Source organism: Mustela lutreola, chromosome 2, assembly GCF_030435805.1.
Source record: "Mustela lutreola isolate mMusLut2 chromosome 2, mMusLut2.pri, whole genome shotgun sequence".
NCBI lineage: Eukaryota > Metazoa > Chordata > Mammalia > Carnivora > Mustelidae > Mustela > Mustela lutreola.
Window position 1 is genome coordinate 96,767,847 of NC_081291.1, and position 475,755 is coordinate 97,243,601.

General features: G+C 39.8%; 2 protein-coding genes and 2 long non-coding RNA genes across 13 annotated transcripts; 1 reads left to right on the top strand and 3 right to left on the bottom strand.

Moving 5' to 3' along the window:
• Positions 1-110,652: 110,652 nt before the first annotated feature.
• On the bottom strand, positions 110,653-158,735 carry LOC131824567 (uncharacterized). The gene is made up of 3 exons (XR_009350900.1): positions 158,533-158,735; positions 112,200-112,319; positions 110,653-110,795 (listed from the first exon to the last, which is right to left on the bottom strand). It is a non-coding gene; the product is annotated as an uncharacterized LOC131824567 (long non-coding RNA).
• Positions 158,736-192,802: 34,067 nt separating this feature from the next.
• On the bottom strand, positions 192,803-208,051 carry LOC131825836 (uncharacterized). The gene is made up of 4 exons (XR_009351327.1): positions 207,637-208,051; positions 207,411-207,510; positions 205,735-205,879; positions 192,803-193,569 (listed from the first exon to the last, which is right to left on the bottom strand). It is a non-coding gene; the product is annotated as an uncharacterized LOC131825836 (long non-coding RNA).
• Positions 208,052-225,968: 17,917 nt separating this feature from the next.
• On the top strand, positions 225,969-421,896 carry PPP2R3A (protein phosphatase 2 regulatory subunit B''alpha). Of its 7 annotated transcripts, XR_009350901.1 has the most exons (16): positions 225,969-226,131; positions 226,613-226,708; positions 276,056-278,474; positions 309,646-309,912; positions 316,995-317,098; positions 324,131-324,233; positions 348,827-348,901; positions 356,115-356,201; positions 360,534-360,690; positions 363,039-363,087; positions 363,892-363,981; positions 393,858-394,033; positions 394,757-394,875; positions 396,652-396,758; positions 410,804-410,942; positions 420,625-420,761. XR_009350901.1 is itself a non-coding variant. In XM_059162676.1 (15 exons), the coding sequence occupies exons 3-15, from the start codon at positions 276,495-276,497 to the stop codon at positions 420,755-420,757; spliced, it is 3,447 nt and encodes a 1,148-aa protein (XP_059018659.1). In that variant the 5' UTR covers positions 225,969-226,131; positions 226,613-226,708; positions 276,056-276,494; the 3' UTR covers positions 420,758-421,896. The 7 variants fall into 7 exon arrangements, 6 of the variants coding, with proteins under 6 accessions (XP_059018659.1, XP_059018661.1, XP_059018660.1 ...); XM_059162676.1 differs by lacking the exon at positions 410,804-410,942 and having other exon boundaries at positions 420,625-421,896; XM_059162678.1 differs by lacking the exons at positions 410,804-410,942; positions 420,625-420,761 and adding an exon at positions 413,648-415,291.
• Positions 421,897-424,118: 2,222 nt separating this feature from the next.
• On the bottom strand, positions 424,119-464,871 carry MSL2 (MSL complex subunit 2). 4 transcript variants are annotated; one of them, XM_059162684.1, is made up of 3 exons: positions 464,708-464,869; positions 463,509-463,863; positions 424,119-428,031 (listed from the first exon to the last, which is right to left on the bottom strand). In XM_059162684.1, the coding sequence occupies exons 2-3, from the start codon at positions 463,648-463,650 to the stop codon at positions 426,440-426,442; spliced, it is 1,734 nt and encodes a 577-aa protein (XP_059018667.1). In that variant the 5' UTR covers positions 463,651-463,863; positions 464,708-464,869; the 3' UTR covers positions 424,119-426,439. The 4 variants fall into 4 exon arrangements, with proteins under 4 accessions (XP_059018667.1, XP_059018668.1, XP_059018669.1 ...); XM_059162685.1 differs by lacking the exon at positions 464,708-464,869 and adding an exon at positions 461,926-462,108 and having other exon boundaries at positions 463,509-463,643; XM_059162686.1 differs by lacking the exon at positions 463,509-463,863 and having other exon boundaries at positions 464,708-464,871.
• Positions 464,872-475,755: the final 10,884 nt, after the last annotated feature.

Genomic DNA, 475,755 nt, shown 5'->3' on the forward strand with positions numbered 1-475,755 from the left:
ATATTCTAAAGAAATGTTAGAAAGGAGATTTCAATAAGGAGAAGTGTAGCATCCATGTGCTAGGAAGTCTAAAACTAAGGGGCTCACCTTGAGAGGGACAGACATGTGGTATGAAGCAGTCAGAGCGTAGGACTGAGTCCTAAGAGAAGATGCAGAGAAAGAGGAGTGGAAAGTTAAGTCAAGTTTAGTCATCTCGTTGTTGAAGGGTTTGGGCATTTCCTTATTGAAGATAAAAGGATGTACACAGAGAAACAACCCCTGGAAATCTAGGACCCAGCAAGGCTAGAGATGTAAACTAAACTGTGGAAGTCGTGGTTTAAACCTCAAGAACGATGCACACACAGAGTACATATAAGAAAGAGCAGAGGACCTTAGTCACTCCCAGAGATAGAGGGCGAGGGAAGAAAAGATGTAAACTGTGATCTGAGAGGAGAGGAAATTGGACCTCGTGGTGTCACTTGAACTGGGAAGGAGACACAAGGAGAGCATGGGAGTTGGCATCACAGGCACAATGCTATGCGTTATGATTTATTGGTCATTCACAAGTGCATTTGCATCTTAAAGAGTGTGGAAATTTCTGCAGTAAAGAAACTTGTTTCATTTGGTTTAGCACTGCTTTTCCCCAGCTCACTGGACACAGTACACTCCCTTACGGGATTCTCAGAGCACATTCACAATGCCTAGCAGAACCAGAATGATGTCCCAGATCCCCCAACAATTAATGCAGCGTTTTCCAATGTATCACACTGAATGTCTTGAACTCAGCAGGTGAACAGCATTATATAAATCTAAATGTCGGGAATGTTAAACATCCCAGACAGCTGGAGCTAGAAACAACCATGAGGTCAGCCCACATCTGGTCTGTCTCCAGAAGCAGGCTACCCATGGCTCCCACCCCCACCCTAGCCCTCTCAGGAAGAAGAGCAAAGAGATAAATAACTCCTTGCAAACATTCTTCCCTTCTCCACTTCTGCTTTCTGCTTCTTCTCTCTCAGGGCTTTACTTGATGAATACACCAAGTGCCTCAAATTATTTATTTCTCTTTCCAGCATTTCAACAATAGAGAGTTAGAGTACCACATTTTTAAACAGCAGACTCTTGAACACTAGAGGTCACAACCATTATGAGTTGGGACAAAAGACAGGGCCAGGGACCAAAGGGGAAGCCTTGCACTAGAAAGTTCAGGTGAGTTCTGGGCATGGGCTGTAGCCCTTCACTTTGCTGGCTGCCTGGGTCTGGCTGGCCTGCGTGCATTCACCACCCACCTCACCCCACCACCTACCCAAGACGAAACAGTCCTTCCTGGCTCCTTTTTCTTTCTAGTAGAAGTGGTGCCAACTTTTGTTGTCTGGAGGAAAGGACCTCAGGGCATGGACTTCACAGCCGCCATCTATCCATGATAACCTACCCACGATCCTTGTAGGACTACAGAGTGATTTAGAGATACCTAAGAGAAACACACCTTGAAGACTCAGAAGAGACATCACAGTTTATTAACTACTTAGAGCAGGGGTCACAAACTATGACCACTGGGCCAAGCCTGGCTTGCCATTTGTCTTTTTAATAAAGTTTTATTGAAATACTTTATATATTACATATTGACTGCTTTTACATATTATCTGTGGCTGCTTTTGCCCTACAAAAATAGCAGTGCTGAGTAGGTGTGGCAGAAACCATATGGTCCACAAAGCCTAAAATATCTACCCTCTGGTCCTTTACAGAAAAAGTTTATTGACCCATGGCTCAGATAACATGGCTTAGAATATCCCCCTTGCCCTCATTCATTCATTCTCTCTCTATCTCTCTCTCTCTCTCACACACACACACACACACACACCCTTCCCTCCTCCCATTGTTGTGCCCTGACTTAACTTTGCTTAAGTATCTCCCAGTCCCTGAGTGTCCCTGTCAGTCCTTACTTTTCCATCTCTGGCCCTCCCTGGGATGGTTTCCCTCTATTCCCTCCTGCCTTATCTGTTTCCATTAATAACTGATTATGTATAAACAAAGGCATGTTGTTTTCTCATTTGTTGAACTTACTGAGGGACCTGCTCTAATTATGAAAGTGAATGAGTAGGAGCTTTGTATTTCTCTGGGAAAAAAAAAGAGAAAATCTAATTGCTCTTTAGCTCTGTGGTCCTCAGTGTTTTCCTGTTGTGGTTCAACAGCCCACGGTAGAAAGTTTCCTCCTACACACTTACTTTAAATCATCCTTACTTTACTTACTTTACTTACTTTAAAATCATCCTTAAAGAACGTCATTGTGCATAGTCTTTAGTCCCAGTTACCTGAGAAACAGTCAGTAGTGACCCTGAGATATTCTAGCCCACATCTGTAATCCAAGTTAGGAGACATTAATTGGAAGTATGATTCTGTAATACTTTGTCTGGGAGGGTTTCAGTCACTTGAGAGGTTTTTCACAAGTGAGCAATTATGGAGTCAAAGCAGAAATTCAGCAACAGTGGTTCCATTTATTGTAGAGATCATCACAGTCTCACTTGTATAATTGTGAAATTGTGAGCAAATTGGGAACCAAGAGTCTATCTTACTTATTTGCATAACCACCCCACCCCAACCTATCCAAGGACCTTGCTTGGTAGCCAGCCCATAGTGAAAATGAGGTACTGTCAATTAGAGCTGCTGCTTTGTGCCATGGATGTGTTGAGTGATTTGCATTCATTTTCCATTGTGACAACTACTTTGCTCAGAAGTTATTAGTCCCATCTCACATATGAGGAAATTAAAGTTCAGAGAAATTAAGTAGCTTGCCCAAGGCCTTATCCTTCCATGGCAACTGTGTCAGGGCTTTCTGATGGAGTCTGGCTCAAGTCCCTGCCTTTGGGTCCCCATGTCGTGTCTGCCCTTGATGGCCTGACATTGACCCTTGCTTCCTCCCTCACACACACCCCAGTCTGTGGCCCCGCATCAGCTTTACTTCTCTGCACTTCTCCTCTATTCCACACCACACTCTTGTCACTCCTGGTCTGGATCCTCAGAGAGATGGGTGCCTCTGGGTCAGCGAGGCAGAGCTGCTCAGCAAAGCACCACACCACTGTCCTGAGAGAGGCTGTCATTGCATGCTCTTTGTCTACATTTCTGGAAGAAGGAAAAAGAGGGGCTGGAGTATCACCTTAGGAATCCCATCTGGGGACACAGCCTTGTGAGGTTTTCCCAGACCAGCTGAAAACAACATGGCTCCATTCTAACTTGGCCCATTCTTCTTTGACTTTTGGGCAAGATGGACATCCCAGGGACATAACAAATTCTGCCACTAAGGAAGTACCTCTGGGACATATTCTGCTTCCCAGGGGTTAACCTCACAGCTGCCACCCACATTCAGCCACCAAGCCATCCATGCCCTATATGAACGTGACCCTGATGATGATGTATCTTCCTACTCCCACCCCATCAGTTTTGCATAACCAAGGTCACATGGAGTCCCATGGTGGAACATCCCATTCAGGAACCTCACAGGCCCCCAGATGCTGGCAGCAGATATTTTTGAATGGAGGTAGGCAGTCTCCCCATCCACCACTGGCTTAGCTGCAACTAACACTGGTTCATGCCCAGTCTCCAAGGTGTTCTTCCTTCAAAACTGGCAGAGAATGCCACCTGCTCTCACACCTGCCATCTCCATGCCCAGAGAATCTGAAAATGGTTTACTGCTCTCATCAATCTGCATTCTTACATTCCAGAAGCTCATTTCAAGGTGGTGTTGCTGCCAGAGCCAAGCACTTGGGGTTCTGGCTGCAAAACCTGGCTTCCATCAGCAAGTGGATCTACCCCAACCAGTCAGTAGTTACCAGCCCTCCCTTCCCCTGTCCTTCCCACACCTTGTCTACAGAAGAAGCAGAGAAGGTAAATTTGGAAAGAATTTCCAAATCACCTAATGGTGGGGTTTTAAACATAAGATCCACAGATAGACTTCCAAGAGTTCACGAGTCTCCTGAAGCTATATGGAAAAAACTACCTACACACACATATACACAGTTGTATACTGTTCTGGGGCAACCGTCCATAGTTTTCAATGGATTTTCAGAGGAGTTTATAGCAAAATAAGAGATAAGAATGAGCAATTTAATAAGGTCTCCTCATTTTATGGATACAAAAACTCAGATCCCAAAGCAAGCTATAAGACTTCTGATTCACCAAAGATCCCCAGCTGTCTTTCCTTTCCCTTTTTATTCCTACTTTGATGTCAAAAAGGGATGCAACAAGATCTGAGCAGAAGCTCTTCCTTCCAGTAAGGAAGCTCCTGAACCCTGATATATGTCCCAAATACCACTGCTTGGAGGTCACTGTAATAGTTGGTCCTTCATCCACTCGCTCATTGGACCCTTTGCCAATGACAGAAACCCAGTTCTCCTCTCTTGCATCTTTTAAGGGTGACCTCAAAGTGGGTATGGGATAATTTACACTGATGCCTACACATCTCCCTGCCCTCTGCTCCTTCTGCTACTCCATCTCTCCTTCTTGGCTACTGTTGGGGTCACTCCCTCCTTTTTTTAAATTTCTGCCTACATTTGCCCACTGTACTGTTAAAGCTTCTCTTAACCAACAAAGCCCCGGGCCATCCCTCCATTTCACTGTGGTCTCCCGAAGGCCCCTCTCGACTCTCCTGGGACCCCACTACCCTAACACCTCCAGTACCAGTCTAATGTCACTGCTCTATTCAGGTGGTCCAAGTGGCTGGAACCCAGCTATGACTGCTTCAAGCTCTTCATGCCCATACACCATACTCAGTGAGGTTGCCAAATAGAATAACCAACTTCCCCCATTTTCCTAAGCCCAAAAGGATTCCCAAGTCATGAGAGTACCAGTGCTCAAACTGAGACAGTCCCAGGCAAATGGGAATGGTTGGTTACCCTGTGAGGTCAGACAGTTCGTGGCAGAGGTGAAACCCAAATGCAAGCCAATTCTGCTTCCAAATCTTTGTTCTTTCAAAGCACCAGCCCATGAAATACTGAATATATTCAACACACAGAGCAAAAACATGTGAGAAAGTGATACCAAAATGAGACCTGTTTTCCTCTAAAGAACATGATATGTGCAATGAGCCTATTCACAGGCGTCTAAAAATTAATTGATAAAGTTAATATATTACCTTAGGGTAACCATATGTCCCGGTTTGCCTGGGACAGACTCGATTTACACCTGTTCTCTCGACATAATTATTAATAGCATTCTCATTTTGGTCTCAAAAATGTCCTAGATTAGACAATAAATTACGTGGCCGCCCTGACCATCATATCACAGAACCAGCTGATTAGGCTCTTGATGAATAGGGCCCTTCCCCACGCCTCTAACTAAAACCCAGCATGGCTTCCCCTGCTACTGACAGTGCGCGTTCACTCTGCAGACCAATTGCCCTGAACACGCAGCATTCTTCCAGCCCCATCCCTCAGCTGACAGGAGCTCGCCTAACCAAGGGAGCAGGCCCTCCCCAGCTTTCAAGCAGAACCCAGCCTGAGGAATCAGTCTTCACATCACTTCAAAGAAGCAGACCAGGCATTAATTGGCACTCTGCAAAGATTTATGCACCATATATCATTATCTCCTGCTGAGAAACAAGACAGATATAGGGCATATGGCGGGTCCTTTAGAAAAAGGTGTCTTGACAGATCTTTGAACCTAAAATACCTTAAGTAATTGGGACACCCACTCAGGGACAGGCAAGATAAATGACCTGGTTTGTAGAGTACCCATGCCCCTGGCTGCCTTCCCCTCCCCCTCCTCCATTTTCTCCTCTTCCTCTTCCTTTCTAGAGGCCTTAAGAGCCTCCTATAGCCTCTCCCTGCTCATTAGTAGCTCCACAGTGAGACAAATTGGGGCAGGGAGAAGAAGGGCATATTAGTCACTAGGAGTAGGCTGAATGGGAGAGGAGGTGGAAATGAATGCCTTGAATGAAGTTTGAGTTGGCTGGAGGATTTCATTTATTAAGCTCTACCTGCTATCCCAGTCCCTCTAATTAGCAGGGGCTAGAGCTTTGGAGTTAACATACATACATGTAAACCACTTAGTGTGTGGCCCAGAACACAGCTGGTACTCAGTAAAGTGGGAGCAATGGTAGTGGTGAGGCCTGCAGTCAAGGGAGTAGCAAGATCAGAAGAGTTCACTGTACCCAGTACTGAGGGCCACTTGGGGCCCAGTTCAACTCAGCTGCTAATCTGAGCATTCAGAGCTGGGTGACACACACATCTCCGTTCTCCTCCGACCAACTAGCCTACCACAAACACTTCTGCCCCAGGGACTGTAAACTCAGTAGACAGCTTGGGGCAGGGATGGGAAGAGCAGTGCGGAACTGTCCCAGGGAGTCCCAGTGCTCTCCCAATGCAGTTCAATAAATATTTTGGCCACAGGGTGTTGTGCACAGGATACAAAGAGGAAAGATCAGGACACTGCCACAATTTGCTGGGGTCTCACAGTGGGATGGGAAACGTACTCAAGTAAAAAGCCCATCTCAATCTGATCCCGTAAGCTAAACAATAGAGGTGAGTGCAGAGTGCATTGGGAATGCAGTAGGCCTTCTGAGTCGAGGTCCGGGATGACTTCCTGGAAGAATGGAACCCTGGTTAAGCCTGAAGCCCTGTAACAATGAACCAGAGGAAGGGTAGGAAACCAAACACCCAGGCCCAGAGGAGGAGACTATCAAGGCCTTAGAGAAAATCAGCATTCTGAGTATGTTTGAAAATTAACCTAACAGACATTCTTATTTTTTAACTTGTAAAATGTTTTCAAAGAGAAAAGCCCTTGGGCTCATTCCTGATTCTAAGAAAACCTTTTATACTGGTTGGGTTCATTATAATTCAATCAATAAGGTCATGGTTACAAGTTAATTATCACAAGTGTGGTGAATAAAATCCACTTCCTATAGCAATCATAAATTACAACTCTAAAGAAATAAATTCAGTGTTTTACAGTAAATGCTCTGACATTCTAAATGAATATTTTCTTTTTAAGGTTACCAGTTACAAGTCAGCAGGCCTTAAGGGTATTGAACAAACCTTTTAGTACGTTAGGAAAGCTAGTTTTTGCCTCTTTCAGTAAATACTTATTAGAAACTCAACTTTACGACAAGATTCAGAGTAAGTACAGATTAGCTTAAAACTTCGGTAAGTGGTATATAAATATTCACTAATCATCTTATCTTTCTTTCTGAATGAAGAGTTGTAGTTTATCCACTGATTCACATTTTCAAAAACACTTCTATCAAGACCTTCTCAGCCTCTCAAAGTTCCTATTAAACAGTTCTGTCCACTAGCAGAAACTTAATTTTAATCAAAGCTTAATCAAGGATTTGGGGGACATGCATTAACTTATTTTCACAGTAGTGTTAACAGAGCACACCTGCTCACTTGCCTGGCCCTCTGCTTCCTCTCCTGTGAGCTGGATAATTGCCTACACCCTCTCCTTTCTAGAGGCTTGTGATGGTCCAAGATGCCTTGACATATGAACTTAAGCCATGGCTATCCCCTTCACCCTGGTTATCTCCTTGCCTCATGTTAGGAGTATGGAGAATGTCCAGTGCAATATGCAGGCCCTCAGTGAGAAAGAAGGCACAGTTCTATGAGCAGCAGCAATTCCAGAGAGCTATCCTTTCGACTCCCAGTGAAAAGCCACTAAGCAGCCCTCAGCAAATTCTTGTTCCAGACCCAGACTCCTCTCCCCTTCCATGGACTGATCCTTTCTCTCTGCCTCCTCATCCTTGGTTCACTCCAAGGAGGATGGCTGACATCCTCCTCACCACCAGAGCCCTGCTGCCTTTTCCTGCCAGTCCTGTTGCTCTCAGAGGTCTTCAAAGAGAACTAAACAAATCTCCAGCCCTACTTCTTGAGTCCCTAGGTGTGTGAGCTCACTCAGTCTCCACCCAGTGCCCATATACTGGGGCCTTTAGCTCTTGGAATTTGGGACACAGCAAGGTGGTGTGTTCCCAAAGCCACTGTCACCACTCACATCTGTGTGGAACTGGGAGCCTGTACCAAGATGTGATTTGTTTCCATAGCTCAGAGCCTGAGAGAGTCTGTAAGACTGGAGAAACCTCCAGGTAAGAGGAGATTCATTTCTCTGTACCTCTGCACCCCTTGACAGCGAAAGCCATTCAAGGCCACTGAGGTCATTATCTGAACTAAAGACATAAGGACCCAGAAAAGGTTTTGGAAATGAAAAATTAAAAAGTAAATGGTCAAAGTGGAGGAGAAATAAGTAGATACGGCATGGATCACAGTCACAGTGGAAGTGAGAATTGGAGAAACCTGCTATTAAAAAAAAAAAAAAAAGACGGAGAAAGAAACCCCAACCAGAGGAGCACAGTGGGTTGGGGGTTTCAGTAAGGGAAGCTAAGCTGGCACACCCTCACAGTCTGCAGGGCAGCTCAGGGCCGCACTGAAGGCTGGACACCAACTGCCACACTGTTGGGTTTAAAGGCTGACTATGGGGACTGAAAATGTTTCTACCGAGATCAGAACAAAAACATTGCAAAAGCTTTGGGGAAACCTAAGCTGCTTAGTGGCTAACTTCATTAGCCATCCTGAGTGGTCCATGCTAGCAGTCACTGGTGGACTCAAAGGTGCCTCATGCTCCCATATGCATGCTTCCATGAGAAAACTCTCCTCATTAGAGGAGATCAGCAGCAGATTGGAGACAACTCTGTCCAGTATGGAAAAGAGATTCAGCCTGATCATCTTCTCCATCATGTCTTCTTCTCAGCACAAGGAGGGATCAAAGGTGAAAGAACAATTTGGAAACCATCTAAGGAATGGAAGCTACATGCAGGGAGCAGGTAATCTAGAGAGCAGGAAGCTACATGCAGGGAGCAGGTAATCTAGAGAGCAGGAGCAGGAGGCCAAAGTGTTCTGTGTGCTGGGCCAACCTCCTGGAGACTGGGCCCTTGCCGAGCTGGAACCAGCAGGGGAGGGCAAAAGCGTGAGCATGAACACAAAGCCAAGAGGGCACGTGGCAAGGACTCGGTGCTCTACCTGCTCGGACAACACAGCTCTTCCCACCAGGCCCACAGGATTTAATCACTCTCCCCACACTCCACTGTCCCACAAAATTTTTTTTGTCTCTTTTTTGAGGAAATCTGTGTTTTCTGTGTTATCATATGTCATTAGGTACTGTCAGTTATTGGAGAGTAGAAAGTAGTGTGCTACTCCTATTAAAGTACCAAATGTATGTGTTTTCTTAAACTATAGTGGTTATTTCCACAGTAACATCATTTTACTCCTTTGCTATATTAATCAGGCCTTGCTGATTGGAAAAGATAAAAATCTAACTCAAACTAGCTTAGGTCAAAAGGGAGACATATGGTAAAGTTATTGAATATTGAATATACTATTATTATGTAACATATTATCCCCAAAATTAGTGACTTAAAACAACCATTTCATCATGCTCATGAATTAGGTGAGTCAGGAATTGGGACAGAAAATGTGGAAATGGCTCTATTCCATGATGTCTGCAGCATCAGCTCGGGGGACTCAATGGGTGGGGATGACTGGAGGGTTTGGGACTAGAATTAACTAGAGATTTATTCACTCACATGCCTGGATGGCTAAGGTTAGCTGTCATCTAAGACCTCAGCTGGGTCTGTCAACCAGAGCATCTACACATGGCCTTTCCGTATGACCTGAGCTTCCTCACAGGTAGCTGTATCATGGTAATAGAACTTCTTACATGGTGGCTCAAAGCTCTAGTGCAATTGTTCCAGCTAATGAGGTTGAAGTTGTATCACCTTTCATGACCTACTGCTGCAAGCACAATGCCTCATCTGTTGTTCTCTGTTAGTTACAGCAAGTCACAAGCCCACTCAAATTCAAGGAATGGGGAAATACACCCTACTTCTCGGTGGAAAGAGTGTCAAAATAATTTGCAGACATATTTTTAAAACACTATACTAAGCTGTTTAACTATGAGAAGTAAACACTGTTGGGACTCTCTGCTTCCATTTGCACGTTGAATTCTTTGGCTTTCTTCTCTCTTTTTTCAGACTGGCTTCATCCAGAGAGCAGAGAAGGGGACACCTAGAGCCACATTGTATAGATGTGGCCTCTGGATGCCCTTCTTTATTTTTTCAGGCCATTCATTCCCAGAAAGGAGATAATGATTTTGAGATAACCAGCATCCTCAAATGGTTTTGGTACCATTTGTGGTCCAGTATATTCTCCTAAGTCCAAAAGCAATAGTGGACTGATAGCCATACCATGGAATTATGCATATGCTACACAGTTTACTTTATATATGTCCAGGTAATGTGCCAATGGTGGGAAAAAGGAAAGGAGGTAAGTTGAAAGGCCTGCTTTTTGGCACTAACTGAATTTTACCCTGGAATGTGACTGTGTATATGTCATTTCCTTCTCTAAACTTTAAGTGTCTTGAGGACTGTATGGTACTAAAGGTCAATGTATACTTGACTAAATAATGAATACATGAATATTCTGAATGAATATAAATCAATTACTATTTAGCATTATAGAGAACTTCAAATTATCTAGACAGTGAATGTGTTTAGGATTAGATAAGAAGACATCAATGCATACCTAAATATTTGCCTTATCTCTCTAATATTACTTACAGTGGCATTTTAATTAATAATTTAAGTGAGAAAATTGTGGTTAATTTACTCATTTATCACCTTTATTTATATTTAAATTCAATTAGTTAACATCTAGTACATCCTCAGTTTTAGATGTTGCATGCAATAATTCATCAGTTGTCTATAACAACCAGTGCACTTTTTAAAAAAAGTTTTATTTATTACCCAGTGCACTTTTAATAAAAAAAATACTTGCAAATCAGTCATAACAAAGGGCAATATTTTCTTAACGTGACCTGCCACCACTTTATTTCCTCTCAGAAGGGAAATCCTCTCTAAAGAAAGAGAACATCAACATACAATCATGAGAATATTGCATTCTATTATAAAGAATTAAATATAAGTGAATTCTAAAATCAGAAAACAGAATATCTTGAAATAAAGAACATACTATATATATTTACCAGAGATTAAACACAACAGAAGAGAGTATTACTGACCTAGAAAACAAAATAGTAGACAATAAGACTAAACCTTGATGAGAAAAATAGAACACAGGCTTAGGAAGCTGAAATACAGGTCAATAGAAAATCTGTAAGTACATAAAGGAAAAAAAATAGGAAATATATAAAAGACCATCAGAGAATGTGAGAAATGATGAGAATGGGACAGAGCAATATGAGAAGAATAATGACCAACAATTTTCCAAACTGATCAAAGACAAATCACACAGATTCTAAACACTCCATTAGCCCTTAAAAGGGAAAAACCCAAAGAAAAACACATCGAGGCCCATCTTAGTAACACACTTAGTAAAACAGAGAGAGAAAAAAAGTATATTAAGAATGGCCTGCATTTGCAACGACATGGATGGAACTAGAGGGTATTATGCTAAGCAAAATAAGTCAATCAGAGAAAGACAATTATCATATGATCTCCTTATCATAGAGAGGCAACATGGGGGATTTGGGGGATAGGAAAAGAATAAATGAAACAAGATGGGATTGGGAGGGAGACAAACCATAAGAGACTCTTAATCTCACAAAACAAACTGAGGGCTGCTGGGGGAAGGCAGGGAGGGAGAGGGTGGTGGGGTTATGGACATTGGTGAGGGTATGTGCTATGGTGAGTGCTGTGAAGTGTGTAAACCTGGCGATTCACAGACTTGTACCCCTGGGGCTAATAATACATTATATCTTAATTTTTAAAAAATTTTTAATAAAAAATAAAGATAAAAAATAAAAGAATGGCCTGAAAAGAAAAACACATTATCCTCAAAGGAGAAACAAAGAGAGGGACATCTGATTTTGTAACAGAAATGATAAAAGCTAGAACAATGGACTGATTTTCAATTATGCCAGAAGAAAAGCAAATGAACAAAGGCCAACCTAGAATTCTAAACCCTGAGAAAACACCCTTTGAAAATTAATAGGGAATAGAATTCTATGAAGTCAAAAGTGAAATTCATGGTTATGAAAACTGGATTCAAAAGAGACAGTAAAAGAATTTCTTCTACAGGAGTCAAACGAGTGGGTTAAATTACCATAAAGTGAAGCAAGAAGCAAATAAACCTCTCTGAAAGGACACAGTGTTGACCCAGGGAGCAGCGCTGGAGTCCCACATGTCAGTCCTGCCCAACAGGAGCTCACACAAGGAAATAAGCCACCTTTGCAAGAAATAAAAGAAAAAAAACAGTAGAATTAGACAAGCTAGTAATATAGAGAACTGTGGCTACAGAATGAGAGAATAAGCATGTCTAAAAGAAAGCAATAAAAGATGGAACTTTTCAGAAAAGATAAAAACAAGATACTAAATTTTTAAAAGAATTAAAAGGAACTTCTGGAAATGGAAAATATCATTTAATCTATAATTTTTAAATGTGTTAAACAACAAATGAGACACAGAAAAAATTAGTTAACTGGAAGACAAGCCTAAAGAAATCACCCAGAACAGCACAGAGGGACTGACAAGTGGAACTATCAGAAGTTAAAAGAAATGGAGATAAATTGAGAAGACCTAACACAGCTCTAAGAAGAGAAGTATACCTGAAAGGAGAGTATGGCAAAAGGCAATACTCAAGGAGATCATGGTTTTAAAAGGTCTAGAACTGATTAAACACATTAAGCCTCAGATTCAGGAAGCATAATTCATCTCAAGCAAAATTTTTAAAAAATGAATCTATAGGCAGACACATCAAATAGAAAGCAAGTAGAACAAAATAAATAAAGATCTTAAGACAACCAAAAAGAGAAGACAGGTCATCTCACAAAAGCAAGTAAAAATACTCTGACATTTCCCAAAAGCAACAATAGAAGAGACAATAGATAGCATCTTCAAAGTTCTAGAGGAAAAATAACTATCAATCTAACATTTTGGACCATGTTAAATTTTGTCAACGCCCTTTAACCGAAGACCTCAGGGAACACATAAGCAGTTAAACACACTGGGTTTATTACTTACTGAAGGAAGGGGGAAAGATAAGTGTGTTTCAATAAGAGAGCACTAGAAATAATCTATCACAGGATTTAGGCTTTGGTTGGGTAATTTTGGAGAGGTTCTAAGGAACCAGAGGACTCGTTCTGAATGGGGTGTTATCAGAAAGTGGAATCAATTCTATGATTGTATATCTCAATAATTACCTCAGCAAAAGAGTGGGATGTTTGGTGCATGGGGGTTATACAGCGACCTAGTCTGAATGGAGGTTCTGGGAGACTGTTTATGTACAACAAGAGAAAATAAAGCTTAGCTATAAGCATCAGATCAGTTTGTAATAATACGGTGGCCAGACTGTGAAGTCAGATCAGTCCCAGAAGTCAGAAGCTGCTTTTTCTTTTTTTTCTCAACTTCCATTCACAAATGAGGGTGAAATAAATAAGGATGAATTAGAGAGTCTGCCACTCACAATCCCTCAATGAAGGTAATTCTAAAGGGTATAACTGTGGGAGGTAGAAAATTGAACCCAGAAGGAATGGGATTTAAGAAAACAGTGAGCAAAGGAATTGATAAGCATGGCTATAAATCAAAACTCACATAAACAGTATGAAGCAATAATAATAAGTGATAGGAGGGGTTAAAAAATAAATAAAGTTCAACCACAATACTGAAAAATATGTAAAATCAGGGGGACTAGCACGCCAAAAGCATTCTATGAGCCTTGTATTAAGGAAGAAGGTAGCAATTCTGATTAACTATAAGGTTTTGCTAAAGCAAGAATGCATGTTAAAATTTAAAAGTAACCACTAAAAGTACTGAAATAGACAATTTGAATTTGGTGGGAGAAGGAATGAAAAAATTCAACACTAAATAAGAAAAACAAGGGAAACTGATGCCAAAAAATGGGATAAATAGTATGTAAAAATATATCCCAATATATCAGTCATGATACAGATGTAATCAGATTTCATTTATCAGTTAAAGGGCAAAAATTACCAAAGTGGATTTTTTAATGAGCTCTGTGTTTTCAAGTGGCACACAAAACCTAAGGACAAGAAGTTTGGAAGTTTTTAAAAGGATAGAAGTGAGCAAATATCATACTAACAAAAGGAAGCTGATGTCTCTGTATAACCATCATTCTCAGGAGTATCTATGCCCTCTCTCCTCATCCCTGTCACTGCCTACTGCTCCATTTTATTGTTTCTGAGTTCAGAGCAGTTCTTTCTACCCATTATAACATGCCCTCAAATGGCCTCTCCAGACCCTTTTATACGATGACCTTTTAATTCCAGAAACAACCACCAATAAATTCCTGAACCCTTAAAAAAGGATATTTTACTGGTTGGAATGAAGGTTTAAGACATCAGAAATATGGGAAGCCTCTGATGAACTAAAGAAGTTTGTGACTGTGCTTCATGTTCATGATAATGACATTAAGTCATCAAGAAAAGTTTAAATGATGAAAATCTCCCCATCAGAGGAATCCCATGTTGGACACAAATGGACTGGCATAATTCCGTAATTCCTGTTCCACAATTCCACATTTGATAGGAATGAGCCTGCCATGCTCATTCACTGGCTAGGACCAATACAGGAGAGGCATGGACTCAGTATTTATGGGGCAGCAGCTGGAGGTGGTCAATCAACTATATTCCCTGAAGTAAGTTCACATGAAAAAAATCTGAATGGCATGTCCCATGGCCACCATGGTTCCTGACTTATACCACTCCATGGTCCTCCTAATTCTCTATAAGACAAAACTTAGAAGAGGCAGGTTAATGGAATAAACCATAGCCCCCAACATTGCATCCTGAAGGAGGGCACCCCCTCTAGTCTACTAACTCTGGATTTATAGGAACTGAGCTCATCTATTCACACATACAGAGTTCATCACTCATCTATACTCCCCACAACAGGTTCGCTTGAAGGAGATCCAAGTGGTACACCTCCATGACCACCACCCACAAAGAAAGACCAATAGGGATTTAAAGAAGTCTTTAGGTAAACACCTAAAAACTATTTTTTAGTTTTTCCAACTATCTCTTGCTGCATAACAAATTACCCAAAACCTTAGTGGATTGACACAAGAAATATTTTATTATATTTAATTATTCTGAAGGTTAGGGATCTGGGCAGGGTTTCCTGGGTTGATCCTTCCTTCCACAAGGCATTGACAGGTCTCTGGGTGGTGTCAGCTGGAGAAGGTCCTGGAGGGTCCAAGACGGTTTACTCACATTCCCTGCCACTTTGGTGTAGATGGATGGAAATGGGCTTAGCCAGGACTACTAACCTGAGGGTCCACACAGGGCCAATCCCACAGGATGCTCCAGAGTAGTATGACTTATATGGTAGCTCGGGACTTCAGTGAACAGGGAAGAAAATACATGGCCCTTTCTGAGCTAGCCTCAGAAGTCACAGCATATCTACCACTGTACTCCATAAGTTGAAGCAACTCGGCTAAAAAGGAAGGGAACCTGGAACCCATCTTTTAAGAGGAAGAGAGCCAAACAATTTGTGACCTATCACAAGGCTAAACTTACAGTTAGCTAGAGTTATTTCTTACTCAGAACACCTCAATTGCCAACACTGCCAGGAATAAAGTGTGTCACAATAATTTACAATACCTATAATTGCACAAGGCAAGAACAAAAGTATCTATTAAGTGAAAGCATGAATAAATATTTACTATAATCTGGAAGATAAGAAAGGAACTAGCCGGAGACACTGATGCCTGCCCCTTTCATGACAAGAAACCCCTCCACCCCTTCCCCTGGTCCCGAGGGAAGGAGAGACTTGTCATACCTGGCATCATCCCAATATAGCCTGCCCTATCACACATCTCCCTTAGAAAACAGAGCTGCAGTACACTCAGGGTCCAAGCCCCTTCTGCGATTGTGTGCACAGTACAAACACAAATACAGCATGAGCCTCGGACTCCCAGTCCTCTCTCAGGAGAGGGTGCAGTCTTCAGTGACTCCAGTATTGCTTTTGAAGTACTATTCAAATTAGCATTCTCTTCATAATTTGAATAATTATTTAAATTATTATTTATTATTCCTGGGAAATAGGTCCTATCCCCCAAAAGGCAATTGGAAAATGGGGGTGGGGAATGTTCTGGTTGTCACAATGACTAGAGGCACAACCAGCATTTCAGGTAGGTCTGGGTTGCCAAATGTCCTGCAATGCCTGGGGCAGTCCTGCACAAGAAGAGCTGCTTTGCCCGAAAGGCAGATGATTCTCCCTCAGAGAAGCACCTTCTGATCTCCCACAAAGTTCTCATGGTGGGGCAGTGGGGTTGCTGTGGGGGAGATGAGAACCTCAAAATCAGCCAGTTTCCAGGTTGTTCCACTGTCTGTTCTGCTTATGGTTGACTGTGTTCAGGGAGTACATGTTCCACATTAGTATTTCTTCCCCTTTCCATCTTCAAAATGATACCAGTATGGAGATGTTAGGGATGACTCAACCTGTTGGTATACGGGAGAAGAGACATCTAAGTGAATATGTATGAAAAACCTTGCAGGCCTTCACATGTGAACATGTCTTCATGTTGCCCTTATTGTGAATGTAGCTAAGTTGCCTGTGTGTGGCTCCTCCAGGAATTGGGCGGAGGTAGTCTACTTGCCAGGTGATCTCCGGGAGGAGGATCCATTTCCTGATCTCAGGAAAATGAGGAAAGTCAATATAAGGGTGTGTTATTGAGGAAGGTCCTGAAGCCAGAGGCTCCATTCTGCCAGGACCATTTGAGAACTGCATAGAATCACCTTCTAGAATTGTCCCCCTGAAGAACACTGGGCTAGGTGGTTTTCCACCAGCTCCCATCACCAACTGATGCCCCCAAAGGCATTAACTCACCTCACTCTTGAGGCAGAGCATCAGGATGGCCACCAGAGAGGATCCTGAGGCAAAAAAAAAGAAAAACTCAAAACTTGAGCTTGAAGAGGGAGGCTGTTAGCAGGAGGTCAGTGAGGTCACAGAGAAATGTCCACTGTGGCCTTGGGAAAAATTAGAGGTGGGCTGACCACAGCCACCATTTGCATAGCATAGAGCTGTAATTTCAAAATGATTTCCCCTTAGAAACTAGAAGATGATACCACTGACTTTGAGCTTCCAAGATTAGCAAAGAGGTGTAATGCCCACCTGAAACTTGTTCCTTTATATGTAAACTATTCTTTTTCTCTCCAGAAGCTTCCAGCATTTTCTTTTATTCTTGAGATCCTACAATTTTGCCAGTATCAAGTTGTGAGTTTTTGGTCATTCATTTTGCATGGAGCCCTTTCTATCTGAATACTCATGAGTTTTTTCATTTCTCATGTTGTCTTTTTATTCCTTCTCTTCCACACTCTCCAGTCTCTCTTTTTCTTGTTCCTTTTTTCTTTTCTTTTTTTTTTTTAACTCTCTAACTCATGAACTCATTCTTTATCAGTGTCCATTCCACTCTTCAGCACATCTATTCAATGTTCAAAAATACGTGGCAATCACGGAATCCTAATTAATTCTTCTTGATATCACTTGTTCTTAATTGATTGAGTACCAGCCCCTTGTATCTGATTAACTACACTTCTCTCGTTTTGTTTTGTTTTTTAAGATTTTATTTATTTATGACAGAGAGAAATAGCGAGAAAGGGAATCCAAGCACAGAGGAGCTGGAGAGGGAGAAGCAGGCTCTCTGCTGAGCAGGAAGCCTAATACAGGGCTCGATCCCAGGACACTGGGATTATAACCTGAGCCAAAGGCAGACTCTTTTAAGACAGAGCCACCCAGGTACCCCTTAACTACACTTTTCTTAAAGTTATTTCTCCCTTCCCAAAGACATTAGTTCTTTTATTTGTTGATTTTGGTTCTTCTTTTTAATGATGATTGTTTTCTTAAATGTTTGGACATTCTTAACTACTGTTTGCACTTGAATTTAAAACTCCTATTTGCCTGAATATGTAAGTACCCATTCCAGCTGCCTTGAGTGAGACGGGAGGGGTGTGGGTGAGGGAGAGAGAAGGCAGGAATTGCAAGCTAATAGCTCTCTCACCTTCCCTCCTCCCACGAATGTAAGTCATCTGAAGTCACTGCTGCTCTGTCTCAACGATCCATCGGAGTTTCCTGGGTCAGGACTCCTTCTGCATCAAGACAGCTGTGTTCAGAGTTTATTCTGGCAGCAAATGCATGAATCAGGCACCCTCTTTTTTTCTGTCTTTTCTCCTTAGATGTCTGGGGTAACTTCCAGTTCTGTTCTGCCTCTCTGGGTTGTTGTTCCTCTTTTGGAGGTTTTATCCTACATCTAAACATCACCCATGCTCTCTGTTCAGTAGATATGGGGAAGGAAAGGGACCTGGTAGGTTCTGCTGTTCCAAATACTAAGTTTTATTAATTAAGCTGGCAGTTGCCCCAAAGCCCCTCCTGATCACTATTTGTTGTTGTTTGAGCTTTAAATATTTCTGGAATTTGTATTACTTCCACAGTAGTTTTCTATTGTCCATGTCGGGGGCTGTGGTTTTTTCTTTCCCTTATGTTTCTGTAGTCTGATCCCATCTGCTTTCCATCTCCCAGGAATTTCTCAGAATCCGTCTAGGGATAGATCCCTTTCTTGTTTCACAGGGCTATCATGAATTCCTTTACCTCCTCCTCCTTTCATCCATGTATCTTATTAACCTTCACAATGATTCAAAGATGGAGGGAGTAACTATTATCTTATTTTTCAGAAAACTGAGTTTGGACAGGCTGACTTCTCTAAAGGGTCACAGCTTAGCATTGGGACCCTGGTTCATGAAACTCCCCACAGTGTACAAGTATTCTCTCCATTTGTCAAAGACCTTCTCTGTGTTTGCCTCCTGGTTCCCTCCAGCTTGTGACCGGAGAGGTCCTTGAGGGCCCTTGTTGTGTCCCCTGCAGCACCTGCACAGTGCAGACAGCACCAAATACCAGGAGCACAGGCCAACAGCAACTTGCCCAAGTTCACATTAACTATGAAGTAGCAGGTCAGGATTTGAACCCAGAAAGTCAAGCGTGGAGGCTGGCCCCTAAAACCACCTTCTACTCAGATCTGAGGTGTCACTCACCAGCTTCTTCCCAGCACCCCCCTTCTGAGAGGAAGGCATATCACTAGGCTAATGGCCAATTTATGCCTCAGAAAGACTCCCCTTAGGGGGCTTCCACTGCTGTATTTCATTACAAGCATCATGACACTATCTGACTCTTAAAACCAAGACCAAGTATTACTTTGATGAAACAAAAGGAGAGAAGCAAAAAGAAAAGAATACCAAACATGAGCTGTTGGAGCTATCAACAGACTACGCAAGTACAACAGAGAACGGGAACATGCAAAGCGGTAGGGGCCATGTCTAAGTGCAGAAGGGAGTAGGAAAAATGGACAAAGCAAGACTAATCCATGAGGAAGCAAGCAGCTGTGGTTCGTGATCTGCCACTAATGACAGCGTCACCTTCACAAGTGGACCTCTGGGACCTTCTGTTTTTCTATTTGTCAGATAAAGGCACTGCTCAGGTCCCTCTAATGTTGACATTCAAAGATTCTAAATAAACAGTAAATTCACCTCTAACAGAACTAAAAAATGAATTTATGAGTATTTCTGGCCCCTCTTTCTTATCTTTGTCTTGCTTGTCTTTCAGAGCTCTGAGTGCTCCTCCAGTCCCACCCTTGTTATTCTTTGCCTCACACTTTTGCCCTGAGCCTGCAAACCCAGGCATAGCTTTCTTGTGTAAACAGCATTAAAGTTCCTACATCCAGATCCTTCCCTTTCTCAGGCTGCACCATCCCCTTTCTGACCACTTGCCTACCCTCCCCCTACACACACCCATTTGGAGCCAGGCCAATTGTATTTGTTACTCTTAAGACTCTGTGTAAGTATCATTTCCTCCAGAAAGACCTCTCTGATATCCTTCTGCAGGCTGAGTGAGACATCCCCACTTTGTACTCCTCTCTGCTGCGCAGTAGCAACCCATGATACACCACATTAATCTAATTAAGACCTAACATCCAGACAACTGAATGTTTTTACAACTCTGTTTTTACAGATGTGGAAACTAAGTCTCAGCAGGACAGAGGAATCCACTTGAAACTGCTAGGAGTCCAACCTGGTGCCATGCCATCTTTTTCAACATCCACCTCATAAGGCTGGGTCATAATTGGGGTGATGCCCCAATACCCCATGTTGGGGTGGCAGTCTTACAAAGGCCAGTGCATAGGTCATGGCAGCTAGAACAAAACCAGGCTGGGGGACTGATGCAGGGAGCACTCAGGCCCTTGTCCCATTCTGAATGGGGAGGGGAGAACAGGGGCTGCCTGCATGTAAGTCCCACTTCCTAGGCACTGAGCTCATGTGTGACTGGCTTCCAACAATACAGGCAAAACTGGTACACAGACATCTAAGGTGTTCGTTGTTTCTTCTTCTGGGTCTTGAGGTACCAAATCACTTGGCCTAAGGATCTCACACATGGTCTTGGGGGATTAACTAATGACTGGGCTGTCACCGTGTTGATCTGTAGGTTGAAGAGTTCCACTAGAGTCTCTCCCACTCAGGACCACCAAATATAAATTAATGTAATCAGACCAGAAATATATGGCTTTCAGCCAAATGCAACTACAAAACACCCAGAGCAAAAAGTAATGTAACAAGCTTTTCCCAGTAAATTATGGAGATAGAAATAGAGCAAAATAAGTGCAAGTTTCTAAGTAAAGGACTAGGCAAAAGTTTTAGAGCAATTTTAAAAAAATAGAAGCATTAGGACTATACATCTCTGTCATTTTAACTAATGTTTAGTTTAGAATTTAAGAAGTAAAGCAAATGGGTTTTCTAGTAAGTACCTTACCCTATCTGAAGATGCAATAAGAATTAAAGGTATAAATATATTATTTAAATTTGGAGAGGCTAAGACCATGGGCTCTGGAGTCAGGTTGCTTGGGTATAAATCCTGACCTTAATTCATGTGTCTATACCTCAGTTTTTCTCAACTATAAAATGGAAATAAGGGTATCTACCTACAAGATTGTGTAAAGAATAAATGAATTATGCCCACTGGAAGAAATCTTGGCATATGGTAAATACTCAATATATGCTAGTTATTAGTTACTAGGCATTCTTATTGGCAATTGAATATAATTATTAGAATAAATTAAATATTTATATTTATACTTAATTTTTAACTCTCCAAAATCCTTTGTTTAATAAAATTGACAACTTACTTTTTAAACTGTGATGGCAACTTGATTATAAAAACTCAAGTCCACAAGCAGAATTTCTAATTCTCAAGGAAACCTGTTTTGCTCTTAAGATCTTTCAACTGCTGGGAAGAGGACCATCAAGATCATCAAAAATTACCTCCTTTGCTTAAAGTCAACTTTAGTCAAATCTCCTTTACTTAAAGGATTGTAAATGTTAACCATATCTACAAAATACCTTCATAGCGAAACCTAGATTAGTTCAGTCAAAAATTAGGTACTATCACCTAGTCAAACTGACACATAAAACTAACCATTAAGTTTGAGGAAGAGAAGCTGAGTTGAAGGAATGAAAGTATATCCTAAGCAAAGGTATAGTGTGTGTAAAGGCACAGAGAAGCAATAGAACTAACCGTAGGTGTTGGTGTGTGTGTGTGTGTGTGTGTGTGTATGTCCTGGTAGAAGAGAAGAGGGATACAGAAGATGAGTCTACAGAGGTAGACAAGTAGAACCAGCTTACAGAGGGGTCTTTGCCTGCCATGCTGAGGAGATTTACCTTACACTATGGCCCAAATCAGGTTGATCATCAGAATCGTCTAGAATCTGCTAGGCAACATTTTAGAAAGGCAGATTCTTTGGCCCCCTCCCAGACCCAATTAATCAGATTAAGCCTGAAGTTTATTTTATTAAAAAGCCGTGTTTTTGTCCTCCAATCTGATGAACAAATTTGAGAGTCCCTTCTTCAGGCATTGGAAGTCACTTTACTGTTAAATGACAAGCTCCAAATTTTGTCATATAACTACCTTCCTGGCTTAAGTGTTGTGATTTTCACATGAATAGGATAACTTTTCCATGGCAGCTCCAAACATTTATAAAGGTAGAATGTGCCTGGGAAAAACTTGGCTGAGATCCTGTCTGGTATGCTTATCTTAGCAGACACAGCCTAATTGGGATCAGAAGGGCCAGGAAGCTGGGAGGCAGAGGAATGGAGTTCTCTGTCACTGTCAGCTCCATTTCCATGGAAATCTATTCATTCATGGAGCCCTCATTTAAGGCTTACAGAGTACCCCATACATGCCAGACTCAGTGGGGGACAGCAAGACAGCTGAAGCCAGCTTCCAATTTTGCAGACACCTGTATCTGAAACATACAGTTTTGAAAAGAGCAGAACACAGAGCTCTTTTAAGGCAATATTTAAGACAAGCGTGAAGCAAGATGGTACAGACACAAGGCTTACAAGTCAAAGACCTAGGCTTGTTTAACACGGCAATGCACACGAAGTGCCTAATACACACCTGGCTCATAGGCAGCATTCAATGAAAGTCAGTGCCTCATCTTCCTGAATTGTTATTAATGCCAACACTCCCTTTTCGGTAGTCATAGTCCTTGGGGTCCTGGAATAAATTTTAGAAAGGAAAAGCATGTCTGGCCTCTAGAATCATAGGAAATCTTATTAATATCATGGTGTTCTTCTGGCTGACAGAGAAGACAGGGCACTACCTGTACGTAGTTGAGCTCCAAAATAGATATTACAAAATAAGGTTCACATAGGAAACAGAAACACCCTTTCCTGGCGATCAGGCTTGTCAGTCCTCTCTCAATTGAGACCCCTTCAAGCACAACCAGGGAAACTCATGGCTCATCACTGCCACTTCTACTCCAGCAAAAAGTGTTTTTCTGGGGGAGAGCCTCCTTGTTTCAATACCTTGTGATGCTCAGTACTAGAGCTCTAACATCCAGACTCACATTTGTCCTGCATGTCAACTAGGAGAAGGGTTACACTTCTCAGAGAATAGGCTAAAGTTTTTCCACGGGTGGTTTTTAAGATGGTAATAAAGTGCAGGAGCCAAGGATGGAAGTTGGTGTAAGCCTGCCTCAGCTCTGATCCCAGACACATCATCCAGGCCCAGGGTTACTCTTCCAACTCTAAAGGGAACTGAGGCCCTAAGCTGCAAAGTGACCCAATGGTATATCTCTGAATTTCTACCCCTTCATCTCCCGTGCTTAGTCCTACCACCACGTAACTAGGAAGGTCTTCACTCCTCTGTTACTGGGCAGACCAAGCATCACCTTCTCAGCCAACTGGTTTGCAGGCCCAAGACCTATACTAACTAACCCCAATCATGTTCATGTTTACCCACCCCTCTACATAGTTGCAGTTCTCTGAGGATCCAACACAGTGAGTTGGAATCGAAAAAAAAGATCTTAGAGTCCAAGGACTGAATTAAATGATTACAAATTAAGAAATGATGTCTGCTAATATCTGACATGTAAGGAAAGAAGAGAATAAAATCTTGATGAATTTAAAATCTTGATAAATTCTAGATTGTTACTCCTGGAGAGACACACCTTGAAACATAGGAGAAGTCCCTCAGGGTGATGTGTAGACATTTTGCTAAGAGGTACCCAAGCTTTGGGACGCCTGGGTGGCTCAGTTGGTTGGACGACTGCCTTTGGCTCAGGTCATGATCCCGGAGTCCCGGGATCGAGTCCCGGGATCAAGTTCCGCATCGGGCTCCCAGCTCCATGGGGAGTCTGCTTCTCCCTCTGACCTTCTTCTCTCTCACTGTCTCTCTCTCAAATAAATAAAAATAATTTTTAAAAAAATCTTAAAAAAAAAAAAAGAGGTACCCAAGCTTTGCCTGAAGGCTGACCAAAAAGAGGAATCAGATGCTAGGCCTCTAGCACGAAGCTCAAGTACAAGCTCATGTGAAACACATTCTCTTCTCAGTGAAGCAGCTCCCTCAGTGGTGTGAGTCAAGTCCTGCTCCCTGAGAAAAGCTGAGAAACATTTACTTTGAAGGGAACACAACTGGCCAACAACAAAGCTGTGGCCACCACAGAATACAGCTGGGTCCTGTATTATGAGGAGTGTGTCCCTTAGCTGGGCCTCACCAGAATTCCAGGCTTTATCTTAAATCCACGTTAGATTGATACTTAAAGAGACATCTGCTTTTGTCTTAGCACCGCAACACTCCTGTCAAGAACAACTGAAAAAAAAGGGGGGGAGTAGTTGGGGGAGGAGAAAAATCTGTTTTAAGGCACCAGAGACCCATCATACCCTAGGACTTAAAGGCCCAAGATCCTAGAATAAAGGGAAAATCACCAAGGTGAGTCCTAATATTCTACCCTGCTTTTCCCCTCAAGGCACTTGCCACTTCTTAAGTGATGCTGCAGGTCAAGCAGAAAGCAGCTGCTAAGTACTAGACAACCTGAACAGAGCCTTATGTGGTGTCATGGACATGGGGGAATAAAACTGGGGTTCAGGAATACCAAGACAGCCAGGACATCTGATTCCAGAAACCCAGAGAGAAAAGAAATGCAGAGTGAAGCCAACATCAGGCACAACTTTTCCACTCACGGCTTTGCTGCTTCCTGCAGAAGAGAAACTGGGCACTGAAAGAGGCTATGAAGCTGTGTAGAGCTCTGGGCAAGCTCATCAAGCAGAGAGAGGGAGGGAGATCAAGTACTAGGATCTCTGCACAGAGGAAGCTCCATTCAGTTGAGATATATGAAGGGCTAAGTCCAAGGATTCAATCCCGTCAGGATTAAGGTGTGCGGTGGCTTGGTTTCAGTCTTCCACCTTGGCAAAAGAAGAATTAGTAATCTAAAAGATGAATCCATTGAAAATATTCAGACAGAAACACAGAGAAATATAAATAGAAAATACAGAAAAAAATGAAGTAAATATTCATTATCAGCACACTAACAGAATAAAAGAAAGCAATATTGGGATGCCTGGGGACTTCAGTTGGTTGGGCATCTGCCTTCATCTTAGATCATGATCCCAGGGTCCTGGGATCGAGTCCCACATCAGGTGCCTCGCTCAGCAGGGGGCCTGCTTCTCCCTCTCCCTCTGCCTGCCATTTCCCCAGCTTTGTGTGCTCTCTCTCACTCTGACAAATAAATGAATAAAATCTTTTAAAAGATCACTATAATCATCTGAACAGATACAAAAAAGCATTTGAAAAAATTGAACACTAATTCATGAGTAAATAAAAAGAAACAGACCCTTAAAGTATATCCTAAAGATCTATTGATAGAACTACCTCATTCTTCTTAACCTCTGTATAATTTTCATTGTACAGCTTTAATCTCAGTTTATGCATAAACTCCTCTATTGTACATTTAGGTTCTCTGCAGTATTATAACAAACAATACTACAATTACCATAATTGTATATGCCCTTTCTGTGCACATGAATGTCCATCTGGGGTATAAACCAAGAAATGAAAAAGCTAGATCAGAATGTGGCCATTTTTTTTCTTTACTAGATATTGCCAGATTGTTTTACAAAATTCCCTAGAAGAGCAGGTCAAGTTCATCTCAGTACTCTTCAGTGAAAATATTCCAAATCATTTCTCTTCTCCACCACGTAGAGACTTGGAATATTTAACTTTCCATGAACGCCTTGTCTAGGCTTCAGCTCCTAAACCATAAATGCTACGTCTGTTATTTTTCTGTATCACACACAGCAACTAGCACTCATATAGTTATTTAATAAATACAGGTGTTTGTTGAATCAATGAGCAGATACGTTTTGTGTTAATAGTAAAAATAAGTTGGGGAAATAATCACTGTGATTATAGCAACACACAGTAAACATCAAATAAGGATGACAGTGCACAGACCAATTACTATGGGAAGAGCTCTAGGCAGTGGACATGTTTCTCTAGCCCAAATGACACAGTAATGGTGGTCATTAACTGGGAGCACAAAACGATTGGCTAAGTGCCAGTCCTCTTCAGCAGCAATATGTTACCAGTGAGAGATGGTGAAAATTGCACTAGGGAGGGGAAGATGGTTCCATTCCACATTAATGGCACTTTCAATGTTCTGATGATACACAAATATGACACATAAAGCATTGCAAAGCGAGGACAGTGGTAAGAGAAAGACTTGAGCTTGCTTCTGCTTGAGTCATCTTAAGAAGCAGTGTATTAGAACTTGATGACCAGTCTGGCTTGCTTTATGCCTAGACAGGTAGGGCTTGGACCCATTACAGTTCTCCAAAGTGGCCTCCAAAAGCCCACCATCAAATCCACCTCATCCTAATAACACTGATTCTCAGAAGCCTTAGTCTCAAAGGTGAAATAAACACTAACCATTAAAGCAAAAGAAATGTTACTGTCTCAGTTCCACAAGTGTCCATTCCTTCCAAGTTTTTCTAATCATTTTCTCATTAGCCTCACTCTCAATCTCACCATCATTAGTATTCTGCTTATGTAACATCACTCACTGAGCACCTTCCAGACTCCTTCTCACCAGCATGCACAATATATTCCAATTATGTAATTATGCCATTGTAATCAAATCATTAAGATTCATATTAAACATGTATTAAAGTTCACAAGGAAAAAATGAGCATCAGACATAGGCACCAAGAGGAAAGAAAACACACAAACATGCTTGTAATTGCAACTTGCTTTCAATGAGTCTATGACTACAGATTTAGGGTCTTCGAAGGATTTTATAACTGAGAGGAGATGGTTGATTTTTTTTCTTTTTTAAGATTTATTTATTTATTTGTGCAGGGGGAGAGAGAAAAGAGCGAGCATGGGGCTCCCCAGGGTTGCTAATTTCTAAAAATGAAAAGCAGAAATTCTCCCCCCCCCCTTATGACTCAAGTAAATTAATCCCTTGTTTATATAATGGATTGTAAGAAAAAGCTCAAGACGAGTTGACTACATTTGGGGCACACATGCACATGTGCATGTACATATACACACACACACACACACACTCTCACACACACACACACACACACACACACACACACAGAGTGAATAAAACAAAAGGATTGTCCAAGAGACTTGCAATCACTCACTGGCCTGGAAGAAATAATACCGTATCAATGAAAAGCCTCAAATGACTAACTGATTTGAATGGTGTATGACACCTACGTCAACTTAGACATACAAGATAAGACTTAGTGATGTTGGTTACTTACTATTGAAGATGGTTCATACAGCACTCCCAGCTGATAACACACAGATGACCACAGTGTCTTGAGTCAAACATGTAAGCCCAGTGGTAGGGCCCATGATTGTCACCTCCTATTAGAGAGCCTCAGTGAAGAGGGGCTTTAAAATAATAGTACTACTGCCTAGGTCCTACCCAGACCTACTAAATCAGAAACCTGGTATACAGCTACAAACCTGTTCTAACAAGCCAAGTCCTGCTAGAGATTCTTGAGTATACTAAAGTTTGAGGATTATACCTACAAGCCTAGACAACAGAGAGAAGGCACATTTAAGGAGCATTAACCATGCCGTGGCCACTAGGCTAGACCATGCAAATGATTCAGAACACTCCTGTTAGAAAACCCTTATTTTGTCTGCCTAGGATCTCTCTGAGGAACCATCCCTGTACCCTAAATAATCCTTGTGTTTCAAGTGGTACTGATACCACCTGCCCATAGCCCCCACCAGGTCAATCAGGGAATCTCAGATCCTGGCCAGAGTCATAGGCACATGGCCAAGCTTCCTGATAGAAGCCAGGACTTTGGGTGAAATTGCTAGAAAGAGGCACCTGGGTGACTCAGTAGGTTAACTGTCTGCCTTCAGCTCAGGTCATGATCCCAGGATGCTGGAATCAAGCCCCACATCAGGCTCCTTGCTCAGTCTGCTTCCTCCTCTCCCTCTGCACCCTTGTTCATGCTCTATCTTTCTAATAAATAGAAAAACTCACTCCCTCTAATAAATAAATAAATTCTTTTAAAAAAGAAGAGGCATTCTGTTGCTGTAATAACCAGCTATGAAAATAACATAAGCCAAGAACAATAGGTGACCATCTTTCCACCACATGGAGAGTCTGTTTAAGAATGAGGCCAACTCTGACGACAAAATGAGCCAAGAGATAGAGAAAAACAGAGTCCTGATGATGCTATTTGAATCTTTGCATCCAGGCTTACCAAAGTCCACCTCTATTCCTCATAGTTACTAAACATGAGCCAATACATTCCATGGGCCTTTTTTAAAAGCTCTTTTGAATTGTTTTTCTTTTCTTTTCTTTTCTTTTCTTTTTTTTTTAAGATTTTATTTATTTAGAGAGAGAGAGAAAGAGAGAGAGCACAAGCAGTAGGGAAGGGCAGAGGCAGTGGGAGAAGCCAGCTTCCCCAAGAGCAGGGAGCCTGATGTGGGACTTGATCCCAAGACCCTGGGATCATGACCCAAACTAAAGGCAGACGCTTCACCAACTAAGCCTCCCAGATGCCCTCGAATTGTTTTTCTTTCTTTTACAACCAAAAGGGTCCTAACAAATATGGGTAAGTCAGTACTAGGAGTGGGATATAATGAGTAACAGATCTACATGCAAGTTTGGGTGGACTGAGAGGCAATAAGGATTCCCTCTCCCCATATTCAAGTTGGTAATCCTTTTTATGGGATTGCAAAAGAGCTGGTTAAACTGTCACGTTATATTTTTGGATTCAGCTTAGAAGAAAAAAAATCATGATGTTAGAGTGAGTTGTTATTTTAGTAGAGCAGAAAGGGAAGGCGATAGAACCTTGCTCAGAGACAGTGGCCAGCAATTTAAAAGGTCTAAGATCAGATACCATCTTCCCAATGCTAAAGCTAGTGTAAGAAAAGGTAGTTAAGTGGGAAGCAGAGAAATGATTAAGATCGAGATCCAGAAGAAACCACGAAAGAAGATCCAGAAGAAACCACGAAACATGCATGAAAGTGGAGTGAGCCTAAAGGCTCAGGCCCCTTCCTACACCTCTTATAGGTCACCTGCTGCTCAAAAAATACAAATTACCCCCATTGTAAAGAGCTTCAGAGTGAAAGCACATTAGCCTTGCCTCAACCCATTGTTTGAAAGGACAAGATGGAAGCAGTTAACCCAGGGCTAGGAGCTTGCACAGAGCTCTTGAGCCTGTTGCTAAGAGACAGATACTATAAAAACAGGGTCAAAATTCATGGACCATGACTCCATAAGATCTCTGGCTTTGGTTAATATCCCTTGAAGGTTCTGGAAAGCTAACCGACTGGCTAATTGGTCCAACTTCCAATTCCTGAAAAAAAGGCCTGTGATTACTCAGTTCCTAAGGTCAACCCCAGTTCTCCAGACACCCTACAACAGGAAGTAAGCTATGACAATAAATACAAGTCCTGGGGGGAAAAAAAAAAAAAACCACAACAACATCCCACGTCCATCTCATATGTGGTAATAGAGAACAGAAGATACAGGGAATGCTTCTGAAACAGAACAAGGATAGAGCCATTTCTTCCCAACAGAGAACTCCTTCCACTATCACATAGGGCATCCTGATGGCGCACCCAGGAGGGTATGGGACATGACATTCACTAGTGCCAATAGCATTTTTTCCCCTATTCCCTGTTTCCCTTTTCCAAAAAGAAGTATCTTATTGTGGCTATATTCATTTGCCTCCACATTTCCTTCCTGGTATGCTGGGAGTGATTAAATGTATGATTTGGCCTTTGTTTGCATCTGATGAGACAGCACATCACACAGACACAGCAAAGGGAGGATACAGGATAGGACTGATATATAAATGGGGCTACAAGAGATCTATAATACATTATTTCTTTTTTAAAAAATCATAGGAAAAAAATGGGGGGATTTCTTTTTTCATAGTAAAACATTAAATGTATGGTTCACAGAGAGTCCATATGGAATACTTTTAGTATTTTACTGGTTTCAGAGTCAGACCTAAATTTAAATCAAGTTGTTTGCCTTCCCTCCCACATAAAAGGAAACCACTTTTCTTAGATTGACATGTTTTTTTCTGTTTTTATTCTTTTACTACCTTTGCGCATGATCATAAATCATATATAATATTTATTTATATTTTTAAAATTTACATAAGTGGTATGCTATACTTAGCCTTGAGAAACTTGGCTTTCTCACTTAACATCATGTTTTTAAGATTTATACATTTGGATATGTTCATTCATTTTAATGAATTGATAGTATTCTAATATATGAATAAATCATCCTTTACTTATTCATTACCATTCTGATTCACTATTTGGGTTTTTTTTTAGTCATCATTATAATTTGCTTTTATAAGCACTAAGGCAGTTAAGATCTTTGGGCACATCTCATATACATGTGACAATTTTCTAGAGCATATACCTATACATGAGCTTTCTGGGTATAGTGTTGGCTCATCTTCAGTTGTAGTAGATCTTGCTAAATTGCTCCCTGGTGTAGTTTTACCATTTGACATTCTTGCCAGTAGTGAACAAGGATTCCTGTTTGTGGTATCTCCTGACCCTGATGTGTGATGGTTTGATTCATGAGGCTTGTCTGTTTTTTATTGTGAGCCTCTCTTCATCAGGGGTAATAGGTCTATGGAATTCTGTATGCCCTGGATTGTGAAAGGATTCCTGCTGAGAAGTTTTATATTTGCTTTTACTGGAGCCTATAGGGTTTCAATGGTCCTTGACCGGGTTTATGATAAATTCTTGGGTGTCCCACACCAGACAGGTAGTGTAAATTTGGATCACATACCTCTACATAGTTCAGGCCTAGAGATTAGGTTTCTCAAATAATTTTTTTTTTCCTTCTGCCTAAATCTCTGAGCAATTGACAAGCTTCCATTTGCTTCCCCTGGCCAATGGATGCGATTTTCTGGTCCACATTTTGTGAGTGGGCAGCTCTATGACTTTCCAGGACATATATAGGATTCCTCCTGCTTCTATTTCCTATGATCTGGAGGCCACATAACTGTTCCTCATGGGGACACTACAAGCCCAGCTCAAGTCTCATGTTGATGCTAAACGCCCATGAGTCCCCTGCATCAGCTCTCCCTCACCCACCCACTACAAAAGCATCCATTTTCCTCTCCCTCCCTTACACCTGAGATGATCTTTTCTTTCTTTCAAGCTTGGCAATGCTATTTTACCAAAAGTCCAAAAGTACATTTTCCTTTTATCTGGCATTTCTATATATTTGAAGTTAAAGGGGAATGATCACACCAATTACCTTAGTCTGTCACATTACTTAGAGTCCTTCGAGGTAATTAAGATCACTTTCTACTTTAAAACTCTACAATTTTAATTAAGTACTCTATAAGAGACAAGAAAAAGAAGAGACATGTTATGTAGGAAGATCTAAAGAACCATATATATATGGTCATAAATAATGCCTAGTTTTCCTTAATATTCCACTCTTGTCATCTGTCACTTACTCTGACTCTGAGAGTCAGCCATTGATTATAAGCTCAATCTTAGCTCAGAAATTTTCCCAGGGTGCAACTATATGATTGTTCAATCTCTGGAACTCCAGAGTGAAAGCTATCAACTTGTGCTCAAGTTACCTGCCCCACCTAAATACACATGTGCACCTAGTCAGGAATGGTCAGTGAGTAGGGAAATGCTTTATTCCAATTCCTCCATACAAGATCTTATCTTCCCCTGCAAACAGTATTCATCTTAGTTCAGTGAAGCTGCCACAGGCAACTTCCCACTCTGTCCTCCCCTGCCTCACTGATCATACCAAAACAAAGCTTGAAAACACGGGCCCAATCTGCAGAGATTCTTTAGTGAGGATTTTGACTGCTAACTTATCCTGATTCCTCCTTGTCCCTCTTTCTGTTTCTGTAACAGTTACTCACAGGCCTGTCATTTCCCCAACAAGCTGTAAGTCCCTTCATGGTAGCAGTTATATCTATATACCCAATACCTGTCACAGTGGCTAATACACTTAAAAACATAGCTCCTCCTTGACTTATCATGGGTTACATCTCAGTAAACTCATAATTGAAACAATTTAAGTCAAAAGTGCATTTAGTATACCTTACCTACCGAACATCATAGCTTACCCTAGCCTATCTTAAATGTGCTCAGAATGCTTTCATTAGCCTACAGTTGGGCAAAATCATCTAACACAAAGCCTATTTTACAATAAAGCACTGAATATCTCACGTAGTCTACTGAGCACTGTATTGGAAGTGAGAGCAGAATGGTTATATGGGTGCAAACGGTTCTAAGTATATAATGGTTGTTCACCTCACAACTGCATGGAAGCAACAGTTCACTAGTGTTGCCCATCATCACAAAAGACTGTCCTACCACATATCATTAGTCCACAAAAAGATCAAAATTCAAAATTGGAAGTATAATTTCTACTGAATGAATGAACCATTTTCATACTATGGTAAAGTAAAAAAAAAAAAAACCTAGATCAAATCATCATAAGCTGGGGACTGTGTACTCGATAAATTATTATTGGATATATTATAGTCATTCAGACACCATCACTTATGGGGATCCACTTTCTCAATCCCCCTCCTTGGACCCAGGTTGGCCCACAACGCTTCTTCTCATCATTACCTAGCTGTCCTCAACAGCTCCCAAACTTCAGCAAGGGTGAAGGGCTGATGACCAGCTCTTTTTAAGGTATCTGCTACATCATGGGGACAGTTCACAAGATAAATGAAGCTTCTTTGGTTTCAAACTGGAGGCAAATGATAAGAAATGTGTAATGGGAGGATATTCCCCATTATAAGGGATATGAGAAGCCCACCTTTGTGGGAGGAGCAAAAACAAGTGAGAGAATCCAGTGAGGGTATATGGTGTGCCCTCTAAGATGACTAGTGAAGATTCAGTGGGCACATGTGCTTTTAGAACCCAACTTCAGGGGTGTCTGGGTGGCTCAGCCAGTTAGATGTCTGACTCTTGGTTTCACCTCAGGTCATGATCTCATGGGTCATGAGACTGAGCCCCATTTTGGGCACCATGCTCAGTGGGAGTCTGCCTCACTCCACTTCCACACTCTCTCTCAAATAAATAAATAAATCTTAAAAAATAAATAAATAAAAGAGCCCAACCTCAAATGATGAATTAGAACCCCTAAAATGCCCATGGGTTTTGTCTGGTTATCTAACTTCTGGAAATAAAATCTAATAAAATAATGCAAAAGTAAGGGTGGGTGGGAACATAACCTTGAACAGTATCATTTTAATGACATAGTGAAAATTTTTCAATTGCAAACAATCTAAATATCAAAACAATCAAGGAATGGTTATGTAACTGTTTTCTCCACTGAAGGAAACCACACAGTCATTAAAAACTATGGTTATAAAAACCACACAGCACACTGAAAAATGCTCATGGCTAAATGTTAAGTGAAAAAAGAAGAGAAAAATCTTGCATATTCAGTAGGCTTACAACTAGTTTTTAAAAGTGGATACTTTAGCAAAGAGACTAGTAGGAAATACACCAACTTGTTAACAGAAATTTTGTTACATTACTAGTATTGTGGAGTTTTTTTTTTCTTTTCCTTCATTCCAACATTTTTGTAATGTGGTTCTATTATCTTTGTAGTAATCTACATTACACATAAATGTTCAATTTTTTTTTTAAATTAGGAACTGATTCAATGCTTGTGAAGTGTTCGTCTGTCCTCACTCACTCCTTTATTTATGTCCTTCCTTTCTTCCTCTTTCTTTCCTTTTCTCTTTCTTTAATGGGGCAAAGAGTTAACAAACTCATTGTTAACAAATTGAGTTTAAGATATTGGATATCTTAAAGATAAACATAAAGATAAACAAATTGAGTTTAAGATATTGGAAGAATATTCTATTTTATTAAACGAGTAAACTTTTGAAGTAATTCTTTTCCTTTTTCTATTAGCAAAGGTAGAGAAGGAAGTTAGAGAGAAACAGGCACTGAAAAAACCAATGGCAAAACTGTTCAGGGAGGTGGCCAATGCACACAGGTACAATCAGTGAGTTTAGGGAAAAGCAGCAATCAGCAGCCTGGGGGAACCAAGTTTCATGGGCATGCAAGAAGATGGCAAAAGTTAATTTGGGAAAGTGAAGGGCAAACATGGGCTAATCAGTGCTGAACAACTGGGCAAAATGCTATTTACAAAACACTACAGATGCCTTCCTGCTTTATTTAACAAGAGTACCAAAAAAGCCCACTGAATTTTGCTAGATTGTTGTTGGCAGTGAATATGGATTAAAGGATGAAGCAGGGATTGATTGTTGTCTCCTGTGAGCCTCAGGCTTGTACACATGAACTGTTCCCAGACATTTAGTTCAATCTTTGGTCATCAGTCGGGCCAGGCACACACCTGGAAACTGATGTCTGATTAACCGCTCCCTTGTGGTGCTCCCACAAGCTCAGCCTGGATGCTTGGCAGGCCCACAACTAAACCCCGGTTTAGTAAAAGATTAACTCTTTCCTACTCATCTGCCTATCAACCACCTGTATCCCATATTCAGCTCCATACCCTTGTAGCCTTCCTGAAAGCTCTGCAAGAGAAAAGACCCTAAAATGGCATTTAGGGCCATGTTTGAGACAGTCAGCCAGAGGTCATCATCTGGCCATAAAAAGGCAGAACTCTAATGAACTGCCAGAGCAGCTTAGATCATGACCATGAAGTCTGGTAGACTTGTATTACCTGGGAAGTGCAGAGCTGAAGACTGTCCTGGAAGGAGTCACTATAATGGATACGTCGGAGCCAGGGATTACAAGTACCTAGAAAAGCTTGGAACAGAAGTTATTCTGACAGTATCAGGGGCCTCTGCTACGTCTAAGTCAATGCTTTCCAGCCCTAACCTCTTATACTGTTTTTTGTTTTTGTATTTAAAACAACATATATCAACACATATAAAGGCACTTTATAGTGGAGCCATATTTCTTGGATAAACAAGGTAATCTTAACAGAACATTTAATCCTCCAACACTTGGCACCTGCCATCCTTGTCTTCACGATGCTGGTTGATCAGTGCTCCTGACCATAGTCCAGACACTAAAGGGCTGAGCACAGACCTGTGCATGGTGTTGATTGGAAAATCCCCCATGAAGGTCGGTTCTCTCTGAGGGAGTCCATGATGTGAGCCGGCATAGAAAGGGCAAGAGGCAAAGAAGCATCATCTCAGAGTCACGGTGCCTGAAAATGTATTATTGTCAGGGAGAGAGCAATAACCCAGAAAGGTGATAGTCAAGGTGGCTCTGGCTCCATCTTACTCATCCAAGTCTGACCAGGATAAGATGGTGCCTTAGACAGGACTTCACTTCCTTCTGTCACCCTTCTGGATCCTTCTTATATATATAGCTTTTCCTCTCTACCTTTTCCAGGCAGGAGATCGCCCACCAAAGGCAGCCACCAACAAATGACCTGTGTAGTATAGACTTTAGCGAGAACTATTCTAATGGTGTTTTTCAAAGAGGATGTTTCTTAAAGATCCATGGGTATCACTCAAATTTATTTTACATGGTGCACAGTAAACAATACTACTGGTTTACATGTTAATCTTAATATCAGTTAGATATAATAAAATAAAAGCTGCAGAGCAAACTTGTGATTTCCTCACTCTTACTGGTTAAGAAAAACTAAGATTATCAGTTAAAATTAAAATAATTTAAAAGAAAGTGTTAAGTAATATTACTGGTGATATTCCAACACAACAAATACCATTAAAAAGTGGGACTTGAAAACCAAAAGTTGGGAAACACTCTGTGGTTTAGCTCTTTTAGGAAACTGTACATTTAGCCTAAGTCAGGTATAGGATAGAAGGATTTGTCCCCTGTTATTTCACATCAAGCAATCTAGGAAGGTGGACTTACGAGAGGGCAGTGCCCACAGACCAGAGCCCACACTGCTGAGAGGGAAGGTTATCCTTGTTTCTGCAGCACAATGATTGGGAGTTCTGCCAAGAATGAAACAGACTATCCTGCAGCTGTTACTTCATTTGTATGAGTAATATGAAAAACGCAGCACAATTTAATATGCCATCTAATACTTTTATTCTTATCTCACCAGTAGGGCAGGTGGTAGCATACATGTTTGAAAGCCAATGCAGATTATTACAGGGGGAAGGCCCCAAGAAATGATGTTAGCTGCTATCTGAGCTGAGTAAAATGATCTGAGCACAGATATTATTTTATAAAGGCAATCTCACTTGTATCTTCGCCAGTGAGATCTTAATCACAGCACGCAATGGGAGTGGATACCTCCTTTCCTGGTTATCTGGGTGCAGGATGACAGCATCCCCATCACTGGGAGAATGGTTATCTGTTATTTCACTTGTGAGAGACCAACGAGAACATTATCGGGGCATTTGTAACCAAACGTGTACAGCTCAGAGTGATAAAAGAGGAAGGAGGCGGCTCATCTCCAAGGATATGGAGATAATGCCACTTGCAGGGGGAGGAGATGGATGGCATTGTTGAAAGTGGTTTCAAATATTGGGAACTCACTAGGAATCTCTCACAGCAGCTCAAATTTTGGCTCAGAAAAAGAAAGAAAGAAATAAGAGGACCTGGGTGAAGAAAGGAAGCCTGGATGAGAGAGTGATCGTCTCAACTCCTTCGACCTTAAGAGAAATGTGGTTAAATAAATCTTCCATGACTCTCGGTATCTGAAGATGAACTACAGCAACCTTCAAACTACTGAGGGACACAAATAATATTTCCCCCCTATTCTCGGGCTTATTTATCTTTTCTTATTTTCTTTTCTTTTTAAACAACCAGGATCTCAAAAAAAAAAAAAAAAAAAAAGGCTTCAACAAATAAAGCTGCTAAGATGTTAACAACAACAAAAAAATCAGGGAACAAATTCTTCATTGTAAAAGACAGGCTGAAAGAACCTCACTACTGTAATACTGAGCATTAACCCAAAAACAGCCCGTATCTCTAATTTATAAGAATAACCACCTCAGGTTAAAGAGTCAAACTCTACAGCAGCATTTCTGTTCACTCTTACTGCTTTTGACTTATGACCGCTTTTGCTTGTGGCTGGGGAAATCACTGCTTTCTCCCTCATGAGAATAAAGTCTATAATGTTAATGCTCTAACCTGTTCCTTCTCTCTCCCCCACTCCCACCACTGCCAGCCCCCCTTTCTCCCTTCCACCCTCCTTCTCTCCGTTGTTTTTTTTTTTTAACTTCACTTCTACTTCAATGGAAGCATTAACTGTGTAACAATTCAAACAGAAGAGAAACATACAAAAATGCTAGCTTCCTCTTGCCCTCAGATTCAACCACTGAAGTAATCAATGTCCAAGTTTGAGGTATTTGTTTCCATAACCCCTTCTAGGCTTTCTGTGGATCCTTTTCAGGAAATAGATATAAATCTAAGTCATGCTTTTTAATGGCTTTATAATATTCCATATTGTAAGTTACTCAGTCATTCCTGAACTGATAAACATCCACATTCCCCAAGTCCTCATCCCTATTTTATAAAAGCACTGCTATCATAGGTACTTTTGTATATTTCTTACTATGTACCAGCACTTTTACTTTTCTGAAATTGTGGAATTATTGGATCAAAAGACATGTACTTTTTTATTTTTTAATTATGTTGAAATTACTTCTCAAAAATATTGTAACTACTCACATTCCTACAAACAGTGAATGAAAGACCCCATTTCCCCACACCACCCCAAGCTTTCACAATTCTTAATTATTTTATGTTTTGCTGATCAATTGAGAGAAGATGGTATCCCACTCTTTTAATTTGCACTTTCCAGATTTCCAGTGGGGCTGTACATCTTTCACATGTTTACTTACCGTGTTTGTTTCCCTGGGTATGACTTGCCTTTGCCCTTCCTTCCAATGGCTGTATGCCTTTTTCTTAACATTCAATAGAGTCCTTGAGATACTGACCCTTTCTCTATCACATAGGTTGTGGGTTTTTACCCCCCCCCCAATGTTTTGTTGTCTTTAGATCTTGTTTATGGTACCATATGACATACAAAAGTTTTAAATATTTATCTCATCAAATATGTCAATGTTTTCTTCTTTGGATTATGGGTTTCCCATCTTATTTTAGAAGATCTTCTCCACCTCAAAAAGTATGTGTTTTTCTAACACTTTGTTTTTCCTTTTTTAATTCTTAATGTTACTTTGATAAATCCATATAATAAATAAGATATACCTTGTCAGGTATCAGTTACTTTACTTTTGAAGACACAATCTTCTTATCACTCTAGCATTATCTGGTCCTTTTAGGCCCAAACAAGTGATCTTTCCTTCTCTCAAACGAATAAATAAATAAATAAATAAATAAGAAGAAGAAGAAAGAAAGAAAAGGAAAAGAAATTACAAGTAAAACAACTGAACTAAATAAAGTATACAATCTTTAATGAAGATGTAAGAGGTAGCATCAAAACTAGAGAAAGCAAATAATCAAGAATCCAGGAAGGTGATACTCAGCCTCCAAACAGTTTTATACCTGATTCATGTCTGCATCCCCATAGGACCTCTCCCAGGTAGTTGGACAAATTAAACACAAGTGTATTTTTACTGGTTGGATGGCTGGCTGGCTAGAAGGATGAATGGGTTTCAAACACACATTAACAAATATATAGCCAACTTGAAAACTAACCAGGACTCAATATGAGGGAATTAATGATCAGAATTAAACTCCTACAGATAGAGTCTATATGCAAATGGTAGTTTACATTTCATTCAACTGTATAATGAAATATATCTCTCAGTTTACTCACAGAGTGATTAAATTGATTTCAAAGACATTTTTCCAGCTTCAAGTGCCAATCAAAGAACTCTTAAGTAGTAATTATCTGAGGCAGAAACCACTGAAACCAAAGGCGATCTACTTATCCCTATCTGATCACTGGATGGCAAAACTTAACTGCTCCTGATGTGATTTTCATGACAATAATTAACAACCATGAACTTACAGATGACAAAGAGCTCTCTACATGTTACCACATCTGATTCTCACACCTATACTACAGATAAAGAAACTGAGTTCCAAAGAACTTAAGTGAACAGCCTGAAAAATTAAACCAAGGGTCAAATGAAGGGTTCTCCCCCTCTAAATCCCATTCTGTTGTCAATAGAGCAAATGTATTCACCACCACCACTACTCTCATTTCCTAGCAAAGGCAGAAAGTAAGATTACGTGATTATTGTCCCCCAAAGGGGCAGTTTTTACCTTCCAAGTATCTGCACTTGAGAACTCTTTTCTTTTTCATGTTTCATAAAACCCATAGACTATCTTTATTCTGCACCAGATTCTTCATCTTCTCAGAGACAAGCATAGTTGGATTTTAAGCAGCAGAGATTTGTGCTAAGGCAACGGATCATAAGCTATGGTTACCCCTCCACAGCAGGGGAGGAGGGGAGAGGCTGAACCCAATCAAGTGAGGGATTCTTTTGAACAGAACTGTAGCAAATAAGAATGTCCATCCGCAAACTTCATGTGTGGAAAATTACGATTCTTTTCCATCAGTGAGCTTTAAGCAGGATGGGGTGGGGTGCCTATGCTGGCATCTACAGAGACATCTGGCTCCTTCAGGTTCGGAGGTTCAGGCCATGTAGGTCATCACTGGGCCATTCTTCACTTCCCACACAAGGCTCCTCTGAGGTCCCAGCACTCCTGCCACATCCACTTCATAGTGATGTTCAGGACACTCTGTGTGGCCCTGTCCCACCCTACCTCTGTCTTTTGCAGCTCTGAGGACCCTCATGGAAGGATGCTTTCTGCCAGCTGCCCTAGGCCCTTTTCAACCCACCCCACAGCTGTTTTTGGTCTGGGGTTTTGCTTTTCCCTGGTTCCTGTCCAGGAAAGAAAATCCCTAGACCAGTAGCTCTCAACCAGGATAAGTCCCATTCCCCATGGGGTATTTTGGAAATGTGTGGGTGTATTAATTGGTTGTCACAATCATGGGAGTTATATTACCCGTGAATTTCATTTTACTTCAAGATAGTAAAGAGGACTTCACAAGATATTTACTACACAAAGGAGTTGTTAAGTTTTAATAGGGCTGAGGATAACTGCCTTCAACTGTCTTTCCTTCTCTTCCCAGAATAATCTGAGGAACGGTGACCACAGAGCCCTATGTTCCTAGTACCCCTACCATCCCATCCCTTCTCCTCCCCTTCTGACATCCCCTTCCCCTAGGAAAACACCATCTAATCCAAGGGCTCAGAAAACCTGTCTGTAACTCCCTCTGACTTCTCTATTCCCCGGGCCCTTCATAGTCTCAAGGTTTTTAGTCAAAGCCCGGCAAAGGCTTCTGCTGTTACCTCCCTTCTCTGAGGCAAGGATGCTACCCAGACAGAAGAAGGGTCACCAGATAAGGAATGTACTAGGGAAAACACATCTGCTAGTATTTCCGAACTTTCTCCCACCACATAATCAAGAAAGATTTGCTTACTTAGTAGTCATTTGAACCAGCCTCCAGAATGGTTTTGTGACCTCATCACAGCCACAGCATAAAACAGAGGGGGGGGTGGGAGAGAGGCTTTTAGGAAGCTGTTAGATGGACCTCACTATAGCTAAGCTGCAGCACCATCAAAACACAGCAGACCCCTAAGGAGAAGGGTTCTAGTCAACCATCTGGCTTCCATCTTCCCACTTCTCCACCAAGAGAGTTCTTACTCACCTTCGGGACCTTGTCCCTGGATTCCCCTGATCTACTTGGGCAGAACCAACTTCTCCTGTTTCTGCACTCCCATGGCACATTTTACAGATTTCAGTCCTAATATGCTACATGGCATAAGAGGTCACCTCTGCATATCTCTCACTAGACAAGGAAGAGTCCTTATCATATTCACCAGAATTTTACCAGAATTTGACACTGTGCCTCCAGTTCACCCAAGGGGAAAAAAACAAAAAATCAACAAAGTGCCATAAGACAGCTCTGCACCCATCCAAAAACCATGTTTCTTAGTATTTCTACCATGTAAATCCGATTGAGCCCCATCCACAGGGATTGGTGGGAACTTACAAAGGACCTCCCTCCAGCTTCTCAGCGTTGCCCTGGAAGTCCTGTGAGAGGTTATGCAGCCCAGAGCAATTGGATCCCCTGTCTTCCATTCACAGGAGACAGAGCCAGCTAATTATAGAGCCCAGTCAGAATAAAAGAAAAATGCAGATCTGTGGTTCAACAGTGACAAAGAATTTCAAGACAGTATCAGCAGAGCATTAAAGCAAGTGCAACTGCACAGGACACAGGCCCATGGAGTCAGTCCAGCCAGTGGACATCTCTCCCATGCTCCCAGCCCCATGGCACACATCGTCTTTTTGGTAGCCTGTGACTTCCCTGACTCCTTGACGAACTTTCCTACCCCTACTCCTACCCCTACCCCTACATGGGATACCATGTAAACAGGGGCCGGGTGTCTGCCACACAAACAAGCCTTATCTCCCCCCTTGCAGAACGAACCCTTCCCTTTCCAGGCTCCCAGAGATCTTTCACCCTCATAGATCAGCTCGAAGCCAACCTCACCTTCTCCCCTTCAGGTACTTGTTCTGATGAGCCTATTCTTCTGAACAAAGGTCCAGGATGGGAAGTTTTCCTCACAGGACCCTGGCACAGAAAGAAGCAATGCAAGAAGATCCTAGACTTAGGATCCCAAGCCAGGGGACAAGGGAGGCAATCCGGTCTCATTGTCCGTTAACAACCGGGAGCTGTGGGTTTGAAGAATGCACACACTCCCATCTAAAGAGATAGCCACAGCAGCACCACGCTGGTAAGCATTTAACAATAGGCTCTCTGAGAGAAACAGGAAAAAACAAAACTGACTTGTAGCATTTGCTAGTGTTCGTGGTATAAATATTCCCACTACAGCTGATCTCAGTGATCTCAAGCTACCACTGCAGAGTTGGGAAGCTGTGCACATGCTCGCTCTCTCACAGGCTGGCAGGAACCAGTGCCAGCATGCACCAAAGAAAGGGCACCCGCCCAGTACTGCCACGTGGGCACAGTTGGCAGATCCTCTGAACTTTCAGAAAGACTGGAAACTAGATTTTCATGTCTAATGCCTCCATTGCTAAATATTGGCTACTAATTCAAACCTTTTCAATATACTCTGGAAGTCAAAGCTATGCAGGCCAAGTGAGCGTCCTGAGTTTGGAATCCTGACCCGGCCAGAGAGCTCATATTGGTAATGAGATGCAGAGGGAAATCTCACCTCTTAGTCCTTCGTATCTCCTACATCGTGCAAATAACACATTAACATTTCAGATTACCCTACCCCACTAGCCTCTCTCATGCATTCACCCATCAGCCTCACAGAACATTCTGAGGCTTGTGACTGCTCAGCCAGAACCATTTCCAGTTACTACACTGAAAGATGCAGAGCTGCTCGCTACAGCAGCACATTCCCTGACATTGGAATGAAGGAGCTCAGATAGAGACACCGGCTCTTTGGTATCTTCCCAGTGATATCTATAATATCGGCGAAGTATAAAAGTAATTGATAATAATGACTGATGGTGATGATCAAGGATAATGACGTACTTTTAAAAGCACAAGGCTGCAGGTTTGCTGGGTGCAGTTTTTCCCTTTTCCTCCTCTCCTGTTCTTCTTGGTGATACTTCATGTATATTCCATGTCACTCAGCAGCTACAGGAGACGGATGACTATGGGAGCAAAAGATAACAGGCGGAAGTAGTGAGAATTTTCTCTTGCCTGCAGCAGACAGCTGAATACATTTTTCAAGCCCGAAACATCGTAAGAACAGAATGATTTTTTTAAATGCCCTTTCTTTAATTTTCATTCATTTGCTTTTTGTGGTTTTTTTTAATTGCTCATTTTGCTTAAGGAGCCTCAAGGCAGGAGCACAGGAAAGTACCATTAATTAAAATATTTAAAATTATAGCAGTGGTAACAATGCTCGCGAATAAGCTCAGGCAGCATAGACAGCAAACACAATTATTATCCATAATAGTAGCCAAGTCATCGCTACTGTGCTCTACTCAGAGACAATGCCTCCTTCCCAGAGTGCTAAGTGACTATGACAACGAGTAAATCATGACTACCTAAAATGAGACTAGATGGGATCTCTGGGGCACTCTTGCTCTGTGCACAAACCTTGCCATTCCTCCTCCCTTAACGTCATTCCACATGAGGGTTTTCTTGGTGGAAAACTGCTGCATGGCAGCCACTTCCCCCGCTTTTCTCCAGGAATCTAGAGGGGATGCTCAGCAGTGAATCAGCCAGGGCCCAGTGTGCCAGCTGGTACCCCATAAACAAGTCAGTGCTTCTCCTGCACCTGAAGACCCCTCCGTAGGAAATTATTCCCATTAAATATAAGCCCACTAGAGTAGAAATGGTAATAATTTACATTAAAGCTTTTAAACGCAGGAATACATAGAGAATAACCAATACTATTTCAAATGAGAATTCCTCATCCATTCATTCACTCAGGACTTATTGAGCACCCACCATGTGGCAGATTCTGGGCCATGTCTTCTTGTAGGCACCACAGAGACAATGAGATGGGAGAGCTGGTCCATATCTCTAGTGACCTCAGAGTTTATCAGGACAGATCCAGACAGTGACAATGCAGTGAGGGATGGGTGACAAGGGAGCAAAGCAGAGAGGCACCCAACCCACTGGGGGAGAGAAAAGGAGGGGCCATGGAGTGCTTCTCAAAGGAGGCAATATCTAACTTGAATTCTAAAGGTACTCACAAAAAATGCTACTAGTCCCCCTCCCATATCTCCTTGGCACTTTACTTTTCTCTGCAGGACCAGCTTCCAACTGCCAACTGCCAGCTCCTACAACTCTGGGGCCAAGGGCTTCTTCTCTCTACCATATAAGCTCTGCGTGCTCAAGTGCCAGGCCAGCATGCCAGAGAATTAACTCCTCCTGAGAGCAGCCCTCAACCAGTGACGGAAGGAAATTGGTGGAATCTCATCTCTCAGATAAGGTAACTCAGAGCCCAGTTCTTCACTGCTCTATACTACTTCTCAGAGTTCTCCAGAGGGATTAACCAGTCGCCTGTTCAGGTAACTTGGCTTGACTGCCTTTACTTCCCTACGTCTTACCAATGCACTTCCCTCATGTCCAGTATCTCATAGGACCGTCATCTAAATCATCTATTTGGACCAAAATTCCTTGTCTCAAGGAGTGTGTTAGCCTATCTCAAACTAAGATAATGCTCCCCATGCAGGGAACAACGTGAGAAAAGAACAGACAGAGGCAGGGTGTAGTTATGAACTGCAAATAAGTTACTGGGGTCGGGCAGAAGCAAGAAGTGAGTGAAAAAGAAGCAAGTTCCTGCAGTGGTGATGGCCACGATTACACAAACCTCTCTTAAGGTCTTTCTCAGTCTGAGCCTTTTCACAAGGAACTCTCATACACACATGTTTAGGTTAAGTACACAAAGTTACTCACTTGGTACCTTATGCCATACTGGCTCTCATCTTGGCTCCCCCTTCTCATTTTATCTTATCTCAATTAAGTGATCTGGCCTCAAACACTCTGTCCAGACACAACTGCCTAGAAGCCCTGTAGGAGCCCCAGTTGTCTCAGTCCCCAAACCACTGGCCTAACAACAGTGTCTGTGACCACCAATCTCCAAGATGGCTCCAAACAACCCCTAGCCCACCCCAACATTCACAGCTTTACATAATCCCCTCCTACTTTGTTCCAGGGTTGGTCTGTATGACCAATAAAATGTGGGCAAAGTGACAGCATGTGCCTTTCAAGGCTAGATCATCAAAGACATTGTGGTTTCTGCCTTGCTCCGTGGATCACTTCCTCCAGCAGAAGCTAGCTACCACATTGGGGAGACTCTTATGCAGCTCTTTGGTGAAGTCCCTGTGGTAAGGAATGGAGGCTTCCTTCCTACAGGAAGCAAAAACCTGAAGCCTCCAGCCAACAACCAGGGGAGGAAGATATCTTGGAAGCAGGTCCTTCAGCCCCAAGCAAGTTTCTGAAATACTGCAGTCCCAGGCAACTTCTTGATTGCTACTGGAAGAGAGACTCTGAGCTAGAAACACATATAATCCACTCCCAGACTCCTGAGTCTCAGGACCTGGGCAAGATAACACTTATTGTTTTAAGCCACTAAGTTTTGGGGTAAATTGTTATGATGAAGGAGCAGAAGGCAAGCTGAGGGCAAAGCACAAGCAGACACCCAGCAAGCTCCCACCGTGCTCCCTGGTGGGGTACGTGTGACATTCCTCAGGTTCTCCTGGCTGCCCAAAAGCTAAGGGAAGGGAAAAACAAATGGTTAACTGAGAGAGATCGCATTCCTACGAGACAGGAGTCTCAATCCGTTTATAGATGTCTTTATGATTTCCAAGAAAAAAAGCATTCTTGTCAATAGCCTAACTTCCAGAGACCCACAGATTCAATTTCCTGGAGCCCTAACATCACCCTCCCCTCTGTGAGTGATGTGGGAAACAGAGGCAGAAGGGAATGTAAACAAAATTAGATTTCTTTATGATCTGCAGCACACTGAAAAGGACTTGGGATGGGAAGAAAGTTAAGGAAACAAGGTAAGCTTGACAAGAGCTAGGCCTCCAGCATCCGGAGTCTTCTTTAGCATATGAATGTCCTCTTGGACAGCTCCCTTCTCCTTACCTCCCCCAACTCCCAAACAATCAGCCCTTTCTCATAACCGCCCCCTCCCAGTGCAGTAGCTCTTTCTGCCCAAGGGTCCTGTCCCCATGCTTTAACAAAATCACTTTCTGCACCGAAGAGTCTCAAGAATTCTTTGGCTCGGGACACCCGGGTGGCTCAGTGGGTTAAGCCGCTGCCTTCGGCTCAGGTCATGATTTCAGGGTCCTGGGATCGAGTCCCGCATCGGGCTCTCTGCTCGGCAGGGAGCCTGCTTCCCTCTCTTTCTCTCTCTCCTGCCTCTCCATCTACTTGTGATTTCTCTCTGTCAAAATAAATAAATAAAATCTTAAAAAAAAAAAAAATAATTCTTTGGCTCTGGACCTCACCAACATTCTAAAACTGTATCAATTACACAGCAATAGATAACTAATACAGTGTGATATCCCTACTCCACATCCAACCTAGCCCCACCTCTCAGTCAAGACAAAAAGAGAGGAAAAGATTACAGCAGGAGATGAGGAACATCCAAGAGATGATAGGAAGTGAACAGTTGGAAATAAGAGCCTGGTATCTGTGCAGGTTAAACACTAGGTTGGAGCCCCAATATGTAGTAATGAGTACTCAGGATATGGGCAGTCAGCGAAGACCCTGTTATGAAGGAAAAGGCCCAAGAAGTGCATATGTGGTATATTTGTTCAAATTCTTCCTCCATAAATACTGGTAGAGTCAGTCAGTGTTAACAGCTGGGTTACAAGGAAGCAAACATGTGGCAGGTTTTCCTACTTCAAAGATGAAAAACCTGAAAGTCCCAATGGGGCCTGTATTAGTTACTACCAGTTGCTGCATAAAGACTTATACCATTACTTAATGGATTAAAATAATAAACATTTAATATTCTCTCACACAGTTTTCATGAGTCTGGAATATAGAAGCCACTCAGATGGGTGGTTCTGGTAATATTTACAAGAACAATTATCATAATACTGTTTAAAATAGCAAAATAGTTATATTAAATTTTAAATATTATATTAATAAAAATGATCAAAATGTGCAACAACAGGAAACAGGAAAAAAAAACTATGCCATCTACTAAAACTGAGGTTAAAAAAACCTCTTAGTAACATGGTAACTATTCGTAATGTCATCAAAAAAGCATGATGTAAAATTACAGAGTAGGATTCCAATTTTATTAAAATGTTCAAATTATATTAAAAGAATTCCATGTGCCAAAATGGTAATTGTAGTTATATTAAGTTAAGTAACAAACTACCCCAAAAATTAGTGACTTCAAACAAGAACCAGGTATTTGTTCATGACTCTGGCCAGTTTTTCTGCTGGTCTCTCCTGAGGTCTTTCCTGACCAGCAGCAATCACCTGGTGGCACGACTGAGGCTGGACATCAAAGGGGGCTTCTGACACCTGTCTGGTGCCCCAGATAGGATGGCTAGAACAGCCAGGGGTTGCCCGAACCTCCATCTCTCTCTGTCTGTCTCTCTCTCCAACAGAGCAGCCGGATCTTTTCACGTAGTTCAGCATTCCCAAGAAGAAGTGTTCCAAAAGAATAACCCTGAACATGCAAGCATTTGTTAAATCTGTGCTAGTGTTACATTTGCTAATATCCCATTAGCCACAGATAGTCACATGGTGTATTAGGGCTATCCGGAAAAACAGAACCAACAGGATTTGTGTGTGTACACACCTTCTCATGTGCATGCACCTGCACACACACATGCCTGAAGCCTTAGGCTAGGCTGAAAGCTAAGGTAAGAGTGGCTGCTACAGTCTTGAGTCTGAATTCCACAAAGCAGCAGGCTGGAAACTCAGGCATGTTTCCATGTTATAATCTTGAAGGGAATTTCTTCTTCAGAAAACCTTAGTCTTTGTTCTTAAGGCCTGTAACCGATTAGATGAGGCCCACCTGCAATATAAAGAGTAATCTGCTATACTCAAAGTCTGATCTGATTTAAATATTAATCATATCTTTGAAAAAAATACCTTCACAGCATCACCAAGATTTATTTTTTTTTAAGATTTTATTTATTTATTTGACAGAGAGAGAGAGAGATTACAAGTAGGCAGAGCAGCAGGCAGAGAAAAAGGGGGAAGCAGGCTACCTGCTGAGCAGAGAGCCTGATGTGGGGCTCGATCCTAGGACCCTAAGATCATGACCTGAGCCGAAGGCAGAGGCTTAACCCACTGAGCCACCCAGGCAACCCCAAGACTTATATCTGACCAAACAACTAGGCACCACAGCCTAGCCAAGGTGACAAATAAAATTAACGATCACACATGACCAAGCCTAGTGTCAGTGTGTGAAAGGTCTACACAAAGGCATTAATACCCAGAAACAATGCTCATTGGCAACCACCAAGAGAACAGGCCACCACATCTAAATGTATCTGGATTGGGGTGGCTGGGTGGCTCAGTGGGTTAAGCCTCTGCCTTCGGCTCAGGTCATGATCCCAGCGTCCTGGGATGGAGTCCCATATTGGGCTCTCTGCTCAGCAGGAAGCCTGCTTCTCCCTCCCCCACTCTCCCTGCTTATATTCCCTCTCTCGCTGTGTCTCTCTCTGTCAAATAAATAAATAAAATCTTTTAAAAATAAATAAATAAATAAATAGATGTATCTGGATGGCAGGTTTTTTCCTTTTCTTATCTGTATGTTTCAAATTTTCTGCAAAGAGCATATATAACATTTGGAAAAATAATAAATGTTATATAATAATTCATATTCATTATTTTAAAATGCGAGACATACAGAAAAGTATAAAAAATAAATCCACAAATCATTAGGACTCTCATCAATCAAAAATAATCAGTGTTGAGGCAGCTGGGTGGCTCAGTGGGTTAAGCCTCTGCCTTTGGCTCAGGTCATGGTCTCAGGGTCCTGGGATCGAGCCCCACATAGGGCTCTCTGCTCAGCAGGGAGCCTGCTCCTCCCTCTCTCTGCCTGTCTTTCTGCCTGCTTGTGATCTCTCTGTCAAATAAATAAATAAAATCTTAAAAAAAGAAATAATCAGTGTTAATATTTTGTGATCACCCTTGCACCTTTATTTATATTTATACAGATGTTAGGAAAGAGAAAAAAGGAAAGATGGGGAGAGAGACAGCCAGAGATTTCCAAAAATGAGATAATTGTATATAAATTAAAATTTGTGATTTAATTTGTAAATTTAGTAATTTTCTTAAACTTAACAAAAGAGGAAGAAACTGGAGAAAATTTGAAAGAGCTATAGTACCTCAAATGTTTTTTCACCCCTGAGAGATATTAACTTCTTGAAAATTATCCTAAGGTTAGGGACATCTGGGCGGCTCAGTCAGGTAAGCATCTGACTCTTGCTTTCAGCTCAGGTCATGATCTCAGGGGGGTGGGATGGAGCCCCAGCGATCTGGCTTCATGCTCAATAGGAAGTCTGCTTGGGATTGTCTTTTCTCTTCTCCCTCTGCCCCTCCCCTTACATACATACACTCTCATTCTCTCTCTCTCTCTCTCTCTCTCTTTCTCTCTCAAAAATAAATAAATAAATCTTTTTTAAAAATTAAGGTTAAAGAAAATTTTTAAATCATATGAAAACCATTAATAAATTACAGCCTTATTTTTAAACTAGAATTTAAAATGATGTAGACTAAATCACTGCTCCTAACAGCGTGGGGATGATAATACTCTCACACTTCCTCCAGCTTTCCCTCCCCTGCTCCACCTTGCAACTTCTGCTGTTCAGTCTGGCTTTACCAGGCCTAAGTCTGTAATAGCAGCATTCTATTCCATTCTATGCCACTGCTCACCTGACCAAACCTGATCCCATTACCAAAGAGCTCTGGCTTCATGCAAGCAGATAAAGTGAGTGCTCATACCCAGCTGCAACTTCATATTTAAGGCTACATTGTATATGGGCATCTCCTTGGCTGCACAGACTTTCCTTAGGTCTCACTTTCTAAACCTCAGAACTTTATACACATTGCTCCATCATCTTTGAAAGTTACTATGGCGTCTCGAAGAACAACCTAATCTTTCCCACTGGCAGGGACTACTCTGTGCCTAGACAACCGAGGAATTCTTTCTTTACAAGTGCAATAATTTAACCTAGAAAAATTCCTAATGAGGGCCATTCTCTGTTTGTCCTGGCATGTGGTACACCACATGCACCAGATCTGCAGATTTGCATGTTCTCTGAATCCTTCCTCTTTGTTGCATTGTCTATGACAGGGACGCCCATTACCTTATTCTGAATCATCTTTGCCTCACTTCCTCTTTTAATTATTTAATCTCTTTTTCCTCTTCCCTCTGTATTCAATATGATCATCTCCGGCTTTCCCTTCACTCCATTAATGCAATTTTTAGCTATGTCTATTCTATTCCTTGCTATTTTATGTTACTTTATTTGAATTCATCTCCCAGGTCTGCGGTCTCCTTTTATAACTCATTCTGTAGTTTTATCCTCTCATCTTTCAGTTCTTGTTTTATCACATTTACATACCTACTAATTTATTCTCTAAAGGAAAACATTCATGTGGAAGCTACTTCTATCCCCTGATTTATGTTTCTTCCAGATCTCACCTGACTTTTCCATATCCACACCTGACTTTCTGCCTAACTGACTTTTCAGTTTGCCTTGTTGTTCTGTCATTTCTTTTCATCTTCTTAGGCTTAATGTGAGCAGGTATCCATAATGCTCTTCCCTCCTTATTGGGGCCAGTTTGCCTTCACCCACTCTGAGTTTTGTTTTGAGGCCTGGGTCTTGTTGATCGAGCCACTTTTCTGCAGCCTGAGAGAGGACAGATCTCAGCCAGGAATGAACCCAGCCTTTGGTAAAAGATCTGTGTTCTGAGGTTTCCTCTGAGAGCACTAAATGCCTATGACCAGGGCCCACTCCCCATAGCTGAGAGCAGGGCTAAGTCCTATGGACTGTGATTCATCCTCCAGCCTAACCCAATGTCTTAGGAAATAACAAGCCCTCTACCAACACCACCTCTGGAATTTGCAAACTGATAACCACCTTTCCAGAAAACAACTGGCAATGAGAATCAAGACCTTATATATCAAGACCTATACTTAAAACATTGATCCAGGATCTCTTTTGAGATTCTAGCTGGGAAAAGAAAAAGAAGGAAAACAAAGATCATTTGCAAAGAAATTCTTTGGAGCATTATGTATAATAACAATAAACTGGAAACAATTTAAATGGTCAACATCAAGGCATTTTGTAGTAAAAGCTGCAGCAAATAAAAATAAGGTTTATGAAGAGCTTTAAAGATAAGATTAGATGTTTCCAGTATAATATTAAGTAAAAAAAAAAAAATACAAAGTTAAAAATCCAACCTGTGTTTTCAAAATGCTTATGAACCATACCTAGGAGAAACCAATAGACTCAAAACTCCAGGAAGGTAAGAACCATGACTGTTTTGTTCACGTCTATATAACCAGAACCTAACATAGTGCTTGGCATATAACCGAGGCACAATGAATATGTATGAATAAATGAATAAATTAATTCAGGAAAAGAAATTTATCTCAGGATTCAATAGCAAGAATAGTTGTTTCTCAATGGCTTTGATTTTACAGATCTCTGATCATGCTCTGACTAGTAAAACTATAACACATTTGGTTAACTGAGATAGAGGCTTTCACAAAACACATTTTATATATCACTATCTCATTTCCTCTACCCTTATTTTTTCTTTGACAGGAATTCTTTAAACAGATTCAGAGGTATAATTTGCATACCATACAACTGACCCACTATAAGCATATAATTCAATAATATTTAATAACTTCATAGAATTATGCAACCATCACTACCATCTGGCTTAAGAACATTTTCATTACCCAGAGAACTTCCTTCAAACTCATTTGTAATCAATCCCCATTCCACCTTCAATTCCAGATAACCACTGATCAGCCTTCTGCCTATATAAATTTGCCTAACTGGACATTTCATATGAATGAAATCATACAACATGAAGTCCTTGGTAACTGGCTTCTTTCACTTTCACTTAACATCTACGTGATAGCGTACAACATAACATCCACATTGTAGGTCATTTCTTTTCATTGCTGAATAGTATGCCACTGTATGAATATACCACTTCTGTTTAACCATTCCTTGATAACCAGTTGATAGACATTTGGATTGTTTCCAGTTTGAGGCTATTTTATGAATAATATTGCTATAAACATTCTCATATGAGTCTTTGTGTACACACCTGTTTTCATTTCCTAGAAATAGAAATGAGGGTCACAGAGTAAAAAAAATTTTTTTAATCTTTTAAAAGCTGAAGCATTTTCCGCAGTTGCTATACCATTTGAAATCTCCACCAGCAATGTATGAGGGTTCTAGTTTCTCCACATCCTGGCCAACACTTCAAATCATCTGCTTTCTTAATTTTAACTGTTCTAGTAATGCTGTACAAGTATCACATTGTGTTTCTAATTTGTGCTTCCCTAATTAATAATGTTGATAACCTTTTCTTGCATTTCAGAGCTACATGTATGTACTATTTAGTGAAGTACCTATTAAAGTGTTTTGGCCATTTTTTAATTGGCTTGTCTGCTCATTACTAAGTTTTAAGAGTTCTTTACATATTCTGGATATAAGTCCTTTATCAAATATATATTATGCAAATACTTTCTCCAAGTCTGTAGTTTGTCCTTGAATTTTCTTAATGGTATCTTTTGAAATGGAAAAAGTTTTAGTTTTAATGAAATCCAATTTTTCATTTTTGTTCTTTTTTGCCTTGAGCTTTTGATATCATATCTAAGGACTCTTTGCCTAACTTAATATCACAAAAACGTTCTATGTTCTTCTAGAAGTTTTCCAGCTTATCTCTTACATTCAGGTCTTGGATCATTTCAGTTACTTTTTGTGTATGATGTAAAGTAAATGTCTAAGCTCATTTTTATTTTTCCAGATGGTTATTCAGTTGTCCCAGCACCATTTGGTAAAAAGATTATTCTTCTTCCCATTAAATTATCTTAACACCTTTTTTGAAAAATCGATTGACTAGAAACATACAGAGACTCAGTTCTATCCCACTGATCTATATACCTATAGTTATATCAATGCCACAGTATTCTGATTACTATAACTATATATTAAGTTTATAAATCAACTCCTACAATCTGGTTCTTCTTTTTTTTTTTTTTTTCAAAATTGTATTTCCATATACATTTTAGGATTAGCTGGTCAATTTCCCCATAATTCTGCTGGCTTATTGAGACTGCATTAAATCCATAGGTTAATTAGGGGAGAATTAAGATACTAACAATCTTGAGTCCTCCAATTCCTAAACATGGAATTTTTCTCCATTTATTTAGATATAATTCAATTTCTCTAAGAAGTGTTTTGTAGTTTTCATTGAACAAATATTACACTCCTTTGCTAAATGTATTCCTAAGTATTTTATCCTCTTTGGTTCTTTCATGAAAGATATTAAGATTTTTATTTTTTGGGTTGTTAGTTGCTAAGATATATAGAAACATAGTTAACTTTTATATATTGATCTTATATCCCGCAACCTTGCTAAACCTTTATCAGTTTTAGTAGTTTCTGTGTGGATTCCTTAGGATTTTCTATATATGAGATCATACCATCTATGACTAAAGACAATTTTACTTCTAACTTTCCAATCTAGATGCCTTCATTCACTTACTCACTCATTCATTTGTTCACTCATTTTTGCCTTATTATACTAGTTAAGACCTCCAGTACAACACTGAACACACATAGCAAGAGTGGACATCCTTTCCTTATTCTCAATTTTATGGGGAAGGAATTCAGCCTTTCAGAATTTAATATGGAGTTAGCTATAAGTTTTTTATAGATTCCCATTAGAAGGTGGAGGAAGTTCCCTTACTTTGTGTAGTATTTTGATCATGAAAGGGTGAATTTTTGTCAAATGATATTTCCACCTCTGTTGAGATAATCATCTAGTTTTTGCCTTGTATTCTATTACTATCATGTATTCCATTAATGGATTTTTAGCTGTTAAACAAACTTTGCATACCTTAGAAAAACGCTATCTGATCATGATGTATAATACTTTTTATATACTGCTGAAATCAGTTTGCTAACATTTTGCTTCAAAGTTTTTATTTATGTTCACAAGGGATAGAAGCCTTTTCTTTTTATGTCTCTCTGGCTTCAGTATAAAGGTAAGATCTGGTCTCCAGAAAGGTATTCACCCTGCCAACAACTTGAGACTCATATTAGACTTCTGATCTCCAGAACTATAAGTTAAATGAAATTATGTTTTTTAGGCCACTAGACTTGTAGAAACTTGTTATAGAAGCAATAGAAAACCAATACAGATTTTCTCAACTTCTTTAATCTTCTCAAAGAACCAACTTTTTGTTTCATCTACTTTTTATGTTCTCTTTTTTAAAAGATTTTATTTATTTGAGAGAGAGACTGAGAGAATGAGTGGGAGGAGGGGCAAAGGGAGAAACAGAATCTCTGCAGAGTAGGAAGCTGGACACAGGACTGGATCCCAGGCCCTTGGGATCATGTCCTGAGCCAATGGCAAATGCTTAACTGATTGCATCACCCAGGCGTCCCATTTACTTTTTATTTTCTATTCCATTGGTTTTCACTTTGCCCTTTATTACTTATTCCCTTCTGTTTGCTTTGGGTTTAGTTTTACTCTACCTTTTTTCTAATTTCTTAACTGAGAAGCTAGTTATTGACTTAAGACCTTTCTTCCCCTTCCATATAGGCATTTAGAGCTAGATATTTCTCTGTAAGTGCTGCTTTATTTTCATACTATAAACCTTGATACATTGTCTTTCTATTTTCATTCATTCCAAGATTCTTTCTAAAGTCCTTTTCAGATTGCTTTTTTGACCAATGGGTTGTGTAGGAGTATGTCATTTAATTTTCAAACATTTACCATTTGCCAGAGCTCTTCCTTTCTTTCTGTGAATTCAAGTTGCTCTCTGCTGTCACTTCCTTTCAGCCCAAAGGATTTCTTTTGGTATTTCTTGTAAGGCAGGTTGGCTAACAACAAATTCTCTCAGTATTTGTTTATCTGGGAATGTTTTTATTCCACCTTCATTTTTGAAGAATACTTTTGTTTGCTTTAGAAACTTTTTCTTTCTTTCAATATTTTGAAAATGTCATTCCACTATCTTCAGACTCCATTGTTTCTGATGAAGTTAGTGTTCGTATTGCTTCTCTGTACATGAGAAATTGCTTTTCTGTTTTTGTTTTCAATATTTTCTCTTTTCTTTGGCTTTCAACAGTAATACAATGATGTGTCTATTTGTGTATTTCTTTGCTTTTCTTATGCTTGGGTTTTACCAAGCTTTTTGAAACCGTAAATTAATGTTTTTTATCAAATTCAGGAAGTTTTTGATCATTATTTCCTCTCTTTCTGAGATAACCATTACATGTAGGTTGATACACTTGATGTTGGCTCACAGGTCATAGAGTTTGTATTCATTCATCTTTGACCTTTTTTCTCCCTGCTAATTAGTTTGGGTAATTTCTTTCTATTTACCTCCAATGTGCAGATTCATTCTTCCGCTATTTAGTCACTCTAGTGAACTTTCATTTAAGTTATTATACTTTCAAATAAAAATTTTTTAATTGCCATTTTTTTCTTAAGATTCAGTTTTCACTAAATCCTGTTATTCTACTTTTGTCTACTTCTTTAAGTGTGATTTCTTTTAGTTATTTTAAAGTACTTAAAATACCTAATCTGAAGTTTTCATCTATCAAATCCAGCATCTAGAGAAACTCAGTTTCTATTGGCGGCTTTATTTTTCCATACCATAAGTCAGATTTTCTTGATTATTGGCATGTATCATAATTTTTTTATTGAATCTTGGACATTTTAAATCATATATTCTCACAACCCTAGATTCTGATCTCCCCTCAGCCCTAAAGATTACTGCTGCTACCGCTGATTTGTCTGATTCTCTGTTGAGTAACTTGCCTAGACGAGGTCTGTGAAGTCTGTCTTCTCCATAGTGTCTGGCTTCTGATGTCTCTGCCCAGTTTTGTTCTGACTTTTTTATTTTCATTTTTAAGCCTAGCTTTCTAAAGTTCATTCTGATGTCTGTTCAACCACGGATTAATTACAGGTTGTGCTCATATACCTTGAGCCAGGAAAGCTTCCATTCTCTGCTGATGGATCGGTGTGTGAGTCCTGAATTCAAAATTCAGGACATTTTCAAGTCTCTCCTGGAGTTTACTTCCTGCCAGGCCCTCTCAGGTTGTCTCACGTACTCCTCAGTACATGAGCCCAGGCGCTATTGGTCAGGAATGTGCAGATGGCTTAGGCTCACTCCCGTTTCTTCTGTTCATATGCACAGCCTCAGTCAACCCAGGGTATGCAGAGAACATATCAAGCCATATCTGTCTCACTCCCAGAAACTCCCGTTAAATTTCTAATGAGTATGTTAGTTCACTGCATGTCCCAAAGAGACCCACAAACTTAGACTATCAAAGCCACTAGCCTTCCCTGTTTTCTTACTGCCAAGATCACCACTTTAATTGACAATGGTCCAAATCAAGCAAGCCTCTTCTGGAAGTGGCAACAAACAGCTAGTTTTTATGGCCTTCCCTACGTACATTTAGTAAACTATTTGTAGATGTAGAGGAGTGATGGGAGCAGCCCCACGCAAGGTTACCACAAACTACAATTCTTAACCCAAACTTCAATCATTTTCATGAATAAATGCTTTTCTCTATTACCAGTAAGCTAAATGGTTGTTTTTTTGATAGTGCTACCCAGTTTTATAGTTGCTTGGTGGGGAGGAAGGAACTTTTTTTTCACACAGGCATGTCAAAGGTGAATCAGGAAAACTTCTAAAAATCAGTTTTGTGTTCTTTTTCTTCACCAAATCCCTTCTCTAACAAGGCAAAAAAGAAAGAAACAAACAAGAGGGAACAAGAAAGTAAAGTGAGAACGAATTCCCAAAGTAAGAATATAAGCAAAAATATTTTAAAGGAGACTTCACTGGCTTTTCCTGCCCTTTTTTATATTTTCATTTTCCATTTTGTAATTTTAGCTGTATATTTTTTATAATTTGATTTTCAAAGAGCTAGCTAATAAATGTTACATGGTTCAAAAATTAACCTGAAAATTGATGTATATAGTCTCTCAGTCCTTTAACCCATTCATCTACTTCTCAACCCTATTCTTCCATGGGCCATTTATTTCATTTTTATTTTTATTTTGTATTTATTTATTGTGTGCACTACCTGAGTATCTTTATGCAAATCAAGCATATATAAAGATATATTTTTGTTTATCTCCTTTTTTTAAATAGGAGTCAAAACCTAATATACACACTGCTCTGCTCTGGCTTTTTTTCACTTCATAATCAACCCTGGAAAGCTTTCCATATCCTGCCAGTTTCCTCATGGTTTTGTATAGTTGTGCTGGATTCCATTATAGAAGTAACATGATTTATTTGACCAGTCCATTACTGATGAATCATACACAGGAAGTCTCTGCCCACAGTCTAGGTGAAGCTAGGAAAAAGCCCTTCTCCTTTCAATGCTCCTCTAAGCCATTTTTCAACTAGCTGGAGAAGAGGGGCTGTCACTCCCTCCAGCCCTTTTCCCAGTCAGGTTACCCTAGCTCCAAGTGCGACGGACCATCAATTAGAATATGATCAGTGGAGAATTTCCACCTGGGGAGCCAAGCCAAATTTGATCTCACTCAGCTCCTGCATACACCTATGGATATGTTTCCTGACTCCCAGTTGTAAAATAAGGTTCTTACTACACGGGAAGAACGCATGCTAAGACTTGAAACTTTACAATAATAATTTTTAAAAGTATACACTCAATCTCTGAAGTTGTAAGCTGAAGGTTAAGCTAGGAGTCTTATAACAAAGGTGTTTTAGGGAACCTGATACTACTTCCTTCTCTAAGAACTTATGCCATAGTTACTATTGAGGGGAAGGCTTGGATCAGTGGGCTACTATTTTAGCAACACATGCCTTTGGTCATACCCTCCTCTGTCTGATCCAAGAATGGATGACCAACACCAAGGAGCACAAAGTTTTGACTAACCAGGGATAAATAGATTTTTCTCAATCAATAATTTATTCCAGAAGACACAGAGCACATAAGGATATAGGGGGCACTTGAACTGAAAAGTGATGGACAACATGGCTGGAGAAGTCACCTGCCCAGAAGCAACATTTATGAGCCTAAATTGAAGAAAAATCCCTCTCCTTGACTGCAACCTAAGGCCAACTCTCCCATCTGGATCAACTTCAAAGCCCTTCTGCATTAGCTGAGGCCACAAATGACCCCACTGCTCAAAGCAAAGGGCATTTGTATGGCCAGCAATGTCACAAGCTATCATCAAACAGTATTTGTTCTGAGTAGCAATCCCAGCATGGAAAGGTCCCCTTAGGTGCAGCCAATATCCGCCAGCCCACCCCCCAAAACACCCCCTGACCAAACCTGTCCTCCTCTGCCCTTCAACGGTCTCTCCTTTTTGCACTCCTTTAATTGGACTTGTTTTTGAAGCCCATAGAATTTATTATTCAGAAAACAGCCTTCTCTGCAATATCAACCTTAATTAACTGTGTTCCTTTTCTATCGCCTCCCACCCTCCACTTCATGCATTTGAATTAAGGCACTCCAGAGCCCCTGGCCAGCACCCCTCCCCCATCACAGACCCATCAGTGTCTACCAGCCAACCATGACCAGATAAGGGAAAATGGAATTCCTTATCTCTGCCTGCCAATGTGAAAGGGTCAAGGTTACCAAGGAGAGACCTTCCAAAATGAAGGAGAGGAAGAAAGAAGCCAAGCCTCTGGTTTCCATGGAAACAGGAGGTTGAATCATGGTGCATCCCCGAGAGCCTGGCCTGCTTAGCTCTGCTGACATCTTTCCACTTCATTAGCCTCTTTATCAAGTGATTCTGCATAGGACCAAGTGTATTTTGGTGTCAGGGTGCACTGTAGATGATTCAAAAACAGAATGACCTTTGCCGCAGATCCCCAGTGCCTTGGAGAGCCACAGACATCTGCTCCCCTCCTCCTCTCAGTTCTCTTTAGGGCTCCGCTCACTCCTCACTCTAGTCAAAGCGCCAGCCAGCACCATGAGGCCTCGGCTGGGAGGTGCCCCTATCCAGCAGCCCAGGAAGCCAGGACCCCAGCTGTCAGGGACGCCCAGCACCCGAGCCAGGAGGAAGATTAATGACTTTGCCCACAGAAAACGGATAAAACGGCCCCAAAAAGACAATAAACAAGGGGCCGACTGCGAGGAAAGCTCTGACAGTAACAAATACTGACTGACATGGCATTGTGTTCTCTTTCTAGATGGCTCTGAGCCGCCAGTGGAAACACAGATTCATTTAATAAGCGCTTCAGTGAGACAAAGGGGCCTTTAGGGGTTAGGATTGATCTCCACCGTGTGTGTGTGCACACCAACATTTTGTGTGTGAAAAGGAATGTCCGCATTTGGTATCTGTCCCTTTGGAAATCCAAGGAGCGTGCTGTAATTTCCCAATCTTGTCTCCACGCTTCAGCAAATTTGTCACTAGTAGGTTCTCTCAGCCATGAAAATTCTCCTGCAACCAAGAGCCCAGGGCTGAAAGGAAATCAGTTAGGGGACTTAAAACACCTTTGATAAGTTTGACCTCTCTTTCAAGAACCTTACATTTTGGGACGCTGTTCCTCTTATACACAGGCTGCAGTGACCTTTACAGGAAGCCTGTTTGGCCAAGGAGCAGGCAAAGAAAGCCAGGAGCCGCAGGAAGGAGGCTGACAAGGGGATGCCGGGAGGCCTAGGAGTTGCCTTCCTTGTATTTTGCTTTCTTTTTTCCAAAGCAACTCACAAAGGCTGTGTCATGGAGGCCAGGGAATCTGGGTCCCATATACTGTGTCAACACCAACTCCATGTGCTCTTAAAGAAGAGGTCGTTTGATCTCTCTGGGCATCAGAATGCCATCAGAAAAATGGGATGACTAGACCTGAAAACTCCTCAGATCTCTTCTAGCTCTGTCGTGGGAGTCAGCCCTAATGTGATCCTGCCGCCTCTCACACCCACACCCCAGCCTGGCTTCCTAAGCCTTTTCCCAAATCAATCCCATTCCTTCCACACTATCTCTACCCTCACCTCCCTAGCTTTGAACCTGGCCAAAGCCTTCACATCTCCTGCTGGACTAGCACCATTACTCCCAACTGGGCCCACAGCCTTGCTCTCCTCCCATTCATTCTCCAGAGCAGCAATTCTCGGGGTACAGTCCTAGACCAGCACCATCAGCAGTACCTGGGAACTTGTTAGAAATCCAAATTCTCAGGCCCTATCCCAAATCAGAAATTCCAGGCTGGGGCCCAAAGATCTGACTCCTCCAGATCAGAATAGTAAAACCTTCTTTGATCTGACCCCTCTGGAACTTTCCAGGTCCTTGTCTGACTACTACTTTCCTTGGAAAATATTTACTGTCTAGCAACACATACTTGTTATTGTCAGATACACTGTGCTGTGTCACACTCCTGATCCAGAAGCCACTCCTTCTAGCTGGGATGTTCCTTATGGCCGGTCCTCACTTCACAGGGCTAAGTCCTTATCAAACTTGAATTCAGTGCAGATGACACCCCTCCAAAAAGACTTTCCAACTTCCCCTACCCCCAAAGCTAGGAGCAACACGCCTCCTTGTATTCCCAGCATTCCTTATGTATACCTCCACTTTGTATATCTCACCTTGTGTGGCAGGCAGGATTCTAAGATGTCCTATAAGACCTCCCATCCTACTCCTACCTGCCCCCCTCCAACACCCATGTACACACCCTCCATAACCTCTGGTATGGCGAATATGATGGGTTTCACTCCCATAATGCTATATTGTATATGCTATATGGTTGATTTTAAAATAAAGGGATTAAGCAGGTAGTCCTAACCTGAACACAAGAGCCCCTTAAAAATAGTTTCCTTGAAAAAGAGAAAGCCAGAGATTCAAAGTGCAAGAGGAATTGAACCCAAAGAAGAGGTTCTACATCTGAGATGGGGGGAGGAAGGTGTATGGCAAAGGCCTAGAAGCAGCCTCCAGGAACTGAGACTAGTCTCCAAATGACAGCCAACATGGGAATGGGAACTCTAGTCCTACAACCTCAAGGAACTATATTCTGCCAACAACAAAGATAAGCTTAGAAGTGGATTTTTTCCCACGGTCTCTCTGAACAGAAACCTAGTCCAGCCAACACCTGGCTTTCAACCTGAGCAGATATATTGTGGACCTCTGACCTACAAAACTGTGAACTAACTTTAAACCACTAAATTTGGGGTACTTCGTTACCTTGCAACAACAACAACAAAATCTAACATAACTTATCATGTAATTGTTGGCTTCACAGCAGCTCCCCCACTGACTGAGCTACTTAAAGTGGAAACTGCCTTATTCATTCATGTCTGTATCACCAGCACCTGTCTTGGGCAAGCCCAGAGCTTAGTAAATGGATGGATGAATGGATCTTAAAGCACTGGATGCCACTGCCCCAGAACTTTCTTTGGGATGAAGACAAAGGAAAAGAATGTTAAAAAATATATATGTAATAAACAATAAAATTAGGATAGAAAAAAATGGGGTTTTGCCACTTTGATGATTTTTGCAGTATGAAGATGTCTTCATCTGTTAAGAGTCTGTACTCCATTTATGTTTTGCAGTACAATACCTCATAGCACCAGGAGCTAAGGATAGTGCCCTGCTATGACATCTACTATGGTTCTATCTAATGGCCCTTCTCTTCTTTTTGTATACAATACTGGTGGAGTATAGTGACCAGCCTCCCACATCAAGCCCAAAGAGGGGCGATTCTGGCCTGTCTCTACTCCCTGGAAGTGCAGAGTGTGGGACCCTCAACCCAGAAGCTAGGGTGAGTGGTATAAAGATGCTGGGACAATCAGGTTTATTCCTAGTAGCTTCAGGGGCATCTAAGTCCTGGTGTCTAATGGAAGGTCAAGTGGCATCGTGGTGCAGCAAATGTTGTACCCTGGCCCAGATGCCCTGTTATAACAGGGTTCTGACTCAAGCTCTTGGTTTCTTCCCATATTTCAAGGGTCTCTGGCTACCCATTGAATCTCTAAACCTCTGATAGATTCCTTTCCTGCTTAAAACACCTAGAGTTGGTTTTGTTTTTTGCAACCAAGAACCTAATTGATACAGATTCTGATCATGTTGAAGTGACCCCTGAGCACTTTAAATAGTCCTAAAAGTCTTGGAGACTCTATAAGCTCTCTCTCGACTGTTGGTACCAGTCGAGATTCTTAATTGCAAATAAAAGAATCCTCTGTAGATGATTTAAGTGGAAAAAAATTCATGAAAGGATATTCAGCATCTCTGAGAGGCCCTGAAGTCAGGAACAACAAATAAATTTTGCCACCCTCCAGATTGCTCCCATCGGGTCCTTGCCAGCATCCTCACTGGCACAGAAACCACAGGTTGCAACAAAAGTACACCCTGTGTTTCTGCCAGAAAGCCTGTCACAGCTACCCTTGGATGCTCAATGTCTTTGCCTAGTCCCTAGACTGAGGGGACCCCTCCTGACACCTGCTTCCTAATATCAGTGGCCTCCTAATTGAAGCCTGGCACAGGTGTCATCTGATTGAGAGGACCTTAATTCAAGGGAAACTGGGAAAGCCCATTTCTGGCTTCTCCCTTGAGAAGGCACAAACTCAGAAGGCAAGAAATTCTCCAAACACAGGAAAAGCATCCAAGAATTCTGGCTGCCCAAGTGCTTGACAGATATCCTCTTGACTCCCAGTATCTTGACTACATCTGTTACAGTGTTAAAAACACCTTGCATCCAAGAAATCCTTCCTAGAGGCTAACCAAACCCACCTGCTACAAAGCACTAATGTAACCAGAGTCCTCTGTATGCTGCCTTCATTGGAACTGTACAAGAGCTCATCACTGTCTTCCAAATATTTGACACTGACCTTATGTCCCCTCTCTGTTTCCTATTATGCTGTTTAAGGAGTTAAAAATTATTTTCTCCTTCCCTCTTCCCTAAGATTCCTTGTTGCTTTCATCACCTCTGAAGCCATTCTCTCAGCTACTAGGACTTGTCTTCAATTGCTCTAAAAGCTCCATCCCTTGTACTGCTCTCTACCAGATAACATAGCTACTTTCCTTTTCCTCTCTTCATGCTTTCTCTCCAGTTCAGACCCTTAGCTCCCTGCTCCACTGAACAGCATCCCTCCCCTGGTTTATACAACTCTGCTAGGTCATGGTGCCCCTGTGGCCAAACTACGTAGAAATTTTGCAGTGACTTGTTCTTATGGGGTGCTTAGAGCTAAAATCACAGCAGCCCTTCCACCCCTTTGTCACTGCATAGCTATAGTGCATACTCAGCTCAGAGGTCCCTGGAATTACAGGGGTTCGAAGAAGATGCAGGTGGGCACACCACTGCTCTAGAATGAAACTCTCCCCCAAAGACTTCTAGCAACTGTGTGACCTCAGGCAAAACACCTTAGCTCTCTGAGCTTCAGATTCCTCATTTGAAAAGTTTAGATACTAATAATATTTGCCTCACCGAACTGTTGGAGGGTTGAAAAGGGTGATACATCTAATGTACATGCACTAAATGCTCAATCTATGCCACCTTATAGGGGTAACTTGGAGACCCAGAGTGATCATGGGTATAAAACACTTGTACACTGGAAAAATCCCATACTAGCATCATAGTTACCAATATCATTTCACAAGCTAAGTTGTCATATAAGGTTGTGGGTACAACCCCGATAAAATGCACTTCCTAGGAGGACTCTAATGGGTTTCTATAAATTGCCCTGAGAAGAAGAATGAATGTGATGGTTAATGGCTTAAGGAATGCTCAGATACCTAGTAAAACATTACTTCTGGGTGTGTCTGTGAGGTGTTTCTGGAAAAGATTAGCATTTGATTCAGGAGACTGTGTAAAGAATGTGGGCAGTCCTCACCGACATGGGTGGGCATCATCCAATCTGCTGAACTGAACAAAAAGGCAAAAGAACCATGAGATCTCTTTCTTCTTGAGCTACAATGTCTATTTTTTCCTGCCCTCAAACATTAGAGTTTCTCCTTCTCAGGCTTTTGGACACAGAATGAACTATACCATGGGCTTCCCTGATTCTTCATCCTGCAGACAGCAGAATGTGGACTTCTCAACCTCCATAACCATATTAGCCAATTTCTTTTTTTTTTTTTTTTTTTTAGATTTTATTTATTTATTTGACAGATAGAGGTCATGAGTAGGCAGAGAGAGAGAGAGAAAGAGAGGGAAGCAGGCTCCCTGCCAAGCAGAGAGCCCGATGTGGGACTCAATCCCAGGACCCTGAGATCATGACCTGAGCAGAAGGCAGCAGCTTAACCCACTGAGCCACCCAGGTGCCTTTTTTTTTTTTTTTTTCATATTAGCCAATTTCTGTGAGATAGGTATAGATACAGATACAGATACATAGCTATCCCACTAGTTCTCTTTCTGTGGAGAACACTAATACAGTGACTATATACCCATTACAGACATTTCCAGAATGGTGGAACTACTCTTGGGATTTATAGAGGCAGGAAGTGGGGGGACAAGACCTTGTCCAAGATAGGCAATGGCAGAGATGGTCCTTGAATCTAGTGTTCTTGACTCAGTCAATATCACCTTGGCAAAACAAGGCTTCCACATTGATCTTTGTGGGCCAGACAGTGCTTCCCACCTCCCCTCACACACCCAGCCAGGTTTCCAAGAGGCACCCAACATCCAGACCACCCAGACCAAAGCTAACCTCCCAGTAACCAGACTTGGTTTTCTGAAACATAATCTGAAGAGTCAAGGAGATGTAGTCAGCAACACTGCCTCCCTTATTCACATGCCTTTGGTCTGAAATCCCCTGCCCTTGTATTAACCACGTTAGGAAATGTTAAAATGGAAAGAGCAATTCAAGAGTAAACTCTGGAACTGTTATTTTGCTGAGAACTAGTTCAGTAGCCCCCGAGTAAGAGCAAAGATGGCAGTTTATATGAGGAGTGGGTACAGAGTAGAGTTAAATATAAATTGACAAGAAAGGTAGAAAAATCATACAAAGAATACTTCTGATACAATAAATAAGATTTCCCCATATTAAAGGCTAAGGTGGGGGCCACTGGGGCATGTATTAGGCTCCCTAGGGGAAAAGGTTAAAGAGTATCATCCCACAACTATCCCTCCTTCCAGGCTCAGCCCTGATAGCCCTCACCAGGAAGTCTTCCTGGTCCCTCCATCTGCCTTCAAGGATTTCATAGCATTTTGAGCCTCCCCATCATGACTCTTCTATCTCACTAGAGGTGAGCTCTCTGATGGCAAAACTAGGTCCCCGCTACATCCCCAATAGAGGGTGTGCCTGGATTTATGCCTGGTGCCTCAAGCTGAGTCAACCTGCCTTAAGGTTCACTGCAAGCCACACTTGGAGGAAAGCCCCGTAAGGCAAGACTACTTCTTCTGAGATCTGGGGTCCTACCAATGTTCATAATTCCTTTAAATTCAGAGACCAGTCATGTGTGCATCAACTGGGAGATAAGAAGAGAAGCCCTCCTCTCTGGCTAGCCCAGGAGCCAGCACTCAGGAACAGTAGCTTCTTAAACTCTACAGAGGAAGGACAGATAATTATGGCAAGCTATGTGAGGGGGTAGGCCACTTATCGTGGAGCTGATTCTGCATAGCTGGCTCTCAGTTTTTAATGGGATTAAATGTTTCAGGTCAATTTTTAATTTTTTTAAAATTTCAAGCTTTTATTTTAATTCTAGTTAACACATAGTGTAATACTGATTTCAGGAACAGAATTTACGGATTCATCAGTTATATATGAAACCCAGTGGTCAACACAAGTGCCCTCCTTAATGCCCATCCCCCATCTAGCCCATGCCTTGCCCACATCCAACCCCCCCCAAAATTTGTTCTCTATCATTAAGTCTTTTATGGTTTGCCTCCCTCTTTTTCCTTTTCTTCCTTCCCCTGTATTCACCTGTTTTGTTTGTTAAATTCCACATATGAATGAGATAATATGGTATTTGTCTTTCTCTGACTTATTTCACTTAGTATAATATATAGTAACTCCATCCACATCTCTGCAAATGGCAAGATTTCATTCCTTTTGGATGGCTGAGTAATATTCCATAGCGCGCACACACAGCCCACATCTTCTTTATCCATTTATCAGTCAATGGACATTTGGACTCCTTCCACAATTTGGCTATTGTTGATAATGCTGCTATAAATATCCAGGTCAATTTTTAAAACAAAATTTAAAAACTGCTTTTGTTTATATTTAATATAAGAATGAGGTAATATTGGTGGTCCCCCTCAAAGAATATATATATATATATATATATATATATATATATATATATCCATCTTGGGGATTAAGGTAGTCTGGGAAGCCCCTGGGGATGAAGGGAGGGCTGTGTCCCTGTGTCCCCACTACAGAACTGCCACTTTCAAGGACACCTAACCTAACCTGCTGCTCTCTGACTCGCTGCCTTCTACTTGAGTCAGAAAATGAATTTCCCAGCTCCACTGTGGAAACCCACATCTTTCACCAAGACCTCACAGCAGGACCCAAACAAAGAAAAACCAAAGCAGAAAGAAAACATATCACATCCAAACATGGGCCCTCCTGTGGGCCCTACCATCCACAAGGCCAATTCAGGAAGCTGCTATTGATTTTCCATGGGAAAGAGAACTACGCAAAGAGAAAGCTTGCGGGGGAGTCAGGCCAGACAGAGACTAATATCTCATCTCTCTGTGTTATCTTTTTCCACAGTTCAAAAATCAATTAATGATGAATTTCTCTGGAAACTTCTTAAACAATGTTATTTCATTAAAGATCTGTGCAAGCACCATCAGATTTGCTTTCCAGGTGTGAATTAGAAAATTAGCCTCGTCCTTTTAATAATTTCCTCCTTGGTAACGTTACATCAGTCTACACAACGTCTAGTACCAGCTGAGCTGAAGCCAGTGGGAAGCACATAATTCCTTTTCCCCTCCAGTAAAAGAAATAAAAGCAGGCCGGATGGAAAACATGGGTACTTCCTAAAACGGGAGCAAGAGACAAAATAGAGGAGAGCCCTGGAGAGGCCGAGAAGAGCCTGGGAAGATCTTCATAGCTACTGGGAATAACCCACCAACAAATAGCAAAGGAAAGGGGTGGAGAGTGTTAAGGAGGGTGGCAGTACCTGACAAAGGGGCCAAGAGGCAGGCAGAGGGCACAGAGTTGGCGGAGAGGAGCCTGTTGTCCCTGCAATGTGTGCCTAGGGGAAGCCAGCAAAGGTGCTTCTCAGTGTTGTGCAGCTCCCAGCCCAGACCTATCCACCTCTAACCATGGGCAGCAGTGCCACAGGTAACAGGCTGGAGAGGCAAGGGCTGCTCTGTGGACAAGGAGGACCATCACTGTGGCCAGGCATGAGGCTAGCCTAATACTGCAGCATGCAACTGCCTTATTCCCTGCTTCCCTCAACAGAGGAAGATGAACCCTCATTAATTCAGCCTAATTTGCTAGAAGGCCAACCTAATAGACAGTAGTAAGATGCTCTTAAAGGATTCCATTTTATCACTTTCATTTACACATAGTAAAAAGAACTAAGTCTGCCTTTGATGAATAGATAAAAATGATTAGTAGTTAGCTCATTAAAGCACAATTTAAAAATAACTAACATTTTACCGATTGAACAAAATGACATTAAAACTGTGCCATGCAGAGAAAACAACCAAGTCACCATCCCTGTCTTCAAGGAACGTGCAGTCTGGATAGAAGGTCAGTATCCAGGTCAGTAAATGATTGAAATAGAGTAAAATGTGTTATTAGAGGTCAGCTAAGGGGGTGAGGTGGCAAGGGCACAGAGAAGCAGGACTTTACCCAGATAGAGCAAGCTGGGCACTAGGAAAGCCTTTTTGGAAGTGCTTCTGGAACTGATTCTTGAAGAACAGCTAGAAGATAGCCAGGTTGTAGGTAGGGGAAGAATCGGGGAGGAAAAAAGGGGGAACCACATGGTCATCCTAGGCATTTGTATAGTAGTCTATGGTTTGCAAAGCTCATAGTTTACTTAGGTTTTCTCATTTTTTTACTTAGAACAGCCCTCTGAGAGAAGTGCTCTTATTTCACCCTTTTGTAGATGAAGACAGAGTCCAAATGACTCCCCCAACCCAGCTGGTAAAAGAGGAAGGAACCAAGGAATGTAATCAAGTCCCCTCCACTCCAGACTCTGCACCCTGTCAGAAATCTGATGAAAACCACAGACCCTCTTCTCAGAAAAAAATGCACATATGCTCACACTCACACACAAAAAATTCATATACGATTGGATGGCACTCAGAAACCCTCTAAAGCTGGGATCAGCCCAAGGATCCCAGCAAAGAGCTCCCTTCTCTGAGCAGAGCTGGTCTGTGCTTATGCTGTAGTCACCCCACACTGTTCAGAGAGAAATGCAGACTTCTGGGCCACTGTAATGATTCTACTTTCAAGCAAGTAAATAGTCACTCTTCATCTGAATCTATTTAACCTACTGCTGATGAGCCTTGTGTGCTCAGATCAAGCAGAGTAAACCTTCAGCTCCACCACAATGGAACCATCTCAGATTCTAAAGACTTGGAGTCACATCTTAGGCTGACTGTGTCCACCCAAAATGAATTCTGTCTGCTGGGGCCTTGGGGACCCAGAGCCAGGCTCACATTTTGTGGGGAGGCTCTGGGTATGAGGGCGAGTGAGTGGTCAGGCTGACAGGGCTGGAACTCAATGAGATAGGCAGAGAGACATCTGAGGAAGGAAGCCCTCTGGTTCCTTCTCCGACCTCTAGGTCTTACAATATCATAAGCAGTTTCAGGGCTGAACTCCCAAGCTCTAAAACCTTGCTGGAAACAATTCTCTCAGCAGCAGAAGAGAATTTTGAGTGTAACCACCCCCCAACCATCTCCGACTGTGAACAGCAACCTCCTCACCTTGACTGCAGGATCAGGTCAGGGGGCACCTCTTCTTGCTCACCCCATATGCGCACTGTGGCATGGTGCCTGGCCCACAGCAGGGGGCTACTAAATATATACTGAAGTGATACATGAATGATGTTCCATATCGCCCCATCATTGATTCAAGAAAATCTCTGGAAATGACAAAAAGGAAAAGGATTTTAAAAAATCTCCTCCCCCTGCAGGTTTCATGTCTCTACAGCACATTTTCAGAGGCCCCTCTCCCTTACCTGGGTATCCACAGACACGATGCGCTAGTGGACTTGTGCATGCACCAGCTGCCTTGCCGCAGGACAGCCCTCTGCCCACAGCTAGCAATGTCCCCGTGGGCCATGTCCAGGCTCCCAGGAGGCCAAATGCGCACCCTTGTGGCTTCTGGGGAACCAGCAGCCAGCAGGCCCCACCTACAGCCCTCCTTCCCTAGGGTGAGGACACTAACTGAGAAACTGCAGAATTTAAATGATCCCACAGGAAGGAAATCAACATCTCTTAGAGAACAAATTCTAGGACTGGAGTAGAAACTGAACATTCTGGAAGCGATAATTGGTCTCATTTATCTAAATTTAGAAGGTCTGGAAAGGGAAAGAGTAACTATTAAGACAAGTTATTTAGAAGATAAGCCTTTAATCAAAGAGATGAGTCAAACCCAAATTCAAACCAAAATCCTGCTCAAATCAGGGGTTTGAAATATAAGTTCCTTTGGGGATAAAAGTCAGATCTTATTTAACCTGAAAATGAATAAGAACTTTCACAAAAAGAATAAACTCTAGCAACAAAAATAGGCCATCTGATAACTGTGATAACCACCCAAAATCATTAATTGTAAATCAGAAATATTTTGAACAAAATAGATACACTGAGAGACTGGCTGAGCACTGAAAGTTCACAGTGCTTTGAAATCACCTGTGAAATTGATCCAGATCAAGTGGGTTAGGTATTCACTGCCTTGTGCTCACTATTGGTGCCATCCAGCTTGCCCTGGATGACCTTGGTCATGCCTCACCCTCCCTGGTAGGCTCTTCTTTTACCCTCCCCCAGTCTCTTCAACAGCAAAATAGAATTGATAAGCACTCATTTCTCTCCCATCTTCAGTTCAATTCAACAAACATTTCTCAAATGCCAATTCTGTGCCTGTAGGTCCTGTAGGTGAAAAATTAATAAGACACTGTCCCTCTTGTGCTAGAAACCCATAGGTGATTTTTAAGAATGAAGGTAGAGAGATGTCCAGGGTGCTGACGTAAGGAATCCAGCGTAAGGGCTAAACAGGAGTTGGCAGGTAAAGAGAGGAGAACATTCTACTCAGAGGAAACATCAGGAGCAGGACAGAGAGATGGGACATACTCTAGAGCCTGCAAGGAGCATAGGAAACTCGGTCCTCTCAGACCCCAAAGGCAGAACTGCAGGGAGGCTGTGAGATCTGGGCTAAGCATGTGAACTCTATCCTATAGGAGGAGGAGAACCATTTTAAAGTTTCCACTGTGAAAGTGACTTAGTCATTTGGGCATTTTGAAACAACCATTTTTCCATGAAAAGATGTTATAAAGAAAAAAATGGGGAAAAAATGGGATAAACACATTAACTTTAAAAAACAATGAAGGTCATTATGAAATCTGCTATACACATGACCTCACTTAGGGACAATGATCCCTATTAATAATGGCTCAGAGCACACCCAGTAGAGGTAGTTTGGAGAACTCATGAAGAAGCTGAGGTCCTCCCAACATTTTCATCCTCACCCCAACTTGTAGCCAATGCAGACACACTGCAGACTTGCAGACTCCCACCTAGATTTTCTTTGTTGGATCTGGATGCTCGCTGTGGCTCCCTGCATGTACCTTCATACTAAGTTAACCATCTGGCAATCTGTGCCTCATGTAGTTCATAGGGAAAACTCAGCATTCTCCACCAGGTCTTAGCTCAGCCTCATTGAGTTCAGAAGGATAATACTCTTCAGGTCTTTTCAAAGACACCTGAACTGGGTGGGTCTGGAAACTATGAGAGTCAAGGTCCTGGTCTGGCATGGACACATCTGGCTGGACAGATCTCCAGAAGGACCTGGCTATATACCTGTTTCAATGAAATTTTAAGTTCTATATTAGTCATTGTTTCTACCGGTGGAAATTCTGGAATTGTACTTTTTTCCAAATATAAAATTTAGCTTCTGAATGTTGCAAAATCTCTCTATATATCTTACTTTATCCCTCCTTATTTTTCTTCATAACACTTACCACAATCTAATGATATTACATATCTGTATGTTTGCTATCTATCAAACTGTATAAGAAGAAAAGATTCTTTCTGTTCATTGCAATATCCTCAGAGCATAGAACAGTGTCTAGTCAAGGTAAAACCTCAGTAAATATATGTGAGATAAATAAATGAAGGACCATAGTACTAATGACAATAATGTTATCTTCCACTAGCAGTTTTGATCTTTTCTTAACTGCTCACTCTTCCACAGAATGAAGTAATAGTACAGATTAGGGAGAAGCATGAATGACTGACAGATTTAGTCATTATATTCATTTCATTAACTCAAAAAACATTTCTAGAGAATTGATATATATGCCAGGCATTTAAAATATCTTCAAAATTTGTGTACAGCTTTAAAAAAAAAAAAAAAAAAAGGATACTCAGATGGTTTCAAACAAAGGGAAAGAATATTTGGGAAATCTGTAGCCTTCAAAATAGGAGGTCCAGATCTCATGCATCCCAGAATGTGAAGGGATTTCACCAAAATTACTTACTCAACCACAATAGCAGATGTGGGAAAGAAAGATGAAAGCTATCGATTGCCATAAATAGCTCTCAAAATCCTTTCTTTCGTAACATCAATCATTTCAAAATAACCGAAAAATTAGGAGAAAGTCCCTAGTCAGTAGAGAGGATACAGTGACTTTTAAAGAACTAAAATTCCAAGCAGAATTGGGAGTTTTCAACCTGAATACCAAATAGAAAGGTGGTGGGAATACTATTGATAGAATGCATGCAACTATAAGAAAAGCATTTGATATAGTGGTATAAAGTGTTACACTCAAAATTAATTCAAATTGGCTTAGTAAGGAGCGCTGCCACATAAATTTAAAACTGGCTCAAAGTCTGCAAACAAAGGGTGATGACAAATGGAAATGTATGGAGTTGGGGGGGAAGTAGGGTGCACAGGGGTCATCTTTATTAATGATCTGAAAGAGGGAGAATAAACAGCATGTTAATGAAACTTGCAAATGATGCTAATTTGGGAGGTGTTGCTCTGATCATTGTGGACCGAGAGAGAATGTAAATGAACCTTAAGTGGTAATAAATATGAGAGGAAACAACACAATGAAATTCAAGTGGGAAAACACAAACCATGCCCTGTGCAATAACTCGCCCACTCCCACCCCAGGGCCCTTTGCCCCTCACATTTGTGGGATGGGGCTGGGGAGGAAAAGAGTGTAACCCTGAATCAGAAACGTTTAATCTAAGTGTTCTTCACTTGTGTAATTTTCCTTCACCTGTCCTTTAAATTTCCACAAAAGGCTGTTCCCGGATTCAGAGCAAGAATGGTACTCGCCCTTGGATGATGGGGCTCCATAAATTACAGTGCAAGAGAAGCTGTTAAAAGAAAACAAGCAAATAATGAAGGGAATGGGAAAACTGATTTATGAGAAATGACCCAAAGGGGTAGACTTTTGTTAATTGATGGCTAAAGAGTAACATGATAATCACCTGCTGAGCTCTCTTCATGACAAATAACCCCTTGGTTGGAAATATTTAGTAGCAGACAAGGAACTTCATTCTGCCTGGCAGACAGTGCCTCCCTCTCCCTTGGGGTTGCCACTTTCCTAATGAGGTTTACTAGTGAAGTTCTGATGAGCTTCCTCTTAAGCAGCCTGCCTTCTGGGTCCTCCACACCCACCCCTGCCCCCACCATTCCTACAGGTCATGCCATCCTCACTTCTGCTCCTGACTTGACAGCATGAACACAGAGGCCAGTGGGAGCTCAAGGAGGGCACAGACACAGTAAGAGTGCACACACATCTCTACAAAAAGGCAGGTGGGGGAGGCAAGGTATCAGGATGCTCTCTTCTCAAACAAGCCCCCTCACACACCAAGAAAACGAATATATCTCTATGCAAACAGATGATTGTACGCAAATGTGAGTTCTGACACTATGCTTACTTCCTCAGCAGGTCCAGCCACGCAGATTTCTGAGTTCAGCCAGAGAACTGCTAGGCTGCCCTAGTGACCTAGTGGCTCTTTGCTCATGGAAACTGTTAACACAATGTCTCAAGTTCCAGTTCAACTCCCAATCCTAGGAAGTTCAAGTGGACGGATGCTTAGAACCTGTTGTCTCACTTCCTTATTTTACACATGAGGACTTAGAACTTAATAAAAGTTTGTTGAACATGTTTGCCCAAAGAGAGGCTGCCTGAGGTCACCATATTGTTTTAGCAAGAACAGTAGTAGCTTAATACATCTCTCATCCCCTGTTAACCTTCAAAATAAAAATAACTTTGCCAGCAAAAAATGGATTTATTTGGGAATAGCAGAGGGCTATAATTTAGGATGTGCAAGCTGTGACAAAAACCAGAGGCAAGACCAACAAACAAAGGAAGGAGGGGAAGATTATTTTACAGAGGAGGAGGAGGAAGGTGGGAGAATTGTTTTAAATGAAAGTCCACTGGAAAAAAGCAAGAGTTCAGGGGGATGAAGCTTTCTTCCTGGCTGAGGGACAAGAGTAGCTGATTTCTTATAGAAGATTAAATAGGTATCTTTTCCTGTTTGGGCCTTGATCATTGATCATTCTTTCCTGTTGCCTCTTCTGTTGGGGTCTATAATTGACAATTATTTCTGTAATTGACAATTCTTTCTGTAATTGACATTAAAGGGTACCCACTTCCCATTCTAGCCTCAGGACTCCACTCCAGTGTTTCACTTTATTAATTTCTCACACCACATTTTGAAGAAGAGAAACTGAAGCCAGACAAGTGAAATCTTTGCTCAGGGCCACAAAGCCAAGGTCCTCTGAGACCCAAGCAATGACCCTTCCTCTAATCTTCCTACCTCTAGAAACTTGGAAACACTGGGAACTTCTGTTACAGTAGGGAGGGAACTTTCCCAGGAACTGAAGCAGAGATCTCAAACCTGAGATTTTTAGACAACTGCTAGATGGAATATCAGCAGCTTTGGTCATTTTTTTCATACACCAACACTAGCACCCATAAAGGCAAGCACCATGCCCCTCTCTTCTCTACCTTGGCTGCACCTTCTGTCATCTTGCCTCTCCTTGATCTGGTCTTCTGAGTCATGATGCATGTTCATAGAACACAAGACCAAGAGATATAGCTCCCCACGCTTAAGCCAGCACCACTGAACATTCAAACAGGTACCCCTTTAGCAGATTCTCCCAGCCACCCTATGAAGCAAACAGGATAGTTGTTAATAACCATCTCCATTTATTTAGTCAACAAGTATTTACTGGGCACCTACCTACAATGTGCCACTATTGGGGACAGGCAATAAATGAAATAAGGTCCCCAAAATCATTCCATGTGGAGGGAGGTGAGACAAGCAGAAAATAAGTGCACAATAAGAGAAGAATGAAGAGGGTTTCAGATGATAGTTAAGTACAAAGAAGAAAACAAACTAGAAGAATGAGGTGGAAAATGACCAAGCAGAGGAAAGGGCAGCTTCTTCAGGAAGGTCAGAGAAGCCCCTCTGAGGAAGTAGCATCTAGCAATGCCTGCATGAGGAGAAAACACAGGCCGTGCACACATCAGGAGATGATATGTTCTGAGAAAGGAAACAGGAATAACAAAGGCCCCAGGACTAAAATAACAAAGGAGATGTCCCAGTGACAGACATCACTGAGAATTGGGCAGAGGCCAAACCATGAAAGAAAGTGTAGGACCTGGCAAGGAGTCTGAACTTCATTCTAAGGACTGAAAGGAGGAATGAATGACAGCCTAGCACTCAGAGGGGCTTTTTAGTGTCCCAAAACATCACTCATCTAGGCAATGGCCCAGCCAGAACCCAAGCCCAGCACTTCTCTTATATAATTTCTAAGGGACTGATGAAAGCAAGGAACCTTGGCCCTGTCTCAATATCCTTGCACTCCCTCTCCTAAACCCTTTTGCTGGGCTAGGCAGCAAGAGGGGTGCTTCCTGACCTATGCCATAAAACCTCAAAAGAGGCTGTCTCCAAACCAGGCAGGACTGTATCCTTCATAGCTCCCCCTAAAACAAAATGAAAGGCGAGGTAACTGAATGTGTATCACTCGCTAAGCAATAGACCAGACGGACTCTCAGTAAGTTCTAAAAGAAGTCAATGTTTGCATTTCAGGGACCACCCACCACCACGCCTACATAATCCTTTCATACCATTGACATCACAACAGGTCAAATGTGACAGTTAAATGTAGCTCTCAAACTGATGGGGAGATACAGGGAACATGGAAGGGGATCTACTGGTTCAGAGATGCCTGCCTCACTAAGACTCTGCCCCTAACTGGCTGGGTCCTACAAACCCAACCAGAGGCAGCACCTGCCATGATTCATCTTTGCCTGCTCCCACCCTCCATTCTTCCTCCTGTAATAAGGTCAGAGCCCCACAGGTTGCACTGCAATCAGCACAGAAAAACCAGTGGGGGCCATGACCCCTATTCTCAGATTGTTGCCCAGGACAAGACTCCTACTGTCCCACTCTCAGCTTCCTGCCCATTCCTGCCTGCCTCTCAGATTCTAAGACTCTCTACTAGATGCAAACTTCTTCCTTGTTTGTGTCATTCAGAATCCCTCCTCTAGCTTCTAGGCCTTAGCCCAGCAACTCCACTCTCTCAATTCTGGACAAAGGAGCTTCTTCCCAGGGCCCTGTGCTCAAGCCCACAGGCTCCCTTAGCCACCCTGCCAGGGGACACACCTCCCTAGCACCATCTGCCGTGGGTATGGCCCCCACCTCATCAGAGGGTCACTGACAATTGTCTCACAGAATCATTATGAAGATTAAAGGAGATATGTATGCAAGGCATTTCAAACACACGTTGTAAATAACCTTTTTATTTCCTTTCCATCTTGATTTCATGAAACGCTTTCTCCACTTCCCTCTTCTGCTCTTTCCAGCACTCTTGGTCCTCTTTTCCCGTGTGCTGTACTATCACTGTGACAGCACCTATCTCCTTGCACCCTCAGACTTGATGTTAAGGACAGCCCATGGTTCCTCTGTGTCCTGGGTCCAGCAAAGGTCCTGGCACTGGATGGTATTCAACAAGAAAAGAATAGCTCTTTCTTATGTTTGTTCTGCTTCCCATTTGCTTCCCCATTCATCATGCCAAAGGAAGATGCAGGTCACCAGGAAGAAAGGAAACCCGATATTTTGGTGACGTATCTTCAGTACAGGTGAGACACTGTACTTTCTAGATACTTTCACACATTTTCTCTTGCTCCATGTTGGGGCCTGGGACTGGTGACCAATGACTTCATTACAGTTTCAGACCTAGAGAAGGTCAAAACCTACAACGTGACCACACTAGATGCATTGACAACAAAGGCCCTTCTGGCAGGCACAGATCTCAATCTATAGATTCACAGATATAGAAAATCATACTCTATTTACTTCAATTTAATTTAATTTCTAGATTTTCCACCCAGTCAGTCAGATTAGTTTGAATTTTGCTGCAAGGGACACATTAACCCTGTAATCTCAGTGACTTAACCCCACATTGGCTCACCTCTCATTTATGCTACATGCCTAGCACAGGTGAGCAGGGAGAGTGTGCTCCCCGTAGTCACTCAGGGACTCAGGCTGTGGAAGGTATGTCATGGGACACTTGTCATCTCAACATGTGGCAGAAGAAGAAGCTGGAGGGTCACAGATGGGTTTTCCTCCACTTCAGTATAGAAGTGACTCATGTCACTTCTACTCGCAGCTCATTGGGCTAGTTATTTGTCCAACCTTAAACACAAGAGGCTTGAAAATGTGGTCTTCCTATGTGCTCAGAAGAAAAAAATAAGATGTGGCTTCTCAAACACAAAGTAAACCTCAGTCCCCAAAACTATTTTCCAGTCCCCTAGGTTGTGACACGTTATTTCTAAATTCTTATCCCATGGCCAAGACACTGAAGTGGGAGAGTCCTACCTGACCACTGGCCATCTGTATATAATCTGTTACTAGTGACATGGCTGCTGTCCCTGTCCATGTGGCTCCTTCAACATCTACAGCTATTTCTGTTTTATGCATGGTAGGTGAGCCTTTTTCTGAAATGTGGCCAGTGGCCCAATCTATACCACAGAGTTGCTTTTGCTGAGTCTCACAGTCTGCCCAAAGCATGGCCAGGAAGCTGATTTCTTTGTTGTCTGGGCTCCAAAATCTCTTTCTCTCCTATTCTTACTAGCCTGAGGAACTAAGTTCTAGATCAAGATTGGGGTGGGAATTTCTCCCTGAATGTTTTTCTGGAAACTTTTAAGCTATCCTCTCCCTTTAAGAATTAAGCCTCTAGAACAAAGTTCTAGAAGAAACTGTTCTGCCTTTTACTCTGCCCAATGCATTCCTTGAGGCAATGAACACAGAGCAAGTATGAATAGGGAGAAGGAACAGGGGATAATACAAGAAGGAAAACAAAGGCATGGATTATAGTGTCAAAACCTTATCCAGACACACACAAATAGCACTCTCTTGGGCTAGGAAAAGAGAAACACTGCCCAGAAAGACAGACTCAGTTTTAGGAAAGCCTGCCCCTAGGCCTCCTCAGTCTACCAGTGGCCAAAGGCACATTTCAGCATGCAGATCCCAGGGCATCTTGAACCCACAAATACTGTGAGGTTCAAAGCTCTCCATCATCAAGGAATAGAACACAGAACACACAACACAACCCCATAAGCTTAAAACCAGGAGCACAAAGTCTGATTCTTCAAGGAGCATCACCAGCAGCAGAAATCTCCACACACGAATCTCAGGAGTATGAACTCTGGTCCTCTGCTCAGAAAGGGGAGGTTTTAGCTGAAACACACAGCTTTGGAAACCCAAAGGGGTCTGACAAGGAACTACTAGGACACATGAGACAAGGCACAGAGTAGGAGAAGGAATGGCAGCCAGAAAATCTGTGCCCTCTTAGTCGCAAACAGTAGCACTCCTTCTAGAGGAAAATGATGCCTCCTGTTCACTGTGTTCAGTGGCTGCCCATCAGAGGGCCTTTCTGATACTGAATTCTTCCTGCATGCCTAGAAAAGGGATAACTAAATGCATTGCCACTGAGGTATTTCGGCTAAATCTAGTCCGTTATCCTCAAAGGGATTCAATTTCTTTAAAATTCACCTTGGATGGCTTAAATTCCCATCTCTGTTTTATAGTTGACATTGGGCTCTGGGTGTGGCGATGGCTTTTAATGTCGCTTTGTTTATTTTAAACTCACCACTGGCTTTCATGAGGATTTAAATCGAATCACTCTGCCCAGCAGTGCTCCTCTTTATTGTTTAAAAGCTGATCACATCTCTTTCTGAAAAGCGCAGCGTACTTGTTACCTTGCAACGAAGCAGCCACAATTTACTGGGCTAAAAATCAATATATGATTGAATCCAACTCGTGCTCCTCTCTGGAATTCTTATAGCCTCTCAACTGATGGCTCCACATCACTGTCCCACCCAAGCATTTACCTTCAAAATCTGGAGGGAAAAAGAATCCATTTTCCAATGAATAAAAAGAACACTAAAGGAATGATTTTAAACACCAAAGAGAGATTCAGCATTACTTGGGAGCTGAGCAGACAATCCTTGGGCCAGAAAATAAATGACAAGTTTCAAACCAAACCAGAGGTCTATTCTGTAATGCTCAGCTGGCTGGAAGGAGTCGCTGACTGGAACCAACGATGAATTTGCCTTAATGGTGTTTTATCACTTCTGTTTTTAAATATATGATCTGGAAGAGCTAGCAACCATTCTATGGAGACATTCTTCTAGAACCCACCTGGTATAGAAGGTGAAGCTGTGAGAACTGCCACTGTCTTCCCCAGCCATGGATTTCAGAACATGACCCAAGTGAAAAACATGACGCACCTGGGGTCCTTTCTGTTGGCCGTTACTGTCAAACCGCCTACCTCACGGAACATAACCACAGTGCGGCCAGAACACCGACCCACACAGGAGTTGACTTAAAACAGAGGGCCGTGGCCCCAAAAGCACCAGTGAGTTGTCTGAGATGCCCGCCAGTATCAACCAATCAGGATGAGGCCCTTCTGACCAATCAGGGGGAGGCCTTTCTGACCAGTTGTGATGAGCCCCTTCTAACCAATCAAACTGAAGCACTTTCCCACCTTTTTTTTTTTTTTTTTTTTAAGTCTCCTGTTGGTCCAGAGCGGGAACCCGAGTGGGAAGTTTACATAGGCAGGGCTTCCTCTCTGTTCCCAGGGGTCAATCCAACTATTCTCTGCTGGTTCTGCGTTCCCCTTCAGCTGCAGCCCCAGTAAAGCTTTGCCTATGCCGCTGACTTTTGAGTCTGGCGTCCTAGAACCCGACTCCGGTAACAAAAGGATTAGGCTGTCATAATCTGAGTAACCCCACATCGGGAGACAGCCCTGAAATCTGTCAGATTCACTTGTCTTCAGTCCCACTTTCACCGAATGGGTGGGGAAGGGGGGGTTGTAATAGAAGAGCAGAACTACAGAGCTGCCAGATAGGATTTTTTTTTTTTTTTTTTTTTTAAGGTGGGTTGCCAAGCAGAGGAAAATGTTTTGCGCTATCTCCCCCTGTGTAGGACGGGAGTTGTGAGGTCAGCTAGGAAGAGTAGGGAGTGTTTTTAAAGAACATTGAACCAGCTGTGCTTTATTTCTCATTAATAAAAGAGCCAAAAAGGAAGACAGAAAAAGCATGAGGAAAGTTCTTGAAGAGTCCTGACTTTTTTTTTTAAAGATTTTTTTTGTTTATTTATTTGACAGACAGAGATGACAAGTAGGCAGAGAGGCAGGCAGAGAGAGAAAGAGGGTAAGCAGGCTCCCCACCGAGCAGAGAGCCTGATGCAGGACTCCATCCCAGGACCCTGGGATCATGACCCGAGCCGAAGGCAGAGGCTCTACCCACTGAGCCACCCAGGTGCCCCTGGCCTCAAGTCCTGACTTTTGAATGGGTGTGTTATGGTTGGGGGCAGGCAGAAGGAGAAGATTTAACTCAGGTTTACAAACAAGATTAAAGTCCAAATAGCCAGAGTGTTCAGTAAATGACATGATCAAAGTGTGGATACTGATGCTGTCTAACTCTTGTGTGGTATTTATGTCAATTATGCCCGATATAACTGTTGTTTATAATTTTTCACTTTTTTCTTTCTTTTTTTTAACATATATAAATAGGTGCTCTACCTAGAATAAGCATATCTGAAATGCAGTATTCAATGCTCAAAGAGGACATTAAGACTTGCACTGCCTAGGGATAGATAACCATATGGAGATGATTACTTCAAATTGCCTATTGGTCACCCAAGTGAGATAGATAGAGCAGGGACAGAAAATGGTGGGCACTGTAAGCTACACAGAGGAGTCAAAGAAACAGGGAGACATTGGGAGCTTTTAGGGTAATGAAATTTATGTAAGAGAAAAAATGATCTGACAGTTAAAAAGTCAACTACAAATATTCAGATTTCAAACACTACAGTTGACTCCATGAAAGGAATGATCATCCTTTCTGACACCAACACTAAAGAGGGTTTATATTTATGGTTGCAATTGAGCAAGCACTGAACACCTCTCTTCATTATCTGAATGTGCATTAATGATAGAAATTAAATATTTATAGTTGATAAATTATATGTATATTATATATATGACTGGAATATCAACTATATATATATATATATATATATAGTTGATAAACATGATGCTGTGATAGAAACCTAGGAACAATGCCAACTGTTAAGAGGATCCCTAAACCATAGAAGATAGTAGCCATAGCATATAAGGGGGCCAAAGCCACCTCACTATGACAATACAAGTTTAGAGCCAATACAATAGACCATTATAGGCATGACTCCTGTATGGAGTCAGAAACTAGAGTCACTGAGACTCATATGACAAAGGGGTGGAGCCATGCCTTGCAAAGTCACCCCTATGAAAGACGATTAGAACAGAATTATCCACACAAGTATCCACCACAGTGACCCTTGAAAGCTCTGAACAAGATAAATCCTCCCAAAATTGTCAGGATTAAGAAAACAACACAGGCTTCCCACCCAGAGACTGTAACAACCCCAAATATATGAAAGAGAAATCACCCACAGAGACTAACATAAACCTAAATTTACTACATATATGAGGAATATCAACAGTATGAAGTATAAGGGAAAAAATCAAAGAATTTAAGCTCTTTGGCCTAAGAAAATAAATATAATAAAGCATCTCTTATATTTAAAATCCTTAAAGTGATTTTTAAAAATAGCATTTAGAAGAAGAACCAGGATGTTCTGAAATAAGAGCAGATACAAATGAAACAAGAATCAGTGGTTATAAAAAGAAAGCTATTGAAATAAAAACATAATGAAGAAGTTACACTTCCAGCCAAAATGGAGTAGTATGAACCAGATTAACCCTTCTCCAGCTTGAAACAACTAGAAACTAGACAAAATATGTAAAATCTCAGTTTTCTACACATTGGACATCAAGGCAGTGAAAGTCAGTGGTCCCTGTGAGACCATAAAGAAAACAAGAGAAGGGCCATGAGTACCCAAACTTGTGCTTTGAGAGCTTCCAGGCTACAGAGCACAAGTGATGCCCACCAGGCTCCTTGAGTTGAGGACACAGAGTTGTAAGTCCTGAAGACTAAGGCAGAGTTTACAATACCAGAGAAGAGAGTAGCAAAAAGAGAATGCTGGAGATAGGCAGAAGGTTTACCATGAGTGTTGGCATCAGAGGACTAATCAGCAAATGCATGTGAGGAAACTACTTCAGGCCGGGGAAAGAGTCTTTCAAAAAGGTTAGAGGGGCAGTATTTGGTGGTCACACGGGACCCAGAAGAGTACCTGAGCAGACCAGCCAGACTGGAAAACCTCACATTTATGAAACGTTGGGTAGAGAACTCAGAAATCTTGCCTTAGCAGTGGGAAAAAATTACCCATAAGTTATATGTTGCTCTGGTTTTGTCTGACAAATCTTAAAAGCAAGAACAAGCAAACTGTTTCCAAGTAATTTAACTAAATCTCAGATAAAGCTAAGAATATTTACATAAGTATAAAAATATCAACATCTAACAAGGTAAAATTTACAATGTATAAAATCAGATAAAAAATAACCAACCATGCAAAGCAGCAAGAAAATATAACTTATAATAATGAGAAAAGCAATCAATTGAAATGATCCAGAACTAAAGTAGAATTAACTTAGATGGACATTAAAAGAGTTGTTATAACTGTATTTCATATAACTATATTTCAGAATTGTTAAAATTGTATTTCATATTCAAAAAAGCTAAGGAAAAATTTAAAGGGGGAAGATATTTTAAAAAATCCAAATAAAACTTCTGGAGATGAAAACATCAATGTCTGAGATTTTTTTAAAATAATAATGCTGGATAGGATTAATAGCAGATTAGATGTGGCAGAAGTAAATATTAATGAACTTGAACATATAGAAATAGAAACTATCCAAAATGAAACCCAGAGAGAAAACTTTATCACTAATCATATTAAATATGGATGGGCTGAAAAACCCAAACAAAGAAAAAGATAGTCAGATCAAATAAAAATATCAAGACCCAACTATAACAGCCTACAAAAAACCTACTCTGAAAATAAAGACAATTAGGAGCATCTGGGTGGTTCACTCAGTTAATGTCTGACTCTTGGTTTCAAGTCTGATCATGACTTTGGAGTCCTGGGATTGAATTGTGCATCAGGTTCTGCGCTCAACGAGCAGTGTGCTGGAGATTCTCTCGCCCTTTCTGTCTCCCTCTACCCTTCCTTCACTCACACTTGCTCTTTCTCTAAAATAAATAAATAAATCTTTAAAAATAAAAATAAAGACAATTAAGTTTTAAAAATTTTAAAAAGGAAAAGGATATACCATACTAACTATAATAAAAAGCAAGCTGGTGTATGATATTCATAGAGCATATTTTAGAGTAAATAATATAACCAGAGATGAGCACAATCATTTTATAATGATAAAGAAGCCAATTCATCAAGAATAAATAACAAGCTGAAACATTTATATGCTTGATAACATAGCTTCAAAGTAGACAAAGCAAAAAATATTGGAAATACAAAAACAAATCGACAAATCCACAAATCAAGTCAGAGATTTTCATAGCTTTCTCTCAACAAGAGACAGAAGCAGACAAAACATCAGTAAGGACACAGAGATTTGAACAGTATTATCAACAAACTTGACCTAACTAACGTTTATAGAACCCTCAAACAACAGCAGAGTACATACTTTCCGAGTTGCATACAAAAAAGTTACCAAGACAGATCATATTATAGGCCATAGACAAGCCTTAAAACATTTGAAACTATTAAAATCATACAATGTGTACTGTCTGAATGTAATGGAATTAAAATAGAAATCTTGGTATCATTAGATTAGGCAAATATTTCTAGGAAAATAGTATATAGTGTAAGATGGAGGGCCAGAGTGAGAGTGCTGAAAGGAAGTACTCCCCAGAGATCCTGGTAGAGTGATTGGTGACTGGAAAACTAGGAGCATGACATCATCCTGAGGGGTGTGAAAATTATGAAAGGAGTTTGAGAAAAAAGACAACTTCTGTTTGGGTCAGATTGAGTCTGAGTAAGCATGAAACCTCCTAAAGGCAATAAATACAACCATCAGCCAAAAACTCAGAGGTGAGATCCAGAATTCTAAATTTTAAAGTTATCAGGGTGGTATAAGCTATAGGAACAAGGGATGCTCCACAGGAAAAACAATAGGGAGAAAAGAGAAGTGGGCCAGGGGTGAAGAGTCCAACTACAGTTCTGGTCAAAGAAGCAGCTACAAGGATGTAGGCCACATAAGCAGATGGTGTTATTGTGAAAGCCAAGGAGAAAGACAGGAGTTTCAAGAAGGAAAATTTGATCAATGGATGGGTCAGTTTCAAATAATACAGGTCAAGAAAAGTTGTTGGTTTGGGACCAGAGTTCATTAATGTGCTTTTAGGAGATCAGTCTCAACAGGGTGGATAGAAATCTAGAATGCAGAGGAGGGCAAGTGCAAGAGAAAATGAGCCAATGGTATATATAGGTCATCTATCCTGGAAGTTTGGTAATGCCTGGAAGAACCTAGCTGGTCAAGCATCTTGACATCCTTTAAACCCATCAGGCACTTCCACTTTGCACTCTCTTCTCATTGCCTGGGATGTTGTATGGAAACCATGTCTTTCCCTGCTCAGTGAACCTTTCCCATTCTGAGAACAAAACTTCTTTTGATATTATCATGCATCATCTTCCTGGACAGAGCAGGAGTTCAGGAACTGGCATGTGACTGCATGAAGAGTCCACTGGCAGATAGATTTAAAAGCTAGAAGAGGACACAGTGACTCTTCTTATGAGATGAAGCAGAACTGAGACAAACAGAAGATGGAGGTGAAGAGACAAAGAGAGATGAGAGAGATGGAGATAGAGCCAGAAGTACTTTTAAGGGAAAGGCAGAGGTTCTCCTAACATTATTTAACCCCTTGTCTCAGCCAGGCCTGAAGTCACCCCTTCTGCCTTATAACATGAGCTAATACAATCCTTTATTTTTCCCCCTTGAGTTATTTTGAATTGTTTCTATCATTTGCAATTGAAAAAGTCCAAGCAAACAAATGTCCTCTACCCTTTCTTCTCCCCAACATCCTTCACTTAGAAATATGCTGCCCATCTTTCCCTAGGAAAACGTTACTTTCTCTATGGTGGCCCACAGGTGTGCTAATAAACCAGCTCTCAAAAAAGGAAAAAAAAAAAAAACCCATTTTGCAATGTTTGCTAATTTCCATGATGTGACTACTCCCACTATAGTCAATTTCAGGCCACTGGACACAGAGTTGAGAAAAGATAAACAGAATCAGAGTTAATTCCATCACACCTCCCAATTCTGATGGCAGAATTAGATATAGGGTGGCAGCTATAAGAAATTGCCTGACCTTGGGGCACTGGGATGGCTCAATCAGTTAAGTATCTGACTCTTGATTTCAGCTCAGGTCGCAGTCCCAGGACGGTGAGATCAAGGCCTACACTGGGCTCTATGCTCAGTGGGGAGTCTGCTTGAGGTTTTCTCTCTCTCCCTCTGCCCTTCCCATCCCCTCTCTCTCTCTCTCTCTCTCTCAAATAAATAAATTTTTTTTTAAGTTGCCTGACTTTAACAGTACACCCTAAGTGCCAAAGTCTCTGAGGATGTCATTTCCTGAATCAGCCCAACCATGCCCGCTTGTCCTCGTTGTGTGTTCTCAGTTGAACTTTCTTTCTACCAACCTCACTAGCGCTTCCACAGGTCTGTGCATACTGATATCCTAGTACAGACCCTGAGCCTTGGTTACATTTTTGTCCCCAGTGCTCTACTGTGAGCTTTCTCCATGACAAGAACTGTGTCTCCTCGGGGCTGGACTTAGACAAACTGTCAGTAAACACTTACAGGCTGAGGAAGGTAGCTCTAGTGACACTGGAGCCAAAGGAAGGTGGGGGAGGCCTGTGCATCTGCAAAGGCAGAGCTTTTGCTAATGGAAAGGGAAACATTGAGATATATTTTAAAATTCTGGAAAAAGAAGGAGGTTAAGAGAGGTGAGTAGAAGGCAGAATGGGCAATTTGGAAGGGAATGATAACACTCTGCATGTGGCCAAGAAATGTGCCAAGGTGAGGAGAGGATAAATGCAGAATATTGTTGCCCCTTCTTCCAGGGAGCTCAGACAGGGAGGGGGAGACAGAGGCGAAGCTGAGATTGAAACACGAGGCCTGGAAGAACCATACGGATTCAAGATAGGCCAGAGCAAAGCTTCAGCCCAGAGAAGGCTGAGCAGCTTCACATTCAGCCATTCCCACATGTGCCATTCCGCACCGTGTTCAACTTCATGATTTCTAGCAATGACCCATGAACCATACTTAAAGCTGTAATTACTCTCTGAGAATAAAGGGCTGGGCCGTTATCCTTCTCTTCCTCCAAACATGTCTCGTTCTCCTGATTTACTTTTCCAGGGCGATGCCTGACAATGCTTCCGGAGTAGATACTCAGTGCGGCCGTGGCCAGCCAACAGGGGCAGCAGGGGAGAACGAAACCCAGCCAGCTGCAGCAGTGCCGGAGTTATACCACGTTGCCCTGACAACTAATGGGCAGAGCTCGAGAGAGATAGACAGAGATGGCTGAGGTCAATGGGTAATAAAATCCTAGTTAAAGGCTGGTTTTTCTCTCCTTCATTTCTGCTGATATAAATATGAAGGAAAAAAAAGAAAAAGATAATTGGGAAGCAGATTCCCTTAGAGATGTGTCAGGCAGGAACGGCAGATTCTAAACATAAGGCCCTGGGCTGAACGAAGGGTCAAACGAGGACATATCTAGAGCTTCAAAGATCCTGTTCAGAAATGAGGGCCTCAAAACATAAACCAAAAGCCTTGGGAAGGAGAGACCCAAGCTTTTACTGAGCACCTACTGTGTACAGAATATTGCCCTAGGAAGAGGATATAAAACAAGAATCTTCAAGAGACAACAGCCTCAGATCTCATCTCTGACATTTACTGCCCGAGAAGCCCAGCCAGGCCAGATACTAGATACCAGGTCTATCTGAGTCTGAGTCTGCGGGACGGAGATAACAGTCCTTGTCTCGCAGGGTTGTTAGGTGGTTGAGGAGATAACGAGCATGAAGGAGATGGCACAGTCCTGGCTTATGGTCAGCACTGAACGGAAGGCAGCCCATAATAGCAGCTGACGTCACTGAGCCCCTACTCTGTGCGAGCAGCATTCTCAACACTTTACTCCCATCTTCTCATGGCACTCCTTTGGAACAGCTCTGCTACCTTGCCTGTTTTACAGATGAAGATACAAGGCACAGAGACTTTAAGTAGCCTGCCCAGGATCACATAGGCAGGCTGTGGTAGAGCCAGGGCTTGCTTGCAGCAGGCCATCTGGCTCCAGAACCTGGACTATACAGTCCCATCAGTAACACAGAGCTGTCATTGGAAATGAAGAAGCAAAAGGAATGACAAGCTCTTTACATATATTTGTGCACACACATAGACACAGACACATAGTAGCTCTGGAAGGATACACAATTTTAAAATTATAATACTGTTTGCCACTGGGGAAGAGAAAGGCAAGGAAGGGAGGATTTTTACTGTATATTTACGGTGGATTTTGAACCATGGGAAGAAATTGCCTGTTTTAAAAATGAATAAATTAAATCAAAATTTAAAAATAGAAGAGTAGGGCAGGAAGGCCATTTTCAATATATTTATTTCTGCAAGCATTTATCCCTGACGTGACGGTGGAGGAAACAGGCCCATGGACTGGTGACTGTGGATCATGTTGATAAACATCCACGAACGTGAGTATAATGTGCTCTGCAAGCCCTGAGGAGAACCTGGAAAATAGTCCACATCTAGAAGTCTGGGAACCCTCAGAAGCAGGGAATTCTAAGATGAGATCTTTCCAGAACCCATGGCCTTGAGTCAAGTCATCCATGAACTAACAGCCCATGTTGACAAAAGCCTTACTGCCAGGCAGGGTACTAGGCCCCTCACACAGATGATCCAACTGAATTCATGCAACATCTTTGGAGGTAGGTACCATTACCATCATCTCTATTTTCCAGGTGCAGACTTGAGACTTAAAGAGGTTGAGTGCTTGCCCAGGAAAGGGCACACAGATGAGTGATGGAGCTGAGATCTGAAGGCAGCCTTCACCAGAAACTACAGCCCCCCCTCACCCTATTCTTCTGCTGGTAGCCCCTAAAGAGACTGAAGAATGATGGGGTGTGCTGGGAGGGCCCCAAAGACAGATGCATGCTGAGAGTCAGGCAGTGGAAGGGTTGTGACCAGACATGCTGTCAGGGAGGGAACACCAGGCAGAGGGGCAATCCAGTCCTGGAGTCCCCACTGTGTGATACCAAGGCTCACTTCTCTGGGCTCTAATTTCTGCCCCCACAGAGCAAGGAAATAGATGCTTTCTAAACATTGTCACTGTTAATCCTATGAAAAAAAAAATTTTCTGGTTGCTGTTTAGGTTTTAAAATTACAGGCCTGTTGGGCTGTGGCCTTCCAAAGTCCATCTGATCTGGGCCTGCATCCTCAACTCTGCCGCTGCCCCTCAGATCTCCTTGTGGGTGCATAAAGCTAGCTAGCTGCAAAAGAAATAGAAACCTAGACCCTGCTCTGGTGGGAAGGAGGGGTAGCCAGGGACTTATTGTTTAACTGAGAAAAGGACATCCACAGAAAATAGCGCAAAAATCACATGGCTGCTCATGAACCCATTCCAGGCGGCATGCACAAGACTCAGGCCAGAGCCCCATGAGTCCTTCCTAGAATACCTGGGTGCTACTATACAGAGGAGCTGTGTTGGCTTTTGCAGATGCAAACCTTTCTTTGATGAGAATAGGTGTAAGGACATCACAGGTGGAAACAGGAGTGAGAGAGATAGAATAAAACCCAGGCCCTCTTCTAGGCTGTACCTGAGGCTTATGCTGGGAGAGGATGCAGAAGTATTCTGATAACATAGGCCTAGGAGGGGGCAGGTGGGGCAACTCAATGCAGGGCTGAGGAGCTTCAGGCTCCATAGGAAAGGGAATGGAGAGCCATGGCAGGTTCTTAAGAGAGTGAATAGCTTGATTAAGATTCACCTGCAAAGGGGCGCCTGGGTGGCTCAGTCAATTAAGCATCTGCCTCCGGCTCAGGTCATGATCCCCAGGTCCTGGGATCAAAACCTGCATTGGGCTCCCTGCTTAGAGGGGAGCCTGCTTCTCCCTCTGTCTCTGCTGCTGCTCCCCTGATTGTGCCTTCTCTCTTTCTCTCTCTGCCAAATAAATAGATAAAATTTTTTTAAAAAAGAATCACCTGCAAGAAGATTATTTAAGAGTTATTCCTGTTCTAAATGGATGACAAAGTGTCTGAGCTGAAACCCAAATTACACAATCTAATCACAAGAAGAAATATGTAAAACCAGGGAAGAATACAGTGAACACATCCTATACTTCCTGCTCTGTTCGGGATTCTTCCACACCAGCATTTCAAGAGTACCATAATACTCATAATACTCATTCCAGAGAATGAAAACAGGTATTATATATATATATATGTGTGTGTACATATATATTTATGTATGTACATTTATTACATATATATGAGATAGATATATATATAATTTTTAAAAATTAATAGTAGCTAACTAGAAGCCAGACATTATTTTAAGGTGATCCACAAACATCCTTTTATTTAATCCTCTTTATTTAATCCTCAGTGCCCAGGCACTGACACACAGAAAAAGTAATCACACACAGCTCAGTTTCCTCTCTGAGGCAAGGCTCACCTCACACAAATTGAAAGTGCTCAAGGGCCCCTCTGGCCCCTGCTTCGGGAACTGGTCCATTCCCAGCGGTGCTTCACCTCACCCCGGCTCAGAGATGAGCATGTGACCTGGGCAGCCAATGAAAGTCTTCTACCCAAGGATTCAGTGATTGATCCCGAGATGGACACATGACCCAAATCCAGCCAATGAGATTCATTTGGGGTTTTATGTTGAAACTAGAGATAAATAGTTCTCTTCCTGCTGGACTTGAAATTGGTAGAGTATAAATCTGGGTGTGCTGCCCAGGACCCACCACATACCACCACATGGACAGAACCTACTGTGATCCAACACCAAGGGAGGCCCAGCTGAGACCAAAAACGCACACCCCAACAGCGCTGAGTGCTTAAATGCAGCCATGCCTTAGGGCTATGTGTGCTAAAATGTCCATTTTTACTTAACTCAGTTAAATAAATTTCATGATCTTACATAGCTAGAACTAAAGGGAATACAAGATTAATACTGAGCAATGTTTACGTGTTGTAGGGGGAAGGTGAGTAGACAGTGCTTATCCACAGGTAAGAAAAGACAGAATATTGGAAACCTACAACCGGCAGTTTTCCTTTGTACCTAGTACCCCACGTGAACACGTTACATACTCCCCTACACACGAACACCACACATACCCACATCCCACATATACATACGCAGGCACACAAAACAGCTTCACACATAACAATGCCCACATACGCATGTGCACATGCACAACGGCTCTGGCCTCTGAGATCAATCAATCAGGACAAGGCTTTCCCAGCTCTCTTCTGCTCCCTGTCTCACTGCTTCTATCCACAGCCCACCACTGTATGAGGGCCACGTGTTGTGCCATCCCCCTCCAGGCCCACAATCCTCCCACTAGAATTCTCTCCCCCTTGCTCCCTCCCTGCCATGCCTCCCCCTCTCTCAGCGCCCCAGAACCGCTCTCCTACCTCAAAAAGCTGTCCCTGACTCATCCCACTCCGTCATTGCCAAGTTCCCGTCACCACTTGGCTATTTTGCACTTCCACAGAAGGAATAATTTGCACTTCACCCTGTATGGTTTATACATATTTTAACATTATTTTAGAGGCAGCATATTGAAGGGGGTGAAGAGGCTGGAGCCGGACCAGGCTGGGTTCAAATCCAACTGCACCTTCACATACTGTGGGACTTTGGGCAAGTCCTAGCCATGCTTTGAGTCTCCGGTCCCTAATCTGTGGACTGGGCATTTGACCACTACCCATGCTACTTCCCTTTGAGTTTCTCAGCCAGACAAAGAGAAGGCATGAAAGCTTTCATTAAACAGAAAAGACGTGTTTGCGTCAGTGGTGAAGATGGACAGGTTTTTGGCAGTGTGGCAGCACTCTAGCCTCCTAATGTTTCTCTCCTGACCCCTAGGCCCTGACCTTCTCCAGGTGATCTCCTCTGTTGGATGTATTGAAGAGCCCATCAGTAGGTACCCCAGTTAGTAGCTGGTCAAGCACCGCATGCTGTGAGCCTTGGTGGGGCGGGGGCAGGGAGTTAATGACTCTCAGCCACCTGGTAGCGTTAAAAAGCTGAGGTCTCCTCTTAAAGTCTGCTTGGGTGGGACCCTTGGGGCCAGGAATACACACTGGAGCTGAAAGGGACACTTCTACCCCCTGCCATTCACCTTGCTAGCTCTCCGTTGCTGAAATAGGAATTGCCAAACGAAAGAGAGCACGTGTTTGTGTGACTTTGGTCTGGAGAGAGTGGACCAGCAACCTATTGCCGGTGCTGGGAAGGTCACCAGCTGGTGCTTTCCCCTGGGACTGTGACTAGGGGGGAGTTTCTGTCTCCTCCTGAGGAAGGAGCAGACAACCTAAGGCAGGGCACAGCTGATAGATACTGTGGGCTGGAGGAAGGAGCGTTTGGTTCTGAAATATGTCTGCATTTATATCCATTCACTCACTGGTTCCTGAATTTTTTCATTCAACCAGCAAGAATCGGGTGCCTGCTCTGTGCCAGACATTGTACTCAGAGCTGGAGGTGCAAAAATCACATGAAACCTAGTTCTCTGTTCAAAGGAAGCCCACATAGAGTGAGGGAGGCAGATAATTAAATCGACTACTCTGAAGTGAGGTGATGAGTATTATGACAGAAAGTGGAACAAGGGAGGGGCTTACCCTCGCGGGGGGGGGGGGGGGGGGGGATATTCAGGGCAGGCTTGAGGGAGGGAGCTGACGCTTGAACTGAGTCAGAAGTTGGAGGTGGCAAAGGGTGGAGTGGAAAGAGATATCAAATAAATAGACACTCCTTCCCAGAGGGGATTCTAATCTAGTCTTTCTAATCTAGTCTTGCTGTGTAGGAGCTGGGAGATGAGGAAGAGAAGGAGGATTCAAGACACAAGCAGATTTGGGGAAGTGCGGAAGAGCAAAATTAACTGAGGATTGGCAAATCGGTTGTGATGCCTGGAGCTAGGGGCCCTGGGAGAGTGGAGGGAAGGAGCTCAGTGGGCCTCGTGTGCTGAGCTAAGGAGTGTGGGCTTTCCCCTAAAAGCAAGGGACAGCCCCTGAAAGGAAGACATGACATGAATGCATATAAAATTTCCAAGTAGTGCTTTTTGGGAATCAGGAGCACTGTTAGACTCCACCGAATAGGAAGGCAGAAACAAGATAAGGGAAATCCTCAAGGCATAAAGCGTCTGGTGGAAAAGATACAACAGAGAACCCATTTTCCTGGCATGCTTCCCGCATCTGAAACTGCTCCTTCTCTTTTCTTTCTTGAAGAAAACTGACCTCTGAAATGTTGGTGTTCCTTGGGATTCTATCCTGGGCCCTCTTCTGGCTTTGCTTCACCCTTTGAGTGAGTCTCTAAGTGTGGGCCCGGGACCAGCAACATCAGAACCAACTGGAGATTTGTTAGAAATGCATAACCTTAGGCCCCACCCCAGACCTACAGAATCAGAAACTCTGAAAGGCCAAACCTACAGTCTGGTTTTAATGGGTTCCACAGGTAACTCTACTGTATTCTCAAGTGTTAGGACAACAGATTTACCCTGCCTGTGGCTATAATTATAATCACCTGCGAAGCTGTTAAAAAAAATATTTAAAAGCCTGGGTCACACCACAGCAAACTAAGTCAGAGCCTAGGGACTGGGGATTCTAATGAGCTTTTGGAGTTGAGGGAAAGAACCACTGGCCCAGAGCAGTGCTTCTTGGGCTTTAATGTGCAAATGAATCCCCGAGGGGAGCCTTGTTAAAATGCAGACTGATTCTACAGGCCTGGGGTGGGAACCAAGATTCTGCTTTTCTAATAAGGAGAGGTCAATGCTGCTGGTCCACAGACCTCACTTTGAGGTTCATAAGGCCCTTCCCAACCTCCTTAAACCATCAGCTTCATTACCACCTGTATATTAATTAATAACACTCACTACATCTAGCCCCCTAGGTCTAGAACTCCTAACCTGTAAGAAAAGTTTTCAGATGAAGAACCCATCCAAGCCTCAACTCAACACTTCCCTAACTAACCTCATCCTGTCCACCCTCCCCCGAAGTTCTACCTACACCACATGTTCACCATTCCATTTGAGCCAATCCCATCACCTAAACCAGGCAAGGTGGTACCCTGAAATCAAAGTAAGACAAAGTTTTGAGAACATATTACCCAAAAAGTGCAACCCCAAAGCCCCAGACACTTGCCCCACCCTCTTTCCTGGGAATGCCAGCCCCCTGCAAAGGATCCTCTCTCTTGTATTTGTGATGTTCCTAAGAGAACCCTTGAGTGTGCTCTACCAAGTCTTTGGGGGCTCTGCCACTACTCAGGATCATGACAAAACAGAAGGTCCTTGGATGGGAGAGTGGAAGAGTCCCAGGATACTTTGGAGGAGGGTGACAATGACAACTTTCTTTACCTTAATTGTATTTCCTGGTGTAGTACAGCCAGGCAGCCCTGAGCTCAGACTGCCAGGCTCTGTGGGACTTCTGAGGGTGGCCCAAGGTGGCCCCACCCATCTATCCCTGGCAACTGTGAGAGCACAGCCCTGTCAGTTACATGGCCACTTGGCCCTAATTTCACTCAGGGCCTCTAACTGCTTTTCATGCACCTCTGTGCTGAGGCCCTGTCCTCAGGGTACCCTTTTCTAGGGGTTCTTGAGTTAGCATCTATATTAAGCCACAGTTGCGTGCCCTACAACAAGAGAAATTTCTTCTCTCAGTGTGGTAGAAGCCAGAAGTCCAAAATCAAGGAGTCTGCCAGGCCACACTCCCTCCTAAGGCTCTAGGAAGAATCTTTCCTTGCTTCTTCCAGCTTTTGGTGGTTCCTGGTATTCCCTGGATGTGTCAGCATAGCTCAATTTCTGCCTCTTCTTCATATGACCTTCTTCCCTTGTCTCTCCACCTCTCAAATCTTCCTTAACTTTCTCTCTTTTTCTTTTTTAAGATTTTATTTATTTAGAGAGGGGGAGAGAGAGAGAGAGCACAAACAGGGGGGTTGGGACAGATGGAAAAGTAGAAGCAGACACCTCACTGAGCAAGGAACTGCTCTGGGGCTCAATCCCAGAGTCCTGGGATCATGACCTGAGCCAAAGGCAGACATCCAATGCACAGAGCCTCCCAAGTATCCCTTCCTTACCTTTCCTTTAAAAGGACATCAATCACTGGATTTAGAGCTCATCCTAAATCCAGGATGATCTCATCCCAAGGTTCTTCACTTACTTAGATCTACAAAGATTCTATTTCCAACTGGGGTCATTGGTACCAGAGGTTAGGACTTGGGCATATCTTTTTTGAGGAGACACGATTCAAGCCACTACAATGTCTATCCCTGTTAAAACATGGTGACCAGAAGAAAGCTCCATACTCTACTTCCCAGATATGAGTGAAGGGATACACACCCTCATTTCCTGTGATCTGAATGCCATGTTATTAATGCAGCCTAAAATTGTGCCCCTTCATTCTCACCTCCTGTCACCTCTGATTGATCTCATTACTGATAAACTGTGTGCAGACAAAGTCTTCCCCACTTGGCATTTGTGCAACTGATGCTTTTGAACCTAAATATAAAAGCTTACATATATCTCTATTAACTTTCATCTTATTGGTTTCAACCTGCTTCTGGACTGTCAAAATCACTTAGAACCGCTATTGTGTTTTCAATTGCAGAATTTTCCTTTCCAACTTTCTATTATCTGCAAATTCAATAAGCATGCCTGAAGTATGTGGCAGGGGAAAAAAAACCTTGAACTCAGGAGTCAGAGAGCTAGACACTAGTCTTAACCTTCTACATAACTGTAGGAAAGTTCTATAATTTTTCTGGATCTCAATAAGATGACCTCTATAGTCTCTGCGAGCTCAAAATTCTATAACTAGTGAAGTTTTTAAAACTTCTAGCCCTGGAAGCAAGCAAATATCTTTGTTTAAAGCCTAACTCTGTGACTTATAGGATGACCTTGAACTAGCCACATAACCACCCTGTGCATCAGTTTCCTCACCTGTAAAGTGGATGATGTTACAATATCAGTATTTATAAGCATATAATTATACTATATATATGTGTGTATATATATGTTATATATTATATATAGGACTATGGTTATAATAAATATATAAATATAAAGTACATAGTAATAATAGTATCTAACTCATGAGGTTATTAGGAGAATTAAATTAATGAATTCATGTAAGGCACTCAGCTCATGCCTGGCATATAAATAAGCACTCAGTGAACGTTAGTCATTTTATTCTAGACAAGCAATTAGAAAAAAATTAACAGGACAGGACCATGATAGACTAAGATAGAATCAAAGAGTGAATCTTCTAAATGTTCTTTGGAAATATAGTGGCCAGATGTCCTGATGTTCCAGACATGATCCTGGTTTACTCCTGTTGTCGCAGTACCCTGTACCAGGCCCATCTCAGATTCCCATTAAAGGAAGCACTTGCTGGTCCCCTGCGAAGAGCAGTTATCTGGCAGTCTGGAGTGGTCACAGCTTTCAAGACCACTTCTGCTTCTGAACGGAAGGCACTCTGACCAATGACTGATTGCGGAGGTGGAACAAGGGCCCACCTTAACACAGGACTCTTTCAGTGGTCAGTATTTTCCCCAGAGCTCCCCACTAGAATGACAGAGACTTGGACAGCTCTGCATTATAATTTCACAGCTCCCTCGTCCAATCCTACTTCTTCCTCCTCTTCTTTTCATAGGTCTTACTCCTATGAAATATCGGTCCTCCTAACTCCTTCTCAGAGCCTGCTTCCTGGAGGACCCAGCTGATTCAAGTCCCCTTTGCCTCTCAGAAGTGATCCCATTTAGATGATAAATTATATGCTCACACTGAACTTTGCCCCTCTCCCACTTCCACCATTAGGGCTCCCTCAGTGATGGAATGACATGCAGCTGGGGCACCTGGGTGACTCAGTCAGTTGAGCATTTTGACTCTTGATATGGGCTCAAGTCATGTTATCAACCCCTGCATCAGACTCCTTGCTCAAGGGGGAGTCTGCTTGAGACTCTCTATCTCCCTCTGCCCCTCCCCCACTTGGGCATGCACTCTCTCTCTAAAATAAATAAACCTTAAAAAAAAAAAACAAAAAAAAAAGACTGACATACAGAGCACATTTTACCATATTAATCACAGACATAACATGAAACCACAAAGTCTCTGACTTGCTCAAGACAGGGTCCCATAGGGATGTCACTTCTGCTGACCTGTCTATCCAGAGATTGCATTACTAGCTCTGACCAAAATATGAGGGTAATTTGACAAAACCCAGTGAATGCGTGGTTAAATTCAAATGATCACATCTTCCTTGTGTTTTGTCAAACCAAACGAACAACTCCAGTGTAGGGACTTTTCTGGCTTCCCAGCCTGTGACCTTGGTTTGCATCTCCCAGTTCTCAGCAGGGCACATGGTTTGGTCTGGCCAGAGGTTCTCACCGGCTCCATACCCCTCTCACTCCTCAGCGCTGTCTCCATGCCTTCATCTTCAGATTGTGCCTTTCCAGCCTACAGGGAGAACAGCTTAGTTCCAGGCTCCTGCATGGTCCATCTCCACAGCCCTTCCTGAGATACACACAGGCTTTCTCTTGATGGATCTTCTCTGTGCCTCCACTTCCCGAGCTCCTGTATCCCCCTCCTCCATTCTGTCCTCAGTCTGCGCTCCTTTTTCACCTGCCCCTCTGATCATCCAAGCTAATCTCAGGGCCCAGGTCAAGCCCCTTCCCTGCTTGGGAGGCCTCTCCTGCCGCCACAGGATCAATGGTGACTGAAGAGCATAGATCTAGTCCAGCAAACTCAACTAAGCCTTTCCCTGCAGGCCTTTCATCTTACTGGGGAGTTTCTCTGCCATCCTGGCTGTGTTGTCTGGACTCCCTGCAGTCTCCTGTCAGTCTGAGGCCCTGCTCACCGAAGCCAGGCAGCCCATGGGTCCAGCTGGTCCCTGTGGAATAATGCTCCAGGGCATGAGGCATTTTCAGCTCCCTCACTCCCTGTAAGCTCCTTCCCTTGAGGGAGGGTAGCTTGGCTGATGGCTCCTGCAAGACTCAGGGCTTCCTTTATACTTTGGCACCAACTGTAATATCCTCAAGTCCCACCATACCTAGAGCCCAGAGAGATGTTCTGGCACCCTAACTCCCTGCTGACCCCCAAGGGGCTCTTGGTCCAGAGCATAGGAGGGGAAGGAGAATTGAGAAGGTTAATGATCTACTTCCTGCTGAGGTGAAATTACCTCACGAACATGAAGTAGCATTCACACATTCCTGCTTCCTTTTTGGGAGGCATTGGTGTTCTCTTTCCCATAGACTGTCTTACTTTGCTATCCACAAGGACATTCCTTCTAGCCTTCCTAATCATTCTCATTCATTCATTCACTGCGCAATGTGTTCAGTGCCTTCTGTGTGCAAGGCACAGAGTTGGGCATCCGAGCCTCAGACTTCAGGGCGCAGGATCTAACTACTCTCTTGGCCCCTGAAAGCACCTTGGTGTTCCTCCTCCTCCCTTGCCTAAAACACCTGTGGGCAAGCACATCATGAGACACTGTATCCGTAGAACCTGAGAAAATCATTCTTGAGAATGGAGTGACCATGCTCAGTAATGATATTCATTTGTTTATTCATTCAGTGAATACTATCAGGTCCTTATTGTGTATCAGGCACTGTGCTAACACCTGGGATACTGTTGAGCAAAAGAGACATCGTCCCTACAAAGACCGGTGTCTGAGAGAGACATTAAACAAATAGGCCTGTGAATAAGTTTATCATCACAGGTGGAGAAAAGTGTTTGGAAAGAAAATAACAGATTGTAAAACACAGGGAATACAGGAGTGGCTGGTCAGGGAAGGCCACTTAAAGTGACCTCTGAGGGATGGTCAGCTCTGACTGGGACAGGATAGGATGACCTCTCACTCCTTGCCCACCTTCTTCCCCAGCCTTCCACCCCTACCTTCCACCATGTTCAGGACCGAGGGTGGAGAGCCTCCCAACCACTGCATGGAGCACTGCATCCTCGCTTCAAAGTCCTGATCTCAAACAAGGGGAAAGTTTACTCCCAAACCAGGTTTTATGGCTTTCATTATCTTCCAAAGAGTCAGCTCATGGCAACTGCGTCCAGGAGAGGGGGCTAGCCGGCAGCAGCCCAGCTCCCAGCAGCCAGGGAATGCCGCACCGTGGCAGGAGCGGAGCCTCCTTCCAGACAGGGGCTTTGGAATGGCTGCATTAAGAATGATTGTGGCAATAAAGTTCTATTAGCCATCTGGAACAATGGTGCACTCTCCAGGGCCAGGCGCTCGGTCGCTGATGGCTGCAGACAGATGTGCACAGAGAAGGGCTCCAAGGGACAGGCTCTGGTGACTGTCTGGGATGGAGGTCAGTTAGAGGGGGACACCAGCCCTGGCCAGTCTGAGGCAGGGCACTGAACACTACAGCCAAAACACCTGGATGAATTCTGTTTCCATCTCAGATAAGATGCTCAAGAAAACAGTTAGGGTATCATCATTTAGAAAACAGCTTGCCTTTACTTGGATAAATGTGAAAGATATGAATGATGTATCAGAGATAATTAACAGGAAATCTCCCTTCTCCTCCCAAGGCTGTTCTCTGACCCTCCCACAAGGGCTACCTCACTTGGGAGTCGGACAAAGCTAAGTTCAAACTTGGGCAAGGTCATTTAACAGGCTGTGTGACCCTGAGGCTCCCATAGAATCTCTGAGTTTCAGTTTCTCACCTGTATAATGAATGCAATAGCCTGTCTCTTCGCTGGCTTCTGGATGGAGGAAGTGGAGTGCTTAGCCTCCTCCTTTAATGGGTATTATTAACAGTCCTCAGGAGCAGCCCTTTCAGGAATACAGGTTTGGGAATGCAGTTGAGGCTGACAGTGAGGGAGAAACACCGAGAACCCTGATGTCCCTATCCCATTTCGGGCACCTCTGTGTCCCACAGTTATGGGGACAATTATTCTTTGGCCGTGTGCTTCCAACCCTCACCTCACGAGAATGAATTAACAGGAGCATAAACACAGGTGTCACTGTGATTTATGGAGTAATTAATAAACAATTAAGGTGTCTTGGAGCACAATTACACATTTTATTTCAGCCGCCTTGTGTGGCAATGACTTGGCTTACCTACAGTCAGGGTTGAAGACAGCACCCGGCCTTGTGGGGTAGAGAGTGATCGGGAAGGCTCTGTGGGTTTTATGGGGTAAATACTTCCTGAGAGGCATGACGTCAAATGAGCTGCCCTCAAAGGCAACCAGGCCTAAACATACCTTTCAATGACTCTGCAAGGATTCTGCTCCATCCAGGGGCAGAGAAGCTTCTAGGTGTGATCTGCTCACAGGCTCCTGGAGCTGACCTGGAGATCCCAAGGCACATAGACCTATGCCAGCCCTGCCTGGCACTACTGTGAGCATTCTTTCCAGGCTTGTGTGGAGCTCTGTTTCTAACCTGGGCTCCTGCCTGTGCCTGCAGAAAGGAAGAAAGCATCAGTCACCTCCCCTCAGTGGGGGGCAATGGTTTCCTCAACGCTGAAAGGCAACAAAGCTTCCTCCCTCTGTTACCATTCTGGTCCACTTACTGGTTCCCTCCAGTCAGGGGCATTGCCAGGTGGCCCTTCTTGGCATGCTCCCTTCACACTCTCCCCGCACCTATTTCCACCACTAACTCCTATCTAGTTGCTTCCCAAATGTTGCCGGAGCCTACCCATCCAACCCCACCACCACCATGCCTCATCTTAAAACCCTTTACTGCTTCCCTTTGACCTTAACCTTACAGCAGCCTACATGTTACCCACCCCACCTCAATACCACCATGGCAATTCACCCCGCTCCTCACCCATGACACACCCTCACTCCTCTTCGTCCTTACGGAGAACCTCTGCCATGGTCACTCTGAGTGCCAAACCAGACACAAATATTCTCCTCATGGACCAACTCAACTCCTGTGGTCTTCTCTGACTTGTTGGGATGCCACCTCACAATCCACCCCACTCCTACCCTCACCCCCCACCAAGCACCCTCTTTCTACTAGTCCAGCTTGATGTTCTCACCACTCAGTTCACCATCCCAAACCCAAACCCATCTGTGGGAACCCAGTTTCTGAGTTTCTTTTTCCAGAGAGCCTTTCCTGGCTAATCCGGCCCACACTGACCTCCCCTACCATGACGCTGTCTGATGCCTCAAAGTCTCAGACAGCGTCAGCACTGTGCCTCTTTGGCTTTTGTTTTGTTTTGTTTTGTTTTTGCTTGCTGCACCTGGCTGTGAGGTAGTATAGCATAGAGGGCACGAGCTCAGCTCCCAGGCAGAGGCAAATCTGGGTTCAAGTCCTGACTCCACCCTTTATCTCTATGACCTTAAACAAGGTACTTAAACTCAGCATTTTTTTCTACATCTATAAAGTGAGGATCATTGCTTTAAAGAATAAAGGAGCTAGGGGCACCTGGGTTAAGCCTCTCTGCCTTTGGCTCAGGTCATGATCTCAGCATCCTGGGATCTAGTCCTGCATTGGGCTCTCTGCTCAGTGGGGAGCCTGCTTCCCCCCTCTCTCTGCCTGCCTCTCTGCCTACTTGTGATCTCTCCCTGTCAAATAAATAAAATCTTTAAAAAAAAAAAAAAAGAATAAAGGTGCTAAAGTGCTTAGCATAGGACCTGGTGTGATAAATGTTCAGTGAAAATTAGCCTTTATTATCACATGATCTCACAGGTGCACACACACACAATCTTTATGAGGTTTTTAAATGTCACAAAGTCAAGGACCCAGTCAAATGTTTCAGACCTAGAAAGAGATAAGCTACCATTCAGAAACCAGGCCACATTGACACTAATCCCATCTTTTGCTTGAAGGTCTCTTGTTTCTTCCCACTGAAACTCCAGTTTTAAACATCCATCTATAGCTGACATCCCAAAGCCCCTGCAAAATATACCTGTCTGTGGTTCCAAGTTGAGAGTTCAGGTGGGAATCGAGTCGCCAGGTAAAATAAAGGACGCTCTTGCAATGTTTGGGACATACTCATACTGAAAAAAATCATTGTTAACATGAAATTCGGATTTAACAAGGCATCCTGTGTTTTTATTTGCCAACTCTGGCGACCATAGATGGGAACTTTTGAGGGACCTCCAGCCATGAAGCACTGTCTCATTTCTCCCATTGGGAATTTCCATTGCAACCAAATTGGTTTCCCTGGAGCCCTCTCATATAGACCTCGAATTATGTTTATTATGGTCAAGTCAATTCTTCAGTAAACACATCTAAATGCAAATAAGCATTAAAACCCACATAATGGTTTTAACAGCTTTCCTGACATTCTCTCCACTTCCTGCCCTTATGAGTCTCTGCCCTTATCACATCAGGAACACACACAAACTCACAAAGGAAAAATAAATACAATGGATGGGAGCTAGCCACAATACAATTTAAGGTCTCTACCAATTTTGACCTTGCATGTAGAATGTGGTAGAATGTTCACTGGTACCTTATATGTCCAGAATGCCCTAAAAGATGATCATTACCCTGACTGGTAATAGAATTCTTAGATCATAATCCTTTTCTTTTGATGTTGGTAAATATTGTTCCACAGACTTCTGGCTTCCCGTATTGCAAATGAGTCTAAAGTTCTTTCCTTTGGAAACAACCCACTTTTTCCACCAACAGCCTGCAAAATTTTCTCATTTTCTTTGGAGCTCAGTGATGCCATCTGATTGATTTCTGTTTGCAACTATCCTAGAATCCACAGTGAGCCCATCCATACTCCAGACCATGTCTTTTTTCAGTCAGGAAATGTTTCTTCTGTGATTTCTTTAATTATTATTTCTCCATCCACCCTTCTAGAACTATTGGTTTGTTTGGGTTTGTCCAGATTACATTTCTTGGTTCTATTTCTTAGCTTTTTAAAAAGCTCATGATCAAAAAATAAAATAAAATAAATTTAAAGCCCATGATTTCTATATCTTTTTTTTTACTTTGTGAGCTCTTTATCCCATATGATCACCCAGAATGTAATCCAGAATGCTAATTTGGTTCCCAGCAGTGACCAGCCCTCTACAGTTTGCCTACCATTTTTATTTTTAATTAAGAAATTGCTTTTTGTTGTTTTAGAAAATAAGTGTTTTCCCTAGTTTTCCTTGAGAGGTCTTCCTTCTATTCTACTAAAGCTCTCTTCTGCCTCATCATTTTGTGCTTCCTAAGTAAAAGCCACCTGTTCTTGTCGTTTACTAAATTCCCTTAAGTGGGTGATGAGTTTTCCTTTTCTACTCATGATTGTATGTTCCCTGGGCACTCAGTTTGGGCGTGGAGGATCTCTTGAACAAGAAGGCACCAAAAAGATGGTGGATTTTTGCCTTCTAGTAGGCTGGCAGTTAATGAGCTGTCAAATGATTACCACTATCATCTGCTCAGTGGGGAAGGAAGGAGCTCTGCCCCAACAGTCCCCTCCTATAGGGCAGAGGGGCAGTCTTCTCCTACCTTGCCCCACTGGTCGGCAAGGTCAGGCAGCACTTCTAGGGACCACCTGGATCTGGCATTCATTCAGCAGCGCTCTGAGGAGACTTTGAGCTCTCTTAACAGCTGAGCCTCTCAGGGGATTGTGGAATTCCATCTCCCCTCAACCCCTTCTTGCCCAGTCCCTGAGAAAGCAGAGCCTTCTCTGCCCTGGTCACTCTGCCCTCACCTGAACCAAACTCCCAGCATTACATGCGCTTTGAGCTCCCCAGCAGATCCATCTGCCAATCTGTTAGTCTGTGGAGGGAATTTTGCTATGGGAAGGATCTGGAGGCCACAGGGCTGGAGACTATCTACCCTCAGAAAACTAGCTGCCCCCAGTCTCCATTGTAAATATTATTACTGTCCTGCCTCTTCATCACTGCCTGGGAAGAAAACAGTTCCTCTGGGATAACTGAGTGAATAGTTCCTTTCAAGGCAATTTTGGGAGAGCAGGAAATAACCCAAGTTTAGAATCAAAAGACTTGGGTTTGAGATCCAACTCTAAGCATTTTGTAAATATTGAAGTACATACATATGTCACCATGAATTATCTCTTTAATCATATTACTGAACAAGACTCATTCCAGACCTAGGTCCTGAGCGAGGTCCTCCCAGTGCTCTCTCTAACAATAGTTATTTTTTCTGCAGAGCACTCCACTCAACTCTTTAGGGAAAGGGAACCATGATAAATCAAAGACTAAATAACAATAGCAGAGACTACACCATATTTTCATAGCATGTTTATGAGGACATCATCTAGAAGAGAGCTAAAGGGCTTACTGAAGTCAGGATATTTTACGTCTATTGCTTTTGCCTTATCTTCCAGACCTGTCATTCTGACATTGGAGGAAATTAAATTGGTCTGATGTGATTGGTTCCCTGCACAGTCACATTGGTTTTCATCCAGTACCCTCTAGTTTTCTGGTATTTGTAAATTAATTATTGAATGATTTGTTGCAATATCTCTCTCAGGATAATAGTGCCTGTCACAGCACATGACATTTATAATATGTTTTTTAGTTTCTTGGCAATGTGTGCTAAGTAAATGTAAATTCTTATTGTTGGCCTCTATCGAAGGTGTCAGATAATCAGGCATGAGAATGAGTGGACAGGTTGGGCTTTCCCTCTGAGCAGGATATCCCTCCCATCAAGAACTCCCTCTGGGAAAGGAACTGTAAAAAAAATAATAATAATAATTCTATCCTCATCTAATTTGTAAGATACAGCCATTTTCCCCTTCCTTCTTTTCCTCTTCTCACTCATTTATTCACCAGGTAATAATGCACCTTTCCAGGAAATATTTATTCAAGTGAAGACACCTTCAAGCACACCTGATTGTTTGACCCAAGCAAGATGTGAGATGTCTCTACCTTGCCCCAACATCTGCCAATTCAGAGATATTAGAAACCAAAACCAAGGCCTCAAGTTTCAGTCACTAACTAAAGACAGTGGTCTGTGGCACCTTTTGAGTCTGTTATTAAAGAGGGACAGAAGTGAAGGCAAAGGGATCTTAGGCTCAATGCCCCCTCAATGCCTGGAGCAGATCACACAGTCCCTCAGGACATCACATGTCCAATTGGAGTTACTTCACCAACCATCCTCAGAGGATCCTTCTAGAGAGTTACTTGGCTTGATATTAGGTTCATAGGACACAGACACAGTAAATGTATTCTTCAACCAAAGGAGAACCAGATTCTCTTACCACTGACCTAGAAGCCTAGTGGTTACGTTGCCTGGTGCGAAACCCCATGGCAGCAGGGATGAATCCCAACAAATTTTGAGCTAGGCAATGGAAGACTTTGGTACAGATACTGCCTGCCATTTCCATCCTTTAGTGGTCTTCTCTCTCTCTTTACCTTCACTTTATATTATCTCTGATGGCTCATGAAACTCCCAGATAAGTGTATCTTCTCCAGACAGTGTTCATTGCTCACATCTTTCACAATCTATCTGCAGCCATCAAACTTACCTGTCCTCGGTCCCTATCAGAAGATCTGTGTGGTCATTCAAACTCTTCAAGAAAACAAAATTGGAAATATGGGTGACCAATAATAGCTTATTGCTTTATATTCTAACTAAAAACACTGTGACCTTACAGAGGTAATTTCAGCTATGTGGCAAAAAAAAAAAAAAAAAAAAAAAAAAAAAAAATGGTTTATGTACTTCTCCATGCACTTAAAACTCACCAGGCCAATTGTAAGACCTCCTATTTGAACTTACATTTCAGCCTCCCACCAATGGAGGAGAGATGGGATGGCCCTAAAAAGAAGCTCAAAACTGAAAACTTACCACATTAGAAGTGAGAAAATGCCAGACTCTGCTTTGAGTTCTAGGTTCCATGCACTGGAGAAGACATGACTGAATTAAGAGTAACCCTCTCTCCCAGTCTCAGGTATTTGGAGCTCTGGATTACTGCAAGGTTCACGAAGGAACAAGCCCAAATTGGGCAGGAGGAGCCCTAAGATCCAGTTCTATTGTTGCCACTTATTCACTAGGTGCATAAGGCTCTTCTCTCAGAGCCTGACTTCCATGCTATAAACCACAGAACCTGATCTGGAGTCTCTAATGTCTCTTAACTGTTATGCAATGCAGTTCTCACCTTCACTTGTCTCTTCCCAAGTGAAGAAGTTATAGTTGCAGGATTGGGGGATAATAATGTAGCATCTACCATTCCTGCTACCATGAAGCCTTTTATTCCAGATAGCCCTTGTACTTTTTTCGAACAATGTACCCTGGTCTTTAAGAGCTGGCTCTTGCCCAGATTCACTTCCAAGCAGAAGGCCAGGCTCCCTCTCCTAGCTGCACTTTGAAATGTAAAGTTTTGTTTTGTTGGGGTTTTTTTCACCACTAACCTACATTCAGGGGAGTGGAGCCTAGCTGTTGCTTTTAGAGATGTGCCCTGCATCCTTAATGGCCTTGGCATTCCCACTAGAAATGGTGTCACATTCACAACCCAGATTCAGCCTAAACTTGCAGGCTAATCAGATAGGAAGTATCCCTGTATACACAGCAAGTGGCTCAGTCGAAGCTCCAGAGCCTTCCTTTTCCAGACCTTATGGCCCATAAAGTTACCAATCAAACATCTGCCAATCACCCCACCAGTAACCCCAGGAATGCCACAGTTAAGGAAGTGGCCATGAGATCTTCATAGAAAAGACCTTGCTGAATTATATCTAGAACAGTCAGAAATTCTGGGGTTAAATGTAGCTCTGAGATTATCACTTAACCTCTCTGTGCTTCAGTTGCCTTTTCTGTGAAACAGGGGTACTAACACCTGTCTTGACTTTGGCCAAGAATCAACAGAGACGACAGATGCAAAAGAAAACACCTTGTAAACCAGGGTTTTTTGGGGAGGGTGGAATCTTTTTTTTTTTTTTTTTTAAGATTTTATTTATTTATTTGACAGAGAGATCGCAAGTAGGCAGAAAGGTAGGCAGAGAGAGAGGTGGAGGCAGGCTCCCTGCTGGGCAGAGAGCCCAATGCAAGGCTCAATCCCAGGACCCTGAGATCATGACCTGAGCTGAAGGAAGAGGCTTAACCCACTGAGCCACCCAGGCGCCCCAGGAGGGTGGAATCTTAATTGTCAGAGAATTGTTTCAAAATAAACATGTCAAATCTCCTTTCCCCACTCTCTAGATGTCGAACTCCCCAAATCCAGGGTGGCACCTGGCCATATGTATTCTGAAAAGACCCCTAGAAGATCCTGGTCCACACTGACCCATTGCATGCTGTGTGGGTATGAAAGGTGATTGATAGGATGTGAACTTCATTCCTAACCGATGTCTGGGTGACTCTGGAGGAACTATTCAGGAAATTATGGACTCAAAGTATCTGAAACAGTCATCCATCTTAGCGAAAAGATCCTTGTCCCATGAGCCCAAGGAGGAAGATGGGCCCTCTGTCCAATTGGCAACAAAGCTATATTAGGGCACGTAAAGACAAAGACAATAGAGTCAAGGGTGGTCCCTATTGTGAGATGATGGCAGGGATGCCCCAAACTATACTTAGTTCCCAAAAAACATGTAACTCCCAGGGTTCTCTGAGATTTGTTCTTTTCTTACTACCTTGCCAAAAGTCAATTGAATCAGGCCTTGACATACAAACTCCTAAAACAAAAGCCCATTCACTAAAATTCAGAGGTAAGAACAGGAAGCCAGATGCACCACCTTTTGTTCTTCCATCCTAGTCCCGAGGATGAGAGTCCACCATGCAGACATGTGAATGCAATGGATTAACCACTTCTCAGCTGGTCACAGATGCCAGGATCCCTGCTGGGTTCCCAGGTTGCTCCCCAGCAGAAGCATCAAAAATTGAGTCTTTCTCCTGACTGGGCTCCCTGAACCCTCTTCCTGATGTCAGAGATGCCTGGAATTGAGCAGCCAGCCAATTTCAGCTCAATGATAGAGTTTTATCCCAGACTCTGGAGTCTTGACTGTTGTTCACATTGACTAAAGCATAGCCTACTTATCTTTGTCCATATTTACATATACATTAATCTAACACAAGGCCCTTAACAGCTATCATTCATACCCAGCATGGCATTTAGGCACATTCTTGGACACAGGTCCTTTGAAAACCTGAGTACCATTAATAGTAAACACGCCAATGATACCACACAAGCATGCTTACATGCAAGATATCTTGTATGGTAGTATTTAAAAAATGACCTCAAGTCTTTGATGTTTCTCCCATTAAAAGGTGGAAACTCTATCCCCTCCACTTGAATCTGCACAAACTTATGACTACTTCAACTAGCAGAGAATGGTAGAAGTGATGCTATATGATTACCAAGCAAGGCTGTGCAGCTTCCACTTGGATCTCTCGGAACACTCACTCTGGGAGAAGCCAGATGCCACGTAAGAAGTCTAACGTGATGAGATCATCATGCTAGAGAAAACACATGTAGGCACTCCAGCTGGCAACCCCAGGCGAGCTCCTAGGCAGCCCGCAAGCACCAAATGCAACCGTGTGAGTGAGCCATCTTGGACCTCCAGACTTATCAAGCCTTCAGATGATTCCAGCTCCAGCCAACTTCTGACAGTAACCACGTCAGAAACCCCATGGGAGAGGCACCCAGCTAAACTCTTTCTAGATGCCTGTCCCCACAAAATTGTGAATGAAATTAAGTGATTGTTTTAAGTTTAGGGTAGATTGTTTCACAGCTAAAGTAAGTGACACACCTTCTAATTCCAATGTTTAAAAAATACGGTAATGAATATGAGAGGTAGGCATTTGCTCAGATCACTTGATCTGTCAGCCAGGCACTCTCATACCCTATAGATGGGGATAAAAGTTGGTCAATCTTACCGGAAACAATTTTGGCAACACCCAGAGCTTTAAAACACCCATCCTTTGACCTCTCAATTGCGATTCTAGGAGTCTGCTCTAGTGATTTGATTATAGATATATACAAAGAATTATCTGAATCAGCTGTAAGGATGCTCATTAGTGTTATCTATAATAGCAAAACATTGGGAATAACCTAAATGTTCCCCTGAGAGGGTGGTTAAATAAACTATATTTACACAAGAAAATGCTTTACACTTGTTTTAAAACAAGTTTTTGAAGTATATTTCATGACAAAATATTCACCATCTAACAATTAATAAAAATTTATATTACAAATGGTATTTTCCTTATATAAAAACTACACATATCTGGAAGAGAAAATCTCAAATTTTATATATATATATATACATACACACACACATATATATATATTTAAAGATATTATTTATTTGTTTATTTGTCAGGGAGAGAGCATAAGTGCAGGAGGTGGGGTCAGGGAATGGCAGGCAGGAAGAGAAGCAGGCTCCCTGCTGAGCAAGGAGTCTGATGCAAAACTTGATCTCAGGACCCTGGGATCATGACCTGAGCCAAAAGCAGACACTTAACTAACTGAGCCACCCAGGTGTCCCCCAAAAAACCTCAAATTATAAAACTGATAATGTCTAAATACTAGTCTGGCTTTCTAGGGTTTTTTTTTTCTATATTTTCTACATTTTCTATTTTTTTAAGATTTTAATTATTTATTTGAGAGAGAGAGAAGAAGCAGAGGGAGAGGAAGAAGTAGACCCCCAAAGTCAGATATCTAATTGACTGAGCCACCCAGGCACCTGTATTTTCTACATTTTCTATAATCAACATGCACTACTCTTATAATGAGGGGAGAAAAGATACTTTGAAGAGAAAGTAAAAGAGTGATGCCCAAATTGCCAAGAATGGGATAAGAACCTCTGCACCAAGCACCATCTACTTATAGAGGGCTAACAGGATGGCCAATCCCAGCTATACACAGAACCGAATAGGAAACTGGAGAGCCTGAAACTGAAGCTCAGAAACCAAACGTCCAAGGGAAGCTGGAAAAAGAAATTCCAAGATGGAGAACCATCCAGTCCTTCGTCCAACCAAAGCCCCAAGGGCCCTGGCCATATCACAACAAGTAGACGGTGACATCTCCTACAGTCTGCTACAGGACTATGTGGGAAGACAGCCCCTCATATGTGTCCGTGTGTGGGGGAGGGGAGGAGGAACTTGAGTGGGGTATCCATTCTTGAGCTCCTGGGGCATCTATCCTTCTATCCTTGAGCACTTGCGCCAGCAAAATGCGAACTCTAGCACTGCACTGTCCAATCCGGTAGCTGTTACCTGTGCGAACTATTTAAATTTAGACAGATTTAAATAAATAAAACTCAAAACTCAGTTCTGTCACACTAGCCACATTTCAAGTGGCTAATGGTTATCATATTGGACAGAGCAGGCTAGGACTTTTCCGTCATCATGGAAAGTGCTGCTTCAGGGAATTGCTTAGCTTGGATTCTGAGATTTCTACAGGGAGAGTGACATGTGGTGGAAAGATAGAATGGGAAGTGAACTAGGCCACCTGAAACCCAGCTGTCAGACTTACCAAATGTGAAATCTCAGACTCACTATTAACCTCTCTGAGTCTCAGTTTCCTTATCTATCCAATGGGGAAAATATCTGCCACGTAGCGCCGTGACAAAGAGTAAATGATGCCAAGACCACAAACTGCGAGATGCGAGCCTATACTCAGTCGATGTTCAAACAACTGTGGTTGTTAGAGAGGTGAGGATCCCTGAACCTTTCCAAGAGCATCTCAGAATAACCAAACCAACCAGACCTGCTCGTAAACCAGGAATCTCTGCACTCAGAATCAGGCTAGAAATAAGAGGCCCTTCAGCTTTTTAAAAAAAATTTAAGGCCACCTGTCTCACACCAAATGTAAGCCCAAGACGATGAGCACCAAAGGAAGCAGGGCAGAAGATGCCTGGGAGCTCTGTGGCCATCCTTTCTCCCCACAACAAAGCCTTTTGTCCCCATCCTGCAGATGGGGTTCAGCAAGGTTATCAGTGGTGCAGCCGGGACTCAAACCCAGGTCTCAAAAGGCCCCCACCTCCCCTGTTACCTGTTAACGGCTCTTTCCACAACGGCATTCAGGAGGCCTGCTGAGTCACAGTCTAAACCCTTCCTTGAGCAGGACAAGGCTGTCAGGGGAGATAAGGGGACACTGGATGCCTGGGCTCAGGGTGGCAGGCAGCAGGACTCCTGCTAATCCCATGGAAAGGTGAAGAACTGGGTGCACACCGTCAGGGGGTTAGCCAGAGGACACAAAACACACTCCCAAGCATTACTTAGTGGGGGAAGAAAAAGAGAAATAGAACACACAGCTTGTGCAAATGGAATCGAGTGTCTACTCCAATCAGAATTGAGCACCGACCTCAGGAAGGAGGAATGAGGAATAATTGGCCTTCCAGGGGCAGGCAGCAAGTATAAACACAAGAAACGTTATTCCCGTTCAGCTCGTACATAAAGCACAGTTACGGAGTGAGGGAGCCAATTTCAGCATGACAGGAAGAGGCATAAAAAGGATATGTGGAACCGTAAGCCTCTTCCCCAGGATGGCATAACCACGTTATAACTAGACAAAATGCTCGAATGGGCGCCGCGGCTAATTAACAGTGGCCCCTTTAAAAAGAGAGCTCTGCTTATTTTTATGGACGTGCTGAACATAACTAGCAGGATTTAAAATCCGGCTCCCCTTACTAGTTTATTTTTCCCTATAACTTGAACCAAGTTGTCCCTGGGTTCCAGACTAATGAAATGCTTATTTAGAAGCTGTGGCCATCTGTGGCTGGTGCTGCCGTGTTGGTTCCTGCTCCCTGCCCAAGGGTTGATGAGGTTCGGGGGCATGGGGAATTTCCCTCGATGCCCAGGCCAAGGAAGCTCACTTAGATGGGAAGGGACTCACTGGGAAGAAAGATCAGGCCCCGGCGCTCCTCGAGTTCCTCTTGCTCCATGGGGGCTGGTTCCCAGCTGCAGGGGAAATCCTGACAGCTGGCATGCTGGTGGTCTCACCTGCCGCTGATGTGTGTTGAGCCGCACAGGGAAATAGAAACCTCATGCTGGTGCCCGCCATAGGCAAGGATTCTGCACACTGGTGACCCCAGGGGCCCAGGGTACCCCTCCCTTCTGCCCTCCACCTCACTTTCTCCTTTCCTACAAGGGAGAACACAAGTCTGTGATGCTTATCTTTGCTCCTTCCCTCCATTTACACATGGGATTTTTAAAAATCAGGTGTATTACACTGTTCTCAATATTATCAACACTGGAGCCCACCTGCTACTGCTGCTCCCTTGCATACTTTCCCGAAAACACGCCCCTCCCCCAGCATCTCCTGACCTGGGTCCATCCGTAGTGATGGCAGATATAAACATCTGGCAGAACACTTGCTGCCCCACTTCAGGATGAGCCCCACGGATGGCAGTCTGCTCATTAACACTGTCCTTGCGGCACCAAACCTGCTGCCCCTTCTGCCTCAGCCCCTGCAGCCCACAGGATTTCTTTGTGTCTGCTCACTTTTCTCCCCTCCCAGTTCTAGACTCTCTGAGTGATAACAAACAGAAAACAGCTTCCTTAGTGTGTCTCCATCTCCTGTCTCTGGCCCCCTGCCCTGCTTAGCGTCTCTGGATATCATACCTCCAACTCCATTCCATGAACTTTTGATGTGAACCTACTCCATGCCTGGCATTGTCTGGGCCAACTGTCCTCCCACTTGGCTCCACGAGGGCCTCCACTGTCCATCTTGTCCCCACACCTGAAAAAAATGCTTGACAAGTAATCTTGGGGTAGATGAATGCCTGCATCAGAGGAGACAGCCATGCAAACAACCAATAAAGCACAATGTAATCAGTGCTATAAAACAACAACAAAAACACCTGAGTCCAAAGTCCTTAGGGAATTCAGAAAAGAGGTCAGTTAATTCTGCCTGGGGAGAGATGCATTCTAGGCAGAGGGCACCGGACATTCAAAGGCATGGCAGTGCATGAGTATAAGGAGGCCAGTGAAGTGGTCAGCTCAGTTGACCATGTTCTTGCTCCACAGCAAAGCTATGAAGCCACACAAGGACTGACCATGATATCTCCATGTGGGGGTCAGTGTACACTCTGGTTGAGATTGGCTTGCCTTCATAATAAGCAGAAATGCCAGTCCCTGAGCTCCACACAGTCCATCTTATGGGATAGGCTCTGGGGACACAAGGATGAAGCAGACCAGTCACAGCACTCCAGTAGACTGAGGGAGAAAGATCAACTGGGAAATTACGGTCAAGTAGGATGAGGATGCCTGAGGGCTCTGCCAATTTCGGGCAGCTGAGCCATGCTGGTGCCAACCGCCATGAGCTCTGAGGGGGAAGGAATGGACCTCAATGGAGATGGAGACACATTTAGGGAGTTGACATCTTGAAGGAATATATTTAAGACACTGGTTTGTTTTCAGAAGGGCCAAGAAGGCCAGAGAACAGATGGAAGACATCTAGTTCAGGTCCCACGAACCCCAGAGAATAGCCTCAGATGTTGAGAAGGATCTGGGCCCCCCTAACCCCAATCCAAAACCAGGCACAGAGGGAGACCATGTCTTCTGTGGGAAGGCAGACACTTCTGCTAGGCACCAGGTGACCTCATCTAACTCCTTTTTCCTTTTCCACCCACAATGGTTCTCTCTTTCATTCCTTCTTTCTGATCTTCTCCCTCCTTGGGGGGTAGAGAGGCTGGGGAGAGGGAAAGTAGAGAAAGGGGATAGAAAGCATGTCTGGAGAAAAAATAAAGAGGGACGAATAAACAAGAGGAGGAGAGAGGTGGTGGCATCATGAAGGCCTCTTGCCACTAAGTCAGTGCCACAGCAGGACTTCTCCAAGGGTACAGGAGGGGCCTGGAGACCTCTACTCCAGGGCCTGGCCAGGAGGATCTTCCCAAGGGCCTGCAGAAAGGTCCTGGGGAGGGCTGAGTTCACTGCCCTGGGTTCTAGACCGCAGCCCCACAGGCCTCCCTTCCCATGCCAGGGGTACCAAGGGGTACCCTCCCCACAGGGTACTCTCTACCTCCTCTCTAGCACAGAGAGCCAGCCAGCCCAGAGGGCCTGGTTCACAAAGGCTGCTCTGGATTTCTTCCTTCATCGGGGGGCCCATTCTGCCTGGGATTTCTAGCGAGGCTGCTGCTCTCACCTGACTCTGACGAAGGGCAGGGGAGGATTCCGAGACCCGACAGTTTACAGGCCGTCTTCTGCTTCCTGCAATTCTGCTCTTCAAATTGCTTTGGTTCAAATTCTTTGTGGTTTTTCTGGGCTGCTGGGAGGAGAGCGCATTGATTTTGTTTTGATAAGGTCAGCAGTGATCAGCTCTGACAGTCAAGCAGATAACCTGTCCCCCTCCCCCTCCACTAGATGTGGCTCCACATGCAGAACTAGAGGGAGAGAAACAAAGACAGGGAGGAGCAGGCGGCCTCCTTTGTCTCTGCGCTTCTGAAAACCTCTCTAAACCCCATCAGCAAAAGCAGCCTCCTCTCAGGTTGCAGTCTCAGAGAAGCAGTAAGGGCACACTTGATCTTTTCCATGTGCAGTTTCATTTTCCTTTCCCTCTGTGTGTTCCTGCCCCGCAGCCTACTCTCCTAGACGGTGACTCACTTTCCTCCAAAGAACCAATTAAGTAGCACAGAACTGCAGCAGACTCCTGATGACACTGATTAACGTTCAGAACCCGTAGGATGGTTCAGACTGAGGTGCCTAGGAGGACTTGGAGAGGGTCCCTCTGAGGTTTCACACAGCTGATTGGATCTTGATGAGAAGAGCGCTTGGACCGTTCCCACTTTGCTAAGGTCACTAGAGGGGCGGTCGCTTGGAGCTCCCTCACCAGGAAGAGTTCACAGTTCCCCCAAAGTGGCGGGCATGTTCCCAACCAAGCTTGGCAGCCAAGCGCTGCCTCTCCTTGGAGGCCTCCCAAATATCACATAAAACAGTATCTATGTGCACGTGGGTATATGTCTAGAGAGAAGATCCAGGACTGTCAAATTCTCCAGGAGACCCATGATCCGAGAAAGTTAAGGAATATTGTTCTACAAAATCCTTTCAAGGATCCTTTAGAATATGCCAGGCAGGCTCCCCAAAACACCTCGAAACTGTCAGTGCCATGGCAGCTTCCCTGAGACATCAAAATCCAAAACAATGAGTGATGTCTTTTTTTAAATAATAATAAAATAGAGTCCTATGTTCTCCTACAAATGGACCCTGAGAGTTTGTTCGGAGGGTCTAGCAAGGGAGCACAGCTACTCCTATGCCCTTGAACAAAGAATAGTCCTCCTCCACCAGGGAAGTCCTTCCTCTTTGAACGAGCACACAGCTTCAAGAGGGAGGCATGTGAGGTGGTGAGGGAGGAAGAGGCCACTTGCCTAGCCTAACACATCAACCCAATCAACCCCGGTGGTCACTGGGATGACAGATGTCATAGTCAGATCACCTTGACATTGGAGAGTGATGTCTTTTTTTTTTTTTTTTTAAGATTTTATTTATTTATTTGTCAGAGAGAGAGCGAGCGAGAGTGAGCACAGGCAGACAGAGTGGAAGGCAGAGTCAGAGGGTGAAGCAAGCTCCCTGCAGAGCAAGGATCCCGATGTGGGACTCCATCCCAGGACGCTGGGATCATGACCTGAGCCGAAGGCAGCTGCTTAACCAACTGAGCCACCCAGGCGTCCCGGAGAGTGATGTCTTAAGTGGATCTCGGTGTGTTAATACAATGTCACTGTCCTGATGGTCTGAAGGTGAGCTGAGGACCATCTCCATGACCAATGACTCAACGGACCTGCTGACCTGTGGGAAGGAGTACAAATATGGTACCCACATGACAGGAAACAATGGGCCCCTCTACTGCTGTCAGTCCAATACCAGATTCAGTATTCAGATTCAAGAATATTCAGAATATTCAGATTCAAGTTCCATGGGATTAGAACCAGCTTCAACATGTTCAGAGCCACTAATCAGGATAATGAAAGGTCTGAAATCACAATATCAAACACAATAGAATCACAGCTGGGCACAATGTTGGGTGCTTCGGATACAAGATCTCATTCAGGACTCACAACATCCCTAGAAGTGCCTAAATATCCAGTTTACTGCTGATGAGACTGGGATTCAGGGAGAATGTGTGCATGATCCCAAGACTGGTATATGGAGATTGTTGGATTTGAGCTGATGTCTGTGTAATTCCAAAGCCCATGCTTTAAGAACCATGCCATTAAAGGAGCAAAGTCAGAAGAGAATCCATGGAAACGACGACAGATGATGGGGTAAACTATTGTTGAGAACAAGAGGGAAGGTTACTAGATGGTAGATTTTGGTTTCCTAGTGTTCTGTCATTTCTTTTCCTAGGAGCATTAGGCAGCAAGTCAAGATAGCTGCCATGCTCACAGTCCCATTCCAAGAAAAACCTCCCTGTGGAAGCCTCTGTTGAGAGAAGTCTTAGGCCATTTCCTACATAGAGATAACCATGGGTTGTTCTATGTGATCTTTTTACCACACCTGACTGGACTAGAAGTAGACTCCCAGTTCTGGATAGTCAAATCTAACTGGGGAAAACCCAGTGCTAACTGCTTGCCACTGCAACAAACAAGCCCAAACATGGATGATGGCTCAGACCGGATAGACCTAATTCTTACTTAGGTAAAGTCCTAAATGGATGATGCCAGCTGACAAGCAGTTCTCCTTTGAGTGGTGATATGGGGACCCTGGCTATTTCCATCTCGTGCCTCCTCTGCCTTCAACACATGTCTTCTAAGGTCACCACACTCATCTATATCTAGCCAGCAGAAAGGGAAAGATCATGGAGACTATACTCAATGTTTTTTTTGCCAGGCCTGGAAATGGCACACATCACTTCGGCTCACATTCCTTTTGCAGGAACTCAGTCCCATAGTTACACTTAACTGCCAGGGAGGCTGGGAAATGCAATCGAGGTGTGTGCCCAGGAAGAAAAGAAATAGTGCAGCTGAGTCTTTGTCAGTCTCTGCTAGAAGCAGAGAGAGAGCAATAGCTCAGTGGAGGTAGAGTTCACATGTTATTTCTGGTTCTCTCATATTTTTGCCTCTCATATTTGGCCTATCTCCCTGAGGCCCTCCATAAGGAAACAAGTGTCCTTTTCTAAAACAATAATCCTCCTGAGAACTATATTCCACATGGCAATCCCATATGGCCCAGGGCCCCACTCATACTGAATCATACAGATGGCCATTTTACAAGTTGGTCCCCAAGACTGTAGACGAATAGCCCCCACCTGCAAAATGGTAGCATGTCAGACCTCTCTTCAAAGGCTTTTCTCGAAGCCTCCCAAAGGGAGTGGTCATATCTCCCTGAGTCTTGCTCATTCTCCCTGTTGGCTCCTGTCCATCATCGCTCTGTTGTCACAGCCCCAGAAGCACCATCCACGATCTAATCAAGGTAAGTGATACCCCCTGGAGCTGTGTGCCCTGAATCAGACACCAGGAGAGGTATCCCTGACCCCACAGGACAACAGCTCCAAGCTTTGGCTCTTCCTACGTTAGGACCTCTGACACACAGGATAATCTAACTGTTCTGACTGACTTTAATACAAAGAAACCAAGGCACAGAGAAGTTAAGGGTAATCTCAATAGCACAGAATGAAAGAGATTACATTACATTCCAATCACCCCGTCTCTTTTCAGCTGGCAAAGTGAAACTGACCTTAGTTTCAAAGCCAATTAGGAGGTGTATGTGTATTTGTTTGTGTGTGTGTGTCTGACTGTCTGTCTGACTCTGTCTTAACCTCCTTTGACACAGAGATCAAAGTGTCTGATAAAAATAGAAAAGTTAGAACTGTTACAGTAGAGTCACTTACTGAAAACACTGGTCTTTAGCTAAAAAAAAAAAATTTTTTTTTAAAAAAAAGTCTTATCCGTCACCATGTATTCATTCTGCCATCCATAACTGGTCCGTAACTATTTCCAAGAAGGCTGTATCCTCAGGCCCCAGCATAGTGCCAGACACATGACAGGCATTCCCCAAATACTTGTCTAACAATGAATGAAGCCTAGCTTTTACACAATGTGTTCAAAACTGCCCTTGCTGGAGGGAGAGGAAGTATTATCAGTGCTCTTTTTACCCAAAGGAGAAAATAGACACAAAAGAGTCATGTTACTCAGAGGCTGAGCTAGAATCCAAGCAGCTCTCTCTCACTGACAGCCTCCTAAACCGATGGCATGCTTAGACCCCCCCAGTGAGCCAAAGCCTCCCGGCACTGTCCTAGTGCCCAGCTGCCCCCCAGCACCACCTGCAATCGCCCACATCTTGCTTCTCCTCTCCCAAGTCAGTCCAGGCAATCAGAGCTCTGTGGTCCTCTCACTGCCCACAGTAGCTCCCAGGAACTGGTATGGAGTCCCCAAAGTCTGAGGGCAGGGCGGTTTGGGAGCAGGGATGGGCACAGCTATCTTGGGAATGGCTCCCACCCCCTGCCCAAGATAAACAAACACCCTCAGTGACGTTAGCCTCCAGAAGTGTATCACATCCTCATTTAGAAAATATGTGCTGGGCCTAAAACTCGGGCAATTGACCAGAAATGGCCAACAGGCCCAGGGATCCACACTTCCAGGCTCCAGCCTCATTAGTTTAAAATATCAACTCTGAGACGTCGCCCCTTCCTTTCCAGACTAGTGTGTAACCTGCTCTACCAGAGACAGCAGATTAGGAAAGCCAGAGAGGATTGGCATGTCCATTGCAAGCAGACTCTCTGGGGTCGCCGATCTAGAAGCTGAAAACATTTCTCTTTCATTTATTGTTCAATCTTTATTTAAAGGGAAAGTCCCCAAATGGAATTGAGAATGTTTGGGTTGTTTTAAGGCCATCTTTCCTTTCTGTGACACGGTGAGCCTGCTCTCCATTTTTCCAAGCTCCAGAGAGAAACTCCGCTTGCCAACACTTGAGTGATTTCACCTCTAGTGTTTCCATGGTGATGCACATCCCCACACAGCCTAGAGAAAAGGTGCAGCTCCAAGTGATGATGAACATGAAGGAAGCTCGGCAGGCTCCCCTGGCCCGGGGGGTTCTCCGGGAGGAGCTGGGCTACACAGAGTGCTGGATGCATGGCCTCCGCCTCAGGTAGCCCAAGATGGACTTCTCCTACCTAAGACAGTGTGGATGCACTCCTGGAAACCTCAGCTGGAGGGGATTCCAGGGGCTGAGGTGGGGAGAAACTAGTGGTCCAGGAAATCAGCAGAGAGCATCTCCAACAGAGGAAGCTCTAAGTGGCATACTGCTGGGAATCATCTGGGGTCTCCATAGCCCCTGAAGTATATGGAGTCTTGGTCTTTCTCCTGGCCGGACCCAGGCTGGGCCACCAGCAGGCTGCCATTACATTGTCTAAACATACTTACAGAACAAAAACAAAATATTTCCTCAAGAAGCTAAGGCTGACATCTACCACTGCCAGGCTGGGGGACGGGTCAGGGTGAGGGTGCCTCTCGTGCTCTCCCTGAGACTATAATGGTAATAAAACACCATTTACTGAGTACTTGTTATGTGCCACACACCACACTAAATCCAATTGATACATTCTCTCACTTGATCTTCACAATAAAAGCAACTCTATGCAGTAGGTAGTACTGTTTCCACTTCACAGATGAGGAAACAGGGACTCAGAGAGGTTAACTGACTTACACAAGACCACACAGCTAGTAAGTGGTAAAGCTGGGATTTGAATTCAAGTAGTCTCAACTTAGAGCCTGGTATCAAGCATTTCTCCCTGCCTCTGTGCCTAGCACGAGGCTGGTCCTAACCCCAAAATGTACAATGACACAATGATTTCCAGAGCTCACATTTGTTCAGACTTCCAGTTTACAATGACTACACTTTCCCTTTCTCCAGTCTCTTCTATGTGCTAAACATTTTATAAACCTGACTTAATCTGATCAGCACAAGAATCTTATGAGATGGATGTTGATAGTCCCACATTTCACTTGGAAAAACTGAGGCCCGGAAAGACTGTTTGCTGAAAGTCCTATGAGTGTCAGAGGCTGGTTTTGAACCCAGTTCTGACTCCATGAACAACATCTGACTGTGCTTCACCTTCCGCATATCTTATGTCACCCACACTTGCCAGGTCCGAGGTTGAATATCCAACCTTCCAAATTTGGGGGCAATCCAGGAGACTACACAGGATGGGAACACCAAAGGCAAATCCACTCCCCCCTTATGCCACCTGTCTGGTCACATTTAGCCAACGCCTTCAGATGTGATGTATCTCGATCTTAGGCTAGTCATTCCTTGTCCTCTTTAACCAATGTTAATGGAACATCTACTACACGCAGACCCTGTGCCACCCACCAGAAATACAGAGAACAAAAGCCTCAGTCCCTGCATTCTCCCTCAGTGTCCATCTCTGTATATGGCCCTGACACACAGGCTCTTACTGAATTCTCACAGCTGCCCTGTGGGCCAGAGCCTGTGATCATGCTTACTTCACCAACAAGAAAGCTGGGCTTGGCATGTCTCCTTCATCAGTCCACCAGGTTACAAAACAAGTAAGTGGGAAAGCCAAGACAAGAACCCCAGGGTAGCACCTGGATCAGACATACTCTGGAGACTTTGGTCATATAACCTACTGTGCTTGGCTGTACAGCAAGGGAGGTGGGCCATGTGAGCACTGCGAAGAGAGTAATTCTGCCTGGGACTTCAGGAGCAAGACTTGCAGAGAATGGGATTTTGGGTACAAAAAGATCAGAAGCAAGGAAGAGCAGGAGTTCCTTATGGGTGGTCCATAGTCTCCTACAGGTTAATGGATAAGCCTCGGGGATTTCACAAACCACCTGAAACGAGACCAACAAATACATACCTATGGGGAACTCTTCCTGAGAGAGAAGATGATGGAAGAATAACCATCATTTCCTTAGATTCTCAAAAGGCTCCCTGATCCCCCAGTTTCCTGAACAGTTGTTCTTTTGAGCTCCCAGATTGCCTCAGGAGACCAGGGGTCCCCCCTGGCCTCCTACTCTGACTGATGTGTGTCAAGCTGCATGCTTAATGCTCTATGCTTTCAAATTGGACCCACCAGTGAAGTCACTCCTTCAGAAAGCCTTGTGCATGGCCATTTGGTGACCAAGTGACTGATGTGAGTAATGCCCACTGCAAGGATGGAGACATTAAGTCTTTGCAGGGTTAAACAGTCTGCAGCAGCCGTGGCTTCCATGGCAGACCTAACCCCCAGGGCAGACCCTCACCAACAGCATGGCAGAGTTATGCCCAGCTTCTGGGAGTACAGGGTCAGACTGCTTAGCTGGGAAAATCAAAGCATTTCCAGGATGATTCTGTTTGAACTCTGCTCTGCTCACTGCCTATGCACACATTTACAAGGCCGGTCAGACCCAGTGCCACCATCCAATTAGCACACACCAGCATCCAGATCCCCAGGGCCAAAATGAAACAAGTAGGATGAGATCAAAATCCAGTCCCACTATTTTAGGACAGATGCCCACGGGCACATGAGGACACAGAATACACCTGCTGCCGGCAGCTGACAGTGGCACTCCAGCCCAGCAGCCCCAGCAAAGACTGGAGCTTGATATTCCTCCATCAGGACATCATTACTGTGCCCCTTTTCTGGGCCTGGCAGTGAGTCAAGTCCTGGAGAGTCAGAGATGAAAGACCATCCTTTTCCGAACAAGCTCACCGTCTAGTGGGAGATGCAGCCTGGTAAAAAGGCAATTTTAACACAATAAGATAAGGGCTACGATAGAGTAAAGCATAGGGGACTGTGAGAGTTCTGAGGGGAGGTGCCTAACTCGCTAGAGAAGTGGGAAGGCTCCCTGGAGGAAGTGACACAGGCACTACTTCTTAAAGATGAATCAGGACTTAGCAGAGGGAGTCCCATATTAAGCAGACAGGTTACTCAGTGTGATCAAAGCAGAGGCGGAAGGGATATGCAGAGAAATGAGGAAACTAGAAATGGGGATGACTTCCTAAGCCACTGATACTCACACTGTAGTGTGCTTTACCTGAAGATCTTATTAAATAGATCATTGGGCCCCATGGCCACAATTTCAGATTCAATAGGTCTGAGCTGGGGTCTGAGAATTTGCATTTCTACCAAGTCCCCAGGTAAGGCTGACGCTGATGTTCCAAGGTCTGCTCTTTGAAATCCTCTTCCCAAAATCATTTTGAGATGTTTGGATTTATCTGGAGGGGCAGGAGGAAAGCTGTTACAAGGGGCTGAACAAGGGAAGGATACCAGAATTGTAACTTAAGATTACTCTGACAACAGGTTCAAGGATGGATTGAATGCAGTAGGATTCGGGACAGAGAGACTCATCAGCAGGCAGTTGCAATGATGCCAGGCAGCACAAAGGCAGCTCCAGCAGGAATGGAAACAGCAGTCGTACAGCAGGCTCTGGGAGTCTAGTGATGGGCTGTGGGCAGCAAAGCAACAGAGCAATTGAGAACAGCAGCAAGGCTTCTGCCATGATTGAATCCACACTTAGGAGCTGCTTCCTAAGACAGAAAATATGGGAGGACTTTTTTTTTTTTTATTTTGGCCAGGGCATAGGGTTTGGAGTTGATGAGCACATGTAAGTTTGAGATGCCAGTGGTACCTGCGAGACTCAGTCATTAAGCATTTGCCTTCAGCTTAGGTCATGATCCTGGGGTCCTGAGATGGAGCCCCCACATTGGGCTCCCTGATCAGTAGGGAGTCTGCTTCTGCCTCTGCCCCTCCCCTCCACTTGTGCTCTCTCTCTGACTCTCCCTCTCTCTCAAATAAATTAAAAAATGTTGTTGGTTGTTTTTTGTTTTTTTGTTTTGTTTTGTTTTGTTTTTTAAGTTTGAGATGCCTGCAAGATAGCCGCAGAACAGATAAATGCAGACTTAAAGATTGAGGAGAGATACGACCTGAGAGATTCAGATTTTTCTACTAGTGTTGGGAGGAGAGTGAAAGACATGGAGGAGAATAAAATGATGACCCCAAAACAATGGGTAAGTTGAGAGGAAAAAAGGGCCTAGACTAATGCCTTTGAACCACCATCATTCAAGAAGTTGGTAAAAAGTAATGGCAGGTGCCTGAGTGGCTCCTTTGGTTGGGCATCTGTCTACAGCTCTAGTCATGATCCCAGGGTCCTGGGATCGAATTCCACACCAGGCTCCCTGCTTGGTGGGGAGTCTGCTTCTCCCTCTACCCCTCCCCCCTACTCATGCTCTCTCTCTTTCAAATAAATAAAATATTTTTTTTAAAAAAGGTAATGGTGACAAAGGAGTATAAGGACTATGTCACTTGAGCTCTCCAGGAAACAAACACAGAAACAGGATAGAGCAGATGTTTTGCTGGGAGCAAGAGCTATGAAAGGAAAAGGAAAGAAGCGGGATTGGATGGGTAGGGAGGGGGTCCAATCGATGCAGACCGTACTAAGCCTCCACCACTCTGTGGGGAGCTCCAGAGCAAAGATTCTCGCCACAGAGTCCCACGCTGGAGGGCAATGTCTGGCCCTTTTACCACAGTTGTGGTAAGTCATCGGCCAGGGGCTACCAGAGAAGAGTAAAACCTTGGCCCAAAGATGTAGGGAATCCTGAGATGTAGGCAGTGAGCCCTTCCTCAAAGGCGACCTGAGCGCTGCGTCTTCATGACTGCCACAAGGAATAAATAGGAAAATACCATCAAGAGTTGTCACAAAAGCCAAAGGTGAAGCTATTAGGAGAGAGTCGTAGACAGTTTCCAAAGCCTCCCAGTAGGAAGATACATCACTTACACCACCCCATCCCCCACAGTAGTGAGATGAGCTCTGTCACCAAGGGGCAGCTACAAGGAGTCAGAAAAGCCCTAAAAGGGAAGTACTGGGAATAGGAGGAGGCTAAGGGAGGTCCAGACAGTGGGGGGAACTTAATTCCTTCAGGGAACTCAGCTGAGGAGAGAAGGAAGGTGGAACCTGAAGGAGATCATGGGAGGCAGCGAACAGAAAGAGGGGGAAAGTTTGGGACACTGAGGCAGCTGATGATCCCACCTCAGTGGCTTTCCCTCCAGCCTGCGTTCACCTGCACACCTTTGGCAAGGGGTGGTTGGCTGGCTCGTGGCTAGTGAGCGGGGACACGGGACAGCACAGTGCCCTTGGGAGGGAAGCAGCAAAATCCCACCAGCAGAATAGCTCAGACCACTTTTTCTGCCATTGATCCAAGCTCAGCCCCCACCTTCACGCCCTGGAGGTCTCACTGAACTGCACAATCGTAAGTCATTGTCCTAATAGCTTTATTAGAAAGAGAAAAAAAGGTATTAAAACCCAGCTTAATGAAGCCAGGACGCAGAAGGTAGCAGGCAGCACACTCGTCATATCCTTTCCTTTGGCCTCCTGGGAGTCCACCAGAAAAGGCTTCAGCCTTCAGGGTTGGGGCGATTAACCTTAGACAGAAGTAACACGAGCCATAAACATGTTGTGGGCTTGTTTTCTTCCTTAAAGGCTTTATAATAGGAACAAGCGTCTCACAGTAACATGTCATCATGGGGCAAATAAAGTCTGGTTGGAGCGAGTGCCTGAAGCTTGCCTGCTCTCACATCTCTGCCTTGATCAATAAAAGATCACAACGAGGCAGCTTAGAGCTTAATTATTTACTATTTCTGTGCTTTCGTAAAAGAGAAATTTTTTCTAAGGAAATCAAACTGCCTGTTCAGTGCCATATGGAGTCAATATCCTGGGCTCTACGAGGTGTTAATGAATTAATTAATCAACTAATGGCAGTGAAGGTCTTCAGAGACCATGGATGCCTAGCTCCCAAAGGGAACACTTTTCACTCATATTGGCAATAATTTTAAAACATTCTTTATTTCCTAGAAAACAGGGTAATTTCTTCACCAAGAACTCATTGGATTGTGTATATTTTCAGTGCCGGATATTTTGATAATGCTTTTCTATTTTGTTGTTCATGTCATTTCCACTTCACAAAGCCAACTCCCCTTTATTCGTGAAGATGGGAGAATGAAAGTCCTTGGAGAATGAGTGTCCATGAAGCATAGCCAGTCATTGGCAACAGCATTCCCTTGGTCGAGGCATGTGGAAGTTCCTTCCCTGACTTCACTTTTCCCTTGGGTAGGACCGTTGAAGAACAGTAAAATTAGGGGAAATCCAGGAAGTGAAAGGCAAAAGAGCAGAGGTCTAAAATATTTCACAAACTAAATTATGAATCCTCAATGTAATATTAATAGTAACCACGGGCAAGAAAGGTGGTTTAAGGTCTTCCCAGTAGCAGTAAAGGATGCATGAGAAGATAATTACAGGATAGCAGAATAAATTAGGACTTGCTCTTAAAGAAAAGGGGTGGGCTGGAACTTGCTTGCTATCAAAGAAAACGATGAAACTTGTCTAGAAGATTTTTTAAAATAAGAAATAAATAAGGTGCTAGTGTTTTGGGTTAGATGCAAGCCAACAGGAGGCACTGAGACAGCTTGGCTGATTTTACAAGATTCCCAACACTTTCAGAAACATTCAAGGAAGAAGAGATTAACCTGGTGGGAGGAGGAATGGCAGGTCTAGGCACAGGAGATGAGGTGTAAGGAAGGTTATGACGGTCCTTTCCAAATGATACAACAGCTGCGGGAGAGGGTTGGGCAGAAATCTCACTATTTTTTTTTTAATTTTAATAAATTTTTTTATTTTTTATAAACATATATTTTTATCCCCAGGGGTACAGGTCTGTGAATCACCAGGTTTACACACTTCACAGCACTCACCAAAACACATACCCTCCCCAATGTCCATAATACCACCCCCTTCTCCCAAACCCCCTCCCCCCAACAACCCTCAGTTTGTTTTGTGAGATTAAGAGTCACTTATGGTTTGTCTCCCTCCCAATCCCATCTTCTTTCATTTATTCTTCTCGTACCCACTTAAGCCCCCATGTTGCATCACCACTTCCTCATATCAGGGAGATCATATGATAGTTGTCTTTCTCCGCCTGACTTATTTCGCTAAGCATGATACGCTCTAGTTCCATCCATGTTGTCGCAAATGGCAAGATTTCATTTCTTTTGATGGCTGCATAGTATTCCATTGTGTATATATACCACATCTTCTTGATCCATTCATCTGTTGATGGACATCTAGGTTCTTTCCATAGTTTGGCTATTGAGGACATTGCTGCTATAAACATTCGAGTACACGTGCCCCTTTGGATCACTACGTTTGTATCTTTAGGGTAAATGCCCAATAGTGCAATTGCTGGGTCATAGGGCAGTTCTATTTTCAACATTTTGAGGAACCTCCATGCTGTTTTCCAGAGAGGTTGCACCAGCTTGCATTCCCACCAACAGTGTAGGAGGGTTCCCCTTTCTCCGCATCCTCGCCAGCATCTGTCATTGTTGATTTTAGCCATTCTGACTGGTGTGAGGTGATATCGCATTGTGGTTTTGACTTGTATTTCCCTGATGCCGAGTGATATGGAGCACTTTTTCATGTGTCTGTTGGCCATCCGGATGTCTTCTTTGCAGAAATGTCTGCTCATGTCCTCTGCCCATTTCTTGATTGGATTATTTGTTCTTTGGGTGTTGAGTTTGCTAAGTTCTTTATAGATTCTGGACACTAGTCCTTTATCTGATATGTCGTTTGCAAATATCTTCTCCCATTCTGTCAGTTGTCTTTTGATTTTGTGAACTGTTTCCTTTGCTGTGCAAAAGCTTTTGATCTTGATGAAATCCCAATAGTTCATTTTTGCCCTTGCTTCCCTTGCCTTTGGCGTTGTTCCTAGGAAAATGTTGCTGCGGCTGAGGTCAAAGAGGTTGCTGCCTGTGTTCTCCTCAAGGATTTTGATGGATTTCTTTCTCACATTGAGGTCCTTCATCCATTTTGAGTCTATTTTTGTGTGTGGTGTAAGGAAATGGTCCAATTTCATTTTTCTGCATGTGGCTGTCCAATTTTCCCAGCACCATTTATTGAAGAGGCTGTCTTTTTTCCACTGGACATTCTTTCCTGCTTTGTCGAAGATTAGTTGACCATAGAGTTGAGAGTCTATTTCTGGGCTCTCTATTCTGTTCCATTGATCTATGGGTCTGTTTTTGTGCCAGTACCATGCTGTTTTGATGATGACAGCTTTGTAATAGAGCTTGAGGTCCGGGATTGTGATACCACCAACGTTGGCTTTCTTTTTCAATATCCCTTTAGCTATTCGAGGTCTTTTCTGGTTCCATATAAATTTTAGCATTATTTGTTCCATTTCTTTGAAAAAGATGGATGGTACTTTGATAGGAATTGCATTAAATGTGTAGATTGCTTTAGGTAGCATAGACATTTTCACAATATTTATTCTTCCAATCCAGGAGCATGGAACATTTTTCCATTTCTTTGTGTCTTCCTCAATTTCTTTCATGAGTACTTTATAGTTTTCTGAGTATAGATTCTGTGTCTCTTTGGTTAGGTTTATTCCTAGGTATCTTATGGTTTTGGGTGCAATTGTAAATGGGATTGACTCCTTAATTTCCCTTTCTTCTGTCTTGCTGTTGGTGTAGAGAAATGCAACTGATTTCTGTGCATTGATTTTATATCCTGACACTTTACTGAATTCCTGTATAAGTTCTAGCAGTTTTGGAGTGGAGTCTTTTGGGTTTTCCACATATAGTATCATATCATCTGCGAAGAGTGATAATTTGACTTCTTCTTTGCCGATTTGGATGCCTTTAATTTCCTTTTGTTGTCTGATTGCTGAGGCTAGGACCTCTAGTACTATGTTGAATAGCAGTGGTGATAATGGACATCCCTGCCGTGTTCCTGACCTTAGTGGAAAAGCTTTCAGTTTTTCTCCATTGAGAATGATATTTGCGGTGGGTTTTTCATAGATGGCTTTGATGATATTGAGGTATGTGCCCTCTATCCCTACACTTTGAAGAGTTTTGATCAGGAAGGGATGCTGTACTTTGTCAAATGCTTTTTCAGCATCTATTGAGAGTATCATATGGTTCTTGTTCTTACTTTTATTGATGTGTTGTATCACATTGACTGATTTGCGGATGTTGAACCAACCTTGCAGCCCTGGAATAAATCCCACTTGGTCGTGGTGAATAATCTTTTTAATGTACTGTTGAATCCTATTGGCTAGTATTTTGTTGAGTATTTTCGCATCTGTGTTCATCAAGGATATTGGTCTATAGCTCTCTTTTTTGGTGGGATCCTTGTCTGGTTTGGGGATCAAGGTGATGCTGGCCTCATAAAATGAGTTTGGAAGTTTTCCTTCCATTTCTATTTTTTGGAACAGTTTTAGGAGAATAGGAATTAGTTCTTCTTTAAATGTTTGGTAGAATTCCCCCGGGAAGCCGTCTGGCCCTGGGCTTTTGTTTGTTTGGAGATTTTTAATGACTGTTTCAATCTCCTTACTGGTTATGGGTCTGTTCAGGCTTTCTATTTCTTCCTGGTTCAGTTGTGGTAGTTTATATGTTTCTAGGAATGCATCCATTTCTTCCAGATTGTCAAATTTATTGCCGTAGAGTTGCTCATAGTATGTTCTTATAATAGTTTGTATTTCTTTGGTGTTAGTTGTGATCTCTCCTCTTTCATTCATGATTTTATTTATTTGGGTCCTTTCTCTTTTCTTTTTGATAAGTCTGGCCAGGGGTTTATCAATTTTATTAATTCTTTCAAAGAACCAGCTCCTACTTTCGTTGATTTGTTCTATTGTTTTTTTGGTTTCTATTTCATTGATTTCTGCTCTGATCTTTATGATTTCTCTTCTCCTGCTAGGCTTAGGGTTTCTTTCTTGTTCTTTCTCCAGCTCCTTTAGGTGTAGGGTTAGGTTGTGTACCTGAGACCTTTCTTGTTTCTTGAGAAAGGCTTGTACCGCTATATATTTTCCTCTCAGGACTGCCTTTGTTGTGTCCCACAGGTTTTGAACCGTTGTATTTTCATTATCATTTGTTTCCATGATTTTTTTCAATTCTTCTTTAATTTCCCGGTTGACCCATTCATTCTTTAGAAGGATACTGTTTAGTCTCCATGTATTTTGGTTCTTTTCAAACTTCCTTTTGTGGTTGAGTTCTAGCTTTAGAGCATTGTGGTCTGAAAATATGCAGGGAATGATCCCAATCTTTTGATACCGGTTGAGTCCTGATTTAGGACCCAGGATGTGATCTATTCTGGAGAATGTTCCATGTGCACTAGAAAAGAATGTGTATTCTGTTGCTTTGGGATGAAATGTTCTGAATATATCTGTAATGTCCATCTGGTCCAGTGTGTCGTTTAAGGCCTTTATTTCCTTGCTGATCTTTTGCTTGGATGATCTGTCCATTTCAGTGAGGGGAGTGTTAAAGTCCCCTACTATTATTGTATTATTGTTGATGTGTTTCTTTGATTTTATTATTAATTGGTTTATATAGTTGGCTGCTCTCACGTTGGGGGCATAGATATTTAAAATTGTTAAATCTTCTTGTTGGACAGAACCTTTGAGTATGATATAGTGTCCTTCCTCATCTCTTATTATAGTCTTTGGCTTAAAATCTAATTGATCTGATATAAGGATTGCCACTCCTGCTTTCTTCTGATGTCCATTAGCATGGTAAATTCTTTTCCACCCCCTCACTTTAAATCTGGAGGTGTCTTCGGGTTTAAAATGAGTTTCTTGGAGGCAACATATGGATGAGTTTTGTTTTTTTTATCCATTCTGATACCCTGTGTCTTTTGACAGGGGCATTTAGCCCATTAACATTCAGGGTAACTATTGAGAGATATGAATTTAGTGCCATTGTTTTGCCTGTAAGGTGACTGTTACTGTATATAGTCTCTGTTCCTTTCTGATCTACCACTTGTAGGCTCTCTCTTTGCTTAGAGGACCCCTTTCAATATTTCCTGTAGAGCTGGTTTGGTGTTTGCAAATTCTTTCAGTTGTTGTTTGTCCTGAAAGCTTTTAATCTCTCCTTCTATTTTCAATGATAGCCTAGCTGGATATAGTATTCTGGGCTGCATGTTTTTCTCATTTAGTGCTCTGAAAATATCATGCCAGCTCTTTCTGGCCTGCCAGGTCTCTGTGGATAAGTCAGCTGCCAATCTAATATTTTTACCATTGTATGTTACAGACTTCTTTTCCCGGGCTGCTTTCAGGATTTTCTCTTTGTCACTGAGACTTGTAAATTTTACTATTAGGTGACGGGGTGTGGGCCTATTCTTATTGATATTGAGGGGTGTTCTCTGAACCTCCTGAATTTTGATGCTCGTTCCCTTTGCCATATTGGGGAAATTCTCCCCAATAATTCTCTCTAGTATACCTTCTGCTCCCCTCTCTCTTTCTTCTTCTTCTGGAATCCCAATTATTCTAATGTTGTTTCGTCTTATGGTGTCACTTATCTCTCGAATTCTCCCCTCATGGTCCAGTATCTGTTTGTCCCTCTTTTGCTCAGCTTCTTTATTCTCTGTCATTTGGTCTTCTATATCACTAATTCTTTCTTCTGCCTCATTTATCCTAGCAGTGAGAGCCTCCATTTTTGATTGCACCTCATTAATAGCTTTTTTGATTTCAACTTGGTTAGATTTTAGTTCTTTTATTTCTCCAGAAAGGGCTTTTATATCTCTCGAGAGGGTTTCTCTAATATCTTCCATGCCTTTTTCGAGCCCGGCTAGAACCTTGAGAATTGTCATTCTGAAGTCTAGATCTGACATATTACCAATGTCTGTATTGATTAGGTCCCTAGCCTTCGGTACTGCCTCTTGTTCTTTTTTTTGTGTTGAATTTTTCCGTCTTGTCATTTTGTCCAGAGAAGAGTATATGAGGGGGCAAGTAAAATACTAAAAGGGTGGCAACAACCCCAGGAAAATATGCTTTAACCAAATTAGAAGAGATCCCAAATCGTGAGGGGGGAGAAAGGGGATAAAAAGAGGTTCAAAAAGGAAGAAAGAAAAAAAGAAAAAAAAAAAAAGAAAAAAGAAAGAAAAAAAAAGAAAAGAATTAAAAAAAAAAAAGAAAACACCTAAGAAAAATATAAAAAAGAAAAAATATATGTATTAGATAAACTAGTAAAAAATCGTTAAAAAAGAAAAAGGTAACAGTTAAAAAAAAAAAAATTTTTACCCGAAGGCGAGAAAAAAAAAACAAAAAATGAAAAAGAAAAAAATTAAATTAACCGCAAGACTAAAAAAAATCACAGGGCAAAAGCCATGAGTTCCGTGCTTTGCTTTCTCCTCCTCTGGAATTCTGCTGCTCTCCTTGGTATTGAAACCGCACTCCTTGGTAGGTGAACTTGGTCTCGGCTGGATTTCTTGTTGATCTTCTGGGGGAGGGGCCTGTTGTAGTGATTCTCAAGTGTCTTTGCCCCAGGCGGAATTGCACCGCCCTTACCCGGGGCCGGGGTGAGTAATCCGCTTGGGTTTGCTTTCAGGAGCTTTTGTTCCCTGAGCGCTTTCTGTAGAGTTCCGGAGGACGGGAATACAAATGGCGGCCTCCTGGTCTCCGGCCCGGAGGAGCCGAGAGCCCAGGGCCGCACTCCTCAGTGCGCGCTCTGAGAACCGCGCCCAGTTACTCCCGTCTGCCTGACCTCCGGCCGCGCTCTGAGCTCACCGAGCCTGCGACCGGTTCAAGGTCACCCCGAGGTGCGAGCTTACTGTCGGCTCTGTCTCTGTAGCCGGCTTTCCCGTTCCAATACCCGCAAGCTCTGCGACACTCAGACACCCCCGATCCTTCTGTGACCCTGCGGGACCTGAGGCCACGCTGACCCCGTGTGGGCTTCGCCCCGGGTAGCCTCTGGAGCGATGTCCCTCAGCGGAACAGACTTTTAAAAGTCCTGATTTTGTGCGCGGTTGCTCCGCCGCTTGCCGGGAGCCGGCCCCTCCCCCCGGGGTCTATCTTCCCGTCGCTTTGGATTCACTTCTCCGCTGGTCCTACCTTTCAGAAAGTGGTTGTTTTCTGTTTCCAGAATTGCTGTTCTTCTTCTCTTCGATCTGCCGATGGATTTTCAGGTGTTTGCAATCTTTAGATAAGCTATCTAGCTGATCTCTGGCTAGCTGAAGTAGTCTGGGCCTGCTACTTCTCCGCCATCTTGACTCCTCCCCCGAAATCTCACTATTTTAAAGGCACCTTTTACTGGATGCTTACAAAGTTAAGTCCTGGTCCAACCTGGGATATAGTCACCAAACCATTTTACCAAACCCATGTCAGCAGTTGGGCTATGAACAGGTGGTAAAAGCGGCAGAAAGGTAATGAGGAGTGCTTTTGCCTTATCTCCAGCAGCTACCTGATGGGGGTGGGGGAGACAGTGGAAGGGCGCAGCCAGAGACCAAGACAGGTTGACTGGCAAATGACAGTGAGAGGCCAACCTCTCACACTGATTCTTTCTCTCTGTCTCTCTCCATCTCTCTCTGTCTCTGTCTCTCTCTCTGTCTCTCTCTCTCCCTCCCTCTACTTTTGAGGAGAAAAGCAGGGAAACTGGAAGGGCAAAGGGAAATTTTAGCTGCCAGAGCTGAAGGATGTGCTCTTGGCATTGCAATTGGAATTTGGAACACATTTTTCCATAGAAACGTTGATGCAGATGGTGATTGAGAACCATCAGGAGGGCAGGGAGAGTGTGAGAACAACCAGCCCTGGGGCCAGAGAGACCGCAGGGGCCTGGTTTTACAGTGTATATGCTATGTGCCCTTGGGCAAGTTGCTTAAGCTGTCTGAGCCTTGGTTTCCTTTGACACAGAGTTGTGAGAATTAAATCACCAAGAGATAACATATAAAGAAGGAGTAAAGAGTCAGACACAGAAGAGAAGCTCCGTAAGCGTTAACTATGTCGGTATGGTTAATAAATGACAAGGCAGCAGCACACTGTGGAATATGTGGGCTTTTGTGTCCAGATTTGGAATTTAACCATCATTGTTTCTACAAGAAAAAGCATTCTGAATTCAAGCAACCCACTTAGAAAAAAAAAAAAAAAGTTATACTCCCAAATTAATTTACAAATTGAGCACTGTCTGTTCTTGTTTTTTAGCATCCTGTGCAGATCTAAAATCACTTGATACATTTAAGAACATAAAATGTATTATGTATAACTTGGTTGCTCATAAAATTATCATGTTTGATATATTTAGAGATGTGAAGACTAGGGAAGAAAAGAAATTCATAAATATGTGGGGGATTTATTTCCTTGTCTTTCCAGTTTGGGGAAGAAAAAGCAAAGAGCTCTAGGGGATAAAAATTCTTGAGGTCTTCCCCTCCTTACGGGGATCTAACTCCTCTTCTAGGCAAGCAGAATCCTGCAGCGTGAGATGAGATGCCACCCGTCAGAGGACCAGATGGGTAGACAAGAGAAAAGGGACCACCTTTCTCTGCTCTACCGAAGAGCATCCTGCAGTTCCATGAGTGTCTTGTTCTTCTCTAATAGAAGAGTGGCTCTGACATTTATCAGGGTGCCCCTTAGAAGTATTCCTCAGTGAGTCATCGAGGGGGTCTGGAGAACCCATCACATACATGTCCCCAAAGGGGCAACAGTTGTGGGATCTATGTGGATGCCTGAGCTTGCAAGTGTCAATGATTTATTAAGAGCCTGGTGGTGGGTGTGAAGAAGGGCACATATTGCATGGACCACCGGGTGTGGTACATAAACAATGAATGTTGGAACACTGAAAAAATTAAATTAAATTTTTAAAAAAAGAAGTCTTAATAAAAGAAGACGAGGTGAGGAAATAGGGAAAGCGGTGACAAAGATGGGGGCGACTATATGCCAGCTTGGAATCCTTTCAGCTCAATGACTTGGAAGACATTTTTGAATAAATGAGAGCAAATCACATAAGAGCATTTATCTCACATATTATGAAGTTTGGAACAGGGGCATATTCAGCTTCATTCAGTGGCCCAATCATGTTATCAGCAGCCCAGTTTCTTTCTATCTTTTGGCTCCGCCATCCTCAGCATGTTGCCCTTTGTCTTCAGGTTTGAATTCTCATGGTGGCAAGATGACTGCAGTGGCTCCAAGCATCACATCCTCACACAACAATGTCCAAAGGCCTAGGAAGAACATCCTTTTCTTGTGCCTCTTTTAAAGAGTAAGGGAACATTCCCAGAAGTACCCCCTCCCTTCACACATACACATTTCAAATCTATCTCATTGGCCAGACTTCTATCACATGCTTATTCCTAAAACAATGACTAGAAAGCAAAATATAATTCATAGGTACTAATGGAGATTGACCTCCTTGGGCTAAGGAGAGGCCCGGTGCCTGACAGCTGGAAACCCAAACAAAACCAGCTCTGTTAGTAGGCAAGAGATGTATGCAGCAAGCGATCCAACATGTCAAGAAAGCTAGGGAAAGATGGTGCCCCCCCTTGGAGGTTGGCTCCTTCTGCAGAGTCACTGTAAAGAAACAACACTTTCTGAAATGTTTACCCAGGGCAGGAGATAAGAGTGGGAACTGAATCCCCAAAAGCCTATCCTTCGGATGCTGCCCCAGGTACTGTACAATCTGAGGGGCTCATTCAGCTAGAAAGACCCAGGCCCTGGGTTGTTCCAGAATCCCTCCCTTCAAGCCAAAAAGTCTGAGAGCTTTTAGGGACCAGTGAACAGTATCTTTTCTCCATATTCAAAAATAAAAATTCATTAGTTTCAGAAGCATGTCTTACTAAGGGATGAACTCATTCTTCCCCACTTCTTTCAGATCATTAAATCCTTTGAGATGAGGCATTGGATGATAACTAGTCTCCCTGGACAGTTTCTGATGTCATTGGCAGGAGTAGTACTGGACTTGCAGGCACTCTCTTCATTACTCTGATAAGCATTGTGTTTAAGACTAATTCATTAGGATGATATTTCATATTACATTAGGGAATGCGCTATATGATCCAAATGTGAAGGCAATGACAATTTCTCCTCCTCTCTCTGATCAGCTGCTGCAGAATGAAAGGGCGCCATCACCCTGTAAAAGGCAACGACCTCATTCACTTTAATAACCTCTGCCCTTTTGCCCATGATATGTTCATTCTAAACCAAGGGAAAAGAATTTATGGGCGCATTTAGGTTCTAAGTCTACCATCACCTTTAGCAATCCTAATTAATCTCTGAGATAATCATTCCCATTTCTTATAAATGGGCCAAGTTAATTGGCATGATGTTCTCTTAAAAATTCTCTCTTCTTTCAGATGTTCTACAAGTTTCTGCAAAGAGCCCCTTAGCATGAAAATTATAATCTGAAGTTTCTCAGCAGATGGAGATTTCCAGAAGACTCTAAAAGGTGACATATACCTAGATTTATTTTCTTCACAGTTTTAGGTTAGTGCAAGTTTATTTCAGAATAGTGAGGATTGTTCATAGTGGGGAGGGGCCCCAAGGAGCCAGCCATCAGCACCCCAGCCAGTCAGAGATGCTGGGGACTCAGTAGAGTTGCTGCTGACATGGTACAATGCCAAGGGCACCAGAAAAATCCTTTCAAATATCACTGCTGCTCTAAAATGCTGTGTATGTCTGCTACACGGAAGAGTTATTCCTTCCCAAGATGCAGGTGTGGTTCAAAGAATGTTCTCTAAGAGAGAGAATAATACTCCAACAATGTAAATCAACAATAGGGAGTAACTGACTATTAATGGGCTCTTTTTTTTTTTAAGATTTTTTAAAAAGATTTCATTTATTTATTTGACAGATAGAGATCACAAGTAGGCAAGAGAGGCAGGCAGAGAGAGGGGGAGAAGCAGGCTCCCTGCCAAGCAGAGACCCCGACTTGGGGCTCGATCCCCAGGACCCTGAGATCATGACCAGAGCCAAAGCAGAGGCTCTAACCCACTGAGCTACCCAGGTGCCCCTTAATGTGCTCTTCTATGCAAACAAGTTTTCATTAGGGAAAAAGGCTCATGAGAATGATAGAAGGACACAAAAATAAGAGGTAGAAGGAGTTAACAAGTTTTCCTAAAGCCCCTCATGGCAACCGGGCCTGTACTCATGGAACTCCTAGCAAGACAGGACAAGTCAACAAAACTACTCTATTTAAAAAAAGGCAGGAAGTAGTCAGGGCTGAATCCTGTTTCATATTAAGAAAAAAAAAATTTTTTTCTGTGTTACCTCTAGGGATAGAGTGATCTTTCATAGAGCCTATTGGCATGGCCATGTTCTTCTGTCCTCCCCATGTTGTCAACCTGCTCACCCAGGCCTTTTCTGACCTAACATATGCCCACTGCCCTTTTTACACTCTTTGGTACTCTTATGGTAAGATGCTAGTAGAAAACGCCAGACCCTTGTGTTGGAGATGAAGGACTACTTACTACTCACAGTAATAGTAACAAGAGTAACAGCATTTAGCACCATTCCCTAAATTCCAACTTCCACCAGATGATGTGAAGATGGGCAGAGGACTCCAGCACATGCAATGAGATATGTTACAGATGACATCCAAACTTAAATAATCTGAATCTTTGATCCTTGGCAACATACCTTCACTTTGATCATGAAGGAGATACAATCTCTCTACCTCCTTTGCTTAGCAAGAACACTATCTCTATCTTCCAAGGCTGATTGCTGTACAAACCCATAGAGAATTGTCTCCCAACAGAGTGGCAGATGGAGAAGGATTTATTGCACCCAGCCTCGATGGGATGTCAATTACTGATTTCTGGAACTGACACTGAAGAATGCACTTGCAGCATTAATGCTACATATTGCATAGGACATGATTAGTTACCAAAAAAGACATAAAGCCAAAAGAATGAATAAGAAAGTTCAGGGGTAATTATAAAATAAGTATGCAAATTGTGCTTTCCAATAAACCAGTAAGAACTAGTGAACTAGTTAGAAAACATAATGGAAAAAGATAATATTCAAAATAGCATTGAAAAATATGAAATATCTGGAGACAAAGTTAATAAGAAACATGAAGATTAAATAAAAAGGATCATAAATTTTCACAAAAGGACATAAAAGCTAGAATCAGTTGAGAAACATCTTATGTTCCTGGGTAGGAGAATTTGCTCTAATCAAGCTGACAATTCTCCCCCAAATTCGTCGATCAGTTAATATAATCCTAGTCCCAGAGATTTGGGTGTTAGAGTTTGCAGAAGGGAGGGAAGATTATCCAGAGGAAACATTTGCTTTTACTGGTTGAGCCCTAGATTGACAGGTTGTTCTAGTCATCATTAGTTGGCCATGCTACTTAGTTTGTGAGGTTTACAGAGAAATTTCTTGATCTGCAACCCTCAGTGACTTAGCAAGGGCATTACAATAGATCCCCTTGAATTCTGCTTCCTTCCTTGCTAAGAGCAAGTTCCACAGCTGTAGCCTCTGAATCCTTTGCCAAAAATCTAATGCCAAAGTCTGAAGATGAAGCCCTCATTTTTAAGGTTTGCCCTATTCGACCCTTCCACTGTACCCAAAGTCCTGCAGTTGAGATCTCTGCAGCAGATCATATGTCTAATGAAGAAGGGAGCAATAGAAATGGAATTAATTATGGTTCCAGTACCAGTGACTCTCTATAAGAGGTTCAGTGAGGAACTTTTAGTAACTTTTCAGTGCCTTGTGTTATGATCTCATGGTGTTAACTCAAATGCATCAGAACATCAAAAGCTGTTCTAATGTCCAACACACACTCATTCCTCAGCAACTCCAGAGTTTGCTGATCTGCAAATGATCAGAAAAAAAAAAAAAAAAAAAAAAAATGGAGCCTCCTGGCTCTCTTACCCATTGGATGTTGTCTATTCTCCAGATTTCTCTAATGCCAACCCAATAGCTATTCCCACAATTAATTCCATTGCAATTAATTAATGCCCATCTGCATCACCTTTGCCTAACAGCTAATGCAGATCCAACAGCTAGGATCAGAAAGAAAAGCCTGGGGAGGTGGTCACATCACAGGGAATTGACTCTTTCCCCACCCTTTCCATTTACCACAAGGCGGGAGATATCCTCCTCATCTTTTATAATGGTCAGGAAAGAATTTTCCTGCTCCCTGGTTTCCATGGGCATTACCTCAACTCACATAAAATTGCCAACTAATCAAGTTGCAGGAGCTTAAAAAAAAAAAAATCCACTTATGTGGTATGTTTCCAATTCTGATCACATTTATGCAGGACAACTTCATAATTTGTGGGATTCGGTGCAAAATGAAAACACAGGCCCCCTTGTTGGGAAATTACTAAGGATTTCAAGACAGCAAGAGCAGAGCATTAAATCAAAGGTGAGGCCCCTCTGAGTACAAGATTCATGCAATGGTGCTGGTTGCAGGTCTGTGCAGTCAGTCCTGCATTTATGTTTTAGTTTTGCCCAGGGTTTGCTGCTTCAAGTTGTCTTCTCTTTTCCAGAGGTTTTCAAGGTTAAGCCTCAGCTTGCATCCACACTAGGTGCAAACAAGAGGAATACTAACTCCCCCACCTTCTCAAGATGAGTTCAGACCTGGGGTGAATGATGTTGGGTGAAGGGCAAGAGTCTGTGTCCAATGCAATGATTGTTGAAACAGCAGGTAAGCAATAGCAGGTGGCTGCAGTTATGGCCCTATTGACTCAGTCCTGTTCCAGATTTGCAACTGTGGGGACTTGTCACACTGCCAGAGAGGTAGGACTTAGAAAGGGCAATCAGACCATCCTGTGGGAATTTCACTGAATGACCATGGGGCAGGAGAGCCATATATGGGATTCCTCCTTCAGAGAAGAGTATCCCAGAATGACAGCTGACAGATCCCATACAGCCTACAGACACATTTGTTTGGCTCACCATATTTTAAAAACTGTAAAATTTCATCTTAGATCCGGTTTCCTGTCTTTCATAAATAATCAGAAGAGCTAGAATGTCTGAGCCCACATCTTTTACAGCAACAATCAGCTAGAATTGAAAAGCCGCTGCCCTTAGATGTGGTATATGCTCTCCAGGTTGCCACAGTCCCCAGATTCCTTATTATTCTATACCATCCTGGTTAACATATGCATGATACCTGCCTGGCCCTGACCTTGAGTATATGGTTCTTCATGGATTCTTCTAACTCTGAGAAGCCACTAAGGGTCCAGCCTCTACCATGGACCAAAATGGGACAGAGTACAACTGAAATACAATTTACTGTAATTCTACAGACAACTATCAGACTTACTGAATACAACATGAAATGACATATAAGATACTATTCATATAATACTGTATATGAATATAAATAGCATAATGTATACTGTACACATACATATATATATAATGTATATAATGTATATTATATATACATATAATTCCATATAATGATGATGATGATACTGGTTGTCACTATTAAGTACTTATTGAACATAGCATAGGGACTGTACTGTATATTACTGTACTGTATATTATCATACTGTATATTATCTTGTTTAATCCTGATAAAAGGAGTGGAGCCTTGACCCAAATACCATCTGACTTAGATATCTCTTGCTTTTACCCAACTTCATCCACCAAGTAAGATACTTCTTACCCCCACGGAGTCCCTCAAACCCTGCTATGCCACAGGTCAATATATAATATATTCCTTGGGATCCAGGCCACTCAGCTTCTGCCACTCTCTTACTTTTCTGGGTTGCTGAGTGCCAGCAATACAGAATCCTGAGTCTGTTCAGTGCGTCACCTAGTGACTTCTTTATGATGGAATCTCAGAGCACCACATCCAATAAATGGGGTCTACTCCTCCAACCCAACTATCTCAGGGAATTTCCAACCATGGAGAAGGTCACTTCCAAAGCTAGGTGAGTGGGTCCATGGGAAGGATCTCTGCTAGAAGCACCCAGAAGACAAATCTGACTGGCATCCTCACCAACCAACTTCCCAGCCTTCAGACCAATGAGAACTTCCCCTTCTCCTCCCAATGTGCTGTCTTCCTCTTCATCTGCCCAGGGTCTGACAAGTTGTTGCCCAAAAGATATACTACAAGGCTGCCTCCTGAGATGTTGCTGTGTCCTGTCAGGCAACCCATGTGAGGCCCTTCCCTCAAAGCCTAAAGACACTCTAGGCCCAAAGGAGTTGCTCATTCATCTAGCCTTGGAGTAGAAAGGCTGGTTCCATCTCTATTTTGGGGCACTAACCTGAATAAGTTTGGGATCCTCACAATGATACTATGTTTAAAAAATGCTTCTATAATATTCTTGCTCAAACACATCCTTTGAAACATGTGTTCTTTGAAGTTTAAGACTAGATGGACATGCTGGATGAAACAAGATTATGGTCTCCATAAGCCATCAAGGCCACATTATGAGAAAGACTCTGTCTTTTTCAGAGCCTCCCATGTATGACTGCACCAAAGGAGGGAACCAAAGCCCATAATCCGCTCAACATCTAAGCAGGATCAAGGTCTTTATCAGTTTCAGCAGAGGTGATCAGACAAGTGACTAAATCATAGGAGCTGAACTCACCAGAGAGTGATTGATAGACCAATATCCCATGTTAGCTCCCAGCAGGAGAGTCCTCTCTGAAAGAACCCATGCTGGTCATCAGCACTCAGGAGGCCAAATTGCAAGTTCTCTGCTGGGTGAGCTGAGAAGATGAGCCAGGGCAGCTGGGTGTTCTTTCAGAGAATTACTTTCCAGCTCTGGTTGCTTGATGAATTGCCCTTCTCCACTGGAGGGATATTTCAGTCTGAGGAACCAGTACAGGTCATCTGAAGTCAGATCACGCTCTCTTCAGGCAACATTAGAGGAAATCTTTCAACGTCTTAGTCTCCTGTGTTCCTTTCTCAATATTCCTTATCAGTTACCTTATCTTTCAAAAGCCACTGCCATTATGTGATCTCATGTTACAATTTCCCAGATTACGGCTTGTTCTACATTAGCTACATTTGTGATGGCTGCTTCCCAGAACATGAGCAGGGAAGGCCATCTCCCAATCACAGTGACTTATGACTTACTGCCCCAAGCCATTGTGTTTTCATTCTTGTAGCTTCAATTTCCCAGAATGGCATTTCTTAACTTTGTTTTCTGAAGGAGGGAGATAGAAGATAATGGAAAAAGACCAGGAACCAGAATCAGAAGACTTAAAACAATTTTTTTGAAAAAGGTCCTGTATCCAAAGTTGTAAATGGAGATAGAAAGGCCTTGTATGCCTATCTTATTACCAAATGAAAAGGCTTTTTGTAAAACAAAGGTGCTACGTATATATTGGGATTATGGCTTTTGGGTGGGTGGGGGGGTATCAGTGGATTCCACTTCAAGCACACTGACTCTGTTTCCCACCCCCCACACACACACCACTCTCTTTTACTGTTTCTCTTAAGCCTGGCCAGCAGCAAAGCATGCCCTCCCCTGCCACTCCACATCATACTCTGGTAGCCAAAAAGGCACAGGTAGGCAGGGATTGGGGTGGGGTGGAGGAGTAGGGGATAGAAATTAAAAGAGCAAACCTAGGTTTAGCAGGTTCCCCAGTCATAATCACTCTGGAGAAGCAGATCTCCACACCCCAAGACACAAACAGAAAATAATAGAAAAACATCAGATATTGGCATCTCTCAAATCTGGACCCCACTAACTTATTAGCTTTGAGACCTTGGAAAAGTCACTTAATTTCTCTTAGCCTTATCATACAATAGAGATGAAACACCTAGCATGCCCTTTCTCCAGAGGATTAGATAAGTTATGTAAAGCCCCAATCCACAGTAGATGTTCTACAGACACTGGCTTCCTTCCTTACAAGGCAGCTCCTAAGGCAGCCTTCCCTATCTTATTTAGGATTATACTCTATCCCAGGATCACAAAGCCAAGCACTCCAGTTCCCATAGGCTTCTTTAGCAGGCTCCACTATCTATCACTTATAGTTAATGAGGAACATTCTAAAATGGCATGCAAGGTGTTGTGGGGATATGAGTGTGTTCTGGGCAGAATGTCCACAGCCTTCAAAATTGTCCTTGGACCATCAAAATGCCCAGAGTTTCTGCTACAGAGACTGTACCTTCCAGAAAGAAAAGATACTGCCAGCCAGGGAAAGGGTGGACGGACGTGAGGCTGTGCTACAGATCATCCCACCCAGCGAGTTCTGTTTAATATCTTATCTCTATGATTGGCATATTTCCTTAGACATATATAGCTATGATGAGAGTTCAGGGTTGTTTGAGGGTTGGTTTGCTTCGATTCGGGGGTTGCTGTTGTGTTCTAGACCCATGCAGTGACCACTCATGTGGTCATCCATGTCTGACAGAGAGCAGACAACAGGTGTGGGCCCGTATACACACACACTGTCCCTCTGAGAACACCGTGCTCTCTCAGTTAGAACAACATGAGTTGGACAAATGGGAAACTGAGGTTTGGGATTACATAACTTGTCTCTGAAAACTTCTAATACTAAGTACCATTTATCTAGTCAATGCCTCCTGTATACCAAATGATCTTTCTATAACATCTCTAATTTTCACAACAAACCCATAAGACAGGTGTGATTCTCTCATCACCAAGGCAACTGAGACAACTCGGGGTTAATAACTTGCCAGAAAGGATTTGAATTCCAAATACTTCCAACTTGAGGGAAGTTAGATGAACCATGAGAGACTGTGGACTCTGAGGAACTAACTGAGGGTTTTGGAGGGGAGAGGGGTAGGAGGTTGGGTGAACCTGGTGGTGGGTATTGTGGAGGGCATGTATTGCATGGAATACTGGGTGTGGTGCATAAACAATGAATTCTGGAACACTGAAAAGAAATTTTAAAAATAAATTTAAAAATTTTTTTAAAGTATAGAGTAAGACATTTAAGGGTAAAATGGAAACCAAAATAGCATGTGAATGAGAAAAAATAGGAGGTGGACATTGTATAGAGCCGTAGGTCAAGAAAGAAAAATGCTTCTTCAATAACTACTGCTACATAATAAACCAAATCAAGTTTAGAGGAATAAAACAGCAACCACTTTATTATGCTCACAGTTACTGCGGGTCAGAAATTTGGAAAGAGCATGTCTCTGCTATAGCATACTGGGGGCTTCAGATGGGAAGACTTGACGGCTGGAGGTGACTCAGGGGCTGGGGTCTGGAACCATCCTCCAGAATTTTCAGTCATGTCAGGTGTTGAAGCCTGCTGCTACTGGGATCCCAGCTGGAGCTGTCAACCAAAACACCTCTACAGGCCCCTGCATGTGACCTGGGTTTCCTAACGGAGTGGCAGCCTCGAGGGGGTCCGACAGTTTAACGTGGCAGTTTGGAGCCTCAAAAGCAGGTGTCCAAGCAGACAAAGCAGGAACAGCGGTGTCTTCTTTGGTTTAGCCTCAGAAATTACATGTCATTTCTGGTCCCTTCTATGAGAAGCGAGTCACAGCCATTTAAAGTAAGACCTCACAGCCTTCTGTCCATTTTCTAGGGTATAAGATAAATATAAGAACTAGAACAGAAAGGTGACCTGGATGGGATTTCGAGTGCTCCAAGTTTACTGAGGCCCTGGGTAGTGGTTGAAAAGGCGGTGCGTGGTAATACACAGCAGGAGACCAAGAAACATACACAATTTAAACTTTTTAAAACAGTGTTGATTTGAGAATCAGAGCACAATAAATTCTTCATAGATGGGGCTCACTTCTTCCAGATCAGGGCTCTCTGACCAAGACTGAGTTACAATTTCCTCATGTGCTATCTGTACAGAAAGGCTTCCTCAGAAATTTAATCATGTAAACAAGATGCAGGGTCAGGGAGGGTTTGTCTATAACCTACTTAGGAAAAACTGTTCTTAAGAACTTTAGCACTTTAATCACTTTAATTGTTTGCATGCCAATTAATTGGCACTGCTAATTATAAATGAGTTATCTGTTCATTAAAGCAGGCTTAGACGAATGTCAGCTTAAAAGCATTTAGCCGTTAGTGTGGATTGCTATGTTATCTGCAAGCAAAATCCACATTCCTTTAAAAATGCCCATATTGTAAGCAAAAACATGTATAATTTTTTCCACAAATTCTGATTTATTCCACTAGGGTGATAAAATAAGATTGCAGTAAATAAGACTTGAAGTACAAGTGGTAAGGAAGGCAAATATCCCAATGAGAAGAATAATAGATGCTCCAGTAGCATGCTCCAGAATCTAAAAACAAAACCATGGAGAAAATGTTTTGAGCTGTGTTTGTAAGGAGGGTAAAAGTTTGAAGAACAAAGAGAAAACAAGAAGTAATAGAAAGGACAAAAGAAGGCAAGTGGTGATGGACAGTCCTAACAGTGGGATCTGGGGTCTCTGTATTGTTTTGGTTTTTTTTTAAGATTTTATTTATTTATTTGGCAGACAGAGATCACAAGTAGGCAGAGAGGCAGGCAGAGAGAGAGAGGAGGAAGCAGGCTCCCTGCTGAGCAGGAGCCCGATGTGGGGCTCCATCCCAGGACCCTGGGATCATGACCTGAGCCAAAGGCAGAGGCTTTAACCCACTGAGCCACCCAGGCGCCCCTGGGGTCTCTGTATTGTTAATCTTTGAAGGAAGCAGCCTTGTTTTGATTCCCTATTGCTGGATAACACGTTACCCGAAAACTGAGTGACCTGAAAGGACCTTCTTGTTCTGCTGTGATTTGGTATAGTGCATGAGGAATGCAGGAAGAGCTCAGCTGGGCGGTTCCATCTCTGATCCATATATTGTCAGCTGGTTCAGCTGGGTCCACTAGAAAGAGATGATCCCTTAGCAAGATAGTTTCTTTACTCACATACGTGGCACTTCTGTGTTCCTTGGCCTCTCTCTCCACATGGAGTTTTATCCTCCACGTTCTCCACAACACAGTGACCTCTGGATGGTTAAGCTTCTTGCATGGTGGCTCAAGGATCCAAGAGACCAAGGCAGAAGCTACCAGTCTCCTTAGACTGTAGATCTAGAACTGTGTGTGTCTCTCACACCCACACTCCAGCACTCACAAGCCAGCCCAGATGCAAGAACAAGAAAATGGACCTCATCTCTTGATGAAAGGAGTTTCAAAGAATTTGTAACCATTTGTAATGCACTGTATGTCCACCATGAATCTGGATAAAGTCATATGACATCTAAAGTAGATGAAAATGGTGCACATCGGTGACTCAGTTGGTTAAGTATCTGACTTTGGCCCAGGTCATGATCCCAGGGTCCTGGGATTGAGCTCCACACTGGGCTCCTTGCTCAGCGGAAAGCCTGCTTCTCCCTCTCCCTCTGCCTGCCTCTCCCCCTGTTTGTGCTCCCTCTCTCTCGCTGTCAAATAAATAAAATCTTCCAAAAAAAAAGTTCTAAACTCTTTTTTCATTTAAAATACAAAGGTAGAGTAGTATAAGTGATGACATGTTAGCCCTTATACCCAAACAACAAAAAGGCAAGGAGGGATGTAAACTAAGACTTTGGAAGGAAGTTCCAGGTCTTCTCCATCTTAAAGGTTTGCTTCAAATATGGCTTCAATGCAATTGCCTCTATATAAGCCAGAGTTAGTCTCTCACCCTGACTAAACACCTTGGTGTGTTGCATTGAGAGTGGAGGTGTCCTCCCTCTGTCCTCCAATGTACCCTTAGCAAATTAGTCACCAGGTCACATCAGTTCTTAATTTGTAGCATCTCCTGTAACCACCCCCTCCTGTTTCCATTGCCTTGATTTCCAGAGCTCTTATCAACATATACCTGATATATGTCATTAAATTTGTTACAGACCTCCTTGTATCCTTATATCCTACACCCTCTTTTCACACTCATGAAAAATTAATGCCTCTTTCAGTTAAGAAATTATATATTACATCCCTACTCTTTTAGTATTACTTTAAATTTCTAACATGATAAATTATCTATCCTCTTTCTGGATAATAAAAGGACCCTGAATGACTTGAACTTCCAATCCTCTCCCTTTCTTCTTATATGATATTTCTGTCCAATAATCCAGTCTACAATGCTTTCATAGTCTCTTAGTCAATACATTTATTTCTTTACCCAATGAATATTTAGATTTATCCATATGTTTAATAATTAGTAGATTTGTTTTCATTTTGGGGGGTGGTTTATTTGAAGTTTAATTGACATACAATGCTATGTTAGTTGCAGGTACAACATATTGATTCAACAATTCTATACCTTACTCAGTGCTTAGCATAATAAATGTAGTCACCATGTGTCACCATGCAATGTTATTACTATATTATTGACTATATTCCCTATGTTGCATTTTTCCTCTCCCTGACTTATGTACTTGTACCTCTTAATCCCCTTTTTCTATTTTTCCAATCCCCCAAATTATTTGTTCATCATTATTTCTTGGGCTCAATTTCATTCTTCATGAAGTACATATTTTTTATGCAAATGGCTCTCAATCTTGACATCACACTAGAGTCACTTAGGGATATTTTTTAATATCTCTTAGGATATCACCTTAGGATGTACCTCAGAAGGATTAAATCTAATCCCTAGGGTATAACACAGGTATCAGTATTTTGTAAGTGTCTTCTGGTAATTTTTTTTTCTTTTCTTTATTCTCCTTTGTTTTTTTTTTTTTTTTTTTTTAAGTAGGCTCCACAGCCAGCCTGGAGCCCAAGACTAGGCTTGAACTCACTACCCTGAGATCAAGACTTGAACTGAGATCAAGAGTCTGCCACTTAACCAACTGAGCCACCCAGGCTCCCATCTTCTGGTGATTCTAATGTGTATCCAGATTGAGCACCTTAATTTTAGAAAACCCTTCAGCAAAGTTCTCTTAGCAGTAAATTGTCTCTCATATTGTCTGGAAATGTTTATAAAGACATTCACTTTCATATAGAATTATAATGAAGTTGAATTTAAAATTCTAAATCAGTAGTTATTTTATTTTAGCATGTAAAAGATGTTATTCCACTGTCTTTGGTTTCTATAGTCTTTGTGGTAAAGTCTGCTATCAGTCTAATTTCCTTCCTTAGTTGAGAATTTTTCTTTGTTTTATGGTTGTTTTTACATTTTTCTCTTTGTCTTTGAGGTTTTCAAGTTTCATTAATATGTATCTGAATAGGAAATTAGTTTTACTAAAAAATAAAAGTGCTTGAAGTTTATTATATTTCCTGAATCTGAAAATTCATGTCTTCCAACATTTCAGAAAATTCTCAAGACATTAGTTCTTCTAATATTTCTAATATTACCTCTCATTCTTTCTATTGTGTCCTCAGAAAAATCTTATTTCATGTATCTCAGTCTTTTTCATTCTAGTCTCCATGTCTCTTAATCTTGCTTTCATATTTTTCTTTTTTAATCTCTCTTCAAAGATCTTCACTTGTTCACTCTTAATCTCTACATAATCTGCTGCTTACCCTCTCTTGCATTTTTAGTTTCAGTTTTATATTTTAACCCCTAGAAGTTCTATTCTTTATGAAACTGGCTCATAATTACATATACTCTATTTCTTTATCATATTTTTATTCTTTCTTTTGTGTCTTTAATCAATTTAAATAATCTAATTTAGGGAATATGTACAGTAATTCCATTATTTGAAGGCATAGGGACTTAATTCTTTTGTCACTCGTGGTAGGTTGTCCACTTGTGGATTGGTTCCTTCTATATGCTGTAATTTTAAACCATGATTTTAAGTTTGGCAGGGCATTAGCTGCAGAAATCTTGTGCCATCTGAATTTAAGTGGTGTCCTTCCAGAGTATTGCCCCATAGGTGCTACTAGTCTGGAACCAATTTCATGTTAACATCTTTGCTTAGATTTCCTGGATCATGCAAGTAAGGACATTAGGATGGTCCTTATGAATTCTCATAAGACACTTTTCTCTGCTAAGTAAAGCCAGCTGGGTATCTTTATAGGGTTCTTAGTTTTGTTTTGCTTTATTTTTTGCCAGTAAGTGTTCAGCCGCCATTTTACTGAGAGTGCAGCGATTTGAGGGCTTTATTTGGGGGAGAGGAGTTTCAGTTCAAACATCCTGCTGCAAGAAAGCCCAGGGCCTTAATTCCTTGTGGTCTTTAAACTGAAGAAACTGCTTTTGAGACTGGCAACACACTCCAAGGCAGCTGAACTGAATGCCTCCTTGCCACTCTAATTTCCAACTTCCTTGTCATGTTTTGGTCCCTGAGTCTGTCTTTTCCTAACCTCTTGTAAGTTCTGCTATGCATTTAAAAGGGTGCTCATTCCATTTTATTCAATATTCTAGTTTTGTAGTTGTTGTTTTTGTCAGAAGAAGCTTTTCAGGGTAATCAGTTCAGCAACTTGCCATAAATGGAAATCCCCACATATATTCCCTCTAACTTCTGAAAAGAATAGATTATAATTTGTACTGTTGTTCACATTATTGGATAAGCAGCATTACTTATTAATATTAGTATAAAAAGTTAGTAAATTCACTTTTTTGTTTACAAAGAGTTTCCCCTTTCAAAGAACTTACCAAAAAGAGAAGAAAAAAAGTTTTAGGCTTGAAACCAAAAAATTCTTTTCAAACTATTAAGTACTGACACAAAATTTTTTGAAAAGGAAATTATGAACTTCCCTTCTGCCTTTAGTTTTTAAGAATCAAATAAGGCATCTATTGGACAAATGTAGAGAAGTCACTCTCAGAGTTATAGCAACTTAGGAAATGATCTTGGAGCATACATTCCAATTTGGTTAAAAACTTGTAAAACCAGGGTGGGTATTTTTTGTATATTTTGTTAATAACCCACAATTAATAGCTCTGAGCAAATTTAACTTTGTATTCCTGATGGTGAAATGTAAACCTGGGTAGACTTAGTTTATCCTCCATTTCATAATTCATTTAGTAAAACATCAGAAGTATGAATGAAATTTAAAGGGAAAAGTGATGTGAGCTAAAATGAAGTTTTTGCAGTAAAAATCTATGGATTTCCATTATCCAGATTATTTCTAACAGAAATCAGTTTGATCCACTGGAAGAAAAGAAAAATTTTCTAGTAAGTCCAAACCTTCTTTGAATTACTGATAGCCCCCACACCAACCTTTCATCCTACTATGCCTTAGTATGGCTATATCTTCCCTTTCTATACCATCATAACTTCAGCTCCAAATTTTGTAGGAGTCCATACTCCTTTTTCCTTCTGATATATATATATATATATATATATATATATATATATATATATAGCCATCCCCAGCACTAAATTGATAGCAAAGATAAATTGCTACAGGGTCTGTGAAGTTTTACTTTACAGAACTCACACAAAAGTATGATACAATGAATAACTATCACTGTCTGTGGCCTATCCCTCCAGCCAAACCCTCAGCTCTGTGAGAGAGGGAGCCAAGTTCTCATGCTTTTTTACAGGTACCTGTGCCTGGCTCAGGACTTGGTACACTTGATAATGATCACCTTGGTCATCATCATTATCATGAAAACTCCTGTAATCTATTGAGCACATGCTTCACAGATTCAGTTTTAAGTCCCATAATAATCCTGAGTATTATTGTTGTTGTTGTTGGTTGTTGTTGTTATCAGCCTTGAGAAAGTTATTTCAGAGAGAATAAGTAATTCAATCAAGGTCACACAGAGCGTAGTGGCTTATATAGCATCCTTTTAAACTGTTGTGGCCAGATAAATTTGGTAAAGCATTCCCATGGAGTAGACAAATGGGGAAAATATGTGCTTCCTTCAGGTGGGTCAGGGGAACTGCTGGGATGTCAGCCTCCTCTTGTCCCCTCAGTGGGGAGTTTTGTGAAGCACACCACCAGCACAATCCTATGTTCAAACCCACAAGTCTCGGATTTCAAACCTCATGGTAAGATCTCTCTAGCCTCTGGGATTGGTCAGGGATGATGATTCACGTTTGTCCCTAAAATAGCCGGGATTTTGCTTGTTTCCTCTCAGTTACCTCCTAACAAGTTAATGTTTCTTTGTGGATAGTTTGAATTGCCTGGTCTTTGGATTATGGTGCACCATTCTACTCACTCATCAATGTCCACTGCTAAGGAGGATTCCCAGAGCCTTCTTTCCTTGACCTCTGAGCCATTTTGGTGAGTGGGTCAATCACCGTATTGTAACTAAACAAACCACACCTCCCACCCCTCTAGTACAAACAGTGGCAACATGGCTGCACACCTCCAGCCCTAAACAAGCTCTTGCTAACGGAAACCCTGACAAATCACAAAGCATAAGCAGCAATAGCAGGCACCGGGGTAATAATTTATTTTTAATGCCATGCTGTCTTTAACAGTGCAATTTCCTCTAGGGTGTTTGCTTTGAGATTGCAAGATAATTACATCTCAGAAACCAGGCTAATTACAGTTAACAGCCTGAAAACCAAAGGAACCCTTCCCTCCACCCGCACCTTTTTTTTTCCACTAGAATACTATACAAATTCCAGCTAAAACGTGCAGCATCATTTAGGAAACCAATTTGACTACAGCTTAGAGGTTCATTCTCCCCTCCTAGCTGCACATGTATAACTCGCATTGATGTGTATCAGAGGGACCTGAGTAACACAGCCTCAGTGATTAGAATAAATAACAGCACTACAGAAAGGAAACAATGACAGCAATTTTCCAATAGGGATGAAAGTCTAAATGTTTCTGGTGGAAAACCAGGGTGGGGGTGTGGACTCCTGCTGCAAAGATGAGATCACTTGTGGCTCATAGATACCCTTTAGGGTCTTCTGGGATAAACAATCAACCAGTTTGGGCCATTTGTAGATTTAAGGAGCTAGAAGGAATGTGAGAAATCATCTGGTCAATTTTTATTATTCCATCAAAAATACAAAGCATTATGTGCTGGTCATAAAAGTCTTTACAAATGACAATTCCATGGCCTGGTCATTGGTGAGAAAACCTTTTTATCATCTCATAGACACCATGCTTTGGAGCAGGGATATGCAAGTGGATTTTCTGGGTGTTTTTTTTTTTTTTATAATCCTTATGTCAGAAAGTACTCCCAACTTTAAATTTAACTTGATGTAACTTCAGACCTTTTCCTCTACTGTGTTTTTGCTAATATAAAAACTCTCTCAAATAGATTGAGCTAACCCTACCCTCTCCTTTGGGTGATATAACTTTCCCTTCCAAGTCCTTTCCAACCTTTTTATGCAAATGTGCATATTATTTCCCAATTTGTCTCCAGTTTCTGTTAGCTTTTGAAATGTGGAAGCCAAACATTACAACTAGCTCTGGCTCAATTTGGCATCTCTTAGAAACTAGGGCCTGGATTTTCTTTCTTCTATTTGTGGAGAAAAGGGGACTAGACTGGGAAAGAGAAGAGGAAATCCTATATTCTGAACTTTCACATGAAAATTAATTTCTGTTTCTATGGTGGCCTGCAGAGCTTATCTACATGACATCAGAGTCTTAAACATAGCATAAATAAAGCCAAGCCTCTCCTTCAGACTTCTGCAGAATGCCAGTGGTGTTCCTCTCCATCCACATCATATTCAGAAAAGCGACATATTGGCCCTTCCCATCACCCTCCTTGCTAGAGGCTCCCTGTTGCTAATAATTTAAAATTGGCATGCAAATGGTATTTCTCATAGTAACAACTCCTTAGCAACACTCCCTGACTTCATTCATTCTTTTAACCACACGTATTGAGTACTCACCATGTGGGGGAGGGGGGTACTCCACCATCTCTGTTTCTATTCAATGGTTCATCTTATTAGCTCTCCCCCTTAAAGAGGAGGAATTGCTAATCTTAATTCATCAGGACAGTCAGTGAGGCCACTTTTTATCAGCAGACAAGATTACTTGTCTCTAAAAGTCAATACCCAGGTAGTGCTTGTGTTTCTGCCTCAGATCCAGGTAGGTCTTGGTGCTAGATTTGGGTCAGCTGCCGTGATTAGTCTTCCTCTTCTACTCTGAGGGCTGGCTGGAAAATGTTCACAGAGATCCTCTCAGGACGAGCCACAGGCTTGCCTGAGCATCATGTCCCAAATACTCAGGTTAGAGGCTGATGGAGAGGTGAGAGGCCCACTTTCTCCTCAGATCTAAGTCATGTCTCCTTCCCAGTTTTATCACAGAGTACTAAATTGGGAGTTAGTTTGCTTGTCTGAGGAACCCATTTAATTAGCTTCCCTGGAAGACCTTGGGAAGACAGGGAAGATTGACAGGGCATGATTTGAATTTCCAGGCTATCAAATCATCACATTAGCCCCAAATCTTACATCCAGTCTTTAAAATTTACTGTATATCATGTCAGGTGCTAGGCTCCAAGGAGACAGTCACATGAAGCACAACCTCTCCTCCAGGGGCTTGTGATCTAGTGGAAAATTTTATCTACCTTAGAAATGAAGTTTCCATTGCCATTATCTGAAGGAAATTTTATCCTTTACAAGAGAACATTTGAAATGAAATTTAAGTATAGCTTAAAATATTTCATAGCAGAAATTTGGGAATTCATGAATGTGAGGTCAGAGCACCTGTGTTATGCTCTGTTAAGATCCTTATGTTTTATGGCTCTCCCTCAGAAATTTTACTAACCGGTAAAAGGAAGGAAATTAACTAAAGGATATAATTCTACCTCAAGTCCAAAATGTCCAGAGACAGTTCTGGAAAAATGGAAACTACCATCCGGTGACTGACTGTTTTTTATTTAATGGAAGAAGAGAAGAGCTCAGAACCAAGGAGGGTGTTCTGATCCCCATCACACACAGCATGGTTCTCACTCTATGACACACTTCTGCCTCAAGATGGGAAAATTAAGAGGCAAAAGTGTATGAATGAACTCATTAGAGTTAGTGAGAAGAAGAGTTCCTACTTGAAAGGATGCTGTGGGGACAAATGACATGATGGATGTTTAAGGATGCTTCCCTCAGAAAAGTTTTCATTTCTATCCCTCATCATTTTGAACAACTCCTTAGGGTAGGTAAAGGGCAGGTATTGCTGAGTAACAAGAAAACCATTTCTGAGTTGTTCTCATAAAGTTGGGTCAACAATCAACCACAGTTACCTACACTTCCAGGTAACTGGAAAATCCCATTATGGGGGTTTCTGCAGGTCACATGTGTGGGCAGACCACAGTGGGTGGTTCAGACTAAACAGTCTAACTGCAACTTCCCAAGATTCAGGATGAGAGAGAAAGATTCTAATAAAACTCTGGGGATAGAATTCAAGTTGGGTGACATTTTCCTTGATAACAATAGGAGGAAAATAATTTGTTTAAAATTTAAAATACTCTGAAGGTATCATATTAGTAATGTGAAGGTTTTTAATTCTCTGGAAGTTCTAGCTATTTTAAGCAATTTAAAATAGAAATCTTTAAACATGTCTCCTTTGGTCTATATGACTTAGATCATATAATTCAATTGCAAATCATCCAATAGCTGCCCACTTTAATAGCACAGAAAATACGTAAGAGGAAAACATAAAAGGACTGGATCCCTAAAGTTATAAAGGGATGGAAAGTGGTATACTTTTTAGGAATAACCCAGAACACTTTTTGGTAAGGCAAAACCTACAATAATAACTTGTTTTTCCAAAATTTCCTTGAGTTCACTTATAATTCCCTAAAGAGATACACTATCAAGTAAGTACATTCTGTTATTGAATTCACTAGTGTAGTAAAGATCTGCCTATACCAAGTTTTTCTCTGATCACTGTCACTGATGATTTTCTATTCATTCATTCATTTGTTCAAGAAAATTATTTTTCTCTAATTGGGCCCAGATGCACAGAATTGGATTCATCAAAATCCTTGATTGATGATCCTCTCATCATCGGTCCATGCCTAAGCCTCTTCTATTTAGTTATTTTAAATAATGTGTGAAGCATTCCTGAATGCATCATCCAAAAAATAAAACTAGAACCTTGATGGGGATCTATATCTAACCATATGCTTCTTCCCACTCCTCATTCCATCTTCTTATTTCCTTTCCCCACCTGAGATAAGCATCATTTTGAATCCCAATTTCATTCCCTTCCTTTCCTTTGTATATAGTTTTATTGCATTTATATGTATTATATTTGTACATATACAATTTAAATTATATATACAATGTATATGTATACATGTATATGTATATGAACATGTATAAAATGTATCCATATATACATATATATTACGGCTTTTAACTTTATTTTTTAAAAGGGGTATCATACTGTAATCTTTGGAAAACTCCTTTTTTTCTGCAACATATTTAGAGTCACCCATATTGCTGCAAGTTACTGTGGTTCGAGTGTTTTGGGATAAAACAGATAATATTATATCATGTGAATATGTTACCATTTGTCCTCCCACTCTCCTAATGTTGGGCATTTAGGTCATTTCCGGGTTTTTGCAATTGTAAACAATGCTACTATGATCATTCATATGATCATTTTGTTGTACATGTATCCTAGGTTATATACCTAGGAAATTAATTGCTGGGTTATAGAAAATGTGAATATTCAACTTTAATAGATAATGTTAAACTCTTTTCTGAATTGATTGCATGTTCAACTCCAGGAGATAATGTCAAACTCTTTTCCAAAGTTATTGTAAGCCTACTTGGCATTGTCAGACATTTTAATTTTTACCCAATTAAATAGCTATAAAATGATATCTAATCATGGTTCTGATTTGCATTACTCTGTTCACTAATAATGTTGAACATGCCTTTACAAGTTTATTGGTCATATGGTGATTTTTTTTTCTGTTCATGTATTTTTCTCATTTTTTTGCTGGTGTGTGTGTGTGTGTGTGTATGTGTGTGTGCATGTGTACTTTTCTTATTGATTTGTAGGAGTTCTGTACATTTTTTTAATGTTACTCCTTTGCAGTTCTGTATATTATGAGTATTTTACCTAAGTTTATAACTTGTCTTTCAATTTTCTTTAAGGTATCTTTAAATTTTTAATCTATTTGGAGTTGATATTGTATGAGGCAAGAATCCAGTGTCATCTTTTTCCATATGAATAATGGATAACTTTTTTTTTCCAGCTCCATTTATTGATCACTCTTTTTCTTACTGTTCTGATATGTCCCATCTGTCATACCCTCAAGGTTTCGTCTATGGTTCTCTAATCTATTCCTCTGGTCTATTTGACTACCCCTATACCAATCCACAGTATCCTTCTTCCCTGCTCTTGCTTTTCAAAAATAACCTGACCATTCCAGGCCCTCTGCCCCTTCATGTGAATTTTGGAATCATTTTATCAAAAACCATGAAAAACCCTGAGGTTTCTACTGGAAATATATCTGAATCTGCAGATAATAATTGAAATCTTCATGATATTAAGTCTTTTCCATGAACAAGGTATCTTTCTCTCTTATCTGGGTCTTCCTTTTTTTAAGATTTTATTGATTTATTTGTTTGTGAGAGAGAGAGAGAAGGCACAAGCTAGTGCAAGCAGAATCACAAGCAGACTCTACACTCAGCTTAGACCCCTGCCCTGGGGCTCGACTCAGGATGCTGAGATCATGACCTGAGCTGAAGCCAAGAGTCAGATGCTGGGACACTTAAGCAACAGAGCCACGCAGGCAGCCCTTCTTTAACATTTATTAATAAGATTTTGTCATTTTCCCCCATAGAGATCTTTCACATCTAACATTAGATTCCTCCTAGATACTTGATATTTTATGATAATTTTGTAGATGTTGTTTCCTCTTTAATTTTGTTTTATGGTGTTTAATTGGCATGGAGGAATACAACTGATTTTCATGTTAATCTCATACCCAGCCACCTTACTAAACTTTTTTTTTTCTAATAATGTGTCCGTAAAGTAATTTGGGTTTTCTATGTAAATTATTACATGACCTATAAATTATGACTGTTTTATTTCCTTCTTTCTAATCCCTATACCTCTAATATTCTTTTCCTTACCTTATTGAACTGTATAGAATCGTCAGTATAGTGCTAAAAAGAAATGGTAACCGAGAACATCTTTTCTTGTTTCTTCTCAATCTGCATTCTCACCTTGGGTGACCTCTTCTATTCTCATGGCCTCAATCATTATCTAGATCTCTATCCTGATTCATGTGTTCCACTGTGTATTTTGGAACTCTTGATCTGAATGTTCCACAAACACCTCAAATTCAATGTGCCCTTAACACTTCATCTAATCTCATCTCTCAACTGATGCCTGCTCTTCCTTTATTTTCTAACTTTTCTAGTGGTGCCATCATCCATGTTGGCCCATACCAAAAAATGTGGACTCATTTTTATTCTCTCCTACCACAGACCCTCTCAGTCAACAAGACCTATTGGCTCTAGTTTGTTAACCTAATGCTTCTTTCCACCCCTCTACCACTGCCCATCATGTCACACCTGTCCTACTGCCATAAGTTCCAAAACCATCACCTGCATCTGGCCTTGCCTTCTACCAAACCCTCTTCCATGCCAGCCCCTCAAAACTTTAAATCTAGTCAGATGGAGCCTGCAGTAAAATCCTCTAATGGTTCCCCATGATTTATAGAAAAAGCCTAAATCCTTTGCATGGGCAAATGTCTAAAACCAAGACCCTTTTGATCTGGCCCCCCTGCCACATGAGTCCCATCTCCTGTTCTCCATGCTCTAACACTCTATGTTCTGGCCATCCTGGGGTCTTGCATTTCCACAGATGTCTTGTACGCTCTCTCTTCAAAGTTTCATACCTGTTGTGTCCTCTCCGAATAGTGCACATCCCGGGGTCTTGCATTTCCACAGATGTCTTGAACGCTCTCTCTTCACGGTTTCACACCTGTTGTGTCCTCTCCAAATAGTGCACTTTCCCTTCTCAACTTCCTTCCGTCTTTTTCTGGTTAACCCCCACACACCCTTTACGACTCAGCCGCACTCCCTCCAGGAAGCCTTTGCCTTACTATAATTGACCTTACCTGTTTTCTCCACTCCTTGAGAGCAAGAACAAATCTTATTCATGTTTCTATCCCCAGAACCCAGTGTAGTGCCTGACATAAGGTAGGGGCTCAGCAAACACTTTGGAAATGTACAGTGAGTCAGTACTTCTCTCTGTTAAATATCCTGTCTTTCAAAACTCCATTCAATGCCTTCCTAATCCCCCCTCTGCCCCCTGTGATATGCCCCACCACTTTGTTTACATCTTTCCTTAGCCATGTCTCATGGCTTGTGCCTGATCCTCTCTTCCAGATGCTTGAAGGCTGGGGTTGTACCTCGTCCATCTTGGTGTTCCTGCCACCTGTAGCCCAGAGCCTAGCACATAACTGATGCCAAATGGATATCTAAGGTAATAAAATTGAATTCCCTCCTGGAGCCACAAACCAAACAGAGAACGTGCTTTGGATTCTTCTGTGAGCTGCATTAGTGTTCAAAGTACAACGATTTCTGCCAGCATCTCCACCTGCACAGCCTTCCGCCTCTACCTCCCTAGTGCTTCTTCAGTTTCATAATGGAAGTCTCCAACAGAATGCTATTCCTTTTACATAATATTACTCATTTCACAGGCAATGCCTCTTCGTCTTCCTATTCTGTACTTCAAGGTGCACCTGCATGTTTTCTTGGCTGTGTTTTGGGCATTTTTTTAAGGAAAAAGCCTTCATATGGCACTTAGTCTAGGTTTCCCTTTCTAGAAATATCACCCCACTCCTCTGTAGCTGTTTATGAGTGTCACACTCTGCCATTTAAATATTAATGTTATGGAAACAGAGGAGAAAAGTCAGTCTCTCATCTGATATGCGATGCTGAGGGAAATTAAGATTAATAAATGGTGACAAGCTCTATAGAGGAAATAAAAGTTAAATTGCCTTGGACTATTTTCAGAAATTGTTTGAGCAATGAGTATTATATTGAATGCCCCATAACTATGAACGTTCTAAAAGCCCGATTTCTGACTACAATCTCAAATGATAACTCAAACCCTAGCATTCCCCCTCAGAGTACTTGGATTCTGCAAGTTCACAAGTAAGGGAAATCATTTAAGAGGCAAAACTAAGAAAGTCTAAAAACTAGGTTTTCCTTATCAGATCTCAAGCAGTCACCGTAATTGGGGAAAAACAAATTTTAGGTCTAAAATGTTAAGTAATAAACCTATCTAGCAGGTAAAAATATCTAGGAAATTAACTAAAACTTTTCATGTCTTCAGCAACATAAATCACATCACAGACACATTGGCTTGGCCCAACTAACTGAGAAAGGAGGATACCCTCCCGCTCCTGTTCTAGGTTTGGTTCCTAGAGCCTCTGTTCTGCTTACCTTTTCTAGGGCTATTGGTAAAAATGTAAGGCAGTGATTTCCAGGCTGTGGTCCCTGGACCAGCAGCATCAGCATCATCTGGGAACTTGTGAGAGATACAGATCTTCAGACCTCAGCCCAGACCTACTGAATCAAAAAACTCTGGGAATGGAGTCCAATAGCTTCTGTTTAATAAGCCCTCCAGGAGATTTTGATGTGCCTTCAAGTTTGAGAGCCACTGATTCTTAACCCCGGCTGCACATTAGTATCACCTGGGGAAATTTTTCTTAAAAAACTGATGGCAGGGTTCTATCCTCCCGCCCCAGAGAGACTGATCTAATAGGCTTGGGGTGAAGCCAGTGCACTGATACATTCTAATAGATCTCCAGATGATTCGGAATTGCAGGTTGAGGATTTGATCTTAGGCTCTGATTTCTTACTCTGGTGATAGCAACAACTTCAGAGAAGAGCTTTTGGCTCCAAGTCTTTCCTTTCAATTATTCTCTGCCCCTTCCTTCCTACCCTCACAAGCCCCACCCAGGGATTTATCTCTAATCCAGCAGTTACCAAACTATATTACACATCAGAACCACCCAGAGGGATTGCTAAAAACAGTCTGCTGGGCCCCAACCTTAGAGTTTCTGATTCAGTAGGTCTGGGGCAAGTCCCAAGAATTTGCCTTTCTAGCCAGGTTCTCCAGTAATGCTGAACTCTCCAGTCACTCTGGCCTTGGTGAGAAGGGAAAATTTTTTACATAAACTTACCCTGAAGGACCTCCAGCCTCTTACAGATCCCCCAGCCTATTACATGGAGTCCCCTGCTCCTGACCAGAAGGCACTGCAGGGTTTTAGAGCAGAGCTTAATTCTCATAAACTCTCTGTGCCTCAATACCTTATCATAAAAAGGGAGATAATGTAGGACATACCTGAAGGGGTTGCTATGAGGATTACACGCATTGATACATACATGATGCATGCATAAAGAGTGCCTATAGTAAGTCCTCAAAAATATTATAATTAGTTACAAACCTAAAGTTATAATGAGTTGTAACTTCTAAGTTGTCAAAATTACAGGTAAAAATAATTCTTTCTAATTATTGTAGACCCCCCTCCCTCTCCAGAGTATAGACACTGATGCCTGGGGTTCCATGCAAACAGAGGAATCAAAAGGACACACACCTTGCCATCCATACTCAGAATTATTTGTCCCACCCTGCTCAAAAATGAAGGGGTTGTTAATGGACTGCTGTGAGTCTGCAAAGGGGTTCTCTCTAGAGAGACTCCACCTACCAGTCTCACCAAGTACAGCACATCTCTTGGAAGCAAATGAAAGGAGCCCCTAAATGAGCTGAAGAACATTTGCTACAGTTCTAAAGTAAATATGCTTAAAATTATTCTATGCTTTCCTACCATCTTAAGAAAAAAAGACAAGCTGTTTATCATTACCTAATGGGTCCTGGCCCCTTCCCAGCTTCTCATCCCATAAAAAACCACTTGGACTTTTCTAAAAACACTCTGCCCCATGGAGTCACAGTGCCTTTGCCCCTGCTCTTTCTTCTGCCTGGGTGTCCCTCCCCTTCCTTGCACTCCCTGCATATAAATTCACTATTTCATATTTCTTCTTTCATGTTCCCTCAAAGTCAATGTACCCTAAAACCTTCCTGGTCCACCATCCCCACTTCCCCCTAGAAAGAGCTGATCATCCCCTTCCCTGTGTCACCTCCCAACCCTATACAATACACTTTGTGCCAATAAGTGTCTGAGCAGCCACCATTTATTCACAGCCTCTCTCCACTGCTAGACTATGAACCAAACCAAAGAAGTAACCATGTTCTTCTGATCGTCCATGACCCCCACACCAAGCACAATCACTAGCCCACATTAGGGGCTTCATTATTGAGTGGCTATATGAAATATACAGCCAATTCTATATAAACTGAAGTCAGTTCTTGGATAGTCAAAGACACCAAGAGAGAAGGGATCAGAAGTGGTGCAGAAAGAGGAAAGGGAATGACTACCTGAGAGGACCTCCTCCCTCCCCACCAAATAAGAGGAGCATGGGACATAGAGCTGGTAACTGCTCATCAACAGGAAATGTCAAGCTATCTATCTGTATTAGTTAGGGCAGTGGTTCTCCAACATTTGGGACTTCTCTACACTCTTAAAAGTTATGGGCAACCCCAAAGTGTTTTTATATAAGTGGATTACATCTTTCCATATTTACCATTAGAAAGTAAAATGGAGAAGTCTTTTAATGTTTGGGGGATAAGTAAGATAGCAGAGGACTAGAAGTCCTAAATATGGTCCAGTTCCAGGAGTTCAGCTAGATAGTTATCGAACATTCTGAACATCTACAAACTCAATAGGAGATTGAAGAGTAGAAGAGAAGCAGTTCTAGGAATAGAAAAGCGACCACTTTCTGGAAGGTAGGATGTGTGGAGAAGTGAATCCGAGGCAACATATGGGAAGATAGATGGCGGGGGGAGGGGCCAGCTCCCAGCAAATGAGAGAGCAGTGGAGCACAAAATCAGAACTTTTAGAAGTCTGTTCCACTGAGGGATGTCACTCCAGAGGCTAAGGAGGGGGTGGAGCCCTCGCAGTGTAGTCTCAGGACCTGGGAGGTCACAAAAAGACTGGGGGTGTCTGAGTGTGGCAGAGCTCCCAAGTATCGGGAGCTGGCTACAGAGACAGAGCTGAGGAGGGGCTTTCAGCTCAGGCTTACCTTAAACCATGATTCAAGGCACAGTTAGGCCACTACTCTTCAGGCAGGGACCCCACAAGTGGCAGATCTGGGAGACCCCCCTCTTTCTCCTCTGGGAGGAGCAGCGTGGGAACACTCAGCAGGAATCTGCTGGGTTTGGAGACTCCAAACAGGGCCGTGCACCAGAGATAGAAACACTCAGTCACAGGTTGGGTGAGCATAGAGCACAGCTGGAAAACAGGGAGATGGGAGGGATTGATGGTTTTTCTCTAAGGGCACACTAAGGAGTGGGGCCCCAAGCTCTCAGCTCCTCCAGGCCAGAGACTGGGAGGCCACCATCTTCGTTCCCATCCTCCAAAGCGGTACAGAAAGCGTTCAGGAACAAAAGCTCCTGAGAGTGAACCCAAGCAGATTGCTTAGCCTGGCCCCTGGCAAGGATGGTGCAATTCTGCCTCAGGCAAAGACATTTGAGAATCATGGCAATGGGCCCCTTCCCAGAAGATCAGCAAGAACATCCAGCCAAGACCAAGTTTACTGATCAATGAGAACTGTGGAACTCCAGAGCTAGGGGACTACAACACAGAATTCATGGCTCTTTTCCCATGATTCTTTAGTCTTTCAAAGTTAAATTTTTTAAATTTTATTTTTTCTTATTCTCTTTTAAATTTTTCCTCTTTTCTGTTTTAATTTTTAAACTATTTTATCTTATCAATACCTTCTTTAAAAATTTTTTTAATTTTCATTGTTATAGTTTCATATTCTATCCCTTCATCGTATTTAACTTTATTTTTTGTATACATATAGGTTTTTCTTTCTTTAAAATTTTGGGATGCAGTTTCTTCTAGTAGATCAAAATATACCCTAAATCTAGCACCTGGCTTTGTTCTAGTCTCCAGCCTGATCCAGATGGGGTGGCTGGATTATGGAAATTGGGGAGGGTGTATTCTGTGGTGAGTGTTGTAAATCGTGTGGGACTGATGGCTCACAGACCTGTACCCCTGAAGCAAATAATAATTGTACATTAATAAAATTAAATAAGAAGTCTTTTAATATTTCTTCATTAACTTGTTTAAAAATAAAAAACATGTAAACAGATAATTTTTTTAAAAACTATATTTTCAAAAAGAACTTTTATTGAGAAAAGTGGCACTGATTTTTTTTTCACTCTTGCAAACCTTTTTAAATATCTGGCTTATATTAGTTTATCAGCTTCTGCATTTAATCTGTTATGATACTGCTCATCATGTAGCCTTTGGAAAATTTAGTTATATGCTTATAAAAGAATGAGAGTGAAAAAGCAATACTTTTATGAAGTAGTTCTGATCTTGTGAGCCTCATGAAAGAGTTTTGGAGATCTCCTGCCGCCCCCCCCCTCCGCAACCCATGGATTCTGGGACTGCACTTTGAGAACCGCTAAATTACGATATAGGTCACCTGTGGCTGCAGAGAATGAAATACCAGTGACTTAGAAAAGATAAACATATACTTCTATATTGCCTAAACTTCCAGATATAAGCAGTCCCCATCAGTCATGGCATTCTTTCTGGTTACTCTCCCATTCCTTGTACACATGGCCCCAGTGGCTACCCAGTACCACCTCTACAATCCAGCCAACAAGGAGGGAAGGGCGTGCTTTGTTCCTTTTGAGTGCATGTCCCAGAATGCATATATCACTTCCCCTTACATCCCATTGGCCCGACCTTGGACAAAAAGTCTATTACTGAGCTGCACAGAAGACTGGGAAATATCTCTAATCTCATTGGCCATATGTTCTATCACTATAGATGAAGGTGAGAATAGATATGGGGATAATTTTTTTAAAGATTTTATTTATTTGACAGAGAGATCACAAGTAGGCAGAAAGGCAGGCAGAGAGAGTTGGGGAAGCAGGCTCTCCACTGAGCAGAGAGCTCAATATGGGGCTCAATGCCAGAACCCTGAGACTATGACCTGAGCAGAAGGCAGAGGTTTAACCCATTGAGCCACCCAGGCACCCTATGGGGATAATTCTTAGTCTCTGCTACATTGACCTTTCCCCCTGGGCTCTGCTGGGCACAGTCCCAGAAAGGAGCTTGGACAAGCCAGGGCTTACTTCACCTGGGCCTAGAAGTTCAAGGGAGCTGGTCCTGACAATGAGAAGCTATATCTCTTTGCCTGCACATATGCCTCACAAAAATAGGACTAACAGAAAACAAGGAGGTCTCAAAGTACGTAGGCCCTCAGACAAGAAGTAGGAGCTCACATCAAGAGCAACAGATGGGAGCTACAAATCAGTCACAATGGAAACTTGCCAGTTAAGAGGAAAGCCCCATGCCTCATCTATAAATGAGGCTCTGGTTAGGATAAAGGCCAAAATCATCAACATGGCTCACAAGGCCCTGTATGATCTCAAACCCTCACCCCAAAACTCATCCCCAGCTACAGTTCATGCCAGTCTATCCATTACCCTCCACATTTTCACTCTCCAGTTTGAAGACTATAACTCAGTCCTTGTCTAAGGGTCTTTGCATGTGCTGTTCCATCTCCTGGAATATTCTTTTCCCCCCTAGTGCTTGGCCCATACATGCTCATTCTTCATTCAGGTTTGTGGAATAAACAAAGACCAACTGAATGAGAATAAGCAAAGGCTACTTATTCAGAGCTTGCTATCAAGGGAGTCAGCCATGATCACTTGAGTTTTGGCAGACTCAAAGGCAGGCAAAGGAGTGGGAAAGTTTTATAATGCAAGAAAAGAAGGTTCCAGGTGCAACCTGACTAGAAGCTGTTGGTATGAGAAAACTTAGGTGGAATAACTAGAAGTGGAATATCCTATGTGATTGGTTAAGGATACATATTTGGCTTTCTGATTGATCCTAAGGTGGAAATAGGGTTGGAAATTAGGGAAACTATTAGTTGTTAATCAAGTCCTTGCCTGGGGTTGTTGTTTGGCTTTCCTGGTCTGGTTGCTAGAGATGGTGGTTTTTCTATAGCTTGACTTACAGATAGCAGGCTGGCTGCCTAGCTTGGTTGTTGTAGATGATGGGTTAGGTATTTGCTGCAGATTGTGGGTCAGAGTTCTATTTCACATTTGGTCTGACCATTGTCCATTGGGATATCCAGTATCTTGGGTCTCAACTCAGCATTTTTTTCCTAGAAGCCCTCCCCAATTCTACCAGGGTAGGTCCAACTGTAATAAGCTCCTGCAGCTCCCCAAACCCCTCTTTGCTAACTCTCAACAAATTTTTAATTACTTGCCCAATAGGCTATAAGTTTCACAAGGCGATCCTTCTGAAACATTTTATTTTTTTTTTTATCCATTCCTCTATGCTCACTACCGAAGTACTTAGCCTATAGTAGAGGCTCAATAAAAAATTATTATATGGATGGATGAGTGAATGATTAGATGGATATCAGACCTTTGCAGAACTGAGAGCAGTGTTCTGATGCTTCACAACTGGCAAATTTCCAGGATCCTCTGCAAACAGCTGAAGGCATGAGTTCCATATTAGTTCTGCACCATGAGCCATTATGGCATTCCAACAGAGTCACCCACCAGGCAAAATAAGGTCCCATTCCAGATAAAACCACCAAAGGTGTGAGCTGTTTCAAAGATACTCAGTTCTCCAACCATGGGTCTAATTGGTCTGGGACCTAACATCTACCTTGGGGTCTCTATCCTAGACTATGTTTCTTCTTAAGCAGGGACCACTGACAATATCCTACAAAATATTCTGTTGGGTCCTGGTGCTGTCCATTTAGTGAGAAGATTTCCCATCTTGAAGTTCTAGCATAAACCTGCCAGCTGTAACGTACCTTACTGGTCTGACCCAGTGGTGACCCATTGTGCTCTGTGTATGGGCTGTTTTCTTTTATTTTCCATCCTCTGAAGATTGTCAGAATTCTGCCTGTCTAAGCAATAAATCCATCTTTTCAGGGATCAATTGCTGTGGCTGGCTGCAATGCCTGGAAATCCAATTAATTGAAAAATAAATAAAAAATGAAAAATACACTGAAGCTGTGGCATAAATCAGCTAGAAAATGTTCTGCACATTAAAATAAACAAGGAGAAATTTCAACTTCATTTGTCTTCTTTTCCTTTTTTTAAACCGTGTTATTGATAAATTTAGCCTTGGTTCCAATTTTGTCTTAGCCACGATTTGCTCAAGTATAGATCTGTTGGGATGGCTATCTCTGTTCTAATTATACCCTGCAGGCACTCTCCTTAGAGAAGCCAACTCGGCTAGGATTACCTTGGTGCCATATGTAAAACTTTAGGCCCTCTCTCCCTTCATCTTTTTACACCACATGTGTTCTTAAAGGGGGCATAAATCTGCTCTAACGTCTCATGGGAAATATGAGTTATTTTGGCTTCCTGGGACATTTTGAAAAGGACAAAGTTTTCATCAGTTGGCTGAGTGAAAGGCCGTATGCCTCACTGCTACTGGGTCGCTAGGTTGGAACCATGACACACAGAGCCCATGAGCACTAGACTGCCTTTCTGGTTTGCTCATGGCAATGAATTTCACTCCCAACTGCATCCCCAGGCTTCCTGTCAGTGCCCTGGAAAGGAAAGGGCCCTACTGAGGTCCAAGGAAACGGGCAAATGGCAGAGGCCATCTGGGAGTCACAGAGGGATACGGCCACTTGAACTCCCCTCTGTAACCAGAAAACATATTCATTTCCTATGGGTGTCACTGTAGAAGACAATCAGAGGTTGAGATCCTTATTCACCATCATGACTAGAGTCCAATGTGGGAGGCTTCTGCCACTCACTCACCTTGAGATCTCAGATAGTCATAAGCTGCTCTGGATGTTTCCTTGTGGGTACAATGAGCAGACTGAAATAGAGATTCCCAAGGTCCTTTTAGGTCCCATTGTCCATGATTCTATGTTTGGCGAATAAAAGCACATTTTTTATTTAGGGAACATTTGGTGAAATATAAACTAGCTCTTAAGTCCTTCCTTTTTTCCTGATACCTTTCCCATGTCGTCATTGAATTTGTCGTCTCTGGGTTACAAGCATTACACAGACAACAAGCATTGGTCAGGTGATGTTACCATGGAAAACAAGAAAACAAGAAGTCAACTGTGTCTCAACACTTCTCATCAGGAAAGCAAAATGACATAACATTGCTTCCCCAAAAAGCATACTTTCACTTTATCCTACCTCTAAATGCTCCCTGGATAAAACAAACGATATCAACAAATGTGAGAGGAATCCTCTCCTGGGCTTCAAAATGTGGCCCTTTTCAAATTTAGATCACAAATTTTCTGTTATCCTTAAGTGGTTATTGATTTGGCTTTACTAAAAAAAAAAAAGAAAAAGAAAAGAAAAAAAAGGTATTTTATTTTCTAAATTTGTTTCAAAATTCTGCTTACCCAAAAATCAAACCAAAAGGAGACAGGACAACAAAAAGCGATAATCATTGGAGACATAGTCATGACTACCTAGAGGTAGTCCTGTGATCATAAAACTACTTTGCTGCCAGAAAGAATAGATAACACACAGGGCTTAGGGTCTCTCCTTCAGCCAAGCTGGAGAGTTCAGACTTGTACAAGGAAATTACTGGAAAACAATCTCAATACAACAGAGGGATAAATTTACCCTCTTATTCCCAAGCCTGATCACTATAGTATTTATTTATTTACTCTACAAATATTTCTTGGACACTAACTCTATGCTAGGTACTGTGCTTGGCTAAAGGAAAACAGCAGTGAATACCACAGTTAAAACCTGATTTCTCTTTTTTTTTTTTTTTAAGATTTTATTTATTTATTTGACAGAAAGATAGAGAGCACAAGTAAGCAGAGCAGCAGGCATAGGGAGAAAGAGAAGCAGGCTCTCTGCTGAGCAGGGAGCTGGTTGTGGGGCTCGATCCGAGGATCCTGGAATCATGACTTGAGCCAAAGGAAGCCACTTAACCAACTGAGCCACCCAGGCACGCCAAACTGCCTTTTTTTTGTTGTTGTTTTTTTAAAGATTTTATTTATTTGACAGACAAATCACAAGGAGGCAGAGAGGCAGACAGAGAGAGAGGGGGGGGGGGGGGAAGCAGGCTCCCGGCTGAGCAGAGAGCTCCACGTGGGGCTTGATCTCAGGACCCTGAGATCATGACCCGAGCTGAAGGCAGAGACATTAACCCACTGAGCCACCCAGGCATCCCCGCCAAACTGCCTTCTTGAAGTTTACAGAGGGCGATGCCTATATCCAGAGGTTATGGAAACAATGGGTCAATTTCAGGGGAAACAATCACTTATTTAGCATAGTGGACACAATTGTTCTTTTGTTAACCTGTGGCTGCGTTTTTCTAGTGGTGTTGGCATCAAAAAGGCAGCAGGAGCCTGAGGCTCTTATCTTTCCAATCTCTCTTTCTTCTCCAAGGCAGGTAGTTACAAGTACCAAATAAGTTTCTATTCTCACTATGGGGTTTTTTGGTTTAAAACTGTTTATTGATCAATAAAAAAGTAGAAAATCACAGAGTCATTGCCTGGGGAAACTGTACTAGTAATTTTACAGCAGGCTAGATAGTAAGGAAAGATTACAAATGTTAGTAGGCAGGAGACCCAACTCCTGCTGAAAACAAGTCAATTCTGACAAAAATCCAACCACCTTACTGACCTTGGAGAGCCTGCACAAGGTCAATGGCGGAGTGAATATGATCCTACTGGTCCTGTTCCCAGTATGTTTACTAGCTCTAGAAAAAAGTGGATAGACATCATATGTACTCCCATATGCTTAAAAGTAATAAACACTGTAAATAACAGACTCAAGTCCTCAAAGGAATGCAAAAGAGAACATACATAGAATTTAGAACAACATTTTAAAATAGATTTTAAAGTTAATTTTTAAAATAGGACTGTCACTGGGACATATTGTTGCCACTGTAACTATTTATATTAATAACTCTGAGTCACCCAACAAGTCTTTGTAAGCTCAGAGAGTATACTGGCAGTATTCATTCATTCTTTCAGTCATCCCTCCTTCCATCTGCTCAACATGGACTACTGTGGGTGTGAGTGTCCAGAGCTTCCACAAGAATACCATTGCCCTAGTTCTTATTCCCAACAATGATCCTAACCTTGGCTCCTTCCAGGAGAACGTTCATTCCAACCTACTCAGTACCTTCCCTTCCACGCACTGGCCTTACTTCTTTAACTTCTCTATACCATAACCCAGATATCCCTAAAATTACTGGAGTCAAATATTTCCAACGTTCTCTGTCTGCTTGCATCCTCACCTACTTCTCCTTCCTCCACAGCCTCATGGGTCACCAACTTCATTCTCTTATATCCACCTTCAACTCCTCTGTTGTCTACTGAATGATTCTCAGACTTGATTTCTTCTATTGGCCTTCTTTAACAGAGGGACAACAGTGTGTTATCTTAAATAGCATCAGGAAAAAGTACCTTTTCAAGAAGTCTGCATGTTCGGGGTCTAAACAGTCATCCAAAACCACAGATTTGTTTATAAGGATCCCTGGAGGATGGTGAAGAGGTAAGTGAAATATTGCCTGCCGATTGTCTCAACAGAGAGGGACACCACCCATTTCCAGGTGAGCTGTCACTTTCATGTTCATGGCAAGGCTCTTGGTCTTCAATCCTGAAACCCAGAAGGTGGGTATCACCTGTCAGCTCTGACCATATCCCATCGGGAGCAGCCAACTGAAGAGAGAGGGCAAAGCTGTTATCATTATTGAATATCTCAGCTTAAAGTGGTTTCTCATTTTCCAGAAAAGGTAAGTTCTTGATGGAATGGCACCCTGGATGGGCAAAATTTGATGGTAAAGAAAAGAATAGGAGAGGCTCACAGCACAGAGTCCTCTCTATGGCAGTCGTGCCAGGTCAGGCAGCACCATTGAGAGTCCTGGCAGATGGGTAGAGCTTAGGGACACTCCACCACTCCAGTAACAGGCACTAAAGGATTGCAGAAGCAGAAAAAAAATGAGAGCCTCGTAGCAAAAGGCATGTTCTCCACCTTTCACTTTGGTCAAAGGGAGACTAGGTTATATCATGGGAGAGCAGCAAAGCCACAGAATCGGGGACCTCCTTCCCTAATAGGAGATTTTACAGTATGGGAGCAGCAAGGTAACTGAAGGTTTTCCCTTTTGTCATTGGGTATCATGGAACTAGAGGGTATTATGCTAAATGAAATAAATCAATCAGAGAAAGACAAATATCATATGATTTCACTCACATGTGTTATTTAAGAAACAAAACAGGATCATAGGGGAAGGGAGGGGAAAAGAAAATAAGATGAAATCAGAGAGGGAGACAAACCATAAGAGACTCTTAATTATAAGAAACAAACTGAGGTTTGCTGGGGGGGAGGGGTGTAGGGGGAGGGGGTAACTGGGTGATGGGCATTAAGGAGGGCACTTGATGTAATGAGCACTGGGTGTTATATGCACCTGATGAATCTCTGAACTCTACCTCTGAATCTAATAATACACTATATATTAGTTAATTGAATTTAAATAAAATGAATTTTTTAATAATTGCAAAAATTTTTTAAAAAGAGCTGTAGTGTCTAGCTTTGGCTCCATATCTAGAATCCATAGGGGCGAGGACTTCAGCTTGAGCCTAAAGACTCAAACATAAGGGATGTATTCAAGGAGAGAACTAAGGACCCTGTACAGTAAGTCCTACGCTGAGAAAAGAGAGAAAGAAGTTGCAGTTTGGCTCTGAGAATAATAGATTGCAGTAAGAAATGATATACTCAATGGTCCTCAATTCCAGGTTTAGGGGCCTATAGCAAGACCTAGAGCAGCAGTGACAAAATTCAGCATCCTATGAGTCTGAAGTGGAAAGAGACTATAGGGAATACATCCATGCCTGAGGTTCTCCCAGGGACCCCAAGAGGCTTTTGTGAGGGTTGTGGCAGAGAGCCAGAGTGAGAATGTGGACTTATGGCCGTCACCGCAGGTGGGGCCACGATACATGGAGGAGGGCTGCCAGGCAAAGACAATCCAGGCAAAGAGCCCCAGTTTTTCAGCTCAGTGTATCTTTTCACACAGTCATTAGAGATGGCCCTGACTGGAATGGTGGAGAAGTCCTCCCAAAAGGAAGTTTGTGACGCGTGAGTTTTCCCCACATACACAGGCCCTCACTTCATACACACCCCCACCTCCTCCCACGGATGTAGCAAAGGATGGCATCATCACTCCCACCATGGCTTCTTTGCCTACAGCTACTGTTGATGAACTCTGGTCAAAGAACAAAAGGCCAAGAGACCTGTTGAGTCATATGGATATGCAAAAGACCCATATGACTGAGTTGATATGATATAGTTAATTAAGAAAAACATCAAACATAAAACTCCATCAGACTCATTTTCCATACAATTCTGGCCTGAATGGCACAAGCCCAGGGCTGAAGTCAGCAACACAGTTCTCCATCTTCCTCTAAAAGGTGAAAAGATCACCTGTACCTTCCACTTAACCCCACTGACCCTCCATAACTCCAACTACAATAAGGAGAAACTAGGGACACCTGAGTGACTCAGTTGGTTAAACATCTGCCTTTGGCTTGGGTCATGATCTTGGGGTCCTGGGACTGAGTCCTGTGTTTGGTTCCCTGCTCAGTGGGAATCCTGCTTCTCCCTCTCCCTCTGCCTCTCCTTCAACTGGTTCTCTCTTTCTCTCTCTCTCTCCCATGCTCCCTTTTATTTATTTATCTTAACTTTATCTTTATTTTATTTATCTTTATTTTATTTATTTCTCTCTCTCAAATAAAGAAATAAAATCTTCAAAAAAAAAAAAAAAAAAAAAGAAAAAGAAAGAGGAGAAGGAGAAGAACTAGTACCTGTGAATGACAGAGGGGTTTCAAGGACTGACAGCATTCCCAAATTAGTAGAGGATTAGAGGAGTAAGCATTTTCTGAATCCCAAGTATTTATTACAGTAGGCTTTACCCTTTTTATTTTTTATTTTTTAAAGATTTTCTTTATTTGAGAGAGAGAGCATGAGCAGCAGGAGGGGCAAAGGGAGCAGAAGAATCACAGGGCTTGATTCTAGGACCCTGGGATCATGACCTGAGCCAAAGGCAGACCCTGAACTGATTGAGCCACCCAGGCACCCACGACTTACCGTTTTTAGACCTAGAAGTGTTCCTTCCTCTTTACAGATCCTAGGAGATTGATGCTCAGAGCAGGAAGGTGACCGCGCACAGCCAGTGAGTGGAAGTCTCAGAACGAGCAGCTGGATATCCTGATGCATGTCTTCTGCAATTCAGCTGGGACAACTGGATTGACCAGGTGGATCTGTGGGCAAAAAGCAAGCATGATCTGGTTCATTCATGGTGCCTGAAGAATGCAGCCTGCCAGATAAATGCATCCTTTCAGAGCCCTCTGGACTTCGGCTTTCCTATCCTTTCTGGTACGGGAGCTTCTTCAGATGGGCCAATGCCATTTCTGTGGCCTTTTTTTCCCCAAAGGAATAACCAGTCCTTTCTTCTAATTTCTACTTAATAATGTTGCAGTAGTGAACTTCTTCCTCCAGTATCTCCTCATTAAAGTAATGCTGGGTTGGTTCAGAGAAAAGCTGACTTGAGGTCCTCACCTTTGTAGCCGAGCCCTGGTCTCTAATTGGGATCTCTTCAGCAGCCTCCCTGTTGCCAATGGCAGGAAGACTTCTTCAGCTTGGTTATGAATTCTGATTTTTCTACCTTAAGTCTTGAGGACTCCCTACAAATAAAATTTTAATATAATTGGTTTCAGTGCATCTAGGAGCCTTTTAATTACCCTCTGAAAGATGCTTAGGCAACAGCTTGCTATTAGATTAAACAGTGTCAGCATCTGTATTGTAAACACGAACAGGTTTGCTACATTTTGCAAACCAACATTTGCCTTCTATTATTTTTCTCTCTAAGGAGACACTTTTGAGGGGTACGGCTCCAATCCAACAAAGCGGACACCATGCCAATGGGAACACCATCTTTTCTCCTTACTTCCCTCAACGTTGGGTCCTGGCTATTTCAGACGCCTTCATAAAGCCGTGGGGCACCTTGCAATCATTCAGGAGCAGATTACACAGCAGGCCAGCTCCACAGGTAGGCCCTCCTTGGCTCTGGCCTCACATGCCCGGCCATTTCACTGCTCATTAGCCCCTTTTCCAGAGAGTGAGCAGAGAAAACAAGAGATGAAATTCAAACCCATCCGTTTGCCTCCTATTAGCTGCTCTAGTTAAAAGTTTAGTGGAGGAGCAGGCTGGAATAATTGATATAAAGTTCGAGGAGTGTCTCTGAATCTCATTTGTTTAAGCTCTTCCTTCCTCCCGAATCACCCATAGGACACAATGTCCTGGCCGCAGGACTGGAATCCTGGCAAGTGGGCGAGGAAGGAAAATAGACATCAGACTTTCTAACAAATCCAAAACTGCATGTTATCTCATACAACCTTTCTGAGTTTTTTAATTAAATTAAGGGGAAAAAAACAAACAAACAAATTATCCTATGCCTAGTAAAAACCAAAATGACTGCTTCTTTCTTTGTCTATTCCATTTATAGAAACCTTACTACAGAGAAATTCACACTTTCAGAAATAATAAATCTTAATAATACCATCAGGAAAACGGACTCTTAATGATAAAGAATTTACACAAGATAACTAAGCAAACATTGCAGCAAGTTAATCTAGGCTTAAATAAACAATTAATAGTGATCATGTAAGATAAGCCCCTCGAAAAGAAGAAATAGAAGTTTGAGCTTTTCAAAAAGAATATTTACCTGTGGTTAGAGAGAAAAACTTATTAAATTTAAAGAAATAAACAAGCAATATCTTCCTCTAAACAAAAATATTGTTGTCTCATACTTTATATTTGTTGGTTTATTCTGAACAGTATTTTAATATTTCATCCAAAAATTCTTTTCCCTCTAAGTGTGTGGTTTTTCTCTATTATATCCAAGTGTATACCCAAACCTGAAAGGTTTTACAGAAGGACTACATCTCTAATCTTTGAATGACATGATAGCATACATGATTTAGTGAAATTCAGTTTATTATCAAATTTGCAAGAATATATCCAAAGCAAACAATGAGGTCTCCCTACACATATGATATAGACTCTACTTCCTACATCATTTTATCCAAAATTCAAGGACACAATACCCATAGAGCATGGAGAAATTGAGGGACTGAACTGGAATAGAAGTCAGCTAGGTTCTAGCCCTGCCTCAACACACACCAGCTGTGGAAACTTGGGCCAACTACTTCCCTCCCTGGGTCTCAAGGTGTCCTCTAACTCAACAGTTTTGTGTTCTAGGAGATAGGGGATCAGATCAGATTAGAATCAAGCCCCAAGGAGTTATGGAAGTGCAAATTCAAAGTTCAACTGAGGATATATATGATACTACATGACAGGTTCAGGGCTGGAAACCTCTAATTAACTGGAAATGATGAGGGGGAGGAGTAGCTAGGGCACTCTCAGTCCAGACTCTGAAGCTCAGCACTGGTATTTTATTAATTTTACTCCTCACCTAGATATAATCAGGTTCTCAAAACTCTTTGGCAAGTGGGGAGGGAGGATTTATAAACCATAATGCCAATCTATTAACCTACCAATGGGAATAGATATTTATAGTGACTGAAATACTCCTCATAGCTAGAGTGACTGCTCCTGTTATTAAGGTAACTAGAGCCTTGAACCAGTCATCAAAATATTACCCAGTGAGTACAGAATTAGTTAGAGCTGAGCTGCTGCTGGGAGAGGAAGGAACCATATATGGAACTCCTAAGGTCAGCTGAAAGAAAGTGTTCTTAACCAAGGGTCTCTGGTCTAGGCCTGGGGTTCAAGGGATCTGTGACAGTGCTGAAACAGAATGCAAAACTAGATAGGAATGGGGCCATGTGCATTTTTCTCAGAGTGTCCATAGCATTCATCAGCTCCTTCACATGGCCCATGATCCCTAAATGTTCATGGACTATTGGGAAACAGAAGAATAGATGCAAGATGGACAGAGAGGAGTCTGAAGCAGCTCTGAGGAGTCTGAAATCAGGAGCCAGATCTGAGTGGCAGGGTGAGGATTCTCAAGGAAGAGTCAGGGCAGGAAGGATGGGTCAAGCAGAGGTCTGACCCAAGCCAAGTGGGTTGCCCCCGCACTGACTCCAGGGACCCCACAAGAAACCTCCAACAAGTGTAAAGCTACAAGTCCTGCCATATCACAAGGGTGAGACTCCTATATATCCTGCTGAACAGTGCAGCCAATTCTACAGGATTACTTATAAAAGATACAAGGCATCATGCTGGGTCCCATCCACCCCAACTTCAGTCTAGCTCATGCCAACCCCCTCTGACCAATCGCTGGCTCTCTATCCCCTGTCTTTTGTCTTCCTTTAAATCCATCCTCTGATCTCTCTGTAGACAAAATGGAACACCTTGGGATGACCCAAGGACACCAGTGGAACACACAAGTATGACCTCTCACAAAAGCTTTTGTCAGAGTAGATGGTTGACTCATTGAGCCAAGGTGCCCTCACAAATGCAAATTTTAATTAATTAAAATTAAATAAAATTAAAAATTAACTTCTTCAACCTCACAAGCCACATGTAAAATGCTCAATAGCCACATGCACTTAGTAACTACTGCTGTTGGACAACACATGTCTAGGATATTTCCATCATCACAGAAGGTTCTTTTCTATAGAACCCAGCACTAAACTCTATGACACAAACAGTAATCCCAATAATGATTCAGAGAAGGGTAGAGCCTGAAGTGGGTAGAAATAGCTAAAATGCTTCAGGGAGGAAAATGGACTTACACCGAGCCTCAAGATGAGATGAAACCACTGGTAGGGATATTTGATCAGAAGCATGGTAAGAACAGAGGTGAGAATGAAGAGAAGAAATGGGCACAGGCCTGACTGGAGTCTGATGCATGTTCATGGTGAATATATACTACAGGGATGAGGGAATGAGTGAATGACAGGAGACAAGGTAAGTAGGCAGGCTGGAGGCAGATTGCATAGGCACTGCTGTACCTGGCACCATGAGTTAGGCCTGACAATAATAGCTACCAACCCTGGCTGCCACTTACTTAATGCTCACTGTATTTCAAGCTTCATATCAAGAGATTTATATAAATTATTAAATATAAATCATTAAATTTACTCCTTACAACACCAAGAGGTAAGTACTTTTAACTCTTGTGATGAGAATGACAAAACTGATGTTAGGGGAGTTTAGGTAACTAACACCATGAATAAGCAGCTAGGAAATGGGGGGCTGTGATTCACCCCCAGTGCTGCTGTTTCTAGTACTTTCACCCTATACTTGCATGCCTCTGCCTGTCCTCCAAACATCTTTCTATTTAATTAAGAAGGGTTTTGCCTTCACACTTTGCCATGCATATCAAGTTTCTAAGGTATTGCTTCTGGAAATCACTTTATCATTTTCTGACACTAAGGGGAAAACTCTGTCAACACGGCCCCATCCAGGTCCTTAATAGTTTACACCATGTGACATCTGCCAGAGGAGGAACAGGATAGAAGGAGTTTGGAAATGACAACACTTGGTCCTGTGGTGTGGATAAGAAGCATCTAGACAAAAAGGCTGGTGTATTCAAGGTCTTACCAACTTTTCAGTTGATGTTTAGGCCAAAAGTCATTTCCCTGACTCCGGAGCTCCATCCCTCATCTATCAGGGATACAGGGCAGGATTCCTGGCTCCGCAGGCTCTGGCCACCTTTGTGGCCCCTCTCATCATCTCTCATTCCCCTGAAAAACTTGCTTGCTTACCTTTGTGTAGGTTTGGGTTTTGGAATTTGCATATATGGACTCTTTCCCCACTTAACTATGACTACCATTTTTGCTGGCTGCTCCAGGGGCTGATGGGGCCTTGGATGTGACTGTAGGTTGGAGTAAAATGTTTCCCACAAGAGAAAGAGAAGTTAACATGCTTTTCCATGCCTCTGTACTTTTTCTATAGAAATAGAATACTTCATTAAGTTAACAAAGCATAACAATTCATCTCAAATTATTATAGATAAAAATTGATTATAGCATTTAGAGCAAGATTTAAAGAAATGCATATACCTCATTCCTACTGTTAGTGGTCATCATTCACTGTTTAATCTGATCTTGGCACTCACAGCTTAAACTCGAATTCACCCTGTGTCTTTCCTTAGAGTTTAAATCCTCTTCAAGTTTGACACTGGCTTTTTTTTCTTCTTCAGGGTATTAGAGATTTTGGCACCAAAAATATTCCACATGGTGTCTCTCCAGCTTTTCCCAATTTTAGCTACCTTCACACAGCTTATCAGTAAGAAAGTGCCCACTGCAGTCAGCATTCTAATCAACTGTCTTGCCGTCTAATCATTCTGTTCTTCTCCTGAGATGATGACCTTTCACTCCACACCATTTGCCAAAAGCCAAGAAGAGAAATTAGAGTCAAGCCACGTAGTATACATGGTGCAGAACACACACACGTGCACACACAGTAGCTTTCCTCCTTCTTTTCACATGAGATAATTTGACACAAAGGGGAAGGCCTTCTTCAATCAGCTCTTCTGTCCGTGGTAGTCAACTGTTTATTTTCTTACTTGATTGTTTCTTCTTTTTTTCCTAAGGTTTTATTTATTTATTTGAGAGAGAGAGAGAGCCACAAGCAAGGGGAGCAGCAGGCAGAGGGAATGAGAGAAGCAAACTCCCCACTGAGCTGGGAGCCTGATGCAAGGCTCAATCCCAGGACCCCAAGATCACAACCTGAGCCAAAGGCAGAAGTTTAACTGCCTGAGTCACCTACGTGTCCCTGGTTGTTTCTTTAATAAGGGCTAAAGACCTCCCAACTCAATTCATAATCCTCCTTCTACCTACACAATATTTCAACAGAATATAATATTTTTAAGTCAAGATTGAGAAAAGTTTTTCTACAATATCTTATTTTAATAGGTTGTCAGATATAAGGGTAAAACATCCTATTCATATGTACAAAAATAGAATTCAAATTTGTACATTATGGGAATCAGTTCTTTCTGGGTTCTAGGAGGAAAGTTGCTCTTATAACAGAATCAAAATCACAGGGAATGCCAAATGCCGACTGATAAATTTGAGGATTACTGGAGCTGGGAAATCATCATTTTGTAACCATTAGGGCAAAGATTGGTTCAAGCAAGAATCATCAATGGTTGCTAAATCTGGAGGGGATCACTAATGGGGAGCAGAATATCAACATCGTCTTAAGGGGTCTCCTTAAAGGTGGGTGAACAAAATTAGCATTACCAAAAAGAGGCAACCAGACTATATGTGCCTCCAGATGTAGTACTAGCCGAAGGTTATGCCTGGAATGTATAACCTGAACCTAACTGTCAGGAAACATCAGAGAAACTCAAAATGAAAACATTTTTTTTTAAGTACTGAATTTTTCAAAAATACCAATGTCTTCAAGAGAGAGGGAGGCAAGCCATTAGAGACTCTTAACTCTAGAAAGCAAACTGAGGGCTGCTGGAAGGGAGTTGGGTAGGGGGATGGGGTAACTGGGTCATGGGCACTAAGGAGGGCACATGATGTAATGGGCAGTGGGTGTTATATGCAACTGATGCATATTCTAAATTCTACCTCTGAAACTAATACTACACTCTCTATGAACTAACTTGAATTTAAGTAAAATTTTGAAGAAAAAAAAAAAAACCAATGTCTTCAAAGCAAAAGAAAGGCTATAGAAATGTTCTAAGTTAAAAGTGACTTAAAAGCATTGTAATAACTAAATGTAATGCTTGATCCTAGACTGAACCCATTACTGAAAGGGGGAAAAGTGCTATAAAGAACATTATTGGGTCAACCGAAAAAAATTGGAACATAGAAGCCAGATTAGCTCCTTGTACTGTGAATTGTATTGTAATGTAAATCAATTGTGTTGTGGCCCAAGAGGCTATTTTTAGTCTTAGGAAATATACACTGAGGTGTTTAGAGGTGAAGGCAATGAGGTATACAATGTCATTTAAATCATTCAGGAAAAAATTATATGCATGTATGTATGTGTTAGGGCACAAGCACACACAAATGATAAAACAAATCCAACAAGATGTTAACAATACGTGAATATGGGGAAAGAGTACATGTTCTATGTTCTATTCTTGTTCTTGCAACTGTACTATATATTTAAAATTATTCCCAAATAAAAAGTTAACAACCACACACTCATACACATGCACATGGAAATTTGTGAAGGAAAATTTCAGGAAGGAGGACCAACCATCTCTATCCTAATGCCCTCCCTGGAAAGACACCTGTCTCCATTTATCCCAGCCCCTCACTCCTCTAGGAGAGATGACTTCTTAGAGCATCACAATTGCTTCCAGTGGTAGTTTGGTCTTCCCACCTGCCTTGGCTCAAACATTAATAAGAATTTTTCTCTTGGTCCAGCTGAGATAAAGGTGAAAAAAGTTTTTCAATTATTGTCTTTAAAAAATTTTAGGGAAAAGAAACAAAAGGAATAGAAAATGTAAGTATAAATCCAGGTGAGTTACAGGCAGATTTCTCATCCTTGAATTACCAAATCACTTGACAAAAATTGGCCAGCACCATTTATTGCACTCACCTAAATTCACCATACCCCTTACTTACTCGACTTACCCAAAGTTAATGTGCCTTCATCTATTTTTCTCGGCAAAGAGATTCACTAGTGGCCATGTGACCTTATGGCCAGTGCCATCAGCCTGGAATTCTCCTTGCCTCATACAAATGACCTCTTCTTCCATAAATAGTTGGAGTGCTCACTAGTAATTAGAAATGAGGTGTAGCTCTTCATTCCCTGTCCTCAAAACCTCAGTAGGTATCTCAATGTCTTAATGTAATGTAATGTAATGTAATGTAATGTAATGTAATGTAAGTTGGTGGGAGTTTCACCCCAACCCATGAATTCTGCAAGAATGAACTGTTAAGTTTGATTGATTATGGCTAGATTTTCATGAGCTGAATTTAAAGATTATTGAATGCTACTTACAGTGCCTAATAAAGATTTTTATTCTTTTAGTTAAAAAAAAAATGAAGTCAAGGGACACCTGGGTGGTTCAATTGGCTAAGCGTCTGCCTTTCATTCAGGTCATGATCCCAGGTTCCTGGGATCAAGTCCCACATTAGCTCCTTGCTCAGTGGGGAGATTGCTGCTTCTCACTCTGCCTGCTGTTCCCCCTTCTTGTGCTCATGCTTTCTCTCTGAATAATACATAAATAAAAATCTTAGAAAAGAAGAAGTAGAAGTAGAGATAGTAGTAGTAGTAGTAGTAGTCGTTGTAGTCAGGGGCACCTGGGTGGCTCAGTTAAGTGGCCAACTCTTGATGTTGGCTCAGGCCATAATCTCCGAGTCATGGGATAGAACCCCAAATTAGGCTCTATGCTTAGTGGGGAGTCTGCTTGGTATTCTCTCACTCTCTCCCCCCACCACCATTGACTCACGTGCTTGCTCCCTCTCTTTAAAATAAATAAATAAATCTTTAAAAAAAAAAAAAAAGAAATCAGTGTTCTACTGAATCATAAGTTCCTGCTTATGTCTGTGGAGAGGTCTGCAGTTCATTGGCAGAACAGAGATGATAGACATACTCAGGGCCCCATTATCCTCCCTGGATCAGGCATCATCTCCGCCAACTTGTCCCAGTGGTCCTGAAGACACATTCAAGGCCATTCCTTACCCCATTACTGCCACACTTTCACCACCACCCACACCACCCCCTCACCTTCACTGCCAAGAACACAGCAAAGATGAAAAGCTCTTTTCCCACACAATATCAGTACATACAGCCAAAGAGAAGAAGCCATTTGATCATGTACCTCCTCTGTCCAGATGCCTCTTTCTCAGATCCCAACCTAAATTTGTTCTTAATCCTAGTTACCTTTGGTCTAGCTTTCCAAGTAGTTTATTTCTTGTGTTTCTGTCCAAGTTGAGTTTATATTAGTTACACTAGGCTAAATTGCTGTCACGAACATATTCACAAATGTAATAGCTCAAACACAAAAAGAAAAATTAATTTGCCCATGTAATTATTCAAGGCAAGCATTTCCAAATCAGCAGGAAGCTCTTCATTGTATACTGATTCAGGGACCAGTCTCTTTCCAATTTGTGGCTCCACTATCCTGTAGAGTCCCATCATCCCTGGCAATCTCTGCAGTCAGCTGGTGAAAAAAGAAGAACTACAAAATGTCCACCTGCCTCTTAAAGGCCACAGCTTAGAAGTGGTACACATTGCTTCCCTTCATAATCCATTGGTGAAAACTGGTCACACGACCCCAGCTACTACAAGGGAATTTGAGAAAATGTCGTCTGTGGATGAGCAGTTCTTCCTATTACTACATTGGAGAAGAGAGGAGATTTTGGGTGGACAGCCAGCAGACCTGGCCACAGACCTTAAACAAAGAAATGGGGAAGGTTTGGGTTATGGAAATCACATAGGAAAAAAACATAAGGACCCTGAAAGTTTCTTTTTTGAATTACATTTTTTCTTTGAGTTACTTTGATTATTTTTAATTTCAGGGAAATCTGTGCCTTAGAATTACATTGATATAACTATTTGTATTCTCTATTCTTAACTTGATTACTAAAAGTTTTGAGGCAGATACTAGATCCAAAGAGAGAGAAAGAATGGTATTGACTTTTGTTTAAGGCCAATGCAGATATTGTAGGTCAAAATGCTTTGCCAGGCAGAAATCAGAAAACTCTTGGGCAGTCTCGTTTTCCCAGGGGTCTAGTCCCTGAATACCTCTCCAACATTGTTTTCTACCCATCTCCCCTTAGACATCACACTCTAGCCTTCCTGCCTTGCTTACTCTTCTGAGAAGATTCCAAGAATACTCTTGCTCCATGACATTTGCATTTTCTCTTCCCCTTGCCTGGCACACTTCCTCCAGATAGTTCCATGGCTTGCTCCCTTACTTTAGGATCACTGAATAAATGTGGTTACTTTAGAGAGGCATTGTCCAACTTTCCTACTCAGTAGAAAACAGAATTCTCTCCCCAAGTCCCACATAACTTCTCTCTTTTTTAAAAAAATATTTTATTTATTTATTTGAGAGTGTGAGCAAGCATGAGCTGGGGGAGGGGAGGTGGGAGAGGGAGAGAAAGTATCCCAAACGGACTTCCTGCTGATCATGGAGCCCAATGTGGGACTTGATCCAACGATCCTGAGATCATAACCCTACCCAAAATCAAGAGTCAATCACTTAACTGGCTGAGTCACCCAGGCACCCCAACTTCTACCCTTTTATTCTGTATTTTCTTCGTAATACTTACTACTACCTCTATATATTATATATTTATTCATTTATTTGTTTATACCTGTCTTCCTCACAAGCATGTAGGCTGCTTATAGGCAAAGACCATGCTTTACTTATTGCTGTATAACCAGCAACTTAGATTTGCTTGGCACAAAGCAGATGCTCAGTATTTATTGGATGAATGAGTATATTTGGTTAGGTATGAGCAAAGCCATAGAAATAAATATTTTTTAAACCACATTAATATTTAGAAATTTCTCACAAAAAAGAAGGTTTTTTGTTGCTCTAATTTTTTTTACCATTTTTTTTAAATAATGGATGATGACTGGACATCCACATACAAAAGGATGAACTTGGATGCCTTCCTCACATCATACAGAAAAATTAACATCAAATTGATCAAAGTCATAAATACAAGAGCTAAAACTGTAAAACTCTTAGAAGAAAACATAGAAGTAAATCTTTGTGACATTGGATTAAGTATTGGTTTCTAAAATGTGACACCAAAAGCAAATTGCTAAATTTAAAAATGGATAAATCAGACTTCACTGAAATTTAAAGATCTTCATTCTTCAAAGGACACCATCAGGGCACCAGGGTAGCTCAGTTAGTTTAGTGTCTGACTTTGGCTCAGGTCATGATCCTGGGGTGCTGGGATCAAACCCCACATCAAGGAGAGAGCCTGCTTCTCCTTCTCCCTCTGCCTCCTGCCTCACGCTCTCTCTTCTGTGCTCTCTCTCTCTCACTCTTTCTCTCTCAAATAAATGAAAAAAATCTTAAAAAAAAAAAAAAGACACCATCAAGAAAGTGAAAAGACAACCCACACATAATAAGAAAAATGTTTTCAAGTCATGTCTGTGATGGAGAGCTTATATCTAGAAATAAAGAACTCCTACAACTCAATAATAAAAAGGCTAATAACCCAAGTTTAAAATGGTCTAAGGATAAGAATAGACATTTCTCCAGAGAAGATATACAAATAACTAATAAGCACATGAAAGGATGCTCAACATTATTAGTCATCAGGGAAATACAAATCACAATAACATGAGATACCACATAAGGCCCACTAGAATAGCTATAATCAAAAGACAAAGGTTGGTGAGGATATGGAAAAATTGGACCCTCACTGCTGATGGGCATGTATAATATAAAATTTTAGCCACTTTGGAAAAAACTCTGGAAATTTCTCGACATGCTAAATATAGAGTTATCCTATAACTCAGCAAATCCATTTCTAGGTACAGACCTAAGAACGATGAAATCTTATATCTACACAAAAATGTGTCCATGAATGTTCATAGCAGCATTATTGATAACAGTCAAGAAGTAGAAACAACCCAAACTTCAATCAACTAATGAATGAATACATAAAATATGGATTGTACGTTCAGTGAAATATTACTAGGCAATACAAAGGAATGTGTGTGGTGTATGCTGCAACATGGATGGCCTTTCGAAACATCATACTAAGTGAAAGAAGCCAGTCATAAAACACCACATACTGTGTGATTCTATTTACACAAAAGGTCCAGAATAGGCAAATCTATAAAGACAAAAAGTGGGGAGCCTGGGTGGCTCAGTGGACTGGGCATCTGATTCTTTGATTTTGGTTCGGGTCATGGTCTCAGGGTTGTGTGACAAAGCCCCCAGTCGGGATTCGTGCTCAGCGGGGTATCTGCTTCTCTCTCCCCTCTCTCTCTGGCCCTCCCCATGAATGTGCTCTCTCTCTAAAATAAATTAATTAAATTTTAAAAAGACAAAATGTTCACTGGTTGCCTCCGGCTGGAGGAGTGGAGAAGAATGGAGAGGGTTTGCTAATAAGTACAGGGTTCCTTTTTGGGGTGATGAAAGTTATCTAACAGAGGTACACATACTGTGAACACACTACAAACCATTGAGTTATGTACTTGAAATGGGGGAATTGTGTGATGTGTGAATCATAAAAATTTTTTAAATTTTTGTTAAGTTTCCGTTTCATGGGAAGAATTAAATCCATATCATAACTCTGTTTGGGGTACTTTACCTAAACTACTTACAGTGTTCTAGAGCTGCAGTTTTCAAAGCATGGTCCCTGAGCCAGAGAAATCAGGGTCCCCAGTAATTTGTTAACAGATTCATGGCTCCTGCTCCAGAACTACCAAATCAGAAATTCTGGGGTGGTACGAGCAACACTTGTTTCAATAAGGCCTCTAGGTAATTCTAATGCTCCCTGAAGTTATTCGACCCACTTCTTAGGAGGAAATCAAGATCTCTTTCCCTAAGACAAATCTGACTGTACAAAATTCCTATACCACCTCCACCCTCACTGTCCCGACCACAGTCTTCTTAAATAATTATGCAGGGCTCCTCTGCTCTTTTCCTTTCTTCTTTCTCCACACATGCCATTAAATCATGGCCTGCTCTGTGTATTACTACACACTCCCACCTCTCTGACCTCCTTTCTCTATGGGGCCAGGCTGATAGAAGTAATATTCCAATATCTGGGTTCAAGGGAAGCTAGGAAATCCCACTTCTTCGTCTTGAGACCTCAGGCACATGGAAAACGCGGTCTCCTACTAGAGCATGCTGCATGGCCCCATTTGGTATTTGATTCCCAATTTATTAGTGTCGCTCTTATATACAGCTCCCTTGAAACTCTGGGGAGAAGAGGTGCTCATCAGGCCAGGATAGAGATATGCTGAGTGACTTATAATAATGCCAAAATTTCACTCTTAGTCCCAAGTACCCACCACCATGACATTTACCAAATCTTACTACATTTACCTGCATACCGAACACCCAAACTTCTTATATCAACTTACTTTGTTTCCCCTCACCTCCACCTAGAGGATGGGCATGGTTGGTGAACAGCCATGGATAATGACCTTTATGTGCTCACTGTAGTTTGCCGGAAAACTCGAGGGCATATGCAGATGGTCTAGGGTCTTGGAGAGTCAGTGGTGGAACCAGTGGCTTTAGGCAGCATAGCTTCAGGCCCACCCACTACTAAACAGTAAACCCCTTGTCTAAATTCTACATATAGGTCATTCACCCTCACATGGCTCATACCAGGGTGTAGGTGACTTCTATCAGCCACGTTTAATGTGCACACATATGTGTGTATATACTATATCCAGAGACATGGAAATAAATCTCTCACCAGCTCCCTTTCCACACCAGAAAATAGAAATAGAGAAAAATTAAATAACTGCAAACCCAGAGCTAAGTTATCAGAAACCAAATTAAAGCTATTGGCGTTTATATTGAAACATCTCTACCTCTGAAATCTCATTTCTTGCAACTTTCCATATAGGATCCTGTGTTGTATTATTTATAAGAGAATTATAAGAACCATTTCACAATATATGTAAATGAAACCATCACGCTGTATGCCTTAAATGTATATGTCAATTATTTCTCAATAAAACTGGAGGAAAAAAAAGAAAATAATATTCTGTCCTCCCTTGACAGCATTTTCTGGCTGCAGAAACCACTGCAGCCATGAAGTAACAGAATGATTTCGGTAATGTTTCCATAGCTACCTTGCTTCGAAGTGTGGTTTATTCTGTCTTAAAGTCTACTGACCTATTTGTGTTCTTATTTAAAGTATTTTCAATCTAATCTCTTGTCTGCCTATTATTGTCTACCATTCTTGTAATTCCCATATTTAAGGAGGTCCTGGATGCATAAATATATGTTAAGCAGGCCTTCCAGTTACACAGAATAACGTGATGCTTTTTTTTTCTTTTTTTCTTCTTTTTTTTTTTTTTCTATTCCTTTCTCATCTGATGTGTGTTCCTTGTGTCCTGCCCTTGCATCCTAAGGAAATGTTCCCGAGGTTTTGGGAGGTAAAGCCTGTTTAAGGTGCACTGGTGCCCTCTCGTGGTCGCTTGTGGGTCCTTCCTGGAAGCCTCTTCCACAGATAAGACAGTTGTCTTGAAAGAAGTTAATGAGAAATGATCACTCAAAATGCCATTGCTGATTGTCACAGCTTTCCTTCTGCCCATGTTTTTTGCCCCCTACAGGCATGAGGTTTCTCTAGGATAGGCAGGCTCTTCCGAGTGGTAGCATAACCCTAAGGGTTACAGGACTCTGCCCTTCCTTCCAAGGCAGAGGTCTCATTACTAACGAATGCTGTTCAAGGGTTAAGCCATGGGAAGTGACCCGGACCACATCTCAAAAGAAGAGGATGCACCAAACAACTCTCAGAAAGGCTCTGAAATGAAGGCAACCCACAGAAAAGGGAGATGAGGCTTCATCTCCCAGAACATAGCCCACCCTCAAAAGAGAAAGAAAGCTTTTTAGAAGCTAAAAAAAAATGAAGCTCCAGTTCTGGGTGAAAAATCAATCCAAAACAACCAATAAAATTTTAATTGATTCAATGCAACTAACTTTTTTTCCAATAAACATGATAGGAATGATACACGATCCCATCATTGTCCAATGTGGTCTGTGTCCAATGCTTTCTGTGATGGTGGAAGGTTCTCTGTCTGTGCTATCCAATACAGTAATCACTACATGGACCACTGAGCATTTGAAATGTGGCCAGTGCGGAAAAAAAAAAAAAATAAATGTGGCCAGTGACGCTGAGAAGCTGAACTTTGTACTTCATTTCATTTTAATTAATTCAAATACCGCGTGGGCTAGTGGCCACCATTTTGGATGACACAGGTTGAGGGGGACAGACAACCACAATATAAGCAGAGTTTATAGTACAGGAAAGTACAAAGAAATATCCATGGTGGGAAGGACAAGTTGAGATGATCAGAAAAGAATCCTAAAAGACCAGGCATTTGAGCTACACCTTGAAGAATGGAGCCAAGAATGTACTAAGGAACTCTTTCTTACTAGGCAGAGATGCTAAGGAATGCATTCTAGCTGGCAGAAATAGTATGCCCGATAGCATGGAGGTGGGAGACTGTACGTAAGTGTCAAGGGAACAGAGGTGTGGAATGTGAGGTGCCTGTGGCTGGAAGAGCTACCGGAAGCATCCATAGAAATGAGGAATCTGAGGTCTTGCCTGCCTTGAAGGGTATTTTGGTTAAAATCAATAGTCAGTAGAACTATACTAATCTCTCCAGAGGCTAGGAGGGAAAATGGGAGGCTGTTCTAGCACTAGGGCTCTGGGGCAGAAGTCACTGAGGTTTGCCATCAGAGTTCTAGTTTAGGTTTATTAGCCTAATGGCTGTGTGTGGAGAAGTTACAGGGACCAGGCCTCAAGACAGAGTATCAGCAGAGAATCGTTATAACAGTTGGCCCAGTGACAAACAGGGAAGGGACTTCATCAGAATGAGGGAGACCCTGGCCCCCCAGTCTCCCACATATGATACATCAGAACTATCATGCTGCTCTAACCATAGTGAAGCCAAAGACTCAGAACAGCTTCATACCCTAAGACACATGCCATCCAGCAAGCAAAAATTAATTTCAAAATAATTTGAGTTCTTTCTTGCATTTCTCAGACACCTTTGCACGGCCTCCATTCATACCCAGGCACCTTGAAGGCCACAGCACTCAAAGAAATTCTCCTTCCTCTCCCATCTACTTCACTCATGCCCCACAGCAGCTCTCACATGTCCCCCTCCCCACACCCTCAAACTGCATGGGAAACTTTTCCATCACTAGGTCCTGAGCTTTCTGTGTTTCTTCTTTCTCTCTTCCTCTCAGCTCTCAGCTCGCAGCTCTCTCTCCATCCCCTAGTCTCCATTTTCTGCCCTTCTAAACTGCAAGGAAGTAGTTTTCTCACTGTGTAGGGGAGAGCAAGAAGCAGAGCTTGCAAAGCCAAAACAACCCTTCTTCTCTCTCTCTCTCAACACACACACACACACACACACACACACACACACACACACAAGCTTATCCCATACACAGAAAGACACCCTAGAGAGTCTGGTAGTCTACTGTCTTCACTTCTCCTCCCCCTGCTTTTTTTCCCATCTTTTTCTGGAGTAATTTCAAAGTAGGGGCCTCAGACCAGCAGCATTGCGTCACCTGGGAGCTAGTCAAAAATGCGTGCATGAGCCCTAGTCCAAACTACTGAATTCCAGGCTCAGAGGAAAGGGCTCAGGAAACTGTTTTAATGTGCCTGCCAGGAGACTCTAATCATTAAATTTGAAGAATCACTGGCCTAACAGATTTGAAAGCCATTAATCTCCTGTGCCTGTAGAGGTGCTGCCCAGTGAACTTGACTAGATCCATCTGCCCCTTTTAATAAATCTTGGGACTGGGTAATGAGAAGTTTCCCAGCCAGAGACATGGCCATATTCACACTTAACCCTCCATCCCTACAAGAGTGTTGGCTAGGGCAGTGTTTCATGACCTCTTGTACATCATGGCTAATGAGGAAAATGAGAGGATTTAGAGACACATGAGTAAACACAAGGTGATCTCCACCAGAGGTGCCCTGGTATGGGGATGACAGTATACCTGGGGATAAGCAGTCAAAAGATTTCCCTGTCTGCCTTGAAGGAAGCAAATGTGAGACCGTCTCCTAAGAGTCAAATATTGGGTTTTGTCTCACCTATACTAGGGCCCTGAAACTCAGCGAGTGAAAGCCTAACTCGTTGCCACAATCTTGCTGGTAGCCCATTCGGCCATATAAGGAGCCCCTTAGAGGGATGAGTCTTACCCATATCAATTTCGGCTTCCAATTCCAGCCCTAGGAGCTCAGATCTATACTTGGTTACTTAAACCTGTTCCATGTGATCTATTCATCTGGTCTCCCTTAGTCCTAATAGAAATACTGCTTATCAACAGGAGAATCAGAATGAGCTTTCAAGGTAGTGATGACATCCAATGTTTTCCTGACTAAACTTTGGCCTTTGGTTCTCCTGCCGCTTAGCAGACTGCCTGCTGCAGTCCTTACTCTAGTAAAAACACAGGCAGGATACACTTCTTAATAACTTGTGCACGTGTATGAATCCAGCATAGAAATTATAGCTGTGGTCCACTTTACCACACATCCGATCCTGGGCGTTGGGCAGTCCTGCTCAGGAAAGCCCATCTTTGGTGAGTCTGTGCTTATACTTACTTCCTCATCAAGGCATCAATTTCAAACCACTTCTCCCCATCTCTGTGATTTCTTCATCCCCTCTTCCTTCCCTTCTTTCCCTCAGTTATTCTCCTCTTTCCCTCAGTTATTCTCCCTTTCCATTTTTTTCTTGTTTTCATACTTTTCCCATGAAGGAAAAAAAAGTAGATTACATTAGCTGACGTGTACTGGAAAGAGCACCCAAGTTGGAATCTAGCTCCCTCAATTGAACTGTCAGCTCTCTAATGATATATCTATAAGATGTAGATAATAATGCTTTTTCTCAGAGTTTATAAACAATTACTGAATGGCTTCAATGCACTGAACACTGTGCTAGGTATTGGGGATATATTAGTGATCACTAATAACCATACACTAGCAATTGTGAGAGGTACTCTGGAAGATGATACAGAGTGTCGTAATGGCATCTGGCATGAAGGTTCATCTTTTTCAAGAGGGGCTTAGAGTTGCCACAAGTGTATGACAGAACATTGTAAACAATAGGATCATATGAAAATGTAAATTATTTTTTTTAATGTAAATTAAAGGCACCTGGGTGGCTCAGTGGGTTAAGCCTCTGTCTTTGGCTCAGGTCATGGTCTCGGGGTCCTGAGATCGAGCCCCGCATCAGGCTCTCTGTTCAGTGGGGAGCCTGCTTCTTCCCTCCCTCTGCCTGCCTCTCTGCCTACTTGTGATCTCTCTTTCTGTCAAATAAATAAATAATCTTAAAAAAAGAAAATGTAAATTATAATAATTTTTATTTTGATCTATTTCTTCTCTCTCTTTTTTTCCTCATTCCTCTTCCTTCTCTTGTTGCTTTGGTGTAGGGGGTGCCTCAAATCAATTCTAGATTCTCAAGCAAGGATTACCATTTATAGATTCAATGCAAGGTACCCAAACCAATACAGCAACTTGTATCCAAACCCACCTATATATTCAATGCAATCCTTACCAAAATTCCAATTGCATTTTCTAAAGAAACAGAAAAAAAAATGATTCTTAAGTTTGTATGGAATCACAAAAGACCCAAGCATCCAAAGCAATCTTGAGAAAGAAGAGTAAATCTGGAGGTATCACACTTCCTGATTTCAAACTATACCTCAAAGCTATAGTGAGTCATCAAAATCATATGGTTCTAGCATAAAATCAGACACATAGACTGATGGAAAAGAATTGAGAGTCCAGAGATAAACCCATGCATATATAATCAACTAATATTTGACAAGGGAGCCAAGAATATTCAATGTGGAAAAGATAGTGTCTTCAATAAATGGTGCCAGGAAAACTGGATAATCACATTCAAAAGAAAGAAACTAGACCCATATTTTTCTCCATTGACAAAAATTAACTTGAAATGGATTAAAGACTTAAATGTAAGACCTGAGACTATGAAACTCCTTGAAGAAAATATATACATCGGTTATGAAACCCTGACATTGGATTCAGCAATGTGTTTTGTTTTGTTTTGTTTTTGTTTTTTGCTTAAGACATACAAAACACAAGCAATAAGAGCAATAAAGGCAGAAATAAACAAGTGGGACTACATCAGACTGAAAAGTTTCTGCAGAGCAAAAGAAATGGTTGATCAACATAATGAAAAGGCAATCTACAGAATGGTAGAAAATAACTGCAAATCATATATAAGGGGGTTAATATCCAAATATGTAAGGAACTCCTACAACTCAAAGGCAAAGATAATAATAATAACAATCCAACTTTAAAATGGGCAAAGGACCAGAATAGGCATTTTCCCAAAGAAGACATACAGATGGCCAATGGGTGCATGAAAAGCTGCTCAGGATCACTCATCATCTGGGAAATGCAAATCAAAACCACAGTGAGATATCACTTCATCCCTGTTACAATGACGATCATCAAAAAGACAAGAAATAACAAGTGTTGGCAAAAGTGTGTAGAAAGGGGACTGACTGCATTGTTGGTGGAACATAAACTAGTATAACCACTATGGAAAACGGTACAAAGTTTCCTCAAAAAACTGGAACTGGAACTACCATATGACTCAGCAATCCCACTTCTGGGTATATATCTGAAGGAAATGAAATCACTATCTCCAAGGGATATCTTCACTCTCATGTTCATTGCAGCATTATTTACAATACCCAAGATATGGAAATAGCCTAAGGGTCCACTGATGGATGAATAAAGAAAATACAGTATGTTTAAACAATGGAATATTATTCAGCCATAAGAAAGAAATTCCTGTCATTTGTAACAACGTGGATGAAACTTGAGGGCTTTGTGCTAAGTGAAATATATCAGACAAAAAAAGACTAATACTAATATGCAAAACCCATAAAAGTCAAACTCATAGAAATAGAGAACAGAATGGTGTTTGTCAGTGCTGGGGAGTAGGGGGGAGGTTAGAGGAAATGGGGAGCTGTTGGCCAAAGGACAAAAACTTCCAGTTATAAGATGAGTCCTGAGGATGTCATGCACAGCTTGGTAACTACAATTAACGTACTGTACTATATTCTTGAAAGTTGGTAAGAGAAGAGATCTTAAAAGTTCTCAACACACAAACACACACACACACACACATAACTGTGTGAAATGATAGATGTGTTCACTAAACTTATTGTGATACTATTTCACAATATATATGTATATCAAGTCATCATGTCATGCACCTTAAACTTACACAATGTTATATGTTAATTATATCTCAAAGCTGGAAAGATACGATAAAATAAAATAAAACCACTAGATATTTATACAATCAGAAAAATGCTTGGTAAATATTTAGGGAGAATGGGATGGAATACCGGGTTTGGAAATAAGGATGAATCTTCAAGAATTTTTTAAATAAGGTAAGCATTTATTCAGCATTTATTGAATATCCACACCTGCCAGATGCCATGTCAGGCACTGAAGATACAGTGAAAAAAGACATGTGCCCTTCTGGTGCTTACCCCAAAGATACAAATGTAGTGATTCAAAAGAGTACCTGCACCCCAATGTTCACAGCAGCAGTGTCCACAATAGCCAAACTATGGAAAGAGCCCAGATGTCCCTTGACTGATGAATGGATAAAGAAGATGTGGTATATATATGTAATGGAGTATTACTCAGCCATCAGAAAGGATGAACTCTTACCTTTTACATCAGCCTGGTTGGAACTGGAGGATCTTATTCTAGCAAAATAAGTCAATCAGAGAAAGACAATTATCATATGGTTTCAGTTATATGAGAAATTTAGGAAATAGCAGAGAGGATCATAGGGAAAGGGAGGAAAAAGAGAATGGGAAGAAATCAGGGAGGGGGACAAACCGAGAGAGACTCTTAACTATGGAAAAGAAACTGAGGGTTGCCTAAAGGGAGGTGGGGAGATGCAGTAACGGGGTGATGGGCATTAATGAAGGCACGTGATGTGATGAATACTGGCTGTTGTATGCAACTGATGAATTACTAAACTCTGTCTCTGAAACTAATGATGTTCTGTATGTTGGCTAATTGAATTTAAATACCAAAAAAAGACATGTGTCTACCCCCAGGGAGCTTACATCTGGAGGGGAGACAGCTGAGCACATAGCATACTGTGACAAGTGCTTTGACAGTGGGAAGGTCTGAGGGGAGTATAGACAAGAGGCTCCCAAACCAGCTTGGAATATCAAGGGAAGCTTTGCAGAGGAGACAAGTTGGGAGCTGGGTCCAGAAGGAGAGGTAGGAGTAACCCAGCTGGTCTAGCTGAGGGAAATCTGTGTCACCTCAAAGCAAACATAGAAAGAGCTACAGAGCAGGAAAAGTCTTTAGAGAACTATAAGGAGCACATTATATAGAGAGAATATAGGGAAATATATAAGGGAAGGCATCTCAAATATTCCAAGGACCAGAATGTCTTCTCTCCCTCAAAAAGCCACAGAGGGAGAACACAAGATGGCAGTGGTGCGATGGGATTGCACAAAGCAGGGAGGCCTTGAACCGTCTGACGGAAACTGCAAATCTAAGACAAGTCGATAAGATATGGGTGCTCACTTGCCCCTTGGGGTGGGGGTTGGGGAGAGCAAAGTGACACAACATTCGTGGAGGACAAGGCAGCTCTATGTATTGAAAGCCTCAAGAATGCCCACGTTTTCTGACCTAGCAATTCAACCTGTAGAAATGGATCCTAAGTGAAGATTTTTTCTTACAACGATGTTTATAATGGCATTATTTTCGAGTGCTGAGGAACTGGAAACAAGCCAAGTAATGGTTAGATGAACTGCGGCACAGTAAAATAGCAGATGGCAATTGTAATTGTGCTCTTAAACAGCACTTAATGATAAGGAAAATCATCAGGATATAATTTCAAGTGCAAAAAACAGGATACAAAAATTGCATGTATAGCATGATCCATTGTATAAAAATGTATCTATATATGTATGTAGGTTTATGCAAAGAAAAAAGACTGGAAGGAAAAATAACAAAATATCAGCAGTGGTAGCATTCCAAGCAGTCTTTATTTTATTCTTGAGGCTTTTCTTTGTATTCCAAATTTCTATCCTATGTATTTCCTGCTATTATCAGAGAAAAATAACAGATGTCACAAAAGAATATGTTGACAGAGGCTATTTCTAGAAAATGAGGTTAAAGCTGACTTTTTAAATTCTTCATGCTATCCAAAATATTTTCCCAAAATTTTATGCTATGACTAGTTATGACTTTTTAAAAGAAATCATTGAAGAGCTGTTTTTACTAGGAACCCAGAATGCTTAGGGAACAGGCTGCTATTTTAAGAGATTCATGATTAACTCACCTGCTGAGAACAGGTGTCAGCTTAGCAGAGAATAACAGGGTTGTTTCCTCCTCTACCCCCAGCACCAGAGGCCCTCCTATTGCCCTTCCATCTTTTATGCCCCATGCACCTACCTTTGGGAATGGGAAGTCGGTACGGCTTTTGACCTTGATCTATAATCTGCAGGTTTAACTTTCTTTTGCCTTTTCGCTGTAACCTGGCATTAGGAGGGTTTGCAGGTGGCAGGGCCAGGCCGCCCATTAAGCCTAGCAGATACTCCTGGAATGCTGGGAGGGGATAGCCCACAGAAAGGGGATCTTCTAAAGTAAGTACTCGAATCCCTTTGTGTAAAGATCTCTTCTCCTCACCGTTCTTCATTTTTGCACCCAATTAACTAACAACAATTTTTCAGCAAGCACATGCCTGGCAAGGAAGTATTTGAAGGCTGGATCACTTCTCCTATCTTTCCTTCTCCTCTGTGTATTAGTTAGGCTCTGTGGATTTTGAAAAGCATTCTTTTGTTGGAGGAAACAGAAGCTACACTCAGTGTCATTCTCCCATGGTCTTTATCATCTGCAAATGTTGCACTAAATTTTCCAAACAGCAGGCCTACAGCTTCCATGCTCTACTTGCCCCAAACATAGCTTAAAAAAAAAAAAAAAAAAAAAACAAAAAAAAAAAAAAAACTTGTGCTTGTCTTTGGCCTTTTTTTTTTTTTTTTTTTTTTTTTTAAAACCACAAGCTTTGGCTTGTTTTGAGCTTCAGCCTTCCTGACACTCTTCTCACGGGTATGACAGGCCTGGGCCAGACATTAGTTCCCACTGCATCCCCATTGCCATGGGATTATGTTCACCTCAGTATCTAAAAATGTTGAATATATTTTGTTTCTCAGATTCTATACCTGGTCTATAGTGTACAGATCTTGAAGCCTATGCACACTGCTTTGAACCCATTTACTGGATGCTTCTGCCTGAAAATGTCTCTGTTTTCAGATTTCTTTTGTGCTGTGTGATAGCTGGTTTCATGGTTTTATTTCTCCCCACTCCTGCCAATTTTGGGTGGAATCTCTCAATTAGGTAGGTGTTTCCTGTCAAACAAGTCTTCCCAGACTTACACAGTGCACTCAGTAATCTTGGCCAGAGGGCTGATATCAAAAGCCACAATCTAAAACCCAAAGCCTGCTAGTTAACAGTGGGAGTAGCCAATACTTCAATTTTCATTCCTCATTATTCTTCACAAGTGGCAACCTTTAAAATGGAGGGTGACATGTTTATAGCTTCTGCCCACCTCTCCTCTTAGCCTTCCATGTATTTTATAAGGGCTTTCAAAGCCAATAAAGATATATATCTGGCAGGGTTCTGCCAGCACTCACTCCTTCATCTATAAATCTATAGGTGTGACTACTGATCAATAGTACTGATATATACTGCTGGGTGTCAGCCACATCCTGCTTGCCTGTGTGCTCCAGCCTGACAATTCGCCCCTGTTCCCTGTGTCAGCCCATGGGGTTCCCCTGAAGGGAGTTGTTCACCAGCTCCATGACTCACCTCTTCCTCACTGGGCGGGAAGAGCCTTGGCGGTCTCCTGCCCGGCCAGCGTCCGCCACTGCTGTGCTGTCTTGCTGTTGATGAGCGTGGAGCCTCTAGGCAGAGCACAAAGCTGCACCCTTGGCCCCAGATCTCCTCTGCAGAGTTGGGGGAGACCCAACCAAATCTTTCACCTCCCTGCAAGCAGATAGAACCCACTGTGCCTGCAACGCATACTGCCTGCTTAGGCAGGAAGCTAAGCATGTCGCGTCCTGCAACAGTTCTCTTGGCTTTCAGACTTTCTGTGTCCTTTGTGGCTCTCCCTGTTAAAATGTGCTTGCTCACCAGTACATACCCTAGAAAATCCTTTCATAGTTCCCTTAAGAAAACAGCTCTTATTGGGACACCTGGAAGGCTCAGTTGGTTGGGCGTCCGCCTTTGGCTCCAGTCATGATACTGGGGAGCCTGCTTCTCCTTCTGCCTGCTGCTCCCCCTGCTTATGCTCTCTCTCTCTCTGACAAATAAGTAAATAAAATCTCTTTTTTAAAAATAAAGAAGAAAAGAAAATTGCTCTTATTGATCATCAACTCTACTTCATAATTTAAAAACAAAAGAAAACAGCTCTTAAATCAGCTTAATCAGAGCACATCAACTGCCTCTCCCTGTTGATAATTATTAACTCTAGCAAGCTCTCAACTTCAAATGTTTAAGAAGCAGCAAACCGAAAACAGAGAGACAGCTTACCCTCACAATGGTCGTGATTTTCCTCACACCTCTTCCCACCCATGCCTATTTGCTGGGTCTCCTGGAGCCAGACACTCAACAAGGGTTTCTTTTTTTTTTTTTTTTTTTTTTTTTTTTTAAAGATTTTATCTGTCTATTTGACAGACAGAGATCACAAGTAGGCAGAGAGGCAGGCAGAGAGAGAGTGAGAGGGAAGCAGGCTCCCTGTTGAGCAGAGAGCCCGATGCGGGACTCGATCCCAGGACCCTGAGATCACGACCCGAGCTGAAGGCAGTGGCTTAACCCACTGAGCCAACAGGCGCCCCTCAACAAGGGTTTCTGAAACACTCCCATCCTCAGCTAATCCATTGTTTTAATTTATCCTTCAGGAGCCTCCAGCCTCATCTCTGCAGCTACAAAACTGTGGCTACAGAAGATGATCTTGTCAGCCTCATCTTTTATCTGCAGCAGATACAAATTTTTGCTCACCCACTCAGATGTGGAAAATGTGATGTTATTACACTATGACTGAACTTAGTGCTTTAGTGCTCATTTCTGCTTCATCCTGCCAATGCAGGATAATTCAGTCACCTTCAGGTTTTTTCTCTTGGCTCCTTTTGGGTTAATATTCAACCATTTCAGGATTCTCTCTTTGTTCTCATCTTTCAATACCCACACGCAATCTAAAGTCAGGTGGGACGTGAGGTACAGTTTAGGTTCCATCTTGGCAACTGGAATGAGGAAATGGAGTGTCACAATCTTCTCTCCATGCTAATTTCTAACCGAGATAGCCAGCTTCTTGCCTGATCCTTATTGCCAGGCACTCGTGTCCAGGGCTGCTGTCAGGGGTCCTTCAAAGCCTCCAAAGTCAATGGGCTGCATTCTCCTTACCTAGGCATACAAGATTTAGCAAATAAAAATATAAGAGACAGGTGAAATTTGAAGTTTGAATAACAAATGATTGTGGGGGTGGGGGATCCTAGCCAGCCATCAGCCCTCTCTCTCTGTACTTTCTCATAAAAAAGAAGTGGAGGGACCAAGACTTCCAGGCCTCCCCTATGGAGGCAGGCCTGACACAGCTCATCCCTCCTGCTATGCAGGTGGAAGGAAAAGCCAGAGAGAAAGCCACCCCTATGTGTATGACATTTAAACACAGTTACCTCCTCTAGGAAGCAAGAGCCCATATCCCAGAATCCAGCCAGATGAGATGTTCCTCTTCGGGTTTAATAAGTGTATAAGTTCGGTTTGGGATAACGAAAAAGTTCTGGAGATGATTACACAACAATGCAAATGCACTTAATGTTGCTGAATTGAACACTTAAAATAGCAAAATTTTATGTTGTATATATTTTACAATTATTTGTAGAGTCCCTCTTCATGGAGAGAAGGGAGGTAGGAAAAAAAGACAAACACAGCCTTCCCAAATCATAGATTAAAAAGTAGGGATGCAACCATCTCCTTTGCCTTCTAGCAGTGCCCTCCTCCATGCTTTGGTTTACCCCTCAGCTGGAGGTAAGATTGCTGCCCCCAGTCTGACCTCATCTGTAACAACTGCTATTGGAAGAGAGTCAGGGGCTGCCAGGAGCTCTCCTAGAAATTGAGGAAGTCCCTTCTCGAAGTCCCAGCAAACCTCTCCTCACACTTCATTGGCTCAGATTGGGTCTCATGCCCATTTGTTACCCAATCTCTGACAAAGGAGCATTTGACTGAGGACTTTGTACCTGACCCCCTCCAGTATGCCACACATCATTTAAATACTTTTTAACACTTAAAAATCCACTAGCACAATCAGGCCCAGACTTGCAGTGGAATAAGGATCAGGCTTCCCCTGAGCAGTAGGTTGTGGGAGAATAGGTGAGGAGAGATCAGTTCCTACCCAACAATGGGCCTCTTGGGAATGGGACAGGGAAAATGAATAGACAATCTAGCATCCATAACATGTGGACTGGGTAGAGTGGAATTGTACTCTCTGGTACTTACTTGGATATTACCAAAACCTCAAGAAGAAAGAAGCTGAGAGTTAAAAGCCTGGTATTCCATTCTGTGACATCTTCCGCCCGCCCACCCCACAAAAATAAAAGTCCTGAGTAAGTTCTATTCAAGCAATTGGTGTGAACCCTGCAAGGCTGAATCCTCAGGCACTCTAACCTTGATCATTGTACCCCATCCCTACCCCAGCCACCCCAGAACATCCCTGTTCTGCTCAGGGATCCCTGGTGTTCCCCAATGATGCTCCTTGCCAGACTGTTGTCTTCTATGTCCTCAAATAGAAACATCTCTCACACCAGTGTGGCTAGTGAAGAAACTGTTTTTAACTCTAATTATGTAAACACACAATTAGAATGATTAGATAGTCACTAAACATGTGGAATGAGGCATGAGACAAAAATTACGTGGATTTGGGGGAGACTTATAGTGAATGTAGGAAACCCAATCCACTAAAAAGCAGTAGAATAAATTGAAAATGAAAGTAGAATTCAGCTTATAGTATTCTTTCAAGTTTAGGGCCCCAGGAGAAAGAAGTTTTATAAGAAGTTTTGAAAAGCCATAGAAAATTGGACAAGCTCATCTAATCCAACAGAGATTCTTTCTAAAGTAAGAAGTGAAAAGGGTGGCTTCCCTAGGGGAAGGATGAAACCTTTCTAATAATATTTGAGTGTAAGTTCACAGGTGCGGAAGTAGAAGGGGGTCTGGAAAAGATAGTTAAAATCTACATGCCATGCAGCAAACAAAACAGATGTGAAGGAACATTTGTCTGAACACTCTGTCCCTGACCCCCTCCAGTAAATACACCACACATCATTTAAATACTTTTTAATGCTTAAAAATACATAATTTCCAGAAAGTGTGTCTATGACACGGTAATGTGGGCTTATTTGTTAATCACTTATTCAACAAATATTTTCTAAGCACCTACTATGTACTAGGAACAGCCTTAATATGTGTGTCTCTTATATAAATATGGTATTATAAATGTTTAAGAACTATGTGAAGTGAAATGTGTTTTATTTCCACTCTCTTTAGATATACTTAAAGCAAGACATTTTGATTAGTTTTACCTGCTTATTTCTTTAATTGTGCACTGAAAAATTGGACATTTAATTGTTTCTAGATTAATTTCAAGGTTTGTAGCAAAATTATAGCTTTTACAGACATCAAAGAAATAGCTTGGAGCTATCATAAAATAATAAGCAAATATACTAAACTGGGGAAAGAATGCAGCCATTTTTAATTGAGTGTTCTTATTCATTATTAATTATCAGAAAAGGAGAAGTAATATAAATTCTCATATCAGTCATTTTTTTGAGAGAGAGAGTGAGGAGGGGCAGAGGGAAAGGGAAAACCTTAAGCTAAAGCTCCATGTTGGGTATAGTCTCAAGACCCTGACATCATAACCTAAGCCAAAATCAAGAGTCAGATGCTTAATCAACTCAGTCACCCAGGCACTCTCATATCAGTCGTTTCTAGTTATGAAAATAATTATTGTGATAATCTTCGTTCTGTCTATTGATCTGTTTAATAAATTGGTGTTCTATTATCGTATTACTTGTACTAAGAATGTCTTTGTGGGGCATCTGGGTGGCTCAGTGAATTAAGCCTCTGCCTTCGGCCCAGGTCATAATCTCAGGGTCCTGGAATCGAGCCCCACATCAGGCTCTCTGCTTGGCAGGGAGCCTGCTTCCCCCTCTCTCTCTGCCTGCCTCTCTACCTACTTGTGATCTCTCTCTCTCTCAAATAAATAAATTTTTTTTAAAAAAAGAATTTCTTTGTGGACCTGAGTAGATATTCCGCTAAAGAAGATCTACAAAAGGTCAACAGGTACATGAAAAGATGCTCAATATTGGGTCATTTGGGTGGCTCAATCAGTTAAGCATCTGACTCTTGATTTCAGCTCATGTTATGATCTCAGGGTCATGAGATTGTGCCCTGTGTCCGGCTCCACGCTCAGGGAAGTCTGCTTGAGATTATCTCCCTCTGCCCCTCCCTCCACTCTCTCTCCCTCTCAAACAAATAAATAAAATCTTTAAAAAAAAAAAAAAGACATTCAATATCACTAGTCATTCAGGAAATACAAATTAAAACCACAATGAGATCACTTCATACCTGTTAGAATGGCTATCATCAAAAAGGTAAGAAATAAGTGTTGGCGAGGGTGTGGAAAAAGGGAACCCTTGCACATTGTTGGTGGGATTGTAAACTGGTACAGCCACTTTGAAAACAGTTTGGAAGATCCTCAAAAAATTAAAAAGAAAATTGCCATATGATTTTATGCCAGCGGTTTCATTTCTGGGAAATAGCCAAAGCAAATGAATACCAAGTCAAAAAGATAGATTCACCCCCATGTTCACAGAAGCATTATTTAAAATAGCCAAGACATGAAAATAATCTAAGTGTCTATTGATGGGTGAATTGATAAAGAAGTGGTGGTGTCAATGGAATACTATGCAGCATCAAAAGAAATGAAATCTTGCCATTTGCGACAACATGGATGAAACTAGAGCGTATCATGCTTAGCGAAATAAGTCAAGCGGAGAAAGACAACTATCATATGATTTCCCTGATATGAGGAAGTGGTGATGCAACATGGGGGCTTAAGTGGGTAAAAGAAGAATCAATGAAACAAGATGGAATTGGGAGGTAGACAATCCATAAGTGACTCTTAATCTCACAAAACAAACTGAGGGTTGCTGGGGGGAGGGAGGTTGGGAGAAGGGGGTGGGATTATGGACATTGGGGAGGGTATGTGCTTTGGTGAGTGCTGTGAAGTGTGTAAACCTGGTGATTCACAGACCTGTACCCCTGGGGATAAAAATATATGTTTATAAAAAATAAAAAATTAAAATAGCCAAAAAAAAAAAAAAAAAAGAAGTGGTGGTGTATATACATATAATGGAGTATTATTCAGCCATGAAAAAGAAAAACACGGAAATCCTACCATTTGTGACAAGGATGAAACTTGAGGACATTGTGCTAAGTAAAATAAGTCAGTTAAAGAAAGACAAATACTGTATGATTTCACTTATATGTGGAATCTAAAAACAAAGCAAAACAAATTCATAGAAAAAGCAATCAGACTTGCGGTTACCAGAGGCAGAGGCTGAGGGAGGGAGAAATGGAGGAAGATTATTAAAGGATACAAACTTCCAATTGTAAAACAAATAATTACTAGGGGTATAATGTACATGATGATTGTAGCTAACACTGCCATACAATGTTCAGAAGAGTTGGAAGAGTAAATCCTAAGAGTTCTCACCACAAGGAGAAATTTTTTTCTTCCTTCTTTTCCTGTTGTATTCATATAAGACGGTAGATGTTAACTCTACTTATTGTAGTAATCACTTCACAAGTTATGTAAATCAAGCCATCATGCTGTATGTCTTAAATTTCTACAGTGATATATGTCAATTATTTTTCAATAAAACTGGGAAAAAAGAATTTCTCTGCAAACAATGTAAGCTAATTTTCATATGCTATCTGATATATACTTATAAATAGAAATGTACTACATTTTACTGTGCTTTGTAACCCTCCATAAATTGAATTTTTCATTTTCAAATTTAATCAATTCAAATTATTTATGGCTATAATTGTATTAAGTAAGAAAGTGGTTGAAGTTAAGATTTTGAAAAGCTGGCCATAAAGTGAGCAACATTAGTTTTAAATGGAACTATTCCATCATGGATTTTATTATTCAGCCATATGAATAGTACTGATAGAAATTATCCATGGCGAGCATAATCATTTTTATTTAATTGAGTTTTACCTTTGTCAATACACACTCCTGTTTAAATATACCTATAAAATATACTATTCTCTGGATGGCTGTGGTGCAGTCGTGCAATCTTTATGCAATGTCAAGCTAGGAAAAACAGCGTGGAGTACTTAATGCATCGAGTTTGGGTGGGTACTTGTAACCTGAATAAACTTATGCTTACTGGGTCTTGTTGACAACAAACAAATTTCACTGCCATACCTCCATCTTTAAATGTAGTTCTGGACTATACCATTGGTGTCTGGAAATGCAATCTAGCAGGATGCCAAATACTGGCAGCAAGAGCCCCAACCTCAGTATCCTTGGAGAGAAGAAAATGTCTTCTCTCTATGTGATAGAGGATTGGATTGTAGTTGGATTACTTAAGGATTTAGTTTTATCCCTATTTTGACATGTGATTAGTAAGTGAGGAAAAGAGATAAACAAAGATCTAATGTTAAAGTTCTGTGCTCTTTCCACCATATGCTGCCTTAGCTATCTATGGGTGAAAAGGAATTTGGTCCAGGTGACAGGCAACATGGATTTGGGGTCCATTGTTCCTACTTGCCCACCCTCAGTGATCCTAGGCTCAATTTGGACATTGTGTATGGTTAGATAACATTTCTATCTTTCCCCTTTATTTTATATCCCTCCTGTTCTCCATAGCTTTCAAATCACCCTCTTCTGCCCCACTCCTCTGATCATGTCCAATTCAGCTGGAAAACTAGACTTTCTCATTTAACCTATCATTGGCAGTGGAGTATGTTAGAAAGAGTACAAACTGGCTTTTTATCATCAGAGATATCTAGATTGGGACTTCAGTGCCCTTGATTTGGGGCAACTATAACTTTCTAATGCAGTCATTGAAAAAATGGAGATGATGATGATGATGGTGATGACAATAATAAATGAGAAAAATAATATCACCAGCCTGTGGTATAAAGGAGACCTCATATTCCAGTTACACCGCTGCCTCTTCTCCATACTCTTTGATACCATGTTCCTGTGTCACCAGATGAAACAGGGAGACTTTGCATTTTATTGCTTGCCTCATAAGTTTGCATATGGTGATTTCTGATACATAATTTTTGGGTTTTTTTAAAAAATATATTTATTTATTTATTTCAGAGAAAGAGTGTGTACATGCAAGGAATGAGGGAGCAGTGGAGGGAAAGGGAGAAAGAAAGCCAAGAAGACTCCAGACTGAGTGTGGAGCCCCATGTGGGGCTCAATCTCACCACCCTGAGATCACAGCCAGAGCTTGAAACCATGATTCTGATGCATAACTGACTGCACCATCCAGACGCAAAAAAAGAAAGAAAGAAAGAAAAAGAAAAAGAAAAAGAAATATTTAATGGATTTCAGAATTAGGAAGTCTTTTCAAAGCATAAAAGTATTAGAAGAAACAAAAAGTAAATTGCTTTTATATAATCCCTGCCCTAGTAAAGCTAATATTTTAGCTATTCTCATTTCCGTATTCTTCCAGGAAAACTCTAGAATTATTTTGTTATCATCCCCCTGAATAAAACCATCAATACTTTGACTAGGATCATGTTAAACTTGCAGCACTGCGATCAAAGCTGAAGCCAAGACCTCTTATCAGCAAAGCAAAGGGTTTTCTAGGAACCCCTAGCAAGTTTCCGCTCATGACAGAGCCCAAAACTGTCACAGAAATGACTACCTTTCTTAGCAAAGGAAGCTATAAAAGATATTTAGCCCCCAGCTTCTAGAATGGAGGTAGGAGGAGGGAGATGAAAATGGATGTTGAGTGATCCTGCAGGATCGGCTGCAAATTCCCATGGAAGAGGACACAGAGGCAGGAGCTGCAAGAGCTACTTGCCCATCTACCTGGGCAAGATGCAACACAAAGATTACTGCTGTGGGATGCAGGCAACATGAGGCACACTGCTAAGAAGGCCGCTCTGCCCCCATTTGCTATAGGCAGCCAAGCAGCGTCAAATACTCTGAGGACTGGGAGCAGCCACTAGGGAAAGTAACTGCCTTACAGATCAAGAGAGTCTGGGGCAGCCAGCAGAGCAGTGGTCTTGTGAGAGGCCTCTCTCAAATGCCTGTGGGCATTGCATCTCTGGGCAAATTCTGCTGGCTGCCTATCCAACAGCCATGCCCCCTTCTCCATTGCCAACAAAACCAGTTGTATCCATGTCCCCAGTCATGGATGGATGAATTCATCCCATCCATGGATGAAACTTGTTTGATCAAAACCCATCATGCAGTTGCTGTCCCCCTTGGACAGTTATTGGGCTAGAGGTTAGCAATATGACTGAGCTTTGGACAATGAAATGTAAGGGGAAATCTGCTGGAAGTAAGTTCTAGAAAAATGCGTTGTGCCAGGATTTTTAAAAAAAAGTATACCATCCCTTTTGTCCCTGTTCCTTCTTCCTGCCTTGAACATGGTTATGTTGGACATCATGCTTGAAGCAATGGTTCCTCTGACTTGCGTCCACAGGGCAACAGTCTAAGAACAAGAGACATTTTCTCGGGTTGGCAAAAGTGGAAACATAGAGAGCATAGGTCCTTTATGATTTTGAGATTTTGAGAAAGCCAGTGCATCACTCCTGGAACTGCCTACCACTGGAATGATGAGGGAAACAACTAAATGTCTGTATTATTTAAATCATTGTTTATACACCATACCCAGTGCTCCATGAACCTTGGAACACTGAAAAAAATTAAATTTAATTTATAAATAAATAAATCATTTTGGCAGAGTTGTTGTATTACTTGAAACTGATGGGATTTCTGTTACAACCCTAAAAAAGAAGAACAGAGCAGAGCATTGTGAGTTGGCTTGTTCTTGAGTAAAGACCTGGGAGGCAGAAGATATCCAAGAAAAGCAAATGAGCTGGCAAAATCTGTGTATTAATATGAATGTGACCTCTTCCCATTACCCACAGGCAGTGAGTCAGGTTATACCTAAAAAGTAATTTGAGGGGCACCTGGGTGACTCAGTCATTAAGTGTCTGCCTTCGGCTCAGGTCATGGTCCCAGGGTCCTGGAATCAAGCCCTACATCTTACTCCCTGCTCAGCAGGAAGGCTGCTTCTCCCTCTCCCACTCCCCCTGCTTGAATTCCCTCTCCCACTGTCTCTGTCACAAAAAAAAAAAAAAAAAGAAAAAGAAAGAAAGAAAGAAAACTTAAAAAGAAAGTAATTTGAGAAGAAATGACATTTTTATACAATACAGTCTTCCATTTTAGAAAGATAATGTATTTCTCAATTATTTATATCTCTTCTATTCCTAAGTTTTACATTTTTGTCATATATACCTCACCTATGTCTTGTTAGGTTTATTCCTAGATATTTTGTGTTTGAGGATATTGTCTTTCCAAAGACGTTGGGGTTCACTAGGGCTCTGTCTTCTGCTTTCTTTCCACCCCACAATTGCCCTGGAAGATACATCCTTTCCTGGCCCTCCCCACTACTAATTCAACCTGTTCCTTCTCCATTCTGGGAAAATATCCTCAAACTCCTGGGTACATAGACTTTTTCCTGGACTATTTTTTGGAGGTCATCCAACGCTGATTGACAGGAAAAGGTAACATTTGGAATCCAGTGAGCTTGAGGTTATAACGTGTCATGTCAGCAATTGCTAAACAACAGTACATCAGATTAGGTCAAGAATTTGTGAAATGTTTGTGCCAAGTGAAATGTCAAAGCACAAAGTGTGTGAAAGAAAAAAATCTCTGTGCCAGTCAAAATGTCATTCTGCCTTGCAACAAGTAATTTATTCCTTTCTGTCTTTATCGCCATTCTTGTTTCACACGTATTAATGTTGCCTCTAAGTAATTGAAATTAATAGTGGCATTATCAGTGGTTAAGGGCAAAAACTAAAGAGCTAATTTAGAATCACTCAGTCAATTTGGACTCTTTTTGAAAAATGGAATTTGTTAACCCAAGCTTAAAAATAAGCCCTTACCTGATTGTCCAAAGCATTCACACTGCAGCTGCCATTTGTTCTGTTAATTTTTTTAATAGGTAAAAACAAAGCACAGAAGATAGTTTAAAGAATAAATGTTTTTTAAATGCTGTATCTGAGGAATTGCAAACCTGGTAGAAATGCTATAGATATGATTACCAGATCAGACAGTAGATAGAATGGAATAAATGGAATGCCTGTAGCTTGTTGAATTGATTATGAAATGAACCTCCATAATGTTTGTCACCATTTTCCTACTGGTTTTAATTTCTAAATTGGCAGTGCTTCCCAGAGAACATGGCGTCTCTCCATGCCATTTGCTTTCTCAGAAGGCAGCTTTCTATTGCACAGTCATGGCCAAGCAGTGGGAAACAGGTCCTGCTCTTGATGTTACAGCTGCCTGGTTAATAAACCAAAATGTTTCTCTGTAGACATCAGGGCCAGGACTAGGGTGAGGCAACGGAGGTGCCCAGAACACTGCCCTCCAGGAGGCCTCCATTCTCAGGTGCCACCCTGCACTTACATAGCCTTGAGGTGAATGCTTCCTTAAATGTTGTGCCCTAGGCACCGCACTTGCCTCACCTCTGTCCTGGTCCTGGTAGGGCATTATTGTTGCCCTTGGAATTGAAGAAATCGTCCTGGGAATAAAGAACAACTCTGTAAGTCTTCCAAGAATGGTAACTGAGTTCCTGTCCAATTATATTAATTCCACATACTAGAAATTGAATGATATGAATTTGAAGAGTAGTAAGAAGCCTGTAATTGCTAAGATGAGAAAAAGTTCTCAAAAAGGGAGTCTAATTAATGGCTCAGAACAGGCCCAACAGAGTGTAAGGACCATGTGGGACCACCATGTTCCAGATTTTAGGCTTCACATTTTCAGATTTGGAGCTCAAACTTATCAACACAAAGAGAGACGGTCAGATTGAGGAAAACTGACAAGGGAACTACAAATAATTCAGAATTCCAATTCACTAAGTTAGAGTTGTAGATATTTTCCAGTGACCCTAGTGTTCAATGTTCAGGACACCCCTCCCTAGAGCCCGGAGATGTGGAACAAAGTGTTAATCATCAGAAATCTGAAAATGAGCATGGAAAGACAGCAAAGTGGGGTGGGGGGTTGTCATTACAGAATATTTTATCCAGGCCAGGGAAAAGTCCTGCTTCAAGCCAGAATACTTTGTGTATCTCTTCACTCAATAAATAGAAATTGTGCATCTACCATGTTCCCAGCAAACCCTGTCATCTCTACTTTCAAAATAAATTCTAAACCCAGTACTTACTGCCATCTCCATAGTAATGATCTAAGTTAAGCTCCATCTTTCTGCATCTGGGTTAATGGAACAGGACCCCCAACTAGTCTCCTGGCATCCACCCTCTCCCCGATACAGTCCATTCTTTACCACCTGTCAGACTGCTCTTTTTAAAATGTGAGTCAGATCATGATGTACCTCAGTTCAAAATTCTCCACTGACTTTGTACCTGTTGGAATAAAACCCCAAATCCCTTTCTTGGGCTGCAAGGACTGCATGATCCCACTCCAGCTCTCTGATCTTATTTCCCACCGCTGCCCACTTCACTCACTCCACTCTAACTAGAGACACTTCTGTCCAGCTCCTGGGATACTCCAAGATCACCTTTGCCTCAGGATCTCTGTACATACCCCCCCACCTGAATAATTTATCCCCAGATGTCTGCATGACTCACTGTGCTTAATGCTTAAATGTCTATGCTTATCTGTCCCCTTACTGTAAAAGCTCCCATGACCATCTTATCTAAAACAGCATCCTTCCATCACTTTTTGTCCCCTTTCCCTGAAGAATTTTTCTTTAACCATCTGACAAGTTTCTGTCTTTCCCCAGCAAAAGGTAAGCTCCATGAATTTTACCTGTTTTTGTTTATTGCTATATCCCTAGTTCCTAGAACATTGCCTGGAACATGATAAATGCTCCAAATATATTTGCCGAATTAAGGGTGAATACACATAAGTTATGTAATAATTCTGGTCACTAGGAAAGAGTATTGGTTGGTGGGTTGGGACTTTTCTCGGGTCTCGGTGAAATAGCATTTTAGGACTCTTGATCTCCCTTTGCTTTTTTTTCCACAGTTATTTTTTTAATGTATCAGAATATTTAATAAGACACTAGCATATTTATGAGTATCTGATTTTTTTTCAGTTGCACACTTCAACATCAGTTGAGTTGTGACAGGTGAGTGAAGGGCAACCATTCAACAGGGTCTATAGGCATAGCATATCAGAAAACGTAGCTGACATGTCTAGCATATATATAAATCATACCAATATTATACCTTAGCCTACACAACTGGGATATTACTTTAGATTATTGTCTACCTTCTTCAATGTGACCTCTTCTCTACCTTTAGTTCTGGAGTTTATTCTGCCAGTCCTCAGGGTTTGTTTGTGGTGTTGTTGTTTTTTTGTTTGTTTGTTTGTTTGTTTGTTTTGGAGGTATATAGGATTATTTGGTAGTTATCTGGTTGTATTAGTGGGAGCAGGTGAGTCTAGAGTCCTCCTACTCTGCTGCCAGCTTCCCCTCCTCCAATCTCCCTTTGCTTGCTCCATGCCCAGCAGGGAGCCCAATGCAGGCCCTGAAGTCATGACCGTGAAATAAGACCTGAGCTGAGATCAAGTGTCAGACACCTAACTGACTAAACCACCCAGGTGCCTCTCCCTTTGCTTTTTGATGGACTAGGTAAGGTGTGTGATAAGAAAAGAGGGATCAAGGTAAAATCAAGATTTTTAGCAAGCACAAATGGAAGAATGGAATTTCATTTCTGCATCAGGGAAGAGCAGATTTGGAGGCTGGGAGCTGAAAATCAACAGTTCATTTTTGAACATAGGAAGTTTAAGTTGTCTATTGGATATTCAGTGGAGATGTTCACTAGGCAGTGAGATGTAAGAGTCTGTAGTTCAGGGGAGAGAGTCAGGCAGAGCATAGACATTTGCAGCATAGGGAAGTTATTTAAAATCATGGAAGTTTGTTGATCCTCTTGGGGGCAAGCATAGACAGGTAAGAGAGGAGTTCTGAGGACTAAACCCTGAGATGCACCAGCATTAGAATTCAGGGAGATGAGAAAATAGCAGTGGAAGACAACTACAAGGGGGAGCAGAGAAAAAAAGTTACCAGTTGAAGAAGGAAAAGGGTCTAGGAAGGATTTTTTATGTATGAGAAATATTGTAATATTTCTGATGCAATGGAAATGATCCAGTGAAAAGGGAAAAATTAATGGTGCAGGAGTGATGAACAATTGCAGGAATGAAGTTCTACAGTAGGGAAGCAGGGCTGGATCCACTGCAGAGGTGGTCATGGCTCTGTAAGTCATTACAGAGAAGCACAAGCAACTCACCTGTAAGCAGGAAGTAAGGCAAAGTCTGTGCCAGAAAGTATGAAGGTGTGGTGATAGGAGCTTGTGGAAGTTCTTTTCTGGTTGCTTCTGTCTTAGTAAAATCATGGATTGGAGCTATTGATGACAGGCAGGAATCAAAGGGTATCTGATGTTCAAAAGAATATATTGGGTAGAGGTGAGGGAGTGGAACATTTGAAATTTTTTCTTTTTTATGGTAAGTGTAATTTGAAATGACTGGGTTGAAGGTATGGCCCTAGGAATGGTGACTGAGGTGAGAATGGTGGCAAGACCGCACATGTGACTGGTCTTCCCCGATATGACCTGGGGCTGATACATGTGTAGAAGACAATATTAGCTATGTTCCCTGAGCAACTCGAGTGTGCCAGACAATCCGTGTTTCTTTCTCCATTAATCCACACGACAACCTTGCAACAACCCAAAGAATCAAAGATGGTTATCCTCCGACTGTTTTCACAAATGAAAAAAGTTAAGGCTTGGAGAGTTTCATTAACCAGCTCAGGGTAACGCAGCAATATGGATGCAGGATTCAGACTTGGCTCTTCTAACCCCAGGGCCACTCTTTCCTGTGTCTGTGACACACCTCTCCAATGTCTTCACCTGCAAGCATTAGTCCACAAGTTACAAGAGAGTTGGACCAGGAAGTCTTATGGCTCAACTTTTGTTGTTTGAGCCTGAGGCAGAAGTCTGATCCAGAGGTTAAATGCTTCAGTCTCCCTGAGAGAAAAGCCTCTTTTCACTCTTATAAGTTAGTGCCACTTCGGGGCATTGAAAACCAACACAAAGGGTCAAGTCTAACTGCTATAACCTATTTGGGTTTGTTTTACTTCAGGGGTAACCTTAGTGGCCTGCCCCAGCAGCTACATTTGTCTTACCATAGCAGGATACCCTTGGAGAATCCTGAAGCACAGACCAGGAGACTTCTTGGCCATTTACCATTTTTTTAAAGGCTTTTAAAAATGTATTTACTTTTTGAGAGAGAGTACAGAGGGAGAAGGGGAAGCAGACCCCTGCTAAACAAGGAACCTGATGTGGGGCTTAATCAGGACCTTAGGATCATGACCTGAGCTAAAGGCAGACACTTAACCGACTGAGCCACCCAAGCACCCCACGCCATTTACCACATTGTAACCCGAACTTCATCTGGAAAAATGTGAGGCCTGATACCCTGTCTCTGGTATTCCCAGAGTGTTCTATTATAAGTCCAGGGTTTCTATCCCCCGGAGGCAATTTATATAAGTGATAAGGGAAGAAAGCAGAGACATGAAAGTTTTCACAAAATTCATTTCTTGCTTCAGATGGAAGAAATTTGCATACATTCTGCTTTGTAATAGTTCTACTAGAAAGTCAGGGAATACTACCTCTCAGTGCTCCAAATGAGAAAATTGCAATCGAATGTCATTGCTGTTACTCATCTAAACCAGAACCATCCAATAGAATTTCTGCAAAAAGGAAATATTCTGTTTGTGCTTTCCAATTCAGTAGCCATTAGTCACATATGGATGTTGAACACTCAAAATGTAGCTAATAAACTGAGGAACAGAATTTTTATTTAATTTCAATTTATTTAATTTTCAATTTAAACCATCTGTGGCTAGTGACTACCACGTTGAACTTCACAGATCTAGATTATAAAACAAGAGGCCAAGCCACCTCACCTGTTTGAACACAGTAACCAAGTTTGCCCATAGAACCTTGCCATGAAGATCCTTGCTTCATCTGTTCCTCCTAAGAAAGGAGGGTCTCCACTGCTCACACCTTTTGGGGAAAAACAAACAAACAAACAAACAAAAAATAAAAACAGAAAGTCCATGTAACCATATTCTATTACTGCCACAGATCACTGTAAACTTTGAAGGTTAGAACCCATATTTACTGTCTCACAGTTTCTGTAGGTCAGAAGTCCAGGTACACTGCTGTAGTTCTCTGTTTAGGGTCTCACCAGGCCCAAGTCGAAGTGTGAGCAGGGCTGCATTCCTTTCTGGAGGCTCTGGGAAAGAATCTGCTTCAAGTTCATTCAGGTTGTCTGCAAAATTCGGTTCCTTGCTGCTATAGGAGTGACGTCTCTGCTTGCTTGCTGATTGTCAGCTAGGGGCTGCCCTTAACTCCAAAAGACCTCCCTCTGGTCCTTGCACACTTTCCTCCTACCTCAGATCCAGCAACAGCACATCAAATCCTTCTCACACTCAGAATCTCTCTGCCTTCCTCTTCTGCCCTCAGCTTTGAAGGGCTCACATAATTACATTGGATCCACTCGCATAATCTCCCTATTTTATGGCCAATTGATTAGTAACCTTAATTACATCTACAAAGCCTCTTTTGCCAATTAATATAGCATAAACACAAGAGTATTATCAGGGAGCAAAAACCCAGGAACCAAAATTCTGCCTATCACAACCAGATAGCAGAGAAACCAGTGAGACAATAGCTAGCAATTATTTAGTGTTTTCTAGAGTAGAAAATAAAAAGGACTTATTGGGGAAAAAAATTTTTTAAACAACCTCTTTTGAATTTTTTCTCTCCCTTAGAATCTTGAGTCATTTATATTATTTCATCATTATGAGAAATGGGCCAAGTGGTTAGTGTTAGGATCCCCAGACATTTCAGGGTATATGCCTTGGAGGGTCTAAGTCTTCGGAATAGCCTCCAGCAGAGAAAACAGAAGCTGATACACCACCTCGATGGCCCTGTCCCATCACAGCAGAACCTACCAGCAATTTTGAGCCCTCTTTCTGGTTTAGCCAGTGCTCAGTTAGATATTAAGTCCTGATAAGAAGTGGAGGCTGTTAATTAATGAACAAACCTTACATGCAAACTAAGCTACTCAGCTCCAGTTAGCAAATTCCAGTAAGAAATGAAGTGAATGGAAAAATACTTCCTTCTAATTAGGTAAAAAGAAACAGGGAGTTTTTCAAGTCCAAAACAAAGAGCTGCTTTGTGTTTGTCCTCCTCCTGAGAGAAGGGAGAAAGATATCTTTGAGCTAGGAGTTCAGGGAGAGAGAGAGAGACGAGAGAGAGAGAGCAAGCTGAGGGAGGACCAGTCTGTTATGAAGGACAAGCTGCTGCCTTTTCCAAGAGTAAGCCCTCAGGTCTGGGAAGAACCCATAAGAATTCACTTAGTGGGGGACACCTGGGTGGCTCAGTTGGTTAAGCGGCTGCCTTCGGCTCAGGTCATGATCCCAGCGTCCTGGGATGGAGTCCCACATCGGGCTCCTTGCTCCGCGGGGGGGCCTGCTTCTCCCTCTGACTCTGCCTTCCACTCTGTCTGCCTGTGGTCGCTCTCGCTCGCTCTCTCTCTCTGACAAATAAATAAATAAATAAATAATCTTAAAAAAAAAAAAAAAAAGGAACCAAAACATGCTAAAACAGTTTAAAAAAAAAAAAAAAAAAAGAATTCACTTAGGGGGACACAATGTTGAGAACATGTAAGAACAAAGACCTGGGTGGAGAAGTCACTGGGAATGCGCAAAGCTGTCTATTTGGTACTTACCCAGGTCTACCAATTCTACCTTTCTTACTTGAGGATGACTCATGCTCAAGAACAAAACGACCTTACAGCATGTTGCATGTAGTATCCCTTTCCAGCTCCAGGCAGAGGCCTCTTGTTGCTGACTAGATCACGAGGGTAGACAGCACCTACTCTTGGACACCGCCTGGCACCCTCTCTCCAGAGACTTAGAAATCCCTTATGCTGGAGGCCCAGACAGACTCTCTAGACTAGTTCTCATGCCCTATGACCTCTCCACCATTAGCATGGTTTATGCCCACCCTGAATGCCGGCCCTTCCTATGGCCTGTCTTTCCCTGGTACCATCATCTCCAACTTCCCCTTGGCTCAGCCTCTTATGTTTCACTTCCCACAAGCCAACCCTTTCTGCTGGACTTCTGAAGCTTTCATCCATTGATAAACTCCTTTCCCTATGATTTAAGAGCCCACCGGGCTCCTTTCTCCCTACCTTAACTGAAACATGACTCTTACTGAAGGATCCTGCCTTTTCTGCAGCCCCTTTAGCTGCTGATGTATATTCTTCGATTCTTGATGTATCCCAGAGCTATGGGAAAAGGGTCCTGGTTACTCTTCTGGCTCCACATTACCATATCCACACCTTTATTCTTCATTTAGTTATAAAAACTCTCCACCCTTTGTTGTGCTCATGGTTTCCATCTGTCCTTCTCTTGGTCACCTGTTCCACATTCACTGGAGCTCAGTGAAACTCTCCTCCCCAGTCCTGCCAACGTTGCAGGTGACCTCCACCTCCTTTCACCAGTCACTCCTTTCACTTTGCCTTGAATGTGATGATTACCAACAACTGTTTCAACTCTGCCACGCTAAATTCTAATACCCCAGGAAAAGCCATTACCAGACCATTTCTATTCTCTCTTTTAAGAAAAACAAACAAAAACAACTACTCTTTGCCTCATTTAGAGTACCAAGCCATGGATTCCTCGATTCTGTTCTAACCTATCTCCCATCTGCTCTATCTCACCTTCTTAGGTGCTGCTCATTAAACCAGCATTTCACCACTGTCTTCCACTGATCCAGTCAGAGAAGGCAACACCTGAGAATAGGCAAGCTTATCTGTAAATGAAGAAACACTAAAAATAACGAACAGCACTCTGTGTAAAATAAATATTAATAAAATAACACTTCTACTAGTGTTCACATTATCCAGATAATCTTAAGATTTTCCCAGGTGCTGGCTAACATTTAATGACTAACAGGTCTGAACAAAAAGCACATCAGATGCCTATACGAAAATTCTACTTGGATTCTGATAGAGTCCAAGAGGCTCACATCACCTCCCAGTCAGATTTTGAGCAGTGCTGGGGCAGTAAAACTTACAAGATCCTATCTGGGAACAATTTAAAACTTTATTATCCAACAAATGTGTTTTCTATCAGCCCTATCCTGATGCCTTCTCAAAGAATTGTAATAATGTTTTCATGGAATTATCTCCATTTCAACCTAACTCTCCATCTATCTTGTATCACTTTTCTTCTCTTACCATAATGTAGAAATAGATCTTAACATCAAATGATAAAAAGCCATTCAAATCACATCTCTGCAGGAAGCCTTGGCCATAATAGGTAGGCCTTGCTGTTGGGATGGCAGGCAACTTTCCCTCTTCCTTCTCTGCTTTGAGCCATGGCTCTCTAAAGCCGATACCAAGAATGTTATGAGGACACGACCGTCAAAGTTTGCATCCAGTAAGAGTTACTCAAATGGTTGCTAGGAGATTGTAAGAAGGAATAGGAATGGAGGACAAAAAAGCTAGAGATGAGGGAAAAGGGGGATCCAGCAGGGAGTCAATGCCAAAAGACAAAAATCTGAGCCAAATGTAGGCCAGTTACAGCCCAGTTACAACAGGGGTTGAGGGGTCATGGGAAAGAGCCCACCCAAAAGAACTAGATCGACAGAGTAAGTTGCTCTGGATAAATGAGACACATTGAGGCCTTCTGCACTGAGGCAAAGGAAGGATAAGAGCATAAGCCCAGCCTTAGGATGGCAGAATCAAGGTATAAACCAGGTACCTGGCAGACACGGAAGGACAAGGCTTTCTACCTGGCATCTGTGACTTGGGTACCCAGGCACAAGAGAGCTTGGGAGGAATTACCCATCCTTGATAGAAGACAGGTACAGAGAGCCTGCCACCTCTGCCTGCAGGTTTAAAAGGGTCAAAATGTTGTAAGACAAAAACTATTGATCTTCCCGTCTCCTTTTGAAAGGTGTGGCACTCATAAACAGCTCTGATGATACATATGGGTAAAGTCTAATAATTCTTCATTCATTCATGGATCATGTACTGAAAACCTAATACATGCTAAATGCAGAGTTAGGTGCTGAGGAGATAAGGACAAATGTATTAATGTAGAGATTTCACAACCACCTTCCGTCCTTCTACCAGCACTCCTTGCCCCTTTAAGGAACTCACATATTAAATTTGTGGAGCCTTATTGTGCTGATCAGGAGAATGGGTAGAAAAGAAAACTGGAAGACATCAAGAGAGGCCATATGATAAAGAATTGTGCAACAGAAAACAAAAAGAGTAGAAAGCAGAGATCTGGAAGAGAGGGGAATGGAGAGAGAGAGAAAACACATGATGAGGATGGAGTTGAAGTGGTGAGAAAATTGGGACCAGGTGGGTTAATGACTTGTGGACTTGGGGAGATGGATCATTAAAGTCCAGAACAGCATGGGGAGAGAGAGAGATTGTAATTTCTGGCCACACTCTCTTGGAGACTTTATGAACTTCCTTGTGATTGGAATTGTGTTTTACTCTTGGAGGCCACACAATGATAAAACTGCTTGAAAGGCAACCCAACTTTTTGGAGATTACAAAATAAGACATGGTCCCTGCCCTCTAGGTGCTCAGAGTCAAACAGGAAAACAGACATTTAACATAAAGTAATACAATAAGACTTTGCAAGTGCTGCATCCTAAGGCTGTACAGGGCTTGGGGTAACAAGTGAGAAGGAGGCCACTAGCTCAATAGCCAGATGTTCTCTCCACTGGAGCTTGTGGGGAGTGGTTTAGGTCCCAAATCAATGACCAAGAGCAACCTATGCCTCAGTGCTGGAAAAGAAGAAGCAAAAAGCCCAAATTCCCTCCTCAACCTTATCGGAATCCTATTACCTCTATGCTCACCAGAATGTCAGGCAGCGTGGCCCCCTTGGGCTTCCTGAGGGCTTCCTTTTTGCTTGTTTGACTGAGAGCTCCCTGTGCAGCCCGTATCTTTTTTTTTTTTTTTTTTTTAATTTATTTGACAGGCAGAGATCACAAGTAGGCAGAGAGGCAGGCAGAGAGAGAGAGGAGGAAGCAGACTCCCCACTGAGCAGAGAGGCCAACACGGGGCTCGATCCCAGGACCCTGGGATCATGACCTGAGCCGAAGGCAGAGGCTTTAACCCACTGAGCCACCCAGGCGCCCCAGCAGCCCGTATCTTCTTTTCTACTCCAGTATCACCTAAACAAAGGAGAGCGTGTGTAGACTGAGGTGTTAGCATAAGAGAACTCAGTACCAAATCTTGTAAGCATGGAAGGGGAAAACGGATGAATGCTAAATGAAGGCTGAAATTATGTAAGTGAAACACAAAGTCAGCCCCAGAGCTGCTACAATATTATAGCGGAGGTTTGCAGTAAGTTCGCTACCCCCAGGCAAAGGGAGGACTTGAGTTTCCAAGCAGGGCTGAAGCAATCACTTTACTGGTTTGTGCCAGCCAAGTGACTCACCCTCAAACCTGTTTAATATGAAACAGCATTAGGAGCCTGGATATAGCCTCAGGGAGATCAGCTGCTAACCAGCTCAGATTATAGCTGCAATCCCTCAAACGCAGCCACTTAAAGTGTCTCCACATGTCTTTGGTGGCACACAACACTGTGCAGGAAAGACACTGTCCTTGAAGTAGAAAGATCAACGTTCTGGTTCCCATTTTGTAGCAATTTGTCATGTGACTCAGGCCAGCCTTGTCCATAAAATGGGGCAGTACCTTCCCTGCCCACTCCCTGTGGTCGTTTTGAGCACTAAATGAGAAATGTGAAAATTAAGGGGGGTGATGAAATGGCAGAGGACTCTGTACCAGGTATTACCATTATATTACCATTATACGTAGTGTCATAAATCTCCTTTTATGCTTTCATTGATACTACAGGGAATCTCCTTAAATGGCAGGAATGAGGAAATAAACACAACAAGAATTTTACTTCATATTTTAGTATCAACAGCGTTGAAAGCACCAATTTAGCCAGTTATTGTGGACTTTTGTCATCCAGGCAGTAAATTGGAGTCTTCTCACAAAGATTAGAGTTCCCCTCCTTAGTGTTATCTGAGGCTATCCATCAGACCATAGCTGATGTAGTTTCCAGCAAGAACTGTAAAGAGATCCCTATTAGGGAAATTTATCAAACTATTTCTCCCATTTGTAATTACAGGGACAAGAAAATAAACAAAAGGATCTTTCTTTCTTGGTTTTCTTTGTTTTCTTCTCCTTCTCCTCTTCCTGTCTTTCTTCTCCTCCCCTTTCTTAATTTTTTTTTTTTCTACTCCCATTTCTACCTCCCAAAGGAACTATGCAATGTGGGTAAGGTGAGTGAAGTACTTGGCAGGGATGAATATTTTAATTGGGTGCCAAAAAAACCTAAAAACTCAAGATAAATACACATACATTTTTTAATCTTTTAAATGTATTATTTATTTATTTATTCATTTGAGAGAGAAACAGAGAGAGAGCATGGAGCATGAGCAGGGGTGGGGGGGGGCAGTGGAGAGCCAAAGGGAGAGGGAGAAGCAGACTCCTCTGCTGAGCAGGGAGCCCAACCCAGGGCTTGATCTCAGGACCCCAAGATCATGGCCTGAGCAGAAGGCACACCCTTAAACTGTTTCACCAACTGAGCCACCCAGGTGCCCCTATATACATTTTTTTAAAAGATTTATTTATTCATTTGAGAGAGAAATAGAGCGCATGTGTGCGGGCAGGGGGAGGGGCAGAGGAAGAGAGAGAGAGAGAGAAAGAGAACTCCAAGCAGACTGAAGTGTAGAGCCTGAAGCAGGACTCGATCCTGGGACCCTGAGATCATGACTTGAACAGAAACCAAGAGTGGGATGTTCAACCAACTGAGCCACCCAGGTGCCCCAGGATAAACATATTTTAATGAATATTTTTTTAAACAAAATTAATTAATACTGAAAAGCCATGATGAGCAAAATATCAAAATTTTAAATAAAATCAGTGGAAGTGCCATACCAAGACATACTAAAGCCTGAGGCAAGAGGGAAAAAATCAGTAATACTAATCCTCTCTTTATTTAAGATTTGCTTTTTTGTTCATCATGGATTCTTGCCTTAATTTTGATGTATCATAGATAGCAATTTTTTTCTTTCCTGGTAGCATCTAAAATTACAGTTTGCCTTAGTATGAAGGACAGCTTCAGTTTAGTTAAATGCTTTCCATGTGGTATGTAGAACAAGCATGACTCCTGGCAGTCAAACTCAGCTTGGCTTTGTCTCCTGCCGTTTCCAAACATGAATTCAGTGGAAGTCATCTCCCCGTTCCTGAATGAAAGCTCTGTGAGTCTCGTGGCTTTTCTGTTCACTCTTAAATAATGGACAAGTCCCACAGTCATTTCAAGTCACAGTTAGCAATTACAATGCATAATCTCCTGAGATAATAAAAATTCACAACTTTCACTTAGTGGTGTATCTCCCCCTCCATCAGTCCAGGCTTGGCAGCTGGCCTCAGGTAAAGGAAGTGGGGCCTTCTGTTATCTGCTTTTAGTACCTGTCTTCCTCACCCACTTAATACCTGCTGTTTTATTCTCCCCCTACCAGGTAAGGACTTTTCAGTGAAGAGAGGAAGGAGATACCTTAGTTCTTGCCTGACAGGGTGGCTTCACATTCTCTGGGCCAGGAAGGTGTTTAACGGGATCCTTTCTCCTTAGGGCATCTTCATTGGCTCATCAGTGCTTCCTTCTACCTTCAGGTATCTGGAATGTTTGTCCCATTTGGATGGTAACTACATGGATGTTTATTATATTATTAACTCTACTTTTCTGTGTGCTTTATATATTCTAAATTTTCTTAATTCTTTTTTTTTTTTTTTAAAGAACTGTGAGAGGGACGCCTGGGTGACTCAGTCAGTTAAGCTGCTGCCTTTGGCTCAGATCATGATCCCAGAGTCCTGCGATCAAGTTCCGTATCGGGCTCTTTGCTTGGCAGGAAGCCTGCTTCTCTCTCCACCTCTGCCTGCCACTCTTGCCTGCTTATGCTCTCTCTCTCTCTCTCTCTGACAAATAAATAAATAAATAAAATCTTTAAAAAAAAAAAAAAAAGAACTGTGAGAGAAAATAAGGGGGTAGAATCCTAACTCTACACGAAAACAACCTTTGCTGAATAGAAACCTCTCTCTTCTTTCTCTCTCTCTCTCATAGACATACACACTCTTCCATTTCACTACCAGCCATTCCTGCTCTTCTGCCCTGCATTTTTATCGCCTCTATAGATCTATAAAAGTAAAAGTTTGCCTAGATGAAGATAAACTTCCATGCCCTGTCACATGCTAGTTTATTTCTCACTCCTCCTGAATACACAGAGCGATCTCCCACTGGTTTCTAATTTCTTCAAGAATAAATGGCCCTGGCCAGAATCCAGTCCACTCCCAGTCCCCTGGGAACTCGTCAAGAGAACTAGAACATCTCTACCCTCCACCTCTAATGCAGAAATCAACAAGAGTCCCAGGGCAAAAAAGGCACGGTAAAAACAGCCCAGCGACCAAAGGCAGAAAACACTTCTTGTACTCACCACTAAGAGTCCCACTAAACTGCCTGTCTCCAGGCATTGGAACTGAAGAGAGAAGAATGTTGCAGAGGCTAACCAGTTGTCCTCACTTTAGTAAAATAATCGCCTTTATTGTTTAGCTTCACAATGCTGGGAACATATTGTTTATATCCTGGAGTGCTCATTTTCCATACCAAGTCTTTAATATTCTGCTTTATTGGTAATATTTAAATGTGTGGTTCTACTTTGCCTTCAAGGATCTATAGAGGTTGGAACAAGGAAACAATGTGAATTCTCACACACTCCAAAGGGCCTGTCCAGATTCAGGATGTGTGAAGCAAAACACTTTTCCAACATGACAAATGTCAGGATCAAAAGGAAAAGAAAACAACGGAACACAATAAAAATTTAAAAATAAACAAATAAAATTTAAGTTAAATTAGATAAATAAATAAAAAGTCATCATCAACACCCCCTCAAAAAAAAAAAAAAAAAAAAAGAAACCAAGGGAAAGAAAACAGCTAGCTGTGGGCAGATACAGCAGATAAATCCACAAAACCAATGCAAATTCCACTCCTTCTGGGACTAAGGCTGGTTTTCATAGTTGGGGAGTTGCTTACAACAGCTGGCTGGGTTTTTGAGGCAGAGCATTCAGTGTGGGAGTAACAGAAGGGGGATGGGCTGAGTGACAGGCAACCCATGTTCCAAGAGTCAAGTCTGTACTCACCAATTTCCCTCACTTCCTTCAATTTCCTTCTAAATTCGCCCCAGAGGGATTAATAAAAATGAACAGAAAATGGTAGTTGATGAGACAAGTTTTAAAAAATGCAAAAAGCATAAAGAATCTCACTACAGAAATGAAATTCCATCACGCCATAAACTCAGACGGAGAAAAAAAACAGCATCTTTATTTTCACTAAACTGCAACTGAAAATGTAGCATTTCCTTCAATTATAAATGGAGGCAATAAACCACAGCAGTCTTGGAACTACTGATGACTTTGTAACTAGTAGAATTTATGGATATTTTTAATTAATAATATTTATGGTTGTTGCAAATATCTTGAAATATTATTTTTGATCACCACTACTGTCAAATTATGATAGTAATTAAATTTGTCATGAGATCTTGATATTTAATCTGTTAACAAAGAAGCATATATTTTTGATAACTATATTTCAATAGTTGGTTTCCTTTGTGATCTTATGTATTTTATGAAATAGATTTTAAAACATTATTCTAAGAAGAGATCCATAGGTTTCATCAAACTGCCAAAGGGGACTATGGACACAAAAACATTAAGACCTCGGGGCGCCTGGGTGGCTCAGTGGGTTAAGCCGCTGCCTTCAGCTCAGGTCATGATCTCAGGGTCCTGGGATCGAGTGCCGCATTGGGCTCTCTGCTCAGCAGGGAGCCTGCTTCCCTCTCTCTCTCTCTCTGCCTGCCTCTCCGTCTACTTGTGATTTCTCTCTGTCAAATAAATAAATAAAATCTTAAAAAAAAAAATTAAGACCTCTTTTTTAGGCGGTTGCAGACTAGTTTTTGGTGGGGAGGGATGTGCAGTGCAGAATCCTATCAACCCAAATCCAAAAATGTTTGAAAAAGGTTTTGGGGAAGAAAGGGTGAGAGAGGTCAAAATGCAACCTTAGGTATGCTTACAGACTAGGCAATTCAGTAAGTAATGAAACAAGTTACATTCCAGCTGAAAGCCATATATTTAGGGATTCTTTTGGTAAAAAGCCCAACTATATAAGAAGTGATCCAGCTTGTCAGAGTGTAGGTCAGGAGGAATAGTTCTGGATGGTGAACCTTGATCCAGAGCCCAGTGCCCTAACTACTAACAAATTACTCAAATCTATAAATATATAATAGTCTTACGTCTTCTCCAGGTAACTAATGATAATTCAGTTGGGTAAGCATCCTTTCCACTCTGGGAAAAACTAGAAACAAAAATAATAGAAGCTTTTATAACAAATTTTCACTTAAATTATTTAATTAACTAACCTTCCCCATTCCTTCTTTAAAACCTACCAACTGGACTTAAGGCACGCTGAACACTTGCAGCCAGTGGACTTCTCTCTAGTACACTGGCACCTTCTCAAAACACAATAATAAGAAAATAAACTACTCAATTAAACATAGGGCAAAACCCACCCAATTATTTTATTTATTTATTTGTTTGTTTGTTTGTTTGTTTGTTTTAAATGTGGGGGGCTTGAACTCATGACCCTGAGATCAAGGCCTGAACTGAGATCAAGAGTTGGACACTTCACCAACTGAGCCACCCAGTCCCTTCTAAACCCATCTAATTATTAAGGCCCACTAGATAGTTATCTCTCTCACAATACCACACAATAATCAAAACAGTTTGTTACTGGCAAAGGAATAGCCAAATGGATCAGTGGAACAGAGTAGAGAAAACAGAGCCATGCAAATATGCCCAAATGGTTTTTTTAAAACGGACTTGTTTTTAAGTAGTTTTTGAGTTATAGAAAAATCAAGCAGATAGTACAAGTTCCCACTTACTGCATCCAGTATCCCTCATTATTAACATATTAGTATAGTGTATCTATTATAATTAAGTGATAAATATTGATACATTATAATTAATAGTCACAGTGTATTCAGATTTACTTTGTTTTTAATTTTCATGTCTCCTTAGGCTCCTCTTATCTATGACAATTTCTCAGACTTTTCTTTTTTCATGACCTTGACAGCTTTGAGGAGTACTGGTCATATACTTTGTAGGATGCCCCACTTTTGGAATGTGTCTGATTTTTTTCTCATGGTAAAACTGGAATGATGGGTTATTTGAAAGAAGATTACAGAAGTAAAGTGCCATTTTTATCACATCATTTTAAGAGTCAATATTTATCAACATGATTTATGATTTTGATGTTGAGTTGGGCTGAGGTAGTCTTTGTCAGATTTCTCTACTATAAAGGTACTTTTCCCCTGTTTTCAGACTATAATCTTTGGAAGAAAGTTACTATGCACAGCCCACACTTAAGGAGTAGAGATTTATATTCCTCTTCTTGAGGACAAAGTATGTGCATCAATCATTTGGAATTCTGAGTGGGAGAGTTGTCTATCCTCTCCTATTTATTTATTATTCAATCACTTATCTCAGTAGGGTTTATGGGTAGTTATTTGGTACCCTAGACTATAATCTAATTTTACCTTGTTTATTTTTTGTTCAAATTGTTCTAACCCTGGTGATTAGGCTCTTCTAGTTGGGTTCTGTGCACCTCTGACATACCCTCATCTATGTGTTTTTTATTTTTCTTTAATCACTTCCTTACTTTCTGATACTACAAAGTGTTCCTGGATCATCTTAGATGTTTTCTTCCCTAGTTCTAGGATAAACCATTTCTCTAAGGAGACTTATTCCTTTTACTGGAGAATGGTATTAGAAACCACAATCTGGGGATCACGTATACTACTTGATATTGAATGTCCAAATGATTTTTGACAAATGTTCAAAAGCTAGTCAATAGAGGAAGGATAACCATTTTGACAAATGGTTCTATAGCAATTGGACATCCAAAGGCAAAGAAAGAAAAGGAAAGGATGAAAGGAAGGGAGGAAAGATAGAAGGATGGAAGGAAATCAACATAAACCTAAAGTATTTTTGTAAAAAATTAACTCAAATGAATCATGGATGTAATGTAAAACTTTTACAAAAAAAAAATAATAGGAAATCTTCAGAACCTAGGACTAGGCAAATAGTTCTTTGGTTTAACACCAAGACATGATCCATAAAAGGAAAAAATGATAAACTGATCCTCATCAAAATTAGAAACTTTTGCTTTGCAAAACTCTATTAAGATAATGAAAACACAAACTACTAGAGAGTGGGAGAAAATACTTGCAAACCACATATTTGACAAAGGATTTGTATCTAGAATATATAAAGAAATCTCAAACTCAGCAGTGAAAATTGCTTTCTTTGTCTTTGGATGTCCAATTGCTAGAGAACCATTTGTTGAAATTTTTCATGTTTTTAAAAAAGTAAGTTATAATTTACATACAACAAAATACACCCTTTTGAGTGTAGGGTGTACAGTCCTATGAGTTTTGAGAACACTGGCAGACATACAACCACCACTACCATGATCAAAATAGAGAATATCTTTATCACCCCTCAAAATTCCCTTGTGCTACTCCTTTGTACTCAATTCCTCCACACCTTTCCCCTAACCCCAGCCCCTGGAAGCCACTGGTTTCTGTCTTATTCTCCGGAGATTCATTGAAGTTGTGTGTATCATTACTTTGTTCCTATGCGTTGATAAGTACTAGCCCATGTTATGGCTGTTCCACAGTTTATTTGACTGTTCACCTGTTGAAGGATATCTAGATTATTTCCATTTCAGGGCCATTATGGAAAAAAGCTACAAGAAACATTTGTATACAGGTTTTTGTGTGAACATATTTTTTATTTATCTGAAAGTGATATGTCATTGTTGTTTAAATTTTCATTTCTCTAATGGTTAATAACATTGAACATTTTTCATGTACTTATTTATCACCTGCATATTCTTTTTGGTGAAGTGTCTATTCATGTCTTTGACCCAATTTTCTAATTAGAGTCTAAACACTTATATCGGCTAAATATTTAACTGAAAATTTTGAACTGTGTATGAACTATTACTTATGATTCCTCATTTTTGCTGAACTTAACAGCCAATCTTACAGCCTCTAAATAAGAGTGATGAAGTGACTCAAACCTAAGATTTAACACCTTTTGTGTTGAGTTCTAGAATAAGTTATTTTTTAATCCCCTTGGCAATTTGGATGTATTTTATTTGACAGGTGGAGTACTTGAAATGTTGAATTTAGACTTGTGATTTTCATTTTAAATGTTTAAAGGGTTTAATTGACAGTAGATTGGGGATTTCAATTTGAGACATGTAAAAGTTGAATTGATTATGGTTGTAAACTGTGTTTGAATTTTTCAGGGAATCTGAGGTACTAAATCTATAACTTCTGAGTTATTAGGTTTGTAAATAAAGTCGAGGGGCTTAGGAATATTGTTTTTTTTTTATTGTAAGCTTACTTTTTGAATGTTTGAAGTGCTTTAAAGAATCAAAATTACCATATTTGTAGTTGTATTTGAAAAATCTAAGAATTTTACTGAGCTAATATTAAATGTTTAGAGAACTTAATCTTCCATATTTATAAGCTAATTTTACGTTATAGTTGGATACATTTATAAATAAGACCATAAAGTTTAAACTTAAAGATCTAAGGAAAACTAGATTTTAAAACTGGATACCTTTAATAAATTTGACACTTATTAAACAAAAGTAGCTTTATACATTTTTGGGTTTTTTCTTTTAGTATACAAAAGCTCATCTTGTACATAAAAACTCAAATGATGGAATAAAGAATCAACTTCTCCCACATTCTGGTTCTCACAGAAACCAGCTCACTGACATTGAAGCAAAGAAAATTAAACACTTTATATACAGAGTTACCATATGATCCAGCAATTCCACTGCTAGATTTATGACCAAGAGATATAAAGGCATGTATCCATACAAAGACTTACAGGTGGATGTTCATAGTAGTCTTACTTGTGGTAACAAAAACTGGAAGCAACCCAGATGGCCATTAGGAGGTAAATGAATAAATGTACTATAGCATGGCTATACAATAAAATATTATTCAGCAATAAAAAGGAATAAAGTACTGATACACAGATCAGTACACAACATGGGTGAATACTGAAAATATTATGCCACATGTATGAAAGAAGCCAGATAAAAAAGGCAAATGCTGTATGATTCTGTTAATATGAAATGTCCAGAATACTTATCAAACAGAAAGTAAGTCAGTTTGGTTGCCTATGGCCAGGAGGGGGGATGGGCAGAAACAAGAGTGGCTTAACAGTGTGGAGTTTCCTTCGGGGCTGATGAAAATATTCTAAAATTTACTGTGATTATGATTATGCATCTCTGTGAATATACCAAAACCATTAAATTGTAGATTTTGAATAGGTGAATTATATGGTATGCAAAAAAAAAAAAAAAAAAAAAAAAGCTGTTATAAGAAGGGACGTGAGAAGGAAGGAAGGAAAGAAGGAAGGAGGGAAGGAGAAAACAAAAAGATAAAAAAGAAAATCAAACACAAACTTCAGACTTTTCAGAATTCCCAGAATACCCACATTATCCCTATGGGAGAAATTATCTTTGGAGTCTCTTGCACAGGTATGCAACAACTTTCTTGTGTTGTGGATGTCCTGCTTCTTCATGTTGTGGTCTTATTAGTTAAAATCTTGTGTGGTATATCTGAGTGAGCCTAGATCACCTACCTCCTCCCCCACCCCAGCTACAAAGGATATGGGGAAAGTGAGTTCTGGCTTCCACCTTGAAAGTCAGGACTCCCAACAGTAGAGACTCCCCCAAAATAAAGGAAAAACTATGTAACAGGTGCTGGGAAACTCCAAGAATGTGACACACTGTTCACTACATTCGGCCACACATTGAGAGTGAGTTAAAGGGGACAAGATGGGAGGCAGAGAGACCAGTTAGGTGGCTTGTACATGCCCACAAAGAGACATGGTGATCATCTGTAATAGAGGCAGAGATGAACAATCACATTTGAGAAACAATTTGAAAAGAAAAATCAAAACTTGGAGATTTGTTACATAAGAGAGAGATGAGGGAGCAAGAGGTATTAAAATTTTCTGGCCTAAATAACTGAGTGGATATTGGGACCTCAACCTAAGATAAGAAAGGAACAAGTGACCAGGAACAGGTTGGGAAATTAAGGAAGGAGAATGGAATATGCTGAATTCTAGATGTTTGTGTTTTCTAATGTAATTCCATTGTGGTCAGAGGCCATACTTTGTATGACTTGAATTCTTTTAAATTTATTGAGATTTGTTTCAAGACACAAAATCTGGTATCTTGATAAATATTTTATGTGCAACTGGCAAGTATGTGAATTCTGTTATGGAAGAAATGTCCTACAAATGTGAATTAAGTGAAGTCGCTTGATAGTGTTATTCAAGTCTTTTCTATCTGCTGATTTTCTGCAACTTGTCCTATCAATTATGGAAGGAAGGTACTGAAATCTACAATTATTGATTATAGATTTGTCTATTTCTCTTTGCTCCTATCTATTTTCCTTCATCTATTATTAAATGCATAAACACAATCGTTATATCTTCTAGATGAATTGACCCCTTTTAATATGAAATGACTGTATTTACTCCTTGTAATATTCTTTATCTGAAATATTTTCTTTTGACTAGTTTTCTTTTGTTTGTACAGTGAATATCTTTCTATTCTTTTGCCTTTAACCTATTGGTATCTATACATTTAAAGTGCATTCCTCATAAGCAGCTTCTTGTGTTGTCTCTTTAAACCAGTTTCTGCCTTTCAGTATGACTTCAAGATCACTAACCTTTTCTTTGGCAATGTCTTATTTACCATTAATCCTATGCAGTGCATTTTTATTCAGACACTATAGCCTTCATCTTTAGAATTACAATTTGTCTCCTTTTTTTATATCTCTCATGTCTCTTTAACTTTTTAAATGTTTGGAATATGTTTTCATGTCACTGTCTGTCAATTCTAACATCTATGAAAGTTCTGGGTCTGATTTGGAACAATTAACTTTTATTATGGGTGTATTTTATTAAATATGACCTAATCTCTAGTTCTACTATCAGTTTATGAGAAGAAAAGGGATAGAGAAACACGTTAACACCAGTAAAGTGCAGAATGTGAGGGGCACCACAGGACAAGCAATCAATTTTGTCAACATATAAAGTGCAAGGAAGGAAAAGAGCTTAAGAGATTTTAACCAAATGCAAAGCGAGTACTTTATTTGGATCCTGACTTGAAGGAATGAACTATATAAAACATTAATAAGAAAATTGGGAAAATTTGAACACTGACTAAAAGTTAAGAAATTGTTCATTTTTAAAGATATTAAAAGACATTATAATGATTTTGTGGTTGCTATCAAAAATAGACTATTGTTTAGAGACACAGTAAAGTATTTATGGGTGCAGTAATATACTGCTTATGATTTGCTTCAAAATAATCCAAGGAGGGAAAGAAAAGATGAGGTTCAGATAGAACAAATTGGCCAAAGAATGATAACTGCTGAAACTGAGTAATGACTACATAATAGTTCATTATATTATTCTCTTTACTTTTATAACACTTGTTATTTTCCCACAATTTAAAAAAATCAGATGTTCCGTTATTTGAGAAGCCTTGCTCTATCCTCTCCCTACTCCTAATAGAATTAATTGTGCTCAAGACTGTTCCCCTACTGTCCAAATTAATTAAACCCTCATTTATCTCCAAATCTTTCTCCCTAATTGGCTATAAACCCTTGAGAGCAAAAATTGTCTTATTAATTTTCTGTTCTTTATATTCCCACCACCAACCACAGAGCAAGGGTGCTCAATACATGGAAACAAATTGGCAGCTCTCTAGCCCCAGTTCACCAAAGTGCCCATGACAGGGAGGGAGGCTGACTCTACCCTATTAAATCAAGTGTCCTTTTAGGTGCTCTGTCCTTTATAAATTCAAGCCATATTGCATATAAATGCATGGCAAAGGAACCAAAGGAATCCTTACGGAAAAACTTGGGCAATAAAACTGTCAAGACAAACTAGGAATCCAACAGGTACTGGCAGGGTCAGCAATACGGAAACTGTTTTATAGTTCACTGTGTACTTCCTCTTCTTACAGGTATGCATTGCACTGTGACCTTTGCAAAGTCCTCTGTCCTGCCCTGCCTTTCTCACAGTACTGTACTAAGTCTTAAATATGATACCATAATGCATTTAAAAGCGTTTTATTTTTTTTTAAACTGGAAAGCAGAATAAAGTTTAAAGCATTATGGCTTCTTCCCAAGACATCCAGGCATCTCACAGAGCACATCAGATTAGCTATTGGAAAAATTGAACTTAGATGAAATTTTCAGTAAGCAAAGTCTGGGTGGTTTTTTTTTTGTTGGTTTTTTTTCAATATAAATATACACACAGCACCTATTCCATGTTGTCCTTGGTGCTGGTGACACAGAGTGAGGACAGCCTAGGTGACCAGAACCTCTCTCATGGAAAACCTAACCCTTGGCTCCCAGGCTTCTTACTCATACTGTTCAATCTCCTGACTGACTTATTTATTAAGTTATTCATATGCTTATGTATTTATTAAGACTTTTAATTAAGAATTTTACAAATACATCCTGATTGGAGGTTTCTAATTATGGGAAAATTTCCGTTTGTCCTTGGAGAGGGCATGATTATGGGCAGGTGGCCTTTGACTTCCTGTGGTAGTCACCAGGAGGAGAATTTTGGGACGCCATTCCCAGGTTGTGTCTTCCTTGCTGATGAGCTTTTGTGTTCACCCATTTTACATAGTGCTAAATCTGGGGAGTGGTTATACGGATGTGTGTCAGAATAATCCATGTAGCTGTGCTTTGAGTTTGGCTTTCTGTATTTTTCTTAAATGTCACAATAACAGTTAAAAAGAAAACTTCCTTCAAAAGTCACACAACTTGTTCACAAGGAAATGTGGCACAGGTGCGGGCGACTGGGAGTATCGGAGCGACCAGGTTTATTGGTCAGTAGCGAAGGCGTCGTGTCTGCCATCTCCCCCCTCAAGGGAACCATTCGGTCAGCTCCAGGAGGGTAAAAGAACTAATGAAGATAACAATTACAACGATTACAAAACGACAATGACAATAAAATCACAGTAATAACAAATCCAAACAGGAGATTCGTATCCAATAAACGGTTGTAAGCGCCACAAATCACGACACCACGGGGCCGCCATACCAAAGACCCCACGGGCAGCGGACATTGCGGCTCTCGCAGCGCCCCTGGCGGCCCCCTTCCCGACACCGGCTGGCGGTGTGGGCGGAGCCTGGCGGGCGGGGCGGGGCGCCGAGCGCGCGGCGGAGGGTGGGCATAAGGGGGAGGAGGTGACGGGCGGACGGGCGGGCGGCTGGGCGGGGCGCGTTCGGGCCTCAGCTCTACACACGCCGCACTCGCCTCCCAGATTCCGCGCCGCCGGGGAGTCTGGTGGCAAGCGCCGTCCGCGAGCCGGGGCAGCAGCCGGAGGAGGAGCCGCGGGCGCTGAGGTAGGCGCGGGGACGGCCGCCGCGCGGCCTGGAACCAGGGCGCCCCCGGCCCTGCCCGAGGGTGGTGGCGAGGCCGGGGGGCGGTGCGCGGAGGCCCGAGCGGGCGGGGCCAGGGCCTGGGGGCGGGGACCGGCCTGGCCAGCGGGGCCAGAGGGGCCTCGCCGAGCTGGGCCAGCGGCTGTGCCGTGGGAGTCGGGGTTTGGGGCGGCGCGGGCTCCAGTGCACGCCCCGCTGGGTCCCGGGCAGTGGCTGCCCGGGAGGTGTGGAAACCGCCTGCCCCGGGGGCACCCACAGCAGAGAAGGCGGGGGACGGCCCTGCCCCTCCCACTTTTGGGGCTCCCAGGCCAGTTCGCCCGCACAGCCCTCGGGAACTTGCTAACAGGAAAGCTTGGCAGAAAAACAAATGCCAACGTTTTGGAAGAACTGAGAGTCACGTCGTTAGGCGCTGAGGCTCTATTTTCCTTCCCCGCCCCCTGCCCAGCCTTAGCCCGAATTGGCCAAAGAAGGATGTGTCACCAGCTCCGGGCCTCGGGCGGGATCCCCGGCCTGGCTGAAAGCAGGAGTACCTGAAACAAAGGTAAACGGAGGCCGGGCACACCCTGGCCCTGCCGTGCGGCCGCCCCCAGGCCGCCTCAGTGGGTCTCTCCCGCGCCGACCCTGGCCGCCGCCTCGGAGGGGCTTTCTCTCGGGGGACCTCTCGATGGAAACCAGCTGGCCGGGCTTGGAGTTGATGTTGCATCTGAACTCTGTTGTGCTCGCATTATTCCCAATCCCTCAACTCTGGTAAAGCTTAAGGAAATTTTACCCAATTTTAGTGGTCAGCAAATGTAAGGGAGGATAAATCGCTGTTTGTAAATTATAATGTATTTTCTTATTAAGAAATGGCCTGAAAACACGAAATAAAAATTCTTAACACGTAAGCAAAAAAGAGTGGTTTGTAGTGCCTTCCAAACTCTGAAGAAGTGCTCCTTCTCAGATCATTTATGTACAAAGCACCCCCTCAAACCTTTGGTCCCAGGCATTTTTCTTTGTTCTTTATTAGTCTCAGGCCTCAGTTTCTTGTAAACGGAGCACCCACTGCTGAGACCCTAAACATTGCTGTACTAGGTCAGGGCATGTGCATCGTGCTCAGTAGGCAGCAGGTTTGTGTAGTAGTAAAACATCATTTTCTTTCTTGATGGTACCATTAAAATTATCTCAGTTTCATTCCTCTCAGAAATATCCATGACTTTTAGTGAAAGCCTTTTAAAAATCTATAGACCACTCCTAATTTATAAATAAAATCTGTTCACATTTCTTGCATCCACATGGCTCTCCTATCTTCTCTGACAGAAGAACTTGAGATACTGTGGGGAAAACTCAGATCTTTTATAAATCTGAGAACTCAGAAATTGAGGACAGGGCAAACAAAGTAAGAAGGTTTTTTCAAAAAACAAAGCTTTGAAGAAGTCTTTATCAGGACTAACCTGGCTGTTGAGGTAAAAAATAGTTGTATGCACTAACAACCTGAATATTAATCAGTTAAAGATTTATTTGAGTTCTTAAGTATTTGCATATTTTAAAATGTAGTTAACATTCTGGACAGTGAAGGGGTATCTGACTTTAATCTGAATTAATTTTACCTTAATGTTTAGCTAAAACCCACTGCCCTAAGAGAATGAAAGTTTAGTTTCATCTAGAAGAGAGTAAAGGATCTGAGAAATTTCAGAGTATGGAGTACTTGAGGGGGGCACTTGTTAAAAGCAAACCATGACTTTGCTTTTTTAAACTCTTCATAAGCTGATCAGTCTCCACTGATTTAGCCCCTGTCACCTTTCAGTACACAGCTAAAGTCTTTCTTAACATCTTCCCTGACACACACCTTACCCTCCCCCCCAAAAAAACCCCACCACCTGGAGTAGAGTTGATCACCCTTTTGAGTTTTACCACTCTTTAAATTAGGCGTTTTCATCTATAGTACTATTGACATTTTGGACCAGGTAATTCGTTGTTGGGGAGGGCTATCCTGGTCATCACAGAATGTTTAGCAGCATTCCTGACCTCTCCTAAATATATACCACTAGTACCTCCCCCCATACACAATTATAGCAAATAGTCACACAATGTACACAGTAGTGGCAATCAAAAAAACCTCCAGATACTGCCAGATGTCCTCTGAGAGAGCCAAAATCACCCCAATTGAGAACCACTGTCCTAAGTAGACTGTTGCCTTAATTAGCATCGGTGACCCTACGTTGTCTTCATTTGGTTATGTGTTGATTTTCTCTGCTGTCCTAAGCTTGAGGGCAGAGGAGTCGTTCATTTATTTACCAAATATCTGAGGAAGGGCATACTTTACCAGCCAGGTGCTAGTTTAGTTCTGGAAATATAGTGATAAAAGGAGCTAGTGTGGTCTTTGTACTCTTGAACATTATTTCTAAAAAGAGTGACACACACGTATAGTGATACAGATACCTCATTGCAATTGTGATAAATTCTAGGAGAAGTACAGAGCACACTGAGTACATAAAACAAGGGTCCTAGTTTGGGAACTAGGAAAGGTTTCCTTGGGAAATGACCTTTAAGGTGAGGGGGACATTGAAGGTTAATAGAAGTTATAAAGTGAAGCATAGGGGGACAATGTATCAGGCAGAAGGAATAAGACCTTTTTTGGGAACTCAGAGGACAATGTGGCTGGAACGTGGAGAGTGGTAGGGGCAGGATGATACAAAATGAATCTGGAAAAGTTGGTAAAGGCTTTCTCTGAGCAGCAGTTCTCAGTCCAGCCTATTCATCGGAATCACAAGAGGACCTTATGGCACATTATAGTGTCTGTATTGGATCCTACTTTCCTCCCCAGCTGCTGTTTGCCCCACACTTTTTATTTTATTTTTTAAGATTTTGTTTATTTATTTGACAGAGATCACGAGTAGGCAGAGAGGCTGGCAGAGAGAGGAGGAAGCAGCTCCCCACTGTGTAGAGCCTGATGCGGGGCTCGATCCCAGGACCCTGGGATCATGACCTGAGCTGAAGGCAGAGGCTTTAACCCACTGAGCCACCCAGGCACCCCTTCCCCACACTTTTTTTAAAAGGATAACCACTAATACTAGTTTTGTGTATTCTAGACATTTTTTTTTGTCAGCATTCAAGCAAATGCATATTCTTAGTTCCTATTGTTATTTACACAAATGGTAGTATTCTGTACACACTATTTTTTTTTTGAGACTTTATTTATTTGAGCAAGAGTGTGCATGAGCAGGGGGGAGAGGGAGAAATAGGCTCCGTGCTCAGCCTGACATAGGGCTCGATCCCAGGACCCTTGGAACCATGACCTGAGCCAAAGGCAGATGCTTAATGACTGAGCAACCAGGCACCCCTGTGCACAGTATTTCTGTTTGCAACAATGTCTTGGAAACCTTTCCATTTCAATATATAGTTTCCTTATTCTTTTGAATGACCTTATAGTATTCCATTGTATGGATATACCACAGATTATTTAACCATTCCTTTATTGGTGAACATTTAAATTTTTTCTAATAATTTACTATAAAGAATAATACAGGCATATGCCAGTTCATGTGTGTGAAAATATCTATAGGATAAATTCCTAGAAATGGAATTATTGGGTCTAACATGTACATATACACATAAATACTGTTTTGTAAAAAGATCAATATGGTCATGTTGAAGAGAATGGTTTAGAAAGAAATGAGTGCTTGTGGGAAACAACTGACCCTAATTAAGGTTACTGAGAGCTATAGACTGCATTTTGTCCTCCCACAATTGAATTTTGAGTCCCTTACCCCTAGTGACTAAACGTGGAAATAGAATCTTTGGTAGGTAATTAGGGTTAAACAGGGTCAAAAGTGTGGGGCCCCAACTCAATAGAATTGGTGGTTTTATAAGTAGAGGAGGTTGGAAAGGCCTTGTGAGCACAGTTAGAAGGTGGCTATCTGCAAGCCACAAAGAGAACCTGACTTTTTCAGACCTTGATCTGGGACATCTCCCCTCCAGGACCGTGAGAAAATTACATTTCTGTTGTTTAAGCAATCCAGGCTATGGTATTTTATTATGGCATCTTGAGCCAATTGCCAAATAACACACAGTGGAGAGGTAGAAGAGAAAAGATTGTAGCCGGGACCATGGTGGTAGCAGAGGAGATGAAGATGGATATAGGAGATATATTTAAGAAGCATAATTGAAAGGACTTAATGATTGAGGGAGAAATGAGTAGGATGACTCCCAGGCTTGCCTAACCAGGTGAATGTTGTGGCTGTTATCTGAGGTAGAGAGCACTAGAAAGGTAAATAGTTTTGAAGTGGGTATAAATCATAGTTCACTTTGGGACTGGTGAGACCTCACCAGTCTCTCTGAGTGGAGAATAACATAAGCTTTGGTAATTCAAATCCATAGCCCAAAGGAGTGGACTGAACTGGGGACCCATATTTAGGTGTGAATTGAGGGGTTGTGGATGGAATTACCGGAGCACTTTGGGAATCTGTAGCCCACAGCTGAATCTGGCTTACACATATGTTTTGTTTTTCCCATGGAATGTTTTTTGTTGTTCAATTTTTAGTTGCCAATAATTTAAAATCTAAAGATTTCCCATGAAAATCTAGATTTGGGTCTTTTCTTTAAAAATGAGAAGATGTAGCACTACTGAGCTGGCTTTCCTGTATGGCAACAATTGGTTGGAGCTAAGTCAACACTGATCCCAGCTGCTTTCTCGTTCAGCAGAGTCCACCACTCCCTAAAACTTACACCTGGCTTGCTTTTTTTTTTTTTTTTTAAGATTTTATTTATTTTTTTGACAGAGATATCACAAGTAGGTGGAGAGGCAGGCAAAGAAAGAGGAGGAAGCAGGCTCCTCGTTGAGCAGAGAGCCCGATGCGGGACTTGTTCTCAAGATCCTGGGGTCATGACCTGAGCCGAAGGCAGAGGCTTTAACCCACTGAGCCACACGGGCGCCCCTGGCTTGCTTTTTTAAAATTTACTTCTCTGATCCTGTAGGCATTTGAGTGTGGAATCCCTGTTCTAGGAAGAGAGAACACAACAGGGATTCTCATCTTGGCTGCACGTTGGAAATATTGGATAATTTAAAATTACTCTTGTTAATACCCACACCAGAAATGTATATTTTTGTTTACTTGGTCTAAATTAAAGCCTGGGATTAAAAAAAAAAAAAAAAAAAAAAACTAACAACTCTTCAGGTGATTCCACTGAGCAGTGGAAGTTGAGACCATTGACAGATTAAAAAGAGAGAGAGCTCAGACCCAGTGTTTCAAAGTTGAGTAAAAGAAGGTTGCTCCAGGATAAGGGATGAGAAGTAGTCAGAGGTACAGTGGAGTGGGATCTTGCTTATAGCTAAGGTATGCAAACCTAACCTAATATACTTGAAGATGTTTTTAATTAGATGAAAGAGAAGTTGATTTCACATGTATACTTACTGTTTGTTTTGCGTATACCTGTATATGTGTATGCTGTTCATTACTGCCTAGAGTTAATGTATACAAAAAACAGCTTTGCTTTATTTAATGGGCCATTTAAAGGATTCAAGAGTAATTTAAACTATGCTCGATATTTTTCTTAGGTGTTTACTTTAGAATCTAATTCCAGTTTAAGTTGTGTCATAAAAGGCATTTTTAAAAAAGAAGAGTTACCAAGTGAAGCTGCAGATTGATGATCAGTTGATTTTAGCAAGATGGAATCGTTGACCTCAGCAAAACCATTTTAGATTGGAAAAGGCAGAGACCAGATTGAAGGGGGTAGAAAGTAAGGAAATGGAAAGGATAAATTTGGGAAATCTTTTGAATTTAGCCTAGAAGGGAAGTGATGAGGGAAGGTCAGGTGTCTTATATGTATGGTAGGTGCAGTCTGTGTTGGTTACCCAAATGCTTCTAGCTCTTGAGGGAGGTAACTTAGTGGTGCCTGATTACCCTTCTCCCCTATATCAGAGGGGTCTTGCTTGTATTTGTTTTGGAGACTTTGTGCTTTCCATTGAGGAGATATTTTGCCAGGACCTTTGAGACTCAGATGTTAGTGATTAGGCCCTTAGTCTCTTTCTTATCTGAAAAGCCTTAGGGCTCCTAAAGGCCAGCGGGGCTCCAGTGACCCTGACATCATCCTCCCATTAAACTGTGAACAAATATCAGATTGTTGTCATGTTGGAAATGGAATACTTGGCTATGTCAGGGAATATGTATCTCCAAATTTCAGATTCCCAAGAGCAGTTTTTTGCAGCTGCTTTAACTTTATATTATAGCTGGTTTTCCAGTTGCATATATGTAAAATTTCTCATACTTTGAAATCTTTATCACTGATGCTCATTAAAGGGTATGGACACAAGTTGGAGGAGACCCTCACTGAGCTCAAAGAGAAGAGAACACGAACAAACTGGTTTCCAAAAGGTTGTGTGAATGCTGGAATGCAATTACCTAGAAGATTGGATTAGAGTGGCTGTCCAGATTGGGTTGTCACGCACATGGCCTGTACCGATCTGTCTCTTATACATCTCTGCCTCATCGGCAACCTTAACCTAGCTAGCATATGAGGTTTAAAGAGTTGTGATCTATAGATACCATAGGGGTTGGAAAATGCCAAGGATTTATTACTGAGGAATGGAGTTTATTAGTTGAAGACATAAGCCCCATTGCTGTACTTTTTTCCGAAAGTAAGAGTGTAATCCTGTGAAGGATTAGTCTTCATAGCTGCTAGTAGTTCCTCCATTAGGTGGATGATGGTTAACTTCTGTATGAAGGATGCCTTTATGACATAAGTAAAAGCCCTTGGTCTACAAAGGTTTATACTGGGAGTCTATGATAAGAAATATTTTATTTAGAAACTTTTGTGTGCTTGAGCAATTATAGGAATTCCACCATCATAAATAAAGTTAGGTACCATACTTGGATTGTGGTAGACAGAGGGAAAAGTTAATTGCAAGGTGGGCCAAAGCTTCTTTGGTTTATAGAGGAAATAGGATATTTTGAGTGGGCAGATGATTTGCAGTCATTTCTTGGGTGCCAAATCTTGATTTGTTAAATGTCAGCTGTGTGATTTTTTTAATAGAACTAAAGCTCACATAACATTAATCAGTTTAACCTAAAGTATACAATTCAGGACTCTCAGTACATTCACAGTGTTGTGTAAGCATTACCATTAATTGCAGACTATTTTTGTCACCCCAGAAGGAAACCCTGTACCCATTTAACAGGCACTCTCTATTGCTCTCTCCCCCTATTTCCTGAAAACCACCAATCTGCTTCTGTCTCTGCGGAGTTGCCTATTCTGGGCATTTCATAGAAGTGGCATCACACAAATGTGACATACTGTGACTAGCTTTTTTCACTTAGCATAATTTGTGCAAGGTTCATTCATGTTGTAGCATGTGTTCCTTTCTTTGAATAATAATCATTCCTTTCACAATGATCATATGATCTCCCTGATATGAGGAATTTGAGAGGCAGGGTGGGGGTGGGGGTTGGAGGGTAGGGAAGAAAAAATTGAAACAAGATGGGGTCAGGAAGGAGACAAACCATTGGAGACTCTTAATCTCACAAAAGAAACTGAGGGTTACTGGGGGAAGGGGGTATGGAGAAGGTAGTTGGGTTATGGACATTGGGGAAGGTATGTGATATGGTGAGTGCTGTGAAATATGTAAACCTGATGATTCACAGACCTGTACCCCTGGGGCAAATAATACATTATATGTTAAGAAAAATAATTTTTAAAAATTATCATTCCTTTCTTTGATTGAGTAATAATTCAATTGTATGGATATACTACATTTTATTTATCCATTCACCAATTGATAGATATTTGGGTTGTTTATTCATTTGGCTATTATAGATAGTGCTACTAAGAGCATTCATGTATAATTTTTTGCTTAAATACCTGTTTTAGTTCTTTTGTGTACATACATAGGAGTGGAATTGCTGGGTCATAAGTAATTCTATGTTTAACTTTTTGAGAAACCATCAAACTGTTTTATATAGCATCTGCAGTATTGTACATTTCCACCAGCAATGTTCTGAAGTTTCTCAGCATCCTTGTCAATACTTGTTATTTTCTGTTTGTTGTTTTTTTTTTTTAAAGAGTGAGAGAGTGAGAGCAAGAGAGGGAAGGAAGAGGAGAGGGAGAATCTTTTTTTATATATAATTTTTTTTTTAAAATTTCAGTGTGCCAGAATTCATTGTTTATGCACTACACCCAGAGCTCCATGCAATACGTGCCCTCCATAATACCCACCACCTGGCTCCCCCAATTCCCACCCTTCTCCCCTCCAAAACCCTCAGATTGTTTTTCAAAGAGTCCATAGTCTCTCATGGCTCATCTCCCCCTCCAGTTTCCCCCAACTCCCTTCTCCTCTCCATCTCCCCATGTCCTCCATGTTATTTGTTATGCTCCACAAATAAGTGAAACCATATGATAATTGACTCTCTCTGCTTGACTTATTTCACTCAGCATAATCTCTTCCAGTCCTGTCTATGTTGATAAAAAAGTTGGATATTCCTCCTTTCTGATGGAGGCATAATACTCCATAGTGTATATGGACCACATCTTCCTTATCCATTCGTCCGTTGAAGGGCATCTTGGTTCTTTCCACAGTTTGGCGACCGTGGCCATTGCTGCTGTAAACATTGGGGTACAGATGGCCCTTCTTTTCACTACATCTGTATCTTTAGGGTAAATACCCAGTAGTGCAATTACAGGGTCATAAGGAAGCTCTATTTTTAATTTCTTAAGGAATCTCCACACTGTTTTCCAAAGTGGCTGCACCAGCTTGCATTGCCACCAACAGTGGAAGAGGGTTCCCCTTTCTCCACGTCTGAAGAGGGAGAATCTTAACCAGGCTCCACGTCCAACACCAAGCCTGATGCAGGGCTCAGTCTCACAACCCTGACATCATGACCCAAGGAGAAATTGAGTCAGATACCTCACCAGCCGAGCCACCCAGGTGCCCCACTGTTTTTGGTTTTTGGGTTTTTTTTTTTAAAGTTTTTATTTTAATTCCAGTTAGTGAACATACAGTGTTACATTAGTTTCAGGTGTACAATATAGTGATTCATTTCTATTCATTACTCCTTTCTCATCACAAGTGCACTCCTTAATCCCCATCACTTATTTAACCCAACCCCTCTCCCCTGCCACCCTCCAGGGGTTTTTTGGTTATAGCTATCCTAGTGGGTATGAAGTAATATCTCGTGATTTTGATTCACATTTTCTAAATGACTAGTAAATAATGTTGAGCATCTTTTCATGTCCTTTTTGGTCATCTGTATATCTTCTTTAGAAAGACATCTATTCAAGTCCTTTGTCCATTTTTTAATTGGATTGCTTGTCTTATTGTTAAGTAGTTGTTAAGGGGTCTTTATACATTCTGGATACCAGACCCTTGTCAGATATATTGTTTGCACGTATTTCTCCCATACTGTGTGTTGCTTTTTCACTTTTTTGATAGTGTCCTTTGTACACTGGCTTCTAATTCTAATGAAGTCAAATTTCTGTTCTGTTCTTTTGTTGCTTATACTTTTGGTGTCCTAAGAATCCATTGCCAAATCCAAGATCGTGTCAGTTTACCCCTATGCTCTCTTCTAAGAGTCTATAGTTTTAGTTCTTACGTTTAGGTCTTTGATCAGTGTTGAGTTAATTTTTGTGTGTGACATAGCGTCCACCTCCATTCTTTTGCATGTGGATATCCAGTTGTCCCAGCACTATTTCTTGAAAGAGATGTGTGTTGTTGGTTTTTTTTTTTTTTTTAAGATTTTGTTTATATATCACACAGAAGGAGAGAAATAGAGAGGGAATACAAGCAGAGGGAGTAGGAGAGGTAGAAGCAGGCTCCCCATCAAGCAGGGAGCCCGACATAACACAGGGCACCATCCCAGGACTCTGGGATCATGGACTAAGCCACCCAGGCACTCCGAGATGTGTGTTCGTATGCAAGTCTCCGGCCCTGTGCTTTCTTATATGTGAAATGAAAGTGTTAAGAATACTTGCCTCGATTGGGAGAAGGGGGTGGGATTATGGACATTGGGGAGGGTATGTGCTTTGGTGAGTGCTGTGAAGTGTGTAAACCTGGTGATTCACAGACCTGTACCCCTGGGGATAAAAATATATGTTTATAAAAAATAAAAAATTAAAAAAAAAAAAAAGAATACTTGCCTCGGGGTGCCTGGGTGGCTCAGTGGGTTAAATTAAAGCCTCTGCCTTTGGCTCAGGCCATGATCTCAGGGTCCTGGGATTGAGCCCTGCATTGGGCTGTCTGCTCAGCAGGGAGCCTGCTTCCTCCTCTCTCTCTCTGCCTGCCTCTCTGCTTACTTGTGATCTCTGTCAAATACATAAACAAAATCTTAAAAAAAGAATACTTGCCTCACAAAGTTGTAAGATAAAAAGAGAAGGTGAATGTTTAGCAGTAAAAATGACTGAACAAATGATTATTATTATTTTGCTTTTGTCATATGTATAAGGTTCCTGTAAGTTAGTATCTTTCAGCAACCAACAGAAGTCTTCCATCTAGTGGATAGTGAGTCATAACATAGAGGATTGGGGACTGTGTTGTACCCCTGAGTACAAAGTCAGATGGCCCTAATGCAGGAGGTAGTTGGAGAGATTGTACTTATCCAAAATTTAATGTATGTGTTCTTATAGAGCATGTGTTTGTCAAATTCTGTTGCTATTCCTCTCAAATTTAGGTGTTCTAGGTATGTAAGGAATAGTTGTAATTTAATTTTTTTAGTCTTTAAAACTGAAGAGTTTTCAGGCATAGTAGAAAAATAAAGGCAGTTCTTTTTATTGGGCTAAGGATTGTCACATTTTACTGTATCAGCTTTTAAATGTCTAGAATGAAGACTTTTCCTGATTGCTTAGTTCAGTCAACAAATATTTCTTGAGTTGCTGCTATGTGCTATGTGGCAGCCACTGTACTAAATATTAGAGATATAATGCCTTAACATATAAGACCAAACTCTTGATCCTGCATCCCCTTCTAAATCTGTTCCTTTCTACAGTTGTTTAACTCACTGAGTCCAGTTCCTTCCTGCCAGTCCGTCTCGAATCCATACTAATCAGGCCCTTACCTCCCCTCCCCAATCAAGACCTCAACATTGCCAATCTGTCAAGTGATTCAGTTCTCAGTTTTTCTTTTACTTGATCTTTCAGCAGCATTCTGCCCAGTTGATTGTTCCTCTTTCTTTGAAATGCTTTAACTTAGCTTCCAGAACACTACTTTCTCTGGATTTCCCCCCACCTTACTAGAGGATTCTATCTCAGTGTTCTTGCTAGTTCCTCATCAACTTCCTGATCACTAGGTGTTGGGATGCCTCTTACCTCTCAAACTTGTATTCTTCCTTATCAACACTATTTCCTTGCATTTCACCCAGTCTCGTGACTTTAAATACCATCTATATGCCAAAAACCACATGCCAGTGACTTCCAGATTTTATCTCCAAGTTAGACCACTCCTCTAAATCCCACACTCTGATATCAGAGTGCCTACATGACCTCTCCATTTGGATATCTAATAGACATTTCAAAACTGAATTCATTTTCCCCCTCCAAAACCACCCTTTTTGTTGCCTACCCCATCTCAGTAAATAGCAACTCCCTTCTTCTAGTAGCCCAGGCCAAGAACTTTGGAGTCATTGTTGACTGTCACCTTTCTTCCCACATTCAGTTTGTCAGCAAACCCTGTTGGCTCTTCTTTCAGAAGGTATTTACTTTTAGAACGTATCTAGAATTGGTCATTAATGCCAGTATCTCTTCAGCTTTCACCTTCTCCAAACCACCAGTATATATCTCCTGAATAATTGCCCTCTCCTAATTCTTTTTAGCCTGCTTTTGTCCTTGCCCTTGTACAGCTTGTTCTCAATGCAGCAGCTAGAGGGACACTGTTAAAAATCAGTTCTTAGCTCAGAGGCTTTATGCTTACCTACAAGGCCCTATATAATCTAAACCCCCACTTACCTCTCTGACCTCCTCTTCTGTTAATCCCTGTGCTTACTTTGTCAAAGTCACAAAAGGCACTTTGTTCTTCCTCCAATAAACCAGCCCTAGGCCCTGTGCTTTCCCCCACTATCTACAAAGCCCCCTCCCTTACTTCCCTTCTGTCTTCAGTAAAGTTCACTTTCTCGAGTACTCCCTGTCTCCTTCCCTTTCAAACCCTGCTTCCCAGAGCTCTTAGTACTCTGGGTGCTCCTGCTACCCTACCCCTGAGACTGAGCGGTAAAGCTATCTCTTTCCCCCCCTGTTTATTTATCTTTAAGCTTACATTTGAACAGAATCGCTTCAGTTAAAATAGTTTGAAAACTGCTTGTCTACAAGTTTAGAAGTAAAAAGCAGAGATTAGCTGCTGTGAATGGAGATGTCATTAAGGACTTAGAAATCATAGCAAGGGCATGCTTATCCTTTCCATTTTGTAGGTCATAGGCACAGTCCTTATTTTAAAGTACTGGGTGTGGAGCCCTATAATACTGCTACTATGAGTACTGATGAACACAATGCTCCTATTAGTGTCAAGCACTTCCCTCAAGCACTGAGGCTCAGCATTTGTCTCCTTCAACATGATGTCTTGTTACTCTGGCAGTGGGTTGGGACCCCCTTCCCATGGTAAGCCCTGTTCAGTAGCAGAGACAGCTTATTTGGTGCTGGTAGGAGTATTGGGAACCATGAATTAAAAGGCAGTTAAGAGTTATATACAATAGAATGTGTTGATTCTACTGTGAGATGTTCTAGACTCTAAGAGGGCAAACAGATCATATCCAGTATAGTCTCCCTAGATAGCAAGTTCAGAAGCTTCATCCCACTCATTGTTTCTCAGTCTGTCTGCAAACCTGCAGGCCTTCTCACCAGTTATTGTTATGAAAGGCTGAAATGGTGCTGGTTTTGAGTTGCTATTTTAAAAGATGGTGCATTATTTCTAATGAATTTTTAACCAACAAGTATTACATAAATAATATTCTCCTTGCCTTGGCCCTTTTCCTAGATGAGCTAACTCCCTAGATTACAAACAAGTAGGTAATGTAATTTCAGATAATGGTAATAGTGCTATGAAGAAAAATAATGTTCCATAATAATGAATATTTAGGTTGTTTCCAATTCTTCCGTCTTTTAACGTTACTGTGATGAACATCCTTGTACTTACACAAGTGTGTGATGTTTGTATTGCATAAATTCTGAAAGATGGAATTGCTGGATCATATGATCATATAACCAAAATTTTAATACATACTGCCAGTTGGTCCACAAAGTGTCTATACTGATATTATGTATAATATAATTAAAAGTAGTAATGTGTTTCAGTTTATCAATCAATAAAAATATTTCCACTATTTTTTATTTACACTAGCAATATTGAATACATTCTCTTTATAAAAAAAAAAAAACACAAGGCTAAAAATCCTCATGCCATCTACCAATTTACAAATTTTTACCTCTTTTAGAAGTTTTAAAAACTCATGTTTCCTTTGAAACAGACGAAGACCTAATGTGTCCTTGTTTTTGATTTATTTCCCTGTGATTGAATATTTTTCTTGAGTTTTTGACCATTTGTATTTCTTTTTCTGGGTTTTGTTTTTTGTTTTTTGTTTTTTTTAGATTGCACAATAAAGAATGCTAGTTACGGGCGCCTGGGTGGCTCAGTGGGTTAAGCCACTGCCTTCAGCTCAGGTCATGATCTCAGGGTCCTGGGATCGAGTCCCGCATCGGGCTCTCTGCTTGGTGGGGAGCCTGCTTCCCTCTCTCTCTCTCTGCCTGCCTCTCCGTCTACTTGTGATTTCTCTCTGTCAAATAAATAAATAAAATCTTTTAAAAAAAAATGCTAGTTACATCCTGTGGTCTATTCTTCCTTCATCTTTAGTCATGGGAACCCCAGCTTTTATCCAAGCCCTTTTCTGCCCATTTGGAGGACAACATTCCCTGGCCTCCTTAGAGCTAAGTGTTACCATATGAGTTTTAGCTGATGATGCATAAGCAGAAGTGTTTAGTATAATTTTCTGAAATTTCCTTAAAGAGAGAAGGCACTCTCTGATTCATTCCTTACCCTTCTTATATTGGAACATGGATACAATGACTGGAGTTCTAATAGCCATCCTGTCTGTCAAGACTGTCACTATAGTTCAGTGAGCCAGAAAACCTGGGTCTCTGAGCTGTTGGTGGAGCCACTTCACCAACCCTCAACTTATGCTGTCTGAGTGAGAAATTTAACTTCTGTGAGAAATTTAACTTCTGTCTTGTTTAAGCACTCTTATTTTTGGTTTTTCTGTTATATGTGGCATAACAAATACTTGTCTTATTTATTTATAGGAGCTCTTTGTGCCCTAGATAGTCATCCTTATTATAAAAATGGTACAGTTCCTCCAGTCTAAGTCCTCTCCCTTTGTTTGTAATAGTTTTTAATTTTGATCTCGAATTTACTTTTCTTTGCCTTTATAGCTTTTGATTTTACTTTTTTTTTTTACAACTTTTAAATGGACATTTCTCCTGCCCTGAAAATCTAAACATAGAATCTTACATTTTTTTATACTTTTATACAGAATTTAGGTCTCTAATTCATCTGGAGTTTATTTTTATCTGTGGTGTAAGGGAGGAATCTTGTTTAGTTGGCCGTTCATTTGGAATAATCTTTATAACAAGTATCATGTCAAATTATCAGTTAATAAATTTTCATGGGCGCCTGGGTGGCTCAGTGGGTTAAGCCGCTGCCTTCGGCTCAGGTCATGATCTCAGGGTCCTGGGATCGAGTCCCGCATCGGGCTCTCTGCTTAGCAGGGAGCCTGCTTCTCTCTCTCTCTCTCTGCCTGCCTCTCAGTGTACTTGTGATCTCTCTCTGTCAAATAAATAAATAAAATCTTTTTTAAAAATAAATAAATAAATAAATTTTCATATATGCATGGGATGGTTTTAGAACTGTTTAGTTTCATTGATCTTTGGTTCTTTGCCAGTAATATACTTTTAATTACTGTAGCTTTATAATGTGATTTTTGGTGAGGCAAAACTAAATGTTAAATGGCTATAGCACAATATTTGGAAAACGTGTTAGGTGAAGAGTATAACAGTACAATGAACATTTGTTACCCATTGCTCAGTTTAAGGGAAATATATTGTTATTTCTTTTTATTTCCCCCCCACACACACCTCCCCTCACCCAAAGTTGTATTAACTCCTGCACATTTCTCTTCTCTGTGAAATTTTAGAGTCATCTTATAAATTGATCTTAGAATTAATTTGTATCATTGAAGACAGTAATAAATAATAATATAATAATTAATAATATTAATAGAATAATAATAATATTAATAGAAGCGGTATTAATAACTGCTTTTTGGAAATTGATAAATTGTTTAAATGCTTTTCCCATTTAAAAACAACAATTCGAGTAATGTGATGTGAACAACATTAAGAGATACTAGTTGAATGTGATTACAATCTACAGTTGTTGTTAGTTTATCTGTTTTGGTGGCTTGTGACTATTATACTATTTTTATTTTTTTATTGAGATTTAATTAACATATAACCATATTAGTTTTAGATGTACAACATAGTGACTCGATATATGCATATATTGTGAAATCATCACCACAATGTCTAGTTAACATCCATTGCCACATAGTTACAGTTTTTTTCTTGAGATAAGAACTTTTAAGATTTAGTCTCATCAACTTTCAAATATACAATACAATATTATTAACTGTAGTCACCATGCTATACATTACATCCCCAGGACTTAATTATTTTATGATTAGAAGTTTATACCTTTTGACCACTTTCACCCATTTTTCCCACGCCCTGCCCTCCACCTCTATCAACCACCAGTCTGTTCTCTACATCAGTTTGGGCTTTTGGGCCTTGTGAGTTTTTTTTTTTTTTTTTTTAGATCTCACGTAAGTAAGCTCACACAGTATTTGTCTTTCTCTTACTTCCGTCAGCATAATGCCCTCAAGGACCATCCATACTGTTGCAAATGGCAAGATTTCCCTCTTTTTATGGTTGAATATTTCATTGTGTGTACACACTACATTTTCTCTGTTCATTTATCCATTGATGGATACACAATCATAGATTGTTTCCATGTGTGGCTATTATTTATAATAATGTTGCAGTGACCATGGGGATGTAGATATCTTTTTTAGTGCTTTCTTCTCTTTCAGATAAATACCCAGAAGTGGAATTGTTAGGTCATATGGTAGTTACACTTGTAAATTTTTGAAGAAGTTCCATACTTTTTTTCAGTGGCTGCACCAGTTTACTTTCCTACCAGCAGCGCACAAGTGCTCCCTTCTCTCCACATCCTTGCCAACACTTATTTCTTGTCTTTTTATAATAACTGCTCTTATAGGTGTGAAGTGATAATTCATTGTGATTTTGACTTACATTCTCCTGATGATTAGTGATGTTTAGCACCTTTTTGTGTACCTTTTGGCCATCTCTATATTGTCTTTGGAAAAATTTCTATTCAGATCGTCTGCCAATTTTTTAATTGGATTTCTTGAGGTTTTTTTTGCTATGGAGTTGTATGAGTTCTTTACATATTTTAATGTTAATCCATTATCAGATATATAATTTGCAGATATTTTCTCCTATTCACTAGGTTTCCCTTTCATTTTATTGATGGTTTCCTTTGTTGTGCAGTTAAAAGTTTTTAGTTTGATGTAGTCTCACTTGTTTACTTTTGCTTTTATTGCCATCTCTTTTGGTGTCAAATCTAAAAAATCCTCACCAAAACCAATGTCAAAGAGCTTGTTGCTTGTGTTTTCTTCTAGGAGTTTTATGGTTTCAGGTTTTACATTCAATTTTCAATCCATTTTTATCTGATTTATGTGTATGGTGTAAGAGATAGATCCAGTTTTATTTTTGTGCATGTGGTTATTCAGTTTTCCCAGGACCAGTTATTGAAGAGACTGTCCGTTCCTCCCCCTGTTTATTCTTGACTCCTGTGTCTTAATTAATTGACCATATATAAGTTTATTTTGGGGTTCTATTCTGTTCCATTAATTTATGTGTCTGTTTTTATTTTAATACTACATTGTTTTGATTACCATAGCTTTGTATTATAGTTTGAAATCAGGGAGTAATGCCTCCTGATTTGTTCTTACTGCTCAAGATTGCTTTGGCTAGTCACAGTCTTTTGTGGTTCCATACAAATTTTGGAATTGTTTTTTTATTTCTATGAAAAATGTCATTGGAATTTTGATAGGGATTGAATTGCATCTGTAGATTGTTTTCTGTAGTTATAGACATTTTGACAATATTAATTCTTCCAGTATATGAGCATAGAATATCTTTACATTTATTTGTGTTCTTCAGTTTCTTTCATCAGTGTCTTATAGTTTATAAAGTACAGGTCTTTCACTTCCTTATGAAATTAATTCCTAGGTATTTTATTCTTTTCCCATGCAGTTATAAATAGGATTGTTTTCTTGATTTCTCTTTCTGATAACTTATTATTAGTGTATAGAAACAGAACTGAGAGGGGCACCTGGGTGTCTCAGTGGGTTGGGCCTCTGCCTTCAGCTTTGGTCATGGTCCCAGGGTCCTGGGATTGAGCCCCACGCTGGGCTCTCTGCTCAGCAGGGAGCCTGCTTCCTCCTCCTCTCTCTCTCTCTCTGCCTGGCTCTCTGCCTACTGGTGATCTCTGTCAAATAAATAAATAAAATCTTAAAAAAAAAAAAAAAAAGGAAGCACAACTGAGTTTTGTATATTGGTTTTTGTGACCTGCAACTTTACTGAGTTCATTTATTCTAACAGTTTTTCAGTAGAGTTTTCAATATATGTGATTATAGCATCTACAAATAGAGAAAAATTTACTTTTTTCTTTCTGATTTGGATGCTTTTTTTTTTTTTGATGCTTTTAATAAAATTTATTTTTCTAGGGCAACTGGGTAGCTCAGTTGTTAAGCATCTGCCTTCATTTCAGACCATGATCCTGAGGATCTAGGATCAAGCCCCATGTGGGGCTCCTTGCTTGGGAGGAGTCTGCTTCTCTCTCTCCCTGTGCCCCTCCATCCCACTCGTGCGCTCTCTCTCTCTCTCTTTCGCTTTCAGATAAATAAATAAAATCTTTAAAAATTTTTCTTTTTCTTGCCTAATTGCCCTAAGACCTTTGATACTACGCTGAACAAAAGTGAGCGTATGCATCGTTGCCTTGTTCCTATTCTTGTTGAGTATGATGTTAGCTGTGGGCTTGTCATACATGGGCTTTCTTTTGTTAAGGTACATTCTCTCTACACCCACTTTGTTGAGAGTTTTTATCATGAATGGGTGTTGTATTTTGTCAAATACGTATCATGCATCTCATGAGATGATTATAAGATTTTTATCCTTTATTTTGTTAACATCATATATTGTATCATATAATCAATGTAATCATATATTTCATTGATTTATGGATATTGAACCATCCTTGCATCCTTGGAAAAGATCCCACTTGATCATGGTACATGATGCTTTTGTTATTCTTGAATTTGGTTTGCTAATATTTTGTTTAGGATTTTTGTATCTATGTTTATCAGGAGTATTGGCCTATAATTTTCTTTTCTTGTAATGTCGTTGGCTAGTTTTGGCATCCAGATAATTCTAGTCCTGTAAAATGACTTTGGAAGCATTTTCTCCTCTATTTTGGGGGGGGAGGTGGTGGGAGGAAGATTTTGAAGAGGACCATTACACTGTTTTTAATTGTTCTTAGTCGCAAGTTTAATTTGTACTCATAATTGGCCATTGCTTAGAAGTAGAACATGTGTAAAACACATGTTAAAACATCATAAATTAGTGAGGAGCATGAAAAATAATAATTCTGAAGAAGTATTTCAAGATGTCCCTTATGGAATATGTAAGCTGTATTCATCTGATCAAAATTTTTCTAAAACATCAAGATGTCTCTAATACTAAACAAACTACATGATTAAAGGAAGCTGGTAAAGGGCATGAGGGAATTCTCTGTTTTATCTTTGCAGTTACTCTGGAAATTATAACTATTTCAAAATATAATTTTTTTGAAAAAAATTATTATAGCCCTCCCCTATCTCTGCTCATGTTCTCTCTCACTCTCTGCAATAAATAAAAAAACAAAAAAGTATGATAAATTTAGAAGCATTAGATAGGCATGCCTTATGTTTAAAATTATACATGTATTCATATATGCATATAATTGGCATTTGGTATTTCCTATTCTTAAGGTCACTCTAGAGAAAATAATTTTAGATTGGTTCAGTAAATATAAGTAGCAAGGTAAAGATATTCTGTTGAATCTCATGTAATATAGAAGGGGCCTAATCAAATTAAGATGGATTGTCAATTAAAAGTCTCCATTTTGTATTAAATAGGAAGAGGTTTGCTTTAAAAATTTTCAACTTACTATACAATGGTATTGTAGACAGCTGAATGTTTATTCTATTATGATTGATCATTCTCTGATCAATCAGATCAGAGGTTGAGGTACTTAAAAATCTAAAAAGGAAAAATTTAAACACTTGAAAATATGACAAAGAAAAAATATGGGGTTATTCTATCCAATTTGGCTTTTCATTTGTTTTTGTTGTTGTTGTCGTTGTTGTTTTTAAAGATTTTATTTATTTATTTGACAGAGATCGCAAGTAGGCAGAGAGAGAGAGGAGGAAGCAGGCTCCCCACTGAGCAGAGAGTCCGATGTGGGGCTCAATCCCAGGACCCCAGGATCATGACCCGAGCTGAAGGCAGAGGCTTTAACCCCCTGAGCCACCCAGGCACCCCATGGCTTTTCATTTGTTGGTAAAATACCTATAATGTACAGTTTGCTGAGAATGTCTCTCAAAGAGGAGCATGAAACCATTTCTCCTACCTTGATATTTAAAAACTAAACCTGCAGGGGTGCCTGGGTGGCTCAGTGGGTTAAACCCTCTGCCTTTGCTTGGGTCCTGAATCTGGGGTCCTGGGATTGAGCCTCGCTTCCAGTTCTCTGCTCAGCAGGGAGCTTGCTTCCCTCTCTCTCTGCCTGCCTCTCTGCCTGCTTGTGATCTCTCTCTGTCAAATAAAAAAAAAAAATCTAAAAACTAAACCTCCAACTTATGGAAGAATCCCAAGTATCAGGTTTAAAGAAATCATTTTGTTTATTTTGGATGCTGTAATGCAAATTAAATTTCACCTGCATTTCAACATACATTAGGTGCTAAGTCCCCCTCTTTTGTTTGTTTGTTGTTTTGTTTTTTAATTATTGTGTAAATCACCATACAATACATAATTAGTTTTTGATGTAGTGTTCCAAGATTCATTGTTCACCTCTAACACCCAGGGCTCCATGCAATATGACTCCTCCTTAATACCCACCACTGTGCTCACCCATCCTCCCACTCCCCTCCCTTCTAAAACCCTCAGTTTGCTTCTCAGAGATCACAGTCTATCATTGTTCGCCTCCCCCTCTGATATTACCCCCCTTCGCTTTTTCTTTCCTTCTCCTGATGTCCTCCATGTTATTCCTTGTGTTTTGTTTTGTTTTGTTTTGTTTTTTTAAGATTTTGTTTATTTATTTGACAGGCAGAGATCACAAGTAGACAGAGAGGCAGGCAGAGAGAGAGAGGGGGAAGCAGACTCCCTGCTGAGCAGAGAGCCCGATGTGGGGCTTGATCCCAGGACCCTGAGATCATGACCTTAGCGGAAGGCAGAGACTTACCCCACTGAGCCACCCAGGTGCCCCATATTCATTGTGTTCTACAAGTAAGTGAAACCATATGATAATTTTAAGTCCCCATCTTTTAATTTAATACATTTGGATGGTTGGAAATCCATCTTTTAACTTTTTGATAATTTCATTGGATAACATATGATTTTCTTTACATGATAAAACAATTCATCAGTGAGTAGAAGTCAAAATTTGTCCTTAGATATTATCAGCATAAAGACTTTGCTATATGAACTTTATAACAAATCTTTAGTAGTAATATGTTGACTTAAGAATATTTTTATTTAAATTTGCCTTATCATATGTCATACAAACTTTTTAAATGATTTTTTTAAATTACTAAGGAGGTTTGTAGTATTACTTTTTAAAGTTCATTAGTCAAAAAAGGTTGGGAATCACTGATCTGCACTGTAGACCTGATCACCGAAATTGTGCTGATTGATGTCAGGTTGGGCCTAGATTCAGAATGGCCAGCCTGGAAGTGGGTATATCATATGATGATATGATATATGATATGATATATGACATGTAGAGGGATAGGGTGTATCATATGATGAGACCCTTTAACTGAAGAGCACAGTGTTGCTGCTAACTTCCCAGGGGGTAATAATTTCCCCCTTTCAATCCATGTTGTTGCTTTGATCTTAAGAGTAGGCAGATGGGCATGTGTATTGCCCATCTGCCTTTCTTCATTAGAATCAAAGATTAGAATGTTCAAAAGATTCTGTGCAGCTAAAAACCGTGGTAAGTGTTCATTTACAGATGATGGAGGTTTTTTGGGCCAAAGATTTAAGAGAGTGACCAAGTTATGGAATGAAGTAAAGTATCAATGAAAGCAAGAGCTAAAAGAAAAATAGAGGATGATGATGTATGTTTGCATGTCGGATAAATTGATCCATTTTAAGGAATAAATATCCAGTTAAAGATATACAAGTAAAATGTTGTTTATAGGAAAAATATACAGGGAGTATATCCGTTCACTCCAGTTTTATTAAATACAGCCAGCTATGATGGAAATGAAACATGCTTGTCTCTCTTTCTCTATTATGTCTGCTCTACTTAACACCAGCTTCTCCTGCCATGTTGCTTATCATGAATGTCCCAAAACAGTGGCCTTAGTCATCAAATATGTAGGACCTTTAAGACCTAGAGTTCTTAGCTAATGACAGTGTTTCAGTGCTTCAGTTACAAGTCCCCAGGAGAGAAAATGTCTTTGGCCTTCCTTAAGTCAGCATCCCAACTAAATTTAACCAGGAATGGAAAGTGTGTGATGCACAGAGTTGCTTCATTGAGCCTGCAGACAAGGCAGATCTCTAAGAAGTAGAAACATCTCTTGTTCAGTTATGTAAGAGAGAAGACTCATTTGAAAAGGAATTAATTGGTTCCCTAAGTTCAGGGGGAAGTGTAAAATACCTATCCCTCCAAGAAAAGAACGTCAGCAATGTCATAGGAAAGAAGATTAGGCCAGTCTACAATATGAACAACTGCCCATTCTGTGGGCCTAGGCAGCTTTGTTACCCCAGTAATCTTTGCAGATGATTCCTACCTAGCAGGAATGGGAACCCTAGGAGATGAGATGCAGTATATGACTAACTTGAGGAATATAACCAAACATTTCCTCAATACCTGTACTGTAATGACTATCAAGATATCCTTGGGCCAAAAATTCGCAAGACAGGAAACAACGTGTGTTGGAGAGGATGTGGAGAAAGGGGAACCCTCTTACACTGTTGGTGGGAATGCAAATTGGTGCAGCCACTTTGAAGAACAGTGTGGAGATTCCTTAAGAAATTAAAAATAGAGGGCGCCTGGGTGGCTCAGTGGGTTAAGCCGCTGCCTTCGGCTCAGGTCATGATCTCAGGGTCCTGGGATCGAGTCCCGCATCGGGTTCTCTGCTCCGCGGGGAGCCTGCTTCCTTCTCTCTCTCTCTCTGCCTGCCTCTCTGCCTACTTGTGATCTCTCTGTGTCAAATGAATAAATAAAATCTTTAAAAAAAAAAAAAAAAGCTCTTTAAAAAAAAAAAAGAAATTAAAAATAGAGCTTCCTTATGACCCTGCAATTGCACTACTGGGTGTTTACCCTAAAGATACAGATGTAGTGAAAAGAAGGGCCATCTGTACCCCAATGTTTATAGCAGCAATGGCCATGGTCACCAAACTGTGGAAAGAACCAAGATGCCCTTCAATGGACAAATGGATAAGGAAGATATGGTCCATATACACTAAGGAGTGTTATGCCTCCATCACAAAAGATGAATACCCAACTTTTGTATCAACATGGACGGGACTGGAAGAGATTATGCTGAGTGAAATAAGTCAAGCAGAGAGAGTCAATTATCATATGATTTCACTTATATGTGGAGCATAACAAATAACATGGAGGACATGGGGAGATGGAGAGGAGAAGGGAGTTGAAGGAAATTGGAAGAGGAGATGAACCATGAGAGACTGTGGACTCTGAAAAACAATCTAAGGGTTTTGAAGGGGCGGGAGGTGGGAGGTTGGGTGAGCCGGGTGGTGGGTATTATGGAGGGCACGTATTGCATGGAGCACGGGGTGTGGTACCTAAACAATGAATTCTGTTATGCTGAAAAGAAATAAATAAATAGAGAAAAAAAAAGGTATCCTTGGGCTCTGGCCAAGGATATGGCTACAGTCATGATAAAAGTCTGTTTTGGTGGATGACAAATAAAACTTGGAATCCCTTATAATTTTCATTCATATCACCTAGCTTGTTAACCACTGGTAATCAGATGTCCTAGTAACATGTAATGGGGATTGGTTTGTCTTAACCCCTTCATGCATAGACCAGGAGAGTAGTAGCAAGGGCACTCAATAGGAGAAGCACCACCAGAGGTAGGTGGTGACAGTAGGTAGTAGTAGGTAGTACTGAATGACCGTGCTACCAGCAGAAATTCTTAATGGTCTCCAGTTATCAGTATGAATGTGTCACTTTTCCAAGTCCTGGTTGACAAAATGTTTTGAGATGCTTGGGTAAGCAAATATGCAGGAATACATTCTTCAGGGATTTGGGTGTAGGTTAGCTATAAGTTTGGAGATCATGGTGATCCAGAGCCCTCCTTACTGGTGACCTAGAAATCTATCTGATGTGTACACTCTTAAAAGAACTAGCCTAGCTCTAGTACAAGCATAATTGAGCCTCTTGTTGGCTGCCTTTCTGAGTGTGTGTGTGTGTTGGAAGGGAGTGCTGGGTCATGCAGTTCTAGTGGATTGTCTTCTGTACTTTGCCTATCAGTACTAGGTCATTTGTGATGGATGCCAGGAGTGCTGGTCTTAGGTTCAGAGCATATGCTAAACTTCTGTATCAGGTAAAATGCAAGATTAAGCTGAGCAGTTATCAGAAATGTCCAAGAGGGCTACTTCATCCTAGATAGCATGAATTGAATCAGTCCCTCCCCAAACTGGTTATAAAAGGTCTTGGTCAAGGAAACAGAAATGGGTAGCATGTTAGCGAATTGCCTCCCCTCTTCTTCTCTTCCTCATTAAGAGCTTTCTCTGTATTGGCACTGTTTTGGTGTTGAGAGACAATGTTGAATAATAAGGTGCTTCTCCTTGCTTTTGTGGAATGGAATGTTCATTCTGTTGCAAGGATATTACAGATTGTGTAAACAGTATAACAGTTTCAGGTAATGATAGTGCTATACAGACAGTAAACTAGATAATGGAGTAGAGAGTAATGAGATGAGCTTGGTCAAAGGTGAGGAACAGGCTGTTGGAGGAACTAAAAAAAGGCCAGACAGTACAAGGTGAAGTCAGGGAAATGGTAGGCAGATTCTGGAGTTGTATTAGGCTGTTGTTAAGAAGTTTAGATTTTGTTCAAACTGGAGCATTTTAAACAGAAGAGAAATTCATCCTGACTTTTATGATTCTTGTGCTGTTTGGAGAATGATTGGAGTATGGAAAGGCAAGAATGGAAGTGGAGACCTGGCAAAGGCCATGACAATGGTGCAAATTAGAGATAATCATTTGGACCAGATTCTAGCAGTGAGAAAGTCAAAATTGAGAGAGATTTTGGAGATTGGGTGGCAAGCCTTAGTGAATGAATTTGTATTCCAGATATGGTCTACATTTATGGCAGATAGCTATTCCACTTTTCCGGACTTCTAAACACCTACCAAGATACTTGTAAAATGGCCCAATAATGTATTCAGGTTTTGTATGTTCTGGGCTATTGGGTTATCTGTACAATAAGTAATTAATAGCAAACCCTTGCTTGGCCTCAGCTGCAGGATACAGGGATTCCCTCAGTCCTACATGCAGAATGTCAGCTGAATAAAGAACTTTGGGAATGTCTCATGGGTCCTATAATACTCCTCAGGGTACCTGACGCCAAATGATAAGTTGATGAGGCAGGCTTGGTGGCTTCCCCGACCCTGGACTCGGACTGTCAGCTTGGCCTGACACACCACATGTATGACCAGCAAAGAAAAGTCAAGTCATAAATAACCTCATTTGCTCTGTTACAGCAGATAGCTCTCTGTTTATCCTCAACCCTCCTACTCTCAAATTTCTGGCTCTCTGCTCAACTTCCATACCTGCTTTCGGACTTTTGTTTTGGACTCCTATTATGTCTTTCTTCGGCTTATTGCAGTTGAACCTTGCTCTCAGCTTTGCTTTCCCATCTGATCTTGGTATCTTCTTCCCCAGCTCCCCCATCCCCACCCCAACACTCTTATTGTGATCTTGAATGAAAAATTTTCTGCTGAAATTGTAAGCATAGAACCCCACTAGAGGTGGTGATTCAGACTTGTGCCTCAAGGATGTTTGATTATTTAGGTACTACTCTTGAACCCACAGGACTACAGCTTTTTGCCTGAAACTGACTTGTAGGCAGACAGTGCTTTATGAGCTCTTCCAGTGGGCAAGCTCAGAGATTCAAAGGATCAGTGCAAAAATGAATTAATGATTTTTATTTGTGATAAGACCTCATCTAAGATATGTCAGGGTTGATTATTTAGAGGGTATCAGTGGAGCCAAGAAATAAGATCCGAAGGTATATCCAGGACAAAAACTAAGAAATGGGGAAAGCAGTGGGTTCTGTTGAGGGACACATGCATAACCCAAAGGAACACATTTAAAAACTCAAAGTTGTCAGCTTAAAACAATCTGTGTATCCTTTTTGCCTGGAGATGTTTCCATTGGGGTTTTGCCCTGTTCTCCTGCTCTGGTTGAATTTGGGGGCACTCCACAGCATCTGACAGTTCATACATTAAGAAAATATTGTTGAATCCTCTTTTATGCTGTGCACTGGCTACATGTGGCAGAGATGAGGGTGAGTAAATTGCAGTGGCTTTCTGACTCATTTCTGCTTCATCCCTGATTTATCACACTGCCACTCAAATCCTATCATCTCCTTCCTGAGAAATTATAGTAGTGCTATAAATGCCTAATAAATACTTTGTATAAATGGAAGTTATTTCCATTTATTCTGTTCAGAGAATCTTTGCACTGTGTCTTTGTATTTATGTGTTTTCTCCAAATCAAATCTACTTTACTCTTCTGTTAAGTTAAAATTTTTCTTTTTGCCCTGATATTTGCAGCTCTTCCACATTTAGACTCTTCTGCATTTTCCATTTCCCTCCTGCTGATTTAATCTCACAGGTCGCTTGTTCTGAAAAAATATATATACACTTTATTTGTGGCATTATGGCATGTCTTATATATAATTCTATTTCTGGATTTGAAGCCTTTTGTGAATATGCTTTTAATTATGCCTTGGTCAGCTTTATTGTTGAACAAGCTTATTATTTTAATTATGCTTGTAAAGTTTGGTAATATACTTACAGTAATATACTTATAGTCTGATAATATACTTTTAGTCTGAAGTTCAGGTAGCATTAATGTTACTCATTGGTTTTATGAATCTGACTTTAAATTTTACTCTATTAACTTTATCTGTTATGATTTTCTTTTATATGCCTATTTTATGTGTCACAATTTTATCACTCACTGATAAATTTTTTGGTTTTTTCAAGCTTTCTAAAAAACAAAGTTAGGGCCAAAAAAAACCCTTATTTTTTCTATTAAGGTTACTGCAGTAACTTCAGTTTTCTGTATATTTCCTTCCTTCCTTCCTTTCTTCTGTTCTTCCTTTCTTCTTCTTAGCACCTACTAAGATTTCGAGATAATACTTTTCCTAGGCATTGGGAAATCTAGATTATGACAGGGACTCGGGTACTGACCAGTCCAACTCCTTTAGTCTTGATATGGCTATGGTATGGGACAGAGGGGCTTTAATGTTCAAGAAACCTGGACCCAGATCAGCTTCTCCATTTTAACTTCTCTTAGCCTCTGTTTCTTCATCTGAGAAATGGCGATAATATTAACCTCAAGGTTGGCGTAGAATTAAATTAGATAATGCACTTAAGTGCTCAGCACAATACCTTGCATAGAAGTACTTTTAAAATGATAATGTAATAATATTAATCGTCCCTTTGAGAACCCAGTATAAGAAGGGTCAGTCAGCATAGCAGCATGCCTCTGCCTCTACCCCACCCCTTTACATATCCCTCTCTCTCACACCTAAAGAATACATGCCCAAGATAAGAAGCTGGGTGGCTCAGTGGGTTGAGCCTCTGCCTTCGGCTCAGATCCTGAACTCAGGGACCTGGGATCGAGCCCCATATCGGGCTGTCTGCTCAGTGGAGAGCCTGCTTCCCTTCCCCTCTCTCTGCCTGTCTCTCTGCCTACTTGTGATCTCTCTCTCTCTGTCAAATAAATAGAATCTTAAAAAAAAAAGAGGAAGCATACTTAGTTCTTCCTTTCTTGCACTCCTCTTTACCTGTTGTTAATGGTAGCATGAATTGCCACAGAGGTGGTCTTGTGCCTTTTGTATGGCCATTCCCTTGACTGTTAGTGGGGGCCTGCAGAGTGGTGGTCTTACTAGGAACTCAGAGTAAATTTTTGGGTAAAGATACTCCTTCAGGTGTATGGTTATTTTTTTTTTTAAAGATTTTATTTATTTATTTGACAGACAGAAATCACAAGTAGGCAGAGAGGCAGGCAGAGAGAGAGAGAAGGAAGCAGGCTCCCCGCTGAGCAGAGAGCCCGTCGTGGGACTCGATCCCAGGACCCTGAGATCATGACCTGAGCCGAAGGCAGCGGCCTAACCCACTGAGCCACCCAGGCGCCCCAGGTGTATGGTTATTAAAATATACTTTTAGATGTTCTAAATGCTTAAGGTTTGACTGTGGGGGAAAGGTGGCTGAAACAGAGTAGAAAACAGTATCAACAAAATTATCATTATGGAAGAAGGGTCAAGAAAGTAGTAGGCCAGGATATCAGATGAATTATCTATTTGATGTAGAAACCAATTAGAATATAACAAATAGTATTGGAATGACAGTGAGCCAAAAGCTAAACTCATCAAGGAATGAAAGGGAGACTTAAATACCACAATAAGGAAGGATAGTGGGTGGTAGAGCCTAATGATACAGGACTCAAAGCAAGAGATTTGGGAGTGGGTGGAGGGAGAATGTACTGGAAGTTGCAATGAGGAAGCAGAAAGGCACTTACCAGGCCTCATGTGTGAAGGGCATAGAAGAGAAAAAGAGTCCTCATCTTAGAGTGCTTCAAGGAAAGCAGCATCCTCAGAGGAAAGCCCAGAGCCCGGTTTTAGTTTAAATAAGAAGGAAAAGGAAGGCTTTCAAAAAGAGGTCCAGGGTAGGAGGTTTTTGATGCTGTTTATCCACGAGTCCCATAGGGCCCAGTGGAAGGGTTAGGATTCCAGGAGATAGGGTAGAGGCTTAAATTCCATCATCAGTTATTATAATCTTTCCCTTGCATACAACCTTAATTCCTTTGCCTTTCTCTCACTTCAGCAGGCTTGCGTGGCTACAGTACAGTGCTGATGAAATCCAGTTCTTTGCCTAGTCCATGCGCATAAAATCATGCTGCTGAGCTTGCATTCAATTAATGATCATAGCTTCATGTGGACCCATAATGTTGCCTGGCACTCATGCTGGGTTTCCTCAGTCATTTTCTATTTTATCTCCTCCTAAATGACTGTTGGCATGTCTTGAGTCTCTTCATGTCTTTGCCATCCCCTCCCCATTTGTCACTTTCAACTGACGACCTTGCTTCCTATTTCAGAAAAGAAACAGGGCAAAAAAAGAGCTTTCACAGGCTTTTAGCACTCCAGCTGCCCACTGCCTGCAGTGGTATTCATACACTCTTTCTCTCCCATGGCTGTGAAAGAATCAGGCTGTTTAAGTGCTTCATAATTCTTTCTCCCATATCAGTTTTCCCTTCCTCTTAATCACTGTCTTACACATGAGAAAATATGCCTTTATTTCTCCCCTCCTCAAAATAATCCTTGTTGGGCACCTTGATGGCTCAGTGGGTTAAGTGTCTGCCTTCAACTCAGGTCATGATCCCAGGACACATCGGGCTCCCTGCTCAACGGGGAGTCTGCTTCTCCCTCTGCCCCTCACGCTGCTTGTGTTTTCTCTCACTCTCTCTCTCTCTCAAATAAATCTTTAAAACACACACACACACACACACACAAAATAATCTTCATGGACACCATTTTATCCTATGTCTTATTTCATTTAAACTTCATGGCAAAACTTGAAAGAGTTGTCTGTACTTTGTTGCTAGTTTTTCTCTTCTCATTTCTTTTTTTTAACCCAAGCCAAATAGATATCTGTCCCCATAATTCCATCGAAACTGCTCTTACAGTTACTAATGATGTCTCCAGCTGCCATTTCTCTGTTATCTGACTTAACATTCAGGAGCAGAGTTGATCACTCTCTCCTCATTGAAACACCTTCTTCACTTGGCTTCAGTTATCATGTCACTGACTATCAAGATGATCAGTGCCTCACTTGCAATGTATGCAAAAACATGAGAGACCCATGGACCCTCCCGCTCTGGACACTTCTCTTCAGTCTTCTGCTGATTCCTCATCACTTCCCCAAACTTAGGTGTCCACTCTCCAGTACTGTAGCCACTACCTACTTGTAGCTATTTGAATGAAATTTTTGATTATTCAGTTGATTAGCCATATTTCAGGTGCTCAGTAGCCACATGTGAATAGTGGCTACCTATTGAATGGAACAGATATATAAATATATCATCACAGAAAGTTTCATTGTATAGTACTGCTCTGCATGTTTGAGTACCCCAGAGCTCAGCCTTTGGTTGTTTCCTTCTATACAATTGTATATTTTATACAGAAATACAGAATCTTACAGAATAGGATTTATTATAAAATAAATATTTCTATATAACTTTTTCTTTTATCTTTCTATTTTCCTTCCCCTGATCATCTCCCCTAAAGTCTACACTTGATGCTCCAACAGCATTCTGCATGTCTTTACCTGAGTGTCTAACAGGCATCTCAAATTAATATCCCAAACTGAACTACCGACCTTGCCACCACCACTCCCTCTCCTACCAATAAATCTGTTCTTCCTGCAGTCTTCCCAGTCTCAATTAATATCAGTCTCCTCTTCTTCATTGTTCAAGCAAAAACAGAAACAAAACCGTTTTTAAAATCAACTCATAAACATCCTGACCTCCCTGTTTTCCACAAAGCCCACACATCTGTTCGTTAACTCTTGTTTCAAATTATACACAGAATCTTCTCACGCTTTCCCTGCTGCCACCTGGTCCAAACCAGCTTCGTGTTTTACCTGGATTATTCCAGTAATATTTGCCCCTTTTTGGTGTCCCTGCTTTTCTCTTCTGTCCCTGGTAGTCTGCTCTTATCAGAGTAACCAACTAGAATGATCCTCTGAAAAAGTAAGTCAGATCATGTCATTTTTTTGCTCGGAGTTCTTCAGTAGCTCCCCGTCTCACTTAGCAGAAGTCAGAGTCTAGTTACAATGGCATTCTTACTCTTATTAAAACAGTCAAGATGTCCTCCCACCTCAGGGCCTTTGTAGCTAGTGTTTGTTCCACCTCCTTTTCCCCCATCTCATCTCTACATGTTTAGTTTTTCTCTCCTGATACTGATTTATTGATGAAACCAGGGCAACTATCTTTAAAATGATCCATATCTTGAATTTCTTGTTTCCTCATGGTAGCAACATATTTCTCTATTGCCTATATTTCCTGGACATTAGATCTAAAAGTTTAGTTAAAGCTAAGCATTTTTGGCTAGAAAACTCCGTAAGTGGTACTTTGATCTTCACACTGCATCATATTGAAAGAGGTACATATGGTCTCTTTTTCCCATTTTAGTGATGCTATATTTAACTAGGGTGTTAAGGTGGTCACATCCCTCCGTTATCAATTTACATTTTTGCATTTGTGATTAATATATAATCTGAAGAGTAAATGTTATATTTCTTGTTTTTAAAAGATTTATTTATTATAGAGAGAGCGCAAGGGGGAGGGAGAAGGAGAGAGAAACCCAAGCAGACCCCACATTGAGTGGGGAGCCCAACACAGAGCTCCATCTCATAACCTGAGCTGAGACCAAGAGTTGGATACCTAACCAACTGTGCCAACCTGGTGCCCTGAATATTGTGTTTCTTTAATCCTGTGATGTTCAGTGTATTTTTAAGAGGTGGAACTCTTTTTTTTTTTTTTTTTTTTCAAATAAAATATTTTTTGGAGATCCAGTGTATAAAAGAGATGAAAGCAGAGCTATTCTGGTTGCAGTGAGAAATGCTTAGTATTGGCAACTTCTGAGGGAACTCTGCATGGTTTGCAACTTACAGAGCCTGCCTGAACCGGAGGAAACAGAGGCCCAGAGAGGATACATGATGTCTTAAGGCCCTTAACATCTCACAAGAAAGGCTCAGTGCACTGTCTATTAGAGCACAATTTGGAGGGCTCTGTCACCTCCTTGGAAAGCTGTGGCCGTGGATGACCACTAGAATGGCAATTGGTTTTTTCCCCCGGCAGTCCACCCGCTGTTTTAAGTTGTCTGAGTGCTTTCTTTGACATTCTATCTGTTCTGCAGATGTGAAGAATTGAAATTACTTCATTTTTAGTGTGTGTTGGGTTACAGTCTCTTTTTTGTTGTTGTTGTTGTTCCCCTTTTGGAAATTTTTCATCCACAAAGAATTCCTGATTCAGACATTATTCATCTTATGTCTGGAACACTAAAATCTCATGAAATCCCATATGTCTTTTCTCTTTCCACCTTTGGAATATTCAAAGTGCTGCTATAGCTAACGTCCATTTTATCATTTGCTTGCTTCCTTTCTTTACTTATCATACTACCTCATGTGCCTTAGTAGAGAATTGAATAAGTAAATTTGGCATATCCACACAATGTATATAAAGTGTATGATACAGCTTTTTGTTTTTTAGGAAGATGTTTCCCTATATTAAGTGGGGGAAAAAAAACAGGTAATAAACTATAATGAAGTCTCACTTTCATTTCTAAAAAGAAAGAAAGAAAGAAAGAAACATATTCACAAAATCCTCGTGTCTGTTTAGTTGTATATCTATGTCTGAAGCCAAAAAAGGACATTTACAAAAATGTTCACATTGAAACTTCCTCTAGGTGTGATCCTTCCCCGCCCTTTTTGTTAAAAAAGTTATATTTCTATAGTCACTACTTTTATAAAGATTAAAACTGTTTTTAAAACGTAAGCAACAACTTTGATCTGTCAAATCCAAATTGCACTGAAGGCTGTTCCATGCCCATCCCCAGCTTTCTTCCAGCCATGCCATCCTTTGGGAATTTTTTTCCTATTCTCTTATCATCCCATTCAAGCAAAGTTTCTCCCAACCTGTGCTTTATTTATTTTGCTCCATGTTCCTGGTCATCTTCTAGAATTGCCCACTTGGCTCTAAAGAGCCTCTCTGCTTACTTGTACCAAAATTAACTTGTCAGGAAAGGAAAGGGAGATGTAAAAATTACGCTCTAAAAGGAACAATCTGGGGCACCTGGGTGGTTCAGTGGGTTAAAGCCTCTGCCTTCAGCTCAGGTCATGATCCCAGGGTCCTGGGATCAAGCCCTGCATCAGGCTCTCTGCTCAGCAGGGAGCCTGCTTCCTCCTCTCTCTCTCTCTGCCTGCCTCTCTGCCTACTTGTGATCTCTGTCTGTCAAATAAATAAAATCTTTAAAAAAAATTATTTAAAAAAATAAGTAATAAAAGGAACAATCACGGGACGCCTGGGTGGCTCAGTTGGTTAAGCAGCTGCCTTCGGCTCAGGTCATGATCCCAGCGTCCTGGGATCGAGTCCCACATCGAGCTCCTTGCTCAGCAGCTCCTTGCTTCTCCCTCTGCCTCTGTCTGCCATTCTGTCTGCCTGTGCTCGCTCTCTCTCTCTCTCTGATAAATAAAATCTTTAAAAAAAAAAAAAAAGGAACAATCACTAGGATGTGATCTTCTTCAGGGCCCAGGAGTACCTGAATAAATACCCATTGAATAAATTGATCTATTCTTTTTGTCTCATTTCTTTTATCCCGTAAGTTCATACAAGACAAGAGCTTTGTTTGTTTTCTGTAAACATTTGGGGTACTTAGTATCCATTAGTGATTCAAGTCCCTTAAGATCCAGAATTTACTTAATAAAAATGAATTTAGATCTGTTGTCAACTTGGAGTAGAATTTGTGTTTATGCAGGGATGTAGAAAAGCATGGGGTTTAAAGATAAAAACTTAATGTTCAGATCCTGCTTATAGACCTGTGATCGCGGGTTAGTCATTTAAGCTTCTGAGCTGCCTTCCATTTATAACCTCACTAATTTCCCTTCCGGACTCTGCAGAGGCCTTCTTCCTGATCTGCCTAGCTTTGGTCTTGCTTCTCCAGGTCTGTTTTCCCTAGTACTTCACCAAGTGCTGGCCTACAGTATAAATCTGATCTTGCCCCTTCATTCCCTCAACCTCTCAAGGGTTCTCTGTTGCTCTGTTGTCTCTATTCCCCTTCTGCTGTGGTGCCTCAAAGCCTCTCTTCAAACTTGACCCTGAAATAATGCCAAACTCCTGGTAACTTCTTACACATCTCATGCCACTTCATGCCTTGCTTCCGTTGTCCACAAGTCATTTTTCCCTTTCTTCCTGTAGCTAACTGCTACTGCTCTGCTCAGCTCTGGGACTGTGCTTGGCAATCTTCCTCTCTGGGATGCCTTTCTTGATATAAAAGTTAGGTATTTTCTTTCTCTGCCTACTCATGTTATAAGCTGTCTGAGGCAAAAATCACCTAATTCTTAGTTCCCTCATCCTGAAGAATACCTGGCTCTCAAATTGTGTTGAATTTATGTTCTCCAAAAGTGTCAAATGATTTTTACCTGTAGGATGTGATTTGATATTTATATGATCTCCTCCCAAATAAAGACTTAGAAAAGAAAAATATTTGAATTAAAGTAACTTAAAATACTACCAACAGGGGGGCCTGGGTGGCTCAGTTGTTAAGTGTCTGCCTTCGGCTCAGGTCATGATCCCAGGGTCCTGCCTGCTCAGCGGGAAGCCTGCTTCTCCCTCTCCCACTCCCCCTGCTTGTGTTCCCTCTCTTTCTCTGTATGTCTCTCTCTCTCTCTCTGTCAAATAAATAAATAAATAGATAGATAGATAGATAAATAAATAAAATCTTTAAAAAAATATACTACCAACAGACAGAACTATTGTTGATGTTTTCAAATTTATAAGAGAATTTTAAAAAATTATAAAGAAGTAAAACTAAAGCCTGTAAATTTTCCTTTCAGAGCCACTACTGAGGGAAATGAGTATCTTTACACACTACATGCCTTAAAAATTAGCCACTTCACTATGCTTCTTCAAATAATACAAAATCGCTTTTTAGGAAAATATAGCTGTTTCCTAATTCAAAACAGGAAAAAAAAAATTGTTTTTCATCATGTTTCCTGGACTCCAGAGCCAGCTTTTATTCTGTATTTTATTCTGTATTTCTAGAAGAGAAGGTCATATCCCAGTGAAGGTAACATCTTGACCAACTTGCTAAGCTGGTTAATACAAAGCAAAGCTGAGACGAGGAGCTCCTCATCATCCACCTGGTGCTTTTCCCCTCAGCCACATTTCCTTTCCTCCATTGGTATAAAAGTAAAAGTAGACTTTTAAGCACTTCATAATTCCCGTATGCTCATATTAGGCCTGTTGCTGAGATGTTCTTATCTTTTAGTCTAATTATTTACATTAGCCCTAAACCTAAAGCTTTAATTGTTCTTTCATATACACATATTATAGTTTCTTTGAGCATCAGAAATATCTTCCCTTCTAAGAGATTTTCTAAGTTATTTTCTTACCTGTTTTTAAAGTGAACATAACAAGTAAAATATTCCAGGTCTCCTTTTTATCCTACAAGTAAAGTAGTTCAATGGTATATGTTTTTGTATGCCTCTAAATTGTTCTCTTGGGATCATTTTCCATACTGAGTCATCCACTAAAGAGTGCCTGTGTTTTCCAGGCAAACTGATAAGTTTTATTATTTCTAAATGACTCATTACTTCTGAATCATCACACCTTGTGTACTCTGTTAAATAAGTTTTTAGGCATTTTTCAATCGTTTTTCCTCTTCTGCATCCTCACATGTCCCATCTAAGTGACACGGATATTTAGCCAGTTTTCTTTTGTGTCAGTGATTTCTGTTGATCATTTTTTTCTTGAACACTTTCGGCAGTTGAGATAAGCAGTGGAAGTTCTGTACCTCTTACTCTGTGCTGCAGATGTTTCCTGAAATAGAACACATAAATAGAACATAAAAAATATGTGTAACACCATTCTCTGTTTTCCATCATTACATGTATGTTGTTCCAGGTTTTAACTAACCAAATTTCTCTATGAAATTATGGAGAAACACCCATAAAAGAAAAGTATAGCTCTGTTTTTGGTAAAAAAAAAAAAAAAAAAAAAAAAAAAGTCTTTGGAATTCAGCATATTGAAAGAATGAAATACTTTTCTCCCTTGACTTATGTGTTTTCTGGGCTGGTTTTCATCCTGCCCTTTGGAAATTCATTCTCTGTCTTCTTTGCATCCTTCTCCTCCCTACCCAGCACATGGCAGCCTTCCTCAGAATTTTGCCCTGGATTTTTCTTGCCCTATGCGTGATCAGTGTTGAGCACTCCTGTGGCTTTAAAACCACTGAATCTAGTGCTTATTCCAAAATCTTTATTTCAACTCATCTCTTCCCTGCCAAGTATATCTGTCTACATGGGAAATACCTTTTGGATACCCCACCAAAACAACCCATGCCTAAAGCTGCATTTATTTCCCCTGTGCCCTTGTTCCCAAATCTTAACACGTAATAATCACCCTAGCCTCATCTTTATATCTTTCTAGAGCCTGTTTTTAATTTTAAAAATTTGTTGTCCAATATTACATATTAGTTGTCATATTAAAATATCAGTGCTTGAGATTTCTTTAAAAATACCTGTTTCGGGACACCTGGGTGGCTCAGTTGGTTAAGCAGCTGCCTTCGGCTCAGGTCATGATCCCGGCGTCCTGGGATCGAGTCCCACATCGGGCTCCTTGCTCAGCAGGAAGCCTGCTTCTCCCTCTGCCTCTGTCTGCCATTCTGTCTGCCTGTGCTCGCTCTCTCCCTCTCTCTCTCTGATAAATAAATAAAATCTTAAAAAAAAAAAAAATACCTGTTTCCTCTCCTAAGTTGGTCTGCTCAGAGCCAATGAGATGTGAATTTTTTTTAACTATTTCTTTCATTATTTGCCTAGTATTTATAAGTGCATATATTGCAAATTGATCATTCCTTTATTTTAAACATTATGTCTTGCCTTCCTAATATAAATTTCACTTATCTTACCCCCTTTTCACCACATTAACAAAATAAAGGGTAAAAATTACATGATCATTTCAATAAATGCAGAATAAGTATGTGACCAAATTAAATAACTGTGTGAAATTTTTTAAAACTCTCAACAAACTAATAGTGGAAGAGAACTTTTCAGTCTGGTAGAGTGTCAGAAAACTTGCAGCTTGATCATACTTAATGCTAAAAGATAGAATACTTTTCCCTAAGACTGGGTATATGGCAAGGATTTCTGAACCAACCACTCCTTTTCAATATTGTTCTGGAGATCTTAGCTAGTGTAGTAGGCAGTAAGGCAGAAAATATTGGGAAGGAAAAAATAAAACAATCTCTGTTCTCAGACAACATGATTGTTTATGTAGAAAATCCCAAGGAATTTACCCCAAAAATACAATAATAAGTGGATTTAATGAAGTGGCAAGTAACAAGATCGATATACATAAATCAACTACTGTCTACCTACCAGCAACAAACAACTGGAAAATGAAAGTAAAATAATAGTATCATTTGCATTAGAATCAAAAAACATGAATTACTTGGGAATAAATTTAGTGAAAGGCTCATAAACATTGCTGAAGGAAATTAAAGAGCATCTAAATAAATGGAGAGCTGTTTTATATTTATGGGTTTCATGGATTAGAGACTTGATATTGTTGGCCAAAAATGGGGATTTTTAATTTTTTATTTAAATTCAATTAACATACATTATTAGTTTCAGACATAGAAGTCGGTGATTCATCAGTCTTATATAATACCCAGTGCTCATTACATCACATGCCCTCCTTAATGTCCATCACCGAGTTACCCCATCCCCCCACCCTCCTCCCTTCTCCCAACCCTTAGTTTGTTTCCTATGCTTAAGAGTCTCTTATGATTTTTCTCCCTTTCTGATTTCACCTCATTTTATATTTTCTCCTCTTCCTCTATGATCTTCATATGAGCTTTGCAGAATACCTTCTAGTTCCATCCACGTCATTGCAAATGGCAAGATTTCTTTTTGTGTGTGTGTGTGGCTTAGTAGTATTCCTTTGTATTTATATATACAGATATACCACATCTTCTTTATCCATTCATCTGTCAGTGGACATCTGGGCTCTTTCCATAGTTTAGCTATTATGGGCAGTTGTCCCTTAGATCACTACATTTGTATTTTGGGGGTAAATCCCTAGTAGTGAAATTTCTGGATAATAGGATAGCTTGGTTTTCAACTTTTTGAGGCACTTCCATACTGTTTTCCAGAGTGGCTGCACCTGCTTGCATTCCCACCGGCAGTGTAAGAGAGTTCCCTATCTCCACATCCTTGCCAACATCTGTCATTTCTTTTTTTTTTTTTTAAGATTTTATTTATTTATTTGACAGATGGAGATCACAAGTAGGCAGGCAGAGAGAGAGGAGGAAGCAGGCTCCCTGCTGTGCAGAGGGCCCGATGTGGGGATTGATCCCAGGACCCTGGGACTATGACCCAAGCCGAAGGCAGAGGCTTTAACCCACTGAGCCACCTAGGTGCCCTGTCATTTCTTAACTCACTAATTTTAGGCATTCTGACCGCTGTGAGGTGGTACCTCCTGTGGGTTTGATTTGTATTTCCCTGATGCTGAGTGATATTGAACATTTTTTCATGTGTCTGTTGGCCATTTGTATGTCTTCTTTGGAGAAATATCTGTTCATGTCTTCTGCCCATTTCTTTGGGTGTTGAATTAACAAATGGAGATTTAAAGTCAATGAAATTTCAGTCAGAATCCCAGCAGGCTTTCTTTGTGAAGATTGGCTAATTGATTCCAAAATTGACATGGAAGTGCAAAGGCCAAAACAATTTGAAATAGAATGGCCAATAGAATGGCCAAAACAATTCTGAAAAAGGAAAAAAAAAAAAATGGAGGATTTACATTACTACAGTTGGCTGTAGAACAGCATGGGGGTTAGGGGCACCAGCCCCCATGCAGTTGAAAATCTGAGTATAACTTTTGATTCTCCAAAAATTTTACTAATAGCAAGAACTAACTGATCACTTATTACTGCAGTATGCAATTTACTGGAGAGAGGAACTACTCTCATGGAAATTATTAGTGTCACATGGCATTTTAAGTGGATGTTTTTAACACTTGAGCTCACTGCAATAGCAACAGGAGGTGACTACAAAATTATTACAGTAGTACAATGTGTACTATAGTTATTTGTATGTAGCTGTGATTTAATACTGAATATTTATGTTTGTTTATATTTCTCTTGACTGGGAAGAGTGCCACGTATGGTTTGTGTTTGTATATCTGGGTTTTGACAAATTTTAATATTTTATAATTGATTCATTTATGTTTTATGGTAGTAAATGGTAAAGTAGGCTAGTACCTACATGTATTTATACATTCATGACATACCTAACTTTTTCTTAGTTTTTTCAATATTTCTAGGCTATGTGGTTCATCGGTGAGGTTTTTCAAATTGTCACAAATCATCCACATTTTTTCCATTATATTTTTGAAAAATACTTGCCAGAGTGCCTGGGTGGCTCAGTCAATTAAGCTTCTGACTCATAATTTTGGCTTAGGTCAGGATCTCAGGGTTGAGGGATCAAGCCCTGTGTCCAGCCCTGTGCTCAGCTGGAGATTCTCTCTCTCCATCTCCTCCCTCCTCACGTGCTCTCTCTCTGTCTCTCTGAATAAATAAAATAAAATCTTTAAAGGAAAAAATCTGCATATTAAGTGGACCCATACAGATCAAACCCATCCATGTTTTCAAAGGTCAAAGATATTTTAAGATTTACTGTAAAATACAATAATTAAGACAGAATGGTATTGGGGTATATAAAGATAAAAGAGTATGGAATCCAGAAATAAACTTCTGTATGTAGCTGTTTTTCAACAAAGTTTCCAGTATGGGAACAGGATAGTCTTTTGAACAAATGGTGATGGGTGATCTTCAAATTCAGCCTATTAACTACAGAAGAAAAATGGTCTCATTGGATTATTAAAATTTAGGACTATTAAAAATTTAAAGGTAATAGGATGAAGACTTCCTACTTTTCAAAAGCTACTGACAAAATAAAAGGAGAACCAAAGACCAGGAGATAATATGTGTATCTAAAATACACAAATGAACTTTTAAAACTCAGTAATTAAAGGACATCCTTAAAGAGTTGAATAAATACTTCACAAAAGAAGATATGTATCAATTGTTTAAAAGCATATGAAAAAATTCTCATTATCACTAGTCATCAGGAAAATGCAAATTAAGTTCACAGTGAGATACCACTTCATATCCACTAAAATGGGTAAAAGCAAAGTAACTGACAAGTATCCAAAAGGATATAGAGCCACTACAGCTCTCAGGTGTTTTTGATGAGAATGTGAAATGGTAGAACGACTTTGGAAAACAGTTGTACATGTTTTTGTAAAATTAAACATACACTTGTCATGACTCAGCAATTCCACTGTTAATTACCCAGAAAAAAACGAATATATACCCACAAAGACTTTTTTTAAAGATTTTATTTATTTGTTTGAAAGACAGAGACCACAAGTAGGCAGAGAGGCAGGCAGAGAGGAGGAAGCAGGCTCCCCTCTGAGCAGAGAGCCCAATGTGGGGCCCAATCCCAGGACCCCGGGATCATGATCTGAGTGGAAGGCGGAGGCTTTAACCCACTGAGCCACCCAGGCGCCCCCCGCCCCCCCCGCCAACAAAGACTTTTACTTGAATGTTCATAGCAGCTTTAATTCATAAGAGCCCAAACCAGGAATGACTCAAATATTCATCAGCTGGTGAGCAGAGAAGATAAATATTGATATATTATATCGTAAAATACCTTCTAAGCAGTAAAATGGAATATACAACTAACCCATGCAATAACATGGATGAATCTCAAAACCATGGTGCTAAGTGAGAAAAACCAAACTCAAAAGTATGTATATTGTATGATTACATTCATATGAAGATCTAGAACTGGAAAAAACTAATCTGTTGTGATAGGAATCAGATGAGTGGTTGTCAGATACTGCAGATTAGGGGAATTGCTTGGGAAAGGGCACAAGGATGGTTTTCGGATGTTGTAATTGTTCTCCTTTAGGGCAGTGGTTTCATGGTTCTTAAATCTCATTGAATTATACACTTAATATGTACATTTTTATTATATATAAATAATACATCAGTAAAGTTGATTTAACTCTTTTTTTCTTGAGATCTATGTATTTGACAAAGAGGGTGTGACTATGCTTGCACATGTACAACTGGGGCCAGGGCAGTAGATTCCCCCGCTGCGAGGTGAGGCTGACTCTGGGATCCATCCCAGGACCTGAGCTGAAATCAGGAGTCGGTCACTTAACCAACTGAGCCACCCAAGTGTCCCCTTACTTTTATTTTAAATCAGCTTTGTTTGGGCACTTGGGTTGTTCAGTTGGTTAAGCATCTTCCTTTCCCCAGGGTCATGCTCCCAGGATCCTGGGATGGAGTCCCCCTTCTGGGCTCCCTGCTCAGCAGGGAGTTTGCTTCTCCATTTGCCCTGCCATGCTCCTGCCCCTGTTCATGCTGATGCTTGCTTTCTCTTGCTCATAAATAAATAAGAGATCTTTAAAATAAAATCTTTAAAATAAAAGTGAGGCTCTAAAAAGCTCAAAAGAAGCTCTGTATTTGTGGGTAGCATTTGTCAATTAGTGGGCTTCACTATAAGAGGATCATGTGGTTAGATGGGATTTCTAATCTCCAGTAAAGGATTCTTTTTTTTTTTTTTTTTTTTTTAAGATTTTATTTATTTATTTGCCAGAGACAGAGGGAGAGAGAGCGAGCGAGCACAGGCAGACACAGAGGCAGGCAGAGGCAGAGGGAGAAGCAGGCTCCCTGCTGAGCAAGGAGCCCGATGTGGGACTCGATCCCAGGATCCTGGGATCATGACCTGAGCCGAAGGCAGCTGCTTAACCAACTGAGCTACCCAGGCGTCCCTTCAGTAAAGGATTCTTTAATCCACATTGGTGGTGGGAGCTAGAGGTAATAAGCCTAGTTTTTAGTGATCTGGACCTGGGCTGGGAGCTAGAGGTAATAAGCCTAGTTTTTAGTGATCTGGACCTCAAATTCCAGCCTTTACCACCCTCTCTTTCTGTCCCTTAGCTTGGTGCTTTTCTGTTCTGAGTTTGTGTAGTGTGAGTAGGGAAGGCTATTTCTTTATAGACTTTCAAACCATCCCCTTATGTTCAGTCCTCTATCCTAGACCATTTCCAAGCCTAGGCCTGTATTGGGTTATGCCAGGTGAATTGGTTTGCTTGCCATTAGTATGCCTTCCCCCTCTACTCTAATAAATATTTATCATTCCTGCTTCTGCTTTCTATCTTCATACATAGTGATTTGGGGTTACAGGTGTCTCTTAGGTTCTTTGAATATGGAGTTTTAAATTCCTATTTTTATTCTTACTGTTTGGAGGATACCTTAAAACTATAAAATCCATCCTGTACATTTTTCACTTCAGCAATATCAAACTCCTTATAATTCTCCAAACACACAAGCCAATTTCATATTTTTGTGCATTTGTAGAATTCCTTCTTGCTTGTAAGGTGTAGTTTAATCCCTTCTTTACTTGGTAAGGCTTTTGTCTTTCAAAATCCAGTTCTCTCCTTCCTAAATTTTCTTGTCTGCTGCTTCTATACCTTTGTTTCACAACAAATCCACTTCATCAGAAATGGCCATACAGCAGTTTCCTATGGAGGACTACCTGGAACCACTGGAAAATGGGGGAAATGGGAGAACAAATGGGGGAAAACAGAGCCCTGCCCTAGTGCTTCTGTTTCCCACTGTGCTTGCTTCTCTCATTGCCCGCAGACAGTAAGTATACTCAGGGCCGTCATAGAATTATTTTGGGTCTGGCTTAGAATAGAAAATGTTTGATGAGTGAATTATACCAATAACAGCTAATAGTGATTGAGCATTTCTTATGTCTTAACCATTGTTCTAAGCATTTGATGTGTTCACTTAGTCCTTATGAGATGGGTAGCGTTATTATCTCTTGTTTTTCGAGTGAAATCAGCTGGAACTGCTTGTAGTTCTGAACTCAGTTGTGCCATGTTAGGCCTCTGAGCCTTCACCTATATGTTCCCCTGTGCCTAGAGTATTATTCTTTTTTCTTTTTTTTTAAGATTTTATTTATTTGACACAGAGAGCACAAACGGGGAGCAGCAGAGAGAGAGAGAGAAGAGAAGCAGGCTCCCCACTGAGCAGTTGCTCAATCCTAGAACCCTAGGATCATGACCTGAGGCCAAGGCAAACGCTTAACTGACTGAGTCACCCATATACCCCCTTCCCATTCTTTTTGTCTAATTTTCATTGGTCCTTCAAAACCAGGTACATACATTCCTTACTTTAGGAAGTCTTTCCTGACTCTTCTAATTTGGATGCTCTGTTTCAAAATGGGCCAACAAGCATGAAGAAAGCCTTCACAAATGAACACAAAATGTTTATGAGGTAAATAAAACTATGTTTGGGCACAATTTAAAATAATGCACTTTCTTTTTTTTAATCTCTCAAATTAGCAAAGATTTAAAGAGTGCTGTCACTGAAGGAGAACATGGAGAAATGGATCTGATTCTATCTTGATATTGGAAGTAGAAATTTGTCATTTTTCTGGAGGAAACACTGACCTTATATATCAAAGAACCTTTAAAATGTGTATATATACTTACACATACCCCTTTTGACTCAGCATTCTACTATTTGGAATATATCCTGGGAAGATAACTAAACAGCTCTGAAAAGTGTGTAAGAATGTTTATCGGTTATTTTAAAACAAAAAAATAATAACCTAATAGTGTAGCAGTGGCAGATGGCTGAATTATTTTATCCATATGGTAAAATACTATATGTCCATTAAAATGATTTAGATCTGGGGTCCTGGGTGGCACAGTCAGTTAAGCATCCAACTCTCGGATTTGGCTTAGGCCTTGAACTCATGGTGGTGAGATTGAGCCCCAGGCTGGCTCTGTGCTCAGCACAGAGTCTGTTTCAGATTCTGTCCTTCCTTCCCTCTGCCACTTGTGCGGGCTTGCTCCCTCTCTCTCTCTCTCTCAAATAAATAAATAAATCTAAAAAACTGATCTAAGGATGCCTGGGTGGCTTAGTCTGTTAAGCAGCTGCCTTTAGCTCAGGTCATGATCCCAGGGTCCTGGGATCAAGTCCCACATCGGGCTCCCAGGTTGGTGAGGAGCCTGCTTCTCCCTCTGCCTGCTGTTCCCCCACCATGTGCTTACTCACTCTTTCTTTCTCTCTTGACAAATAAATAAATTTTTTAAAAATTTAAATAAATAAATAAATCATCTAGATCTGTTCTGACATAGAAGCAGATTCATGAGATCTTGCTAGTTTGAAGTAAGTTTTAAAATACATAGTGTAGTCAAACTTTTGTGAAAAATATACATTTATAAATTTTCATAAGAAAATGTCAATACGTATCCATAAAAATATTAATTGGTTATTTTTGAATGAATAATTAAAATGCTTTTTACTTATGAACATTTTCTAATGGAAGAGCAATGGGGGAAATGGGGGAACAAATGGGGGAAAACAGAGCCCTGCCCTAGTGCTTCTGTTTCCCACTGTGCTTGCTTCTCTCATTGCCCGCAGACAGTAAGTATACTCAGGGCCGTCATAGAATTATTTTGGGTCTGGCTTAGAATAGAAAATGTTTGATGAGTGAATTATACCAATAACAGCTAATAGTGATTGAGCATTTCTTATGTCTTAACCATTGTTCTAAGCATTTGATGTGTTCACTTAGTCCTTATGAGATGGGTAGCGTTATTATCTCTGTTTTTCAAGTGAAAGAGCCTAACAGAAATTAAACAGTTTATGTAAGCGCTCATAGCTGTAAGTGGCAGGGTGGGAATTCAATCCATGTAATCTATCTGAATTAGATAGATTATGATCTATCTGTGATTGAGACTAGTTGGATTAGATTCCATGTCTAGGATTCCAGCTAGACAGTTGGGCATCAGTTAATCATGGACTGAATAAAAAAGGCAGAATTTGACACTCACAGATCTGAACCAAATACCAGGGAAGTAATCTTGGTCTCTTTTGCATTTTTATAAAAAGCTCAAATCATTTTAGACTCTAAGCTTCTCACTGAAATTAGTGCCACCCCTTAGGGTTTGGCTTTGTTATATGCTTCCTCCCTTTTTCAGTTATGTCCCTTCAAAACTTTAATTTAGAGTCCTATAATTACAATTAGTTCTTCCCACTTTTTTTCTTCAGTAATTTTACTTATGGCAAATTCATCAAATTGCATTTTTAAAACCTATCAATCATCCTTTTTGCCTTATCTTCTTTTTTTTCTTCATGTTTTCTTTTAAAGTGTTAGCATTTCTGAAAGCTACATTCCTGTTATCTGGAACTACACTGTTTAATATGGTGGCCACTAGCCACATATGGCTTTTTAAGTTATAACCAATTAATTAGAACAGGCAAAAAATTTAAACAGCACTTCTCCAAAGAAGATATGGGGCTGGTCAGTAAGCACAGGAGATGTTGTTCAACATCATTAGCTGTTAAGAAAATGTAAGTTAAAACCATAGTGAGATAACATCACACACTATTAGAATGGATAAAATAGAAAATAGTGACAATGCCAAATGCTAAAGAGTATGTGGAACCAACCATAAGTCTTGTACTGATGGGAATGTAAAATGGTGTAGTCATGCAGGTAAACAGTCTGGCAGTTTCTTATAAAGATATACTTAAAGGATGCCTGGGTGGCTCAGTCAATTAAGTGTCTGACTTTGGCTCAGGTTCTCGGGGTCCTGGGATTAAGCTCTTCGTGGGGCTCCCTACCCGATGGGGAGTCTGCTTGTCCCTCTTTAGCTCTCCTCTGCCCCTCCCCCCACTCATACACTGTCTCTCAAATAAATAAAATCTTTATGTATACACACACATACATATATATGTATGCACATATACTTAACATGCAACCCTATAGTCACGCTTATATTTATGTGGAGAAATGAAAACCATGTCCACACAAAAACCTGTGCACTAGTATTCACAGCAGCTTTATTTGTAAATAGAGACAACATAAATATCCTTGAATGAATGAATGTGTGAACAAACTTTAGTATATCTACACAATGGAATACAACTCAGCAATAAAAAGGAATGAACTGTTGGTACATGTGTGAAGTGAATGACTCAAAATCATTCTGTTAAGTAAGAGAAGAAAATATTAAAAGTTTATATACTTTATGATTCCATTCATGAAATGTTTTTGAAATAACAAAACTATAATGATGGAAAATAGATTCGTGATTGTCAAGGTTAGGATTGGGGTGACTGTGACTTTATAGTCACAGTATATCTAAAGTCATAGGGTAATAGAAGGGGCTCTTGGGGGTAATGGGACAGTTCTGTATCCTGATTGTGGTGGTATTTATTGTAGAAGGAAGGGAGGAGAGAAGGAGTAAGTATAAGTAAAACTGGTGAGATCTGAATAATACCAGTGTCAATTTCCTGGTTTTGCTCACTGTACTATGGTGATGTAGGATGTTCTCTTTGGAAGAAACTGGAGGAAGAGTACACAGGAGCTCTCTGTACTACTTTTGCAACTTCTATGTGAATCTAAAATAAATAATTACAAATTTAAATTTTTTAATAAAATTAAAATTCAGCTCTTCCATTACACCAGCCACGTTTAAAGGGCTCAGTAGCCCCATATGGCTAATGGCATCCATATCAGAACACGTATAGAATATTCCCATCTGGGGCGCCTGGGTGGCTCAGTGGGTTAAAGCCTCTGCCTTCGTTTCAGGTCATGATCCCAAGGTCCTGGGATCAAGCCCCACATCAGGCTCTCTGCTCAGCAGGGAGCCTGCTTCCTCCTCTCTCTCTGTCTGCCTCTCTGGCTACTTGAGATCTCTCTCTCTCTCTCTCTGTCAAATAAATAAATAAAATCTTTAAAAAAAAAAAAAAGAATATTCCCATCAACACAGCATGTTTTATAGGATAGCCCTTGTCTAAAAGCACATGTCTATCTTTGTCCGGTGTTGTCTCTTCTTCCTTGACTATTTTGAATTCTAATATCACATGAAGACTTGTATTTTCTGTCATGTTATTTTATAAACTGGCTGTTTTGGTTATATCCAACCTTAGAGAAATAACGTCTTTCATTTCTCAGATTTCAGAGAAATAAAATAGTCTTTATGTTAATTTAGGAATTTATCACGTGTTTTCATAGGCATCAATTATTTAAGCTTTCTAGCACTCATGTATTTCACCTTTGTACCCATTTTATCACCTAAATTACCAACTGTACTAGGATATAGCCCTACTGTTTCTCACATAGCTATCCTGATATACTTTCTTACTAATATCCTTTATTTTTCTTTTATCCTTACTGAAAAGCTCTTTCAAAATCTTGGATTTCTGAAAAGGCATATAGTTTTTCATGTTTGGTGCTATTTCTTCTCTGTCTTTTGTGCATTTTTTGGAAAGGTACTTCTTCTATTGCCATGTTCAATATTTTGTCCCATAACACCTAGTTCCTCTTTGGCTTGTTTGCATTTTCAGTTAAGAATTACTGGGCACTTCCTTTTTTTTTTTTTTTTAAGATTTTATTTATTTGACAGAGACACAGAGAGAGATGGAACACAGCAGGGAGAGTGGGAGAGGGAGAAGCAGGCTTCTCACTGAGCAAGGAACCTGGTGGTGGGGCTCAATCCCAAGACCCTAAGATTATGACCTGAGCTAAAGGCAGATATTTAATGACTGAGCCACCCAAGTATCCCTGGGCACTTCCTTTAGTATGGAACTTCTTTCTGCTTCAGCTTCATTCTTCATGAGATCTAGTTTTATATGAGCCAACATCTGAGATTTGAAGGTAAGGAAGTGAAGCATGACACAGTAGCTCCAGACCCATTCATATTAGTAACAAAGTTAGGCATTGAAGGACAAGAAGAATGGGGGAGGGGGCGACCCACTGAGGAAAACCACAAAGAGCGAAATAAATATTGGAATTAATATTTATATCTTCCTGGATAGAAAATCGGTTATTATAATGGCATCACTGTTTTTTCAAAAATAATTCATAAGTTTCTTGCAATTAGAATCAAATTCTAATAACATTTTTCTTAAAATTTAACTATTCAAAAATTCATCTAGAAGACCATCAAAGAACATTTGGAGTTCTAATCATAATTAGGGATATGGGAAGCAAAACCAGATAGTAAAACTTAATAAGACAACAGTAATTATAATAGTGTAGTACTGGCATAAAAACAAAGTAATCATTGGATCCAGAGGTCCAGGAAAGGTACTCTGGCATAAGAATTCAACAAAAGAAAGGGTTCTTCATGAATTAATTTTATCTGTAGTCATTAAATCTCTAATACCTAAGTGAGCAAAAGATGTGAAGAGATAATTTACCAGAGAAGAAACAAAACAAGCAAAAAAGTTTTCTAGGACTGAAGAAATTAAAATGAAAACAATAATTAGAGAAACAAGACAGAGCATCATAGGGAAAGGGAAGGGAAAATGAAACAAGACAAAACCAGAGAGGGAGACAAATCATAAGAGACACCTGAGATTAAAACTCAGGAAACAAACTGAGGGTTGCTGGAGGGGAGTGGGTGCGAGGGATGGGGTGGCTGGGTGATGAACATTGGAGAGGGTGTGTACTATGGTGAGTGCAATGAAGCGTAAGACTGATGAATCACAGACCTGTAGCCCTGAAACAAATAATATATTATATGTTAATTTTAAAAATGAAAACAATAACGTTCTGTTTCTCATTAAGGGGGTAAAGATTTTTATTGGTTAAAATGCCACTTCTAGGGCGCCTGGGTGGCTCAGTGGGTTAAGCCGCTGCCTTCGGCTCAGGTCATGATCTCAGGGTCCTGGGATCGAGTCCCGCATCCGGCTCTCTGCTCCGCAGGGAGCCTGCTTCCCTCTCTCTCTCTCTCTCTGCCTGCCTCTCCATCTACTTGTGATTTCTCTCTGTCAAATAAATAAATAAAATCTTTAAAAAAAAAAAATGCCACTTCTATCGATGGCATAGTGGAATCAATGCTCTCCTTTCAGTCATCAGCTCCCTTTCGTTGCTTTACTTTATCATTCTTGAGTTAGTAGTATCATACACCTGTCCTTCAGCAAATACTACTAGCTCTACCTTTGATATATATACAGTACCTAAACTTCTCCACTTTACTGTCCTGGTCCAAGCCCCCAAGTCTTCTTGCCTGATTTATTGCAGTAGCCCCTAATTTGCTTCTCTGCTTTTTATCTTGCTCCCTCACAGTCTCTTCTGACCATAGCAGCCAGAATTACCAATTTAAAATGTAAGTCTGATCATGTCATTCCTCTGCTCAGTAGCCATCAGTTGTTTCCCAGCTCACTCAGGATAAAGCCAAATTCATCATAAGTCTACAGATCCTGCATGATTTAATCCCCTACCTTTCCTTTCTGACCTCACTTCCCACACCACCCAACTTGCTTTCTCTGTGCCAGTCACATCAGCCTCCTTCTCTTTCTTACAGTACATCGAGCGTGCTCCCACCTCAGGGCCTTTGTATCTATGGTTATAATGCCTGAGATGATTTAGCCCAAAACACCTTCTCAGCCTGCTCCCTTTATTCTTTCAGATCTCTGTTCAAATGTCAGTGAGATCTTACCTGACTTCCCTTTATAACACAGTTCCACTCATTCTTTCTGAAACCCTACCCTGCTTGAGTTTTCTCCATAGAACATGTCACCATCTAAGTTGTATGATTACATGCATGCTGGTTTTCTTTATTCAGCTAGATTATGAGCTCCATAAGCGCAGGGACTTTATTTTATTCACTGCTATATCCTTAGCACTTAACAAGTGCCTGGCACATAGTAAGCACTCAGTGTTTCTTGAATGAGTAAATTGATTGAACCTTTTTAGAAAACAACTAAAGCATGGTTTTAAATCCTTTTTTTTTTTTTTTTTTTTTTAAGTAAGAGGATGATGAAGTAAATTCTGTCCACTTGGTAACAAGAGAAAGCTCTGCATGTGGTAGTACCTGAGAGGATAGGATCAGAAGTAGTAATGTTGGTCATTTCTCTCTATTAGTAAGAAAAGACGATGGGATAATGATTTCCAAGTATAGAGGAAGTTGTAGAATAAGGAACAAGCACTATTTGTTGGCAATCTTTGAAAAGATTAGGTTGATGGAACCAAAAGTTTGGCACAGGGCAGTAGCACAAAATAAGGTTGCAGGTGGATGGGAACAGATGTTGAAAGGCTTGAAAATAAGTTAAAGGGGGTAGGATGCATGGTGCCTTACTTACAGAGATCAGTAGTGTGAATTCTTGGAACTGTGAGGGTTAAAAAACTATCTGAATCTAAGCTTGTTGGTGTCATGTAAGGTGGCAAGGAGGGCAGAGTAAGAAATACCAACTGGGAGGCAGTTGTAACCAGGCAGAGTTGAAGTAATAATACTCCAGGTAGTAAGGAGCATAGGCCGTGATGAAATAAAGACATGAATCAAAGATAGGCAGTAATGTGGCAAAGAATAAGGCTTGGTGACTAACTGCATATGGGATGCAAAAGAGGAAATAAAAGGTTCTGTCAGGATTAAGAAATCATATTTTTAAAATTGTTTTCTTTTTTCATTACAGGTTTCTCATTCACCAAAAAATGGATCATTTAATTCTTTGGAGGACTCAGTTATCACAGTACTTCTGTACTGCCAACTAAGATTTATGAGAGTAAATTCATGACAATAAATTTCTGCATCAAAAAACTGCTGAAGAACTGAAAGAGGATTTTATATTATAAAATCCTACAGTATCATATTACTAAATAAAACTAAAGAGCACAGTTATTAAATTATTAGACTTCCTAATACAAGCACACATGTGCAATAGCTACTGTATCCTGACAGTTACCAAACCTCAAATTTAAATGGTTTTTTTTTTTTGAGGAAAGGTCGTTACATTTTCAAGAAACCACTGAACTTAGTCATCAAGTATATTTTCAGCAGAGTGTAAGTTAGGAGAATTTATTTGAAATAAGTTCTAGAAAATTCAGTTCACATCACTGAGTGGATTCGATATTATGGCAGCAACTTACAGACTTGTGGTCAGTACTGTGAACCACTACAGCAGTGTGGTGATAGACCGGCGTTTTGAGCAAGCTATACATTATTGCACTGGAACCTGCCACACCTTTACACATGGAGTTGACTGCATTGTGGTACATCATAGTGTTTGTGCAGACCTCTTACACATCCCTGTGTCTCAGTTCAAAGATGCGGATCTGGGCTCTATGTTTCTACCCCATGAAAACGGGTTTTCCTCAGCTGAGGGTGACTATCACCAGCAGGTCCTAACAGGCATACCCAGGGTCAAGAAAGGATCTGCCTTTCAGAATACCTGTAACTTAAAGGACATTGCAGGAGAAGCAATTAGTTTTGCCAGTGGAAAAATAAAGGAATTTTCCTTTGAAAAGCTCAAGAACTCTAACCATGCAGCTTACAAAAAGGGAAGAAAAGTTAAGTCTGACTCATTTAATAGGAGGTCAGTTGATTTTGACTTCCTCTGTGGCCATTATAACAATGATGGGAACTCCCCATCCTTTGGTTTACTCCGGAGTGCCTCAGTTGAGGAAAAATCGTTGTCCCATAGAAACTCGCTTGATACAAACCTAACTTCAATGCTTCTTCACAACTTCTCTGAAGAGGACCTGGTTACTCAGATTTTGGAAAAACATAAAATAGATAATTTTTCTTCTGTAACAGACATAAAGATGTGCTTGGACATCTTGCTGAAATGCTCTGAAGATTTGAAAAAATGCACAGATATCATAAAACAATGCATAAAGAAAAAGTCAGGGAATAGCATCAATGAAGGAAACAGCAACGATGCCAACACTGATACTGTCTATGTGAATGTAATGACCAGGTTAGCATCCTATTTGAAAAAGCTACCATTTGAATTCATGCAACCTGGAAATAATGAGGCTATAGATTTAACAGAACTGGTCAGTAATATGCCCACTTTACAACTGACTCCCTTTTCCCCAGTATTTGGCACTGAACAGCCCCCTAAATATGAAGATGTTGTCCAGCTCTCAGCCCCTGACTCTGGACAATTTCAAACTATAGCACTGCAAGATGACAAACACAGTTCTAGGAAAACAGACCCAGTAAAATCCACTCCAAACAACTCTACAAATCCCTTATATAACCTTGAGATAAGTGATCCCAGAACTCCAAAAGATGCCCAGCTTCAATCTACCATGAACTCTTTAGAAAATGTTTCTTCTGGTGACCTAATGGAAACCCTTTATATTGAAGAAGAGTCAGATGGAAAGAAAGCATTAGATAAAGGACAAAGGACAGAGAATGGACCTGGTCAGGAATTGTTAAAGGTAAATGAAGATAGAGCAGAATTTTCAGACTGTGGTCCTCCTCTTAAAAAATGTTCTGCCTTATTGCAAAGTGAAAGTAGTAAGATATTTGAGAAACCAGTTGTTAACCTATGTGAGGAAGACCTTAAATCAAAAGTTCCTAAAATTGAAGAGGGAGACCACAGAGATTTTATGAATCCTAATAGTCAGGAAGAGATAGATAAATTATTAATGGATTTGGAATCATTTTCACAGAAAATGGAGACCTCTCTAAGAGAGCCACTTACCAAAGGTAAAAGCTCTAACTCTCTAAATAGTCATAGTCCATTGACTGATCAGCTTCCTATAGATCTTGAGCCCAAGTCTAAAGTCTCTTCACCCACCGAAAAAGTCTCCCCTTCTTGTCTAACAAGGATTATTGAAACTAATGGACACAAAATAGAGGAAGAGGATCGAGTCCTCTTACTGCGAATTCTAGAAAGCATTGAAGATTTTGCTCAAGAACTAGTCGAATGCAAATCAGGCAGAGGGAGCCTATCACAAGAAAAGGAAATGATGCAGATTCTACAGGAAACCTTGACAACTGCCTCCCAGGCCAATTTATCGGTCTGTAGAAGTCCTATTGGTGATAAAGCCAAAGATACTACTTCAGTAGTTTTGATTCAGCAGACTCCAGAGGTGATCAAGGTAAGACCCAACAATCTTGAGTCCTGAGAATTAGCCAAAGAAATGTTTTAATCTGTGCAAAACTTAAAAAGAAAAACTATTTCTGTTGGCCGTTTTCTTTTCTACTAAACTTCCTGCCTTAGACTAAGCATGGTCCTAGTTCAGTGAAAAAAACTAAAAAGCAAGGGCTTTAGAGTCAGCCAGACTGGTTTCAGCTGCCCTCCTCACACGTTTCATCTTCTTCCTAGCCCTGTGACCAGAGGAAAGTTACTTAGCCTTAATATCCTCATCTATTTATTAGAAATAAGGATCAAGGTAACTTAGGTGAAATGCAAGCAAGGTACCTTACACAATTAGGCATTTAATATTAGCCTCATCCTCCCTAGTCAACCAGTAGGCCAGTCATTAATACATACATGTACAGACTATAAGGTGCAGTGTGAGGTACAAAAAAGACAGGACATGATTTCTTAAAGACCTTGAAATCTAGTTGGGAAAACGCAACTAACATACTGGAAGGAATTCATGAGCATGTTGGCCCTTCTTCTGAAAGTATTGTTCGTGCAATAGGGTCTTCAAAGAAGGTAAAGACTAGAGTGTATAGGATTTGCTTCTTATCCTATGACTTTAAGGTCATAGGATAGTAGTATTTTCAAAAGGCTTTGAATTTACCCTGCTGATAGTTTTGCTTTAATAACCCCAAAAAGGCAGTTATCTTCCCACTCGTGTGTATGTCTTAGCCTGACAGTAATTTCTTGTTCATTTTATGTATCTAACATGAGTTGGCAATGGGCTTTGCTCCGTCTCGCTCAGGGGCTCAGGGTGATAGATGCTCCATGTTCCTGCAACTGCCCTATTGCTCCATCTGAAATATGGCTTAAGAGTTCACTGAGGAAGGGAAAAAAAGAAATGTTGCTTTTTACTGTCTTATTCCTACCTGTGATGCCCTTTCTTTCCACTCACAGTGCAGTGATTCTAGCCCCAAAGCTAAGAAACATAGGGAAGCACGTAGAATATACTTGGTGAGCACTGTCTCTACCTCATGAATGATGTACCATACATATAGGAAGTCAAACATAAAGCCAATTAATTAAACAAGTTGTAAAATGATATGAATTCTTAAAGATATGTACATGGTACAAAAAGTATGAAGAAATACATGGATACACCAAATATAATGTCCAGAACAATGTTTACTCCCTGGGAAAAGATGAGGGGTGGAACTGAGGAAGGATGTACAGAGGACCTCAGTAGTGTTAGTAATCTGGTGATGGATCATAAGTATTTTTTCGTGTTATTTTTATGCCTTTTTATGTATTTTTAATGTAAATTTTTTAAAAATTGGATATTAGAGATGGCGTATATGTGGGCAAGTTGAAAAGGAAGTTAATGTTAATTTTAACATTAATATTAATATTAATCTCATTAATATTTTTGTATAAGTAGGGAAAAGAGTATATTATGATCAGATGAATAATTTTTACATTGTATTTATTTTGTGGTTGTGCCGGGCACATTTCTAGTTACCAGTGACAAGTACTTAAGTTTAAAACTATACATACTTAAAGTTACAAAATGATGCGTTGGGTCTAAATATTCTCAAACATTTACCAAGCATTTCTGTGAAATTTCTGAGTCTCCTTATTCATTGATCCACAGTTGGTAATATCTTTAGTTAACTTGGTTGATACTGGGAGCAAGAAACTGGAAATTAAAATTAAAAATTAATTAAAATTAAAAACAAAAATAAGAAAATGCTTTCATGTACATAAGCGATATTGATGTGCTGAATATTTTATAAAGAAAATACCTATATAGCAATCTCAAAATGGTGATAACATAAGAACTGACCATTCATTTTTTTTTTTTTAAGATTTCATTCATTTATTTGACAGAGATCACAAGTAGAGAGGCAGGCAGAAGAGGGGTGGGGTGGGAGCAGACTCCTTGCTGAACAGAGAGCCAGATGCGGGGCTCAATCCCAGAACCCTGGGATCATAACCTGAGCCAAAGGCAGAGGCTTAACCCACTGAGCCACCCAGGTGCCCCAAGATCTAACCATTATTGGGAGCTAAGGCATGCTAAGACATTTAGATGTTTTTTCTCACTATCTTCCCCTAAATAACCTATCTGCTCATTCAAAAAAAAAAAAATTTACTTTTTCTGCTGACCTATTACAATGTCTAACAACCATTATAACCAGAAACTTACTGTAATACAGTGTTTTGAATTTTATTTAACCCTCCTCCCCCATTATCTTCTCAGAAAAAAGAGGGAAAATTCTTCTAAAGGAGATGAGCTGCAAAAAGTAGAAAATGTGAACCTGAGGCTAAGAATAAGTCCTATGTAACACCATTCCTATACCTTGGCTGACAGCTCGTGAGCATGTACCCTCTGGAACGTTCCCAATCTAAATACACTCAACTAAAAATCCCGCACTTGGGTCTATTGGTTTTCAATTTTTTGACAAGTATGGACTGAGGTCAAAATCTTATTAAAAGACTCACCTATAGAAAGGAGAACCCTCTTACATTGTTGGTGGGAATGCAAACTGGTGCAGCCACTCTGGAAGATAGTATGGAGTTTCCTCAAAAAGTTAAAAATAGAGCTACCCAGCAGTTCCACTACTAGGTATTTATCCAAAAGATACAAAGGAGCACATGCACCCTAATGTTCATAGCAGCAATGCCCACAATAGCCAAAATATGGAAAGAGCCTAGATGTCTATTGACAGATGAATGGATAAAGAAGTGATATATATATGCAATCAAATACTATGCAGCCATCAAAAAGAATGAAATCTTGCCATTTGCAACAACATGGATGGAACTAGAAGGTATTATGCTAAGCAAAATAAGCCGGTCTGAGAAAGGCAAATACCATATGATTTCACTTATGTGGAATTTAAGAAATAAAACAAGTGAACATAGGGGAAGGGAAGGAAAAACAAAATAAGATGAAAACAGAGAGGGAGGCAAATCATAAGAGACTTTTAACTCCAGGAAACAAACTGAGGGTTGCTGGAGGGGGAGGTAGGTGGGAGATAGGGTAAATGGGCACTTGATATATAATAAGTGCTGGGTGTTATATGCAATTTACAAACCACTAAATTCTACTCCTAAAACTAATAATACAGTATATGTTAACTAAATTGAATTTAAACACAAATTTTTTTTTAAAAAGACCCTCCCATCATTCTTTTAAAAAGAGCACAGAGGGAGAGTGGGAAGAGAAACAGACTCCATACTGAGCAGAGAGCCCAATGTGGGGCTTGATCTTAGGACCCTGAGATCATGACCTGAGCTAAAGACAGACCTTTAACTGACTGACCCACCCAGGTGCCCCACAAAAGAATAAAATTTGATGAGATTTCTTTTTGATAAAAGTTGAAAATAATTCGTGAAAAGCTAATTTAAAGAGAAAGGTAATATAAAATGTTTAATTCCTGAAAATAGTTAATGCAAGAAAATAAAACCATTTTTCTTGATTCAGTTGGCTTCCTGCTTCTTTATTTATTTATATTTTTTAGTCTTTCTGTGCTTCTTATGAAATATTTTAAATCAGGAGTTGGCAGATGTTTTCTATAAAGGGCCAGATGTAAATATCTGAGGCTTTGCAAGGTCACACATTCTCTGTCACAGTTTGTCTTTTTTTTTTTTTTTAAACAACACTTTAATAATGTAAAACTACTGTTAGCCCCAAGCCTTAAAAAACAGGTAGTGGGCCAGATTTGGCCCACAGAATGTATTTTGTCAATCCCCATTTTAAATAGAAAAGTATAGTGAATGATAGAAAAAGCATTCATTATTACCTACCACTTAGCTTTGTCAAATATTAACATTTTATCATACTTGCTTCAGATCTTTATTTAGTATTTTTTTATTATCATCATCATTCTTAAAAAAATCATCTAAGATACAGTTGAAATCCCCTGGGGTCCCTAACCTAGTATTCTCTCTCCTTTCCAGAAGTAACCACTGCCCTGAATTTGGTATATATCTCCTGCAAGTTTTTATATAGTATTATTTGTCATGTTTTTATTCTTACAATGAGAGAGTGAACAAAAAGCAATAGGAAATAAAATTTGAGAGGTAGATTGGGGCCAATTTATGAATGACCTGTATGGTATGCTAAACCCTTAGGGTGAGGAACTAAAGGTTTTTAAGCAGAAAAGTCCCACAGCATTTTTTTAATGAATAATACATTTTTAAAAGGATAATAAATGTTAAAGTAGGCTTTTATTTTTTTTTCAATTTCTTAGACAATTTTTACCAGTTGTTCAAAACATTTCAATTAAAAGCTTTATGTAATGGGGCATATAGGAAGTGTGTTGGTGACTGAAAAGAAAGAGTGACTTGAAGATAGTATATGTTACTAATATTTTAACATTGTTTCAAAATAATTTCTCAAGAGTGAGCAGTATTAGTTCAGACGTTTTTTGCCCAGAAATAAAATTCAAACCTGTATTGGGAATGATAAGCAAATAGAAGATATGTTTGGTATTGAGAGATTGATATCCAGATACTAGTCTGGATCAGGAGTCAACAACCTGATGCCTAAGGACTAAATCTTTCCTGTGACCTGTGTTTGTAAATAGTTGTATTAGAATACAGCTGCACCCATTTGTTAACATAATGATCTGACTGCTTTTGTCCTTCACCTAAATTGAGTATTTAAAGCCCTTAAAGCCTGAAATATCAACTATCTGGCCACTTATAGAAAAAAGTTTGTGAACTCTTCAACGAGATATTATTTGACTGTAGATCGGCAAAACGTTTTTGACAAGGTTCTATGTGATATTTTGTTAAAGGCATTGGAAATCTTGGAATCATTAAATATCAGTAGTAAAAACTACCAATGATTGTCAGCAGTCAAATAGTACACCAATAGAAAAAGCAAAATAAATGAGCACAGTGTTTGGAAATTCTTCATCATGAGTTCTGATCTTGGGTTTTGATCTTCACAGATTTCTCCCCACCCCCAGTGATGACCTATCTCTTACTTTCCCACTTGAAACAGTTTCCTTTTCATCCCTTTCTAACTGTCAAGTTACTGATATTATTGACTAGCGAATGAACATTTAGTACATGCTTTCTTCACTAAGCCTCTAGGTGACAGCAAACAACCTGTAGGTTCTAGAATAGCTGAGGTGTGAAGATGGGTGAAAATGAGTAATATAAGAAGAGAACAGCCTGTGGAGGAGGAAAAAAGGTATGTGTTGGAGCTCTCAGAGGGTTTCATTATTTTGAATGAATGAATGAATTACTGAAACATGTTTTGAATAGGAGATAAGACAATTTTTTTAAAACACTTAGAAACTATAAAATGTTATTACAGTCATTTTTGGTCTGTTTTTAGCCAAATGGAGCAATAGCCTGTTAGCTGATATTCACAACTTAAAATAATAAAACCTAGGCTCCTTTGAAAATTCTCTCTCTTTAATTTTAGTTGAAAAAAAAGGCTAGGAAAAAATTTCTATTATTGTTTGCCTCAATTGAAAGAATGGAGGAAATGGGGCAGAATTCTTCAACAAAAGAAGAATTTAAGGTAAATAAAGAGGAAGATTTTTTTTAAAGCTCTACTATAATATTTAAGTCTAGTGAAACCTTAAAAATTTCAACTAATTGTGGGGAAAACCTGTGCCAATTACTAAAAAGTACAAATTAAAATTTCAGTGTTTTTAAGAAATATCTTTATTTTTATTTTTTAATTTCAAGAATAAAAAGTAAAGGGGCACCTGGGTGGCTCAGTCGTTAAGTGTCTGCCTTCAGCTCAGGTCACCATCTCTGGGTCTTGGGATGGATGGAACCCTACATTAGGCTCCCTGTCAGCAGGAAGCCCGCTTCTCCTTCTCCCATTCCCCCTGCTTGTGTTCCTGCTCTTGCTCTCTCTCTGTAAAATAAATAAATAAAACCTTAAAAAAAAAAAAAAAGGTAGAACTATCACCGAAGTATTGCCAAGTGTGAACTTCAACTAGACCTATTTCAATAATGAAGTCGAGATCATTTATAGTCGTTAAAAATTTATTAAGGAGGATGGGGCGCCTGGGTGGCTCAGTGGGTTAAGCCGCTGCCTTCGGCTCAGGTCATGATCTCAGGGTCCTGGGATCGAGTCCCGCATCGGGCTCTCTGCTCAGCAGGGAGCCTGCTTCCCTCTTTCTCTCTCTCTCTGCCTGCCTCTCCATCTACTTGTGATTTCTCTCTGTCAAATAAATAAATAAAATTTAAAAAAAAATTTATTAAGGAGGACAATTTAGATGATACAAACAAACTTTAAACATGTCATGAAATGAACAGTCTCCTTTCAGAGATGCACCATAAGGCAAAAAGCTTTTGTAAGCTGAAGAATAAAGAACAAGGAAGAGCCAAATAGAAACATTTGGTTGGCTGGGGCCACATAGCCTTGCCTGTCATGAAAAGGTGCAGAGTTAGCTTGGCACTGGAGAATTGGCTATGTGAATATATTGTGTTTCTGGTCAAGCGGAGCATTGATAGGGACACAGTTATCTAAGTTTTGCTTTGCTGGGTGGCACCCCTGGCAGGTACAGCTCTATCTTGGACCTAAACATTTATTTCCACAGTCCCCTTATTTGATCATCCTCTTGACCATTTTAGAGATTTGATCAAAAATACCAGTCTTTTAGTTACCATCACTTCTTCAAGTCTCATTGCAGTTTTCAAGAGATGATGTCAGACTCCTGTTCTAGGAGCTGGTTTTTTCTGTTCTCTTTTGTTGTTCCAGAGACCATCTGTCAGCTGGTCAATAGCTTTCCACATGCCTTTAAACTTTTGGGGAGAAAAATATTGTGATATAATATTTGGGGCACTGGGTGGCTCAGTCAGTTAAGCATCTGCCTTCAGCTCAGGTCATGATCCCAGGGTCCTGGGATTGAACCCCGTGTTAGACTCTCTGCCTGGTGGGAAGTCTGCTTCTCTCTGCTTCTCTCCCTCTGCCCTTCTCACTGCTCATTTTCTCTCTCTCTCTCCCTTCCTCTCTCAAATAATAAAATATTCAAAAGATCTTTAAATATATATAGTATTTCTATAAATAACATATGAATATAATAATAATTGACAACAAAACAATCCCGTGGTTTGGACAGTACAAATGAATCAGGGTACCCATAAGGCAAACCAACTAGAATCAAATAAGTCAAGAAGTTATCCCCAAGGGGTAGATATTTCTTTAAGCCAGTTGGCATATTTATGTATTTTGTGTAACTGTATCTCCACTTTCCTAGAAAGGTTTATCTACTGAGGTTGTTTCAGAAAAACTGAGGCATTGGAAATCAGGGAAAGATTTATAATGGGCAGAAAGAACTACAGGATTACCAGCATCTTTGCAAATTGAGCAGGTGGTTGGAGGATGGATTACCTGCTTTAGCAGTGGCCTGAAATATGTCAACAATGGCATTATCTTTTCAGACATGGACAAGGAAAAAGTTGGACAAAAGAATCATAAATACCTTTATGGTATAAGATTTAGGAAAAAGATAGTTGGAGAAGGAATGAAGAAACATTCTTGATCTGATGTCTTGGAAGGAAACAGTCTGCCTCCGTGTCAGCTGCTTTTTCCTAGTCAGTTGGATTTTGAGGTCTCTGGCATTCAGGATCAGATGTTTGGTGGAGCCTTCTTCAGTTGTGAAATAGGCATGCACGGTTTGATGCCTTGTAATTTAGCAGCAATGTTGGTAGTTCAGTGTAGGTGGTAGGGTCCTTTCCATGAATCCCACCTTTAAAAAAGCAATAGAGTAAAACAATAACTATCCATAAATGACAAAAGACTTAAAAATGCCCATAGTTAAAGATCTGATAAGAATTCACTGTATTAGAATTGTGGTTATTTCTATGACATACAACATTTTAAGAGAACTGGAATTATGACTGGTAATATTATACCAGGACATAACAGATTTTTAAGAATTTCATACAATTTCGGGCGCCTGGGTGGCTCAGTGGGTTAAGCCGCTGCCTTCGGCTCGGGTCATGATCTCGGGGTCCTGGGATCGAGTCCCGCATCGGGCTCTCTGCTCAGCAGGGAGCCTGCTTCCCTCTCTCTCTCTCTCTCTGCCTGCCTCTCCATCTACTTGTGATTTCTCTGTGTCAAATAAATAAATAAAATCTTTAAAAAAAAAAAGAATTTCATACAATTTCTAGAATTTCATGAATAGCATGCATCCATACAAATACAACCTAAGAAGGTTTATTACATATTTGACCGTGTTTCCTATGTGATTTAACATACCAAATAAACCCAGTTAGTTTAACATCTCTTTTTTACAAGGTGAGAGACAAATCCTTTGAGATTTTCCAGGGACTCTGGCAGATGTTAAAGTCACTTTGAGGTAAAATGACTCCATTTAGAATTTGACTTGAGGAAGTTATCAAGATGTCAGAAGGCTAGAAAATTATAATAATGATCACAGGTCATTATAAATAATAGTTTTCTATTTAACCAAAGTGACAATAGAAGATTTTAAAGGTAAATAAATAAGGTTACAGGGTTGTGAACAAAATTTTAGCCCTTTAAATATTGAGAAGACTGGGTTTTCTTAAGTAATCAAAGACCCAATAAAGACAATATGAAACATAGTAAATTTTTTTGGTGAGAAAAAGTCTTAGCTGACCAGGCAGATTACTTAGAAAAAACTTCGTTTACAATTTTTTTTTTTTAATTTATTTAGAGCAGACCAATCTAAGGAAACACTTTGTTTTTTTAACAGAGAAAAAAACAAATTCTAGTTTTGAATCAGTGCATCAAAGATACTAAAACTTTTTAACTCATTTTTTTTTAACTTAAATAAATCCATTCCAATCTTAGCTAGATTGACCACACATAAAGTTCCTTTCTCAGGATTCCTTTTCCATGAACCTTCTACAACTCTTTTATATCCATTCAGATTTTGTCCTAATTTTTTTTCTTATTCTGGAACAATTATTTTACTTTTGAACAAAATTACTTTATTTTTTCCTTTGCCAAAAAAGCAAAACAACGACAACAAAACCTCATGTCCTTCATACCATACCCAAGCGACACATTCTACTTTCCTTACCAATTTTTAATATATAGTTGTTTTCTTTTACCCGTATTATTTCAGTAATTTTAGTTATGTATATTGATTAAAATTCTTAACCCTTAGAACCTTTAATTCCTAATGAAAACCGAGGAATAAGCAATAGTGGACTGTGGACTAGCAAATTTATAAACACACTTCATAATTTCTAGAAGTATATTCTTTCTATAGTAAATTTTTCAATGTGGCACAACATGTGTTCAGTAATAGACCCAATTATTTTAGTTACTTTCTAAGAGGAAGCCAGAAGTACATAAACTGTGTTTGTTACATAAATAATGTGTTTGTTACATAAATAATGTAAAAAAGTTTATAATGTAAGTAATGTTTCAGGGGCGCCTGGGTGACTCAGTGGGTTAAAGCCTCTGCCTTGGGCTCAGGTCATGATCCCAGGGTCCTGGTATCGAGCCCCGCATCGGGCTCTCTGCTCGGTGGGGAGCCTGCTTCTCCCTCTCTTTCTGCCTGCCTCTCTGCCTGCTTGTGGTCTCTGTCTTTCAAATAAAATCTTTAAAAAAATAATAACGTTTCAGTAATTTATTTGGAAATAATCTAGATATTCAATGAATATCTATAATTTAACTTTTTATAATTTTATAAATTATAAATTTTATAAATTATATTTTATACATTTATAATTTTAAAAATTATAAATTTTTTATAATTTTAAGGTTTCAAGTTACCAAAGATTTTGGAGAATATCTTTAAGTAGACATACTATAAAGCATAATTATTATTGAAAAGTCCATATATAACTTAAACTTATATCTATTTAATTTACATGTTCTTAACAATTATGAAACTTTCATGAGTCATTTAACAGCCATCATCTTAAATTATCTTTCTTTTTGACAGATTTTGCAACAGAGATGGCATGAGCTCTTTGGACTTATAGTAGACTTAGGAAGAATAAAAGTTGTATATCTGCATTATATTTAATATTGACAGTTCTAAACACATGCCTGTTTTAGTTAAACCAACAAACTAAAACTAGATTTCCCCCCAGAGATTATCCTAGATCATGTAAACTTGAAAAACGTTTGGGTTAGTGTCTGTGTTTCTGAGAGTATAATCTTGATTCATCTAGACACTTAAGTTTTTTTAAACCAATAGGGCTTCTTTACAAATTAATTTTGGCAGTACTATCTGGAAGTAGAAAAATGTCAGCCATCTGGAACATATAACCATAGATATACATAAACATACAGATAGACACAAATAGGGATCTTACAGGTTTTGTTCTAAAAATTCAGCCATGAAACAGGTATGATAATGCAAAACTCACTAGTTTGTTTCAGTGTTCCAAAATTCATTGTTAACTCACTAGTTTTTTAAAAGAACATTTGGGTTCAATTGTGTTTCTGGCAGAAGGGTTAAGTTTTAAGGTTACATGACTAATATTTGAGGAGAAGACTTTGAAGATTTTTCTTTCACTGATAGCCTTTCCTTTTTTTCCCCCTCCTTCTTAAAAGAATTACCTCTTGGTTCCTAGAGAAGACCAGATAGAGTAAGTACATCTCAAAGGCACAAAGAAAGAATGCAAGTTCCTCCAAAAAGGACTTCTGTTTCCTAAGGCCAGAATTTTTCCAGTATGCACAAGCCATTTGAGATGAATAGGGGAGTTTTGAGAATTGGTGCAAAGCATAGGTGGGCCTTTTCTGTTCTTGTAAAGATTCCATTTGTAGGACAGTTGCTTTTAATTCCTCAAAGAATCCAGTTGTAACCTGAATGTTACTAAGGTATTGACATACCCATCCAAATACATTATCTTCAGTTTGCTATTTTGTATCAGGGAGATCTTCAATTAAGCTAGAAATTGAAGACTTTTATGTTCTAGATTTAGACTCTTTGTCTTTGGAATATTTTCCTTTCCCTCTAGGTATGAGCTTAATTTAGCCTGGGGAGAAGGTCTAAAGAAAAAGTTCTATCAGGCTCTGAATATCAGCTCCCAATTTGGCCAACTTCTGACCGTAGAGCTCCTAAAAAAAATCTTTCAAATATCTTGTCAGGTTTCAGCTGGGACAAACAGTGAATATTCCTGGCAGTACTAAACAACCCCTTGGATGCAAGAAGGATCCCTAAGAGTGTGCAAAAGATACTACCCTCCCAAGATCCAAAGCCATTCCCAAAGATAGCCAAAAGAAAGAAAGACAATTCCCCCTAAGAGCTGGCAGCAATTGGTAGAACCCTAGCCACAAGTGGAGTGCAAGCCATGTTTTTCCAGCCATTTATTAGGCTTCCAGTCTGATGGTTGACCTGCCTGCATACACAATAACAGGCAACCTGTGTGTGTGAGACAGGTAAAAAGCTAAGCCAAGTTCTGAAGACAAATAAGGAGGGAAAGGATCAACAACAAATGGGTACCCCAAAACCAAATTCACAGAGTATGCATTTAGAAAGGAGAGGACAGGGACACCTGGGTGGCTCAGTCAGTTAAGCTTCTGCCTTTGGCTCAGGGTCTTGGGATCGAGTCCCACATCAAGCTCCTTTCTCAGTGGAGAGCCTGTTTCTCCCTCTGCCTGCTGCTCCCTCTGCTTGTGCCCTGTCTCTCTCTCTCTCTCTGACAAATTAAATAAATAAAATTTAAAAAAAAACAAAAAAAAGGAGGGGGCAGTGAAATTTTTACCTTCCTTTCTCAAGTGAATACTATGGAGATCCAGAACTGACTGTGTAAGAGTTCTCACCCTTTGCTGGCTTCTGCCAGTTTTCCTAAGATCTTTCTTATCTGCAGCTTGGGAGCAAATGGGGTTTAAAGTATAGTCCTAGTATCTACCAGAATTTGGCAAGGTTTTTCTTTAATTTTAGTTCCCTTTAGAATACTTAAGGGAATATAACTGGTAGCAGTCTACTAGAGGATCCCTGAGAATCCCATTAACTCTGGGAGGGGCCCATATGGGGATTCTCCATCCGCAGCAGATATGGGAGCATTGACTCGTGGGAAATTTGACAAGACCTCTGAGGACAATCTTTTTTCCCATCCTCATTGATTGCAAATGAGACGTCAGTTTCTAGGCTGGTGTTTTTATGGTGGATTCCTACAATGGTATAATGGGGGAGGCCCAGGTGTTTTAGGTCTCTGGACTTGGAGTTGTTGCAGTTTTAGGGCCACTAACTTGGCAGACTTTCGTTTACCCTCTTGTATTCTCTTCAGAGTGGAAAAACAATCCAGATAGAGGATTACTAGAAAAAGCATTCAAATAAAGGAGGATAGAGGGGACTATTAGGAGTTGTTTCAGTCTTAAACTTTTTACATTTTTTACATTACTTTTTACATTATTTTTTTACATTTCAGTCAAACATTCTTTTGTTTTGGGTACTTCTCATGTCTTTAATTTTTCATTAGCCTTTTTCAATGAGTCTTTCAGTGAAGCTATTTTGGAACTTTGAAGCCTTTTGGAGGCTCCCACCTGCCTATTAAAGGAGGCATCCCATTCTGTTTGTTTGATTTGAGAACCCCCCGCTTTTAAGTGAATTTCTTAAATGAATGATCTTGTCTAATTGGAATGCTTTCCATATGGCCGTTGTAATTCCAGGCTATCTTGATAAGATGTCATTTTTGTAGATACCTTCAACTTCCAGGACCGCAGTTCTTAGACATAAAATAGACAGGTGTGTTGAAAGTTTGCATGCTTAATTCTTTTTTTTTTTTTTTTTTATTTTTTATAAACATATATTTTTTATATACATATATTTTTATCCCCAGGTCTGTGAATCACCAGGTTTACACACTTCACAGCACTCACCAAATCACATACCCTCCCCGCATGCTTAATTCTTTGAAAGGAGTATCCCATTTATTTAGCTAATCCTGGATATCTTGGCACCAAATTAATACTTAAGAGGGATATGCTGCTCAGTTGGGTACTTTGTGTGGTGTTTTACACTGTACCTTTGATGCACAGTTTTCTCAAGGTTGGCGGTGACCTAGTATCAATCTAACCCTTTCCAGGACCAACTTATCCTAGCACAGGAGTCTTAGAATTAGGTGATGAGTGCTCTGATAGACTCTAAGTGCTTGACCTGTGCCCACTAGTTTTGTGGCTTTGGTTTCTGAGATTCCCATTACCAGTAGATTTTGTATTCTTTTCACCAGAAAATTCCTTTACAGTGGTGGACACTCTGATGACTTTTAATAGTCTGACTCTTGCCAACTTAGATTTTTATTTTGACAGTCAAAACAGTTCATATTTCTTCTCTCTTTATTTTCCAAGTCCCCTAACAGTTTATACTGTGAACTTGCCTCAAGACTTTGTGAGTCCCCTAACATATGCACCCATTATGGACTCCTAATATAACTGTCCCAGAACCCTCCTGGAAATTTCAACCCCAGAACCTTTTCAGGAACAGTATATACATACATACTTTTTAAATAATGTTTTTTTGGACCATAGAGCTACCCACAGGGGTATGAAGCTCAAATCTGAGTGTGACTTACCGCAGCTCTCAGTAGTGATGAGAACAGTGAACTCTCAAAGGGTTCAGCGGATGCCTTATCTGCACGACTTGTCCCATAGGCATTAGCAGTCAGCCTTGGATATCATCCCTTACCACCAAAAACTGTTAAAAGTGATTAAAGAAGACAATTTAGGTGATACAAACTTTAACACTTTATGAAGTAGATAGTCTCCTTTTGGAGAACTGAAAAATGGGGCATAAGACAAAAAGCTTTTGTAGAATAAAGAGTAATGAACAAGGAAGAGGCAAATAAAATAAATGTGATTGTCCGGGGCCACTTAATTAACCTTGTCTGGGGTGAGAAGGCTCAGAGTTGGCTTTGCATTGAATTGGCTGCATGAATATACTGCATTTCTGGTCAAGCAGAACTTTTGCAGATACATGGTATCTAAGTTTCAGTTTGCTTGACATGGTACTCAGGCAGGAACGGCTCTTTCTTGGGCCAGAAATTTATTTCAACATAGTTAATACATAATTGGTATGCAAAATAGAGGTTGCTAAAATGCTTTACATGCATAAAATAGTTTGTAAATAGTATAAGCATGCATAGCATACAGGAGGAGATAAAAATGAATCAGACATGACAAGCCTTTGTGGAGCCCACAGTCTAATAGGGGAGGTGAGCTGTTTACTATGATGGAAAGTAGAAAGAATAGATTCCAGAAGAGAGAGACAAAGGAAGTCCTACAGAAACTCAGAGGAGGGAGAGATAACGTCTCAGCTTGTGGAATTCAGGGAAGTTTCTCTGGAGGAGATAGCATTTGGATATGGGTACTCCAATTCAACAAATTTACTTAAGGTGCTAGCTCTTGGTGCTATGAGAGTGTCGATGATACTGAGATTAGAGGTTTATTTCTCCAGTGGCTTGGATCAGTTTCATTCTATTCCATTCCATTCCATTCCATTGCTTTCTAAGACATCAAAGTGTACTTTAATCCTCCATCTGTCTTAACATATGTAAGCATTGGTCTCAGGGGTATCCAATAAGAGAGACTAGATGGAAATGTCATGAAACCATTATTTCTGTCACACCTAGGCTCTGTGGTAGCCTAATCTTGATGATCAACGGTGACCAAAATTGGTTTATCAGACCTTTCCTTCCTAGAGAGTATGAGGGAAAACATCAGATTCTTCTGGTTATATTATTGTGAATTCTAACTTAGTAGAATCCACTCTAACCTGTTTCCCATCAGCTTTCCGGAGTCTTAAAGTCAGGATTTAAGCAGATAACGTATCTGACAACCAAATTCATACCTTGCCTTCTCTTTTTCCACTTCAGCCTCCAAAGTGTGATCACCAGCTCTTAATTGTACACCTAATAAAACTTAAATGTTAAAATAAGCATTTTGAGGGAGATTTTTTAATCCCTCTCAGGTTTCTGTGTTTGAGCCACTAGCTTATATTGGCCTTTATTTGGCAAATAGTAGCATTAAATAACTTTGTTGAATGAATAAACAAATAAGTGAATGAGTAATCAAATAATGGGATTATTGGTTGCCTACTCTGCCTGCTTCCCAAATGAAAACTGTCCTCTTGCCTGAGCGCTAGCTAGCCCTTTGTCCTTTGACTGTCAAGGATAGATGCAGGAGACCTGAGGTCAGGGTGCCCTTCTAGGAATGAGGGTGGTGCCTCAGTAAAGCTTAATATCTCATTAGGCCTCTGGCCTCTTAATTTCTCTAGCTTTTATCACCTAACTGTCTTGTGGTGTTCTAGGAACAGTCCCATTACCTTTCCTGGCAAGAAGAAAGAACCCCATTAAGAGCATAAGTCAAGCAGAGAAAGACAATTATCATATGGTTTCACTCAAATGTGGAAAATAAGAAATAGAACAGAGGACCATAGGGGAAGGGAGGTAAATCCAAACGGGGAGAAATCAGAGAGGGACATGAACCATGAGAGACCATGGACCCTGAGAAGGGAAAAGGGTGGGAGGAGGGGGTAACAGGGTGATGGGTATTTAGGAGGGCACATGCTGTGATGAGGACTGGGGGTTATATTTAATCAATGAATCATTGAACACTACCTCAGAAACTAATTATGTACAATACAGTGGCTAACCAAACATAATTAAAAAATTTAAAAGTTTAATATCTGATTCGATTTAGAAAATTATTTAGTATATGCTGGATGTACACTTAATTTCAGTGATTCTAAGCATCTACATTGAATGTAAACATAATCTGAAGTCAGTATCCTAGTGTGAGATATGATAATTATCATTTGATTTTGGTTCTCCTATTAGCTATAATAAAGCTACCCAAGGGTTAAAAAAAAAAAAATTCTGATATGGTAAATATTAACAGTTATAACCCACATAATCAAAAACACTTTGGAGTCCTTAGTAATTTTTAAGAGCATAAGGAGTCCTGAGTCCAAAATGTGTGGAGATCACTGGATTTAGTACATTATGGTCCATGTAATATGGAGAATTATGCAGTCCTCAAAAATATCACAGAAATGTATTTGTTGATAAGGAAAAACATTCATAATATATTAAGTGGCAAAAAGTTACAAAATGGTGTGCTGTGTTACCCTATTCTTTTTTTTAAATATATATGCATATGACTAAAAGATGATTCTAACTTTAAAAAGTATAGGTCATTTCCCTTTATTGCAGAATGGAAATCTCTTGATTATAAACTATAGGTATTTCTAGGAGATGGTGCTCTCTTGTTCACCATTGCACCCCTAGGCCCTATTGTAGAACCTCCACATACTGTTTAAATTGAATATTTTGAATATTTTGTCCTTTGTCCAAATTGAATATTTGTCCTTTCTCTTTAAGGAATACCTATACATCTCATTGTCTCATTGTCCTTTTCCCATTCTTAAAATTTCCATCTTCATCCCCATGAATTTAGGTTGGAAAAGAATTTTTCTGGCCATTTAGTTTTTCAGTACAATTGTTTTTGTTTGTTTGTTTGTTTGTTTGGTGATGGTGGTGGTGGTGGTGGTGGTGGTGATGGTGGTGGTGTTTTGGGATGCCCGGGAGGGTCAGAGAAATCTTTTGGGGTAGGCAGGATTTGTGCTGTTATTAGAACTCTGCTTTCTTCAATCCTGATCAGGAATCTATATCTAAGATACCATTCCAGGGGAGAATAAAATGTTTTCTTAGGCTAATGACCTAACATTTTGGTTTTCTCAAAGTTTAAATATTATATAATTTTGTGTGTGTGTGTGTATATATATATATATATATTTAAAAGTGTAGTAATTATGAAAATAAATTTAAGATTATAGCAAAGCACACTGTAGGAACCTTCTTGTTTATTCTGGAGTATTTAAAATAAATGTTTCTCTGTCTTTACATTCAATGTTGATATCCATGCCTTCATTGAGATTAACCAGTCATATCACTGAAGGAAAATGTTTATTCTCCCCTAGCTTTAGAGGTGCTGATGGCTTCTTTGGATAGAGTTTGGGTAGAAATGAAAACACTCAGTAAGTTAGTTGGAAATCATCCTTTCTCCTAATTTGTTTAACCACAGTGTGGGTTAATAAAAGTAATGGGATATGGCCAGTAGCAAATTTGAATTTGCAGAATGCGTTCTACCTGTATTTCCCCCTCTGCCTTTAGTGGCTTCTGAGGTCAGGTTCTTTTGCATCTCCATTTTTCCTAGTGAATCAGCATCAGCTATCTCAGATATGTCCCCACCTATATTCAAAAGAACTTGTAGATCTGTATATACTGATACAGGAAAAAATGGTCAAGATAAACTATTTAATTAAAAACGTAAATTGCAAAAACAGATGTACCAGTGTGATCACTTTTTCTTAATATGTTTGTGTGGACACAAAAAACTGGAGGGTAAACATGCTCCAAATTATGCACATCCCCTAGAATTCTAGTAAAATGTGAGTCCCAGATATCCAGATCCTTTTGAGAGCAGTCCCTGCCTATCTTCCACACCACCCTTAGCAGGAGTGAAAAGGAGTTCCCAGAACTCAGCTTGTTCCTGTTAACACCCTCAGGCCTCCCTCACAGGTCTGCCCAATACTCACAGCTCCACCCTCTCTGCCTTAAGGACTAATTCGACCATCAGGACTAATCTAATTGGTTCTTCATCCCTGCTTGCACCAGTCACCATAAGAAGTCCAGGAATCCAGATCATCACTCTTCTCACCCTATTCTTGTACATGCTCTCTTCTCAGTCTACATCCAACCCTCCCAACTCCCGAGATCTTTTCCCCATGCCCTCTTGAACTCGTCATTCACTGGCAGAATCTCCTATGTTATCAGACTCTTTCTGAACATTCCCTTTACTCCTTGTTCTAACTGAAATTCATCTCTCCCACAATATAGCCATGTGAAATCTTGGCTTTTTTTTTCTTTACCGATTCACCCCCTCGTCCACAGGGTTTGGAGGGGGCAGTGAGTGTTCTTTCTTTTTATTGCTATTTCCAAACTATTCTTTTTCCTATCTCACTGAAACTACCCCTCCAGTTTTGAACTGATGTCATGAGACTCACCACCCAGTACCCCTCCTGGTTGCAGTCATCTACTAACCTCATGTTAATTCCTTCCTTCCTTTTTTTTTTTTTTTAATATTTTATTTATTTATTTGTCAGAGAGAGTGAGAGCACAAGCAGTGGGATCGGCAAGCAGAGGGAGAAGCAGACTCCCGGGGATCCTGATGCAAGACTCCATCCCAGGACCCTGGGATTGTGACCTGAGCCGAAGGCAGACACTTAACCAATTGAGCCACCCAGGCACCCTCCCTTATTTCTTGAAGATGTTCTCTCTTGGCTCTATGATACTTCCCAATACAATTTTTGCTACAATTCTTGTGTGTTTTTAGTAGGTGAAGCAGCGAATACACGTTTCTCAGTTCCTTGATCTCTCCAATTTTTCTTCTGTCCTTCTTCAGCTACTCCTTCTCTGATTCTGTTTATGTCAGTGATTTTAAAAGTATGGTTTCCATCCAACAGCATCAGCATCACCTGGGAGCTTGATAGAAATACATATTTTCATCTCGTGTTCAACGATTCATTAGTTGCAAATAACACCCAGTGCTCATCCCAACACGTGCCCTCCTTAACACCCAACACCCAGTTACCCCATCCCTCCACCTCACTCCCTTCTGCAACCAACAAAGACTTATGATGTACTATATGCTGGCTAACTGAACATAAAAAAAAAAAAAAAAAAAAAACGTATTTTGAGGCCCCACCCCTTACCTACTAAATCAAAACTCTAATGATGGGACTCAACAATCAGTGGTTTAACACGCCCTGCAGGTAATTCTGGTGCATGCTCTTGTCTGAGAACCATTGCCATAGTTCCTCATTAAAGTCACTCTCTTGAATATAGTTTCAGCTTCTTTACCTTACCTTCACTTTGTAGTATTCACCTGGAAAAACCACAGCTTACATTAAATTATGTTCTCTGTCTGCTTTAAGCTTTTATTTGGCAGCTAACCTTGGCTAGAGAAAATCACAAAATAATATTGAGTGGTCTTTGCACTAAATTCATGACCACCAACCTCCAGTGGGCCTTCCAAGCTGTCTGGCAGTCCTACTACAGTTCTCTAATCCCTCACTTTCCCACTCTTCAAATGACTCATCCATTCTTCTCTGTTTTCTAACATCTCTTCCATTCTCACCCTCAGCTAATGATGTTGTTTCCGATTTCACTAAGAAAAGTGAGCCAATCAGAGGGGGATCTTAAGCTAGCCCCCTAGCCATATCAGTACCCATATGCTCTCTCCCTTTCTTTCTGTTACTATATGTGAATGATCTGGGCACCTACGTACGGCCAGCCTCTGTACTGGTGCTGTAAGTCCCATCTTCTCCCACTAACTCAGGGACTTTCTTCCCTGATTGGCCTTTTGTCTCCCACATTCATCAATTTTTCCCCATTACTAGGTCTTTCAATTAGCAGATAAACATGCTATATCTCCCATCTTTAACACAAGGCATCCAAAAGGCACTTGGCATGCAAGAAGCACAATTCTGTCAGCTGTTTTATTTACAGTATAATGCTTATCGCTAGAGGTTTGACCACCAGTTCCAGCCTTCTCATATGACATCTGTGAATTGAACCCTCACCCAAAATTACTGAAAAGTCACACAGACTCACAGACTCACACACACACCCAGTGAAGATGGGCAAGGTATTTTATAGAACTGCTACTGGGTGTTCATTGACATGTAATGTCAGTGGATTGAAAACCCTCTGTTCCTTCTAACTTTAGTTGTCTGATGTATTGATAGGCTAAAACTGAATTCTTATGCTCTATAATGAGCAGTCTCTAATTGAATTCCTGAAAGAGAGGGTGGAAGAAAAGCAGACTAAGGAGGACAGAGAACTCTAGGAACTAGAAGTTCTAGATATCCAAGAATTATTATGCCTAATAATTTTAGACTCTTAATTATCTCTTCTTGCCCCAGATCCTAAAAGAAGATCTGTCTCTAAGTTTTAGGAATACTGAGGGGCAAAAATATTTTATTTGTAGGTTCTTTCTGTTATTCGTCATGGAATGTGTTCCTGTCATTTCGAGGCAACTGAAACAAGACGCAAAATGCTTGTTAGACTGCCTGTTTTGCTGCAGCCAATAAACTTAAGGCTCAACTCAAGGATCAGGCCAGGATCAAAGAAGCCATGGATTAAAAAAAAAAAAAAAAAAAGAAGCCATGGATAAGCAACACCACACAACCTTTTCCCCCACCTCAGTATTCATTCTTTAAGAGTAAAATAGCATTAATTACACAAAACAAGCTATTAAACAATGTGAAAACACTTCAGAGCCTAAAGGAGGATATCAAAATTTAGGATTAAGAGTAATTAACTAATTAGCTTATAATCAATTTCTTAAAGCTCATTTGCAGTGGTATTTTAAGCAGTCTATGATTCCAGGTTATTACCTCTTTTAACTACTCTGGCAATTAAAGCCAGGTTGAGAAAGGCTTTTTTTTCCTAGATATAATTTGCACAGTATAAAATATAACCTTCTGAAGTTCGTAATTCAGTAGGTTTTAGTATATTCAACAAGGTTGTGCAGCCATCAGCACTATCTAATTACAGAACATTTTCATCATCCCCCCAAAACCTGTATTCATTGGCAGTCACTCCCTCTGCCCTCCTTCCCTCAGCCCCTGGCAACCACTAATCTACTTTCTGTCTATATGGATTTGTCTGTTATGGACGTTTCATTTAAATGGAATCTTACAATGTGCAGTCTTTTGTATTTGTCTTCTTTTACTTAGCAGAATGTTTTCAAGATTCATCATGTAGCATGTATCAGTGCTTCATTCCTTTGAGTGATTAAATAATACTCCATTGTGTGAGTATACCACATTTTGTTTATCCATTCACCAGCTGATGGACATTTGGGTTGTTTCCACTTTTTTGGCTATTATGAATAAGTCTGCAATGAACATTCATGTACAAGTTCTTGTGTGGACTGAGAAAATCTTTTTTATTTTATTTTATTTATTTATTTGACAGAGAGAGATCACAAGTAGGCAGAGAGGCAGACAGAGAGAGAGGAAGGGAAGCAGGCTCCCTGCGGAGCAGAGAGCCCGATGTGGAACTCGATCCCAGGACCCTGAGATCATGACCTGAGCAGAAGGCAGCGGCTTAATGCACTGAGCCACCCAGGCGCCCCTGAGAAAATCTTTTGATTTAGTATTTTTAAGTTTTTAAACACAGCCAGCTTCCTTTTTTGAATCAGAAATACCCTTCTGGACGCCTGGGTGGCTCAGTGGGTTAAGCCGCTGCCTTCAGCTCAGGTCATGATCTCAGGGTCCTGGGATCGAGTCCCGCATCGGGCTCTCTGCTCAGCAGGGAGCCTGCTTCCTTCTCTCTCTCTCTCTGCCTGCCTCTCAGTGTACTTGTAATTTCTCTCTGTCAAATAAATAAATAAAATCTTTAAAAAAAAAAAAAAAGAAAAGAAATACCCTTCTGATGTAGCAGAGCTTCCTCTTAAGTATGTAACTTTTCTCCCCCCATAGCATCTTTTGAGCAGAATCTTTAGTGTCACTTCACAGTGACTCTCTTGTCTTTCTGGACCTTATTCTAACATTGAACACAACTGAGCTCATTTCCCAGGTTTGCTGTGCTTTGTATTTCTGTCACTCAGATTTTCACAGCTTTGCTGCCTTACTTACCCCACAAGCCGCCTTCACTCTAAGGTCTTGGTTGATGGTATCATCTCAGTCTTCATAGCCATGTTAACCTGAGGCTGGTGAATGACTTGACAAGTGTGTTTGTAAAATAAAGGCTAGACTTATTTTGGCACAACACATTGCATATACAGTATTAACTGTTTAGCAGTTTTCTACAAGTCAAAATAAATGATTTACTTCTTCAGGCAATTGTTCAAATTTTTCTCTATCCTGTGTAATCAACCCATTTTTTTTTCTTAAAATATCCCATAGTGCTGATTCTTTCCAGAGAAAGAAAGAATTAATATTGTATATCACCATTGTCTTCACTAAAAGGAATTATAATCCTTTCTGAAGAGGATTCAGAAAGTTTCAGAGAATCAAGCCTGAGTTTCAGACTAAGCCTTAAAGAATGAATTCTACAAAAATTGAATGTGTTGGGTGTCACACACAGCTTTATTCTTTCTCCTTCCCAGTCTCACCTTCGTTGAGAGACAGGCTTTCTAGACTCACTCCTAAGTTCTTTAGGTCCTTTCAGGACATGGTAAGAGAGCACCTTTTCCTGCTTTCCTTAGAAGGCTATCTTTAAAAAATCCTTCACTTTTTCAGGTCACAGCATAGGCTAGCCTTTCTTCCACTTAAGCTGGATAAGGAACTGGTAAAACTCTGTACCCAGGAACCCACAACAGCTGGTTCTCTTTGAGAAAGATTATCATCCTTGCTCTATCCTATTTCCTCTAGGGGAACATGTATGGAACACATAACAAACCCCAGTCTAGGCAGCTGGATCTTGAGGTAACAAGTGATGGACCCCCAGTCCCCAGAAGAGTATGAAGCTTTTTCATCCTCTGGTCAAGCTGTGTTAATACAGTTGCCTTAAAGACCCAGGTTGAGCACATTGTCCAGACAGAACAAACATGTGTCATCAGACAGGGTACGCTCATGAATGATCCGTAAGATGAGAAGAGATGCAGGTGGTTGTGCAGGAAAACACCTACTGTTGACTAGTTATCGTATTTGGATGGACTTTATATATGCTCTAGAAGGCAGGAGAAAAGATCTAGTTTATTTCAGAAGGACATTGGGAAGACCTTACAGTTGACTCTTTACATTATAACTGCCCACAGTTCTACCCTTTCCATGGTCTCAAATTGAATTTATAGACTATGCATTAATAATTTTCTATCCTTGGGCGCCTGGGTGGCTCAGTGGGTTGAGCCGCTGCCTTCGGCTCGGGTCATGATCTCGGGGTCCTGGGATCGAGTCCCGCATCGGGCTCTCTGCTCAGCAGGGAGCCTGCTTCCCTCTCTCTCTCTCTCTGCCTGCCTCTCCATCTACTTGTGATTTCTCTCTGTCAAATTAAAAATAATAATAATAATAATTTTCTATCCTTCATGCTGGGTAGCCCCCCGCCAGGCTAAACTCTCACCCAAAAACAATCAGCCCCATGAATTGTACTTACTCTATGATAAACGTAGAGAAGAGAGTAGATAATAGATCGTGTTTGCATCGGTAGTGAAATTCCTCATACTTGATTTTTCCCACTAAAAAAGAGGTCACTCTAAAAACTCTCTTCTTTGCAACTATATTTCACTTATAGTCTTCTTGAAACTAACTCATTCTGAGATACCTTCTAGAACCAAACACATTTATTTCCATATAAGCACAAGTAAATAAGTAAAAAGCAAATAAACCAACCTCGTGATAGTCTTTTTCCATCAATAACTTATTGCTGTGGACCAGTTCTTTCCTAAGCGCTGTTAGGGGGCCTGGTCTTTTCTCCTTTTGATTTCTTTGGAAAGCAGTTAGATAAACAAAAACTACAGCTCACTTCATCATCAAAAGAAATGGAGAAATGTTTTCTTAAGAGTGTAGCAGACAGGCTCTTTTTTAACTACTCTTCTGACTTGGAAACTTCAGAGACTTACGGGAAGTGAATGAAATGAAAGTATTTGTTTTTCTTTGCTCCAAATCAGCTTTATGCTAGGTATGGTAAGGAAAAGAAGAAACCATTTATTTATTATATCCATACCCTCAGCACCAAGTGAAATGTCTGTGTAAGTGGCCAGAAAAATACTTGTTTGAATGACTATAAAATTGACCTTACCCTCAAGAGTTTAGATTCTTGGAAAATAATTATCAGATTATAAAATATTATAGTAGAAACCCTTTTACTAGAACACAGTTGGGATTGATAATTAGTAGGGAATCATAAACTCTGTGTATGTATTACAAAATTTTATTTTAACTCAGAACATTAATTTATTCAGATATTTTGGTAGAAGGCCAAAGCCTTTTCTTCGACTGTCATTGGAAATTGGAGGTCCATATAAGATCTTTCTTTAATAAATCACATTCAATACATTTGTTGACTGATTTAGAATTTCTTTAAAGTGAAGAAGGAACTTAAGTCAGTAGTGAAGCAATTCGAATGTAGACTCCTAGATTTTCATTATCTTGTCCTTTATCTCACCCATATGTAATATAATTTTACAGAAAAAAAATTTTTTTAAACTAATAGCTTGCCTTTACTGAATCTTTTTTAAAATCATTTTATTGTTTTATTTGAAAGAGGAAAACCATGCACGTGCCTGTGTATGTACCAGAGAGGGCCAGAGGGGGAGGGAGAGGGAGAGAAAATCTCAAGCAGAGTCCACTGAGCGTCAGCCCCACTCTTAGCTTGATCCTAGTACCCAGAGATCGTTACCTGAGTGGAAACCAAGAGTCAGCTGCCCAACTGACTGAGTCACCCAGGCATCTCTTTTTACTGAATCTGTATAAAACAATTCGACTTAGTTGTTTTATTTTCAATTTTAGGAGTTTTAGAAACAACAGCTTTTTTCAACATCCGTATTTCATTAGCTTATGTAATATGTAATTGAATTGAGTAATTACTGTAAAAAGTACAGCTAACATAAACAAGTGGGTACAGGCACAACCAACTCTTATTAAGCAACTACTGTGATAAGAAATATGAGAACATAACAGTAACTAAATTGTTAGTCATGGATCAGTATGTTCCAATTCTCAGGTTCTCTCTTTTACAGGAGAATGGAGATCATTGGCTGAACCAGAGAATAGGTTAAGTAGAAGTCATTTAAGAGTAATGGTATTTCATTAGGAGAATTGTAGTCAAGGGGGCTTACATAGGGAAACCTTCATGAAATAGGTAAAATTTGAGTTGGATTTTGAAGGATGGGTAGAGTATATATGATTTGAGGAGAAGGAACAGGAAAGGGATGATGGGATGAAGAGTCACCTCCCACATTGCTGTTGGGAAGAACAAGGGGAATACAGTTTAAGATGTAGTTTAATTGAAAAAGCGTTAAGTCATAAGCCTAAGACCTAATGCCATTCATAACAGAGTTTTTTGATGTTTTAATTAAGGGGGTAAATAATGAAGGAGTAAAAGATTATTCTAGGCAAAAGTGTAGGAAGAAAATCAGGGAAAGCTAGAGCTCAGAGTTAACTTGTAAGCCCAGTGAGGGGAAATTGGGGAGAACGGAAGAGCCCAAGTTAAAGTATTAGAGCAGTGATATCATCCATAATCTTCTGTCAACCATCCTATATATTGAAAGCTTTCATGTAAGATTTTGTGTGAGTGGAGAATTCCTCAGCTTAAAAAGAAAAAAAATTGGAAAACTATAGGTTTAGACATATAAGCCCAATGTACACATCATGAAGCGTCAGAATGTTTGGAAGGAAATAAATTTTTAACAATGTAGATCAGGGCACCTAGGTGGCTCAGTCAGTTAAAAATCTATCTTCAGGTCAGGGATCAAGTCCTTGCTCAGCAGGGAGGCTGCTTCTCCCTCAGCCTGACACTCCCTCTGCTTGTGCTTGCTCTCTCTCTCTCTCTGACAAATAAATAAAATCTTTTTTTAAAAAATGAAGGAAACAATGGAAATCCAAAGAATTTAATTCCCACTAAATTTGACAAAAGTTCAGTAGAAGAGCATTAGAGCTATTTTTTTGTTTGGGGGTTTATTTGGTAATGATGTTTGGTTTATATTTTCTAGAAATAGAAAATAAATATTGATTGAATGATGTGATCAAAAATAAAGACTGAAGAGGATGTTTGAAATTTTATTTGTAAATGACTATATGAGGCAGATGTTTAGTGTATAACAAAATAATAGAATATTTTTTAAATTTGAGATTATTTCTTTAAATCTCCTTAAAGAAGAAAGTGTCACAAATTCAAAACTACTATGTCATTGCTGTTTGCTCATCTTTTTTACCTTTACTGTAGCTGTATTTCACTCACATGTATCTAAACCTGCTTTCTTATGACATTCAATTGTTCCACTTTCTTTTCTTATTTTTTAAGATTCTATTAATTTATTTATTTTGAAAGAGTGAAACAGTGTGCAAGTGCAGGCAGGGACAGAAAGAGAGGGAGAGAGAGAATCTTTTTTTTTTTTTTAAGATTTTATTTATTTATTTGACAGAGATCACAAGTAGGCAGAGAGGCAGGCAGAGAGAGAGGAAGGGAAGCAGGCTCTCCGCTGAGCAGAAAGCCCAATGCAGGGCTCCACCCAGGACCCTGGGATCATGACCTGAGCCAAAGACAGAGGCTTTAATGCACTGAGCCACCCAGGTGCCCCAAGAGAGAGAATCTTAAGCAGATTTGCACTGGGTAAGGAACCCTTCACCCCATGACCCCAAGATCCAGGATCACTCCAGCAAAGTATGTTGGATAACTTAAGATAGGCTTCTGCACACAAGCCAGAAAAAAAGGATTTGATTTTAAAATATAAAATCAACAGACCTCTTTCTATATTACCATTTGAGGTTGAAAGTTTTTCTCCATATTTGCACTGGCTATATCTAGAGGGTTTTATGTATTTGCTTCCCTTCAAAGAAGAAATTTTTAAAAACTGTTCTTAAAATGATAGATTGAAATTTGAAGTGTAGCTTGTTCTTTTTTCATAAAATACTAAATAGCAAAACCAAAAATGCCCTCCATGTTCTTTTTCTAATAGTTTGAGGAGAAACTGATTTATTTGGATTGATATCTCACATACTCTGAGTTTAAGAAGTTAGCATTATCTGAGAAGTTGCTATTTTTAGGTCCAGCTGTAATGTTTCTAACTTTGGTGCTAGAGTAGTGGGTGCTTCCTTTCCCAGAAGGCTCTGTATTCTCAACATGTGCAGGTCAATTTAACAAAAAGCTATCTACAAGGAGCAACAGGCCCACTGCAGGCGTGTTTCTAACTTGAAAATTATGATCAGGTATTGGGAGCCACTGGCTATATTTGGGAACCAGTTGCATGTCCGTACAAGCATGGATTGTGGTCCCTGGAGACTGGGAGAGCACAATGCTTGAACTTAATTTCTTTTGGAGATAAGAAGAAAATACCTCTCTACTTGACAAGATTGACAACTTTTTAAATCTGACCATCTTCAGAAGTGTGCTGGACAGTGGCTAAGTAAACATCCACTTTTCAAAGATGATGATCAAGGAAACATCTCTACGAAGGGACCCGGATTTAAGGGGAGAATTAGCTTTCCTGGCAAGGGGCTGTGATTTTGTTCTCCCGTCACGGTTTAAGAAGCGGCTGAAGTCATTTCAGCAGACACAGGTTTGGAACTTGGGTGTTTCTTTTAAAATATTTTTATTACTAATAAAACCACCCAGTGAACTAACTTACAAATAATTTTACAGCTCACTTGATATTAGATCAAGGAATTAATCTGTGTCCTCTATTCAGCTATTTGCAGAAAGCTATTTGTAGAGAGATTCCAACAGGTTTAAAAATAGACCTTCTGGACCTGAAGTACAGTACTTACATTTTTGTCTTATAGAGAGGGAATCCAGTTTTAGAGACAATAATTACACCTCAACAAGTATCGTACAATTTCAAATTTAATAGAAGTATCTTTGAGAAACTAGAATTTTTGTGTTAAAATTCTTCTTTGCCCTTTGAATCAATAGACTATGTTTGTATTAACATATATACATCTGTAATGAATTGTTTTTAAAGTATCAGTCCTGGTAATCTTCTTTTGAAGGAACAACTAATTATATGTAAAGAGAATTGTGTGGATGTGATATAATGTATGTAGGTAACAAAGGAGTGCAGTTAATTTCTGGGTTGTAAAAGAAATGTCCTCTCTCAGCAAGCTGTGATACTGAGTCACTTCTGCCTGTGATGACAACTTTGCAGAATTCATGCTTCCTTGCGTATTCTGTAAGGCCAGTGTTTTACCAATTTGCCTTACCTTGAATACAGTATGAATCAAGGGTCATACAAATGATGGCCACCCAGAATTCGGCAAGAAACCATAGTTTCATAATTATTATGACCTAGAGTAATTTCAGATTGAGTGAACCATATGAAATTGCTTATTTTTAAAAACAGGTCAAAAATGGTCAAATACTGAAAATGCTACCGTGACATAATAGTATAAGGATACTAAATGATACGATGTTTTTAGACCAAAACTGAAATGGAGAATTGAGATACTTTCCCCAGCTAGTTCTATTTTAATGCTGTTTCTAAATTTGAATTTTTATTCAAAAATTTTTTATTAAAAAAAAAAAGTTTTTTTCAAAATGAGTGCCAAACTTGCTGGTAAATCTTCCAAATTTTATAAAACTGTGTTATTCTGTAGTATTTATAAAGGGCTAGTTTTATGAAGCTACTTTAAATTACATGTCTTCTATTGAATTCAGTGAAAAGTAAATTGATAACACATAAAAGTACAAAATAAATGCATTCTTTTTCTTTTCCCTTTTAAATATTAACATCAATTTTGTTAAATATCAGATTAACCAAAGAGTTAAAAAATACTTCCCTATCAGTGAATTGCTTGATGTTAACAAGTACACTAAGGAAAGCAGAGTGGCTTATATCATTGAATACCCATTTAAATAAAAACTTTGACAGATAGCCAGGGTTTGTTCTCAATTTTTACTTCTTTCTGTTGAAGCAAACATGTAGATTTAACATAGAAGGCCTTGCCCTAAAGCTTTTTCACTAGTGCATATTCACTAGACTATTGGATTTCATCCCCACTGGCACCAGTGTTCTTAATCCTATGGTTATAACTCCCTGGATGTCACACCACAGAAAACATTTGGGGAAACAAAAAAAGAATTCTTGTGACTGTATACTTGTAGTTACAGACCTGTTTCAGCACAGAATAATAAAAAGGGGATGACACTGGCGCTTCTGGGTGGCTCAGTGGGTTAAAGCCTCTGCCTTTGGCTCAGGTCATGATCAGGGTTCTGGGATCAAGCCCTACATGGGGCTCTCTGCTCCGCAGGGAGCCTGCTTCCTCCTCTTTCTCTGCCTGCCTCTCTGCCTACTTGTGATCTCTGTCAAATAAATAAAATCTTAAAAAAAAAAAAAGGGGGGATGACACTAATATAAATGACCTATAAATGACCTATATAAATGACATATAAACATAAAGCCCCTGAAGAATTATATGTCTTCTTGTAGAAGTTTAGGAACAGTTTCTACTGTTATGACTCACGGGACATTGTAATAATATTTACAGTTTAGCATTAAAACAGAGAGAAATGTTTATGTACAGATTATCAATTTGTTAAGTCAAAAGTGGTTTGTAAACTTTAACTTGTTTTACAAATGTAAATGATCATTTCTCATTGCATCTGAAGGACCATGCCAAAGTATGCTTAACCTTTTGAGAACCTCACCATGTGGCCTTGTGGCTCATTTTCTTAAATAAGGACTTATCTGTGCCTAACACTGTTCTGAATCTTTTACCTGTATTAGTTACATCCTATAATTTCCTTTAATCTTCACAAAAACCTTCAAGAAGTAGGAGTTATAATCTATCTTATTATTGAATTCTAAAATGTTAAGTAACTTCCCTGAGGTCACAGAACTCATCACTGTGAGAGAGCTCATCACATCAGAGCCATCACTGTTTCTTTTTTTTTTTTTTTAAGATTTTATTTATTTATTTGACAGAGATCACAAGTACACAGAGAGGCAGGTACACAGAGAGAGAGAGAGGGAAGCAGGCTCCCCGCTGAGCATAGAGCCCGATGCAGGACTCAATCCCAGGATGCTGGGATCATAATCTGAGCCAAAGGCAGCGGCTTAAAGAGCCACCCAGGCACCCCCATCACTGTTTTAAGTTTTTCATATTTCATTAGCCTCACTTCTCTCTGTGCAGTGTTTTCCTTGTCTGTTATTTTATAGGGGTGATATCTTGATAGTGCAGCAAAATTTTGGCATGACCAACTGACCTTGTATCCCCAGTAGTATTAATATATGAGCAGACTCTACTCTACTGTATTAGTGTCAGATATTAACCTGAAAAATGGGTCATGCGTGACAAGAGAAGATTAAGTCATATTCATCACATATTTATGTGAATGAAGCTTATCTTCCTGTAGTACTCATGCTTTTCAAGGGTAGCCAAGATTTTTTTCCTGAGTTTAAAGGTCTGTTATGAGTCCATATGTCAAAAGGAAATATGATATTCAGATCTACCACTCAGAGATAAATCATTGTTAAGACTTTAGGAATGGCATTAGTATAATTTAAAGAAAATGAACATTTGAGTAATATTATATGTTCATGGTGGTCAACAGTCATGTCACACTCTCATACTTCATGAAGTATTTTATGAAGTGGCCGTGCCCATGACCCTTGATAGATAATTTGATCAAAATTAAGAGAAGAAATTAAAACTCTGACAATCTTCATGGAATTCTTTTTGCTTTTTCTGCCAGGAATCTCAAAACTAAATTTAGTCTTCATTGGTAAAGTAGACTTCTACCTGAATGTTAGTGTACCTCTCTTCCCCTTTCCCTAAATCATAGATAATCTTAATGTCTTCATTGTCCACCACCCTCCGCCCCACCCATATACTGTCCTTCCTTATGTCTCTTTATGGCATACCACATCAAATCCTTTTTGGAAAAAGGAATGATCTAAACTGTAAATGAATTAAACTCTGAAGGGAGTTTGGCTGTGTTGAAACTAATAACCACAATCCTTGCTTATTACTGGCGTGTACCAAAAATGAGAGAAATGTGTATCATAGAAAAAAATGGCATGCCCCCCGGGGCAAGTAAATCAACCTGGTGAAAAACATTCCAAAACTAAACCTCTTTAATTTCTTAACAAAGACTCTCTGCATCAGGGACTGGTGGTGATTTTTACCTAGACAAAGTCAAACTAGAGAGAAGAAGGTGAAAGGAGCCCCCCTAATATATTTTAGATTTATGCATTTTAAAAGAACTTATTCTATGCGCCTGTTGAAGTAGAGGTAGAAATGTGCAGAAAGTTGAACAGTCTTTGAAAAGAATTTACTAATCTAATTCCAACAAAGAATACACCTGAAGATACAAAATACAGTCGGATTTTTAAAGCATAAATCTATGTAAACTCTGGTATTGACAGATAATTAATGTATTTACTTTCTATGGATAAGCATTCCCTAGAAGCAAACTTAGCCTGTAGAGTAGAGTGAGCTCTTGATCTCTACTGTCTTTATTCTTATTACTGGCCAGGACTTTCAAGAAATATATGCTGTTTAGAATTTTTGTGTCTCATAATCACATTTTCCTTCCAGATTCAAAATAAACCAGAAAAGAAACCTGGAACACCTCTTCAACCTACAGCCACCTTTCCAAGTAGTCCCCAACCTCTCTCCGTTGTTCCTCATGTGAATAATGTTGTGAATGCACCATTGTCCATAAACATTCCACAGTTCTACTTTCCTGAAGGACTCCCTGATGCCTGCAGTAACCATGAACAGACTCTAAGCAAAATTGAAACTGCTTTCATGGATATTGAAGATCAGAAAGCGGACATCTATGAAATGGGAAAAATTGCAAAGGTAATGTAACTACTAACTGATGTATTATCTCTCTTTCTCTAACAGTCCCAATTTCTCTCTCTCCACTGCCTCTTTGCTCTCTGTTTTTAAGCATGGCTTAGTTTTTTCCCTTGTTGAAAAAATTTATTTGATCCTGATATACCATCTGTGGTCCCATTTCATGGAACTCATAAGTTTGAATAAAACCTTAGTGTTTTCCCTCTTTATCCTCCCATTTAATATAGGAATTTCATCCATGACATCATCAACACATAAATTCATTCTCTGCTTGAATGCTTTCAGTGACAGGAAGCTCACTGTCTTGCCAAGCAACCTGTTCCATTATTAAATAGCCTCACTTGTTAGAAAAATTTCCCTTGTATTGAATACGAATGTCTTTTTTTGTTGTCACCCTTTGATCATAACTCAGCCCTGAAGCCAGACAGAGAACCATTGGGCCAGCTCAACACCAATTCTACTCTAAAAAAAATGGATTTGCTGCTAGGAACCAAGTCTTTGATACCTTCCAATATACCCAACTGCTTCTAATTTAAGATCTTAGCCTTTCATGCCAGGACTACTGAATATCTTTAGTAACTGGATGCTACATCTCCAGTCTCCTCCTAGAACAATTAATACTGAGCATGAGCATCACATTATATTTGATCATGGCATTCCCTAGCTCACCATCTGTAGCAGCACTTCGCTTTGTTTTGTTGGGTTTTATTTTCATGCGTATAAACTGAAGATTCAGATCATATCAGGATTTAGCAGTGGTTCAGGCTGTGCTTCAAGAGGCAGAGGGGTTTAATAGACTAGGGGTTGCATGTGGGCAAGTAGCAGACTAAGTGGAAGCACCTGAGACCCCGTGTGCACTTCCACAGTTCCCCTGCTTTCAGAAATAATATTTTTTTAATATTTTATTTATTTGCCAGAGAGAGCACAAGCAGTGGGAACAGCAGGCAGAGAAGGCAGAGGGAGAAGCAGGCTCCTCGCTGAATAGAGAGCCCAATGCAGGGCTTGATCCCAGGACCATGGGATCATGACCTGAGCCGAAGGTAGATGTTTAACTCACTGAGCCACCCAGGCTCTCCTCAAGGATAAGATTTTAAAGTTTGGATACTACTGATCTTGAGGACAAAACCCAAACCACTATTCCCTGCCTAAGCCTGACCTATTTGCCCTCCCATAGGATTGCCTCTGCATTTGAGCTCTCCCAGTTCTCCCCTCCAAAATGGGCTTCCACTCCTGCCAACCCCCACTTCACTCATCCTTTAAGACTTGCCTTCCATCATGTCTTTGGAGAAGTCCCTAAATCCCCACTCCAGTCACGTCCTGCCCTCTTCTCTACCTACATCCAGAACATTTGTTACTGTTGGGGGTTTGGGGGGGGTTGTTTTATATTCTCCTCTTTAATCAAATTATTGAGCACATTGTGTTAAGCAAAATACCACACTTAGAAAAAGTAAAGCAGGGAGACTGGGTGGCTCAGTCATCAAGTGTCTGCCTTCGGCTCAGGTATGATCCTGGGGTCTTGGGATCAAGCCCCACCTCAGGCTCCCTGCTCAGTGGGGAGCCTACTTCCCCCACTCCCACCCCCCTGCTTGTGTTCCTTCTCTCACTGCCTCTCTCTCTGTCAAATGAATAAATAAAACCTTTATTTTAAAAAAAAGTAGTGGCGCCTCAGTGGCTCAGTGGGTTAAAGCCTCTGCCTTTGGCTCAGGTCATTATCCCAGGGTCCTAGGATCAAGCCCTACATTGGCTCTTGGTTCAACAGGGAACCTTCTTCCCTTCCTCTCTCTCTGCCTGCCTCTCTGCCTACTTGTGATCTCTGTCTGTAAAATAAATAAAAACTTAAAAAAAAAAAAAAAAAAAGTAAAGCAGATAGATTCTTTTTGATGGCTGAGTAGTATTCTATTGTCTGTGTGGGGGGGTGTGTTTATATACATACCACATCTTCTTTACCCATTTATCTTTATGCATTTATCTATGCATGAACATCTGGGCTTTTCCCTTATTTTGGCTACTGTGGACATTGCTGCTATAAACATTGGGGTGCATGTGCCCCTTCGGATCACTATATTTGTATCTTTGAGGTAAATACCCAGTAGTGAAACTGTTAGGTCTTAGGGTCTATTTTCAACCTTTTGAGGAACCTCCATATTGTTTTCCAGAGTGGCTGCACCAGCTTACATTCCCACCAACAGTGTAAGAGGGTTCCCCTTTCTCCACATCTTCACCAATATATGACATTTTCTGACTTGTTTATTTTAGCCATTCTGACTGGTGTGAGATGGTATCTCATGGTGGTTTTGATTTGTATTTCCCTGATGCCAAGTGATATGGAGCACTTTTTCATGTGTCTGTTGGCCATTTAGATGTCTTCTTTGTAGAAATGTCTGTTCATGTCTTCTGCCCATTTCTTGGTTGGGTTATTTGTTCTTTGGGTGTGGAGTTTGATAAATTCTTTATAGATTTTTGGATACTAGCTCTTTATCTGATATGTCATTTGCAGGTACCTTCTCCCATTCTATGGGTTTCTTTTGGTTTTGTTGACTGTTCCCTTTGCTGTGCAAAAGTTTTTTGTCTTGATGAAGTCCCAATAGTTCATTTGTAAATTGGATTGATTTTAGGAGAAACAAAAGGAATTCTTTTTTTATTCCCACTTTCTTCACCCCCCCATCTTAGAACTTGCTTGTTGAACCCTTAGATATTTCTGATGAAAAGTAAACTCTCATTGCAGAAATGACAGCTCACCTATTACCTATTTTAGACTAAAGGAAACTGAAGTTCTATGAGTACTTAACCTGAATTCATGAACTAGCACATGTCAGGAGGCTAGTCCTCTAACCCCTGGCATTGTGCTGTTTCTACCATATGTTATCTCCCCTGAGCATATGCTAATATACCGTTAGCTAACTTCCAATCAGTATCCACCCAAATAAATTACAGGTTCTTTCAGGGCATTGGTATTTTCTTACCCAAAACTTTGAGAAATTGACAACTGTATGAGCCACGATGGCAAATTATCTGAATGAGGTGGTACTATGAATCTAAATCCAAGAGACAGAATTTAGTAAGGCTGAAGGAAATCTGCATTTAGAGATAACATGTTAACTGCATAAATGCCAAACAAGGTTATTTCTAACATGCCAACAGTGTGGGTAAGAGAAACAGGCAGTTTCATGGATTGCTTCAGGCAGGCAGACAAGGAGAAACTGTCCAATTAAGGGACATAATAGTTCCTGGTGCTGTGGTGGGCACACCACAAATGGAGAGCGGATCCAAGTGAGACCCACACCTGTTGTGTCTGGAATACAAGTCCTGTAGATCAGCTTTCCTCCTCTGAATATTCCCTGCTTGACTGAGGATCCTGTTCTCCTCTGCCTTTCCACAGCCTTGTCTCTGCCCTTCTGTTGTGGTCCTTCTGCCCTTGTCTCACTGTAGCCCTACCCTGCTCCATGGTTTAGTGGTCCTCTAGCATTCAACAGATTTATGTCATCATCTCTTGCATTTATCTAATCCCCATTTAACCCAGCTTTTACTTGGCTATGGCTATCTATTAAAACTCACTAAGCATCCTGTTTTCAGTTCTCTTTTCCTGTGTGCATCGGTCTTCTCTGCCAGAGGGTGAACTCTATGCCCATAGCATTTGCACTACATGTGCTTGTATTCTCATGACAAGTTGGGTGTAGGTAGAGGAGAAGAAAGACAGCCTTTAAGGGACAATGAAGGGAGAGATAGAGCAATAAATGAACCCGTCTCAGAATTCTTGTAGTCTATAAAGCTGTTGGGGAGGCCAGCTTGAGTCTGCAGTCTACTCTTAGTGCAGGCTACACTTGAGTGTAGCTGTAGAGACTGGGGTCTGTTTTTTGAAGTGCAAAGAAAACTCTGTGTTTATGAAATCTGCATCTATTGCTGAAGTTTACCTAATTCATTTTTTACCTCAAACAGCCCTGGAGACATTAATACCCATTTCTGATTAAATTCTCAGTGTGTAATGTGTACTTTTTCCCACAGCTTTAAGTGATAGGGAGAAGAAATTAATACAGAGAATGAATCTAAGAGAGAGAAAAGCAGAATAGGAACATACACTGAGGAACACTAAGAAAAGCATTTGTCGGGGCGACTGGGTGGCTAAGTGGGTTAAGGCCTCTGCCTTTGGTCGTGGTCATGGTACCTGGGTCCTGGGATCAAGCCCCATGTCAGGCTCTCTGCTCGGCGGGGAGCCTGCTTCCCCTTCTCTCTCTGCCTGCCTTTCTGCCTGCTTGTGATCTCTGTCTGTCAAATAAATAAATAACATCTTAAAAAAAAAAAAAAAAAGAAAGAAAAGCATTGGTCTTTGAAATCAGAAGACTCACGATGGAGTTTTAACCGCTAGCAGAAAGTTGAGAAGAAGAGGGAAAGTGTCTTCAGAACTTAAGAGATCATCAGCTTCTCTCTTCTGGCTGAAGTAGCACTGCCTTGACCTATCTATCATGCCTGTGTCCTGTAAGGCAGCTTCTCTGTACCTTTATTTCTTCATCTGTAGAATGGGCTGAAAATACCTGCCCTCTTCTGCATGGGGATTGTGTGGTAATCAAATGAAATAACAGGCATAAGACATTTTAAATGTTAAAGAACATTGCAGGTATTGGATAATGATCTCCTCCTCCTCTGTGACTCATTAGATTGCCTTGCTTTCAATTCTTAATGTTGTTGGGCCATCCTTAAGTCAAATTATAGTTGTTAGATTTTCCTTGCTCCAGCAATTTTGATTGCCATAGACTGACTTTTCTTCCTCTGAGTTTCCTAAACCCATTTTCTTGTCTTGTAAAAAAAAGTCTTGACACTGGCTTTTTCTCTCCTCTGTTATTAAAGTCTCTATTCTGTTGCTCTCAGGTTAATATCATTTACTTTTTTAGGTTCTTATTGATCTTCTGATACCCTTTTTCTTAATTCTTTGGTTTTAAGCAGATACAACCAGCTGTATATTTTTTTAAAATAGCTACAGTGTAATGTCTACATTGCATTTTTTTCCTTTGGCATTTTCTCCAAGAGCTAATAACCCTCATGCTGCCTGCCTAACACGTGGCTATTTACGGTACCCCACTATGAGAAAAATAGGCCAGCCCTTTTCAGTCTGTTTTAATTTTTTTAAAGATTTATTTATTTTCAGAGAGAGATTGTGAAGGGGAGGGGTAGAGGGGGAGAGAGAGACAGTCTTAAGCAGACCCCACCCTGAGCTCAGAGCCTGGTGCAGGGCTCTATCTCACTACCCTGAGATCACAACCTGAGCGAAAAGCAAGAGTTGGATGCTTAACTGACTGTGCCCCCAGGCGCCACCCAATCTATTTTAAAATCTATCCATTCTATAACTTATCTCTTAGGATTTTGCCTTTGAGTCATAATAAATGTATGTGTCAATCTCTCACCAACTTTTACTACTCCTTAGGAACTTGTATGTATGCATTTTAACAGTTTTCTGGAGAAAAAGACTATAATCCAAGGGAATGAAAGTTATATAAACACTCAGTCCCTGGTAGTGTTTTAGCTAAGGCATGGTGACCACTTCCCAAGGTTGAGCTGGAAGATTCCTGAGTCTTCCAATTCAGAAAAATCCATGAGTAACTATACTGATGGGAATTTCAAGCACTTTGGCAAGCCAGTTCCAATCTCTCCCTGTACTTACTTTCTCTGTTTGGGGCTCTGCATTCCCACCTCTACAATATAGATTATTGTTTTAAGCTTTCTTAGCAGTTGCCAATTGCCTGTCACATCTAACTAAGAGCATTTTCTTGGCAGACTACCATTCTGCAAGAAAGGGAAGATTGAGATTGGAAAGTGGAGTTGACAGTTTACCACCCAAAGTATACTAATTGTGAGCTTTGTACTTAGGCAATCATAATTTACACAATAAACAAAATCCATTTGGTTGCTAAGCAACACCTTTCCCTCATTCTTGACCTCAGTGGAGGTATTTGACCTCTGGACTTAAGAAATCTTAAATTCCACCCTGTTTGCCTAACATGATTTAGTGGCCCGGCAGGACTAGCTATTATTTCTGCCCAGTACTTACCTCCTTCTGCTCGAATCTCACCATCCATATCCTCATCTCCAGAGTGAATCCAGCAGCCTTTGGCTGTTCTCTCAGCATAACTCAGATTCATAATCTCAGACCAGGTAGTCCTCATGCTTCTGTGGGATTCCCCATGCACTGAGCCCTCACACCAGGAGCAGGGTCACCAGAACCTAGTATAGATTCACATCCAGTCAGTCTCCAAAGGAAAAGCTTCCCTTTGTAGGATCCTGTGTCTATACCTTTTATGACAAGATACAATTCCTTCAAAGGTTCCAAATTTGGGAATATGTTTAACATGCATATTGGGAGAGAGAATTGGGAACATTTGGAGACTTTCTCTACTATTAGATACTGTTATTACTCGAAAGAATTTTTCCCTCTAGGGAGAAAGCAGGTAAATTTGGTAAGAACTTTTTCTTGTGAGAGTATAATCAATTGAAAAAGAGTTTTTTATTAAAGGAAAAAAAATACTTTTTAGAGTATTGTAGTTGTATATTGTAGTTTTATAATCATTCCCAGTTCCTCCTAAGGCTTTTATAATATGTAGCCATTTGTGGTAGTTTCTAATATATAAATAAATGATTAGCATTTTGATTTTTATCTCTAACCTTATATCTGCATTGTAACCATTTAGGTTGATAGCTATTTTCTTAAACAGTCTAGGCTTTTACAGTTCTCCCTGACCCTGGAGCTTAATAACATAATAATCAGAGAAGAGATGGGTGGGAGAGTGTACTAGCACCAAGTGACCAACCAAGTGGTAGGAAGGGAGACTGGTTGCTTTAACTATCAGGAAAGGAAAAGACACATCACATAAATGAACTTGGAGAAAAGGTAAATGGATTTCCCTTTCCTTCATTGTTGGCCCTCTTTCTCTCCGAGTCTACCATGGCTTATATATCTGCCTCTGCCCCAGTTTTGCGCCTTCAGGGGCCCTCTGTCCACTGTGGCACGAAGGGTAAAAGCCACAAGGGCCCATTGTTTGGCTCTGTCACCTTTTCACCGCCCCTTGACTTACACTGTATTTGTGTTTTATTTGCAGCTCTGTGGCTGTCCTCTCTATTGGAAAGCCCCCATGTTTAGGGCTGCCGGGGGAGAGAGGACAGGATTTGTATCAGCACAGTCATTCATTGCCTTGTGGAGAAAGTAAGTATATGAGAAAGTAAGTAGGTATATGAGGAAAGTCACTACGGGGCGAGGCAAAGAATTGTCTGGTTTTCACAATGTACTTTATTAAGGTCACTTATTTTACTCATTTATTAATTTCCTTTTATCCTTTATTTGAATAAGTAAAATTCAGTGATTCACAAACTGTTTATAACCACACAGAAATTTTTTCCATGGTCTTTATCTTACAAGTCTAATCAGTAAAAGAGATCTTCAAAGATGCCTTTCTAGTAACTCTTTGAAAGTTTCTAAGTTTGCTTGTTAAATTTGGGTCTTAGGATTTGACTTGGTAACAGTGACTTAAAGTAAAGACTCTCCTTTAAGGGGAGCAGACCACCTGTGTCATGTGAGAAGTACAGCTTTCATCCTCATGATCCACATTAAAATATATCTAGTTGATTTATCAAAAGTAACTGAATTCTAGTAGATTTTAATCATCACTCTTTGAAACTCCAGTTAAGAAACAAATAAATATATCCTGACAAGGTTACCCCCTTTTTTTAATTCCAGTATAATTACCTACAGTGTTATATTAGTTTCATGTGTACAATATAGTGATTCAGCAATTCTATACATTACTCAGTGCTTATCATAAGTATACTCCTTTTTTTTTTTAAAGATTTATTTATTTATTTATTCGAGAGAGTGAGAGAGAGCATGAGCAGGGGATGTGGGGGCAAGGGGCAGAGGGAGAGGGAAAAACAGACTTCCAGCTAAGCAGGAAACTGACTTTGAGCTCCATTCCAGGACCATGGGATTATGACCTGAGCCGAATGTAGCCGCTTTACCACTTAAACAACTGAGCCACATGGGCATCCCCATAAGTATATCTTAATCCCCTTTACCTATTTTACCTCTGATGAGTTTTTTGAACTACTTCTTTTCTTTTTTCTCCCTTTCTTCTTTATAAGTGATTTCTTGATAATACTTATACATTGTAAGAGAATGTCACAGCTTGCCCTCCTACCTCTGTCAACTGACCAGCCTTTTTTACATGTGTTCTCCTCACCTTTTTTGGGCTAACTACCCTTCCTAGTAAACTGTTGGGAAATGCTCTTCACCTGTTATCATCATTGTCATCATCATTATTATTTAAAATCAACATATAACAGTAGACTTCAGCATACTTGCTACCTAAAAGCCCTTAGTAGTAGGATACCTGGGTGACTCAGTCAGTTAAGTGTTTGTCTTCGGCTCAGGTCATGATCCCATGGTCTGGGATTGAGTCCTGCATTGGGCTCCCTGCCCAGCAGGGAGCCTGCTTCTCCTGCCCACAGCTCCCCCTGCTTATGCTCATTCCCTCTCTCACTCTTGCTCTCTGACAAATAAATAAAATCTTTAAAAATAAATAAATAAAAGCCTTTAGTAGTATAATGCTTGAGAACGTAGTTGGTGATTAATAAATTTGTTCTTATTTTTTAAAATCTGTCAGCAAGTTGAGTTCACCAAATTCTTCTTGCATTATATTAGAACTACAGTGATCAGAGTATATAGAACTTTTACCAGTTCATGATGCACCAAAGCTAAAAGTTAAAATGCTTCACGTTTACCAGGTAAATTTTAGTGATTTTGTTACAAGTTCTGAGTTGTAAGTTCTAAGTTGTAGTTCTAAGTTATCTGAATACCAAGAACTGAAAGGACCCTAGGAGAATCATTCCTCTTACACCATCTAGATGATACTTCAAAGTCAGTGCTGTGATCACCATTCCACCTCTTCTATAGCAAATAGAAAACTGCTGGTTAAAATCTAAGAAATGCCTTTTTAAAAATGTGTGTAAATAAGTAGTCATAAAAGTAAGGGAATTCTTTAGAGGCTAGAAATAATGTAAACACTAACTAATAGGAATGAACCAGCAGAAGAACTGACATTTGCCCTTAGGGTATTTATCACTGGTATTTCTGATAGCCTAGAACCTACAGGAAGAAAATAGAGCCTAGGGCCTGAACAGTAAAGAAGTCATTTTGGATTCCCTCTCCTTTTCCCACCCATAAAGTCAAGACTTCAGTTGAGTGGTCCAATTATCTATTATTAATTATTACTGTTATTTTAAATTACCATGTAAGAGTAGCAGAATTCAAGAACTTGAAATGTATACATGTTCTAACTTTTATTCCACTAGCTTCTTTAACCCCAATAAGTGTCAGGCCATGAAAAGGCCTTAGCTCGAGAATGAACCAGGGGAAGAAACAATAGAGATACAGCACAGCTCTTGTCAGAGGTGTCTTTAGCCATTGAGATCAGAATTTCAAGCAGCAAGAAGTGAGTTAGAATTCTCAACAGTTGTTTAAGAGAAAACTTTGAACAAGCTGGGAGATTGAAAAAAAGAAAGTAGTCTTGTTCTATAAGGGATTAAACCCAGAAAGAAGACTATAACTACTTATATTTTAACTTATTTTGAATATTCTAGGACCCTACATTTGTGAGCCTGAGGCTGACTATAGCAAAGGAAAACTGTTAATCAACTTGATGTACCTGCAGCTAAATGGCATAATATTAGAATAACAGGCTGGGGAGGGGGGTGTCTTTAGTACGTAAGTCACTGACTTAGGGTGGACATTTGCTTTGCTGGGTAGAGCAGCAGCAGCCACCACAACAGCTGTGTTCTTTTATTGAGATGGATCATTTAATTTTATCTCTCGGGAAAAGATATTTCTGCAAAAGGCGAAAGGGGAAAAAAGACATGAAGCACAAGTCTTCATTTTAGGTAACTACAGGAAACTGCTTATGAAGTCATATAGCATGGGCAACTGTCCCTGTCTTTTTTCTCATTTGGAAAAAATTTCTATGAATAGTTAAGTGTGTATGTTATCTATATTGAAGCTTTAGCTTATGGCCCCATTCTATAATGGTTGGAGCGCCCTCTCGTGGGAGCTCCTTTCTATGCTCTTGAGATGTCTTTTTTAGTTTAGTTTAATTTTTATTTCAATTCCAGTTAGTTAACAGACACTGTAATATTAGTTTCAGGTATACAACATAGTGATTCAACACTTCCATATGATGGCCTGTGCTCATCAAAACAAGTACACTCCTTAATCGCCATCACCCATTTCACCCAACTTCCACCCAGCTCCCCTCTGGTAACCATCAGTTTGTTCTCTATAGTTAAGAGTCTGTTTCTTGGTTTTTAAAATGCCTTTCAAAAGCAAGGGTGCTTTATGGGGCACCTGGGTGGCTCAATTGGTTAAATGTCTGCCTTCCGCTTAGGTCATAATCTCAGGGTCCTGGGATCGAGTCCCACATTAGGCTCCCTATTCAGCAGGGAGCCTGCTTTTCCCTCTCCCTGTGTCTGCTGCTCCCCCTGCTTGTACTCTCTCTCTCACTCTCTCTGTCTGTGTCAAATAAGCGAATGAAATCTTCAAAAAATAATAAATTAAAAAATAAAATAAAAGTAAGGGTGCTTTAAAGTAGACCCTAGTATGGCTATTTGGGGAGACGAAGCAACTCATAGGCATGATGGTTTGAGTTATCATATTGACCTTGAAGAAGATAGTGTTATTTTTGCAATTTTTAAATAAATTTTAAACTTTGCATAAAATGACTTGGGCACAAGTATAGTACATTAAATTTTCAAATATGAAAAATGACTGGCAGATGAACACAGAATTAAACATATTGGTATATATATACACAAACTGATTTGCTCCAATAATAGGCTCTATGTAATCTTGAAAAGTAAAGTCAAAGGTAAAAGTCACCAAATAACAAGAAATAATTTCCCTGCTATCCCAGTGCTCATGGGGTGGAGGCTCCCTAGCCCTCTCCCTAATCGTTTGAAGACAAACCTCTTAGGCTCTTATTCCCCTGCCCCTGCTCTCCCTCATTCCCCTGCCCCATTGCCTGTTTCCTGTCTACACTCTGACATCTATTTTCTTGCAGTCTGGATATTTTGGGGAGGGGGGGTAAGACATAGGTCCACAGCCTTTTTGAGTTCCTAGATTACCAGCTTTGTGGCAGAACTCCTCTCAAACAGTAATATTTTCCAGCTTTTTTATGCTTTATTTTCTCTTGTATTTTAATGTTAGCATTTCATTTGTCTATTGACAAAACAATATTTTGTTTTAAGAGCTTTGGAAGATAACAGTTTAGAATAGCTATGTTTACCTTCTTCAGCTTTCACAGCTTTTATTTTTCTCTTTTTCTCTTCCATATAGAGTTCACCAGCCACTATCATTGGCTGAAAATCATAATTCACCTTTTCTTTCTTTCTTAATGCTTCTGATAGGAAAGAGCTATTCTTGATTTGCCTTTTTCTTCTGAGTATCTCTCATCTGTGCCATCCTTTCTTTTTTTTTTTTTTTTTTTAAAGATTTTATTTATTTATTTGACAGAGGGAGATCACAAGTAGGCAGAGAGGCAGGCAGAGAGAGAGAGGAGGAAGCAGGCTCCCCGCTGAGCAGAGAGCCCGATGCGGGACTCGATCCCAGGACCCTGAGATCATGACCTGAGCCGAAGGCAGCGGCTTAACCCACTGAGCCACCCAGGCGCCCCTGTGCCATCCTTTCTTTATAAAAGTGCTCCTTTCCAAAAATCCCCACTGTTTTATTCTGATCATTTTCCAGCACTTATTACATACTAATCTTTTTTTGAAATGTATATGTATTTAATTCTAGGGGCCTTGAGTATGTTCAAGAATGATAAGGAGAATTAATACACAAATTATACTGTAGCTTTAATAATCACAAATGAAGTCAGTTTAAGTATATATATATGTTAAATAACAAACATTTTTTGAGAATCCTCTGTATGAAAGCCACTGTGCTGGGCGCTAAGGAAGAAAAGACCTATTTATAACTGTGTCTGCCCTTTAGGTGCCAGAAAAACAAAAGAAAACTAACAGTACAGTGGTATATATAATACACATAAATTAAACAGTACAAAGATCAGTAAAGAATATAGTTCTGAGATAAGGCTTTTTGAAGAGGTGGATTTATTAGGGAGACGGTGGTATTCTAAGAGAGCAGAATCGCATGAGAAATGGCAGAGAGGCAAGAATGTACATGACTTACTCAGAGAAGAGTAGATCAGGCCAGCTGCCTGGAATGGAAGTTTCCTTTTGCAAAATGGTAAGATAGGTAGGTAGGCAGGCTGCCACCTAATTACAGAAGGCCTCAAATGTTCAACTTAGGCATTTAGGCTTACTCATATAAGTGGTAGAGAGCTAGTGAACATTTTTGAAAAGGGAAATTGTATAATCAAAAGATGTATTGTAATGAATTGTCTATGTTTTAAGGTTGGATGAACACTGAACTCTATTTTGACCCTTTTCCCTTCTGTCAGTGTCAGCATGAAGTAGTAAGATCCCTGACTTAAAGGTACACTAGAAATAGAAAAGAGTGAATGGGTTCAATAAAACATTTTGAGGAAATATTCCTAAGGACTCATATATTCCAGTCTTGTATTCCAAGCACTTAGAGATCCAAGCTAGAAACCTGGGAGTCATCATGGACTTTTCCCTTCCTTTTACTCCTCCACACCCATCAATTACCATGTCCTTTCCATTCCAACCCTTTCTCTTCATCTCCCATGGCCACTATCTGTGCTTAGGTTAGTTGGATTCTTGCTTGATATTTCTGAAAAGCACATCTGGTCTTGTCACTGTCCAAGTTAAAATTTTTCTGTGGAGTAGGCTAAAGTCCAGGCTCCCTGACCTACCATAAAAGGACCTCCAGTATCCAATCCTACATGCTCACGTCCCCTTTTCTTACCATCACCGCATTTGTAAGTACCAAAATATTCCATGCACTCTCACACCAGGGATTTGTCCATGCAACCCTCTCAACTCACAGCACCCTTCTTTCCTGCTTCCCCTTTTTGGGAATCTCACTGACCTCCTGTGGCCTTCAGTGACACCCATGCTTATTTCTGTCGTGGCTGTCACATAGTAGTATCATCTTATTAGTGTAGCACTCTCGCTAGACTGTAAGCTCCAGACATAGTATGTGGCACACAATTAGCTTTCAATACGTGAGTAAAGAAAAAAATCAAGAAAATGTGGAGACTAATGGGATGTGGAGAAAATAAGGAAGAGAAATGGGTTTAAAATGACTCAAAATTTCAAACGCAGATAACTCGGGATGGTACCACCTTTAACAAAAATCCATGTCCATGAAAAGGACTGACTTTGAAAGGAAGATTTTAAATTTGGTTTTGACCATAAGAGACTCTTAATCTCATAAAACAAACTGAGGGTTGCTGGGGGTGGGGGGGTAGGAAGAGGTTGGTGGGTTATGGACATTGGGGAGGATATGTGCTATGGTGGGTGATGTGAAGTGTGTAAACCTGGTGATTCATAGACCTGTACCCCTGGGGCTAACAATACATTATATGTTTATAAAAAATTTAAAAATATATTTTAAAATAATTTTGATTTCAATATTTTGACTTTGCTACACTTGATGTTAGCCAAAAGGCCAAGAAGCAATCGCTATTTTGACTTTATCAGAGTATAGTTACTAAGTGGAAATGTCCAGTAATTAGCTGGACATGAGGAATTCTTAAAGCTTAAAGACTTAAAAGAGCATTCATTCTTTTTTTTTCAGCCTGGTCCTTCAAAATCTAATTTCAAAAGCCCCCTATCTGGTTGGCCTTGAATATGTCTGCCAACCCGGACAGACAGACGTTTTTGCTTTATGTGGTTCATAGTAGTCCAGCTGATGAATTCTTCCTGGCTAGCTGGTGGGTAGCTCTGGAGTTCTGGGTCTGGATGTCCTGTGCCAAACCTGAATAGGCATTCTCCCTCAAGTGTATTTTTACCTGAATTCAGTTGACTCTGTGGTATCAGCCCCAGAAGCATTTTACAAAAATAATAAGCCATTTTGTTAAGCTTTTACGAAGGTGTCCCTTTGACAAAATTAAGAGCATGGAAAAATTCCCTTTTTAAAAAATCATTGAAAAGAGAGAACCTGATTCTGGATCTAAATGGCCTTCCGGTGAGGCTGAAATTATCAACTGTTGATATTGTAGATATTTTTCACAGTAGCCACCTTCCTAAACAATTGTCTCTTTTATAGGTTGCTGAATGACCATCATGATGATGCCTCCAAGTTTATCTGTCTTCTAGCAAAGCCCAGCTCCAACTCTCTAGAGCAGGAGGATTTTATCCCTTTACTTCAGGTAATTTTCATTTCCTTCTAAGAATGGGTTTTATTTTTAGAGTTTCAGAGGTTTTTAAAATTTTTTCCACTGTAAGATACATCAGTCGAGATCTACAAATCTAGGGTCAAATTTCTAGCATAGTCGTTTTCAAGGTTGTTTTAGGAACAAAATCATTTTGTTTAATGAAAATTAACACAGAAATCATAAAACAGGGCTAGTCCCACTGAAGCAGAAGAGGGGGCACTACTCAGTCATTCATTCTTTTTATGGCTGAATAATATTCCTTTGTTTATATATACCATCTCTTTTTTTTTTTTTTTTTTTTTTTTTTTTTTTTTAAAGATTTTATTTATTTATTTGACAGAGAGAAACCACAAGTAGATGGAGAGGCAGGCAGAGAGAGAGAGGGAAGCAGGCTCCCTGCTGAGCAGAGAGCCCGATGTGGGGCTCGATCCCAGGACCCTGGGATCACGACCCGAGCCGAAGGCAGCGGCTTAACCCACTGAGCCACCCAGGCGCCCCTATACCATCTCTTTTTTATCCATTCATCTATTCATGAACACTGGGGCTGCTTCCATAATTTGGCTATTGTAAATAATGCTGCATATACCTTTTTGAATTAGTGTTTTTGTTTTCTTTGGGTAAATACCTAGCAGTGGAATTACTGTATCCTATGGTAGTTCTGTTTTTAACTTTTTGAGGAACCTCCATACTGTTTTCCACAGTGGCTGCACCAGTTTGCATTCCCACCAATAAGGCATGAAGGTTCCCTTTTCTCTGCATCCTCACCAACATTTGTTATGCTTATCTTTTTTATTTTAGCCATTCTGACAGGTGTGAGACCGTATCTCACTTAGGTTTTACTAGCATTTCCCTGATGATTGATGATGTTGAACATCTTTTCATGTGTCTTTTGGCCATCTGTATGTCCCTTTGGTAAAATGTCTGTTTGAAAACATTAGATTTTAATAACAGTTCTCTATCCACCCTTTACCTTTACCCCTCAATCCATTCTGGCCCTGCTCTGACTCCTACAAACTGCATCTTTTGGGTCCCCATCCCTGGCTAGCTTCTGGCTGAGTCTGGCCAGTATATTTTTTCCCTAATCCACTTCAGCACAGCAACTATATCTGTATACTACAGCTTCTGAGGGATGGCCTCTTCTCCATAGTTTGAGTGCCTACCTACCTCACTGCCATAATGCTATTCCCTGCCTGTCCCTCTTTCTCTGGAGATTGTAAGAGTATCCTCTCTTGCTTGTTCTTGGTGCTCACTATTCCCTTGTGTTTTCCCTTCACCTGCTCATGACATAGTCCCTTCATGAATGGTTCATATGGGTAAATTCTTTTTCCTCTGGGGACCCTACTCCTGACTGAGTTTTATTAGAAGCTTTAATAAAATCACAGACAGGAATATAAATTAAATCCATATCAAAAGAATTACAGGGGCACCTGGGTGGCTCAGAGGGTTGGGCCTCTGCCTTTGGTTCAGGTCATGATCTCAGGGTCCTGGGATGGAGCCCCGCATCGGGCTCTCTGCTCAGCAGAGAGCCTGCCTCCCCCTCTCTCTCTGCCTGCTTCTCTGCCTACTTGTGGATCTCTCTCTGTGTGTGTCAAATAAGTAAATAAAATCTTTAATTAAAAAAAATTTAAAAAAAGAATTGCAAACAATAACAAAACTAGAATTATGAGTCAGTAAACATTTATACTTCCTTTATATAGGAGGAATTTTATTTTTCTTTAACAAGTAGATTTATGGAGTCATCAAGTAAAAGCTGACAGACTGAATAGATACATTCTCCTCCCATTCTGTACCAAACTCCTCTAAAGTGAAAATATAGAAATTTAAAGGGAATTAACACATGAATGGAATGGTAGAGAAGAATGGAAAAAAAATTAATGTCAAGTGATTACCAATTTCTGAAAGCCAGAAAGTAGAAACAGACTAAGGAAACCACAGCCCAGAATGAGGGGCTATGTATGGACTACAGTAGAGAAATGAGATACTCTTCTCTATTCTCTTAGCAGGATCCTAGAGCAGCTGTAAAGTTAGTGTTGGCAGTTCTAATGGGAAGTATTAGAAATGAGGATTCTTTGACGTTTGGTATATAAAACAATGGAAACAGTTGACTTCCTACTTAATTCCCAAAAGTAAAGTGCATACTGGCATTTACTCACAAGCCTAAACAAAGTAACAAAAAATAAAGCATGCTAAGACAAATTCCAGTAGAGAAATATCCTAGATAGTACCTGACTAGTAGTCCTCAGAACTATCAAGGTCATCAGAAAAAAGGAAAGTTTGCAAAATTGGTAGAGCCAAAAGGAACCTAAGGAGATGTGACAACTAAATGGAATATGAGGTCCTGGGTAGAATCCTGGAACAGAGAAAAGATATTAGGCAAAAACTAAGTTAATAAAGTATGGTCTCTCATAATAGTAATAATAATAATAATATGTCAGTATTTATTTATTAACTATAACAGATGCTAATGTAATGTAGGGCATATAGGAGCTCTATACAGTCTTACCAATTTTTCTTTAAAAATTGTTCTAAAAATTGTCTTTGTAAATAATAATTATTATATTCAGATGGATTATATAAAATAAGAATAGAATATTATGAAAACAGAAAGCTAATACCAGAAAGAGCTGTTAGAATTTTAAAATGTAGGGGAGTCCTGGGTGGCTTAGTTGTTGGTTAAGCATCCTACTCTTGATCTCCAGGATTGTGAGTTTAAGCCCCACATTGAGCTCCACACCTAGTGTGGAGCCTACTTTTAAAAAATTTTTAAATGTAAGTACCAAAATCTGAAATTTTTTCATAAGTCCTGGAAACTAAAGTTTAGGACATCTCACAGGAAGGGAGAGAAAAGCCAGAGAGGGAGAAGGAGGGAAGGAGGAAACAGAGAACTAATTCAAGAATTTCGACAACTAATGAGTCTAGAGAAGAAAGGAGGGAGAGAAGGAAATCATCACAGAAATAATACAGAACGGGGAGAATTCAAGAGACTGGGATGATAAGATGGGTACAAAGAGCTAGAACTTGGTAGGATTCTTTGGGATCCCTGTTTCCTTCCTTGGGAACATGCCTGTATAACCAGCATATAGTAAAAAATATAATTTGAGGGGTGCCTGGGTGGCTCAGTTGGTTAAGGATCTATCTTCCGCTCAGGTCATGACCTTGAGGTCCTGGGATCAAGCCCTACATCAGGCTCCCTGCTCAGCAGGGAGTATGCTTCTCCCTCTCCCCTGCCCCTGCTCATACACTCACTCTCTCTCCCAAATAAATAAATAAAGTCTTTTTAAAAAATAGAATTTAACATTCCTACACCAGACTCTCCTGCTCCCTCCAGTCCTGCCCACAGAATTAAAGAAATAATATAGAATACAGCTCTTTTGATTGAAAGTACAATGAGTAAAAGAAAGAAACATACACAAACATGTTATCAAAAAATTTTAGAAAAATGCTGATGAAAACAAGATACTAAAAGCTTCCAGAGAGAAAAACCAGGTCCCTTTAATAAGAACAAAAATTGGAGTGATATTGGATTCTCGTTAGTAACTCTAGGAGTTAGGGATTTGAAATCAGATTTCCTGTATCCTGCCAAGCTATTAGTCAGATATGAGATTAGAATAAAGGCATTTAAAGGCTCAGTAAGTTTATCTCCCTATTTTCTAAAGAATTACTTGAATAGATATTGTATCCAATTAAGTAAACCAAGGGGCACCTTGGTGGCACAGTAGGCTAATGCCTGACTCTTGGTTTAGGCTCACATCATGATCTCAAGGTTGTGGGATTGAGCCCCAAATCAGACTCAATGCTCAGCATGGAGTCTGCTTGGGATTCTTTCTCCTGTCTCCCTCTGCCCCTTCCCCACACATGCATGCTCGTGCACCTGCTCTCTCCATCTCTCCTTCTTGCTCTCTAAAATAAATAAATCTTCCCAAAAAATTAAGTAAACCAAGAAAGAGGAACACATAAAATCCATGGAACAGTGGATTCAATCCAGAGAATCAGTGAAGGGAAGACCTCAAGTGGCAACAGAAGGGCAGCCAGTCCGGAATAGAAAAGGCGATGGATTTCTCTGGGAAGAAGTTCTCCATAAAGGGGAAGAGGGAGGGATGAAACTATTCTATGCAGTACTATCATATTTGGAAACAGGGAAACTGGAAGGTATGCTTGTAGCACAGCATTCTCTATATAAACAAGTTTTAAAAAAGCAATTCAAAACTCCAAGAAAATTGAAAAAAATAAACCTGTATAAAACAGTCACAATCTAGGGGCACCTGGGTGGCTCAGTGGGTTAAAGCCTCTGCCTTCAGCTCAGGTCATGATCCCAGGGTCCTGGGATCAAGCCCCACATCAGGCTCTCTGCTCAGCAGGGAGCCTGCTTCTTCCTTTCTCTCTGCCTGCCTCTCTGCCTATTTGTGATCTCTGTTTATCAAATAAATAAATAAAATCTTTAAAAAAAAAAATTCATGATCTAAGCTGGAAGCAAACTGAAATATGGCATGATTACAATTGATGGAGAGAAAGAAAAAAAAGCCCAGTTAACTTCAGTTCTTCTTTGAAGCCCAAGGGACATGATGTTGGACCAATAAGAAAGTAGGAACTTTCTCCAGGAATGGAAGCACTGGCAAGATCCATTTTTCTTGCCCTCCTGCCTAGCTGGCCCAGTGTAGTAGGTGCCAATCCTGACACTCTCCATCATCCTTGCTAGCACCACTCACCCCATTCCGGTGTTGCCTTGCAAACCTGCCCCAGCAGGTCCCCTCCAAAATGGTTCCCACTGTGCCACACCCAGTAGGCACCCTAGGCTAGGCCTGCTGCCCACATCCAAAGCAGTTTCTACTACACCACACCTAATGGGTAGCCTTAAACCTGGACACTTACTTTCCAAAAACTACTCCTGTATAGGGGCCCACAGCAGTGGTGACCCAGCCACAAAAGGAGGGAACATACAACCTACAAGCAGTACCCCCTGGAGAGCCTGGTTCTGGTGATTAAGGGAGATTTCACTTCCGGGCCCCAGAGGATGCTTTCTACATAAGGCCACTCCTTCATGACCAGATGTAGCCAATTTACCTAAAACATAGAAACAAATAGAGTGAGACAAAATGAGGAGCTAGGAATGAAGGAACGAGACAGAAAAGAACCTCAGAAAAAGAACCAGAACAATCTAACTAATAGGGAGTTCAAAATAATGGTCATAAAAATGCTTACTGAACTATAAAGAAGAAATGAATGAGACAATGAAAACTTCAACAGGAGATAGAAAATGTTAAAAAGAACCAATCAGCTGAAGAACAATAAATGAAAAACACACGAGAGGGAATCAGCAACTTTAGAGGATGCAGAAGAATAGATCGATCATCTGCAAAACAGGGTAGTAGAAATCATTCAAGCTAAACAGCAGAATGAAAAATTGTAAATGAGTATAGCTTAAGGGAGCTCTTAGATAACATCAGCCATACCAGCATTTGCATTAGAGGGGTCCTAGAAGGATAAGAAGGAGAAAGTAGCAGAAAACATAGTTGAAGAAATAATAACTGAATGCTGCTTTAACATGGGGGAGAAAACAGACATCTAGGTCCAGAAACCACAGAGATGAGGTCCACACAAGTCACATAATAATTAAAGTGTCAAAAATTAGAGATAAAGAGAATCGGGAAAAGCTGCTAGTTACCTAACAAGGGAACACCCATAACACTATGAGCTGATTTTTCTGCAAAAATTTTGCAGGCCAGAAGTGAGTGGCATGATATATTTTAAGTGCTACAAGAAAAGAAAAGAAAAAAGAACACAACCAAGAGTACTTTACCTAGCAAGGATATTTCAGAATTGAAGGAGAGAGAAAGTTTCCCAGACAAGTAAAAGTTGAAGAAGTTTATCATTACTAAACCAGCCTTACAAGAATTATTCAAAAGACCTCTTGGAGTGGGGACTGGGGGGAGAGAGGAGAATGCCATAACTGGAAGAAAATTATGAAAGAAAAAATCTCACTGGTAAAAGTAAACATACAGTAACCACTTAAAAAGCTACCACTTACAAAGCAACCACTTAACAAAGAAACCACTTACAAAGCTAGTATGAAGGCTAAAAGACAAGTAGTAAAATCAGCTATATATACAATGATTAGTTAAGTGATACACAAAATAAAAAGTTGTAAAATACAACATCAAATACATTTAAAACATGGGGGTGGATAGACTAAAATGTAGTGCTTTTAGAATGTGTTAGGACTTAAGACCATAAACTTGAAAGTTATCCAATAACAAGGGAAGATAGCAAGACAAGAAGAACAAAGAATTACAACAACAGCAACAACAACAACAAAACGGAAAACAGTTAATAGAATGGCAGTAAGTAGGGGTGCCTGAGTGGGTTAGTTGGTTAAAAGAGCCCAATGCGGGGCTCGAAGCCAGGATGCTGGGATCATGACCTGCGCCGAAGACAGAAGCTTTAACCCACTGAGCCACCCAAGCGCCCCTGTGCAGAAGCTTTTAATCTTATGAAGTCCCAGTAGTTCATTTTCACTTTTGTTTCCATTGCCTCAGGAGACATATATAATAAGAAGTTGCGGGGGGCCGCCTGGGTGGCTCAGTGGGTTAAGCCTCTGCCTTCGGCTCAGGTCATGGTCTCAGGGTCCTGGGATCGAGCCTTACATCGGGCTCTCTACTCAGCAGGGAACCTGCTTTCCCCTCCTCTCTGCCTGCCTCTCTGCCTACTTGTGATGTCTCTCTCTCTCTCTCTGTCAAATAAATAAATAAAACCTTTCAGGGCTCCAAGGTGGCTCAGTGGGTTAAAGCTTCTGCCTTTGACTCTCGTCATGATCTCAGGGTCCTGGGATTGAGCCCTGCATCAGGCTCTCTGCTCATCGGGGAGCCTGCTTCCCGCCCTCTCTCTGCCTGCTTGCCTCTCTGCCTACTTATGATCTCTGTCTGTCAAATAAATAAAAATAAAAAATAAAAAAAAAGAAGTTGCTACAGTTTATGTCAGAAAGATTACTGCCTGTGTTCTTCTCTAGGATTTTGATGGTTTCCTGTCTCACATTTAGGCCTTTCATCCATTTTTTACTTACATATGTGTATGGAGTAAGAAAGTGATCCAGTTTCATTCTTCTGCATGTTGCTGTCCAGTTTTCCCAGCACAATTTGTTGAAGAGACTGTCTCTTTTCCATTTAGATATCCTCTCCTGCTTTGTTGAAGATTAATTGGCCATATAGTTGGGGTTCATTTCTGGATATTCTGTTCTGTTCCACTGATCTATTTGCCTGTTTTTGTGCCAGTACCATACTACAGCTTTGTAATATGACTTGAAGTCTGAAATTGTGATGCCTCCAGCTTTCTTTTCTTGTTAGATTGCTTTAGCTATTGGGGGTCTTTTGTGGTTTCATACAAATTTTAGGATTGTTTGTTTCTAGCTCTGTGGAAAATTCTGTTGGTATTTTGATACAGATTGCATTAAATGTGTAGATTGCTTTGGGTAGTATAGACATTTTAACAATATTTGCTCTGGCAATCCATGAGCATGGAACATCTTTCCATTTCTTTGAGTCCTCTTCAATTTCTTTCATCAATGTTTTATAGTTTCCAGGGTACAGATCTTTTACCTCTTTAGTTAGGTTTATTCATAGGTATCTTATGGTTTTTGGTACAATTATAAATGGGATTGGTTTTTTTTATATCTCTTTTTGTTGCTTCATTATTGGCAATACATAGAAATGCAACACAGCTCTGTGTGTTGATTTTGTATCCCGCAGCTTTCCTGAATTCATGTTTCCATTCTAGCCATTTTTGGGGGGAGTCTTTTGGGTTTTCCTCATAGAGTATCATGTCATCTGCAAATAGTGAAAGTTTGACTTCTTCCTTGCCAGTTTGGATGCCTTTTACTTCTTTTTGTTGTCTGAGTGCTGTGGCTAGGACTTTTAGTACTGTGTTAAATAACAGTGATAAAAATAGACATCCTTTCTTATTCCTGACTATAAAGGAAAAGCTCTCAGTTTTTCCCCATTGAAGATGTTACTAGCTGTGGGCTTTTCATATGTGGCCTTGATTATGTTGATGTATGTTCCCTCTATTTCTATTTGTTGAGGGTTTTTAATCAGAAATGGATGCTGGGGCACCTGGGTGGCTCAGTGGGTTAAGCCTCTGCCTTCAGCTCAGGTAATGATCTCAGGATCCTGGGATCGAGTCCCGCATCGGGCTCTCTGCTCAGCAGGAAGCCTGCTTTCCTCCCTCACTCTGCCTGCCTCTCTGCCTACTTGTGATCTCTGTCTGTCAAATAAATAAATAAAATCTTTTAAAAAAATGGATACTATACTTTGTCAAATGTTTTTCTACATTTATTGAGAGGATCATATGGTTCTTCTCCTTTCTTTTATTAATGTGGTATATCATGTTGATTGATTTGTAAATATTGAATCACCCTAACAACCCTGGAATAAATCCATCTTGGTCCTGGTGAATAATCCTTTGGGTAGTATTTTGGTGAAAAATTTTGCATCTGTATTCATCAGGGATATTGTTCTCTTTTTTATTGGGGTCTCTGTCTGGTTTTAGAATCAGGGTAATGCTGACCTTGTAGAATGAGTTTGGAAGTTTTCCTTTCATTTCTTTCTTTCTTTCTTTTTTTTTTTTTAATTTTTCTTCAGCATAACAGAATTCATTGTTTATGCACCACACCCAGTGTTCCATGCAATACGTGCCCTCCATAATACCCACCACCTGGCTCACCCAAACTCCCACCCCCTGCCCTTTCAAAACCCTCAGATTGTTTTCAGAGTCCATAGTCTCTCATGGCCCATCTCCCCTTCCAATTTCCCTCAACTCCCTTCTCCTTTCCGTCTCCCTATGTCCTCCATGTTATTTGTTATGCTCCACAAATAAGTGAAACCTTATGATAATTGACTCCCTCTGCTTGACTTATTTCACTCAGCTGAATCTCTTCCAGTCCCATCCAGGTTGATATAAAAGTTGGGTATTCATTTTTTCTGTTAGAGGCATAATACTCCATAGTATATATGGACCACATCTTCCTTATCCATTCGTCTATTGAAGGGCATCTTGGTTCTTTCTACAGTTTGGTGACCGTGGCCATTGCTGCTATGAACATTGGGGTACAGATGGCCCTTCTTTTCACTACATCTGTATCTTTGGGTAAATACCCATTAGTGCAATTGCAGGGTCATAGGGAAGCTCTATTTTTAATTTCTTAAGGAATCTCCACACTGTTCTTCAAAGTGTCTGCACCAACTTGCATTCCCACCAACAGTGTAAGAGGGTTCCCCCTCTCCAACACACATTGTTTCCTGTCTTGCTAATTTTGGCCATTCTAACTGGTGTAAGATGGTTTCTCAATGTGGTTTTAATTTGAATCTCCCTGATGGCTAGTGATGATGAACATTTTTTCATGTGTCTGATAGCCATTTGTATGTCATCATTGGAGAAGTGTCTGTTCATATCTTCTGCCCATTATTTGACATGATTGTCTGTTTCGTGTGTGTTGAGTTTGAGACGTTCTTTATAGATCCTGGATATCAGCCTTTGTCTGTACTGTCATTTGCAAATAGCTTCTCCCATTCCGTGGGTTGCCTCTTTGTTTTGTTGTCTGTTTCCTCTACTGTGCAGAAGCTTTTGATCTTGATGAAGTCCCAAAAGTTCATTTTCGCTTTTGTTTCCTTTGCCTTTGGAGACATATCTTGAAAGAAGTTGCTGTGGCTGATAGCAAAGCAGTTACTGCCTATGTTCTCCTCTATGATTCTGATGGTTCCTGTCTCACATTGAGGTCTTTTATCCATTTCAAGTTTATTTTTTTTAATAGTTTGAGACGAATAGGTATTATTAACTCTTTTTAAATATTTGGTAGAATTCACCTGTGAAGCCATCTGACCCTGGACATAGAGATTTTTTATTACTGATCCCATTTCTTTGCTGGTTATCAGTCTATTCTAGTATTCTTTTTCTTCCTGTTTCAGTTTTGGTAGTTCGTATGTTTCTAGAAATTTATCCATGTCTTCCAGATTGCCCAATTTGTTGGCATACAATTTTTCATATTATTCTTTTATAATTGTATTTCTGTGCTGTTGGTTGTTATTTCTCCTCTCTTACTTTATTTATTTTGGTCCTTTCTCTTCTTCTTTTTGATAAGTCTATATAAGGGAGTTATCAATTTTATCAACTTTTTCAAAGAACCAGCTCCTGGTTTCACTAATCTATTCTGTTGGGGGTTTTGTTTCTATATCATTTATTTCTGCTCTAATCTTTATTTTTCCCTTCTTCTGCTAACTTTAAGCTTCATTTGTTGTTCTTTTTCTAGGCCCTTTAGGTATAGGGTTAGGTTTTGTATTTGAGATTTTTCTTCCTTCTTGAGGTAGGCCTGTATTGCTGTATACTTCCCTCTTATTACCCCTTTTGCTGCACTCCAAAGGTTTTGGACTTCGTGTTTTCATTTTCATTTGTTTCATGTATTTTTTTTTTTTTTTAATTTCTAGTTGACCCGTTCATTCTTTAGTAAGATGTTCTTTAATCTCTGTGTGTTTGTGGTCTTTCCAAATTTTTTCTTTTGATTAACTTCAAGTTTCGTAGCAATGTGATTGGGAAATATGCGTGGTATGATCTCAGATGTCTTTTTGTACTTGCTGACGCCTGATTTGTAACCTAGCATGTGATCTGTTCTGGAGAATGTCCTATTTGCCCTTGAAAAGAATGTGTATTCTGCTGCTCTAGGATGGAATGTTCTGAATATATCTGTTAAGTCCATCTGGTCCAGTGTGTCATTCAAAGCCATTGTTTCTTTGTTAATTTTCTGCTTAGTTGATCTGTCCATTGACGTAAGTGGGGTATTAAAATCCCCTACTATTATTCTGTTATTAACAATGAGTTCCTTTTATGTTTGTTATTAACTGTCTTATATATATGATTGTTCCCAAGTTGGGGGCATAAACATTTACATTTGTTAGATCTTGTTTTTCAGTAGACCCCTTTATTATAATGTAGTGCCTTTCTTTATCTCTTGTTACAGTCTTTGGTTTAAAATCTAGTTTGTCTGATATAAATATGGCTGCTCCAGCTTTCTTTTGATTTCCATTTGGGTGATAAAACTTTCTCCATCCCCTCATTTTCAATCTGGAGGTGTTTTAGTCTAAAATGAGCCTCTCATAGGCAGCATATAGATGGGTCTTGTTTTTTTATCCATTCTAACACCCTTGTATTTTGATTGTTGCATTTAGTCCATTTGCATTCAGAGTAATTGATAGGTAAGAATTTAGCACCATTGTATTACTTGTAAAGACAGTGTTTCTGGAGGTTTTCTCTGTTCCTTTCTAGTCTTTGTCACTTTTGGTCTTTATTCCCCACTCAAAGGGTTACCTTTAATATTTCTTGCAGAGCTGGTTTAGTGGTCACAAACTCCTTTTGTTTTTGTTTGTCTGGGAAACTCTTTATCTCTCCATCTATCCAGAATAATAGCTTTGCTGAATAGAGTATTCTTAGATGCAGATTTTTCCTATTCAGCACCTTGAGTATATCATGCTATTCTCTTCTGGCTTGCCAAGTTTCTGTTGAGAAATCTCCAGTGAACTTTATGGATTTTCTCTGGTAAGTTAAGGACTTCTTTTGTTTTACTACCTTTAAGACTTTTTTTTTAGGAGGCTCCACATGAACCTTGAACTCACGACTCTGAGATCAAGGCTAGAGCTAAGATCAACAGTCAGATGCCAGTTATTTATCTTGCTCCTGAAAGTAATGGCCTTATGAAGAAGAGGTCATGTAATGCCTAGGGCCTGGCACTTCAGGGAGTATTTCCAGCATGTGCTGCGTTTGCTCGGCTGTTGTGTTTTGGCTGCTCTATCCTTCAGGCCAGTTGCCTGTAGAGGTTCTCTTTGCCTTCTGTGGGCAGTGTTTGGTCCCTGGCCTGAATGTGGTGAGTTTTAACTAGGTGTGCTCTGGTCTGCTTTTGCAATGAGATCTGATACCAACTCCACCAGAACTAAGGCTCTGTAGAACTCTGGTCAGATGTGTGGACAGAGTTCTTCTTGGTGGGGGTGAGGGGTGCGGCGATGTGCTGAACTGAGGCAAGTTGATCAAGGGGGCAGTCCCACCAGAGCAAAGGGGAGTGAGGCTTGATGTAAACAAGTTAGGCAGCCAGTATTAGCACTTTCCTGATTCCCACAAGTGGCTATGTGTTATGCGGAGGGGCGGGGAAGGAAAATGGTACCAGCCAGGTCCTTTGTTCCTGAAGAGTTGTCTCTGTGAATACTGCCTCTCAGGTACATGGTGTGAGAAGAGTGAATCATCTCCCCGGTGTGTGACCCAGGTGTTCTTCAGATCACTGTTTCTATGCTGTCAACCCCCAGGTTGTTTGCCTGCCTTGTCTTAGGAGTAGCACATTCTCAATTGGCCTCTATCCCAGCCAAGCCCTCTGGCCTTTAAAACTCCAGGGTTTGACTCCCACTGTTCTAAGAACTCACAGAATTTAACCCCTCTGATCTTCTAAGCCAGTGAGTTTGAGGAAACATTCTCCTTCTGTGTTCTCCCTTGTACTCCTCTCTCTCTCACCCTTCTCTGCAACCATGGCTCCCTTCCCTCTGCAGCACCTGCAATCTGCTTCTCCCCTAAACTATGTCTCTGCGCTTCCTACCATCTTCGATGTGGCCTCTTCTCTCCTTTCAGTTGTGGATGCCAGTCCTCAGGTCAATTTCTGGGGTATTTAGGATGATTTAGTAGTTATCTAATTGTGTTCATGGGACAAGACAAGCCTAGGATCCTCCTACTCCACTGCCATCTTCCTTTCTTGCTCCAGTTTCTCTTAAAAATAGTAGGGAATTTTAATACCCCACTTACATCAGTGGATAGATCATGCAGATAGAAAATCAGGAAGCAATAACACATTAGACCAGATGGACTTAAGCAGATAGACACAGCACATTCCATTAGAAGACAGCAGAATACATATTCTTTTCAATTACACATGGAACATTCTTCAGGATAGATCATGTTAGGCCACAAAACAAGTCTCGGTAAATTTAGGAAGACTGAAATCATAGCAAGCATTTTTTCCAACCACAGTGGTATGAAACTAGAAATCAACTACAAGAAAAAATTATAAGACCCATCTTTCTGCAGTCCACAGTAGACTCACTTCAGACCTAAAGACACATGTAGACTTAAAAAACACAAACACATTAAGGCTAAACAATGTGCTACTAAACAACGAGTCAATGAGGATATCAAAGAGTAAGTTTAAAAATACCTTAAGACAAATGAAAATGGAAACACAGCATTCAGAAATCTGTTGGACAGGGCAAAAGCAGTTCTAAGATGTAAGTTTATGATATAGGCCTGTCCTAAGAAACTAGAAAAATAAACATTCTAACCTTACACCTAAAGAAACTAGAAAAAAGAACAAAAAGCAAAGTTAGTAGAAGGAAGAAATAGTAAAGATAAGAGTGGAAATAAGTGAAATAGAGATTAAAAAAATAGAAGAAAACCAATGAAATTAAGAAGTTTTGCTACATGCAAAAGAATGAAATTAGACTACTATCTTATACCATCTATAAAAATAAACCCCAAATGGAATAAAAACCTAAATGTAAGTCATGAGACTATAAAACTCCTAAAAGAAAACATAAGCAGTAAACGCTTAGACATAAATCATAGCAATATTTTTTTGGGTTTGTCTCCTCAAGCAGGGGCAACAAATGCAGAAACAGTTGGGACTATATCAAACTAAAAAGGTTCACACTGTGAAGAAAACCATCAACAAAATGAAAAGGCAACCTACTTTATAGGAGAAGATTTATGCAATGATATGTCCAATAGAAGGTTAATATTCAGAATATATAAAGAACTCCTACAACTCAACACCCATTTTAAAAAAATGAGGGGCGGGCACCTGGGTGGCTCAGTCAGTTAAGCAGTTGCCTTTGACTCAGGTCATGATCTCAGTGTCCCAGGATCGAGTACCACATCAGGTTCCCTGCTCAGCAGGAAGCCTGCTTCTCTCTCCCACTGCTGCTCCCCCTGCTTGTGCTCTCTCACTCTTTTTGTCAAATAAATTAATTAAATAAAAAATGGGGGGGCACAGGTGATTCAGTTGGTTAAGCCTTCCTTTGGCTCAGGTCATGATCCCAAAGTCCTGGGATCGAGCCCCGCATCAGGCTCTCTGCTTGTCAGGGAGTTGGTTTCTCCCTCTGCCCCTCCCCCCGCTCGTGTTCTCTCTCTCATGCCTGCTGTCTCTCTCTTAAATAAATAAATAAAATCTTTTAAAAGAATGGGCAGAGAACCTGAATAGACATTTTTCTGAAGAAAACATACCAACAGGCAACATGAAAAGATGCTCAACATCATTAATTAGGAAAATGCAAATTAAAACCATAATATCACCTCACACCTGTCAGAATGGCTAGTACCAAAAAAATAAGAAATAGCAAGTGTTGACAAGGATATGGAGAAAACAGAACCCTGGGCACTATTGGTGGTAAATTGGTAAGTGTATTTGGTGTAGCCATCATGGAAAACAGTATGGAGTTTCCTTAAAAAATGAAAAATAGAAATACCATAAAAATAGAAATAGAATACCATATGATCCCCTTCTGGGTATTTTTCCAAAGAAAATGAAAACTCTAATTCGAAAAGACACATGCATTCCTATGATCACTGCAGCGTTATTTACAATAGCCAACATATAGAAGTAACCTAGTGTCCATCAGTAGATGAATGAGTAGATAAGATGTGGTATATGTAAGTGATATATATGAGTATTGAGTATTACAATTGAGTATTACTCAGCCATAAAAAGTAATGGAATCTTGCCATTTGCAACAACACATATGGACCTAGAGAGTGAAATGTCAGATGAAAAAAAAAAAGTATGTATCATTTCACTTATATGTGGAATCTAAAAAACAAAACAAACACACATAGTGAACAAACTGGTGGTTGCCAGAGGGGAGGTGGTTGGGGAGATTGGCAAAATAGGTGAAGGGGATTAAGAGATACTAACTTCCAGTTACTGTGATCATTTGTAATGTATATAAATGTTGAATCACTGCTGTACACCTGAAACTAATATATAATATAATAATATATGTCAGCTATGCTTCAATTTAAAAAAATCAGGTAAGAAGTACAAAACAGTGGTTTTCAAGATACTGGATATCTAGCAACAAAAGATAGTGATTGCTGACAGACAGAAGCAAACAAGGTTAAACCTTATGGTTGTTTCAACTTACTGCCTTGAGAGTTTCCAAGCCACAGTCTGGGAAGCGGGACTCCAGGCAGAGTCCGTCAGACTCCCTGATTTTAGGAAACAGAGGTGAGAGCTAGAGGATCAGGGTGGCTAGGAGCAGAGCACCAGCGAGAAAGCTCCAGACCTCTTTAGAACTCCTCCACAAGTATTCAGTAGAATACTGATCAGAAGATGTATGTGGAGAAAGTAACTAAAGCTAAAGAAAGTGCTATCCATGATTAGAGGGAGCAGTCACACAGGGCCAGGGATAGTATTGGTCTCTACCAGCCAGACTGGAAACCTCATAATATACAGGACTTTGGAGTCTTGCTTCATTAATGAAGAATAATTAGCCCTAAATTAAGCATTGCTAGGTCCTGCCTAACCAATTTAGAAAGCAAGAGCTACAAGAATAAAAGGATTTTAAAGTGACTTAACAGCATTCCAGAACAAAGTTTGGGAATATTTATAAGAATATAAAAATATCCGGCATTCAGGGGCGCCTGGGTGGCTCAGTGGGTTAAAGCCTCTGCCTTCGGCTCAGGTCATGATCCCAGGGTCCTGGGATCGAGCCCCGCATCAGGCTCTCTGCTCAGCAGGGAGCCTGCTTCCTCCTTTCTCTCTGCCTGCCTCTCAGCCTACTTGTAATCTCTGCCTGTCAAATAAATAAATAAAATCTTTAAAAATATATATATATCCGGCATTCAACCAGGTGAAATTTATAATGGTTGATGCCATCAGGCATGCAAAGAAGCAGAAAAATACAATAGGTAATGTGGTGAAAAAAATCAGTTGAAACTGACCCAGCTGTTGGAATTAGACAAGTACATTAAAACACCTATCATAACTGAATTCCATCTACCCAAAAAGTTAAGACATGAAGATATATATTTTAAAAAACCAAAACTGAACTTGTAGAGATGAAAACTAAGGTGTCTGGGCTACAAAATACACCAGAATGGATTAACAGTAGATTAAACATTGCAAGTGAAATGATTAGTGAATTTGAAGCATAGACTAGAAACTATCCAAAATGAGAAATGGAGACACAAAGAAAAGAAAAATGAAAAGAGCATCCCTGAGCTGTGGGACATAACTTTAAGCAAACTAACATACTTATACATGGGAGAGGTGGGGGGATTTCAAATAAAGAATTTGTCAGGTCTTTGTCCCGAGTTCCTAGGACAAAGCTGCTAAATACTTAGAACTTACCAAATGATAAGAACATCTTTGTTTTTCACGGTGGGCTCCTGGGACCATGCCCCCAATTTTTAGTAATGAGGTGACTCATTAATGGTCGGTCCCTGGATAGTACTTGCTATGTCAAAAAGGCCAACTATGTGATTAGAAGTTAGGTCTTTCAGCCAGGTGATATCAACCTGGGGATGGAACCTAGAAATGGAGTTCAGTCATATGGACAATGATTTAATCAAGCATGCCTACCTAATGAAACCCAATAAAAACTCTGGACACTGAAGCACAATGATGGGCTGGAAGGGTTCCATGCCCTGAGAATAGGAAGCTCCGTGTCTCAGACCTTCTCAGAGTTTTCCCTCTGCATCTCTTGTTTAGCTGGTCCTGATTTGTATCATTTATAATAGAATAGTAACCATAATGTCGTATTTGCCTCATTTCTTTGGGTCACTTAGGCAACTTGTTCAACCTAAGGGGGTAGTGGAAACCCCCAACTGTATAGTCAGTTGGCCAGAAGTGTGGATGGTGTAGTTAATAGTGAGAGAAGTCTTGTGAAGGACTGTGCCCCTAACCTGTGAAATCAGTACCGATTCTGGATAGCTAGTACTGGAATTGCATTGCAGGGGAATAGAAAAATTATTTGAAGATATAATAGCCCCAGATTTTCTATATTTGTTAAAAACTATAAACTCAAATCCAAGATAATCAAGAAACCCAAAGCACAAGAAAAGCAAAGAAAACTATACCAAGTCACATCACAATAAAGTAGTTCAAAACCAGTAATAAAGAGAACATTTGAATAGCAGCCAGAGAAAATAGTCACATTTCATAAAGTAGAACAAAGGTGAAGATAAAAGTAGATTTCATGTTGGAAACAGTCCAAGTCAGAAACATTGGAGCAACATCTTTAAAATACTCAAAGAAATAGCTATCGACTTAGAGCACCATACCCAGTGAAAATATCTTTTAAAAATGGAAGTGAGTTAAAGAATTTTTTGGACATAGCAAAGCTGAAAGAATTCATCACCATCAGAAATGCAGTATAAGAAATGTATTTGGGTTGGGGGGAAGTTGTTCAGTCAAGGAAGAAAATAATGCCAGATGGAAATACAAATTTACATAAAGGAAAGAAAATCTCCAGGAATGGTAACTAAATGGATAAATGTATATGATTTCTTATTATTCAGATATCTTTAAAAGATAATGATTTAAGCAAAACGTACCAGTGTTTTGTGGTGATTATAACATATGCCTAAGTTAAAGTTAGCTTAAAGGGATGCCTGGGTGGCTCAGTTGGTTAAGCAGCTGCCTTCAGCTCAGGTCATGATCCCAGCGTCCTGGGATCGAGTCCCACATCGGGCTCCTTGCTCTGCAAGGAGCCTGCTTCTCCCTCTGACTCTGCCTGCCACTCTGTCTGCTTGTGCTTGTGCTCACTCTACCTCTCTCTCTGACAAATAAATAAATAAAAATAAAATCTTTAAAAAAAAAAAATAAAAAAAAAAAAATAAAGTTAGCTTAAAGTCAATTTGACAATAGCTTAAAGTCCAGGAGAAGAAAAATGGGAAATATACAATTGTGTGGTTCACATATTATCCATGAAGTGGTATAATACCACTTGAAAATAGATTGTAATAAGTTAAAGATGTACCTCTACTCTCTGACACAACCATTGAAATAACAGTTATAGCTAAAACCCCCCAAAAAAGTATAAATAAAATAGAAGTTATAAATAATACTCAGTGAACTCAAAAGGAGGCAGGAAAGGAAGGGGAAAAGGGGAACAAAGAATGAATGAGACAGCGGCACCTGGGTGGCTCAGCTGTTAAGTGTCTGCCTTCAGCTCAGGTCATGCACCCAGAGTCCTGGAATCCAGCCCCACATCAGGCTCCCTGCTCAGCAGGGAGTCTTCTCTTCCTTCTGCCCCTCCCCCTGCTTGTGTTTCCTCTCTCTCTGTGTCTCTCTCTGTCAAATAAATAAATAAAATATTAAAAAAAAAAAAAAAAAAGAATGGATGGGACAAACAAGGTGATAGGCCTAAACTTAACCATATCAATATCAATAATACATTAAATGTAAGTGATGTGAATACTCTCAAAAGGCAAAGATTAGAGAAGAAAGTAAGACCCAAGTATATGTTGCCTGAAAGAAATGTGCTTTAATTATAAAGACATAAGTAGATTAAAAGTAAAAGAAGAAAAAGAGAGATAGCATGCTAACACTAATCAAAAGAAAGCTCTTACAAATAAATGGAAAGACATACTGTGTTCATGGATTGAAAGATTTAACATTGTTAAATGCCCATTCAACCCAGAATAGTCTGTATAGATCAGTTCAAGTTCTGTCAAAATCCAAATGGTCCCCTTCCCCCATCTCCTGGCAACCCTATTCTATTCTCTGCTTCTGTGAGTCTGTTTTGGATACCTCATGTAAGTTGAATCATGAAGATGTTGTTCAATGGATATGGTTTTAATTATGAAAGGGAAATAAATTCTAGATATCTGTTGTACAACATAGTGCATAAAGTTAACAGTGCTATATTGTGCAGCTTAAAATATGTCAAGAGGATAGATCTCATGTTAGTATTCTACCAAAACAAACAAACAGACAAAAGGAAAAAAAGTACAAGGAAACTTGGAGGTGGTAAATATGTTATTACCTTAATTGTGGTAATGTTTTCTTGGGTATACACAGATGTCCAAACTCTTCAACCTGTATATATTAAATATGTACAGTTTTTGTGTATTGCTTATTCCCCAGTAAAGTTTAAAATTACCAGTTGCAATTTTTGCATAAATATGAAAAACAATTCTAAAATTCATATGGAATTTCAAAGGACCTGGAATAGCCAAAACAACCCTGAGAAAGGAGAACAAAGTTGGAAGTTTCACATATCCTAACTTCAAAATATATTACAAAACTACAGATTGTTGCACGTATACTCAGATGATTTGTATCCATTCCCAACACAGTAGGGAAAGGATGATCTCTTCAATAACTGGTATTGGGATAATTGGATATCCGCATGTAAAAGAGAGAAGTTAGATTCTTATCTCACTCCACGTGCAAAAATGAATTCAAAAGGGTTTAAAGACCTAAACCTAAGACCTGAAACTATAAAACTCCTAGAAGGAAACCTTCATGACCCTTGGGTTTGGCAATGGCTATGACCAAAAAAGCATAGGCAGCAAAAGAAAAACTATACAAATGGGACTACATCAAACTTTAAAACAGCAAAGGGAAGAGTGTAGTAAAAGGCAGTCTATAGAATGGGAAAAAAAAATACTTGCAAACATATCTGATATTGTGTTAATATCTATAATATATAAAGAACTCCTACAACTCAATAAGAGCAGCAGTAAAAACAACCAGATATTTAAATGGGCAGGGACTTGAAAAGACATTTCTCCAAAGAAGTTGAAATGTCTAACAAGCATACGAAGAGATGTTCAACATGGGAATGCAAATCAAATCACAGTGAAATATCACTTCACACCTGTTAGAATGTTGTTGGTTTTTTTTTACCATAGAAACCATTTTATTTTTTTTTATTAAATTTATTTATTTTCAGCATAACAGTATTCATTATTTTTTCACCACACCCAGTGCTCCATGCAATCCGTGCCCTCTATAATACCCACCACCTGGTACCCCAACCTCCTACCCTCCCCCGCCACTTCAAACCCCTCAGATTGTTTTTCAGAGTCCATAGTCTCTCATGATTCACCTCCCCTTCCAATTTCCCCCAACTCAAAAAAAAACAGCATTGGTGAGGATATGGAGAAAATGGAACATTTGTGCACAGATGGTGGGAAGGTAAAAGGGTGTAACTTCTATGAAACTAGTATGGAAGTTCCTCAAAAAATTTTAAAATAGAGCCACCATATGACCTAACAGTACCACTGTGGGGTATATACCTAAAAGAATGGAAAACCATCTCAAAGAGCTATTTGTATTCCATGTTCATTGAGCGTTATTCACAATAGCCAAGAATTAAAAGCAACCTAAATGTCCATCAGTAGATGGATGGATAAAGAGAATGTGGCATATACATATAATGGAATATTAATCTGCCTTTAAGATAAAAGGAAATTCTGTTATATTCAACAGCATGGATAAAATTTGAGAACATTATGCTAAGCGAAATAAGCCAGTCACAAAAAGACTGTTACTGTACTGTCGCACTTATATGGGGTATCTGAAGTAGTCAGACTCCTAGGAAAAAGAAAAGTAATTGCCAGAAGCTGGGGGAGAGTGTGTGGGAAGTTGTTGTTTGGTGGGTATGGAGTTTTGATCATTTGGGATTGGGGTGGGAGGGATCTGTTGTACAACAATGTACAAGTTGTTGACAATATTGTACTATATACTCAAAATTGTTGGATGAATTTTATGTTACATGGCATTTTTTTCTGCAAAAAGAACAGAAAGCTGGATGGCTATATTAATACAGACAGAGTAGTTTTTAAAGCACATAATACTGCTAAGTAAAGATAAACGGATCAGTTCATCAAGAATGTAACAACTCATGAAGAATGTAACAAAAATTATAAGGAGATCAATTCATCAAGAATATAAAAACTTGTAAAGAATATAACAACATGGGGGCACCTGGGTGGCTCAGTCATGAATGTCTGCCTTCAGGTTGGGTCATAATGCCAGAGTCCAAGGATCAGCTCCTCATCAAGTTCCCTCCTCAGAGGGCAGCCTGCCTCTCCCTCTCATTCTTCCTGCTTGTGTTCCCCCTCTCGCTGTCTGTCTGTCTGTCTGTCTCTCTCTGTCAATAAGTAAATAAAATCTTTAAAAAATATATAACAACATGACAATTCAAAATGCTTATGTACTGTATAACAGACTTTCAAATGCATGAAGCAAAATCTGATAGAACTTCATGAGTACATTCACAATTATAATTGTAGATTTCCATGTGCTGTTCTCAGTAATGAACAAGCTGAAGAAAAATCAATAAGGATATAGAACATTTAAGCAGCACTATCAACCAACTTGACCTAATTGACATTTATATTACACTTTACCAAACAACAGTAGAATACACATTCCTTTAACATGTACACAGAATATTTACCAAGATAAACCATATTCTGGGCCATAGAAAATCTCCATAAAAATTCAAAATTCAGCTCATAAAGTATTTCTTTTACTTTAATGGAATTAAATTAGAAATAATAAAAGATTTCCAGAAAATTTCTAAATATTTGATAACTAAATAACACTTTTAAATAACCCATGAGTCAGAGAAGAAATGAAAAGGAAACAAATATCTTGAACTGAATGAAAACGAAAACACAGCAGGGGCACCTGGGTGGGAACTTGATGAGGAGCTGATCCTTGGACTCTGGCATTATGACCCAACCTGAAGGCAGACATTCATGACTGAGCCACCCAGGTGCCCCCATGTTGTTATATTCTTTACAAGTTTTTATATTCTTGATGAATTGATCTCCTTATAATTTTTGTTACATTCTTCATGAGTTGTTACATTCTTGATGAACTGATCCGTTTATCTTTACTTAGCAGTATTATGTGCTTTAAAAACTACTCTGTCTGTATTAATATAGCCATCCAGCTTTCTGTTCTTTTTGCAGAAAAAAATGCCATGTAACATAAAATTCATCCAACAATTTTGAGTATATAGTACAATATTGTCAACAACTTGTACATTGTTGTACAACTCAGGGGCACCTGGGTGGCTCAGTGGGTTAGGCCGCTGCCTTGAGCTCAGGTCACGATCTCAGGGTCCTGGGATCGAGCCCCGCATCGGGCTCTCTGCTCAGCGGGGAGCCTGCTTCTCCCTCTCTCTCTGCCTGCCTCGCTGCCTACTTGTGATCTCTCTCTCTCTCTCTCTCTCTCTGTCAAATAAATTAATGAATAAAATCTTTAAAAAAAAAAAAGAAAAGAAAAGAAAAACTTTAAAAAAATACCTAACAACTCACTAAACAACAGATGTTGGTGGGGATGTGGAGAAAGCGGAACCCTCTTTTACTGTTGGTGGGAATGCAATTTGGTACCACCACTCTGGAAAATAGTGTGGAGGATCCTTAAAAAGTTAAAAATAGAACTACCTTATGACCCAGCAATTGCACTACTAAGTATCCATCCAAAGGATACAAAAATACTGATTCAAAGGGGGCACATGCACCCCAATGTTTGTATTGGCAATGTCCACAGTAGCCAAAATAGAGCCCAGATGTCCATTGACCGGTGAATGGATAAAGAAGAAACGGTCTATATATATGATGAAATACTACTCAGCCATAAAAAAGAGTGAAATCTTGCCATTTGCAATGACATGGATGGAACTAGAGGGTATTATGCTAAGCAAAATAAGTCAGAGAAAGACAGGTACCATATGATTTCACTCACATGTGGAATTTAAGAACCAAAACAGATGAACATAGGGGAAGGGGAATTAAAATAGGATAAAAAGAGGGATAAAAATCACAAGAGACTCTTTACTATAGGAAACAAACAGGGTTGCTCAAGGGGTGGGGGATGGGGGGTAACTGGGTGATTGTCATTAAGGAGAACACTTGTAATGACCGCTAGGTGTTATATACAACTGATGAGTCACTAAATTCTGCCCCTGAAACTAATAATACACTATATGTTAACTAAATTTAATTTAAATTAAAACAATTTTTAAAAAAGAACTAAATGTGGTGTAGAATCCTGGAACAGAAAAAGACACTAAGAGAAAAGCTGGTAACATTTGAATGATGTTTGTAGGTTTACTTTTGTGTCTGTGTTCACTTCCTGGCTTTGATCATTGTACTATGGTTTGTAAGTTGTTACCATTACGGGAAAAGGGCATAGAAAATCGCTAATATTTTTGTAACTTTCCCTAAGTCTTAAATTATTTCCAAATAAAAGGTTAAATAGGAGGTCCATTGGTTTGAGACCACGTTGGTAGATATGGACAGTTAACTGTTCTGAAGAATCAAAGAAAAGAGGTATAACTGATGTCTGCCCATTTATGCCAATTAATAGCTTATATCCATGTTGCCGTTGCTGTTGCTTCTGGTTATTAAATTAACAGTAATTATTTCCAGTAGTTTCTCTAGGCTCATTCAAAGTGCTTTAAAAATCTTATTAGAGGGGTTGCTCAGTGGGTTGAGCCTCCGCCTTCAGCTCCGGTCATGATCTCAAGGTTCTGGAATCAAGACCCAGGTCAGGCTTTCTGCTCAGCAGGGAGCCTGCTTCCCCTGGCACCTTACTCTCTCTCTGCCTGCCTCTCTGCCTACTTGTTCTCTCTCTCTCTCTGTCAAATAAATAAATAAATAAAATCTTTTTTTTAAATCTAATTAGAAAATAAAAATGTTATTTCATGGTTTTAATATTCTAATAGTCTTCCATGAGAATAAAATAGCAGATTTTAAAATAAAAATAAAATCCTAAATTGAAAATAGATTTGTCCACACAGTTATTTTGAAGGACATTAGCTGACTCCCACAATTGAACAGATTTCAAACTTAGCTACATGGCTATTTTTCTCCCTCAGAAACTTCCCAAATCTCTAGGTTAAAAAAAGAATCGTTGTAGTTAGCTTATATCTTACCATCTTTTCTGTGTAAATTTCTCTTAACAACCCCTATCCCAGAATCTGTAGGGTGAGTTTCCCTGACATGCCTTGACATGTTAAAATTACTATACATACCCCTAAGATACATGATTCATAAATCACCAAATAATAGCTAAATTAAAATTTTAATGCTTTATTAAAGTATGCTAGCATATCAAAAGCACACCTAAGTATGCTTGTAATAAAACTTAAATGTAATAAAGTGTTAAATTTTATTTTATTTTATTTTATTTTAAGATTTTATATATTTATTTATTTGTCAGACAGAGATCACAAATAGGCAGAGAGGCAGGCAGAGAGAGAGGAGGAAGAAGCAGGCTCCCTGCTCAGCAGAGAGCCCAATGCGGGGCTCAATCCCCGAATCCCGATCCCCGGACCCTGGGACCACGACCTGAGCCGAAGGCAAAGGCTTTAACCCACTGAGCCACCAGGCGCCCCTAAAGTGTTAAATTTTAAATGCTTTAAAAAGAGCAGGTTCGCACAACTGGCTAATTATTCTACAGGAAGGAAAAATTCTTTTCAAGTGTTAGTTTTTCTTTTTATTTTGCTCTTTGGTATGTTTATTTATTTCGTTTTGGTTTTAATCTTCTTCAGGATGTGGTGGATACACACCCTGGCCTCACGTTCCTGAAAGATGCTCCAGAATTCCACTCCCGCTATATCACCACTGTAAGCTGAGTCTTCTTTTTTCTTAATAGAGATCTATAAGTCTCCTTTGTGCAGGCTTTCAGATATCTATGCAAAAAGTAACCTGAGCTATAATGATTATTTTAAGTGGGAGGAAGGTACAGTAAAATTGAATTAGTTATTTGTATCTACTTTCCTTCTTATTAAGTACCAGTGTATACAGAATTAGAGTAATATATTCATTCTGTCTGGTCTTATGAGGTACACTCTTTGCTTTGTTATTAATAATGATACTCAGTTGATATTGAGCATTTACAAACAGCCTTTCCCAGAAAAGGATGTATCTCAAATTTAGAACTAGAAATGGTAATGAGAAATAGCTTATATATAATCAGAAAAAAAAAAAAAAGAATTTAACATAGCATAATCACACTCTCCCATTTTGTGAGGTGTTCCCATGCCCTGTTTCTGTGGCATGGCCTCCTTTGACCAGTCACAGTTAAGGCATGAAGTCAGAGCACACCAGCCTGTGGTGCACATTGCAGCCATGTCCAGCATTCTTTGCCCTAGCTCCCAGATTATCTCTGCAGGAATTCCAGAGGTGAGCCCCAGGACAAACCCATCCATCACAGCCACACTCAAGTGAGTTAGCCCTTGCGTCTGGCTCACACACCCTAATAAGATTTACAGGGCGATCACCCCCAAGAAAAATCCTCTCATTCTTAGAGTACTTTTTGTTGGCTGTGAATTTATTGGATTCTGTCAAGTTACAGAATACTACCATTCTTTTTCTCCTTTCAGAACTTCATTCTTGGCTTTTACATTGGCTCTCTGTTGTAAAACTTTGTAAGTCTTTCTTTGAGCCAGAAGGTGTCACTGTCTTCTAAGACTATCTCAGAAGTGATATTTGCCTGTGAAGCACACCACTACTGTTGTGAAGTGCTGCCACAGTCACCCTGGTGCAGTCACCCTTGTTTCTCACTTGGATTACTTCTACTTGGTCTCCCTGCTTACACCTTCATTGCCCTACAGTGGTCTCCACAAAGCAGAGTAATCCTTTGAAAATGTAAGTCTGTTCATGTCACTCCTCTGTTCAAAGCCTCCAGTTGCTTCCCATCTCACTCAGAGGAAAAGCCAGAGTCCTTGCTAAGACTTCCCATAATCCCCCCACCACACACACACACACACACACACACACACACCACCCCACCCCACCCCCACAACCTCTGTGCTCTCATCTCTCCTATTACCCTGCCCCTCACTTACTGTGCTTTGCTCACAACTGCATCCTCTCTGTTCCTGGAACACACTAACTCCACTTCTACCTCAGGTGCTTTTCACTTCTTTCCTCTGCCTGAAATGCTCTCTGCAGATACCCATATGACTTCTTCCTTTATTTACTTCATTCCAACTGTGCATTCAGAAATTCCCTTATTAGTGAGGCCTTCCCTAAACACCCTTTACCTTCTTCATCCTTCTTTTCCCTCTGTCCCCTCCCCCTACACTCTCTATTCATTTGTTCTACCTTATTTTTCTTCTCAGATTTTATATCATATAATATTTTAAAGCTTAAAATCTCCTTCTCTATGATAGAAATTCCACTGAAGCAGGGAATTTGTCAATGTTTTTCACTACAGTATCTCCAATAACTAGAATAGTGCCTAGCGCATATTAGATAAACAGTATGTATTGAATAAATAAATGAAATTATCCATGCTTAAGAATCCTACACATTGACTCTGGCTTAAACTCCATAGGGAATTACTGAGTTCTGATTGTTGATTGTTCTGTAAATTCAGGGCATGTTAACAGCGTAATTGAGAATCTTAAGAGCTAGAAAAGATCCTAGAGAGAATCCAGCCCAACCCTCTACGAATTCAGAAAATACTCTGTATAGAGGAACTTGTTATTGGAATTTATTCTTAGAAAAGATGTTAAATAGCAGAATTTTAAGATAGAGATAAATTTTCTGTTTCTACACTTTTTATTTTGGTATTTGTTAAAGTACCTTGGACCCATGATGGTCTGTATCATCTAGCAAGTGGTCCCCAGGAATTTATAATTTCAGGGTGAAAAGCCATGAAACAATTTTGTTCACATATAATTCACATTTTCCTAGAAATTCTATTATGTTAATCATTAAACAACTAAATTGGTCAATTAACAATATAATTAATTATCTCTGCTGACATATATTCATGGTCTTTGCATATTATTTATATTTTTAAAACACACTCTGTTATTATTATGCTTTTTTATCCTCAATTCACAAAAATAAATCCATTACCCAGAAATAATTACTAAATTGTAAAATACTTGGGATGAAATATTGATAATAGGGCAATTCAGAATAGCATCGTAACAAATAGTAAACAAGATCCCATTGAGAATATAGAATGTGAATCTCTGTGTACTAAGATAAGTGTATCTATTGTAATAACCTCATAGTACCATCTGAAAAAGGAAAGTGCAAATAAAAAGTATTACATGAATATCTGGAAACAGGATTTTTTTTAAAGGTCTGGTTATTTTTTCTCCCTACTGCCTCTTCTGTTGTGAAATCTGGTCAAATAATAGTATGAAGTCATTGGAACTTGTGCATTACTTCAGAGCACAGTTTTTCTAGAGCAAATCAAAATAAGTTTTCTAGTATGAAATTAATGAATGTTGTTAATGGCACAAAAGCAAATGACAAAGACATCATTCTCTATTTTGTTCAGAGCAAAAACTGTTAAGTTCACACTTTCTTAGAAACTTAGCCTCAGAATTAAAGATAAATATCTTAGAAAAAGCAAAATTGATTAATCATTTGACCCTATCGAATGTTATATAATCTCAGTGGCATGTAGTATTAAACAATACATTTTTTTGTTGTTGGCATGCTAGAGTTCTTTTTATCAATTTCACTTTAGTCAGAAGAAACTACTGACACAAAGGATGACACAAATACTAGTTTTAGTGTGACACTCATATGGTGAAATTTGGGCAACTTTTATTTTCTGTTTATCACTAAAAAACCTATGACTTAGGAAAAGACTTTTCATTTGTTTGTTTAATTATTTTGTCAGCTATTTCCAGACTGGAAAGACAGAGCCCCAACTATGCATACAGCAAAAAGAATATCACCACCCATATAAGAGAATGCACCTAAAGTTACTTCATATTCTCCTTTATTTCCAGAGACAAGTTGGCATTTAAGAAATAGGTCCCTTGATACTGAATGAAAATGAAAATTGGAAATACTAACAAATTAAAGCCCTTGAATTTGCAGTTTTGCATGCTGTGTAAAGAAATTACCAGTGAATAAAAGACTGCTTATCCTAGCTGGCATATGCTGACTTTTTTGAGGAAAGAGGTGCTCATGTGAGTTTTTAAAATGAACAATGAGATTGAAAATACTTCTTTGTGACACTGGTAATGGCAGCAAAGACATTTCTCTGGCGTGCTCAGATGGTATCTTAGTGATAGCTTCAGTGTCTTCATTGGCCTGAAGCCATCACTTTAGGCTGAAATGCCAGGATTTTAATTGTTGAAGACAAGGTACTGATATTTCTTGAGATGACTAAACTGTGGTGGAGACTGCTCATCACCAACAACTTGGCTCTTTCCCCTTTAGAATTTTTCCTCTTGATAGAGAAAGGAGGAAATTTGTATTAGATAGATTTTTTTTTTAAAGTCCAAATTCTGCAGAGAACCATGGAGAAATACTTTTTGGAGCCATACTAACCAGAGGGTGACCAGTCAAGAATCTTTTCACCATTCCCCGCCAGGTAGAAGAACCATGCTTCCAGCATTTGAGAATGTTCCTCTGCATAAATTACCTACAGTGAGCCATCTCTGTAATTTTTGTGCCCACATCCACTCCACTTGTCAAAACCTGTCTGACAGCTACCAAACACTTGCTCAAATTTCTGGTAACCTACACTTGTGAATTAGAGGTTTCCGGTTCAGTAGTTATAAGGAAAAAGAAAGGAAACTAATTTAAAATTCAGACTATCAAGGTGACTAGAGATCCCTTGGTAAAAAAGTAGCAAATTTCGTTCCACTTATTGGTAATAAAGTTATTCTTACTATTAACAATTCTTTTTTAAAAATTTGCTATTTAAAAACTGGGATTAATTTCTTTTTTATTTACCTAAAAGTAGTAGAACAAAATTAGGGGGAAAAATCAAGGGTAGATGTAGAACCAAGCAGCCACATGTTTTCAACACTAGATGGTGCCCCTACTTCAGTAAGCTAAAATGCTGACTCAGTAATGTGGAAACCAATAAATGTGCTGATGAAGTGGGGCTACTGAATAGAGATTTAGACTATGGAAAAATGGACTACAAGTACATTTTTTCATATTATTAGATAAGTAAGTTAGCAGAGGCTAAAAGTAGAAAACGTTTAACAGTCAACATTTGTGAATTTTAAAAATTCTGTCAAAAAAAACAAAAAATGAATAACAAAATAAGCAAAAATAAATACAGATCAACGCTGTATCATTTTAAGTGTAACACAGTACCTCCATAAATAATACAAAATATTTGAGGCATATATAAATATAAAATTTTGGTAGCTAGGAAACTTAGATTTTAGATAAATTTATATTTAAAATCAAATACTAAGGATAAAAATATAATCATATTCAACATAGAAAATTTTGGTGTAATGATATGTTTTGAAATTGACTTTACTTGAGAGAGGAGACATGGAACTATGATAAATGGTATTCTTACTGTTTATTTTCTATATATAATTTTTGTGCTAAAAATCCTCCATCTTTTTTTTTTTTCTCCATCTTTTTTATATGAACTTTGACACATGAGGTAATGAGCACTGGGTATTATATAAGACTGATGAATCACTAACTTCTACCATACAAATTAATTGTATGTTAATTAATTGGTTTTAAATTTTAAAAATAAAATTAAAAATTTCTGAAACCAGTAATACATTATATGTTAATTGGATTTAAGTTTAAAAAAAAAATACACTGTTGAGTAAGATACCATGAGTTTGAACTGCATGGACCACTTATATGCAGATTTTTTATAGCACTGTAAATATATTTTCTCTTCCTTATGATTTTCCTAATATTTTCTCTAGCTTGCTTTATTATAAGAATACAGTATATATAGTACATATATAATATACAAAATATGTGTTAATCAACTGTTTACATAATTCATAAGGCTTCCAGTCAACAGTAAGCTATTAGTAGTTAAGTTTGGGGAAGTCAAGTTATAGTGGATTTTCAACTGTACATGGCTGGGGGTTGGTACCCCTACCCCATGAAATCTTGCCGTTTGCAACAACACTAATTGACTTTGAAGACATAAATGAAATAAGTCAGAGACAGATATTACATGATCTCTCTCATATGTGGAATCTTAAAAAATAAAACCAAGATAAAGAAAACAGATTGATGATTGCCAGAGGCAAAATGGTTGGAGAGTCAAAAGGTATAAACTTCCAGTTATGGAATAAGTAATAATGGGGACGTAAAGTAGAAACATGGCGACTGTTGTTAATACTATATAGTACTATATAGTACTATATATAATTAATACCATATATAATGTAGTAATATAAATATATTGCGCATTTGAAAGTTGCTAAGAGAGTAAATCTTAAAAGTTCTCATCACAAGAAAAAAAATCCATAACTCAGTATGGTGGCAGATGTTCAGGGGACTTTCTGCAGTGATTATTTTGCAATATGTACAAATATCAAATCATGTCTTACACCAAAAAGTGATATAATGTATATCAGTTATTTCTCAAATAAAAAAATATATCAAGCAATTGATACTGATACTCAGAGCACCATATCAAGCACTGGGTTGCAAGTCAAGAAAGAACTGGTACCTTGGAGTTTGGAGGTGATAATGGTCAAGTTGCACCAGTGTTTAGAATAACACCATAGGATGAACTGAAGGAGACTCACGTGACAGTTGAAGCACAGAAGACAGAGCTCTACCTCCGTGCCTGTTCCTGTGGAGTTAGCAGTTGAGCTAGATTCTGAAGAGTCAGGAATTAGCACTACTATAGGATATGGACAACTGGGCAGCAAAAATCTGGGCCATCATTCTGAGGATATGTTTTCCCTGCTCTGTTTGAGAATCACTCTCTTTGCTAAGGAATCCAGAAGGGGAATGGTGGTTTAGTCCCTCATTAGGCCTACTCTTTGGAGAGATGTCCAAATGTTTTCCCTTTTTTGTTCTTGCCCTAAAATAACTTTTAAAAAAGATCTAACCTTTTCCATGATAAAAACCACCAAGGATACAGGATTTCTATTAGATAATCAAAATCAAAGGCAAAGTGTCAAAAAAAAAAAAAAAAAAAAAGGTTGCTTATGATGAGCACTTGTTGTTATATGTAAGTGATCAATCACTAAATTCTGCTCCTGAAACCGGTATTACCCTATATGTTAACTAACTAGAATTTAAATAAAACCTTGAAACCAAAAAGATATAATGCTTCATTTTGGAAGAAAAAAATAAAACTAGTGGGTCATAGGGAAATTAAATGTGTAGGCATAACCCCAGGTAAAACTGACTACGCTGTGGCCTCCTCCCTCCAGGATAGCAGCCAATCCTTCTCCAATCCTCCACTACACCCCAACAAACATGTCATCAATCTCAGACACATTTGCTACCCATTCCCTCCTCTCTCATCCTGTCCAGGGTCTTCTCCAGAGTTTCACATCTGTTATTGAACTCTTTAAACGCTAGCTAATAACAAAATTGCTCATGCCCAAGTAAGGACTTAGTATTAGAGATATCACAGATGTATTTGAGTTTCCAGAAAGAGTCTGGAAGACAAGAAGTCTTTAAGAGTCCAATGAATAAGGCTATAATAACCAGAATAAAGCCGTCTTAAATCATACCATGTTGGCAGCCATTCTTATGACCTATGAGTTGTTAAGCCAACCCAATGTGTATTTCCCACCTCATTTGCCTTCCTAAAACATTCACCCAATAAACACTGCTTGAATCAGGCATCACTATATAAGATGAGAGGTAAATAAAGTGACATCTAGGTAGCTGGGAAATGCAGGCCTGTGAGCAAAGAGTATCTTTATTATTCTTGGAATTATGAGGAATGTGGTGTGGATTTTTAAAATATCATTAGTTTTTATTAGAAATTACACTTTCCTTAATCAGAAAAACAAAACGTAACTTGGTTCAGGAGACATTCGTAAGATGGCCTTTGGTGAAGTAATACATATCTTCAGTGTTTTTATTTTATTTGTTTCCTTTTGGAACCAGGTTATTCAGAGAATATTCTACACAGTCAACAGATCTTGGAGTGGAAAAATAACTTCGACAGAGATAAGAAAAAGCAACTTTTTGCAAGTATGTCTCTCATTAAAATTCATATATAAAGAACAAGTTAGGGATGCCAAGCTTCTGCCTTCAGGCTATGATACCAGGGTCCTGGGATCAGTCCACATCAGGCTTCCTGCTCAGCAGGGAGTCTGCTTCTCCCTTGGTCTGCAGGTCTCCCTGCTTGTGCGCTTTCTCTCTTCTCTCTCTCTCACAAATAAAATTTTTTTTTAATTTAAAAAAAAAATAAAGAACAAGTTAAATAATATTCTTATTTCATTTAACAAATGTTTGAGAGCACTTTGGCTACTTTCAGTCATGAAGCATTTACCAAATACCTGGTGTTGGGGAGATCAAAGATGAATAACAAGGGATTTTTATATCAAGGTACATGGACTAAAAGAAAAGTGCACAGTCACATCTGATGAAAATTTCCACAGAAATGGGTAACAAATATGCAGGGAAGGCCTCACAGAAGGCCTGGCATGTGGTCTTAATCTTGGAGGGTATTGGAAGTTTATCAAAATAAAAAATTAGAAGGGGATTCCAGATAAAGGGAGCAACATAAGCAAAGCCCCAGAAGCATGAAAGTGTCTGCAGTCTAAGAACAGTCTAAAGCAGCCAGTGGCTCTGCAGAGAGTAACCAGTGATACAGCCTCAGGGGTGAGATGGGCTGGGTTAGGAAAGGCATTGCAAATGGAATAGAGGGGTTGCAACTTGATCCTTTCAGTAACAACTCTTTATCCAGCTCCTACTAGAGTGGAGAAAAATACTAAAAAGTCCTTTTTTTTTTTTTTTTTTTTTTTTAATTTTTATTTTTTATAAACATATATTTTTTATATACATATATTTTTATCCCCAGGTCTGTGAATCACCAGGTTTACACACTTCACAGCACTCACCAAATCACATACCCTCCCCAATGTCCATAATCCCACCCCCTTCTCCCCAACCCCCTCCCCCCGGCAACCCTCAGTTTGTTTTGTGAGATTAAGAGTCACTTATGGTTTGTCTCCCTCCCAATCCCATCTTGTTTCATTTATTCTTCTACCCACTTAAGCCTCCATGTTGCATCACCATAGTCCTTTTAAGAAAGAATACTTTCCTTTCAATTATTTTATTTATTTTACCAAATAAGAGAGAAAGTGTATAGACCACTAGTGGGAGCCTTTTACCGAGATAATCCTCATGCCTGATTGTTCAAGCTTCCATTAACCTAAAGAAACAATTGTTCATACTTGAAAGGAAAAGAAATATTTTATTTTCAATGAATCAAACTAAATGAAGCTTAGGCTAATAATACAACCTTATATACTCTTTATTTTTCCCTGTCTTCATCTGGGACAAAGTAATGAAGACTTGGCAAAATTAGCAGCCCATAATTCATATAAAAACCTTTTTTATTCCAAAATGAATAGTAATTATCCTGCCTCTCTCATGGGATGGGATGGGTTGAGATGGCAGTAATTGCATAAAAGAGGCCTTCCACCTTAAGAATGGTAATCCCTCACATTCCCGAACCACATTAGAGTTTGTAACAGTTTCTGGCTTTACTGTAATATATATATTTTTTTAATTGATAAAATTTGAGGTGCAGATATGGTTGAATGACTTAGATAAGATCTCACAGCAAGTAAATGGCCAGTCTGGAAACAGAAGTGTTCTTTTTAGGGCATCATTTAATTTTTCCCCCTCTTCCCTATCTCTCTCCCACTCTTCCTATTAGTACATTATTCATGAATGTATGCTCATGATTTATATGCTCATAAAGCATTCAAATAATATGAAAATATCTAGAATAATCAGCAGAAGTCACTGTCTACCTCTTCACCCTACAATTTCATTCTTTTTCCCAGAGGGAACCCATCCATACTATGGTTTTATTCCCTTATACGTATACATGGAGTAAACAGTTTTATTTTGTTTCTTTTTTTTTTTTTTTAAAGATTCTACCCATTTATTTGACAGAGATCACAAGTAGGCAGAGAGGCAGGCAGAGAGAGAGGAAGGGAAGCAGACTCCCGCAGAGAGCCCGATGCGGGGCTCGATCCCAGGACCCCGGGACCATGACCTGAGTCGAAGGAAGAGGCTCCAACCCACTGAGCCACCCAAATGCCCCAACAGTTTTATTTTGTATGGCTGCTTTTTTGAGGTGGTTTTTTTTAAGTATATGAGATAATTTTGTTAATTTGGGTTTTTTTTCTCCACTAACAGCATATCTGAACATTCTTTTCATTTCTATGCATATAAATCTTAACTGCTGCATCATCTATGGCGTGGCTCTACCATAACTAAATTATATATTCCCCTATAGAGGATGTTTAAGTTATTTTCAGGTTTTTCCTATTTGCAGTGATGCAGTAAATACCCTTATATTTTCCTTCTGTGTGTACGTAGGTAAGAATTTTTCTAGAATAGACTACTGGAGGGGAAATCCTGGATCAAATGGTATATGCATTTTCAGGGTGTTTTTTTTTTTAAGATTGTTTATTTTTAAGTAATCTCTGCACCCAAAGTGGAACTCAGATGCACAACCCCAAAATCAAGAGTTGCACGCTCTACCAACTGAGCCAACCAGTAGCCCCAGTGTGGTTTTCAGTTTGATAGATCCTGCCAACTTAGTCTCCTGAAAATCTATACTAGTTCATATTTACACATTCATCAATAGCACAAGTTTTCTGTCTTTTTCATTTTCTGATAATCTGGTAGGCGAGAATGAGAACTCATTCTCAAGATTTGTTTTATTGTATGTATTCTCCTTTATACATGTTAAAGAGCATTTTATAAAATAAAACATTACAAGCAATGTTTGGAAAACAGAAAAATCGTATTTCATCACCCTAATACAACTAATAGCATTTTTGTATGTGTTCTTCTAGTCTCATATAAATGTGCAGATTTTAGGATTTTACAGAATTCTTATTATGTGTAATCTTAACCCATATTTTGCATTTACCACATCATGGTTTTCCTTTGTTTCTGTGGAGTCTTTATAATTTTTACTGGCAACAGAATCTTCCATTAAGACGTTTTACTATAATAGTTTATGTTCTCAACTTGCCAGAATTGGTTTCCCAGTATTTACATTTTGGAATATAATTTCTCATTGAAGCAATCTATCCGCATTATGAAACAGTCACCTCTCTCCCTTGTAATATTTTTTACCTTGAATTCCATTTTATTTTCCAATAATATTGACACTTTTTTGGGTTAAGATATAGCTAGCATATATTTGTACTTTTTTAAAAACCGCCTTTTAAATTTTATTTTAGAGTTATCTCTTATGGATAGCGCATACCTAGATATGTTTTGGGGGGGTTGGTTTTTTTTTTTTTTTTTTTTTTTTTTTAAAGATTTTATTTATTTATTTGACAGAGAGAAATTACAAGTACACTGAGAGGCAGGCAGAGAGAGAGAGAAGGAAGCAGGCTCCCTGCTGAGCAGAGAGCCCGATGCGGGACTCGATCCCAGGACCCTGAGATCATGACCTGAGCCGAAGGCAGCGGCTTAACCCACTGAGCCACCCAGGCGCCCGGGGGGTTGGTTTTTATACTCAATCTGAAAATACTTTAATATGGACACTTAATACATTTACATTACTGTGATTGTTGATGTGTTTAATCTGATTTCTACCATCTCATTTTGTTTTTTCTATTTCTGAAGTTTTTTTATGGCTTCTTAAATCATTCTTTCTGAATCTTTCATTTCTGAAAACATCTTCATTTGTCTGCCCACTTGTATGATAATTACAAGAATTTTAAGAATTCTGGGCTCAAAATTATTGTTTCTGGTGTTTTCCATAGGGACACTCAGTCAGGGGAGCCCCAGTTTAATTTCCAGCACAGGACCCTGCAGCTCCATCCCTATGTCTTCTTTGCCAGGCCACCACACATCAGCACAATGCTATGTATAAGTCACCTTCACAGTAAACTTGATCTCATTACAAAGCCAAACCCTATATGTGGATTTCTACTCTACATAATAGAATAGATGCTCACTCTTCATAATTTTGGAAAGTTACAAGCAGTGTCAGCTTATGACCATGTAATTCAGCCTGTTGTCTAATTGTTCTGGCTTGCTAGTCTGGGACCTTTGATGGGCTACAGTCTCCTTGGTAACAGTCCTTCCCTTTCCTTGCTTTTAAATCCTCCACTGCATCTAACCCTTTGCTAAGTGTAATACAGAACTCATAAATGCTTATAGATTGATCATTTGATTAAAGTTTGGAAGAGGTTCCTGATTTGGTACTCAAACCAAAAATTTTAATTCAATTTAAAATTAAACTTTACTAGACCATATAACGGCCAAAGCCGGTTTTCATAATTTTAAAATAAATTAATCTTTCTCTTCATACTATTTCAGACTCTAGCCCTTTTGGAAGAAGAGGAAGATATAAACCAAATCACAGATTACTTCTCCTATGAACATTTCTATGTTATTTATTGTAAATTCTGGGAACTAGATAGTGATCATGACCTCTACATCAGCCAGGCCGATTTATCTCGATACAATGACCAGGGTAAGTCTTTTACAAGTGTTAAAACTTAGCTATTTTGAAAAAGGCAAGAGTTATATGAATTGTTATATGAATGATAAATTCCCATTTCTTAAATTCTTTATCTAATCTGTCCTCTTTAATGAACCAAGAATTTTTAAGTAGGAATGGGTGAAGGTATCAATTTTTTATTTAGAAAGCAAGTATAGGAGAAGGGACTTACAGTAAGTAAACAATTAGAGTCTTTGTTTTGATTACTTGCTGAGTCTTTATAGTGATGTTTATTTTCTAATGATGAATTGAATAAGATTAATACCTATGTAAAATTTATTTGAAAGAGAATATATGTATACCCTTATAAATTTCCCATTTTACAGTGTTTATGAATAGCCAAGGATGAAAATGTTTCTAACTTGACATTGTTTTCCAGGAATCATAAAAACTTACTTTTTGGAATTTAGTTCCTGAGTAAGTATTTTCCCTGCAGATGAATTTTGAGTGCTTTCTTGTATCAGAAAGCAAAAATATCACATATCACATGATATTATCCCCTTTACTTCATTTTTACCAGTAGTAAACTTAGAAACTATTACCTGATGGTTTACTGTTCTTCACCAAGCACCAAAATACATTGACTTGTTTTTTTTCTCATAAGATTGTCCCTGATCTATTCTTAAATGTCTTCTCAAGCACTGCTGATTTTTAAAAAATCAGCCTTTAGCCTTTTAGATGTAGCAAAGTACAAACCTTAAACAAATGCGTTGAATTTCACTTCTGTTATTTAGTATATCTGTGATTAACCGTTTATATCTTAAGAAAAGGCTCATTCTATATGATGTCAAGTTTCATAGAACTTTCCATATATAAGAAAGAGTTCTACCTCTCAATTCTCAGGTCCCAACAACATATCAAGAGAAAATACTCATGTGTACTTGTTGATAAACAAGCATTACTTGTTTAGTACTCTACCCCCTTGTTCAGGTAGTCGTAACCTTCCTGTCACCAGAATAGCACAAAAATGGAAATATTCACAGGTGTATCAGGTCAGCTTTATTAGCTCTGCACCTTCTAATCACCAGTGACCAGATCATCTATGTTAACATGTGGCCATGCAAAACCTTACAGGTTCTAAATCATGCTCTCTGGCTGATATACCATAATTCTCACCAAGTCCCAAAATATTGTAGATATACACCTAGGCCCGCATGATGAAGGTGTCACTAAGACCACCTAATTGCCAGTGCACCTACCTGTCCTAAATGGGACAGCATGATCTTCAATTTTAGGCTAAACTATCCGAATTTTAAAAATACCTTTTTTTTTTTTTTTAAATTAAGTCCCATGCCTTTCCTATACAGCTCTCTATTTGTCTATCTAGTACGAATTATTAACCCCATAAATCAATGTTCAACAAAGTATAGAGGGTCCTTATATAAGCTTTTTGGCCAGGCATGGCTCTACTGACCCCCATATTCCTAATATCTTCAGCCAAACTAATTTTACCTTGGGCTGACTGTACCTAACTCTGTGCAGAAGAATTAGATGCTGGTAGCTACTAACTCTCTAATGACTCATCCCTTGTTTCGAAATTGAGGTATACATGCCATTGCCTGGGGCACTTAAAAGAAAGATTCCTGTCCTTACCAAATCCATGGGTCTGAGCTGTACTGGCATATCCTTTCAGTTAAAAGTAAAGCCTTTGGTTATTTTGAACCAATAATGAGGTACACTGCTACAGATTCTCTAGGATCTATCATCAAAAGTAGTATACTGTCTAAAGCTATAATTGTGTCTCTGAGTAAAACTTACGATGGAATTTCTCAAATGATATCTTTTGTTATGTTTTGGACTTTTATGGAATAAGAATATTAGAAAAGTATGTTTCTGGTATGTTTGCGGTATCTTCTATGAAATTCTACTTGAAAGCATTTTCTTTTGTTTTACTCAAAGTCCCTTATATTACGAGCTGCCCTTGAATTTCATGATAGGATAAACTTTGTCTTGTTTTAGAGGAAAAGTTGTCTTATGGAATAAGAGGATCAATACAAATTCTATACGTTTTTGTCGTAGTTGTCCTGATGTTCAGAACTAATCTGGTACTCAGCTACGGTAATACATTCCAGCTATCAGGCATAATCATTTGCCTGTTCTTTTTTTTTTTTTTTAGTGACTGATTAATTGATTATGCCGCCTTAGATTCTTTCAGAAATATAAATTATACATAGGTAAAAACTTAAATACTCCTAACCTCTCATTATTGAAGACTATTGTGTTTTAGCTATGTTTTATGCTATTGAAAAGAAATTTGCCAAAAGTATTGCCTTTATGCAACATGTTTCTAACTCACTTTGTACCATTTTGTTTACATTTAGCTTCATCAAACAGAATTATTGAAAGGATATTCTCTGGGGCAGTAACAAGGTAAGAAAAAGCATCTGAGTTTAAAAATGAATTATGGATGTGGAACCTGAGTGGTTCAGTGGGTTAAATAAGCCTCTGCCTTTGGCTCAGGCCATGATCTCAGGGTCCTGGGATCCAGCCCCATGTTGGGCTCCCTGCTCAGCCAGAAGCCTGCTTCTCCCTCTCCCAATCCCCTTCCTGCTAACTCTTTAAGGAAAAATGAATAAATTCCAGGTAACACTTTAACAGTCTTATTTGAGCATGACTTCCTGCACACCATGGCTTCATACAAGACAGTAGTAATTCTTTAATTTATGGGCATTAGTCCATTAAATACAGGTAACAGTATTGGTGATTATTTGCATTCAAATTGGAAACCAGACTGCTTTCTTCTTACCTGCATAGGTCTTCTGGTTTCACCCTCCAGGCCTTTGCAAACAATATAGGCAATGGAAGGGATACTCTTTGTTAAGTTTCCAGCCTTCTAATTTTTCTTTGACTTAATTTCCAAAGAAATATGTTGCTTTAGTGGCGCCTGGGAGGCTCAGTGGGTTAAAACCTCTGCCTTCAGCTCAGGTCATGATCCCAGGATCCTGGGATCAAGCCCCACATCAGGCTCTCTGCTCTCTGCTCAGCAGGGAGCCTGCTTCCCCCAATCTCTCTGCCTGCCTTTCTGCCCCCTTGTGATCTCTGTCTGTCAAATAAATAAATAAAATCATTAAAAAAAAAAAAAAAAAAGATGTTGCTTTATTTCTTAGTCTGTCATCCTACTAAATTTATCTGAGTGATTGCTTAGGAAACTTTATGACCATGTGTTTTCTTCAGGGGAAAAACAGTACAGAAAGAGGGAAGAATGAGCTATGCAGACTTTGTTTGGTTTTTGATCTCTGAGGAGGACAAAAGGAACCCAACCAGGTATGACTTTTTTTTTTTTAAACTTAAAATCAATTAATTAACTTAACAGTATATTATTAGTTTCAGAGGTAGAGTTTAGTGATTCAAGCTGGTATGACTTCTAAATTTCCTTTGCCAGGAATGTCGAACACTTGAACAAAGCTTAAAAAAGTCATGATGTATACTCAGTGGATGCCATCTTGACCTAGGAGCACCAAGATAAATTACACTTAGTGTCTGCCCTCTCAGACTCAATGCATAGTCGCGGCATATCAAGAGAAGTGCTTTTACCCCCAGAAACAAAGGTGAAGTGACATGTGAGCTGGCCCTAAAAGTTAAATAGGACTAGGAAGCTTTTATATGGGATGTGGGAATATATATGTTAAGAGTTTTCATCTTGATGGTTCAGTGGTAAATTAGAGAGGAAAAGAAACAAATTGTGGATGACACTTATAGACAAATTAGAATCATCTCTTCCTTTTCCTTGGCACACTCAAACATACCTTGATTTGTAGTTGTGAACATACACATCTGTTTCTTGCCACTAATCTATCTCTTATTTAAGCCAAAATCTAGGTCCCTCTCTTCTTTTATTCCCAGCTTGTGTTAACACAGTACCCAGCACATAGTTTGTGCTTAGTACCAAAGGACAGAGAGGCTACAGTCCTGGTGCTGCTTGCTAGTATAACTGCCTCAGCTGTCTGTATGTTGGGTCTAGAAGTTATCTAAATGTTGGATACAGGGTTTGGAAATCAAGGAAGTAGAAATAAAAGTAAGCTATTTCTTGGCAGCCTATTAGATTATTTTTAAATAGCTTTGTTTTCCATTTCAAAGAATTTTTTGTCCATTATTAGACAATTTAGAAAACATGGATAAGCAGAGGAAAATAAATTTTCATACTAATAATTCTAACATGCAGAATAAGAGACTATTAAAAGTTAGTATATATTGTATAGTCTCTTTTATTATATATTTTTACTTACTTTTTAGATATTTAGATTAGTTCCATTGGATTAAGTCTTAATTACCATACACTCCCAAATTTTTATGGAATGCTTTCCAAAACAATAGTTATAGCTAAATGGTTGTTACATCCACTACTTTTTTCACTAACATAAATTCCCCAAAATGGAATTGTTAGGTTAAAAGGGTATAGACATTTTTAAGGGCATTTATAAAAATTACTAAGTTGCTCCTTAGAAAGAGTGTATAATTTTATACTTTTATCAATAAGGTACTGAGCATATTTCCCATAACCCCTACTAACACAGGATGTTTTCCTCTTAAAAATATTTTCCAATTTGATAAATAAAAAGTATAATATTATTTTACTTTGCATTTGATTACTAATGAGGCTGAATTTTTTTTCATATGTATTCAGTCAGTTCTATTTCATTTTAGGCAGCTTGCCTTTTCAAGTCTTTTGCTCATTTCTGCTGAATTAGTTTTTTTAAGTTTATTTTATCATACATACACATTAAATATTTTAAAATACAAAATACATTCAAAATCTTAATAATAAAATTTATTCATAATTCCATGACCCATATTTAACATTGGTATGTCTCCTTTCACTGTTCCTCCCTTTCCCTCTCTAACCCCTCTCTCTCCTCCTTCTCCTCTTCCTCCTCCTTCACTCTTTCTTCCTGCACCAAAAAATACACTGTGCTAAATGGTATCATACTATATAGATTTGTAACATACTTTTTCACATAACAGTGTATTTCCATGCCAATAAGTATGCATTTTTATAATTTATCATTAGTCCACTATTTTGAAAGCTTAGGTTGTTTCAGTTAGATCACCTCAACTTCCAAAGTTTTGCAATTCGTGCCCTTTCAGTGTTGTGTTAACCCTCAGTTTCAATTTTTTATCTCTCATACTTCCTCAATTATGAAAAAGCTTTCCTCAAATAATTCTCACCCATGTTTCCTCTTTATGGAGCTCCTATTATCCCACAAGAACAAATGAAGAGAACTAGAAATGGTAATGAAGAAGATTAATAACAAACTCTATGAACATATACGTGTTCTCTTTTCTTCTCTCAATGTCCTTAAAAAACATAAATTACATAAAGTAATAGAAGAGTGTAGTTTGGGGTTTGTAATATATATAGATACAATATAGTAAAGTAATAATTAGAACAGTGTAGTTTGGGGTTTGTAATATATAGGTATGTAATAGGTATAGCAATAATAGCACAAAAAGAGGGAAGAAGGAGGAAAGTTATATAGGAGTAACATTTCAGTATCTTGCTGGAATTAAGTATAAATCTGAAGTAAATTCTAAGAAGTTAGAAATGTATATGACAGCCCGTCTTTCTGCCCCATAGGTCCTGTCCTTTAATGAAAGTGCCTTTTTGCTCCAAATAAATAAATAATGTTTCTTTTAAAATGTATATGGCAAGTCCCTAAAGCAACCACTAGAAAATTAACTCAAAAATACATAGTGGAAAAAATCATTAAAAGAATTAGAATGTTACACTTAGAAAATAATTCACTTATTATAAAAGAAAGCAGTAAAGAAAAAGAAAGAAAAAATGCCAAGACAGATAGAAAACAAAAAGTAAATGGCAGATATAAGTCTAACTATATCAATAATAACAATTTATAAATTTGAATGAATTAAGCATTCCTTTAAAAGGCAGAGATTTTCAAACTGGATTTAAAAAACTAATTTTATGCTGTCTACATGAGAAATACTAGATTTAAAGACATAATGGGGAGAAAAAAATAGAAACTAAGTATAGGGATATGTCATGTAAACAACCTTAAGAAACTTGTAATGTCTTGGGGCGCCTGGGTGGCTCAGTGGGTTGGGCCGCTGCCTTCGGCTCAGGTCATGATCTCAGGGTCCTGGGATCGAGTCCCGCATCGGGCTCTCTGCTGAGCAGAGAGCCTGCTTCCTCCTCTCTCTCTCTCTGCCTGCCTCTCTGCCTACTTGTGATCTCTCTCTGTCAAGTAAATAGATAAAATCTTTAAAAAAAAAAAAAAAGAAAGAAACTTGTAATGTCTTTATAAATACCAGAGAATGTAGACTTTAATTCAAAAAATAGTTACTAGAGATGAACAGGAAAACATTACAATTACGTATATGCACCACAACATCAAACCCTAAAATACATGAAACAAAACTGACAGAATTAAAATAAACAATTCAACAATAAGAGCTGAAGACTTCCATACTCCTCTTTCATTGATGGATGAACAACCAGGAAGAAGATCAACCAGGAAATAGAAGTCATGAGCAACACTACAAATAAAACTATAAACCAAATAGACCTAACATATCTATAGAACACTCCACCTAAGAACAGTAGAATATATATTCTTCTCAAGTACACATGGAATATTCTCCAGGATAGAACATGTGTCAGGCCATGAAACAGTCTCAATACAAAAAGAAGTAAAATCATACAAGGCATATTCTCTGACCATAATGGAATAAAATTAACAATAAAGATAGGAATTTGGAAATTTATAAACATGTAGCAACAACACACTGCTTAAATAACCAAAGGATAAGAGAAGAATACATTAAAGGAAATAATTTGAAATGAATGAAAATGAAGGGGAAAGTATCAAAACTTTAAGATGAATAAAATAGCAACACGGAATGCCAAAACTAATGGAATGTAGCAGTGCTACATGCAGTGCTGAGAAATGTATAGCAATAAATGCATATACTAAAAAACAAATGCCTTGAATCAATAACCTAACCTTATACTTTAAGACACTGTGGAAAAAAGAGCAAATTAAGCATAGCAAACACAAAGATGGAAAGAAGAATGACTGAAGTGAATAAATTAGAGAATAGAAAAACAATAGAGAAAATCAATGGAACCAAAAGTCAGATTTTTAAAAAAAAAAGATTAATAAGGCCTTAGGTACACTGGTCAAGGAAAGACGAGATAACATTTAAATTGTTGAGGTCAGAATAAAAGAGGTAACATGAATGTTGACCTTACAGGAATAAAAATATATATATAAAACATAACTTTATACTAACAAGTTAGATAACTTAGACAAAGTGAGCAAATTCTTGGACACTGGTTTGAGATGAAATAAAAACTCTGGATAGGAAAAATAATCCCAGGCTGATACGGCTTAACTGGAAAATGCTATCAAACATTTTTAGAAAGAAAACAAATGAACATGGGGGTGGGGCATAGGGGAGAGGCAGACTGAGAAACAGATTGTTAACTATAAAGAACAAACTGATGGTTAGTGGAGGGGAGGTGGGTGAGGGGATGGGTCAAATATGTGATGAGGTCTAAGGAGTCCACTAGTTGTGATGAGCACCAGGTGTTGTATGTAAGTGATGAATCACTAAATCATATACCTGAAAAAATAGTAATTCTTTACAATCTTCCAAAGAATAAAAGAGTAAAAAACACTTCCAGATTCATTCTACAAGGCCAGTGTTAGCCAGATACCCAAAGCAGATAGTAAAGCAAAGTTGGTTTACCATCTAAAAATCAAATCAATATAATATATCATATTAATAGAATAAATGATTGAAACCACATGATCATCCTAGTAGTCTCAGAAAAAGCAGTTGAAAAAAGTCCAATACCTCCTCTTGATTAAAAAAAAAAACAAATAAACTAAAAGTGGAAGGGAATTTCTTTGACCTGATAAAGGATATCTCTGAAAAACCCATAGCTAACAACTAGTGAATAGTGAAAGATTGAAAGCTATTCCCTATGACCAGGAAAAAAACAAAGATGTCTGTTCTTTCAGCATTGTACCGAAGGTTCTAGCCAAGACTGTTAGGCAAATTAATGAAATAAAAAGCATCCAAATTGGAAAAGAAGAAGGAAAACTATCTATTTGAATATAGGAAATCTCAAGAAATCTGTTGAAAAACTATTAGAACTCAGTAAAGATTAAGAAAGTTGCAGGATATAATACAAATTTATTTTAAAAAATCAATTCTACTTCTATGCACAAAGAATGAAAAGCCAAAAATAAGGAAATAATTCCAGTTATAATAGCAGCAAAAAGAATAAAATAACTGGAATAAATTTAACAAAAGAAGTATAAAACTTATATTGTGAAAACTGCCAAAACATTGTTGAAAAAAAATTAAGGAAGATCTAAATGAAATGAAGGCATCCCATATTCGTGGAGCAGAAGGTTTAAAAAATAGTTAGAACATCAGTACTCCACATATAGATTTATAGATTCGAAGCAACTCCTTAGAAAATCCCAGCTACTTTTTGTTGTTTTTGTAGAAATGAAAAAGCTGAATCCTGAATTCATACGGAACTACAAAGAGATCAGAGTAGCCAAAATAATCTTGAGAAAAAAATAAAATCATAGGATTCACACTTACTGATTTCAAAATATACAAAGCTAATGTAAACAAGACAATGCGATACTGGCATAAAGATTGACATGTAGATAAACAGTGTTGAATTAGGAGTCCAGGGGCGCCTGGGTGGCTCAGTGGGTAAAGCCTCTGCCTTCGGCTCAGGTCATGGTCCCGGGGTCCTGGGATCGAGCCCCGCATCGGGTTCTCTGCTCAGCAGGGAGCCTGCTTCTCTTCCTCTCTCTGCCTGCCTCTCTGCCTACTTGTGATCTCTCTCTGTCAAATAAATAAATAAAAATCTTTAAAAAAAAAAAAAAAAAGAATTAGTCCAGAAGTAAAAATAAATCCTCACATTTATGGCTAGGATATGGCAACAAGGATGCTAAGATAATTCTAAGGGGGGAAAATAGTGTTTTAAGAAAGGGAGAGTTGGATATACATACATACATACAAAAGAAATACCATCACCAGAACCTAAGGATTCTAGGTAAGAGATTGCAGCACCTGGATGGAGCACAGAAATAAGAAAAGATGAAAAAGGTAGAAAGGAAAATCTCATATTACCTGTGTCATCCCATCTCTAAAGCCCAGGCAGCCCAGTATGGAGAGACAACCTCTCCATGGGGGAAGGAGAGTGAAGTGAGTGCCCAACTTGACTATGGACTCCAGCAACAGACCCTCCGTGAACACCAATTCCAGACTAGCATCAGTGGGCCCAGCCCAATGACATGCCAGCCCCCATGGACCCAGGCCTCAGACTCACTTCAACACAAAGACTCCACTACACCAGACTCCAGGCAAGCGACTGTACACCATTCTCCATAATTGTCCAGCACCAGGTTTGCCCCTGCAACCTCAGGCTTGCCCTAGTGCCAGATCAACCCCTAGATCCCTAGGCTCCAGTAAAACCCAGTAGACCTCAATAATGACCAGCCCCAAGAGATCCAGGCTCCAGGTCCACTACTGCAGACTTATACTGCAGGCATCACAGACCCATCCCAAAAGTAGGCCACACCTTGCAAACTCTGGCTTAAGACCCAGTTACTACCATATTGGCCCCCATGGACCCAGGCACAAGCCCAGTCACCTGCTTACCTTGGCCTCCTGATTCTAGCCATAAACTCACCCAAAGACCCCAGGAGGCAGCTTGCCCAGAGTCAAGACTCAGACTGCTAAAGGGCATTCCCTGCCAAAGTCAGTCTTTAGAGACTGAAAGCGATGCCTGCTTTTTTAGATGCAGTGACACTAATGCAGTGTTACAAGGATCTTGGATAACCAAGAGAATGTGACACCACCAAAGAAACAAAATACTAGTAACTGACCTAAAGAAATTGAGATCTGCAAACTGTGTGTCAAAATTCAAAATAATCATCTTAAAAAATTTCAGTGAACTTCATAAGAAAACAAAGAACTGAGCAAATTCAGGGAAACAGTGCATGAAGAAAATGAGAAGTGCAACAAAGAGAAACCATAAAAACAAGCCAAAAGGATATTCTGGGGATAAAGAACACAATGACTGCACTGAAAAATTCCACAGATAGCTTCACCAACAGACTCTATTAAGCAAAAGAAAGAATTGGTGAGCATGAAGACTGGTCAACTGAAATTAACCCAGTCAGAGGAAAGAAAAGGAAAAGAAAAAAACGAAAAAGAGAGCAAAAAATCCTAGAAGAGTTACAGGACACCACTAAAAGAAACAATATTCATATTAATGGGGGTCCCGAAATACAGATAAAGAAAGGAAGAAAACTTATTTAAAGAAATAATGACAGAAAACTTTACTAATCTGTAATCTGGGGAGGGAAATGAACATCCAGATCTGTGAAGTCCAAGGAACCCCAAACATAAAATATAGAGGTCTTCACCGATACACATTATAAGCAAATTCTCAAAAGTCAAAGATGGAATTTTGAAAACAGTAAGAGAAAACCAACTCATCATGTACATGGGAATCCCTAGCAGTGGATTTCTTAGTAGACTACCTTGCAGACCAGGAAAGAATGGGATTATATATTTTAAGTGCCAAAGGAAAAACTGCCACCCAAGAACACTATACTTGGCAAAGCTGTCTTTCAGGAAAAAAAAGGAGAGATAAAGACTTTCTGAGTCGAACAACATCTTTGAGAGTTCATCACAATAGACCAATAGACCTGTCTTACAAGAAATGCTAAACAGAGTTCTCAAGTTGAAAGAATGCCAACTACAAGGAGAACATATGAAAGTTTAAAACTCACTGTAAAACTAAGAATATAGTCAAATTCAGAATACTCTAATACTCCAATAGAGTGCATAAATCACTTTTAACTCTGGTATATAAGTTAAAAGAGAAAAGTATCAGAAATAACTACATCTACAATAATTTGATCCTGGATACAGAATATAGAAATAAATTGTGATATCAATAACAAATGTTGGGGAAGGAAAAGTTAAACCATACAGATTTTGTATGCAATTGAACTTAAGTTATTGCCAACTTAAAATAGATTGTTAGAACTATGTTTTATTGGAAGCTTAATGTTAACCAAAAATAAACCTATAGTAGATACACAAAAGATAAAGTAATCAAAGTATACCACTACAAGAAATTAACAAATAACAAAGGATGATAGCAAGAAAGCAAGAATTATACAGTAGTCAAAACCAATTAACAAAACGACGGTACTAAGCCCTTGTATATAATTACTTTAAATGTAAATGGATCAAAATAGCCAATCAAAAGACACAGAGTGGCTAAATGGATTAAAAAACAAGATCCCACAATATGCTGCCTATTAGGGACTCATTTTATCTCTAAGGACACACATAAGCTAAAAGTGAAGGGATGGGAAAAGATCTTCCATTCAAATGGTAACCAAAAGAGAGCAGGGTGACATTACTTAATATCAGACAAAATAGATGTTAAGTCAAAAGAAAGCCATTATATAATGATAAAAGGGTTGATTCATCAAGAGGATACAACAACTGTGAATATATATGCTCCCAATATTGGAGTACCTAAGTGTATAAAGTAAATATTAACAGAACTGAGAGGGGAAATAGCAGTATAAATATAGGGGGCCTCAGTAGCCTACTTGCAAAAATGAATAAATCATCCAGATGAAAAATTAGGAAACAGCAGACTTGAACAACACTACAAACCAAATCATTCTAACAGACATATGCAGAGCATTCCATCCAACAGCAACAAGATAACACATTCATTTTAAGCATGCACAGAGAATTTTCCTGGATAGATCATATGTTAGACCACAAAACAAGTCAATAAATTTCAGAAGATTGAATTATATCAGGTATCTTTTCCAACCACAGTGGTTTAAAAAAAAAAAAAAAAGGCTAGAAGTCAATAGCAGGAGGAAAATCGCAAATATGTTGAAAGTGAAAACACTCATGATCAATTAGTCAAAGAAGAAATCAGAAGTGAAATCAAAAAGTATCTTGAGACAAATAAAAATGGAAACAAAACATAGCAAAACTTATGGGATGCAGCAAAAGCAGTTCTAAGAGTGAATTTTAATAAATGCCCATAGTGGGTGCCAGGGTGGCTCCATGGATTAAGCCTCTGCCTTCAGCTCATGTCATGATCTCAGGGTCCTGGGATTGAGTCCCACATCAGGCTCTCTGCTCTGCGCCCCACCTCACCCCTCTCTTGCCTCTCTGCCTATTTTTGATCTCTGTCAAATAAATAAATGAAATCTTTTAAAAAATAAATAAATAAAAATATAAATGCCCATAGTAAGAAAAAAAGAAAGACCTAAAATAATCTAGCTTTTATGCCTCAAGAAACTAGAAAAAGAGCACACCGAACCTAAAATTAGTAGAAGGAAGAAAATAATAAAAATCAGAAATAAATGATATACAGACTAGAAAAACAGTAGAAAAGATCAATGAAAATAAGAATTGTTTTTTTGAAAAGATAAAATTGACAAATCTTAGGCCAAGGAAAAGAAGACTTATAAATTATACGTGAAAGAGAAGATATTACAATTGATTCCACAGAAATAAGATCACAAGATACTATGAAGATTTATATGCCAACAAAATTGATAACATACAAGAATGGAAACGTTCCTAGAAATATACAACCTACCAAGACTGAATCCTGAAGAAATAGAATATCTGAATAGACCAATAATGAGTAAGGAGATAGAATCAACAATTAAAAACTTTTTTTTAAAGATTTTATTTATTTATCAGAGAGGGCGGGGGAGAGAGCGAGCACAGGCAGACAGAATGGCAGGCTGAGGCAGAGGGAGAAGCAGGCTCCCTGCCGAGCAAGGAGCCCGATGTGGGACTCGATCCCAGGACACTGGGATCATGACCTGAGCCGAAGGCAGCTGCTTAACCAACTGAGCCACCCAGGCGTCCCAACAATTAAAAACTTTCAAAAAAAAAAAAAAAGCCCAAGACCTGATGGCTTTATGGGTAAAGAAAAATAAATGCCAGTGCTTCCCAAACTCTTCTCAAAAACTGAAGAGGAGGGAACACTCACAAACTCATTTTCCAAGGCCAGAAATAATACCCTATTCCAGAGCCAAAGATACTACAAGGAAAGTATAGACCAATATTCCTGATGAACATGGATGCAGAAATCCTCAACAAAATGCTAGTAAACCAAATTCAACAGCACAATAAGAGGATCATACACCATGATAAATTGGGGGTTATCCCTAGGGCAAAGATGGTTTAACATACGCAAATTAGTAAGTGTCAGATACAACATTAACAGAAGTGAAAAAATAATATGATCAACTCCATAGATACAAAAAAAATTTGACAAAATTCACAATATTTCATAATTTAAACACACACACACACACCCAGCGAAAAGAAAGAATGTACCTCAACAAAATAACGGCTCTATATAACAAGCTCACAATTAACATCATACTCATTGGTGAAAGCTGTCAGCTTTTCCTAAAACTAAGATCAGGAATAAGCACAAGGATGCCCACTCTTGCCACTTATTCAACTGGAAGTTGAACTGGAAGTTTAGCCAGAATTTTTAGGCAAGATAAAGAAAAGGCTTCCAAATCAGAAAGGAAGAAGTAAAGCTTTTTTCTTTTTACAGAAGAGATAATCTTATACAGTTGACCCTGTAACAACACGAGTTAGGAGCACTGACCTCCTACACAGTCAGAAATCCACATTTAACTTTTGACTCCCCAAAAGCTTAACTACTAATAGCATACTGTTGACCAGAAGCCTTCCTGGTAACTTAAACAGTGGATTAACACATATTTGTATGTTACATTTATTATATACTGTATTCTTAGACAGTTAAGCTAGAGGGAAAAGAGTTAAAAAATTATAAGGAAGAGAATATACATTTATTATACTGTACTTACCAAGAAAAGGCCATGCAATTCAAACCCATGTTGTTCAAGGATCAATTTTATATATAAAACTCTAAAGGCTACCAAAACACTATGAGAACTAATGAACTAATTTAGTGAAGTTGCAGGATACAAAACCAATCTACAAAAATCAGTTTCATTTGTACATACTAATAAAGTATCTGGAATAAAATAAAACAATCTCATGTACAATAGCATCAAAAAAAATTGTAGGACTACATTTAACCAAGGAGGTCAAAGGTTTGTGCACTGAAATCTATAAAATCTTAATGAAAGAATTTGAAGAGGACACCAAAAAAAAAAAAAAGGAAGGAAGGAAGAAAGAAAGAAAGAAAAAGGAAGGATATCCCATCTTCATGGATTAGAAGAGTTAATATTAAAATACTCTCCAAAGCTGTCTGCAGATCAGTGCAGTCCATCTCACAATTCCAGTGACATTTTTCACAAAAGTAGACAAAACAATCCTAAAGTTCATTTAGGATCACAAAAGACTGCAAAGTGCAAAAGCAATCTTGAGCAATAAGAACAAAGCTAAAGGCATCATATTATCTGATTTCAAAATATACTACAAAGCTACACTCATCAAAAAAGCATGGTATTGACAGAAAAACATCAAAATATAGACTATATAGAGAGCCTATAAATAGATCCCTGCATTTATGGTCAATTGACCTTTGACAACAGTGCCACGAACACACATGAGGAATGGAAAGTCTCTTCAATAAAGGATGCTGGGAAAACTGGTTATCTCCATGAAGAAGAATTAAGTTGGACACTTACCTCACTTCATTAAAACAACAACAACAAAAGCCTCAAAATGGATTAAAGAGTTAAATGTAAGGCCTGAAACTAAAACTACTAGAAAAAAAAAAACAAAAACACACAGAGAACAAGCTTCTTGGCATTCATCTGTACAATTTGATCTTTTTTATATGATCCAAAAGCACAGGTGAAAAAAATGCAAAAATAGACAGTGGGATTGTATCAAACTAAAAAGCATCTAGTAGGAAAAGATCAAGAGTAAAAACAGCCTACAGAATGGGAGAAGATATTTGCAAACCATACATCTGATAACTCAACATCCAAAATATATAAGGAATGCAAACAATTCAATAATAAAACAACTCAGTTTAAAAATGGACAAATGCAGGAGTACCTGGAGTATCAGTTAAGCATCTGACTCTTAATTTTGGCTCAGATCATCATCTCAGGGACATGAGATCAAGCCCCACATCAGGCTTTCTGCTCAGTGGGGAGTCAGTTGAAAATTCTCTCTCTACCACTCCATCTCCCTCTGTCTCTCCCCTCACCCCCTGCTTACACACACACACACACACACACACACACACACACACACACACACACACTCTAAAATAAGTAAATAAATCTTTTTTTTAATGGGGAAAGGCAAAATCAACATATAGAAATCTTGCATTTCTGTGTATACAATAATGAATCAACAGAATGAGAAATCAAGAAATCAATTCCATTTATAATTGTACCAGAACCCATAAGATACTTAGGAATAAACCTAACCAAAGAGGTAAAAAAAAGATCTGTACCCTGAAAGCTGTAAAACACTGATGAAAGAAATTTAAGATGACACAAAGAAGTGGAAAATCATTCCATGCTCATGGATTGCAAGAAAAATATTGTTAAAATGTCTATACTACCCAAAGCAATCTACACACTTAATGAAATTCCTATCAAAATACCACCAACATTTTTCATAGAGCTAGAAACAAACAATCCTAAAATTTGTATGGAACCACAAAAGACCCCAAATAGCCAAAGGAGTCTCAAAAAGCAAAGCTGGGGGCATCACAATTCCAGGCTTCAAGCTACATTTCAAAGTTATAGTGACCAAGATGGTATGGACGGACACAAAAACAGTCAGTGGAACATAACAGAAAATCCAGAAATGAACTCACAACTATACAGTCAATTAATCTTCAACAAGGCAGGAAAGGATCTGCAATGGAAAAAAGACAGTCTCTTCATCAAATGGTGTTGAGAAAACTAAACAACAACATGCAGAAGAATGAAATTGGACTACTTTCTTACACCATACACATACATAAATTCAAAATGGATGAAAGACCTAAATAAATCCATCCAAATCCTAGAGGAGAACACAGGCAGTAAACTCTCTGACCTTGGCTTTAGCAGCTTCCTACTAGATCCATGTCCTGAGGCAAAGGAAACAAAAGCAAAAATGAACTGTTGGGACTTCATCAAAATAAAAAGCTGCACAGTGAAGGAAATAATCAACAGAACTAAAGGCAGCCTACAGAATGGGAGAAGAAATTTGCAAATGACATATCTTGTAAGGGGTTAATATCCCAAATATATAAAGAATATATCAAACTCAACACTCAAAAGAGAAATAACCCAGTTTAAAACTGGACAGAAGAAATGAATAAACATTTTTCCAAAGAAGACCAAACAGATGACTGACAGACACATGAAAAGATGCTCAGTATCACTCATCATCAGAGAAATACAAATCAAAACTACAATGAGATATCACTTCACACCAATCAGAATGACTAAAATTAGTAACACTGGAAACAACAAATGCTAGTGAGGCTGTGGAGAAAGGAGAGCCCTCTTACACTGTTGGTGGGAATGCAAACTGGTGCAGGCACTCTGGAAAATACTAAGGAGGTTTCTCAAAAATTAAAATTAGAACTACCGTATAATCCAGCAGTTGCACTATTAGGCATTTATTCAGAGGATACAAAAATACTAATTCAGAGGTAGACACGCATCCCAGTGTTTATAGTAGCGTTATCAGTAATAACCCAAGCTATGAAAAAAGCCCAGATGCACATCGACTAATGAATGGATAAAGAAGATATCCATGGGATTCTCTTCAGCCATAAAAAAAAGAGTGAAATCTTGCCATTTGCAATGACGTGGATGGAACTAGACTATTTTGCTAAGCAAAATTAAGTCAGAGAAAGACGAATATCGTATGATTTTACTCCTAAGTGGAATTTAAGAAACAAAACAAACATGAGGGCCAAGGAAGGCAAACCAAGAAATAGACTCTTAACCATAGAGAACAAATTGAGGGTTACTGGAGGGTTGGTGGATGAGGTGATGTGTTAAGTAGGTGGTGGGTATCAAGGAGGGCACTTGTGATGAGAACCAGGTGCTATAAGTGATGAATCACTAAATTCTACACCTGAACCTAATATTGCAGTATATGTTAACTAGCTAGAATTTAAATAACAACTTGGCAGGAGGAGAAAAAAATGTAATAAAAAGTAAAATGGGGGTGGGGGCACCTGGGTGGCTCAGTGGGTTAAGCCTCTGCCTTTGGCTCAGGTCATGATCCCAGGGTCCTGGGATTGAGCCCCACATCGGACTCTGCTCAGCAGGGAACCTGCTTCCCCCTCTCTCTCTGCCTGCCTCTCTGCCTACTTGTGATCTCTCTCTCTCTCTATGTGTGTGTCAAATAAATAAAGTCTTAAAAAAAAAAAAAAAAAAAAGAAAGAAAGAAAGAAAAAGTAAAATGGGCAGAGGACCTGAATAGACATATCTCAAAATAGCCAATAGAGAAGAAGTTAAGATGGCAGAGGACTAGGGGGACCCTAAGCTTGTTTCATCCCTCCAATACAAGTAGATAGTTATTGAATCACTCTGAACATCCAGGAAATCAATCAGAGATCTGAGAAAACAAATACTGCAAGTCTACAAGTAGAAAAACAACCACTGTTTGGAAGATAGAAGATACAGAGACTTGAATCTGGTGTGATATAGCTGAGGATACCACAGAAGGGACAGAGCCTACTTAAGAAACCTACCTCAAGGGGCGCCTGGATGGCTCAGTCGTTAAGCCTCTGCCTTCCGCTGGGGTCATGATCCCAGGATCCTGGGATTCCTGGGATTCCTGGGATCGAGCCCTGCATTGGACTCCCTGCTCAGTGGGAAGCCTGCTTTTCCTTCTCCCACTCCCCCTGCTTGTGTTTCCTCTCTCACCGTGTCTCTCTCTGTCAAATGAATAAATGAAAATCTTAAAAAGAAGAAGAAGAAGAAGAAGCCTACCTCAAAGTATTACAAGCAGCAAAGTGCAAAATCGAAACTTTTTGAAGTCTGCTCCAGTGCTCCAGTGGGGGACATGCCTAGGTTAAAGGTGCTCAGGTGGAGAAGTGGAGCAGAATCCCAGGTGTGACAGCCCGGTCTGAGGATCCCTGGGGTTGAAAGACTAACATGTCATGCCTAAGTGCAGCAGAATTCTCAGGTATAAGAGCAGGGAAGCCAGCTGAGAAGGGTGAGTCTACATGCTAGCTTTTTGCTCTGTGTCGCCATAAAGTGGAACTACTGCAGAGCTGTACAATCACTCCCCTGGGATGGGTCCAACAAAAAGCAGAAGTGAGATGAGACCCTCCCTGAAGGGAACAGTGCAGTCCTAGTCACAGCATTCCCTAAAATTTGGAGTTGAAACTCAGTCCTGTGCCTGAGATTAAAATGCTTGGTCACAGGCTGGATGAACACAGAATTTTGATGGAAACCAGAGAGACAAGACTGGTTGTTCTCCTGTGAGGGTTCACTAAAGACTAGGGGGTGCTAATATTCTGCTCTGGGGCCAGAGAGCCAGGTGTTGCCATCCTCATCCCACCCCTCAGTGCTAAAAACCTTCAGGGAGCAAAACAGCACCACCTACTGGAACCCAGAGCCACTTAGCCTGAGCCCTGCTTCCCTCCACACTTTGAAGCACATTTCCACTAGGGCAAATCCACCTGAGAATCAGCACAACCGGCCCCTTCTCCCAGAACACCAACAAAACCAACTCACTTGAACCAACTTGATTGATCATAGAGGGCTGCAAAGCTTTAGCTCTTCGGGAAAACAGTATATAACATTCGTTGTGTTTTTATTCTTTAGTCTTTAGAAATTCTTTTTTCAATTATCTTTTCAATTTTTTATTTTTCGATTTTTTTTACGTATACTTCATGTATGCTTTTTTATTTTTGTTTCCTTTCATTTTATGTTATTTCATTTCATCTATATATAAACATATATATGTTATTCTTTCTAATTTTAGGAACTGCTTTCTTTTAACAAGTGGACCAAAACACACCCAGGATCTAGTTTTTTTGTTTATTTGTTGTTGTTGTTGGGTTTTTTCTTTTTTTTTTTTTTCTTTTCTGGACAAAATGACAAGATAGACAAATTCACCCCAAAGGGAAAAAAACAGGAGATAGTGTTCAGTCAGGGATTTATCAATATGGATATAAGTAAGCTGTCTGAAATGGAATTTAAAATAATTATAAGGATACTAGCTGGGCTTGAAAAAAGCATAGAAGACAGTGGAGAATTCCTTACTATAGAGACAACTAAAATCTAGTCAGGCTAAAATTTAAAATGCTGTTACCAAGAAACAGTCTCAAGTGGAGACCATAAAAATGAAAATGAACAAGTAGAGCAATGAATCAGTGATATAGAAGATAAAATTATGTAAAACGAGCAGAAAAGAAGAAAGAAAATGAAAACTATTAGATCACAAGTGTAGACTTAAGGAACTCAACAATTCCATTAAGGGAAATAATATCCATATTATAGGAGTCCCAGAAGATAAAGAGCAGGAAAAGGGGGCAGCAGGTTTATCTGAGCAAATTATACTGAGAATTTCCCTAATCTGTGGAAGGAAACGCATTCAAGCACAAGAAGCACAGAGAACTCCCCTCAAAATAACAAAAATAAGTCAACTCAACAAAGTGAAACTTGCAAATTAAAAAAAAATAAAGAGAAAATCCTGAAAGCAGATCTGAACAAGAGGTCCTTAATCTAAAGGGTAGACACATAAGGTTGGCAGCAGACCTGTCCAGAGACCTGGCAGGCCAGAAAGGACCTTCATAATACATTGAATATGCTACCTGGGAAAATTATCCTACCTAGAACACTTTATCCAGCAAGGCTGTCATTCAGAATAGGAGAGAGAAAGCATTTCCAAAACAAAAACTAAAAGAATTTGTGAACACTAAACCATCCCTAAAAGAAATATTAAAGGGGACCCTTTAAGAAGAAAGCCCAAAAGTAACAAAGACCAGAAAGGAATAAACAATCTATAGAAACAACAACTTTACAGGTAATACAGTGGCACTAAATTCATATCTTTCAATAATTATTCTGAATGTAGACAGACTAAATGCTTCGATTAAAGGACATAGGGAATCAGAAAGATTAAAACAAAACAAACAAACAAATAAAAAGACCAAGACCCATAGAGATGCTGCTTACAAGACTCATTTTAGACCCAAGGACACCTCCAGATTGAAAGTGAGGGGGTAGAAAACCATTTATTGGGCCAATGGACATCAAAAGAAAACTAGAGTAGCCGTCCTTTTATCAGACAAACTAGATTTTTGAACCAAAGACTGAAATAAGAGATGAGGGACACTCTATCATAATTAAAGGGTCTATCCAACAAGAAGATCTAGCAATCGCAAATATTTATACCCCTAATTTGGGATTACCCAAATATATGAATTACTTAATTATAAAATTAAGGAAATTCATTGATAATAATACAATAATAGTAGGGGACTTTAACACCCCACTACAGCAATGGACAGATCATCTAAACAGAAGATTAACAAGGAAACAAGGGCTTTGAATGACACACTGAACCAGATGGACTTAACAGATAGAGTCAGAGCATTTCATCCTGAAGCAGCAGAGTACACATTCTCTCTGAGTACACATGGAGCATTTTGCAGAATAGATAAAATATGGGGTCACAAATCAGGTCTCCACCAGTGCAAGATTTGAGATATACCATTCATATTTTCAGACCACAGTGTGATGAAACTTGAAGTCAACTACGAGAAAAAATTTGGAAGGATCACAAATACATGGAGGTTAAAGAACTCACTAAACAATGAATGGGCCAGGGGCGCCTGCATGGCTCAGTGGGTTAAGCCGCTGCCTTTGGCTCGGGTAGTGATCTCACGGTCCTGTGATCGGGCCCCACATCAGGCTCTCTGCTCAGCAGGGAGCCTGCTTCCCCCTCTATCTCTGCCTGCCTCTCTGCCTACTTGTGATCTCTGTCTGTTAAATAAATAAATAAAATCTTAAAAAAAAAAAAGGATGAATGTGCCAACAAGGAAATTAAAGAAGAATTTTAAAACCACATGGAATCAAATAAAAAGGAAAACAACAATTCAAAACCTTTGGGAGGCAGCAAAGTATATAGCAATACAGGCCTTCCACATGAAACAGGAAATACACAGCCTAACCTTACACCTAAAGCAACTGGAAAAAGAACAGCAAATAAAGCCTAAATCCACCAGAAGAAGAGAAATAATAAAGATTAGAGCAGAAGTCAATGATACAGAAATTTAAAAAAAAAAAAAAAAACAACCAGTTGAGATCAACAAAGCTGGGAGCTGGTCCTTTGAAAGAATAAGATTGATAAATCCCTAACCAGACTTATCAAAAAGAAAAGAGAAAGGACCCAAATAAATAAAACCATGAATGAAAGAGGAGAAATTACAACCAATACTGAAGAAATACAAACAATTAGAGTATTATGAGCAATTATATGCCAACAAATTAGGCAGTCTGAAAGAAATGGATAAATTCCTAGAAGCATTATGAACTACCAAAACTGAAACCAGAAGAAATAGGAAAACCTGAACAGACCAATAACCAGCAAAGAAATTGAATCAGTAATGAAAAATCTCCCAACAAACAAGAGGCCAAGGCTGGGTGGATTCCCAGAGGAATTCTACAAAACATTTATAGAGTTAATAATACCTATTCTTCTGAAACTGTTCCAGAAAGTAGAAATGGAAGGAAAACTTCCAAACTCATTCTGTGAGGCCAACCAACATTACCTTGATCCAAAAAAACAAAGACCCCATTATAAAGGAGAATTAAAAACCTGTATCTGTGATGAGCACAGATGCAGAAATTCTTACCACAATGCTGGCTAGTAGGGTCCAACAGTACATTAAAATGATTAATCACCATGACCAAGTGGGATTTATTCCCAGGCTGCAAGTTTGGTTCAATATTTGCAAATCAATCAATGCGATACACCACATTAATAAAGGACAAGAACCATATAATCTTCTCAATAGATGAAGAAAAAGCATTTGACAAAATACAGCATCCTTCCTTAATAAAAACCTCAACTATGCAGAGATAGAGGGAACATACCTCAACATCATTAGGTCATGTATAAAAGATCTACAAGGAATATCATCCTCAATGGGGAAAAACTGAGAGCATTTCCTCTATGAGCCGGATATTCACTCTCACCACTGTTGTTTGACATAGTACTGGAAGTCCTAGGGTTGCAATCGAACAACAAACCAGAATCAAAGGCATCCAAATTGACAAATAAGTCAAACTTGCACTCTTCACAGAAGTGATAGTTTATGTAGAAAACCCAAACACTCCACCAAAAACTTTTTAGAACTGATACAGAAATTCAGCAAAGTCACAGGATATAAAATCAATATACAGAAGTCTGTGGAATTTCTATACGCTAACAATGAAGCAGCAAAAAGAGAAATTAAGGAATCGGTACCATTTATAATTGCACCAAAAAAAGAAAGAAAGAAAGAGCAAGCTGGTGGCCTCATAGTTCTAGACCTTAACCTGTATTACAAAGCTGCAATCATCAAGCCAGTATGGTACTGGAATAATAATGGACACGTAGATCAGTGGAACACACTAGAGAATCCAGAAATGGACCCTCAAATCTATGGTCAACTAATCCTTGACACACAAAGAAAGAATATCCAATGGAAAAAAAAAGACAGTCTCTTCAACAAGTAGTGTTGGGAAACTGGACAACAGCATACAGAAGAATGAAACTGGACCACTTATACCATATGCATAAATAAGTTCAAAATGGATGAAAGACCTAAATGTGGGACAGGAATCCATTAAAACCCTAGAGGAGAACACAGACAGCAACATCTTTGACCTTGGCCACAGCAACTTCTTGCCAGACATGTTTCCAAACGCAAGGGAAACAAAAGCAAAAATGAACTATTGGGACTTCATTAGGATAAAAAGCTTTTACACAGCAAAGGAAGCAATCAACAAAACTAAAAGGCAACCTACAGAATGGGAGAAGATATTTGCAAATGATATATCTGATAAAAGGCTAGTATCCAAAATCTATAGAGAACATATCAGGGCGCCTGAGTGGCTTAGTGTGTTAAGCCTCTGCCTTTGGCTCAGGTCATGATCTCAGGGTCCTGAGATTGAGCCCCGCATCAGGCTCTCTGCCTAGCGGGGAGCCTGCTTCCTCCTCTCTCTCCCTACTTGTGATCTCTCTGTCAAATAAAATCTTTAAAAAAAAAAAAAAAAAAAGAACATATTGGGGCACCTGGGTGGCTCAGTGGGTTAAGCCGCTGCCTTCGGCTCGGGTCATGATCTCAGAGTCCTGGGATCGAGCCCCACATAGGGCTCTCTGCTCAGCAGGGAGCCTGCTTCCTCTTCTCTCTCTGCCTGCCTCTCTGCCTGCCTGCTTGTGATCTCTGTCTGTCAAATAAATAAATAAAATCTTTAAAAAAAAAAAAAAAAGAACATATCAAACTCAACATCTGGAAAACAAAAAAATCCCATCAAGAAATGGGCAGAAGACATGAACAGACATTTTCCCCAAAGACGACATCCAGACAGCTAACAGACGCATGAAAAAATGCTCAACATCGCTCAGCCTCGGTGAAATAGAAATCAAAACCACAATGAGATACCTACCATTTCACACTGGTCAGAATGGCTAAAACTAACAACTCAGGAAACAACATATGTTGTTGAGGATGTGAAGAAAGGGGAACCCTCTTACAATGTTAGTGGGAATGCAAGCTGGTACAACCACTCTGGAAAACAGCATGGAGGTTCCTCAAAAAGTTAAAAATAGAACTACCCGGGGCGCCTGGGTGGCTCAGTGGGTTAAGCCGCTGCCTTCGGCTCAGGTCGTGATCTCGGGGTCCTGGGATCGAGTCCCGCATCGGGCTCTCTGCTCAGTGGGGAGCCTGCTTCCTCCTCTCTCTGTCTGCCTCTCTGCCTACTTGTGATCTCTCTCTGTCAAATAAATAAATAAAATCTTTAAAAAAAAAAAAATAGAACTACCCAGTCCAGTAATTGCACCACTAAGTATTTATCTAAAGGATACAAAAGTTGCAATTTGAAGGGGCACCTGGACCCCAATGTTTATAGCAGCAGTGTCCACAATAGCTAAAATATGTATGGAAAGAGTCCAAATGTCCATTGACAGATGAATAGATAAAGAAGTGGTGTGTGTCTACACACACATGCACACAGACACACACACACACACACATACAAACAGAATATTACTCAGCAATCAAAAAGAATGAAATCTTGCCATTTGTAATGATGTGGATGGAACTAGAAGGTACTATGCTAAGCAAAATAAGTCAGAGAAAGACAAATCCCATATGATTTCACTCATATGTAGAATTTAAGAAACAAAACAGATGAACATAGGAGAAGGGAAGGGGAAAAAAATAAGATAAAAACAGAAGGATACAAACCATGGGAGACTCTTAACTATATAGGAAATAAACTGAGGGTTGCTGGAGGGTGGTAGGTGGGGTGGAAGAGTAACTGAGTGATGGGCATTAAGCAGAGCACGTGACATAATGAGCACTTGGTGTTATATGCAAGTGATGAATCACTAAATTCTACCCCTGGAACTAATCACTATACATTAACTAAATTGAATTTAAATTTTAAAAATTTTTAATAATAAAAATAGTTACATTTTTTAAAAATCTAAAATTCTATTTAAAAACAACAGCAACAACAAGGCAAATAGCCAACTGGTAAATTAAAGATGTTCAACATTGGGGCATCTGGGTGGCACATTGGGTTAAGCACGTAACTCTTGGTTTCGGCTTAGGCCATGATCTCAGGGTTGGGAGATCAACCCCCATGTCAGCCTCCACACTTAGTGGAGTCTGCTTGAGATTCTCTCTCCCTCGCCCTTTGTCCCTCATGCTCATGCACACTCTCACTCTCTCTCTCAAATAAGTAAATTAATTTTTTTAAAAAAGATGCTCAATATTGCTAGCCCTCAGGGAAATGTAAATCAAAACCACAATATCACCTCCCACCTATTACAGTGTCTGTCATAAAATAATAAGTATTGGCAAGGATGTGGAGAAAACAGAAACTGGAAGACTCTTGATGGGAATATAAATTGGTACAACCATTATGGTAAACCATTATGAGATCATAATCCCACTTTCGGATATGCATCCAAAGAAAAATCAGTTCCTTAATTTTATTTTACTTTCTGAATATGGTGTTATTATTGTGCCAAAGTGGAAAATATGCTGGTAATAAATGGGAAATTTTCTGAAGCTCAAGGAATCTATCTTATCAAATTATGACAGATTTATGAACAAATGTAATGGCACTTTTAATCATAGTAAATAAGTAAAACAAATTTTTTTCTAACTTGAAACTCATAGAAGTACAGCCTGCAAAACTGACCTCAAATTACTTCACTACAACTCCCACTTGCTTCTTTTTTAAAAAGTTGTTTTTCTATTGAGGTATAATTGAAATATGAGATTAGTTTCAGATACACAACATAATCATTTGGTATTCATAGATAGTGCAAAGTGATTGCCAGAATAAGTCCACTTAACATTCACCACCATACAAAGTTAAAAATTTTTTTCTTGTGAAAACTTTTAAGATTTTAGCAACCTTCGATATGCAGTAAAGTATTTTAACAATAGTCACCATGCAGTACTTTACATCCCCAGGACTGACTTATCTTATAAATGGAAGCTTGTACCTTTTCAACACCTTTACCCTATTTGCACACACCCCTCCGCCGCCCGCCACTCTCCACTCTGGTAACCACCAGTCTTTTTGCTGTGTCTGTGACCTCAGTTTTTTATTTATTTTTTTCTTAGATTTCAAATATAAGAGATCATAGAGTATTTGTGTTTGACTTATTTTATCTGGCATAATGCCTCAGAGTCCATCTGTGTTGTCACAAATGGCAGGATTTCATTTCTTACTATTTTTTAAAAATTAATATACAGTATTATGTTAGTTTCAGGTATATAATTATTTCACAGTTCTGTACATTTCTCAGTGTTCATCAGGATAAGTGTACTCTTAATTCCCTCTGTTTCATCCATCCCCTCCCCACCTCCCCTCTGGCAACCACCAATTTGTTCTCTGTATTTAAGAGTCTGGGTTTTCTGTTTGGGTCTTTTCTGCATTTATTTGCTTTGTTTCTTAAATTTCACATATGAGTGATAATCATACAATTTTCGTCTTTCTCTGACCTAATTTATTTCATGTAGCATTATACTCTCTAGTTTATCCATGTTGTTGGCAAACAGCAAGAATTCATTCTTTTTTTTTAGCTGAGTAATATTGCATTTTGTATATACATACCACATCTTCCTCCAGTCATCTATCAGTGGACACTTGGGTTGCTTCTGTATCTTGGCTATTGTAAGTAACACTGAAATAAACATGGGGTGCAAAATAATGTTTTTGTTTTCTTAGGTAAATACCCAGTAATGGAATTACTAGATCATATGATATTTCTATTTTTAACTTTTGGAGGAACCTCCATACTGTTTTCCACAGTGGCTGCACCAGTTTACATTCCCATGAACAGTGCGTGAGGGTTCCTTTTTCTCCACATCCTCACCAACACTCATTATTTCTTGTATTTTTTATTTTAGCCATCTGACAAGTATGAAGTGATGCCCCATTGTGATTTTAGTTTGCAGTTCCCTGATGATTAGTGATGTTTGCTACCTTTTTAGGGGTCTGTTGGCCATCTGTATGTCTCCTTTAGACAAATGTCTATTAAGGAGTGCCTGGGTGGCACATTTGGTTAAGCCTCCAGCTCTTGGTTTTGGCGCAGTCAAACCAAATCACAATCTTGAGGTCATGAGATTAAGCCCCGTGTCGGGTTCTGCACGTGGCACAGAGTGTGCTTGAGATTCTGTCTTCCTCTTCCTCTCCCTTTGCCCCTCTCGCTCTTTTGTGCTTGCTCATGCTCTTATCTCTCTAAGTAAATCTTTTTTTTTTAAGTATTCAAGTACTTAACCCATTTTTTTAAATCAAATCATTTTTTAGGCTGAGTAATATTTCACTGTGTATATCTACCACATTTCCTTTATTAATCCATCAATTGACATTTGGGTTTTTACCATATTTTAGCTATTGTAAATAATGCCACATGGGATTGAACATGAGAGTGGATATATCTTTTCAACTGACTGTTTTCATTTTCTTCAGATGAATAACCAAAGGTAGAATTGCTGGATTATACAGTAATTCTGTTTATAATTTTCTGAGAAACTTTAGTGTTGTGTTCCATTGTAGCTGCACTAATTTATTTTCTTGCCACAGTACGCATACATTCCCTTTTTTCCATATCCTCACTAACACTTGTTATTTCTAGTCTTTTTGATGACCATCATTCTAACAGGTGTGAGGTGATACCTCATTATCTTTTTTAACTGCATTTCCCTGATGAAATGCTGAGCATCCTGAGTCATGTTGAGCATCTTCTGATGTACCTACTGGCCATCTGTGTGTCTTTGGAAAAATGTTTATTTAGATCCTCTACCCATTGTTTGGTCAGTTGGGTTTTTGTTTATTTGTTTGTTTGTTTGGCTGTTGAGTTATATGACTTCTTTATATGTTTTGGATATACAGGAGTTTGCCTTTTTATTTTGTTGATGATTTCCTTTGCTGTGCAAAAGTTTTTTTAGTTTAATGTAGTCTCACTTTATTTTTGCTTTTGTTACCTTTGTTTTTGGTGTCAGATCCATAAAATCATTCCCAAGATGATATCAAGGAGCCTACTGCCAATATTTTCTTCTAGAAGTTTTATAGTTTGATTGCATTCAGGTTTTTTAAGTTATTTATTTATTTTTTTTAATTCAGGGGCACCTGGGTGGCTCAGTGGGTTAAGCCTCTGCCTTTGGCTTGGGTCATGATCTCAAGGTCCTGGGATCAAGTTCCACATCAGGCTCCCTGCAGGGAGCCTCCTTCCCCCACCCCTGCCTACTTGTGATCTCTGTATGTCAAATAAATAAAATCTTTTAAAAAAATTTTTTTATTCATTTATTTGAAAGAGAGAGAGAGCACAAGCATGGGAGGAGCAGAAGGAGAGGGAGAAGTGGACTCCCTGCTGAGCAGGGAACCTGACACAGGACTTGATCTCGGGACCTTGGGATCATAACATGAGCCAAAGGCAGACACTTACCAAGTGAGCCACCCAGGTGCCCCATATTTAAGGTTTTTGTTTTTTGTTGTTGTTATTTATTTATTTATTTGACAGAGAGAGATCACAAGTAGGCAGAGAGGCAGGCAAAGAGAGAGAGAGGAGGAAGCAGGCTCCCCGCTGAGCAGAGAGCCCGACGTGGGACTCGATCCCAGGACCCTGAGATCATGACCTGAGCCGAAGGCAGCGGCTTAACCCACTGAGTCACCCAGGCGCCCCGTATTTAAGTTTTTAATACATTTTGGTTTTTGTGTATAGTGTAAGATACTGGTCCAGTTTCTTTCTTTGGCACGTGGCTGTCAGTTTTTCCAGCACATTTATTGAAGCAACTATCCTTTTTCCATTTTATATCCTTGACTCCTTTGTTCTACATCAATTAACCATATTTGCATGGGTTTATTTCTGGGCTGTCTATTGTATGTTCTATTGTATGTTCTGTCTGGTACTATACCAATACCACACTGTTTAGATTGCTGTAGTTTTGTAGTACATTTTGAAATCAAGTGGTATGATGTCTCCAGCTTTTTTCCTGTTGCTCAATATTGTTTTGGCTATTCATGGTCTTTTGTCATTCCATACAAATTTTAGGACAGTTTGTTCTCTTTCTGTAAAAAAATGCTGTTAGAGTTTTTATAGGGACTGTACCAAATCTGTAGATTGCTTTGAGTAATATTAACAATGTTAATTCTTCCAATCCATGAACATGAACTGTCTTTGCATTTATGCATGTCGTCTTCAGTTTCTTTCATCAGTATCCTGTGGTTTTCAGTGTACAGGTCTTTTTCTTCCTTGGTTAAATTAATTTCCAGGTATTATATTATTTGGGATATAGCTGAAAATGGGCTTGTTAATTTACCTTTCTGCTACTTCCTATTGATTTTTGTATCCTGCAACTATACAGAGTTTATTAATTGTAACAGTTTTTGATGGAGTCTTTAGGGTTTTCTGTATATAATGTCATCTCAGAGTTAACAGTTTTGCTTCTTCCATTTCCAATTTGGATGACTTTTATTTCTTTTTCTTGCCTAATTTCTCTGACTAGGGCATCCAGTATTATCTTGAATAAAAATGATGAAAGTGGGTATTTTGTCTTGCTTCAGATCTTACAGGAAAAATTTCAGCTTTTCATCAATGAAGATGATGTTAGCTGTGGGCTTGCATATATGGTCTTTATTATGTGGAGGGATAATCCCTCTATACCCACTTTATTAATTTAGTTTTATTAAGGATTTTTTTCTGAGATTTTATCTTGTTTTTTACTTCAGAACATATTTTTTTGTTAATTCATTTTGCTTGACTCTGTTGGTTTCTGTGCATTAGATAAAATGGTCACCTCTCCAACTCTTGAATAGCAGCGTCATGTAATAGTGAGTCTTATTATTCCACCCCTGCCCTAGCTGTTGTCTCTTAAACCTTTAAATTGTCCATGCATCCTATTTTATTTTAAACGGCTCCCAATAGTTGAGGTTGTGCCAAGAGCTGTCAGGGTCCTAAAGGGGGGGATCTCAGCACCTAAATGTGGACTTGTTTTCATCTTTTTAAAGTATGCACATATATACATACAGTCCTGTGGGACCACAAGCATAAGCCCCATTGACTGTCAGAGCTAAGCCACTCAAAGTGCCTCCTGGGAAGCAGTCCCAAAAATTGGGGCACCATGCAAGTGCATACACTCCTTCCTAAAAGATTCCAGCAAGCTAGAGCAAGACAAAGGGAGAGCACAAAGATGGCATCCACTGGCCTCCATTCCGTGAAAGTAACCATAAGCTTCTAAATGTATGCCAAACCTGAAACCTGCCTTTTGGGCTAAAACTCCAACACAAGCAAATAGCTCTCTTTCACAGAAAGCCTGGGGGCTTTCTTGTCTATGCAGTACCCTGGATATAGCCACCTGCCAAGAACTGTGTCTCCTATTGTTACAGTCCCATGGGGCCCAGGAACACAAGCCCCACCCCTGGCCACAAGAGCCAGGCTATCAGTGAGTATCCACTGGGTGGCAGCTGCAAATACCAGGCAGGGCTCCAGATATAAAAACAGGGGCATCAGATGTGTGTAAAATCTCCCTCCAGGAGATACTGGCTCTCTGTAGTGCAGCAGAGGGGGGAGAGTGAAGATAGTATCCACTAGCTGTTGTTCCCAGAGAGTACCCCAGGCAGGCCCCTAGATGTGAAACTAGATGCCTGACGATAGGCCAAGGATTTAAGATAAGGAAATGAGTCTCTTTCACAGAAAGTGTGTATGCTGACTGGCTACTTCTGCACTGGTCCTTGGTGTGGGTGAGTCTAAGCACACAAGCATTTAAGAGCCATTTCTCACTTCACTATAGCCTTGTCGGTCTCGTGGTCACAAGCTCTGTTGGTTTCCAGAGCTAGATGTTTTAGGGAATCATCTTTTAGCTGCATGTCCTAAAAAGTTATGGGGCCCAGTGTGAGATTCAAATCCTTAACTTCTTGGAAGAAGTTCAGGTTTAAGGTCCCTCCTGATTGCAGGCACTATGACAGAGGTGGAAATTAGAGTGAAATTGTATCTCAGCCTGTCCTACCCACATAGATGTGGGGTTTTTCTTGTTTGTCCAGTGTGTAGGAGTCACTCAGGTAGTTTTAATGGTTCTTTTCAGAGGAAATTACACCATATATAGCTGTTGATTTGGTGTATCTGTGAGAGGAAGTCAGTTCAGGATCTTCGTATATCACTATCTCAAATCAGAGCTCTGAAATTAAGATCATGAAGAGGTACCTGCACTCCCATGTTCATTGCAGCATTATTCACAGTAGCTAAGATGCGGAATCACCCTGAATATCCCCTGGGGGATAAATGGATAAAGAAAGTATATTGTGTGTGACACATACACACTGGAATATTATGGCATATATATATGTGCTTGTGTGTGTGTGTGTATGCATATAATGGAATATTATTCACCCTTTAAAAAGAAGGAAATCCTGTCATTTGCAATAATGTGGATGAACCTGGAGTACACCATGCTAAGTGAAATAAGGCAGGCACAGAGAGACAAATACTGCATTATCTTACTTATATGTAGAATCTAAAAACAGTCAAATACAAACAGGCATAGAGTAGAATTTTGGTTAGGAGGGGCTGAGGGGAGAAGGCAGTGGTGAAGAGCTGGTCAAAGGGTACAAAGTTGCAGTCAGGATGAAACATACAACATGGTGACTATAGTTTATAATACTGTACTGAATACTGGAAATTTGCTAAGGGAGTAGATTTTCAGATCCTCTCACCCTTCTTCCTCCCAAAAATGGTGACTAAGTGAGGAGATGCTCTGCTAAGTAGTTTTACTGTCGTAATTTTCACTATATATTATCTCATTGTATACCTTAAATACAGTTTTTACTTAAAACATTAAAAAATTATTTAAAAAATTTTAGCCACAGTAAAAATGTAGAGAAACAAAATTAACTGTAATTATGTATCCTATTTAACCCAATATATCTGAAATGTTATTTGAACATGTAATCAGTATAAAAATACTGATGTTTTACTTTTTTTCATATTAAGTCTTCAAAATCTATTGTGTATTTGCTCTTAAAGATACCTCAAATTGGACTAGTCAGGGTGCCTGGGTGGCTCAGTTGGTTAAGCATATGCCTTCAGCTCAGGTCATAATCCCAGGATCCTGGGATCAAGCCCCAAGTCTGCTTCTCCCTCTCCCTCCCCCTGCTCATGCTCTCTGTCATTCTTGTTCTCTCTCAAATAAATACAGTCTTTAAAAAAAAAAAATTGAACTAGCATTATATGGATAGTGGCTACCATATTTGATCATATAGATGTGAATAACAAGAGTTCCAGAGAAAGAATGGATAAGGGTAAAAAGAAGCAGGGAAGAAATAAAATAATTTAAGATTTCCAAGAACTAAGGGACAGGGCTCTCAGAAAGCCCAGTAAAATAGATAAATTAGACCCAAACCAGGATACTTCATCATGGTATTTCAGAACACAAAGAACCCAGAGAAATGTGTATAGGCTTAAGAAAAAAAAAAAAGGTTATTGGAGTCAAAGGATCAGATATCAGCATGGCTTTAGACTTTTCAAAAACAGTGGATAGGGCGCCTGGGTGGCTCAGTGGGTTAAGCTGCTGCCTTCGGCTCAGGTCATGATCTCAGGGTCCTGGGATCGAGTCCCACATCGGGCTCTCTGCTCGGCAGGGAGCCTGCTTCCTTCTCTCTCTCTCTCTGCCTGCCTCTCAGTGTACTTGTAATTTCTCTCTGTCAAATAAATAAATAAAATCTTTAAAAAAAAAAAAAAAAAAAAAAACAGTGGATAGATAGAAGAAAGTGTATCATTGCCTTTAAAATTCTGAAGGAAAAGTACCACTGAGGTTTAATCCTATAACTAGCCAAAATATCAACCAAGTTAGGGGGTAGATAAAAGGTATTTTCAACTATCCAAGATCACAAAAAACATTACCTGCCATGCTCCTTTTTTCAGGAAGCTACCGAAAGGTGTGTTACACCAAACAAGGAAGTCAATCAAGAATGAGGAAAGTATGAAATACAAGAAGTGGGAGAAAGGTGAAAGGAATCCCTGGGATGAAACTGTGAACCCAGCCTAGAGGGCAAACAGTCCAGGTTAGAGTAAGTTGGAAGGAAGCAAGAAAGACTTCATCAAGAATATCTAGTTGGTAGAACCCTGATGAGACTGATTATGGTTGTAGAGAACTGGCAGATACGGGCATTGAACAATAACATGTACACAGAAATCTAAGCAAATAGGAGAGAAAAGAAAAATAAGTTATAAACTCTGAATGTTGGGTAATTTAAGAGGTCCAGAAGAGCCTGTAGGTAAAGTGGAATGAGAAGTAAAAGAGCTAGAATTTCATCTTTCATAGTGTGAAATTAATACACAGTTCTTAAAACTGAAATGTAAGGAAGGAATAATATAGGCATCTTATCTGAAAATATAAAGATAAAAAAATAACCAGTGTCTTTATGTCCTAGCATTGAGTATTGGTTCCGCTGCATGGATGTGGATGGAGATGGTGTACTCTCCATGTACGAGCTAGAGTACTTCTATGAGGAGCAGTGTGAACGGATGGAAGCCATGGGCATTGAGCCGTTGCCATTCCATGATTTGCTGTGTCAGATGCTTGACCTGGTGAAGCCAGCCATTGATGGTAAGATTGAGTAAAAGGCCGTTTGCACTTTTCACCTATGTAACAGAGTGGGCATTTAATCCTGGATTGTCCTAAATTATTTAACTTCCAGAGTCTTCCATACTGGCTTCTCAAATACAGAAATATTTAAATTTCTCTTTTTGGTGTGGAACCAACAATTGATAGCAAATCCTACTTAAGAAGTTTTTCCATAGAGGGGTGCCTGGGTACCTCAGTCAGTTAAGCATTCAGCTCTTGATTTCAGCTCAGGTCATGATCTCAAGGTCAGATCAAGCCCTACCTGGGGCTCCATGTTCAGAGGGGAGTCTGAGATTCTCTCTCTCCTCCCTGTGCCCTGGCCCATTGCACTCTCAAATAAGTAAGTATATCTTTTTTTAAAAAAAGTTGTCCACAGAAACAGAAAGCCGATTATTGATTGCCCAGAGCTCAGGATAAGGGGAGTTGTGGAAGGTCGGCTTGATGGGTACAGAGTTTCCTTTTGAAGTGAAGAAACATTATGGAGCTCAATAGTAGTGATGGTTTCACAACATTGTGAATGTACTAAAAGCCATGGAATTACACACTAAAAAGGTTAAAATGGTGAATTTTATGTCAGTTTTACCTCAAAAAAATGGGTTCTTGTATAATAAAATTAGCATATACATATACTTTTAAACTTCAGTAAAAGATTTTTTCATTTGCCAAAAAACAGTTCTTAAAATTTAGTAATTTATTTTTACATAGGGAAAATAACACTACGAGATCTGAAGAGATGCAGAATGGCACACATCTTTTATGACACTTTCTTTAATCTGGAGAAGTACTTAGACCATGAACAGAGAGATCCCTTTGCGGTCCAGAAGGTACTGGTTTTAACTTCTATATGAGGGCTGCAGTATCAGGGTTTGTGTGCTACAGATAAAAATGATCTCTACCTATAGGAGTCTTGTATTTAAAGAAGTAACATTTAAGACATTTCATCGCATACTGAAAAGAGAAAAATGGACCTAAAGCACATCTCTCCCCACAGCTAATCTTCAGGTTCAGGTAACCTTCATATGCCTATCATTGTGAATTGTATGGTTTGTGTTCTTATATATATTTTAGAAACTACTTACAAAAGTTTTGAAAACAATTTGTCCTTCCATTTTTTAAACCATGTATCAGTAGGCATATCTGTATTAGAAAGCATATTGGGGTTAACTGTACCATTCATTTCCAGGATGACATGGTAAACAACTTTCTCCATCATAATGAAAACTAGGCGTTCTCCATGATAAACAACCCTCAGATAATATAACATTTTTTTCAAGTTTAATGATTGTTGTGCATGACTATCACTGTGAAGTCATTCTATACCTGAATAGAGATGAGTACCCTTCCCCATACACAAAAGTCTAGGGACCTTCAAAAAACCCTGAACATCATGTGGTCTGTGTCCAGAAAGGAGTAGGAGGCAGAATATCAACACTTCCCTTCTATTCCCTTGTTTAAAAAGTAAAAATAATGTTGATAGAAAAGGACTGTTTCCACTGGTCCTATAGGAGTACAACTGCAGGAAATTTGCACCATCTTTTCTTTTCCTTCTACATGTAGACCTAAGTAGCAGTAAGAATACAAAGATCACCTCTAAAAACAAAAACTGCACCTTATCTTGGAGCATATCAAGGCACATTATCACTAGCTTAAAGACAGAATTATGTTTCACTGACTCAAAGGTGCCCATTATCTTATATACTTTAAAACAAACAAAATTGCCATTGTAAATTTAAGATGTGTGCCAGTTTCAAAGATGTTAAAAGGATGTGGTAGGTGTTCTTAAAGTGGATTAAATATCATAACACATAGTATGGTCAATATTTAGGTATTTGCATTCTTCTAGGCATAATTAACCTTACATCTGAAGGCAGTGCTAATTTTAATCATAGAAAAACATTTTACCTGGAATATGTAATCCAAGATAATGCCCATATCATAGAAGAAAAAGAAAATGTAAAGCCTTTTCCCCCTTCATTTCTTTTATTTGTGTTATAAATTTTACTTTATAAGAGGTGACAGTATATCAAGATTTGTTCTGATCTGCAAAGAACATTTTTAGTCAGAAAGTGCTCAATAAATTTTAGACAGTGTGTTGAAGAGACATATGGTCAAATAGAGATACAAAAGAACAAAAAGTAGCAATCAAGCATACACAGTTTAGTACAGAAATGATTTGGGGAAGAAGGGCTGTTTCCAGGAAGATAGCACAGATGACATGGTATCTGAGCTGGCTTTTAGAGAAGCAATAAAAATGTACCGGAGGAAGGGATGGTGTATTTCAGGTAGACATATGCAAAAACCACAAGTCACTCCATATAGCTGCTGTGCAAAGTACCAAGGAGAAAGGCCTCGGGAAAGGTCTCTGATTATAAGGCAAAAGAATCTAGACCTAAAGAATTAGCTGCCAAGAATTCACTATAATTTTGTGATTGGAGGCACAGAAATCATGTTAGGAGTGTTACTTTAATAGCACGTCTTTTAACACGTTAAGATGAAACATTTTCGGGTAGATCATCACAAATGATGTATATAAGTAAAGGAAATCTATCTCTAATTCTTTGTCTTTGATTATTTTTGTTTCCTGTCCTCTGTGCAATCAGGATGTTGAGAATGAGGGGCCTGAGCCTTCTGACTGGGACAGGTTTGCAGCTGAGGAATATGAGACTCTTGTTGCAGAGGAATCTGCCCAAGCACAGTTCCAGGAAGGGTGAGTGAGTCTCCCTGGGTCTTGTAGAACTTTTTAACAGGGATAACCATATCAGGAATATTAAAACCACCTTAAAAAAATCAAACTATTAATCCCTATTTTTGAATATGATAAAAATGAGTGGTTATAACCAACTTTAGTTGAAAGAATATTTTTCCCAGCAGTCTTCTCTTCCCCTCTTCACTAATTTCCTGAAAACTCTTCACATGTCCCATTTCCTTTCAAGGAGTAGTACTTTCAGTGAAGCTATGATCATTGTGGAGTTTTACTACAAGCCCTGTAAATACAGGATGAGGCTAAAACAACTGAAGTTTTTTTCAAATAATAAAGATGATCATGTTTAAAACAAGTATTTACCATATATGGTTTTGTGCATTCAACCCTAAACAAGAAGTTAGTTCTACATGAAATTTATAATAGGGTATAATTCTATAAAGGACCATAGTAAGAAATTATCCAAGATTTTCACTGCTTAGTACATTTCAGCAACTTTATAATTTGTTGGCTTTTTCCAGCATGTTCTCGGGATTCCTTTATTTAGCAGTTCCTCTAAGGCTCTTAATAATTCCTTGTTATTAATGTAATACATTTTTGAGTAGGTAATCCATTCATATGTTTTAATATTCAAAGAAACAAAAGGATAAATAGTAAAGTTTCTTGCTGCCCAGTTTTCCTTCCCAGAAGCAATCACTCTGGTCCTTTTCTTATGTACCCTTCCAAGGATACTCTCTGTCTCACTCTATTTCATACACACACATACACACACACATATATGCATATACATTTGTATATATAAAAAAGCAAATATGGGGTCCCTGGACAGCTCAGTCAGTTAAGCATTCAACTCTTGATCTCAGCTTAGGTGTCAGTCTCAGGGTCATAAGTTCAAGCCCCACATTAGAGAGCCTATATTTAAAAAAAAAAAAAAAAAAAAAAAAAAAATATATATATATATATATATATATATACACACACACACACACACACACATATACATTCTTACATTTCTTTTTTCCCTTATAAATATTTAGCATATTACATTCACTGTTTGGTACCTAACTTTTTCCACACTTGTATAAAGTTTCTGTTACACAAGATGAGTAAGTTCTAGAGATCTGCTGTACAACTTTGTACCTACAGTTAAAAATGTGGTATTACACATTTCAAAATGTTAAAAGGATAAAGCTCTTGTTAAGTCTTCCTACAAAATACACACAAGAATACAAGGAAATTTTTGGAGGTGATGGGTATGTTTGGTTCTTTAGTTGTGGTTATCACAGATACATACATATTTCCAAACTGAGCAAGATGTATTCATTAAATGTATACAATTTTTTGTGTAACAGTTAAACCTAAATGAAATTAGGTATATGTAAAGAAAACGACAGGGATCTAACTCATATGTATTAGACAACAGAGCAAATTCTAAGATAATAAAAAGCTTTTTTAAAAATAAAACAAGACTTGAAATCTGAAAGGTCAGAAGCACACCATATCCAGAAAACTCTGATAATGATTCCTTCCCCATCTATTCCCCAGAATTCAAAGATAAATAAAAGTTTGGGTTTTTTTTTCCATTTTAAAAAATTTCAAGTCATGGGGCGCCTGGGTGGCTCAGTGGGTTAAACCACTGCCTTCGGCTCGGGTCATGATCCCAGAGTCCTGGGATCAAGTCCCGCATCGTGCTCTCTGCTCAGTGGGGAGCCTGCTTCCTCCTCTCTCTCTCTCTGCCTGCTTCTCTGCCTACTTGTGATCTCTGTCTGTCAAATAAATAAATAAATTCTTGAAAAAAAAATTTCAAGTCATCAGACGGGGGGGTGGGGTGGGGAATCACCCTTGCCTTAGATACCTCCATAGTAAAAATGAATACTGGAAGACCATGAAACAACATTTACAACCTTCTTAGAGAAAGACATTCTATAACCCCCCAAAATTTTTTTAAAGATTGTATTTATTTGAGAGAGAGAGAGAGAATAAGCAGGGGGAGCAGCAGAGGGAGAAGCAAACCACATGCCAAGCAGGGAGGTAAACCTGGGGCTTGATCCCAGGACTCCAAGATCATGACCTGAGCCGAAGGCAGAAGCTTAACTAACTGAGCCACCCAGGTGTCCATATAACCCCAGATTTTGTACTAACTCAAGATGACATTCAAGCATGAAAGCACAAATGGTACTTTAAAACATGTAAGAACTAAAGGGACTATAGCACCCCTGAGCTCTTCTTTAAAAAGGATGTAATCATAAAACCAAGAACAAACCAAACCCAGATAAAGAGCCCAGAAATGGAACAACCACTATGGAAAAGAAATGACAGTATTCAATCCATTCAAATGTAGAAAGTGTAGAGATCAGAACACAATACTCTGGAAAAAATATATAAAACTGGAATGTAGAGAAGAGGAAGAAATATATGTAAAACATTCTAGAAGTAACAACTTAACTGAAAAAGGGAGGTAAAGAGGAGAAAGAAAACTTGTGTGGAAATTTTGTTAACAGGACCTCCATAGATATCTTTTAAAGCTGTACGTCAAATTGAGGGTGTAGGAATACCAATTAAAATAAACACTTGAAAAACCAAAACCAGACTCTAAGTGTTCTAATTCAATCAGAAAACATACACATGAAAGAAAAACACGGACCACAAAGCATAAAGATGACAGAACTAAGGCAAGTATTTTTAGATCACTGAATGTAAAAGGAATAAATTCACTTATTAAAAAGATTTCATTTTGGAATGACAACAAAGGTTGAATTAAAAAAGAATGAATACTCAAAAAAAAGCTATGCATCTGATAGCATATTTTTGAAGCAAAAACTTCAAAAAAAAATAAAAGAAATTGGAGCCTATTATTTGCAGCCATAGTAAAATATTCCCTGAAAAATAGATAAAACACCTTTGTGGGTTTGTCCAAAGACCATGTATAAAATGAATATTAAGCTACAAACAAAAACTACAGTGGAATTCTAAATAGTAACTACAGTTCAGACCAACTTCTCATTTAAGGAGGTAGCGTGAAAGCATACTATAGTTTTAGTCTCTCACACCATTTAAAAATAAGAAATACAGAGTACCACTTACAAAGAGAAATTTTCAGTGGACTGAAAGCAGGAAAACAGATGGGATCAGATTGAAGAGTAAACAGAACTTAGGTTCTATGCAGGAGGATAGAGAAGATAATTGCTACAAATAAAAGAAACAGCACTCAAGGGTGATCTATACCTGAATTTGACTGAAACCAAGAGCAGAGGGAGACCAGAAAAAGCAGCTTCCAGGTAGGTCAAACCTTTATATATCTCTCCTATCCCTAAAGGAAAGACAAAAAATGAGAGAGTGGGGTCCTGGAGCAGAGATAGCAAGACCACTGAAATATCCACACCAGCAACATGGCCCATCCATCCCTTCATTCTCATTGAAAATAGTAGTAACCTCACATTGCCCCCTCCTAAACAACCAATACAAACAGAGGCAGAAGTCTGATTCCAAATACACAGAAAAGTGGACAAATAAAAACAGTTGCAAATATCAATAAAATACTCAATAAATGGAAGAACTTCCACCCTTGGAAGGAGACCCACTATAGCAGTCACAACAAGACCTCAAGTTCATTATATTTACCACTTTTAGAGAGGTAAGAGAATATTCTATTCCTGAAATGAGACTGACCAGTAATTAAAAGAAAAAAAATTTAAATGAAAACACAGTCACTGGGCTGAATAATAAAAGGTACAGTTAAAAATGTTTTGATTTGGGAAGTTGATTATGATACTGGAGTGAGAAATCCTTGCAGAAACCAGTAGAAATAAAAGCCAGGTAATTCCCAGAATTCTAGCCATTAAAAAAAATAAATATACACAGGAATCAGCAAACTTTTCTGACCAGGTAGAGAGTATTTTAGGTTTCACAGTTCTGTCACAACTGTTTAGCTCTGGCATTGTGGTATGACAGTAGCCATAGATAATATGTAAGCAAATGAATGTGGCTGTTTTCCAGTAAAATTTTACTAATGCACCCTGAGATATAAACTTCCTGTCATTTTCACATGTCATGAAGTATTCTTTTGATTTTTTTTTCAAATTTAAAAAAGCAAAACCTTAGTTCACTGGGCTGTACCCAAAAAAGGTGGACAGAGAGATTTGTTCCACAGACTGTAGTTTGCCTCTACTAGAGTGAAATTTCAGAACATAAAAAACGAAGAACTAGGGGCACCTGGGTGGCTCAGTGGGTTAAAGCCTCTGCCTTCGGCTCAGGTCATGATCCTGGAGTCCTGGGATTGAGCCCCACATCGGGCTCTCTGCTCAGCAGGGAGCCTGCTTCCTCCTCTCTCTCTCTGCCTGCCTCTCTGCCTACTTGTGATCTCTGTCTGTCAAATAAATAAATAAAATCTTTAAAAGATGACTTTCTTTAAAAAAAAAAAAAAAAAAAGGAAGAACTGAAAATCTACCAGAGACAAAAAACAGATTATCCACAAAGTGAATGGAAAAAGAAATGGAACAACATCATTCAAATGCTGCAAAAAAAAAAAAAAAAAAAAAAAGCTTTGAATCTAGAATTCTATCCCTATTAATATGTGAGCGCCCAATACATTTTCAGACATGCAAATGTGCAAAAAGTTTACCATCCACAGACTATCTCTAAAAGAAGTATTAAGGAATATTCTTCAACAAGAAGGTAAATGGAGTGTAGAGAAAACAAGTGGAATGCAAGAAGTAATCATGAGCAACAAAATTAAGAAAATGTATTCTTAGAACCAAATAAATATTGATCACAGATATACTGTTAAGAGTGAAACTAAGTCAGGGTAATATACTATGAATCTTTATTAGAGTGAAGAATACCGATACCGATAATTTATATTTCTCTAACAATGACGAGTTAAAGTATGTGTGTTAAAAATGTAAGGTCAGTCACTAAGAGAATAAAAATGAAATGGAAAACCTTCTAATCAGTTTTTAGAAAAAGACAATTAAGTGGAAAAAATTAATAAAGAAAACTCAATTGACTAAAAGACATAATGTTAATCAGCATTCTTTTGGTGGCAAGTGACCTAATCTCAATTTGGGATTAGCAAAAAAAAAAAAGAAAGAAAGAAAGAAAGAAAGAAAAGAAGGAAATACTGGCTTACAGAACTGTAAAGTCCAGGGGTAGTACTGACTTTAGAGACTCAGACTTTATTTCATCTCTTACATAATGGTTTCATCTTTTCACTCTTAACAAGTTTTTCATATGTGGCAGCAAGATGATCACCTGATAGCCTCAAGTTCAAATGAGAAAATCCCCTTCCCCTAAGTTCAGTCAAAAGCCTAGGATTTGTGTCTCTTTGACTCCAACTGGCTTAGTTTGGGTCCAGTTCCTGAAGGAATGAGGCCTAGTACTAGACTTGAACAAGACTAAGGTCCATCCAAACCATATGTTTTCCCAAGAGAAATTAGAAAATATGGCCATAAAAGGGGGAATGCTATGCAAATAAAGAACAACAGATGTCCACTATAGTAAGAAAGAAAAGACAAAAAGATAAAGACAGTACAAAATAAATGGCCAGAATAAGTCCAAATATAGTACCAAACACAAAATTCACATTGGATTAAAAAGTGAACTGTATATTACATTCAGATTCACCCCTAACACAGAGGTAAACATGAATAGTAACAGGGTTTAATCAGATATGGAACATTAATGAGACAAGCAGAATTCAAAGCTTTTTTTTTAAAGGATTTTATTTATTTGTCAGAGAGAGAGCATGAGTGGGGGGCGGGGAGTGGCAGGCGGAGGAAGAAGCAGGCTCCCTGCTGAGCAAGGAACCTGATAGGGGACTCAATCTCAGGACCTGACCAGAGCCGAAGGCAGACGCTTAACTGACTGAGCCACCCAGGTGTCCTGAATTCAAAGCTTTAAAAGAGATTTTTCTTTCCAACAGTTGGCCATGAAAATAGGTTATGAACTTTATGCAATATATAAATCTGATAGAAATACAAAGAAATTATGTATATTGGGGAGGGTATGTGCTATGGTGAATGATGTGAAATGTGTAACCCTGATGATTCACAGACCTATACTCCTGGGGCAAATAATACATTATGGCAAGTAATACATTATATGTTAATAAAAATAATTTAAAAAATAATAAATAGAAAAAAATGCAAGGAAAAATTGTAATCCACAGCCATGTAAAAACCAACAAATCAAACAGGCAAAAAAAAAAAAAATTAGTAGGCTTTCATAGAGGTACTCAAAAGTATACCTGGTACCCAGCAAATACACATGGAACCATCGTAGAAGTGCCTATGAATTAAGGCATGAAGGAAATTGCAACACCTTAAAATATAAACTGAAATTAACTAAAAGCTAAAATGCACATACCTGGAAAGTTAAAAATTAAGCTAAAAAACATTCTTAATATATTTCAAAATAAGTGTTAAACTAAAGCAGAAGTCAAAATACAAATTATAATCTTTCTAGAACTATGCATTATATTTATTAAAACCTATGGGATCTGAACAAGGAGAAATTTATAACCTATAGACTAAAATAAATTGATTGGCTATCCTCTCAAAATGTGTGAGAAAGGATGACAAAATAGACCCAAGTACATAGAAGGAAGAAATTAAACCATTTTATTTAAACAAAAATAAATCTATTAATTTATAAACACACACACACACACAAACATACTTTGTGCCAAGCTCTCTTCTAAATATTTTAATGCACTGGGTGCTCACAAAAACCCTTTTTTGTAGATGTTGTTATCCCCACTTTACAGATAGGAAAACTGAACCACAGAGGGTTAAGTAACTTGTCAAAACTACCAATATATAGAAGAATACATAAGTAAGTGGGTTTTATCCAAGATTGCTTCAGTGGTTTAACTTTGTAAAGTCCGTCATTAACAGATTAAAGATGGAAAAAATATATGTGTATAAACTGATTGAAGGCATATGATAAATTTAATACATTTTTGGGTTTAGAAAAAACAGAATCTTAAAACTAAGGAAACTTAAGTAACTTGTTAATGATAAAGATTAATAATCTCACACCCCAAAAATAACCAGCTAAAACTATAATAGGGAAAAATCCTATTCATTGATATTTTTAAAAAGTGGAAAATATATATGAAGAAGACACAAAACTCACCAAAAGATACAAAGACTATTTGCCATGTTAAGACTAATTTATTAATTTTATATAATCCCCCAGAATATGTCAAGGAACTTGATAAGCTAATTCTAAAATTCACATAGAACAGTAAATATACAGGAATAGCAGTGAGTTTGGGAAATAAAGATGTGGTGAAAGACAGGGTTATATATATGATAAAGATAGTATTTTAAATGTGTCAAGAAAAAAATAGTAAAATGTGTCTCTGTCGTGAGTGAAAAAAGTACGTATTAAACTGATGTCTGCATGTAAATAAATAGACTTTAAAAGCTTAAAAGAAATGGAAGAAATTTATAAGAAAATCACTTATGGGTTTGAGTACATTTAAAAAGTGACAAATTCTGTATCACAACCAAAAGGCAAACAAATTGGACTGCATTATATGACTAGCAGTGTTCTTTTATAAATCAGATTCTTTAAAATCAATAAGAATGTGAATAATGACCATTTCTAAAACAGTCAAAAGACAGATCCAATGATAACAATTTTTAAGTGTATTTAAGCATTTAACAGAGCCCCCAAAAAATGTGAAACAAAAATTGCCAGACAATTCAACAATGACAGTTGGAGATTTCAACACTCCTCTTTCAGTAACTGAGAGAATTAGAGACAATAAAGATATAAAAGGCTTGAACAACACAGTATGTTTTATCTAATCAATATATAGAAAACCCTCCAAAAAACAGTAAAATACCCTTTTTTTTTCAAGTGTACATGAAACTTCTCTAAGACCATATGATTAGTGAACAAAATAAGATCCCATAAATTCAAATGGATTACAGTAAATAAAGTGTGTTGTCTGACCAGAATAGAATTAAAGTAATGAGTCACTAACAGTAATCTGGGAATCCCATATTTAGAAATTAAATAATACTTTTAAAGACACAGGGGTCAAAGAAGAAACCACAGGAACCTTATAATCATTTTGAAATGAATGAAAATAAAAGAGCATACAAAAATGAATGAGGTGCAGTTAAAGGAGTGTTTAGAGGAAGCCTCAGAAAGGTCTAATATCAATAATATAAGTTTCTACCTTAAGAAGATAGAAAAAGAGCAAACCAGACCCAAAATAAGAAGAAATGTGGAAGTAATAAAAATGAGTAGAATAGAGCTACCCTACAACCCAGCAATTGCACCTCTGGGTATTTACCCTAAAGATACAAACGTAGTGATCCAAAGGGGCACATGTACCCCAGTGTTTATAGCAGCAATGTCCACAATAGCCAAACTATGGAAAGAACCTAGATGTCCATCAACAGATGAATGGATAAAGAGGTGGTATATATATATATACAATGGAATACTACGCAGCCATCAAAAGAAATGAAATCTTGCCATTTGTGACAATGTGGATGGAACTAGAGGGTATTATGCTTAGCGAAATAAGTCAGTCAGAGAAAGACAACTATCATATGATCTCCCTGATATGAGGAAGTGGAGATGCAATGTGGGGGGGGGGGATAGGAAAAGAATAAATGAAACAAGATGGGTTTGGGAGGGAGACAAACCATAAGAGACTCTTAATCTCACAAAACAAACTGAGGGTTGCCAGAGGGAGGAGGGTAGGGAAAGGGTGGTGGGGTTATAGACATTGGGGAGGGTATGTGTTATGGTGAGTGCTGTGAAGTCTGTAAACCTGGTGATTCCAGACCTGTACCCCTAGAGCTAATAATACATTATATGTTTATAAAAAATTTAAAAATTATTTTTAAAAATGAGTAGAAATCCATGAAATAGAAAACGGGAAAACAATATGAAAGAATTCATGAAACATAAAGTTGGCTCTTTGTAAAGATTCTTTTAAAGATAAATATCTGGATCAAGAAAAAAAGAGAAGGCATGTATTAACAAAATCAGGAATGGAGGAGGCATCACTATAGACACTACAGAACTTAAAGTAATTATAAAGAAATATTATGAACAGGGACGCCTGGGTGGCTCAGTTGGTTGGACGACTGCCTTCGGCTCAGGTCATGATCCCGGGGTCCTGGGATCGAGTCCCACATCAGGCTCCCAGCTCCATGGGGAGTCTGCTTTGCTCTCTAACCTTCTCCTCGCTCATGCTCTCTCTCACTGTCTCTCTCAAATAAATAAATAAAATCTTTTAAAAAAAAGAAATATTATGAACAATTTTATCCCAATAAATTGCACACCTTAGATGAAATGGGACAAAATCCTAGCAAGACTCAAAGTACCAAAACTGATTCAAGAAGAAATGGAAAATCAGAATAAGGTATAATAAGTAAGGATAATGAATTGGTTATTAAAGGTCTGCATCAAAAGAAAAGTCTAGGTCCAGATGGTTTCACTGATAAATTCTGTGAAATAGTTAAGGGGGAAAAAACAATAACCATCTTTCACAAATACTTTCAGAAAATTTCAAGGGAGTACTTCCAAACTTTTTTTTTTTCCTCTCTTGAAAGATTTTATTTATTTGACAGAGAAAGAGAGATCAGAAGTAGGCAGAGAGGCAGGCAGAGAGAGAGGAAGGGAAGGAGGCTCCCCTGAGCAGAGATCCTGATGTGGGGCTTGATCCCAGGAGCCTGAGATCATGACCTGAGCCGGAAGCAGAGGCTTAACCCACTGAGCCACCCAGGTGCCCCCCAAACTTGTTTTATATAGCCAATACTACCCTGATACCAAAGCCAGACAAAGATACAGAAGAAATGAAAACTACAAACCAATATCCCTCGAGAGCATCAATATAAAAATTATTACAAAATATTAGCACATCAAATCCAACAACATATAAGAAAGATATGGGGCTTATCCGAGGGACAGATGCTGGCTGGCTGACATCCAAAAATCTATTAATTTAATACACCATATTAATAAATGACCAAAGAAAAGTCATCATGGACACAAAAGCATTTGACAAATTGCAACATCCATTCACAATAATTCTCACGCATGTAAGGATAGAGGGGAACTTCCTTAACCAGATATGTTGTGGTGTTGGTCTGTTCTCATTGATCTTGGGAGGGGTCGTCTCTGCCTCTTGGACCCAAATGTTGTGTTTCCTTCCCCAAATTATGGAAGTTCTCAGCTATGATTTGCTCAAATATATTTTCTAGACCTCTGTTTCTCTCTCCACTACCACCCCCCCACCAGCATCCCAGTACTTCTGATATCGGAACTTTTCATTTTGTCACTAATCTCTCTCAGTTTGATTCCTTGGGTTTTAATTTGCTTTTCCCATGCTGTCTCAGTTTCCTTCTTTTCTGTTATCTTATCCTGTATCTCACTAATTCGTTTTTCTGCCTTGTATACCTTGGCAGTCAGCATATTTTAGACTGTAATCCATTCATAGCATTTTTTTAAAAGATTTTATTTATTTATTTGACAGAGAGAGATCACAAATAGATGGAGAGTCAGGTAGAGAGAGAGAGGGAAGCAGGCTCCCCACTGAGCAGAGAGCCTGACACGGGACTCGATCCCAGGACCCTGAGATCATGACCTGAGCCGAAGGCAGCGGCTCAACCCACTGAGCCACCCAGGCGCCCCTCATAGCATTTTAAAGTTCGGCCTGATTAGATCTCATTTCTGCTCTTAGAGATTCTATATTGTCGTTAATATTTTTCTCAAGTGTAGATATCACCTTGATAATTGTTATTCTGAAGTCAATTTCTGTCATCTTGGTTATATCCATATCCATTAGTTCTGTGGCAGAGTCTGCAATCTCTGAATCTTTCCTTTGTTGAGCGTTCCTCCTCTTAGTCATTCTGCTGAGGGGCGGTTGAGGGATTGTGCAGAGTCCAAATTATTGACCAGGAAGATGCAGCTATTTTATAGGGATCTTAGGGTTGTCGGCCTCTTGTTCTTCAGGCCTGTCTTCTGGGGGAGCGGCCTGCTGCGCTGTTGCTCAAGCAATCCTGTTTGGGCAGAGTTGCCCTGCCCCCTGTTGTGGGGGGGGGGTGGATTCAGAGAAAAACGGTTTTGGCGGGGGGCGGGGGAGCGGGGGGAGTTTGCTTTCTGGAAGCTTTCCCCATCTCATCTGAGAGAGCAGAAGTGACTGTATCCAAACCCCTTGAGACCAAACTCTGTTTTTAGAGATTCAGATAGCTCTTCTTACATCTTCTTACATCTCAGGCTGATTTTGTGAGTATTCAGAATGCTCAATTCAGGGGACTGGTTGAAAAAGGGTCCCCTACTCCTCTGCCATCTTTTTCCTTGGGCACCCCCCCTTTTAAAAAAATTTTATTTATTTGACTCAGAGAGAGATCACAAGTAGCCGGTGGGGCGGGGGGGAAGGCAGGTTCCCTGCTGAGCAGAGAGTCCAGTGTGGGACTCCATCCAAGGACCCTGAGATAGTGACCTGAGCCAAAGGCAGAGGCTTGACCCACTGAGCCACCAGGCGCCCCATTCCCTGGGCCCCTTACCTAGACAAAAGGCATCTACAATTAACATACTTACAGTGAAAAATTGAATGCCTTCCCACTGAGATTAAGAACAAAGTAGAGATGTTTCTATTCATTTCAACTCAACATTGTAACTAAGGGTTCTATGTTTTGCAGTAAGATAAGGAAAAGACTGAAAGTATTCAGATTGTAAAGGAAGTAGTAAAACTATTTGTAGATTATGTAACCTTGAAGCAGAAAATACTTCAAATAAAAGACCTGAAGCAGATTCTATCACAAAGCTACCAGAACTAATGAGCTAGTAGTTAGCAAGATCTCAGAATACAAGTTCAATATACAAAAATTAGTTTTATTTCCATATACTAGCAGTGAACAGTCCAGTAGGGAAATTCAAATAAAAAGAATAATTCTCTTCACATTAGCATGAAAAGGAACAAAATATTTAGGAATTAAATATAACCAAAGAACTATAACACTTGCACACTGCAAACTGCAAAAATAATGTTGACCTAAATTGGATTAGAAAGTTAAGTACTGTTAAAATGTCAGTTCCACCAAATGTGCAGATTTAACAAATTCCCTACTAAAATCCCTGCAGGCTTCTGTTGTAATTGGCAGACTGATCCTAAAATTTATGTAGAAATGCAAAGTACCTAGAATAGCCAAACCTTTTTTTTTAAAGGAACAAAATTGAAGGACTTGGGCTGCCTGGTTTCAAATTTTCCTATAAACCAAATAATTGAGACATTGTAGCATTGGCATGTATAAAAATAGATCAGTTAAACACTCTAGAAATAGACCCTAATATGGACAGCCAATTAAGTTTGAACCAGTGCAGAATAAATGATGTTGAAATCATTGGATATCCATGTACCCAACAAAAGACCCCCAATCCATATCTCATACTGTATGCAAAAATAACTCAAAATGGATAAAAGACCTAAGTGTGAGAGCACAAACTCTATAGCTTCTAGAATAAAACAGGAGAAAATCACTGTGACCTTGAGTTAGGCAAGAGCAATTTAAAAAATTGGGCTTCCTTCAGAATTAAAAACTATTGCTCTTCAGAAAGCACCATTAAGTAAATGAAAAGTTTGAGAAAAAATATTCCCAAAACAGCTTGATAAAGGGCTTATATCCAAAATATGTAAAGAATTTTTACTACTCAATAATAAAAAAACCAATAACCTAACCTTTAAACAGACAAAGGATCTAAATAAACACAACTAAATTAGAGACTCAAACAGCAAATAGTTACAGAAAAGATGTTACATGAAAAGATGAGAAGATTGTTAGACATTAGGAGAAAGCCAAAACCACAGTGAGACCTACCACACAGCCACTAGACCAACTAAAACCACTAGTTGACAATGATGTGGAGAAGTGGAGAAGCTGGAACCTCATACATTGAACTGATGAGGATGTAAAGTTATATAGCCTCTTTAGAAGAGTTTAGCCACCTGTTAACATGTAAACAATGCACTCATCGTATGAATCAGCAATTCCACTCCTAGGAACTGGCCCAAGAGAAATGTTCACCCAATGACTTGTACGTGAATGTTTATAGCAGCATTTTTCATAGTTACCCAAAATTCACACTGGTGAATTGATAAAATACAGTATATCCATAAGATGGAATGATACTCAGCAATAAAAGAGGAATGAACTATTGATAAACACAGTATGGATGGATCGCAAAATAAACTAAGTGAAAGAAGATAGACAAAGTATAACCCACTTGATTCCATTTATTTAAAATTCTAGAAAATGCAAATTAATCTGTCATGACCACAGATTAGTGGTTACCTTGGGAGAAGAGCAGTGATTATATAGGGGCATCAGTAGACTTTGGTTGGGAAGCAGGGGAATGGATATCTTCATGATCTTGAATGTTAAAATGCTTTTACAGGTACATACAAAAAAATCAAGTTTTCATGTATGAGCAATTCATTGTATGTCAGTTATACCTCAATAAATAAAAGAACTAATACATGCAACAACATGGATGAGTCTCTCAAAAATATCACTCTATGTGAAAGAAGCCAAACACTAAAGACTACGTATTATATGATTCCATTTGTAAGAAATTTCTAGAAAAAGCAAAACTGTACAGCAGAAAGCAAATCAGTGTTTGCCTATTCCAGGAATGAGAGTGACTACAAACAGGCACAAAGGAGAGGAGGGTCGAATGGAGGGATGAAATAATGTTATAAAATTAGAATGGGGTGTTGGCTGCACAACTGTAAAAATTTACTAAAACACACTGAACACTTAAGATCAATGAATTATATGTAAATTATATTTCAGTAGAACGTGTAAGAAAAAAAGCAAGAGTCAGTTTCTAGCTTATGAAATTGACAGCTATTTTTAGAATATAATGTTAAAGATAATATTAATTCAATATGTATGTGTATTACTACTGTATACTAAGCATTATCGGATATTGATGAACACAGACAGGATCCCTAAGCAGGGAAAACAGACAGAAGCAAATAAAATAAAGTATCTTACCTGCTTTTTTTTTTTTTTTTTCAGATTCAGATTCAGAGGGTTTAAAATCAATGTTTAAATTTTTCAAAACTTAAAATCAATGTTTAAATCTAAGGACGTGAATTATCACTTCCCTGTAACATTGATATGGCAAACTGAACCATTCGTGGGGCCTCTTTAAAAGGTGTGTAAATCTAGCCTCCTGCAATCCACTAGAAAAATCCTCAGAAATATTTTATTTGCTTCTTTCTGTTTAAGAGAAACAAACCCCCCCACACACACAATTTTTTTGCTTTATTTTTAATTTTAATTTAATTAACATATAAAGTATTATTGGTTTCAGAGGTAGAGGTCAGTGATACATCAGTCTTATATAATACCCAGTGCTAAGTATATCATGTGCCCTCCTTAATGTCCATCACCCAGTTACCCTTTACCCATCCCCTCACTCTTCTCCCCTCCAGCAACCCTGTTTATTTTCTATGTTTGAGAGTCTCTTCTGGTTTATCTTCTTCTCTGGTTTCATCTTATTTTGATTTTTCCTCTCTTCCTCTGTGATCCTGTTTTGGTTCTTAAATTCCACGTATCAGCAAGATCATATGGTAATTGTCTTTCTCTGACTTATTTCATTTAGCATAATACTGTCTAGTTCCAGTCACATCATTGCAAATGGCAAGATTTCATTTTTTGATGGCTGAGTAGTATTCCATCCTAACTGCTTCCCATAGAGGAAGCACACTGCAATAACAACTCACTCAAGACTCACTATGCAATAAGACAAACACTTTCAGATATTGATGGTTGAAACAAATTGGCCGAAACTCCCTGGAATGTAATTTGACAGTATGTAGCAACAGCCGGAATTTTCACCCTTTGACTCACAATTCCAGTTTGTAAATAATCAGAAGTCTGGATAGAATTGTTCTATCCAAACAATCGGCATTGGTCACTGGTCATTCTAAAATTAAAAAATTCAAAAGTAACATAGAAAGGTTCAATAAGTCATGGTATTGATTACATTTTGCAAACACTGAAATTTTGTGTTTACACAAAAACATAAGAGGGTGTTAGAAAATTGTAATATTTCATTATTACAAATGTGTACATCTTGATATACAAGCTAAAATATAAGGCTATAAACTGTTAACTCTGAGATTGCAAATAATTGGGTTTTTTTTGTTTGTTTGTTTGTTTTTACTGGTCTGTAATTTGTAAGGTTCATAAAATAAGCATGTAATTCTTCAATAGGAAAAATGTTTTCTCCCTATCTGTTTACATAGGTAATGTGTCTAAATAGGTAATACATAGATGGTATGTATGCACAGCAGAAGAGATAGAAAATATAATGAACAAAAAACTGCATCTAAAATTCACCATCCAGAGACAGGTAGTCTATCTTCCCTTCCAGACATTTCAATGCAAAGAGATAATGTTTTACAAAAATGGAATTTATACTACATATTATTTTGTAACTTGCTAAAAAGGAAGGAGAAAACAGATAGCAAAATAAACACTTACAAGTTTGTTGGTCTAAAAAGAACAACTGGTGGCAGCTAAAGAGAATAAACAACTGACTCAAGCAGTTTTTCCAGTTGTGGTCCTTGGAGAAGGCAGCAGTGTGCCTGGAAGAAAGAGAGGAGAGGCAAAGGGATGCAGACAGATGAAAAGGGGAGGGGCCATGAGAGGAGATGCAGAGACCAGCTGTAATGAAATTCGAGCAGTGTAGATGAGAGGCTTCTGCTAGATACTCCTCATGTTGTAGGAGATAAGATAAGGCCTCCATAGAGCACATGTGAGTGATGAGGTCCTGAGGGGAGAGACGGCTTACAACAGCCTATAGAGTGAGAACTAGAATGCCAAAGGAAAAGGAAGACCGGTTTACAGTTGTTAATAGCTGACTGATACATTCAAAAGCAAGGCCAGACCCAGAAGCCCAAGGTTACACCGCCTAGGGCTTTATCTCAAGAATAATTACAGATACATCAGGGTGAGTCTGTCAAACAAAACTTATAAGACTCAAATATTAGACATGGAAGAACTGCTACTATGGAAAGAGCAGAGGCTTAGGAAGGAGACAGACAGATCCGGTTCTATCCACCACTCACCAGCTGGGCAGGTTATCTGACTCCTGAGGCTCAGTTTCAGAAGACTCCAGCAACTAACCTTCCTAAGGTGGTTGTGACAATCTAAGATAATATATCTAAACACCGGGCACATAGTGGATACCTGATAAATAGTAGCTATTACTATCATTACTACTCCTTGTATGGAAAGAGATACAAAATAAAAGCATGGAATTTGGAGTTAGACCAACCTAATAATTTCAAATCCTTGCTCTGTCACGTAACTAGCTGTGCAGTCCCAGGCATCCACGCCTTAGCATTACCTACACCATGAGGATACCACCTGCCACACTGAGCGGTTTTAAGAATTAAGACAATGTGTATAGTATCTTTATACTTTGCCCTTAGGAAAGTACCTATGCAATCAATAAACACTGGCTGTTACTACTACTACTACTGTGATCTTGGCCACATTAGAAAACCTCTCTGAACTAGAATTTAATCAGCTGTAATATTACCATTCCATGACCTACCTTGTTCTCTTCTTTCCCAGGGCACAGTACATGGCTCACATTCAACACACAGTAAATATATTGCATAAACAACAAAAATATACAGAGAATTATATATAATGTATCCAACAATAGCATATAAATGCTGGAAAAAAATGGAGCTCTTTGTATTTCCATGAGAACCTGGGCTTCTCAGGGCAAAAATCACTTGCTTTTTGTTTGGATGGTTTTTTGGTTTGGTTTTGGGTTTTTGTTTTGTTTTGTTGTTGTTGTTGTTTTGCCTTTTTTTTTTTTTTTTTTTTTTTTTAAAGTAGGCTCCATGCCCAGCCTGAAGCCCAACACAGGGCTTGAACTTAAGATCCTGAGATCTTAAGACCTGATCTGAGATCAAGAGTCACCTGCTTAACTGATTCAGCCACTCAGGTACCACCAAAGACCACTGTTTTACTCATCTTTTAATTGTAACACCTGGCAAACGTTAGGAATGTAGGAGATCCTTAGCAAATGTTTACTGGCAAAGAAGGCAATAGTCCCAGCAGCCACCTCACTACAAGGATAAACTTCAGGATTCCAGACAACTTGACCCTCCAAAAACAACTTGAAATTCTCCATCTACTTTACCATCTAACAAACTTCATAGGTAGCCTTTGTGTCAGGTAGCTGTACTGCCAAATTCAAGGCTAGTACTTAAGCCTTCAAGAATAACCGAGCAATAACTCCAGATATGAGTGAGAAAGACTGCAAACGTTGACGCTGTAAACACTGTGAATTATCACAACTAGCACACAACATAATCACAGCATACAACATCATTTGTATGAATTCAAGGTAATGAATGGTCCTGGGTGAAACCAGATAGGGTACCAGTTACATAAACCAATTCATCTGCCTCCTATATGAAGATAGCAGGTTAGGATGCTAAACTTATTTATAATTAACACTCTTATGATCTCTGCAATAAGAAAATTACATAAAGCAGGCTAAAGAGTCCTCCATGTTGCTACCTTAGGAAACTGAGACCTACAATAATCAAACCTTTCTGCCAATGTGACAAATACCTGTTTACTTTTTTAGTTAAGAATATTTTACATTATTGGGGTGCCTGGGTAGCTCAGTTGGTTAAGTGGCTGCCTTTGGCTCAGGTCATGATCCCGGAGTCCCGGAATCAAGCCCCACATGGGTGTCCCTGCTCAACAGGAGTCTGCTTCTCCCTCTGACCCTACCTCCTCCCATGCTCTTTCAAATAAATGAATAAAATCTTTTTTAAAAAACCTTCACATTATCTTAAAAATATTTCTTACAGGATATTCTGGTATTTTACCAACAGCTTTACATTTGATTAACCTAGATTAAAAACAATTTCCTTTTTTTATTCTGAGACTCTTTATCTGATTAGTAGAGAAACAGAGGCTTGCTGCAGAAAAATTGGAAAATATAAAGAGATTCAACTCACTTGGTTCATCCAGAAATAACCATTATTTACACTTTAAGTGTATTTCTTTTTGATGTTTAATGTTACTAGAGTGTTCAAAAACATGACTTTTAATGCTTTAGAAGTGTTCTCTCAAGCAATACCTCACATCCATTTCTCTATTATTGGACATTTAGAAAATAGAACTGTTTACCCCTGAATGTTTTTAAAAGTAGCTTTTTCCTTTATATTAAATACAAACTTACATGAATTACTCTTTGTAAGAGTTACATACTAATTTCCATCAGCACTGGAAATTAAGGTGTTGTAGTAAAGAAGGCCAGCCCCAAACCCACCAGATCATCTCCTAGGAATGCAGTAGTGTGGAGTAAGGGGTTGTATGGAGCCTGACAATCATCAACAAGGTGGAAGAATTTAACAGAGGAGCAGGAATAATGAGGGAAAGGGAAGGTAATGTCTATATATATTGGGGCGTAAGAGGCGAAGGAATGACAGTAATTAATACTATAAAGCATGAGTTACAGTCTTACAAGTTTTATAGTGCTCAGTAAACAGCACCTTTATACAGACCTGAATTTAATATATGTTTTCATTTTTCCTGGATTCAACATAACAAGACAAAGCCCAATTTTAATTTATTTCAATAAAGATTCATTGGTACTTAACTCAGTGCGAGGCACTGTGGTTAATAATGAAAATGAGTGAAACCCTAACCCTCCCTTCAAGTTCATATAATTAGAATGTATTTAACTCAAATTTTCATATTATCTACACGCAAACTAAATAAGAATACACAACTGATGGCTCATGACCCTAGGGAACTGCAAGAGATCAAAAATGAAGTCTGAGACAAGAAAGTGGGGCGCCTGAGTGACTCAGTCGGTTAAGTGTCTGCCTTTGGCTCAGGTCATGATCCTAGGGTCATGGGAGCGAGCCCTGCATTGGGCTCCCTGCTCAGTGGGAAGTCTGCTTCTCCCTCTCCCACTCCCCCTGCTTGTGTTCCCTCTCTCGCTGTGTCTGTCAAATAAATAAAATCTTAAAAAAAAAAAGTGGATGTACATATTAAGTGGATATACATATTAACAAGAGTTGAAACAAAAGATTTTCTAGTTACTGAACGAGGTCAACAAGGAAATGCACTGAAGCAAATATCCAACTTCTAAAAGGTGTTTCAGTTAATCCATTTTACCTAAGTGAGTTAAGATTTAAAAGTATAAAGGTAAGACTCATCCTCTCCTATTTATAAAGCATTATAGACTCCAAATTAAGGAACTATTTAACATTTTATTCTGTGCTTATGGCCAAGATATGTCTTAATTTCCTCAGACAAACCCCAAATCAAATACTATATCCCTTTACCCTGCAAGTAGAATCCCAAAAATGGAATCAAACCACATTCCCAGACAACACCCTGAAACCACACAAATCCTTTTTCCGACCATATACATGCCAGTCATTATTTCTGTTTATTCAGGAAATCTGCAGAACCAGCCGTAATACTTTTGCCCAGAAATTGTTCATCTAAGAGGGAAAAACTACTTAGAGAAACAACTACTTTAGAAACAAGTTTCTAAAGGCAACCTATTGCTAGCAAAAATATCATGTTAATACTTAGATATTACCTAGGTATACTTAGGTATACCTAGGCTTTCTAGCGAACTATTTGTGAACCCTAGGAGTTCTGCTTCAATCCTCTGACCCTGCTACTCATTCAAAAATAGCCAGTTTAGTTAACAGAATACTTAATAAGATAATCTTCATTTGTGCCCTGAAGAATCCCAGTTACTTATAAGTAAACCTAGAAGTGGTCTAGAGAACAGGATAAAGTTTAGGCTCTTACCATTCTGACTTCAGTGACTTCAAGACTTCTGCACCCTCACCATTTTACTCCAGCCTTCCTGACAACTTGACACATCATTTCACAAAGAGCATCAGGACATCAGTTTTTTATACTATATATAGCCCAAGAAAATTAGTGAGTTGGAAAATGGGACAATTCATAGTCAAGTGGGAAAGACAATTACATAATTGTGAAGGAAACAAACAGAGTGAACCAATAATGGAGATTTAGGGTGCTGAGCAAATTCCTGAGGTGTTGAGAACCTAAAGGTTGAAAGGGTAATAGTTACCAAAAAAAGCAGGGAGCAAAAATGTTCTAGGTAGAGGGAGAAACATATGCAGTGGCTCCAAGGCAAGAAAAAATGTGTTGAGGACATTTTTAAAAGACTAGTATGGCTGAAATATAGTAAGAAACAGAGTAAGATATGGCTGGAAGGATTCACGGAGGACAGATCATGCCAGCCTTTGGGAAGCTATTGAAAGAGTTAAACAACGAGGTAATATAATCCCGCTTACATATTTTGAAGATAGTAATCTTCAGTAGTGGTACAAGAACAGAAGCAGGGAGACAAATAAGGAAAGCCTTGCAGACATGTATATAAGAGATGGTGGTAGGGATTGAGTACATGTGCCATGATGAGCACTGGGTTTTGTACAAAAGTAATGAATATCACTATATTCTACACCTGAAACTATTACATTTTATGTTAACTGGAATTTAAACTTGAAAGATTTTTAATGGGGCACCCGAATGGTTCAGCCAATTAAGTGTCTGACTAGATCTCAGCTCAGGTCTTTATCTCAGGGTCCTGAGTTCAAGCCCCGCATTGGGCTCCATGCTGCGTGTGGAGTCTACTTAAAAATGATTGCTGGGGCACCTGGGTGGCTCAGTTGGTTAAGTGACTGCCTTCAGCTCAGGTCATGATCCCAGAGTCCCGGGATCAAGTCCCGCATAGGGCTCTCAGCTCCATGGGGAGTCTGCTTCTTCTGACCTTCTCCTCTCTAATGCTTCCAAAAAAAAAAAAAAAAAAAAAAAAAAAAAAGATTGCTAGATGTGGGGCACCTGACTGGCTCAGTTGGAAAAGTGTATGACTTTGGATCTCAGGGTCATGAGTTTGAACCCCATATCAGATGTAGAGATTACTTAAATGAATTTTTTAAAAACGATGGTTATTCAGGCATTAGGAATCAGGAAAACTTTTAATGCCATCTCAGATTAAAAGATGAACACCAGTTAACGAAAGGGTAAGGGCAGTGCAAGCCACCAAAGAACACATACAGTGGCATTAGATCCCAAGACCATTGACCATTTGGACAAGGTAAATAGCCTGGTATGGCAACAGCAAAGGGTATGTGACAAGAGTGAAGACAGGAAGATCAGCTGTTAGAACACTACTACAATAATCCAAGTGATGAAAATACAGTGCCTTGAGCTCAATCAGTGGCAACAGGGAGGAAGAGGCAAAATTGTGCCCATGTATTATTATAAAAGGTAGAAGAGACTGGCTGGATTTGAAGAAGGGACGGCAAAGGAAGAGAAATTTGGGGTCACTGGATTGGGTGATTATGGTAGAGCCAGGTGTGTGGGAAAGAGGAGTTCAGCTTTGTATATACTGCCATAATGGAAGTGCTAGAGAGGAGGCAGTTGGATACTTGGCAGTCTCCAAGTTATAAAGAGGCTGAGGCTGGGCATATACATTTAGAAACCACAGGTAAACATGTCTTAAGAAAGACTGACCTTCCAGGAAAGTAGAAAACAAGCACAGCTTAATCCAGAATGCTGGGATGCACTAACATTGAAGGGGCAAGAGTTAGAGCAGGGTTTCTCAACAGCATTGATGCTTTAAGCTGGATAATTCTGCTGTGAGTTATTGTCTAGCACATTGTAGGATATAGGTAGGATCCCTGAACTCTACCCACTAGATGCCAAGAGGACCTACTCAGTTGTGACATTACCAAATGTCCCCAGGAGGGAAAATCACCCCTATTTGAGAAACACTAGGACAGAGTAGAAGTCTCCAGGACTCTAAAAAAGGTTCTGAATGAACTCCCTCAATCCAGAAGACTCCTCCAAAGTCTTTATGCATAATAGTACTGTTCTTGGTGCCCTTAAAAGTACAAGGGTAGCATTCCACTGTAACCAACCTATAGGGCATTGGAATAGCTTAATGAACTAGATTGGATCAAATCCATTATTAGAAATCCCACTTCCGGTATGAGGCTACAGTGGAAAAAATACTCTTTTGTAAAAATTTTATTCACAAATGACACACAAAATATGTGACTCTTCCCCCCAATATAGGATTAGATGTCACCATCATGTTCCAGTAAGCCCCAGCATTCTCTATCATGAGAATAATACCTAACATTTTCCAAGAGTTTATGATTTAATCTCCACTTGACCTTCATAAGAGGTAGGAACTGCTCTGAAGTCATTAGTTGAGGAAACTGGTGCAGAGGGGTTAAGTAACATGCCCAAAATCACATCGAGTAATCAAACTGAGATTGGAACCTGTCTTTTCCAAAGCCCATGCTCTAAGGCTAACCACTTTACCATTATTCCAGATGGCCTCCATTAGGGTACAAGCGCTGTGAGGAAGGGGCTAGTTCTGTAATTGTCACCATTGTGAAATGGTGAAATAACATTTGGCTCATGCCTAGAACAGGAGCTCACATATTTACTGAATGAGTCTCAGTTCAGGCCTAACTTATTCGCAGATCTTCTCTGAGATGTTTAAGATCCTGAGAGCTCAGACAGTAAGTGTGGGCTATTGTCTTCCACTCCTGACAGGAAATAAGCAGTCACAGTAACTGATAACTGCATTGCTAACTAATTTTTTGAGAATTTTGTTCCAGAAATGGAGGCTCAACCATCAACCCTGCTTCACTTCCATTAAAGCAGTACCCTCCCTAGTGCCTCCTTATCCAGGAGACGCCAGTTACACTGAGACCTCAAAGAGGTGGGGCAAGAGTAGAAACAAATTAAGTATAGAATGGAATATTTCTGCAAAATGAAGTTGTAAATACTATTTGATAGGATCAAAAACTGGTACTCAAGGGTAAGTTTTCCAAATATTAGATAGGCTTTTTTTTTTTTAAAAACATTCTCTAACTTCTATTAAAAAATGTTTTAGGAATTTGAATAGGTATTACCTCTACTACTGGACACACCTGCCTTACCATATTTTTCCCCATTAGACAACCTTGGTATCTTTTTGATGAAGGGACTATATGTCCAGAAGTATGTAAAGTCCTCAAAAAGGATGAAAAGATTAAGCTGGTGATATCAAATACTGTAACAGACAGTAATTATTATGTATTATTTTCCTGGGTCCAGATGTAGCCTCAGCATATTTATCAATTTACTATTTCAAGCAGCCTTCATTCCCACTAGATCAAGTATTTTGTTGTCCCTTAATAAGGCCACCCTCAGGTATAGCTGAGGGTGAAGATGATGGAGTTCAGGAGATATCAGTATTTCTAAGGAGAATAAGCAAAGGAGCTATGCTGGGAAGTTCTGTAAAGAATGTAAGGAAATCATGAATTGGCTTTAATCTGTTCTATGTATATACTTGCACACCTAAATGTACTTCTTGGAAACCAGGGAAGCTACAGAGCAAGTTGAGGGGTGAGAATGTTCCCCACTGCATGGAAGCCACATCAATGGAAGGCATTCATGTAAAGCTTATACTTTCTGGACCTCAAACCCTCCCCAATCTAGCCACATCCATAATACGCTCTCATTCCCACCAACGCTCCTAGGGAAAGCTAGATACAGCATATTTTCAACAAATTCTAACATGAACTTGAGTTTTAAGGAACAGGGAGAATAGGTTTTCTGTTCTAGATGGTAGCATTTTCTCTCCAGCATGGCTTGTTTATAGCTGTCATTTAGCAGCTGAGGGCACTTTTTTGTAAGCTGGCGGTCTTCAGTCCCTGGTTTGTCATATTTGACTCCTACCCAAACGCTGACATATTTAAAAAAAAAAATCAGTAACTCACTTTTGCTTGTTCTTTCAGCTCCTTTGAAGATTATGAAACAGAGGAAACTGTCTCTCCCTCTGAAATTGGAAACAAAGGCAATAAAAGTAAAATAGTAACCTCAGACCTTTCAGAAAAATGTGGAAAGCTTCAGTCAGTGGATGAAGAGTAGCAGCCAGTGTCTACATGAGATACATGTTTTAAATGTATTTTTCTTGTGGAGATGCTCCAGTTTGCATACTGCTTTTAAAGGCTTTGATTTCGGCAAGTATGTATCTGCACTAGCAACTTTAAAACGTTTTAATAGGTCTGGATACACATACTCAATTTGGGGGACTCCTCCAACTTGCCTCAGACCTCTTGGCACAGCTTTTTCTCCAGACAAATAGTGATATACACCACCTTCCGAAGTGTGAATTGGCACTCTTCACCCCTGAATGTACCAAGGATCTATCGAGGACAGTGCCAAGCACAGTTCTCTGCACAAAAGCAGGTGTTGCCTCTGTTGTCCAGCATCTCTGAGGCCCCCCAGGACTCCTATGGAGCCCAGAAGAAACCTTCACTTGCAGAAAACTTGAGTCAAAAATATTCTGGAACTTTTAAAAGCAGTTAAGGGCCTCCAGAAGTGACTTAATAAAAGCACTGCCAAAACATCTCAAGAGACTTTAAATATGTGTACTGGAGGAGTTCAAAGATCTTGAAACTTACTTGGTTTAATGTAACTTCACAATGACCTGCCAAACTGCTAGTCACTTTACATCCTCAGGTATTGTAACCACTGGGCCTTCCAACCTTGCTGGCAAGTTCTGAATAATCTCTCCCCTTTCTGACTGTGGATCTTAGATGAAATATGAAAAAAAAAAAACATTTAATTACAGAATTTGACTCATACTTGAAAAAAGTTTCCTTTTAACTTATCTAACATTTGTGAAGAATTACTGAATGACTTATTAATCTCCAAATTAGTTGATATCCCATCTGTACTTCCTACTAGAAGGCCTCCTATGAAGACTTAGTGATACATGAAAATTCTTACTAGATGTATTCCTTTCATCACTGAATATTAGACTAAGCCAACAGTTAAGGCCTCAATCCCTTCATATTGAAAAGAACAATTTCAAATATTCTCTCACCTCAATATTTATCACAAAAGTGGAAAAAAAGTGATGCCACCCATAAAGGAAGACACTTTCATCTGTACTGTAGAGGTAGATGTGTTCATTACAGAATTATACATTTTTCCAGCAAGCCACAGTGCAGCCAAATCCTATAATGTCCTTAAAGATAAACTAAGCTATGAAAAAGAATGGACATTAATAGTGTAAGCAGAAGAAACCCCCAAGAAACTAACATCCATGTCAAAGTCCTCACCTTTTCCCCTGGGTTTTTTGCTTTAACCACAAGTCCTAAATGTCAGAACAGTATCCCTTGTCACCCTGCTTTTGTTCCTCCTAACCGATGTTAAAGTTAAAAAAATTAAATAATCAGACCTATAATCAGGCTATGGTGGGCAAAAAGTAAAAATAAGTGTTATTTAGGAAATGTACCATCAACTGGTACAATAATAGTTTGGGTTTTGTTGTTGTTGTTTTCAGTATCCTCTGTTGCCTACTATTTTACTTTTCATGATTAGAATTAATCCTCTACTTCATGGTAACAGAAAATGATAAATATTAAAATTTGGCATCTAATAGTTCACCAACTAAAAGCTTTAAAAAATGACTAAATTTTTAGGAAACGCCACATGTAATAACCTAAACACACTAGTAAATTAGGATTAAAAATATTTGTGATGTGAAATTTACCATCTATTCCATCCACTCTTTACTAGGGAGAGAATGCCACTTTTTAAAAAAAATTTCAGATAAAATATTAAAAAGATAATACTGGCTTAAAAGCCAGATATGGTTTAAAGGTTTTATTATCCATAATGATCTAAACTATTTCTAAAGACTCCATCAACGAAAATTAATCTTCCAATATATATTTGATTTTTTTTTGTACTATTTGGCTTTCATCTTTTTACCTTGTGTCTCCTTACCGAAATCCTCTTGCTTTTACTTTGGTCTGTATTTGGTTTAAAAGTCTGTAATTATTATAAAAAGTATCATTCCATTTAAGATAAAGCTATTTTAATTTAGGTTACCCAAAGTATATTTTCAGACGTAAGTGTCACTGTAGTCCTTTCTTAAGAGTTGAATGCAAGAAATGTGAATTTCAAGGAACTAGGACTTTCTGGTAAATACCTCACCAAATAAACCTGCCCAACTAGAAATTTAAAGTTTTTACAACATCCCAGGCTGCATAATAAAAATTAAATTGAGGGTTATTGTGGTCTTAATGCTATTCAGTGAAAAGTGGGTTTCATAGCCAAAACATTAATTGCCAAGGTAATCAAACTTAATAAAATTGTGTGTATTTTCCCTGCATCTTATCTATGTCATTGTGTACAATTCAAAGTGTTTATAAAATTCTAGATTGATCAAATGAGGTAAGTCATTTGCTCAACTTTTGGAAATGTTATGAAGTGTGCTTGGGTGGAGAAACCTGCATGATTTAACTTGTTTTTGTTTTTCCCTTTTTGCAAAACTAAATAAAGAGACAAGTTGTCAAATATGAACCATGTTCACTAAGATAGTCACTACACATTTTTGGTGTTATTCACACTTGCAGCTCATTTTTATGTTTGAAAGAGTAACATCACAAACTTGAGTTTCAAAGAATAATTATTTGAACCCCTGGGAAAATCATAAAGGAGTATCTAACTGGTAAGTTCTTTCCTTTGGGGGGATAAGGAAGAGGACTAGATACTGGGAATGAGAGGGTCACAGGTATCAAGAGGGACTTTAGCCTTATGTACTTTTAGCCTTATATATAATGTATTCTTTTAGAAGAATGTAATTGATTGTTATTTGTGTACCTAAAACCTAATTTTTTAGAAAGGAGGGACAAAAGTTAAACTATCATCCAGTTTTTAGATTCTGATGCTGTACTTTAAACTTAGTATTTTCTAAAACATTTTATATTTGTTACCTATTATATGGGAAAGGAAATTTTGTTTTTCATCTGTTGTAAAACTTTTACTTTTCTTCAGCAAGGTCACCAATGAGTTGTTTCAAGAATATTAAGATCACAGTAAAATAAAAGGAATTCTTTATCCTAGGACCATATTATAGCTCTGCACAGAAACATAGACTTACTGAAGCTAACCAAAAGTATAAATCACCAGTTCTGACACTTCTATCATCTGATTATGTATGTTAACAAAGACTCAAAAGAACAAATGAAAATGTGTCATATTAGAAGTTGTTATTGTTTTGATGGTTTCAAATCCTGATAAAGTAAATCCAGTTACTGCAGTAATAATTTCTCAATCATCCCTAGTTAGCCATTAGTCAGCATTCCTAAATAACTCATGGTATAAAGAAAAACAATGCAAAAATCAAGGCACTGTAATTAATTATTCTTCCCAAATGTATATAATATAGGCCATTCAGAGCATACTATCCCAAACTCCTCAGTATTCTACAACATAGAATTAGAAAACTAACATTTATTGATAGATTTAAGGTGTAATACAGGTTTCCAAAAATGTGGCAGTGAGAATACCAGCATAAAAAAGAGAAACTTGTGCTAAAAACAACCTGAATTAACCATTGGCAATATTACATAACAATCAAGGCCCTCACATACTAATGATTTCCGATTTGTCTATATTGCCAACCTCCCATGCATCAAAAAACACAAAACTAAAATTATCAAACTTGGGAAGCAATAAAGTACTCTATGAATTTTAAGATCATAATATTAGGAAAGTTTGGGAGATTTGCAAAATATATCCTAATCATCCATGTGTACAATCTCATTTCTAATCATTTCTGCAGTGATCATTAGTGAATAAAGAACAGATTTACAAGTTTATATAGCAGGGCATCTGGGTTTAACACAAAACTGTTACAAATTTTAGGCAAATACATGTTTCATAAGACACTGCTAACACTTAGAGGAATTAAATAAAATTCCAAAATTTGGAAAGCAAATAAAGACAAGACAACTAAGAAGCATTTTCCACCATTTACTCTTGTTATCAAAAATAGTTCAACTCTTCTTGCAAAACAAAAACAAAATAGTACATACTGGACACATACATCACATTTTTCTTCCTATGGCTTTAGCCCACCCCCACCCCACCAAGAGAGACAAAAAAAAAAAAAAAAAAAAAAAAAAAAAGAAGAAGAGGAAGAAAAGGAAAAAAAAAGAAAAAAAAAAGCCCAACAACAACAAAACAATTCTACCTGACCACATTCACAGAAAATGACACCAGGATACACTACAAAACAGAAGGAGGTGTCATCTGCTCTGTGTCCAAAGGTTTCTTCTCCATGTCTTGTACTAGGTGAGTAACCATCATTGAACATGCTGTGTGCCAAATCAAAACATAACTTTACTTCAACATATGTCAGATCTCATGAGAGATGGTGAATGTAGTAGAAATTGGAAATTTTCCAGCAGTATTTTTCTTTAAATAAGCACTGTCAAAGCAGCAATTCTTTTAAATCATAAGGTCGTTTCTTTACAACCTAGTCAGTCCTTGTTTTATTTGGGCTGTGCTCTTTCAAGCAACTGACTAGATTACCCTTCAACAGAATGTTTGTAACTCACTTGTCTTCCCATAAAAATTAACGGGAAGTCATGAATTTAAACTGAAACACAGTTTGTGCTTTACATGCAAAAGAGCATTCTAAAGAAAATCCTTCTAGCTTCAAACCTACATAAATGCACAGGCTTCATAAAAATGCATTTTTTTATTTGGCCTCTATAAAGAAGCCCTCATAATGAATAGCACCCCAAAAAAGAGAAAAGGAGCATATTCAAAATAAAGTCTGTGAAACTATAAGAGGAAACAAACAAAAAAAAGAAGTGGCCAATAGCAATAAATATAACACATAAACCTGGGTAAGTTTGGGGGCATTATTTCAAAATTATTTCAAATAAATCCCAATTTCTAAATAAAAATTTTTATAATTTTTTAAAAATTCTGTCATATCCTATAGTCTAAATTCAATTACCTTCAGAATAAAACTGCTTTTCTCCACTTCATTTATCTAATTAGAACATGCTAAAAGTGAAGGTTTTCCAATTTTTTTCCCTAGAAAGGAGTCAGACTAACTATAAAAGTTATTCAAACTCAGAAGGGTTTTATCGCATAAACAGCTAAACATCTGCAATCCTGACAGAATTTGTTCACTTTAAAAGACAGATTTCAACATTCTAATGAGGGGCAAATTTTCTTTCATAATACTGCTGATTTAAGAACTGCTACATACACCAGTAGCCAATTTTCATGATCAGAAATGGTATTATGTCAGCACAAAGGTTGAGCTGGACACATCAGCTTTTCAACAGGAGGAGCATCAATGGCATCTGAAGGCAGCACTGAGTCCCCTGAACTAATGGCTACTTTTTCACAAAAAATCAGCACAATCTTTTTGGACTGACTAGATACCACTTCCTTACATTTAATCATAAACTTTGATTATGCACAAAGCATGACCATAAACAATGAGGTTAATGTTATTTTCCTTGCCAAAGTTCATTTTGTATAAATCAGTTGCATCAGCATTTGTTCTCAAACTATGAGGTTCTGTAAGAACTAAGGACATATAGTTGTAGGGTTACTCCTCCATTATCTGCAAACTATTTCCCCGACACTAACACATATAACTTAGCAATGAAAACACTTGATACAAGTGATCTATATGCAGGAGCTCCGGCAAGTTAAACCAACAAAACCATAGCTGCCGTGAAACTGTAGCTATTTCCCTACCAGAGGTAGGTTTAAAGACCCACTGATTTAACAGTCGAATCTCATGTCTATAGCTTCATCCAAACTTTTATCATCATGTGTACTGGCAGCTAAAAACGTTGTTACTGGGGACCCTGTGACATTAATTACACTGGTGCTGGTACTAGCATTGCGCACAGCAATGCTAGTCACATTAATGCCCAAAGTGAGCCTGGTCTGCTCCAAGGCCTTTTCTGGCACAGCAAACGCCTCCAGCTTCTTCTCCCCATTGGCCATGTAGGAGTTTTGGCAGCCACGACATATACAATCTAAGCAGGCTTTGCGGTTAGAGTAGCAAGGGCAGCGTTGGCCGCGGCATGTAAGAACACTTGGATTTTGAGTAGCACGCCCACATTTACACCCTTTCTTTTCCTGGGGTTTTTTATACACAGTCTTGGTAGGACTTCCTGGCATAAAATGGTGACTAGGAATCTTTTCCTTTACAGTTTTGTCTTTTTTAAGAATACCTGGCTTGGTTTTAGAGTGAGATTTCTTGGATCCGTGTTCATGACTCTTTTTCATGCTTTTAGTAGATAAAAGTACAGTTTTGCTGATTTTGGGTGTTGTGCCTCCATTGGGAACAGTTGCTATAGGTTGAAGAGAAATTTTGCTCTCCCGTTTCACTGTCACAGGGGCAGATGCCCCCAACGTTGGGCCTCGAATAATGGTAGAAATTGGAAGTGGCTGAACTTTCTCACTGTCACTTTCTGATCTGGATCGTTTTCTATTCAATTTTGCTACTTTTGGAGTTGCTGCTGTACATGATAACCCATGAAGTGCAGGACTGGTGGACATAAAAACATTATGGCTAAGAGACTGGGAAGAAAGCTGCAGAAAAGGTCCATTGGAGACAGTGGCTTCCAAGTTGGGCTGCAAATTAGGGCAACAAACCTCTGTATTTGAAACAGTTTCTAAGCTGCGGAGCACTTCCTCAACACTCAGTAACAGAGAGTCGCCAGGTTTTATATCTTCACTGAAACTGCAGATATCAATGCCTGTGGAGCATAAGTCAGTGGCTACTGTGTCACAGACAGGTGGCAAACTGTCAGACAGATCCTCAGTTTTTATGTCAACAGTGTTACATACATCAATTGTGTTTGAATGTTCAGGTGAAGGAATATTTATACCAAATCTATCTATTGAAAGCCCATTATAAGTAGGCAAACCATTGATAACAGAACTGCCAATAGCAATGCTGAGGGTGCTTTCAGATATTGGAGATAAACTAGCTTGAGGATCAGCTGTGGGTTCTGAGGTTGAAGGTAAAGGGGAATGTGTTAAACACAAAGTAAAGGATGAATCTGAGGGTTTTTCTGTCTCCTCACAAAACAGTGATCCATCATTAAGCAAAGCCAAAATATCCGAAGAACAGTCGACTGCTTCTATTATATCCCGTGCCAATGTAGTCTGTGTGATATATTCGCATAGTTTTTTGTAGCAGTTCACTAGGATGCTTAATTGCTTGTTTTCCTCAAATTGCTCATAGTCTTTGCACCAACTACATGAAGGTTTCATCATCATTTTCTTGCCTTTACAAGGTTTGCAGACATAATGTTGGCAGGTGGAGTTGGTGGGTGCGATAGGATCTTGTAGCAAATGTCCTAAGAGGGAAAAAGGAGGAAAGCAAAGATTTTAGTAAAATAAATATACAATTTCATACACTGAAGTTAAGATGAGATTATAAGTAATCTATTAAAATTAAGATGGGTTAAACTCACTAGACCAGATAACAAAAAAACGTTATCTTACAGGAAATGGAAAAATACTCAATAGTCCGCTTCACTTCTATGCCATATTCCCCATTCCTTTATCTCAAACCAGAATCTTCCTTGATTCTGTACTTCTCTCCCAAACAGTATGTTCTAGTCCACTTTCTTATCCTCCTCTCCAAAGGGTACAGAGATGTGAAAATCAGTCACCAAAAGCACAAAATTGGCTTAAAACCCTTAGAACCTAAACCAAACACAACACTATAATGCTACCATGTACTGGCAAAATCATACTGTTTATTTTGTATTAAACACTGGGAAAAAGATATGAATAAGAGACACTTAGTCCCTACCCTCATTAAACATAGTTTACGGGTATTAATCAGTACAGTCATCTTCATCCCCCCCGCCAAAAAAGTGTAACTCCAACCATTTTATTATATATACTAATTTAAAACTGAGAAGGCTGAAATGTTATGGTGAAAAAGAACTATGTTCATTTATCTAAAGAAAAAAAGGGAGTAATACATGATTAAGACTCAAATTCTCCTACAGAAAGTCAAAATGCAAGGACAAAGAATTATGTTTAAATGTATTAAAAAGGAAAAAAAGGGGCATACTACCAGACTCCCAATTCTTCTGACAAATTCAAAATGACCCTAGTCATAAACCGCAAGTATCCGAAGCAGAACATCACATAAAACTGAAAATGGTCTCCCAAATTATAAATGACCTGTGTAGATTATGTAACAGGAAAGAGAAAACAACTAGATCCACTCACTATTTCCACTCAACTCCACAAAGAAGCAATGGTTCTTGGTTCCAAATTCAGGACAAATAGTAATAAACTCAAAGTAGCACCTGTTTCTCATACAAAATTATGTAGTTAGTAAGACTCTGGCATGGAAAAGAAGATACCTCAGGCCACAGCCAAGTGAAATCAGCAAACTCTCTCCCTTAAAAGCAACTATAAACCTGCAAACTTTTGAGAAAATGAATCATTTTCATAATCAAAGATAAAACCATTTGATAAGCATTTATATGTTTGAAAAACTGCTCAATTTCAGGTAACAACAGTGAGAATCTGTGGTGGTCCAGTCTGGGGCTGCCCAGTTCTCCCCTTCCATTCAGTTCCATCAGTGTTACCCTGAAGACCAGAAGATGCTGTGACAGAAGGGTGCTTACTCCATTTAGTGCAGAGAATGATGCAGAGCCCCAGAAACATGATCACTGTAAGTGACTTCTCAGAGGCTAGCCAGCTGGAGAAGGCAAAAAGCTCAGTTCTTAACAGCCTGAGGTTACACAAGCCCACGTTAAACAGGCCACAAACAAGAAGACAATTTACCTCAAGTTATCTATAAATTCAATGCAATCTTTATGAAAATGCCAGTGTCTTTTTAAAGAAATTTACTGATTCTAAAATTCTTGTGGAATCAGAGGACCTAGTATAGCCAAAACAATTATTTAAAAAGAGCAGATTTGGAGAACTTATACTATCAAATTTCCAAATCATCTTTAAAGCTATAGTAACCAAAACAATGTGGCAATGGCAAAGGATAAACATACAAATCATATAGAACAAAGAGCACAGAAATTCTTAAATTTACAGCCTACTGATTGCTGTGATGTGTGCAGATAATTCAACAGGGAGAGTATTTTCCACATCACGTCGGACAATTTGATATCCAAATGCAAAACAACAACAACAACAACAACAAAAAAAAAACAAACAGGAAAAAAAACAACCAAAAACCCAACAACTACTTAGATCCTTACCTCACAATATGTACAAACATTAACTCAAAACAGATCGCAGACACCTTATATATAAGACCTAAAATTCTAGAAGAAAAACACAGGAGAAAATCATGACTTTGGGCCAGGCAAAGTGTTAGGTGTGACATCAATGCACAATCTGCAAAAAGGAAAAAGTTATAAAGTGGATTTCCACAAAATTAAAAATGTGTGCTTCAAAAGACACCATTAAGAAAACAATGGGTAGCTCAGCCAATTAAGCATCTGCTTTCAGCTCAGATCATGATCCCAGAGTCCTAGGATCAAGCTCTAAGTCAGGCTCCTTACTCAATGGGGAGTCTACTTCTCCCTCTTCCCTGGGCCTGCTCCTCTGCCTGCTTGTGCTTGCTATAAAATGAATAAATAAAATCTTTAAAAAGAAAAAAAGAAAGAAAGAAAGAAACTGAAAAAGATAATCCACAGTATGGGAAAAAATATTTGCAAATCACTTATCTGAAAAAGGGCTTATAACATGACATATTAAAAACACTTCCTACAAATCAATAAAAAGACAACTCAATTTTTAAAGTGGGCAAAAAAAAAAAAAACCCAATCAGTATGACAGAACACATTAATAGGAGAGACCAGAACCATATGGCCCTCTCAATTGATGCAGAAAAAGCATTTGACAAAATACAGCATCCTTTGCTGATTAAAACTCTTCAGAGTGTAAGGATAGAGGGAAATTCCTAAAATCCATCTACGAAAAGCCCACAGCGAAGATCATTCTCAATGGGGAAAAGCTGAGAGCCTTCCCTTCCCTTAAGATCAGGAACAATGACAAGGATGCCCACTCTCACCACTACTGTTCAGTACAGTACTAGAAGTCCTGGCAACAGCAATCAGACAACAAAAAGAAATAAAAGGTATTCAAACTGGTAAAGAAAAAGTCAAATTCTCTCTCTTTGCAGATGACATACTTTATATGGACAACCCAAAAGGCTCCACCCCCAAATTACTAGAACTCATACAGCAATTCAGTAATGTGGCAGGATACAAAATCAATGCACAGAAAATCAGTTGCTATCCTATACACTAACAATGTAATTGTAGAAAGAGAAATTAGGGAATCGATTCCATTTACAATAGCACCAAAAACCACAAGATACTTTGGAATAAACCTAACTGAGGAAGTAAAGGATCTATTTTCAAGAAACTACAGAACACTTATGATAGAAATTGAAGAAGACACAGAAAGACAGAAAAACATTCCATGCTCATGGATCAGAAAAATAAACATTGTTAAAATGTCTATGCTGCCCAGAGCAATCTATATTTTAAACACCATTTGGACCAAAGTACCAACAGCATTTTTCAAAGTGCTGGAACAAACAATCCTAAAATTTGTATGGAACCAGAAAAGACTCCAAATTGCCAAGGAAATGTTGAAAAAGAGAAACAAAGCTGGGGGCATCGCATTGCCTGATTTCAAGCTATATTATAAAGCTATGATCACGAAGACAGCAAGGTACTGGCACAAAAAAAGACACACAGGTCAGTGGAACAGAATAGAGAACCCATATGGACCATCAACTCTATGGTCACTAATCTTCAATAAAGCTGGAAAAAAACATCCAGTGGAAAAAAGACAGTCTCTTCAATAAATGATGTTGGGAAAACTGTACTGCTATATACAGAAGAATGAAACTCGATCATTCTCTTACACCATACACAAAGATAAACCCTAAATGAATAAAAGACCTCAACGTGAGACAGGAATCATCAAAATCCTAGAGGAGAACATGCAGGAAGTTACCTCTTTGCCATCAGCCACACCAACTTCTTTCAAGACCCATCTCCAAAGGCAAAGGAAACAAAAACAAAAATGAACTTTTTGGACTTCATCAAGATAAAAAGCTCTGCACAGCAGAAGGCACAGTCAACAAAACAAAGTAGCAACCCACGGAATGGGAGAGATATATGCAAATGACACTACAGATAAAGGGCTGGTACCTAAGATCTATAAAAAAATTTCTCAAACTCAACACCCAAAATCAGATAATCAAATCAAAAAATGGGCACAAGACATGATCAGACACTTTTCCAAAGAAGACATACGAATGGCTAACAGATACAAGAAAAAATGTTCAACATCATTAGCCATCAGGGAAATTCAAATCAAAACCACACTGAGATACCACCTTACACCCATCAGAATGGCAAAACTGACAAGGCAAGAAACAACAAATGATGGAGAGATTGTGGAGAAAGGGGAATCCTCTTACACTGTTAACGGGAATGCAAGCTGGTACAGCCACTTAGGAAAACAGTGTGGAGGTTCCTCAAAAAGTTGAAAACAGAACTACCCTCTGACCCAGCAACTGCACTGGGTATTTACCCCAAAGATACAGATGCAGTGAAAAGAAGGGGCACATGCACCCCAATGTTTACAGGAGCAATGTCCACAACAGCCAAACTGTGGAAGGAGCTCAAATGCCCTACAACAGACGAATGGATAAAGATGTGGCCCATATACACAATGGAATATTACTCGGCAATCAGAAAGGATGAATACCCGGTATCTGCATCAACATCAACGGAACTGGAGGAAATCATGCTAAGTGAAATAAGTCAAGCAGAGAAAGACAATTATCATATGGTTTCACTTATTTGTGGAACATAAGAAATAGCATGGAGGACATTAGGAGAAGGAAGGGAAAAAATGAAGGGGAGGGGAATCAGAAAGAGACAAACAATGAGAGACTATGGACTCCAGGAAACAAACTGAGGGTTTTAGAGGGAAAAGGGGTGGGCGGATGGGTTAGCCCAGTGATGGGTATTAAGGAAGGCATGTATTGCATGAAGCACTGGGTGTTATACACAAACAATGAATCATGGAACACTACGTCAAAAACTAATGATGTACTGTATGGTGACTAATGTAACATTGTAAGAGAAAAAAAATGTAAAAAGAAGTCCTAAAAGTACATATAAATGGCTTAGTATAGAGCTTATGTACTTTCAAGGGACTGAAACTATGTATTTCACCCGTTAAAAGCACTGGAAATATCTGAGAACCATCTAATCAGTTGGGTTTTATCATATTTCTTAGAATCCCTAATATGAATTATGATTTACAATGTGATATATCCTTAAAAAATCTTTTAAAAGTAAAAAAAAAAAGTGAAAATTAAAATCTTTATGATGGAAAAAAAAGTGAGCAAGAGATCTGAATAAACATTTCACCCAAAAAAAGGGTGTCTATGAAGCACGTGAAATATGCTCAATATCATTAAGGAAAGTAAAACTTTTACCACAGCTTACACACCTATTAGAATGAATAAATTCAAAATGGACAGTATACCAACAGCTGGCAAAGATGTGGAAAAACTGGAACCCTTCTGTATTACTGATGAGAATGTAAAACCATAGATCAGATTGGAAAGTTTGGCAGTTTCTTAAAAATAATTTCTTAAAGAGTTAAACATAAATTTACCATACAAACCAGAAATTCTGCTCCTAGGAGCAGGAGCTTTCATATCTCAAAGAGAAATGAAAATATATGTCCATATAAATTTATGTAAAATATGCATAGCTGCATTATTTAGAACAGACAAAAAACTGAAATCAATCCAAACGTCCACCAACCAGTGAGAAGATAAACAAAATGTAGTATATTTATACAATGGAATACTGTTCGGCTGTCAAAAGAACTACTGGTACATGCTACAATATGATTAACTTCATAAGTGTGCTAAATGAAAGAAGCCAGATGCAAAAGAGTACATTATTGGATTATTTCATTTATATAAAATGTCTAGAAATGACAGAAAAGCTGAACTAGTTATTGTCTAGGACGGGAACCAGGAGCAGGGATTAACTAAGTGGGTACAATGGAACTTTTAGCAGTGATGAAAATGTTCTAATACCGTAACAGGGTGACAGCTGCACAACTCTAAAATCTTAAAAAAAAAAAAAAAACGAACACCTTAGACACCAGTAGTTATGAAATCCAACCTTCTACCTAATATAGGAATTCTTAGAGTACCCTTGACTTTAAAGCAGGATGTAGGGGATATGAATATATAGATATGTTTATCTTAAAAGAAGCAGCACTTAAAAGAATAAAATGTAAGGTTAAACAATAACTATTGGGAAGGATAGACTAGACGAACGTAAAAAGGAAAAGACTCGGCTAGGACTATTCTGGGTTTAACTTGTTTTGTAGCTTTTAACTTTCAATCCTTGTAAGTATTTTTACATAATTATAAAATAAACTAAAAATTTTAAACAACCCCTAGGGGCACCTGGGTGGCTCAGTGGGTTGGGCATCTGCCTTTGCCTTGGGCCATGGTCTCAGGGTCCTGGAATCAAGTCCCAGGAAGCCCGCTTCTCCCTCAGTCTCTCCCCTGCTCCTGTTCTCCCTCTCTCTCTCTCAAATAGATAAAATCTTTTAAAAGATTAACAAATAAAAGAAACCCCTAAAAATGAAAAGCAAAGCAAGTAACCTTAATTTCATATCAAACTGTTGGTATAACCATTCAGAGATTAACTATTTTAAATAATTTTAAAACACAAGAAATTGACTGATCCTAGCATCCTAGTTTTGTTTTTTCAGTCATCACATTGGTGGTAGTAACATTGACAGTCACTATGAAGGTGATGATGTTTACTGTGGAATAAAGTAAATGCTGATGTCCTTAAGAATCTGGATTTTTTTAAAAAATAGGAACAAGGAAGTCATACGATAGAAAACACTAAGCAAAAAATCCTGTAGTTCTGAATTTCAACTGGATTTATCAGTATGTATTCATGTTTGCATCTTAAGTGTGCATATTTCATAGCGCAACACACTGAAAAAGCCTGGAAGCAAAGGACTAACCCCAGAAGCAATGAACTCAGATAATGGCACTGAAAAACAATTTCCTGTTCAAAGAATTCACAGCTTCTGAGACAAATCACTGATTCCAGATCTGTGACATAAATTAGACAAGATGAGTTTTGATTACATTGTTATAACGGAAAGTAAGGAAACTATCAAATATCGGGACTGTGTTAAAGGGACCTAGGAGCAAACCTGAAAAGGTTCCTGCTGGCCAAACATAAGAAAATTTGAGCATGCAACAGAATGCAGTAGATCTATAAAGTTCATCTCGGAGTTCATGGATGGTTGGAAGGGAGGAAAGGAAGAATAAAAAAAGGAAGGAAAATCCGTTTCAGGATGCCTCATTAGTTTGAAAAGCGGTAAATAAAGAGCAAGCTTCAACCGTTTATTCTGATTTAACTATATATAAATGATACCAAGTAACCCACAGATGAAAAGTTTCTCTTTACAGAAAAAAATGCAGCTAATAAATAAAACAATATAATTTGAATGTCATTTTATAATCCCTAATGATCTGCAAATTGTACAAGCTAAGTGATAAGGATTGCCTTCATTCTGTTACTGATCTTTTTTTCACCAGTCATTCCAAGCAAAACTTCCCCTAAACTACCAAGCATCTTAAAGAATTTTTACACTGTACACATCTTTGTATTTCTTGCTGAGGTATTAGGAGAGTATGCCTAATACTGAGAACTGGAGGCTACAAAAACTCCCACTTATTGATTCAAAAACTCCCACTTATTGATTCAAGACTTCACCATTACTGAGTTCTTAAGAATTTCCATCACCTGGCCTCAATACCTATTGGACTGCCCAACCATTCCCCAACACAAATATCCAAAACTTTAACCCACCGTTAGAGATATCTATACCAAACTTGTTTTGTGCACTCAGCTAACCATCTTAACTGTCAAAGGCTTCCCAAAGGGTTCTCTTTACACTTCATGATAAAGGCAGTTCCAGTGAAAGGAGGGAGAAAGTAAAAGATTCAGGGGTTTCTTAGAAGTGGTTGTCAGCCATGTATTTATCTACTGTACATCTGTCCCTAAGGAAACTCCTCCCAGCAAAATTAAGAAATGTTACGTAACAGTTTTAGAATTGTAAAAATACATCTTACCCTAGAAAATAAAATGGATGGGCAATGTGAGTCAAGGGGAAATGTGTCACTCATTCGCAGACTGTACTGTTAAAAACTGGGCAGTATTGAGGGAGAAATTTAATTAATTTTATATCATATTCCATATAGTTTCACATTCAAGTACCAAAAAAACTTGTTCAAAAAAAGGTATCTTCGGGCACCTGAGTGGCTGAGTCGATTGGGCAAATAGCTCTTGATTTCTGCTGAGGTCATTATCTCGGGGTTCTGGGATCAAGCCCTGCGAGGGGCTCCCCACTGGGCATGGAACCTATTTGGGATTCTCTCTCTCCCACTCTACCCACCAACAACCCCTTCCCCCGACCCTATGCGCACACTCACTCTCTCTCAAAAAAAAAGAAAAAGTCTCAGACTTCAGACTTTAAAAATGTTATCATTTGAGAGGCGCCAGAGTGGCTCAGTCAGTTCAACGTCTGCCTTTTGGCTCAGGTCATGATCTCAGGGTCCTGGGATCAAGCCCTGTGTATGTCAGGCTCTCTGCTCAACCAGGAGTCTGCTTCTCCCTCTTCCTCTATGTTCTCTCCCAAATAATAAAGTCTTTTAAAATAAATAAATAAATAGATAGATAAATAAATAATAAAATGTATAATTTATAACAAAATAATTTCTCACTGCATTACCTTGAATCCTTAGATTGCAATGTATCACACGAATTTCTTCCTTTACATAACACAAGCTGTCCTGTAACTAAATGAATTAGGATACTATGTGCCTTAAACAATTACTGATGCTATATTGACAAAAAGACTATAGACTAAATATTCATTTTTACTCCTCACCTAAAAAAGTTACTAATTTCCTTGTCTGTTCTCCCTCTTATTAACTTTTCCCATCCCCAATCAGCCAATTATAATTTGGAACCGAGTCTCAGTTTTAGATTACCCAACGGCAATTCCAGGAATAGGTAACTGTTAATAATTTACTAAGATACTTAATATCAGATTTTTTTAATGTTAATTTTATGAAACTTTTTATAATAAAATTTTCAAACAGAAGAAATGAGAAAATAGTATAATTATCCTCCGTATACATCACCCAGATTCAATAATTATCAAGACCATACTGTATTTGCTTCATCTACCCTTTTATTATGTATTTCAAACAAGTCCCAGACATCAACTCACCTCTATATATTCATCAGTATAAATCATTACAAAGTACATCCTCTTTTGTAACCCACAATGCCATTATCACACCTAAATCAACAATTTAAATAATATAAGCCATATTTAGCTTTAACTTTTAAAGGACTAGAGGGCGCCTGAGTGGCTCAGTTGGTTAAGCTGCTGCCTTCGGCTCCGGTCATGATCTCAGGGTCCTGGGATCGAGTCCCGAATTGGGCTCTCTGCTCAGCAGGAAGCCTGCTTCCTCCTCTCTCTGCCTGCCTCTCTGCCTACTTGTAATCTCTCTCTGTCAAATAAATAAATAAAATCTTTAAAAAAAAATAAAGGACTAGAAAAGGGCTTTAATTCACCCATCATAAACACATTTTATAAACTATACTTTTCTCAATAAACATACTTTTTAGCCACAGGATTTCCCCATTTTTAAATAGATTTAGCATAGATCATTCAAATAATTACAGTAATATACAAAGCTTGGGCACTTGGACCAGCTGCCATGCATTTTATCCCTATCACTGACAACAATCACTGACTGCGAGATTTACAAAGCAGCTTAAGTTTGAGAGAAAGACCCAAAGTGCCAAAACAAATAAGCAAATGAACCGTAACTAGGTCTCAAATCAGACTGCCCCTTCTCCATTTGAGAAAAACGCACTTCTCTATGTAAAACATGGTGATTCACAGACCTGTACCCCTGGGGATAAAAATACATTATATGTTTATTAAAAATAAATAAAATTACAAAAACAAAAACACACTTCTCCCTAGCATAAGCAAATAAGAATATCATTACTCTCTTAGCAAACTCTACATAACTGATCCCAATTTTTTAAAAAGCAACTGGCAATCCATTCACTTCAAAATACAAATGGTAAAAGTGGACATACTATAAATCTTATGTTGACATGTAGATTACCAAGTAAATTAGATCTTATATCCAAAAAAGATCTTTCTGCTTCTCCATTTTAACGGTGAAAGCATTTAACTCCACTAGTATTTTCATCACATTATTGGAGGAAATTAAGTGTAGGGGGTGTGGAGGGAGGACACAAGAAAAAGTAAAACTGATAATGACTCAAATGTTTAGCAAAATTTGTTAATGACTAAAACATTACCCTGTGAATACTGGAACTGGCAGTAATAATGATCATAAAATAAAATCTACAATGGCAAAAGCTACAACAGGTTAAATGTAACATAGATAAGTTAGACATAACAACAAAGGAACTGAAAAATCATTAATTCTCGTTTTAGAGTTTATATGGAAAAGAAATGATCCCAATGAAAGTAATTTCAGTAAAATGAAAACAATTAAAAAATAGAAAATGGTTTAAGAAATTAAACTATCTCAATGGCTTAATTTTTTGCATTTGACAAAAAAGGGATCTTGTAATTCTAAGTAAAATGGCATAGGCACATAAACAGCATTTATCAGGACCAAAACATTCTGTATTTACCACCATCCCCTCTCCAGAATTCCCACTCCTGGAAATGCTTCTATTATAGTAACAAAGACTGACTAATCAGTAACCTCAAATAATGCAAGTAATTTTACATAAATCTTACTTGTATCTGAGAGGACACCTGAGGATCAGGAAAATTAGCCAAGACTCACCTCAACAACATCCTGAAATACCACTATTGGAAAGTAAAAAATGCACACAGGCAGGCCATGGTTAATAACTAAAACCATCATAACAGTTTTCTAAGAAGCATTCTTGGAAATTAGAGTATTAAACACTCAAAGAATCCACAGGGACATACAAATTCCACAAATACTTAAATAGTTACATACATATACAGATATATAGAAAAATATCTGGTCCATGGGGCGCTTGGGTGGCTCAGTGGGTTAAGCGTCTGCTTTCGGCTCGGGTAATGATCTCAGGTCCTGGGATGGAGCCCCACATCAGGCTCTCTCTGCTCAGCGGGGAGCCTGCTTCCCCCCCCTACTCCTGCCTGCCTCTCTGCCTACTTGTGATCTCTGTCAAATAAGTAAGTAAAATCTTTAAAAAAAAAAAATTTTTTTTAATTAAAAAAAAAGAAAAGAAAAGAAAAATATCTGGTTGGGGGCGGGGGAGGAGAGGAGGGACAACCAACCTTTGTAATCTCTCAACCAGTTTCACTGAAATAATGAAAAAGGAAAAAAAAAATCACAGAACCCATCAGATGTAAAGTATGTGGCATCCTACAAAAGGACGTAGTTTTCTGCTTCTGCCGATAATGCAAGCTACATAAAAAAGAAATGGTATCATAAAAGATACATTCCTCTGTATTAATTAAGTGTGTTTCCACATCAACCTAAATTTCCTTCCCCACAAATGGACCCATATCAAAACTAATCAGAAAATAAAAAGCGATCAGAAAATCGTACCAAAGTTCTAAGAAAGGGAAGAAAGTAATAATTGACAAAACTTTACTTGCTAAAATGGAATTATATTCCATGAGAGTTTTTTAAAATCATTACTAAAGAAAATAGTACTAACTCGTTATCTCAAAATACTCCAAAAAAGCAGAGCTCTTCAGTAGGAAGTTTTCTAGGTTCACTTTTTGTTACTGACTCTAAAATCATATTTGAATACAATAATGTACTTTTCATCAGCTATTCCTTTCCAAATGGCCCAGAAACTTCACTGATCACCTTAAGTTTGTCTACAGTTATATATACGGGAAGAATTACTGACAAAGGGGGAAGGGGAGGGAAGCTTTTAAAAGCAAGAAGAGGGGGCACCTGGGTGGCTCAGTGGGTTAAAGGCTCTGCCTTCGGCTTGGGTCGTGATCCCGGGGTCCTGGGATCGAGCCCCGGATCAGGCTCTCTGCTCAGTGGGGAGGAGCCTGCTTCCTCCTCTCTCTGCCTGCCTCTTTGCCTACTTGTGACCTCTGTCTGTCAAATAAATAAATAAAATCTTTTAGAAAAAAAAAGATAGAAGCAAGAAGAGGGATGCCTGGGTGGCTCAGTTGGTAAAGAATCTGCCTTCAGGCAAAAATGAACTATTGGGATTTCATCAAGATCAAAAGCTTCTGCACAGCAAAGAAAACAGTTAACAAAACCAAAAGACAACTGACAGAATGGGAGAAGATATTTGCAAACGGCATATCAGATAAAGGGCTAGTGTCCAAAATCCATAAAGAACTTAGCAAACTCAACACCCAAAGAACAAATAATCCAATCAAGAAATGGGCAGAAGACATGAACAGACATTTCTGCAAAGAAGACATCCAGATGGCCAACAGACACATGAAAAAGTGCTCCATATCACTTGGCATCAGGGAAATACAAATCAAAACCACAATGAGATATCACCTCACACCAGTCAGAATGGTTAAAATTAACAAGTCAGGAAATGACAGATGCTGGTGAGGATGTGGAGAAAGGGGAACCCTCCTACACTGTTGGCGGGAATGCAAGCTGGTGCAACCACTCTGGAAAACAGCATGGAGGTTCCTCAAAATGTTTAAAATAGAACTACCCTACAACCCCGCAATTGCACTACTGGGTATTTACCCTAAAGATACAAACGTAGTGATCAGAAGGGGCACATGCACTCGAATGTTTGTAGCAGCAATGGATAAAGAAAATGTGGTATATATACACAATGGAATACTCTGCAGCCATCAAAAGAAGTGAAATCTTGCCATTTGCGACGACGTGGATGGAACTAGAGGGTATCATGCTTAGCGAAATAAGTCAAGCGGAGAAAGACAACTATCATATGATCTCCCTGAATTGAGAAAGTGGAGATGGAACATGGGGGGTTAAGGGGGTAGGAGAATAATAAATGAAACAAGATGGGATTGGGAGGGAGACAAACCATAAGAGACTCTTAATCTCACTAAAAAACTGATGGTTGTTTGGGGGAGGGGGGTTGGGAGAAGGGGAGTGGGGTTATGGTCACTGGGGAGGGTACGTGCTTTGGTGAGTGCTGTGAGGTGTGTAAACCTGGCGATTCACAGACCTGTACCCCTGGGGATAAAAAATATATGACTATTTAAAAAAAAAAAAAATCTGCCTTCAACTCTGGTTATGATCCCAGGGTCCTGTGATGAGTTCCATATCAGGCTCTCTGTTCAATGGGGAGCCTGCTTCTCTCTCCACCTGCCCCTCCCCCAGGTTGTGCACACGCTCTCCCCACCCATGCCCCCTGACAAATAAATCAAATCTTTTTCTTTTTTTTTTTTAAAGAATGAGGGAAAGAGCAAACACAAACAGGAGGAGCACCAAAGGGAGAGGAAGCAGGCTACCTGCAGAACAGAGAGCCCAATGTGGGGCTTGATTGATCCCAGGACCTTGGGATCATGACCCAAGCTGAAGGCAGACACTTAACCAACTGAGCTGCCCTGACACCCCAATAAATAAACTCTTTAATAAATAAATTAAATAAGAGCAGTAAGAATACTGATGCCAGCCAAATCACATTGCTCCGAAGCTCTTGGATCCAAGAAAGGACGGTAACTTATAGCAATGACAAAATATCTGACTGATGACAGGTACACACTTGAATTTGAAAAGGCACTCTCAAATGTTGCAGACAGAAAATCAAGTAAGTATTCTGCTTAGGAATGCAGTCTTGGATTCTGCTGGACACATCCTTCCTGAACCATAAGGGCAAGATTTTTGTATGAAGGCTCAATCCAGGATGCCTGGGTGGCTCAGTCGTTAAGCATCTGCCTTTGGCTCAGGTCATAATCCCAGGGTCCTGGGATCGAGCCCCATGTCAGGCTCTCTGCTCAGTGGGAAGCCTGCTTCTCCCTCTCCCCTTGCTTGTGTTCCCTCTCTCACTGTGTCAATGTCAAATAAAAAAATAAAATCTTTAAAAAATTATTATAAAAAAAGACTCAATCCAACCATATTTATTTCAAATATACTTTATAGTGTATTTGTATATTCCATTCTCTACAGCATGACCAAAAAAGGGGGGAAAGAATGTGTCCATAAAATATTCTCAAGAAAAAAAACAATGAAAACATGAGTTTGATCTGGAAAGGGGGGGGTCAACTTTTAATTTACAAAAGGCAATAAAAAAAAAGAGAGCAGAAACACTAGCAATGAATGATACAGGGTGGGGAAGGAAGCTAACTAAATGCCAAGATTATTCAACATGTTTAAGGAAGTATTCATTCCTATTTTTGCTACATCCTAAAACATGTCCCAATGATCAATTTTTTTCTGTATGTTTGGCACTATAAAATTAAATTTCTTTGTATCATATTATCACATGATTCTATCAACATTTGCCTGGTATGTCTCAGAAAAATGAAAAATTAATAATGTTAATCCTGTAAAGTCTAGGAAATCCATTACATATCAAAAGAAATTTTATTCTTTTTAAAGATTTCATTTTTGCTAGAGAGAGAGCACGTGAGCAGTGGGGAGGCCAGAGGGAAAAGCAGGGAGCTCCGTGAGGAACTCAATCCCAGGATCCTGGGATCATAACCAGAGGGGAAGGCAGACACTTAACTGACTGAGCCACCCAGGCTGCGCCCTCAAAAGAAATTTTAAAGTTCATCAGTAATTTTTCATCAAAAATTTTAAAGTTCACCTCCTTGAAGTTTACCTGGGGCACACTTAGGACTACCACAGCAGAGAAAGGAAGTAGCAGAGGAAGAACAAGTTAGGCTGGGATACAATCACAACAAAGACCTCAGAAGACACCACTGGAAGCTGTGAGTGAAGCTAGGAACTAGGAACATTGGGGCAAGGGAGCCAGGTCTTTAATGGACTAGTCTTTAGATGCACGCTACTCCCAAGAAGGGTTGTGAGCTTGGCTTGGCTCTCTTCAAGCCAAGGGCAATTGAAAGGGACCTTTGGGAGCAACACTCCCCATAATTAAGAGAATGAAGTCCTTCAATCCTGAAGTGGGGATTTGGGTAATGCATACCTGGCATCCACTATAATAGTTAATTCTGTAACTGTACAAATCTCATCAATTTTGAGTTTTAAAAAATGTAATGAATAACAATGAAGTGCCATTAAAATTGACTTGGTCCTCCATTTCTTAAAGCTAAAAAATGACTAAATACCTAAGTTCCTTCCAGCTCTAAAATTCGATGATTCTAAGATTTTACAGCAAGATTTATAAGAGTGCATCAAAAGTCTTACAGTTGGATATCGGTAATTGTTGAGGTGATAAGTATATTAAAGTCCTATTTTATACACTGAAATTTTCTGTATGTTACAAAATAAAATCCAATAAATACTTGGCATGTTTCCCCTTCCCCTCATATTTTCAAAATACCACAGGCTTTAATACTTAAATATTCTCCCCCTTTCTCCACCTCCTGTTCTCCCCACATCCACTCCCCCTGCAACACACACACACACACACACACACACACACACACCCTTTTCTTCTTTCTTCTCCCATCCTCTACTGCCTCTGGCTCCAATCCTTTCAGTTACCCACCTAACTGTATTCAACATACCTTCTCACTTCCACCTTCAACCTTCCTTCCCTATAACAATTTACCCTCCAATTATTCATACACTAAATTATTTTTCCCTAGATTTCGTCTTTTAATAGAAGGAAAAATTGCTAATCCCAAACCAACGTGCATTTCTGGTTGATCACTCTTCCTTAAAATGCTCTCTTCCCTTTTCCCCCAACACTTGTCTCCTCCACCTCTTTTACATCCTCTTCCTCTGTCTTCTCCTTAATTTCAGGATTCCCCATGTTTCTGTATTAAGATTGATCATTCTTACTCCATTCCAGTATTCCACAGTAATCTTGGGTCACAGACCCCTTTGAGAATCCAATTATACATATATGCAAAGACACAAACTGTTGCACAGAATTTCATGGGATCATGAACCTTTTTTAAAGATATAACACCCCCAATTAAAAGTTGTGCCATACATTCCTTCCAGACTGATTTGCACATAAATTGGTACAATTACCACTCGTAAACTGGTGACTTCTGAATCTTTACATGCAGCTCTAATCTTCTCTGCTGACCCCAGACCCACATATCTAACTGCCCACTAGGAATTTCATGTCTCCTTTGATTACTCACAGACAACTAAAACTTAACATGAGCAAATATAAACATACTTCCCCTAAACCCTCACCTAAAAACCTGCTTCTCCTCCTGCATCCTTATTCTCTTGGATACTGACATTATTTACCCAGAAATCAAACCACATAAGCTTGAAACCATCTAGACTCTTCACCAGAATTCCACATTCAATCTCCAGAGTCTCAATGCATATAGTTTCTAAGTCACCCTTCAAGTTTTATTCCAATGACTACTGCCTTAGTTGAACCCTGATCATTCCTCACCCCAAACACTGCAAGTTTTCTAACTATCTCTTCCTGCCTCAACTTCATCTGCTCCAATCAGTCCACCCTCCACACTATCACCAAATAATCTTTCTAAAACACAAATCTGATTATGTCTTTCTTCTTTTCAAAACCCCTCATGAAGGCATAAACACTGCCAAACACACAAACACACCACTCACCACTCACCTTCAAGCAGCCTTTAAAATCCAGTCTTTGGAATGACATAAAAGGCCTTTCAGAATGTCACCTCCACCTAACCTCCCCATACCATTAAGCTTTCTCCATACCCCATTCCATTCCATTTCATACAAACTTCATACTCCATTCTCACCTACCACTGACCATTCCAAAACACGCAATGCTTACTCATTCCTCTGTTTAGTGCTCTTCCTAGAACATTCCTTCTTCCTTCCTTGAAGAATAAACTATTCTTTTAAGAATTCCTCAAATATGACCTCCAAGAGGAAGCCTTCCTCAACCCTTACCCCACAGTTTGTTCAAAAAGCACTTATCACATTCTCCTATTACAGCACTTATCACATTATATTGTCACCATTCAGGGGGTCTCACTCACTCAAGGCCAGAAACTTATTTATCTCTTTATCTTTAAACCACTGTTGGCACATAAGCAAGCACCTAATAAATGTAAAATGAATGAATCACAAAAAGTACATTAGAGGAATGCCTGGGTGGCTCAGTGGGTTAAAGCCTCTGCCTTTGGCTTAGGTTATGATCCCAGGGCCCTGGGATCGAGCCCCTCATCAGGCTCTCTGCTCAGTGGGGAGCCTGCTTTGCTTCCTCCTCTCTCTCTGTCTCTCCACCTACTTGTGATCTCTCTGTCAAATAAATAAATAAAATCTTTTTTTTTTTAAAAAAAAAAAGCACATTCGAGTTGAGAGTGACCTTGGAAATCAACTTGCTTCGCTTTAACCAAGACAGACTTTCATAAGATTACATAGCTTGTTACTGGCAGTAAGGAATAGAAACAGAATCTATTGATTCCCAACCTAGAGTTCTTTGTACGGATCCAGCACCATCCCTATTTCTGCTAATAAGTCCACAGCATCCATAAAGACAATTTCAGTTTCCTTCCATTTATCAGAAAGAATGATCACTGAAATTGGGCCATAGCAATCAATAATTAACCATAAGATGTAAAACCTTTTGGGGAAAAGAAGAAACAGGAATGGGTACTGGCAATAATGGGGAGGAGAGGGGAGCCAAGGAAAGGCAAAGGCAGGATGGATGCTCAACATATTTTGTGAGGGTCAGGAAATCCTTACCGCACAGAAACTGGAGCTCCAAGAGTCCTGCCTGGATTCTCTATACACCAAATTCAGTATCTAAAGTTAATCTTAAATGTTCCAAGTAAACACATAAGCTATATAAAACATTGTACTATCTTCTCTGTAAAGAGATTCCAACGAAAAAGCTCAGCCTATTACATACTGGTCTAAGAATTTACAGCATTAGAAACCTTAACTGACAATTCTATGTATATATTAAATGTGTGAATATGTGTAGCATGTATGTACAAAATAAGTAAATATATATGTATTAAATTCCTAGAATTAGGATGAGATGGTTTAGCCTAGATTCAGTCTCCAAAAGCAGTATCAAGGTACATGTAGGGTGAGAGGATATACTTCTCCCATTGTCAAAAGTCTGACAGAGGGCAACAATAAATCCTTCCATAATTCAACCCACAGATTTAAATATCTTAAATACTCCATTCCCTACCTTTTCCAAATGAAGAGTTAACTTTTTAGGCTATTTTCAGTCAAGAAAGCATTTCCCTTTCCTCAATCATTTAAGCAAATAATTTCTGAGGCCCAGCTATACTGCCAAGCACTGTGCCAGAGCCCACCACTCCCATTTAAAAAAGGATTCTCAAACCTTTTTTACATCTCTGAATTACAGCACCAAAATTACACCCAAAATTAAAGATGTAAAATATGTTTTCAAACAATAACTAGAAAGATATCTCCTAGATATATACAAGAAAATAATCTTTGAATTCAGTTAAGGACAAAAACAACACTACAAAAAGATCATATGTATCACTTAGCAATGAGCACAAGGGCATGAACTGTTCTGAACAATTACACTTTTTTTTTTTAAAGAGTTTTCCTATTTTCAGTACAGATTCATTTATCAGAGAGAGCACACACAAGCAGTGGGAGTGGCAGGCAGAGAAGCAGGATCCCTGCTGAGCAAGGAGCCTGCTGCAGAACTCAATCCCAGGACCCTGGGATCATGACCTAAGAGAAAGGCATATACTCAACTGACTGAGCCACCCAGGCATCCCTACAACTGTTCTTTTTTTTTTTTTTTTAATAGATTTTTTTTTTAATTTATTTATTTGACAGAGAGAAATCACAAGTAGATGGAGAGGCAGGCAGAGAGAGAGAGAGGGAAGCAGGCTCCTTGCTGAGCAGAGAGCCCGATGCGGGACTCGATCCCAGGACCCTGAGATCATGACCTGAGCTGAAGGCAGCGGCTTAACCCACTGAGCCACCCAGGCGCCCCCTACAACTGTTCTTAAAAAGCCTGTTTTTAGTCTTGCAAAAAACCAGCACCAAATACAGTTTTTGCAGGCATACGATGAAGTCTAAACCTCTTAAAAATCTTTTCATTAGGCAAAATTCATGAGCATGAGTGCCACTATAAAGAATAATGAGCTCAAGTCAAAGAGAGATGAATTTGAGATCAGAGAAAAACATCTAAGAAGCTGTTGTTGGTGCTAAGAAGACAGGACCACTTTCCTTAGTATAGATTTTTAATCCAGGTCTTTAAATTTTTTATTGAACATCACTTAAATATGTTCCCTTAAACTTCCACATATTTATTTTAGTAGTAAACGAAAAAGCAAATATATGCCCCAAAATAGCAATACGTCCAATGACAAATGAAGGTTTCAAAGAAATTCTTAGTTCTCTCAGTATTTAAGCTGCTACATTCTAGATCACCATCAGCCCCCTTGTAGGAGAGAAAAATATGCATTTTAATAAAAAAAATAAGGAAGGAAATAATGACAGATATGCAGAAGTCACTAAAAAATGGTGATACAGAATGGAGTATCTTGGCCACTTGACCAAGTAAGTAATTATTTAAAAATTCATTGTACCAATTACATCATTTTAAGTAACTAAAGTAGTACTACAATGATACCAGTGACAGCTAAACATGAATGCCAGGGAAATGATGGGTTGAAAAAACACAAATTCTATTTTCAGTTTGAGAAAAGGAATACAATTAGTTTGCTGTGAAATGAAAATTAACAGTTAAACCTGCAATTTTAAAAGTATGAATGTTACTCAAGCTATTATGCTGTTTACTAAACTTCTGAGTTTACTTCAGTTTCTTCACTTTAATGTCTTTGGTTAACCTAAAACTATGAAAAATACTTCCTGATGCTCTTAGTGATGTCATAGTTTATACAAGGTAAGCTTCACCAGTCAACTACTATTACAAACTAAAAAAAACCAAACACACCAGATTATTAAATGAATGATATATAACCACTCAGAACCACAACACAGCCATAAACTCAAGTCATACCTCATTTCATATTCTAATAAGATTTAAAAGAGAAAGTCAGAAGTCATTTATCTTAATAATTATTTACGGGAGACTTTTATAGTGTTTTGTGGTTACAGAGCACTTTTGTAATATTCCATTAATTTCATATTTTAGCAAAGCAATATTGGTCTCACATTAAATTATTACCAGTAAGATAATACAGGCTAGTCAGTCACAATTAAGTTGAACAACCTAACATTAATCAAATTAATCAATATAAATTCAGTTCAGATTTCCAAAACTAGTGTTCCATTTAATCAGAAGGCATAAACTAGTTTGTCTTTATGTTCTCTTGGAGTCATCCCAAAACACATTCGTGTCTTAAAACTGAATACTATCAAGAAACTTGCTTATTAACACAGCATTGCTTACATTTATTGGCACACATTCTTTTTTTTAAAGTCCATAAATAAATAAGTAAGTAAGTAAGTAAAAATCTTTTAAAACAAAATTGAAGTGCTCCTGGCATGAGGAGTATTCCAAGACATCACTACTATCATCCTAAGGTAAATACTAAATCACCTATGTGTCTCCTCCAGAATTTCTGAAGAAACTTCCAGGAATGTACATTTTTAAAAACCTTCTCATGTAATTCTAATGCACAACAGAATTAGAATTAGGAACCACTAAAGATACTTTCCACCTTTTTTGCCTTGATGCCATATTTCACAGTAACAAGAACTCCTGGGTGTTTCTTCTAATCATTTAAGTGGGAAATGTGATGAAATAATTTTTTTTTTAATATTTATTTACTTGAGAGAGAGAGTAAAAGAGGGAGGATGAGAGAGGGGAGAGGGTCAGAGAGAGAAGCAGACTCCCTGCCAAGCAGGGAGCCCTACGGGCAACTCGACCCGGGACTCCGGGATCATGACCTGAGACAAAGGCAGTCGCTTAACCATCTGAGCCACCCCGGCACCCCTGTGATGAAATAATTTTAAGAAAAAAATTAATCAGCATTTTATTAAAGATTATACTATAAAATTCATACTAATAAAGTCTACAAATTATGACTTCTAACTAACAAGGACTTCTAACTAATAAGATACTAACGTATTTTATTAAAATTATGCTAAAAATGGATTTTGGTGACTACTCTAAAATGATGTTATGTTATTTGTAAACTCATGAATGCTAAAATAGAGTTAAAAACAGGAATGCAACTTAGTGTTTGGAATTCTTGTATTTTTGAGTTTAGAAGACAGCTGGGAGGCCAAGACAGCTTGACTTCTCCAGAGTACAGGGAAAGAGGACTAGAGATATATAGGTCTCTTTTTTCTAAATTCCAATTAGTTAACATAAAGTGAAACATTAGTCTCAGGTGTATAATACAGTGATTCAAAACTTTCATACATTATCCGGTGCTCATCCTAAGTGCATTCATTAATCCCCATCACCTATTTAACCCATCCTGCCACCCACCTCCATGCTGGTAACCATCAGTTTATTCTCTATAGTTAAGTTACACATCTGAGGGTGCCTGGGTGGCTCAGTGGGTTAAAGCCTTTGCCTTCAGCTCAGGTCAAGATCCCAGAGTCCTGGGATGGAGCCCCAGGCTCTCTGCTCAGTGGGGAGCCTGCTTCCCCCTCTCTTTCTTTGCCTGCCTCTCTGCCTACTTGTGATCCCTGCCTGTCAAATAAATAAATAAAATCTTAAAAAAAAAAAAAAAAAAAAAGAGTTACACATCTCTTTCAAGTCTTCCACAAAGGGGTAGTAATTAGCACATGTGTATGAGAAAACTATCTCAGGCTGAAGAACGAACCTCCAGAAAGGAGCAAAGAGAACAATCACTATAACGTAGAAGCAGTACCTATTCCCACCATTAAGAGTAAGAAAACTCCCAATTCACAAGGGATGAATCAGACAGAGTAATCAGAAGGTTCTTGCCTTAGTAGTATGAAAAAATTAGCCCCAAAAGGCAGTTCTGGTCCCACCCAACAAAAGCTTAAAAACAAGCCTCAAGAGGATCAAACTCTTCCCAAGTAATTTAACCTTATCCCAAGAACAAAGAATACTTATATTACAAAAATATCCATCAACAAGGTAAAATATTAACAAGATAAAATTTACAGTATCTGGCTTTGAATCAAAATTAACTAGGCATGCAAAAAAAAGCAGGAAATTTGACCCATAATGAGCAGAAAAATCAGTGAACAGCTAACACAGAAGGGACAGATGACAGAATTAGTAGAGCAGAACATTAAAAATTAAACTTATTTTAACCATATTCCATATATTCAAAATTGTTGTATGCACCTAAAAAGAGAGCTTCAAAACACATGAAACAAAAACTAATAGAACTCCAAAGACAAACTGATAAATCCATAATAAGAGGTTTCAACACTTCTCAAAAACTGACAAACAGAGAATCAGCAAGAATAGAGAAGATATGGGGCACTGGGTGGCTCAGTCAGTTGAGCATCTCGTCTCCCTTTGGCTCGGTTGTGATGGGGGGGGAAATCCTGGAATTGAGCCATGCATCGGGTTCCCTGCTGGGTGGAGCACCTGCTTCTCCCTCCCCCTCTGCCTGCTTCTCCCCGTGCTTGTGGCTCTCCTCTCTAATAAATAAATAAAATCTTAAAAAAAAAAAAAAAAGAAAAGAAAAGAAAAGAATAGAGATTTGGACAACACTATCAATAACTTGTGAAGATGTCTTAGTTGACCAGAAATACCATGAACCAACAAATGTTCTCTGACTGCGTAACAAGATAAAGCAATCTTGGGGCACCTGGGTGGCTCAGTAATTAAGCATCTGCCTTCAGATGGGTCATGATCCCTGGGTCCTGGGATCAGGTCCCGCATCGGGCTCTCTGCTTGGCAAGAAGTCTGCTTCCCCCCCTCCCACTCCCCCTCCTTGTGTTCCCTCTCTCGTGCTCTCTCTGTCAAATAAATAAGGAATTTTTTAAAAAAGATAACACAATCTTGATTCTGATTCAGGTAAGGTTTTATAAAGTAATTCAAAATCCAAATAACATTAGAATTCTGTGGCTCAAGCTAGATAGTGTCTAGGACATAAGAGACCTCATAAAACCTTCCATTCCTGAGAATTACAGATCCAAATACCTATGGGGGCAAGGATGCTAAGTTTAAAAAATAAGTAAATGTGACCAAGGTTAGGTGGGAACAAGGGTTATCTGGAGAGGGCATATCTCTACCCCTAAGACAAACCTCCTCTCATCTATAGCCAGTGATGCCATGCCACAAGGGAATATAGATCCATTATTGCCAGACCTTACAATTTTCCAGGAAGTACCCTAAATTTGGATGTTTACATGAACTCCAGATTTGAGAACACTGACCACCAACACAGTAAATTTGTAACCAAGCCAAAAAAAAAGTCCAGGACCCACATTCAAAAACAAGTATCTGCTCTCATCTAACGTCTTCAACTTCCAAATGAAACAAAAAGAAATCAACTTATTTATCCAAATTGAGAAAATAGATAATCCCACCGGACCATAATGGGCATGGACACAAAAGTCCACACTTAGAAGAAACTGAAACCAGGATGCTCCCAAGACAGGTAACTTTGTGATGTTTACCTTCTCAGGAAAGACATGAAAACAGTTCTTCCAATAGCTGAAGGTTAAAATTTTATCAAAGGCTTCCTGAATTGTTCCAGAGAACAAAAAAAAAAAATCAGGGGGAGACGATTGCAGAGGCGACTTGGGCAAAATGGAAGCAAGAACTTTCTAAAAACAAAGTTCTTTTTAAAAAGTTGTCAAAGAGGGGCACCTGGGTGGCTCAGTGGGTTAAAGCCTTTGCCTTCGGCTCAGGTCATGATCCTAGGATCCTGGGATCGAGCCCCACATCAGGCTCTCTCCTCCATGAGGAGTCTGCTTCCTCCTCTCTCTCTTTCTGCCTGCCTCTCTGCCTACTTGTGATCTCTGTCAAATAAATAAATAAAATCTTTAAAAAAAAAAAAAAAAGTTGTCAAAGATTCAGTTATTTTGTAGAGTAGAATTTAATTTAGCACTCTATCCTAGAAGTATTCCGGAAAAGGCTTGGATAAACTTTCAAGAATATTACAGAAAAGATTATTTGATGTGAAAAAAATGGCTCCTCGATTTATGGTCCTTTCTGCCTAAAGCTTCATAAATTCTCCTCATAAAGAATAACTTAGTATTATCTTCATTGTAAGACCTATGTAAAAACTGAGCTGGCAAGCTTACTGACACCATAAAGGGATACCTGACACAGCCTCAGCTTCTGATAGATAAGACTATGTTCAGTGACAGGCCAGAGAACCAACTGATTAACTATAGAGGGTATTCAGAAAATTACAAGGATGCCCGAATTAGAATGCTCCCTTCTGATCCTGGATTTCTGTATTAAACGTGCCCAGAGTCCCAAATTTCAGAACATGTGATAGATATTTAAACTTCAAAGAAATGATATGTAGCAGGATTGACAGAAGTTCAAAAGCCCTTAGGTTATACACTGGACCATCCACCCCCACTTTACATGCACCTTTAACTGTTACATAAGAATTTCAAAACTATTCAACTTTGCCAGAAAATTTCCAAATTTGAGACCAGACAGCATTTTAAGTGCACTTTTTCTATGGATTATAATCATAAAGAAAGCAGACAAATGCTGACAAACAACTAAAGTCAGCAAACAAAATATACTAGCTAGATTAAAACAACTTGAGAAAGCAAGATATTGTAACTCTGCAAAGATTCGAGTACAAAAGCAGTGAATGAAAATAATTCTGCTAAGCAACCTCTTCGACCTCAGCCACAGCAACTTCCTAGAAACATCAGGAAGCAAGGGCAAAAATGAACTACTGGGACTTCATCAGGATAAAAAGTTTTTGCACAAAACAAGGAAAAGGTCAACAAAACCAAAAGACAACGGACAGAATGGGAGAAGATACTTGCAAAATGACATATCAGATAAAGGACTAGTATCCAAAATCTATAAAAAACTTACCAAACTCAACACCCAAAAAATAAACAATCCAATCAAAAAATGGGCACAAGACATGAACAGACATTTCTATTTCTGCAAAGACAACATTCAAATGGCCAAAAGACAGATGAAAAAGCACTCAACATCACTCGGCATCGGTGAAATACAAATCAAAACCTCAGTGAGCTACCACTTCACACCAGTCAGAATGGATAAAATAACAAATCAGGAAATGACAGATGTTGGCAAGGATGTGGGGAAAGGAGAACCCTCCTTCACTGCTGGTGGGAATACAAGCAGGTATAGTCACTCTGGAAAACAGTATGGAGGTTCCTCAAGAAGTTGAAAATAGAGCTACCCCAGGACCTAGCAATTGCATTACTGGATATTTACCCCAAAGACACAAATGTAATGTTCCAAAAGGGCATGTGCACCCCAGTGTTTATAGCAACAATGTCCACAATAGCCAAACTATGGAAAGAGCCTAGATGTCCATCAACAAATGTATAGATAAAGAAGATGTGGTAATATACATAAACACTGGAATACTATGCAGCCATCAAAAGTGGAAATCTTGCCATTTGCAACAACATGGATGGAACTAGAGGACATTATGCTAAGTGAAATAAGTCAAAGAAAGACAATTATTATATAATCTCACTGATATGTGGAATCTGTTAAACAAGGGGAAATAAGAAACATAAGGGAAGAGAGGAAAAAATGAAACAAGATGAAATCAGAGAGGGAAACACACCATTAGAGACTCTTAATCTCAGGAAACAAACTTGAGCGTGGCTAGAGTGGAGTGGGTGGGAGGGATGGGTGGCAAGGCGATGGGACACTGGGGAGGATATGTGCTATGGTGAGCACTATGAATTGTGTAAGACTGACGAATCATTGACCTGTATCCCTGAAACAAATAATACATTATATGTTAATTTAAAAAAAGAAAATAATTCTGCTAAAATATTATGGACAGAGTCAGATCAAGAAAAAGTAAGAAAAATGGCCAGATATATAGTAATTAAGGTAAAAATTTATCTAAGCTAATTTCCTGATATGAGGACAAAAAATTAATCTTCAAAAGAAATGTCAGAGTAATAGAAATCAAATGGTAAGAAGTCAAAGGTCACTACTGGACACAGAAAAATATGAGAAATCAGAATAAGATTTTGAAATATCACTTTTTTTTTTTAAAGATTTTATTTATTTATTTGACAGAGAGAGACTACATGTAGGCAGAGAGGCAGGCAGAGAGAGAGAGGAGGAAGCAGGCTCCCTGCTGAGCAGAGAATCCGACACAGGACTCGATCCCAGGACCCCGGGATCATGACCTGAGCTGAAGGCAGCGCGGCTTAACCCACTGAGCTACCCAGGCGCCTCGAAAAATCACTATTTAAAATAAAAAATAAAATAGAGAAAGTACACCGCAACTCACAAAACCTCAAATTATATACAAAAGTGTGAATATAAATATATATAAAATATATATATATGTATCATATATAAAAGTAGCCAAGTGGACTCTGAGAGAAGCCAATATAATGACATTAGCCAATTACTGATGGCAAGCTATGCATGCACAAAGCAAACAAAGAATAGAAAGAAAGGAGATCTGGATGTTTCAGTTAAATTGAGAATGAAAACCACAACCCCAAAGTGCAGAAGGTATGTTGTTTTACTACATCAAACACTATATAAAATTATTATAAAATCAAAGTTTCCAGGGAAGAGCATAAAATAAAAAGACAGTAAAATAGATATAAAATAGATAGTATTTTTGTCATTTTCTAATTTCCAGTATTTCTTTATAACCCCAATTCCCAGGGGGTATCACATTATTCAACACTGTCTCATTCTTCTAAGGCCCACACCTGACTCACCTCTAATTCCAATCTTACCTGCAACCTCTCCGAAGCACATGGATCTCTCCCAAAATCCAATAGCAAACTGCTGAATCCCTGAAGAGTATTTTAATTGGACTGTTCTTAAATTACTTCAAACCTGCCTATTTAAATATTTCATGTCCCTCCAAAATCAACACCCTTCCTTACTTCACTTCTGTTATGTAACTAGGTTCTCTGACTCCTTCAATCTTTTCCAAGCATCTGTATTAAACTTAAACTGCCAGGTTTTTGTCAGTTCTTCAATAAAATTCAGTACATTTCATCAGGTGTATGTGAAAACACTGTGCTAGACATGTTTATAAATTTCAGGGTGGGAAATGCCTCATTTAATCCATTCATAGTGAAAAATGCCTAAGCATAAAAAAGTGTAAAACAGTACGTATCAAAGAATTAAAATGTTATGATAACCGTAAGGAAGACAAAACATTCCCTTCATATTATCTTGGTGTTACCTCTCTACTCCCACCACTATTCAGGCTTCTATCTAATATGGATATATCTGTTTTCCTTTCATGTCTTAATAATCAATCCTGTATTCTACCCCCAAATTAATCTTTCCAAAAATTTTAGGAAATCACATCACTCTCTTATTTACAAAGCTGTTTCTCAAATGCTTGCAATAGCGATTTGCAAACTTTCAACCCCTTATCAAGATTGGGGGGGGTAGAATGCAGATTACAAGAACCTGCTCAAAGATATTCCCATTCAATCAGTCTACTGCAATAACTGGGAATCTGATTTTGAATGAGCCCTTTAGGTAATTTTGATTTAAGTGGCCCAAGAGCATATCTCTGGGGGGAAAAAAGTTCTCCAAGGGTAAATGTCAAATTCCTTAGCCCTGCGTCAGGACTCACCACACAAAAGAGTCCTGAAACTCAATTTATAGGGCAAGGGATCTAACTAGGACTATTCACTACAATAAATTTGACTTTCTGCAGCCAACTGTTCTCTCCCTCCAACCTTGCTGAAAATGTCCACTAACTTCATCACTGTTCTCACTGTCTTAAGCCCCATACTTCCTAGATCTCACCAGACTGAAACAATCCCTCCTGTGTAATTCTACAGCACTGTACTGCTTGTCTTGAACCATTACTGTTTTGTTTTGTTTTTAACTTGAGAGACAGCACAAGGGCAAGGGGGGAAGGTCCTCAAGCAGACTCCCCACTGAGCACGGAGCCTGATATGGAGCTCAATTCAGGACTATGAGATCATGAGATCATGACCTGAGCAGAAATCAAGAATCAGAGGCTTAAACATCTGAGCCACCAGGTACCCCGTGAACCATTATTTATACTAATATTATTAACTTTTCAGGTGGTTATATCACATGACAACTGACTGTGGATCAAACCTCTTTCCATTTCTTTCAACATCCAGAACAATCCACTGTGGAAGTCCTTTCTCTAAGGCAATTTTAGTTTGCATAAGCATACCTAAATAGGAATGAATAAATGAACTAAATTTTAGGATACAAAAAGGGAAAACTATAGGGGCGCCTGGGTGGCTCAGTGGATTGGGCCGCTGCCTTCGGCTCAGGTCATGATCTCAGTGTCCTGGGATCGAGCCCCGCATCGGGCTCTTTGCTCAGCGGGAGCCTGCTTCCTCCTCTCTCTCTGCCTGACTCTCCACCTACTTGTGATCTTTCTCTCTGTCAAATAAATTAATAAAATCTTTAAAAAAAAAAAAAAAAAAAAAGGGAAAACTATAGAAAGGAGATTCTTATTAGGAAAAGAAACCAGTTAAATAAGTATATCTGGAGGAAAGTGTATCTGCCAACACAAATTACTACATACTGTTCTTCCTTACCAGCCTACCAAACGCTCCCTGAAGAATTCTTCCCAGAAAGAACAGGTGAACTTAAGTCCCAAGAAAAAAAAACTGGTAAACCAAACTCTACTTAACACCAATCAGGTCTGCTTAAACTTAATCCAAACAGCTATTCAAAAGCAAGTTATCTGAGGGGAAAAGTCATTTATGGTTAATTTCTGAAACTTCTACACATGCAATAAACTTATAATTGTTCTATTATGATGTAACATAAGTGCCTCTAACACAACACTTCCCCAATAACTGATCTACTTATCTGTCTTCTCCTTAATGCTGAACAACATATGGATAGTAACCATGTGTCTTGTTCATCTTTCTAGTCCAGCACTTAGAACAAGTGATTAATAAAGACGTAATGAGTTAAGTTTTCAACATAAAAAATGATAGTGATTCTCCAAAAATAACACAATGGCCAGCAAGCATATGAAGATACAATCAACATCACTAATTAGAGAAATGCAAATCAAAACCACAATGACATCACCTAATGCCCACTAGAATGGCTACTATTAAAAAAAAAAGTGTTGGCAATGGAGACATTGGAACTCCTGTATTGGTGGGATTGTAAAATGGTCTAACCACTATGGAAAACAGTAGAGAGGTTCCTCAAAAATTAAAAATGAAAATACTATACACAATCCCAGCAATCCTATTTCTGAGTATATACCCAAAAAAACTGAAAGCAGGGTCTTTAGTAATCTCCACACCATGTTCACAACAGCATATTCAAAATAGCCAAAAGGTGGAAACCCAAAAATCCATTAACTGATGAATGGATAAATAACTGTGGTACACAAATACAATGGAATTATTATTCGGCCTTAAAAAGGAACAAAACTCTTACACATACTACAACATGGATGAACCTTCAGAACATTATGCTAAATTAAATAAACCAATCACAGAAAGACAAAATACTGTATGATTCCACTTATATGAAGTATCTAGAATAGTCAAATTCAGACAGACAGAAAATAGAATGGTGGTTCCAATGGGCTGCAGAGGAGGGTAGTTGGCTGATGGATATCAAGTTTCAGATTTCCAAGAAGAAAAAGTTGTGAAAACTGGGGCACCTGGTGGCTCAGTGGGTTAAGCCTCTGCCTTTGGCTCAGGTCATGATCTCGGGGTCCTGGGATTGATTGAGCCCCACATCCGGCTCTCTGCTCAGCGGGGAGCCTGCTCCTCCCCACCCCACCTGCCTGTCTGCCTGCTTGTGATCTCTCTCTGTCAAATAAAATCTTAAAAAAAAAAAAAAAAGAAAGAAAGAAAGAAGGAAAAGGTATGAAAATCAAATTTTATAACAATATACTTGACGTTATAGAACTATACACTTAAGATGATAAATTTAATGTGTTCACTGCAATGAAAAATTACAGTGAGTTTACAAAAAAAAATCTACACAAAAAAAGCAGGTGTAACACATTTGTGTACAATTATTCAAATGGCCTTTTAAGGGCACCTGGGTGGGTTCAGTCTGTTAAGTGTCTACCTTCAGCTCAGGTCATTATCTCAGGGTCCTGGAATCGAGCCCTGTGTCAGGCTCCATGCTCAGCAGGAGTTTACTTCTCCCTCTCCCTCTAACCACCTCCCCCACTGCTCCGGCTCACTCTCTTGCACTCTAATAAATAAAATCACTCTAATAAATAAAATATTTTAAAAGTTCAAATGGCCTTTTAATTTAACTTCCATCTAAAAGATTTTTTAAAAAAAGATAAAAAAGCTAAGTAGTTTAAATAACTCAATCAAAACTTTCTGTTCACGTTTCATTGTAGAAGATTCTTGCTAATTACAAACTGCTGAGTCAAAAAGTATTTCTGCTAAAAGAAGAGAATCAGAATTCTAGAACTGGAAAAGATGACAGAGATCATACATTCCACTAATTTCCAATGTGGGTCCATAAACAACGGCAAATGAAAAAAGGAAAATGTAATTTTTCATAGAGCTAAATCTATTTAAAGTTAAGGCATATGCTTTATTCTAAGAATACATCTTCACCTTAAACTTCCTCATTTTAATACTAATTTCATCCGTTCAACAAACATTTGTTGAGCCACTCTAAGGTGCAAGACTACAATCAATACTCAACAGGAGAACCAAGGCTCTCACTCAGGAAACTGCCTCCTTTCTAGTGGAAAATAAGAGTACAGAGAGCAAGAAAAGATAGGGTTCTGTTGTTAAGTCCTTAACATTCAAAAGAAAAATCTGATCAGCCCACATAATCCTAGGTCAGTGGGAAACATCAATCTACAGCCCCTTCCCATTTTATTTTAAGATTTTATTTATTTATTTGAGAGAAACAGTGTGCTTGTGCACAAGCAGGGGAAACAGCAGGCAGAGGGAGAAGCAGGCTCCCTGCTATGCAGGGAGCCCAAAATGGGGCTCAATCCCAGGACCACCAGATAATTACCTGAGCCTAAGGCAGATTCTTAACCTACTGAGCCACCCAGGCACCCCCTTCCCATGTTATGGGAAAGTGGATGTCCAAAAGGTTTCACAACAATTCAATAAATTCCAAGTCAAAACCACCTTGTTTCTAATTAAAACACCAAGAAAATACCCATGTGCCTTAGTAGAGATTCAAACATAATAAATTTATTGGACTCCAAATATCTCAAAGACTAATACTCTTCCACTTAACATGTCCTTCCAGTTCTAACAGGATTTGATTCTATATACCAACCTTCTTGTATCATTTGAAGACATAAAAATTTAATGAAAACCTTAAAATCCCTAGGACACCACCAGTCAGAATGACTAAAATTTTAAAAAGTCAGGAAACGACAAATATTGGCAAGGATGCGGAGAAAGGGGAACCCTCCTTCACTGCTGGTGGGAATGCAAGCTGGTGCAGACACTGTGGAAAACAGCACGGAGGTTCCTCAGAAAGTTGAAACTAAGCTACCCTTCGACCTAGCAATCACATTACTGGTATTTACCCTAAAGATACAAATATAGTGATCCAAAGGGGTACATGTACCCCAGTGTTTATAGCAGCAATGTCCACAATAGCCAAACTATGGAAAGAACCTAGATGTCCATCGACTGATGAATGAATTAAGAAGATATGGTATATATACACAATAGAATACTATGCAGCCATCAAAAGAAATGAAATCTTGCCATTTGCAACAACGTGGATGGAACTAGAGGATATTATGCTAAGTGAAATAAGTCAATCAGAGAAAGAAATTATCATATGATCTCCCTGATATGAAGAAATTGAGAGGCAGTGTGTGGGGTTTGGGGCATAGGGAAGGAAAAAATGAAATAAGATAGGATCAGGAGGGAGACAAACCATAAGAGACTCTTAATCTCACAAAACAAACGGAGGGTTGCGGGAGAGAGGGGGAGTATGAAGAGGGTAGATGGGTTATGAACATTGGGGAGGGTATATGATACGATGAGTGCTGTGAAGTGTGTAAGCCTGATGGTTCAGACCTGTATCCCTGGGGCAAACAATACATTATATGTTAATAAAAATAATTAATTTAAAAAAATTAAGGGAGGGGCACCTGGGTGGCTCAGAGGGCTAAAGCCTCTGCCTTCGGCTCAGGTCATGATCTCAGGGTCCTGGGATCGAGCCCTTCATCAGGCTCTCTGCTCCGCAAGGAGCCTGCTTCCTCTTCTCTCTCTTCCTGCCTCTCTGCCTAGCTGTGATTTCTCTCTGTCAAATAAATAAAATATTTAAAAAAAAAAAAAATTAAGGGGCTCCTGGGTGGCTCATGGGTTAAGCCTCTGCCTCTGGCTCAGGTCATGATCTCCGGGTCTCATTTTCTTCCTCTGAGTCTGTCACAAACATCAACATGCAAGTGACTGGATAGGAAAGGGTAGATGAGGCAGGAGGAACACAAAAATAAACTAAAAAATAGTATTTTCCCCTAAGATATCAGAAGAATTAGATATAAAAGCTGCACCCATGGGCGCCTGCGTGGCTCAGTGGGCTGGGCCACTGCCTTAGGCTAGGGTGGTGATCTCGGGGTCCTGGGATCGAACCCCACGTCGGGCTCTCTGCTCAGCAGGGAGCCTGATTCCCTGCCTGTTTGTGAACTCTCTCTCTCTAATAAATAAATAAATAAAATCTTTTAAAAAAAAAAAAGGCTGCACCCAAAGAGCTGTAAGTGCCTATGATTGAAACAAAGGGTTAGAGGTTCAAAGGACAAAATGGAACTTTGCTGCAGTGAGCAAAGAATTCACTGAGGAGGGAGGAAATTGATGAGTTAAACCACAGAGAAAGTATTTTTAGGCAAAAGAGACTTCAATGAATAAAGAAGGGGTAAAAAGAAGGAAGACACAGGCCCTGTATGTTTGAAAAGGCAAGAATATTAACCTGGCTGAAGCACAGAAATATGTAAGAGAGCAGTAAAAGGTAACGCTGAAAAGGTAGGACTGGGTCATACTTCAGAGGACTTGATGAAACAAACTCCGTATTTACAGCACCAAAATAGAATTAAACTTTTACATATTTATTATCTTCATGAAATAAGACTGCACATGCCCTATTAACTTGAATGTATTTATGCTTTTCAGCTAGGACAACATCTGATACAAATATGTTTGAACTCTGGATCTAAATTCAAATAACCGATTTTTTTCTTATCTCCTGATAACCAGACTTATATTAGAGTTAGTTAAAGACATGGGGGCAGTGGTCAGAGAGGGCTGGCCAGAACCTACATTCAGACTGCTAAAATTTATGCCAGCTACTCAATTATAATCAGGGAAAAAGTAGAACCCACAAATCTTTTCCATAGGATGGCGGAGTAGCTTGAACAAGGCATAATGGCAAACACCAAACTGCCAGCTGCTCTGCCAACTTGTGATCTCTAATAAATAAGTAAAACTTAAAAAAATTTAAAAAAAAAATTGGGGGGTGCCTCGGTGGCTCAGTAGGTTGAAGCCTCTGCCTTTGGCTCAGGTCAGGATCCCAGGCTCCTGGGTTCGAGCCCTGCATCGGGCTCTCTGCTCATCAGGGAGCCTGCTTCCTCCTCTCTGCCTGCTTCTCTGCCTACTTGTGATCTCTATCTGTCAAGTGAATAAATAACATCTTTTTTTTTTTTTAAAGATTTTATTTACTTATTTGACAGAGATCACAACTAGGCAGAGAGAGAGGAGGAAGCAGGCTTCCCGCTGAGCAGAGACCCTGGGATTATGACCTGAGCCAAAGGGAGAGGCTTCAACCCACTGAGCCACCCAGGAGCCCCAATAAATAACATCTTTAAAAAAAAAAAAAAAAAAAGGAATTCGGGAAAATGTTCAATTAGACAACTATCCTGAAGCTATTGATAACTTAAAATTCTAAGCAACTACACAATTCAAAACTACCATTTTACCCTTAAATTAGGCAGTTAAGTCCCATCCCCCTAGTAAAAAGGAGACTTACCAGATCTTTTGAGTGTTACCTGGATAATGACATCACTCTCTACTGCTGTTCTAGCAGGCTGGGATGGGCTGCCCTCTGCCCTCTTTCCCATACATCACAAGAGTAGCAATCCCCCCAAAAGAAAGGTTTGTAGAAAAGGAAGTTATAGCAGCTCTATCTCCTCAGTTCAAAAACTACCAAAAGCTGTTAAGACATAAAAAGAAGCACTCCATAAAAAGTGGAAGTGGGGTGGGGGAGCACAATGAAACCAAGCAAATTCCTATCTGTAAAATTTAAGCTAAAGGAAAACTTGGAATCTCGCCCAAAGCTCTCATTTTATACATTAAGAAACTGAGGCCCAGGGCAGTGGTGATTTGCCCATGGCAAACACTTCCCTATAAAGGTGTTAACTGTCTGTTACCAGTCACAGTAATCACATTCACAGAATTACTTATGTGTTTATAAGATTAAGTACCTGGTATGCAAAAAACACAATCTCCATCTCCTCTGCACCCCCTTCAGTGGCTTGCCCCAATGCTATCCAGAAAATGATGCAAGATTCTCAAATGAATACGGTATCCTCCTTCAGCCACTACAGGCACAAAATTTCTTTTATCTAAGATAAAGTGAAAACCTGAAATGCCTGAATTTCTCAAGTTCTGACTATACAAGTGGATCAGCAAAACCTCAAAATTTGGGGTAGAATGAAAATACGAAATAGAGTATAGTACTTTTTTGACAACTGCCATTTCCCTCCTATTAATGTTTCCAGGCCAGCCTTTGAAAAAAGGTGTATAGTTAAAAAATAATAGGTACAAAGTTATTCCAAATTATCATCACTTTTGAGACACTTCCATTAGATAAGTTAGCATTTCTTCACCACTCAAAAAATAACCTGAAAGTAACCTACCCTGCAGAAAATATTTTTGGGTGGGGGGATAAAAAAGCCAACCACCTAAAATAACTGTCTACCAGGCCATAACATATTAAAACCACAAAATAAGGAACAACAATTTCATAAAAATCCCACCAGCTAAAAAAGAGAATATTTTCAGTCTTTCCGGGCTCACTATTTACTGTCAAACTGTCAAAGCATGTTGAGGAACACGGACAAAAGTTCTGCATCGAGTTCACAGGCTGTGGGTGCATCCGATTATACCGCTACCCACACCTAACACCAGTTTGGGGAAATGCAAACACGCCACACGTACATTTTTTAACCAGGCTAAACCACGTTTAACCAAGGTAAGTGTTGTGAGCTCTTGTATCAAAGGTTTAAAAAAAAAAAAAAAAAAAAAAAAGAGGAGCACTACGCAAGCATACTTCACTCATTTATAAAACCATCAACAGAAATGGCAAGGAACTGACCCGAGAAGAATTAAACAGTTCTGAACATTAAGGCCGCCGTACAAAACGGTTTAGGAGGGCTCTTTCTGAACTGCTGGGCAAAAGTCCTCTGACGAGCCTCAAAACTAATGACCGTACGCTAATGCATAAATAACAAAAGCTTAATACAAACTACCACGCCGCCAAACCGTTCCTGTTACCAAAGCCCAGATTTTTTTAAAATAAGCATTGAAAGGGAACAATAAAAAGCGTCTCACCGCAAACACAGCAAGAGAGAGACTGTCGGAAGTAAGGCAAGAGCCTGTTAATCTCTGTAAACGCCTTGGGGTCTCCGGGGTCGTAGTTGAGCACTAGGCGGCTCGCGGAAATGTAGAGAGCAGTAGCATTCACGGGGTTCATTGCAGACACTTCGACACCGTTGGCTCCCGGTTGAAAAGAAATTCCGGATCCAACTTTGTAAGCAGCCAGGGAACAATGGCGAATTTGCAACAAATCGGAGGAAATCAGAGAAGAACCACTGGCCAAAGTAGTAACTAAAATCCGTGCAAGTTTGTGGAGCTGAAGCAATCCTCCCACACATGGGGCCTTGGCGCCCCTCCTCCGTCCCTGAGACTTGCAGACAAAAAAAAAAAAAAAAAAAAGAGAGAGAGAGAGAAACCAGCGTTCGAGTTTGTCCCAGGCAGCCTCGGGGCGAAGAACGCGGGGGCTTCGGCGCTGGGGCCGGGACTCGGCGCTCAGTCTAGCCCCGCGGCTCCGCGGGCGGCCTTCGCTGCATCTCCGGACGCGGAGGCACCTCCTCAGGGCGAGCTGGACGGGCGCGGGAGCAGGCCCCCGCCCGGTCCGAGGGGCGCGCACGCTTCTCACGAGCTGCAGGGCCCTTACTCCATCACAGCGCCCAGCGCAGAGGTAGCGGCGACGGCAAGGAGGACGGCTCGGGCGTCGACTTCCTCAATCTAGTGCACCAAGCCGCGGCGGCGGCGAACGCTGCAGCTGCGGCAGGCGGAGGCTGCCGCCGCTCTCTCCATATCGGACGCGGGGCCCGGACTGCGCCTGACTCTCCGCCCTGGCGGTTACAACCCCGCTGTTCCCTGAGGTGGCGGAACCGGCAGGAGAGTCCCCCACCCGATAGAGGAGGGCTGGGGAGGAAGTGCGCGGGCCGGCGGCGGCAGCGGGAGGGGGCGGGGAGCAGGCCCGGCCGGGCCGCGGCGGCGCCCCTCGCTCCTCAGTCGCTCACTCCGAGGTCACCAGGCGCAAGCACCGCCCCCTCACTGCCCGGCCATCTTCTCCACGCCGCACACACGGAGACCTCCTCCTCCAAGCACGACGGCCGCCGCCGCCCACGGCTCCCGCCCGGCCGCAGCTGAGACGAGCGCTCACACCGCCAGGCCCCGCCGCCGCCCAGAGCACCAGCAAGGCCCCGCGGCAGGCCCCTCCCCCCGTGCCTCGCCGCCCTCACCCTGACTCCACGCGCCACTCTAACTCAGTAGGGCCCGGGCTGCTGCGGCCTTAGTGAATCCCGCGGACTGTGCGGCGCCTCAAGCCCTGCCGGCGACGACGACCGTTACCCCAACGGGCAAAGCCACTGTCATCCCCGAGACTCCCCCGCCGTCGTCGTCGCTAGCGCCCGCACGCATGCGCAGAGCACACTCTCACCCCTCCCCCCCGCCCTTTCCTTTCCCTTCGCTTCCCTTTTCCCCTGCTTCTCCTCTAAGAGCCCCCTCCACACCCTCCCAGAGCTACCGGCTGGCTCCGCGCATGCGCATTCCAATATCAAGCTCCACCGCCTTTCGCCCTCACGCGTGCGCCTTGACCGCCCACCCAGAAAACCGGATAAACACAGCAGCCCGCTCACGCCAGCCCCTCCCTGCTGCCAACCCACCCAAGCCTCACTGCGCATGCCTGGCTCTCCACTTACGGCTCTTAGAACAGAGCATGCTCTCTGCAAGACGGCCGGTCTGTCCGCCCCTCCCCCATGCTCCCTCCAATTCCCTCTTAGGCGTGTGGGCTGTGGCGAAACATTGGTTAGTTGACCCATCCTTCCACGGTATGGGCTCTAAGCCCCTCGCACTACACTGCTTCCTCGATGCCCGCCAACGCTGAGTCCTGGCGGAGACGCGCCATGTGGCATTCCGCCCTGGCGGTCCTCCTCGCCCTGACTGACCGCGCTGTGAGGAAATAGTCCCGAACCGCCCCAAGCCCCGCCCTCGCGGCCTTTCTCCTGAAACAGCGCTTTCCAAGCACTGAAAGGGCGCTGCCGCGGCCTGCTTGGGCAGTCAGAGCCGGGAAGGTCGACAGCAAACAGCGTGTCCGCGCGCCCGGGCGGCGTGCGGGCGACGTTTGCTAGGTTAGGGTCGCGGCAGCGTCGATGGCAGCCTGGCAGGCGGTGTGTAATCGGTGGGGCTCGGGCCCATCTCCTTTCTCCCGTCCTTCCGAGCTGGGCTCTTTCCGCGGACTCTGGTCGTTAGAGTCGGACCGACGCCAGCCGCCCAGTCTAATGGGGCGCCGACCAGGACCTCGCCGAGCTCGTAGAGGAAAACTGTCCAATTTAAAAGCAAAACGTACCCCTTTTCGGCTCCTTTGACAGACTTAGCCCTTCTTTGTGAACAGAGCTCTTGAGGAATCGACGGTCCTGGTTTAGAAGGGACCCAAATCCTTGAAAGTACATCTTTTTTTTTAAACAAGCTTTCGTCTTGTTTTTGCAGGAGACCGGGGACACTGAGATATAAACAAAAGCCTAATTTAACGTAAGATTCCCCTCATCTCTAAAAGTACAAAACTTTTTTTGAGGAGCACAAATAGAAACAGCATATGAACCATTTTTATCTCGCGATACCAAAGCTCTTTAGCATAGTTTTTTGCGCTAAATAAATGATCAACACGTGTTCGCAAAGTGAAATTTGTGACATGTATATCTTTTGGGGGCACAAATACGGTTAGTTTTAGGGATTTTCTATTCAGAGTAGAAATTAATAAGATAACAAGGGAACCCAATAAATTCTGGTATATAATTTCTAGAGCCATATGATAACAGGTTTATTTTCTTTACAAGGGCTAGCATATTATCACCACTTACATACGTATAGAGCAGTAAAAATCTAACTTCTTAATTTTGTTAGGGAGCAAAGCAGAAATTAGACAAAATTGTGCAAAGTACATTTGGCTGTCTTGTATCTGGAAAATGACAAGTATTCTCAAATCCATTCTCTTGTTTAAAAGCCCCATCTTCCTTGGGTCGTTTGTTTGATAAGTGATCTTGTCTAAGCTCACCCTCAAATAAAACTGTTATATTATACAGTTCTATTTTTATTTCAGACTCTTAAGTTCTTATTCCACAAAACACAGGTTGTTTTCCTCCAAAGGAGCAACATGGAAAATAAAATAATCATTGTTTTCCATTCAGGCAACATAAATTAGCAGTCACCCTAAGCAAGTGATTACTTTCAGGGCCTTAATCTTTCTAACGTTCTCATAACTGAATTTTTTTTTAAATCATTTGAGATGTGTGCAGCCTAAATTAAGACTAATTTGGTTGATGGTCTCTGTGTGTGTGTGAAATAGAGAAACTTAAACCAATGTTTTTTAGCATCTAAAATTGCTTACAGGGGCACCTGGGTGGCTCAGTGGGTTAAGCCGCTGCCTTTGGCTCAGGTCATGATCTCAGGGTCTTGGGATCGAGTCCCACATCGGGCTCTCTGCTCAGCGGGGAGCCTGCTTCCCTCTCTCTCTCTCTGCCTGCCTCTCCATCTACTTGTGATTTCTCTCTGTCGAATAAATAAATAAAATTTTTAAAAAAATAAAATAAAATAAAATTGCTTACAACTGGTGGTAAGTTTATGGCATTTAGAAACAAAGCACCTCCACGTTGAAGTATTATTGTCTGCGATAACTATTTGATTGCTGGAGGCTTGCCTTAAGAGAAAACACAAGCTGTTTATAGAAAATGAAGTGTTTGGATCAAATATTTAGGAGAAGTCATATATAACTCAGATAACTATCAATGTAATTTTTTTCATATTTTATATTTAATTATTATTTGGAAGTAAAAGTGTTAGGGTTGCCAGATCTAACAAAAATACAAGATGCCAGTTAAAAAATTTTAATAAGCTTTTTATTTGAGACCACTTGATTTTTCAGAATTATTGCACAGATAGTACAGACAGTTCTCACATATTCCATTTCCCCTATTATTAACCTCTCATGTTAGTATAGTACATTTGTTATGATTAACCAATCGTAATACATTTTTATTAAGTAAAATCCGTATTTTACTCATATTTCTTCAGGTGTTTTTTTTTTCTAATGTCCTTTTTCTGATCCAGGATCCCATCCAGGATATCACATTACATTTAGTCATATCTCCTCAGGCTCCTCTTGACATCTGGTTAAATTTTCATTTCAGACAAACAACAAATACCTGTTTTCTTTTTATTATCTGTATTTCTGACCCATTTTGAGTTAAAGCTCCCCTATTCTGTGTTCCAAAAATGGCAACTGCTTGCCTCCTTCACTGGATTTATCAAACTACATGGCAATTGTTGGTTTAGCCCTGCCTTCTCCCTGTCATACTATAACTGCTGGAAGGCCTGAGTTTCTCCCTTCTCGACTTTTATCATCATTGTCTAGCATAAGGCTTGACATATTATGGGTACTCGGTAATTCTTAATGATGAATTATTAGAAATGCAATAACATAAGGAAACTCCCCAGTACAGTGAATGGTGCAAAATAGGCATGGACAAGTGTTTGCTTTTCCTTAAGGAGAAACACAAAATATCTTATAAATTTAGAGACAGTTTTTATCTCAGCTTGATCAATGTCAATTCTAAGATCCTTAATAAAACCAGATGTGTGGATTGATTTAAAACACTCAGATAATCAATCAACAAGTATTTTATTGATTATGCTCAAGCACTTTGGGGACAATAAAGAAAATGTGTAAGTAGTTATACTTTCAAAGAACAAAGATCAGGCTGGCATTACATGAGAGGTACTTCCTGAGTGATTAGGCCCTTTATAAAATTATGAAATAGTTGTTTGCCTCCCTTGACCCATCTCTTTCATCCTCCTTTCTCTACCCACCCCCCACTTTTTCTTTCTCCACCAAAAACTATCCAGAGGTAATGTTTCCTCTTCTGCCTTCCCAGATTGCATTCTCCCTGGCTGCCTAGTATCTCCATTCCACTGCCTTCAGCATTATACTCATCTGTTATGGAGTGAATGTTTGTGCACCCTCATCCGCTCCCCAAATTCATGTACTGAAATCCCAACCCCTACATGATGGTATCAGAAGGTGGAGGCCTTTGGAAGATAATTAGGTCATGAGAATAGAGCCCTCATTAATGGGACTGGTACCCTTACGAAAGAGACTCCAGAGACCTCCCTCACTCTCTCTGCTATGTAAGGATTCAATGGGAAATCAGGCTCATCTTCCACCCAGAAAAGAACCTGAACCAAGCAACCATGGCTGCACCCTGATCTCACATTTCCAGCGTCCACAACTGTGAGAAATAATTGTTTGCTGTTTAAACCACCCAGTTTATAGTATTGTGTAACAGCAGCCCAAACTAAGACACCATCCGTACCAAATTTTAACAAGCGCTTACTGTCACTGTGGAAAGAAATCAATCTGATTAACCTCAATTTATGGGAGAATGATAATAATTTAATCTAAGCTAACAACAAATCAGAGACTGGCCAGAGCAAATACCTCTTTATAGGGAGCACTAAACCAGGTGAAAATAAAACAGGGTGTTGGGGCATCAGCCTTTGGCTCAGGTCATGATCCCAGAATCCTGGGATCCAGCCCTGCATCCCACACCCTGCTCCTCGGGAAGCCTGCTTCTCCCTCTCCCACTCCCCCTGCTATGTGTTCCCTCCCTCACTGTCCCTCTCTGTCAAATAAAAAATAAAATCTTAAAAAAAAAATTCCATTCTTCCCTGACCACTTCTCTCTGTTACCAAACCTTATCTCCCATCTTCTGCTTCTTAGCTGTGGTCATACCTCTTGCTCAGTCTTAGAGCCTCCCAAAAGAAATGCTTCCCTCTGGATATCAACTTCTGGTGCTATTTTTTTCTGTGACTTTTTTCAAATCAGTACATCTATCCATTTATATCATCCAAAAACCTTTATTTAGCAAGTCTAGCACTCATTTATTTTATATCTCAAATATTGACTTGCCTTCAGCTTCTTTATCCCTACCTCTAGCCCAAACAAAGCAGTTTGCTTTATTGGTCACTGCCTAGTACAGTGCCAGACACATATGAAGGTAGCTACTAAATGTTACTGTTTTTATTCCCTAACACATTTTCAACTCTATTCAACTGCCTATTAAATTTCTTCATTCATTTATGCAACCAACTTTTATTGTCAGTTATATGCCAAGCATTCAGAATACAAAAATGAATAATTCAACAGTTTCCAGCCCTCAAAGAGTTCACAGTCTAGTTGAAGTGGCAGCTATGTACGCAGCTAATTTATAATTCAGAGTGGTAAGGATTTAAGGGATGCACTCAGTGTAAATCCAAAATGTCTTAGCAGATATTTCTGCAACATTATGGGTTAAACAAGCTTGTGTGGACTTTCCTGGGAAAATAACTGCAATTATTCATAGCATTGTGTCTAAGGGAAAATGTGTTCTGCATTCCAAACAGTCAATTTGAAATTGAATTTTTGGAACACAGCCCATTTGTCCCTGGAGGCTGTCTATTTCTCCATTATCTAAGATCCCTATCTGTCTTAGGACAATGTATATCTTTTTACAACTCCCACCTGTTCCATTTGGCCTATGGGGCTATCTGAGGGTTGCTAGTCACCAACTTACTTTACGGGGCTCAGCATTACACAACAGATAGTCCTATGGTCAAGCAGGTTCAGTCAAGCAGGTAGGACTAAAGGAGCCTCAATCCTAAATTTGTTCAACATTTTACTATTAGGGAAGGTAGTAGGAAAAGTTCATCAAGTGAGTGATGAGTGTTCGGAGTTGCTGCTATATAAAATGAGAAAGGGAGCTGCTTAGGAACAAGGAAAGGGATTGCAGGAACAATGTCAAATAGGGAACATCTCTTGGGTAGAATAGGATCCATAAAAATATCTAAATATACATGCCTGGACAATAAAGATTTTCAAAGTGTCTTTATAACTCACAGACAGACTAGGGACTAGGAATGAAGATTTCTAATCTGATGTTGAGAAAACTAGACTTCATGAAGCAATTATCTTTCTTGTTATTCCTGAACTTTGGGAGGTAGTATGGGGTAGTGGAATGAGCGTGAAAAAATCTTTATACCAATACGTACTGTGTAGACTTGGGAAAGAATATTTAAGTTCTCTGAGCTTTAGCTTTCTCATCTATAATATAGGGACAATAATACTTTCCTTGCAGGATTACCACAGGGAGTCTTATCTTCATCAAATGTGTTTCTAACACAAGCAGTATAGATATACAGGTGAAAAAGACAGTCTCAGTTACAGTCTACATGAATATGCAATTATAATGCAATGAGACAGTATTTCAATATGGTCCTGTATAAACATGAGAAAGGACACCAAACCAGACATGGAAGCTCAGGAAAATATGAAAGAAGTGATCTATAAAATGGGACGTGAAGGACCAATGGGAGAAACAGAAAAAGCTTAGGAAGAGTCTCTAAACAGAAGGAAGAGCATGTAAAAAGGCCTTGAGGAAGAAGTTTGCATATTTGGGAAATTTCATGTTGTTGAGCAGCAAATACAGTAAATACAGAACAAGAGGAATAGTGTTGAGAAATGAGTTGGAGTAATAAACAGAGACCAGATTACAAAGAACCTTATGGACATTATAAGGGTCATCCTAAGGTTAATGGAGCATCATAAAGAATTGACTTGGTGTGCAGGGGTAAGATTAGAAGCAGAGAGACCAATTAAGAAACTACTGCAGTGTTTTACCAAAAGATGGTCTTACCTTGCTCAGAGGTTGGCAAATTACAGTTTAAAGGCCAAATCTGGCACCTTGCTTATTTTACCTGGTGCATAAGATAAAAATGCTTTTTTTACACTTTAAAATGGTTTTTAAAAATGAAAATAATAAGGGCGCCTGGGTGGCTCAGTGGTTAGGCCGCTGCCTTCGGCTCAGGTCATGATCTCAGGGTCCTGGGATCGAGTCCCACATCGGGCTCTCTGCTCAGCAGGGAGCCTGCTTCCTCCTCTCTCTCTCTCTGCCTGCCTCTCTGCCTACTTGTGATTTCTCTCTGTCAAATAAATAAATAAATAAATCTTTAAAAAAAAAAAGAAAATAATAACATTTTATGGCACATTAAAATTATATGAATTTCAATTTTCATTGCCATAAATAAAGTTTTATTGGAACACAGCCATGCTCAACCATTTATGAATTGTCTAGGGTACCTTTTGCACAACTACAACAGATTTGAGTAGTTTTGACATGCAAAGCCTAAAATATTTGCTACCTGGGCTTTTACAATAAAAAAATGTAAAATGCTGACCCTTGATCTTGAGCATCAAACTAAGGTGGTGGCAGTGAAGGATGAGAGACAACAAGACTGAATTAATAGGAGTTGGGGCATGTTGGGATGTGAGAATGAGAGACAAAGATGATATGATGTCCAAATTCTCTAACTGTAGCAATGATAATGAACACTTCCATGGTCTGACCATGTGCCAGGCACTGATCTGTTTTTTAACATATTAACTCATTACTCTGCTCCAAGGTCCTAAGAAGTAAATTCTATTCTTATCATTCTCATCTCACATGTGAGGAAACTGAATCACAAAGGTTTAGTAGTTTGTTCAAGGTCATGCAACTAATAGGAAATGAGAATTGAATCCAGACTGTCTTGTTCTAGAATCTCTACTCTTAAAACTATTTCAAAAATTCACAGAGAGGGAGATCTCAGCAGGAAAAATAGGTTTGGAGGGAAATGATGAAAGCAGGTGTGGACATGTCTAGTTAAAAGTGGTCTGGGACGTCCAAGTGAATGTCCAGTAAGCAGTTGGATAAAGGAGTTTGGTACTGTATGTTTAGGGAACAGGGCTCTAGCTTTGAGATATAGACTTCATAGTCAGTAGCATACACATGGCAATAGAAATCATGAGAGAGATACAGGTCACCCAGCAGGGAATAAGAAGAGAATATTGGGGCACCTGGGTGGCTCAGAGTCCTTCAGCTCAGGCCATGATCCCAGGGTCCTGGGATGGAGCCCTGCAGCCCTGCATTGGGAATCTCTGCTCAGCAGGGAGCCTGCTTCCTCCTCTCTCTCTGCCTCCTTGTAGTCTCTGTCAAATAAATAAATAAAATCTTTTAAAAAAAAAAAAAAGAAAGAAAGAAAAGAATACTAAGAATGAAACCGTGATGACCACCAGTATTTAACAAACAGTACAAGAGAGACTGAGAAGGAACAGTCATAGAAGTAGATAGCAAATTGAGAAGAATTTTAATCTTTAGTGGTGTGATATATATATATATATATATATATATATATATATATATATAAAGTATCTTGCATAATAAGCAGCATTGGCATCATAAACAGTAGCTCTTTTACTATTAAAATCATATTTGAAAGATCTAACCCTTTCTTAGCTCTGGAATGGAGCTATTTCAAATCTTTTCCACATTCCCATGTCTTTAAACACCCATCTCACCTTGCCTTCCAATTCTTTGCAGAGGACCTTATCTCTCTTTTAAGGAGAAAATCAAGATCTACTTCTCCACATCAAAATATTCCATAATTCCCCATTTCTCATTCTTCCCTTCTGTTTCTGGCTTCCTCCAGGACTTTCCTCAATGGTTTTCTCAAATTTTACTTCTTCAGCCTGCCACCCCTCTTGCTATATTCCCCAGTTCTTTCTAGCTATGCCATATGCTTCAAAAACCATCTTCCACTTCCTTTCTCTCTTCTTTTAACCTGTCAAACTTCTGGTAGAATTCAACCTCATTTCCCTTTTTGTTGTTAACAATTTCTCAACGTCTTAAAATAAGATTTCCTTCTCCACCACTTTAATGAAACTATATTCTTCCAAACCACAGGCGGCCCCACTGTTTGACTTATTGTCCAAGCATTACTTTTACTAATGTTATATTAAAATGTCCTTTCCTTTCTTCATATCACATTTTGGGTAGATTCCTTAGCTTTCTGGTTAATCAAGCCCAGTCTAGTTTAAAACTGAGTCAGGCACATGTCTGGCTAAAATCACAGAACACCTGAAGTACCACTGCTTAAACAAAACAGAAATTTACTTCTTTCATGTTAGAAAAAAAAAAACAAAAAACAAAAAAGCCTGGCAGTAGGCCAGGCACAGCTGGCTTGACAATTTGACTGTCATCAAGGACCCAGGTTCTATCTTTTTGGCCCATCTTCCAAATATATCTACCTTCAAGTTCATTTTATTTTATTTTATTTTATTTTATTTTATTTTATTTTAAATGTTTTATTTATTTATTTGACAGACAGGGAGATCACAAGGGGGCAGAGAGAGAAACGGGGTGGGGGAGCAGGGGAGGGTGTTGGGGAGCAGGCTTCCCGCTGAGGAGAAAGCCCGAGGGGGGCTCAACCCCAGGACCCTGAGATCATGACCTGAGCCAAAAGCGGAGGCTCAACCCACTGAGCCACCCAGGGGCCCCTTCAAGTTCATTTTACAGTCCAAGACAGCTACTGAAGCTTTAGCATTTCAGACAACAGGAAAGAGGAAGGGAGAACAAAAGGACGCACTTCCCAGCTGAGTCAGTGCCTTTTAAGCAGCCTCCAATCTTCAGCATCCCATGTAACACTTAAATTTCTTTGGTCCATAACTTAGGCACTTGTCACACCCAATTGGAAAGGAGTCTGGAAATACAGTCTTTTCAAGGGTGCATGGACATGCTAGATAAAATGGATTTCTAGTATTAAGGAAGAAGAGAGAATAGAATCTGGATAATCACTTGCCATTTTGGCCACAAACTACAATTTTAAAATGTTTCAAAATTTCATCTTTCCTCTCTCTTTTCTCTTCAAGATACAACTCCTCTTATCTGCTGGTTTAAATAGGAAAGGAAAAAGGACAAGTGCGATACCACTCTTAGGCCCAGACTAGAAGGAGCAACTCTGGCAATGCCTCTCCTCCTGTCAGGTTAAGGGTTTCACAGAGCAAAGGAGATTTGCCCAAGAGCTGAGAAGTGGTCAAGAGACAGCAATTGATAATAGAAACTGGATGTTTGAGTTGAGCTGAGCCAGTTAGGATCCTTGAAAAATGAGAAAAGGTCAGAGTAGGAAGAGGAGGGAGGTGAGCCAGGATTTATGGTTGGGAGACAAATTGTGCCACATTCTGGTGTGAAATTCCAAGGATTTCAAAAATTCTAAATTCAAACCTGAACTTTCATGTTGTTTTGAAAATTTATTTGTCAGAATAGGAGGAAGGAACATATTTTATTTAAAAGTTTGTTAGTTTGATTTATAACTTGTCAAGTTGGAGACACATGGTATGTGGGCCTGCGGGTTGCCATTTATACTCTTGCCCTGGGCTCTGTAAATGATCAGGTGGACCTGTACCACAGTCCGCTCAGATGAGAAGGACTGCAGCTCTCAGTAACGGTTGCCACTGCTTCTCTCGTTAATGTTAACCAGCAACTGAAGTTCTGAGAGGCAGGCATCCAAGTGCAGGGTGTCATTTCGGGTATGCATTTGCATTTTTCTAGGACTACTTCTGAGTGTTCACTCACATGTGCCCTCACGTGGGAGAATACCTCTGCCTAGGACAGAGCCTCTTCTGTTCCCATTCATAGCACTCCATCCCATAGCCTCTTGGTGCTAGGCCCCTCTTGATGGCTCCCTTAAGTGGTATTGCTCTCTTAAGTGGGGTATTGCTGAAATGGTTCAATCTCACTTACTTTCCTCAGGGCCCATCTAACTGGAAATACTCATATCTTCTATGAAAAAATGGTGGGACTTTAGGCTATTCCATACCATAGCCCCAGTTCCCACTTGATATCTCTCTCCAGTTTCTTTCCCTTTGCTCAGATTGAGTCCCCAGACCAAGAATACATCCAACCCGGAAATCAGCTTCCCCCTCCCACCCACTCCCCACTTGAGCCTTACTTGATTTTGAAAATAAAGGAAAAGCATGGCTTCCCTGTGAGAGGAACACACAACCACAAGGCTGGACTCTGGCTTTCAATTTCCTCCTTCTTTTCCTGTGAATTAGAAAGAGAGAGAGGGTTGGGGCAGTGGCTAGTGGTGGTAGGGCTAGTATTGTTTTCTCTTGGTCCTGAGGAAGATGGTTGCAACAATCAAAGTCCTCAGCTTTATTGTTCCTAGCTGCGGGCTCTAAGCTCCAATCCTGGAACAAAGGATAGGTAGCTTTCAACAATATCAACCTAATTTACCAAAACTTGACTCTTATTTTCCTTCACTGCTCTGTCTGGAAAAATGTTACCATTATTATATCCCTCTTCTGAAAACATTCTCCATTATTCTGCAATTTGTGCTGAGTTTTCCTATTTCTGTGTATTCTCTTTCTCTTTCTCATTTGCAG

Excerpts from the sequence above, each read along its gene's own strand:
- PPP2R3A (XM_059162676.1), top strand. The coding sequence starts at position 276,495 with ATGGCAGCAACTTACAGACTTGTGGTCAGTACTGTGAACCACTACAGC. Across the intron at positions 278,475-309,645 it reads AGACTCCAGAGGTGATCAAG|ATTCAAAATAAACCAGAAAA; the intron begins GTAAGACCCAAC and ends TTTTCCTTCCAG. Across the intron at positions 363,982-393,857 it reads GACAAAAGGAACCCAACCAG|CATTGAGTATTGGTTCCGCT; the intron begins GTATGACTTTTT and ends TTTATGTCCTAG.
- MSL2 (XM_059162683.1), bottom strand. The coding sequence starts at position 463,650 with ATGAACCCCGTGAATGCTACTGCTCTCTACATTTCCGCGAGCCGCCTA. Across the intron at positions 428,032-463,508 it reads TCTCTCTTGCTGTGTTTGCG|GACATTTGCTACAAGATCCT; the intron begins GTGAGACGCTTT and ends TTTCCCTCTTAG.